The following is a 543,409-nucleotide window of genomic DNA, read 5'->3' on the forward strand; positions in this document are numbered from 1 at the left end:
CTTATCCGGGGTTCCCTTTTTCTAACCCCCACCCCCCCCCCCCCCCCATTTCATGCTGGCCCGATTGATTCTTCGATTCTGCGCTCGTGGTTCATCCCCCTTTTGGGTCAGACGATGTAGAACGAATGATTCGTCTCTGGCAACCCCGCCGACAGATGTCCAAAACTTCCATACTGCATCAGAGGAAAAAAAAAATGTCGCTAATGAAGAAACTCGGTTTCCAGATTCGGTCCTCTTCCTGCTCATCAGCCTGACCTCCATCGCCGCAACGCTGTACCTCCCGCAACATGTCTCTCTTCTTGCCAGCCGCGCGTGGTACTACATCAACGGCGAGACGATTGACATTGCAGCGTTTGCGAGAAATGTCTTTGATGGAGCGCTGGGAGCCGGCAAGGGCGCTGCGGCAGTTGTGAGAGAGCTATGAAGAAACCGACATTTGAGAAACAAAGAATATCGAGAGATGTGCGAATCGGAGCAGGCGTTTATGGAATTAACGGATACGAATATGAGGGGCTGAGGTGAGAGAGGGAGAGAAAATGTGCAATCTACTGCCTGGCGAAATTATAAAGCTTGGTTTCATATCGAGAGCGACGAGCAAGGGGGCAGAGCGGCTACTGTCGACAGTCGTTCTTATCTGGGATGGACTATTTGGCGTTGGATATATTGGATTCGACGAAGTGTAATGGAATGGCCGGCCTTGTATGGCTTTAATGATGGTACAAATTAATACGCTTCTACTATGAGCTTAATATGGTTATAATACCAAAATTTTCCTCATCCTTTTTTTCCTCGTTTCGCGCACCAATGGAAAGTTTGGAAGAGAAAGACGTAGATGTCCAATATATTTTCCCCTGTACATACATGATTTTAAAGAGCTTATGACTGCTTTTGCTCTATGAAATATTCCTCTCCAAAACCGTAGACCCTCAACGAACTATCCTCTCCGGCAACAGCAAGCTCATACTTGGCTGCGTTTTCGTCCTTGCTTACTGGCCGCCAAGCTAGCTGAAGAACCGACTTGGGGAGAATCAACCTGTCGAAAATTTAGCCGGCACGATCTTTTATCAAGCATGTCAAGGTTTGAAATGAGAGATATAGAACTTACTCAGGAGACGTCGGTAGCTCCGAGACGGATGAGCCATCTTCAGTCACTGTACACAGGCTAACACGCCCACTCTCCGTGCCAACGGCGAGAACGTACTTATTTCCCACGGGCTGTGTCAAGAAATCAACCGATGTGACTGGCCCATCGGAAGCCAATGATGACACCTGTATGAATTGGGGCTTTGCACCATCCTCACCACTTTGCTTCGACAACGACCAGACTCTGACCTGCTTATCTCGACCTGCTGTGGCGAACAGAGGCACTGAAGAAGAGGGAGCCCACGCGGCGTCGAGAATCATACGGGAGTGGCCCTTGGTATTGGATTGTAGTAGCTGGTATTGAATGGTTGAATCTTCTCCAACGCCTCTCTCGAAAATGGCCCATTGACGATCGCGGCCAACACTCAGGAGATACTTGTCGTCGGAGGAGAACCGTAGTCGGGTAGCTGTCAGAGTATGGGCTGCTAGCGGAGGTCGGAGTTCGGTCCACTTGTCCGTCTCGAAGATACGAATGACGGCGTGGTTGATGGAACTGGCTTTGCAGGCACTGGCAATGAGCTTGCCATCATGGCTGGCGGCAAGACAGGAGATTTCGTAGCCGTGGCCGTAGAGCTTCTCCATCTCCGGCCACAGGGTGTGCCGAGACAGCGTTTCTTCGAATGGCGGGTAGTCGATATCCAGGTATGACTTCTTGACAATGGATGCGGGATCAATGGCGTCTCGATCCCGGTCGTCTATGGGCTGAATCTCCTGGTCGTCATCCAAGGTGTCAATGGCCTTGTTGGAGAGACCCAGCACGGGCATGTTGGCAGCATCAGGCATATCCGCAATGTTCCCTCCGTCGATGCCTCCCAGCCGATTCAGCATGGTAGCCACGGCCTTGGGTTCGCTGAAGACTCTCATAAGCTTCTCATCAGCGCCGGAAACGAACTGCGAGGAACCCAGCGAGTCGATGCAGTTTAGATCGTAGCCGTGAATTTGCGGACGAGACATTTCATGCCATGTGCCGTGGCTTTTCCACTTCATATGAAGCCGGGTTGTCTGATCTGAGCTTGTGGAGAGGAGAAAGCCGCCATCTTTGGACCAAGAGATGCCGGTAACAGCCTTTGTGTGGCCAGAGATGGCGATGCGAGGCCTCCACATGTCTTCTGAGGCGTCATATTCCCACCTTCTCCAGCTGCCCGTCCTGCCCAGACAAGCCACTGATTTTCCATCGGGGGACCACAGGCCGGTCCAGAAGCCGCCAGTGCTTCCTGTTGCCGTCGTGGCACCTTTCTCTCTGCTAATCTCTCCAAGTCGCACCATGCTGACCCAGATGCCGGAGCCAGGATCAGCCTCCCAGATAGCCAGTGAGTTATCTGCAGAAGCAGACAGGAGCTGCAGCTTGCCATCAGCTTGAGAATGCCACTTTGCGCTGTAAATCCAATCCTCGTGGCCCAGCAGCAAAGCCTCAAATGTTACAGAAAAGTCCTTTTCGGAGATTCTGAGCCAATGCGCTTTATTCGATGGAGATTTTCCGGGCATGAAAGCGCCGCTTGAAGGGTCCGAGCCTTCAACAGCCAAGGCGGGGAGCTCCTTGCCCTGGTGCACTCTCCAGATTCTGATGTATTTATCCTGGGAGGCCGATGCGAGAAGTAGATCGCTATCCGGGCTGTTCGTCTCCCTCGCGAAGCTCAGGGATCTAAGCCAGCCTTCGTGGCCGCTGAGCGTTGCCTGAAGGTTGAACTGGATCCGATCCGCCTTCGCCTCGGCTGTCAGGATCTGGATGACATCCTTTGTGCCAGCCGAAGCAAGGATGTAAGCGTCATTGTCGGTGCCAAGAGTACTGAGTGAAAGACACAGAGGGAAGTATTTCGGTGTCGTGTTGATAGTTTGAATCAGCTGCAGCTGATCACTCTCGAAACTCCAAATTCTGATGGTTGCATCTGCTGCTCCCGTTGCGACTATCCACTTTGGCTGCTCAGCAGCGACTCGCAAAGCGGTAACGCAGTTTACTGGCCCGGTGTGCTCAGATACCGTCTGAAGCAACTGAAAATCTTGTCTATAATGGGAAGATTTCCAGACAGCCAGGGTCTTGTCATCTGAGCCACTGATGAAGTAACTTGAGGAGTCGTTCTCAAGCTCGGGCAGGAATGTCAGGGCCTTGACTGTTTCTTTATGCCCGTTTAAGAGTTTGAATACACCTCTTGGAGGATCGGCCTAGCATCAAGTCAGAATTTGCATGTCCAACGATGAAGATGGCGCATATAAACACTCACAGCTGGCCGCCAGAGAGCAATGTTGCAATCTGCTCCATAAGCCAACAGCCCCGTCCGGCTCCAGTCCGCAACGGCAGTCTGTCTGTTTGCGCCGGCAGCCAAATGCTCGACCGTCAAGCCGTTTGAGCTCATGTCATCAATATGCCGAGTGAAGCGTGAACTGGCTGAGAGTTCATCAAGACGGATGAGGGATCCACGTGACAAGGATGTGACATGCAGAAAGTTTGCGGAAAGACTTTTTTTTGGTGGTTACTGGCGGTTTTTGGCGGGGTACGAGTCTCACAGCTGCTACGAAGGCCCAGAGGCTTTGAAAGGCCATGCAGTTCTATCACCATAAATCCGAGCCTATGGAGTAATTCTATTTAGCTAATATACTAGTGGAATAAGTAATTTAAAGCAAAGAAACCAGAAAAATAATGCGTTGTTATGGCATCGAGAGATCTGAGTTGATTCCGTCGTTCCATCATAGCACTCGATCGCTGCAATTTAGGGCTAGTTTGGACCCGACTAGGCCGGAAAAAGGTCTCCGTTGTATACAATTGCTCGTATCAATATCAGACTCATCCATCAACTGCCACTGGATCTGCTGTAATCGCAGCATCGGCCACAATCTCATTAAAGCAACTACATTTAGTGGCGCAAAACTTCATAATGGCCTCAAACACTGCCGAAGCAACGGCGCAACTCTCCCTCATCGTGGAGTTCTCGTAAGCCTCAGCTCCCTTTCTGCGCCTAAGCATTCGCTCCAATCATGCCTCCTCCTCCTCCTCTCCTCCTTCTCCCTCACATCAATGTCACCACGAAGACGCCAAAGCCCGGGCACTTTTGCTTTCAGTCTGGAATGTAGCTCATCCTATGCTTAACTCTCTATCCGGCCTTTGATACGTGTACATCCAAGAGGATCAAGCTAACTCATGCTCTGCAGAGGTGGCCTCGAGATGCTCTTCTCGGATATTCGCCGCCACGCCCTCACTCTGCCTGCTACGGACAAGGACGGCAACCCTTCCACTATTGCGTATTTGATACATCATCTTTGTGAGCATGTGATGAAGGACACCCGCAGGGAGCTTTTCGTCCTGGACGGCCATCTGTACGTCTCACCTCCTCTTCCCCATGGGCACATGTGCCAATCACTGGTCTGCGTTGCAACACCCTGTCCTGGTCATCTTACGTACTAGGTGCTCAGCTCTGTGGCTGGGGGGAGTATGAGAAATGATTCAAAGCTTGGCAGCGAGTGTGTCAACCTCAGCCTATCACGTTGCCTCCACATGAATAGCCTGCTGCGACGTTCTGATATTGCTCCACCATCTCATGGAAACTCGTTTGCTAACTGGTGCTTATTTCTACTCTACAGACGGCCAGGCATCTTGGTTCTCATCAACGATGCGGACTGGGAGCTGGAGGGGGAAGAAGAGTATCAGCTGAATAGTGGCGACAATATCCTCTTCGTATCAACCCTGCACGGTGGCTAAGCTTTTGGACCTGGGCATTGGCCTGCTGATACTGGGCACATGTATACGAACGACACGCCCAAATCTATTGTTAGGACATCTTATTGCCTATCAGCAGCAAACTATTTCCCCACGTCGAGCCTGGATCGATAGTGGCTCAGCTGAGCAGGGTGCTCCTCGTCGTCCCAACCACCAGCTCGCTACGGTCCGTACAATTAACACGAATCCTGCACCGTCCGACATCCGCCAGTGTAGCATCAAAAGGTCTGCATAAAACGGCATTTAGATCTGAGCCGTCTTATATTACGGACCCGACTATTCGACTACCCGCATAAACCGAGAAGTGCAGATCAGAGTAGAGGGAGGTTTTTACTCAGGATGGGAACGGGCCGAGTTTCGTTCGTCTCTGACCTACGGCCGAAACTCTCTTGATGCCCAAAACCCCATGTAAGATATTTTCAAATTCAAGCTATGGCACCTTTTAGCGTTGTTGTCTCCCCGAGAATTTCGGAAGTATGCCCATATTCATAAACGAGCGCATATTCTAGCTTCAACAAGCCCGTGTGCGTAGGCATACGCGTGGACATGGTGTTGCTCACCCCCCTTTCTTATACTCGTCAAGGCTTTTGACAATCTAGCATGGGCTCTCTTGTCTCACTGTGTTTGTGATCGACGATCTCGAGCACCACTGTGACTTGCCTTGCTGTTTCTGTTCCCCTGGTGGTTGTGTTTTACCCGATGTAGCTGAGTTGATCTGTGATTTTTGCCAACATGACATGAGCCTAAGCCAGAAATCTACACCGGAAGTCTCCGCTGGACTGTGACGCAACTGTGGCAAGTCAATGAGCGGTTTCCATTAAGCGGTGAATGCGAAGAATAATCAAAAGGGCGTGAGTGAAGTCTCCCTTGCATAGAATTAGCTGATACGCGGCTGCAGCTATGCCTGCTACTGCTACCAAGTTTGTCCAAAACAGCGTATCGAATCCGTGCAGCAACATTACATGTACATGGCAAAACGCGCACAAACTCGGATATGCAACGTCTCTGAATGGTCTTTTCCCCCATGTAAACACCCCCTCCTCTCTTGTTTTTTAATCATTCCTTCATTTCCTTCATTTGGGCTCTGGTTGGCTGGTCTTCAGCCTGCTCCATAGGTACGAATAAGTTTGGGGGCCGCAAAGCAAACAAAGAAACCCCACCAAACAGGATAGGCGTGACCGGTTTACAACCATGTTCCTTGTCTCTTTTTTCTTGCACTCTTCACACCGGTGCCATTTCCTCGCCATTTTTCAAACAGCTCATATTTGAAATCCTTCGGGGGATTTGCACCGACAGCCGGATGGTTCATTTTCAGCTCGCTTGTCCTAGTTGTTTGTATGAAATGCCTATTACAAGAGAGGACTGCAGTGCGCTTGATGACATCCCCGGCGCATGAACATGATTATGAGGCCGATCGGCGACAGCGCATGAACCCGCCTCCCTTGTTGACGTTCGACCTTTCTTTTTCCTCTTCTTCTTGTCTTCTCGTTGTCTTTTTTTTTCCTTTTGTTTATCCCTTACTCATTTCTGCTACAATGCAGCGCACAAGCACCAACTGCCCCGGATTCTTCAGCCCCAAGGTCTACAACCACATCCTCCAACCCAGATCCGGCGAAACGGCAATTAATTTCCAGTCGTCGTTCTCCTGAAGCCCCCCCAACTTCAGCCGCTCAGGGCTCTGCGCCCGCAATATACTACCTACCAAGCAAGGGCAGCACAAAAAAAAGTGATGTGTCTCTTAATCCCACTTTATTAATGAACGGACCTTACATAGCTTCGTCTATTATCATTTTTCTCTCCCTCTGTTCTCTGTTCCTTTACCCACCCCTGCAATCATTTGTTCTTTAGCCTGGGGGGCTGAGATGGAGACCTTCTATTAAGAATCTTACTGGGGAGCTAGATCCGGGTTGCTGGAAATCGTACGATTTACATTCAACTTCAGCTTTGGGGGTCACCAAATCATCCACTTACTGAACTAGAGGGGTATTAGAACTACCTGTACTTGTAAGTATCTACAAACGCCACACTGATACACGCAAAGCAGGGAGATATCGCGATGAAGACAATCCCCCGGCCCCCAATTCCCACAGTAGCAGTCCTACTCGTATTGCTGCATGCTTTGTTCTTACGGGGGCCAAGCACCGCAATAGGCACAAGATACATGTGACATTTGAGCATGTCGTCTCAGCATTCTACTCCATACTAGGGAGTCCGGGAGCAGCTCCCGTGACAAGCATCCCTAGTCCAAAAGTGCAAGCGTATTGGTTCGATTTACTCATCCTCTATCCTTGCTTCTACCTGTTCTTCTCCATGTTGATGCTACTTTCGTCGTAGTATGGAATGATCGCCCGGACTGGCACTGAGATTCTACTACACCAATGGAGAGGGAGCAGAGCATTAAAAAAAAAATTTTGGATATTAAACGCTTTTCATCTACTTTATTCATGGTTTGATGACCATATATGTAAATGGCATAAAAGAGGCGAGTGCCTAGCAGTAAACGAAACAGAAAAATACGCCGAACCCTCCGTTGACAAAAGAAAGAATAGTAATCCCAGAGCAGTATTCCTCCCAGCCGCAATGTTACCAATTTACATGCAAAGGGTATCTCAATAAATCCGCCAGTTCAGTGTGCCTTGCCCAGTCTCTCAAATAGTACATTGAGCCAATCTCATCTTGGTCGTGGCAGATAACTCATAAAAGCTCAAAAACAAGAGCTAGCTTTGTTCCAAGTAATCCAAAGAATCATTATGCTGCCTGCAGCCTTTGTGCCGAAGTTTCCATCGCTCTAAATCAAATTCGGCCACCGCTCGCCCAATGCCAATAATTTGTACATTTACCAAGAGAAAGTACCACTAGTACTCTCTCTCTCTGTCCTCTTTTCTTCTCAGTGTATGAGATTTGAGCGTCTGATTGTAAAAATCATGTGTATATGTCCAGAGTAATTGCGTCTTCATAGAATGTTGACAACTCTTTAATATGGCAAGTGGCTTGACGACACCACTTGTGGTGGTGACCCTGGCCCATACAGGCTGTACGAGGGGTTGGGGTTGCGAAGCACGCTGCTCAAGATGTTGGTGGAGCCCGGGGGGATGGCATATGGCGAAGACGACATCATAGGATCTTGGGCCGGTAGAGCCAGCTGAGATACCTGAGAGGCGACAGAACGCAGGGGCCCGCGGGCCGTCACAGCGCGAGTCTTTCCCCGGCCTTTAACGCCCTTGTTGCTGTTTTTGTAGTGCTTCTGGAAGTAATTAAAAAGCTCTCGATAATCCTCAGGCACTTCACCTTTCTCTGAGAATTGTACAAAGAGAGCGATAAGTCTTTGAAGAGTGACCTTGTGAAAATTGTTCTGATGGGTCTAATAAGAAGGTCCTCGGTTAGATTTCAGATATTATTCGATGTGCAGAGATTAAACTCCTCACCTTCATATTGCCTAGCTGAGAAAATGCCTTGTTGCAGTTATCAAGCCGGCAAACGAATGGCTTCAAGCCTTTGTGAGTCTCTTCATGCGATCGAAGATTTCCTCGCTGGGCAAAGCATTTGGTGCACTGACTGCAACGGTATGGTTTTTCGCCCGTATGACGGCGCATATGGGTCTAGAAATCCAGTCGGTTAGCAATTCAGTGTCCTCAAGAGGAGTTTTGCTTAATACATACCCTGAGATTTCCGCGCTGAGAAAAGGTAAGGCCGCAGTTAGCTTTAGGGCAGACCTGTCAACGATTAGTGGCGTGTTGCAAGTGAAGAATCAGGTCAAACACTCACATATGGTCTGTAACCAGTGTGTGTTCGTTGGTGAATATCGCGATGCGTCTTTTGGGTAAAGGCTCTGCCACAGTTGGGGCCATCGCAGAACCACTGCTTTCTAGGCTTCCCTCTTTGAGTACGAAGCGTCGAAGGGGGTATCGTAACATGCTGCGGCGTAGGGGCAGGTGTGAGAAGCTGCTGATGATCTTCCTTTGCTCGAGACCCTTGTATAGCCTTCATAAGCTCGTCAACCTTCGTTCTAAATTCGATCTTGTCCGCTGGATCAAGAGTTTCGTTATAAGCAAGTGTCTTGGAGTTGTCAAGTCGAGCTGCAATGAGTGAACTCGGAGTAGGTGAACTAAGAGAAATGGAAATTGAAGTGCAAGAGCCTGGAGTAGTGGGACCCGGAGTGATGGGGCTATGGGTAATAGAAGAAATTGATTCTCTCCTCGATATGGGAGAATAGGGCTGGTATTCCTTCATCGATTGGAGATTGCGTTGGTCAACAACAGAGGCCTCAGCAACCATGTAAGGATGCTCTCGAAATTCGGTCTTGAATGGTGAGTCGAGAGGGGTTGATGGTGGTGGGCTATGGTATGGCACGTAAGAAAACGCGCTGTGGCTCTGATATTGGGGAGTTGAGGCGGCAGAGATTGGTGAGTGGTTGTAGGTCGAGCCCATTAGATACGGGGCAGATACTTGGCGTTGCATCTGGTTGCTGACTTGAGATCTGGGATCATAGGACGTGAATGCTGGAGGGCTCATGATGGAAAAGCTTGAGGGCGTGTGTTGAGGCCAACGACTCCAGCTGGGATTGACTTGCGGCTGAGCTGCGACTGCCATTATTACTGGCTAGTATTCAAGCTTGCGATCAATGCTGGCAATGTTGAGGAAGAATGTGTTGATGCTGTGATGGGAAGAGGGTCGAAGCACGAAGTATAATCAGCCTGTCTTCGAGAGTTGTAATAGTCAATGTGTGGACACGAGTTAAGAGAAGAGTCTGTTGAGCAAGTAGAAGAAGAAGTTCTTGAAAGGCGGAAAAGGAGGGGGTTATGTACTCGTGGCCTGGATTGGGACATCTTGGGAACAGGATAATATACAGTTGGTACGGAAGGCAATTTACCAGTAGACGGATGACTAGGGTTGTGTGAAAGCCCAGTCGTCTGGTAGTATTTGTCGGAGATCCAAGCTGGAAGATAGCCACACCAGAGATGTGACCAGGGCTAGCCGCTAGGGCGTGGACGAAGCCAGGCACAGGCGAGTACAGCCCTGACATGGGGAGACGGAAAGAGGAGGGTCAAGGCAGAGCTGCCATAGTGATGGATATACTGTACAATCGTTGACTCATGTTGTTTTGGGCCAAACGACGAGCATACCATTGCCAATACAGGCACAGAGAAGCAGTACCTGGCACGATGGCCGGGGCGAAAGACAGGCGTGAGAAGATCAAACAGCTGGGGCTGTCATTAGCTTCTCACACGCCCCCTCCAACCTGGAGACTAAAAGCTCCCCCATATTGTTCGCTGAGCGAAGGTGGAGAGGGGAGGGGTGTGACAAGGGCTCGCAGGGCTACGGCGGCGATTCCCGACTGAGCCTGTTGACTGCGAGAGATGTGGTGGTTGATTTATAGACCTAGGTCAATACGTGAAAATCGAAGAACAGGCTCAGAGTATGCTGGCAGGGGCTCGGAAAAGGAACATTGAAGGCCTATGCATGGTACCAGGATGTTGGCTCGTCCATCAGGGCTCTACTCGTAGTTCCCTTGCCAACCAGGTCACTGCCACGGCCAGCAGATACTTCACATCGGATCAAAGAGCATCATGTCTTCCGAAAGAGATGAGATCAGCAGCTGTAGGCTCTTCTTTCGCCGCAGGCCTGGAGAAACCGATAGTCGCATGCATGTCTGAGTAGTACATGTAATAGTGGCCTCTGTTGTCTGATTCAAGACATGTCAAAAGGTGGAATTGGCCACTCAACCCATGGTATCAAGGTATGTAGGTAGAAACTGAAGGGCGATCTAGACTCCGCCGGGGGGGGGGGGATAGTTTGTGGTTATCCAGCCATTACCGTCTCGAAGAGAAGAGGGTGTCAAGGCGTCTTCCCGGCAAGAAGTGGATATGAGCTATGCTGTATCCCGGCTTGAAGATGCTGCCAATCCTGAGCCAAAAATTACAAAACGAGCCAAGGCCAGAGAGACACGGGAACCGGGTGTTGAAGGCTTGTGTCCTGCCCTGTTGCTGATATCCGTTTTGCTGACATTTCAGTTTCCATGTCTTGATTTCTCCTTACCACTGAAAGTTAGTTCAATGAATAACAAGAAGTAAAAGACTGAAATGGTACTGCTTGACCAGCGTAGATATGGGAAGTACTATATGCAGTAATCAGTATGAATTCGAGGAAACATTTCAGACTTCAAGGCGGTGGGCAGGGCTGCAGGGACGTCGAAAAGACAGAGGATTGGTGTATGCTTAGCAGTACTAGGGGCGTGGCTAGAGAGAGCCCCGTCGCTAGGTACCTAATCCGGTAATATGTACCTACCTGTAGTACTTATACCTGGGCAGCATCTGACTGAGCCGCTCGTACCTTGGGCACCCATTACTTCGCATGTAGCTTGGACAGTACCGCAAGTACGAGTAGCACCTTATAGAGCCGGCCAGGTATGCTACAAGTATGGCAAGCGAGAGGGGCCAGGTTGCCATTTCGGGGACCGGGGATCCCTGGAAGCCAGCAAAGCTCCACCCTGGCGTCAAAAAAGAGAAGGAACAGCCGCGCAAAGTGCTTCACGGGCAATACCTGCCGTCTATGGCTCAGCATCACATGAGTTAGGAATAAAGGGTAGGTTAACAGTATCTGCGTAGGTATCTACTAGTAGAAAGAGTTGGGCAATATTAATGAGCTGAGGCCATTTATTGTCTCTTATACTACTTGAGGTCACACGGAGACACTACATGCCGCCTGTCTGGCACTAGTTTGAGAGGCTGTTGATGTTGAGCCAGTACGAAATAGTGGGAAAATGAAGCACCTGTTGGTTAGTATTGCAGAATGAGTCTGGATACATGTACAGTATTTCTCGAGCAGACATAATCTTCCAAAGATGACGCCCTCTGCTTGTAATTGGGCAGCATCCCTTTCACAAGCCAGGCATATGCCCTGTTCTACATCAAACTCCTGGCGCAGGAGCATTGCAAACCTCCTTTCCATCACCAGGAACGCCATGCATATATTAGCCGTATTTGACTGCCTGGGTAGCACAAAATCTCCCTCTTATCACCTCCATAATACCACAGGTACCTGCTGCCAGTAGGCTTTCAGCTGCTAGGGCTATTGGAGATGGATACCTACTTCGTGTAGCGCCTAATTTCATGGCTATTGCCATACGGCTTCATGAAAACCAACATGCATGTTCTCATCTACGCCGTTATTTCGACAATATACATCCTTACACGTGCATCCGAGTGCTGCTACTGTAGGCACATATCTACGCCCAACTGAACGAGACGCATGGCCATCGAATTCGCCTTACACGCCCCGGCCCCAGAGGTGGAGCTTAGCGATCGTCTGCCAGTGACGCCAGCACGGCTGCGATGCCTGTACTTATGTACCTATAGTACGCAGGTACTTGTAAGGCCACCCCCCATTTCTTGCAGCCCTCCTCTGCTCAGACAAGCCGCTAACACAATCAAGCTTCAACCCCTTGTGTTCATGCCGCTCTATTTCTGACCTGCCCCGGCACCCTGAACGATGGGTAGCGATGCTGCAGCGCTCAAATCTTTGGGCGGCTTCATCCGACGGCTCATCACATGTCGTTTCCTCGATTGCGCTCGCACAGCCACTACTAATGGACGGTGAGATGGGGCTTTCATTTTCATTCATCCGCCTAATGTTGTTCAAAAGCAACGAGCACCTGCGCCTACTTCCTACCTACATAGGCATATACTTACCTGGTAGTCCCTATGAGAAGAAATGCGTGTCGAGCGCTGCCAACCTACAAGTGTTGCGGCACATATCCGCGAGAATTCTCCAAAGCCCATCCACTGGGAAAAAACTACATATAAGTCCAGATTGGGCAATGCATTTGTTCAATGGCGTCTTTTGATTCGTCGGCGGTGTTCTGATTCCCCTCCAGGCTAGAGTACTTTTCTCAACCAGTTTGGTCTAGTGTGGTCACGCCCCCTTGTCGCCCACTTCCATCCAGCCCCAAGCGTGGATGCTCTGTCACACTCTCTCACTCCAGCCATCTGTCGCAAAGTGCACCACACAGTGCCTCTCTTTATGCACGTATTGTACAAATCATTGAGAGCTCCAAGCCTGTTAGAAGCATCGCATGCTATTCTCTCTGACGACTCTAACGGCGTACTAATACGAATCTGTTGGTAGAGAACACCTGTGCGTCAATAGCCGAGATAGTCAGCTCAATATGTCAAGCCGAATGGGTCTGAACACCGTTCTCGAAGAACTATCCCTATTACGAAGTACATGAACGAAACTGCGCGCCTCTGCCGTGTAGCATGCATAGCCTCCTACAGAATGCATAAAGCAGCGAGCTGCCAGCGAGAGGGGTTGCCAGAAATCCCGGCTTCTTGGAAACGGCCTGCTCTGCTCGTATGAACGTCTCCCGCCAATTCTAAACCGCCTGCCAGGGGTGTGAACTCAGCATGGATGCAGAGATGCTAGCCAGGGAATTTGACCCGGTTGGTCAGTCACGTTACGAGATGCACTTTTCGAACCAGGGTGGGCACCAGAGGGCCGAAGTGCCCATTTTTGGGTACACCCCGTGCTTAGTAGCCATTCTGCCATCTCTGTTTTTACAGAGTAAAGATGCCTTATATTCATTGTAACAGTGCTGCAGTAGCTTGTCGCAGAGAGGTTGGAAACCATGGCGGACACCTCGAGCAGAATGGCCTATCTCATGTACCTGCAAGGGTATTATGGCCACTACAGCCCCTTTTGGACTCTCTGTTTTCAGCTCGTCTGATCTGGAGACTAAACGGATGGGAGGAGACGACAGACAAGTTTGCTTTTTTCTTTCTTTTCCCTCTTGAACGTTTCTCAATGATCCGATACACTGATCTGTTCACTAGTCTGGTGCACATGTCGCTTCTGCTATTACCGAAGCAGCAGTGAAAAAAGGGGGGCGGGGATATTTCCTTCGTCAAGTTAACAGTGGCCAACTTACAGGATTGTTGAGCAAAATAGGGACTCAATGCCTCCGAGATGCCCTTTTCCGCTGCGACAATCCGTTGCTAGAACGAAAGAACATCCCTTTTCCGAATAAACCGACCTAATAAGCACGGTTCACAAGATGCCTCATCAGTTTATCCCCATTAGAAGATGGTCATTATCTGGCCTCTGATCATATACCACGCATGCATCAGTTGAAGTTGCCTCGTGCATCCGAAGGAGATACCTATGCCGGCGCAAGATCAGATGCCTAAACAGCGGTAGTCAAGGGAAAGGAGTAACAAGATTTTACTACGATCACTCCTAGCAGGCATAAGAGCGGCAGCCCAGCCACTAGGCGACCAAAACGCAAAAACCTGAGCCGTCGCCACACTATTTGTACAACACACGAAAGCCCCCTTTTCCCAAAAGGGAAGAGAACTGGGGTGTGGATAGGACGTCTATGTACTTTGCTTAAAGCAGCACATGTCATCATTTGGTTCAGCAGCATTGTGACGCCTCTAAATATAGGTGAGCAGTCCGCCTTACTAGAGATGCTAACAACCTGACTAATAGTAGTCAAGGACAGCTGAAAGCAATTGATGCAAGCTCTGTTACCCAGCTTCGGTGGATCTGATGGCATGCATGTCAAGCTAATAAAGAATCGAGTGGATATCTTTGGGCGACCACGGTTGCCATTAAGCTCGAGGCACGCTGCAAGCCGTCCTTATGCAAGTATACTACCTGTGTACAATTTCATCGGCGGAGCGTCAAAAAGTGTGACACCAGAGATCTCTCCCGGGTGTCAGTGCCACAATCTCTGCAGTTACCGATACAGTAGCGATAGAAATGGTTAAAAGCTTAAAAGCTTAAAAGCTGCGGGGAATAATTTCGAGCTATGGGGGGGTGTTGCAGGTCACGCTCTGCAGACAAGATGCGGCATGCCTGTCGAGGCGAGAGCGGATAAAGCCCGAGCCGCAAGTGTTCTCAAGGACTGGACCGCAAAGTTTTCATGATGCTGAGCATGGAGAATGAATAGCTGTTGATAAGGAAAGCAAACGCCTCTCAGGACCCACTTACATTTCGTTCTATGTGCTGTTGGATCCTACTGCAAAGTAACCAACCGCACCGGATTTCGATCTTCTTCTCGTCACATATCTAACCATCACGGGGTTTTTTCTCTGTTGATTTATACGAGATGATGAGGATTGACTTGTGGCCAAACAGCAAACCGTCATTCCCTCATTGAACTGGAGAGGTTGGGGCAACAGCCCCAGCAAAGTCGGGGGTCATACTGAGTATTGAGAAGCTACTTTCTATCAATAATGTTCTGCTTTGGGAGGTACTAGTAGTTTCAAAACCTGCAGCTATTTGGACGAGGTGAGCGATCTGAGTGGTCCGCTCGTACAAGCCACCAGAAGCAATAGCACACCTTCATCTCGTCTCTCTGAGAAAACTTGACCTATCATCTACAGGTAAGCCGCAGAAAATGACTGTGTGTTACTGTTACTTACTACCTACTAGTACTACAACTGCTACAGTACTGGGGCGCGTTTGCGTGTTTGTTTCAACGATTGCGCATACGTTCTACTTATGGAGGCTTCCCGTCTCTTGTCAACGCCCTCCAAACAAAGTACTAGCGGAATGATTGACTGATCTACCCGCTGGACACGAAGCCGTTTCTGGATTGGCCGCGAATCCTGCACAAGTGAGGCCGACTCACACGACGGGCAGGACGCAACTGCTACTACTATGCACAGACCGCAATGTAATATTCGGAGCGGAGAGGAACGTATCGTCATCATTTCTCACATGCGGTATCTGCCATGTGAGCCAGGCATGTGTCTCATTGCGGCCCAACAGTGTGAAGCGAGGCAGCCCAACGAGATCCCCCCCCGAAGACCCATGGCAACTCGTCTTCAGTACCCTTATTATTTAACTTCATAATGTGACTGGCATGTTTATGTTACTAAAACATGCATCATTACGTATAATGAGGAGAAAGTGCCTCATGTTACACTTCACGGGCCGTCAAGTGACTGCAGCGGTTCTTATAACTAACGACGAGCCGTGTTTTCGGGCCAGTAGCCGCCGGGCTAACAGCAGCATGCTACACTCGCGGTTGGATCTGAGGATCAAAGAAAGCAGTTAGGAGACACGGAAGAGGCAGACGGTGCCTTTCCCAGGGCGGCTTAGATCATACAAGATTCACCGCGGAGAGAGGGATCCTGCATCCGAGCAATAGGCCCTAGGAGCAATGACCAGTTATCTGGTTCAGGAAGCTAAGCCAACTGCCTGCCCACTACGTACCCATCATGCTGAGTAGTCTTCTCTCTCATATTTGCAGGGCAAAGAGTTGGTGTAGGACGCGTGCCCCAGTTCGGGGGACAAGGCACAATAGCTGTGAAGATTTCTACGGAAGAGGGATTTACAGGAGTAGGGATCTAGGTATTCGACCATTGGCTCCACATACGAGCTGGCTGACATCTGAAGGTAGCATTCTTAATTTACCTGAAATATCATGGCACGTGCAAGCGAAGGCAGCAGATGAACGGCAGCGACTGCTATGTACAGGGCCCTTTTTCCTGCTAGTCCCATTACAATTTTACCAGCAGCAATACCTGGAAGGCTTATACATGGATGCTCGCTTGTGATTTTCTTTACTGTACGATGATAAACGACTTTGCAGCAAGGCCATGGAGGTAACCTTCCTAGTTCCCACACGTATAGGCGGCTTGCTCGGCACACGAAATCACTGAGGAAAATCGAAACAAGCCATGGCTGCAGGCGAGATGTGATAGAAGCTCGATTGGCTCTGCCTTGTTATGTGCTGCTGTTGGCAATGAAACAGCAGCGCCGAATCACGTGTGGCCTTGATTAGGACAGCTCGGTTCCCTGTGGGGAAGCTCTATCTGTGGGCTTGAGAAAAAATAAAATCAATGATGAAGGACAAGAGGAACAAGCCCTATCCTAGCTAGCGATGAAAGTCTCGGATGTCGCTGATGCCGCTGCAAGCCACGTTATCTGGAGGATGAACGATGCGGGGGGGCGCCTATTCAGCTCTCCAGGAGGGGCCATGCAAACGCAGTCAGACGCCCGCCGCGTTCCGTAGCGCTCCCGTCCCATCCTCCGTAACAGCCACCAGCGACGGAGATCAGTGCTGTCTGGTTGCTTGCACAGTCCCTGCCGTCGCCGCAGAGATGTCCGCTGAGGCGTGTTTGCTCACTTTTAGCGGTGCATGGTCCCGCACTGGGCCGGTGTCCGGGGACCTTGGCAGGACCCCGAAAGTTGAGATACGACAGATGATGTGCTTGGATGTGCTGCTTGGATGGCGCTTTGTGCAGCGCACCCCTAGCTAAATAGCTAAAGAAGCGAAGGACCTGAACAAGGCGTTTCGAGCGACTTATCTGATCAGCTTTTTAGAATTCGAAAGCCAGAATCTCAGGCCTTATACGAGTCCCAGTTCGTTGGCGACTAACAAGGCTGGAGATGGCCACTAGTGTAAGAGGGATATTGAGGGTTCCTGATAAGGCGCAATCGACCAACGGCCGGTTAGAAAACCTGGAATACAGGCCCACGTACCTGGTCCTAGGCCCTGCAGCCTGCACATCTTTTCCACCAGTATCTCGGAAGCCCATCTCCTTCTTTTTCTTTTGACAGTCATCATTCGGCTGGAATCACATGAGGAGCTACCCCACCGTTGTCAGTTTACAGTTCTCATGAGGGGATATTGAAAGCGAGCTGTCAAGCGCCAGATACGTTTGACAGACGCCTTGGTAACACAACAAACGGTCGTGTCGCACCGGTGCCTGAGGGAAAACAAGTCTAAAGAGGAGAGGCTAGGATATCACCATTGCCCTGGTACTGCCTGTGGAGGGCTACCACTATTCGCACCCAGGTAAGTATTTCTGGCTCTTGAAGCTCCATGTCTGATAACTTTTCGAGTAGCATTACCCTGAGACCTGGTCAGGCTTTCAACTATTGTGGATTCCTATACGCCCTCTCTCTCAGCTCTTCGAGCCCAAAGCTCACAGGGGACTGATTCCCTGAGCATGGAGGGGGGTGTGACAAGGAACTCGCCGACAGACGGCAAAAAGCCAGATGGGGTCTGCCTCAAAGGGAAAGACTATATGTCATTATTACTGTTAGGCTACACCAAGTTTGCTCCCTGAATACAGGTATGTACTTGGCACTTCGTATTATTATCCTAGCCTCTGGCTTTGAGAAAACAACGCTGGTGGGCAGGGTTGTGTCTCGCTACGGGATTGCTGTGCATGAATTGAAGTCACTTGAGTAATATAGCTGCCCAACAGCTAGGCTCTGGGATCTTGGGCTCTATTCTTTTCGCTTTGAGTGACCGTAAGGGGTACACAATGACAGTAAGTAAACAAATCACAGTATGGCCTACGCAGGACGCAGTTGATTGCCACTGTGTGTGCCGGAGATGCTGCAGGGGCTGCCTCAACTTTTGCTGCAATGCAACACTTGAATGACATGGGACTTCGTGCAGCTGCTGTGCAGGTAGCCCGGGTACTGTGAAGATGACCCAAAAGGGATACATCATATTATCTTCATGCAGCTCTCTCTCTCTCTTGCTCCTTTCTTTTTCTTTTTCTTTTTCTTTCCTGTTCTTTTCAGATGAAACAGCTCCCAGTTCGGTTCTATTTTTGGCCAAGATGGTGCCCTCCTATGCAACTTATGGCGCTGTTGGTACCGACGTTTATATCTGCAGAAGCTGAAAATCATGCAGAAAAAAGGTCGAGGCTCCGAGAGCTCGGAATCCATTTAACCATATACAGGTGGGGTTGCGAGCCTCTAGTTTCTTCACAGCAGGAGAGGAAAGTTACCTATACAGCACATGTTTGATGTAGAGCATCAATGTTTGGAGGAAGTAGATTGGTCGGTGCCTTTCCGGTGCTCTGACTGTGTGATAATACTTGCCATGCATCGGATCATGGACCAAGGCACAATGCAAGCTGACTGTGACATTGCTGCCAAGGTACATTTCTTAAGTGCAATCACCTCGGGTGCTGGGACAGTCTCGGGACCGGCTCATCTTTGGTCCTTTTTGACAAATTCAGCCTCAGCCCGATCATCAATCACACTTGCTCCCGGCTTCCAACCACGTACTGCACACTCACAAACGGGCACACAAAACGCCATCGACATGGAGCCGGAGAGGCAGCCCAGCGGCCGAGCTCCGTCTCAAGCTTGAGCGCAGCCTTGGCTTCTGCTCCCTGGGCTTGGAGCTTGATTCACGTCCCGCCAACCCCCCGCTCGCAAGTATTTGATAGAATACTGTAGAGCAGTCACCCACCATCAACTGCTTTAGCGTCCTTCTTCCCGCCCTGGTCCCTGACGGCGACGCATCTAAATTCAAAATCAGCTGCCGTTTTGGCTCCAAGATGTCATTGCCCTCCAGCACTGGCTTGGATGTGCCGCCCTGCATAAAGGCCATGCCTGTTTTGCGCCTAGTGCCGGCGCCATCCTACTGGGATATGCACAATGTGAGCCTCGCATTTGCTGGTTCCTCTACCGAGTACGTCCCTCGTGAAGGGCCTACATGGGCGCCGCACCCCTTCTCCGGGGCACCCTGGCATTGGCTTTATTGGTGGCTGCAGCAATAGATCTCTCCGATGGTAGATCGACCCAAGTCTGAGATCGTGGGAAACTGAATTGCAAATGACGATCGGGATTTTGGCGTCCATCTGTTTTGCCCCCAAACTTCTCGATAGACGTCCCTGCGACGAGTGGATCGCGAACGAGAAGGATTTTCAGCTTTTGGCAAGCTCGTGAAACAAAGGAACCGGAGAGAACGAGAGAAGAGAAAATATTGCAAATATTGCATTGTTGCGCCCCAAACCAGCACAGTAGACCGTGCGAAACGGCCCAGATGCTTGCTGTATCGCTTTGTCTTCTGCTGGACTCGGCTGGTGGTAAAATGAGAGGATGAATCCACATGCACTGGCCAAGCGGGCTCTTGGGCCAAGGGATGGCCAAAAAGTGACCAGTTATCGATGAGCGGTAGCGAGTGGCAGAGGTTCTGGCCTTGCTTCATTTTGCGTCGGCGGCACGTCCAAGCGAGCTGCATTGATCAAGTAACGCACGATTTCATGTCCGCTGAATCAGGGGCCCTCATCTGGCCCCGGCCTCAGCGTTGATGTATTGGCGGATGCAGGAACGCGCGTTGTAGATGGCTCATGCTTCACAACAGCGTCCATTCACAGGCTTCAGCTTTTTCGCTGGTACTATCTCTGGGTGTCTACCTTTACCTTGAGCCGATAATGTCTACGACTGTGGAGAAGAAAGAGGCAAATGCTAATTTACAGGCAGATATGATTGCAAGGTATGACAATTTGATACTCTGATCTCATTTCCACCTGATTTTATGCTACTTCAATATTCTCTGCACCGATGTATACGAGCCGCCAGGTAGTATCAATGTGCCCATTCAACACCGTTTGACCTTGCCATTGGCCTTACGGCATGTTTTCTTGAATGATGATGACTATCATTTACTCACGTTTCTGCTAACTTTATATGTGGATCAACTTGGCGCAATATCGAGTTTGGCCACTTTGCCATCGGCCAAGACGAGAATACACATGAAGCTGTATATTTTTATCACCAGATCGTAGCAGCTAGCAGGAACGCGGATGAGGTGTTAGTATAATGCAATGCCGCACATTTACGAACGTACATACTATCAACGCATGCCCTAGGAGTGGCCATCGCCACTTCTGAGGCGAAGCAAATAGCCGCTGTGTCGTTCCAATGTAGACATCTCATCTGGGGTGAGAGTATCAGGAAGGCCTGAGTCATGTCTCATCTTGGTCTGCCTTGAGAAAGGCCAAGTGGCGGTTCAGCCACCACAAGAGAAGCATTCGCGGTGAAGTGATAGTCGATTACTACTACTAGTATACTGCCTTGATTGGGTCTTCTGAGCCGGTCAGGTCCATGCAATCACAAAGCAGGAGGCAGTGAACAAAATGAATTGGTTTCAGCATCACAGGAATTGTATCATCGTGATGCCCGCCAACAACGCCACATACATGTAACTCCTACCTAGTGGTAGGATACACGGCTATTTCTATTGGCACGCGGCTCATGCAACTCTCATCCGCGAGGAGTGTTTAGTGTGTGCTTAATTACACTACTTCGACTCCCCTATTCATTTCACATGTGGTCCGCTTCATGTGCGTAGCGGCATCTCCGGCGTCTTATAGGATTTCATCACTGGGTGCTAGGTGTCATGCGTTTCACTCACTCACCCACTCAACTCCTCTTCCAAACAGGACGGTGTGTCTCCTCTCCTAACAGACGACATAGGTCTTGAGCGTTTGAACAAACATGACCCCCGTATCTATCAACACTTGCACAATTTCATCCCCCCCCCCCTTCAGATCCATTACACTAGAGTGCCGGAAGTCGAACGGATGTTCATCCTACATGCATACTCGAGCAGTGGGGGCGGTTAGTGGCCTATGGCATGCAGGATAGGCCATTCCAGAATGATGCTATCTCGAGTGGGATAGCAATCTCCTTGGAGAGCTTGGGGCATCCCCGCGAATGGCAGGACAGAATAGTGCTCTCAAATCCTCGAGTACGGCTTCCACTGCGGCTGGTGCGTCTCTAACGCTTCAACGAGGATAGCCTGTCCTTGCTCTGACGCTTCGGCTGTTAGACAAAACACCATCAACCTCCGTGCTTCTTTCATTTCCTTTCGATTATATTACATGCGGCCCCCACCGGATGCCGGTGAAGCTCTGCCTATCAGATCACAGGAGTCCCTAACACACGTGTGGCAGCTAGGGCTAACGTTGGACCTGCGCTTTTTTTTTTTTTTTTTTTTTTTTAAATTATTATACTCTTCTCTCTCTCTCAGTGGTGTTGGCCCTAACATGAAATATTGGCCCAAGTCTGTTGGGGAGGGGCAAGAGTACCTATGAACCCCCATCCCCAGCTTCATAGGCGTCACGGAGAAGATTGATACTGGGATCCATCCTCTGGAGCAGCTACAGCAGCAGTTCTGCTTCAAATCTAGCAGTTGGAGTGCTTGGAGCTGCCCTTACTTATGGCATCACGTATACTCGTGACGGGATAGAGGAGGCTCTGTTCCCGGAATTCATCAAGATAAGCGACATCAGAACTTGGTCTTGATCATCTACCCTCGCGAAAGTCACGCTCCTTTCTCTTGATATCCTCTTTGGGATTTCCTTGCGTCGCTATTGTAGCTAGTCAGCGTCTAGGATATAAGCGGCGGCGCATCTGCGAGCCTCTCTGCGCTTGGGGAGTCTTCAATCGCCGGCCTTTTGCGCCGCGCGGCTGCAATGGCAGACCCTGCTTCTGCGTAGCTGCATTCTGCATTCTGCATCGAGCCCGGAGCTTTCTGCATGCTTTGCCTCGTACTGCAGGAGTCCACAAGCCGGCGGCGCTGCACACGGAGCTCGACGTGCGCTTGGTCGCCCGCTCATCAAAGTGCTGCTAGCATCTGGACAGTGACATTCTTACAGTAGAATGCCTGGTTTATTTCAGCCACAGAACCCCTGTCTATGCAAAGGCCGGATCTCAGGGACCGCTGTGCCGCCGCCTTGCTCCATTCCCAAAAGGTGAAGGCTGTGTTTCTTACGACAATGATTCTACTGCTTGTACATGCTAAACCGCACTACTACATGTACACCCGCCTCGTAATAGTAGTAGTAGTAGTAGTCTACGCGCGGTCTGCCGGATGGCGCAAGTTCCTCGCATCTATCAGATCTCACCTTTACCCCCCTCTTAACACCGGCCTAGGATGATCAGCGCCGAATTGCTAGCTGCCAGAGCAGAGGCACTCATCACGCTTAGTGTGGCTTCCAAGTTGCTTGTCTCCTCCTCACTAACACAGGGCCGCTTTACTATCTTTGATTATGGTTATTGTTACTGTTGTTGTCTCGGGTGGCTGGTGGTCGGTGCTGATGGCCTAATCCACTTGAGCAAAATGTTGGTTGATATGTTGATATAGGTTAGGTAGGTACGCAAGGTACAGTAAGGTAGGTACAAGCACATACACCAGATGAGCTTGAAGAGTAGAGCACCTTTTTCTGAGATGAAATTATGTCATTTGCAAAACGAGCTGATGCGTTGTCAGTGCGGCAAAAGGGCGCGTCAAAGCGTGTGATATGTAGAGTGACGAGTACAGACATGTGCACAGAGGTATGTACTATCTAAGGCAGGACTTGCATTGCGGATATGTAGGGAGAGATGATGTTCTGTCTGCCTTGGTTCCATTGACCAGATCGGTGGGAACCCACGTAATTTCAAAAAATGCTCACCATGAAGCAATGACGTTGAGATCCAACAAGGAAATGTTATGAAGTGCAGATACCGGGTAGCTTACTGCTGACTTTGTCGGAAATGATGCCATACTAAGGCCAACAAGTCAGTATAGCGAGTGATGAGGTTGAGATGAGAGGGCTGCGTTGTCTTACTTTGTGTCGATGGTTTTGGTGACTTTAGCCTATCACTGCAATCTCATCAGTAATTCTCTTCTTGCCACTGCATGCTAAGTGAATGATTGGGCCAGAGAAAAGCGAGTTTTTTATTCGGTGCTCGTCTCTCTCCCTGCGTACGATGTTGCCACACGGGATGTTGAGGGGGTGAAAGGCGTCGAGTTTTTGCCATTGCAGGGGCAAAACGTTCAGCTACATACGAGTTGAACTGGATGGGAGTAAATGTAGGAGATGAACTTATAGCTGTTTCATATTGATTCAGTTGATAGTAGATTGGTCTTCTTGATTGGAAGTTGATATTAAACTTCAAAAGTGTACCTCTTGGCGGGCCCCATGGTGTTTAATCGCAGGGTATATCGTGGATGACAATTGGCCATGGCTAGGATTTTGGAGTTTTTATATGCGAAATCAATTAGCCGGGCCGGTAAAGAGGAATCAATAACTTATTGCTGTTGGTAAATTAAACAAGAGTAAGAAGGGGATATCATGACTGATATTAGTCATGGATGCGATCACAAGAGACAAATTATTGCCTCTGTTTGTACAATATGGTAAAACCAATGACGAATATAGAGATATACACTCAAGAACTTGAGGATTTGATATACAGTAACAGACCTGAAAGTCTGGTCATATTATTAACTACTGTTTTGCTTTTGCTCCCATCCATCTATCTTGAGACCTGTGCTCTATATGAATTGCTCTCCTTCTCGGAACGCCAAAAAATATGCTTCTGTAATAGATAAAATGCTAATTACCACAACTGCCGTCGCCGACGTAGCGTGAAACAAGTAAAGGAAAAAGGTATCTTTCGCCGTATCAATGTCGAATCAAAGCCGAATTAGGCGAGCCAGCGCGGGAGGTAGAACCGCACATTCTCATAGACCAAAAACGTCACCCACGTCGACGGCATGACCCGAACGACGCCCGGAATCAGGCCACGATAGAAGCCGCGGATCCCCTCCTCCCTCCACGTCATCCTCACCACGCCCCTGAAGCCCTTGCCAAACTTCTCGTCCGCCTTGTAGACCTGCAGCCGGCTCCGGAGGACCTGGTACGGATACGTGACGGCGCCGGCAATGAGCTTCGAGGCCGAGGAAATCACAAGCGTGGCCTCGGTGGTCATGCGGCCGTTGTCGACGCCCATCCTCTGGCGCCGCGCAAAGTAGAAGCGCTTGGCCGGCTCGTACACGGCAAACTGCACGGCGCCGTGCGACACGCCAATCATGGAGACGCCCAGGCCGCGGTACAGGCCGCGAATGCCCTCGGTGGCGTAGATTGTGCGGAAGCCGGACCACATGGACGGGTAGGCGCCCTTTGCGCCCTTATCCGAGGCCAGCATGCGCGTCTTGACGACCCAGATCGGGTTCGACAGCACGGACGTGGCGGCACCAGCGAGGGCGCTGGCGACGAAGTAGTCGGAGGGCGTGGGTCGCTCGGAGCCGCGGGCGAGCATGAGCAGGTCCTCGAAGCGGGTTTTGAAGAAGAAGAAGGAGGCCCAGCTGAGGGCGTTGCCGGACAGGTTCGGGACGAGGCCGCGGTAGAGCGAGGCGAAGGGGTTGGGGCTGTTTGTGAGGGATCGCAGCATGCCGACGGCGGAGAGGTCGTGCGAGGCGGCGGAGGCAGCGCTGGTGCTGACTGTTGATTTGTTAGCAGGAGGTTTGTTTACTTTTTTTCTTCTCTTTCTTGACATCTTCTTCCAATCAGCAATCCGTGTTCTGCCTTGTCCATCTTTGCTGGATGTGATGTTGCCCATATCTTGGTGGGGTTGAGGTGCATTTCAGCAAGACAAACAAGGTGAAGCATACATCGCTTGACGGAAGAGGATACAGAGATAAGAGAAAGAACACAATGGCAGCAAATCCTTACTCTGCATGCGTGTCTTGACAATGTCCAGCGGATGCACCACCAGCGTCGCTACCGTCCCGGCGCTGAGGCCGGCAATCGACTCGACAATTGCGGGAGAGAGGCCCGCATGTTCGCTTCCGGGCATGTAGTTGTTCGGTTCGGAGTTGCGTCCCGTCACATCGTTTGGCTGCGCAAAGTTGACGGGCGAGTTGTCGAGGCTCATGGGAAAGCACAAGGAATATTTGCCGTGAGAAGCCCTTTTTTTTTATAGGGGACCTCTGGAGAAAAGGGCCCTTTGAGTTACTGGCGCTTTAGTTTAGTCAGTTAAGAACCGAGCCGGTTCACTGGGCTGGGCGGGTAGTAGCGGAAGAATTTTTAAAATTCGGGCGCTTTCGGGGGGTTAGCTGCTTGGTGCTACTAGGTTGAAGTGACAGTTTTGTTGTTATGTGTAACCAGCTGTTGGATTTTGAGATGGAACGAGATTTGGGTGGGTTGAGTTGGCTCAATTGCCAATATACGATTCACCGAGGCAGCAGTGGTTTATCTCTGGAAGGTTTCGACACCGCTTACAGCCTGCTGCAGTTTACTGAAAGCGGGAAGCCTAGAGGGTCTCTTTCAGCGACTATTGCATTGATGCTACTGTATGCTTACTTGCATACTACTGTACCAAAAGGAGGTGTTCCAGTTGGAATTAGCTGCGAGAGAAATGGTGATAAGACATGTGGCGTAACGAAAGGTTCATCTTCACAAATTCTCATTACTTGGGCTTTTTCTCAAGTTGCCTCGCTGTATAAAATTGATCTCGTTGATTCCGTCATCACCTACAAGAGCTTATGGGCTGATTCGCAGAGTGGTTTCTTGGTCCAATTATGGGTGATACGAAGCAACTGATAATACATTCCTATGGGTACATTGCAGCATCGGTCCTTTTGCCTCTTCCCCGCGGCCGTCATCTTTTGTAACACGCTGCCCTCCCGTCTCGCCCTGTCTTCCCAAGAGATGTGGATATTGCCCAAACGCCTTGAATGCTGGACATTTTAATCTCCCTCCAAGTTGTTCACTTGCTTTTCTTTCCGTGAATACCCTCCCCGTTTTTGCCGTATTATCATCGTATATCGTACATCAACGCCATCGTCCGGTGCGTTCTGTGTTTATGAGAGAGGAGAGAGAAGGCTGTTTCAAACAACATGTTAGCGCCGAGCACCTCTTAATCATTCGAATATAAACAGGCGACGTACCGGATGACTGAAGGTCGGGGGTCGCTGCGAGTGTAGCCTAAATCGAGAAGAGTCAGTCTCCGGCATATGCCGAGCGTCTGCGTAAAGATCGCATACCCAGGTAGAGAATCAGAGGGAGGTAGCCACTAGATCACAGTTGTCAGCTATCAAATCCGCAGCAGAAAAACCATATGGAAAATCTCTTACTAGTGAATGGCGACTCGTGAAATGTCGATGAGCTTGGCAATGCGCTCCTACAGCAGAGAGATGGTGTTAGACCGGGTGTTTCATCATCATAGCTTTCGCCTTTTGTCTCTTTGTCGACTTCTTGCTCAAAGCCGCTTCGCATGCCGTACCTTGGACTCTTCTGAGAGGGCAAACATCTTGATTGTACGTAGCGTGAATGGAATACAATATCGACAGACGGCGGACGAGTTTGGCGAAATGCGCAAATTGATGCTTCCAACGTCTTTTCTCAGTTTGTCCCGCCGACTAAGAAATTTCGCGGCCCAGCTAGCACCGGCCATGCTATGCGGTCACTACTGCTTGCGGGAAAGCGCCCGCCAATCGAGCCGCGGCTCAACCCTGGCTAATTTGATAAGAAGCAAGCAGGCGATAGTTACCTGTGTACATACAAGCTAAATGCTGCAGTCGTCGAGATTTCTGAGCTTCATCTGCACTGCATCACACGCGACCAAATCCATTGGACCCCTTTCCTCCTCTCGATTTAATTTTCAGCGCCTTACGACGACTCATTTCCTGCAACTTAGTCTAGCCGCTTGATTCTTTCACTTCACCGTTTCTTACAAGGCTGCGGCCTGCAAACCGTCAAGATGGCTGTCAATCGACATTGGTAGGTTTTCCTCTGAGCAGCTCCTCCATCTTCCAGCTGCTTTCTTCCTCGTCCTGTTTTCAATGAAATCCCCATGAGCTGGCCACACGTACTAACCCTTCTTCTTCCGCAGGGAGCAAGACAAGGAGGCCACCGTCTACATCGGCAACATCGACGAGCGCGCAACCTCCGCCATGGTCTACGAAATCATGCTCCAGATGGGCCCCATCCACAACATCCACATGCCTCGCGATCGCGTCACCCAAACCCACCAGGGCTTCGGCTTCGTTGAGTTCCGCACCCCCGCCGACGCCGAGTACGCGGCCAACGTCATGAACGGCATCAAGCTCTACGGCAAGTCGCTCCGTGTCAACAAGGCCAGCGCCGACAAGCAGCGGTCCGCCGAGGTGGGCGCCGAGCTGTTCATCGGAAACCTGGACCCCATGGTCGACGAGAAGATCCTGTACGATACTTTCAGCCGCTTTGGACCGCTGCTGAGCATCCCCAAGGTGGCCAGGGAAGACAGCGGCGCGAGCAAGGGATTCGGTTTTGTCAGTTACGGCGACTTCGAGAGCAGCGATGCCGCAATTGCCAACCTGCACGGGCAGTACATCCTCAGCAAGGAGGTTTCGGTACAATACGCTTTCAAGAAGGACGGCAAGGGAGACAGGCACGGAGACCAGGCCGAACGAGCACTGGCTGCGCAGGCCAAGTCAAGAAACATCCTCCCCGAAGCCCAGCCGCTTCCTCAGGCTTTCCTCATGGGCTCCAATGCCACCGCTCCTCCTCCAGCTTCTGCTGTCCCTCCACCCGCTCCCGCAGGCTTCGACTCGGGCGCCATGGGAGGTGCACCTGCGGGAGCACCGCCGCCCATGATGGGCACGCCTACACATGCCGGCATGCCCAGCGGCTTTGCTCCTCCTCCACGCGGGCCATCTCCCTACAACAACCCCGGTGCTGGCCACCCTCCGCCAAACGGCTTCCCTGGCGCCGGACGAGGCTCGGCCCCCCTCCCCCCAGCTCCCTCAGGTCTCCCCGCACGACCTCCTCAGATCCAGGGCGGATACACGAACCCGGCAGATTTCCACCCGTCTGGCTACCGGCCTCCCTCGGGCGGTCCTCCTGCGGGAGTTCCTCCGCCGCCTCAAGGGTTCCCAGCAGTGCCGCCTCCCGGCTTTCCCTTGCCTCCCCCAGGAGCGACAGGAACACCTCCTGCGCCTCCTGGATTCATGCCACCCCCAGGTTTCCAGCCTCCTTCAGGTTTTGGTCGCCGGTGAGGTAAATCACTTTTTTTTTGAAAATTATTTTTCTGCATTGTAGCATTTAATTTTATGTAATACGTCTGGTTTGGACAAGGCGGACATTGATTTGAGTTTTAGGTAAGAGGAGGGCGATGAAAAGAAATATGCCATCTTAGACACACAATACCATCAAAACTTTTAATAGTCTGGGATTCCAGAAAAAGGGGGGGAGAATAGAAGCATGTCAAGATTCGTCCTCAAGGACTCTTTGTTTTTTTCTTTCTTCTTGTATCTATATAAGCGTCCTGATATGACTCTTTACCTCCCAAAAAGTTTAATAATAACCATGTTCTGCGTCCAGGCATCGTACAGGAGGTTTTTGTTTTGTTGTTTCGTACGTAACAGGATTCCTTTCACTGTATAATCATCCAACAACTAATGCTCCTCTCCTGGCTCAAGGCCAAGTAAAAATGAAAACCAGTTGTGACCAAAAACAAATGGCAGTACCGACAAAAAAAAAATACGCCCCTCAACTCCTCCTAAACAAGACATTACTTTCTCCGTCATAAATTGCAACATTTACACCATATCTGATTCCTGCTTTTTTTCATGCACAACGCCTTTCCACAAAGCAAATCATAGACTTCGAGAAAACGCGTCTCTAGCTTCCTCTGTTGCCTTGTCCCACTCCTGTTTGGCCTCGTCTCTCTGTCCCTGTACCTCATACGACTGCGCCAGCATGCCATCAGCGACGCTCTGCCACAGGACGTTGCCGCTCCTCTGTGCCTGCTTGGCCGCCGCTCGGGCGCTTTTCAGAGCCTGTTCGCCAATGACGTTTTCGAAGAAGCGGCTGCGCATGATGCACAGCGTGACGGCTGCTCCCAGTACATTACTAGTGACTTTGGAGCCCGCCATGGCGGCGTGTATGTGCTGCTTTTGCGAGTTGAGTTGCTGGGGAGGGTCTGTCACTATGGCGGCCATAACGTTGTGCCAAGCAGTTCGGAGGTCAATGTTGGTGTGGTTATTGCAGTGAGGCTGAAGCTGCTCGATCAAATCTTGCGTTGTCTGATCATTCCGACAGGAAGGGTGCTGCATAATCCAGAGCCTGTTCAGTCCTGCAAGAAGAGCAATTTCTTGATGTCCGGCTTTGATACCAGTGCTTCCCTGTTGCTGGACTGCAAATTGGTTGTGTAAGAAGATGTCGAGAGCTTGTTGAAGTTGGCCAATGCCCTGAAAATATACACCCTTCAGATAGATGGCGAGTAATCTCACAGTCGGCTGCGTTGAGGACGAGACAAGAGACCCAAGAGTCTGAACCATCTGTTTAACATCTGACCATTGGCAGTGGCTTGCTGCCACCAGTCCCAAGAGAACATTCAAGTAGGCTTGAGCCTCTGTCCGCCAGGCCCGCTGCTTGACCGCCACGTTTAAAGGAACAGGGGCGCCATATGGAATGCCAGCCGTTGAAGAGTCCCCTGTAGAGAGAGTTAGTGGAATGCAGAATGAATGCGTTTGGGCAGGGAAAATTACATGTTTGTAGAATCTTCAAGCCTTCTTTCCAGAACTCGGTTGACCTGCGCCCTTGTGATGACGGCTTATGAAAGTTGACTAAACCACTTATGGTAAATCTGCATACATGTCAGCCGAGTAATTCAATGACAGTCAAGGGAAATCTTGTAATGCACGTACACGAGCGACCTCAGCTCCATCTTCGTCATAAATGTCATGACCAGGTAATCCATCTCGCCCTCGCCCTCACCCAAGCGAAGAATCGCTTGAGTATCGCCGCTTACAGTCTTGGCTGCAGACAACTCCTTCTTGATCGGTACCAGAAAGTCAGATTTGACATTATGCCAGTCCTCGCAGTCATCTAGACACGTCTGTAGCTGCCGTAATTTTTGGGCTGTGTGGTCCGGGTTCTGATGATGCAGACTTGCAGCAACTTCTAGTAGCAGAGTCAACATGGTGAGCTGCGTAATCTGCACTGATGGGTCAAATTGATATTTGGCGACCTGGGCGATGCAGGCTTGTATCTTCTCCATGTTGCCGTCCTTGGCCGTTTTGAGAAGAGTGAAGCCTTCTATTAGTGAGGCGAGAACAGAGAGCGCAGTGTCGCCTCTCGTATTGGCGACATTCTGAATAGATCGTATGTTATCGAGGGCACCAGCGTCCGTAATTCCAACACCAAGATAAAAGGAAGCTTTTAATAACCGAAAGGCGTAATACCACTGTACATGTTTAAATCTGCATATCCTGTCAGACTTGATTGTGATTTAACATGGGGAGTAGGCTCCAAGATTCACTTACACTTCACAATTAGAAATGTGACCGTCTACCGCTTTTAATGCCGCTTTATGATTCCTTTGGAATAAGACCTTCAACATGAGATACTGCATGCAATACTTTAAATCAAAAAGACGGTGCTAATCGATTGTATCATGTCAGCTATACATGCCAAGGGAAGCGAATTGAAAATCGAGTCTACCCCGTTTTCTTTACTTACCTTGTCGCAAAGCGTAATTCCCTTGGCCAAAGCTGTCTCGGCCTCCATCAAGTTCTCCGTCTCCTCCTGTAAAAGCGCAGCATATCGTAATCGTACACGCGCCTCCTCTCGCGGCGCAAGTTGGTTGTTGCCTTGCAACGCAGCCTCTAGACACGATAGCGCCGTTGCTATTAACTCCTGGTACTCGCTCACTTGGTTTGGACACAGCGCCATGGCTACATCATGCGAGGCAATTCGCGCTTTTTCAAGGCACTCTTCTGCAACGGCTATCATCAAGGGTGCTGTGTTGACAGGTCGAGGTTTAGGTGTTATTGCAGGTGACTTCTTCGTGATACTCGGAGATCTCATGGAAAGCGAGGGTGAGTTTGTCATTGAAGAGTGTGGACTGGGTTTAATGCGAACATCGGGGGCTTGTTGAAGTACGCGAGCCGATATAGAACCATCTTCCTGCTTCTCTTGCTTAATTGGAGCTGCGCTGGGAGGTGGTGGCTTGACAATAGACTCTTTAGGCTTTTCATGGCTGGCGACCGGGATATTCGATAACGTCGCCGTTGATATGGGTAAATAGGTCACCGACGGCTGTTTTTGAATATCTTGCATATTGACATAGTGTACCGGCTCTTGCTGGAGCATTGAGGGATGAACAAACTGAGGTTGTTGCGGAGGATCGGGAGGTACATCCTGCTGAGGCTGCTGTTCAATGCTCTGGGTCGGCTGGGGGGCGGGAATTGGCGACTGGGGAGGTATAGGAGTCTGCGACTGAGGTATGGGAGGCTGCGACTGAGGGATGGGAGGTTGCTGCTGGGGTACAGGTACAGGAGTCTGCTGTTGAGGCACGGGAGTATGCGACTGCTGCTGAGGCTGCTGCTGCGGAGTAGGCTGTCGATATTGTTGCTGCTGCTGTGGAGTAGGTTGTCGTTTTTGCTCTCTCTGCGGTGACGGCTGAGGCACAGGTGAATGGTACTGTGACGGCTGGGGAGTAGCTTGCGGTCGTGGGAGCGGCGGCGCGGGAGTTCGAACAGGTGATGGCTGCGGTGGAAGAGACGGCGCGGGCGACTGCGTATTGTATACAGGAGACGGCTGATGTTGCTGTTGTTGTTGTTGTTGTTGTTGTTGTTGTTGTCGATGGACCTGTTGAAGCGGCTGCTGCATCGAATGCTGCTGTTGCTGTTGCTGCTGGTGTTGTTGTTGCTGCTGCAAAGCCTGATGAGGCAGAGGTTGGTGCGGAAGACGTTGGTTAGGAAGAGGCTGATGCTGCATCGGCTGTGGTGTCATCTGCTGCCGCTGGGGCTGTTGCTGTTGCGGCTGCTGATGATGCTGTTGCCACACGTTACTCGGCGGTAGATATTGGTTCGCCGTCTGCTGCAAATGATGGCCTTGGTGGCCACCGACTTGCGCCGAAGCATTATACTCGGGGTACCCGTTGAAGCCAACATTATATGCCGACATTGGCGGTTGGTGCTGATGCGCCTGCTGCTGGAACTGTTGCGGCTGCATGTACATGCCATGCTGAGGCTGCTGCTGCGGATTCTGGTGATGGTAGAACTGCTGCTCGTGGCCAATGCCGCCGGTATACATGGACTGCTGGCCATGGTGTTGAAACTGTTGCTGCTGCTGCTGCTGCTGGTTCTGGTTCTGCGGCTGCGCCATCTGCTGTTGCATCTGCGGCGAGAAGTAGGCTCCAGCCGGGTGGCCATACATCTGCTGCTGCTGCTGCTGGTGATGCTGATTGAGGTGATGATGTTGCTGCTGCTGCTGCTGCTGCTGCTGCTCATCGTGGCCTAGATAGGCCTGTCCCGAAGGCAGCGTCCCTCGGAACGACATCGCACCGTCAGCATCGGCCGCCGGTCTTGCTGGTAGGAGAGTGAAGCACGGCGCAGACCAAGTTTCATGCTGTCCTCCTGGTCGAGTTCATCGGTCGCTTTTCAAAGAAACGGAGCAAGTTTGGCTTTTGTCGATGTGTCTGTCGAGCAGGAACGCAAGTCGAGGCGCGCGTGATGTCGTTCGGCTCGCAACGCTTTTGGGAAAACCCTCTGTGCACTCGATAGCTGCGTTCGTCTTCGAGTTATTCGCGTCGCGGGGACAATAAGAGGCACAGGGTTAAATATCAAGAAAAGATACAAGCGAGAAAAGAATTTGGGACTTCCACCTCCTCTGACTCTCCGAAACTCGGGAAAGGCTGAACGTTGCAAAGTCCAGAGTCCAAGTTACGCTTGCGGGAACACGCCCACTGTGCGAATCAGCCGCGCCGCGCCTAGGGAAAAAAAAGAGGCCGCCCTATCACATGGTTGGCTCAGCTCAGCGGCCCGCCAATTTATTGCTGGTATAGGCACTGCGCAGATCCGGACGTGCTTTGAACGCCCCCGAGTGCTACGCCATGCCGGATGCCGCTAGATCTGGCATCTTGAAGGAAGAAAAAAGGGGAGAGATCAGTCATCTTGTTGCCTGGGATCAAGTTAGGCAGAAGAATGGCTAGTTCTGGGGGTTTGTCGTCATTATACTTTCGTACATTGGTTTATCGTCGCACAATTTACTAGGTTTGAGGCATCGGGCATTGCGGTTGTATTAAAACAGGATTCAAATAATTCATAAGTATACGTAGTGTGAGCTACGGCTATTTCTTCCTTCGCCGCATCTTCAAAAACTAAGTTACATGACATACATTGTAGCGTAAACAACATAATTTCTTTTGACGCATGACAACAGACCCGATTCTCTGGCAGTCATAACACAAAAACCAGACGAAGAAAAGAATGAAACAATCAAAATAAAACAAATGAACAGCTCGAAGCCAAACGCCGTGACATGCATATGCAACCATATACCTTCCAAAATTAACACTCTTTTTTTTCTTCTTTGCTTCGTGCGAAAGGCTCAATGGCCCAAGGTATCAATAAGTCGTTCTTCGTACTCATATTCTTAACCAACGCATGTCCATTCAGCAAATACGCACCATCGCGCGGTGCGGTCTGCAAGAACCAGACCTCTCCAAAGGCCCTTTTCGGAGCACTTGATGATTGTCTCCCAGGTACCGCCGTCGCTAACCTCCTCGTCTGGGGTCCTCGATCCAACGCTGATCCCTTTGCGGTCTTCTTTCCTCATAAGACGGAGAATCTTGCCTCCTGGTGTCTGAATTGCCAGCTTAGCCGGCTTCTTTCCGGCAACCGTGCCGCTAGCCGAACTACCGCTCGCACTAGAAGCGTTGATGCTCATGGCAGATGATGGTCGAGCAAAAGGCACAGGACTTGTCGATCCGGGGTTTGATGCCGGCGTGAGAGCTGACTGTGCGCTACCCGACATGGAGCTGGGGTGCTGCCTGATTGCAAAGACAAAGGTATTGTTGAGAGCCAATTGCTGACATTGAGGCTGGACAACATAGATGTCGTGCCTTTGTGCGTGGGGGGTCGGATGTCGTGTTACAAATTCATATGGCGGATTCTCGCCAGTGTGGATGATGGGGAGAGTAAAGGCCAGAGGATGAGGAATGTCTTTGATGCTCTGCATCAAGCCCCTTTTGCCAGCATAAACCTTTAATACGCCCTGGCCTTCATCGCCGGGCAGTAGGGCCTTTACCGTGTAGCGTTTCAAGCCGTTGAACCACTCAGCCTGAGCCAGGGCCTTCTTCTTCACAACGTCGCCACTCTCAAACAAATCGCCGTCGTTGTCCTTGGTGAATGCCCGTGCTTCAACCTCGGCTGCGATTTCAACATCGCTCGGGACGTTGAACATGATGTGGACCATTTCGAGGTCTTCTATTCTTGTCAAGCTGGTGTTGAAGTCCACCAATTCGAGTCCATTCTTGAAATACGCCGGGCATGCACATGGCAGATTTAAAAGTGTATTATAGGCCACTGGGGGCACAATATGTTGCTGGTCGTGGTGTTCGGGCACATGGGTCCAGCAGATCTCTGTCGGCCGTGCGAGGAACCACCAAAAGTCCGCCGATGGCCCGCTCAGACTTGAATAAAGAGCGCGCTTGGGGTTGGAGGAGCTTGCTAGGCAAGCATCGATCATGCGCCATTCATCGTCAACAATGACTGCGTTCCACCAGTGATTCGGCCTGGGCATGACATTGAGGTCCGGTACATCACCAGGGGCTTTCAAGTATCCCCTCACCACTTCACAGTGCAGTCCAACCGCAGAGCACATTTCCATTACGAGCATGGCATACTCTTCTGCGCACCCACGCCGTGCCTGGATAGTTCGCTGAGTATCAGCATCGCCCTCAAAGTCTTCTTCCCAGCATATCTTCTCAGCAACCCAGGTGAATATTGCTCGGAGCCGCTGTAGGTCACTCCTGTACGGTCTGCAGATATAAGTCTGAGCGAGGGTTGCCACTGTTGTTCCTGGAGGCGGCTCTTTCACATAACGAGAATTCTTGTCCACTTGAGAAAGATTAATCATATGGTAGTTCTCCGGTTTGTGAACAGGCATGCCATCCGCTCCTTCATCGCCCTCGATGCCCTCATAGAGCTCGTCGATAGGATTGAGAGTGGGATGGTCTTGCATCTGACAGCGCTCCATTCGCTCAGTTCGTTCGATCTTACTGATGGAGTTGGATCGGTTGACATCACGCCGAACTTGGACCCAGTCAACGCCAGCGTTAAGGCCCATTTCTCGGGCGGCATCGCGCCTAGATCGGGCGCCGCTCAACGAGGCCATGCTTGCTCCCGGCGACACGCTATGTGGCTGTTGTAAGCGAGAAAATGGCGACGACCTCACGATGGGCATATGGCCGGCGGCTATGCTTCCCCGATTACTAGCAACGCCTGTCTTGGCTGATTCGAAGATCTTCTTGAAGATGTTCCTTTTCGGCGACTTGGGCGCAACGAGACCACCTAATCCAGGGGTGAGTTCTTCATGAAAGCCTACCTGAGATATCGGTCGGGCGATGCTGCTTCCATGTCCGGCAAAATTGCTGGCGTGACTGCTGTGGTAAGTCACACCCGTGAATGGGGAGTCTGGCCGGTCACCATCGATATCGTTGCGCATACTAAGCGCACTTTGAGTACGGTGGGCCGTCCGAGCTAAGCTTCCTGCGCTCGTAGAACTAAACCCGCCAGCAGAAACACCACTCCACAGCGTCCTACCGCTGCTCTGTGTCGAAGAGCTGCTGTTGCTCTGGTTGCCGGTCGAAGCGTTGGTCTGGTTTGTTTTGGTTGTATTGGTGCGCTCGATGCCCGGAATCATGTCGTACACCGATCTTCGCCCACGCGCTTTCTTGTCAAAGGAGACCAACTCCCCGACCGTTGATCCAGCAGACGATTTGGGTCGAGGGTAAGGCTGGCCTTTTGGAGGCGGAGGCGGAGGCTTATCGTCATCTAGGTTCTCTGGCATACTGATGCTATGCTGGTGCATTCTTGAGATCTGCTTCTCCATTCTTTCCACATAATTGCTCAGCTGAGACGGGTCGTAAAATTTTTCACGATGTCCGTCTTGCTGCGAGGTATTTTGTGAGGATCCTCCGCTCCAAGTCTCATAGCCTTCGTCGGGACTCAATACACCTACTGACGTCAGAGGCCTAGCAGCCCGCTGCCGTGACTTTTGTCTCTGCTGTGGCGGTGGTGGGGATACCATATCAAAGGACTCAGGAGACCAAGGATCGTACTGCCTCTCAGGCGACTGCGTCTCTCGAATCCCTCCTAGTCCTTCCAATTGATCCAGCTGTTGCATTACTCCATCCATGGCTTCGCGTAGCGGTGACGGCGTCATATGGCTCCCCTCCATTGATGGCCGATGAGAGCTGCCCCCCCTAGGTGTGTGGTATCCGTCCCTCTGGTTTCCATAACCATCATCGTATGAGGTATACGACGCCTGCCTTGACACATTTTGGAGGTCGGTGTAAGAGCCATTGGAAGGACGCTGACTTGACTTGTAGTGGTCATATGAGACAGCGGAGCCGTGTCTTGGTATTATATCTTCTGCGTTATATGAGACGGTAGAGCCATGCCTCGTTATATCCGCCGGATTATAGGAGACTGTCGAGCCTTGTCTCGCTATATCTGCTGGGTTGTAGGAAATGGTAGAGCTTGGCCTCGAGATGTCACGCGGGTTGTATGAAACCGTAGAGCCAGCTCTTGATATTGACTGATAGTTTTGTGTTGCATCGGTTGATTCTGCCCGCGCAACGTGCCTATGAGGAGGAGGTGGTGGCGGTGGAGAATCCTCTCGCGCTATATTCTCTACCCGACTTGCTGGACGACCAATAGACGGCGCCGGTGATGGAGCTCTTGATGCATAGCTACTGGCGGGGAAAGGCGCAGGAGAAGGGGCGCGAGCGATATCTTCGTGAGCACTTCTTGCAAGGACAAGCGCAGTGCTTGGATTCGGCGTCGAGTTTCCTCGGGTTCGCGACGTTACAGTCGTCTCCCGGGACGGCTTGTCTTGCAGCCGCGATCTCGGTGTTTCTCGAAATGTTTCCGGCTGTTTCGCTGTTGTATAATGCGGTGCTTTTGCATAGGCCTCAAATGGTTTCCGGAAAGTTCTCGATTTCTGCGGCACAGTCTTGGGTTGAGACGCTGCTATATTAGGCGGCACTGGGCTCGGTGTCTTTGTTGGCCGAAAATCCTCTGGCAGCACTTCGACGAAATTGGATGGAAAGGAGCCAACAGTCCTCCGATCCCGAAACAGCCTGCCCACCCACCACGAGCCGTCTCCTGCATTCAGACATTCGATCAAGTCGCCTTCGATGAATCCCAGATCGCGTTTCGACTACACACCGATGTTAGCAATTGAGCGCATGTTAGTGCCACACCACCATATCACAAACCTCTCCTCCCCAAGAATAGATGGCTCGGCACCAGCACGGAAATCGCGAGGGCAGCGGCGGCGGTGATAACGCCATCATGTCGACGAATGTGCCGCGTCCGTGTCGCCTAATTGACCAGCTCTGAAGACGTGGGAGAGCAACCGGGTGAGAGAAAGAGGATGAGGACGGAAGAAAAGGCAAGGAAAGGGCAAGGGAAATTATCCCCGTCGTTGTTTATCCCTTGTCTGACAGAGCAAAATGTCGGGCGACAGGTGTGGGCAGCTGATGAATCGACGCGTTCGGGTCCTCGCCGCCTCGCCAGATGGAATCAGGCTGGCCCTCGAACGCAGCCCGATGACGCGATATCGACCGGTGTCGTTGGTAGAAGCGTTGGAAAGAAACAAAACAGCCCAAAGTTTACAGACGGCGCATGTTCAAAATGTGCGATACAGCGGCGGTATCAAAAAGCATGGTAGCCCAGGTAGGCTCGTGTTGATGTCAAACGGGGGTGAGCTCGGCCGATAGCTTGGAATGCGGTCTCCAGCGAGGGAGCATCCAAGCACCGCAACAGGACAGGCCCCGGTACCTCTGTGTACAGGCAGGGCGGGCTAGGACGAGAACGAGCAGCTCACCGAGACTGTCTGGCGCAAACAAGGCTGTGCGCTGCGTGCTCTGTTGTGTTGAGTTGCAGCGTATCGCGGACGCTGGATTGGGCTGCTGCATCAAGCGAGATTGCAGCAAGGCATGGACGCAGCTGGAGGTCCGCTTCTCAGCATATCCCCGGTGGCTGGGAACTACGGGACTGGCCGACGAAAAGCTGCCGGCGAAGCCTTGCAAGGGCCGCTGGGACAACAGAGGGGCAGAGGTCGTTGCCGGGCCAACTCCGCCTGTGGCTGGCGGAAGGGAGGGCGGCCCCTCGTGTTAGCGCCATCGCACGGTGCATGGCGCTAAAGGATCAACTGAAAGGCCAGGCGCCAATGGCGAGCTAGATCTGGCGCGGCGGGTGGCTGGGGATCGCGGTTCCATGGCGACGGCTGCAGCGCTGCAGCGTAGCGCAGAGCCTCGAGGCCGCCCTTTCACAGCGCTGCGCTGCGCGCTGCAGCATGATATGGACGGTGTCAGAATTACGTACTAGACGTGCTAGACGCCGGGCAGCTCCGTTATGACGATCCAATGACATTTGCGACCGCGCCGGCAGCAGAGGGAGACAAGGCCGAAGTACCTGAATGTACAGCTGTCCGTCGCCAGGCCAGGCTGTGCTCCGTCGACTTGCACAAGCTCGCTGATGCTGCAGAAGCTGAAAGGATTGATGCAGTGCTTTCGTGCATTGGCGCGCCCACGACCTGAGCAGCGGCTGCAACTTGTTGATCCTCGTTTTGCGCGGCATCTCATCTCAGCTGCGCAGGGCGTTTGCGCGTTTTTGCTGCACGTGCCGCATTCTCAATCGCAAATCACGGCAACAACCTAAAATTGCATCGCCAGACCATATGGGCCGAGCTTAATTGGCTCTGGAGGTACCTACCTACGTACCTACTAGTAGTAGTAGTGACAGTTACCAGCAGGTACCTGCTAGGCATTATTCCAGTTTCTGATCCAGCTCAGACTGACTCTGGGCGGAACCGTCAAAGAAAGCTATCCCAAAGCGGAGCATTGTAAACAAAAGCTACCCCTAGCTGAGCCTGGCTCCACTGCCCCGGACAACCGACCACTCATTTGTGCTCTCATCAAACCGCTACCAGCACTTGGCCGGCGAGGTACTTAGAGCGCTGCGGCCTGTGTATTGACTTAGGGCTCCGACCGTTGACACTTCTTGATCCGATCGCTCGTGGCTTCTGCCGGCTCCAGGTCTGCGGCAAGTCCCACCCGTTTGCTCGAGCTGCCAGAAGCGAATATCGATTCCCAGGATCTGCCCCTGACCGTTCGCGCTGGCTTCCAGAAACGGGCCAAATTAAAGCACAAGATACCTAATATCGCTTGGGCTTCGCCAAAAATGGCCGATGACGAGGGCCTTGCGGACCGCTATCAGGTGCTAGAGGAACTAGGCCGTGAGTCTCATCGGTGATCCGCAGTTCATGCGCTGTCGTGGATCGCATCGCTAACTCAGGGGCTCCAGGTGGAAGTTTTGGCGTCGTGTACAAGGGAATCGACAAGGTCACTGGAGAGACTGTCGCTATCAAGCATGTAAGCTTTTGTCTTTATTCGGCCGATCAAGCGCCTGCTTTCCCTCGCAAACAGAGCTACTTTGACTAACCTCTTCATCTGCGCCAGATTGATCTTGAATCCAGCGACGATGATATTCAAGACATTCAAGCCGAGATTGCTGTGCTCAGCACTTGCGCTAGCTCCTACGTAACCCAGTACAAGGGCTCGTTTCTTAAAGGGCACAAGCTATGGATCATCATGGAATATTTAGGCGGCGGATCCTGTCTTGACTTGGTGAGCAAAAGCCATCTGCCTCCCGTTCGCGTTCTATCCCTAATCAGTCGCCCTGCTGCAGTTGAAACCAGGAAATTTCACTGAAGCTCACATCGCCATTATTTGCCGCGAGCTTCTTCATGGAATCCAATATCTGCATTCGGAAGGCAAAATCCATCGCGATATCAAGGCCGCAAATGTGCTGCTTTCAGATGTTGGCAAAGTCAAGTTGGCCGACTTCGGTGTGGCCGCTCAACTCACAAACATCAAATCTCAGCGGAACACGTTTGTTGGCACTCCGTTCTGGATGGCCCCCGAGGTGATTCAACAAGATGGATACAGCTTCAAGGCAGATATCTGGTCTTTGGGCATCACCGCAATGGAGATGGCCAACGGAGAGCCTCCTCTTTGCCATATTCACCCAATGAAGGTTCTTTTCCAAATCCCCAAAAATCAGCCGCCGCGACTGGAAGGCCATTTTAGCAAAGAGTTCAAAGATTTTGTTGCTCAGTGCCTCACGAAAGAGTGCAATCGACGACCTAGTGCCAAGGAGCTACTGCGCCACAGGTTTATTCGCTCGGCTGGCAAGATTGAGGCTCTTCAAGAGCTTACAATGCAGAGACAGATGTGGGATGCGAACCAGAATCGCAAGAAGCATCCGATTTATTACCAAGAGACGCTACAGCCTATTTCGACCAAGAACGACGACAATGAGGCATGGGTATTTGACACTGTGAAATCGGTGGCATTACCGAAGCAGCCAATCGTCAAGCAGCATAAACAATCTTCTGTGTTTGCAACAACTGAAGAAGGGGTTCGCAAGTTGGATATTGACGAAAACTCTCTGGGTTCTTCGTCTCCGGCCACAAGCACTATCCGGAAATCGACAGTCCGGCGCACTCCTTCTATCGTACAAGTCCCCTCAGCATACGCCAATGGCTCGCCTCGAAGCGCAATAGCAGCTCCAAAGAGGCCTCTCCAGCCTGATACGTCTTTTGGAAATTCGGGATCGACTATGCGCCTTTTCCGAGGAGCCCCATCAGATGGCTCAGCTGGTATGCGTGGTAACAGGAGCATGTCTCCTGATGACGATGTGTTTGTCGATGAGAATGTTCCTCCACCCGTGATGCCATCGGCCGAGCCCCAGAGTAAGGAAGGCCTTTTAGGGCGGAGGCTACACTCTAAGGCAGTAGAGCCTACGCTTGCAGAGCTTCATGCGCAAGCCTCAACCGCGCAGAAACGCGAAGCCATAGCTAAGCTATCTGAAGCATTTGCGGCGCTAGATGCCGTTGATCCTGAGGGAACGTATCATCTCATGAACAGCCTCGTTGCCGCCATGAGCCAAGATAACAAACTGAACGCGGCGGTATTTCGCCAGTCTATGCAAAAGGTTCCGAATGACAGCACTTCTCAAGGGACGGTGATTGTTAAGAACTCTACTCCCTCAGCGAGCCCAGCCAAGATGGTGCTAAGCCCTCACCTCCGAACCCAACGTCGACGCCAACTTGAGTCACCGGTATCGAAAGAGTCTCTCAGAGATCAAGATAAAGCAGCAATCGAGGAAAAGTATCCTGGACGAGAAACACAACTAGGCATGGAACATTGCAAGCAGCTATCAGACGTCCTCTACAACCGTTGGGCAGATGGTTTGCGCATCCGGTGGCCAGCTATCTGATCCGGAGCCAAGAACCAACAATTATGTGTGCCTTCTAGGTGATACGATTTGAAACGAATTTAATAGGTGGAATGATATCGTTAGGATTGTCGCGGCAAGAAATTCAGAGCCAATAAATACGACTTGTACGATTTCGAATGCGATATAATGAGCTTGCATACCGATACCAGCCGCAAGACGATGAGCTATCACTGGCGTGGAGGGGCGTTTAGGATCTACGAATGTTTAGGAAGCTTTGCCTTGATATTGGAGAAGTAAAAAAGGCAGTAAGACACGCATATTAGAGTAGATCATTGCTTTCTTATTTTGCGTTTTTTGTTTTTCTCTCTTCTTACTTTTCTCTCCTTCTTTTAATCTTCTCTTCTTTTCCAATCATTGTTCTATTCTCATTAACCTTTTTTTGCTTATTTGTCGCGGTTGGAGGAATAGGCGTTTGGGAGGATGGTTATAGTCGATCTCTTTTTACACAGATGAATGTATAGATATGATGTATACATGATTGCCATGACATGGAGGCACCTATCAAGTAAATTGGCCTAGTACGTTATATAAAAGTGAGATGGTTTGTTATGATATGATTATGTCTTCATTATTATATATCGCGACGGTTTCATGACTCCGTTGAATCGAGCCCCAGTTTGATCCTCCAGTCTTTAAACTCATCTGTTAGGACATCGCCGTGCCCTGTTTCCTCTGCTTTATATACTTCAATAATGGGCGAATTAGCCCTTCGAGAAATTCTCCAGACGCCCTCGTCATTGACCGTCTGCATGAGCCCTGTTTATTAACTTGGTAAGCAAGATGGAAAGAGAGGAATAAGGGATTATAAAAGATAAATAAATAAAGATGGGCCTACACTCTAAGAAAGCAGCCGCAAAGTTGACGCAGATGTCAGCATTCCAGGCTGGGTTCGGTCGCGCATTTACCGTCTGCGGGATGTTGTGCGTATCAATCTCCTTGATATCTACAAGGATGCCGTCACGCGTGCGGAAACCGACGATGATCTTTGGGACGCCTAATAGAAAGGATTGGATCCAATACTTCATGAGTTTGCGGTGGAAGTTTTCTATGTCGCCGTTGTGGCGAATCTCGGCTGTGGTTTTGAGCTCAACCCAGTTGATGGGGCTTCCTTTGTCTTGAGGCTTGGTGTCCCATACTGTTGATTGGCGTTATATTTTAGCTTCAACATTTCATCTACAAACTCATGGCGGCGAAAGAATTCGCTGGGAAACTTACTTGCGTCGACTTCGCCTCCGAGGCAGAGGATAGTCTTGCCGATACCTGTTCGGACAATGGAGCAGTACTGTTCTTTGTTGTTGACGATTTGCCTCTCGCGGCTTTCGATGAAGTCTCTTGATGTTTCCGCCCAAGGAGATGGGAGTGTAGATAGCGTCTCGAACTTATATCCTTTTTTGGATGAGTTAATTGGTAAATGATGACGGCAGCAGATAATGCCTATGCTCACCCCAAAATTGCATCACATCGAGAGGTGGCCCTCGTCTAGGCTTCCCACGGTCTTCGTTTTGCCTTGAGAGCATCTTTTGCTCGTGGTTTTCTTCGATGAAGCTATACCAGAGTCAGCAGCTAGCTAATAGCAGGTAACTTCTTTTCGCGCTACGCACATTGTGCCCTATAACATATTATAATGGTTAAACATAGAGCTAAAAGCCAGGGACGTATCAAGAACGAACATACCTGATATAAAGTGGCATTCATCTCAAAACTATTGTTTGTCAGATGGGTGCTTTATGATGAGGTCTAATTGGGATGGAGTGGAATGCTACCCGTCAAAGCGTTCAAACGGTGCAGCCAATATCTAGTACGAGCAATTGTGAGTTACAAAATACTGCTTTCTGATTTCTGTCGCTGATCTGATTTTGGGATATGTAAATCAGGAGTTGAATGATGCCGAGATATAACGATGCAAAGGACAAAATAAACAGTACCTTGGTCATCATGCCTCTCCATGTGATTATATTCGCATCGATCCTGGTTCTAGTCTCCTGCTCATGAGAAACGATGGTTTTCAGCAAGCTGTCGAGATGTTCAGCTTTAGAATCGTCATGCTTGACAAAAGTATCGAATCCACGAGACAGATCCGCCCCAAGCTGAGGAGGATAGTAGTATTTTATAGATGAATCATCCGGGCGATATTCATGATTCTCATCGTACGAGAAGCACGCAAACTCCTATCAAATAGCATGTAAGCTTGTGCTCAAACGATTTTTTTTCCCCCGAAATCCTCCCCTTGTTATACAGAAACCAATATACCAGGTGCCATATTTCGGCTCAACGCAGCTTCTTCAAAGTACATCTAGGTACTCACCTTGGGCCTCCGCACAGGCTGACTATCGCCTGAAAACCGCATCAACGGCTCTATGGAGAAATTGGAGGTCATATTGGGAGCCACAGACACAACGCATCTGAAGTTATTGCCATACACTAATTAACGATGATCGACAGGTGTTTGTTGGCATGTGAGAGGTAGAAATAAGGTGAGTGAGAGAGGTTGCTCTTAGCGCGTTTGGACGCTTGCGGGAGCACAGCAATAGCGGTAAAGCGTCAATGGCGGTTCCCTTAAGGTTAGAGCCCAGTCGATACAGTGCAAGAAAGCACCCGGTACTGGCATGAAGATTGAAGGATTGCCGGCGGCAGACGTGCAGCTTTCATGCAGCCAAGATGGATCGAGACGCCACCGCGGGTCAGCAGCCGATCTAAAAACGACTATATATTCCAATCTTAATTTTTTGGGGGTGCTTTTATTACATCGTGACTATGTTTGACGAGGGTCTATAAGAGGCGGATTTGGGAAATCACACGGAACTCTAGGTACATGTACCTAGCACTACTGTTATGTTCTAAGGTACACACCTGCTGCGCAGTTGTCCAAATGAAGAGAGAGAAATGTGCCAGTTCGTCGGTGTGGGATTTCTGTACTACCTCTCAAATTAAAGCATGTAATTGAAAGGGGGCATGGCTATCTACCTGCATCTATGCATGTGACCAAATACTGCCTTGATGCCGCCTTCCAGGTACACAGCTATGGGCAACGGCACTTTTTGACGCACAAAGCATGAAGTGGCCCGTGGCTCAGTTGTTTGTCACCTCGATCAGATGAATGTCAGTTCTGCGCATTGGCTCATGTTGGGGCCGGTACTAGATACTACTGTATGGGTCTTTGCATGGCAGCGTTGCTCATGCACTGAATCTATCAGCCAGGCAAGGTACCTCTCAGCAGGCAGGAAAAGTGGATGAACGGCTACATGTTCAAAGAACTGGCAAAGGTGACGAGGAAATGACTTGCTGTTCAGATTGTGCACACGCACGCACCCTTACCTTGCCTTTTTTTTTCTTCCCTTGAATGGGTGACCCAAAAGGCGTTTACGTTGGCAGTCTATTTAAGCACGTTAGGGAGGGCCCAAACGGTTGTAAAAAGCCGTCGTTGAGGTCCAAACGAGATTCTTTCTTCTTCCAACATTCAACTTTCGTCCACGCCTTCTCTCATCAACCAACGGCCAAGCCTCGACTCTTTCTTTTGCAGCACTTTTTCTTCTTCTTCTTTTTATTTTCATCACCTCTCTTTCCACTGACAGCCCATCTCCATCTTTTTATCCACCCGATCACCGCTATTCTTATCATCTTCACCCCAGACACTTCGGTCCAGAGATCATCATCGCCAGCGCGTTTCCTCAGCGTCTCGCCCCGCCAACCAGCGCCTTTTGACTCGCTGGAATTTAGAGCCGGCGCCTCCACGTGATTAGCCAGTCAGCTCCCTGGCTAAGAGACTCCTGTTGCATCTCCCTTGTCAGACCTTCTCAAATCGTCGTTGTGGGCCGCTGGCGCACCTCAGCCTCGTCTCTCCAATCGTCGCCGTGCGCTCGACTTACATCCTTTCTCCAGCGTCGAGCGCTGTCGCCAGGCTTTTTGGCGCAGGCCGTCTGGGCTAGCAGCAACACCAGAAGCAGCTTCTGTGCCGCAGAGCTGGTTCGTTCGCAGCGGAAAAGGCAACGCACTCTGCCCGCTAACTCATCTCATTCAAGCCAATGCCGAGGTCACGCAGAGGAGCCGCAAAGAAGTCCAAGAATCGCAAGCCGCCCGCTGAAGAGGACCTAGGCTGGTACACCATCAAACGCATCATTGATGAGAAGACCGTGAGAGGTCGTGTTCAGTATTTTGTCGAATGGGACGATAACGCCGTCACCGGGCAAGCATATGATCCCACCTGGGTTTGTCTAACATGATGCTCATCGCGTATAAGCCTGTGCGCGCAGATAGACATTTCGCTAACCTACATGTACAGAGCACTGAGGTCACGACTTTGGCCCTACAGGAATGGGAACGGGTCAAGGCTCAGCGTCTTCAAAAGGACCGCCAGGAACAAGAGCTGATTGACGAGCAGCTTGAGCAACAGCTCCAGCCAAAGCCAGCGTCAGACTCAGAGCCAGAGTCGGATCCAAAGGAACAGCAAGGCCAGCAGTCAGCAGTGCAGCTGCCAGATCACCAGGAACGGCAAGCGCAGCAGGAGCCCGTGTTAGATCAAGAGAGTGACGCGAGCCAGCCGCCGCGACCTGCTCACCGGCGTCGTCCAGTAAAGGTCAACGCATCCCAGCAGAAGCGTAAACGCTCAGCCTCTATAGCTTCATCTTCTTCCGACTCATCTTCTATCCGCCCTCGTAAAGTTATCAGAAGCGAGACGTGCGAATCTCTGTGCGACGAGCCCGGGGCATCTCTTGTCTCATCGCCTTCAATCTCCACCCCTTCCGAACTTCCAGATCTACCAGACGTAGACATATCAGGAAATCGCACACGAGCTGCCTCGGCTCTGATAGTCGAGATCCCAAAGAACTCAAATATCAACCGGGCTGATTATCTGAGCGTTCTTGGCTCGCAGTCGACTGTCAAATCCACGCAGTCTCTCGCCGAGCTTGAGAGCGAGGATAGTCGTGTCTCCATTGTACCAAGCAGCCAAAGAACCCATTTAAGCTCCCTGGAAGATACAGACCGATCCTGGAATCAGAACCCTATTCCACAGGGGCTGCTCCAGTCATCTTCTAGATTAATTCAATCTCAGCCTCAAGGCTGTTCACCCGAGTCAAGCTCTCGTGTCATTCCAGATTCTCTTGAAGATCCTTCAACATCAACCTCCCAGCCGTCTGGTAGGGTAACTGAGGGGGAGGTATCTGAGGGTCGCATTCAAAAGCTTCATGATACTGTTAGCTCAGACATCCCTTCTCATCAGCCTGATCGACCAGAGGAGATCCCAGAAGCAAACAGCCCCGCTCTGTCTCCATCGCTATCACACGGCACACCAGCAGCCTGCGCATCACAACTTGTAATATCCTCGGGGTCGTCAGCACTTGTCATCACGCAATCAGACGCAAGCCCAAGGTTTCTTACCCAGCCACCAATCCCACCTGTCTTGGAGCATCTGGAGAGTTCTTTAACCAGCCGAATTTTCGAGTCACCTGCTCATCCCGTCGCAGAGATTGTGTCCAGTATCAGCTCTAGCACTCCATCTGCATCGGATCCAGGGGCATCTCAAGCTGCTCAAATAGTTTCTCGCCACTTTGATATACTATCACGGCCTCTTACAGAAAGCGAGTCTTCGGGAAGTTTGCCCAAATCTCAAACTACGCCTCATCAGCCTATCAACGTGAGAGATCAAAGTCTCTTCTCGGCCTCAGCTCGCCTACCAAAGACTATCGAGTTTCCACAACCAGCCTCAGCATCAGGAATAAGCTGTCTAGCAGCGGCTACGGGCCCACAGTCTAAGCCAGTTACCCCTCTGAATACTTTCAAAGTTCGAAAGATGGAAAACGAAACTCCCGAGCAAACTTCCGAAAGGATACAACGGAGATTGGATGCAGAGCTTTCTGCAATATTTCGCCTAGATGAGTTCGACGGTGGGTCTACTTCTCCAGAGTCGCATCAGACGCAACCGAATCAGCCTTCGACGGGGGTGCAAGAAGAGCATATTACGCCAGCTGAGGAAGGCACAAGTAATACGAATACCGAGCTACCCATGCAGTCGTCCCCACTGCCCCTTGGCGTTGGACCGCTTTCTATTCAAGAAAAAGCGCCTTCTGAGAATGTAGAAGCAGTATCTAATGAGACGGAACACGACAACGACAGTGGTCTTACTACAACATCCAGATCGCGGCCCTCAGCTCCTCGGAGATCCGTTGCTGAAGAATTGGCTGATATATTCAGCCCAGTCTTTGGCGAGTCTGGGTCGGGACAGCCGCAATCTGTCCCTGAACCTGTACAAGCAGAACCCATAGAGGCAGAGCAAACCACAGTCTCCCTTGCGGACATAAGTCGCCAACCGGAACCGGCTTATAAAGATATCCCTCTACTGTCCTTTACGCATTCGAATGAACCCCTGATGCCGGAGCCTTCCTCAGATGTCACACATTCCGAGCAAGTTCATAGCGAACCCAGCCCTACGGAATCATCGGCATCTCCACCAGCTGCACAGCCCTCACCAGCTACGCTCCAACAGCATACAGTGACACTCCCATTCCAAGCAAGTCTTCGCCAGAGGTACAACAACATAATAGTTGAGTACAGAGTTCCTTTCTTGGAGTTTAACAGGTGTTTCAGCGGCGAAGACTATTCAGAACCGGATCCATCACTAGTAAATCGTATCAACGAGCTATTCAATAACTTGTTGAACGTGTGTGATTACCCTGAGAACATTGTGGGAAGTGACCTTGAAAGGCTGCCTCCAGCACAGCAAGCTAAATATTGCTGCGATGCTAACCCAAAGTTCAATTTCATATTTGAACTCCTGAGTGGAATTGAGGATCATTCCAGCATTTTAATTGTCGCTCGCTCGCCAGAGCTCCTTCGGCTCCTTTCTCACTTGGCAGAGTCTCTCAAGATGCAATTCAGTTGTGAAGCCATTGGCAGATCAGATGTCTCGACTGGTGGCTCAAGTTCTAGATTGGTCCTAGCGCTACCAACTGAAGACATCGATTCTCGGGACTTTGATGTCGTGATCGGATATGACCACTCCTTCAGGCACTCTTCTGTTGCTCAAGGGCTATCAAGAAACCCCAGTGCCAATAGACGACAGCTTATCTTGGTACTCGTTACAACCCATTCAATTGAGCATATCGACCTCCACATACCAGAAGACTTGCCTCCAATGGAGCGAAAAAGCGTCCTTATCTCTACGATTGTGCGCGCTTGGAATCTGGTGGAGAGTCCTAACCACGGCTACCAAGAACCACATGAGATTGCTGCTTTGTTCCTACAATTCCTAGCAAGCGATGAAGACACGCCGATGTGGGACCCAATACCTGTCCCAGAGGCAATCCTTGACGTTTATGTCCATACTCAGTCACAGTTACAGATGCCATCGACAATCTCACAGCAAGACCGGGAAACTGGTCGAAAACGCAAACATGTAAGGCGGCCTTCAGTAGTTGGGGAACAGCGCGGTATATGATTATGAAAAACTAACTCATATGGCTCATTAGAATGATTTTGACGACTTTGATAGCAAGAGACCAAGAGTGCTCTCTATTGGACAAATTTCCTCGTCAATTGGAACGGGCAGGCCTCCATTATCTGACGAAGTGAAAGCTCTATTGGAAAGCGCCATGCCAACAGAGGATACTTCTCGCCCAGAAGTATCCGTCAACGTTCCCCAAGCAGTCCTGCAAATCTTGGCAGAAAAGGTATGTCTAATATCATGTCCTCCTTTTTGAAAAGATTTTGTCTAACTTTGCATAGTTTGCCGAGTACGAACGTCGCATAGAAGCGAACGATCACGAGGCAGAATACAAATCCGTTATTTCGGGCCTTGAAAAGCGGCTCAAGGATTATGAGAGAACAGCGCACAAGATGTACGAGTCACAGCGTGCTGCACTGCAAGACCGTTCTCGGTTCGAGACTGAGAAGCGCAAAATTGAATCTGCCATGCAGTCTGCAACAAATCAGTCCGGGAAGGAGGCCGAAAAAGCAAAGCAGAGAATTCTAGAGCTAGAAGCTACCGTGGCTCGACTAACAGAAGACCCCAATGCCTCTAATCCACAGGATACACCTTTGGCAAAATCTGAAAGCCTCTTGCTGGAAGCACAGGCTAAGGTTATCTACCTTGAGAAGCGCTTAGAGAACGCCCACAAGGACGCAGAATATATTCGGAGCTTGTATCAAGACGCAGCCGATACGGCTTCTAGCTTGAAATCAGAAAATAACCAACTAAGAAGCCAGAACGATGACCTGGCTAAAAAGGCTTCTGAGAACTTTGCTCGAATTCATGAGATCCAAGAGCGGAATACTACCAAGTTGTATCTCGACCAGATCACAGAGCTCAAGTTTCAAGTCAAAGAGCGAGAGATAGAGCTAGATCGTGCTCGTGAGGAGCTACGACAGCTAAAGAATGGACGGCGGGAGACTCGACAGTCTAGCGTACCTCGGAGTCCACGCATGGGTATGATGAGCCCACGAACAATTTCCCGAGCATACGGAGGCCCAGCTAGCAGAGGGGCTAGCCCGGCCTCGGGAGCTGGCGTCGAAGGCATGCAGTTCTATGGCCAACAGCCAGGAAATGGCCGATGGGATCACTTAAGAGGATAACAGGGAGGAGGTGAGGTGCGTTTATGACGTTGAACTGCGATCGGGGACTGGAGTGGACTTGCAACTTATAATTTCTTTCCTTTCTTTTCATATTGAGCTGTTTGGTGCTTGCGGCTAGGGAAGGGGGCGTTGTATCTCCACGCTCTCCTTTTTGTTTTCTCTTTTTCTTTGATTGCGTCTTTTTCAAGGCATTCGTCTTTTTTCCCCTGTCTCTTTATTTGTGCTTCAATAGGGTATTGGTCATCAAGGTAGTTTGCCTTACTGCAGGGTTCGAGATGGATACATTACATAAAAACGGTATATAAAGAAAGGTTTGCTCAGGGCATTATATAAGAGCCGAATTGCAGATCTAAGTAGCACGCGCTATTAACAAATAAATTGAGCAAGTTGGGTGTAGCATTTGCAGTATAGCCCAAAGATATAGCACAGTAAGGGGAATCTATGAACCCTTGTTTTTTTCTTCTTTTTGATTTTAAGATTTGTTGAGACAACTAGACGTTGTAACCAACAGGAGGGAGCAGTATACACTACGTGCTTCATCAACTATAATAAGACATTGGTTTGGGATGCCGCTACTAGCCTCCCTTCTCCATCAACCGTCTAGCACCTTCGCTGTTTCTCTTCCTTCACTCCAAATATGAATAATACCATGTACAATACTCTGAACAAGATTTTCTTTTCTTTTTCTCTTAAATCCTCGGTTGGACAGTAAGAAAATCTACTTCTCTTCGGGGTAGAGGTCCTCCTTCAGCTCGACGCCAAGCTCCTCTCGCAGGGGCTTGAGCTCGTCCAGGTACTGCTGGTACTGGTTCTTGTTCTCGACCTTGGCCTTGATGCCTGTTTATAGAAGGCTGTGTTAGCATACTAGCCTTTGACAGAATGACGTAATTTGATATCCCCGAAAAGAAGTAGGAGAAGAAGGAAAAGGTGAAAACACATAAGATTAAGGGCATGAAGAGGTGCATATGAATGACTCAACAAGCTTCTCTCATGCATATATACGTGAGGATATATGTGTATATCAAAGGTGGGGACATCGGTGACTCCTCAATTCAACACAGCGAAAGATGGGTGAGGGTAGGCCATTACCTTCGAAGATGCGGACGGCGGTAGCAAAGTCGTTGACTCTTCGGGCAGCCTTGAGGGCAGCAGCGACGACGGAGGGTGAAGGGACGAGATCGTAGGCGAAGGCGTTGTTGAGGTTGCGCTAAAAGATGACTTAGCAAATCATACGATTCTCAAGCTGGAGCTTTGTGGAGGGTCGGTTTTTACCTGGAGCTCGAAGACGTCCTGCACAGCATCAAACTCCTTCTCGAATCTGTGATTTTGGTCATAAATTTCGTCAGCCACTGGACAGGTTTATTCGGTATGCATAGCGTAGCACAGCAGCATGTAGAGCGTCGTTGATTGGGTCGCTTTTCCTCCCCTCCCCCGGACGACCACCAAAAAAAAGCTGTAAATGTCCCAATCTGCCGCCCACTTTATTTTTTTCCCTCCTCTTTGCGTTGTATACATTCTTCTCTTCCCGCAGCGCATTGCGCCCCAATCGCCGTGCCGTCGATGCGTAAAATAAAAAATGAAGGGCGTCTATGGCGATCCTCACCTGGCAGTGAACTCCTCAAAGGTCTCCTCAGCGTGCTCGGCCTTTCGGGAGGCAGAGATGCTGAACGGCCGAGCAGCGACGACGGCCGAGCGGACGGCGAAAGGCGCGGGTCGAGCGGCGGCGCGGACCATGGAGGAGCCGCGAGTGGCGGCGCGGAACAGGGCGGCGGACTGCATGGCTGGAAGAGAAGAAAGAATTGAGAGAGAGAGAAGAGCGAGCCCTTTTTTGGGGAAGAGAAGAGAGAGGAGTTTTGGTGTTTAGAGCGTTTTAGGCCTTTGGCTAGATTGGCAGAGGTGTTTTGGAGCAAAGAATCGTCTGAGAGGCGGCGGGGATGACTAAGCGGTGGGGATTGCCTGATTATCCGGGCAAAGGCGGAGGGAGATGGCACAGTACGAATTGGTTTTATGGCGGGGCTGAGCGCTGGTATGAATTGGCGTCTGTGTGGACAGTGCAGACTGTGCGGGCGCGTACGGACTGGAATGCTACTTTTCAATAAGCCAAATTTCATTCGTTCGACGAGAGGACCGCCATTGCGAGCTGCTGATGCCGAGACGAAAGGTCCATGCCGAGCGATAGGCTATCAGATGGAAGCAGCATCTCCGCAGCAGCGTTGCAAGATTGATAAAGCTCTAAAGCTCTGTCAATACTGCCAGTTTACAGGCCACCGTGAGCTGAGCAGTGTTATTATAAGCTTCAAGTATAGGCAGCCGAGGACTTTACATACATGGTAAGAAATCCTCGGGTACGGCCTAAGATGATGCCAGCCACGGAAGTGCGTCGGGATCGCCGTGCTGCCAATTGCGGCGCTTCTGCATCTGCTTTCTTCGTCTCGGGTCCTCCGACGCTTTTCAATCAATTGTCTGATGCCAATTGATAGTATCACTGGCTGCCATGCATGCAAAGACCTAATTGGTAAAGCTTTCACAGATCACGAAATATTTTCAGGTCGTTTAAAGGTCTTGGGCAAATTGAGCACGAGGCCGCCACCAAACCTGGGCGTTCAGCTCCCACCATGGAACTTTTCAGCCGCCGCCCTTGCATGAATTGACCTCATTCTGTCGTATCGGGAATCCCAATATGCTCGCTTTATGTACTAATGCTTCGGGCGTTCCTTGCTTCTGCCTTCTTCAATAATTAAATCCCATCGCATTCGCTTCCGGCGTCCGCGCAGCGCCGAAATTACGTGGGATCCGGCAGCACAGCTGAGTCCCTGCCCGGGCCGAGGTCACGTGTAAGCGTCAGAAGTGTACATTCTGCAGAACCAGGCAAGCAGCATAGAATGATTACGTGCGTACAGATCAGGTAGCAGAAACCCATTTTAAAGCAATTGATTCATAGGATTGTATGTGCGTTATATCGACATGTGTGTGCTAAATTTCTCGCATCCCCTGTTTTTCTGTCCCCGCGTGAGTGCCTACTTCAGTTTTTGCCCATCTCCGATAGTGCCCAATCACATGCGCCAAAGGCCAGATGTACACTTGGCCTCACTGCAGCCAAATTTCCACTCTGGAATAGGGGATGAGGCGCCTTAAACTATGCTAGTGCTAGTGGAGAGGCGCGCGTACTTGATACTGGCGACGCTCCCGTGCCGAGTATTACCAAACACTATTTCTTCTGCCCTCCAATCTTTTTTTCCCCTTCTCCTCCTTCTCCTCCATCCCCCCGCGAGAGAGTTGCCATTGTCTTCGTCTCGGAGTTTGGTTGGCTTTGTCGACTCTGATCTTTTCCCTCCTCTTCTCGTCATTCCTTCGGTGTGCAATTTTTTTTTTGCCTCGATTAAAATCTACGGACTGCAATTGCAATTGCAATCCCCTTTTTTTTCTTTAATACTTTTTTGGGAGGTCGTCTCTTCGCGTCGCGTGTTCACTAGATTTCTCTTCTCTTCAATTGAATCGCAGGAATCTGGTCCGAAACCACCGTTGCCCATCATGTCGGCTCCCGCTACGTTTTACGAGCAGCTGCCGCTCCCTACGCTCGATCGCCCTTTCGGCATCCACCTATGGCCCATCTTTGACAAGCTCTTCACGGCCGTCGTTGGCTACTCGGCCAATGACTTCGAGTTTGTGCCCTTTGAGACTCCCATGTCCACGCTGAAGTCGACGTCCATCTTCATCGTCATTTACTACTTCATCATCTTCGGCGGCCGAGAGCTGATGCGCAACCGCGAGCCCTTCAAGCTCAAGGCGCTCTTCCTCATCCACAACTTCTACCTGACCGCCATCAGCGGCTTCCTCTTGGCTCTCTTCATTGAGCAGCTTCTGCCCACTGTTGTCCGCAAGGGTATCTTCTTTGCCATCTGCAACCACGAGGGCGGCTGGACTCAGCCTCTGGTTGTTCTCTACTACGTAAGTAAATTTGTTGAAAACGAAACGTGGCGGTATGTGCTAACAATGGATGATTATTTAGCTCAACTACCTGACCAAGTACCTTGAGCTGCTCGACACCGTCTTCTTGTTCCTTAAGAAGAAGCCATTGACCTTCCTCCACTGCTACCACCACGGAGCCACCGCTCTTCTTTGCTACACTCAGCTGATTGGCTTGACCTCCGTCTCTTGGGTTCCCATTATCCTCAACCTGACTGTGCACGTTGTCATGTACTGGTACTACTTCCAGAGCGCTCGTGGCGTCAAGATCTGGTGGAAGGAGTGGGTTACTCGTCTCCAGATCATCCAATTCATCATTGACTTGGGTAAGTGACTTATCGCCGTCTTTGTGTTTTTTCCCCCTCGCATCCTCTCGATCATTGACTAATTTGGATTTGACAAACAGGCTTCGTCTACTTCGCTTCCTACACCTACTTCACCTCGACCTACTTCCCCTCCATGCCCAATGCTGGCAAGTGCGCCGGTGAGGAATTTGCTGCCTTTGCTGGCATGGGTATCCTCAGCTCATACCTGGTCCTCTTCATCTCCTTCTATTTCGCCACCTACAAGAAGGACGGCAAGACTACTACTCGCAAGTCCCTGCGACGCATGAGCCAAGCTCCTCTGCCCGACCCTGTCCACATGGCTACCTACTCAAGCGGCAAGACCAATGGCACTACCACTGGTGCCAAGACCAACAGTGCCACTGCTAGGTCCCGCAAGGCTTAAATTGGCCACATCTGATGCCATTAAGATGTCTTATAAGGGCGCAACCATGTCTCGATCATAAGACTTCAATGGTCAAACAGCTCAAGCACTGTAATGGTGCCGAGCATTCTACTTTTTTTTATGAATCTGGAGCATTTTCTACTGCAAGGGGACTATACAATTTTAATCTCTGTTTTGGACATGAGGACATTTCCAGCAAATGAACTAATACGAATCGCCCTATGCGATGATGACATGTCTTCTGCGAACTATGACAACGGGCGGTCGACGACGGGTATATGGATTAATTTGGGGAAAAACTGGAGGCGTAGGACAGGTTAGGCAGTTATTGTTATGAGAAACGTCCCGGGTAGGCTGGGCTGCACATGGAATGGCAGCGTCACGGGCCAGGAAAGTCATGCCAACCTGGCCTCGTTTTATTAATTATCTTCTGCCTTTATACTGTATTATACTTGGATGTATACTTCATTCACCTGGCATGCTCCTGATCCGGGAGATGAGTTAGATAGATGGGCGGTATGGGACAAGTGTTGATAAATCCGTTGTTTCGGTGTCTTGAGTGTTAATGCAATTAAAAGATACGTCTGTCTACCTTTTCTATTTTTACGTGAGCACGTGTCAATATACACTAATGGGCATTGAAATCTAGTGCAATGGATGAATAGATGCTGAGAGATAGTGAATACAAGTAAACGTTACGTCAACACGAGATGCCGGCAATGGGTCGTGTTCCGTTGGATCATTTAAGCATATTTGCGAGCACAAAGCATAAAGTCAACAATAAAGTAGGCTTGCTCAATTGCAGCTGCAAATGCAAGGTAGCTTCTCGTAATTTCAAACGCAATCCCGGAGCATTGATTGGACCAGGCCAGAAAGGACTTGCAACTGTGAAATTGCCATGGCCCAGGAGCACAGGCAAACATGCACCCAGCGGCGGCACAGCCCGGCCACAGGGCCAGTGCATATTAGCGCCTGGCTGCCAACTGGCGCGGATTCCAGCGGCCGTGAAATGATGCGGGGAAAAAGACTGGCTCTCAGGGCGCCGCGCCGCTGAAACCGCGTCCGCCAGGCTGGGGGTACCCCCCCCCCCCCTTCAGAGGCTTGTTCGGGCGCTGCCAGGTGTTTCTCTTGCCCCTGGACGGGACTGCTTCCGCACGCCACAGCGGCAAGGCAATGGGATAAACATCGACTTGCCAATTGGCATTTGGATCCTGACCTCGCCTTTTGCTACCCAACTTTTGTTTCGTTTCTCCTGCCAAGGCATTCAATCCCAGCCTCTACTTTGGACTGGGAGAATAGCCATAATAAACGCTCAACATAAATTTGTCACAATTACTTTCTTTGTTGCCTCAAGCCTCGATTCTGTCTCTGTATCTTTCTTTCTACTTCTTTGCATTGCTTGCGACGGACATCAGCAGCCTCTGAACCAGTCGCTGCTTCTCGCGGGCTGGGCTGGAGGGGACCCCGATTTCAGCCTCGTGGATTGTTCGTGGGGCACAAAGCTGCAAGGAATGCGCAAAACAAGTTTCAATCATCAGCACCAGTCGAGAGCATCGCTTCTTGTCACGCTTTCTTAGACGTTTCGTTGTCAGCTCTTTTGCTTGTTTTTTTCAGCTCGTTCTCTTTCTCTTTCTGTCTCTTGCTTCTTTGTTTCTCGTTTCTTTGACAGCCTCTCGCTACGCGTCTACCACCTTGGCCAGCTTCGTCCTTTTCTTGCATCTGTATTTCTGCACACAATACCTTTACCGCCTCAGTTTGGCTTCGTTTTGGCTTGAGCAGCGCTTGGGGTTTGGAACAATCAGCTCATCATCACCATGAGGTTCCTCTTTCGGCGGAAGGACAAGAAGAAGCTGGAGCTCGCGAGCCCTCCTGGATTGCGCCGCCCTGTTAGTACCAGCCGGGAGCCATTCTTTCCTCCGAGTGTGAGGTCGAGTCAGCTCGTCGCCGTTCTCCCAGCCACGGTTCTTGGGCGGATATTTGGCTTCGTCTGCCCCCATTCTCGCGATGAGACCTACGATGCGTGTGAGGAGAGCGGAAACGACGACGGGTGCATGCTGTGTGACCTGCGCGACCTGGCGCACTGTTCACAGGTGAATAGAGCCTGGCATGAAGCAGCCATCAAGTCATTGTGAGTTGCTCTTTGAGACTTTGGCCCCGTGCCGAGACTGTTCAGGCATGTTTCCTGGCTGACTCCCTCTTCAGGTATCACAGCGTTCGGATCGACCAGGTCCATTACTGCAAACTTGAAGCTTGGCTGGCCGAGAGACGCAAGCAGACCAGATTTGACCGAAATGCCATTCCCGAGGATCCAGCTCAAGCGAGACTGAGACTATTCCGACGCACTGTTCGCGAAGACCCAACCCGTCTTGGCAAAAAAGTTGAGTTTTTGAAGACGCCCTACCAGGTACGCGAGTACTGCCAGGTCGAGTTGGCTCAGACCATTGCCGTTCTTCCCAGTCTCAAGTATGTCGATTTACCAGAGGGCATGTTCTCGGATGAGTCGAGCAGCTCAACGCTACGATTTGAAGTCCAAGCCAGATGTCCCAACATCCGAAAGATGACGTACAACGCGGGCTCGGAGCGGAGCTTAGCAGCGCTGGCTACGGGCCAAGTATGGCCTCGACTTGAGGTTTTAGAGCTAAATGGCATCAGCGTCGACACCCTGACTATGAGAGCGGTGTTGAGCTCGTTGCAAAACCTTCGGGCTCTGAAAATGACCGACACGGAGAGCATCTCTGATGAGGTGCTGACGGCTGGAACGGGGCCTATCATGCCCTCGTTGGAGGAATTTGTAATGGAAGCAACGCCTCGAGTGACAGCTGCCGGCCTTATCGAATATCTTGCTTGGCCAGAGACACAGCGTGGACTCCGGGTCCTGACGCTGATCGATACTGGCGTCCACCCGCAAAGACTTCAAGAGATCTTGACGATGGCGCCGTATCTGAAGACTCTGGCCATGCAGGCCAAGGTGATTGAAGCATTTCCGCAGAACGCAGGCATCGAGTTGCTCGCATCTCAGAGCCTCGAAATTCTGCGCTACGAGATTTCTACCGAGTCAGATAAGGAGGTATATGCCAGCATGAAGGCGAGCTGGTACACTTATCTTGCCTCATCTGTCCTTTCGGGGTCTATGCCTAAGCTGCGCAGGCTCTATGTTCACGATGAGTCATTCCCCGAGCAGCTTCAGGGGCTGCCTCCTCCCAACCCAGGCCTCGGGGGAGCACATATGCGAACCCCGTCTCACAACTCAACTCACAGCACTCGAATGGCGTATGCAGGAATGCCAGCATCTCCTACCTACAACCCATATGCTAACACTCCTGCCTCTCCGACTTCTCCCAAATCTCCGTCTCCCCGGCAGCTTATGCCTCGTGCTCCGGCAGCACATCGATTCAGCTCCAACAACCCATTTGCGGCGCACTTGCGACCTGCTGCTCCGCCGCCAGTCACCACGCTCGAAGTGTACACCAAGACGGACGAGTTTGGTAAATGGAATTTCAGCAAAGTTGACGCATTAACCGCGGTTGGCCCCGCGCTGCGACGCCCCGTCAGCAGCTACGGTCTGGCGGCAGATGTCACCGGAGAGGGATGGAACCGAGGAGAGGTTCGACGTAGTATCATGGTCGGAGACGGCAGCGGTTTATTCTTGCCTCTGCCTCCACCGCCCGGCATGACAGATGAATTTGGGCGCAGGGGATCTGCTGCATCGGACTCTTGGCGGCCTTCAAGCAGCGGCGGGGATTCTCTACGGCCGCCGCCATCACTTTGGCCTTGATTTTCCTTTTTTCTGTCTTTTCGTCTTTTGTTTTTCTCCTTCTCGAGGGAATTTGCCCACTTCGGTGTCATGGGGCTTTGGTCATGAGGCACATACTAGGCATGATGATTGATGGTAGCAAATTGTGGTTTATGCCTTGATTTCTCTATTTCCTATTTCATCCCTGTCATCATCAATTTCTAATCTTTAGTAGTCACTGTAATATAGAAAACACACAAGACTGAAGGATCTGGGACTATACTAGGGGTACATTAACAGTCGGTTCATAATGTTTGTTGACGTCGATATTGTTTCTATACAAGTTCTTTGGCTTTGGCTTGGCGTGCTTCTCTTTTTTTTTTTTTTGCGTATTTTTGTGCGGTATACGGCCGGTTTGTTTTCTAGCATTACGGAAGGTCCGTCATCCGTGGCTTATTATAGCAGCCAAAAAGTTGACCTGCATTAAGGCGATCGATTTAACCTTATCATATGATGAGTTCTATTTGTAGCCGGGTGTGTGAGGCGTGACGATAAGCTTATGGCAGCGCCATGTGGTGTTAGTCATTCTCCGGCCGAACCAACTAGGCGGTACCAGTATGACATTTTTTTGGTGGCTTTTTACTCTCTTGAGCCAAGTAGTGGAGTACGAAGAATAAGGTATTTTCCCGATTTAGAGCTGATGATAAAGAAAGAGGCTTAGCTGAATTTGAAGTTACTCTTTTTGAGTTCGTGTAGGGAGACTCTGAAAGATGGCTTTTTGAAATTTTAGCTTCCCACAGCCTACGTCTTGTGGAAGTATCTTTTCAGGGCTGCGATACTGTGAATACTGTATGGGCATCAGGCACGACATTTTTTTCTTTGGTCGATTAGGCTGCTTTCGATCTTGTTTAGTCTATTTAATGAAGGATGAAACTGGCTCAGGTGGGCGTTTGAAATGGGGAGGGGTGGGTATCCCCGGCGGTTAACCAGTCAGCTTCTGAGGAAGCTTCCGTACGATGCTTGCTTGCCGGCCTGCTTATCTATTCCATCTATCTGTATTTTACCCATTCCATTTAGATACCTATGTGTTTCAGAAAGATTTGCTGTTATTGAAAAAGGAAAGGGAAGAATAATGGCAGTCATGGACAGGGGATAAGTAACAGCACGTGTTGACTGTTGTATGCCTCATGTGTTACGCACATCTTGCAAACAGACGAAATATAGGTACATCTTCAAAGTACCTGACCTATAAATCTCTATATATCTAAAACATATCATTGCGCAAAAGATAAGAGAAAAAAAAAACCTATCACGCCCACGTGGGAGAGCCCACCGTGCCGTGTATCAGGTTTCGTTTCGCCTTGGCGTTTAACTGGGCGATAAAGAAAAAAAGGTCATCATTTAAGAAACAATCGTCAAACAAACGTTCCTGTCGGCCAAGGGGGGGGGGCACGGTTGGGGTTCCAGCGAGCCGTCCGGTGATTGAAACGCTCGAGGCTGATGTTGAAACGAGGAAGGGGGTCCAAGGCTGTAGACATGGGCAAGAAAATGACGAGTCTAAATTTTGCAATTTTTCTCTCTAGGTACCTTGGGCTTGGGATGAATCTCAGCATGATGCCTAAACAAGAGACCGTTTTTTCTCTTCATTTAGAATGTTCCCTAATTCTCCGTTTTGATCGGAGTATTCTCAGCTGTGAATCTTTAGCTAGAGCTGCACAGCCGCTGTGGCTCGACGCCGCGTCGTTTCTATTTCTGAATTCCAGTGTTCTTAGTTGAATGAAGATGCGACTAAACTGGTTGAGGCATAGGGGAAAGCCGTATAGGAGCTGTGGCTGGTAAGCTATGGCTGTCACCCGTGGCACGGGTGCCCCCGTCAAAAAGAAGGTTTGATGGTAAGAAGGTGTGGCGCAAGCATCATGGTTGGCGTCAACAGAGAGGTGTCAGCCCCATCATGACGCCATCTATGGGGTCCTTTCTCCAGCTTGTGCGTTAGGTACTCTTTTAGGTACTCTCAGGTAGCCTTTGTACCCCCTTTGGCAGCAGAACAGAGATGGTACCTGTAGGCACCATCGTATCTAAAAGTGGTGATGAGATCTATGATGCCTAATGGTGTTGCTATTTCAGTTTCGTGATAGGCATCAAAGGTGGCGAAATACGTAATACGGGATCTGATGCTCTGATTGTCGACAGGATCTGTACGGAGCCGTGCCCTTGAGCCAGGGACCAGAGCACGGCCACTGGGTGATTCGCAGTCGAAAACTGGCTGGGATTCTGGCACTCTGATAGAAAGTGCTGCATACAGTAAGCTTCACTGTCCAGACACCTACATACCTACCCGTCAGAGCTCGGGACCTCAGGCCTCCGGGACTAACAACAAGGGCATAATCGAGATGCGGCAGAGTGACGTCCAAGGTTTGAGGCGCTCCGTGTCGCGAACGGAAGCTGTCAGATGGCCGTGTTCTGCGGCACTAGCAGTGTTCCAGCCTTACTGAGATATGTGTGCCAACTGACCAGGCTGCTGGGGCTTTGAGCTCATCGCCAAGGTATTGCCAAATGTCTTTTGGTGGCGTCTTTGTTTGAGACATGCATTGTGGCAGATACGAGGTTTTTGTCGAGTCCGAGCTCCAAGGCTGCAATCCTCTAAAGAGGGGGTATCAAGTAAATAGGCGGCACTAGCTTTTGAAGGATACCTAGGTCAGAAACACATTGACACAATTGTCTTTACCTCCGTCACTGGCTCCCTTTGGCTTGCTGGCCTACCACTATCCAGCAGACGGGATCAGGTTTCGAATCCATTCCGCGCAACGCGTACACAACCGTGGGCGCGAAGGCATCTGGAGCCGTGGAATCTGGTACGACTCGGGTGCTGTAAATCAGGGGCTCGGTAGAGGCGATGTCGGTTTGTACAAGCGATAGGGTGATGCCTACCTTATCTTTTGTCATACAGTCACAAGAGTTGCTAGGACGAACCATAGAAGAGCTGCCAGCATATCTCAACTTACAACGCCATGAATGTACCCCGTACCTATACAGTATATGCAGATACAAGTAAACAGCCAGTAGCTTGCAGATAAAGCAGGAGAATCAAGGAAAATGGGACGAGAAGATTCTTGCATGTGCATCTCCTGCAGCATTGCAATGCCGTGATTCGCAAATGGTTGGACGGCGCGATGCTAAACTGAGAAGCGCCAGCAGAGCCAAAGTGGGTGTGCAGGTCGGCGCCAAAAGAACGACGCAGGGCCAGTCAGAGAGCAGACACGCACATGCTCTGATGTAATCAATGGCTAACGAAGCTGCAATCTCGAGTCTAGAATCTGGAGTCTGGTTGAATGGCGATGCGTGATTGGGTCGCGGAAGAGGGAGATGCTAGCTCTTGACATCAACTCGACGGCGTCATGTACATGCCTACTGATGGTGCGCTGCAGGCATGAGGTGGATGGAGGGGATTGGTCTAGAGAATATATCCAGCAAGAAGACACATACGAGCCGATCTAATGGTATGATGGCCTCGTGCCAGAAAAAATAATTTCAGGGCAAAGGAAGGCGGACGTGTTGGAATGTCTCTGATCAGCCCCGATGATAGGGTAGCCGTATCTCGTACGGAGAAGTCCGCGACGCTTCCATCTCATGCATACAAACACCCACAAACACGTGGACTCGTCCAAGGCTACAGGAAGATTAGGTTACCCACAGCGAGGAGCCTTTGATCACCGTGTATCCGTTTCCTTTTTCGCCCTGCGCCGAGGGCGCAGTCTGTGCGGCAGGCGGTTTAATCTTGCGGGATGCAGCTGTTCTCGTGCACTGCAGTCGTGGAGACTAATTACAACGTACATACAGTGTAATTAAATGGTCACGTTGAAGGGGAGAAGGGATGCGCTTGGACTTTGTTTTGCTCGAATAAAAAGACAAAAAAGAGGAGGGATATACTGCTGAATTGCACTGGCCATGTGTTGGTGACGATGGCTGGCCAATGCTTTGGGGAGCGCGTGTTGGCTGGTGCTTCTAAAATTTTATGCGGTTTAATATTGTTTCTTCTAATAGCAGAATTGCTCGAAATGTCCTGAGTTGTCACAAAAATAGCAACGTGTTTCCAGGTTATGTCGACATAGTATCTGGTTGATCAGCTTATAGCTGTGGCCGATATCGCGTGGTGGTTGCTTTGCTAGACCTGCTGTTGCGGGCAACTCCATGTCTACGCTGTCCCTTGCCTGCTCGATACGTGCCGAGCCATGGATCATCGCATCAAACTACCGCCCACCACGGCAATTCATCGTCAAAGACGGGCTGTAAACCGCCCATGAGCCATCTTGGCTCTTCTTTAGCAAGCCCACTGCTATCCTATATACCTAATACCAGCATACATGTACCTAGCAGAGGATATCTATGTCGTGCTCGCAACTCGCGTCATCTTCTTACGCCCCCAGCACGGCCCATCAGCGTCTTCCCATGAACCGTCTCGGATGCTTGCATCTGTTCTAAGACGATCTGCGGCTGGATGCTACCCCGTGCTTCGGCGGAGGGCGTGAATTGCCGAGCAACGTCAATGGTGCTACCTACTACAGGCAGTAGGTGGGAAGCAGTTTAATGACGAGCTACACATATCTGTACAACCCCAGCCAGTCCTGTCCATACAATGTCACTGGATGGATACAGGTAGGCTAGAGGAGAATTACCGCGTGACGAGATTGGCGATCTGCCTAAAACAGCGTAGAGGTCCCCTTAGGTCCCTTGGATCTGTACGCTGCTGGTGCTTCTATTGTTATTTGATGTTGCTTCCGCTGTGGCTTGTCTAGCTAGGCTTCTAGTCACCGCGCTGACGGATTTGGCGTCATGCCATGGCCTTTCGGTGGCTGGTCCGAGGAAAAGGAAGGCCAGGCGGTGCGTTGGACGGCGCCTTGTGGAGAAAAGAGTTTATTGTCTTGTGGTGGCCGTGTCTGCCTTCTGGCTGGATTTTGGGGTTCCATGACAATTTCTGGAGAATGTGCTGTGATAGTTCAGGGTTCTTCTAATCCGCTTATCACCCTTACCCACCTGGTACAGTTTTGTGTGTAATTCAGGTGCCAGGAGAACAGGATCAGCACAACGACGGCCTGAGATCTGCGAGGAGTCTATGAGACTCGCACCACTACAGTACCTGCAATGTACCTACGGACATCATAGCAGTTGATGCGCAGCACTAGCCAGAACCTAGGGCAGCAATATGCTGATGTCGTGACTCTTCTCGCCTGAGCTACTGGCAGGTTGGAGAAGGGCTCGCCGATTAAAGGTGCCCGCTGGATGCAGCAGATATGACGCTAGCCATCAGTTTCTTGGAATGATGGCATAGTGCAGGCGGTGGCTGGGGAAGAGAATTGGAAGACTGGAAGCTTTGGAGGCTTTAAGCGAAGGCATTGAGCGCTGTCGCTGCCAGAGTCTCTAGCCACAGGCTGGAACTTGGAGGTGGCGCTGCATGCGATGTGATGCGATGCAATGCGCGACTGAACTCAACTGGGCTCACTACTAGTATATCTGCAGCAGTCACATTTTCCCACCAAAATATATGACAGCTTGGACGAAAGCGAAATGGAGAGGAGCGCGCGTGGACAGAAACAGCTGCTCGCTCCGTTGGCTGCACTCATCAGCTACCGGTCCCCAGGCAAAAACCGCTGTGTTAGTCGGCTGCGGCAGGCCTGTGAAACGACTCGGTGGCAGGGGAGCCAGTCAGTGACATTTGCGCAATGTTAGGTAATGCGTGCGATGGATGCTGGTACAAGCTATTCTACGGCGGGATACAAGCAGTACATCGACACTCGTACAAAGTTGTGTGGGCATCAATTCATTCTCTTCACAGTGGGCCCCCTCCCCTCGCACCCACTTTTCTGAACCCCTGCCACGCTCGACTAAAAGGAGACGCCAAGGAAGTGGAGCTGCTCGCCGTGGCCCGGGCGCCGCTGGCTGCAAGTACCCAGTGCGGGCTGCGCAGCGAGCACGGCCGCCCTCGTGCCAGCCGGTGGAACATGCCATGCCTGCGATGCGTACAACACGAGCAGGCTACTTATCTATGTGCTCCCCCCTTCCGGCGGAGAGACATGATCTCTCTCTTGTTCCCTTCTCGATCAGGAAATCTTCTCTTCTCTTCTCCTAGTCTTCGTTTTTCTTTTTCCCTTTTCGCTTCTTTTGCGCAAGACGAGAACAGAAGCTTTGCATTCCTCTCTGCAGTCTCCCTCCAGCGCCCTTTCCCTTCTTGACGCCTTATTCTGCCATCCACCTCACCAGAGTCTCTCCCTTCCATCTTCTCTCTTCTATTTCGACTTTTTTTTCTTTATATTGGTCTTGGATCGTCCCTTCGAAGCTACCAATAAAGTAAGACGGGCACGAAGAAATTCAATATTGTCTTTTACGGCTCGCCTATCCACCAGGTCATGTCATTGGTGGACCGCTCGAACAAAGACACCCAAGCCGATCTCATTCCGCAGCACACCACGAGAAGATTGTATACAAGACGAAGCTTTCCACCAAGCTCGGAGACTTCCACTATCGCAACCACAACCACAACCACAACTACTGACATGGCCCAATTCGACACCATGTCGCCTACAACCACCGCAAAGTCAGAGACGACTATGCTACCCAAGGCACCGGCTCTGCCTCCCAGGAGCGCTCTGAGAGCCTCACGCCTGCTGGCCACCATGCCTCAGAAGCTTTCACAGCACCGACCCGTCCTCACTCACGCCGCTCCTCATCTCCTCTACCTCTCATCAGAAGAGGATGTTTCTTCCTCCGCCGACGACTTCTCCGATTGCGACTACAGCTCCGATAGCGAGCATACACAAGCGGTGCAAGAACAGCCATCAACCTGCCAGGACATTGCCCGGGCAGTCTCCGTCGTCTTTTCAGGAAAGCCCTGCATTGTCCAGCTTTCTCGAAGGTCAAGATCGCAGACCTCATGTTCGGAACGCTCTGCTACCGAGCTTACAAGGATATCAACCGAGCCGGTGTTTAGCAGGCGAAAGGAGTCTGTCTCCTCTACATCATCATCCAAAGCAGTATTCCAGCACCCTCCCCGCTCAAGCAGCATCATGTCCCCGGTTACTTTTGACAAGGACTCAAATTCGTTCCTCAATGTGGACCCGTTTGCGTCAAGATCAGAGCCGGAAGAGCCCGAGCAGCCCGAGCCGCAGCTCCGAAAGACGGCGGCCATGTTCAAGAGGACGTTGAGCCTGGTCAGGAAGCGTAGCAGGCCTAATCTGAACCCCGCAGCCTCGCGTTCTCGAGAGGGACTGTCAATACAGACAAGCACCATGGAGCAGCTTAGCGAGGAAAAGGAGGAGAACCACACCAGCACCCCGCGCATCTTGACACCACAGCCAGCTCTGCCCTACTACCCAGGAGCCATGGCCCCAAGGAGAGCCAGCAGCTACTCAGCCGCCACGCTGTCGCCGGTTAGCGACGTATCGTCACCCCTGTCACCGACAAAACGGATTCGCCAGGGCTTCTTGACTCGGCGACGAAGCATCAGAGTATGAGCAGGCCCATACACCGCTCGTCCTCTCTCCTTGTTGATTTTCTCTCTGCACTTCAGTCCCAATAACTGGGTCCACATTCCTTTCGATTTTCACGAATTTTCCGACCAGCGACTGGCTCCTATTTTCTTCGCTTTTCTGCGGATCATGACGGACGGCGCTGCAATCTACTCCTTTTACCATTCTCTCCTGTCCTTTATCAACCATTGTTCTTTTTATCTATAGGCGGCGTATTTCATATGGCATAACAAAAAATGGGGGCACATTGCACAGATGGCGTTTTTTCATTTCTTACGTGGGAGACTATATGAGAAGAGTTTTGTCATGCGAATATGACACTCTTGGCGTTTTTTATTCTTAGGGAGGCGGGATGGAAAGCCGCGATGCGATCGGCGCAGCAGCTGGCAAACGTGCATTTATCTTTTTCTCGTTCTATCTACGCCAAGTAGCTTATGATGTTTTTACCAATGAAGAAATTTTCTTGGACCACGCACATATTTTTTTTGCTCCTGAATAATTGTGTAATTTGCCACGTGAGGTCTATTTTGTGTGTGAATTGAATGAATCCCTGAGGAGGCGAGTTTAGACGTTTCTACACCGACGTTACGATGCTACGTACTCTGTAAGCTTGCCATGCCGTTGCAAGGATTTTCCGTGGGCCCGGGTGGGCAAGAAATTCCTCCTCCTGCATACAGTACTGCACTGAGAAAAATTACTACTACTACTGATAGTATCCCCTGGCTCGCGGAAGGCGGTCGGCCAGGAACACGGTGTACAAGTGTCAGGCTTTTCTGGGGCCTGCGAGGAAAAGCTTTTTTTTATTTCTTTTCCTTTTGCCGACTGATGAAGAAGAATGGCGTCAGTTGTTAGGATGCATGCATGCGGGTAGCATCAGATGCTTGTAAGTTGATGGGCTTGACATGTACACGTCGATGCCCAGAGTGGATATCTTTGGGCGTGGCGGCGTAAGAGGTTGTACTAGTGGTTTTGCGGCTATTGGAGATGGAGATCTTGGAAGGGCTGATGGGGTTTTGGACTACATACTTGTATAGCCAGGTAGTGGATTGTGGGGGTTTGGTATGACTGATTGCTTTGCTGTGAGGTATCTGGATATGTGTAAGAGACGTTGGGATGAGACGAGATTGATTGGAAGTAAAGAAACCTACATGGTAAAAAAAAAACATGTGAAAAATGTCGTTGAGAGCCTATTTTTCGTTAAAGAATGGGTAAAAGGCAAAAAGAAAAGGTCATATGGAGATGGTGAGATTTTTTCCTTCTTTCTGCATTTACCCTCCGATATGGTGGAGTTGACGAATGGAGTTGACGAATGGAGTTGACGATGTGTTGTACATGCACGTATGGAGCTGTTACTTGCCGACATGTGGCCTAGGCAGCTAGATGGCATGTACATGCATGGGGAATAGGCCACTAAGCTTTTTTTTAACACTCTAATGCTGGCTTTATTCGATTCCTCGGAGGCGGTGTGTATACTTGTATGTGTTCTGCTGTATGCGTGATGGATCTTTGGTTGTGGTTGTGACTTGAGCTGCCGTTTTTGTGAAGTTACAGTGAGCGAGTGAGGTAAAATCAATGAGGTGGTGTTACTAGTAGTTAACAGCAGGCGAGTAACATCATAGTTGATAGGCTGAAACGCTATAATCTTCAGCGCGGAATTCTCAATTCAGGGTCTCGCTGCACACACTCCAACTCCTGCGCCAATTTATCTTCATCTTGTCATCTCTCGATGAAGATACATACGTGTACAGCATGTACGTAGGCAAGGGGCATGTGTGTCATCGATGCTCCAATTCTCACACGTGGGAGAAACACGGCTACTGAAGAGATCCTGTACGAGTTATTTACATACGGTACACTGTACACAATATTGCTACATGGTATAAATAGCTGCTCAGGAGAAGTTGAAGAGCAGGGTTTAGATGTCATAAATAGTAAAGACTCGTACCGTCACGTCACATACGAGCTTTGTCTGATAAAACAACCTGAAGATGGGAAAAAAAGATGGAAAGGATAAAAAGAGCGACAAGGGTCCTGATTCTTTGTTTTATGCAAGCGAAATAGGCATATTCTTCCGTATTACAGGCCCCTTGTCGCTGTCCGGAGAAGGCGATGCAGATGCCTTCCGGGTTTGTCTTTGTACTGCCTACCTAGCAGGCAGCCTTGACTCTTTGTTCCTTGTTTTTTTTTTTTCCTGTTGAGGCCTTGTCTTTACTTGTCTATTTGCGTAAGAGGCTTACAGTGCATATCCGTGCTGGTCATATACAGGTACATAGATTATCGCAGGTGGAGATTTTTGGTGGTAGCAGCACTATCCATGGGACGCGTAACTGATGTGGTGATATGTTGGTGGTGGCGTAGCTCGAGTGTGTTGCGTATATGTGCAAACGCGTCCATGGTAGGCAGCGACCAAAGCCAAGGCGACGTTGGAAATGGAAGCGATGCCATGATTCCATTAAGCTTGATGCGACAGTGTATTCTTGGCAGTCATGTGAAAGTAAGATACGGTTCCAATGGCACTCCGGGGTAATCCGTGCCTAGATGCTTCAACACTCGCCAACTCGGCCGAAATCGAATCGTCCAAAAAGAGAAGCTACGAAAAGGCATGTACTCCGATATATCCTCGCACTGCTTGCAACTGCGACATTGTCTTGGACAAACCATGTTGCTTGCATGCTGCATACTGCACATCACTCCTCGCTTTTCACAGACCGCCTGCGGTAAAAGAAAAGAAAAGAAAAAAAAAAAAAATCAATTCTAAGACATAAAGGTTTCATTCTTGTGTCGTGCATTTTTGCTTGCCAATGCGAACAGGTGTGTCGTTTTTTCTTCTTTTGGATGGAGACGCTGCTGCTGCGGCTGAAGCGAGATGGGATGACGCCAATAGTAGAAGATGGGCGCTAGTTTGCAAATCTCTTTAGTCCACTGAGGACCTAAATCTTAAATAAAGATTAGCATTTGATATCAAATTATGGCCTACTTTGTAAAGACAAGTTAAAAGCTGAAATGGCTGTTTGAATGCTTGTAACTACCTGTAAAGCACAAGAAACTGCTATACTTTGTATTATGTACTTCTCACATCAACCTTATTGGACTCAAAACAGAATCAAGTGAATACTACAACCATCTTCCTGTGAGACACATACAAGTCTCCACCGTCAAAAAGCATGTGCAGAACAGACTTGACAGCGCATCAACTGCATCCCAAGGCCCCGCATCCGAAGAAGAAAGAGACAAAAAATTATAGAAAGACAAAGCTGCACTGTGAGATACATCCCCCCCTGAGAACAGCGCCCACGGATCGGCTTTCAAGCACAAGAGTACATGTAAACAAAGAGGCGCTAGAAGCGCCCCATCTCCCAGCCGCGAAAGAGAAGAGAGGCTAATTTCGGTACTAGGGTCTGTCTCCAGCAAAGCCATCCAAAAGAGGCAACAATCTTTGGAGGGGGGACTCAAAGCTGTCAGGGGGGGTTTTAACGATAGGAAAATATTTTTCTGTGTGATGCTAAACAACTAGCTACTATGGACTAATAATTAGAGAGTGCGGATGAGATCGTCTTCAAGTAATTTCCTCCGCAATATGATGTGCTCTATGCGGAGGGGACCTCGAGCATGGCCCGTGGTTCATGCGTGATTGGCCAATCTTCAATCTCCCGCAATCTTGGCCTCCAGCTTCGTTAGTTCGTCCAAGAAACATCAATCATGTACAAATATGTACCTCTGCAGGTGCAGCTTCACGTGTCGAAAATACGGTGTACTTGCCTTAGTACATGCACGGAAGCCTTACAGAAGCCTCACCGCATCGGCCGCCGTCCTTGGCGCCGACCAATCCCTCGCTCGCTCAGCCTCTCGTATCTTCGCCAGCAAAAAAAAGCAGCACCGCTAAAGCCTCTAGCCCCCCATGTCCCATGTCCTTCCCCCTGTCCCCAGTTAGTTCACCGCTGCTGCTAATCCGCTCCGAGCTGTTCCGCTACAGCTTGGCTGTCTTTTCCCTTGACTAGCCCTCCGTTCTTCATCAATCTGCTTCATCCCACCGTTCGTCCCATCTCTTGGCCAGTCCCTGACGCCATCTTGCCCACTTTACCCTTTGTCCTATATTGAGACCCTAGCAGCAGGAAAAAAAAAAAAAAAAAAAAAAAGAAAGGCAGTTCTCCCCAATCATACTGTAGTTCTTGTTTTTCCCGATCACCGCCTTTTTGGCGATGGCGGCATCTCCCCAGGGGGGTTCGCGGGCTCCATTTGCTCTCGCTTGTTGGTGTTAGCATCTCCATCCCCTGGCCTCGCTTGGGCCACCATATCAAATAGCTGAGAGGAAAAACGCATGATGCTCATTCGACCATTTACCGTTCCATGGGTGGTCTTCTCTCTCGTACGACGGCTACCGTTTTATATTCTTGTACATGCCAATATCATCAGCATAGTGACGACCCATCTCATCTCTTGTCAATCGACCGTCTCTGCAGATGCTCGGAGATGATGTCGTGCCTTTTAATAGCAGCAAGAGTCGTACGAGCAGCAGCATCAGCGTATGCGCGCGCGTTGGATACTGTAGATACCTCTCACACAATACCAGCCTCAGTTGCGGGATGCTACGGAGCATCTCTAATTAGAGATCCACCGCTAGACCTCAGCCGCCTCGGCCCTCGACGCAGCTGCGACGCTAGATGGATCGCCATCTTATCTAACAACATCGCATCCCCATCCCGCCTCGTGCTAACGGAGCACGTGTCTGTGATATCATAAGGTACTCTCATACAACCTAGTCATGTATATACATCGTGGAGCAAACGCGTTTCACTATGCACGTGGTGAAGAGGGACGCTGTCTATCATTCAACATTCAACTTCCAACATTGTATTGTCTTGGTTATTTTCCCGCCTTGATCAAACCCATACTAGTAATTGATCCGTCACATACGCCCACTTTCTTCCGCCTGAGCACCCCTGCTCCAAGGTCCTGTCGCTGTTTTCGTTTTCATTTTACCCAATCTGCTTTTGCTTCCACATTATGCTAGTCGTAATCATGGGAGAGACAAAAACATATATCAAAAGATTTGATGCACTCAAAAGTCACAATCAAAAAGAACATGCCTGGCCCCATGTAATGCCGATCTGGGCCGTACGCTACTTATGAATACGCCTTTTGCTTTCAGCTTTCACCGTTCAGGATGGCCTGGGTTTCAGGGTCCACGGGGTCCACGCCACTGGGTTGCTTTGCTCGGAGAGTCAAAGAGAAGGGGTACTCTTCGGGGTCCTCCTCCTCACTAAAGAATCCAACATGTTAGCATAATGTCAACAGTATCATGAAGCACACCAAACGGTAGGAGATACTTACGGCAATTTCCAGGCGACATAGTCCTCCGTGCTCAAGCCCTCTCGCCCCTCTTGCAGACTGGCAAAATCTCCAGGAGTCATCATGCCAGTGCGGTCGCGAGGCGAGCCAGGGACAGAGAATGGTCTGGAGATCTTCTGATCCGGCCCACGGATGAAGTCTTCAACCTCCTCTTCCTCCTCGTCTCCGTCAAACGAGTTGGGGTATGCCCGTCGAAGAGCAAGCTGTCGGGCCTTGATATACTCCATGCCCATGCGCTTCCAGTCAAGCAAGTCGCTGAGTCGCTCAGTACGGTTTCTCTGGTTGATACGCTGACGTCGGCTCTTGTTGCAGTAGTCAAACATGAATTGACTCAGCTGGTTGACGGAATCTTCAACTCCCTTCATTCTTCGGTCTACAATGTAGATACCGTAGTCGCTGGAGTTTTCGATGAGCTCCTCCATGTAACATCCAAAACCAGAGAGGTTAGTGGTGATACTCGGAACGCCCATGACCGTACACTCGGCAGGAGTGTAGCCCCATGGCTCATAGTATGAAGGGAAGACGCCCATGTGGCAACCGCGTACAAAGTCATCGTAATCCAATGGCAGCACGGGATTGGCCGAGTTGAGGAACTCTGGGTGGAACACAACCTTGACACGGTCTGATGGGTGATTGAACAGCTGCACCCGACGAATTTGGGCCAAGACGGGGTCTTCGGTGTCGTTGAGCATGTTGTGGGTGACAATGGGGGGGAGCCCGTGACGCTTCATGGCAAACAGACGCCGACGCAAGAGAACGCGATCCTGGCCGGAAATGAGCTCCTTCTCATCTGGCATTGGGTCGCCCTCATGCCACTTGAGAGACCGCTCAAAGATGCGGCGACCGATGGCTTGCTCAATGATGTTGGTAGTGTCCTTGAGGGATTTGATGACGGCCTGGCCCTTGAGAGCCTCCACAGTCAGTGATGTAGTCTGAGCCGGCATGATGATGAAAGCCACGACAGTCATCTTGCTGCCCGCATCCTTGAGCCGGTGATTGAGACGCGCAAGAGACTCAATGAACATGTCAACACCCTTATTCCGGAATTCGTAGCGCCCAGCAGTGAAGAAGTACAACGTGTTCTCTGGTTCAAAGTCATAGTGGCCGTAGAAGTGACCCCTGACAAAGTCGTGAATCTTCTCCTTGGCCTGCTGGTGCAGGTTTTGGAACTCATGAACTGCCGAGAACTTGGTAACGTTGAGACCGTTGGGAAGCACACCGTCAGGCTTTCTCTTCAAGAGATGCTCTGACTCAAAAGCAGTGATGTGGGAGACAGTTGTAAAGACGTCACAAGAATGAGCAGCAGCACGTTCAATGCAATACCGGTGGTAGATACCACGCTTTCCAGCCTCGGCATCGACATCAAAGAACTGCAGATTGTTGTAGAAATCAACAGAGCCGGCACAGAGATATCGCCCTAAGAGAGTGGCATGGGTGGTGAAGATGGTCGTAACATCAATCCGTCTCTTCTTGGTAAGGGGTAGAGCAACGCCAGCTAGCCACTCGTGGAAATGGGCAATGACAGCCTTTTCCTTTTCGTGGCATACAAACTAGTACTTGCATGTTAGCGGGAGCCAATCAAGTTTCAAGAAAATAACAAGAGACGGGAAGAATGTAACTCTGGGGTTATGGGGATGAGAGAAAAAAAAAGTTTTCTTACCTCTCCAAGAAACCACGCCACCAAGTATCCAAACACAACAGCCTCATTGGTTTCATCGTCGTCAGGTGGGGACGGGATGCTGGCCACAGACCAGAGGTCGGACTTCCACTCGTTGACAAAGTTGTAGGCTGTCTTGGTATCAATCAAGAGAACCCTGGGGGCGCCCTCAATCAGCCAGCGGCCGTACAGCATGCCAATTCCCCGATCCTTCATGGTCTGCATGGTGGCGGCCAGCTCCTTATTGGTGGGCTCCATCTCTTCGACCTCGACTGCGGCCTGTTTGTCATCAGTTGATGCCCAACTTTGAGTTATTAATTTAATTTTTTTTGCAAGGAAGAGGGCGCACCGATTGGTGGTTGAGTGGACCGATAAGCGTGTATCGATCGCCATATTCAGCCGTAGTAACCGGAGCCTTGGATTTGAGCACAGAGTAGATACCACCGACTGTCAAGCAGATCACATGTTAGTGTGGCGAGTTCTTGAGATGTTTTTTGGTCCAGCATTGGGCAGAAACGGGCGCAGAGGCAGAAGCGACCCATGGCCCGCGGGCAGAATGCGACTCACCTCGATGAGCTACTTCCGTAGCAATCTCAAAGAGAAGGTGGTTCTTGATGTCGCGAACCGGGTGTCCGTCGGCCATTGCGTCGTTCTGAACTGTAGACTATCGCAGAGGTGGTTGGACAGCGGTGATAGCTCCGGCGAGAAGCCTCTGCCACGAGCCGGCAATTCAGATGACGTATGTATTAGGGTTGCGCGAGTTCGCACAAGCTGGACATTGTAATTGTAAGCCTTTGCGCGCGTGAAGGCCAGCAGGATGCAAGATGGCAACTCACCGGGACTGTAGCTACCACGAAAAGCGAAGAAAAACTTGTGTCTGGCACGGCCGAATTTCGGTGCGAGATATTGTGGTGTGATTGGGTTTAGCTGGTAGCTTCTTGGTTCTGGTGGCGTCAGAGCTTAAGAAAGCGGCTGGATGGTTCTGCGTGCGGCAGAGGATGCTGGCAGCGAGGCAAGACAATGGCTGAGGCCGTGAACCACCGACACTGGCTCCAGACAGGCAAAGGACAGTTGAGGCAGAATCTGAGGCTTTAGTATGAACAGTAGCGATAGAAAACAAGATCAGGCCGGGAGGGGGAGAAGAACTTGATGAGGGACTTGGACTGAAGCTTTGGAGGGGTGCAACAAAAAGAAGTGGGGACCTCTACTCTCCAAAGGTGCTAAAGGTGGCGGGTCTGGGGTTATGCAACAAGGCCGTAAAGTGGAGAGCGCGCGGTTGGGCTACCACTAACAGCGCAGCCCGAGCGCTGTTACTGCGCTGAGTTCATGTATGCGTTTTATATGTGCAGTTGCTGCATGCGGATCACGGGAGAAGGAATCTGGAATGGTGTCGTCAGTGGCATCATCCGCTTATCTAAGGAGCGGGCTTCTTTTTATGCCATATATATGCCACCTATAACATTATGCCATTATGAATACTTGCTTAGGGCTACTACCTTTTTTTCGTTCCTACCGTTAGAGGCACTTCTCCTCCATGCCTACGGACACATGTGCCTACAACAATGCTCCGTCCTGCGCCTTCCACCAATAGGCTTGCATGGTTCCTCACCTAGCGTGGCCGCCACGCAACGCCGTTCACCATCAAAGCTACTGACGCCTCTTCTCCGGGCAGCAGCAACCGCAGATTCTAGGTTCATGTCCCTGCATCGGGTCAACCGCGGACAGGTGAGATGTCAAGTTGATCTCGTGCACTATCCCTAGCAGTGTGGGGATGACGCCATGGATTGCGGGGGAAAGATCAAAGTTGAGCGACCAGAGGCTCGGATTGGCTGGTGTAGACGCATTGGCGATGGGATATCTTGGACGGTTCCCACGAGTTTATCCATTGCCCCCAATGGGAGGCGACCTGATGCGAGAGTTGCATTTGTCGTCATGGCATTGGCTCTCTTGCTGGCTGCATTGCGGTGCTGCGGCCCATGGCCATTGTGGCCATCTTGGCGGCTTGGGTTGTATTCGGGACTCAATCTGCAAGTTGGTGACGCCAAACTGCATTACAATGCCAAGACTATTCTGCACTACGAGTGATCTGATATATTCCGAGCAGGATCTGCCTTGAACTTGTCCAACACTCACATATGACGTAGGCTGGAACTTGAACTTGTCTGTGATGCCCTCAAGCGTGTTGGTTAGTTGGCTATAAGCTGACTATTCCGTCTCCAGTATAGATCTCTGTGATCAATTCCCCGGATGACAAGGATAGTCCATCTTGGAGCGGCCAAGAAAGATATCGGTCCACACATTGTTTCCCACTTCTTTCAACCACTTGTCTCACTCTGTTATGCTTTTTGGCGTCCTAGAGCATCATTAAGCGGTCTAGATGCAGCTTAGCGTGCATTAAACCACGCCTTCAGCCTTGTATGTTCTCGATCTCAATTGGCTCAATGTTTCAGCCATGAGCCCCGCAGTGGATCAGCCATTCGCAAGGCTGCGCCGCCCATTCCAAATTTTTTTGAGATTCTCTGGTCTACCCATGCACAGCACTGCCATCGATTTGCGCCGGGACGACAATTTCGTTTGGCACAATCTCAAATTTCCCGAATCTGAAAACCTTCGGACATTCTGCTATACAAAACACTCATAGAAACGCTCTGAAATCTTCTATTGAAATTCTTCCTACCACAATGGATGCCTCATCTGCTCAGGTGAAGGTCGTCTTCACCACCAACGAGGAAGATCTCGTCCTCTCAGAGTCCAGAAGACAATTGCTCGTACCGGCAGGTGAGAATCTACAAAAAGAAAATGTTACAGAGGCTAGAGAGAGAATAAAAGAAGCTAATTTCGAATTCTTACATCGCAGACATCAAGCGCTATGGCCTCTCCCGCATTCTGAATTCCGAGTCGATGCTGGATACTTCCTCGCCAGTCCCTCTCGACTTCCTCGCAAACGGCACATTCCTCAAGACGAGCATCGAAGAATACCTCAAATCGAATGGCCTTTCTCAAGAGACAACCTTGACTCTCCAATATGTTCGCAGTCTCCTCCCGCCCGTTTACGAGGCTAGCTTCGAGCACGACGACTGGGTCAGTGGAGTTGACGTCTTGTCATCGACTTCTGCTGCTGGACTGCTTGCTGGAGATGCTGTTGTGAACGAGCGAGTTGCTAGCGCTTCTTATGATGGTCTGGTGAGAATCTGGAACCCCTCTGGAACCGCGATTGCCGTCTCTGCTGGTGGCAAAGGTGAAGGACACACTCAGCGCATCAACGCTGTGCGATGGCTGTCTTCGACTCAGCTGGCGTCAGCTGGCCTGGATAGAAAGGTCATGGTCTGGGACTACAAAGAGGCAAACGATGGCTTCTCTGGCTCTCTTAAACCCAACATGGAACTTTGGGGGCATGAGAAGAACATCAACAGCATCGATGTCAACGGTTCTACCCGACGTATCCTAACGGCGTCCTCAGACGGTCGCGTTGGCCTGTGGTCCGCTTCCAAGAGGACAGCACCTCAGGCTGATCCCGAGACTCTCCCCTCCGCTCATAGCACCAAGCGAGCTAAGCTATCCAACGCTGGCTCTACTGCTCAGCGTGGACCTTTGGCAATGATTCCTCTGCACGACGAATCGGTTACTGCTGCTATTTTCCACCCCAAGGATTCGACCGTCGCTTACTCGGCTTCTTTGGACCACACAGTCAAGACGATCGATCTCACAACACAACAAGAGGTGTCCCGCCTCACTACCATGCACCCCATCCTCTGCGCAACAGCACTCCCTGGCGCAAACCTAGTAGCGGCTGGTTCCTCGGCGCGACACATCACCCTGCTCGACCCCAGAGAGTCGGTTGCCGCAACCGCGGCCATGACGCTCCGAGGCCACGTCAACATGGTTGTCTCCGTGGCTCCCTGCCCGGAGAATGACTACTCGCTGGTCTCTGGCTCGCACGACAGCACGTGTCGCGTGTGGGATCTGCGTAGTTCCCGGACCGCATCATCTGATGAGGGCAACGGCAATGTCAGCGAGCCCGTCTATACTATTGGCCGAGAGTGGCTGAAGGGCAAGAAGCTGCCTCCTGCTGGCGATGGCGCCAAGGTGTTGAGCGTGGTGTGGGACAAGACATGGGGAATTGTGAGTGGAGGAGAAGACAAAAAGGTGCAGATCAACAGAGGTACAGGATTGCTGGCGTTATAGACTTTGTTTGTTTCATTTCATTTCAGGCTTGAATATACCAGGACTATAATAATTATCTAAAAGTTACAGCTATTTGTCCGTCAAATGTTCTTCATTCGTGTGTCTCGTTTGCTTTCTCTATACCCCGTTTCATCTCGTCTGCTAATTTTGTACATTCTTGAACCAATGATGCATGCTTAGCCCAAAATGACCTGCTCAAGTCAACGTGAGGGAGCACTTCTTTGTGTAATCTAAGTACGGGATAAGGCAGGTTCTCGGCCTTTATAGCGTCAAGCACATAATGCGCAACAGTGCTGGTCAGTAGTGGCGGTTCTCGCAGGAGCGCTGCGATGTCGCCAGGACAGAGGTCCTCGTTTCGATGCCAAATGTAGTATGCTCTAAGACATGGCGCGGGTGTTTTGAGCTCGGTCGTTTTGGCCGCACGATATTCTTTCATTTGCACCTCGGCTGCAATGACCCGCGCATCTCTAGTATCGACGGGTATGGATTTGGGCAATGAGCGTCTTGATCTTGCTCTAGATGGTGTAGGGGCTTTTGTTGCCGAAGCTTCTGTTGTGACTCCTGCTGTTGAAACTTTTGCTGTTGTAATTTCTGTCGTTGTGACCTCTGTAGTTGTGATCTCTGTTGATGGAACTTTAGGTTTAGGAATCCTAGGTCTGGGAGTCTTAGGTTTAGAGATGGCATTTGTTTCATTGGGGTCTGCTATTAGAGCAGCAGCCTCATCAGCTTTCTTCTTGGCTTCTTCTGGGGGATCAGGAAGAGAAATAGGCAGCCGCAGCTCCGCATGATGTGGTCTGGGAGGACAAGGGACGAGCATCTTTCGCTTCTCTTCAAGTACGTAGTAAAGCTGGAGACCGGCATAGGCGTCGGATGCGGAATCTATAATCAATTAGCCATTTTTGTTCTCCAGCGATATTGTAGAGTTACTCTTCTCATACAGTCAATCTGTTGTGGATTTAGCCGCCTCATCCAGTTGCCAGTCCGTACCTCTCCCTTGTATAAAGGAAGCAGTAATTGGTCTTGGACCTGAGTAGCCAGCGATACCAGTCCCTTGTGGATCAAGCGGCGCTCGTGCGGGAAATGCTTGACGATCCTGTAGAGATGGCTCAATTCAAATATGCCTTGGACATTGACGCCGAGGTGGTTCTTGAGACGCGTGCAGTCTGGCCCGATGTTGACGCCGACTTTGCTCACTTTGGGATCCTCCATGATTTTGCGAAACGACGGCGGCACAAGGTCTGCACCGTACTTGAATACTGCTATATGAAACAAGGCAATGCGACTCGGGCTCGCGATCTGAATGAGAGAGACGTTGCGTCGCGGCCCATCCGCCGTCCTGGCGTATGCCATCCACTCTAGATCCAGGCCAATGACATCTTGGTCTAGGAAATACTCTGTGCACACCCGCTCCATGGTGGCTTTACTTTCACAATAATGGACCTTGACGTTGTCAACGGCCCCCTTCTCACCATTTCGATGGTACATGGTATATGACCAGTGAGACTCTGGAGTGCCAGGAACGGCAGCACGAGCGGCGAGAAACTGCTCTCTGGAGATGTTGAACTCCAGTGGTGTAAATGGCGGCTCGACGGCCGCCTTTGTGCCAAGCCCACTGTTGGATGTGGCGACGCTGTTGATTGCATCGGCCGCGACATTCAAGCCGGGGAGAGAAATCGGCGGCCGCCCAGCATGTGTCGGCCGGCGAGTATCAAAAGCAGCGACATCTGTTGAATATGATGATGGCGACAGGGGGTCCTCAACAGCCCCGACCGAGAATACGCCTGTTTGCGTTGAGCTTACAGAGGTCCAACTCTCGTCGCTTTGGACGGAGGAAAAAGAATGATGGAGCGACTGGGCTATAGTAGAAGCAGTAGTAGTTGTAGCAGTAGTTGTAGCAGTAGTTGTAGCAGCAGTTGTAGCAGCAGTTGTAGTTGTAGTATTAGCAGTATTATTCGCTTCTTGACGCAGCGACGCCAGCGCCCCGAAGCGAACGCCAAACTGAGAGTTCCATAGCTGGTTGGGAGGGTTGAAGCTCATGGCTCTATTATACGCAGGCAGCCTCTGGAGGCGGTTGTACATGTAAACAGGCGACGCATGCCTCGCAGCCGGACGACGACGGGTTAAATAGGAAACGGGTCCAAGCCCGCTACTGGATATGCACCTCGACATCAACCCGCCCCCATTGCGAGCAAGCCCTTCAGCTTCTGTTACAGGGCCTTCGCAGTGAGCCGGCCGGGGGTGGAAGAGCTGAGTCTGTGAAAAAATGATGATTGGCCGCCAAGGCAACCATCACGTCTCAGCGCGCTTACTTGAAGCAATAGGCGGGTGCACGAGGAGGAGCACGAAAATGCACGCTGTATGCGTGCTTAGTCACCCATCGTGGGGCACGGCTTTCTGTGCTTGTTGCAAATCTGCCTAGCGCTGGGCCAGCTCGCCCTGATGCATAGCAACTACTGAGGAATGAGAGATTCATCTTCTGCAAAGAGAGGCCCAGGATTGAGCTTGTGAGAATTTCACTATTTTCATCAGATCAGATACCATCAAAGCATTCACGCAATTGGAAAGGCACTACGCGAGGAGCTTCTCAAGATGGCGTCACAGCTGCTACCCCTCGGTGAGTCCCTCTGCTGAGCCTCATGCTGGCCTATCTTATGCCACTGACACCTCGCTTTAGAGCTTATCGACAAGTGCGTCGGATCAAAAATATGGGTTGTCATGAAGGGAGACAAAGGTGACAACATACATGCTCGTCTCTTACGCTTGATGTGGTATTAACGTCTTGGGCAGAATTTAGTGGCACGCTCATGGGTTTTGACGACTACGTCAGTAAGTGGACGCCTCAATCAATTATTCATCCGCCACCCGAAAATTTGTAACTGACAAGATTTTAGATATGGTGCTGGAGGATGTGACAGAATTGTGAGTTTTGAGAGTCATCTTACAATAGATTGTTGTGCTGACTCTTCATCTTCTTTTTCCCCAATTAGCGACTACTCTGGAACCCACACAAAGCTTCCTAAAATTCTGCTCAACGGCAACAACATCTGCATGGTATGGCCAACAACCCCTTATTGCTTGACGTGATATCACATAAGCTAACGCAGCTTGACAGCTGATTCCCGGTGGAGAAGGACCAGTTGGTGCCGCAGCTTGAGAAATGAGAGCGTAAGGCATGTCTATCTTCACATCGGCACATGGTATATTACCCCATTGTGCAATCATATATTCATTGTTACGCATCTTATGGCAAAGAAAAAAAAAACAATATAGTTATCTCAGAATATTAGTTACTGATTGCTGGAAAGGATCGCCGCTTTTTAGCTGGCCTTGAATATCCTTGTAAACAGATTCTTGGTTGAATAATATCAAGCTTATTTCCCCCCTGGTCCAAACAAAACCGAAATGCAAAGCCCAAATCTTTCTGTCCCCCTAACGCCTGTCTATGAGACAATCTGATGAAAGTCTTGTTAATGGCCATTCGATGGCATATTTCCCTGGTCTCCAGTGTTGGTGATTCGTCTCAGCTCCCACTCGCGAGTGAACTCCTGATACAACATCTCGAGTTGGTTGATGAGCTTTTCACATACTGACGTGAAAACGTCGCGTGGTGAAATGGTTCCGTCTGTTTGAAGGCGGATGTAGAGCTCAGGGACATTAGGATGAGCAACTACCATAGGTGTTAGTATGGTTAAGCCCGCTTGCCTTTGAAATCAATTCTCACTCTTATATCCCGCCATATAGACGTTGGGGTGGGCTTTGAGGTGCTCAGCGAGCAGGTTGCCCAGCGTGTGATCCTCTTTCTTTAGGACAAAGTCGGAGGTGTTGGACATGCCTATGGAGAATTATTAGACATGCATTTCGAGTTGTCAAGAGTGACGAATGTCCACCCACCAGAGTAAACCTTCTCCTCAATCTTCTTCTCGCCATCGGCGAGCAAGAAGAGCTCGAAACTAAGTCAATGTCAGCAAATTATCAAGAAAAAAAAAGAAAGTAGAAATGCAAACGAAGGAAAGACGCAACGGATTGTCTTGAAGATTGTCATGTTTGGCATTGCATCCCGCCATGGCCACTAACAGTTGGAGATGGATCGATGAAAATAAGAAGGGAGATGATGATCGAAGAAGGACAGCATCGATGAAATAGAGCAGAGCAACTTGAAGTGAGAAGGTAGTGGGAATATAAAACAGCCAGAGTGCTTGCAAACAATATTTCCAGCTGCATAAATTCCCCGTAGTTCCAGAAAACAAGCAAGCTCAAAGTGAGGGCAGGAACCACTTGCAGCTGGCGAGCTATAGCTGCTGGAAACGCACTTGCACACAGCAGTATGCAGAAGGCTAATAAGCATAAATGGAGTGATAATATCCGCCTGTAACAACACAGCCCCAAAGTGAAAGACGTAGTCCTGGCCTGCCTCCTTGGCTCCGGCTTTCGAGTGCGAAGGCGTTCTGCTCCAGGGGTCCATCACCAGGCCACGGAAAGAAATCCAACAGAAAAAAAGCAAAGTACAATGATGGGAGATGAAACATACCGATCAGGTGCGTTCATTTTGATAAAAAATAGGAGGTTTTAGCAAGGAGTGCCCGATGGCTCACTCAGGAACGCGTGGAATGAAATCTCGTGGCAAGGCTGCCGTGGTAAGGGATACCGCTAAGAGCACCGTCGAAAAAGCTGAAAATATGAGATGATCGTAGTTTTATCGTGTAATGTTTATTGTAGATTCTCTCTGATAATCCAAAAAAGAAGTACTCTTGTCAAAATCTGGTTTAGGAGGGTTCTCTTGCCATTATCGTTCGAGAATGCTTATGAATGTCGCAGTTCGAAAAGACCCTTGGAGGATGACATTGGCGGCGAGTTTGGTAGTGCAGATCGGCTAATAGCCGGCTATTTATTTTTCACCCCACTACTTGCTCCTCAGCCTAGAACCTTGGACTGCTTGCACCTAGCCGCAGCATTTCGCCGTCCACAATTCTGGCTTTCAACCAGTAGATATGCCCGTCTTTTAAAATAGGTAGGGCCAATGCCGCGAATCTCGCCATGGCTCTTCCGCAAGGCCAATCGCCACTCTCCCAATGTCGCTGCATTGCTTCCAGCATGTAGAGACATTCCTTCTGCCGTCAACGAACTGCGATGGCTGAAAGAACATGTCAACGGCACTGCACACATTGCCAAAGAAAGCTTGCTCGCACGGCTGTGCACGAAGAGGGGGCAAGGCTATCCTTTGCAGTACATCTTGGGATCCCAGCCATTTGGGCCTCTCGATATCAAATGTCGCTCTGGTGTTCTAATCCCAAGACCTGAGACTGAAGCGTACACCTATCACCTTGCTTACCTGATCAAGTCTGAGAGCTTGAAGATTGGTGGCCCGAAACGCGACTTGGGTATTGTCGACTTCTGCACGGGGACAGGATGTATACCCCTGCTTCTCTATGCATTACTTTGTCCGAAGTTTGATCATTTAGAGGTCCTTGGAGCGGATATATCTACTCAAGCTATAAAGCTAGCCAGGAACAATATCGACCACAATATCAGGCTTGGCCATCTCCCAGACCGTCAGCTACATCACAACCTTGGCATCGTGCAGGAGGATATCTTCCAGAATGAAATCATAGAGAAGCTACAGGAACGTAAATGGGATGTGATGGTGTCTAACCCTCCCTACATCTCCCGGCGAGCGTGGAATTATGGCGGTGGCCAGGTTGGACACTCTGTTCACAAATACGAACCGTCTCTAGCTCTGGTTCCAGGCGATGATGTTCTGGTTCCTGTAGATTGGAGCCACGAGGATGTCTTTTACGCGAGACTTTTGGAGATTGCAAGCCACCTCAAGCCGAGAGCCATACTGTTAGAGATTGGTGACAGAGAGCAGGCTCGTCGCGTCATATCCAGATTTTTTCAACACAATCTGTCAAAGAATTCTGAGGTACAAGTCTGGAGAGACTGGCCCGATTTGGCTTCAGCCGCGGACAAGGACTGTATACTGGAAGTTCCAGTGCAAGATGGATCCAGCCGAGCAATCCCGATACAAGGCGATGGCAACATACGATCCATTTTCATCAGGCTAGATGCATAAATATTGGATGTTTTCTTGCAGGCAATATGTAGATACAAATTAAATCACTGGAATAATAGTAATCTACTGCCTTGGAAAGGTATGGGAAGCACCTAGAATTAGAGCCCGGAGTTTGGACGGCGGAATCCCGATCCACCGAGGGCCTGCACAGCGTCGGAGAATATCACGTGATGCCGTTCAATTTTCGGGATTAGACGTGGATCCTCGGCCGGCAGGCTTCAGTCTCGTAGTGTCATACAAGTCCGCAGTGGCGTTGGAATATCTCAGTTTTCTCTTAGCATCTATCGGTTGCCTGGCATCGTCATATCCGAGCTATCAAGCGCAATTCTGCGCAGCTAGTGAGATTGCGCTGCACTGCGCAATTACCATAAAACCAGGACCGGCGGATCCGCCGTCAAGCTCACAACCCGCCGCCATCCACCATGTCACGATATCTTCGCCAGTCGAGCCAGCTCGCCAAGCTGGCAAGGTTCTCGACCAGCGTTAGCTTGCAGAGGACACAAAGGCTTGTCGCCAGCTCCAGGACAGCTCCTCTGAGAGCATTGTCTGCGCACAACGGCATCCTCCCGCGATACTATTCCTCCAAAACCCCGCATCCCGATGAGAATAAAAGCTCCGACTCTGGAAAACAAATCAACCACAATGATGCTAAATCAGAGACGGAGGGTGGGCCGGAGTCGCAAAAGGTGCCCTTGCCACCTCTACCGGAGGGCTGGATTCGCCTGACCAAGGAAGAGATATCGCAGCTGCAGGCATTCCAAGAAATGCTCCCCGAAGGCCAGAGGCAGACGTTGAAGGATATTTTGGTGGGGCTCCAGCACACCGGTGCACCGGCCGAGATACGAGATCTGCTGCAGAAGATGCGCCAAGGACCTGGCAACTTGTCAATCATCGACAAGGGCCGGCTGATGCGATGCGTCTTTGTCATGGCTGAACGAGTGGCGGAATGGGAAATCGAACAGCAGCAACAAGGAAAGAAGGGCATGTTTGACCAGAACACCAATGAAATGAATGAGCACAGCTATGGAGAGAAGAAAGAAGGTGCAGCCCAATCACACAAAGCTTCTAGCGATTCACATTCCAAAGAGCAAGGTTCAGACCCCAAGAAACCCGAGAGGAACTCGTGGATGGATGCCCTCCAGACTGGTCTCGTCCTCGGTATCACGCTTTGGGCAATCGAGTCATTCAGCAGGCCCTTCTCTGAGAAGGAAATCACCTGGCAGGAGCTACGAAAGGCTTTCTTGGACAAGGGTCTTGTACAGAAACTTGTGGTCGTCAATGGATCACAAGTGCGCGTGGAACTGCACCCTGATGCTGTTCAGTCCACATCCGATGGTTCTGGCGCCAGAAGAACATACATCTTCTCCATTGGGTCCGTTGAATCTTTCGAGAAGAAGCTCGAAGAAGCTCAGGATCAATTGGGCATTCCTCCGTCCGAGAGAATACCTGTCAGCTACGAAGCGGGTGGCAGCACTATGGGCAATCTAGTTCTGGCATTCGGGCCAACGCTCCTATTCATCGGTTTGATTTTGTGGACACAGCGATCCATGAGCGGACGGGCAGGCGGCGCTGGAGGCATGTTCAACTTTGGAAAAAGCAAGGCCAAAAAGTTCAACGCCGAGAGCGCAGTCAAAGTCAAGTTCAGTGATGTTGCTGGTCTGGAGGAAGCCAAGGTGGAGATTATGGAATTCGTTAGCTTCTTGAAGCAGCCTGAAAAGTTCGAGAAGCTGGGTGCCAAGATTCCTCGAGGTGCCATTCTCTCTGGCCCCCCAGGAACAGGAAAGACTCTTCTCGCCAAGGCTACTGCTGGAGAGTCTGGCGTACCTTTCTATAGCGTGAGCGGTTCTGAGTTTGTGGAGATGTTTGTTGGCGTGGGTCCTTCTCGAGTACGAGACCTGTTTGCTGAAGGTCGAAAGAACGCGCCTTGTATCATCTTCATTGACGAAATCGATGCCATCGGCCGTGCTCGACAGGAAAGCGGCCGTGGATTCGGCGGAAACGATGAACGCGAGGCTACCCTCAACCAGATTCTTACAGAAATGGACGGATTCAACACTCGAGAACAGGTCGTTGTCTTGGCCGGTACCAATCGTGCTGATGTCTTGGATAAGGCGCTGATGCGTCCCGGCCGTTTTGACAGGCACATCTACATTGACCGACCTACTATGAAAGGACGGCAAGAAATCTTCCAAGTTTATCTCAAGAAGATTGTCACCAAGGAAGATCATGAACACCTCATTGGCCGACTTGCTACCTTGACCCCCGGCTTCTCTGGTGCTGATATCTCCAATGTTGTGAACGAAGCAGCTCTAATTGGTAAGTAATAACGTCAAGTGGAATATCTTGGATCTTTAATGCTAATAGCTTAAATAGCCGCGCGAGAGAACGCAGACGACGTCAAGATGGTACATTTCGAACGTGCAATTGAGCGAGTCATCGGAGGCTTGGAACGCAAGTCACTCGTACTCAGGCCGGAAGAGAAGAAGACTGTGGCCTATCACGAAGCTGGACACGCCATCTGTGGCTGGTTCCTAAGGCACGCCGATCCCCTTCTCAAGGTCTCAATCATTCCCCGTGGCCAGGGCGCTCTAGGCTATGCGCAATACCTGCCTCAGGATGCTTACTTGATGAACACCGACCAGCTCATGGACCGAATGGCCATGACTATGGGAGGGCGTGTGTCTGAAGAGCTGCATTTCCCCACAGTAACGACCGGCGCCAGTGATGACTTCAAGAAGGTTTCCTCAATGGCACGCAGCATGGTCACTCAATGGGGTATGTCGGACAAGGTGGGACCAGTGCATTTTGAGAACGACCCGAACCGCATGGTCAAGCCGTTTGCCGAGGCTACGGCTCAGCAAATTGACCAAGAGGTGCACCGGATAGTAGAAGAAGCTTATACTCGATGCCGAAACTTGCTGGCGGAGAAGAAGGAGCAAGTCGGGCTAATTGCTGAGGAGCTGCTGAAAAAGGAGGTTCTCTCTCGCGATGACATGGTACGAATTCTGGGCAAGCGACCATTCGACGACAATGAGGACTTTGAGAAGTTCTTTGGAGGCAAAGAGGCGAGCGCTCCGCCACCTTTCCCTGCTGAGACAGACACGCCGAAGGAGGACCCGCCCTCCGGTACGCCTGCTCCTGCGTTTCGCGATATTTCAAATGACGGATCGGGCGTCAAGAGGTGATTTCGCCCAAGATTGGAATCCTCTGATGTGAGAAATGAGCATAAAGATCGAGGAGGTACGGGTGTTAGTGGGAATGGAGGAATAAGGGATGCTGCCGGGAACTTGACGACATGTCCGGATTGGCTACTGCCGCTATACTTCGCCAGCGCAGCGGGAAACAAAATCCCCGCTACGTTCATGGCTAAAGACGGCGGCCTGTGTTTTAATTTTTTTTCTACGAGTCTCAACTCTACCGTGGGCACTGGAGATGTTTAAAAATTTCCACTGTATGTACTTTTACCATCATCATATTAGGGGTCTAGCGGGAAAAAGGAAAAAGGGGGGGCTTTTTTGAACTTTAACTGTGTACTTGTACCTGGATTTAGAACCGTAGATAAATCTAAAGGATGAAAAATCATGCAGAAGAGGGTTGAAGGAGCTTCGGTGAAGAAATGCCCGTACATTATGGGATGTAGTTTTAAGGAGTACGTTGTATAAGTCATTGACGTGTGTGATTTGGGCACAATTTACCTCCAGTGCCTAGCACGAGCTATTCAGCCTTGTCTTATTACATGGGTCGGCAGCGTTGTATGGCCACGACCATCCGCAAGCGAAGATGCACATGGATGTTGGTTGAGGTGCCATGCATCATCTAACAATCTATAAGATACATAAAGGCGAATTCTATTATCTTTGCCAAACTATATCTGGCAGTCCGGGTAAAAATCTTGGCTACGGCACCGGGCCGAAGGTGATTGGGCGGCAAAGTTCCTCCCCCCCGGAGCGGCGCTAATAGAGAAAAAGCGATGGCTACACGGCGGGAAACCTTTTTTTCCTACAATACTTATGGGGCTCATAAAGTGGCGATATGCCGGGATGCTGAGATCCGAAAATGGATGCCGAGACTCTTGCTTTTGATCTGTGGTATTTTGAAAAATACAGAAATTGCCAAAAATGGGTATCCTTGAAATTGCCTATCGCGGTAAGCGACTTCTTCGAGCATTATCGAGTTGATGGTATTGGGGCCTGATATTAAGTGTCGAATGTTTTATACGCCCAGAATACATATCAGGCTGGGGGAGAAAAAGACGGGGCTTGCAATAGTTGCAGTTACCCAAGAGATGCTATATGAAGTTCCCCGCACCAATTCAAGAATACCACGATTGGATGTGAGCCACTGTTTGCTGGTTGGTGGTAAAAGATCTCTCTCATTCGTACAGTACCTAATTGTTACTAAGTGCTCGGTGTTAGGCATGACGATTTAGTAGCAGGTACTGGCGCTGGCGGCCGCTAAGTGAGGAGAGTTCGGACAAGTGAGAGATTGCTGCGGTGGACTTTTAGATTCCCTGCTATATGAGGCTACCAGATGGTCTATAAGCCTTTCTCTTATTAGTGTAGTGTTTTATCTTGCGCAGTTTGTCGCCCGCTGAGAGATGTCTCGAATGGACTGCGGCTCTACCCTGGGCATTAGCTCGCATCCTGCTGTCAAAAGGAAAGACAGGGGTATATTGCGAAGAGATATGGGGGGAATTCTAAATTTTTGGATGATGTCATTCAACCTGAAATTGCCTGCCATATATTCTGTGTAATAGATACGTGCTTTAGCACATGTAAAGCAGGAGGGAAAAAAAGGTACCGACTTAGTAGCACGAATGAAGTCGACCAACAACACTCCTGCCATGTGGAGGGTCAAAAATGCGGTAAACGGCAGCAGGGCCTAAACCTTCTTGGGAAATGTTTCACGTCTCCAGTGCGTAATGCTAATCCTAGTGTTGGCGCCGCCTTCCGATCTCGAATCTAACAGCCAGGGAAGAAAAAAGAGAGGTGAGGAAAAAAAATGACATGGGCTTCTTCTCTAGGCCGAATTGTGTGTCCAAGAGAAAATAAAAGACAAGCAATCATTGGCTCCTTTTCCTCTGCTGCATGCAGTCAATTTGTGGTGCCAGCTAATACTGCAGTGGAGGATCTGCTCTTTGCCTGAGCAGGGGGGTGTTGACAAGACTCCCTTGTTACACTCCATAAAAGCGTCGACCAAACTCTCGGTCTCTGCTTTTTCTGCCTCGAATCGCCACGCTCTTCTGCGTGCAGACTCTTTTGCTGCCTCGATGTCTCTGTTATGAGGAGATAGCTGCCTTTTGGTTTAGCGACTCACAGAGAGCCTGGCATTTTGGTCTTGGCATATTCTGCGCCGAGAAGCGGTATCGACAGCACGAAGTGGACGCAAACACCGAGACATTGTTCACGATGGCCAATCTCGCGGGTGAAGGGATTCCTGACAGAGACATAGGAGGAGTGAAGCACCACGACCAGCTGCCCGCCATGACAACAGCGGCAGCATCAACGTCAACACCAACCCCAAGAGGCGGCGATGCGTCGAGATCGACGACACGGCGGAACGAGGCCTGGTGGAGCATCCATCCCTTCCGTGGCATGGTCAACGATATCCGTCGCAGAGCGCCTTACTACGTGAGCGACTGGCTCGACGCGTGGGATTATCGAGTGGTGCCCGCCACAGTGTTCATGTATTTTGCAAAGTACGCCGTCAATGACCCCTTTCCTTTGCCATGCCCAATGAATTGTCTTTTAAGCAAAGAAGCGGCCATTTGCACATCATTCATGGACACTCACTAACACGTCTATGCCGTCAACAGCATTCTACCCGCGCTTGCTTTCTCGCTAGACATGTTTCAGAATACGGGATCCAACTACGGCGTCAATGAAGTTCTGCTGGCTTCTGTGCTGGGCTCCGTTGTCTTTTCCATCTTTTCTGCCCAACCACTTGTTATTGTTGGAGTAACTGGTACGTTGCTCTCTGTGTTCAATAATTAACACCTTGATACTGATTCTAGCGTTCCATAGGCCCCATTACGGTGTTTAATAGGTACGAGAGGCACTGAGATATAAGCCATCTGGCAACATTCACCTAATAACTGACCTTTTACAGTACGGTATATAATATCATGAAACCAACTGGTGTCAATTATCTCGGATTCATGGCTTGGATAGGAATGTAAGCTTCAACACCATGCCCAGACTTGACACACTATTAGTAGGCCTACTAACTAACAACTTTCTTATCCAGATGGTCTCTAATTTTACACTGGATCCTTGCTATCACCAATTCTTGCAACTGGCTTCGCTGGGTCACACGATTCCCCTGCGACATCTTTGGCTTCTACGTAGCCTTCATCTATCTCCAAAAGGGCATTCAAACTCTGGAGCGTCTTGGTAGCGACAGCGCCTTCTATCTCTCCATTGTCGCAGCGTTGCTGCTATTTATGGTGGCTTATATTTGCAGTGAACTTGGATCCAGCAGTCTCTTCAGACACCCAGTTCGTGTCTTTTTGAAAGACTATGGAACACCACTGACTCTCGTTTTCTTTACCGGCTTTGTACACATTGGCCGTATGTCCGAGGTGCACTTGGCGGTGCTCCCAACCAGCAAGGCGTTTGAGCCTACAGCGGATCGGGGCTGGGCTGTTAATTTCTGGGACTTGAGCGTTGGACAAATATTCACTGCGCTACCATTTGCCATCCTTCTGACTATTTTGTTCTGGTTTGACCATAATGGTATGACTACTCCTATACATTGTTACAACTCAATTTTATGGGATGTGTTTATTAACGCTGCTATAGTGTCGTCCCTCATCGCACAGGGAAGCGAGTTCCCCCTGAGAAAGCCGGCTGGATTCCATTGGGACTTCTTCCTTCTCGGCATCACCACTGGAGTGGCCGGCATCCTCGGATTGCCCTTCCCCAATGGGCTTATTCCCCAAGCCCCTTTTCACACAGAATCCCTTTGCGTCACCAAAGCTGTCAAGCAGCTCGATGAGAAGGGTGAAGATAAAGGTGCGTATACCTTTGAGACGACTCACGTTGTCGAACAGCGGGTATCAAACCTGGCTCAGGGGCTTCTCACCCTTGGCACCATGACCGGCCCTCTTCTCGTGGTTCTTCATCTCGTTCCTCACGGAGTCTTGGCGGGACTCTTTTTCATCATGGGCGTCCAAGCCCTTCAGGCAAACGGTATCACAGCCAAGTTACTCTTCCTGGCCCGCGACAAGAACCTGACGCCGGCAAATTCCCCTCTCAAGCTCATCAAACGCCGCATCGCCATATGGATTTTCGTCATCATCGAGCTGGTCGGCTTCGGCGCCACTTTCGCCATCACACAGACCATCGCCGCCGTCGGCTTCCCCATCATAATCTTGCTCCTCATTCCCGTGCGCGCTCTCCTCCTGCCTAGGATCTTCCACCCAGACGAGCTGATGGCCCTCGACGAGCCGACTGCCTCAGACTTTACCATGGAAGGCATCGGGGGCGCTTGGGGCGGTGGTCGAAATGAAATCCAGAGCAGCGACGAGAACACTCCCATACAGAGCAGGTCCTCGTCCTCCTCGGGGCGAGACAAAAGCCAGGAGGACCTGGCGGAGCTCGGCCAAGTCCAGAACACGCAGAATACGATGACTAGGAGGAGAAGCATCGATAAGAGGGCCGGCCGATTACGTAGAGGGAGCATAGTGCCAGACACGGCGTAACTATCACATGATTAATTTGCTCATTATGAAAAGAAGAGGGAAAGAAAGAGGCACATGATACCCAAGATGACGTCCATCTACAGTGTGGATTTGATATATGATTTTGAACAGTGTTGCGATGAAGAGAGCTGAAAGAAAGTGCTGCGAAGTAGAGATAGAATACCTCGTACGACACCTCTGCAGGTAGTAACTCCCATCAATATATATGCAATTTCTTCCTATAAATACGCATTGAACCGTCATCCATATCCCTCTCAAGTAAATTCCTCGCAATGCTTCTTTTACATATAGAGTATACATTTGAAAAGTGAAAGAAAAGTAAAACCATTCTCCCTATCTTATTCGTCATCGCTGTCTATGACAAAACCGCCCCGTACCCTCGGCCTCCGGGTCACCACTACGGGAGCATCGTCGCCCTCTTCCGCAGCGTTCACTGCCGACTGCTGCGCTTGTGAAGCATCTTCCATGTCAACATCGTCGTCGCCCTCTGCGTCAACATCATCCTCTTCCACGCTAAGTTTTCTCTTCTTTCTGCCACTGCCACTGCCATCGCCATCGCTTTCCTCAGCGGGGGTATCATCCCTACTAGTGTTCTCCTCCACTTCTTCATCGTCGTCAATCAGGCCTCCTAGTAATAAGTCGTCGTCATTACCTTCATCTTCACCATCACTGTCAATCTGTACTGTAGATTTGCGCTTTGTAGGCTTCTTCGCAACAGCAGGTTCTACGGCAGACTGCGCAGCCTTGGCAGCGCGAGCAGCAATCTCCCGTTCGCGAGCAAAGAACGCCTCGTCTTCTTCATCGTCGAACTCGTCGTCTCCCTCCTTGACGTATACGGCGGATTTGATTTTGCGTAACTTTTCGCGCTCTCGCTCGCGTCGCTTACGGGCCTTTTCTTCAAGCTCCTCATCGTCCAGCTCTAGGACCTGGCTATTCCTCCGCCTCCTCTTCTTTGTCTTTTTGGGTCTTACTGATTCGTCGATAGCTTTTCTCACTGTTGGGCCGCCAGGCTCAAACATAAATTCATCATCCGCGTCTTCGTCCTCGTCGTCGTCAAAATCAGCCTTCTTGCGAGGTGGTAGTTTTCTCTTTAGCTGATTCTCTGCCAGCTGTCCATCGTCAAACGTTGGAGGGCTGAATTCTGCCTGGTTGATATAATGTAATGTGTCTTTGAGCTCGTCGGCAGTGACATCTTCTGAGACTATCCAGAGAGACTCTGGCGTTTCTTCACTTGCAGGGCCAAGCAACTGAATTCCGCAAAGACTTAACAGAAGTCGTAGGTACGAGTTCTTGAATCTCGCGGCGCGTCTCGCATCGTTATCAACACGTACATCTAGGCATTGGTTAGCTTCAGAGGTATTTGTATACGATAAATCGGGCGTCTTACTGAAGGGAGTAGGTTTGCTCGGCTCCTTTGGAGCACTAGCATCTGTTGATTCTTCCAACGGAGTTTCAGTTGATGTCAAGACTTCTTCTGCCGCAGCCCACGACCGACGTTCACTCTCAGCCGCAGTGAGAATACTCTTCACCCAGTTGATATGATCCCCCTCGTTCTTGTCGAGCAGTGCGCCGACCACAATGGCAATTTGACGATCTCGCTCTTCTGTATACTTGAAGACAAGCTCGCCCCCAGGCTTCGCCTGTTTCTTAGAGGCAGTCTGCTTCTCATATCCGTATTCTAAGAAGAAAGCAGTGCTCTGCAGCTTGCTAAAGAGCATCTCAATTATGAGTTCTGGTCTCTGTTCAATTTTTTTGAAGCATTTACGAAGGATCTGCTTCACGAGCTCCTCCCAGTCTTTAAACATGCCTGAGCCCTTATCCAGAGCCTCAGGGCCTTTGATCATGTTGTATAATAGGTGTATTATGTCCACGCGGAAAAGCATCACACTCATCTCCTGTTTGAACGCAAGTCGGTAGAAGAATCGATGAACGCGTTTCAGCTGTGAGTCGTCCATATCCTGATAGAATCGCGTAAACTTGACAAACGTATCCACAACACCCTGCGGTGTAAAGCGAGCCGCGAAGCGTTGAAAATCAAACTTGCGCTCCTTCGAGGTGCGCTCCGCAGTTTCGTCATCATTGGCCGAGTCGTCATTCTCTTCGGCCAAGACGCCATCTTCTGTGCCCTGCTGCTGCTGATCTTTGTTCTTCTTTTGCCGTGTTCGTTTGCGAGAGCGAACCTGCATGTCCGCATTCTGCTTTGAGTATGCTTCTAAGATACGCAAAAAATGATGGACCAGCTCCGTAGCAGCATCCAGGTAGTAAAACCCTTGGTCCTTATACGTCCTAACTATGTTGGCGATGATATCATGCGTCGACTCTTCATAAAACAAACGGCTCAGAACATTCTCTGCAATTTCCTCATCGTCTTCTCTGCCGCTCTCGATCATTTCTTGGACAGTGAGCAGAATCTGCGTGAAGCACCTCATTACAGCCGCTAATTCATGCCAGTCCTTGTACTCGTATGCCTCGTTCATCGCCTTATTAAGAGTAATAAACATTTCTTGGTTTAAAACTCCGGCAACAAGGCTGAAGCTGGATACATCGTCATTACTCTTTCTAGAGTCCCTTTTCAATTTCTGCCGTGTCCGTTCAGCCTCGAGAAACCATGCCACGAGGTAAAAAAACTGCCTCCTGTGGTATTGCATGACATGCGAAGCCTCTCTGTCGATAGTTTTGCGAACATGCGAGAAGAGGGGATTGAAGCCCGAATCGAGAAATTCTTCGACAAATGAGCGGAGCTGTCCGGTTGCTCGCGCGTTAAGCTTCGCCGGCGGTCCCAGGTCCCTCTCATCTTTATTCTCTTTCTTTGTCCTACGAGGAGGCTTGAATACTTTGTTCTTATCCATCTTCAAGTTGCGCGCTGTGGTATCGGCGAGCGCATCTTGCCCAGAAAGCGAGGACATTTTGCCATCTTCACGCTTGACCCAAATCATCGTACCGAAGCGGTTGTGTCGGGTCGGGCCATTGCGGGTGTAAGCTTTGAGCATCGCCGACTCCTTATTCATCAGGGACGTAAGCTCATGCGCCTTGGCCTTGTGTGCTTGCTGCTCCGTCATAAAGAGCTTCTCTATATCAACTCTTTTGATGAGATGGTAGATAATCTCCATGACAGCCGTATCCTCCGTCCTGAAATCATCGCCCATGTTTGAAGCCAAGGTAAGCAAGAATAAGAATATGTCTTGGTATGAAAAAGCGTCGATGGTGGCCGACCGAGAAATTTGCGTCTCATCACCCTCGTATTGCACATTGGGAGGAGGCGCAATCATGGCCATGTTGCGCAGGAAGAAAAGCACCAATTTGATGATGCCTTGATCTCGTGCTGCTCTATCGCTGGCAGGGAGCGCCAACGACGGCAGAGCAGTCCTGACAGCAGCATGCAGGATCCGGGCCTCATCAAAATTGATCATGGCCATCTTGTATTGAACTTGTGCAAGCTCCAGCACGGGCATATGCCGATGGTGGTTGATTGTCATTCGCTCCTTGTCCCTCTCCATCGGCCACGTCAACGGGACCATGATCTCAAAGCACGCCAGTGCAATTCGAGACTTGTACTTGCTATCGGTGGCATTTTCAGGCCATGTTGCCAAGATCGGAAGCAAATCTCCCTCGATCAGGTTCGCTTCGTGAATACAGCGGGCAACGTCCATGCGGTTCGTTTTTTCGTCGTAGAAGCGAATCCATCGTTTGATATCGCGAAGGACCTCCAATGCGTCGTCTCCAAGGTGGTATCGGCCATCATCCTCCGTACTGGCGCCTCCGAGCTAGCATCATTCGTCAGTATAAATTGAAATGAGCATCTTCAGAGGGCACAAGTGCAGCTGCTCTTCAACCTACCGCCGCGACGAGGCTGCTGATGTGTGCCCGAACTTCTGGGTGGACAATGTCCGTTGTGCCGTCGGACAGCTCCATATCAGCAGTCTTGCGAGAAGCTGCTATGAATTTGAAAATGCATGGATCGGCGACAGCAGCAACATCGAGATCAATTCAATGCGCTTAACGCAGTGCCTCGAGCAAATCAATTATACAGGCCCCCAGAGCTTATAGAGCCCCTCCAGCACGCGTCTAGCTTGACGCGCTCCAGCGCAAAAGTAAACCAATTTACGCGGTCTGATAAGCGGATCATCATCGGCAGCCGATAAGCTGTCCTACCTGTAGCTCTACCTTTAGCTGCCTCTTCACTTAGCTCTTGCCGCAGCCGTGGACCAAGGGCCGAGGCCGAGGTTACCCGGGCTGCGGCTGTTCATAATAAGCGTCTACCTATATACCTCCTCTAGCCGCCCACGGCCTCACCGTTCTCATCTATTCTTCACAATCCAACATGGCCAGCTCAATTGTTCGAGGGAGGGCGCTGGGAGCTTTGCGCCAGGTGCGCTGCTTCAGCTCTACTCCAAGACAATATGCCGCCGACGTCAAGAGTCTCGGTGTCCTCGGCGCCGGCCAGATGGTAAGCAAGCTGCTCTCTTACATGTGAAAGACGAAGCTCTAACATGGCGTGCAGGGCCTGGGAATTGCTCTTGTTGCTGCGCAGAGGGCACAAGTTCCCGTGACCGTTGTTGACGCTTCTGAGCAAGCTTTGAACAAGGGAATTGCTTTTGCTGGTGCGTCGGAGCTCCTTTCGAGCTGTAAGCTGAGTGATGTCATTACTGACAAACATGATAACAGAGAAGCTGCTGGCCAAGGATGTGTCCAAGTCAAGAATCACTCAAGAGCAGGCCGACCAGGCCCGCGCGCTGCTCAAACCCAGCACCAACATTGAGGACTTCTCATCTGTCGACTTCATCATCGAGGCTGTGCCCGAGATCCCCAAGCTCAAGTTTGAGATCTTCAGCAAGTTGGCAAAGATTGCGCCTCCTCACGCCATCTTGGCCACAAACACCTCTTCAATCTCGATTACACGCATTGCTGCGGCCACTACCACTGACCCCAATGACACCTCGGCTTCATCCAGAGTCGTTTCTACCCACTTTATGAACCCTGTTCCGGTGCAAAAGGGCGTTGAGATCATCAGCGGCCTGCAAACCAGCAAGGAGACGCTCGATACAGCTGTTGAGTTCTGTAAGAAGATGGGCAAGGTCACCTCTGTCTCAGCTGATTCTCCTGGCTTCCTCGCAAACAGGATCCTCATGCCCTATATCAACGAGGCCATCATCTGCCTTGAGACAGGCGTTGGTGACAGAGACTCAATCGATGCCATCATGAAGAACGGAACAAATATCCCCATGGGGCCTCTGCAGCTTGCTGACTTTATCGGTCTTGATACCTGCCTGTCTATCATGAAGGTCCTCCACACAGAAACTGGAGACTCCAAGTACCGACCCAGCGTGTTGCTAGGAAAGATGGTAGATGCCGGCTGGATGGGGAAGAAGAGTGGAAAGGGATTCTACGATTACTGAAAGCTTTAAAAACTTAGATTTGAAGATGTGAGGGCATCAATAAGTAGTTAAAAAAAAAATAACTATAGTGCATAGTTTATAATTTGGAAATTGTTAAATAATTCAAATTTGAACAAGCTTGAAGATCATTTTCAAAGCCACAATTTGACTTGTGTTGAATACTTTGTAGTGATTGTTTGTGGAATAGTTCTTATTAGTTTCAAAAATTTAACCAGTTGTATATGGGCATTTGAATTGGGACATAGTAGTAAACATGTACATATCTTATCAAGTATACATCAAATTCATCATTCGATGTGCCATAGCTATATCTTGTCAACTTGACCAACTCAATCCTAATACTACGTGTATTTTCGTATACGTTTGTTTTTATTTGTATCTGTCTAGTCGCGGTATCCAAGCCTCAAATTGTACTTGGTTTGTCTTGGTTTATGATGTTTCTATAACTCATGTATGAGCACCAGTGTGCAATGTCCACATAAACACTTACTCATAGATCCTACTCTTTCTCACTTGACGTTCGTAGTCACGAGACTATTCAAGTGACCAGAATATATTACTACTATGTATGAAGCAAGGTTGAGCAGCCGTACCGGTCAGCAGTATGTAGGTGGACTACGAGGTGGGTTGACTTGCATATGCCGGCAGAAGTCTAGTGACTGTGACAACCGTGCATACTAAAATCTGATAATCTCTAGCAGGGCGCGTATCGACCGCCCTTCTGTGGAGAACGAACTGGCTTCTTTATATTGCTGACTTGCCGTGATTTATTGCTTATTTTAGAGAGACGTTATCCAGCGACCCAATTCTGTTATCCAGCCCTCCAGCTTAGGCGTGGGCTGTTGCCAGTATTACTGCTACTGCTGCTACTGCTGCTATTTTTATATATATACTATTCAGCAGTTTTGCACATATATCTTAATATATAGAATAGCTGCCTTATTACGCTACAGCTGGGGTGTTGGATAATGAGATTGGGGTGCTGAATAACGTCTCCCTTACATGTATTTTACCACGAGTCGCTCTTCGTGTCGTAAATGGGTTGCAGCCACTCTATTATAGCAGGTACCATTTCTGTCCTGGCTCATCAAAAGCACAACACTGGCGCCTTAGGTACTGTAGTAGCGTCTGTGCTCCCAGCGTTTCAGCGCTAGGCAACCTTGGAAGCCATCCGCGGGCTAATAATAGATTAAGATCGGGCTGGCGACATGTCTCACCAAGCCTTATGCTAACAATAACGGTCGATGGCGTGTAGATAATTTACAGCTTTGGTACTGCCGGTAACATTACGAAATACGAAGTACTTGCTGTTGATCACCAGAACCGTACGGCAGAGGTAGCAAGTAGTACACGTAGCGTAATGGCGCAGTCATTAGGCGACAGGCCGCTTAGAGACAAGGCGGCAATTACTTCGTTCTTTAGGTAAAGGTAGTTTTACCGATCAGACGGCAAACGTCTCACTCATGGTGCGAGATGGCAGCAATCTCAGCGCGTATCCGGCCAGAGACGCGGGAATTTCTCGAGGATGCAGCAAGACTAGAGCGGACTAGCCAACCGCCTCTGCTAGCATTAGGGAGGCAAGATAGGCCGGCGCTTTAATGCACGATGCAGCACTCACAGCGGCTGTGATTCTCGCTTCAGCCCTCGACATGATTAGAACTTTAGCCGTGTTCGAAGCCGCCATCGCAAATTTACAACTCGGATAGCGAAAAAGAAAGAGAAAGGGGGGAGCAATCAAGCAACGGACCGCGTCATATCGGCGGCATGTCACTCCGTGGTCGGTGCTACACTGCCCAGGATCGAAACCGTCCGAGTTCTGCTCTAGAAATTGAGGCTGAATTGGAGGATTGTCCTTCCTCCACCGTGACGCGGATGGCTTGATCACGACTCTCGGTAGGAGCTGGACGGAAATTAGATGGGCGGGCTCACACATTGTTGAGCATCCGAAATGAGCAGACAGACAGAGGCGCTCGTCCGTCGTTTGCCACATCCAAGAATTAGGTGTCCGAAGAGGCGACGTACACTTACCCCAACATTCAGCTTCTGCAGCCTAGATAGGACCGAGCTTTTCCTGAGAGGCCATGTCGATTTCCGGCTAATGTAAACCGGCATGGGCTCCGCACTTGCTGTACGGTAGCCAAGCTGCAGCAATGAATCTGCAAATTTTTACGCATCCTTATGCCACTCGGGGGGCAGATCTCCCGCCTGCTGAGGCGATGATTAAAGACCTGGCCTAGTCCAAGGGGAGCATGTGGCCAGCCCATGTGCTCACGATTGCTTGCAGCATGTTTGAGCAAGGCTCTGCCTGCCTGGTAGGAGCGCCCTCTTCCTACTGGAGTCCGCGCGGATTACCTAGAATCTTCATGGAAGGATCTGCTGATAGGTACTGTGGTATACATACCTAGTACCAAATCAGAAAGAAAACAGAGTAGCAATACTACCACTTTGTGCAGGGGACTAGGCACACGTTCTCTCACACCTTACTGACCTTGTGTGCCTGGTTGAAGCTTGTTCCCAAGTAGCTCCAAGCCGGCTGCCATAACACCACTGCTAACAGCAAGCTTGCGTGAATCCAAGTACAAGCTACTCTGCGCCCGCATGCCGTCCCATATCTAGACTTGGAGGCATCACATCAGCTGTCCATCCACAGTCTTCCTCACCACACCACCTGCTTGATTCAGCAGGTCCAGAACCAGCAGCAGTAGGCGCGAGAGGCCGCGACCATTGGCTGCTCGGGCAATCTTGGAGTAAAACCGAGAACGCTTCAGGGCCGCTGTCCGGCAGGCCACCCACAGTGCAGGAGAGGACAGAACTCCCAAAGACTCCATCAGGCTTTTCTTTTCTTCTCCCTAAAGCCCGGGTACCTTGCTTGCTCATCTCTCCAGTGTCCCAGCAGCGGCATCTCATGCAGCTCAACCAGTTGCAGTGGTTGCAGCGTTCCGCACGCGGTAGCATCTCGAAATGAAAGGCCCGGCTGCTCCATCCGCCTCTCTTCCGTAGCCTCTTCGGGCGGGAACTAGCACTGACTGAGGCAAAGGTCCGGGCCTCGATTGGAACAGAGCTCCCCGCTTTGTCGCGCACGAAGCTGGGTTCTGGCAGCAAGAGAGCGTCGCATGGGCGGCTGGACAGCGGCCGGGGCTGGCAAGGCGTCTGGCGCGGGGAAAAAGACAGCACCGCGAGGCTACGCGAGAGGTCCTGAAAATTTCACGCGGCCAGCCATGCGTGCCAAGGCACAAGGTACAGGTACAAAACAAGCCGGGTGCCTGGCTCAACGGCCCTTTGTCGTCTGGGTCTCGGGAGGAGTGTCGATATCTCGTCTGCTGCATCGTGCACCCTCCCCCGGCGCAGCCTTGCTCTCTTTCGTCGTGTTTTCTGGTCTTCTTCTTTCTTGCCTGGCCTGGCCTTGCTCTAGATCCCTTATCCGTCCTGATGGGCGGTGATAGCAGTTGAAAAGTGATTGATGAATGGTGCGATAACCTCAAGTATCATGCAGACAGCGCATTGCATTGCTCTGGTTGGAGCTGTACAGAGGCTGTCGTGATTGAAGTGGTAAAGCAGGGTCTAGTGCTGGTACAGAGTGCCTGCTTATATTAATAGGCTATTTCTGTCCTGGTACAGGTACGGCAGCGCCCTCGTGCCGCTCCTGCTAAGCTACCACCCCAGGCCCTGCTAGGTTGTATTCTTCCACCACGAACCTTCGGAGAATCGAGATAATACTTTATCATACCTTGTTAGGACGCGACAACCAAGGCAGCTTGCTCCATATATGCACACAGCCGTATGCACATGACGGAAAACCACGACCAAAGCTGGTTCTTTGCTGCATCCACTCCACTCTTATCTGTTCCTACTGTCGACTTGGGATCTGCAAGGACAGTGCCGACTGCCAGCCTCTACCTAGCATTGGGAAAGACCAAAAGAAAGAAGAAAGACGACGAGGGCGACAATGCCAGCTCGGCCGTTCTCAGCAGTCGCCTCCTGCCATGGGCCATCGGGCGATCCATTCGCTCTCTAGCTGCTTCACAACAGCGGCATCCAGGAACGCACCCGCACAGTCGTGCAACAGGTGGCCGGGGTGCTTTTTCCCATCTTCCAGACAGGGAGCAGAACCACCAAAGCTCCAGTTCTGAACCGCCAGACCCGCCGCGTCAAACACGATGACCCATGCCCAGCGAGCCAAGTGGCCCTGAGGCTTTCCCACTTCCGACATGGCGGCTGCTTGCGTCCGCGTGGTCGGCGGCCATCCGAGACCTGGGCACGAAATGCCATGTGGTCGGATCTTGCCTAATAGATACAACGTGCGTCTTTGTTCCGCCGAGCAGATGCTGCTCTGTAATATATGATGGCTTAATAGATGCGTCAACGATTGAGCAGGAGAGGCCTGCAAGCTTCGAGCGATCCTCGCCAGGGACTATGCGATATCTCGTCTTGGCTGTGCCGTGCCGTGTGCGACCTCTTTGCTGCTGCTGCTGCTGGCACACACAATCAGTAGTAGACAAAGGCACGAAGCGCGAAGCACGAAGCACGAAGACAAGAAGAGCTACTCCCAGTCATGCGCAGCTGTTTCAACAGGGGCAGCAGCAACGGCCTGACAGATTCGCGAGGGCCTATTGTCTGACCTGCAGCTCTCTCTACTCATATTCAGTACGATATGCTTGCTACTGCTTGGTAGCTGGCAACTCGGCTTACTAGCACCTTCGATCACTGCATCCCCCCGAATCCATTGCCCCACGCCGCCGTGCTTGTGGAATTCATGCTTATTCTAAAAGGCTCGATGTTTGAGTAAGTAGATTTTGTTTTTCACTTTCATGGTGTTTTATATTATGCTCTTTGTATGGTGGAGCGTCTCTTCCTTCTAGAATCTCACTCCTCTTTCCGTTGACAGCATAAGCCGCCCGGACCCAGAGATCCACTGCTGCTAGGGCATTCTTGAAACGACATGGCGTCTCCTCCTTTCATTACAAAATATCTGCGCGACATTGGAATGCCTAAAGCCTTAAATAGCAGATTTCACATACGCATTTGCGTATATAGTGCTTGTAAGCCTTGGGTTTGCGGGAACATGCTTGTTCCGATCATGGGCGTTTGCTGACGCTGATGTGGTTTTACTAGGAATAGGCAGTGAGTGGTTGGCTGAAGACTGGTAGTACTTGACATATGGCTGTTAGTACATGTCTGCCGAAACGGGATATACAAAGTAAAACAACGATTCAACAAGCCGTGGGCCTGCCAATTACCGAGGCCAACGACATTCTTGAGCCTTCTGTTTGCAACTACCCCTGAGGAAGCTAGAAATGTGAGTTTGTCAAGCCACCCCGGTTTGGGATGAAACATCAGGATACGGGCAGCAAGAGTGTTGCGGGTACTGCTGCTACGGATGTACTCTTCGAAATAGTACTGCTGCTGGCATGAACGTGCTGCTGCGACTAGACCTCCTAGTTGAGGCGACTAAGCTCCGTGCATTATCGCGCTGGTGTCTACACGGTTGACTAAATGCAGGCAGGTAACGCATGTACGAAATACACACACAAACGGCAATGTTACGCGGAATGAGCACTTTCGACGAGCCACATCTTGCGGCTTGAGCTGGCCCCACCAAGTATGGCCCGGCTGCACCGGCGCATAGCCATTCTCAGCCTATGTATTAGCACTTCCTACAAAGTATGGCCTGGATACTCGTACTTGCACATACAAGCCTCCATGAGCAAGGCTTGTGACTCTTAGATTGATGTCCGGGCGGTACTAGCGTTGCCCTGGAATTCTTCCGCTCACTAATTAACCCATGTCTAGATTAATATCCTGGCGATGCTCTTATAAAACGGCAAACCAACTGTGTTCCTCCAATGTCGGTGCCGATGCCCCTCCCCCTCGCCGTTGACCATTGTGGTCAGACCGAGGGATGCAGCTTTCGCGCTTCAGCCTGATCCACGATGAGAATCCAGCGAGAGCCCTGGCCGCAAATGCCGTCTGCTTTGCCTCCATCGTATGAGAGCCAACGAAGCATGTGCTAGGCATAACTCTGCTGCGAGAGGACTTCTAGCGCCATTACGCCACGCTCGGGAGGAGGTGTGGATACCTGAGCTGCATCGGTGCTGCAGTTTTCCCAAGCGTCATCCGCTTCACATGTTCTCCTAGCCCAATTGATTGACTGCATGAGCAAGCGAAACGAGGCTGGGCATATTAGTGCTGCTGCCACCCTCTTCCAGTTGCGGCAGAAGAACAATGACCAAGGACATCCGCCTTTACATTCTTTATAGCTGTTCTTTCTGATTGAACGCCAGAAGGTTACAGCTCCACTGCTACCTGATCCTCTGTAACTATTACCTGCATTCGAAATTGTGGCGGTCCCCCACTTACAAGGCCCTTGCGGATTCTTGTTGCTTGCTTGCCGCTGGCGACCCCCTGTCCTCGATGGCGGTCCCATGCTCACGGATATGCGCGCCCCCCGGGCGTCAACTCTGTGCGTTTCTTTGGCCCCTTGCCCGTTGTACATGCTCTCGACTACAATGGACTGTGGCCCGTTGAAGAGCTCGCTGGCTCAGTACCAAAACACGCCTTGAGCGACGGTCATGCGTTCGTCTGTGGAGTTGACTTAGAACAACGTGCTGCTACAGTACTTCCTGGGAGCATGGAATAGCTCAGCCGAGGTGCTGTCTGGAAGTCCGTTCCATTTAATCCATTGCTGCTGTTTGACTTTCACCTTTGTTATGAACCTTGTTAAACATGTAAAACTGCTGGCTAATGAAAAGGCCACTTCAGCTTATGCTTGCGCGCGGACGTATCTCGCTGTTGGCGTCGGCGGTCTAGATGGCATACTGCAATAGTCGAGCTGTTTAGATTCGTGCAGGCAAAGGACCGACCCGCGGTATCCTGATGGGTCTGGTTTTGCATACCCGAAGTAAGAATATGCATCGGATCACTGCATCGGCGCCTCTGGACACTCCCCCCCTTCTGGGCGGACACGCAAATTTCAGGATGCTCGTACCTACTCGGCTTGCTCTGCTGCTGCCCGCAGCAGAGCTTTTTGTTTGCATCGTCCATCACCCTTCTCAGCTGGATGGTTAAAATAACTGCCATAGCCAGTAAGTCGTTGCCACTCGATTTTCACTAAAATCATGACATTACTTTGTATTTAGCTACATGTACTTATACTAATAAGAGCACGAAGTAGTCGTAGTACTGTAGCAGTTCGACCAGGAAGCAGACAAGGGGCCGTTCTCAATTATACCCTTCCTGGTAGCGGGCCCTCTTTCCCGATCTTGGAACACGGAAGACTCCTGGTAGCTCAACCGACAACCACAAGGGTAATAGTGCATGCTCTGGAGCTGGCCCATTATTACAGTGCGGCTTTTCGAATCAAGAAGCTTCCAAGCTGCATATGTGCTTGTCCACCCCATCCTCCTTCATCAGGTACCAGGTACGGAGGCACCCCCCCACAGCTTCTTCTCCATCAACACTTGTGCCTAGCGGCAGCCTCCATTTTTGCCGTATTCTGTCCGGACAATTCTCTGACACCCCTCCCTACAGATATTACGAGTACCTACTCTGGTCTCTGACAAGATCTGGAGCTTACAGGCTTTGGGAAAAGTCGGCCACCCTACCAGCATCTGGAGAGGACCCAGCACCTCATACCTGTACGAGGCATATATGCGAGCTGATGATTCCAGGACCATCGATTACACCCATATCGATGTTTGACCCCACTAAAAGCGCCTGGTAGTATATGGTCCTCGAGCTCTCATGTCACCATACAAGTAGTATATCCCCAATCCTACCTCGTGGAACCTGGACTTAAGCCAGATGCTACCCCTTCAAATCAGTCTTGCGACCTGGGCTTGGATAGCCACTCATGTTCTAACTTTGCTTCGACAGGGGGGTTTGATCACTGGCTCTCTCGCTCTTGCAGGCGGCTAACTACCTACTTCTGTCCTGACTAACTCGGCCAAAGGGATACGTCCACTGTATTGCAGCCCTCCCGCTGGGCGACATCAAAGGCAGCCTCTTTTCGAAGAGTTCCCGCCCCCTCAATCCTGACCAGATCAAATCCGCACGACCTTTATTTCGTGCAGCTGCTCTTCAGCATAACTAAGCTTTACTCTTTGTGATAAGTCACTTGACGAGGTTGATCCCTTTCTAGTTTCTGGTTTTCAATATTCTCGAACAGGAGGAAAAAAGTCAAACAGTAACACCTACCACTATTGTCGGTTACCACGGAGTATCTATCAACAACTCGTAAGCTATTTACCTGTTTCGGAGCTTGGATCTATCAACAGCCTGCCGGCGGCTTTATCGACCCCGTATCGAGTTGATGTTGGCAGAGTTTTCAAATCTTTGTCGAAGAAGACGCCTGGGTGGCTCTACTGGCGCTTGTTTATCCGAAGTCCCAAACACATTTTCCAATGCTCGTCACTAGACCTTCAGACTCTGAACATAGCCACTGGTCCTTTGGCAAATACTTCCCTCCCTCTGGCAAAGTACCAACCAGTTCACGCATGTCAGACCCGTACGACGCCTCGACTTCAGCTCAGCCAGACTGGCAAGGGCAGTATCCCTATTTGCCGCAGCCCACCGGATCGGTCTATAATCAATCTTCAGAATCGAACCATGCCAGCTCGGGAGTATTCCAGCCACAGCCCGTGGTAGAGAACGGGAATCTTCGGCTGGAAGCCCAGACTGATAGACAACCGGCGCTGCCATCTGATTCACGCCATAATATTTATCGTGTAGGAGCAGAGGACACAACTTACCCTTCCCGAGCGGCAGAACCATCAGAGAGAAAGGATGAAGCGAGAGGCATGAAGACGGCTTCGCTTCTGCTAGATGATTCACTTACGCCTGGTAGAGATGCCACTAGACTCCCCGCGCCGTCGAACCATATCAACGCAGCAACGGCCATGCCCAAAGGTTTAGGCAACCCTTCAAATACATATGGACCAGATGATCAAACCATGGCAGTGCCGAATGACGATGCGGAAGATGCTTTACTTGATGAGGACATGGCGGAGGAAGAAACAGATTCACTACTGCAAACTACAGCAGAACGAGTGGCGGCCCGCCGGAAGATGAAGCGCTTTAGGTAGGATTCTGGGCACTGTTGGCGACGAATAAAGCACTAACATACCGGCAAAGACTTACCCATCAACAAACAAGATTCCTAACGAGCGAGTTCGCAAAGCAACCTCATCCTGATGCTGCGCATCGGGAACGACTGTCTAGAGAAATACCCGGATTGAGCCCTAGACAGGTGCAAGTGTGGTTTCAAAACAGGTAGGATACGCCCATAAATGCCTGAATTGTTCTGAGGCTTGTATGAGATCTAACAATTTTGTTCAGGCGTGCAAAGATTAAAAGGCTCAATGCCGATGATCGTGACCGAATGATTAAAATGAGGGCTGTTCCGGATGATTTTGATAACGTGCAGGCTTTGCACTCACCATACGGCGCGGTTCACGGAATGCCTCTGCCAATAGCGCAACCAGTTGATTTTTCGCACGCTCAGTATTCGAATAATTCGATAATGAGGCCTCTAATGGTGGATGTTCGGCGTGGTCAAGATGCACCAGAGCATATGTCACCAACCGGACTAACCCCATCGTTTGGCAGTATCGGATTTCATGCTCCGAATGCAGTGAATTCGTCTGGAGTAATGTCACCAATATCACCACACACGACTGACCGTTACCCTCCACACGGAAGTGCCGGACCCCGCGGATCTCTGGAAGCGCATCGTCATGCAATCAGGCCGCTTCAGGGCTTTCACGGTCGAGATTCATCAAGACCAAGGTCTGAGTCGTTACAATCGTATTATATGTATTCAGGTCCAAATGCACACTCTAATGCAGCTGATAGACCTCACATGGTCTATCAGTCAAATCAAGTAAACCAGACATCTGGCAACGCGGGAGGTGTTGATCGGAGTCCTTATACGAGTGAGTTGAGTTGGGGGTTGAGAAATTACTTGAGCTTTCGGACAAATACTTACTTATCAAGCTCAAGGCAGTAACAATGCACAACCATCGCCGACGGCATTAAGCTATCCGAGCTATCAACAGACGCCAGAGAATGGATCACGACTTCGAGCCGCCTCAGCCTCTTTGCCACTGAACACAACAGACCAATATCGACCGCTTCACTCTCCTCAGCCAAATGGCCATCGACCGACTGGACCTTCATCGCAATATGGAGCCTCTGCAACATATCAAACCAGCTACGGAGCTGCGCCTTCAACAGCTCCACTGACGCCTTCTCTGGTAGGTCCACTGTCACGAGCGTCGGGTGGCCAACCAAACGCAAGAAATTATCAAGATCCTACAGGAACAACTGAATTCTCTCAAACTGTGCCGAGCGGCGTGAATGGCCAAGATACTCGCACTGAAGCAAGAAGCATGTATACCAGTGGGGCAGCTGATTATGCAGATCACCAGCATCGAGGGTATGCAGCTCACAGAGGGGAAGCTTCACCCTTGGATAGGCCGAGACCTCCTTCACATCATAACACAAGGTGAAGTCGAAGTCAAACCTCCGTTTCCTCTATGAATTATAGAATGGCGAAGGAAATGAAGCCAAGTCTATACCGCAAAAACAATTTCAAAAATCACAATTGTGAAGTTACGTGGATGTCTACAACCAGAGGCAATAAGATGGGCAGATCGGTTTTGCGAAAGGGGAGCGATTATGATGCATTCGCATTTCATTGGGCTAGCGGCAGCATGGATGTGGTCAACTTTGCCCATCCCTATTTAACTTGATTCACTTTCTCCCCTGTCTTTATACCTCTTTTGTCCCTTTTGGAGTCGGACAGCAAATGATTTATGCTATGGGAATGTATCACGGACGAGCCAGGTAGGCTCGGCAGGTGCCGGGGAAAACGGCGAAGAAGCTATTTATTGGCTTTTGAGAAAGCCGGTTGTCTACGCACCGCCAAAGCGAAGTCGACTTGCACCAGGCACTACCCAACTACTAGCTTGGATTGTTGCAAAGACCAAAGCCACATCTTTTTTTTGCAAGAACGAGGCTGAGGTTTATATACGGAAAAAAAAAATCATACACATATAAAAGGAAAAAGAATTGACCAGAAGCGACACGACGGGATCATATACGGAAATTGAGAGAATTTGAGACACCGGATACCCTCTTAGAGTTGGCGAGAGCCGAACAACGCAATTTCCATTCTTTAACATCCGGCCTTATTTTTTTCTACTGCTCTTTGTTCCTCCTTTCTTTCTCTTCTTTTCTTTCCTCTCTTCCCATTTCTCTGTCCGGTTTCTTTCCTATTGTTTTCATTCTTTCTGTTCGTTTGTATAGATTACAAGGACATACCCTTTTCTCCCCCTTGCCTTGAGGGCTATGCTTTGGGACATTTTTGGACACGTTGAAGCGTGCAGGCAATTTTTTTTTCTACTTTTTCCTCTCTCTTCTTTTCTCTCAACTTCCTTTTTCCCATCTTTTATTCTTCTCTTTTCACCTTCTTTTCTTCTTCTTCATTCATCTGTGTATATGTATATATATATATATCTTTACTTTCTTGGGAGCCGGATGCTACCCGTCGCTGGGCGAGAATATAGCAATGAGACAATATATATAAGTCATTGCACTACCGACGTTTACTGCTATCGTAGATTTCGACTTTTGGCTCTGAAGAGTATGAAATATACACTATCTAGCTTAATTCTTTTTCCTTTCCACGTCGATGCGATTCCTATTTCAATCAATAATCATTGAACGGCGAGTCAACATCTGTGCTTTAGATATCCTGTGTCTTGGAAAATGACTAGAGTAAAGTTATACCTACGGCATCTGGGATACACATCTCACAAAAGTTTATGAATCTTTTTCTGAATAATAAGCCCACCTGAATGAATGACCTGAGTTAGTATACGATTTACAAAGTCCAGCCAATTCCCTTGTTTTCTATAAAACCATCGCAAAAATCAGTCAAGCCTAGATTTTCCGCCTGCAGCCTAGTGGTTGACAGATGTTTTGAAAACAAAACTCCCAGAAAACAGCATCAAAGCAGATAGGTTTACCAGATGTAAAGGTGTCATCATAATGGAGGAGTGGTGTATAAAATTGAATAAGGGTGCTGGTAAACTTAAGTCTATCCATGCCAGAAAAGCTTACCTTGATTATTTTAGTATGGGTATTCAAGGCACAGCAATACAGAGGGCACTGCCGCTCGATTCATGAATGTGTGTGTGTGCGTGAAGAGAGTGTATCGCATCCATTTGGCGAGTCACAGAAAAATCGATCGAGAATGGCTACATATTCACACGCACATATGCAAACGCAGGCAAGAGACGCATTGTGGCCATTCCTTTTCCTCGTCTTTATCTTCTTTCCTCCAATTGATTGTTCTTCAATCATACGGTAGTTTTGAGAGTAATATGTCACTTGCATCAGGTCATCATCGCATCATGGTAGCCACACAGACGGGGCCCTCGTGATGATGGTTTTAGGCAAGGTTGCTGTAAAAAAGTGCATTCTGGACCAGGCATCGAAGTATCGTCGGGCAGCATCGTATTTGTCGCTGAGTGATCAGAACAGGGCCGTCGGCGTGTTTTGCTATCGATTGCTGGTCGTTTTGTTGAAGAAAGGGAAAAAAAAAAGAGAGAAAAAGATCAGGAGGGGGACGTGCAGTTTTGGTTTTGCAGCCTTGCCGAGAATCTCGTCGGCCCCGCATGTCATGTGACTTTTCCTGTGATGCAAATGGAACTTTTACGGATACGGCAGGAATTGATTTTAGCGCATACGGCGGTTGCGGTGTGTAATATGGCGGTGCTAAAAAGCTCTACATCGGTATGCGATACGACTCGATACGAGGGGGTGTCTCGCAGTGCCTGAAGATGAGGTAGAAGAAGAACGGAAATACTTTGTGTAGACAAAGGCAGGCTGGACATGGAAACACATGAAGAGATCCGGAAAGCCAGAGTGGGAAAGGCACCTACGCATCAGCTATAGAAGCACGTTTTTTCTCCAGGATTTAGCAGGTTCCCACTTACTCGCTCGGTTTACATAAGCGTATAATCGTCGAGAAACAAGACACCGTTTGCGAAGCTGAGGCTGGTGATTCAACTGTTTTGGCGAAAAAAGGCCGGGGCGGAGCGGGACTTGCGGTGGCAACGGTGAGTTTTCACTCGCTGGACGACAACTAAGACATGCATACAGGGCACATGCCGTCGAAGGCCTGTTGCCCACATAGAGAGGATAGACTACAAAGTACTAAGACCAATAGTAGCAATTGTAGTAATACTGCGGCACAAAAAGGAAAACAAGCACGAATGCACCAGCAACAAAGAGCAGCACATGCATTGCGTTGTCGCGTCTCTTCGAATCAAAAAAGATACACCGACCGTGGTCACTGATTTGACAGAACGCCAGAGCATTTAAGCGCCAGGTTGGTCTGCTTGTCACGCCCCCCAGCGTTTCCGTTCCTTACGACGGCACCAGGCCCTCGGCAACACGCGCTCCCCCAAACGGGCCCGCCGCTTCAAGGGAACCAACCCGCTGGAGCTTAGCGCCAGCCCTTCTGTGCTCGCCGAAAGCTTCAGTGCTGACAGCCGCTAGTGAGCCTTTTAGCCAAGAAAGGCAGCCCTTGCAAGCCAGCGCTTGTGTTTGGCCTGCGCTGGCCTGCGCTGTGCCGCCCGCCCTGCGCTCTCGCTGCTACTGCCTCGTCTTTCAGGCTCGGAGATTCCCTTTTGCCTTCTCCATCCAACTCCACCTTTTGCTTCATCATCTCCCAGCCCGCAAACGCTTCAATCATCGCCAGCGTCGCCTGCAATCGCCCTCCCTACCAGCCCGCCGAATCGACGAATCGACCATCGCAGCGACTCGATTTTGTGCGTGCCGTCCGCTCTCTCTCGTCCGCCTCGCGCCGCGGCGAATTTCCGCCAGCGATCCACCGTCTCTCGCCCCCTACCGATTACGGCAGTGAAAAACCCTGAAGGCGCCGGCTGCTCCTCTTCTTTCGCCGACACGGGACCTGTTTCTTTGCGCAGGCATCGCCGTATCCCATCGCCAGAGCACGAGGGATCAAGTCCAGACACTCCGTCAAGTGTATACGAGTGTATGACGCCGTCCGCCTGAACCAAGGCCCTTTCCCCGTAGCGCAGCGACTTCTCGGCCGTTGGCCTGGCGCGACACGCCACTTCTGCTTCTCGCGAGGAGACTTCGTTCATGATGTCGTTCCATCCCCAGACTCCCCAAAGCCCCTCGCAATTCTCGCCCGCCACGTCGTCGGATCCCTCTCTCGGCTCATCCGGCTCTGCGGCTGCTGCAGGAACAGGAACGACGACTTTGCCGACTCCCGCACACAGCGTCAACGGCTCCTCCCAGCTGGACTCCATGATGCTCGACGATTCGCCGCACAAGCGGAAGCGGCCTCTCGAAGATGTAGGCGACGACCGCGAGCTGAAAAAGGCTCACGTGGACGACTACAAGCTCGCCATTGAAGACCTGCACCGAGATGTTGGCCATAAATATCTCCTTCTTCAATCTCGTAAGACTCCCTCCGCTGCCCTCGTCTCGCTCCTCCGCCCCTGGAAGACGGGATCTCGACAGTTGCTGGGACGTTTTTGTTGTTCTGAGATCTTTGCTTTGTTGACACTGCTATCATTTAGCGCATCCCGAGTCTTTTCCTAGGACATCGGAAGATCTTTATGAGATGTACGACTTGGTCGATCTGGCCACCGAAGTCGCCAGAGAAAAGCCAAACGGCGAGAAGAACGCGCTCCGTAAGACGTACAAGGGTCACATCAAGCGCCTGGGCGTCACTGGACACTTTGATGTTGCAAAGAAGAACGACGACGCACCCTCAGACTTTTTATCCATGCTGCAGGTTCCCGACCATGAATGGAACGTCCATCAAGTCAAGGGTCGATTTCTTATGGATGGCTTATCAGACGTAACCAAATCGACCTTGGGTCGCGCGATGACTATGGCTAAGGGCCAGGTGCCGAAATCCTTTTGGGACTCGTCAGTGTTGGGGGATATTGGCCCATCTAATGGTGATAGTTCCAAGGCACCGTCCGCGAAACCTACGGCGCCTAACACGCCCCTGATATCCATGTCTGGGGCGGCCGCCATGGGCAGGCCCAAGTCTCAACTGTTACCCGGCCAAAATCCCGCACGACCTCAGCGGAGCGTCAAGAAGCGGTCATACGGCGATAGCAGCTATGAAGGATATGGTGAAGGCTTTCCCGACGACGACACTGGCCTAGAAACAGGCTACTCTACGGGGGAAGGTGAAGGAGGCCAGAAGCGCCGCAAGAAGGCAAGCTAAATCTTGAATTTCGATGCTGCCAGTAAGTTCTAACATCGTGCAGAGCTCAGGAAATACGCCACCCTACCCGAGCGCTATGCGCCAATCAAGCTATGGTCCTGGAATGGTTGGAGTATGACAGCTGTAACCATTATGATCTGGTTTGCCTTTCAACAGCGGTCACCGACGGAGAACTGCAGAGAGCTGAAAACAATGCTCTCGAAGAACCTCGACAGCTTTGTTTTTTTGTCATTGGTTTATGGTCCATGATAATTCTTTACATGATTTTGGCAGGACAAAAAAAGGGGAAAGTTGCGGATAACAACGATTTGATAACTTTTTAAAGCTCTATACCACGATACAGGGAAGCTCGGCACTCACGAAAGATCAGAGATGGGCCGATTTGCCCTCTTGTTCTTCGCCATTCATACCTTACAATTCTGTTTTGCATCCTTGACAAAGAGGAATCATTGATTCTCCATTTTGCGTTTTTTGTTTAGCATGGCGTTTGGGAGAGGCAAAGGGATATATATATAGTTTTTTTTTCCCCCGACGAGCAGAAAAGTTACCCTTTATTCGACTTCAGGGCAAATATTCTATCTCGTCGATGTTTTTCTGTTTTCGGGTTGTTTTTTTCCCCTCTCTGGCTCTCTGCTTATTCATTGTTTTTTTTTTTTACTCACTCGTATATTCCGTTTCAGCAGACCATCAAAAAAGCGGCGGTTGGAAAGCTTGAATCAAGAAACGTCAAAAAAAAAGGTTCGGGATCACGGGGGTAAACGAAGAAAGGAAGGAGGGAGGTCATTGAGGAGAGAGAGAGAGCAGTGGAACTTGAATGCCGAGAAGAATAAGCCACAACTTAACGAAATGGGAAATCGAGCGAAAAGAAACGATTTGGACGGCTACACGAAACGAGGGCAAAGGTTATTCTTGGGCATTCATGAGGAGTTCCCCTGTTGTTGTTTTTGTTGTTGATTTGTTTTGAACAAAGTGCAGCTCTGCCTTAGCAGAGGGAAAGGCGAAAGGCACAGGGAAAGGCGGGTGACACGGGGGGTTTCTGGTCTTAATATGGCCCCTTTCGAAAAGAAAGGGAGCCTTTAAAGCTCATTTGTGTTTTTTTTTGTGCTTTTTACACACAGATACCAGTAGATGAAACAATAAGAAAGCTGGGTCTCCAGCATATTATTGGCAATACTTGAGCTGCGTTCTTGATTTCTCAAGTATCGAACTGGGTAAAAAAAAAAAAAACCACTATAATTAATCACTGAGAGGGCTGGGGGGGCTTTGACGCGATACGATAGCGAGCGCTGATCGGCATAAGAAATGAAAATGACATCATTCACATTCAAACGTCATCCCAATCACATTTTGCAAAAGTGCATGTACTGTTAATTATCCCTCGCTGTAGAATATCGTACACTGCTTCAGATATCTCTCAAAGAGCCCGAGACCAAAAACAATAGGAAACAGAAAAAGAAAAAGGGGTGAAAACACGGTGACAAGTTATATGATAGAGAAGAGAAGTCAATACGGTCATCAGTCGTGCTATTATACATGAGAACCGCTAAGTCACACACCATTCCATCGACAAAGGACAACTTCGCAAAATGATAGACCGCCCAAACAAAGAATAGAATGAGAGTGAGAAAAAAAAAGATGAGCCGAAACATAACTCGAAATGTACGTTAGCTTGAAGCATATATACCAATCTTGCAATCATTAGATGTGTTCCAAATCCGTATTCTTCCAGCCTTGATCAAAGTCGAGCTTATTACATCTGCCGTCTTGGATCAATAACCCCAGTGTTTTCGAGGTTGCCAAAGTTGCCATTCTCGACCGTGGGATACGCCCCTCCACTCATTTCAACCCAGTTCCAGTCCAGGCCCATGGTCATGGAATAGAGATCTGGCGGGAGCAGAGGCTGCTGGAAAGTGCCACCACCAGGCAGTGGTGGCGATTGAATGTCACTATTCAATCCGGCCAAATCACCAAAAGTATCAAAATCCATATCCCCGCCCATCTGGAGATCTTGGCCCCATTGCATCGAGTCAGCTAATGGAGATAGCCCCGACGGCGTCTTATTCACTGCATTCTGGAAGGATGCCCGCGCCGCGACAAACTCAGGCGACAGGGTGTCATGGACAGGCGCCTGGGGCGTTGTTGCTGCCGTCGTGGAGTTTGACTTTGGCGTATCCTGTGCGGAAGAAGAGCCCGGTGTTGAAGTTTTAGCCGAGGCTGCAGCTGCCGTGGCACCAGGCGGCAAAGATTGATTGCGACCTTCAGTGCCTGGAGTATCTGCTGCCTTTCGTTTTCGGCGCGAAGATTGCTCCCTGTCGGCCTTTTCGATGACGCTTTGTGCGATACGGCAAAATTCAGAGCACACGCCCAACATTCTGTGCACTCCTCCTTGCTCTGCCTCTTGGCCAAGCATAGAGAGGAACGCGACGACAAGGTTCATTTGTTTAACGTCTGATTTCGCGCGCGGATCGAGAGGGTTCTGTAGGATATTTCCAAAAAGGGTTACCAGTGCTGAAACTGGGAAGTAAAGAACCAGCCTATATAGTATGGTTAGCTTCTCTTTGCTTGGGATTTTCGAACATCTCTCAGACTTACCAGACACATGAGAAATCGCCTTGGGGAACATATTTGAGCAAAGAGATGGATGCTCGCGCTGCTGCTGTCGTAAGCATAGCAGAAGAGAATATCCTCGGATTCAACGGTCGCACATTCTGGCCTGAGATGGCATAGTTGGCCAGCCGGCTTGTCCAAAAGCCATGGTGTACGGACATACGATGGATCGTGGTCAGACAATTATAGTAGGTAAAGTGCACCATGACGATATGGAGAATGAGCGGTGTATGCGAGGCCCTAATTTCATGCTCAGGACGAAAGTCGATGGGAATCCTGTCCTTCCACTCCTCCAATTGCTGGTCTAATTCTCCAATCGTAGCGAGAAGCTCGCCGTCGGATTGCTTTGCCGCCTTGGCTGAGTACAGTCTCCTGTACACGTTGCTTTCAATAACGGCAAACTCGCACATGACTCGGAACAAGTTCATTTTGCCCTTTCCATCAGCCAAAGGAATATTGCCAATGTTATCTTCCGGATCTGCGTCGGGGAGCTCAACGTTCATATCATCGTCATCCTGTGCGGGAGGGCGACCTGCTCTAAGACAGAGGTCTTTATCTAGCATGTAGGCAATCCAGAACACTCGCTTGCGCTGCTCAATTTCGATCGGATTGAGGTTGAATCCCGTTCCTTTCTTGTGGAGGCCAATGCTATGCGCAAGTCGAATAGAGACAGATATCAAGAGGAAGGCTGGCTGAGGGTTGGGAGTTCCCTGCATGAAGAGCGCCATCCCCAGTAGAGCCTGAACACTCAGCAAATCTGTGTTGCGCATAGCAAGTTCGGAAAAGACGCCCATGGCGTTTTTCAAATAACCCCATGCTTTTTCATCCTCCTCTTGCGGAACTAGGTTACTCATGACACGCAGGCGATGAGCGATGGCCAAAGCACAGTTGAGACTTGCCCACCAACCGGACCCCTGGTATGGGTCATCAGAATATTGACGCTCGACTAAGTGCATGAAAGTTGGCTGATGGAAGAGTGGGAACATGCAGTTGAAATTTTCGAAGAAGTCTTTGAGTAGAGACATTGCTTCGGGCTTGGATGGTAGAGGCCGGAAGACGGGTCGCTTGAAGAGGTCCCCGAATATCTCAGGCTTCCAATTAGTCCATTTATGGTCGTCTTCCGACACTTCAGATATCATATTCTGGAAGGAGTTGTCGCCGGTCTTATGATTGATCCACTGGACGCCCTTTGGTGAGAAAATGGAGAATCCGGACGAAGAGCCTGCGTCATGTTAATCAACATGGACATCGTATGTCTACATATAGCCTTACCAATATATCTCGTCTCGCCAGATTGATTAGTCACCAAAGAGCACATCATCTCAGACAAGGCCTCAACCTCCTCCTCTCCTTGGGCGCTTGCTGGCGTGGCGCCTAGGTTACTTTTGTCCTCCTGTCTCTTTTCTTTGTCTTTCTGTAGACCTGGCGATGTCACGGAGCTTCTTGGAGATGCTGTGGCCTCACTTTCTGACGCAAGATGCGAAGGTGAAGAAGGCCCCGAGCTGTGAGCAACACCTCCCTGCTGTACCTTTTCGGTAAGTCTCTTTTCGAGTTCGGCAAGATCATCATCTTCATTCTCGAGAATGCCTAAGGGGGGGGGGTATAAATGTTAACATCCATGATCACCGAAAAGAAGCGAGAAAAGCGTACCAGCCAATCGGAGAAGCTTTTCCATACGACCCAGGCGGTTCTCCAACGCCTCAATGTACTTGGCACTATGGTAAATGTGAGCATCACACACAATAATGGAGATATTAGATTAAGCGTACCCTTTTGGCGGCGTCCTCTTCTTCTCAATTTGGGTAAAGACACATTCGGTCTTGTAGTTGGTGCAGTGTGTGCATGACGGAAGTTTGCCGTCACACTTGATCTTCTTTCTCCTGCACTGGTCACAGGCCTAGTAAAGAGTCACAAAGATATTAGATCAACATCTCAGGCTAGATCCGGGGGAGGGTGGAAAGCCAGCGTAACACAGATATCAAGCATCTCTCCGGCAGGCATATAGAAAGACTTACTCTAGCAATCCTCCTCCTCTTGGCATCAAGACTGTCGTCCAGCAGCATGCTAGAGTCCGGAAACAACTGGGCCGCCATGTCCGGTGTCAGCTGCGGCAGGCCATCGGCCAGGTACGAGCCAAAGATCTGGGGCGGCTGGTTTGTAAGCTGCGGCGCCACCAACGGCGGCATCTGGAACATCCCCATGCGATCCATGGTGGTGATGGATGAGAAGCGCTGGCTCTCGTGTTCGTAGTTGGAGAGTATCTGGTTCGTCGACGTCTTAATAGCTGTGTATTGCCGTTCTGCGGTGGCGCGGAAGGCGATATGACAGAGTTGAGTTTGGTGAGTGGCGAGTGTGATGTTACGTATCGAAAACGGGAGTACTGGAGTTTAAGTTGCAATAATGGAACAAGATATCTCTCCTCTGTATCTCTTGATGCTTATAGAATTGAGCCAAACAAGAGTCCCACCTTCGAGCGTTGTTGATTCGCACAGGGGGATGTCAACAGAAGGCCGTCGTTGCCGAAATATCAGCGAGTACAAGCATATGCAGTCGGAGGCGTAGCTATAACATCGGAGAGCTGGTAGTGATACTGGGAAGTGCCGTACTGCACTGAGCAGACTGTGCCGAATGAGAATTCTGTGCTACTCGGAGCAAAGCAATAGATTGACAGAATATCTTGGGGGAGAGGTTGACTGGCTGCCTATGGCCGATTGTGTCTGCCTGTCCGTCTGTGACCGTTACTCAGGGCCGCTGCCGAGGGCCGTAAGCGGGAATTAAATACGACTTGCGCTCGAAATAAGGGGAGTGACGCGATGGCTCGCTTCTGCATTAAAAGAAGATTCGGCGAGGCGGTGTTGGGCAGCGCATTTGGGACAAAGCAATCAAAGCTGGGAGAGGACGGGGATGAGGATTCAGGATAAGGATTCAAGTGAGTGAGAGGGAGATCTGATTCGGATGGATGGATTACTGAGCACCGCAGGCTCAGGGCCGCAGGTACTCGCAGGTACAGCATTAATTACAGGCGCCTGGCAGTGGCTTTACCACTGCAGGTGCTGCTGGACTGGGTAAGAGCAAGCGGGGGCGCCTGGAGTTCTGACATGGCTGGCTATTTTCTTAGCGGCTGAGCCCCGAAACCCACTGCGGATGGGATTGAAGGGCTGTGCTGGGCTGTAGTCCGTTGACATCGATGTCTGTGCTAGTTGAGCATTCTCCGCAGCTTCTGGTCCCCTTTACAGGCCTCAGCTCTGCCCTACAGCCAATGTCGTTCCGTAGCGGTCCAGATTAGGGAAACTTACAAATTACAGCAATCAGAAGGGCCGCAGTGCAATGGGCGGACAAACGCATGCCGTTTGATCACGCTGCACGCTGCACTCACACGCACTATTTCTCGCCTTGGCCCGGATCAGCCCACTAATAGCCGAAACAGCGCGTGTGCAGCGACAGACTGGGCTGGGCGCGCACAAAGCACCCAAGACAGCGTGAATACATGTACTTTGCAGTACTTAGTACCAGACCAGTGCTGTCGTGCCCACTAACGGCTAGAGGCCTGGCCAAAGGTGATACCGCTGGCGTCATGCCGTGTAACAGTGCGCCTGACGCCGTCAATGCGCTGCGGACCTGATAATGAATGGGCGTGGTGCGTCCATGTATCAATAATAATGGCTGTGGTGATGCATGTTCCTCTAAACAATGGCACGGCAGTATAAGATGCTATAAGTAAAAGTCAAACTAAAGACAGCTCCCACGTATCTTGGCAGTTCAGCGGGCTGCTGTTATTGACGTCCAGTCCTTGCATCTTTCTCGTCCACGGACCCCTTTCTCTCCTCTTCCAGGCACGGGTTATCGCCTCCCATGCCAGGAGATCCAGTCAGATCCTATCCAAGACGCAACGTCCTGTGACAGCGGAAATAAAACACAAGGCCGTATCAAGGCTCTCCAGTCTATTCTTGTCCCCTGCCTTCTATACTCGAATCGGACATGTTCGGAGTCCGCACTCTACCTCTAGACGCGCGGGCTTTGTCTTCATTCCGAGGTTCGTCAGCCCAGCAGGCTACTCATACAGGTGCTAATATAGTAGACTCCAGTTTACCCTGAAATGCCTGCTTTCTCCGTATCTACCGGTATAACGTGCTCTCTTCTCTTGCGGAGAAGGCCGGTAGTGTAAAGCCGCCATCCAAGCACTATCAAAGCATTGGACTCTGCTAGGAATCTACATATAGACATACATGTTTTTACATGCCTACCTGTGTAGTGAGTACCCACCAGAGGTAAATATGTTCTCCTAGGCCTGTAAGCCGCTTTGCTTTTAACAACATCTCAATTCAAGAAGGAGAAAGAAGACGAATTGCCTCTGTATAAGCCCTGAGCGGCAACTGCGGAGATGGGAGACGAAACCCTTTCAAGCAATCTTACACAAGCGGACCTAGATACCGAGTTTACCAGTGGGCTAGCGGACTTGCTCATTACACACAATAAAGCCTATCGACTACTATAGGCTCAGACAAAAATAAAGTGACAATAGCCCGTGCAAAAATATCCAGCCACACGGGGCCCTTCTTCGCATTCTCCCTCTTTTTTTCTTTCTTTTTTTTTTGTTTCATTGCCCCACCCACCACCTTCAGGAACCAAGCCATCTAACTGCGACAAGATTAAATCAGATGTGAAACACACATACGTACACGTAGGCTCACGCGCAAGATTTCAGACCAGAGTTAAACGTGCTGAACTAATTTGGAATCCCATCTTCTGTTCTACCCCGGCTTACTAAAAGAAAAGAAAAAACCGCACAACGGGTACATGGGGGCAACATCATATGTTCTTCCAAAGCCAAAACTTCAAACCAGCCCAGCCAACCAACCATCTCTTCGACAAATCAGCCCAAACTTTAGAACCACTCAATTGCATTAGTGCCAAATAGCAGTAAACGTTCCCCGTCAGCTTCTTAAAAAAGCGGCTCCAGCCCGAGGTTCGCAAAAGGTCTGGTTCCTCCCTCCCAAAATAGCTCCCAAATGGGACGGCGTAAGCACATCAATATTCAATAAAGAGAGCACGGGCAAGGTCATCAGCCTTATCAACGTCCAAGCTTTGCTCCTCCCCCTCTTTGCCTATCTAGGTAGTCTTATTATATCTATGGCTTTATAATATTGTATCTAAATTTGGGCAACAGTTATGCTATACATAGTTGCTCCGGTTCGTCTTGGCTTTCCCAGCAGCAGAATCCGTCAGTTGATTTAGGCACATACAGCCCACATGGGAATTGATCGAACACAAGCTCATATACCATGCACCCATGACTCGAGCTGCTGCTAATTGCCGGGAAAGGAGAAAAATGTTGAAATGTGGCAGGGGGCAGCTCAAACGCGGTTATCTCGCAGAGTCATCTCGACACCGGCCCGCTCACACGCATCTTTTGTCGTTTCATCAATGTCTCGCCCGCTTATCAGCGCATTTTCACCCACGTTTGTCTCATTCAAAACAAACGCTGAACATGTAGACACAACCCAGCTATACGGTGCTATCTTGATTTTCCATATGGAGCATATATTGCGACATCTGATATCTATGACCACCGCGATCTTTCCACATATCGTCTTTCTACTCACGTTAGCGAGAATGATCCTTGGCGTGCGCTGTAAAGCAAACAATATAGATGCAGTCCTAACATCGCACCGCAGCTCGGGTCCTTGGCGTTCTTGCACGGAGTATGAAGCAGCGTGTATGCAATATTTATAGTATTTTCTGGTAATGTGCAATATCCTACTTGCTACACATAACAAGGATTGCAAGGTGTATAAACATGTAAGAATCGCTCCCCACCGATGCAATTGGACTATCATTAGAAAACGGACAAGAAAGCAAAAGAAAGATAAGAGGCAGACAAGTACAAAAGAAAATCGTCCTCCCAGATTTAAAGAAAAAAATCTCGCCCTTACTTTTCCTCTATATCCTATCCTCCCTTTTCCTCAAAATCAACAGCCCTAAAAATCCGACATGTCCTACGCCAACGCCATCTGAAAAGAGATGTACAATAAAGAAAAAGAAATAGAGTCGACTGAGTAAACACCCAAAGTCGACACTCCTTTAGAGGGGGAGCAGCCCGGTAAGTGCAGTAGCAACAGAAAGGAAATATTCTTCTTAGTATGTTTAAAGTAACATGAAGATGGAGAAAAAGATGAAACGAGAGAAGAAAAAATGTACAAGAACGGAATAGGTATGGGGTATGAACCTGTACAAGTATGTATGTGTTTAACAGATTGACATCAATCAAATGCCCTCTTGGAATTTAGAACCCCTCCGTGGACCGGCGCGTGGTCGTGTCAATGGAGGCGCCAAAGCATCACCAGGGGGAGACGTCGGAGGGTCCGCGAACGGATTCTCTTCTGCAACCACAGGGCGAGCCGGGCTGGATCGAACAATCGGCACGCCGCTATCGGGACGCATGGGAGCTCCTAGCTGTAACCGGGTTCCTGGTCCTCCGAACGGATCAAAAGCTTGCGAGCCTCGATAGTAGTCTGAGGTGCCACTCATGAAACTCGAGCGAGGATCCGAGTACCCATCGCCCCCTACCTGCAAGACTGAAGGCAGCTTTCTGCCAGACACACGATAGAAACCTCTTTCTCCCGTCTCCGAAGAGTTCACAGAAGCAGAACTCCTCTTAGGGGCCAAGCCAGTGAAGGCCGCAGTCAGGCCAGCAGCGCTGTATCTTTCTGCCATGGCGCTTCCGCCGCTACTTCCGCCGCCGCCATTGGGAGCTCCACTGGGAGTGCCAGAGGCTGGAGGCAATTCACGAGACTCCGAGGCAGCTTGACTGGCAGCCTGAGCCGCGTTATTTTGACGCCTCTTCCACCTCAGAGCTACCAAGACCAAAACGAGGAAGAAAGCGGCGCCGGCAACGCCTCCGAGTACTCCTCCAATAACTTGCTTTTGCTGAGGGGAGAGTGCGCTCGCAGTTGAGTTTGAAGACGCGGAGGAGGAAGGCTGCATACTATCTACTATAGACGGAGTAGCACCTCCGCCGAATCCGCCACCGAATCCGCCATCAGTGGCCTGTGGCTCAAAAGAAGAGATGGTTGAGGCCACTGCTTCTGTAAAAGACGTAGGCTCAAAAGAAGAAGACTCCGAGGTTGTTCTTGCCAACGAAGTAGAAGAGTGTTTTGGCGGTGTTGTCGAAGAATGCGATGTTGATGTCGTGTTGACATTTACTGATTCCGCATGAAACATAGAATTAGCTGCACTGGAATGGCTGCTAGGATGATGGACTTTCACGTTGAGGTTAGCATACAAGGAGGTAACGAGCGCAAGAAGATAGAAGCAAGTAAGGGCTAATTTCGTAGTCTTCAATAAAAGGTGACATACTAATTGTTCCATTATGGTGGCCTATTCCCATTGAAGGGGCCGGCGAAGGCGCTGGCGAAGGCGCTGGCGAAGGTGCTGGCGAAGGTGCAGGCAAAGATAATGGTGAAGATGCCGGTGAAGATGCCGGTGGAGGGGCTGCAGGTGATGAAGAAGAAAGGGCGGATGACGAAAGGGATGCCGGAGAAGAAGCAGATATCGACGGGGGACTAATCGTTGCTTGCGAGCTAGTGGCAGGCGACGATGAGACTCCTTTGCTGAGATCTGGGCCAGAACCTGGCGCAGCCGGAGCTGGAGTAGGATCCGGATTCGAAGCAGATATGGTCTTGCCCGTGTCCTTATTGATAATAACGGTATTGGGTACAGCGAACTGAGTCAACGTGGAGAGCGGCGATCCTTGGGTGTCCACGATCTGAACGAGCGAAACGGTCTGTATAACCTCGGTGACGAGGGACGTTGCGGTAGGAGTTGCCTCATCGAGAGACTTTTCGTCCGCGGTGACCACGTTGGCCCGTTTCTTGAGATCCGGGTTTTGGTCGGTGTCGAGCTTGTCACGGCCGGGTCGGGGGCCAGAGACGGCATCATGGGGGTATTGATGGTGCAGATGGTCATGGCCATGGCCATGTGCGTGTCGGTGTTTATATGCAGAATGAGCGTGGGCATGAGCGCCACCACGGGCCTGAAGGAGTGAAGGCTCGTGGCTAGTCATTGTAACGATGTCGGTGCGCGATGCTGATTATGTGCCCGGCAATGACGATTGTGTTGTATTCCCAGGTGTCGTGGGGGAAGAGGAGAGTAAAAATCTAGTTCGCAATTCGTTCCGCTGACGGCATCTTGAGGGTCCTAGATGTATGCCGGTGCCCGTCGTCGTCGGTTTTTTGGAATATCCTGTGGCAACCAATGTCCCTTTACCATCCGTCCGTGCTACTGGAGGATGAACTCAATGGAGGCCAAGATCGCGAGAACGAAGGGGAAGAAAATCAATGGCAAGACGAAAATCCCAAGGACCAGTGCCGTGGCGGCAATTCGTTTCGTTTCGTTTGCTCGTGGTGCGCTGGGCTTCTCGTATCCGCTTCTCCAATGCTAAAATCACTTGTACTGTAAAACTCCCCTTTCCAAGGAACGGCTCAACAACGGTCAACAGAAAAGAAGGCAAAGGTCATAACGACGAAAAATATACAAATCAACGACGCGCGCTCATACGCTGGCCACGATGGAGAAAAGACGCAAGAGAAAGAAAGCAAACGGCCGGCAGACAGAAGCGAAGGAAGGGGCAACAGATGCAATCTCTCCGAACCAGGCACAGACGAACCGGGCCACTGAGATTTGCTGCTACTGCCAGGCACAGGCGCACTAGCATCGAGGTAAGGTACAAGTACAGGTACAGGCACCGGCACAGGCGCAGGAACAGGTACAGGAACAGGAACAAAGCCCTGCCAGAGCACGCCCTTTGGGGATCGCGCCTGGGTCCAAGCCGAGCTGCACGGCGCTGACGAGGATGCCGGGGCTTTTGCCAGCTGGGATGTGGTTAATTATGGTGCCCCAATTCCTGCTTTGGCGTCCTCTGTGCCTGAGAGTAGCCTGATCCTAGCGCACCTGACGCCAGTCCTACCACCAGCAAGCAGGTATCTGGACTTGCAGGTAATTTCGCTTGGTGCGGGTCACGGCGCCGGCGGCCAATCACGCATGGGCAACCGTACGATTCGCGGGTCCAAGCGTCGGAATGTCGAGTGCCAAGATGCACCAAAACAACAATGCAGGTCCTCGAGTCCCTGTATCTGTACCTGTACTAGCGGTAGCGTGTGCTATGGTGCCTGAGCTTGCACATCCCTCTTACATCAAATCTACAGGTACCTTATTGACCACGCTCTGCGATGACGACAATATGCCAGTGAAGCGCTGGCATATTGTTGGGTATGTCCATCTCAGGGCCGGCTGTCGAGGCGGATGTACGCCAAATCTGGGTTGGGATAGAAAGTCAAGCCACGATAACGGCTGACCAGCGGATTGCGTTGCTATTAAAGGACTAACAAACGGGCCACTAATGCACTTCGTATCCTCCTGAAGTTTGTCGAAGCACTTGATAGCGGCATGCTAAGGAACTGGGCGGTGCTAAGATGCTTCAGGCTAGGTATCGTAGCATTGATCTGTAATAGGCCTCTTTGGTGTATCGCCCAAGGGATCCATCTCGGGACAAGAAAGCGAGCGGAATGATACGATTAAGCACAGAGCCCTAATAGAGAGGATGCAGCTGTGTTATATCATACAGCAGTCTAGCTGTTATACATGTGAGTTGCAATTGTTCTATCGAATAATATGAATGCAGGTTTACGCAGTTTCGAAGGCACTAGATTCGAGTATATATATTTTCCATTGCGGTTCTCGACAAATACAACTATTAATTGTCACTTATATTAGTAGCAGTAGCTTGAGAATTTTCTTCTTCTTCTGAAATCTTTCCTTCACGATTTTCTATACACACCGTTCGGTGTTTGCTCAAGGCACGGAGCAAAAACGAATCCCAGGCAAACCCTGCTAGTGCGTCCTAAGTGTGGCATGCAGCTTGCAGATTGGACTGCACGACGAAAGACGGCGGAGACTAGGAGCAAGGCGAGAGCTCCTTGCTAATCTACAGGTTGCTGGAAAAGTGCTAGCACGACGACTACGATTACTGCTAATTTTCAACGATCTTTCACCTATAGAAGCACTTGATGCACGGGCTCAAGTCCAGAGTTATACGAACACGCTGGGGCCATGATCAGGCTTCGGCGCAGCGAGAAACGTGAAGGCGAAATCAACGTGGAAAAAAACTCTCAGCTGCAGCCAATGAATATCCGTTCATTTTAGTACATGTGCAATTATATGCTACTATTTCAAGGCCTGGGTCGGAATGAAGACCCGTCCTAGCCTGCGCAATTCGTTGCTCTTCATGCACCAGCCGCTGTAATATCGCTGCCATTGGCCGTGGCCGAGGCTTGCTGCGACAGCTGTCCCCGCCGTCAATGGCGCCAGAACGGTCACGTAGCGCATGAACTCGTAACGGCTCAGGTACCGGTACGCCGCGCACTCAGGCACCAGGGCCCGGCTGGTCAGCACGCGGCTGCTGGTACGTAATGCTGATACCCTCCGCAACGCGCTAAAAAGGGTGCCCTGAAAGCCTGCCCGGCAATCCTCCGTACGATGCATGACGGCTGGAGAACAGACATTGACGTCGATTGATACTTGACTCTATAACGCTTGTGCCGCGAGAGGCAGCCAGTCGTGTGAATCTCGACAGTATGGCCTCCGCAGGCATCTACCTATTTGTAGCTGGGCATGGGTCGTTCATTCAATCGTATCGATGAAGCAAAGCGGGAGGCTTCCGGGCTCTAACAAGAACTAGCCTCCTTCAGCCTCGTTGATCCCCCGCCCGTAGTAGCATGGCCAATCCACCGCGGCCCTCTAGATTCAATGATGGCAGCGGTGATGCAGTGCTCTCTCCATCTACCTACAATCATTTGATCCTTGAATATAATCATGTTCGTCATTTAACAGATACAATTAAACTATTATGCCATATCCCGCTGCAACTCTTTGTTTGGCCTGAAATCGCCACCACCCTTCCTTCTTTTAGCTACCCCAGACATATAGGCTCTCTCCGGCTATCCACCATTCACTCCATCATCGGCTTCTGTATCCAACACCATGGCATCGCCGCCTCCTTTGCCTCCACGAGATGCTTCTCAGCTGCCCCCGCCGCCTCCTTACTCCGAGGTGGTGGAGTCACAAGGCTCGCTAAACTCAGGCCGAGAGAATCGTTCCCGCCCGTCGATTCTAGACTCAAAAGTCCCTCGTCCCTCATCGCAGCAGTCTCTGGCACCATCAAGATCCGACTCAGACGGTAGACGCACTCTTCTCTTGGTCTATATCCACGGATTCTATGGCAATGACCAGTCGTTCCAGTCGTTCCCCGCGCATGTCCACAACGTGCTGCGTGAGAACTTGTCGGAAACCCACGCCGTCTACTCCAAGGTCTACCCTAGATACAAGACGTATAAATCAATCGAGGTTGCCAGCGATAATTTCAGTGCCTGGCTAGAGCCTCACGAGTCGCCCACAACCGATGTCATCCTCATTGGCCACTCCATGGGAGGCCTATTGGCTGCCGAGGTTGTTCTCACGGTGAGCCATCTCTCATCTGATCGATATCATGTTCGTGTTCTAATACTGCAACCACCTTAGCCCAATCGGATCTCTTCCAGCCGACAGCCCTTGAGGCATCGCATTCTAGGATCTTTATCCTTGGACTCGCCATTTCTGGGACTTCATCCAGGAATTGTAGCCTCGGGACTCTCCAGCCTCTTCCATCCTGCTCCTCCCCTAAACCAGGACGCCGCCTCATCTCCTCCAGCTGACCTGGGGCCTTCATCTCCTGCCTCGATCAGTACTATACAAAGTGGTCCGAGAGATCCCACCTTCGACCCCCCATACTTCAATGACAGCCCATTTAGAGAGCAGCCTTTCCTCACCCGTATGCTTCATTTCGGCTCCAAACATTGGAACGAGGGCATCTTCACTGCTCTGAGTAATCACGTCGCTGCCCACCTGGAATTCGGCGGATGCCTGGCAGACTATCCTGGGCTGAAATCCCGATACAACCAGCTCCGTGCTCTTGAAGATATTGATGATTTCCAAGCCTTGAATAATACCTCGTCCAACAGCTCGCGCAATCGCGTTCGGTTTCTCAACTACTACACGCTGTCTCCCGGCCGCCCTAAACGGCCAGTGGCAGCTAAGGGGAGTCGAGATACGAGTCAGGTCGATCTCTCGGCAGAACCTGCACCTGAGATCAAGATTGAGGACGAGATAAACGATAAGCTGGTTGAGGCAATCATTTCGGCAAAGTTGGAAGACGAAGAAAAAAACCAGGTTGATGCCAGTCTTTCCAAAGTCCAAACTCCTATTACAAATAATGCTACTGATCTGAAGGAAACGCCTGTGGCAGCGGCTCCTTTGGGGTCAAAAGAGGACGAAAACATTGACAATGATACTTCAACTGCTAAGCAAGAAGAGCTGAGAGAGCAGTCTCTTAACATGAACCGGCTATCCATGCAATCTATGCAATCCATGCAGCATCTTGAACCTATTCCCATGGATGATGAAGCCGAACACAACTCTACAGAGCAGGAATCAGAAATAGCTACACCCGAGATCTCAGATATCCCGCCATCACCCCCTATCATCGAAGACAAAGCCAATGAAGAGAATGAGAATGAGAATGAGAACAGTCCATCAGAAAAAGATTTGCTTCCACCAAACCTGGATCTTCCTCCAATTCCCGACCTCCCCAATCCTCCAGACCAGCCCGACCTATCCCAATATACAGACAAAGACTCCCGCAAACAAGCAGAAAAGGAATTCGCCCGCCGCCAGAAAGCCTACGACCAAGCCGCCAAAGACCGCAACAAGGCCATTCGCGAGCGCGAAAAGCTCCTAGACAAGCTCCATAAGAAGGCACAGAAAGAAGCCCAAAGGGATGCAGATAAGCTAGAAAAGGATACCAAGAAGCAGCATCAGAAATCCGAACAAGACAAGAAACGCCTCGAAAAGGAAGAAGAAAAGGCCGCAAATGCAGAGAAGAAGAGACTCGAAAAGGAAGAAGAAAAAGCTTCAAAAGCAGAGAAGAAGCGCCTTGAAAAGGAAGAAGCCGCCGCTATGAAACAGCAGCTCGCAGATCAAACCAAAACTAGTAACGCCGCGGCAGCAGCAGCATCGTCGACATCCTCCCTAGCTGCGTTCGACATCGCCTCTCCTCGTTCTGAGACGGAAGCTGAAACGCCGGGCGGCAAGCCCAAGAAGCTCGGCAAGTTTTGCACCACTCCGCACAAGAACAACGGCGCCATGGATCCTACATGGGTGAGCGTCTTCATGGATGGCATGGATGAGGTGACTGCCCATTGTGGGCTGTTCTTCCCGGGCCCGCATTATGACAGGCTGGTGGGCGATGTGAGCGGTCGGATTGTGAGCTGGGTGCAGGATGATCTATCTGTGAGGGCTGTACTGGAGATGGGACCTGATTAGGGTGGCCGCTTTTGTTAGAGAGATATATAAGAGTGCATTCGACATAAAGTCAGTTACGAGAGCACAGTGAAGATATAATGACAGATGCTGGATATATGTTAGTTTAAGATTTGGATTGATAATGTTGTTTTAACTAGTTTATTGGTATTCATTGCAGTGCGTTTCTTTCATCATTCTTCTTTCCCCCCCACCCAATGTAGAAGTAAAAAGTATTAACATAGCAATCCGTAAGGTACCTAAGGTATACATAAACCTTCATATATACAAATACATGTATATCAAGACAAAATCAATTAACCAGTCAGCCAGACACGCTATTAGCCTTCCACGAGTCTTCCATACAACCGCGCCATCCTTCCGTAAATACAGACACCCAAGTTTATCAAGATTACTCCATAGATGAAAATAAAGAAAAACGCTTGTAAGTTTCAGTAGATGTCCAACTCTCGCAGCTTCACCCTTAAATCCTTCTTCTCCTCGCCAATCCTCGCGTCAATCCCCTTCATAACCGACGCATCAGCCTCGCCTGCCACAGGCACCAAACCGTCATACGCCACGTTCAGCACTCCGAGACGAATTAAGCGGCTTTCGGGATCCCAGTTTGCGCGCCTACATATCAAAATCGTAGCCATCGCCGTGGAGGCGGGCCCCGCCGTCTTCGGAGCCGCTGAGCGATGATGATGTCCATGAGGCTGCTGCGCTGTGCTCTCAGGCTTCCAATGCCGCCCAGACACGAGCACTCCGATGAGCGAGTACTCCTGGCCAGCCGGCACGTCATCCGCGGAGGCAGACAAGACAGTGACGGACGAGCGCCTGATCCAGGCCTCAATGGAGTCGGTGGCAGATTTGCCCAACGCGGAGGCCACAGGTTCAGCGAGAGAGAAGCCGTATTTCGCACCCAGGCCGGCGGCGGCTTTCTTGACCGTGAGGTCGAAGCAGAAGGTCTTGAGACGGAGCATCTCGATCTTGTCGGCCTTGCGAGCGATGGCGTCGCCGTCAATTTCCCAAGAGAGAACCATGCCATCGCTGAAGCCGACGGAGATCTCCATACCTGGCGGCGCAGATACACGGTCAAGCAGCGGGGAAGCGTCGTCCACAAGGTTAAAGTTGAAGGAGTGGCCGGGGGCGTTGTAGCTGTACGTCGTCTGGTTTAGGCGCCATGCGAGCCAAGACCATGAAGGGAATGGGTTGGGGGTATCGATGAGGGAGTAAGGGTCGATGGCGAGGCTATAGGGAAGGTCGTCATGGGATGAGGTGGCGGAGGAGGAGGATACGGAGGAGGAAGGGAGTGGGCGGCTGGGCATCCAGCCAAGGGCAATGGCGAGGCGGTCCGTTTGGCTAACGACCTTGTGTTTGGTGAAGTCGTCCGGGTGAAATAGCGGTAGGCCGAGCAAGTTGTCTACTGGCAGCTTCTCTTTCACAGAATATTCGCGGAGCAGGCCCCTAATGGCGTCCAGGCGGTCGTCGGTGTTGCTGATGCTCTTGGCGAGGTAGGCCTTGATATGATTTTTTATCTTGTTAGGCTGAAGAACGTCGTCGATAGAAGGGGGAAAGACGCGACCAAAGTTCAGTCCCGGTGCGTATTTTAGAGGAAGAGAGAGGCTTTCGTGACAATGTAATGCTTGACACTGGAAGTAAATCTGCGAGGGTGTAAAGATGATCCGTCGTCGCGACAAAAGACCTTCCTGGTAGGTCCATGCGCGAGACGCCCATTTCGATGAAGCCACCTCGAGATCCGGACGAAGAAGAGAGGTAGTAAAAAGGTCGGACTCGGTCTGGATTGAAAGCTGCTCTTCGCGCGGGGCGCTGATTCCGGCAATGCCATCACGAACCCCTTCTCCCGCGGCGACAACGAGAGTTAGTGCCGAGTGGCCGTATATCTGGCCCATGAGTTCGAGCTGCCGCTGGCGTTCAGACGCCCCCTTTGTGTCTCCCTTTCTTGGGATACAGTATCGATCCACCCATAGATAGCGGTATCCGAGGGCCTTGGTGGTGGAAATAGCATCGGTGACAACCTGCGGGAGTCTGCGTGGCAGGGTTTCGTCATTGCCGTTGTCATCGTCATCCTCGCGATAGGTCCCCATTACATAGCTGAGCGTAACATAGTCCACATTCTGATGCATGATGCTGTTGTTGTGGCTGGGAGTGATGCTCTGACATTCAGCGTCCTGGGGTTTGTCGTTGGGAGTCGGTGTTGATACATTCTCCGCAAGAACGACTTTACCCTCTTCGCAGTCAATTAGCCTCAGTCCCTTTACCAAGGTTCGATCCTTGACGGCACAGGGCCCTGTAGTATGATTCTCGTTGCAGAAGTCAATCCAGTACTTTGCGAGATCGAGATCGAGCAGCGGGGTTATCTCTCTTCCCCAAATGACTTTTGGCTCCTCTCCTCGACTGGCTTTCACATTTGCTATGACAAGACCATTCAACTTCTCTTCGATCGGCTCCTCCACTTTTGCTTCTGCAGCTATTGCTCGTGGCTTCAGCTCGGATTCCGCCTCTTCCTTTGGTTCAACTTCGGTGACTGATTCTATGCCCGACCCTACACCCCTTTCAGATGCTGTCTCTCTACTTACTCTCGTCTCAGTCTCAGTCTCAGTCTCAGTCCCAGCCCCAGCCTTTGTTTCCACATGGTCTGTTTGAACATCGACCCCCTTAGCAGGTGCAGCCCTGACAATGTAACCCCACGGAAGCGACCGATTCCTAGTCGTCACTTCGAAGAGCACCGATTTCGCCAGCGGGTGCTTCTCTCCACCGCCTAGCCGCTCGAATGCTAGGCGAATGCGCAAATACGGGGTGTATTTGGTTTTCAAAGCTCTGTCATCCCTTCCATCTGCGCCGCCAGTTTCATCTCCTTCCGGTACAGTGGTGATCATGGAGTGAAAGAAGACACACCAGGGGCATAGGTTCCCTTCCCGCCTCCTTCTCCTCCGCCTCTCATCCTCGCTGAGGTCCTCTTCCTCCGATGTCGATCCATTGCGATGTCTGCTGAGTTCCTCTTCGTCCGGTAATTTTAGCCTCAAGCAGTGTGCCAAAGAAACCCATGGTCTTGCATCCCCAGGCTTCCAATCCAGTAGCCTCGGAAAGTCGATTGCCTCGCAGATATCACATAGTTGTCCCGCGTCCTCGCTCCCGTCGGCCAAAATCCTGCCGGCGCCGTACGTCGGAACCTCCTTTGTGAATACCCGGCTGTGGTTCTCGCCATTCAATGCCAAGCCATCATCGCCGCTCCGCCACCGCCTCGATGTAAGCTGGTGGAAATCTAGCCCTGACTGCAGTCCCGCGTCCCAGCGGTGATGATCATCTCCACCAGATCGCCCTAGCCGCCGCGACAAGATCTTGGAAAATTTCTTCATCGCCATTGGTATTCCTTCTTTCGTTTTGTCTCTTCCACCTCTTCAGTAGGGTCCGTCAAGGCCCAGATTAAAAAAAAAACCAGATATTGAGGTCAAGCAGAGAGGTTCAAAGATACCAACGTAACTCTCTCACGCTCTCTCTTCGCGCTCGCTTCTCACTTTCACTCGCCTCACGACGCTGCGCGCATTTTCGCGTCCTGCCAGTTGCGCGTGTTGTTGTAAGATGTCTTTAATAAAACGTCGAATCGTCCCCTTCTCAAGCAAGCTTTCTTTGAGACTCAGAAAGAGAAAAGGCCCGAAAGATAACGTCTTGACAAAGGAAAGTAATGAGACACTTGAGCCTTGAACCTTTTGAGTGAGATCGGAAGTAGTATCCGCAAAAAGAAAATGCCAAGCCCGATTCCAAAAGAACTAGGTCAAAAAGACAACCCAGATTAACGAAAAGAGAGACTCAGGCGGTCGTGGTAACAGGGCGAGTAACGACGTAAGAGATCTCAAACAAGGTAGTGCCTCAGATATATTAAGCGCAGAGAGAAGCGAGGAAAAAGAAGAAGAAGTCGAGGGATTGACCAGGAATCGAGCAGATGAGACAAACTCTCACTCACTCACTCGCTGAGAGACTAAGAGACGGAACCCCCAAAAATTGAAAAGGTGGTAAAAATGAGCAACCAGGCCCGCGGATCGGGGAAACAGGAGGTTCAAGGGGTCCCACCAGGCTCAGTGCAGTTGTTAAGGATGGATGGCAATATTTCCAAGGCCTAACCTCATTCCAGCTGATCCCGGAAAGCAGCCTCGACGGGCTCGCGAAAGGCAGTAACGCCGGAGACCAGGGCTTCCTTCCGCTGTTGGCGCTCGGTTTGACGGAAGGAGAGATTCTTCTTGTTTCTTTCCTAGAAGGTATTCTCTTTATTCTTCTCTTTGTTAATTCTTCTACGTTGCTCTCTACTATCCTTTCCCGGGAACTTTGGGGGGCTTCTCTCTCTTTCTCCCAAACCCTGCTAAAAGCTCATCATTTTAAATCAAACCACTCGACGCGCGCCGCCGCTCCCACTCAAGATGGGCTCCCCCCATTTTTGTGGCGCTAGACTAACAAGTACAGGTATGCCCTCGCTAGCCCACCGTGTTTATAGGCTGGAAAGAGAGAGAAAGAAGAAAATTCAAATTCAATTGGACGGAGCTTCACGCTTGGCATCTGACGTCTTCCTTCGTTGTTTGATTTTTAAGTTTTCATTACAGTGGCTCTTCGTGGACCCTAAGCTCCGATCAAGCAGACGTCGAAAGCCATTGCTGCCACCCATCTAATTATGTCATGGGCACGGACGCTGGAAATTAAATACCGAGCACTACCTGTACCTAGATACAGGCTACTACTGTGCAGGTATGGAGCATTTGGAATTAGCACAGCGCAAAACCTTGCTTCACATTGCACTAAGCCTATGCTAAGCAGAGGATCTACCGTCGACTACTGCTCTTTTGCTCCATCCTCGCTGCTCGTTGTTCCCGTACGGGGAGGGGAGAGAAGCACAGACAAAAAGCACGTCCAGCGACTGCAGCGCGACTCAACTCAACTGGCTAGTGCCGCTGCCAGCACTCAAAGCCAAGTCTAGGGCCCTGAGCGACAGGGCCTGCCAGGCGTCCGAGCTGTCATTAGCGCTCAAATGCCAGTTGCGCTCCTTGCATGCCCGCACCGCCACGGCGGTTCATGGCGTCCCCCTTACAGTTGAGCGATCGTACCACCTGCCTCTATCAGGCCAAGGTGCCGCAGACAATTTGCTGGGGCCCTGCCGCATCTGGACGGCCACCCACGTCCAGTTCACTTTGCATAATGGCCTCGCAGCGCTTTAGCCGTAGGATGGCGTCTCACGGACTTGGTAGGGAATTTCCCCTCCAGCTGCAGCGTCATCTTGCATGCGATGCAGAATTGCCCGGGCCGCAGACGGAAAAGGGTCCTGAGTCTAAAACGCCGGGCAAGGCTGTCCTGGCATTGGCGCACGCGGAGTGGTAGCATTAGCTTGGAGTCTGGAGTCTTGAAACCTAGAGCCTCTTGCTGAGTCCACGCGTGTCGGTTATAAATAGATTACAACTTGGGGATACCGATAGGCAGTACGGAGTAGTAGTGCTACATGAGCACGCGACCAACAGATGCCTCTCTTGACAGGCGAATTAGAGGCACGGAGCAGTGATAAGACCCTATCACAACTGAATTGGTACTTGTAGGTAAGAGTGGCAAAATGCTGCTGAGACAGCTCCCATTTATCCCAAGCCTATCGTTGTTTATCGTCGCAAGAATCATCCTCAATCTACCTCGTACGGCTGTCGCTCTTTCGCTAGCTCTTTGTGATGCATAAATAAAAAACCAAAGTAAAAAATTCCTCGAAAATGCTCTCCTTATCTAGGCCCTGGTGATACTTTCCAAAGCGCTTCGTTTCATGCTCGTGTCTCTCCTATCACAAGGACTGCCTTCCTTCGTCAAATCTCCTTTTGTTTTCATTCGTTCTTTTTTTTTTACATTGGCTGGTGTGCAAACGCCGCCATTTAAGATGCATAGGCAAGAGTGTTGTCATGTCTAAGCCTTCCAACAACGCCGAGGCCAGTCTCGCCGCCAGCAACGCTGGGTCCAGTCGCATATATCTATACAGTATCTGTGTCAGCGCAAATTATACTAGACGAGCCCAGATTAGACTTGAATCATCATGTTAAAACTTACCTCGCCCTCAATCTTGTCATCCGTCGTTCTAAATACTCCCTTGTCCTTCAAACGGATCTCAATGCTCGTCGTCGGCGCACCAAAGTGGCCGTTGTCGCCCTCCTCGACTCTATAATCGAAATAGGCCGTCTGCGCAACAGCGCCCGCCACCCGAGCGCTTGTCAATGCGTAGACAACTCGAGCGCCAGTGAAGACACGCAGATCAGACAGAACCTTAGAGGAAAGATACGGGGTAAATCCCCCAACACGCTCTGCGGCGTACACGACACGTAGCTTGCTTGGGTCGGTACCCAAGGCCGGTTTCGCTCCAGCAGCGAATGCAGACAGCAGGTTGGAGCCGGGAAGCACACCCTCTTGCGTAAGAGCACGAGTGGAAAGAGCATGAGAGGCTTTAGCGAGAGGAGTGTTGAGCTTGGCAGAGGATTCTTGGTGAATTCTGAGCAAGCTATCGGGGCTGGCAACAATTACCGTCGGAGCGATGCCCTGAGTAGCCAGAACCAGATCTGGCGATCGTCCAGCAACCGAATTGAAAGCAACGGAAGAATTCTGGTAAAGCGCAGCCAAGGTAAGGACAAGGGTATGAATACCGGCCAAAGACTCAGCAGGAAGAAACAAATCAGACGGAGTCAATCTCTCCTTTACGGGGATACCGTGAATCTGAGAAGAGATACCAGCGACCAGGTTGGCTTGCGTAAAGCGCACCATTTCCTCCAGCGTTCCAGCCTTTGTCTGCCAGAAAGTCACGACATCCATGGGAACCTTTTCCAAATCCAGAGGAGGCAGCTCAGTGCTAGAGTCAGCGGGGGCATCCCGAATAATTTCTTGCCACGTGGCGACGTTGACGCTGCCTCCCATGCCCTCGGGGACCTCGTTCCAGTCGAGATGTGCGCTTCCCTCGTCCACAACCCAGATGAGCTGTCTCAGCGATGGGTAGGCCTTGGTAATATCATCAAGAGGGAAAGATCCGGGTGTAGTTACAACCGTATCAACGGCGGATCGTCTCATCATGGAGACAAGCTCTTCATTGGAGACGTCGAAGGGAATCAGAACGGTGGTCAGGTTTGGGTAGAAGCTGCAGGCCAGCAGAGTAACGAGAAATTCGATCGAGTTGGGTAGATAGATGGCAACTCTGATGCCGCCTTGCTCTGCAATGTGATGTCCAATGAGGTTGATCTGTCGGTTGATATCCTCTGCAAAAGAAACAGTCAGCCATCACCATCGTCACCTTGATCGCTTCGGGCATAGATTCCTACCTAGGCGATGCTCAATGACATTCTCCGATCCGAGCACAGTAAACAACTTTCCCTTCTTTCCTTGGTCGTTTCCAGTAGTCGCTTTGCGCCAGACATCTCGAAGGTCGCCGTTTCGACCCCTCGCCCATCGGGAAGCGCCAGGATCCTTGACATCCAGCCCACTGTTCAGCGGCATGCTGTGCGGAGCAGCCTGGTTTCGGTAGACGGCGCTCTCGCCTTCGTTGCGCACCGAAGAGGCGCCCGCCTGTCTCGCAAGCAGCAGCGGGTGCACATCAGGCTCGCGCGACGACGTGATGCGGTAAGTGACGAGGGCAATGAGCAGCGTCACCAGCGCGGTCGAGTAGCCATTCCACTGGCCCACAAAGCCAGTAAGGCCGGCGTCGATGCTCTCGAGGAGACCCATCTCGGCGCCGATGCTGTGTCGTTTCGAGAGCAGAAGGAGAGGAGCTTCAAACCAGAGCTTTGGGCTGTGTTTCTTTGCACTCCCCTCATACGAGTCGAGGCATGTAATGAGGAGGGGAGGGAGAAGCAGGAGAGGAAAGCGAGCAGCTGCGCACAATGGTGGGGTGGCAGAATGACAATGCGAGATGGCCCGGACAGTTGGCCACTAATACCCAAAATAAGCAGATGATGCCCGTGCTGCAATGTACATGTACGAAATACAGCGGCTTTACCACTGGTTTGTACCCAATCCCTCAACCCCTCAGAAGCCTAATCTGACCTGAGGTCTCCGGCTACTACTTCAGTGTAGAGAAGTAGGGGCTATGTTTTAGCAGACAAAGCTTCTGTGAAACTCCTTGTCTGGTAATGGACTAAAAAGCTCAATGTCGTTAATCTTGCTATAAAACCAGTAGCGCATTATCAGCCTCCTCTAATTCTCAGCCATAGGTTGCTCGTACCTCTACATGTACCCAGGCTTTGCGTCTTACCACGGCTTAGTTTCAACGCAAATGGCAGCTCTAAATCCTCCCGGCATCCAGAATCTTCCACAAGGGAGAATGTCTCTCTGCCGCAGTGCAGGCTGAGCGTTGGCAGGGTAGTATTTATGAATAACGCTCAGGCTGCAACGACTGTTTCTTTGCCTACATACCTATTGTTTGCAGGGACTTTTGGGACAAAAATATGTGAAGATGACCTCTTCCAGGGTAATGCAGTCCGATTATATAGAGATAAGAACCAAAGATTGCGGACATCTTGTATCGAATGTTATATCGGATTTTGTATCAGATTAAATCAATATATATATCATCATAGGCTGTATCTACACATAACTCTACCGAGTAGTATACCACACATGACATTGTCTGGTCTCCATGATTCAAGTCATACAGCATTCGTCAATCGCTGTTAAGCCCTGTTAAGACATCACAATCACGTCTACGCAGAGTGTGGAAAGTATCATCACATTCAATGGCACATTATATGTCGCAAAAACTTTTTTTTACGTTGGACTCCTCAGTCCGCTCTGGTAGTCTGTCTATCACGGGAACAATAAAAAGCCCGAGACCCTGTCCTTTCAAGGCTGCGTACTCGACACCCTTCCGGCCGAGTCGAAGCGTTCCATGTGCTTATGACGGTCAAAGAGCCGAGAGCCTTTGATCCATGCCCTCCCAAAAATCCATAACTAGCGTCGAGAGGCCCAGTTCTTTTGCTCTCGAATGAAATAGAGAAATCAACCTGTAGGCCTTCTGTACTCCCAGTCTATGCTCATAGCTCTCTCATCCGTCCCAAATCCGTGGAGACTGTCGAGCGTAAAATCCGACCAGAGAACCGAGTAAATCCACTTTTGTCTATGTATGCCACGGCGATAGCATGACCCTCTATCATGAAAAGCGAGAAAATGCCCTGCGGGGGGAGGAAACCCTCGTAGACGGCAGAAACATAAAAAATTGTGATGTCCTTCTAGATCTAGCAATTGTAGATCCCTCAACACCACGTTCTGCCAATGTCGTTAAAGTTCCTCTATTCTCGGTCTAAGGGTATCAAGTGAGGGAGGATGCTGAAATCAAAAAGAAATGCAATCTATCACATGCGTCGTGAAATGCCCCTGACCGATGCTGCCTTTTTTTTTCCAGTAAATTAAAAAAAAAAGAAAAAAAAGGCATTCTTCCGTCTTCGCAGGTCATGATGCCGCCGTGTCGTTGAAAACAAATGACGTAAATGCGTAAATATGAAAATAACCGATTCAATAAAAGCAGAAGAAGTGAAAGGAAAATAGGGATGACAAAGGAAAAAAAGTGAAAAATCAAGTGGCGCTAGAGTAGGAGCCACGTTGACGGGCACAATGATGTGCCCATTCTAGGCAGATGCCAGTGATAACGTTTACCACCAGGAAGACTGAGCTCCAGCACCGCCAGGGTTGCCGTAGCTGCCGCCACCACCACCGTAGCCACCGCTGAAGCCGCCGCCGCCACCACCACCGCCGCCGCCGCTGTAGTTGGAGCCTCCCTGAGCGCCGCCGTAGTTGCTGAAGCCTCCCTGAGGGCTGTTGCTGAAACCACCGCCAGAGCCGCCAAAGCCACCGCCGCCAAACTTACGGAAGTCACGGTTGGCGTTACCACGACCAGCACCGCCAGGGCGAGAGCGACCACCGCGGCCACCACCGCCAAAGGAAGACTCACGGGCAATAGCCTCAAGGAAGGGGGGAACCTCCTGGTTGGCCTCCTTAAGAAGGTCGATGAGCTCGCGGACAATACCACGGTTGCCACGGTTGAAAAAGGCGGTAGCGATACCAGTGTTTCCGGCACGACCGGTACGACCAATTCGGTGAACGTAGTCGTCCACATCAGTGGGTAGATCGTAGTTGACAACGTGAGTGACGTTGGGGATATCGAGACCACGGGCCGCGACGGCAGTAGCAACCAGGATGGGGCATCGTCCGTTACGGAAGAACTCAAGAGCGCGTTCACGCTCACGCTGGGTTCGGTCTCCGTGGATGGAAGTAGCGGGGAAGCTCTGGTTGATGAGGAAATCGGAAAGGGAGTCGGCCATGCGCTTGGTCTCGACGAAGATGAGGGTCAAGCCACCAGCGTGGGTGTGAAGAATGTCGAGTAGAACAGAGCGTTTGTCGATGTCCTCGACAAATTCGACCTTTTGGGTGATGTTCTCAGAGGTGGAACCAACACGGCCGACGGACAAGAAGACGTAGTCCTTGAGGAAATCCCTGGCAAGCATCTGGATGTCGCGGGGGAAGGTGGCTGAGAACATGAGGGTCTGGCGGTCGTTGACATTGGGCATATCCTCGCCCTCGACAATACGGCGAATCTGGGGCTCGAAACCCATGTCCAGCATACGATCGGCCTCATCGAGCACAAGATACTTAATGTTGCACAGGGAGATGCGGCCTCGCTCAATGAGATCTACCAGACGGCCGGGGGTGGCGACAAGAAGATCACATCCGCGCTCAATCTGGCGAAGCTGAGAGCCAATATCGGCACCACCGTAGACCACGCAAGGGCGGACCCAAGATCGGTAGGCGAACTTGCGAGACTCTTCGTAAATCTGAGAAACCAGTTCTCGAGTGGGGGCAAGAATAAGGGAGGTGGGGTAGGCCTTGCGCTGACGGCCAAACTGTCCAGCAGCGTTGGCGGGGACAGCGGAAGGGCCGTGGATGAAAGCCTGAGACAGGATGGGGAAGAGGAAACCACCAGTCTTGCCGGAACCAGTCTGGGCACAAGCCATGAGATCACGACCACCCATGACGATGGGGATGGAGTATTTCTGAACGGGGGTGGGGACCTTGTAGCGGGCCATCTCGATGTTGCGGCAGAGGTGCTCATCCAGAGGAGGAGTGGTGAACTGGTGGACGGGCTCGGGGACGTCACGACCAGAAGCTTCGACAGGGATATCGTCGTACTTCTCGAAGTTGATACCAGTGTGCTGCTTGGAAGGATCGTCGGCAGTACCAAAAAGCTCACGCTCGACACGGGGGTTTTGGGGGCCGGGAATGTGCTTTCCGTCCCGCCATTGTCCATCTCCAGAACCGCGAGCAGCGTGGCCACCACCGCCATGGCCGCCTTCATAACCACCTCCGCTACCACCGCCAGAGTAGCCTCCGCGACCGCCCCAGCTGCCACCACCACCACCGCGACGGTTGTTCTGAAAGTTGGGTGCTCCCGCATCACCGAAGTTGCCGCCCTGGCGACCGCCACTATAGCCGCCTTGTTGGCCACCGTTGCTGTTTAGAAAATGTCAGTCGTGATCTTGCGATTGTAGTAATGTTGGTGTGTTGTGTACTTACCCAGCCCAGGCGCTGTTGTTCAGGCCAGCAGCAGCAGCAGCAGCAGCGTTGCCACCGCCGCCACCACCACCACCGCCGCCACCGCGGCTTCGCATGTGAGGCGGAATGTAGGATCGAGCCCCGGGAGCAGACTGAGGGCCGTCAGCACCAAGGTTGAGGCCGTTCATGTTGAGTTGGTCCGCCATGATGAAAAGTCGTCAAGTTTCCGATGAAGAGCGACTTGAATCGTAGGGGAAAAAATGAGCTTTTGAGGCGCGAGGGAAATGATCGAACTCGGTCGATCAAAAGTAAATCACCCTCTGGAATAAATGAGAGTGAAAGTAGCGAAGCCTGTCCGCAAAAGATAGACAGCAAACACGAAGAGAAAGAAACGGGAAGAACTTGAGTTCCCAAGCGATTTTTTTCTTTTCTCCGACTCGTATTAAAATTGGGCACGCGTTCAACAACTTGTGCTTTCGCTTTCCGTCGAAGAACACGCAGAATCTTCAAAGGAAAGACCAAGGAAAGACGAAAATGCCTGATGAGATGCAAGGATGAGGAAAAAAAGAGAGGGGGATGGAGATGAGAGAGGTTGTGTGTCAAGAGGGTTGAGTTTGTGGGAAAGAAGAGAATAAAAAGGGACGGCGAGCCTCGAGGCGAAGGCGAGAAAAAAATTGGTCCCAAGCCGGACAGAAAAAGGCTAGTGCCCGAGGGGGTCAGAGATTTCTTAGGATGGAAGCCACGAAGCGTGTACCCTCCAAGTAGACGCCTCACGTGGATGCGCACAGCTGGGCCGTTCGTCGCGCACTTGGGCACTGAGAGGGTACCTGATGGAGACCTTGGCCCTCCCTTGCTGCGTTTTCCGTGGCGTTGTGGCTTGTGACGTTTGCTGAGCAGACCGATTCTTTTCTTCTCCCTACTGACTGACAGCTGAGAGATTCTCAGCGCTTCTATCCAAATCGCCACTACGGGGTGAATAGCGTTTCGGAGTCAGCGAGGCTGGCAGCCCATTCGGCGAGCGGCCCGCGGGGGTTTCTCGCTGAGACTGCGAAAATTCGAAGATACAGTGCTCTTTGTGAGGTCCTAAATCACTCGTACCGCCTACCTACTGCCACTGTAGGTACTACTACTAATCCCACGCAAAATTGGTTGATGGTTTTGGGACCCTGTGGCGTTACAACCCTTATCATGATGCCTGACATGTGCTGTCCAGGCACTATTGGCGAAACACGTCAAGTGCCAGCACTAAGCCCCAGCAATCGACTCTTGCCTAGGACTGCCTGGGATGCGACCTTGTCAGGGCCCTACACCGATAGATGCTGCTGCACAGCTGGTGCGAATACCGCCTCGCCCTCCTGCAGGAGTGGGACATGACGCACCCGTGGATGAGTGCAGAGAGAGGCGCGTAGCCGCAAAAAGGAATTTGTCAGTCCGTTTAACCATTCAGACTTTCTGGAGCCATTTTATTATAAAACGAAGCAGCGTTACTGCTATAGTAGTATTACATAGAGTACATGTATACATAGCGACACCTTGGTGGCTTCTGCCTTCTCCATCTCGTGCTTTGGCGGGGTACAAACAAGTGGCATTGCAGCAGCAAGGTGCCACTGTGCCTGCAATATCTGACTCCCCGCCGATTCCAAGGCCTGGGCTCTGTTCAAAGTGGGGGTGTTTTTTCTCCTCGCTTACTCCGTCCGGAGTATTACCTTAAGCCTAACCACCCCGTCTTACCCCCGATATTCCAGATCTCGGCCGGCTCCTGTGATGTAATTCATGGCAATTTGGCTCCGTAAGGTTTTTGACAGAATCTTAATAGCACTTCCGGGCATTAGGTGGATTTGCTCGGCAACGACTTTACGTAGATTGGAAAATTCCTTGCGCACATTGGAAGATGCCTGAGGTTCTCCTGACATTCACACGTGCTCTCTACTCTCAACGACGGAGGATTCAAAGTTTGACCAGGGGTCCTGGCCAGGTAGTATCTACAATTCAACACCATGAGTTACGATCACCTGCCTGTATTTGACAATTCATGTTATATGTAATTATGTGCTTGCCAGATAAGTACCTACCTTATTACCCATCTACAGAGTATCAGGTACTGCTACCTATATGGCTGTTTGTTGGTGTAAAGTACTCCAGACAGAGCCGGACATAAAAATTCCAAAAAAGAGACATTTGCCTTTTCCAAGCTGGCCTGTCGAATCCTCTAATCCACTACAGCAAGGCAGATCCCCGGCCAATGATTTCATCATACAGAAAGCCATAAGCATATGCTATAGAAACATGGGTAGATATCTAGCCGTTTACGTATAACCGTTTACGTAGATACGCTGCTACTCGCCGCAGGGCAGGCAATCCATGGAAGTGCTCGGGCGCGGTTAGAAAGCTAAATTGCTACAAACGGTAAGGCATACTTTAACTCGGTGGAATAGCAACATCAATGAGGCATATTCGTAAGCCGAAAAGCCCTTTATTGGATAGTCATCTCCCTCCTCTCAGTTCCGTAGCCTCCATCGCTTGATACTCCCAAAGCACTGCCTAGTCGCTCATCGAAACTTGCTGAACACTGCACCGGAAAGAAACGGCAGCTGTATATTAATTACCAAGCTTAGGCCAGTCTACCTAGCCATATACACCAGTCCTTTCTCTAGCAACCCGCTCTTGACTTATGCGCTTTTCACAATGCGGTCATCATCAAACTCTATATCGACAATTCCGTCCGCCTTGATGGCCTTGACTGTCATTCCCTTGAAGTCAATCGGTAACCGGCGTTTCAGCTCGTCTATGCACATCGTCATGAGCTTGATTCCCTGTCCGAGTGTGATATCTGGGTGGTGATGCTTATCTAAGAGCGACAAGCAGTAGTATCTATGCAGAGTAGCCACTTTGTCAGCAAACATGTAAGAAAGGGAGAGAGTTTCCCATCATGCTAATATATTTTCAGAGAAAATTCGGAGTTCCAAGGTTCACGTACTGGGCATAGCCGTGGGCTGCATAAGGTACCTCCGCCAGCGCCGCTAGGTAGTCTAGCCAGTATAGGGAGGGCTTTCCGGTGATGGGATCAACGCCTCCCATCAATAGGTTTACGTTGTATGGGTTTCGGGATCGGAGACTGGTGGCAAGTTCGCCTCGGACGAAGTGTGCTAGACCAGAGGGTGACAGCTCGGTCTCGTTGCGCATCGAGTAGAGTTGGGCATTTCGTTGGATGTATTCGGCAAATTGTACTGCACCGTCGTCAAAATCCTGAGCTCTGAGCAGTGTTTCAAACGCCAAGGGCCTAACCTGTATCACCAGCTTCTCCGGAGAATGCCAGTAGGGTGTGCTTGTTCAGCACTCTTGTCTTGTCGTCGGATGCCTTGAGGATGGTGGCTCCTCTCATGACAGCTTTGGAAGCGCCGATGAGAGTAAAGTCCTTTCCTGTAATTCCCAGAAGAACCTCCCTGGAGCCAGTGGCATTAGCTTTACGAAGCAACGGTACAAGGAGTAGAAGAGGCGCATCCGCATGCACTCACATGGTGATTGTGTGTTGCGGGTATGATTGGTATGTTGCTGCTCGAGAGCTGTAGAGACGTCCTCTCAACCCACCACAGCTACCTCATCCCGCTAGGCTGTAGCGCTGCGCGTCAACGAACCGCCCACCTGCCGTTTTGCCCACGCCAGGCCTGACCGCCCTGGGCCGGAAGCACTATAACCCGGATCTGCGCCGTGATTCGCTGCAGTGCCGCATAGTGGGGTCGAAAAAGTTCGGTGGGTCGCCTATCTCGAACTTTTTTTTTTCCTTAGTACGGATGTAAATGCGAGAAAGTCGACTGCACATAGTGGGATAGTACATGGCAATTGGCGAGGAGGATTGAAGCCACAATGTCGTCGTTTTTCACAGTTCCTGGAAAGAGGAAGCGACCTTCGGCACCGGAAGCGCCCAAGAAGAAATTTGCCGCCTCAAAATCCTCTGCCAAAACCTCTGCGAAATCTGCGAAGCCGTCTGCGAAGCAGCAGCAGGCCGCCCCGAGTAAGAAGCGAGTCGAGCGTGACGACGAGTCGATTTCCGGCAGCGACTCTGAAGATGAAGAAAGCTACAATGGCGCCTCTGTCGCGAGCAACGACGAAGGCGACAGCGACTCTGACATTGGAGGCGAGACCGCCGCCGAGCAGCGACTGCGACTGGCCGAGCGCTACCTCGACAATGTCAAGGAGCACGTGGATGAGATTGGATTCGACGCCGCAGAGATTGACCGAGACCTGATCGCCGAGAGGCTGCAGGAAGATGTGGCTGAATCAAAAGGAAAAGTCTACCGCGAATTGGCTGCCGAATTGGCCTTTGACAAGGCCAGCCAGACGTTTTTCAGATCAAACACAAACTCTGTCACATCCATTGCCGCCTGCGCACCATACGTCTACACCACCACCAAAGACCTCTACCTCCACAAGTGGAGGATACAAGACCTCCCTCAGCACCAGTACCCGCAGACGACAAAACGGAAACCGAAGAAGCCCCCGGCGCCACCTAAAAAGCGACCGGAGCTGGAGCTGTGGATCAAGGGAAATGCGCACAAGAAAGAAGACAGGGATTACAAGAGACACACGAAGAATATCTTGGCGGTTGCCGCTTCTTCTGATGGCAAATACGTCGTCACCGGAGGCCAGGATAAGAAGATTATCGTCCACGATGCTGAGACCCTGAAACCGATCAAAGTCTTTACACACCACCGTGACGCTGTAACGGGACTTGCCTTCCGGAGAGGCACGAACCAGCTCTACTCCTGCTCCAAGGACCGAACAGTCAAGGTCTGGAGCTTGGACGAGCTGGCCTACATCGAGACCTTGTTCGGTCACCAAGACGAGGTCATCGACATCGACGCTCTCGCTCAGGAGCGATGCGTCAGTGTCGGTGCCCGCGACAAAACCGCCCGCCTATGGAAGGTCGCAGAAGAAACCCAGCTCGTCTTCCGTGGCGGCGCGGTAGACAAAAAGCCCCAGCCCGGTATCAATCCGCGATCGCTCCTCCACGAGGGCAGCATGGACCGCATCGCCATGATCGACGACGAGCTCTTCGTCACCGGCAGCGACAACGGCAGTCTCTCCCTCTGGAACGTGACGAAGAAGAAGCCCGTCTACATCCAGCCCCTCGCCCACGGCCTCGACCCGCCGCTGGAGCCAGAAGCGGCCTCGGCTGAAGTGAACCCAGATCGCAAGGTCGTTCCCGCGCCCACCCCTCGCTGGATCACAGCCCTGAAAGTCATCCCCTATTCCGACGTCATCATCAGCGGCAGCTGGGATGGCCACGTGCGGATATGGCAGCTGTCCGAAGACAAGAAGAAGATTGATCTCGTCGCCACCCTCGGCGGCTCTTCAGATGAACAGACCAACGGCGCATCGGACGACAGCGAAGACAAGCCTCACTACCGACCCATAGAAGGTGTCATCAACGACATCGCCATCTTCGAGCGTGGCGACCGCGGCGAAGAAGGCGTCTGTATCGTCGCCGCCGTGGCTAAAGACCACCGCCTGGGCAGATGGAGCGTGAGCAAAGTAAAAGGAGTAAGAAACGGTGGCGTGGTATTTGAAATTCCCAAAACCCCAAGAGCATCAACCAATGGCGTACATGATTCATCAGAAGGAGAAGGAGAAGAAAACGAAGGAGGCGATGATTAAAAAAGTGAAAAGAAGCATGGGCAACAGTCTAGAGGTTTACATATAATAGCAAAGTCGGATCGTTTGTACACAGCATTGGTTCTTGTATATAATACACATCTTGAAGAGCACATAATATGCATGCATACACACTGGTGAATATCGTGGGTCATATTTACAAAGTCAACTATCTTCATTTCGTTTATAAGTATATCACTAGCATAACATGATAGTACCGGCCATGTATTGTATCTACTAAATCCACCATCTATCAAGCCACGCGAGAGATGTTGAATAAATCAACGAACCGAAATCCCCCTTGAAATTCGGGAAAAGTTGCATCCCTACAAAACCGTAAAAAAAACAGAATGCGACGCCATTTGCTATGCCCGACTGTATTTCTCCCTAAAACCACAACGTGCGTTTGGTACGGACCAAAGGAAAAAAAAAAAAAACAAACCAACAAACAAAGCAGGCAAAAAAGCTTGCCTATAACTCCGCTTCGTTCGCGATGCATGTACTTCTCGCAATGAAATTCTGGATTACTGAAAACAACTCAAAAGGGAAAAAGAGAAAGACGATTTAGACGTATGTACTAGGATATTGCCGCCGACCTGTCAATGCCCTCGTATCTTGGCCCTCTTCGGGTATCATTAGATTTGACGTCTTTTCGCGCTTTTAACCGTGCTAAAGTGCTGGTGAAGGGTTTAGTCTGTTGGTCATGCCTATGGGACGACGTTGATCGACTCCTTGTCTCTCCAACCAGCTCCACAGATGACTGTCGGTTGCGACTCGTCTCTTTTGGTTTTGACGTGGCCTCGTTATTCTCAGATGAAGCGCTCGATTGCTGCATTATAAATTGGACTGAGTCATCTTCATCATCGTCCAGAATAGATTCTTCAAACTGGCTTTTATCGCTCTTGTTGACGGCTTTCAACTCCACGACCAGTTTACCGTAGTAACCATTGCGTTTGGAGGCTAAAGAAGAATCGCTGGGGGGGATTTTGCCCTTTGGGTTTGGGATATTGGAGGTGACACTTTCCCCCTCTGATAAGCAGCCAATGAGTTGTGGCTCTTCGGGCGCTTTGGAGGAAGCGATAGGAGGAATTTTGCCCTTCGTGATGGTAGGGCTGGCGCCTGACGCATCTGATAAGCAGCTGATAAACTGGGGCTCTGAGAGCGCTTTGAACCTCTGCTCATCTTCATGCAACGTCTCGCCGTTCAAGTTACTGTCTTTTAAGGTATCAGCCTCTTGTATAGATTTTGATGAAGAGGGCTCAGTCCCTGACATTGGTTTCCTCTCCGGCGACTCGCTGGGGAAAGAACCGGGCAATTTCAGTGGTGGAGAAGGAGATGCTACCGGCTTAGGCGGCGAGGAAATTTGCGAGCTGGATTCGGCCATTGCCTTTCTCTTCGCTTTGAGGAGCTTCTTCTCCTCTCGCTGCTGCAGGTGTCGTTTGTGCTGTTCATCTTGAAGTTTGAATAGCAGCTCTCTCATCTGATTTCGCAGGTCAGATGGACGAATGTTCCAGCCGAGCTCTTCTTTTGAGAAGAGCTTGCGAGCTGCCTCGTCAGGGTTTATCAAGAACTCTTCCATATATCCTAGCACAAAAACTCCGCAATCGCAAAAGTTGTTCTGTTCTGGAATACCCCTGGCTGTCATGCCGGTGGGAATAGTTTGCAAGGTAATGCCCTTCTTCGCCTTCGCTTCCTCAACGAGATATTCTTTCAACGCCTTGATTGTTGGAGCGTGCGGGCTTCCAAGAGAATCAAGAGTGATAATTCTGGGTTGCGTAGGGTCGAATTTAGACGGGGTAGACCCTGCAAATTTCCGCTTTCTAGGGGGTGAGGACGGTGTGGAAGGTGTGGCTGTACGATGAGGTGGAACGAAGCCATCAGCGTCTTTTTGTGCCGCTGCCTCCACGTCTTCTAATGAGATATCAGTCAAATCTCTTTCGACTGTTGCCAATCTTGGAGACTCGGACGCATCTATCATTTCCATCGCATTATCGACTGAGCCATCCGAAGATTTTGGGTCTTTTTCTTCAGGAGAAGGGGCCCGAACTGCGTTAGGAAGATTGCAAATTATGGCCAGATACCAGTGAGTATGCTCATTGACAGGCACGAAGATGTAATCATAAGAGAGCAAATCTACTCTGGCTGTCCAAGCTTTGACACCGTCGTAGTTTATCTTGCCTTTTGTAGACTTCAGCTTCTCGAAGAAGAAGGTACTAAAGAAGTAGACTTTGTGTAGTAATTCGGGCCTTTCTTTCTCCAGTCTAAATTGAAGGTGGCGAATATGAAAGTTGATGAGATTGTCGTTTAGAAATTCACTCTCGTTCAACCTCGGAATGTCAATTTTATCCACCGTCGCTCTGTTTTTGCCGGTTTCAGGGAATATCAGCGGCGCTAGCCATGATTTTTCCCAGTTCGGATGTGATTTTGACCAAGCATCAGGAGATGGCAGACGGGGGCGCGTAGCCGGAGCAGATGATCTCGTGGATCGTCGTTGGTCGAGACCGACATTTTCTTCTAGTCGACGGAGAGGTTTAGAAGTCTCTGCATCTTGAGCTGACTGTAATAGGATATCCTTTAGTCTTCCACCTGATGATGGACGTCGATCCAGACTAGAAGATCTTGGTATGATAACCTTTTCGTTCTCGTCTGTAGAAAAGAGCTGGCTTATTTTCTTACAGTCCTCGTTAGAGGCTATGTTAGAAGATGCTGTGTTAGAAGAGGTTGTGTTAGAAGATATCCAAGTCTTCGTTTCATCAAAGGCCTTCTCAGCCTTCTTTTCTAGATCTTCGCTGGAGATATATGTTAGCCTCTTGATCGCCTCATTAAAGCATCTAATACATACATGTGCCTCCGGTCAACTTTTACAGATCTCAAAAGTTCACAGAAATTCTTAGTTTTGTTAATACTTTCGAATTCCAGATAAAGCTTCGGACCGGCATCCTTCTTGTTCGAACGCATTATATACCCATAGCGGCTTGACGGTTCAGAATATCCGAAAAAAGAAACTTGATCCAGATCGATGCCTAGCCAAGAATGCTCTTTTGCGACGCTGCCATTCTCAAATATGGCTTCAAGCCTTCTGCCATCCTTGTCTTCTCGGCGCAAAAACACTATATCGGTATTGTCACCGCGCTCGTAGACATGTTTCCCACAAACCGCTCTGATTATGGCTATGTCGTCAGATCGTGCCTGTCGTTGCGATGAAGTCTTGAAAACCGTAGGGTGGATATCTCCTCGCATTGTAGATTTTTTCTGGTGGCTCAAATGAGCGGGAGTTCTTGATGCCGTGTTTTTGCTGTCATTCGATTCCGTGTACTTTGCAAAATCGGCCTGGAGTTCGTCTTCCGAGACGTCAATAGACTCTTTGACTGTCGAAGGCTTTTGGCGCTTAATCTGGGGGCGACTGTTGTCTGCAAGGTGATACGGCCGATCTCTTTTGAAGAATCGAGAGGTGACAAAGCCTGCATTTGTTACCGTAGATGGTCGTTGTTCGGATGCAAGGACATCCGGGCTGTCTATATCCGTAGGTAATCGATTTCGGTTCGGAGATTGAGGATCGAGAGCTTGGTACCCGTCGAGTTTGGTGCCAACAGTATCGCTCTGCGTTTGGTGAACCGAGTTCGATAAAATCTGGCTTCGCCTTCGGGGCCTCCCTTTATTCTTTCCTCTGATAGGCGGTAAGTGGCGATATTCGTCCAAGCCTCCTAAAGCGCCTAGGCTTGTGTTTCCTGCGCTTGAAGTACTTCTAATGTCATATATATCGTCGTGCAAGCCCTCCACGTGTGTTTCTTGAATATCGCTACTCTTCGATGGCTTAGGTCTGGGGAAATATGGGCTCGCTGTCGTGTCGTGCGTTCGGACGATATCCTTCTTCTGGCGTTTGCTTGCTGGGGCATCTGCATCGTTGAGAGAGTCGTGTCGTCTCCCGCTGAGCGTATCGACTGGCCTGGTCGCTCTATTGATTTGTTTCTATTCGCACGTTTGTCAGTAGTCCGACCAGCGTGATCAACTGGTAGCATCACTCACCAGCCGTTCTGGAACCATGGTAGTGCTGCGTTTTGGTTCCCTAGACTAGATTAGTAACTGGGCGAGGTTCAAAAAAAAAAAAAAAAAGAGATTGCCGGATGAGCATCGAATCTTACACATAATCCGGGAACGAGTGCGCATTGGAGTGATAGCGAGCAAATGGGCTTTTGCAGGTCAGCGCTGGGTCCCAGCTTGAACGAGATGCGGCAGCATAGAATTATAAGAGTGACGACATACTCCCATCGGGTTTTTGTCGCCTTGCTGCTTTCTCGAGATGGCTTCGGATCGCTGTCCGTTTCCGCGTGACCGACAGGGAATTTTTCTTCAGCAGCCTCGATAGGGCTTCGACTAGCGATGCGCGGCGCCGATTTGGGTAGCCTAGTCCGGCTCAGCAAATGCCTGGGGGATCGTATCGTGCAGAAGCGCAAAAGGGAGAGGCGGCGGGCTTACTTTGAGGCCCCGAGAGCTACAGGCTCTTGTTGCACATGTTCACGGACGTTTGGCGATGATGATGTTGGAGGTCGGGTCTGGGTATTCCAGGTATCATTAGTGGAGGCGCTCGATAAGGGAAACTTGGCCCGTGGCCAACGCAAAGCAAAAGTTCATAGCGGGCACAGCGGCCCATGGCGCCAACGAGGCGTGGTGAGCTGGCGCAGTTTAGTGGCTAAAGGCCGCTGCGTCACAGCGCGTTCGGGCCCACGCGCGCCTCGTTCGGGCCTCCACAGGGCATGCAGACTACCTAGAGGTAGGTAATCTCCAGGCGACAATCAAGGCGATGGCGTCAAGGCAGCCATTGGGATGGATGAAGCGGTCGCGCACTTTATGAGGAGCTGTTGCTGGGAAACAGTATTATTGCACGCTCTCTCTTTAACTTGCCTCTGGATCTGCAGTACCGCCTAGGCCGCTTGGGGTCACGCTGGGCGATATGTCGTCGTCGCGGCGAGACATGGCGTCGTCGACTGTTGTGGTCGTCGCATTGTTCACGCAGGCGCTCTGAGGGTGCTATTGATGTAAGCAACAGGGCGCTGGGCGTCTATCGCATTGGAGCGACTCGAGCCGGATGCGTTCGAAGCCTAATAATACCAGCCCACAGAGAGGGCTCTCGGTATCCTGACTCGGTGGAAGGGAGACGAGGGAAGCGGGGAGGCGAGGGCGGTATGTAAGAAGCAATTGCACCGATCGCCGCCGGAGAGAGACGACAAGGGCTACCTCAGAGCGACGGATGGGACATACAGCTCTGCTTGCTAATACAGAACAGGAACAGGTGCAATCGCGTTACATGCCATGCAGAGCAACCCTCCGCCTGGGCCGAAGTATCACTCGGTGGGAAGCAGGGAAAAAGAGGGTGGGCTAAGCAGGGTCGATAGCTGCCCTTTTACTGCTAGACCAAACGGTACAGACAGTACGTCAATACGTGTAAGCGAGAGTAGGTAGTAGACTGCCTATCAAGGCACCACTTGTGCTCGATGATATAGAGACATAAAAACGGAGAGTTATACTGATCAAGAGGCATGTTCGAGGCCTTCATAATTATGGATTATCATATGCTATTTCAATGCGCTAATGCCCGGTATCGCATTTACTGTTTGTTGTGCCCTTCCATGCAAGTCGTCTCGCAGTTGACTTGGATCTGCCAAGTACCTTGTAGGGGTCCCGCTACTAGCGCTCAATTGGGCCTAGCTCAAGCTGCAGCCTTCTTCCGATTGCCCAATAAACAGCAGGACCCCATCTGCAAGGCTGACAATTTGCGGTCCCTCAGCGACGTGTCCTGTTAAGCCAAGGCCAGCTGCTATAAACCGACTGCAAGCTTGGTGATACTAACACCAGCGCATGCCCATCCATGCGGCAGCTGCACTTCTCTCTACAGCGCTGGATCCGCATTAATTGACGACAACAAACCGATCGATTCCATTGTTGAAATTTCAGCTGGCGCCAGCAACAAATTGCCCAGCATGCACAGCTCCTTTACCCGACTCCAGAATGTCTTTGGCTTCTTCACCACCGTCACCTTCGTCCTGGGCGCATTCATTGCTGCCACAGATCTCGGCTCCGCTCGCACACCCAGCGGCGTCATAAAAACCGACAACATTCAAGTGTATGCAAAGCAAACTCGAAATATTTTACTCAGCTCTTTCTTTTCATCTAACCATTTTGCTATCGTGCAATGCAATATATAGTGTCAAGGGCCGACCCCACTACTACTCTTCGAAAAAGGAAGAGTATGCCATCATTCGCTTCTCCCTAGAAGCTGACCTCTCCTCACTCTTCACATGGAATACCAAGCAACTCTTTGTCTATGTAACGGCAGACTGGACGAGCCCTGGCGGCATCAACAACACTGCCGTTATCTGGGATAGCATCATCACCAACCCCAGTGCCGATCACTTACAGAACATCGGCCCCGTGGCTATGAAGAAGCTCAAGAGGAGCGCTGAAGGCAAGAGCATTGCGCCTGAAAGGTAATAATTAGAAGAAAATCTCCTATGCAGACGCAATTGATATCAAAGGCTAATCGATATGTGATATTAGAGGACTTCTCAAGCTCAAGAACCAGAAGCCCAAGTACCAAATCACCCACCCTAGCGGCAAGATCGCCGAGACTGCCGACGTAACTCTAAAGTTACATTACAACGTACAGCCTTGGGTCGGCATCTTGACATGGGACATGGATAAGCCGCTTGCCATGTGGAATGCCATGAGCGGTGGGGTCAGTGACCTCTTTACGCTTCCTGCCCTCAAGTCCAAGGATACTAAGGGCAAAGACACAAAGGATAAGAGCAGCACAAAGAGCAAGAAGAGCAAGAAGCCTTGAGATGCCAGCCTGTTTTTTCGATAGTATCAAATAAGATGAATGAAGTTTAATTCTGAACCGAAAAAAAAGAAACAATCATGAGGCACGCTGAGTGAGATCTTTGAGGGTTAATCATTTTCTTTTATCCGTTGGCATACTACAATGACACAAGACTCTACTACAGCTAGATCGACAGCTGCCCCTGCAATGACACGCCACATGTGGCCGCACTATGAACATTTGCCGTCGTAGCTAGGTACATAAGCCAATCATAGGGTATTCCAACGCTTTTGAACCTCCACCGGCTCTGCATCCGCTCGAATATCAATAGATGCAAGCTCCTATGCTTGCTGAGCGGCAGCACCGCCACGGCCACGGTTGGGATTAGGTCCACCACGTCCCCTTCCTCCTCGACCACGACCACGACCGCCTCGCGACGTCTCAAGGTTTGCAGGAGGCGGCACGTTGCCATAGAGGGCTGGTTGATCTCGTCCAGGTCCAGTCTGAGGAGCAAGCGAGCCTCTGTTGCCGCCATTGCCTCGACCACGTCCTTGGCCTCTGCCACTTCCTCCTCTTCCATTTACGTTTCCATTGGGAGCGTGATTTCCATTGGGAGCGTTGTCACCGCTTGGGCTACCACCTTGTTGGCCCGGCCGATAGACAAGTCCGCTGTGCAATAGATTTGGCTTACCTCCTCGAGCGCCGCGACCAGGGCTGTTCCGCCCACGGCCTGATGAAGCTGAATCGCCTGAAGCAGCTCCACGCCATCCGCCTCGGAGGGGAGGAGGGGCTGGAGCGTCCTTGTACTGTGTAACACCGACTGAACCGTATGATCCAACCGATCCCGTGGCCGTAACAGATTTCCTCTGTCGCGATTTTGATGATGCAGAGACGACTTGCCAATTGGTAGTATTCAGCACCGTCGATGATGAAACGGTCTGCCCACGGAACATTGGAGCCCTCTCGCCGAGAGTCGTGCCACTCATGAAGGAGATGTCCCACACGACGTCCAAGAGAACAGCAGTTGCCGTTCGAGAAATGCCGGCAACAGTTCCCCGAGTTCCAATTGGGACCTTACCGGCAGCGGCAATGAAAGTAACCCGATCTCCTAGCCTGAACGTTTGGTTGCCTAGCACCATCTCCGCATCCGCCGGCTTCAACAAGGCTGTACGAGGCACAGAGTTGAGCGTCTTGGTAGCCGCATCCATGCTCGCTTGGTGCAACTGTTCTCCAGCCGTAGCGAGAGCCATGACAATTCCCGAATCGAGTTGCTCAGCGTCAAGGGGGACTCGCTCAAATTTGCTCGTCTCTTGTTTCCTTAGCCACGCTAATATGTCTTTGATCCGCTGCGAAGCAACGCTCGGATCATTCCACAGGTCGCTCTCAGAAATCTCACTTCTTTGCGGTTCTTTCTGAATCGCTGCAAAGAAATCGGGGAATGCGACCATGTAATCAGCAATAAGCTTCACAGCCAGGTTAGAGAACTCCCATCCAGTCTCCGATTTGCGTGAGTACCCCAGCACTTTGAGCTTTCGACCCTCAAATTTCAAATTGAGACCCAGGTTTAGCTTCAGGCCGGCAGCACTGATAACTTGGAAAGACGACGTAATTTTGCTAAGGATGAGAGGATGGACGCCTAGCTGTTTGGCAATTGCGAAGGATGGCGTATACGGGTTGGATCGCTCTGCTTGGAAAATGATCTTCTTCGTGATATCTGGCTCCTTATTTTTGGGAACCAAGACCATAATATTTGCTTTGCCGTTAACATGTCCAGTCACCTCCAAGGGGCGACCGTATGCGAATTCACCCAAAAAGAAAGCTCGTGTGCCTTGAGGGAACTCTTCCTCAATCGGCAGGGCTGGTCTCTCGATGAAACGTTCGTCTTCGTTGACTACTTCTTCCACAATGGTTTGGGACGCGTAGACCTTGCGCAAGCTGGGGTTTTCAGCGTACTCCTTGATTAGAGCACCCTCTTCCGTTTTGATGAGACCCTTGAGCATATGAACGTGAACAAGGCATTCAACCTGGCCAACCGTGATTCCCAGGCGTTTGGCATGCCAATTCTCTAGAAACTCGGCCTCCTTTGCAAAATCGGAAGCTGTTCTGTTGTCATGATCTTTGGTAACAACAGTTTCTTCATCTTCGGCCAGCTCGTAGGAAAATAGCTCATCCTGTACCTTGATAACTTTGGCTTCTTGAATGAATGGATAGCCAACGAAGCAGCGTTGGCCTAGCTTCTTTTTCCATGTTTCAACCTTTGTCCGCATCTCAGTACCGGTAAGAGTCACGATGACACTTGGATTTCTGCTGTCTTGCTGGAAAACATTGACTCCATATCCTTCTACTAGCTGTGCCGTGTGTGGCAGTGTGTGTAGAGTCGGGAATCCAGCAAGAGCCTTTATATTCACCAGAGCTCCATTCGTCAGTCCAGAGACGTAATCGAGTCCCTCAATATTGGGTAAATCAAAGATATTCTCAATGCAATGACAATACTGTATCTCTGGGAAAATTCCAGGAAGTGGAGAAGGATAAGTAAAGTTGACTTCGGGAGAGTATGTGAATTTGAGAGGAACTCCAAAGCCGTTCCGCGCCTTTTGGTCGTCGCTAAGGAGCTCGTTTTGGGGCGCCATGGCAGCCAGAAGTCGCGCTTCGTCAATGAATGGAATTTTGACCACTGCCTCCCATTCCATCTTTTTGCCGTTCATGTCCAATTCAAAGTCTCGTGGATAGAAGTCAATGATGGGAGAATTTGCATTGGTCATTAGGTCGTGGTAAACAGTTGGCACAATTTTCTTGCTTCGGTCTGGTAACACACCCATGAGTTGTTCGTTAGGCTTAAAGGGCTGACCTAACTTGAAGTTCAGGTCGGCACTGAGGCCCTTGGTAACATCTAGATACAATATTCGTTAGTAAACAACTCCATAGTGTGGTAAGTTTTATGCAGCAATATTTACCCGACGTGAGTGGTGCATAGTGATAGGCGTAAAACCATGGCCACGAGGCAATGCCTTTGTAGTAGTAATAGAGCACCCACTGTAGGCCTTGCACATAATTCTCGCAGAGTTTCTTTTGTTCTTCCTCATATTTGTCTTGAGGCCATTCTTCAAACTTTTGCAGATAGTATTTAGTCTTCCAGCCTTGATATTTTTGCTGGTATAGCTCTTCATATTGCTTCTCAGCATCTTCGGGGGAAACGTCAGCAATGGTCGCTTTGTCATAGGACTTCATAACACGATAAGCTGCGAGGTTTCCTTCCTCTTCGTCATCGTCCTCGCCGTCGCTGGTTTCCTTCTTAGGGGGGAACGCGATTACAAGGCGACGGTTGCCCTCTTCGTCTTCCTTGGTAGACCACTCCAAGTGCATAGACTCGGCAAGATCTTGAGCAAACTTTCGATCCGCAGCCTTGAGATCTGATCCCAAGTCCAGTGGCTGCTGGGATCTGTTTGAGATGAAAGGGCGAATCTTTTGTTTCCATAAATCTCTCTGAAATGAAGTCATGATCATCTGATTATTCTTTTGCGATCTCGGCTTGGCTCCATTTTTTTGTTCGAGTTTCTTCTCCATTTGTTTGGATGCAAACCACTGTTGATCAGAAACTTCATATTCAAAGTGGTCCAGCTCTGTCTTGCTGAGCTCGTCGAGCAGACGCTGCAAACGGTCAAGGTGAATAACACCGTTCTCGTTGATGTAGCCTTCACATTGTGGAAGGACAGACTTGTAAATTCTGAACATGTTCGCCAGAGCGCCTTCGTTAATATGCAATCCAGGAAGGTTTGGCAAAAAGTCGTTTCCGACGAAAAATGCCATCAAGATGAAGTCGTCAATGACTCTTTCGAGATCAAATTGGAACTTTAAAGCATCTTTATTCTGAAGCTCCTGAAATTCCATTTCCAGGTATTCCCTCACAATACAGAGATGGAGCAGATAGAAGTTTTGATGTTCAAGTTCCTTTGACTTCGTCTTGGAGGCTCGTCCAAATGTAACTTCTTCACGCAGCAGGCAGAAATGAGGATCGTGGCTTAAAAGTCCAAGCATAATCAAGTCGGCATCAAGACCGTAAAGGCAGTGTCGTACGTTCGGGTCGTAGTTTGGCTGTGCCTTTGCGTTTCGGATGTACTCCATGATCTTATGCTCTCCTTCACCTGGAACCTCATGCCCAGATAGGACAACGTCACATCCCTGCCAATCGGTATCTTCCGAGATTTTCTTGTTCACAAAGTATCGGAGCTGTTGTGACAGCTTCGCCATGAATTCAGTGCCTAGAAATAAAATTGGGGGGTTAGAGCATGAAATGAGGAGATTGTGCAGGGACATGGCGAACCTGGTGTGATGCAATTGCTGTCGAAAGGCTCTTCTTTTGGGAGCTCTACTCCCTCACGGATCGCCTTGTCGCGAGCTTTCTCGGCATCCAGGGCCGTTCGGAAACGTCTGGCACGCTGCTGATTCATTTTGGCACGGGGAGCAACTCCATCAATTGCCATGAAGAAAAGCTTCTTAGGCTTAATCTTTCCAAACAAATGTTCGATGTAGTTGAATATGCGAATAAACATTTCTTCTTCGCTGAGTCGGAAAGTAGTATCTTCGCCAGCATCTTTGTGTGTACAGTTGTGGATGATACCATTCATGTCAAGCTAAAAGGAGAATACCGGCATTAGCTCGCTGCCACAAGAAGGGGTACTCTAGGCTCTCTCTTACATAGAGGCAGTCGAATTCTGGGATGCGATTTTCCGCAATTACTTGCGAGATGGCCGGATAACGCTCTGAGAGCCATCTGAAGAACTTGGGAACACTATAGATCAAAGACGTCAGCATTGGTAGCACGCAGATTTTCGCAGTCATGAAACGAACCCCATGATGCCGGTAGTCGGGCAGCTATGCGCCCAAGATATATATAACAATTATATGTCGAACAAAAAGGAGAAAGATGGTTCGTATACTGAGCAGCGCTGGAATGCCAACCGAAAGTCACAAAGCCGGCAGATTCAGCCAATTCGCGACAAGGTCGTAACAGGACAGAAGAAAGCAACCCCAACGAACACGACGGAAAAGAGAGCCGCGGAGCTGCTGCAGCTAATGATCCCGTAGCTTATCCAACAACAATGCTACGAGGCAGCTGTAGCTGGGCGGACGAAGAGATTGCTGGGAGCGATGAGCGGCGTGGAAAAGAGCGAGTTGATGCTGGAGGCGGCTTCTATGACAATGCGCTGCGGCGAATGACTCTAGCGACTAGGCCAGGCTCTGAGGGATTGAGGGGAGGGGGGTGGCGAGCAAGGCTCAGCTGCTGCCCGCTAACGACACGCCCTGCCAGCCTCTCGTCACTTAACGCGCGACGCGACCGGCTATTCTTTTCAAGCTTCCGCCAGGCCAGCCTTTTTTCGCTCTCTCGACCTCATTAATCTGATCTTGGAGCTCCTTCCGGGCGAATCACCGCATCTTCTTTGTGTTCTCCTAACAGATTTTTCAACAAGCATTGATTGGGCTTCTTCGCCAAAATCTCTTATATATCTAACCATGGCGCCTCAAGGCTCTGAGCTCGACCCTCCCGATGGTTTGTCAAGACTAAATCTGGCTCAATGCCGTAACGACTCCGGCAATCCCATGCTAATCTTGATACGCGCCTGCAGTCGATATGGTTCATGACGAGGAAGACGACCAGGAGGAACGTCTCATCAATGAGGGTAAGCTTCCATCATGCTGATACTGGCTCTCGATATGCGGGGCATGTGAACTGATTTCGAGCTCATCCTAGAGTACAAGACATGGAAGAAAAACAGCCCATTCTTATACGATATGATTCTTGGGTAACTTTGTTCTTTAGCAGTCATATGATTGGATCTGTGCTCTGACACCTGTGTTTCAGAACGGCCCTGACTTGGCCAACTCTAACAGTCCAATGGTTTCCTGACGTCAAGGAGCCAGAGGGCAAAAACTATCGCATGCACCGTCTCTTGCTCGGAACCCATACCTCCGACGGCAGCGCCAACTTTCTCCAAATCGCCGATGTCCAGATACCCAAAGCTGTAGTACCGAACCCTGACGACTATGACGAGGAACGAGGCGAGATTGGAGGCTACGGAAAGGCAGGCGACGTTGCTGCCCTAAAGTGCGACATTGTACAAAGAATTGAGCATCCCGGAGAGGTCAACAAGGCTCGCTATCAGCCTCAAAACCCAGACATCATCGCTACTCTTGGCGTTGATGGCAGAATTCTCATCTTTGATCGGACAAAGCACCCCTTACAACCTGCATCGCTGGGCAAAGTGAACGCGCAGATTGAGCTGATCGGCCATAAAGAGGAAGGTTTTGGCCTCAACTGGAATCCCCATGAGGAAGGATGCCTCGCTTCAGGCAGTGAGGATACGACCATGTGTTTGTGGTGAGTAAAGCATTTGACGACATCCTAGGACCTTGTGGCTGATTTGCTTCTGAACACAGGGATTTGAAGCTTCTTGAGGCCGACTCGAGGATATTAAAACCTGTTCGCAGATATACTCACCATGCCCGAATTGTCAACGACGTTCAATACCACCCTATTTCTAAGAACTTTATTGGCTCCGTATCGGACGACCAGACCCTGCAAATCGTGGATCTGCGACAGGTCGAGACGAATAAGGCTGCCGTTGTCGCAAAGCAAGGCCATTTAGATGCCATCAATGCGCTAGCATTTAATCCAAAGTCTGAAGTCCTTGTCGCCACAGCTTCCGCCGATAAGACGATTGGAATCTGGGATCTACGAAATGTGAAGGAGAAGGTGCACACCCTTGAGGGCCACAATGACGCGGTAACATCCCTCGCCTGGCATCCCACCGAAGCCGGCATCTTGGGAAGTGGAAGTTATGACCGAAGAATTATCTTCTGGGACTTATCTCGCGTCGGTGAGGAACAGCTTCCCGATGACCAGGACGACGGCCCTCCTGAGCTGTAAGTTGCAACCATGTGTATTCTCAAGTATCATTTTTGTTGAGTTCTTTGTTATTTTCGGTCTGCTAACCACTCACCACATTCTAGGCTATTCATGCATGGCGGCCATACAAACCACTTGGCCGACTTCAGCTGGAACCCCAATGAGCCTTGGTTGGTTGCCAGTGCCGCCGAGGACAACCTGCTACAAATTTGGAAAGTTGCGGAATCTATTGTTGGAAAGGATGATGGCGACTTGCCAGTTGATGAGCTTGACCGATAGATGAGGTGGAAGTTCTGGGAGAAGAGTCGGTCTTCATAGGATGAAGGCGAAGAAGAGGAGATGCGAGAATACATGCGACTTGTCAATGAGAGGGCTAGGTCGGTCAAATCTAATAAAATTGATTACGATTCTGAGAATGCCGAGGACGAATACTCGCATTGGACAACTAGACCTAATGGCTACGCGTTCTCGAAGGTCAGCGAAGGCGAAAACGCGGATATCAGGTCGAAATTAGCAAGTGTCAAGGCAGAATATGGCGAAGAAATGGAAATAGAATTGTCCAGGAAGGACGATTAAGAGTTACAAATACTTATCAAGAGCAAAAGCTACCCAACCGTGTTAGTTAATATAGTTTTTCGAAGCTTTTGAACAAAAAAAAATGGTGCGCTTTTATAACAACTGTGAGGCAGCTGGCAGAGTCGATGGACAGGCGCTCGGAGCTGCATTATTCACCTACTAGTTGTTGCTGGGTCGATATCTCTTGGCCGTTTCACATGAACGTCGCATATCTTCAACTGCAGGAATCTCACAGTCCTCTTGGTACGTGACAGAGGAAAATTCACTTTCTGTACGTCTCTCTATGCACCCTAAGTTCTGAATGAGCCTAGCTAAGAACTCAAGCAGTGACACATCACCCACGCGTATATTGTCAACAAGAAGAGATAATGAATGACGCAAACGGGCAGGCCAGGCCAAGCAACGGCCAACAAACAGATAACAATGATTCTCATCAGCTTGCCGAAGATGTTCGGCAGCGAGCCTTGGAAGAGGCCGAGGATTCTAAAGGTGATGCATGGGCAGAGAGCGAGCGTGATGCTATGCTAGAGGATATGGGGATTGATTTGACGGGAATGGATGAGTATTTTGACGAATACAATGATGAAATGGAGGGCGACGCGGGCGCAGAGATGGATGCCGACCATGTTGGACTTCTGAGGGGCATCAATCGAATCACGATTGAAGAAGTGGAAGTGAATGGCATGAAGAAGAAGAAATTCAAGTTTGACGACCTCGATATCGAAGACCATTTTGACAATACTGATCCATACGAGACGTCGAAAGCAATGGAATCTCGCCTTGATTATACTGGAAGAGATCTCATCTCAGTGCTATGCCAGCACGTTGAGCTTGCTGTCGAGCTGGGCAAGCATCTCAACGGCAGAGACGCGCTGAACCTCTGTCTCGCAAACCGTGCCTTTTACAACGTCGTCAACGTCTATCTTCTTTCTAGCATCCGCACATGGATTGAATACAGGGCGCCGGAAGCAGGACGCATTTTCCACTACCAGCTCTACGCCAGGCATCTCGTTGACGATCCGCAGAGAAGAACTTGGATGGCTTTGAAGCAGGGCATGACCACGTCGCCGAACAAAGACAGCAAGATTCGCAAAGTGCCTGGATTAAAGTATCTGCAGCTGGTACTGGGCCGGGACAAGTACTGCAAGGAGATTCTCGCCATCATGGCTCGATGCGGTCATCGCATGCCGACGACGATGCATCACTCGCTGCTGCGGCTTTGGCTTCTCATGGACATTTCTACATCTCACCAGAGGCAGGCAATGTTACGAATGACGCACCTATTTAAGGATATTGATCTCTACAACATGCAAATGTTCATCATCAAGCTCGGCATGCTCTTCAACGACCCCGTCTATGGCCCTTGCAAATACGACCTGGTGCAACTTATGCTGGGCCAGAAAGGTCTTTACAAACTATGGCAGCTTCTTACCCACAAGAAATTCAATAAGCTTTCCGACATACTAGAGCTCAAGCTGCGCTATGACTTCGATTTTTTTAGCGAAGGCGGCTACTGGTTGGAAAATATGCTGAGCCAGATTCAGGGCATACCACTCCAGGAAGTTGGCCAGCAGCACAAGGAGGGCTGGGGAGCAGGCCGAGCACACCTTTTGCGGCCGGACGAAGTTATACCTATAGAAGCTGTCCGCAGGGGGCTTCAACTCGATGAACACCTGAGCCAAATGATGGTTTGGGGATACTTTGATTGGAGGACGGGAGAGAACATTGTGCCCTCTATGGAAGAGATGTATATCGAGGATGAAGACGGCATTCTTGCAAACGTTGATACGCTTGAGCACTGGAAGCCAAGGCATGTTTTGAAGAAGCGCTGGTTCGACCTCACCCCCGAGCAGCAGGATGAGATCCTGTCTGATGAAGAGGACGAGCGGCTGCGTGCTCAAGCCTGGTGCGGTAACTCGGACGACGATGCCGGCAGTTTGGAGGGCGTCTCTGATTCTGATTCTGATAAATCTCTTGACCTCGACGAGGAAATCAACCGCGGCTTCATCGTACCTCCTCAGCCCAGAGATCACGAATCTACAGTGCCCGATGTTGATAACATGCAGGGTTGGATAGATTTTGTCAACGAGTCCATATTGGGCGGTATACCCGTTGACCTCGGAGAAGACGAGAAAATCAGGGCTCAGGCTTGGGGCTCGTATCCAAACCACGATCCAGGAGAGGATTGGGGTTGGGATGATTTGATCAGAGAGAGGCGAAATCGACCCTCGCAACAGCAGCAGCGTGGTGTGACATCTGAATCACAGGATGAAGAAGATTTGGAGGACGAAATGGACGATGAAATGGAGGACGATACTGAAGATGAATATGAAGGAGAGAGCGATTACGATGATGCTGGTGGTGAAGATGATATGGAGATTGATTATGACGGAGAAGACGAGGGCGATGATAATATGGCTGTAGCTTAGAATACTGAGGCACCTGGTTTCAACCGTTAGGGATATCTGATTATACAGAGGCTGCAGAGCTGCTGGCCCACTCTGACAATCGATACGCAGAGAGGGCATCACGTTGATGGGATACTACAGATAGAAAGAGGGAATCTACAAAAACTTAATAGAAGAAAAAAAAAAACAATTTACAAAAAAAAATGTTTAGCTTCTCTTTGATTGAGCGTGTCATCCTTAGTGCAGGGGCCATGCTAATCTTCTCTGTTGGTGAACTGTTAGCGATTCGAACTTGCGACCTTGTGGAGTGCAGAGTTGAGCCTTACCTGTATCGTTATAAATTGACCAAATGCCCGAAGGCGACAGTTTACCTTTTTAGTTAACTTATAAAGGGCCATTTTCGGTGCATTTCTGACTAAGCAAGCGCATCGCTTTGCTCTTGTAATCACCGAAATGCAACGGCTGCTGTGTCTGGCGGCTGCATTTGATGAGAATAAGAGTAAGTGATGCGTTTGTTTTCTTCGTTGGTTTGACCATCTTTTTCCTGCATAGATTTCCGTTTGCGGCCTGCCTGGATCGCATCTAGATTATTTACAAGTGGTGCAGCGACCACAACGATAAAGTTGAAGGTTGTGCGCTACTTTACCTGCTAAGACATCGTCCTAAGATTTATGAGAAACGCTTCCCTAAGATCTGAACATGACTCTGCAAGAAAGAATTGTGTCCACGTTAAGTATCTGCTTTCCACAGGCTTTCTGTATTTGCTACCGCATATAATCTTCCAGCAGTATGGTGGGATAAAATGGTCAGAAGTCTCGCCTGCTTGCGAAAAATTGTTTTAGGGTACTTTAATCCCTCTCCATCGTTGTTTCCCCTCTCCAGTTTCACTTAGCGCACAAGCTAGACTTAGAATTTAAACACAACGTGGTAACCACGCACACATTAATGCTAATATCAGCCCACGCTAATGGTGCTCTAATTAAGGTTTTGTACGTGGATATTCATTCTACGGTCTTGGTTCTTTTTAAGCAAACGACTGTACTAGTACCTACAAATTATGTATCTTAAGTACCTACCTACCTTGGGTATTGAAAGCCCAGTTGATAGTACTACTAGTAGTCAGAATGATATAATATCAGCATAAGCCGAGGAATACTAGTAGCGAGAGACATTTAAAAGTCACCAAGAAGAAAAAGAAGCATAAACCAAAAAGACGGTAGCAAGAGAGACAAAGACAAGTGTACCTGCTCCGCAATCCTTATTGCTTCCTCATACTAGGTCGAACAACCAATTCCAGACATTTCAACACATATAATTAATAAAAAACTCACCTCCAAGCCAAGATATCAGCGAGCACCAAAATATCGACAAAAGTCCCATGTGCTAAGATGGCATTCAACGAAACCTAATCACATCTCGGCAAATTGTGATGGACGGTCGTCTCCTTTCATGCAACACTCTACTTTAACCGGTTTATACACCCACTTCTCCCTATCAAGCTGGACCTCACAGGCTTCATTGTCAAAAGCAGCAGAAATCACATAGTAATTCTCAAATCATATAATCATTAAATCGAAAACCCCCCAAAAACGCCAAACTTTCCCCAACTCAAAATAAGAATTAATCCGAAAACACGAGTAAAAAGTCAATAACATAGTATATTAGAACATCCATTCTTCTTCAAAAATCACTCTACTTTTTGTTAAAAGAGTTTCATGCCTAACTACCACCCCCCTTCGGACGAAAAGACATCAGAGCATTCTCATATTCTCAGCAAAAATCAACCTTGTAGCCAACCACCCATCTACGACCTTCCTTTCCCTTTCCCTTTCCCTTTCCCTTTCCCTTTCCATCGTCAGAATTTCATTTGCCCAAAAAGGTTTCCCTTAAAAAACTCAATTCAGTCCCAACTCCCGCCAGTCCCCCGCTCCCAAAAAATGCTGCTACCTTTGAACACCCTTGCTCGTCCAAATTTCCGAATTGCCGAAATGACAAAGAAGAAGAAAGAACGAAAGAAAAGAAAAAGAACGAGCGTACGAAAAGTACAACATGAGAAGTCGGAATGTCCTATGTAGAAGAAAATAAGGAAAAAAAAAAAAAAAGATCGACAGAGTAAGAGACACAACTGGAAAATGGACAAAACAAAAAGGAGAACAGAAGTGAAAAAGACCAAGAGAATCAGACCAGTGAAAAGCAAGTTACCAAGGAGAAAGAGTTGAAGCAAGAATCAAAAGACACCTGGGCTAATCTGAGCGATAAAACCGACACCTGTGAACTGGATAATTGAGTCAAAATCAAGGCCAAGATATATCCTTACACCCCCCTTTCGCTATGCACCGGCACCGGGACAAAAGGATTCCAGCAAAAAAAATGCCACGTCCGACCGATAATCGAGTCCACACAACCGTATTTCCCTTGCCAAGAACCATGTTTTGCCCCCCTTTAAAGCGCGAAAGAGAACCAACAAAATTTTACTTTCCTCAGCAATGCTTGTACCACAAGACTCGTCTTGACCCAGAACAGCCGTGGTGTACTTCACTTTTGTCTTCCAGCCCTCGAAACAATACCACAGCACCACCTAAAACATATCCGACACTCCGTCCTAGTCCTCCAAAAAACAAACCGAATTCACACCAGCCCCTTTCCCTTGAAACAGCATGCAAGCCAGGTCCAGAAGATATTTGCCAAGGTCAAATGCTCTATGTTCATCATTCCAAAGTCGTTACATAGGAACGAAAAAGATATACCGAAAGGTACATAACTAGTTGAGATAAAGATCATGATCTAAAAGACAAGCGTCTGCCCGTCTCGATTAGACGGGTGACTTGCTTGGGGTAGCGCCGGCACCATTTTGGCGAGCGTCGCCACTGACAGTGAGGCCACCGATACCACTGCTCAGGAAAGCAAAGGGGTCGCTTTCATTGTTGCCAGGGTTGCCGCTGTTGTTGTTGTAAAAGTTATTGCCGGGCCCGCCAGAGACAGGACCGTTGGTCGCAGACTGGAAAGCCGCCTCTGCAGCCCTACTGTCAAAGGGGCCGGCAGAATGCGAACCTGGGGCAGAAGGGAAGCCCTGAGAGTTCAAAGAGCCCGGGTAGCCGCCAGCGCCGCCACCCAAACCCGAGGGCAGAAAGTGGCTAGGGGGACCACCAAAGTGCTGGCCGTAGCCGCCTCCGGATCCGAAAGATGCTCCGGAACCAAAGGGGCCAGGACCTGGCGTACCTCCCATTGATCCTTGGCTCATGCCATACTGTGAGCCATTGTCCATGGGAGAAGGATAGCCAGAGTCCGCAACAACGGCAGCACCAGCGCGACTGGCACCACAGCGAAGACAGCAGACATTCTTCGCAAAGTTGTGGTATCCACAAACTTCATTCCCGCACTTCCAGTCACCGGCGCGGAAAGGCACAACACCGCCGCCGCCCATACGTCCACCGTGTCCCATAGGGCCGTGGTGACCACCGTGGTGCGGAGGGGGCATCATGGCTGGAGGTCCATATTGATATCCATAGCCACCAGGTCCTCCCATTTCAGCAGGCCCACCGCTTCCAACGGCAGGGAACGAGCAACGGAAGCAAGCTGTGCGGCGCTGGAAGTTGGAGAAGCCGCAAGAGGGGCAAGTCCAGTCACCAGGCCTGGGGCGGTTCTTACTGGGAGGGAAAGGTGTCAAAATGTCTTGAGCGCGATCCAGCACACGGCTGGAAGAGGGGGAAACTTCAATAGCTTTCTCGTTTAGTGCACGTCCGTTCATGCACAAGCTCTCGGCAGCCTAGTTCAAATCAGTACACGAAGCAACAGCGACTTCAAAAGGGGGAGGAAGGTCATGTGTAAGGGAGAAATGGCTAGAGGCAGTATCTGGGAATGTACGCAGTAAACTCACTTCTTCATGGGAAGAGAAGACGGCGAAACCTGTGCCGGTGGGCTTGTGCTGCTCAGGGGTTCGAAGTGTCCAGAATGCAATAGGGCGACCACCAAACTGGGTGAACCAGCTCTCCAGCTCAGACTGGGTAGTATCATGCGGCAGACCAGACATGTGCAGGACCTTGCTTCTCTCAGAGAGGAACGCCCGGACATCCGCCCTGGCATCCATAGGCCTGGTCAAAACGTCGGGATGGTCGTGCGGCGGCTGAGACTTGCGAATCAGACCACGGAGAACTCGAGCTAGGGTAACGGCCTCCTCCATGGCACGGCGGGGAGAGGCGGGAGCCAAAGCCTGGAGATGGAAAGGCAGATTGTGTTTGATAGGAGCGCTGGACTGCACTGGCTCGACCTCAAGAGCGGCGCAGATGTTTGACAGCATGGAAGGTCCAAAGGGCAGAGACTCTGGGTGGTGCTGTTGCCAGCGTTGGTATTCAGTTCGCAGATCGAAGGTGCGAGAGTGCTGCAGATAAGGAGGCAGCACGACTGCCTTGTCGCGGGCTTCTCGAGGGAGCTGAACTCGGAGGTCCCAAGCATCCAAAGTAACGAAGACGAAGTCGAGATTCTTGGACGTCAGGTACTCGGTGGCAAACGTGTCGAATCGGGTAATGGCATCCCTAAAAGTACCGGCATTTCGAACATGTTCCCATGTCAGAGTCGTTAGGCTCGCTGCAAGAAGATGAGAGGAAAGAACATTCAGTCAGCCGCAGTGTTTAACGATTTTCACCATGAGAAGTTTTTTTTAGAAATTTTAGTCCCCCTCCAACTCCTCTGCAGCCGCGCAACATATGGCGGGGGAGAAAGCAGGCGCGACAAAACAAGCTGAAAAGACGATTCGCAGGACTGAAAAAACTTACTGCAGAGTGGAGTGATGGGAGTGTTAACGGGCTTGACAAGAACGCTCTCGTGGGTAATCTGTTGCAATGGCGGCCGGGTTAGCGATGCTTCTTTCAGCTACGTGTGGGTGTTGTGGCCGGGTAGTGGCGCAGGGGGGACAGCGGATTTCTAACCTCTTCAAGAGAGTGGCCATCAATGAGAATCCAGCCAAGCTCAATGACCTCGGCGGAATCCTTGGTCACATATACTCCGTGTTCATCGCAGGTGGTCGCAACGTGGATCACGACGTAGCGGTCGATGTTGAGCTGAGGCACCTGCTGCGAAGTCATGATAGCAACGGGTCTGCCGGCTCAAGGCTACTGGCGTGTGCAAGGTGCAGGCAACGACTTTCGACGCTGAAGCGATCGCCAGGCCGCTCGCAATGGCTTGTCGTGAGAGATGTGAGTATGTAAACGAGGAGCGAGAGCCTCAGACGCCAGCTGGCTCGAAGAGTTTGACAGGCAGAACAAAGGACGATGGAGGCGGGTACAACCACTTCGGTAAAGCTTCAGGAGGCGTGAAGCCAAAAAGAACAGCCGCGGAGAAAATGGCCTGGAGCTCCGGCTTGGCAGCCAGAGGAGAGAAGAAAAAGTGAGGACACGATAAAGGGTCAGACAAGTGAGAAAAGATTGGCCGCGCCCTGCCAGAAATGCGCAACACGCCCTCGCAACAGTCGAGCTCTGAGGTGGATGAAGAAAGACTGCAAAATGAGAGAATGTGAGGTTTGGAAGAGACCGCTGGCCGAGCGGGAAATTGGTGGTCCAACACTTTTCTTTCTCTGCAGATGCCGCCAGTGCTGTAGTTAGCTCCAGGTACCTGCCCTGCTGGCCCTCCAATGTGCCACCGCGGAGTACGAGCAGCTTGTAGCTGTACTTCGCTGGCTGGCGTACGCACGGGGCTTTTTCAGGGCTCTGTAGCGGCGGCCGGCGGGTGCAGGTGCGGGCTCAGCGGCGCTCAGTGGCTAAACTATAGGCGCTAGTGGACACGCAGCGGGTGGCCAGCGCAGGGCGCTCGCTGTACTGGAACCCCTGCTAGCCCTGCTTGGCCGGCCTGGAGACGCGGCACCGCTACTGCCAGGAGGTATCGGTACCAGCAGTACTTGGCGGAGTCTCTACGGAGCGCTTATCGGGACTGGCTGCCTGTGTCCCACCAAACGGGGTCTTTTTTTCTTCACGACGCAAGGGGCCAGTCTCCGGTATGTCGGAGACGGAATGATTTCATCGGCGAGAGCTTGTTTTGAGCCTCTCGAGCTGCTGCCACTGCAGTGCCCGCAGAGCTGTCAACAGAGACGCATTCTTTGCTTACACTCCAACGGCCAACCCTGTCTGTGCTGCCTGGCCGTGCAAGCTCAGGCGTTGGTAATACCAGGCAGATCCCTGGCTGTCCCAGATTATCATTCCACTGCCTGTCTGCAGCGCACCAGTCTCGGCACTCTGCTGTTGCTTGTACACCGTAACTTGCTTCGGCTGTCAAGGTAGCCTTGCGTCAAGTTCCCCAGATCTATATTAGGTTATACGGAGTACAGAGTACGGAGCCGTACATGATCGGAAGACGAATTGGCTCGATAGGCGAACCTCGGGGAGAGGCAAGCAGCTCTCTCCGCGAAACAAACAACCAGTACTCTGATGCCAATATCATGGACCGTGGCGTCTACGTCTATTCGACCAGTATATGGCGAGGGTGAGGGCGCGTATACGTCACCGACCTCACTTACTATTGCCCATGCAGTCGGGCTCTTCTACATGCGCTCTGTATAATACAGATATATTGGCTCTAATCGTCTCATCAATGATCAGCATGGGCAGGTGACGGTTCGCTGTCTCCGCAAGAGCCAACAGCAGCATTATGATTGACCCTCAGTCTGAGAAAAGGAGAACACTCACCGCTGCCAGAGCCTGGCATCCTGGAGCAACGCTATACGCAGTTGGCAGACTTCTTACTCAACATACTACTACCGCCTGGGCTCGAAATAGCAAGCTGCAAGCTTGCCCAAGTTTTGAGGCGCTTAATCGGCAGCAGTTGGCCTATGTGATCTGTAGAGGGTTAGCTGGCGCGTTGGAAGACAAGACTGTCTCATGTTCAGCTGCAGCCCATTGAAGTTTATACCCGAGGCGCCAGAACTGAGTGGCGAGATAGAATTGGCGTCTGTGGCGCGGATCTCTGGCGGCTCCCCTGTCTTTGCTACCAAACTGACCTCTATTCTACGGAGCATAAAGCGGCGCCTGGCATTTGTATTATTCATCGTATTAGGAGTTGCTGCAGCAGTCAGTCTGGGCTGCGCCTGGTCATAGGCGCGCAGGAGCTCGACACAGTGTGCAGATGCCCTGCGGCGGCCTCATGCTGAATCAGGTTTTGACAGGAGCTTGTGTTGGGTGCAAAATGACGAGTCTCCTGTCATCATGGTCTCTTTTGAGGGGCCGCTTTCTCCTCCGTGTTCGGTATAGAATACCCGTTGTTCTTACTTTTTGCTGTTATTGTTAAGCAGAATACCAGCCGCTTTTCCAGTTCAACTCACATACAAGCACTCGGCCAAAGTACAACGATTTCGTTTTGCTTCTCTTCCTACTAGGGTCCGCGAAGTATCTTACGAAATGCCAACTCCAGAATAAATCCCATTAAAGATTCGGGCTGTTTTAGTCAGAGCACTAAGAGCAGGTATCTGCTCCGTATGGCCATCGGTAGTCGGGATTACCCGCTCTGCGAGTCGTCCACGGCGCGGTCGAGGGCAAGCGGCCTCTTTTTTGTTATTGTTTCCACAATTACAATAAAAAAAAGGAGAGTCGCTTTACCGACTTCACAGAGGAGCCATCTAGCAGGCCTGAAGAGTGGAAAGTGGCCCGATTTTGAGCCCGCGGATAGAAGAAGGGCAAGGCTCCGGTATATATTGGACGGCGCTCAGAGTCGGCAAACCAGTCGCGGCCGAAAGAAATACGCTTCCCTCTCTAGTTTTTTAGCGTCCTTTAAAAGGCAGGCCTTCAGACGCGTCTAGAGTTGTCTGTACAGTATGTCTTGGGTGACTGGGGGTCCCCTTGACAATGTCAAGTTTCGGGTCAAGCACGAGGCCATTACGGGTAACGGGTTGCCGGCTCAGCCATCTCATTGGTGCCACCGCCATTGACCCAGAGACCATTTTCTAGAACGATGTCAGAAGCGCCGGGGATAGAGACACTGTCTTGGATACCTGCTGCCCTGGCCACCGTCGCTTACATGTACCCAGTCGTGCATCACCAGCTGTCATGCGTCCCAGAGTACACCATCGTACTTGTAGTAGCAGATAATGATATCTACAGAAGATAGATTGGACGACCTGATGGAATTTTGCATTCTTTTACGCAAGTAAATTTGTAAGCCTGGGAGGCATCGTCTCTGTTTGGCTACTGTGATCTTAGCGTGGACGCATGCCGCAGGAGTTAACGGATCCAACCTACCTTTGTTCCGATCTTTAGCTGAGACCTGCTTGGCAATGTTTCACTTTTGATCCCAGAAGACTGTTTTGGCGCCCGTCACAAAGACCGGAAATTATTCCTGTAGTCGATGATACCTAGCAGTGGCAGCGTTTGATTATATCGGGTGTTTGTGTTTTAAGTCGCCGGATAGCCGAGGATAAGAGGGCCAGCGCAGTATAATTTGCTGGGGCGTGTTGAAAGGTTGTGAAGATTGTCGAACCAGCCGGTTCTCGCGGATCTGTGGGCATTGAGCATTCAGTATCTGAACATATTGTTCAAAAGGTAAATGTGTATGCTATCACTGACCATGGCACGCTACCAAAAATTAAGCGATGATCGAATGAGCCGGGCGTTATGAGTCCTGCATTAGCCGGCTCGATGTGCCCGAGCCGTTGCATCGACGATAGTGCCGAGTCACGGCATCGCATAGGCTATGGGAGTCGTCGGATACAATGAGAAGCAAGTAACTATTTGAAGGTGTTAAGCTGAAATTTTGTTATGGAGAAAAGTGTCGGCTCGTCGTCATAGTTTAAAGCCAGGGAAGATAGGCGGCGTTACTTGGTGATGCAGAGCAATCTCGTTGACTGTGTTCCCTCGGCTTTGCTCGCCTTTCATGGATGCCTTTTGCGAGCATTAGCATTGGCAAAAGAACAGGTGAGAGAGTTGATATTTATATAAGAGCGAGAATATAGTTATTCTAATGTTTACAATAAAGACAATTGAAAGACTGAAAAGGAAATATGTGGCTTGAGCAGCTCAATTGAGTTTGAAGCTACCAAGCTGCTCCTTCTTAATGAGAGCAGCACCGCCATCCACGTGCGACTACGTCATGCACCAAGCACCAAGCTCTGTCTTGCCTGCGTCATTCGTGGCGCATCGCGGCTTCTGATTGCCGGCTGCAGCTGGTGGCCAATCCCAAAAGACAGCCTGATGGTTGTTGATTGCGTGAACTCAATGTCAGCGTGACTTGCGCGCACAATCCAGTTACGCAATAAGAAGCTAAAAAGTTTAACCAGCCATTGCGTGCCAAATCGGCCCTTGTTGTGGGATGATGGCATGCAATAAATGGAAGCGTATTTCCTCCCGTAACCGCCGATTCGACGGTTGATCTTTCGTTACTTCTTTTTCGTGACTTGAGAGAGAAAACTCTATATTTTGCTTAATACTCCAATATAGGTCTCTGAATCACAAACACCAGGCTCTTTTATAGAGAATCTTGAAAGGACTTATACCTCGTCGCAGTCGCCATCATGGGTGTTTGTTCGGTCATATGCGTGATATTCATCACCATTATCTGTACGTTGAGATGCCAAATTGGAGACTCACATCGTGCTAACTATGTTGCTTAGTCCCTCCGCTCGGCGCATGGGCTGTAGCAGGATGTGGAATGGGTAAGTTGATTCGCGGTATTGGACAACATGAAGGGGACCAGTGAACTAACCAAAGCGCTATAGATTTGGTCATCAACATATTCCTGACGATTCTCGGATACTTGCCAGGCCACATACACGCGTTTTATCTTGAATATGTCTACTATGATAGGCGGCAACAAGCTCGCGAGGGTTATGCTCCACCACGTCGTGCTCCCGGCATTTACTCCGAAAAGGTGCAAACGGGTGGGCAAGCCTTTCGACAAAATTACGGAACAATGGCAGCAGCACCACCACCGGCACCACCGCCGCCACCGGCTGCGCAAACAGGACCAGCGCCCATTGGTGGCCAACCGTACGAAAGCCAGGGATATGGGAATCAGCCATATGACCAAAGTCATGGTAACCAGGGATATGGTAACCAGGGATATGGCAATCAAGGGTACAACCAAGGGCACGGCAACCAACAAGCAGGATATATTTGAAGCCTCGAATTCGATAGTGGGAATGGAGAAGACTGCTTTAGTTGAAGAGAGTTTGGAGTAAGATGTCGATTGAATTGGTTATTTCGGGAGTATATTTAAAATGGATTGAGCTGAGAAGGGTCAAATCAGCGTGGACTTCTGACTGGGCTAGTTCGGTATGAACACTCGAGGCTACGAATGGCCACACTCTAGCTGAACTGCAATTGTGGCGACCGCTGAAGAGCAAGGATACCAAGTGCCGATAATCAGGAGTATTAATGGTAATAATAGCATGTACCAATACAAGGACTTATCAAAGAGTAATCGTGGTCAAATGGCTCCTCTTGAGCTTTGCTGTACATGAAGTGAGATGATGAGACTCGTGGATGACATCACCACTACCAGGCATCTCCGCTTACGGCTCTCATACAAGCACCTAAGGTATGTGCTACATGCATAGAATACTTATTATTAGCAATGTCATAGTATCCGCATAATGGTTATGGATTGATGGCTTGATGGATTGATTGATGGTCAATTGGAACCCAGAAATGAATCGCTGCCCTGGCCTGAAACACCTTGCGAGCATGCGTCGATTGCCCAGCTTTTGACGTCGAATCAATCCATCAAGAAGGATCAGTGATTTATATCCACTAATTGGAGCATTAAGGCTCATCTTCTGCTTTGCTCTACCCGCGTGTGCCCCGCTCCGGCTCCGGATGCTCATCCCCAATGCCCGATTGAACAAATTTCGCATATGGAGGGAAAAGATCAGGCAAGGGGGTCTGTGTAGGAAGCATAGATGCTCGTGTTGATAAGGATTGTGTGGGGGAATAGGCGAATAGTTTTAGTACGTGCATATGAAGTACGTAGGCCCCCAGACTGCCCGGTGATACCTATGCTGTCTTGGCTGTGTGATAATGATTGTTGGCCATTCAATGGCACGATGCAGACATAGCTGTGATATGATTTGACCGACGGGCGAGCCACGCATCTCCCCAACAGACAGCATCACTTGCCGACGCCGTGATTGGCTTATACTTGCGAAGACGAAAACAACGCTGAGCTGCCAATGTCTGGTCTTTTCGCCGATATACAAGCACATATGATTGATCCTTTTCTGCTCTGCCCACACCTTCCCTTCCTTGCCCTTTGCTAACCCGCATCGGTCCGCAAAGCAGCACGTCGAGACGAGATTCCCCGCAAAGAGGCGCACGCAGCCAATCGCCGGCGCCCACGGCAGCAAAACGGCTACAGGCGCTGCAGGCAGGGATGCATCAAGACTATCAGGACTGCAGAGGATGAAGCCGCCGCTGCTGCTGCTGCCAATCACCTCCAGCTCTTTTCTTCCCTCGGCTGCCACGGACGGCGCCCGCAGGACTCCGGCTCGACGCAGACGCCCTTTGAGCGGCCGCCACGACAGCCGTGCAGCTGCGCATGTCGCTTGTGCTTGTGCTTGTGCTTGCGCTTGTGCATCTGCATTGCATGGAGGGAGCGGTTGGCGCCTTGGTCCGGCGTTCGTGTCTGCGATATGAGTTTTGACTCGCCACTGTCTCCCATCCTGCGTCCTTTTTGCTCTTTGGCCACTCACAGCGAGCCTCGCCGTTGTCTGTCAGTCTAGACGTCTATCAAACGCGCCTCTTGCTCTGCTTGCCCCTCACTCTGCTGCCCCCTGCCTAGCTCTGCTGTTGCAGGCGCTGCTATCAAATACTTGCTTCTTCTACTACGACTACACCCGTCGGCTTGGGATCGACTGCTGGTGTCTCGTCAGTTGCGAGACTCGATCTGGGCCCTGCGCAGGATTTTGCTGCATCGCCAGCAGCTAAGAGTGTTTTGTCTCTGGCCATCTGGCTGTCTCGTCCAGCTAGCTGATTCAGTCTGCTACTGCGTGTCTTCTGCCGCCGCCAACGCCAACGCCAACGCCACACCACCACCACCACCACCAACTGCTGCTGCTGCTACTATACTGCATACTCACAAGTCCCATCTGCACCCGTCTCTGCCTACGGCTTGTGTGAGACTTGTTGCTCCGCCATCACCAAGGCTAGCCATCGCCCAAGACGCATCACCAAGCATAGTCCCCAGCTGTCGTGCCACTCTGTCGCTAGCGAGCAGCACACTAACTAATACGGCCCTACCACGTATCCTTCCCTCCTCTCTCTCCCCCATCCTGAGACGAGACCAGGCCAGGCCAGACCCGATCAGACCCCTTGTCCAGACGACGGGAATGCCTTGAGTTTCTGCACAACTTGCATGTTGCCGCGCCCGGTGTCTTGCTGAGACCCTGGACCGATCGTCGCCGATACCCAAACCCTCTCCCAACCAGCCTACCTGACATATAACCACCGTATTTAACCACCTTTGCGCCGTCTCTCAATCCACCATGTCTTTGCCCACCTCTGGCCCTGGCGCTCAATCTGAATTTCAATCTCAATTTCAATCTCAATCTCAATCTCAGCCAGGCTCCCAACCAGGCTCTCAGCCGCAGTCTGAACCTCAATCGCAACCTCAGCCTCACGCACAGCCTCAGCCTCCAGCTCAGCAGCAGTCCGCCCCGTCTGCTCTCTTCCTCCGCCCCTCGGAGCATCGTGACCGTGGCAATCCCCTCCCTCTCTTCTCCTTCCAGCAGCCCAACCCGTCGCCGACCAGCACCAGCCTCGTGCCGTCCACCGCCGAGGGCAAGCCGATCCCCGTCGACGACTCGACCGTAGAATACCGCACCTCGGCCCTGCGCGAGCTCAACCACAACTTCCCGAGCCACCGCTACGCAAAGTCCACCGGCGCCCAGAGCAGCACCTACTCGGAGCCCGTCATCGTCCGCAGCTACTACCCACCATTGCCGTCCAGCAGGCCGACCAGCTCGTCCCGCGGCCCCGCCATCCACGGCGGTTCCATCTCCGGCTCTGGCGTTGGCGCCGGATCCCAGGTCGGCCGATTTGCTGAGGCCGTCGCCGGCGGTCTTCCCCTCCCGTCGCGGCTGGTGTCGGGCGAGCACGGCATGCTAAGCACCATGGTCCTGTCATTTGGAAAGAAGCCGGTCAATGGCCGGGTCGAGGACGAGGCTCGGCTGCCCCCGATAGATGCCTTTAGCTTCAAGAGCTTCATGGACAATATAGAAGCCCAGGGCGGCGGTCTCGCCGGCGATATCAGTGCTGACCTGGACCGCATTGCCGAGATCTGTGCGAGGTCCAGGTACTCGCTGAGCAACCAGTATGAGGTCCATTACACCCCCCATGGTTCTGGAGCCTCCTTCTTGCACCCTTCAGCCCAGTCAAACGACTCTCAAGGCCCAACTTTACAGGCCGTCTCCGCAGAGGACGAGCACAGCGTAGCAGCATCATCAACCCGTAGGAAGAGGCGTATGGCCCGAAGGAATAGCCGAGCTGTAGGAACACTAGAAACCATCATCTCATCCAGTCGGTCCTCGGACGAAGAGCAGGCCAGCAGAAAAAAGTCCGCGGCCGAGATTGCCGAGGAAGTTCGCGGCCGATCAGCACAAAAGAGCTCGGGGCATTCCTCTGCGAGCAGCTCTTCGAGCGGAACTCTTGACGAGCACCGAGACTTACATCTGGAAGATCAAGCTGCGCCGAAGAAGTCAGCGTCTTCCTTAGCTCTCATTGATGCTTCTACCCGACACAATGGCGTGGCTGTAGACTCTCCACGAACCTCTGCCACCGGTCTGGTCAGCGAACCGGCACAGCCTCAAGAATCTACCAGCCAGCTTGAAATCCGCACAGCTGCAAGTGAAGTTGCAGAGGGACAGCCTGTTGTCGTCAAAGACACGCCACACCATCCCAAGCGATTGGGCCACTCTGTCGCAAAGGGGGCTATCACGCCTATCGGAACGGACATTGCTAGCGGTGGCATTCTCTCCATCATCAACGGCTGGATGCCCTGGAGGCCATCGTCTCCGTTTATCCACCACAGGGGCCTTGCTGAGGGCAGCCTTCGTGAGCTACTGAGGAGCACGGAGCCGAAAGGAAAAGGCCCAGAGATACTGCAATAAATCTACTGGGCAGCTGAAAGAGCTTTCATTATCTATACAAATGGTTGGCGAGGCATGGCATTTCCTTGTTTTGTGGGACATAGGAAGAGAGGATGGAAACAGACCGAATATTCCTCTTTCTCTTGCTCAAGAGATTTGGTTTTGGGATTGGTTGTGAACGCTGTATGATCTGATGACATTTACAAGGGAGAATGGAAAACTGATGATACCATGCTATGATGAAAGGTAATCATTTTACCTACTTGACGATACCATGATACTGGAGGGACGGCATGTTGTTTTATTCGATTTGTTTGTATATATAGCTGTGGAATAAATAGGAGATACGGAACACGAATTTTTACGAGTTTCTTTATTCGATATTGAGCCTCGATGCATGCCTAGGTAGCTTGAACTTGGCAGCAAATACGCTCGCTTTTAACAGAACAACTAGATACCATTGTAAAAGAAGATCACAGTACTATTAGGTATTTTATTTGGAAACAGGTATCTCATGTTATTTTCCCAGGAAAGAAGGTTCTTTTTTTATATTGTTCTGACGGGGCCTCCACTTCTACACGTTCCTAAGCGTAACAAACGACACAGAGTTATCCCTACCATGTAAACGTCATCTTTTCTTTGGAAAGAAAAGAGAAAATGCAACCCTCCCACATCCATGAAACGCCAATTATAACCTTTTTAAACACCTTTGGGGGAAAAGAAAACGAACGAGAAAGAGCACTCCAAATGCACGGCAATTACAACCACTGAGCAGCCGCTGTCCTATCCCCAGGCTCCGAGGTAGCGTGGGAAAAGAAATGAAGAGAGAGAAAAAAAAAGGCGGTATATATGACAAGGAAGAAATAGAAAGTAAGTCCACATAATCAGATAAACAGTTGGAAAAAGTGAAAAATCATTTCTTCGTTGCCGCTATCGTTATCGTGCTGCTGCTCCGACTTTCTAGTGGCTTCTGCTCGACGTGTACTCTCTTAACGCCCCTCTCACGGTCATGGGATTCCGTGACACGTTTCTTATCGTTGTCTCGGGTACTGTCTTTGGCAGCTTTTCGAGCCTCCCGATTTCGCCGCTCATTCTCTTTACGCAGGGCTTTGGACTCAAATTCATGCCAATCACCACCAATATTCGCTAGCCTATCAAAAAAAAAAAATCAGTAAATCAAAAGCGTAAAGATGTAAAGCCTGAAGAATTGGTAGACTCACTCTACTGCCTGTGTAGCCAACGGCTCTTCGGTGGTAAAGTATGGGTGCTGTAAGACCATAGCCGCCGTGGGCCTATTGGCCGGATCATAGCAGAACATGGACTCTAATAAGTCAAACGCAGCAGGGGAGACTTTGTCTTTGTACTTTTCTGCAAAGACGTTCTTCCGCTTCGCAGTTGGCCGGAGCAGCTCGAACCATGCCATATCAGTGATGCCGGGCCAATCTTGGCGGGTTGGCGTCCCGAGGATATTGTATATCTTATCGAGCTGGCTGAGCTCCGTCCCGTCTCCGGCGAAGATGGCAACCCGTGTAAATATCTCTACCATGACGCACGCCGCACTCCATACATCGACAGCGGCAGTGTACTTTGTCTCTCCCAACAAGAGCTCTGGTGATCGATACCAGATCGTAATGACACGGTTTGTGTAGTCAAGCTGGTGCCGTTTCGCATAAAACCGAGCAAGACCAAAGTCCGCCAGCTTCAATATGCCCTCGCTACTGACAAGAATGTTTGCGGCTTTAATGTCGCGATGAAGCACGCCTCTCTCATGAAGGTAGTCTAAGCCTTCGAAAAGCTGCTTCGCCAAGTGCTTCTTCTGGGCTGGATCCAAAGTAAAGGAAGGATGGTTTAGTAGGCCAGTCAAGTCATGAGAGAGGTATTCGAAAACCATGAAACAGTCGTTCTTCTCCACCATGACCTCTTGAAGATTGACAATATTTGTGTGCCTCAGTGACTGCAGCAGCTTGATCTCCCGCACGGCAGTTACTGGGAAGCCATCCCTTTCGCCCTCCATGCGAATCCGTTTTAGAGCAACGAGTCCCTTAGTGTAGACATTAAGTCCTTTGAACACTTTACCGTATGTTCCCGAGCCCACGACGGATTCATTTCCTGGTTTCCTGAAGAATACCGACTCAGAAGTGATTAAGTCGTCAGTTAGAGAAGGTCGAGGTTTCAGACGTTTCATGACCTTCATGACTTTCCGTGTTCTAGGTGCCATTTTTGGGCCCTCAGGGGGATGCCTGAACTCTCGTTCTCGTTCTCGCTCTCGCTCTCGCTCTCTTTCTCGTTCACGCTCCCGTTCGCGTTCACGCTCCCGCTCTCGCCGGGAGCGCACTGATGACGGTTCCGTAGGGGCGCTAGGAGGAGGTTCTCGATCCCGATTAGGGGCCTGAGCTTGCACAGACTCTCGTCTTTGAGGAGCAGCGTTGAACTTTTGAGATATCTCTGGCTTCGGAGCCGCAGGCGTCGGCTTTGATGACGGTTTGAAGGCAAAGCTAAACTTTCCAGCACCGTTGCTTGGCTTAGTCGAGGTTTGCGATGAAGCTTCAGCATGGTTGTCCTTGTGGGTATGATTAGAAGGGGCTGATGATAAATCATCTGAGCGATCCGCCGCGGTATGCTCATGAGTATCAGTGGGTTCCAAGCCCTCTCTGGGACTTGCGGCTGCATCCGCGACGGTTGGTCTCGCCTGCTCGTCTTCATCTAAAGGAAACCCATTGCTTCGAGGGGGCGGAGGGGGTGGTGGCGGTGGTGCCTGGGACGAAGGGTTCCTGGGAGCGCTTTTAAAGCTGGAGCCGCGATAGCTACCTCGATTTGCAAAAGATCCGCCACGAAAACCGCCACCCCGATGATTTCCTCGATAGTTACCCTGGGGACCAGTAGGAGCAGCATAAGGCGGAGAATGCGATGAATTACCGTGGTAATGGCTTTGCGATCCGTTCTGAGGAGGGCCATTGGAAGCATAGTTATTACTCCCATGGGTATACTGTGGGGGGTATTGCCTACTTGCTCTATTAGCAACTTATTATGAAACAGCAAACACATATGTTGCGTTGGAAAGGAATGAGAAGGAAACATACTGTTGTGGTGAATATTGGTGACTATTCCACCCAGAACGATTCGCGCCATATGATGAGGAAGATGGAGAATTGTGAAAGGAGCCAGAATTTTGGGGCGACTGAGAATATCCGCGGGGATCATTGCTATGATGAGACTGATGCGAATAGGCGGCATTATATCCTCCGCGGTAACTACTCCGAGACGTCATATCGTCGTCGACGTCTGACCGCAAGGTATGATGCGGCTCGGGTATATCTTTATCTCGTTTTCCCTCTCGATAGATATGGGGAGATCGAGGCCTTGGGTCTCGGTTAGCCGATCGGTAATTGGCGTCACCTCTCGATTGGTCGTCAGTGGCAGTGCGGACTGTCAGAGCAGAATCGCCCACTCGTGACGGCGAATCTTTACGATTCGAGGGTGAACGACGTCGTTTGTCAGAAGGCAATGGAGACCGATTTCGGGATACGCTTCGAGAAGACCTGTGACGGTGGCGTGAGGAGTCGCGTCGGGAGTGTCTCTTCTCAGCCTCAGATCTCGCCGGGGAACGGGGCGGAGATCTTCGCCTCGAATGTCGGCGGGTATCGTCGTTTCGAGAGGGAGATTTGTGGGAAGACCGGTGGTGACGCGGTGAAGAATCTCGACGGTCGGTGGAATGATGTCTTCGTCTCCTCGGTTCGGCGTCCTTGGAGCTTCGAGCTGGGCTGCGCGGAGGCGGGCTGTGGGTCTTCTTGTAACGTTTCCTACGAGACGAACTCAAGGATCGGCTGCGGCTACGGCTTCGACTTCTGTGTCGCTTCGACGACGACGGAGAGCCGAAACCCCCACGGTCACGGTCACGACCACGGTCACGACCACGGCTGCGGCTACGACTGCCCCGAGTCGTCCTGGGCCTGGCGTCTGAGGAGCGCGCCTTGCTCTCACGATAGCGAGGAATCAAGTCTTCCGACTCGGCGGGTGGGCGCGAAGATGAAGGTCTGTCTCGCCGATTGTAGTCTCGGCTACGGTCTCGTGAGCGGTGCCGCTGCGCTGGAGCTGAGTCCCTGATACGGTGGTGGTGCCGAGCGGCGTAGTCTGAGTCGAGACGGGCCCCGTGGGGAGGAGATCCTGGTCGATCCGAGGACGTCACTCCTCTGCCAGATCGAGGCCGTTCTCTGTAATCATAACTTCCTCCGTCGTCTCTCATGGCAGCATGTCGAGGGCGACGCGGAGGCAATGTAGTCTGCCCCATCGGGACCTACACCTGGTTTGAGTTTTTAGCGCTGCAGCGCTGGTAAATCGCCGCACCTTAGCCGGGTAGCAAGGGTCCGAGGCTTGTGCCGTCCCACAGCCAGCGACAGAAATGGCGCTGCGATGAGATGAGGGTCCTGAAGATACAGAACAGAGGGAGGGGGTAAGGAAAGGAGAGGAACATGAAAACAAAAGCGCGATAGGGGCCTGGTGCCACAGGCAGAAGCAGCCCCTAGAGCTGACCGCCGTGATGATTTTTTTGGGCAGACGTTGGATGCCCTGAGCCTCAGCCTCACCCGCACAGGCTGAGTGTGTCCTTCCCCGGCGCAGTCCCGCATATCCGCCACCCCAATATGAGGCCAACGCCATCAGTCTCCCGGACATGCACTTGCAAGCTGTCAACAGAATGGCAGTTTTCTCATACGCCTTTCCCTTCACTTGATACCTCCGCGGCATGCAGACAACAGCCTGCAATTGCCAGTCGCCTCAAAAACAGCCAGAGCATGCTGGAGCCGTCATGGCGGCAGCAGAGCGCTATATACGTATCCTCGCGGATCATTTACGAGACTTACCGTTGGCATCAATTGACGTTATAATCCTTGTCCGCCATGCAACTTTGCTATAACCTTGGCCATCGATTTGCCGTGAAGATTCCAAATGATGGTGCCGATTCATCAAGCATATGCAGATATGAAAGCGCGATTTTCACGCGATAAGGCCGTTTGCCATGATGCAGCGTCATTTGTGTCCCTTTTCATTCTCATTTCCATTTCCTCTCATTTTGCTCATGAGTCAATCGAGCCAATCAGCGCGCAGGGCTGATCTTCAGGGCTGATCAGCGCCATCAACGAGGCTGCATCGACCCAAGGTCATCCAAATCATAGAATCATGCTTGAGCGTTATAGCAAAGATGTTGCCAGCAACGTAGGTAAATGGACTCAAGCTTCAGCTTGGCCCATAGGCAGAGACATCCCGCCAATAGTCCAATCTCCGGACAGGTGACGAGACTGGCAGAATAATGAGAACGCAACGTTAGGCAAAATAAGGTGCTCTGGTGTCGAAAGCACAAAATGAGTCGCGCCGTTTAAAGCAATCCATCCGTCACAACCAAGAGTTGGCATCATCCCATATGAAAACAGCCGTCACTGAGAGTGGCTGTAAGTTTGCAGAGGACCTGCAATACGGGGCACAGTGATGTGGTTTACAGGTGCCTATTTCGGCGCTGATAGAAGCTGTAGCGGGGTATTGGCGACAAGCTCGCTCACTGGGCGATGCTATTATATCATGTCGCCGTTCAGAATCTCAACAAGCCCATACTCGATCGGTGGGCCGCATCCAGCGTGTCTGCTCGTGCAGCAAAAAGGGTATTCCGGGGAACAAGGCTCCAAATCGCTCGTCAGGGTGTCCACAGGCTCCAGATCCCACTTCCTCCGCCGCTGCCAAAAAATAGTGTAGCGTCCCAGAGAAGCATCTCGGCTCTCATTCTCCAAGAGGTTCCGACGGCCACAGGCGTCGCATCTCCTTGGGCGTCGATGTGGACTCGTGGCGTTGTGGTGCTGCTTTGCATGTTGTTCTGTAGACTACTTCGGTGCGAGCCCATCGCAAAAAGGCGGCTCACTCACGTGACCTGGCTCGCGCTAGTGGAGCGTCTGCCTTGAGTAGATTGGCATGATTGGCAGGTGCCTCACCGTGCCTTTATCAGATGCATCCCGGCCTTTGCTAGAGGCCGCTAATAAAGAACCTTGAAATGTTTTCTAACTAATGCCGCCGCTTGGTTCAAGTCTGGACCCTCAACAGACAATCTGACTAGCATGGCCTGCTTGGAACAGGCAACCTTTAGAACTGAGACGCAACCAGCAATGACCGAAAGAAGAAGCAAAGGCCGGACTAGATCATGTGAGATGTAATACAGCGCATCTATCTTGTAATATCTTACACTCCAAATCGCAGCTTTCTTTATTGATTATGCAGAGTTTAGTCCTTGCTGGGCAAATCGTATAATAATAGCACACGGCAGTTCTCTTCTTATCAGAAATAGGCCCACCGCCTTCCGAGGCATCATTTTTGGCGAGCCGCGGCTCTGCTACTTTTGAGACAGTGCTCCGTGAACGAAGAGACACCTGAAAGTAACACGCAGTATCTTGTACAGCGTGCTTGTGCTCCCCAGCCCACCAAATTCTTGCCACCACAGCCTTTGTTTCCCACTCTACGAAGTACCTGCTACGGGATTCGGAGTCGCGGACATTTCCATGTTCCTTGTGCAACTTATTATCAATTGAGGACCAGTTTTTTTCCCCCTTCGCCTGTGCGCGTTCCATCTTAGACAGTATATCAAGGGTTTTCTTTTTCTGGTGTTTGACTGGCTTTGTTGGCTGCCATTTGCAATCGTGCAGAATCGCCATCGTCGCTCGTTTATCGTGTTCTCGTACTTTGTCTGAGTTTCGCTTTTGCTTGTGATAATCAACTGGCGCTAGCGTACCAGATTCGTCGCCGTGATGGAGTGGATTGGCAAAGCCAAAATCGAGTTCACTCATGCGCCAGCGCCGAGGACAATCAAGCAAAAGGATGGCAGCGAGACGGATCTCCTCAAGATTTGCGAGGCCAGCACGCCGCCCTGCTACATGAACCCGCTGTTGTTCAATGGCCACGTGCAGACCATGTGGACGGCGACAAAACCACATGGACCGGCAGTTTATTATAAACGCAAGACCTTCCAGGCCGAGCATGAAGCCTATCACGGATCGTTTGCCGTTGACTTTGTCGTTGCGCCTCACGACAGCCGAAGCGAAGACTTGCCTCCGCGTACCGTTTACTATTCTGATGAAGAGTTTGCGAGTATAGGCTCGGATGATAGCAAGCCAATGTTGGTAGCGCTGCATGGTCTTTCAGGCGGTTCTCATGAAGTTTACTTGAGGCATACAATTGCCCCCCTTATTGAACAGGGGTGGGAAATCTGTGTGGTGAATTCTCGAGGTTGTGCAGGTAGCAAAATCACCAGTGGCATCTTATACAACGCACGCGCAACATGGGATACGCGCCAGGTAAGCAGCTCCACATATAATGCTCAAAATTGAAACCTTTCTAACGAGTCTGGATGGAACATATAGATGGTCAGGTGGCTTAGGAAGACGTTTCCAAATCGTCCGTTATTTGGCATAGGGTTCTCACTCGGTGCCAATATTTTGACCAACGTACGTATCCTAAGGCCGAAACTCTGGTCTCTTGCCATATAATATACGGCATTGCTGTATTGCGGTTTTGATAGGGGAAGCATTGTGGCTAACTATTCTGGATCAGTATTGTGGCGAGGAGGGCTCGGATTGTCTGCTCAAAGGTGCCATTGCTTGCTCAAATCCCTTCAATCTGGACGTCGCCAGCAAGACCATGGCGAGCACTTTGATCGGCAAAGAAGTTTACCTTCGAGTCATGGGAAGTAAGTTTTGCAACTCCTGGTGTTCCATGTACGATGCGAGATCCTAAATTACTACAGCTACGATGAAAGCTCTAATCGAGAGACACAAAAAAGAGCTCAAGCAGTATTCCAACTTGGATCTGGCTGCCATTGCCAATACAACCTACCTGAATGAGTTTGACCGAGAGATCCAGTAAGTTTTAATACTCGCACATCTCTCCAGTATGCTGACAGTGCCTAGATGTCCTACATGGGGATACCCCACTGAATCTGCTTATTATCGAGATGCTTCATCGTCTGATGCCATTCTCTCAATCAAGATACCTTTCTTGGCCATTTCCGCCATTGATGATCCCGTACGTATTTCTCTTGTCAAATACAGTCGCTTGTTTAACAAATTGGTGTCTTTAGATTGCGGTCAAAGAAGCGATCCCATTCGAGGAATTCCGCCAGAACCCCAACACAGTTCTCACCACAACATCCCTCGGTGGCCACTTATGCTGGTTCGAAACCGGTGGAACTCGCTGGCTCACTCGTCCGGTATGTTTTGTTTACTTTTCGGGATCAATAGGATGCTCAAAACCGCTAACATGAATGCGCAGGTGTGCAATTTCCTCAACCATTTGGCGTTCAAAGCTGACCTTGACGGTTTAACGCCCATGGACTATCCCCCTAGAAACAAAGCGTTTGCGGGCTCTGACTATGAGCCAATGAGGCGTAAAATGAATATTGTGCGGAGTTAGGACACTTTCCTTTTGCTTATTTTCATAGACATTATAACGAGGCATAGAGAACTAACTCTCCAATGAGATGGGTCGTTTATTATATAGAGTAGCCAGGATAGAATATGATGATTGCACTACTTCATGTAAGATTTTTAGCGATTGTGACGCTTGAGTTTTTTTTTTTTTTTTTTTTTTTTTTTTTAACAGACGTGATAAATCACCTCTTTATCATAGTGGGTTTGTATTTTTGGCATTGTTTGATTAGGTAGACTGTATATGCTTTTATCAAGCAATATTCTCCCGTAGTATCGCTATTTATGGTATGCCCCAACTCCATGCGCCAGAAGAAAGAAAATACAACTCGATGCAAATGTACATGTCAATAGCTCTCTCCTCAGCCCACCTCTTAGGCAAATGAGACCTTCTTCCTCGAAGCCTTGTTCGCCTTTGTGCCCGTCAATGAAATGCTTTTCGTGTCGTTATCCTCCTTGCCGTCATTCTTTCTCTTTCTCTTCTTCCTCAGGGATTCTTTGGTATCCTCCAACATGGACTTCTTTTCTGCCGCCTTCTTCTCGGCCTCTACCTTTCTGGCCTCGCGGATCTCCTCCAACTGTCGAGCCTTGATCATTTTCGATTCAATATGGCCTTCCTTCTCGGCCTGAACGAGATTGAGAATTGTCGTCATGCTCTCCTAATTCAATCACATATGTTAGCAATTGAGAGTTCTTGTAGGAAACACAATTCGCATCCTGTGGCAAAACGCACCTTGTCGTCCACAAACACCTTGCCCTTCTTCTTGCCCTTGGGCTTCTCAACGCCAATGGGCGTAATCATGTTCAGTGTCGGAATGCCCAGCTCCTCCGCCGTGTAGGTCTTCTTCTTCGGCCTCTTCATCAGCAAGGCGCGGTTCTTCTCCTTCACTTGCTGCGACACGACGGGGCCCTTGGGCTTCTTGGATTTGGGCTTGGAGACGCCATCGGTGGCCGATCGCTTTACGCCGCCCTTTGCAGCCGCGCCAGTGCTGCCTTTTGGCCCGGCGTGCTTGTTCTTGATTGTCCGTGTCTTGGAGGGAGCCATTGTGAAGATTGTTGCTCAATGGACAAAGTCGCAAAGATCGCTGCAGGAAGCTTTGCCTGCGCCGGCAGAAATTTTTGGGCTTATCGGTTCTTATCGCTTTCGCAGAGGGGCGATAAGAAAGGTACAGCCGCCCGTACCTTGAGAGGTGGGGGCAAATCATTTGGTGGTCTAAAGTTCTCTTACGCCTTCTAGAATCATACTGTTGCATTGGGCGAAAAAGCTCGGCCTGATATTAGTGCGGCGCTCGAAGTCTCGTGTAACTTTCGTTTCAATGTTGCCAACAGCAACTCCCAAACTTGTCTTAGGTAGTTCAACAAATATAGTAGTAGGTACCTACTCAAGATCGGGTATCCGCCTAATGCAAGGCTCCTTTTGGATTCCCTCTTCTTACACGCATCCCAGAGTAGTATCAGAACCTAGCCTAGGTACATGGTAACCCCCCACGAACTGAAAGCGGTTGCTGTAGAATCTGTGCTGACAAACGATGCTCGAGAAACTTTGTCTTCTTCTTTCATCTCTACCTTACTACAGCCCTCAGAGTACCTATCCTCAATGGTATATATAAATAATACCCTCAACAGCACTCGCAGGCTCTTTAGAGTATTTCCATATAATTTTGTCTTTGGTGCTTCCGGACCAGGCTGCAGGATGATCCAATCGGCAGTCAGCAAGCTGGTGATCTGCCAATGGCCAATTCTGTCGCATCCATCGGCAAGAATGGAGAGGCTGAGACATTGGCCAGGCCGTTGAATGCAATTGGCAAAATCGACAGCGTTGTTAATTTCTGCTAGTGTGCTCTATTTCAAACATCAACTCTGTGCAAATGAAGCATGAATATAGTTCGATGAGACCTATGTATTTTGCTAAAATGGTACTTGTAGCTCCTAATTGGGCCGATATGCAGTCATGTTCCCCGTATGCAGCATATGACGCGCTCTGTCATACATCATACAACGCCATCGACATTTCGTTTTTCCATTGCAGCGAGCTTAGCGTGCTCCGCGTGCATCAAGTATGTAGCACTATACTCGGCTTGCTCCTGCATCCCAACTTCAGGCGCTGAAAGGATCAAACAAAGAAGATATCCATGCATCGTAACAAAACTAATGCTGCCCACTGCAACTCGCAGCCGCAGTGCATGCTGGTCTTTCAGATTGATGATATTTGCAAACTGTAACTGCCCGTGCAAAAAACATCCACTGAATCTCTCCTACCGTTACAGGAGCTGTCGGTTCCGGCTCCAAGGGCCTGAAGGTGGATCCCCCCCAATGGGAGCCCCCCAAAAAGCAAAGGGAGGGCTTCTGTCCAGCCGCTAACCGTAACCCGTAACCGCTGGCTGGGTACGGCCGGTAATGTACCTGCTAGTACTCGTAAATTTCAGCAAATGTCGATGTCACGCAGAATTCTTCCACCTCAAGAACCCCAAAGATCCACAACCTCACTACATAATTCTCCCCAAACTCGAGCAGCTTTTTCTTCAAACCGTCGCGCAATATTCGTCGTCACTCCTCTTACATCTCTACTACTAGCATCCAGCATCCATCCTCCTCTCGCGATCGTCTCTTCGAAACCCCTCCGTCGCCGTTGCACTCGCCAGCTTTTTCAAGGCCCCCCTCCCTCTCTCGCTCCCTTTCGCATCGCAAAAAGCTACAATTTTCCACGTCCTCACCAAGAGTTCCGAGCACCGCCCGCGAGCGCACCGAGAAACGCACAATCGCCCTTTGCCACGCCCTACCCAGCGCCGCTTCTCGACTTCCGCCTGACCCTCGAAAATCTGTCCCCGAGCGAGGCGTCCCTCCCACCTCCCCGCATCACGAGCATCAACATCAAAGTCGACACCACCAACAAGGCTTAATGGAGAATCTATGGACTCGTCGAACCAAGTATGATGGCCCTGCTATACGTCGCCTCCACGGCGCAGCTGTTTCTGACTAACATGCCCGTGTCCAGCTCGTCAAAGCTCTCCTTGACCACGCCGTCCAATGGCGCCAGTGGCTTGGGGGGAGGTGAATCCGGTTCCCGCAGCGCCACGGTGAAGTCGTCGCATGGCAAATCCTTCAACACTACTCCGGGGAGTGGGCTGGTATCTCCAACGGGGGGGGCTTCCAGCGCCTTTGGCCTGGGATCAGGGGCTTTTGCTTCGTTTGGCTCGTTTGGCTCAGCCAAAACACCAAAGTCCGGCGGGAACCCTTTTGATAGTGCCATGGGCTCAGCCGTCGCGAAGCAAACCGCCTTCAAGGATGCCGCAAAGCCCGTAGCTAGGCCGCCTAACATGGCGCCCATCTCCGAGACCAAAGCGTCAGAACCCCCGGCAGGGGCCACACAGATTCACATGCTGAAAGATGCATGGTCTTTCTGGTACAGACCCCCGATCTCGAAGGCGCACGGTTTCATCGAATATGAGAATACACTGCATGGCATCGCCACCGTGCGGTCGGCGGAGGAATTTTGGCAAATCTACTCGCACCTCAAACGGCCATCAAACCTGCCTGTCGTGTCCGATTACCACCTTTTCAAAAAGGATATCCGGCCGATATGGGAGGATGAGGTGAACCGGAAGGGAGGCAAGTGGGTTGTTCGCCTGAAGAAGGGTGTGGCTGATCGCTACTGGGAGGACTTGTTGCTTTCTCTTGTTGGCGACCAGTTCGGCGATGCTGGAGAGGACGTGTGTGGTGCCGTACTGAGTATGCGTAATGGCGAGGATATTTTGAGCATTTGGACCAGAACCGACGGCGGTCGCGTGCTCAAGATTCGGTACGTTTTGAGGCTATATCCAAGCCATTGTCATACACATTTGTTATACAGGGATCGATTAACTAACGCGTTACTGTTACTGTAGCGAAACCATGAAGCAGGTTCTCAACTTCCCGGCGAACACTCGTCTCGAGTTTAAGTCGCACGACTCCAGCATCCAGCAACGAACTGCCATCGACGAGCAACGCCGCGAGAAGGCCAGTCAACACCAGGGCGACAAGCGGCACACAAATAGTTCATCCAAGCAGAGCTTCGAATAAAGAAGCAAATCATCCGTCATCAAGGGCCCGCACGCCCTTGCCATCCTTGTCTTATTAAGCCCGGTTGTTTCGTCGTCCTTTCTATCGGCTATGAAAGGTTTCCTCTTGTTATTTGTACACTACCGGGCAGAGCGCTTGGGTAATGTTGCAGTTCCGTAACGTGTTTATCGTCATTTCCTGGTTTTTATCCCCGTACGTCCTGTTTTCTTACTGGCTTCACTTCTTTTCACTTTCACGTTTCTTTTTTTGGAGTGCGGTAGTTTTCTCGTGTGATGTATTTCGCGGATGGAAAATTCTGGGATGTACACTTGGGAGATTAACTGAAATTCTTGCTCTACCTGGAAAATGGTGGGCGGAAAGGGCTGGGTTTTGTTTTTTTTGTTGCATGTGGATAATGTACTATAGTATGGTTTAAATGACCTCGATTGATTAAGGAAACTGGCCATGCCGACGATTCTCAAACGGCGCTCTCTGTGCTCAAAGAGAAAGAAACAACAGATGAAAAAAGACAAGAAAAGGATGAAAAATAAAGATGCTCTTGTGCAGGCTTGTTTGCTCTGCAAGTATCCAAGTCTATTCGTTTTTCTGCTGGGGCCTCCCTTCTTTGCCTTTAAACAATTTTCTGACATGACGCCGGTATTATGTGGTATAACTAAATCTTGTACAAAATGCTTCAAATCTTTTACGCCTTTCCTTTCCCCTTGGTGGGCACTTTCCTCCGCTCCCAGATCTGCAGATATGTCTCTCCGAGATACAGCAGCTCGCTCTGTACCTTGTCAACGAACAGGTCCTGGCAGACGACCCACTCGCCGGTGGCCTTGTCCTTGATCTGGGCCTTCCACGTCTTCTTCTCCTCGCCGCTGTCGGCGACGTCTTCCCTCTTGCGGACTGCCTCGTGGACGACGTTGGCTACGAGATCGTACCATATCGGCTCGCCCACGGGCCACTCATTAGGATTGGGCTCCACATACGGCGAAACGTCGAGATTCCTTGCGTCAAAGGTGACGATGGTGGGGTTGCGCTCCGCGACGAACTTGTTCTGGGAGAAGCGCTTGACGTGGAATATCAGATACGGCGGGAGAGGATGCAGAAGGCGGTAGCGCTTTCGCTGTGCGTGTTGTTCCTGCGCTTGCTTGCCGTCGTATTTGCTTAGGATGGTGCTGAGAGGGACCTGTGGGATGATGTTCTTCTCCAGCTCGTCTTGGAACAGCGGCGCTGATGGCAAGTCGAGCGTCAGGAATAGGAAGCGCACAATGTCGACTTTGACTTCGCCAGCCTCCTCAAAGCGCAGGCGGTCTCCTGCGTCTGCTCGAGCGGTGATGGCCTGCGACTCGACCTTGAGCTTGCCCTGGAATGTGCGCTGGATCATGGAGCTTCCAGGCTTTGTTTTGCTGCCACCGAGGCCGAGATGGAGGTTGTTGAGGAACCAGGAGAGAAACTCGACGGGGTCTGACTGGTTCGTGAGCGTGAAGCGTTTGTTGGAGAGGAGGGCGATCTCCTGGAGCAGTTCGTGAGGGGAGACGTGTGATTTGAAGGCGCGCGGGTTCCAGATCTTGCGGAAGAGGATGCTGCACCTCTTTACGATTTCTGATTTCTTAGAAAAGTCCTCCAGCAGCAGGTAGTTCCGCAGGGGGGAGACATGTGACAGCGCCTGCACCACGACGTTGAGGTAGTCGTTCTCCTTGATGTTGTTGATGCCGACAAAGCCCGGCGTGTACTGCTTGCCGTCGAGCGTCCAGCTGACGTGGTTGGCGCGGCGGTCCAGCTGGATGACCTCGTTCTTGGTGTACCGCGGGTCGGATACGTATTTGATGTCGTCGAGCGACTTGCTCTTGACCTCGTAGCCGTCGGGCAGGACGTAGACCTTTTGCGTCTCGAGGTTGATGAAGACATGGTGATCCTCGTCCAGGGAGTGGAAGTAGGCGTGTGATTTTACGCCGCGGCCCTGAAAGTATTTGCCGCACACGAGGCATGCGTAGACGTTGATATTGGAGAGGGACACGGAGCACAGCTTTTCAAAGTCAAAGTCGAGCACGTTGCGATCGATGGTGTCGAGATAGAGGTCGTCGTATCCGTCTGCCGGTCCCTTTTGGCGTTGGGGAGCCACCATGGGCGATTCATCATCCTCTTCATCATCGAATTCGTCGTTGTCTACGTCCTCTGCATCGCCATTTCTTCGTTCTCCGTCCTGCTCGAGGCTCTGCGCTTCGTCGTGGCTGTTCGCGAGGGGTGAGTCGAAGTCGCCAATTCGAGAGCGCTTGGACGAGGGAGATGCAATGTCTAGAAGCTCGTCTAGAGCTTCTGAAGCTTGGCGTTTCGACATGGCGCACGAACGAGCGAGATTTGCGAACGGCTGTGAGATGGGAGGAGAGCAATGGCGCCTTGAAGTTGGGGAGGAATATGGAGTCGAGTTTGGCGCAAGTGCTTGACAAGGCTGCAGTGGAAAATGTAGTGGGTCTTTAGTGCTGGTGTAGCGGCCTGGGCCATTATTGGAGGATGGTCTTACATGTGAGAGATCCTGGAAGTCTTTTACTTAAGAATAAACAAAAGGGTTTTACAAAGCTAATTGAATCCGAAGCATTCTTTATAAAACAAGAAAAGTAGAAATAAAAGACTATTCACGTTTTTAATCCATACACCCATGCATACGATCCATTGATGTTACTGTTCGGCTGGGCTTCGTGCGTAACAGCATCTAAACGGACTCAACCATCATTACATCCAATCATAGTGTATATACATTGTGTGTATAATTGCCTTTTATCTAACCCTTGCGCTATATATGATAATTTCACAAATATTTCTCCAAATCTCCTCAGCTAGCCATTGATATACTCTCTGTATTAGTAAGTGGGGGCCTTCTAAGGTATAACCTTTTCTCCATGTAAAAGCTTTAGCCAATCATGATAGTATCCGTATTCGAGGATACATCGCCTTGGAGCGACGGGGCGAGACTGTCCATTTCTTGCAGAGTGTACTCTACTAGGTAGCTCTCATCGACCAACTCCTCCATGCGCTTATAGTGTCTTTCCGTATACACCCGGAGTCCATGGAGGACGTCTTTCAAGCTCTTCTCTCCTCTTGAGCCCTTGACTTGCAAATTTGAAAATTTTGAAGCTGGGTAGCTCTTGATCAACGTCCGTAGTATACGCTGTGCTACGGGGGCTGAACGAGCGTTCGTGTTCCAGTCCCGCAATCTTAACAGTAGCAGGTATATCTGATCATCGGAAAGAGTCGCCAGTACTTGGTCGACGGCCTTGATGCCGCACAGACTGCCCTGCTCGGGCTTGCTGGTTGTTACAACAGATGTAAAAAGGCTAAGTAAACGACCAGGATGGTTCAGCTGCAGGGCCAGAGTGATGGCTTCTCTGTACGACCCAGCATGCATATGGTTTTCGAGCTCTTGCTCTTGCTCAATGAGCTTCAGTGCCGCTTGAGATGCCGCCGCCTGGGTTTCGGAAGTTGTGTCTTTCCAGAACGTAACAGTAGAATCGCCACTGCCAGAGACTACAGCATTGGTGTCTGGGTGTACAGCCAAGGCCCAAACTCGGTCCTCATGGTTGTCCAAAGTACACTCAGCTTCTCCAGAGTTTGCGTTCCAGATTTTGACAAGCCCATCGCCACCCGCACTTGCGAATTGAACCAATCCCTTCGACTGCTCCGAACGTGATGTCATGTTGAGCCAAGCTACTTTGAGCACGCTGTTAGAATGGCCCTCAAAGGTACGGATGCAGGTATAGTCCGCAAGGTTCCAGAGCTTGATGCTTTTGTCACCGCTACCTGTCAAGACGACACCCTTGCCTGTAATTGGGCCATCCTCGCCTTGCAAAGCGGGCATCTGAGCTGGAGAGAATTGGACATGCCACACTCCTCGCTTGTGGCCGCGAAGAATACCTTGGACCTCTCCCTCTTCTACTGACCACACCTTGACCGTCTTATCTTGTGAAGCAGATGCAAAGAGCTGGCCCGCATGATGCACGGTGATTGCATTGATGTCCTTGTCATGAGCCTTTCTTGTGAAAGCAGATCTCGCATTCGTCTTTTGGTCCCGTTGCTGGGGGGTTCGAGGGATTTCCCATTTCTTGATTGTCTGGTCTTGTGATCCGGTGATCAGGAACGGCGGAGGATGGTTGAGAGGGTCAGTTCGCGCCGCCGAGCCTTCAGCGGGGAGAGTGCGTGGTAGAGCCACGGCGCCAAGCGACTCTGCATGGCCTGAAAAAGTGGCCCAGCAAATATGAGAGTCGTTGGCAGGGTCGATTCTCCATAGCTTTGCGGTGTTGTCTTTGGCTCCCGTGGCAACCCAGTGTCCAGACCAGTCAACATCTAGAGCAATAACAATATCATCGTGTCCTCGTAGAAGAGCCACATCTTGACCAAAGTATGAGGTCTCTGATTTGGTCCATGTCATCTCTGACGCATCTTGCTTGGATTCGGCTACAGATACCAATCGTACATCCTCTGAATTTGTTGCTAGAGCAAGTATGGAGTGGTCAGGCAGGAGATAGGCCATGTCGATGATTTCGTCGTGGGTACCGGATATTCGACGGAAGGGCTCAGGTGTAGCGAAGGTGGCTGTTGAAGCTTTTGATGCCAGCTCATATAGGGCCAATGTATGGTCGACCTGGACTAGAAGAATGAAGGGAAGCTCTGGTCGATAGATACCGGCTACAATTCCTTCTTCTTCGCTCTTCGAAGATTGTTTCGGTGTCAGCTCGGACCCCTTGTCGGTATCCCAGATGCGAAGACATCCATTTGCACCAGCAGAGTACGTGAGGTTTCCATCATCCAAGAAACCTGCGGCTTCCACAAGCTCGAGACAAGGAACGACTTTTCGAATCTTCCAGGACTTCGCATCCCACCAAATGAGAGTCTTGTCTCTGCTAGCCGTAACAATGGCATGCTGGGTTGGTGAGTAGTCAATCGCCTGAACGTCAGACACATGGGAATCCAAGTTTGCGATGCAGCTCCTCTTGTTCAAATCCCAAATTCGCACTTTTCCGTCTTGGCTACCCGAAGCCAGTCGGAAGTTTGTAGTTGTGGCATTGTCCGTCTCGTCCTCGTCCTCTTCGTCTGCTGCCGTGGACTGCTTCTTCGCTCCTTTGGAATTGCGGCTCGACGCGGACCGTGCTGCGACCTCAAAGAAGCGCAGTGCTGAGACTAACACCGATGGCCCACGGAAAGTATGTGTAACATAGCCGCCGCTGATGTCCCAAACCTTTATTGCCCCATCGGTTCCGCCCGTCGCAAGGAGAGTGCCGGTACGATCAACCGCGATAACGATAACTGGAGTTGTGTGAGGTTTCAGTGTGCGCACCAGTGATGCTTCGATCGAATCGCCTTCCGAGGACCATTTGAGCGTGAAGATTCTCATAGACAGTGATCGCGAGCAAATGATGAGATGGGAGCCGGACGGCGTTACTAGACGAGTGTTAACGTTTGCTCTCCGCTAGTGATGTATAAAATTTACGAACGTGTCAATGTCGAAATAGCTTCTCCATCCTTTGATCCAATCAGCTTTCCATTCAATTTTGCAGACTCGCGGGGCACCACTTACGCCCTCAATCTGAGCCAGGTGCTTGCCATTGGAGGGATTCGTCAGGATAGCATCTTCGCCCAAGGTTGTTGCTAAAATTTGCGCTTTGTTGTCAATCGCAACGGAGCCTCCGGTATAGACTGGTCGGATGACACGCTCGACGTCGAATGTCGTCTTCAATGGCTGTTTTGTTGCCATGGTCGCTTTGTCGGCTCGTCGTGTTCAGAGAGATCTAGAAGACTGCATGCGCCAAGTCCATAAATTTTTTGATCTGTAGCCGATAAGGAGAGCGATAAGAAAATGCAGCATGCTTGTCCCACTAATGCGAGCAAAGGCGCAGCTGCTAAACCATGACTGGCTTCCACTGCTTCACCCACTGTTTACCCGACCACGCGCTCAGCTCCACTTGCCGGGTATGGGTAGCTCCCACTCAAGCCACTGTCGTTGCGCTGGAGAGAGAAGGAGATAATGACGGAGGGTTAAGCGCGGCTCAACAGTCTTGCGATCCATCTCAAACTTGACATCCACAGAGCATGCCTGCGTGATCTGCCATGTTGAGAAGCTCCTGTGCTTCTGAAGCTACTCGCTATGGGGATGCAAGGCCCGCTCATGGCTCAGGCCTTGGTATGAGACGAGAACGCTGATCTCAGTGTATCATTACTGACATTGTTAGGGCCGTTCGCCATACGATGATGTGGTTCAGGGTGAAGGCGAGGATGACTCGCGGGCTCCAAACCAGCAATACGACCATGGCGGGCGTCCGATTAATCCCGACACCATGAGGATCAACAGAGACATCATCAGATCACACAACCAGGTGATGTTTATCATCGGCATCGCAGAGCCCGAAAACCCGGGCCCTGAAGTAGACTCGCTGAGGCGACACGGTGCGTATGAAGAAGCTATCGGCCTTAAATTGGCATCGTCAGCCAAACGCTGCGTCGAGGCGGTTGGAATTTTTGGTATCAACGGCCTCAGAGATCGGATTCTGGTGAGGGACCTCTCTAACTTCCGGACGGACTGGGTTATTCTCTGTGTCCACGCATGCTAATTTGACATTTATAGATCTATAAACGATACTCCAAGATCCCGTTTTGGGAGCTCTATCAGCAGGCACGGCATGATTTCTCATTTTCTAGAGATATTCTCCCTGGCGCTCCTGCAAACCTCTTATCGAACTACATTGAGTTCTCGGTCGCCCGGCTGTGGCTTGGCGAACAAGAAAAGCTTACTGCCAGGCGTGTGTAAGTTCTATCGCTCTCTTTGCAACCTCATGCCTCATAAGGTGACTAAACCGATCATCTCAGTATCCACGAGGCTTGGTCATACATTCGCGTTCACCTAGAGCTACACATATCATTGCAAAGGCTTGGCCTAATACCGAGCCACCAATGGCTGCCCAGCCCGTCCTTTTTCATCCCTTTTACAGAGGCATCGCCAATTGTTGCTCCACCTCCTCTCGAAGGCTTTGGGGTTTCTTCGATTCTAAAATGGCTGGGCGGCCTCCTCATATGTAATACCCCATTCCTCGTCTTTATCATGACTCAAAGAATGGTTCGCGACTGGAAGCCACATATATGGGCTGAGACTTTCAAGCGCCTACCAAGCACCGTCTTTCATGGCAAACCAATTCCTCAATCCCCGCCATCGATGTCACAGTCTTTTGCAAACGAGGCTCCCAGCGAGATCCATTCTAATGAAGGGGGAACGCCGGTTGCGCCTGTGGAGAGTCAATTGCCAACCGACGCGGGCAGCGCGGATGCAGTGCGTAGGCCAAGTATATTCTCGGCTAGAGGTGATGATTATGGGAGCGATGAAGAAGACAATGATGGAATAAGGGCCACTCTTATAAGCTTCGATGTGGAAGCAACCGAATCCACCGATGCACCTCAGGGCTTATGGAGCGCCGAGTTACGGCCTAGTGTTGCTAATACCGACTCAAGAGGCTCTATAAGTTCTCAACCTATATACCTGGACACGCTGCTCACACAGATCCCAGCGCTTCTGGCCTCGCACATGCTTTCTAACTCGATAACACGGCTACTTATGACACCGTATGATGCAACAGCCCTACGTCTAGTGGCGCGGGCGTACTGTTTGCGAAACGGGCTGCCCTGCGACGACATATGCCAGACGAACCTGCTGAGTGGCCTTTCTTGGACTTCAGTTATGAATTATTTGTGGACCGAGTTCATTCACCTTCTTCTTAATACTGAAGTTTGGGCAGTTTTCACTGGTCTTTCCCAATGGTACCACTTTTCAGAGGAGGAGTGGGCTGCTGAAGAATCTAAGACATAGAAGCATGCAGCTCAGTGCTCTTCCAGCTTCAATCTACAACATCGCTTAGCTTGCAGGCATGGAGAGACTGGGACCGACGAAGTGAGATCAGATTCGAAACCCCAGCTTTTCCACGCTGGTGCCATGCCGCGACCAGTCAGTTCTAGACAACGGAATACTACAACCGATTGTCAGCAGCAAAGATCCGAAGGCCATGTTTAACCAGGGGCAAGTGACAGGCGAAGTGACAGGGACTACATGTGGCAAAGCGGGGCCCGAGACCCGAGGAGCGATGCTTAAACGAGCTTTGCCTATTCACATACATGGATTTTGACGTACCAAGCAAGAATCATTGGATGAGATGGACAAAACATGAAACGTGGCGTCTATTAAGTCTTTTTTGGTCAATTTTCTGGAGCTTTGGAGTTCAAGGATTAAGCATTAGCTCGGGGCACCGTGTCTTCCTTTGCATGACACGGCTATGCTCACAGCATAATAGTTATCTTACAAGTAACTAGATAACATCACCTTTTATCTTATCGAGTTCCTTTAATACTTTTTCCATTTTCATCAGCCTAGTGCTGAAGTAGCCCAAACCAGCTCTGTCTGCTGGATCAACACGTTCTTTCAACGGCATTGGTACATTTACTGTGATAGGTTAGCAGCCGTAGCAGCTATGGGTACAAAGCCTTTCGGATGTGCTCCCGTGAATTAGCAACGTACTGACATAAATATTGGGGTAGAAATGCCTGTGCTATATCCACCAGTTGACATGGGTCCCGGCTTTGAAAACGCGACACCCACCCGGTAAGGCATAAAGGGGACAGTAGCACAGACCGGGGACTTCGTCACAAAGTTAGCATATGATGAGGCAGCAGCTCCATAGTTCGACCATTGTATATGACTCACGATGGATTTTGCTTCCCGGAATACCTGTTCCTGCATTGAAGTGGCGAACGTGTAATTTCCTTTCCGACTATCTCGTTTTTGTTGAGTGTTTGCCTCACCGAGAATGTCACATTAAGTGCACTTATCCTTGCTGCGGTGAAGGATCCATCCCTGAGATAAGAGAAACGTGACAGAGGAAGGAAAGATAGAGACAGGGATTGTCAAATCTATTAATATATGGAGGCAGCATCGCCGTCTCTTTGAAATCGATTCTGATCTATATTCTCATCTTTATTAGAGTCGCTAGTCTCGATATCCAGCAACATTGTCTTCCAACAACGTCTTGACCATAACAAAGTACACCACCGCCTTTCATTCAAATCACTAACAATGCCTGGTAAGTCTCGCTTTCATCAAAACTGTACATAGCGCAACTCTTACAACTATCTTTTAGCCACGATAATCGACCATTCACCACAACCTACCAATGCGAAGCCAGTTGACGAGAAAAAAGACAAAGGCTCTGTGATAATAATCGTACCGAAACCAACGAAATAATATACGCGACAATAGATTTCTAATGTTGGATTGAGTTTTCACGTGGTCCTCTAAAGTCTTATCTGTCGAGCTACTGCATATGAGCACTTCGTATTCGAGTTGCTGTTTTCGGTCATGAGCTGCAAGTTCTGAGCTTCATGAGCAAGTTGAACGGTCAACACTTTTATCAACACCACCAAACATTCGAGCCGACGAGACGACGGAGATCGTCGGCAAAGAGGTCATGGACACTGTGCTGGGAAACACGAGCTATATTACCACCATATGATCTCCGCCTAGGGAGGCTTACTACCGGACCAGTTATAGTTATAGGTAGTTTGTGAATTACCTTTCTTGTAGATAATACAACATCTATTCACACAAAACAATTACATTTACTTATCATGATATTGAAGATGACCTACACGCGAATATTCCTTCATAATGTCCTTTAAAGCCATCATCACCTGTTTCGTTTAATAAGCGGCTTGCATGTTCAAGCTGGCCTGGTATAAGAATTTAAGTCCTCTAATTGTCAAGAATGTGAATGCAGCTGCAATATTGTCAATGAGTAAAGACATAAAGTTTGATGTCGTCTACTGTGGCTACTGACGATCAATCCGCACGACGCCTATTCGCTCACCAAGATGTAGGGTAGCCAACCAAGCCCATTGGCTGCCGTAGACGCTCATGTGTGTTCGTCTTGCACGAGGCGGCTGAGCTACAGAGTGTACGTACCTACAAGGCAACTTGCGCACAATGCGTCTGTTGACACTGCCCGATTCTTTTTCGATGCGATCTGGTGGCTTGGATCTCTCGATGAGGCCGTTGGAGGGTGCATGTAGCGTTGGCACTAGCCGGGCGCAATGAAGAATCCTGCTGTTGACGTGGCTGTACTGCTTTAATGAAGGGTGTGCAAATAAACAAGTCAACGCAATGCCTTTAATCCGCATCGGAAGAGAACTTTCGGTGAGTTGCGAGAGAAAGTGCGTCTTCCGCTTGTTTGCGCCGACAGCTAACTTATGCGATTGAGAAGCGATACTGCAGGCGTTGAGGCATAAAGTTATATAAAGGACTTGACGGCACAGGGCTTCTTCGTTCAATGCAGTTCACTTCAATCATTGCTATATAAACTCATCGCTTGACCTTGGAGACACTCTGAAAAGACGAAACAAGAGAAAAAGACCGCATTTACGATACAAACATGTCTGCCTTGCCTATTCATTATACTAATTTCAAGTGTCTACTAAAGACGCTGCTAAGCCCTCCGGGTGATAATCATTCTACTAAAATGAATGAAACACCAGATGTCGAGCAAGCCCGTAATCCGGAGCTTGGTCAATGCCATCACCAACGACAGCAGTGTCGCGGCGATGAAGGTACGAACAGCATTATATGCCGACGACATCCCATAATGCTAACGATCATAAGGTCGAAGCAGCGATATTGAATCTGCATCTGCCGCAGGATCCAAACCGACGCGTGGTACTACCAGACCCCTATCCGTTTATAGTTGATATCTTGTAGATGCGTGGATCTAACCAACATACAGTAGAGCCTGGCGGCAGCCTTGACATAGCCGAGCTCCAGGCATCAGATTCCGCCTACCAAATTACACCAGAGATAGACGACATCTTTTGCTACATCACACGGAAAAGATATTCACGAATCAAACGTGTTTGGAAAGATATAGTCTTTGCCATCAAATCGGGCAATAGCAGCTTGGAAGAAGAACTAGCGATACGTCTAGAGCAACAGTGCCAGGCTTATTGTAAGTCTGATGCAAACATAATGAAAAGTTCTTGGCATAGAAAAAAAAAGGCTTATTGAACTGAAAATAGACGACTCTATATTGAAGCAGAGCTGGGTCAACCGCCTGTCAAGAGGCAGCAAGGCAATATGCGAAAAGTTTATATACGAACAGAAAATCAGGCTTGGAGCGGATGCAGAATACATTGAAGAGGATCCGTCGTGCTATATTTTTTACGGGCAGCACGACGTGCCTCACGCTGCAGCGCGAAGATTTCTAGAGTTCTCGTGGGTGTATCGATCGTTGGTAGGTGTATTGTGCTTATTTCACAATAGTCTGAATGGTCTCGCTCATCCTTGATTCATCTAGGCAATGTTCCAGAGAAAAACCACCAGCGGTCAAGGCGCAGACTATATTCATTTTGCAGACGAAGTTATTCTGGTCATCAAGATGTTGCTCATGCTGTCGGTCATTATTATCTTTGTATATGTGCCCGTGATTATCCCCGGGCTGGGATTGGTGAGTTCGCCAGCCGGAGTCGCCGTCCTTTATGCAGTGTCTATATCGCTGAGCTGCGTCGTCACGACATTGACGCTGGATGTCAATACGGCGTTGGCGGTTGATTTGGCGTATGCGGGCTTACTAGGAAACGTCTTATTCCAGAAAGGCGCTGCTTAATTTAGCAAAGGTAACAGGATTCTTTCATCGTGGGACGCGGCATCGGAGTTTAGGCGTCGGGTCGGCTGGACGAGGAGAATGGGGATGGGTCAGATCTACAACGGGATATATACGCAATAGTCTAAATAGAGAACCAGGATTTTATCGAATTGTTTTGCAAGAGATGAAAAGAGATTCACACACTTGATATGACATATGATTTCGTTGAGTGCCATACCGAACACGTGTCTCATGGCGAAAGACTACAGCCCAACGCGCGTTTGAGTGCGAACAGCTTTGTATTGCTCCGCTCCTCTTTGTATCGTATAGACCGGTCAAGAACTATGGACAAGGACAAGGTATGATGCAGTAGTTTTCCAGGTACCGTCTCTGTTGGGGTCAACGAATAGAATCCTTGCCTCGCTAACTACTCACTCCAAGTATTTCAGTTGTGGCGTTCAAGGAGGCGATCCTGCATGTATTAGCCGCCCAGTTAGGTAGATACCCTGCAAGGCAACCGCTCTGGCGTCGTACAACTTGAAATACTACGAGGCGGAAATTGATCCATGCACGTACGAGGATAGATACATATGTACCTAGCCTCCACGCAGAGCCGCATTATGGCCAGCCATGCTGAAGATGAAGAGACCACATGCTGCGTAAGCCTCTTCTTCCATTCTGGCAGTACATTCTTCTGGACTTGCTACTCCATACCTGTATTTTCATCACCTATCGAAGCGCGACATTGTGTTGTCCTCCAATGATCTCTATGGTGGCTCGGTCCAGAATATAGGTAAGGCTTACACACGAGAAATCGGTCAAGAGACGCCTTATTTCTCTTTAATGCAAGTAAGCCGCTCTTTAACAAGCAACTAGAGCGAAATGGCTAGTGGTATGCTCGCTATAGTACGAATGACGCTATCGTGATAGCGCTCGTATCTAGAAAGGGCTCTATTCTATTCTCATCATTCTGCATGTAGCAGTCACTAACAAGCCATCTTAGTCCATCGGCACATTGCCACGATCTTTCTATGCGACGCAACAGACAAGTATAGTCCCAGACTGATTCCTTGCTACGGAACTCGACAATGGATGGCTGGATGCTTCGTTCTTGGGCAGTTGATTTGGGTTCCAATGTCGGATCACAAGGCTCCCTTGCCTGTAAAGCCCGACCTTTAAGGAGTTAAAATCGGCCGACATGAAGCAGCAGTGACGCAGATGTCGAGACCTCAAGTCGAGACTCCAAAGAAGAAGTTAGCCTCAGGTTCTTACGCCAGCAAAGAGCCCTACTCGCCCGGTCCGGATGCTGAGGGTGGGCATAAGCCCCAAGCAGCAACGAATAGAGTGGGAAAAGCATCATAAGCCATAAAGCTTGCATGAGCCTGGCAAACGCATCTTTCCAACACCTGCCAACTGTTCTTCGCTGTTGTTCTCCGCTAGTTCCTGGATCTGCCGCTTCGCTGGTAAGGATCCATCTCAGCCTCTCCGTCTGACGTCTCAAGGCATCATGACCGCCTGACCTGTGCTCTTGAGGCATCGTGAACAGTCTCGGCCAGAGAGGCAGTGAGAGAGATGGCTCCCAGAAATGAGGCTCAGCCTAGACAAACAACGTTTCGACACATGAATGGCCTAATTGACTGCTCAAGCGGTGAGAGGAACACCTATCCAGAGCCGTTCAGCTACACCCATTCATATAACCAGCGGCCAATAGCAGAGGGCCGGTAGCACTTGTTGGTCATACTCTGTCTCTTAACACCGATGCCTGCGTCAAAAGTAATGATCAAGCACATCTGACAGTGCATTTGCATCGTCGATCACTTGCTCTTGCGTCTCTCAATGACGAAAGATGGCTATTCTATTGTTTCCTTCTTACCACAGAGAGGCGGGCAGCCAGGAACCTTGTCGACTCTTTCTGCGCGACACTGCGGCCTGCGCCACCCCCGATCTCGCCAAAGTCAGGGCGGTCGAAGACAAATGTATGCTCTCAGCTGACTGAATCCGAATGACACTAGACCTGAAAATCCTCAGCCGCTTGTTGGCACACTGTGACTGGCTGGATGCTGGTGTGGTGGCCGGAAACGCCGTAGATCAGGCTCTGGATCCAGGATGGGCTTCAAGGCTATCTAAGCGCGCGTGTGCTCACAGGTACGTAGGATAAGACTTTTAGACGCGATGGTGTGATGGAGGTTCAGCCAACATCCGCGCGGAGAATTATCATGGCTTGAATAGGTAGGTATATTGCAGTGAGTCTTTTTATGGCCAAGTGGATGGACATGGACCTTGTCAGAGGAACCGGGTCAGCTTTGTAGGTATTGGAACAAAATAAATGCTAAAAAAACGAAACAGAATTGTGTTGAACATATAGACAGTCGCTATTACTGAAAGCAATCATCTTCATTGCTTGATTTCGCTCCGGAGAATTCCCCAGATAGACTCATCAAGAATCTCGCCGTGCTTCTCCAACGCCCCTCTCCTCACACCCTCCAGCGTAAACCCGCATTTCCGCAGAATCTTCTTGCTCGCCTCATTCCTCTCATAGGCCATTGCCTCGACTCTGTTCAGCCGGGGCCACGTCTCAAAGGCCCATGGCACAAATGCCTTGACAAACTCGGTTGCGTAGCCGTTGCCCCAGGCCGATGGCGTGAACCAGTAGCCCAGCTCCCAGGTGCGGTAGTAGACGTCGCCTTTGGACTCCAAGCCTGAGCCGCCGACAAGCAGCGGCTCATCAGATGTGTTATGGCCGGCGTTGGGCTTGACAAATATCGCTACAGCCGTGGGATATCCTTCGGGAGAGGTGGCGTAGTTGGCGAGAAAGTCTTCGGCGTCGGCGTAGCTGTAGGGCATGGGAAACCTGTCTCGGAGATTCTCCACGATGGAGGGATAGTTGGCCGCCTTGGCAAGAGCCGGCGCATCTGAGGTGCTCCAGCGGCGAATGATGAGGTTGGCAGTCTCGACGAGGACGGTGCCGGGCTCGTTGCTGGGAGGAGCTGGAGACGAGAGGAGTTTATCCAGCGCCATTTTTGGAGGTTTAATTTTATAACTTTTTGCCTCGTATTTTTCTACAATATTACGTTGATGTGAATAAAATTGAGTTTTCAATCTCTAGACGAAGAGAGAAACTGGGCTTTATATACACTTTTGCTGAAGCTACATTGTCGAGAAGAGACTCTGTTGGCCGAGGAAAGAGGGGGATGAGTTAAAGATGGTTTTATGGACTAGGATCGCGGGTATGAGTCAAATGAAGGAAGCGCGCTAATCAGCACGGCCAGCAACGGGAATAATCCACATGACGGGCCGCAGGTTTGCGCCAAAAAGGGAATCTGCATAGCTGTACAACTTGGTGCTACCCCAAAATCTCATTGTGTAATTTAAGCTGGACATGATCGTCCTTTTAAAGTGACCCGGTCCTATATAGAGCATAAAACATATATCATCAAAATAGTCAGTCAATAAACAGCACCCTCCACTACATCAAGCTCCGTTGCGGTAGACCTGTGCTCCCTGGTTCCTAAACATAATTGTATCTCTCCGTTGTAGCAGCATTAGCGCTCGGTTCAGAGCCTGCTCGCTGTATCCCTTTCCTTCCACCATTTCTCTTCGCAGTGTAGCTAAGCTGGTGCTCCATCCAATGGGCAGTCGTCGCTTCAGCTCAGCTTCAAGGCGGCTCACCTCATCGTTCATTTCTCGGCTGCCTTGGTTGCTGCCCTGATTTACGGCATCCATGGTGGAGCATAGGAAGAGGCGGATGGCTTCGTCGACGTGTGCTTCGGTGGCAATTGGAGAGAGAGTCAACTTGGCGAGCGATTCTGTGATTCGGACAATGGCCTCGAGCTGACGGACTGTGATGGGGATGGATGATCGTGTGTTGGCTTCGATCTCTGCCGCGTGCACTTGACGTCGGATAGATACGAAATGTGATGAGAGTTTCTCGGCGGCTTCAGGACTGAGTCGAGGGGCGCAGCGGCTGTACAAAATATGTCAGTAATGTGGCATATGCATAAGCAATCAAACCAGAGGAGAAAAAAAAAAAGAAACTAACGTTTTGCAATAAGTAATATATCGTCGCATTTTCTGTACGGGAATCTCAGACTCGGCCACATCCTCAGCACCCCGGCCATCCATATGGATACCCATGACGTGCTTCGCCATTCTTTCGTCCTTTTCACGACTGTGCTCATCCTTGACGATAAAGATCATGTCAAAACGAGACAAAATGGTAGTTTGGAAATCGATATTCTCTCCAGGAGTCTTCATGTCATCGTAACGTCCAAAGATGGGGTTGGCAGCAGCGAGAACAGACGTCCTAGCATTCAGAATTGTTGTGATACCAGCCTTGGCTATTGAGATTGTTTGTTGTTCCATAGCTTCGTGGATGGCGACTCGATCCTCATCGCGCATCTTGTCAAACTCGTCGATACACACAACACCGCCATCAGCGAGCACCATGGCACCACCTTCCAAATAGAATTCTCTCGTCGACTGGTCTCGTTGGACAGAGGCTGTCAAACCAGCTGCTGATGAACCTTTTCCGGACGTATAGATGGAGATTGGCGCTGCCTTTTCGACGAACTTCAAAAGTTGTGACTTTGCCGTACCAGGGTCACCAAGAAGCAAAACGTTGATATCACCTCTTAATCTCATGCCGTCGGGCAAAATCTTCTTTGACCCGCCTATCAGAAGACACAGGATAGCCTTCTTGATATTGTGATTACCATAGATAGATGGCGCGATACAATCGGCCATGATGTTATACAGGTCTGGTCGTCTGCTGAGTTCTAGGAATTCCTGTTCCTCCTCCTCAGAAAAGGTAGCATTTCCTTTGGCGGCTTGGTCAATGTCGGTTTGGATTCCCACTGCTCTGAGATATGGTGTTCTAATAGCAACGGCACCTCCTGTCGATGAGTTTTTGGATGCCTTGTTTTGGTATATAGAAAAGATACCCATGACAGTGCACCGAGAGCCAGGAACTACCCGATTTGTCAGGTATCTGTCGGCGGTGATGAGTACATGTCGCGGCAGTTCACCCACAGGCACCTGGTCCGGTGCCTCTTGGAGCTTGATAACTTGCTGATCAACAAATCGGCATTTTTCGTGCAGAACAAAGTACGGGTCTAGCGGGCATGCAGGCACAGGGTCGTTTGGCACACGTTTTCGCCCGCATTGTCTGGGCAGCGTGACTCCTGTGAAACCTCCGACAATAGGCAGCGCTGTTGAGTAGCTGCAGTTTCTGCACTGGATACATAGCTCCGTCGCCTTTGAGGACATGACCGAGGCTCCGATTACTATGCCTGGAACGCGAACCATTCGAGCAATTGTCATGGAGTCGAGGTTGCGGATCGACACATCATCCGCATCGGAGTGTAGAAGAAGCTGGTGGTCTGGTAGGTCGACGGTTTTTTCGTGTGGAAACACGATTCTGTGTGTACATTTCTTCAATGCTGCTTCAAACTAGTATTTGGGCCTTTATTAGCTCTAAATGCCTCTTCAATTGCTGCTGTGAGAGGGCCTTACGAGAGGAATGATTTCGGCGGGCTCCGAGACGAGCCTGTGTGCAAGCTCTTCATTGAAGTTGATTAGATCTTTGATATCGACATCGCAGTAGAATTTTTTCAGCAGCGCATTCTCTCTCAGCTGATCTCTGCATATAAAGTCAGCGAAAAAAAACTTTGGCATCTATGGCTAGGAAGTTTTGCCATACCGGTAGACGAAATTGTTATCGAGACGGAAGTCTAGAATGAACGTTTCCAACTGCGATTGGAGCTGCAGCCTGGTGTCGTCGGCATCGCCAAAGTTGGACTCATATACTCGAGCCGAATATACAGATTGGCGATCCATGGCGCGCGTCGGGTCTCTCTATTCTGCGCCGAATTAAACACAAAATGCAGAAGAAGGGCAAATTTCGAGGAGAAGCTTCAAGCAGGTTGCGGCGGTAACCATACCCAAACTGCTGGGTACCAAAGTCTTAGCGGGGCAATCTGGCTAGATGAAAGTACAGGGCTCCTCCTGGTGCTTCGCAGACGCGCTCCAGGAACAACGCGAAACACGCGTTTAAGTGGTTGCAGCAAAGCGGGTAAGGAGCTCGGAGTGGTTTAGCGCTAATCGTTTCAAGGGACCGTATCACGTGCACGTCGGTAGAGCTTCGGGCCAGATACAGCTACGCCGGCCAGTGCTGACACAGCTCGCTGATGGCATGCGACTTCCGGCTTATTGTTAGCTTGGTCAATAGAGACGGGCTCGTAAACCGGAGCTCAGTAATTTATCTCCTACCACCATTTCCTTTCCATCCATCTTAATTCTAATCCAGCGTCTGATTCTTTCCAATGCTCATTTGCTTGCGATGATACCCCGGTAGTCTTTTCTTAACGCGAACCTGGACATTCAGTCAGTAGCGTTGCTCTCGCCGTTTCGCTCAGCCACAGTCGACTCGAGCTTCATCTTGCCATCTTCCATCTTCCATCTTCCACCACGCCAATCATGTATTCTACTCCAGTTGCCGGTAGATCTGTCGACAACCTTGCGCCATTGTCTCCCGGAGGCCGAGCGGACTATCCATTCCACAGGTGGGCATTGTTTCTCAAGCTCCGTGGGGACAGCTCCATGTACCTACCTAGTAGCTGACGACATCGTAGCAGTCGAATAGCCCAGGGCCACCCGCGGCCGCACTCAAGACGAAGTTCTACAGCCAGCTCAATTCACTCAATAGGAGGGGCTCTAGATACGGCATTGAGCGGTGGCAATGGCGCTGTATACGAATCTGGGCAGAATGGTCTGTTGAGCTGCATCCAGCTAAATCCCAACGCTAGCTAATGAAGCGCTATAGCCATCTCAACACTGCTGCAACCCCCTATTGTACGGACAGGCCTCCAGCCTCATACATCAGCGCCAGCATCGAGCAATCATAAACCACCTACCGCAAGGGATATCCCACCTGTCACGTTGACCAACATCCCGAAGATTGACCCCGAGGAGTTTGGGCCGTATCTCTCTCAGATCAGTACCCTCTACGAACAGCTTCGCCGAGTGAAGGAAAATGAGGAGGAAGAGAATGCCATTCGTCGAGGCAGTAAACAAGATGAACAGTCGGAAAGCGCTGGCGACGGTCTTTTGCGGCCTGGAGCTAGAAACCGCCTTCCTCGAAAGGGCTCTACGGCGTCTTTGTCCTCTCTGAACTCGGTAGACACAGTCAGCTCCTTGCGAAGACCGTCAGTGCTTAGCCGCAAAGCTACCCAAGGACCTCCTCCCTTGTCAACAATTCCCACCGTGTACTTCGACGACGACTTTCACCTTGAAAATCCTCGAACCTTTGACGTTGTTAGCGAGCGATCCGAAGTAATACAAAAACATAAGGACGAGGGGAATGGGAATGCGGTGGCTCCAAGAAAGACGCTCGCGACCAACGCTATTCTGCAGGAGAAGCTCTCTTGGTATATGGATACTATTGAAATCCATCTTATCAATTCTATTTCTACTGCATCCACCACTTTCTTCACAGCGCTTGGATCCTTGAAGGAGCTCCACTCTGAAGCGGCTGACTCCGTAGTACGGATCAAGGCTCTGAGGAAAGAGCTAGAGGCTCTAGATGAGAGAGTCGCAGCAAATGGCCTGATGATGGTTCAAAAGCAGCGACGGCAGGAAAATCTTCGACAGCTCAGCGATGCGGTATGGCAGCTCAGGCTCATCACCGAAGGCGTAGCGAGTTGCGAGTCTCTTGTAGATGCTGGCGAAGTGGAGAAAGCATTGGTCAGTATCGGCTCTTTGGAACTTTTGATAGCTGGTGAACGCGACGAGTCTGAGCAGGGCGAGATGCCTCAGCTGCGAGATCTTAGGTCCGCTTCAGCTCTACAAGGAGTTAATTCAGACCTCACTCAGCTCCGGTTTCGCATCGGCAAAGCATTCGAATCTCAGTTCTCTTCCATGCTGTCCTCCGATGTCCGCAAGCATGTCGAATCTGTCTCATCAGCCGACGTTTTGATTCGATGGAGCAATGCAGCACCAAAGGCAAGAGGAGGCAGTTATCCAAGGTCACCGTCTGTGTTTCCCACATACCTGGCTGGTACAGACGAATTGAAGGCCCAGATGCTACCCGTCATGACTGGCTTACATCGCGCACATCATATAGCGATTGCTGCGACTGCTTACCGAGAAGACATTCTTCGCGAGATTCGAAACTTGATTCGTCGACCCCTGCCAAGTTCCAACGACGATGATAATATGTCTATGATGTCCATATCTACTGCAAGCGGAGGAAGACATCTATCGAGCCAAGAGAAGTCCGCTAATCTAGCTCGTAATTTGCGAGCGCTAGATCCGGAAGACGCCGAGGCACTTCTCACGAAGATATACATTGGTGTCACAGAGACGCTGAGGCGAGCATCAACACAAATCAAAGTCTTACTAGACATTGCTAGCTCGCTTTCAGACCAGCCTAGTGGTAGCGATGGATTAAAGTCACCACCAATACGATCTCCCTTACCCAGTCCTCGATATGATCGACAAGATTATATGCAGCAGCCGTCTGCTTTTGCAATTCAAGAAGAGCTTCACAAAGCGATCGACATGGGAAGTTTGCTAGCCCAAGCCGTTGATCTAGCGAACGAAAAGATTGTGAAGATTCTCAAAGTTCGGTCAGAGCAGGCTGTCCACTTGCCACTTGACCTATTCCTGCGTTACTTCAACCTGAACCTGTACTTTACGTATGAATGCGAGGCCATTTCTGGGAGGAGCTGCACTACATTGAAGACAGTGGTTAATAACCACATCAAGGACTTTGTGCAAAAGTATCGCGATGCCCAAATGCAGAAGCTTGCGCAGGGAATGGAATCGGATCAGTGGAGCTCTAAAGATTTTACAGATGAGAACACACAGCTCTTGAATCGGATTCTAGAATGCAGCACCCAAGATATAGAGGCTTGGACTGAGAGTAGCAAGATATGGATTCCGTATGAAACTCCAAAGAAGCTCAGCTTGGATGCTGCCGCGGGGACGAATGGTGCTGGCAAAGAAAAGGTTCGCAATGCCATCATCGAGTCTGAGAAATTCGTGCTTCCCAATTCCGCAATTCTATGTCTTGATGGCATGGGAGATTTCCTACAGTTGATCGCTGGAATACCTTCCATGACGACAGACATTGCAACGTCTCTGGTGACATATCTACAACTCTTCAACTCGCGGTGCACACAGCTCATTTTAGGGGCTGGTGCAACTCGATCCGCTGGCCTGAAGAATATCACGGCTAGGCACTTGGCTCTTGCATCTCAAGCCCTGGCGTTCATGGCGACCTTGGTGCCTCACGTACGAGAGTACGTTCGTCGTCAAGCTGGTTCTGGGGGAAACGTCACTAATCTCATGGGAGAGTTTGACAAGATTCGACGACTGTTTGAAGAACACCAAGATAGTATTCATCAAAAGCTGATCGAAATTATGCGTGGGCGAGCTGCGAATCATGCAAAGAGCATTCGAAGCGCCACCTGGGGTGCTGATACTTCCGAGGGAAAGCATTCGTTCATTCAGAAGCTGGCTGAGGAGACAACAACGCTACACCGTGTCTTGACGAAACATCTTCCCGAAACATCGATCCAGGCTATCATGGTGCCAGTATTTGCAAGCTATAAGACTCAACTAGGAGATGCCCTACGACAAGCAACTGTGGGAACGCAAGCTGGTCAATCGCGGTACGTGATCACATTGAACGTATTAATGATGGATCGTTTTTCTAATATTTCACAGCATGGCCGAGGATGTGGACTTCTTTATTAATAAGTTGCAAAAAGTCGACGGATTTGGCGATACCGGTGACTTCCTCATGGGTATTGTTAAATCAAAAGCAGTTGCGACAACCTCGTCCACCACAGCCAATGGTGCTACTGGTTCCAATACAGAGGAGAAGACTGAGCCAGAGAAAAAGACATCTTCTGAAGAAACAGCACAGGACTAAAGTACTATTGGAACCTATGTATATATGATTCATCGGGCAGCTTCGTTTGTGACATACGCAAGATCAATAGAGGGGAGTTAATGGCTGCTTTTTGGGAGATTCATCTTTCTATATTGTACATTATGCTTAAAAGGGCAAAGGAGGATACAAGGCTGCCTGTATCGTGTACATACGCCGTTGTAAAGAAAGTGGCCTGTATCATAATGTCCCTATATACTACACTGACGATAAATGCCGAGTGGTCGGCGATTTGAAATATTTCATCATATGATCCAGGGAACGGAAGCTCTACGGCGCTTCTAGAGGCTACATTACTCGTATATAACAAAAAAAGAAGCCGTCGGAATATTTTCCTCGTTTTTCCTGTGTGCTGGAGACCGCGCGAGTAGCCGAGTGGCGGCGCAAAACCTTTGCGCCTCTTGAATCATCTCCACGTGCCTCACAATAACATCTTGCCCTTTTGTCCTCTTTCTTATTTTTCTAAGGTAACCCACCAAAACGTGGCGCTTGTCAAGTTAAAACAGTCAACTAGAAGGTTAACGCCATCGCACTATTCTCATTTATTGTTACTCGAGTGTCTTCTTTGGGCAATGGAGCACGTTTTGCCATTTCAAGACACCGAATGGTTTTGTTCTAAATGACGAAATCTGTGAAGTCTTCATTTCTTCTTTTTTTTTTTTGGAGCTTGCTGCCATTGAAGGAAAGTGAAAACAAAAAAAAACTACGAAGGTGGCGATGAAGAGGTTTTTATATACAGTGTTGCGCACTTACAAGTTGCGGAGACCATCGGTGATAACTCTGAGAGAGCTTCTTCGCCTTCTTCCGCCCTCTTCCATCTTTTCTTCTTCAGGGACAGACAGCCGATTACCTCTTTTAGGTAGCGTTCTCCGTGATCTATATTTGCTAGCGCACGGATGGTGTTGGTGCTGGTGTTGGTGTTGGACAGCTCTAGTTGAGTCTTGACAGGCAGTAGTCGTTATTGCGGAGATGTCTTTTTTTTTTTTGTGATACCCAGTAAAGACGAGAATAATCTCCTAGTGAGAAGTAGTAGCTCATACTAACGTCCTTTTTTCCAATTACTCAGGAGAGGATTTGGTCATCATGTGGTCAAAGTGAGCTTGAGAGATGCAGCATGAAAATTGCGCAATTCTACTTCGGACCGTGTTGCGCTGTTCAATGTATTTTAAGTGTCATGTCATAGACTACAGATTAGGAGGAGACAGGCGATAAGTTAAGATGTTTGAATCAAAAAGTCCACAATACCAATTCTAAATCTATCTGTCTAGAATACTTCTAAAAGTCTAATATATACATTCGAAAAAAAAAATGGGGGTATTCAAGAAGAAGAAAATGTAAAATAAGTCATGAAGGAATGTATGAAGCGCCTTTTGATCGGCGGTGAAAGTTGTGAAAATGAGTGCCAGCCTCTGGTTCCCCTCTGTCAAGAGAGACCAAATCTGTAAGAAGTGAATGGCTGTGCTCGCAACCAAGGTTGTCCTTTTTTCCCATGCATAACCCGATACCCCGTAACCCTTTTTGCCCATAAATCTCTGGTCTCTGACCAGATGAGGTATCATCCCGTTGATATTTTTTGCATTTAATCATAGCGTCGTGAGTGACTCGGCGCTCAGCACCATGGGGAGCTGGTGGCACCGTGAATGCAACACGGCGCAACCAGCTCCCAAGTCAGACAAAAAGAAAAGGGGAATTCTTTGACTAGGCAGCCATTTACTGAGCCTCAGTGAAGCTGTAGCCGGTGGAGCCAGAGCCCAAGGTGCAGACGAGGTCAGACTCCATAGTAGCCTTGGTCTGGATGTCATCAGGCAGGTAGTAGGCGTCGTTACAAGGGAAAGCCTCGCAGCCGGACATGGGCTCGTGGCTGGCAGCAGGGAAGATCTGCTTGACGTTGTCCTTGTCGTTGGGGTCGACAATGGCAGAGACGTCGAAGTAGGTCAGGCCCTTCCAGCTACCGAAGTTGACCTCGCCGAGCATGCCGGGGATGTTGGAAGAGCCGTCCTTGACGGCGTACCAGTTGCCCTGCCAAGTGTCAGGGAAAGTGACGGTGGTGTTCTTGCCGGGGGCGGTGGTGACGGAGTCAATGTTGGAGCTGCCAGGGTTGCTGGTGAAGTAGATGGTGCGCTGAGTGTTGTCCAGGGTCCAGAAGGAAACGCTGGCAGCGGTGGAGAGAGCCGCGGAGGCAATGAGGGTAGCAACAGAAGTAGCGAAACGCATTTTGATGGTTTGTTTGCTTAGGAAGCTGAAGAATGAATGTTGGTTTGAATGTTTAAGTGTGACGGGCCTTGCCGTTATAGTCTGCTTTCCAGAAGGAGTGAAAAAGCGTAAAAGACAGAAGAATGAATGATGGTCCGAAGACAAGTAGAATGAACAGTGAGTGTGATGCTGAAAACGGACCTCCCAGGAGCACAGACGGAAGGGATCCCTCCTCTTTATACTTTAGATCAAACGGCAGAGCCTCGTCGGTTGACACATTGCGTGGCAAAGGCCCATCTGGTGGGCGGCTAACTGGGTCTATCCAGACGACACCAAGACCTGAGAGCTATTTTGCTCAAAGGCGCCCATGTTGCCTGGGATATCCAGAGTCTAATGCAGGCACCATCTCTTAGCCAGTAACTGTGCCTGACTGCTCTTGGTGTGGATGGGTCGGCAGAATGCTAATAGGGCGCTGAACCACACAAGTTGTATGCATCCGGAGGACCACCCGTGAGCCGTTGACCCCTGTTCAACGCCACAATGGATCGCGGTGGACTCGTAGAAGCTGATTTCGGGCTCCCATTGCGTGGCGCACTTTGACTGTGAGTGGGCCCTTTCAGAAGAGAAAGGTCAAGTTTAGAAAGAAAAAAATAGAACAATCGATGAACGGTGCTAGCAAGACAGGTCGCCGAAGCTGGCCTGGAGCTGGCGCAGTTTGAAACAACAAGCGTCCATTTTCAGCCACCTAAGTATATTCCAGATTAGTTAAAGAGCCTTTTGAAAGGACGCAGGACGAGTCGTATGGAAACGGCAGCGTTGTTGGGGGTTACAGCTGCCGCTGTGTTCTTCCCCTCATCCCGTGATCCATGTGCGCAGGGTTCGCATCAAACGCCCTCACTGGAAGTATATTCAGCGCCAATCCATCGTCAGAGTGAGCCGTCCTGGCACTCCAATGGAAGTCAAAATTCGTATCCAGCTGCCGACGTGCAGCGTCTCATCTCACGGCCTGTAAGCAAGGCACAGAAAAAACAAGATGGTGGGGAGCCAGGGACATCCGGCCACACTGTGCACTCGTTCCTGGCCAGGAACGTCAAAAGTCTAGTAAAAACTAGTATAAGTATGGAGTAGTGTCTGCTGCTACTCGTAGTCTGTCGCTGCTAGCATCATATAGCGGAAGGGCTATTCGGACACGCAGTGAAGTCGACTATTAAAGCTTCGGGGTTCGCTATTCGCAGTCGCGCACAAATGATATTCTTCGTCGGATTGCCTTTGCGCCCTTCTCGGCTCCAGGCCTCCAGCAACGAGAAAAAGCTGCCTCGCTCGCGCGTGCTTACCCCTCAACTGCATCAGGTCTCAAAGCTGCAATTGGCCGGATGATTGCCCAGCGATTTTGGGAAACCATCGTTTTTAGCTGCATAACGGCCGGAACCCGGCTCCGCAACCCAATTGGCCGGTGCCTGGCAAGATCCATGTGGTCTGCCCTGACAGGCCGGACCGGCGAGTGGATCGTGGGAATTTGCCTGTTGTGGCCGCTCACTCCGTTGCCTCCGAGTGAAAAGCCTGCAGGAAGTTGCTGGCTGTGCTTCAAGATTTTTGACGCAGTGTCCAACTTAGCTGGTTGTTAGTTACCTCGGTAGCGGACCTTTTGCGAGAATGCGAGGGAATCGAAAGAATAAAAGGTGAATGTATTACGGCGTTCAGTCTACCATCGATTAAGTTTGATCTCCAACAATGCTTGTCCCCTGCGTAGATAGCCCGCGGCTAGCTCACGGAATCGGGCACTATCGTGTAAACTGATTTCTCCCCGCCGCACAGATCTGAGCCTGTCGTCTGTTTCCAATATTTGCCTTGTGTCGTGCAAGGGAACCTTCGCCGGGAGAGTCTAGGTGGTCAGCGATCGGGCTCCAGGAACAAGCCCAATCCTTGTTTTTTTTTTTTTTTTTTTGCGGGCACCAGATAATATGGCCATTGCTTGCAAACCTGAATCGTGAGCGGCGAGAAGAGGTGGGACTTGAAAATCTTGAGAGCTCCATCGCCTGCAAGTAGACCCAGTACCTGCAGTGGAGGATTTCCATGTGAATTCTCCATCATTAGCTCTCGCCGCATGGGTCTATGTTCACGATCGTCGGCTCTAGTATCCGTTGCAAAAGGACCGTACAGAGGGCTTGGTGACAGTCCATGTAATTGGCACGGTTTTGCTTCCTTTTGGCCATGATACAACGAGCAATAGCCAAATGCAGAGATTGCTTCTCGCAACAATGAAAGCAACGCAAAAGCGATTTTAGTCGCCATCAATAAGAACTGATGTTGGGTAACGCGTCATTTGGCTGCAAAGCTGATACGACAGATTCGTAATATGCGTGACTTATGCAGCCACTTCACGAGTTCGATGGCCGGTTACTCGGAAGAGACTCAACCGCACCGTGTCGTAGGACTTGGGCGCCCGACAATACGACCTGGGGGCTGATCGCTCCCCCGATTGCCGTGCTTTGCGTGCCTAAGGCTTGGTCTAGAGCAGCATCTCGGCAACAATAAAACTTGGCAATTACAGTAGATGAAAAGGCCTCGACTAGCTGAGAAATAGCGTGGCAGATGATTAATGGCTCTTGAACAGTTCTTGAGTGCCCCATTGCATATCAGAAACTGGCGATGTGAGAGGCGATGACGACGACATTTACGCAACCCAGATTTTCTTTGGACGGTTTCTGGAGTTTCTCCTTCGAGATATCATGACTGACATTCAACCTCCACTTGGAGCAGAAAAACTGACGCAGCTCTTTTGTGGCCAAAGGTGCGTTGATTGCCTGATACAGTAAACCGGGGGGCCTGACTTTTGCTAGTTTCTTGAGCTTGATTCCCTTAGGCGGCTCGGGCCCATCTTTACATTTTCCCAAGAACTAGTCGTAGCTGGATAGAACGGAGAACTTGCTCTCTTTGGAAGCAAGAGTCTGGTAGAACAGAAAATTTTGTTCCAGGCTATTCAGAAAATCCGCACAGTGGCAGGTTTGTACGTTCATGGACCGTCTTGCAAAAGCCGAAGTTTTGCCCAGGCAGACATGAAGCTGCATAGGCATGCAGGCATAATGGAGGACGGAAAGAGCACTAGTGGCAATTGGGTCTGAAACGATAGACCGGAAACCAGTATTGATGCCTCAGAGACTTGGAAGTAGGTGGACAGAGTCGAAGGCCAGGCTGCATATGAGAGGTGTGATATGGCGATATGTCTGCTGCAATGTAGCTAGTTGCGCAGAACATTCATCCAGACCGGTGAGTCGACACAATTGCACACGTGTTCGTGCATGTTGGAGCACCAATCGGAGAAACATCTTATATATGGTGTGTGACACGGGATGTTAGGCTGCATGTTATACGAGGAACGCCTTGTTTGTTTCTCTGTTGGTGGGCAGGTATCGAGATCAGTCTTTGGAAGAAAAAAGCCGGGCTTTTTTGCTCTCACTACTCCGTACTTCTACTTTGGAAGGGAAGTCAGTAATTAAAATTCGTAAAATTTGTGTCAATTGCTGCTTCTCAAAATCTATTATCCATTGTTGAAGCCCAAGTGGCTTGTACTCTGTGCAAACTCAGCATGTTCACTCCATGCCGCCGTTGCTCTCTCATTCGGAAGATGCGGGCCGGGCCAGGTCAATCGATGTTTTCTGAGAGACTGCTGAGTGTGAACATGATTACGGCGGTGGCGTGAAGCACTGAGGCTGCTTTCCAGCAGTTTGTGGAGAAGTGGCTGGTTTATTTGCCGATGGAAGAAAGACGAAGTCGCCCAAGCACGTAGCTCAAAAACAAAGTCCGTATCTATCGTAGCTACCGAGCTACAGATAGCACTGTACAGCACCGCTACATGAAGCAGTAGCACACAGTGCCAAAACTGCCACAGCCTGCTTAGCTCTCGTGACAACCCTCAGGAGCTTTCCTTCTTCCTTTCTGCCCCCCTCTCTCTATCTTCGGCATTTTGTGTTCATCAAAGCCTCATTCTTGCACGAGTCCTCGTATCCACTGTCAATGTGAAATTTCACGTGCAGAAATGATGGGAAATCTGCCACGAACCTCTATTCCATCTAGACCTAGTCCATATCAAGCATCGACCAACGGTTAGAGTTGTATCTATGCATGCACCACACCTCCGGCCAAAGCCAATCACTTACATTGAAGCAGGCCAAAGACGAAATTCCACCTATCGTATTACCTAAATTATGAGAAATTGACTTTTGTTGCAATGGACCTGGCTCCAGCGTCGCTTTCGGCCTGCCGGAAGCTGGTTGGCTGCATGGAGCGCCATCCACATTCCAGTCAGACCTTTACGCGGAAGCCGAAATCATCACGATTAGGCAGATTGACAGAAAGCTCCGCAACTGCTGTCAATGCAGGGGGACAAGTATAGCAAAGAGGCAAATCAATTGTAGTTCTTGGCCGCGTTCAATTGATTCTGCAGTTACGATAATGAGCGTGGACGGCAGAAAGGCGAGGCCATACTATACGTTGGTTACTACCCAAGTTGCTCGACTCGACTTGCATCTATCTATACGAAGGCCCAGCGCCGCACTCGTACCCAAAGTCGGTTTTCCCCTTTTCGAACATCGCAGATTGGTCCTTTTTTGGGCAGCTTGTTTTCAGAATATGCTTGAGACGGATACACGGCAGACGCTATGCAGCTGTGTTGCGGCGGACACCCAAAACTTTCAAACTCTCCCCTCACTGCTGCCACCGAAGTGGGAGAATTACATCATGCACTGCGGCCGAAATCACCACTTCAGCGCCGGATATTCTCGTGTTATCTTGCTTTGGGCAAGTCCATCGGCTCTTTTGCTCCTTTTCCCCCATCCTGATTGTTTCCGTCTGCAGGCCGTATGCAAGGGAGCTCGGTGCGATTTCGCATTCACTGGCTGCTGTTTTAGTGAAACGGCAAACGAAGCATTGCAAAGGTAGGGACAAACTCTGCCTTTGGGATACATCCAATTAAATAACCAGAGACTTAATCATCCCTCCAACCCCATACCAGCTGAAAGATAATACGATATTTGTTCTTTGCAGGCTTGCTAGGCTAGTTCCTAGCTAGATGGAGCACATACTTTGTGTCCGTTCCCCTTCAAGCCAGTAGAGAGCAGCGTTGGCCGCCACCTGCCAAACAAGCCTGAACTAATCCCATCAGTTTCCGTATTCACAAGCTTCTTGACGGTTTCGTGACATCAGGCCGGTAGCGGCCTTCTTTATTTTGTAAGTCTATAATCAAGCCCCGAGCCGCCGTTCCATGCTCCACTAGGCGAGGGAAGAACCGTAGATCGCAAGATGCACTAACAGATGGAGAACTCAAAGGATATACCCCAGGAACATGTATCCCTGTCTGCTGCTTTCAGTACCTTACCCACTGTCATCTCAAAGGTCGTGTACGCCGATCTGCTGTAACAACTCTTGTTGGTTATTCTAACCATCCTATCACCATCCTCATCCTTGCAAACTCCCAGTCTTCTAGTCTTCGGTGGCGCCATCCAGCCATAGATCGAACTCTTAAGCTTTTCCCTCCATATCCGGTGAGGCTACTTCGAAACCAATGGATGGCTTCATGAAGCTTCTCCTGATGCAGCATGGCACAGCATCTGGATGCATGGCCTGAATGCATCCATTCCCACGCCATAGACCCGCTCCCTCTCGACTACAAAGAGGCGACATGATCCCATGATCTCAGCCTTCTTTTTTCTCCTCTCTTCATCACACTCACACTCGTTCGATACAGTCTTTCAAGCACTAGCTCAAAAGCTTTTCTAACTTTGGGTCCTCCTGTCCTTCGTTGATACCGCAAAAATGCGTTTCATTCAACTCGTGGCATCCGCTGCGGCGCTTGCCACCGCAGTTGCTGCCGGTGGTGAGGGTGGATACGGCAACAAGCAACCTGAATATGGCAACAAGGAGCCTGAGGCTCCCAAGTATGAGCCTCCCAAGTACGAGCCTCCCAAGTACGAGCCTCCCAAGTACGAGCCTCCCAAGTACGAGCCTCCCAAGTACGAGCCTCCCAAGTACGAGCCTCCCAAGCCCCAGCCTCCCGTGTACGCGCCTCCTCAGAACATCACCAAGTACACCACTGTCATTACTACTGACTATACGACGTTCTGTCCTGTAAGTATCAATCTAGAATTCCTTTCACTAGAAGTCCAGCAGCTAACTTTGCATAAGACCCCGACTATTATCCCCATTAACAGCATCACTTACACGGTCACCAAGCCAACCACCCTGACCATCACCAGTAAGGCTCTCTCTGTGCTGTTCTTCAGCTTATAAGCACCGACGACTAATGACTTGCCACAGACTGTCCTTGCACTTTCACTCATCCGGTTCCTCCGCCGCCGCCTCCTCCTCCCCCTCCTCCGCCTCCTCCACCACACGCTAATACCACACGGCTGCCTCCTCCCCCTCCCCCTCCTGTCACCACTGTGGTTCCTCCCCCTGAGACTTCCGTGGCGCCTCCTCCTGTCACCACTGTGGTTCCTCTCCCTGAGACTTCCGTGGCGCCTCCTCCTCCTCCGGAAACCGTGGTCCCTCCTCCTGAAACCGTGGTCCCCCCTCCGGAGACCGTGGTTCCCCCTCCGGAGACTGTGGTCCCTCCTCCGGAAACCGTGGTCCCTCCTCCGCAGACTGTGGTCCCTCCTCCGGAAACCGTGGTCCCTCCTCCGCAGACTGTGGTCCCTCCTCCGGGAACCGTGGTCCCTCCTCCGCAGACTGTGGTCCCTCCTCCGGGAACCGTGGTTCCTCCTCCGGAGACTGTGGTCCCTCCTCCGCAGACTGTGGTCCCACCCCCGGCGAGCACTCAACTTCCTCCACCACCTCCGGCCACTGGCACAACTCCTCCGCTTATCCCCACCGCTGCTGCCGACAAGACCAACGCTGGCATCGGCGCTCTCGTCCTCGCTGGTCTTGCCGCTTTCGCTCTCTAAATGCAGAGTTTGGCATCAGGGAAATAAGAAATTGGCTAGCGACAGGGGAACAGGAGAGGCTCGGTCATATCCCACTATGGGACAGTTCTCAGCTTTTTAATTAATTGATTTTAAACTATCTTCTTGACACTCCTTCATACCATGGAAGAGAGACCATTTTATAACAGAGAACTGGAGGCGGGTTAATCGCGGTTGCGGTTGTGGAATTGCTTGGTTTAGACAAGAAGTATTGGATTTAATAAAAAAAAAATACACACTCCTTTACACGTGATCATCTAGATTCCATGAATTCCGTGATAATTCCGTTTTTATGCTAATGAAGGTCTCATCGTATGCTAATATGTATCAAAATCATGAAAAAGGCTGCCAGCCAAGCTTACACCTCCAATTCATAACAAGAGGAAAAACCAAAAGGAAAGGAAACCATGTAGTCGATCATGAGACACATCATGATCACGATCGACGCTGTTTAGACGTTTCCGGCACTCGCTGCTAGCCTGCAGATGTCAACATGCCAGAAGCCTCAAGCCTCGACCTCACCTCCCGCACAAGCGCCTTGGCCTCTTCCACCTCGACTCCATCCTGGCACAGCTCAGCGGCGAGCTGGTTCGCCGTGGTATAGTCCGCAGTGCGCATGGCAAACTTGGCCAGCCACATGCGCGCCTTGCTGGTCGCGGCCGTGACGCCGGTACCCTCGGCATTCCCCTCTACGTGGTTGTCGTCTCGCTCGTGGTAGCCTTCCGAGCCTCCTGGCGAATCGTTATGGATCCGCACAGACTCGCTCAAGTTCCCAGCGGCTGCCAGACCTCCGTCCTCTTGAGCCACGCAGAGCTCCATATAAGCTTTCGCCTCCTCTTCTTCTCCTAGCTGGTCGTACATGGTAGCGATTTGCAAGAGTATCTCCGGGTCCATTTGACCAGTGGCGCCACGAGCTCCAAGCAGATCTCCGCCGCTGCCAAAGCTGCTGCCCACGTCATAGTACGCATCGGCGAGCAGAGCACGTTTGAGCGCCTTGATGCCATCACGCTCTCGGCCCATTTTCTGGAGGCACGATCCAACCGCCATCCACATTTTGCCATCCCATGGCCGGAGACCGGCGGCCTTTTTGTAGTACCACAGCGAATACGTGTGCATTTCCAGCATTTCGTACGTTTGCCCAAGGCCATACCAAGCTCGGTAGTCACGGCGATTGACATCCACTGCTCGTCGATATGATTCTATAGCAGAATGTGTGTTCTTCAACTCCACGTATTCGTGGCCCATCAAAGTCCATGCAGAGAGGCATGACCTATCGAGTGTTAGTGCTCGTCGAAAGTATCCCACAGCCTTCTCGTGCATGGACAGGAGCGAATAGTAATTTCCGATGACGACACAAGATTCAGGCCGAAACTTATCCACGCTCGAACACAGGTGAGCCAGAAATGCAAGCTTTGGCCGCAGATTCAGCACGTAGAGAATATTGGAGTAGTGATCCAAGGAATCAAGCCTGTGGGGATGAAGCGATAGCAGCCGGCTGAAATGCTGCTCGGCGGTCATTAAATCCTTTGCGTGGTAGGCCAACAGTGCATTGCATGTGAGGAGAAAGGATGAGGTCGGGAAGATGGAGAGGAGTTGATCGAGAGAATTTGCAAGGCCTGCGGACTGCTGGTACAGCTCAAGCGATGTGTGAAGGTGGAACATGTAGGAAACGATATTTTGAGGGCAATGCCGACATATTCGATTCAGCTAAAGGATTGCTTGTCAGTCGCTGCCCTGGAATGCATGTGTTGCCTTCCATCAACTTACATCTTCGACTCGTGATATCAGAGACGTCATCTCAAGCCAGCAGCCCCAGTTCATGGGGTACTTGTGAACACTGCGTATAAGGAACTCCAGGGCTTTCTCGTCATTCTTTTCTTTGGCGAGCACCATGCCGTATCTACAGTCAACGAGGGTTAGCACATGCAGTCGTAACTCTCATAATGACATAATAAATAAACTTATTGTCAACGTACAAATATTCCAGCCAGCCCTGGCTTCCGAGAACTTCATCATCGTCCGTCGTCCTCTCTTCAAACCAAGCAGTCAAAAATCTCCCAACAACCAGAAGTTGCTTGTTGACCACGGTGCCAAGGTCATTAGGGCCAATGACCATCTCGGACTCTTCATTCTTGCGCTTCTCGCCAGACATGAATTTGGCATACAGCGCCAAGAAGAGACTCTTCTGGCTGAGCTTGGGCAGAGGCACCGCGCTCAGGCTAGGCTCATCCGTCGCCCTCGACTTGCCCTTGCCTTTGGGCGTCGCCAGGGGTTTCTCGAGGCGTGAGTCGAGAACGGTGGACAGCAACGACTCCGGCAGGAAGACGGCCGCACAGCGGTCATATTCCTTGCAGTCAAAGAGCGACTTGGCGAGGAGGTACCTGCTCAACTCCTTTGCCTCCAGGGCAGCTTCGCCGGCATCTTGATTTGGCGCAAAGATGGGTGAGGTGTGTTTGCCGAGCTCGGGGTCATCAGCCTCCTCTTCCCCATCCGCCGCCTCTGGAACCGCATTGAGGAGCTCGGCTGCCCTTGAGAAATAAGATTATCAGCCTTATGCCTGCTTCACACGTGGTAAAATTACAAACAAGGGACGTCAAGAACTAGGCAAAAGTAAAAGCTAACCATTTTGCCGACTGATACAGGCATCGCTCGGAGCATTTCACCACCGCATCTTGCAGCGCGATCCTGAGCTGGGCTACCTCGTGGGAGCTGAGCGGCATGGCTGGGGTACGAAAGTAAACAAAGCAAACCAAATTAAACAAATTAAAGAAAAGCCACGAGGGAATGGGCCGCGATAGCCGTTCAACGTGGTAGCAACGCAAGGCACGCAAGGCTCAGCCCCGGCCTTCAGGCAACGATGCGCGATCCCTGCTGTCTGTCCGTCCGTGTCATATATCAGATAGCAGCCACGTACGGCATCTGCACTCTGCACGCTGAATCAGGCTGGGCATGAAATTGGCTGGGCTTGTCTGTGAGCTGTGGCGTCTGCGATAAGGGACCGGAGGTGGTGAAATCCGAGTACGTTGCATCGAAGCGTACTCGTATTAGACGCGAGGGAGAGGCATAAAGTAGGTACACAGTGTCTGAGGTAGCGAAAGCAAAGAACTGATAATCAATGCATAAATACAGTGCGCATAATCGCTCATTTAGCGACTGGTCACACGGCGTACCGTCGCTGTCTCAGCCGCTGCCACAGGCCTCCACATCCCGATTCGCGGCCCCTAGCGACGTGATCCAAGCGCTGATTTTCAGGTACCGCCCAGCGCACCACCGCAGATGCCACCATACTGGGCATGCTAACCGCAGAGCAGAGCGTGTTTAGCAAGGGCCCAGGCCTGGGCGACTCGATTCGATGCCCTGCAGCTGGCGCCAATTTACCACTGCGGCCCCAGATACAGTAGCACCGCATGCCTGTACATGCACGCTCTTCTGTTTTCTGAGCTGCTGCCGCTCACCGCCCCCCACAAAAGGCTAAGGGCCATGAGGGGCCCCCCGTCAGTTTCCGTCATTTGGCAATTTTTTCAATCTTGGAGCTGGGCTGGTTCTCGTGGAAGCCAATGGAGGGGCGCCGTCTCTCTTTCTCCAAATTCGTATAACCGAACCAACAACACTCTTCTCCCCCAGCGCAGGCAGTATATTATTTAGCCTCTTCTTCTCCTCTTCCCGCCACTTTTATTCGGCAGCGAGGTGTTTATAATTTCTGCTTCTTCTCCTTCTATTTTATACGTGATACCCATTGCACCTTTATCTCCCCTCCTCCTAATCCCCCACTTCGCTCGCCATGGCTCAAAAGACCACCCTCAAGGAGTTTGAATCCGTCTGGCCCAAGCTGGAGGAAGCTCTCCTCGACCATGCTAAAAGCTACAAGCTGCCCGCCGCTGAGTTGGCCTGGCTCAAGAGGGTATGACTGCTCTCTCTCTCTCTCTCAATCGAACATCTGCTCTATCCCAATGCAATTGGTGGCTGACTTGTTTCCCCTCCAATCTCTAGAACCTCGAGGTCAACCCCCTCGGCGGAAAATGCAACCGGGGCATGTCTGTCCCCGACTCGGTCTCCATCATTCTGGGCCGCCCTCTGACCGAGGAGGAGTACTTCAAGGCCGCCACGCTGGGCTGGATGACGGAGCTCCTCCAGGCCTTCTTCCTCGTGTCCGACGACATCATGGACAGCAGCATCACGCGCCGCGGCCAGCCCTGTTGGTACCGCCAGGAGGGCGTCGGCATGATCGCCATCAACGACTCCTTCCTGCTCGAGGCCGGCATCTACATCATCCTCAAGAAGTACTTCCGCGACCACCCCCGCTACATTGAGCTCGTCGAGCTCTTCCACGAGAGCTCCTTCCAGACCGAGCTCGGCCAGCTCTGCGACCTGCTCACCGCGCCCGAGGACGTCGTCAACCTCGACAACTTCTCCATGGAAAAGTACAGCTTCATCGTCATCCACAAGACCGCCTACTACTCCTTCTACCTCCCCATCGCCCTGGCGCTCTACATGCTGGATATTGCCTCTCCCGAGAACCTGCAGACCGCAAAGGACATCCTCATCCCCCTCGGCGAGTACTTCCAGATCCAGGACGACTACCTTGACAACTTTGGTCTGCCCGAGCACATTGGCAAGATCGGCACCGACATCAAGGACAACAAGTGCTCCTGGCTAGTCAACCAGGCCCTGCAGCTTGCCACCCCTGAGCAGCGCAAGATCCTCGAGGAGAACTACGGCCAAAAGGACGATGCCAAGGAGCAGGCCGTCAAGAAGCTCTACGACGACATGAAGCTAAAGGAGAGATACGAGGCATTTGAGGAGAAGCGTGCCGCCGAGCTCATGGAGCTGATCAACAAGATTGACGAGAGCCAGGGCCTCAAGAAGCAGGTGTTTGAGGTGTTCCTGAGCAAGATCTACAAGCGAAGCAAATAGACAAATTTTCGTTATCCTCTTTCTTTTCTTTAATGTATCGGATATAGAAATGAGGCAAAGCCAATTAGAAAAGGCGATTTTATAGCATTTATAAGGCATCATGTTAAAGCCGACGAAATAAACAGACTAATACATATTCACAACGGATGTGAAAGACAGAATTCAATGATCTAGTATTGCGTATAACTATGACTTTTTCTTCCACGATTTCTTCCCCCGTACGCACATTTTAATGCCAAAAGTCCGAAATGCTGAATGCGACTATTAAAAAAGAAAGGCTCAATCCAATACCGCCAAGTTTCCCATAATAAATGCCCCTGTATGACTTACAAGCCTTCCCAGCTACAACTCGCCAGACTCAAATGATAACACAAAAGAAAAAAAGGGCCGTTTCCTTATGGCCAAGATGTGGTATTCAAAACAAGAACAAAGGGAATACAAAAAGAAAAAAGGCCCAAATAATAAAACCACTTTTGCTTCTGGGTAAGGGGTATCATGATGAAGAAAGGTTTCACTATCAAGTGCTTCCATGTGCCTCTATAGATGTATGGAACACGAGTCAATTATCGAGCGTGGTTAACCAAAGGCCCTGGTCGGCGTTCTTGGGGCCTTTCCCGGGGTCGCTCTCTGGGATCTCTGGAACGTTCTTGACGTTCTTGAAGCAAAGGACCAGGTCGACGGTGATCACGGCCGTGAGCTGCAGCATCACGAGGGGATGGAGGAGGCATTCGGCCGGGTCGTGGGCCGGGTCCTCGGTGTTGCATAGCTGCAGAAGGGAGATCCTCAGGACCAGGATAACGTCGGGGACCGCCATGAGGACCGCCATGAGGGCCACCATGAGGACCACCATGAGGACCGCTATGAGGAGGGCCACTGGGAGGGCCACTGTTGGCACTGGATATTGAACGGCTACGGTTTCGTGCACCCGGCGGCGGTGGAGGACCTCCAGAAAGAGGTGGCCCGTGTCTTCCTCCCGGTGATGCGGGAGGCCCCATCGGTCCCGGCTGTCCGGATGTTGCAAACTTGACGAGAGGCGAGCCCGGCGGAGGGCGTAGGCCATGTCCTTGCCTAGGCCCGGGGCCTTGCCGGAAGCCCTCTCGGAGGCTCTCACGACGGCCATCTCGGGTGCGTGGCTGCTCTTGAATATTACCACCAAAGTTCAACAGGGGCGCCGGCCCCTTCCTGTGCTCAGGCTGGACTGGGGCCTCCACCGTCTCGTTTCGTCGTAGAGATATCGAGGTACTCCGGTTGCGCGCGCTATGCTCGGCGGCAGACGGGAACCAGGACGTAGCTGTTTTGGGCTGCTCGGGCGATTTTGGTGATGATAGGCCAATACTATTCAACAAAGACGGGCCTTCTGTAAAGGGGCTCGTGACCTCAATCGCCGCCGATTCTTCTTTGCGCTTTTCATACGCTTCTCCAAGTAAGCCGGTGGGTGAGAATGCCTGATCGGTTTTCACACTAGGGGTGACAGAGGCTCCAGATGCTTTCCTTCCTCTTCTAGACATGGTTTTATTAAGCTGGGCCTCCAGGGCCAGCTTCCTGGTAGACTCTTCAATAGCCTTGGTGAAATCGCTGTCATCGATGAATGACCCAGTTGTAATAGTTAAGCCAGTAGTAGAGACTTGGGGGGACTTTTCGCTGATAAGGGGCATCCTGACTGTGTCGGCTCTGCTGAGGCCCAAGTTAAGAGGCGCTGGCTTTTCAACTTCGCGCGAATGCGTGATCTTGTTAACAATGTACCAACTCCGCCAAGCATGCACCTGGTCAAAGAATCTCTGAGCTACTGCAGCATCGTCGGTGCAGAAGAAGTGAACAAAGTTCTCGCCATTGGGGAACACCACGGTCTTCTGCTGGCTCTTGATGGCGAAGCATAGCTTTTTGGGAGGCTTTAGGTTCCGCTTCGCTTCACTCGGCTTGGGCTTATAAATGTCAAAGTCTGATAAATGACACAAAGATGTGCTGTCTTTATCCGAGATTGATGTATCGGCGCGCTTGGAAGCATATACTTGGCCGGTACTGAGCAGGGTGACGAAGCGCTTATTCCACTTGCCTGGGCGAGAGGAATGGTAAAGCTGGATAGAAAAGCCTGGCGCAGGGTCATCTGTCAGCGGCACAGATTCGAGTTCAAGATTCTCATCGCCATCCGACGCATCTGATGGTATCACGAGAAGTGAGTTATCCTGGTCGCGGTCCCAAGAATTCAGCGTGTCCCGTACATGCTCGTATCGTCGCATGCGCCGCTCTAATCCAAGGGTGTCGTAGCATTCCACGACGACGCTCGTTTCAACGTCAACATCGTGCCTTGTCTGCGCGGCGGTTGCAATGAGAATATCAACAGCCGTCGTCTGGGCTGTTACATCCAGACTAATGGTGGACGAAAGGCATCGAACGGTAACACGCTGCAAAGGGAGGGAAAGAGGGGTCAGTACATATTAGCCGGGCGTGGTCACACAGGTCTATCCAGCAGCACTCACTCGTTCACCGCCGTTGATGGCAGAGATGGGCGCGTCGCCCTCGGGATGTGGTTTAATGAAGCTCATCCTTTGTGAGGAATGCAGCAGAGGCGAATCGTCGAGGCTGCTCCGTCGGCTGCAGCTTGGTGTAGGCGTAAAGACGCCCGGCGTAAAGACAGTCGGCGCAACAGTGCTGGGAGTTCCAGGCGGCAAGGGAGTCAGCGGCGGCTGGATCAAATTAGAGCTGCTTGGTTTCCTGCTTCTCGAGAACAGGCTGAGCTTCTCCAAGACTCGCTTGGGCTTCCCTGACGACGGCGTGGCTGGCTGCGCTTGAAGGCGTGCGAGGTCAAACTTCCTCTGCTCATCAATGACCTGGTCTCGCTCGGCCTCAAGTCGCGCGACGTCGTCTGCACAGCGAGCAGCCTCTTCTTCGGTGCAGTTTTGCAGGGCCTGTGCCTTTTTGCGATGCGCCTCCTCAATCTCGGCCTCCAATTGCGTGGCGAGCTCGTCAATTTCCCGCTCGGTTCTGCTGATGCTGCTGATGCTCCTGCTCAGAGGCGAGCCAAAGGGCGATCCGGATTCCGAGTAAAAAGACCTGGCCGAGGGCGATGGTGGTGGCTTCAGTTCGCCGCCAAAGAATCTCCTTTCCAGAAGCGACGGGCTGGAGTCGGTTTTGGGGTTTGCGCTGAGCACGAAGTTGGGAATGGGCGGCACGTCCGAGGCTTGTGAGAGTGAAATTGACGCAGGAGGGTTGCGGGCCCCTGCGAAGCTCTGGGAGCCGTCCGAGCTCTGGGGATCTGGATCGCGGAACAGGTTGAAACGAGACGAAACGCTCTTCCCTCGAAAGGTGCGGTTGCGAGGCGTCTTTGGTGGGGGCTGCTCGGGAGGCGCCTGTGGCGGCGCCTGGAGGGGCCCTGCAGCTGCATCTTCCGCAGCAGCCATAATTGCTGTAGCCGCGCCCGGGGCCGCTGTCAGAATAGGCTTTACAGCGGATCCGTCCGTCAGGCGATCGACAGCCACAGCGGCAGATTGCCTGATGCTGCTTGAAATCGTGTAAGCCGGTAATAAAGCTGTCACGCAGCAGAGAGATTAAGGCGCTTGGACAGGGGCTCTATCGTAAGCGAAGAGGAAAAGGAAGATGAAGCAGAGAAGGAAGCACCCTGATTATTTTTCTTCTCTCTGTTTCTCTTTTCTTGAATGCAGTTTCTTCCCTCTCTGCCTTTTTCCTTCTTCAGCCTCAGCGTTAGAGAGACAAGGCGTGCAAACGGCCGGAACGCTGTGAGCAGAATGGCAAATAAACATCAACACATGCGGTTCTCTTGGTAACCAACCTCGCAGCTGACATACCAGATTATCGAAAATAAGTCCCGAAGAAAGAAAGAGCAGCGTTGTCGTCGCTCCAGTCACGCTTCTTTAGTCACTCACTGGGCCTCGAGGGAATGAGCAGTTCTCAAAAGCCAGTCACTTGCAGGAGCAATAGCTATCCAGAAGAAACAAGTCAGGAGGGAATGGCGAGAGGAAATATGTTGAAAAAGGGAGAGAATTAGTCGAGGAGAGAACGTCCTTCTAGAATTCGAAGCCGCAGGCGCAATCTCTCGCGGCAAGCGACCCTTTCAGGAGAGACAGAGTCGTCCGGCAAAGCCTCGATGCCCATGATGCAGGTCATATCGCCAAAATGCCATCCACGCGCAACGGCCGTCGATTTTCGATTCCAACCCTCCACCGTCGGCCGCGTAGTGATCTCGCATGCCTTAAAATAAGTGCTCGCTTGCAGCAGGCATTGTCGGATTAATGCGCGTCGTTGCTGTATCCGAGCGCCTGCAAAGGGGGTGTTCGCCTGATGCGGGTCCCAATTTGGCCGCCAACTGGTTGGATACGGGGTTGCGCCAGTGTTTAAGCACACGGCTTGATTCTTGAGAAATGCCACTGCCGTGTGGCTTCAGCCTAGCAAAGAAGTTCATGTAAGGGAGACTATTAGATTGCATGTGGCGATGGACAAGAGGCTGCCCTAGATGCCATGGCAAATATCAGTGTTCTGTCCACAGCGAGCATCTCTCAATTTCTGCCCTTGGATCTGTGCTCACCTGAGTAGCTGGCAGAAGCACATTTCCAAATCGCTTTGCGCAGCCCCAATGCCTCTGTAGTAAAACTACTTCGCATGGCTTTTTTTAGATCAAAGAATCTCCCTTTGCGGGTCATCGAGAAGTTGAAAATATTCTCATGTCGCCTTCGAAGCGGATCCCCCGCGAACCACCGTTCGGTGAGCCTAGGCCTTTTTTGAAGGCCGGGGTAAGATATAACTTTCGCCTCCTTACCTCCAACTCCTCATATGTGACAGGTATTGTGGGCACACAATGTAGTGGATGAATGCACCAGCTTTCACAAATACGAGCAAAATGCGAGCACCAACAAAACAGTAACATGGAGCACGTGCGTCGTACACAGCATCTGATGCATCGAACCTCCACCCATGAGAGGAATATATATTTCGCGAGATATCTTGTATGGCAATATCAGCAGAGTAGATTGCTGCCTGCAATGCAGTTACCAACATTACAAGTTCATGCATGAACTCGCATGGCAGAATGTGGCGAGCGTCCAATAATCGACATGGCAAAAAGGCATTCGGTGAGCAGCTACTTGCGGAAAGCCCGAACCTCGCGACGCCACCAGCTCACGAAGTCGCATGTTGAGACATCAATACCGAGATTCTTGAGCTCTCGGGTGCTTAGGTGGCAGTCATATGGTCGTTGCACGCTGGCGTTGGGATCGTTTCCCTCTGTGTTGGGCTCGATATTGGCGATAGATAGGCCCATGATGTCACCGAATGTTTGGCAGATCTCATACTTTGTCATTCTGTCTTCGCTGGAGAACTGGAGTATTCGAGGCAGGTTCTTACGATCTCCCGACTCGAGATATTTGACCGCCACGTCTGTATATCGGCACCGCCCAGTTAGTAACAAACGCTTCCAAGTATTAAATATAGGGGAAGCGGCGAAAATGACAATACTAGGTAAGCTTGGAGAGATAAAGTGAGACAGAAACTTACCATGGCAGATCCTCCCAATATCCTCTGTATTGGTGGGGTAGCGGAGAGCCCAGTGATCCATCTTGATCTTTGTCCCCTCTGTCTGGGCCTTCCAAACGCTATCCATGAGCACGTTGACGGCGCTTTCAGATGGTGTTTCCGCGTGGCCGTAGAGCACTGGGACTCGAAGCACAAGTCCAAGACCCTCTTTTCCGGCCTTGGCGTATTCTTCCAACACAGCATTCTCACCATCGAGCTTAGTTTGGCCATAGAGGTTGGTAGGGCCCGGGGTAGCATCAGCCTCATAAGGGGCATCGCCTGGCCGTCCCGGAAAGACATAATCAGTGGAGATGTAAATCATCAGAATATCACGAGCAGCAGTAACATTAGCGAGGAGCTTGCTAGCCGCGATGTTGAGAGCCCTGGCCCCCTCTGGATCTTTATCCACCTTGTCAGGGAACCGCTGGGCCGCACCTAAGGAGAATAAAGACATCAGCAAAGCAGTCACTCTGCGTGGAGGGGGTTTCAGCCCATACAATGAACCACCACTTGGGGTCTGTTTCTCGCTCAGAAGATTTATTAGCATAGATATTGTCAGGTCGGCTATACGACGCCAACAAATGAAGCTGCAATAATACGTACCGTGTCTCGTCTAGAGTTTTGGCGACATCCTCTGCGCTCTCCAAGTCGACTTTGAGGATATCAACGCCGTCTGCTCGTGAGTAGCCCGTTCCCTTGACTGCCCATCCGCTGTGTAGGAGTTTAAAGGCAGAGGCCACTTCTCTTCCCAACAATCCGGTGGCACCGGTGACGAGGACTGTTCGCTCCGCCATTGCGTCTAGTATGAGCAGCTTAGGCTCTAGCTTATAGATACGAGCTGCGAAGTGTGAAAGTGGCGGTGGCAGCCGTTGAGACTATCAAGGCGGTACGAATTGATGATCTCTTCTCGCTTCGTATAGAGAAGAAGAGAAAGTAATTCAAACGAAAATAAGAGTGAGAGCGGGAGTGGAATGAAAGTTGCTCAGGTTGAGATGAAGTCCCTACCACGTTTCGTATTCTGAACCTTAAAAGAGGTGCTGTACCTGAGCTATTCGTGGCTGGTGGAGCTCTGACGTGTGAGCGAGGGGCCGACTCCGCAGCGTTTATAAGAGACTTACCCTGCAACATGTGATAGAAAGCGCGTTATCATGTCTAATTAGTAGTTTGAAAATATGACGGAAAGATTTCCAAATTTGAGATGATAGGAGTGGATTGGGCAGCTAAACTGCTTCAATCATTGGCATTGATGCTTCGTTACCATTGGTGGCATACGGAGCTTTCATTGTATGGAGTAGATAAGGTAGTTATGTAGAGGCATCACGGATTGCTAACAGGGAGCATGTGAGAGCACTGTAAATGATACTATAATTAGCAATTGAGCACAAATGCGCTCAGAAATAACTTTACAGTGTGCACGCTATCATCACCTCAATATGAATCCTAGTTTTTAGGTCTTCCAATTTGATTTTCAAGTAGGTAGTGTCGAATTGGACAGAACCTGGGTGAGCTCTACGATGTCATTGCATTAGATCGCTCTAAAACTTTTAGTGAGAGTCAGCCTAGATTTGGCAGCTTACCGCCCTAGCTTATCGCTTTTGAATTTCTAGCATATCTCGGACCCGATAGCTGGTACTACGCAACAACTACGTCCACTTGGACATTCCACCATCTCTCCCCATATCTCATAGCCACAATGCCTCCAAAGCGCATGACAGCAAACCCTATAAAGCCGTCTCGTCATCGAGCCGGCAAGGTCACCGGCGCAGAATCCTCCTCAGACTCAGATGCCAGCGACGCAGAGGAGCCCGTCGAGCCCGTCGCAGTGCCTCCGCCCCCGAAAGCCACCAGCGCCGGCAAAATCATCAGCAACCTGAATAAAGTCGATCTTGCTTCTCGGCGTAAAGATGCAGAGGCTGCGGAAGCGCGTCGGATTGCCGCGGAAAGGGCAGAAAGGCTAGCGGCAGAGGAAGGGTTCGTTACAGAAGAAGAAGAGGAAGAGGAGGGCGAAGATGAAGAAGATGAGAGCGGGTCAGAAGAGGAAGAGGAGGATGAGAGCAGTAGCGAAGAGGAGGCACCCAGGAGATTAATGATGAGACCGAAATTCATACCCAAAAGCCAACGAGGCGCCGCAAAGAGTGGCGACAAGGAAGACGAAGATGCGAGACTACAGGCCGAAGAAGAAGCCCGGAAAAAGGCTGCCGACGAGCTCGTCGAAGAGCAAATAAAAAAGGATTTAGCCGCGCGCGCCGCCGGGAAGAAGCACTGGGACGATGAAGAAAACGAGGAATCAGATGTCGACACAACCGACGGACTAGACCCGGAAGCCGAAGAAGCAGCCTGGCGAGTGCGCGAGCTGAAGCGCCTCAAGCGCACGCGCCAGGCCATTGAGGAGCGAGAAAAGGAACTCGCAGAAGTCGAACGGCGCCGCAACCTCACGGAGGAAGAACGCGCCGCCGAGGACGAAGCCTTTCTCGCGAAGCAGAAGGAGGAGAAGGAGGGCAAGGGCAAGATGTCGTATATGCAAAAGTATTACCACAAGGGAGCCTTTTTCCAGGAAGAAACTGCCGCTGCGGGCCTGCTGCAGCGGGATATCATGGGAGGGCGTATACAGGACGATGTGCGCAATCGTGAGGCGCTTCCGGAGTATCTGCAGAGGCGGGACATGACCAAGTTGGGCAAGAAGGGAGCTACAAAGTATAAAGATATGCGCAGCGAGGATACTGGTGCCTGGGGATCGTTTGGAAGAGGGGATAAGAGAAGAGATGACCGGAATTTTGACGGCGATGATCGATTTCGACCAGATGATGACCGCTTCAGATCGGATGGCGATGGAGTCAAGGGAGCGAATGCAATTCCACTGGGTGATCGCAGGGAAAGCAGGCGACAAGACGTGGACAGAAGAGGCGACGATCGAGATAGGCGGGATAGGAGAGATAGGTCCGACGATAGAAGAGACCGGGGAGACAGCTACCGTCGTCGAGAATACTCACGGTCTCGGTCACCAAGGAGGGACAGAGAGCGTGATCGCGATCGCGATCGCGATTATGACAGAGACGATCATAGGAGCCGCCGGAAGAGGAGCACGTCTCGTGAAAGAGATCGTTATGATAGTGATAAGAGACGCAAGGTTGATGCCCGGGAGTAGGCAAAGTTTCCGAAGCAGAAGATGCTACGTTTGGCGAAACTTCTCTGGGGGCGACATGCATTTATAACCTGATCTCATGGCCAGAGAAGATTATGATAATAATCTATCCACCACTCCGTGTATACCCTCATCTATTTGTATAACAAAGGATAGCTCGATCATCATACTAGGATAGTTCTACAACTGTTGAGAAATAGCAAACAGTTAAATCCAAGGAAAAGAAAGAATACATCAAATTATGCCATTATTCTATCATCAATTGCTTTAGCCAAACATGATACCGCGCCTACTCTTTTTATATTGTCCCCCCTGCTTTAAATCTTTACAATCTCCACTCGTGCCCTGTCGAATACTTTGTGAGTTATCAAGCCATTTATTACTTCCCCGTCTAGAGATGGAGGATAGAGCGTCATGCGGGCGTATGTTCCCGGACCACGCCTCTTTGATAATGAACCAGGGTTAATAGCTAAGACACTTTCAACAACCTGTTTCAAATGGTAAGCTGGGTTCATAGAGAAAAAGAAGTTGAAAAGAAAAGATTTGGAATACAGGAGTGGCATACCTTTGCGAAAGGGGGTAATGAACTGGGCATTAGCATCACATCCGGCCGAACATTGACCATCTCGCCCAGCTTGAGATAGCTCACATCCAACATGGCACCCGTGGCAAGCCCGTGTTCCGTCCCTGTCTTGGGTAGCCTCGATCGATCCGTGGGCGGAAACACGGGGAAGAAATGTCGCTGCTCAACGAGGTAGCGACACAGCCGTCTCATCAAATCTCCGGCGGGAGCCCCCTTGGTTACCTCCTCGTTACGCAGTTCGTACAGCACGTCTTGGCTAGACAAGCCGAGCACAACTTCGTTTATAGATAGGGTCATGGGATTGGAGACGATTCGCACTGACTTGGGCAAACCGAGTTCTCGTCGGGGAATGGTATCCTGAGGCCAGGAGACGTGTTTGTTGAGGACGTCGCGGACAGAAGGGACGAGAATGACGGTGAGATGAGGGTTTGCGGAGGCGAGGCGGCTTAGCGCAGGGGCGACGAGATATTTGAAAACAGTATTCATGTTGGCGGTGTCAGGATCGTATGTAGCCTCTTCGGGCAGATCAAAGTCGCCCGTAGCTATGAGCGGATGATCGATATCGAGGAACGGCCCTGTGAGGATAAGGGCGTCGGCATATGTATCCGCTGCCTGGTTGCAAAGCGCCTGCAGCGGCTCGTAATCGAGATTGTCATCGGCCGTATATGGGCCAGCCGCGTAGATGATACTAAGCGGCGTAGGGGCTGAGTCTGAATCCATAGCATCGGGATCGCCTTTGAGCTTCTCTCGATGAGCTTCTAGAGCGGAGGGACTAGAAGCAGCACTTGGTAGAAGGGGCATGTCTAGAATTTCCTTGACAATGAAATCGTCGCCTGTGATATTGCTGCCTCTAAGCGCAACAATCTGACCCGGAAAGAAGCTCCAACCTCGTATACCGTCCAACTTCAGCGGTACTCTCAGACCTCTCCCCATCCGTCTGGAGGTCTCCAACACTATTGAAGCAGCATTGAGCTTCCCCTCGAGAGCATCGGACGCTATACGGCCCACAGCCACGACCTCAGTTGTGCTTGCAGTTGCAGCGTTGCCAAAGGCAGATTCCTCCAGATTGTGATGCTCGCGAACCAGATCAATAAAGTCGTCGATTCGGTCATCCAAGATCTCGCTGGCCTCTGATAGCTTCATTGCAAGTGGTTTATATCCCGTCTTCTTCTGGTCAGAAGCAGCCGTAAGCTTGATTCTCGGTTCGGGGAACGGCGCAATCGGTGCCTCGGCCGGTGGGAGCTCGTCGTTCAAAATTTCGATTACCTCGCCGGGGTTCTGTCGATCCGCAAAGGACGTAGCTCTAAGCACCACAAGTTAGCAGCTGCAAGGCAACCTGCACTACAGAGCCGGAAATACTTACGGTAAATTCATTGCCCTCAGCTGCTCATTGAGTCCTGCTGCTGGCGAGCTCGGAATGTCTCTCTGGATCTCCATCCTCCTTCTCAGGCTGTTCCCACCACTGCCTGGTGCCTTGTTCAGCCTCCCTGTCGAAGGCGTACTTGGTACTAGCCCATCCAGCATGCCAAAGACATCGCCTCCTTTGGCACCCGGCTTGGCCCTTGGAGTTGGCGCCATCTTCCTCTCGCTCTTGAGCTGCACCCGGTGCTGTGACTTCTCCAGCTCATCCTGGATGCCCTGCTTCAAACCACGCACATTCAACAAGGTAACGGCATGAGTATCCACATCCATCTTGATGCAGTAAGATTCCCACTTGAAATAGAGGTCTTCTGTTGAAATATCGTGCAGCCTTGCCATAGACTCGAGCTCGCTGACAACGTCCGGCTCTAAGCTCCCATTGGGAGCGAATCGGGATTGGATTTCCTCGCCGGCCATGATGGGCGACTGGTTTCTGCCAATTGGCCAATTGCGAAGTCTATGTTTCTTTCAGTCTTTTTTTAGCAATGGAATGAAACTGAAATTTAGCTAGTGGTAGCAGTTGCGACTTGGATTTGAATTTTGTCTGGGTATAGCACAGCTGTCTGTGGTGGGGTTGGAGGAAAGATGCGAAAGACGCGACGCGTTAAGTGGCATACCTACTAGTACTACTAGTAGAGCTTAATGTGGGAGGTACATAGCGCATGTACTCGGCCAGCCACTCGCGCAGTAAACCAACTTATATGGTGCAAATGCCTTCTCAGATTTTGCTCTGCTCGGCAATTTTTTTTTTTTAAATTGCAAGCACACTGTAAATCTATAAGTGTATAGTTAGTCAATTTCGCTTGGAGGTTTTATTTTTTGGCTGTATTGTAACAGCTCTGTTATCCACCCCATTGGATCATCCGCATCCCGTCTTCTTCTCATTCACAAAGCACATTGACAGAAAGAAACAGGTATAAAAGTTCACCACCACGTTGGGCCTTGCTCTGGTATCCACTATACTAATACTATCTAATGTTGATGACTGATATCTAGTAAATGGAAAATAAAGTTGGTCGGAATGAAAAAAATCATGATTGCTGTAAAGCAGTGTCGAATTCTTGACACCTACATATTCTTGGGTCGTCAAGAAAAGCCGGTTGTAAACCCCCCTGATCCGAAAACTCCGCTCGCTGTTCAAAGCAAGTAAACGTAAAGAAAAAACCCCCAAATTGGCATCAGTCATCAAAATATAATCCCGTCCTTTTTTTCTAATCCCATCCCTCATTGAAAACACATCATTTAAGCTCTGTTGTAACGTTTGTAACTTGGTCCATCCAGTCAGCGATATTATCAATATCACCTTCGTATTCGAATTCCATGGTGACGTCTTTGGGTGGAGAGCTGGGCATTATATCATCTGTACTCAAAAGATGGCCAAGGTCAAGCAGTTCACCATTGTCTCCAGCGAGGTTGCCAAAATCAATCTCACCATCCTCAAATGAGAAGGTATTGCCCTGTGAGAGGAACTGTACAATATTTTGAGCAATTGGTGAAGTAAACATATTGTCAAAATGGCTCTGGTGGTTTCGCGGGCTGCGTCTTCTCACGCTGCTTCCGGGAATTTTCAACATAGATTTTGGCGTCTTGGTAGGAGTCTGGTCGACTGCGAGCTGGCTTGGAGACAAGATCGACTTGGCAGATCGCATAGACCGCGAGACACTTCTAGTGATCGGCCTATGGCTTGGGGTAGGTCGAGTAGGTGTTTTGAAAGGCTCGACGGGAGCGGATTTGGCCTCGGGTGGCGGGGTGGATGGGCGTTCTTTGGCCGCCGGGCTGTTGAATAGAGCTTCTAAATCATCTAATTTGCTGACGCCCGTATTCAGTCCTGACGCGACGGCGTTCTCTTGGTCCCCTTTTAGGTTGCCTGCTGAGCGACACTCTGCTGTCTGCACGATATTGATGTCAACATCGCAAAGCACTTTGGGCACTCCGTCTTTCCTAGGTGACGGGAATAGAAGCCTCTTAGTGCTCCCAGCAACTTGGTCGAATTCAGTATCGATGTCGATGGGGCTTTGAGCTGTTCCATTGCCCCGGGAATGAGTTGATCCTGACCGGGATAATACACCTAGCCCAGCTGTCGCGAAAGATTTCTCAAAGTCCTGGCTTTCATCGTTCTCTGGCCTTGGCAATGAGTTTGGGTCTATAGACAAAGCATCGTTAAGTCTTGGTGACGAGGGTGCTGGTGGCTCTAACACGTCCGTGGGTGTATAGAAATCTGTGGGTATATCGGCGTCTGTAGGTAAATAGGCGTCTGTAGGCAAATATGCGTCCGAAGTAAGGTTGACAGGGGCATCATCCTTTCGGCGATTTTTCTTGGCACGAGATGTGCTTCTGCCAGTACCTCTCTTCCGCCGTTCTTGGCCTATTCGAGAGGCATCCTTGTCCCATCTATCCGCTGGCCGATGGCTTTTGCATTTGGTGAGCCATATGCCGCAGGGATTGCAAAGTAAAGCCTCTTGCCACTTGGTTTTATCATCGGTGATAGCCAAGCTCTTTTTGATAACACGATGAGCTGTTGGCTTGCCTTCATCATCACACTGAGTTATCTCCACCGCCGTAATCTTACCAGGCTTCTCCGAGAATTCGCATCGTTCCGGAATACCATCTCGATGTTGGTTCCAAATTTTTCTCCATGTAGGGGTTTCTATAGCACCACAGTTGCTGCAGTAGGGAGGCATCTCCCCGTTGTTTATGGCCGCCTCTAGTCGCTGTCTGATGGCATGCTTTTTACCATTGTTCTTATTATTTGCTCGTGTTGGCGAAGATGGTGGAGGAAAATCGCTGGGAGTGCAGGACGTTTCAGGCGCAAAGTCTTTCGAGGGCTCGGCGAGAGGCTCAGGCATTGGTAAAGCCAAAGGCCCGGTGGAAGCTGGTCGACGGATATCAGCGCCCCCACCACCCATTGTAGATGGACGCTCCAAAGGAACAGTGGGAGGCTGAGATAAAGCCGATGGACCAATAGGGTCGCTAGTGGGTAGTATAAGTGGCCCTGCAGACTGCGATCGACTGAGTTGACGGGGATGTTTAGGCTTAGAAGAAGTTTGCGGTCTTGTCTGAGATGGCTGAGGTGGCTGTGAGGATCGTGATGGCTGTTGGATTGGAGGAGGAGCCTCTTCTCTTGAGGAAAACGTAGAGGCGAGTTGTACTATAGGATCATACAAACTGTCATGGGTTAAAGGAGGGGCCTGTGAGAGTTCGGGTGTTGGCGCAGTAGCAGTGACTGATTCAGGAGCTGGTGCCGGAGGAGTTGGGTCCCCGACACCTGGGGCTAAAAAAGGAGCTGTCGTAGGAATAGGCGCATATATGGTTGTAGAAGTAGACGTCGCGTAATTAGACACAGGAAGAGGGATGGGAGTAGGAGCTTGAATTGGAGCAGGGGTAGAGGTTAGGGTCGGGCTCATTGCCCGCTCAACGGCGTCGGTGGTAGGAGGCGGGGTTGGCCCCATGTCTGGTGGTGTTGATGACTGCGGTCTCTTCCTTTTAGTAGGCTGGCCATTGGATTGTGGACGGCTCGGTTCCCGGCTCAGAGGAGGTAGAAGGGAGCTCTCAGAAGGGGCAGGCGCATGTGACGTGGGATAAGGGGTGTTATAGGTGCGAAGGTGTACTAGATCTTGGCCACTGGGGCCGTCTTGGAGCTGGAAAACCTGGATAGGCACGCTCTGGGTTGGCATTTTGTTTGTGAGCGGTGGAGGCGGCAGCTCATCCATCATAGGCGGCTCTCCCTCTCCAAAATTGTCGCCCACGTCATTGCTCGGAATTTCGGGTTCATGAGCAGCCATAGATGGCATCGGAGGCAGCACCGGACTTGAAGGAGGTGGACTAGACCGCATGTAAGGCGTAGCCTGCTGAACCGGTGGCGAGGAGCCAATATCTGGAGGGCTGTCGTCGGGGTAGTTTGGCGTCGGGGCTAGAGACTCTGGCGTTCTGTCGTCGTCTATGCCGGGCGACTGGAAGCGGCCAACATCGTTCGCGGCAAAGCCTGATGTGGGCGGCTGGCTTAATGCGGATTCACGTCGCTTGAGGGAGCTGGGCTCCCGTCCTGGTGGTACCACCCTGAGACGACCGTTAGGAACAGGCGTGGGAGCTCGAGGGATCTCCTGCAGATGATGACTACCTGTCACGCTGTCGCTATTGATTCCAATGGGCCGGAAATTCCGCAGAGAGCTGGAATTGCTCGCAGCAACCCTGAGAGATTCGGGTTCGGCACCAAAGGCAACTGTGTCTGACCTATCCACCTTGGTTGTCTTTGCTCTCTTCTTGACAGGCTCAATTTCTTTGAGAGGTGCGGCATCCTCCCCTTCGGTCCCATCTTCGTAGCCTGATGTGTTGCCCTCAGCAGGTTTCTTCCGGGGCCTACCTCGGGGCCTACCAGTCGGCGGCTTCCTTCGAGGTGGTCTATTTGATGCTCTACTAGATGGTCGTGAAGAAGGTGCTGGGATGCTGGGCATGGATTGAGGATCGACTGGAGTTGGAGCAAGCCTCGGTAGCTCCTGTGCAGGCGGATTCTGGCTGTAACTTGGCCCGAAAGAACCTTGCCTGACCAAGGGGGGTGGTGGTCCTTGAGGCAAAGCGGGAGCTATGCTGGGTGAATGGCTCTGCATCAGACTCTGCATTGGGCCTTGGTTTTGAGTCGCCTGCTGGGCTGTCTGTGGGTTGGACTGGACTAAAGAATTCCATTCTGATGCGGCATTCGGTGGTAAAGTCGGTTCCATTGGCCCAATGTGATTCTGCTCCACGGGAGGAGAGGCATATGCGATAGAACGCTGGATCCTGGCTGTTTCAGAAAGCTTCAATCTGATTTCCAAAGTCTCTTTGCCTCCACCGCCAAAAACGCCCAGTATATTTCTGGTGACCCTGCCCGTCACCATCTTGGGCTGGTGATGCCCAAAGTCAGGCCGCATCGACTGGAAGACCCATGACAGCAGGCCCTGGCCAACCTGGGGAAGGTCGGGTTCGGAATAGTCAACAGCGTAAATCGTGTAGTCGCACTCGTGGCTCGTCAGCTCCGGGCTGCACTCGGCAATAACGTGGATGCAGGCCCTCAGGTCGACGACTCCAATCGTATTCGTCTCGTCAATCGGGATAGTCTGCACTTGCAGGGGCTGGGATCCTCTGGCCAGGCAATTGACCTTGGCCTCTTTGTCGAACGTGTAGTGCACCTTCACTGTCGGTTTGTATTAGCCGCTGCAGCCAACTAAGACACAGCACTTTCAGCCCAAAGAGAGGGAGAGGGAAGAACTTCATACAGTTCATAAACTTGGTCTGCAGGCCATACTCGTCCACCTCGCCTGCGGCAGACGGATTGCTCGACTGAGCCGCCGGCATTGGCGATGCCATGGCGAATATTGCCTCGCCGTTGTGGCCACCGTTGGAGTCGTTTGCCGTTGTCGTCGTGCAGGGCTGACCGACCCCCTTCCGGGACCTTGTTGCTGGGTTGACGAAATGCAAGATTTGAAAATCGTTATTGAAAGAGGGAAGTGGAGAGTCCTGGGTTTGGCTGTACTTTGTTCTGGGTACCAGCTCAAATTGGGGAGGCGGGTTTCATGCTCGTGACGCGCCAAAAAGCTCCAGGTCGCGTCTGTGCAGGTGGATCTGAGATATCGAGGCGCGCAGGGCACTTTAAGACAAGCGGGCGATGGGGCACGAGGAAAGGAAAATTTAGAGAAAAAATGTGCTAAAATGAAAGTCAGATCCACGTTGCTACAGAGACAAAAGAGAAGTGACTCGAAAAAAGGGAGGAACCGGCGTTTCGTGAGGACAGCGGATGTGGTGATGAAAGGTTGGGTTGAGCTCGTGCAAGCAAACAACAGCGCAATCAAGCCTTTGTTTGTGATGCCGCCAGCAGCGCGTGTAATGCGCCTGTGCATGTACTTTCGTACCCCTCCAGCCCGCGCCACAGCACCCAAGGCACTGCAGCTGGAGCCAGTGGCTGGCGCCCCGAGGCCGCTATGCAGGTGAAGCTTCGGTGAGCCACCCGCTGGACCTGATGGCAGAAAGTGCCTGCAGCGGCGCTTCGGCACTGAGCTTTAATAGGCTGCAGGGCTTTTTTCCCTGAGCGATCCGCTGTTTCGGGGACCCCACCTACCTAAACGAGAAGTCGATCCTGTCACTGGTTGGAGAGCCGGCAGAACCCCGGATGCGGAGCGGCTCCGGATCCTCTCCAGGCAAGCTTGTCTTTCACAAAAGCCCAGCAAGCTGGTCTCACTCTTTTCTCTGCCGCAAGGGAGCTCTGGCGGCCTGGCAAAAGGGCTTCGGTTCAGCTGGCAATTCGACCGGGCAAAGAGAGGGAAGATCGGAAGACTTTGCCCGCTGCCCTCTGCATCGAGCGGGCGGGCTGGCGGCCCTTTTATAGTTTCTAGGGCCTGCTTGACGCCATCTCCAGAGCTCGGTTTGCTGGCACCCCTCCAAGTCGCTATCTCGTGACTTGAGCTTTCCCTGCATTTTTTTAGTCTAAAGATGTCACCCCTCCCTTTGACAGCTTGAATCGCATTTGTTAGCCCGATAAATGAAGCCATTTTATATCACGTCTCCCACCTTATTTCGATGACGCTCGATGGTTTGAAGCTCCACTGCGCTCTGCGCCAACCACCAAACATGGGCGCGTTTCGCATTAGCACCATGTGCGGCGCTGCAAATGAAATCGCAATCAGACGACAATTGCCTACAGATTTTATCATTATTATTGTTCGCCTCGTGCTTTTTCATTCTTCAGTCATCAAATACATGAGTTTATCTTCTTTTATTTTTTTATATTGTACATGCGCACGAATCCTTTACATCCACATCTTTGTTTTACAGTCGACTTGAAGACGCCGCCTCATCAGCCACCCACTTGGCCTTGCCCTGCTCATCTACCGTCGTCTTTCTGCTGATTATCTCATCCACAACCTCGGCCACACCTTGTCGGTTCTTCCTTGATGCCTTGACCTGCTTGGCAAGCTCGGCCGGTGTGAGTGAGTTGCCAGACACAACAGCCTGGATTTCCTTCTCCGTCGGCACGCCGAGGGCGGCGAAAGGGTACTCAGAATATGTCCGGTCCGTGAATAGCTTAAGTCCGGCTTCCTTCTTGAAGTCAAAGAACGGCTTGGAGACGTTCTCGCTGGCGGGAATAGCCTCCAGAGTCTCGGGTTGCCACTTGGCAGCCTCCTTGCGCACCAGCAGCGCTGTCACACCCTCCGTGAAGTCGTGGTGCTGCATGAACTTGGCCGCAATCTGGTGTTCCTTTTCGAATGTCTCCGAGATGCTCCATTTGCCACCGACTCGCATCTGCCTCAGAGCAACGTGCACAGCAGTGGGTGATCGCTTTTGGAGCGTGACCAGCTGCTTCTGCGCCCACTCCTCAGTCTCTCCCCGCTCTTCCTTCAAGGCAGCAATGATGTCATTCACGTTGTTCTTGCTGAAGCATCGGTCGATAGCACGTCGGGTCTCGCCGCTCAGCGAGAAGTTTTGGTCGTATGGAAGGCCGGTGCAGAACTCTTCCAGGGTATCGTTGATAAGTTCAAGTCGTCGGGGCAGGGGGTCCTCGTCTCGGAATCGCAGTTCTGCAAGACGGGCCTCGAGATCTGGCAAGCTTGACGAGTGCAGATAGTGAGTCGCAATGCCGCTATAGAAGACGTTGGGACCCTTGAGCCTATCGCTGGTCAAGGCAAGATAGGTTCCAATAGAGCCGTTCATCCGAGGTAGGAAGAAAGATGCGCCGACATCGGGGAAGAATCCAATCGTTGTCTCGGGCATAGCAAACATGGTCCTCTCCGTTGCGATTCGGAATGGTGCGTGGATGCTCAGTCCAACACCGCCGCCCATTGTGATTCCGTCCATGAACGCAATGTATGGCTTCTGGTATGTCGCAATGTAGTGATCTAACTGGTATTCAAGAGCAAAGTATTCGGTCGATTTCTTCCATCCATCGACGCTCTCTTGGTTGTAGAGGGCGAGCTCAGCAACATCGCCGCCGGCACAAAGAGCCTTCTCTCCCGCGCCCTTCATGACAATGACGTTTGCCATGTCTGACTTTTCCCACTCAATTAACCGGGGAACAATCTTGCGAATCATTGATCCATTTAGGGAATTCAATTTCTTGGGTCGGTTCAGCAGAATGGTTCGCAGTCCGTACTTGCTCTCGAAGACAACATCGTTGGGCTCGTCGCCAGGCAGTTCCTTGACATGGTACGCTTCGGCAGACAGCTTTTGCACCATATTAGCACCCCCATTACACATAGTAGAATAATTGCCTGTTTCTAACCGGTCGTGCATCAATGGCCGAGCTCAATGCTCTGGTCTGATGTGCCATGGTGAATGCGCTGCGATAGCTGCTCCGGCCTGCAGCGTTTGCTGCCGTGCCAGCCCGTGCCGCGAATGTTCGGAATGACATGAGATATCGTCTATATAGATGCACCCCAAAAAGCGAGATCTAAGACATCTAGACAAGAAGAAGAGAGAGGAAAGAAGGCAAGATCCGAAAGACCATAGGCTATAGTTGACCTCGGGTACGGCGCAAGAATAGAAGCTCCTCCACTCTCCAAAAATTGACCCGCCGATTGCCGATAAGGATAGCGCCTGTCAGTGTTCATACCAGTTTATTACCGCAGCTGGCAGCCAGCTGGGGACAGATGGCAAACTCAAGTACAGGTACCTGGAGACCAAAAGTGCACGGCCGCAGCAGTGCCCAATCACCATTAGCGCCTGCGATACGCCTCTACGACTCTACTTTTCGAGCTTCTAAAGCTCCCCAGCCTTGCGCACGCAACCTCGTTCCCTCGACAATCAATCAACCACCGCAAAAATGGCCGACCCCAAGATTCAGTATGCCATCCCTACACGTCCCCTCTGCTCAATTGTGCTCATGCTAACTTCTTATTCAGGGAACTCCTCACCAAGTCTCGTAACGAACTCACGTACGTTTTCTCCAGTCGCGAAATCCATCCTTTCTCTCTCTGCCCCTCTCCCACCGCCTTCGAATCATCAAATACCGAATATCCATCCTAACAGCTCCAACTTTAGCGAGTACGAGATTGCCCAGCTCGAAGAGTACGAGTTCTCTTCCGGTCCCCTCTCCATCCTCCAGACTGCCGTCAGATCGCACACGCAGGTGCTCATCTCCATTCGCTCGAACCGTAAGCTGCTGGCACGTGTCAAGGCTTTCGACAGACATTGCAACATGGTGCTCGAGAATGTTAAAGAGATGTGGACCGAGACGCCTAGATTAGCAGATGGAAAGAAGGGCCGGCCGGTCAACAAGGATAGATTTATCAGCAAGATGTACGCCATCCCCCATCCTAAACAAGACGTCAGATCAGAACAAGTACTAGGAGTGGTTCGCGAGTTGTCCCTGAACTTGATCGCGTCGAAAGTTATGACACCATGTATAACGGGGTACTAATGAACGTGTAACAGGTTTCTAAGAGGAGACAGCGTCATCCTCGTTCTTCTCAGCTAGAGTGCATGGTTTGCTTTGGGTTATATTGGGGTTTAATTGACACATTGGGCTGTTGGATGACCGACTACATCGCAAGAGGCTCAAAGGCGAATCTAGGCGTTGAAAACAATTAAATTGAATGCTTTAATACGTATACTTGTACAATCTGCAAAAATCCTCCTATGACGTGGTCATCGAAACTCATCAATGTCCACAACGGCCTCTACGTCTCTATATATCCCCATTTCAGATAGATTCCCAGCCTTCTTCGGTCGGTTTAATGCCGCCCAATCCCAAAAAGAAGCATGCCAATCCCCAGGCCCCAGGATCGGGGACTTCTTCATATCCACTGCCACCCACGTATACTGACCGGCCAAGACTGGCTTGCATGCCCTTGGTCTCGTCAGCCGCCTTCTTCGCTGCATCCGCAGCCTTCTTCACATCGCCGGTCTGACCCAGGACCTCAACAAAAGGATAGAGCGCGTCCACGACAGTGCGATCTCCAGGTCGAGCAGGAGTATACTTGGACAATGCCTCGCAGCTTTGTTTGAGAGCCGCAGACCATACAGAGGCACCAGCCTCTCCAGATCCCAAGGTGCGGAGGGCGTGAACGAGTGCGTTGAGGAAGATTGCATAGAGCGCTCCCGAGGTACCGTCCATGGCCGTTTCCACTACCTGCACGATGGAAGAGACGTCCACAACAACATCTCCCGACAAGGGATTTTGCTGTATGTGTTTTAGAATGGCTGGGTTTTAATGTCAGCGTCACCTTCAGACATCTGCGAGTAGTGCGGCTGGGTGTTGGTGAGCTCACCTTCGGCTCCTCTCTTGAGACCAATGCCACAGTCTCCGTCTCCAACAATAGTATCGTACTTGGTGACCTCGGGCTCGGCCGCTATCACGCGCTCCAATGCATTGGTAAGGACCGATGTGGCGTGCTTGGGATCCATCTGCAGCCCGCTAGGCTGAACATTTCGATCTGCATCAGCAGTGTCGGTCCTTGTGGCGGTGTTCTTCTCCTCCCACGTTGTCTTTTGTATCGGAGCAGACCAGCCGGTGACCTCGCTTGGGGCATCCAGTAACTCAATCATGCTTGGCCCTCCAATGTCAGTGTTGACAACATTGAGGAGGCTGATACTGAAGCCCTGGCCATTCAAGCTCGTCATGAATGTGCCGTTGATGATGCGGACTGGTCGAATGTTGTACTTGTCGTTCAGCTGCTTTACAACTTCAGTTGTCACGCCACCCAACTCCAGAACACTGACACCTCCAAGGTTGTTGATGAGCAGGACAACTTCGTTTGAATTGACATTGAGGAACGCTCTGTCCTTGTCACTCTGGTCGAGCAGTTGAGCAAGCATCCTCTCTACCAGCTGAGGCAGTTCCATCTCTTCTCTACTCGAGCCCGGCTCGTTGTGGATGCCCATGCCTACTTCGACTTCCTTGGGTCCTAGGCCTTCGCTGGTATCAACAACTCGTCCTGGAACATGGACATGCTCCAAGCTGGCACCAACGCTGACGATGTTGGCCGCAGTCAACCGGGCTACTTTGGCCACCTCTTCCAATGACCGTCCCTGAGCTGCGAGCGCTCCAGCAATCTTCAGCACGAGTACGGTGCCGGCAATTCCTCGTCGTCCAACCTTGCCCGTCTTCTTCCTTCCCACGCCGACATCGTCGCCCACGACCACCATCTCGACGGCCTGGCCGGCTGCAATGGCCTTTTCCACGGCCATACCAAAGTTGAGAATGTCGCCCGTATAGTTCATCACCACAACCAGCACGCCCTTGTCGGTATCTACCCTCGACAGGATTCCGGTTCTGACCTGCTCGGCAGAAGGGCTGGCAAAGATGGTTCCAGCCACCGCGGCAGAGAGCAGGCCTGGGCCTACCATGGCGGCGAAGGAAGGCTCATGGCCAGACCCTCCGCCCGAGATGATGGAGACCTGCTGGGGAGCATTGGACGGTCGGCGATAGATGATTTTGTTCTCTGCGTCGAGAGCGACGTTGGGATTTGTGAGGGTTAGGCTGTGTAGGGCAGTGTTGACGAGGTGTGTGGGATCATTGACGAAGTGCTTTGTAGACATTATGGCGAGTAGCTCTAGATTGAAAGAAGTCTTGAAGCTCTAAAACTCGACAACAAGCAATGGCGATTGACAGAAAAGGTCAACCGAGCGCCAACTGATGAAAAATCAAAACGTTCTTGATATGTATTAAATAAAGATTCCCAGAGTTGCTATGTACGAGTGGTCTGATATCAGTGACGTATTGTGATGACACTGCTATTGGCAACTGCTAACAGCGGGGAACTCGGTATTGCCATCATGGCGGGGTTGAAGCCACAAAGTGCAGAGTTCCCAAAAGATAGACACAAGCACGGAGTACATGCCTGCCTAGCAACGCATACCCAATAAGCGGGGGACTTGGGCTCAAGTGTGCCCAAATTAATAGCAAGACAGGAGCCCAAGGTTACTTCAAGTTGATGGAATGCTCTGACTAAAACGAAGCCCTGATCTACGGCCCGTCCCAGTTGATTGGCTGTTGTGGCGGCTCAGTTGGCCTGCGCTTTGTCTACTTGTATGGCGCCAAGCCAAGTCTTTCGAATGCCCTCCAATAAATCAACAAAACGTAATTTCTTCGTATCAGTAGTAGTAACCATTGTACATCTCTATCCTAGTAATTTGAGGATTTATTCAAGTTTAATTGCCCAGGCCATGCGGCACCGCAGTAGATATAATCGAGCGACGCAGCTTCAAGCAAAGACCCCTGGCTGGTTTCTGATCTGCGAGTCGGCCGGCCAAGGTTATCGGTCATAAATGTCGTGCAATTCTGATATCAGGCTTTGCCTGTTGTCTAATACTTCCAAACTGCTACAAATGAATAGTAGGTAATGATGACGATGATGACGACAACGGTAATGCCCGCTCCATGCCGCCGTAAGATGTACATATCCACAGACAAGACCAGCAAGGGATCAAGAAAAATATAAACAAGGCCACTCCCAAACGCCAGCCGCGACGAGCATCCCACGCTCTAAGTTCTTGGGCTTATAAATGGAAAAAAAAAAAAGCAGGCATGTGTTGCGCACACGTACATGTATAGAGAAATATATCCAAACCCTTCCACTCCTTCTCACGCAAAGTTGCATACTATGAAGTTCATTCATAGCAGTAGCACCGCGCTGCCAGCCAGGACACTGATGAGCAATAGGAGAGTGAGGATCGCTGCTCCAACTTTTCCGCCGGTCGTTGGCTTTGTAACATTGTCAATTTCGCCTGCAGGGTCAATGTTGCCCATTCCCGCGCCTGGGTCGCCCTTGGAAGTACCGCCCTTTTTCGCCGTTGCCAAGTCGGGGGAATTTTGAATCATGGTATACATGACTGCATCAAGAGCGTTCATTTGTGAGCCAACGCCGTTTTTACCGTCATAATTACCTGGCTGCATCCACGAGAAGCCACATCCTGTGCCCGTAATCCCATAGAATGTGCCGGACGCTGGGCCTGTGCAGACGGAGGCAGCGGCAGAAGCAGCAGCCTTGAGGATTGGCATGAGAGTGGTTGCGGTATACGGGGCCATTTTGATGGTAGAGGCCATGTAGCGAAGCAAGTAGCCCTTGAACGTGCTTTGATCAACACTGCAGAAGCCTCGGGGCTCGCAAAACTGCTCGTAAACGACGTTATTGTTGACAAATTTCGATTGCGTCTGTTTGATGATGCCATCCAAATTGGCCTTCCAGGTAGCGTTGTTGGTGTAGTTATACATGGCTGCAGCGCCGCCCATATACAAACCCGCATTGTAAGTCCACTGATTCTGGTCCATATTTCCGCACGTGTTGTTCGAATCGATACTCAAACCGTCGAACACCTGGTACTGGCTTCCGATGAGGCCGATTTTCTGCTCCCAGTCCCAGACTTTCTGTGCCCAGTCTGCATATGTTTGGTTACCAGTGTAGCGGGCCAATCGAGCAGCAACATTGAAGAAACAACCGTTGGCGACGGAGTTTTTGTAGTCATAACCCTTGTTCCATTGGAAAATCTGCCATCGGAGACCTCCACCACAATGGGGGTCCCATCGGCCGACGTACTGGTTGAAGACGGCCTGAGCCATTGCCAGCCAGCCTGGCTGATCGGACGGCGGGTTGGGAAAGACGTTTTCAGCTGCAGACATGGCAGACATGGCCCAAAATCCTTGATCGTCGTTTCCTTCGGTCAGCGTCTGATTCGTGGGCATAAAGCTGCCGTCTTTTCCGGCCTGCCAGAGCATCGCTTGCATCGTCACGTTGTTGTACGTCGAATCCTTCGTCAAAAACCAATAATCGATCATAGTTCCGAACATAGCACCGGCCTCCCACCCTATTTCTCCAAGTTAGCATCTATTCATGAGCCGCCGTAACTTTGAAAGAGGAGGGCTTGCTGACAGTAGTAAGGGCTTGGCAGGTTTCCAGGGTTGTCGCCAGTGTTATTGCCTGTATAGAACTTCATCAAACCGAATGCGACGGTACCAGCGGCATTTTTCGTGGAAGCTAAAGAAAATTATGAGTATCGTCTGCCTCGTTGAGTTGAAGGAGCCGCATTCTATCTTACTGGCGTCGCCCACGGTCAAGGAAACGGCGTTGCCCCCCTGGCTCAGCAGACCGAGTGCTGCTGTCGCAGCCACCAATGGAGACCTCATGGCTAGTAGCAATCTCTCGAATCCGGGTTATTCTAAGGGTGCCGCGTATGGATCTGTGTTGTAGTAAAATGAGAATGGTCGTCCAGATCCAGTCTGTCCAAAAAGGATGCAAGGCGGCGCAACGAGAGAAATCGGGATCTTGAGCTGCGATTCACTCCCACCGGGGTATCGCAAGCGCAAAATTCGCTAAAGATCGAGGTCGAAAGATATCAGATAAGAGTGACAGTAAAAACGAGTGGCTTTGGCAATGGTGAAGACGGATAAAGAAAGAATGAAAGAAAAGAATAGAGACGCCAAGAGAATCTTCGCCGCGCGTCAAACGAGAGTGATCGCTCCACTGCTTACACACGGGTCTCTTGAGGCTCGACTGTGGGAGACTGAAATTGAGCAAGGAGAGAGTGGCGGCGAGGGAGCATGCAAATCGGCACACGGAAACGTAGTGTTAGGGGAAAAAATGGCAATACGGGATGGACACAAGGTGAAGGCGCGTCATTTTCATTTTAGCTAGGCGGACGATGGAAAGGGTGTAAGTGTATTAGAATACGGAGTATGGGCGCATGGGGATACACGGCTAGCTGGGTGTAATTTCACGTAACCAGCCATTATGCCGCGCCCCCCAGCCCTCCAGGTTTCGACCCCCATGAACTGCAAACTTGGGACACTCGGCCTGAAACGCTTGACGGAGGACGTGCGTCTCCATACTGGTGCGGAGGATGGATGATCTCTGCGACTCACTACCAGCATTAGCACAGAACACTACTCCATACTAGCAACTTCTGCCAGGCCCCATAAACATGTTTGGAGCAATGCTATACACGGGAGGAAAAACGATCGTTGTAAGTAAACAACCATGCTACACGGACCATGGCAGCATCTTGACAAACAGGTACAAAGAGGAAATGATACTAACTGCACACGAGCCATCGGCCCCAGCGGCAACGGTGCTGCGCAAAACCAACGGAACCGAGATTCCGGCAGTGGATGAGGCCGGCACTGCACATAATTTTTTCAAGGGGCTTCAGATGCGTAGTCAGGTACACTCCGTCCTGTCAAGCACTGTGCCTAGCACTCGCTGAGCCAGCTCCAGACCGACGCGATTGTTCTGGCTCCAAGGCTTGGAACACGTTCGTGAGCTCGCCATGCTTGCTGCCATCTTCCATCCATAGCCATTTGCTCGTGCGCATGCGTGTATACGAGCGTTCTCTTGCTCTTGAAAAGGCTCCAGCCTGAATGCTGAAAATAGTCCAAGCACCGTGTGTGCCAACCTAACTTGGCTGGTTTCAAGCCAGCGGACGGCCCCTGACCCGCTGGCCTATGCAGCAGATTTGCGTCTACCCTTCTTCCTCAAACGACTGGACGAACGTAGATGAGGGTGGATACGGCCGGGGGTGAGGCTGTGCATCAGCGCCTAGCACCTAGCACCCGTTTCGGGAAGTCTCGAACTGAGCCTCCAATCCCAATGGCCCAAGGAGATGGTGCTGGAAATTTGCGGCGGCGGCGATGCACTACTGGGCGAGGTCTCAATGCTGGAATACGAAGCAGCGCTATTGGCTGCCCCTAAGATTGGCTGTACAGAGGAGGGCCGCGGTGGCAATCGAAGACGCTTCGCTACCACCTGCGTCTTGGCATTTTGGCGTAGCTATGGCTGCTTCGTGTTCCTTGGAGGGCCTCGTGCGCCTCGTGCGCCTCTCGTACCGTCGGATTGCGGCACGACGAGGCTGTGCGTTTCGGATTGAAATTTCGAAGTTGAAAGATTAAAAAACTCTGGTCAAGGTAAGAATCATGGCACGTTACTCTCGTCAGGTGAGAGGTACAAAGCAGTCCATGTTGTGGTTTAGCACCTTCCCTTTGGAAGCGGTCGACGAAACAGCGCTGGTCCTCTTGGCTGCTTGGCTGCACTTGCCAGCTTCTAAGCCACATTTTCTACAAGAAGGTACTACTACCTAAGGTACCTACCTATGAATGATATAGGTAGCTTTCACGGGTCCTAGTAGTAGTAAATGGTTAAACAGTACATCATGCCATGTTTCCAATACTGAGTGTCCTGTTTATCAAGCGCATACCAACTTTTACCAGCAATCCGAATGGGGATCCCAGTAAGCTTAGCCATCCAATCCAAGATAGAGCTTTCCTTTTAAGGGCAGAACTTGCTTAAGGGCTCCGTTCTACAATACGCCCCTCATATAAAGTGCGTAGTAACTACTTCTATAGTACCTCAAACAATCTCTCTCAGCCTTGTATACCTTATATCAAATCAATAACATGTAGATCACATGCCCTGTATATATACATAAATATGTTGCCATCAATTGATTATCGTTAAGATAGGGCAAAGGACCAAGTGAGTCTTCAGATGCCTCTTTTGTTGCAAGAGTACAGCCAATAACCTGAGTACCCTTTGTAAAAACGTCTATCGTGATTACTACTCGGTAAGGTAGGTACCTAGTGTTAATGTACCATCAAGTCACAATTCGAATCCCTTATCTCTGTATGATGACTTGAGCCATCCTCATTTCATCGGCATCCAATAAACGCTGTGACTGCAAACAGAAATGCCACGATCCAATAGGATACCACAAGTACGCGTGTATGATAGGTACTAGGAGGGTCTAATATGCGATACCGCGCCAATCTGCCCTGCGTCTCGAAGTATCAATAATCATATTGACAATACATATAGTGTATATTCTTCTGAGCGAGAAACTCTATGATCACTTATCGTGGAGAACTATCTCCACAATGTGCCTCGTGAGATATTTATTCCAAAGGCCTAGAAGCCCAAAATCCTGCTTAGTTGCTGCTTCAGCCAGAGCTACAGCCGTTTTCATATCATTTAATCTCCATTTTATGAAGCCAACAACTCTATGTCCACCTAATTGCTGTATTCCGCCGCTTCAAGCCATGTAAACGCTTACAACAAAGCTCTTGAACCGCATGCACCGAAGCATCGCTCATAAACCCCCACATATCTCGCTACTATGGCGTTTGTGCTTTTGACGAGCTTGTGTATCGACCCTATTTTTAAACATCTGTTGGGACGTCATGGCTTGCCACAGCTAAAAAGCTCCGACTCCATGGCTTTCTACCTAGATTCAGTATTCAAGCATATAACCCCACCGCATCAATGCCCTGATAAGAACCTGTTCAATCAAGAATAAGGTATCTAACTCTGCAGAGGGTCTACATGATGAAGGCAATCGCAACTCTTCTTCTGGTCCTCATAGGCCTGGTCGGCTTCTGCCTTACACAGGCAGATGAAGGCCCGACAGTCCATCTCCCGGGCTCTCAAGTACTGGGCATACTCGCTGATGGCGTCGACTCGTTCTACGGCATGCCTTATGCCGAATCTCCAGCTGGCCGTAATCGCCTGAAAAGGCCTGTGAAGAGAACAAAGCCTTTGGGAGATTTTGATGCCACCACATTCGCACCAGCATGCCCTCAGGGTCATTTCGGAGCTATCAAGTTTGATGAACCATGGCACAAGAGGACTGTCAACGTCTTTAACGTCGATAGTGTCGATAAAGCCGACAATTTCGATAGCAATCTGGCAAGATGGGACGCAGCCAATCCCGTACAAACGTCAGAGGACTGTTTAACGATTACGGTCCAGCGTCCGGCAGGAATTAAGGCGGGAGATAATTTACCAGTTCTGCTCATGCTTGCCGGTTACAGTTTTGTCATGGGAACGCCGTACAGATATAATGTCACCAGCTTCATCAAGTTTGGCGCTGACATCGAGCAGCCATTCGTGCTTGTGACTGTCAACTACCGGACGGGCCCTTGGGGCTTCCTACCTGGTGAACAGATGCTGGGATCTTCGAATCTGGGCCTCCGGGATCAGAGGATGAGTATGGAATGGGCATCGGATAACATTGCGGCTTTTGGTGGCGATCCAGATAAGATTGTCCTTTGGGGACATGCGTCCGGCGGCGTCTCGGTCTTCGACCATCTGGTGATCAGTGGAGGCAACGCAACATACAAGGACAGGAAACTCTTCCGCGGCGCCATAATGAGCTCTGGGAGTCTCCTGCCTGCAGAGGCTATGGATTCGAAAAAGGGCAATGAAATCTATTCGGATGTCACCGGGGTTCTGACTCCTCACTTTCGGCCCGATCTTCCACATTACAAGGACTCGCTGCAAGCTTTGCGCGAGGCACCCTATTCGGATTTTGTACAGGCAACCAATGTCTTCCCCGGGGCTCTCAGTGCAGAAGCCATGAGGCTGGTGTATGTTCCTCGACCTGACGATGATTTAATCCGACATAGTCAAGAGGTGCTTCTCAAGGATAACATGTTTGTCCCAGTACCCATGATCTTCGGCACTCAGGAAGACGAGGGCACGATATTTGCCCAGAAGCAAACATCAGTCAATAATACAAGGAGACTGATGAAGTATCTTCGGGGGCACTACTTTCACAACATAAGCAATAGCCGTATGGAAGATTTTCTCAAAAATTACCACACGAAACCTCTCGACGGTAGCCCGTACGGCACCGGCAGCGAATTTGAGAGCTGGGTCGGCCGAAAGCGTTTATCGTCTGTCATTGGCGATGTCTTCTTCACCATTCCTCAGCGTATCGCAATGTCACTGATTGCTTCGGCTCAGCCTGAGCTCCCTATATGGGGATACCAAGCGGCGTACGATTACAGAAACAACGCCACCAGTATGTTGGGAACTGCCCACGGTTCATTTGAAGCCATGATTTTCGAGACAGACGATTATGTGTCTTCATACGCGACTAAGACTACACGACGGTATTTGCTTAACTTCCTGTACGACTTGAATCCGAATAAGAGACATCTCGACCTTGCGACTTGGCCCAAATGGACGGTTGAGGAGCCCAAGTTGCTGAAGTTCAACAAGTCGGGCCTTTCTACTTTGCTGGAAGTGGAAGGGGAAAGGGGATACACATTTATGAAAAAGCATTTGGAGATGTTTCGAATTTAGAGGACGAAAGATGGAATTTCGGATGAGAATTAACGAGTACGTGCGTAATTAGAGAGAAGAGGAGATATAAGAAGTCAGCTGGGTATTCTCTTGTTTACTTTCATTTTAGCGAGCTAGTCATAGCAAGAGGCAATATGCTGCTGTATTTTACTATTTCATAAAGAATCTCTGCCATTTACACTGCTATAACACGACTTTTTCTTTCGTTAATATTCGCTTTTCAGTAAAATACTATCTCGATATTCCTCCTCAAGTACATGACTTACCCTAAAACGCTCGATAACAAGGCCGCACAATTACTCGCTTGCTCTACCTCGTGATGGAAAGGTGGGGGGAAGAGAACTAATGTATACGTAAGTACTACGCTTGATTCTACATGTCTCTTCTAAAAGCGTCTGTTGAAACTGGTATCGGTGGCATTTCGGTGTTAATGAGGGCGGTGGCTTTATGAAGGAAAATATTCGTAAAGAAGGTTGAGCAAGCGAGAATGACACTAAGGATAGCCTCTTTCTTAGAAATTGTCAAAGCTGGTTATATTGAGGATGATAGGGTAAGTAATGACGTGACCTAATGGGTTGAACGCGCCGCAGGGTGAACATATATCAACATCATATTGAATAAGTGATTGCTTTCGTCTTAATTCATTTGATGTACAGGTACATGTAAGCATTACTCGCCATACTGCTACAAGCACACAGAAATCGCATCCTTCAAGAATGACCCTCAAAATACCAGCAATATTAGGATATTGCCCTTTTCTTATTAATATTGGACATATAAATGCATCTCATGCATCTCTAAAGATATTTCTTGTAACAATTAATACATGTACGCTTTAGTCATCATCATCGTCCTCAACGCGAGGCTTCTTTGCTTTCCTATCTTCATCCTGCAGGCCATAGCCTCTCTTTGAAGATGAGTTCTGGTCAACCTCAGATAAGAATTTGTCCACGTTGAACGGATCAGCCGCATCCTTCTCGAACTGCACAGGCCCTTCTCGTGCCTATTGACCCAAGTCAGTTAGCAACGGTTACATTTATCGATATCAGCAAAAAGAAGTAAATGGTGGGAAAACTGACCTCTGCCTCGCTGGCCCCCTTCAAAGTACCCTTGCCCAAAGCTTCACCAAAACGGCTTGATTTTTGAATCTTGGCCATTTCTCGCTCTCCGGCCTCCGCATCCTCATCGTCCAAGTTTGCTCGGGGTCGGTAGATGCTGTTAATGGCGTCCTGAGCAGCAAAAAGAGGCTTGTCGTAGGGGTTATCCTCGTTGATTCCGCTATCGAATCCACTGGACTGGTTGAATAATCGCGAGTCGTACATGGTTTCTTTGGACTGTGAGGGCTTGGCTATGCCGAGAGCAATCTTTTCTGATATGTCTCGATTTTGCTCGCGGGCCATGACTTGAATACGTCGTTCCGCACCCATCCGCGTCTGTCGTAGCTTCCGCTCGTCCTCTTTCCGCTTCTCTTTTCGTGCCCTCTCTCGAGCCCGAACCTCTGAATCTTCGCTATCAGAGCCGCTTCTTGAATCTGACCCACTGTAGCTCGACCGTGACCGTGACCGTGACCGTGATACTGAGTCCCGTGAGTCTCGTGAATCCCGCGAGTCTCTGGAGTCTCTCCTTCCGCGTCGTCCAGCTGTAGCTCGATCTTCTCGAGCCTTTTGCGCCAGGGATCGCAGATTTTCCTCCTTTTGAGCCTTCTCCTTTTCCGCCAGCCTCTGCTGCATCAAAGCTCGTTGCTGGACTTCATCTCGGGCATGACGCTCTGCCATCTTGATGGCCTCTGCAAACTGTGCGTGCTTGTCATTAATGCTGATATCCTGCAGTCCTCGTCCATCCGCAGCCAGACGTTTATCCAAGGGCACAGTGAAACCCTTGGGATTCTTCCAATTTGATACCGGAGGCGGGATTCTCCACATCTCCTGATCTTCTGCCGTAAGCTTTCGTGGAGGAGAGTGCATGACTGGAGGAGGCGGTGATGGAGGACCGCGAGGAATTTTCTTGTGTTTGAACTTTGGAGGCTCCATAGGATCTCGCTGCCGCTCCACAATCTTCATGATGCGATCTTGCTTCTTCGAGTTGTCTCCCATCTGATTCGCCGGGGTGTATCGCACAAAGGTCGGGTCTTTCCGCTGTCCAATGTTGAGGTTCTTTGGCTTCTGCGCTGCCACTGCTCCGCTGACGAGGGCAGCCAACGCGTTCTTCGTTCGCTCGGTCGTCGCCTCTACGGATTCCTTGTCTGGGCGCGATAGATCAATTTCTCCAGCATCGGCTCGCTGCCTCAGTGGGATGAGGTCTTTGAAAGATGTGTGGATGATCCGTCCCTCGCCATGTCCCTGCCTCGCAATCGCGTCGTATTTGACCTTGCCTTCGCCATCGACCTGCAGCGCCAAGGCATTGCTCGTTGTCGCACCCTTCTTGCCCATGTCCAGCGGATACTGGGCAATGGGGATTTCCGGAAAAGCACCGCCATCGCCGAAATCTTCCTGCGAGCGCGGTCGCCATCCCGCCCGCTGGCCGTATGCTGGAGGGCCGCTTCGCTTCAGGACGATTTGCGTCTCGTCAATCTGGCCGGGCCCGACGATCCGAGGACCGCGCTGCTGAGTCCGGGATGGCGCCTCTTCATCTTCCCCGGTGTACTTCGGCTTGGGGAGCGACGCTTGCAGCGATGCGGCCATGGACGCCATATTTGCCGTCGCGTGAGGTGATGTTGAAAGACTGCGAGCTGCGATGGCTTTGGATCAAGAAATTCCACAGTATGGCGGTGCAGATGTGGCTGGGCGAGCCTTAGGCAAAGGCGGTGGGTCTCTGTAGTTGTGGCTCAAGCTGAGTCGCATCCACCCGCGGAATAACAATCTCCCCCACTACGATAATGGAGATGTCCTGTAACAAGCAGTTGCCAAATAGGTATTTGTACAGTATTTGCGTACTAGTATGATGCGTATATGTATTTTCTCTTTTGTAATGGCATCTCCTTGTTTTCATTATTATTTCCCGAGAATCCAATGACGCTCTTCATCGGCCGTTCTCAGGCTACATAACACGCTTATTGTCGTGATCTTTTTCGGCCACGCTGGCCTACCCCAGTACCCGTCCCTGCGCATAGAAACACCAACGTCCACCATCCATTCTTGTGTCAACTAGCAGCCTAGTGCCTGACCTACTTTTTATGTATACAGATGTAGACGTAAAACCACTTGACTACACGATACGCTCAAACGTAGCCCTTGCGAGCACCCTGGAAGAAGAATCTGACGACGAATACCTGCAGCGCACCCATGCAGACAATAAGAGCAATCTGGATCATGCTGAAGTTGACAATGCGCTTCTCTGTGCTTGAAACGGTGCTGAAGTTGCGGTTCTCACGTGTTCTAAAGTACTTTTGGTTTCGGGAAATGGTAGACAGCTGGCCGGAGATCTTGAAGATGGATTCCTCCAGGACCGAGGTCTGTTCTGGTGATGAGCCCTGTTTGGAGGGCAGCTGGGCGGTTCGGGACTCGTTTTCGACCTAGGAGGGAGGATGATTAGCTTGAACGCCATGTTCATAGATGGGTTTGCTGCTTTCTACTAACAGCAATCTCGAAGTCGACGAATTTCTCAGAAAATGTGCTCATCTCGTTGTCGAAGCAGAACGAGTACTCTCCAATCAGCTGCGCAGTGAAGACGAAGTCGCCCTGTCGCTCTTTTTCGCCTTGCAGGATGACCTTTCCACCGGGACCCTCGACGAGGTAGTCGACATCAAACGAACCACCCGATTGAACCTGTTTCAGCCGCTATGATCAGTATATTCGTGTCCAAGATGGGTTGCGTGCATCTCAATGCAGCAATGCAACGCAACGGGGCTGGCGCCAACTAACAGCGAAATAAAAGGCGACCTTCTCGTCCTGGTTCTTCGTGGTCGCATAGAAGCAAGCCTTTTCGTTCGCAGCAAGCTTGTAGGTCAATGCTGTCGCAGCAACATTGGTGGCCATAAAGGCCATCAGGCCGGCTATCAGCGTCGGGAATCTCATCGTGTCGTTGTGCTGGTCGACGTTGTCCAGGTGCTTGTCAGGGAGGCTTGAATGGGACACATTGGCGCAAGCCTACTCTACGACACTGCACTGCAGCTGTCCAGCCCACCAGCCACTCCAGCCACAGCTGCTAGGGGGCAATTGCCGGGAGAGCACTTCGGAGCGGAATTTTGCACCGCCGACCCCTGATCCCACGCACTCGCACTAGAGGCTCTGCATTGATGCCTATGGCGCTGGTGCCACAGCGTGGGATCGCCTGCAATAGCGGGTTCTGCCTTAGCAGCGTTTTGGAAATTGGCGGCACCACTCTTAGCCACAGGCTGAGACACCGCTACATCATTGGCGTGCACCCGCACCCGCGCTCAGTTTGTTATTCTTATTGGGAGGTGACGTCGATTCCGCAATCTCGCCTTCCAGCTGCTTTCTATTCCTTTCCAAATTCTCATCGTCATGAGGTGATGGGAGCACATTTTGACCTCTTTCTTGCTTCGCTGCTTTGATTCGCATCTCCTCAACCCCTCTCTGATTACTGCTTACAAGTGGCCTGCTCCTCTCAGTGACCCGTCTCACATTGCGGGGAGCCGAGCTGGCATCTTGCTCAAGATGGCCATCCAAAGAACCGTCGCCAATGCGTCTTCGGTCGCAATAAGGATAGGGTCCATTGCCTTTTTCCGTGCTGTACGTGCTGGCCTCTGATTTGTGCCCGGATGTGTGTAATGTTAGCTGACGCCCTGCATAGTTTCCTGTAAGTCTGCCGTTGCCCGTGAGGCCGTGAAAGTAAGTAAACACGCCAGCCTAACCACGCTTAGGCTCATCTGCCGTCCATCATCTTCGCCCTGTTCGCCATATACATCCCGTCCTTCTTGACGAGCCTGTTCTCCTCACCCGAGCTTGAAGTTGTGGGTGATCGCGTTGATGTCACTATCAAAGAAGCTGTAATCGATGACGATGACGATGAGGAGCTTGTCGCCGAGGAGGTGGATGTGAAAGAAACCATCTCTTTTGCCGGAAAAGATGTCCCAGCATGGAAAATCATCTTTTATGGCGCTCCTAGTTCGAAGCGACCGTTCAGTTCTCTGCTGAGCTTTCTCATTAACCTGGTGTTTGTTGGTCTTACTGCCGACGCTCTGTACCGTGCCAGGTGGTATTACCCGGCTAATGACCTGTCTTTTGTGCGACTTGGGTTTGTCTCGCACAACGAGGCCAATTTTCTTATTCGAGAGCCCGACCAGACCAAGATGCCCGTCACATTCCAGATCCGACACTACAACGGTCTCATTTGGCAGTCTGTTGGCAGTGTGAAAGCGACCACCAATGAGACTGATTTCACCGGCGCGCTTACGATTCCGCTCCTGAGCTATACAGAGCAGCAAAAGTATGAATGGAGGACCTCGAACAACCACACGGGTGAACTGACGGCTGCACCCAAGCCTGGTAAGATGCCGGTTCAGAATGGAGGCAAATATACGTTTTTGTCTACTTCGTGCATCTTACCTCGTTTCCCTTACAATCCCTTGGACCACCCCCTTGCAATTCCGGGCCTACGGAATCTCGCCAAGAGATTGCCTGAACTAAGTGCTCAGTTTATGCTCTTCTTGGGCGATTTCATCTACGTCGATGTTCCCGAGCGCTTTGGAAAGTCCGCTGAGGAGTATCGTATGCAGTATCGTCAGGTCTATGCCTCTCCGGAGTGGCCCACTGTTGGCCAAAACTTGAGCTGGATTCATGTCCTTGATGATCATGAGATTGCAAATGTAAGTTTTTCTCACTGATGTGCTGCGTCTTTGGCATCCGGCTAATACAAAACAGGACTGGGATGCAAACACTACTGGTATTTACAAAAATGCCGTGGACCCCTGGCACATATATCAAGCTCAGATCAACCCTCCAGCTGCTATAGCTGCAGGCACGAAGAGTGAGCGCCGCCCTGGCGCTACCTGGTTTGAATTTGTGCAGGGTCCCGTGAGCTTCTTTATGCTCGACACTCGCAGCTACCGATCTAGCAACAAGACACCTTTTGAGGATACAGAGAAGACGATGCTGGGTGCTGACCAGTTGGCTGATTTTCTGGCCTGGCTCAAACGCCCGGAGCCCCAGGGCGTCAGATGGAAGTTTGTCGCATCATCTATTCCATTTACCAAGAACTGGCCTGTGAATGTAAAGGATACCTGGGGCGGATTCTTGGTCGAGCGAAAGAAGGTTCTTGAAGCCATGTGGGGCGTTTCTGCTCGAGGAGTCGGAGTTGTGGTCTTGTCTGGCGATAGACATGAATTCGCAGCGACTAAGTTCCCGCCCCCGCCAGAATCTGACTGGCCAGAGGAGGCCACTGTCTACGAGTTCTCTACAAGTCCGCTCAACCAGTTTGCTTCCCCTATCCCTTCGTATAAGCAAGTGGACAATGAAGACGTTTTGATCCAGTAAGTTTGCTGTGACCCCATTGATGCCACTGAAGAAAAGTTTTAACAATACCTACAGATATCATCACTCTGGCATGTCCAAGTTTGGTGCCTTTACTATCGAAGAAGAGGATGGCGACAGCAAGCTTCTGTATCGTCTCTTTATTAGTGGCGAGGAGAAGTGGAACACAACCATCACTGCGCCGCCACTGCCCGCTGAAGAGGAGAAAAAGGCTGCTTCAGGTTCTTTCTGGGATCGGCTTAAGAATTGGTAAGCCTTCCCTATATCACGGGAAGACGAGACAATTTGGAGTTTGTTTGGCATCTGCCTTTGGGAATCTGTTTGTCCTTTGGCTGGGGCGTTCCTTTAAACCTATACATGTATGTTGAGGCACATATGATGACAGTTTGTGTATGGATGGTCATACACTGAATATGTTTTGGGATGCAATGGGGCCATTTGAGTTATATGGGGAGGTTTTCACACGATAACAAGTTTTATGATGGGCGTATTGCTTTTCTATTGGGTTTTATGTATGGAAACAAAGCGTTTGAGGTTTGTGGCTTACAATATGCTGCGCTATTTCTTCTTATATAACTCTGTTTGAAACAATGTACCTACATGCTCTGAATTCTCAAACTTCGTTCCTTTAAGCCCTCTTCGACATCACCTCTTGGAACCAGTCGAAGACAACTTGATTCTGGAGCACCGCCGCTCCAATAGAGCAGTGCGCTCCAGCTCCATCTTCCGTCGTGAACAAGTGGTACGTCGCATTCTCCCCGACTGCGTCTGCCACGGCCTTTGCCTCCCGCGACATGACATCGTCATCCTCTGCATCAGCCACGAAGAATGGCACCTTGATATTGTGGATAGCATCGCCTAGCTTGAAGTCGACGAACTTGGCTGCCCATTCAAACGGCGACTTGATATTAAACGCCCACAAGCCATGCGTCACAGCCCAGCGGAGAGGAGTAGGCGCCCCCGGAGAGGCCAAGACTTGCGCCATGGCCTGGTCAAGAGCTTCTTTGTTGCCTGATTGGTATAGAGCCTCCATCTCTGGAGGAAACTTGTCGTGGATTGTGGTTCCAACGTCGTTGGCCCCGTCGATGGCCATGACGGCAGCGAGACGAGGCTCAAAGGCCGCAGCACGAGCAGCGAGATATCCGCCCAGCGAGTATCCCCAAATGCCAATGGCTGTGGGATCGACATCATCTCGTGTAAGCACATAGTCAACAATTGGAGACGCGACTCGCTCCCAGTCGTGGATGAAGCCGGCGTTTTGCTCGCGGCGGACGGTGGGCTGGCCGGGTCCTTCGTAAGTAATCACGTTGATGCCCCTGGTGAGCGCAGCCTCGACGGCAACATGGTAGAGCTCCTCCTGATAGCCGTCATAGCCGTTGCCCATGAGAATAGTTGGCCGGCGGCCGGGGCGTCCACAGCCATAGAAGATGGCCGGGACATCAAACCCCTGAGCCTTGAGCGTGACTCTCTGGCCAGGCACGGGGAGCAGCGCAAGGGCTTTGTCAAAGGCGGATCTGTGTCTGGCAAAGGTGGAGTTTATGCGCGAGTCCTCCCAGTTGCCATGGAGGTAGAATTCGGCGCTGCGGAGGTACGTTGCCTCCCTGAAGTAGGCGTTCCTTGCAGAAACCGGATACTTGCTCGCATCAATCCCTTCAGCCTGTGCGTGTACGCGGACGGCGAGGTCGTTGAAAGCAGTGTAGTAGCTTTCGAAGTCGCCTGGGATGATCTTTGTGGCGGCGGTGAGGACTTCGCCCACGTCGGCGCCTTGGTAGGGCGCGAGGGAGACGGCGCGGAGGATTTCGAAGTGGAAGCTCGTATCGGGGCTTAGTTGGAGCATTGTGGGAGTATTGTGCCTTTTGTTTGAAGTTACTTTTGCTCTGGCTTCTATAACCTGAGAGTTGAAGAGTTGAGAGATGTGAAGCGAGAGTTTCAACAAAAATTTTATTTAAAACGGGTAAGTAATGGGAATAGTCTTGTGAATTGTAACTGATAGTATTGCTTGGTATTTGATCTGATTCCGATCATAAAGCTGCTCTCTTAACGTCGCCAGTCGAGCCTTTATATCTTTTTTATGAAGCCCATCCTGCTGCCACTTACACGGGCAACGCGGACAATAATGCCGAGGTAATGCGGATATTTCGACATCTTCTCGCCCACAAAGCGAAAGCGAAGATTGGAGTGTCATAGTTTCCACCAGATACCACGATGAGGTTCATACACAATGTACTGCTGCCTCTTCAGAACGCACAGCGCTTCAGTTGGGGATGGTGTTATGGTGGCGCTACTAGTACTGACAGAGCGAAAGCGAGCTGCATGATGGATCAGAGAGGCTAAACCCCATTCAGAAGAACGAGAACGATCTGGATTGGTGTATAAGTCGAAAGCGAGAACGAAGCTGCAAGCAACACGTAATGTGGATAGGAGGATGGACATTGGTAGTATAAGCAATCAATACTTTGTGAGGGGGTGTTGTTCAGCAGGAGATTTGACGCTATTGTTCTTCTATTTACTGCATGTACTTTTGCTGCCAGTACCTACTTCGTACCAGAGACTTCACTCTAAACAAACGCTGGCTAGATGGAAACAACATTCCGCTTCGTCCTCTTTGACCCCCAGATTTCTCGTTAAATCGGCAGAATAGCTCCAGCTTCTACTACTCGCAATGGCCACTCGACCATCTTGAGCCACTTGGCTGGCAGGCTCTCGGCAATGGCCCGCACCTCCAGCGTCCTCACGTCGCCAACCCACCACGTCGTCTCGATGACAAGAATTGCAAAATAGTACGCCATGACCACCATGGCCCGCGGGCGAGCCTCTTGCGTGAGATCGAGAAAACTCTTCTTCACGGCCAGGGGGAAAAGGATCATCCTCCTCCTCGCGTCGTTGACGTTGAATCTTTCACTACTGGGATCCAGCAGTTGCAAACAGCCGCCGAGGTAGCTGAGCGTCGTCTCATACGCGTCCTGTATCTCTGGATCCCACGGCTCGGACGCTTCGTCTTCAGCGTCGCGCTCAAGGACATACTCGAGGCATTTTCGTTGGCTCTCGCCGAATCTTTCCTCGGCATCGTATATGATGGGTGAGGTCGTCAACATACGCGCCGCAATGGATTCCGGATGAGCCCTGATAATGGGCCAAGCTTTATTGAAGAGGGCTTGCTGCGTCCCCGTTGTTAATATCCATTCGAGAGGAGGAGTATACGGTGAACGGTCTCGAAATCGCAGATTGGCAAACATGCACACGCGCAACAAATGCGTCGTGAGAAACACGCTTTCGAAATTCGACTCGCTGAGCTCCGCAATATCCTTTGTATGTTCGTGCAAAGCCATTGCTAAATACTTCCTATGAACATCGAGTCCGTCATAAGTAGAATCTAATTTGCACACGCACGAATGGATGGCTGCGAGAGCATAAATGGAATACAGCAGGGCTTCTGAGTCTAGGGCTAGCTTGGGCATCATGTTGGCGAAGACTGGGCGAGTTATGTCATCGATAGGCAAGGAGGGACCCGTCTCGGTGAGATAGAGATGCATCAGTCTCGCCTCCAGAAGCCGCCGCTGTTTTGATTCCGGGGCATCGTCATCCAACGTGTCCACCGATGACAGAGGAGACTGTTTGTCAGAGCCACTCTCAGAGGTCCTGGCCTCACCAGTAAGGGGCCGAGATGAAGATGCCGGAGACGACTCTCTGCTCTTTGCACTCCGCGGAAGCCGATCATAGATGCACTGCGCTCTATGACGCTCACAGTGGTGACATGCTGGCTTTGCCTCGTTACATTTCACGCGACGCATGCGACATCGCTGGCAGCCAAAGCGAGACTTCTTGTGGTTGAGCTTCGGCGCCCGGTAGTTGTTATCGGTAGGACTGGTGTTTAGGGAATATTGGCCGAACATGATTGCGTAATTACAGGTCGTCAAGTAACTACGCTTTTTCTTGTCGGTTGTAATGTATTCAGAGAGCAAAGAGCGGAGGACCAGTTTGACAGGTCACTGGCTCTTCCGCTGGAGACTTGGCCAAGGCCGCTGTACCAGCGTTGTCGAATGAAGTGAGAGGTGGAAGATGAAGCTGATAGGATGCGTTGCGTGATGGAGCACCCAGTGAAGCTCTCAAAGAAGCTCTCGTGAAGCTCTTAATGAAAGCGCGCAATGCTGCTGCCAAGCTCAATGGAGATGCGCCGAATGGCACCGGCTATTGCCCCGCTAAAAAGCCGACCCCGAATCGGGCTTTTGAACCGCCAAGTGTAAATAACTGGAGAGAGATGAATGGCGTTGCAATTGTAGTTGCCAGCCTTGGTTATTGAATTCTGGAAGTGAGAAGAATCTATCATTAACCGTAAGATATGATTTTTCGCCAAAACGCTGCTGCGGTCGTACGTCACAAAAAACAAATCCTGAGGGATCTCAACTTGGCGTGACACCCCGAGCTGCGATGCTGCGCGAGGGTCCAGAGTACGTACCTCCGCTTACTGAAAGCTCTCTAGCGGGGCACCGTCACCGCCTTCCCCATTGCGCAGCCGCAGCTCCAGCGAAAAAGTTGTACCCGGCAAAATCGGTCCTGGCCCAGAACTTTTTTGAATTTTTAGGAAGATCCTGGAGACGGCATCACCAGATCACTACCAAAGCAATTCGACACAATGGCGGGACTACCGAACAAGAAGAGACGCCATGATAACAAATCACATCGCCCAACTAAAAAGCAGCGACAAGCACAAGCGTACAACAGCGACTCAGACAATGAAGAAGAGCAGGAACAGCAGGCCTTTGACGCTGTCAATCTGCTAGATTCCGACGACGACATTCACAATGCGCCCGCGGACGATGGCGCTGATGCTGATGAAAACTTGTCATCCAGCTCAGATGAGGAAACACCCGTGGTGAAGAAGGCCAATGCCGAGAACAAAAAGTCAAAACAGCCAAAGCGCAAGGCTGCGCAACAAGAGGAAGACGACAACGAAGACATGGAAGAGGCAGAAGAAGAGAGAAGCGAGTCGGAAAATGACGACGAGGACGACGACATGGAGGAGTTTGACATGGGCGAAACAAAGACAAAGTCAAAACGAAACGACCCCACTGCGTTCGCTACGTCTCTGTCCAAGATTCTATCAACCAAGCTATCCGCATCAAAACGGTCAGATCCAGTCTTGTCGCGAAGCGCTGCTGCGCATGAGGCTTCCAAAGCTGCCGTGGATATTGCGCTGGAGGCCAAGGCCCGGAGAAAGCTCAAGGAGCAGAAGAGAGTTGCGTTGGAAAAGGGTCGTGTCAAGGATATTTTGGTAGCGACAATCGATGAGTCGGGTGAGCCGGAAATGACAACTTCCGATATCCTGGCCATTGAGAAGGGCCTGCGCAAGACCGCCCAGAGAGGTGTCATCCGCATGTTCAATGCTGTAAGAGCCGCCCAGGTACAGGCTGCTGATGCAGAGAAAAGTGTCAGGAAGGAGGGTGTCATTGGTAAAAATACGAGAGACGAGAAGATCAATGAGATGAGCAAGAAGGGCTTTTTGGACCTGATTGCTTCGGGAGGAGGCGGTTTAAAGAAGGCTCCTTTGGAAGAGGCGTAGGGGGTAATATTCATATTTTTTTTGTGCATTTGTTCTTGCTTATGGTTTTTCCCTCCACAATATGTATCTATATAGGGAGCGATTTTCGGCCTGTCTTGAGATTTTAGTTACTATCACTAGGTATACAATATTTCACATCAAAGATACCCCCTCCTAGGGCAATGCTCTGTGTCCAACCGAGGCTCGCCGGCCTCTCCCACCGCTTCTATGCTTGTTCAACATTAAAAATACAAGGCTCCTTCTTCGTCTATTCGTCATATCAACATTAAGAGACTCCTATTTATTCATTGGAAGTCGCTAGCCTGCATATTCCTCGTCATGGAAGGCAGCCTGACAACCAAGCCGTCCAGCTCTTTTGTCATCTTGACCTGGCAGCCCAGACGACTCGTCTCGGTCAAGCCAAAGGCGAGATCCAGCATATCGTTCTCGTCGTCTTCGGGCTCGGGCATCTGGTCATAGTGATCTTCTCCCTCTACAATGACATGGCAAGTCGAGCATGCGCATGAACCCCCGCAGGCGCCCTCCATCTCCAGATCGTTGGCCTGGGCAATATCGAGCAGGTTATCACCGGCCGAGACAGCAAACTTGTGTTCCTCGCCATCCTTGTCAATAAATGTGACCCAGAGTCTGCGCACTTATTAGCAATTGTGAAAACTCCAATTCGTGGCCAAAATCGCTTGTTGCTCACTCTTCGCCGGCCTTTGGCGGGGTGACATGGCCGTGCCGCTGCTGGGGCGTTGTGGAGAATGCTCGTCGGCTCAGAGGCAACTGACGAGACTGCAGAGCCCTGAATATAGGAGCGCATTGAGTTGAGGCACTGGTGGAAATAAGGCTTTTAGGCGGCGCATTCATGAAGGGACGGTATCCCACTTGCGATAGCCTCGCCAGGCTTCGCGAGAGTGTTTTGGACGCCGACATGTGGAGCGTTGGATCGTATCGGAACTCGGTGGCAGCTAGAAAGAAAAATTGCGACGGAGGCGAAGAAGGCCTATATATCGTCGTCGCAAACTGAAATTGGGCAACGCTGCAGGATCGCCGGTATCCCAAGACCGTGTCAAAGCAAATTTACGACAGAAAGAACCACAAAAGAGTAGATCCGGATACGCTCGTTAATAAACCGTCTCCGGTTCGCTGGAGGCTCGCATCTCCGAAGCTGGAAATTCTTGGTAGCGTGAAATGTCCGCCGCCCGATAACGATGCTTATCGGCTGCACAATTCATCTACCGGGGGAGGCACAAACAGTAGCTCCCCCCCCCAGCTCTTCAATGACTCGACCTCAGGAGCCCAACTTGGGTATTTGCAAAAAAAGACGGGGATCTGGAATCTCTCTCTTCTTAAATAAATCATGGCGTCCCTAAAAGAAGAAACCGTGAACCCTCTACGGCCGTACTACCGGCCTCCCACGATCGAACAGCAGGCCGAACCGGTATCGATCCCCAGCTCGAATCCGTTTTCCGGTGGCAACAGCTACGATGTGGCTAGCGGCGCCAAATACGCCTCCAAAGCGAAGCACATGCTCAATGATCTCGACTACAAGGGGTTGGTTGGCGAGCCATCGCCGTCGGTCGTCGAAAGTGCCAGAGAGCTTGTTGACGAGCTGATATGGAAGTACCTGTCCGTACTGATTGGGCAGCCTTTCGAGGTTGCCAAGATGATCTTGCAGGCTCGGGATCAAGACGAAAAAGCTGCCGTTACAGTGGCTGCAGAGCCAGAGGCAGCTCCTGCACCTCAGGTACCAAGTCGAGCTGGCTCGGCATTTGATGTAAGCGTTGTTTCCCTGGGGTTACTCGCCAATGCCATGTGTTGTTTGCTAACAGGAAACTGTAATAGGAGGATTCTGACGGGGAGGAGCCGGCATACTTCACATCGAACGATCCCACCATACCGAATCCCTGGAACCAAAACCAGCCCCAGCCCGAGAAGCGACCTAGTAGTCGGCGCACAGAGTCGCCTCTGCAGTCTCCAACAACGCCGAAGAAAGAAGTAGTTCTTCCCGAGCACTTTTTAAATCTTCGCCGGCCCGACGCTATTCTCGACGTCATTGGGCAGCTATGGCAGAGGGATGGCGCATGGGGAGTATGGAAAGGAGCGAATGCAACCTTTCTGTACACCGTTCTACAGTCTTTGCTAGAGAACTGGTCAAGAAGCTTCCTGAGCGCCGTCTTCAATGTGCCGGATCTGGGGGTGAAAGACAGCATCGATCGTGTTGTCGACATTGCTTCCCCGTACCCTTGGGCCTCATTACTTGTGGCTGCCGCCGCGGCTGTCACGACTAGCCTTGCCCTTGCGCCTTTAGATCTCATCCGCACGAGGTATGTACCGTAACTATTCGATATCGTTTGCTTTGGGACTGACATGATGCCAGATTGATTCTCACCAACCCCTTCAAGGGACAGCGAAGGACGATTGCAAGCCTTCGAGCTCTTCCGTCCTACTACTGCCCCCCCGCCATCGTTGCTCCTACCATCCTCCACTCCCTCATCAACCCCCTCTTCACTCTATCCACTCCCTTGGCTTTAAAAACCAAATTTATGGTCACAAGCGAGCTTGCGCCCATGACATTTTCCGTTGCAAAGTTTGTTGCCTCTTCAGTTGGAATTCTGATTAAGCTTCCGCTAGAGACCGTTCTGCGCCGAGGTCAGCTCTCCGTGCTCTCTGAGCCTGAGTATTTGGAAGCTCTCAATGACGGCGAACCGGCTCTGGAGACCATTGTGCCCATTGGGAAATACTACGGCGTCTTCGGTACAATGTATCACATCGTCACCGAAGAGGGCAATCGGGAGATTCCACCCAAGCCCGTAGTAAGCAAGCGAGGCAAACTCAAGACCAAGAACCTCCAGCCGACATACAAGAAGGGTCAAGGCATGGAGGGTCTCTGGAGAGGATGGCGAATCGGCTGGTGGGGACTGGTTGGCCTCTGGGGAGCGAACATGGTTGGACACGGCGGCGATGGTGAGTTCTAGACGAAGACACAAACGAAACAAGTACAGGTCGAAACGGACTGTGTATACCACTTGAGAAATGAAAGTCAGGGAGAAAAGGGGAAAAGAAGGAGGGAAGAATATCGGTACACATCTCTCAGGGGCGACGGAATAAAAGGAAACTCTCCGCTACAAACGAATTTTATGATGGGATGACGGCATCACGACTATACCTTCATTCATACGCATGCACGAATAGCCTTGAAAAACTATCCGTTCTTTTATTAGAAAGCAGAGCATTTGGTAGTATATGTTGTCTATTTTAGGATTTTTGCTCTACAATGCTGATAGCATAAAATGAGTGCAAATACAAATACATTTACAATTATAATCAGGTGGCAGAACTGAGATGACAGCTGTATTGCTGATGATGAGAGAAGAAATCACTGATGGTTTGTAGACTTGGAAAAATGAGGAGACCCATTCTGTTCGTTGCAAGTGAATGTATGACCGTAAAATGTAGTAGAGATTGCATAGGTACTCAGTTCCCAGTGTCAGTTTTGTCATCCAATGGCAGAAACACCTTGATAGATACACAAGCTTGAGGTTTTCAGCACGACGATATGCGTCACGTGAGCAGGCGTTATCCTGATGGTATGCCACTTCAGCCCTTCAACACTGCACCTCCCTCCAGATAATGAAAACATAGCGATATACCAAGTAACATTGTACTCTACAGCTCGTCTAACAGGCTACGTTTAGCGCTTCGAGGCAATTTTGATCTAGCGGCATGTCTTGACTCGAACCATCGATTTTTCCAATCTCCAGGCGAGGCGCGCGCACTACGACACGCTCGGCGCCAGCCTGCGGCTCTACGCAGACACAAAATCCAGCGCCATGGCGACGTCTGCGGAACAGTCGAACATGGCCAGCGATCCGAGTGCTGGTCCATCGCCGCGGAAATTCAAGGCATCTGAATTGCCGCTGCCATCGGCGACGCGGGCAGCCATCGAATCACTGGCACATAGCTTCAAGAAAGAAGGCGCCTACGACTCAATAAGGAAGCAAGTTTGGGACAAGTTTGAAGCTAGCGTATGCAGAACAACAATCAGCAGCTATCTATTCCTCTGCCGTTACTAATTTTTTTCCTCTCTCTCTCTTTTAGGACTATGAGGCTCAAGTTACAAAAGCAATTCTCGAGGTTGCTGAACAAGAAGTTGAGCGCAACCCGCACCAACTCCTCACCTTGGACCGGAGAAAAGCTGCAGCGCTGATTGATGGCGCATTGGAACGATCAGGCGTGTACCACAAAGCTGAAGAAGTCATTGGGAAGCTGATTGACGTCGAAGCGATTGAGCAAAGCATTCGAGAACTTAGGCGAGCAGAGATTGGCAAGGAGGAGGCCGGCGAAGAGCAGGAACGTGGAGCAAAGACCGATGAAGATTATGCTGCCGACACCGCAGCCAAGCAAGCCGAGCGTGAAAGGGTGCGGGAAGAGCTGAGACAGAAAGAAGCAGCCATTGAAGAGGAAAAGAGGCGGATCGCGAAGGAAGAGCGCCGTCAAGAAGAAAAGGAACGTGAAAAGGCTGAGATCAAACGCCAGGAAGAAAGAGACGAGCGGCGGCGAAAGCGAGAGAAGGATCGTGAAGAGAGAGAGCGACTGCGCGACTTGGAGCGAGAACAAAGGCACAAGGAGCGAGAGAAGCGAGAAAGGGACGATAGAGATACTGATCGAGACAGAGACAGAGACCGGGATAGAAATCGAGACAGGGACAGGGACAGGGACAGGGACAGAGTCAGTGACAGAGGCCGCGATCGAAACCGAGAACGAGACCGAGAACGTGAAGGTGACCGTGACCGTGACCGGGAAGGCGAAAGTTCACGTAAAGAAAACGCGGTTCTGCCCGAGGAGTTGAAGAAAAAGATGTCTAAAGAGGACCATGAGCGACTGGAACAGGAAGCTTTGGCCGATCTTTTGCGCGAAAGCAGCAAGTCGACTCGCGCAAAGCTCGAAATGGATATCGATTCTACCTTGGCCCCCCCTCCTAGAAAGACTGGCCCAGCCTCAGCTATCAACCCAATTCGAAGGGATTCATCGAAAACTGCCGAGTCCAGAAAACCCATCGATAGAAGGGACTCAAAATCGTCTATGGACCCGAAACAATCCGGATTAAGAGAGGAGCGTCGTTCTAGTAGAAGTCCGTCCCGAGCTCATGATGCGGATCTTGATAGAGCCAAAGACAGAGATCGAAGCCACCAAAGAGACACTGATGATCGACGTCGCCGTGATCATCGATCCGACTCGCCAAGGCGGGACCGCAGCCGTTCTAGAATCAGGGATAGGCGGGATAGGAGCCGCTCAAAGCTGAGGAGGGACAGAAGCCGATCTCGACAGCGAAGGGACGACAGACGCGAACGAAGCCGCTCGAGGCCTAAACGTGACCGCTCTGCTAGAAGCAACTCACGACGGCGAGTTCCAAGCCCGTCACGGGCTCGATCTACTAGGCGCGAGAGAAGCCGTTCACGAGCCAAACCCGACCGCCGGGACCGCAGTAGGGAGCGTAGCCGAGAGCGTCCAGATCGTTCACGCTCGCATTTACGAACGGACCGACGAGAGAGAAGTCGTTCACGGGCTGCTCGACGGCACCGCAGCCGGTCGAGGGATAGTCGGCGTGGTGTTGGTGTTGGTGTTGGTGTTGCAGATTCTTACTATCCTACTAGGTCAGACGCTCGATCACCTCGCCGCCGCAGCCGTGATCGATCTGGCGATAGAGACAAAGATCGAGACCGAGAAAAGGATCACAAGGACCGAGACCAAGAAAGAGATCGTACACGAGATCGGCGAAGCCGATCGCGGTCTCGTCCCGGCTCATCGACTGTGCCACACTCAACTACCAAGGATGAGCTCGAAGAGTGGAAACTCGAGGAAGTCAAAAAGCGGGAGAAGGAGGCCAAGGCTTACCTGGCGGCTCAGAAGGACGCCAGAGAGAAAGGCTTGCCGATCCCCGGCGTTGACGACAAGAAGAATAGTGGTGAGAAGACACTTGCGACACGACACAAGGGTGATGGACAAGCAGTTGACAGATATGCTCCTGGAGCCCGGGACGAGAGACTTAGGAGCAGATCGCGCAGCAACAGTCGGGACAGGAACCGGTACCGCGAACGAGACAACAGAGACCGAGATAGGGACAGGGACAGGGACCGACGAGACCGCGATAGAGACCGAGACCGAGAACGCGACCGTGACAGAGACCGTGATCGAAGAGATCGTGAACGGGACCGTAGCCGGGAGAGAGATCGAGACCGAGATCGAGACCGAGATCGAGACAGAGATCGCGATCGTGACCGCGACCGCGACCGCGACCGCGACCGTGACAGGCGCAACAGACGAGATCGCAGCCTATCGCCTCGCCGAGAGAGACATCGCAGCCGAAGCCGCCGTCGGAGTAGAAGTCGATGATGAAGAAGGAAGAAAGCTCTTTTGGAAAAGATTGCTAGCGTGTAGGAACCTCTTTAATTTCTCGCAGTTTTTCAATTTCAAGATGAACCTTTTTTTTTAACCCCTTTAATGCTGCTTTGGTGTTACTCGTGTGTTACAGGTTGAGGAAAAGGGGCATTCATGAAAATCAATCGGCTTCTAAATAAAATGCAAGAGATACCCTAGATAATGGATAGAAAAGGTCATGGACAAAAAAAGGGATGCTTCATTGAAGCTTAGCTTATGGCAGTTACGGACTAGCGAGGGAAAGCATGATCAAGAAACAATTTGTTTGCTGATTATCACGACCAGTTGAATGTGATTGAATTTGGATGTATTGATTGGGTATAACTCTCTTCATAAACTTCGACAGCGCCTATTATGCTGTCTTATATCAAAACATGGCGTGAAATATTATAGAATCATTCGTCTCTCGTTTTTATTTTATATAGACTGCAGTTAGTGGCTGCCGTTGTTCGCGTGATGCCCGTAATTCGGGCTGAAACGATGACCCCCATGCCACGAAGGTCCTCCCAGTAGCCTTCTCCCCCATTCACTCATAGTCAACTCAAGGACAACAATCATAGCCACCAGCGAAGATAGGCCGACCACTATAATTCGTTTTGAGCGCATCACATGGCCGCCTCCTCCACTCGTTGAAAAGAATTCACTTGTGTAGCTAACTACTGCTGCGCCCATGCTAGCAAGCTGGTCGTATCCAAGGGAATAATAAGTGAGTCCTGCAAGAGCTATGGTATAGCCCACAGTTTGGAGGAACGTAATCGGGGTTGACCAGATCAGAATAGAGACAACGACAAGCAGGATGCTTTTGAAGATGCCAGTAAGAGTCATGACTAACCCTGAAGTTTTGCCAATCTACGAAACCATGACTGTTAGCGTTGGAAAAAATATCAAAGACGAGCAGAGACTTGAAATGCAGATTCAAATGGGATAAGCATACCAAGAATACGCTGGCGACGTTCAAGATAAACGCAATGGAGGCATTGAGGAAGAGCATTCCATAGCCAGCTTGAGCAGCGTGCTCCAATTTGAATTTCGGCACTTCGCCAACAAGTGCGATGAGGAAATTCATGACGGCGCAGACAGGCGCATAGTAGTAGAGGCTGACGAGGGGGTCCATGTTGAGTCCTTCACCACTAAGCATGACCTGGATCATAACAACGCGAACAGCTTCGAAGGTGGTGCCTCCAATCTGGAAGAAGAATCCTGTCCAGGAAAATTGAATCTCTCCAAAACTCGAGACAGCAACACCAAAGACAATAACCAGGACGTTGAGAAATTTGGCCAAGTTCGGTTCGGCAACACCCCAAGACCAGGATGCGAATAACACAGCAACTGGCGAGGCGGCCTTGAGCATCTGAATGAAGGAGACGGAGAGATAGAGATACACGACATTGGAGCAGATGAGAGAGCCGGAGTATAGCAGGCCAATGGGGAGAATGGTGCGGAGGTAGAGGCGGCCGGTAACTGGGAAATTGCGGCGGGAGTCGAGAAGTGTCGTCGTGCGAGCGAGGATCTGAGTTGCGATGGTGGCGTAGATGAGATGCCAGCAGGTGAGGATGATGGCTATTTCACAAAGTTAGCATGCAATTGTCGGTGATTACCTTTTTCCTTCTTTCCCCCCAGAACGCGCGGCTTGTGAATTTTCGAACTTACGGTATTCTAGAATTGCTTGTTAGCGACTCCCATTCGCCATATTTGTCAGAAAGGTCGGATACTTACTGAATCCAGCAGTGTCTAATAGCCACTTATTGAAGATGATGGTAACATTCGAAAAGAACATCCAATTTCTATGTGGTTCAAATCGTTAGCCCTCGGATTCATGCGATCTCGTCACCTCTGTGTCTGTGCACTTGCGCACACCATTCAGAAAAGGGCATGTCTCTTACATTACATGCGCCCAAATGGGGATATTGAACTTCACGGAGGGTATCATCTCCATCATAGGAATTAAGCCGCCGTTGGAATTTGAAACTGTCATAACTAGCCTTGCTAGGAAGAGAAATTAAAACCACTGCAGCGTGTGCAGAGTCGATTGAGAACCGAGTCTCGCTGTCGTGTTCCGATCGACCAGGAAAGTATGAAATCCAGTTTGGAAGATGGTAAAATGGCTCGTCTCGACGTCGGCCCACTGCCTCTCCCGTAGCACTAGGATGCGCCGTCGCGAAAGCACTCGGGAGTATCGTGTAAATGCGAGCGATTAATGAATCCGTAACAATTCGCACACAGACTTATCGACCTATCCAATTGAAGTCTCTATGCAGGAAGCAATTCGTTTCGATTTTCAAAAATATCGACTGTGATTTTTTTTTCTCGTCTTTCGCTTTGTTCCTCTTCTGTTTCCGTATTATGATGCCGAGGCTGGCGGATCGACAGGATCACCGATGCCAAGACACGGCTTGGGTCCAAAAAAAGAAGTAGAGGCGACTCCGAAATCAAGATGCAGCTCGGGCTCGGCCAAGAAAAAGAGAGCAGAAAAAGACAAATTCGCAAAGCTCAGCCGCAAACAATGAGATGCAAACAAAACGACCGAATATGAACAAATGACGGAAGATGAAGAAGATTATTTCCCCTCAGCCCGGCGCCGACCAAAAAACCAGAAAGAGAAAGGGAGAGGAATCTGGGCCCAGCGAATTCGCAAAGGCAGCAGGGATGGGCGAAGCAGCTCGGCGGGTATTGGAGGAGAGTGAATGGAAGAGGAAGAAGGAGAATTTGGGCTTTAAAGGTAAGAAAAGATGAAAAAGGATGAATTCGCGGCCGGGCGCAGGACCTGACCAATCCTGATGGGTCTAGATGGCCATGGCCAGAGTTAAAGCGACGGGCAAGCACCGCAGCGTCTCGCGCCTTCCTGCCTTTGGCTGCATCTGGCTGGCATGGGCAGGAGCTTTCAGAAGGTCCGCCGAGTCGCATCAAGGCGCCCCTAAAGCGTCAGTGCCCCGCGGAAAGCGGTTTGGCAGGCGGGAGGTCGCTGCGGCTTTGTTGCTGCTGTCAGGTACATGTGCCTTATACGCTATGAGCCGTGTACTTGATACGAGGTACTGCAGCGACTACTAAATCACGGAGGTTTGCCGCGCTCGACCGCTAGGGATGGTACCTGCCGCCAGCTATGCTCAAGGTAGCTGGAGCTGGAAAGGCAGCGGAGGTCTGGTATTTGGCATAGGGCTCTTCTGGCTATACACGCCGAGCAAATCCGACGCTGGATGAATGGCCTCTCGCGACATTCTGCCGGCGCATTCATCCGCATCTGCTGATCCTACTACAGGATAAATCACCTTTTCATTCATAAAAGAAGCCATGGTGTCTCTTTTGCGAACAAGCAATGCTGCAGGTCAAAAGGTACAAAGTGTTTCGTAGCCGCCCAGTACCTCTGCCACGCCGGACTTGCTATAGCGGGCCTGTTCCTCTCGCCGTCTCCACACAGACGGAGCTCAGCGGCTTTCAACGAATCTGTGCTCCCTCCCCACCTCGTATCTATCAAGTGCAATCGCTGCTACCAGCTCTAGACTCGCTACCAACATCCTTCATCTAGAAAAGCCGTGCACCGTTTCTTAGTGACGCTTTGTCTCCATTGCTGGTCGGCATCGTCGCGTTCGCCACGTAATGTTCGGGTAGCTGATCCGGCGAAGTAAAAGAAAAAGAAAAAAAAAAAGGAACAAATATTGACCGGCCGATCTCTCCGCCGCCCACGTTCATCCCACTCATCCCACCCCCCAATCTTCTAGCCGCTTTTAGACTTTAAGAACAGACACCTGACAAAAAGGCTGTTTTTCCCACAGCGCAATTTGATGTTCTTCACGTTGTTGGCTCAGCACTCCTCATGTTAGGCATAAAGCCGCAAACTAGCATCCTCGTACCTGATCCTGCAACATCAGATACACCAAAAAAGGGGTCTGTCCACCCCCTTGCAACAATTGCTCGCCACCTACAGTACAACCACAGAGCCTTCTAGCCCCTGGCCCTGCACCAGCCGAGTGGGCGCTACCCACTGGCGTATAACAGACCAGACCAGACGCATAAATCCCCGTTTCTGTTCGTGGCTAGCATGCGCTCGACCGCCAAGCTTTCTGCCAGCCGCGGGCTTACAGGCAGCATGGCCTCGCTAGCAAGCTGCTGAGGCCGCTAAATCTATGCGGGTAGAAGCGCCATGGTGCTGCACGGGGCGCCGATTGGGCCGAGATTCAGGGCGCCCCTGTCTAGCGTAGTGCTTGTTTTTTTTCCCTCCTTCGCATTTCCAGCTTTGGTTATTATATTCTTGCAGGAGGCCAGCGCAGCCCTGCATGCAGCGAGATCCAGACCGGCGTTTTATTACACCACAAGTACAGCATCGGATCGGGTCTGGCAACGAGTTTTTATCTGCGATATGCTGGAGCTTCACAGAACTTTTAGCCGTAGTCGGCGCAACGATCATCTCGAGGTATCGTCAGCGCGAGTCCTCTTTGTATCGCTATATTAGTCCCCGTGGCTGTGCAGTCCCGGCAAACCCGTCCTTCCAGCAAATTTCTTCTCGGCCAATCAGTCACAGCTGACGTAGAACATGGCGTGCGCGAGCATGGGTTACGCGGGCATCTGATTTTGAATCCTGAATAGTGTTTTCACTGTCTCTTATTTCAAGTTGTGCAGAAACACGTTACTACAGAGGCACTGAGCAGTACTGATTACTATTTGACTCGATCGGTACGAAACAGACCAGCATCCTTGATATTCCAAATTGTTATGGCGTGCCGTCCATTGTCCCATCAGCACGCGCTCTCCCAATCAAGCTCTGAATCGTCAAGAATCCAATACTCGCAGACTCTGTTGTCCGAAACTCTACACCAACGCCATCGCTATGCAATTTGATGATGAAATGTAATTGAAGATTGGGAATAGAAAAGAAAGGCGGAAAAAAGAATTGCAAGCACCTCAGACTTGTATTGATGGGCCTCTGTTGGCCAAAATATCCCCGGATGCTGCTTTCAGCTCGGCTTCTACAGAGTCTGAAGTCACCGTCGTTGCCGGAGTCAAAGTAGTCGCATCGTCCACTTCGCTTTCATCCTGCTTCGTAATGGCGACTTCTGCTGTGGCATTCGTCAACTCCGTGACCTTGTCTTTCAACTCCGATGATAAAATCATGGAGGGGTCGACGCATTCGTAAAACAGCATAAATACTCCCGGCGATAGGCTCATAACTGTCTCTTCATTGACTTGTGACACATTCTGATCGCTCAGCCTCCACCAAGACGAATCTCTGTTGCCATAGCTGTTGCTCTTAGTTTCTTCTTCTGTGTTTGGGTCCGCCGGGTCGTCATCGACGGTACTATCCGTTGTTTCTTTGTGTGTTATTTCTTGAGGTGGAATTGCGGTTTTCTCGTGCACGTCATTCAAATCATCTGGATGAGAAGGCGGGTATTTGCGATAGCAGATATAATGCCCATTCTCATGCCGCCCATAGTGCGTGACAGCCGCCCTCAGCTCATAGATAGGGCCTGTCAATCGTGACTCTCCCAAATCTCCCGCCACCATGGATGACATGGGATGCAGCTGCCACTCTTCTTCGCTGTCTTGGCCATCCCCTGCATTCTTTTCGTTTGCAGATTTCACTTTTTCAGCGCTTCCCAAGCACCAGGGGCCTAGATCCAGTGTCATTGGGAAGTTCACCGGTGCCGAATTCTTGATCATGTTAAAAGTGGATGGATCGAAGACAGATCGATTCACGTGGATAGCCAGACTTTGAGGTGGTCGCGCAACCACCATCTGCTTTGTCTTCGTCACATTGACTCTGCTCTGAGCAGTGATCTTGCAGCGGTCTTTGATGGTTTCTTCGGCGAAGTCATCTTCTTCCAAGGCCGTTTGGACAGCTTCCAACCTACGCAAGGGTTCAGCCAGTTGTTCTTTCGTGGAGCCACCAGCCTCCAGTCTCTCTACCAGCTTGGTTAGAAGCCTCTGCGCCTTTAACAGGGTACATTTCGGACACTCCACTCCCTCAATCTCTTCAACCTTGCTGTACGAATCAAGTCTCTCATAGAGATCATGATGATTTTTGTCAAGGCCAAGACTAAGGGTAAGGCAATTGAATGGAATCATGGACAGCCCATCCGAGTGACCGCATTGGACACAGGCAACCCGCTGAGCCAAAAGGCCTTCCAAGGGATTTCGCACAGCCCTTTTAGACTCTGCTCTGGAGTTTGACAATTGGCTTTGGTAGCCGCTATCGTCACTATGCTCGCTTATAGAATATTCATCTCTGCCGATATAATCGCCGCCCTCGAGTCCGATGAGTGGTGTAGCAGAAGCCACATTTTTCGCTATCAAGGCTGCTCCTTTTTCGATGTCGTCCAAAACTTTTGAATAGTACTCTTGTGCATCTTGCTGAGTCCATGTATTCATCGATTTTAGCAAAGAGGGTGTCCATAATGTCTTTCCGTTATTCGTTACGTCGTTTAGATCTGCGATGAGTGACCGCAGCGTATGCGCAACGTTTTTGTTCATGCCATCGCCAAACTCTTCAGCGCCCTTAAGACACGCCGAGAGATAGTCTGGCATTGAGTGCAGCGAGGCCAGTCCCTGGAGAACGCTGTTCTGGTAACACGAGTTGTCCCTGTTTCCCAATCCTGCGGGCCTGTCTGAGTCGATTTTAAGCCCCAAAACACTGCCTGTCATGGAGAGAGCTCTTGTTCTGGCACGAAGGACCGAGTTCATTACGCCGTCTTGGCGATCCAACCCCATCACCCTCCGCAAGGCTTCACTCTTGCAGGCATGGTTACTTGTATTCAAAGTATTGTGCATCGGTGATGTAGTAGCGGAATTCATCCAGCTGTCGATTGCGAAAAGCAGCGGCGCAGGGATTATAAATTCGAGCGCGTCCCATAGGAAGTTGCCGATGGACGAAAATGCCCCCTCAAGCGATCCGTCAGGGCTTATATATCTGAACAGAAAGGTCACCGCGAGGGCAGTGACGGTAAGAAGAACGGCAACGTCGTTAGTGCGACTAACAGCGTGTTCTCGCGCGTAAAACTGTCGACGGGCTGCGACCTGGTCGTCGTAAAAGGTATCGAACCCGTCCTGTCGCGAATTCATACTGCCAAACTTTGCCTTCTCCCAGGGCCCCACGCGCCTGAATTCCCGCAAGATTTAAGCTAACGTGCTGCAGCTTTTGGATGACGATGCTTCCATGGCCAGCAGGGCGCTGCGCAAAGTATCGTGATAGCGACGGTAGATTCTTCGAGTATTCGATATGCCGATCGGAAACGCCTCGCTGGAAGAGTTGTGAAGTCGCGCAGTAACGATAAGGTGTCGCAGCCTAGAAGAAAGATTTCTTGCAATGAAGGAGACGTGATATGGATTCTCGTGTTTCGCAGAAGTGTTCCGTACAGGTGGTTTTTGACGAAGCTATAAAACTTTACATGGTAGGTAGTGGACTCTACGATCGCTAAGAATAGACCCCGGGAGCCGGATTATCTTCAGTGGCAGGCTGCTAATCCGTGGGTGGCCTATACCGAATCAGCGCTTGTTTCGCGCGGCTAAATACATGTACAGCATGCACGCAATTTAAAGATGCAGGAACCCTTCATCTTAACAGAGAGCGCACAGTGATTACCAGCAGTCCTAAATATTTGATACAAGCAGATAGATGGATAAGTATTTTACACAAACAGCTCGATTAAAAAACCATGATTATCAGAAGGTTGTTCACGTGTAATTTAAGAGTCGGAATTCAAGTCAACAATATCGAAGACTAAATTCTCTGTTATTCTGACTGAATTGGCTCAAACACCTGCAGCCGATCAAATAGCACCTCTTCCGATTTCAATCGGCAATGATAGTGCCGCTTAGACAGATTCGAAGACGAGTATTATTGATATTAGAAACGAAGATAGGCACGGAGAACATGCAGATCTAAAATGTTTCTACCCCAGACCCTCAAGTTAGCAACTGTATTACCTAATGACAGCTCACCCTAGTAGCTCTGCTAGGTATTATTAGCTCGTGCTATCGTCTCATGGCTCCATATCTGTCGAAAGGCAACATCTTCCCGCCGGCTCAATGGAATCAAAGACTAGTTTTTGTCATATCGTTGTGTTCCTGCTCGAGCCATGCTCTTCTCATTGAAAAGCCGCAGTACTTTTGGGTAAGTAACAAGAATTCTTGTTCCTCCCTTATGAGTTCTAGGTTGCTCAGTCTTTGTGGCACATGCAGCTCCGGCCTTGTGCGTCTCAGTGGCCGGAGTGGTCTCATTGCCCGGCATGCCTCGGCTGCTGTTTCAAGACCACGATTCTACGCAACAAGTCTCGAGGCGGGCTCCAAGGGACTCGTTTTCAAGAGCGACGAGCCCGGATCTCATTTTAAAGCAGAACTGTAAGTAGCCACGTCTCTCTTTCTGCTACTTAGTCTGGTATGAGGGGAATCGCTAATTGACACTGCAAGATCTAAATTATGGCTCCGGTGTGTGCGCTCACATGCTGCATATGACAGCATCGAGCATGGAATGTAACACAAGACTAACAGCGAATCTTCTTATGCAGCGATAACTGCCGCTGCGCACAATGCGTGAACCAAGATACCCTGCAGCGCAACTTTGACACTTTCGCGGTAGCCATTGGCCCTTGAACGCTCTTCCAGGACACTGACAGCTGATTTGGCTGTGCTTTGCAGATACCGAAAGACCTCTCGCCCAAAGAGATCTCGCCCAAGAATGATGGCGTCGATATTTTATGTACTTGAGACACAAACCACCACCCTCTCGCTCTATAAGATGCGAACTCACTGTTTTCTATTAGGGTCGGATTCCCACAAGAGTCACTACCCTTGGTCTTGGCTAAGCGTCACTCTTCGCGACATTAGCAATAAGAAGCTTGCGAATCAAGAGTGAGCAAATTATTGTACCTGATAGCTTTGACTATTAGGTCAACTAATGTTGTGCGTAGCGAAAGAAAGCTCTGGGACGCCACGATAGCTTCAGCTCCTCCGGAAGTCCGGTTTGACGATGTTATGAGCAGTACTTCTCCAAAGGGACTGGCCGACTTGACCAGCAAGATTGCATGTACCGACTACGTTTATATCAAAGTGATTAATCAAAAACTAACCATGAGTAGCGTCAGTATGGGTTATGCTTCGTTACCGACTCGCCAAAAACGCCAGAGGCGACTGAGAAGCTCCTGGAAACTATCGGGCCTATACGAAACACGCACTATGGCGGCTTTTACGACTTCATTCCAGATCTAGCCCTCGCTGATACGGCCTACACCAATCTGGCTCTCCCAGCCCATACAGATACAACATATTTTACGGAACCGGCTGGTCTACAGGCTTTCCATCTGCTGTCTCACACACCGCCTGCCAATAAACCCGCTGACGAGGTCCTTGGCGGGCAATCGTTGCTCGTAGATGGATTCCATGCCGCCGAGACTCTTCGGAAAGAATCACCAGAGGATTTTGAGATCTTACGCAAAGTCAAGCTGCCATGGCACGCTAGCGGCAACCAAGGCGTTGCAATTGCGCCAGATATGGCATATCCTGTCATTGAAACCAACGGCGGCAACTTGCACAGGATCAGGTGGAACAATGACGACCGAGGTGTTGTGCCCACGGATATCGACGTCGATGCGTGGTACCAAGCGGCTCGGAAATGGGATGAGATACTAAAAAGTAAAGAGAGCGAGTTTTGGTTCCAACTTGAGCCAGGACGAGTGCTTAGTAAGTGTGCCGAAATGAAGTGGAATTGAAGTCCGCCGTGATGCTAAACTCTTCGCAACAGTCTTTGACAACTGGCGAGTGCTTCACGGGCGAAGCGCCTTTGAGGGGCTGCGGCGAATCTGCGGCGCTTATAGTAAGTAGCAACATAACTAACTCTTTCACCCATTTTGCTGTCTTCCAGAGACGGTATAATTGGAAAACGAAGCTAACGTTTTGGAAAATAGTCAGCCGTGATGACTTCATCTCTCGGTGGAAAATGACCAACTTCCCGCGAGAAGATGTCATTGCGTCGAATATGCAGCTACGATAACATTCGACAGAAAACAGTAGATGGATCCTTGCAGTTAGCTCCTCGGTCGTATATAAAGCTAGATGAAGTTGTCAAGTATATATCAACCGTACTCTGTAGACTCAACAAAGGTGGAAGCTGTAAATACACGTCGCATTAATCCCGCTTGTGATCCCTCTTCAGACGCTATTTCAAGATGCCGCTTATACATCTAGTCTAACGGACCTCTATCACAACAAATAGCCTCACCTAACAGAAGCACTCAACTTACCGCCTCGCATAGATCACAAGCAAAAGTAAACAATAACTTGAGATACACGCGACTTTGCAGAATTCCCCCCCACCACTATGACGTGGGGATCTTCAGGCGCAACCTCCCGACTTGGCCATAGTCCGGCATCGCAAACAGAGATGGATCCGCTACGGGGCTTTTTGGCTTCTGGCGGAGTAACCCAAGACGTCGATGTTTGGCGGGGGGCCATTGATAACCGAAGCTGACTATCATTGCCAAAGGGAACAAAAGAGCGCGAGTTTATATGTAGATGTCGATATTCAGGCACCAAACGAGGAACAAGTAAGTAGTATGTGGCAGCCAGGAAGATCAGACTATTGCTGGATAAAGTCAGATTGAATATTGCCGGTGCATAGTAGCACGTGTGCCAATGCCACCGTAGCATCGAACCGGCCTGTTGTACGGATAGATACGAAGCAGATAGGCCTGCTCCGTACACGGTAGATATGGAGCAAATGAATCAATGTCAACGTGGGGTCAGCAACGAATCCCGCTCAGCTCCACACGGGCTAAGAGACAGGCCATGTTAGAGGAAAAAAAGAAGCCCAAAGAATAGCGACTCGACATTGGAGCGCGTGTCGACGCGGCCAAATAGATGCGGTAAAATGTCGCATGGAGGGTCCCGCCGTCAGAAAGTCTCGGTCTGGTGGTTGGAGATGGAGCACCTGCGGAGAGTAGCGGCGGCTCTGAAGGCCAGAGGCGATGAGGAGGAGGAGGTCAAGGATTATAAAGAGGGCGTGGCTTTCCATCCTCCCCCGCAGTCGCAGTTCTTTCGCGATAGCGTCACTTTTGATTCCCAGGTTACTTTGCAGTGTTGATACCCTCTTCGTTTACCTGTTTGCTTCGTTTCCTCGAGATTACCAGTTAGACAAGCCGTTACAGCCTTCTTTAGTGCAAGAGATACATTCAAGTTCAAAATGGCGGAAATGACCAATGGCGCTTTCAAGCACGACAACTCCCCCGTCCCCAACGTCGACCGAGTGCTGCCCCTCTTTTCGCTCAAGGGAAGAACCGCAATTGTCTCAGGCGCCGGTGCTGGCATCGGTCTCGCCGTCGTAGAGGCCTTTGCAGAGGCCGGCGCCAACGTTGCGATCTGGTACAACAGCAACAAGCAGGCCGAGGAGTCGGCTGCGACCATTGCCAAGACGTACGGCGTCAAGTGTGCGTATTTTCCTTCTTCTTATCCATATTTGCAAGTAGATACTTGAGTTGCTAAAACTTTGGTTCAAACAACAGGCAAGGCATACCAGGTAAACGTTACCTCGGCCGAGGCCGTCGACAAGGCCATCGCGGACAATGTCAAGGAATTCAACGGCCGCCTCGACGTCTTTGTCGCCAACTCGGGCATCCCATGGACCAAGGGCGCCTTCATCGACGGCCCTGCCGACATGGCCCGCGATGTCATGTCCGTCAACGTGGACGGCGTCATGTGGTGTGCGAAGAGCGCCGGCGCTCACTTCCGCCGCCAGAAAGAAGAGGGCACGACGATTGACGGCAAGCCTCTCGAAAACTACACCACCGGAAGCTTCATTGCGACGGCGTCCATGAGCGGCAGCATCGTCAACATCCCGCAGCTGCAGGCTGTCTACAACGGCTCCAAGGCGGCTGTGATCCACTTTTGTATGTCACCAGGGTCCATGATGCTTTTGAGAGCTGCACAGAAAGCTAACAAGAACTGTTTTAGGCAAGAGTTTGGCCGTCGAGTGGGTTGGATTTGCCCGAGCCAACACCGTGTCCCCTGGATATATCCTGACCGAGATCTCATCCTTTGTGCCTACGGAGACAAAGAAGGCGTGGAAGGACAAGACTGTTATGGGGTATGTTGAATCCTTCTGTTATAGAGTATAATCCAGATGCTAATATTCGCATAGCCGCGAGGGTTACGCCGGAGAGCTCAAGGGCGCATACCTGTACCTGGCGAGTGATGCAAGCTCCTATACGACCGGTCTGGATATGATTGTCGACGGCGGCTACAGCCTACCATAAAGGACTATATACTTGGATGGGAGTAAAAAACAATGGCTAGAGGATAAATTTCAAAAAAAAGAATGGGAACTAATGGGCATGGTTTGCGATAGACAATAGAATCGTTACGAAGATGGGCGTCTCTATAAACTGCTGCATTAGTACGACGAGATAGTCTTATCCATACCGATAAAGACGCAGGCATAGAGTGTTAGAATAGAATAAAAAATAAATGACAACGGAACGTGCATTTACGATTATATGAGCTCAAGTTTAGCTAAGCAGCAAATGTACAGTAGCACGCCAAAACATGAAGGCAAGCTTCCGTTCTTCAGGGTCTGGTGGCGGCGGAATTGAAGCGGGGCTGCAGCGGGAACCCGTAGCGGTAGTAGACAGATTGAGGGGCAAGCAGCCTGAAGATGAAGCCTGAAGGAGCAGATTTCGGGGCGGCCGCGGTGCTACACACGGGCTGCTGCGTGCATTTCAAATCAGCAGAGCCTGGTAGGAGATTCAATGATACAGAGGATGGAGTTACGGGGTTGAGCACTTGGTACCTAGATGGATGTTGGGGGGTAGTTTAGCAGCACGGGGGAACTGGTAGCGGGCTAATAGTGGTAGCTCGTATTAGGTACAGGATAGGGATAGGTATTAGGGATAGCAGTGATGTCAATGAACCTGTACTTCCCCCGCCCCTTTCTCGGACAGGCTTTGGAGCAAGGAATATCTAGAGTCTAGAATGCTTGTCTACCGTGAATTATCGATATGAGAGACTGATAAATCCCGTACGTACATCCAGAGTGTATGTAAATACGCTCCTGAGATAAGGTAGTGACACCAAATTTTAAGATATATGCTATTTACGTCGATGCCAAAAATAACGAGCCCCGTCAGCCGCATGCGCGCTGCGGGCCAAAATCGTGATTGGGCTGGAGGCCGTCCGAGACATGTCCTGCTATGCCTCAAACCAGCAAGAAGCAGCGAATCTTGCAGCAATCGAGGCCAAGATGCTGCTAAGGCTGCTAAGGCATGAGGTACCGCCCTCCGGTTAGATTAGGTGCTGTGCCGGTACGGAGTAGCAGTCCCCTAATTGATAGCCCTGGGGCGTTGTGTAATAAGTCGTGCTAGCTCCAGTCCGCCCCCCGTGGCCAGCTCCCGCGCGGGCACCGCCAAGTTCTCAAATCTCCTGTCGGCCTATCTCGCCTTTGCCTCGAACACACTTTTGGCCCTCGAGCACATTTTTATCTGGGATTTCCGCCAAAACGTCGCTGCCACGGGCCCTGATTCGACTCGCCCCCAGCATTTCCGCGAACTGCTAGCAGCTGCAGGCCTGCTGCTTTTCTCTGCGCTCACCGCCACCCGCCACGCCTTTCAGCTCCTGGGCGTCTGCGAACTCTTGGACCCTCGGCGCCGAGCAGAAGTCTCCGGCAGCAGCTCCTCTGACTCGCTCCTCAAAACTCTTCGCCGTCCAGAGAGTTTTTCTTTCTTCTTCATTTTTTTGCTTCTAGTCTTTCATCCAGCTCCTTAGCCCACCAGTCGCCACCATGGATACCGAAGGCGACGCCAACGCTACCGAGCAGGTGCCTCGACGAACCGCCCAGGTCGACAATGCCATTCGCGCGATTCAGGAGAAGAAGCCTCTGCCCGAGATCGACTTCACCATCCACATGATGGAGGACGGCACTCAGGTCAGCACGCTCGAGCGAGTGTGCAAAGGTACGTCTGGCTGCACCCCGTGCTTTGTCGAGTTCAGCTTCTTGCAACTACCCCGCCATTGTTGTTGTCGATAGGGGGGGGTGCTGTTTTCCGCCATCAATGTCTCGCAATACCTCAACTGCGACGCCGCTGACCTTCATGGCACCGCCCTATATACAGATGTCCAGGCGCCGGCCATGTTCAAGCCTACCGATGAGCAATTTTTTGAGGATGATACCAAGGAAAAGCCCGACATCAACTTTCTGAAGCAGCACTTTTACCGCGAGGGCAGACTCACCGAGGAACAGGCGATATGGATTATCAAGAAGGGCACGGAGATTCTGCGAGCAGAGCCCAACCTTCTTGAGATGGATGCGCCCATTACCGTTTGCGGTGATGTTCACGGCCAGTACTACGATCTGATGAAGCTGTTCGAGGTTGGAGGTGACCCTGCCGAGACGCGGTATCTTTTCCTCGGCGACTACGTCGATCGTGGCTACTTCTCCATCGAGTGTGTCCTTTACCTTTGGTCCCTCAAGATTCACTACCCCAATACACTGTGGCTTCTGCGAGGCAATCACGAGTGCCGTCATTTGACCGACTACTTCACCTTCAAGCTGGAGTGCAAGCACAAGTACTCAGAAGCCGTCTACGAGGCCTGTATGGAGTCTTTCTGCTGTCTTCCCCTGGCTGCCGTTATGAACAAGCAATTCCTGTGTATCCACGGTGGATTGAGCCCTGAGTTGCATACCCTCGACGACTTGAGAAGTGTAAGTCTTGCTGTCCAACTGCTGGTTTAGTATTAAACTGTTTTCAAAAGTATGAAAACCTATGTGAACCGAAGCTAACATAATGGCACAGATTGATCGGTTCAGAGAGCCACCTACCCAGGGCCTCATGTGCGACATCCTGTGGGCCGACCCCCTCGAAGACTTTGGACAAGAAAAATCTAGCGATTTCTTTTTGCATAACCACGTGCGAGGATGCTCGTACTTCTTTTCATATCACGCAGCCTGTGCTTTTCTGGAAAAGAACAACTTGCTCTCTGTCATTCGTGCCCACGAAGCCCAGGATGCCGGATACAGAATGTACCGTAAAACGCGGACGACCGGCTTCCCCAGTGTTATGACCATCTTCTCGGCGCCCAATTACCTCGACGTTTATAACAACAAAGCCGCTGTTTTGAAATATGAAAACAACGTTATGAATATCCGACAATTCAACTGCACGCCGCACCCGTACTGGCTTCCCAATTTCATGGATGTCTTCACCTGGTCGCTGCCTTTTGTTGGCGAAAAGATTACCGACATGCTCATTGCCATTTTAAGCACATGTTCAGAGGAGGAGCTGAAGGAGGAGACGCCTTCTTCACACTCGCCTGGCCCCAGCTCGCCAGCTCTTACCAGCGGTATGGAGGATCCCAACTCGATCGAATTCAAGCGCAGGGCGATCAAGAACAAGATCCTGGCCATTGGCCGCATGTCCCGTGTCTTCCAGGTTCTGCGAGAAGAGTCTGAGCGCGTTACGGAGCTGAAGACTGTATCTGGTGGAAGGCTGCCCGCCGGCACCCTGATGCTCGGTGCCGAAGGTATCAAGAACGCGATTAGCTCGTTTGAGGATGCCCGAAAGGTCGATTTGCAGAATGAACACCTCCCCCCTACTCACGACGAGGTTGTGAAGCATCAAGAAGAGGAGAGAGCGATTGCTTTGCAGAAAGCCGCGGAGGAGGCCGATAATGATAAGAAGCTGCACCAGCTGTCCCGGAGACTTAGCACGTGAGTATTTTCCCCAGAAGATGCCTTTGCAAATCGTTTGGCTTCCTCATCCTTGGCGTCTCCAAGCCTTGTGACTTTTTTCCTTTTGCTTGTTCTTGTTGTTAACGCGTGTTTCCGTTCTTTTTGAATGTCTTTAGCGGCTAACGTAGTTCGGATTGCAGAGATCGCAAGCCTCGATCATCATGAAACGAAAACAAACACACATGGGCAATTCAACGAATATCTGCAGCGACAATAGGCTTTAGAAAATATTGGGATAAGGAATGGCAATGCAATCTCCAATGTCCAGGAGTTGATGACTTGATGCTTTACGTTTTCCGTTGAATCAAACTTTATCTCTTATTGTTCTTTTGGTCTTTTGGTCTTTTTTCCTTTAATATATATATGTATGTGATTCAAGATTAGGCTTTGGCTAGAGCAAAAGATGTGAGTCAAGGGGTGGATGGTCGGTTGGGTTTGGCAATGGGAGAGTCTAGTTGATAGGATCACTATCCACGGCTAAGAGGGTAGCGAAAGCGATGACCTTGACATTTCACAACTACGCGTTGTCACTTGGTACTGATTTGTTTCTATTTTTTTTATATTCGCCTCATGTGGTCCCAAGACGTGTGGATCCAATCTACTATTGCGCGGATGCCGGCTACCTATCTACTTATAGTCTGGCTAATGTTTGTGCCTCATATATCTCTATACTCTAACGACACACAATACTATCAATTAATTACGTTTCTCAGCCATTCGGAACGCAGCTTTCAGTTTCTTGTTGATCATATCCGGAGAGTACCAGGAGAAGTGAACGGTACCGATATAGCTGCCGGACCTAGTGGAGCGAGAGTGTTGTTGAGTGGAAGCTTTGGAAGCATCTGAGGCTTAACTCTGTGAAAAAGCTGCGTCTTCGTCATCCAATCGGCTCAAAACAGACTGAGATTAGACGATTCATCGAGCCTTACTCAGTCTGCTTGTCCCAGCTCTGGTATCAAACATGCCTCCTTTACCCTTTGCACCCGCGTCCCATCAACTTGTGAACATAGGCTGCTTTCTTCAGACAGCTTTCCGTCTCTTTCGTTGATTCTCGTATCGGTCTTCTTCTCTTTCCCCTGAACAGCCGTAATTGAAGGCACATCACAGGCAATAGAAGAGAGCATAGTCAATTGGTACCAACCGTGAATTCTCTTTGAAGTATAAGTCGAAAGTCCTGCATATAAATATTCTCACCGTCTAAATTATTAGACGACCAAAAGGGCCGGTAGCAAAGATCTTGCGCACTGTCTTAAAACAGTTTTTATAAGCCTTTCGGAGCTCACGCGACATGAACACTTTCATTCAGGTGACGCGAGATTATGAGACAGCTATCTATAACCCCGAGTTTCCCATTACCTATCTAAGCTTGTACGTGCTTGAGGTGTCTGATACGACAAAGCGGCGAAAGCCACAACAAGACCACACATATATTGTTGCTTGGCAATAGCTTGCTGTCGAGACAATAGAATCTCTCATGTTCTGTATCTAGGCAGCAGAAAACGTGGGGAGACCTACTGCACCTGAAAGCGCGTTACAACTAATCTACTGGCGAGTACATGTATATTGGACGCGTGCAGCAGCCAGGCGTGAGCAATAAATGCAATTCAAATTCTATTTGTTTAAAATATTTCCACATGCTGCACGTAAGTTCATAGCATCCCGATGATGGGGCTTGTGATAAGCTCTGTGGCGCTGATCCAATCCGGCATTTAAGCTCGCTACACCACATATATAACTTTCCACTCCGATAAGCGGAGATACATGTACGCAGATGGGTATTTAACCCGACCCTTTACCTCTCATTTTGCGTATCTGATGGTCGCCGAATTCCATTCCTCTTTACAACTATTGCACACTTTTGTATCTTATACTCTCCAACTGCATCGCTCTATTACCACAACTATCACCGCTTTTGGTCATATGTTTTCAACATCACTTAGCAACAAACAATGGGATTCAACTTGGGATGGCTTGCCTAGAGAAATTCGACGTCTCATCTTTGAAGCCCTGGTGCAAGATGGCTGCAGGTTGAGTCGCTTTGCCACAGTGTCCAGAGAGTGGCAGACCGAGCTCGAGCGATATAATTTTGCTCGAATCAAACTGACACCATCGCGACTTGTTGATTTTGATTCAATAACTCATCGCAATCAGGCTTTTATTAGCTATATTTGGTTCTGCTTGGAACTTGATAAATACGATTGCACCAAATGCGCGCCAGCCAGTTCAATCTCGGATTATGAAGAAGCACTCACTATTAGTGATACAGATCACTGTCCTATCACTACATCATTTCAGAATCTCTTCTCCGTCCTCAGCAGATGGGGTCCTAGCGCCGGTTTAATACTTGATATCAGCATCTATTCGCCTAGTGACTCAACACATTGGTTCAAATATCTGACCTTTATGCCTGATACTCCTTTAGACCCGTTAGACGGTCGGCACGGCATAGATCAGATAGTCTCAAGCAAACCAGTCTATAATGATCCTCAACATGGATGGGTTGATGGTTTCCGACACTGCGCGCCGCCTAGATCGGCAGTTGCTAAAGTTTTTCATTCAGTCATGGAAGAGGGACCGTTTGAGAGTGATCAGGCAGAGCTACAATGGTGGGATCGGCTTCCATCAGTCCCGGCAGTAACCACATTACTTCTCCGGCAACAGAACCGGAGGAGATGGAAGCCAGAAGCGCTTGCACATATGTTTGCCCAGTTTCCCAGACTCCAAGAAGTCCACTATGAACCCTGGAGAGAATGGGGCTTTATGAAGTTGGAAACAGATAAACGTAAGTGTGGTTGCACATCAGCCCAAGTTATTGCTTAATCCCTTTTATATAAGTATACTATTGCTAATAATATATATCCATTGTTTAGAGTACCAATATCTTTTCAAGTCTATTCAACATTTTAATAAGAATCTTAAAAGACTTGTAGTCTTTGAGAACTTTAATCAACAGTATCCAGCTATTATGCAGCGATTCCAGTTTGGTGTTGATATAGCTGAATGCGAGAGTATTCGCAATCCAACACCAGCTGTCAGCCGGATGGTCGTGCTCGCTAGCCTTAAGCTTGAGCATCTTGCAGCATCATTTATTATAGATGCTAGCCACTTCTTTGATAATATTGAACCGTCTTGGGAGTGGCCAAACCTAACTTCGCTTATGCTAACTTCAAACTTACTTTCACTAGACAAAAGTCCAATTAAGATTAGAGCTATGCTTCAGGCCGCAGCAGCAATAGCTACAAAGATGCCACAACTGGAAAGAATGGAAATTTGGAACGGACAAAAGGGCTTAGCAGTACTCTTTAAATATCAGGTGTTTCGCAATATACGGCAAGCTAGAATCACTTGGAGAGGCACCTGGAATCTTGCCATGGAATCTTCAATAGTCCAGGCTTGGGAAGTTCTCGTACATCAGCGAGATGGTTGGAGATTGAATCTAATTCAGGATCTGCTAGATGGAGCTACTATCAAATCTCACGGTGACGCAATTCGACAAACTTATGCTTTCAGGCCAGGTCATTCGGCCTATCTCGTTGCAGCAGATCCAGATAGAACAGAGCGCCCTAGGGGGCGTAGAAACAGTGTCAGAATGATTTATCTATTAATAGATAGAGACCTACAGTGTCATTGCATAATATAAGATCACACAGATCTCCCTCCCGCCTAGGATAGACAAATCAACAGCCAAATAAACAGTAAGAGTTATAGAGCGAGATAGAAAAAATTCCAGGACTCTTCGTTGCTTTTAAAAGAAAGTATATGCGATAGACTAGACAGTAGCCCATCTATAGATAAACAATTCCTTTCATACCGCTTTTCCTAACGCTTAGAATAACGGCTTATAGCTTAGGCAATTCTGTCTGCGTGCTACAGAGTTTATAATGCAGCATTATATCGTCAGCCTCGGAATAGCAAGTGGGAGATCGAGAGTTGCGAATTGTTATTTTTTAGAAGAGTCTTCCGATTTTCACCACAAAATATTTCCTATTTTCACCATAGTAGCTCGTACCCGTACTAAAAGTAATATACACACACCACCGATGCCATCAATCTACACCTAATTGCAGTCTGACGCCCTGGCGCATCATATACTTTGCAACACCACACATGAGTATAATATTGTAAGGTTAAGGGCTTACAGGGCAGTTTTTATAGTCCATCAGAAGCTCCCAATTACGCATAAATTCGCAGGCTTCGAGAGCTACAAAAGGACGATCGCGGGGATCAGCAAGGACTTTATCTATGGCGAGGCTTGCAGCAATAGCTGCCGCCGCGTTATAGGAGACCAAGGAAGTCATTGAGGTCATCCCGGCCGCCCAGATTGCGGAAGACGAGCCGGATAAACTAACCCGCCCGTAATAATATGTGCACATTGAATTGAAAGCAATGATAGGGTCATGCCTACGAAAGGTAAGTCAATGCTAGCTGTACCAGGATACTATTATGCTCATAAACCACTCTCAATTACCCCGATGCAAGTCAGAAAACGTACATGTACATATCTTCGACTAGTATGGATGCGAAGTGTACATTATGAGTACCTCTTACTAGTATTGAATTTGTTTTGTAACCAGACTTTATACAGTGGTCGTTTATAAAACAAACAAACAAGCATCAGTCCTACCGGGATATCTTCACCATTGCTTGATATTTACTTCAATTATATAACACTAGCAAATTTCTCAGATGTTCTTCACTCCTTTGATGATCTCGGCTGCGACTTTTGTGCACCACTGTTGCAACGCGCGATCAAACATGGCAGTCGCAAGTGGCTAGTGGAGGATGACATCGTCTCGGTCCCTATTGTCAGTGCCTGCCCCTTAAGGACATATAGGGATAATTTTGAAGGCGGCTACTTGTTTGGGTACGAAGCAGAGCTCTCCGTGAACGCTTCGCATGTACAATATTACCTACCTAGGTAGCTACAGAATCAAGACAAATGTCAAACTATCCATAGGATATTCGAGAATAACATTGATGATAACGATGCACCGCTTTCAAATTGCTCAAGCGGTTGGTCTCTTTTCGGCTAATAGCTGGCAGGACGTGTGCGATGGGGATAAGACGATTACCCTGCGGAAGCAACTCTCGATGTAATGAGTGTCGACGCCGTAATTAAAGGCACATCACAGCCTCAACCACCGCCGATGCGCAGTTGATTTTTACATTTAGCTTAGCTACAGGTAGAGCTTGGGGCATGTAGGTGTTTTAATCTCGGAGAATACTCTGCGCCACAGCAAGCCAGGCACATGTCAAGCACAAGTAGCCGCCACTCCAATGGGGGGGTGCCCTATATTTAGCGCCACTTAATCTGTACCTTACGTCAAAGACATCAGAGACAGGCACCCAAAGGCCCAAAGGATGACGGCCCTGGGCTAGCCTCAAAACAGTCTGATGTAGATAAAAAATTGCAGAGACTGCGCATTGAATCATTGAAGAGGGGAAATGACCGAAAGCGGCATGAAGGTGATGGAATCAGATGTTTAGTTGGGCTCGGGATCAACATGGCCCTGCAACACTGACGCGCGTCATGTGAAACTCTGGAATTGTCGCTCCAAGGTTTAAGAGCTGGGCTGTATCGAGATTTGACACATGGAGCTCCAGCTTCTATCAACGTGGTGGCTATGTTCTTACCATTGTCTTTAGCATAGCCGATAATCAGCTGTCTAACTCTGTGTGTAAATATTTAAACGAGCAAACAATCACCCCTCTCAAACAGGCACATGTAGACACATTGTTCAATGCCTGTTTATCTGAAATAAAAGCCATCCATCAATGTCCCAAAGTATTGAGGCGAAGCGCTTCAGGGTTGCCGCTGGATCCGATTTGCGCCTAGTGCGAGCACGTTGCATGGAATGGATGGAGAATGGAGAAACGGAGCGCTGCTTCTTTTTTCGTACGATGGACGTTAAAGCCGGGACTCGTATCTGCTGCTGTAGAGTCTGAGTGGCCGGCCAGTCTGAGCCCGATGTCTAATCCACCTTTTTTCGCTCTCACTCTCGTATTCACTGCCGTAAGCTTTCCAAGGGTTTTTTTTTGTGCTTCTGTCATCCCTTAAACATCCCAGAGGTCGCTCGCTCTCTTTTCTCTCTCATACATCTTTTTGTTTTTTCCATCAAGTCTTGTTGGAGATTCCGGGTATTTTGCCCTGCGCTCGTTATCGTCGACTTTGCCGTGCCTGGCGTGGTTCTTCCCAAAAAGGCTATCGCCGACCATATTAACCACTTGTCGGTCATTTGCCGGAATCCTTCCAAATCGATTGGTCGTTTAACACGATATCTTTGCGTATTCTCTCTGGATTGAGTTGGCGCCAAGACAATAAAGAAGGGTGAAATACGCACTCGCTAATTATCTCGTCTCCCTCATTCTCATCCTCATTCCTTTTTTTTTTTTTTTTTTTTTTTATCTCTGCAACAAAAGCCATACGCTCGCATCTCAAGACGAAAATGGACCGCATCAAGCCGGGCGAGATCCCTCCCAGATACGAAGAGGTCAATCTCGGATCCAGCGGTAGTGATGGCGCCAGATATGGCGCTCCCTGGTGGAAGAACAAAAAAGTATGGATCGGCGTTGCGGCTGTGGTCATCATCGCTATTGTCATTGGCGTGGCTGTGGGTGTGACGCAGGGGAAGAAGAGCTCGTATCCCGACTACTCTCAGCTCACTTACACTCTGAAAGATACATGTGAGTTTATTCTCTTCTCTGTCTCCTTTGGTTGATTGGTCAATGGTTTTTTGGCCTTTATTCACCTCACTCAAATTGATTGTTTACATCCATCTGTTCCGCAACAACAATCATAACAGGCTCCATTGAACCATGCTAATGAATGCTCGCGTACAATCCAATCAGTCCAAGGCGAAAACTTCTTTGATAATTTCAATTATTTTACTGGCTTCGACCCTGCCCAGGGCTTTGTGCACTATGTCCCTGAGGCCCAGGCCAAGCAGCTTGTAAGTGTCTTGATGGCTTACATTACCCATTCACTTTACGTATCGATTTATACTCTTCTCTGATATCGCTAACATTCATAAACAGAATTTGACCTTTGCATCTCAAGATGCCGCGGTCCTCAAAGTCGACACCTCTGTCGGGCCCAACAGCGTCCCCAACGCCTCCACTGGCCGCTTCTCCGTCCGCGTAGAGTCCAAAAACACCTACAACGACGGCCTCTTCATCTTCGACGTCCGCCACACTCCCACCGGCTGCGGCTCCTGGCCGGCCCTGTGGCTCACCGACCCGTCCAACTGGCCCAAGAACGGCGAGATCGACGTCATGGAGGCGACCAACAAGGCCGACGACGGAAACCAGATGACGCTGCACACCTCGCCCGACTGCTCCATGGACGTCAAGCGCAAGCAGGCCGACAAGACGCTGCAGGACAACTGCGACTCGTCAAAGAACGGCAACGCCGGCTGCGGCGTCCAGGGCTCGGACAGCACCTTTGGATCGGCGTACAACAAGAACGGCGGCGGCATCATGGCCATGGAGTGGCGTGATGCGGGCATCCGCGTGTGGCAGTTTGCCCGCAGCGCTATTCCCTCGGACATCACCAGCCAGAAGCCGGATCCCAGCACCTGGGGCGAGGCCGCGGCTGATTTCCCGAGCACGGATTGCAGTATTGGAAACCACTTTAGGAACAACTCCATCATTCTGAATATCGATCTGTGTGGTGATTTGGTGTATGGAGTTTGGGACAAGTCTGGCTGTAAGTGCTTTTGGATATCGCCTCTTCTTCCATGTTTTTCTTCATACATCCATTCATTCGAAGTATGTAGGTAAAAATTCTTACTAACGGTTTTTATTATTCTAGGTTCTAGCAACTGCACAGACCTTGTTGCCAACAACCCAGAGTCTTTCACTGACGCCTACTGGGAGGTTGGCAAATTCCAAGTCTACCAGGCATCATAGTAGCCAGCGCAATCTCCCGCCGTTTAATGAAGCAAAGCTCAAAATGAAGATGAGTTGTAAAAGATTGCAGAAACAGGATGAATGCGGGTTTATTTCACGTAGTAATGAGAAAGAAAAAAAAAACGGTGAAAACAAGGAATGAAATATAGGCCCCTTGACGAAATGGGGCCAGCCGTTAGAATTTGATAATTAAATAATATGACTCTTATAATACAGATAACTTGCTTCTATCGCAGTCCGGGTATTCTCATACACACCCAGATCACTCAATGAAAAGAGATAACAGCATGCTGTCACCTCTGTCCCCTTCTTTTCTCTCTCCTCGTGTCTCGAAAAGATCACACTAAAAGTGGAGAGATGTACCATACCAATGCCTCCAACGCCAACCCAGATGCTCTATATGTTGACTCTACCGTAACTCCTCAGTCCGTAATCAGGACAAAGCCAAACCCAAATTTGTTTCCAAAATCCTCGTATCATCGTACAACATGTCTCTCTCTCTTGGTCACTCACTCTCGCTTTCGTAGAGACAAGACAGCATCCCGCCGCATTTACTCATCGCTCGGCTGTCTCATGTACGCATCAATCGCCGCACTAAACGCCGCAAACGCAGCGCAGCCTCCAACCATAGCCTGCGGTCCCGCGTTCTTGGCCAGGATGCCTCCCGTCAGACATCCCGCCGCCACGCCGTTGATCAGGTCGTTCTTCGCTCGCAGGCCCTCGATGCCGCACTCGATTCCGGAAAACAGGCCGCCGACCTTGCCAAAGTTCTTTGCCATGCTCCAGGACCGCGTGCCCATGTCCTTGAAGCCGATTTTGAGTTGTTGGCGGAGGGGGAGTGAGGTGACGGCAGGTTGGCCGTTGGCGCCTTGGAGGGGACTGCCGAAGGGTGTATCGTAGGACATCTATAGCAAAAAGAAAGCCCAGGTTAGTAGAAATACAAAGATTTAGGGAATGAGCCAGCTGGAAACGAGGAATAGAAACTAGAAACGTACCGAAGCCATGAAGAGACCAAACAGTCCGCCCATGCCGAAACCCATCACTCCTGACATGATGGACTTTCCATAGCATGACTCCATTGCGCCTTGGATCTAGGCCCGTGAAATCGAATTAGCAAAGCTGTATATGCGCAAAGAAGGCAGGGAAAGGTAGCAGTGGGTGACCTACAGCTCTGACATTTGGATCCTGGCCACCAAGCTGCGGAATGGAGGGAGTGTTCCCGCCGAAAGGTGAAGGGACGTTCATGATGGCAAGGTTGATCGTGTATAGAAGTGAATCTGTCTATATGGCAGTGGCTGGAGACTATCTCTGAGATATGCGTTGCCAATGATGGGGATGATTTTTGTATGGAGGTATTGAGCAGCAGATTGTCACCTTGGAACTGCTATCGAGGATTCGGACAAGGAATTATTTCTGCCGGGCTTGACCGCCTTGGCGGGTAGTGGGTTGGTCCCCGCGGCGGGGAGTTTTTTCGGTGCCGCCGGCCGGGGCGGGGCGGAGCGGAGCGAGAGGTCGCTGCGGGATGGTCAGTTGATGGAATTTCGAGTTTGTGAAAGACGCGTATGAATATATTCAAGAATAGTCTTTATTTAAAGGTGTGTTGTCTTAAAATAACGCCATATGAACGAGATATATTTAAGATACATCACTAAAGAGGAACGAAATGTAGAGGGCAAGGCTTTCTTGTTGTATCTTAAACCGAACCGAACATGTACCTAATTTCATTTTCAACTTCTGAAAATATCATCCATTGTGCATGCCGGCATATACATAAGTCTTCTCTTAATCTTTTCAAAAATGTACAATTGGAGACCCTTACTCATCGCACAATGCGAGAACAGCCTTGTCAATCCACAGCTGGTTATCCTTGTCCTCAATATACTTGTTCGCCAACGTCTTCAGCTCCTCCATCTTGGTGTAATCCGCCAGTCCAATCTCACTGGCGCCCAGCGACGGGTTCAGCCTGACGTATCTCGTCTTTGCATGCTCGGGGCGGTTGTTCAGCGCCGTCATGTGCCGTGAAAAGTCCTTGCCCTTTGCATTTGTGTTTGTCGCAAAGCCCATTACGGAAGACGCCACGCCCGCAAGCTGGAACCATGACTCTGATGGCGAGTCGGGCCTGACGTAGCCGGTTCCCAGGCTGATGACGCAGGAGACTGGAGGGGCTGGCTCGCTTGGCTGGACGAGATCATATCTCGAGTACCACAGCTGGTCGATGGGGTTGTTGTTGAGAAGACCGCCGTCCCAGAATGTCAACTTGGGATCGTTCTCGGGCCACTTCACTTCGGGAAAGTAAGTAGGTGCGGCGGACGTAGCTCGTGTGGCCAGACTGATTGTGATTTTGTCTGAGTGGTCCTTCATGGTATCATTGACTTTGGACTTGACGTGGATTGTGTTGTCTTTGTAAGATCTCAGCAGGACTGTTTCAGCCCTGTTCTGTGCCGTTGTGCAGACAATCCTATCATCTTGTTAGATACGTTCGGACAAAGTATATGAGAGAAGACATTAGAAAACTCACATCCTGCCTGATTTCGGGTGTAACAATGGTGCATCGCCTTCTAACCGCCTGTCCTCCTCATCCAGGCCATACTTGGCCACCACCTTGTTGATAGCCTTCTTTAACGATGCATCGTCGAATCGGCTGCTCTGCACCAGCGTCTTGCTGTTGTTGATCCAAGAGGCAAGCTTGTTGGGCATCACGCGCGTAATGTTCCAGCCGTAGATTTTGGGGCTAAACACCTCCTTGGAAATGTTGTCGTATTCTGCAATGGCTTCTGAGGCCTTCATGCGAAGCCGGAAGAGCATGATACCGATGATGCCGCCAGTGCTGGTGCCGGCGCCGAGCTCAAAGTAGTCTGCAGGACGGCACTCCTCCTTGAGGCCCTTCCGCGCTTGGACTCTGTTCATGATTTCTTTGAGGATGATGAGAGATGCCACGCCTCGGACGCCGCCGCCATCCAGGGCGAGGAGGCGGACGCCGTTGAGGTGTCTTGTTGCGGGAAGATAGACCATGGCTGGGATATGCTGAGATGGGCTATGCTATGTGAGAAAGGAATGAGTAAAAACAAGTAAAAAGGATGTAAATAAATGACTAGAAAGATGTATTGGTTAGATGCAAATAAAGATTCACACGAGCATAGGTTCTTATACGGCCTATATATACATATATGTCCTTGATTCAATAGGGACATAAGACGAGATGAGCGCCTCGGCAGGCATCACAGCTGATGGAGCTACCAGACCAAACCAAACAAACAAAAGCAAACTATCAACGGACCACGCCGCTTCTAGGCACGCCACAGGCGAATTATCGACTTTGGCCCAGCTGAGCTGAGCTTTTTGTCTCTCCTAAGCCTCTCTGCCGCTCCACTTAGGCGCGGCCCGTCCGCTAGCCAAGCCACGGTCCCTGGGAAATATTGCCTGGAGAATGCGATCTAGCCGTCTGCCGAGCTGGGGGTCGCGAGTTCTGGACTGCCATCGCAAATTCATTGTAGCCAGGTTTGGAAACAGCTGAAAAGAAATGGTTGCCGTTGCGGGCGGCCTTTTCCTCCCTTGCTTGGCCTGGCGGTGATCTTGACATATCTGGGATATTTGAGCGAATCTGGACACTCTGGGTGGCAAGAGTATTGGCGATGATCTTTTCAGCTGAGAGCATTGGGGCTGATCAGTACGCGGTAATTGGTTGATTGAGAGGATTGGTGCCAGCAGCTTGAAGTGCTGGATGGTGCCTCGATCGATCTAGAGCGATAGTTTGCGTTCATGTGATGATATCGCCTTGGCCGAATTATGAACCATTGCAGTGTAAGAGACGTTTGGATACATGTATTTATGATAAATTCAGCTGTTGCCCTCTTATGAAATAAGCTACACATAGCTTTTCTCTGTTCATTCATTGCCACGTTTCTCAAACAAGCAGCAACAACACCGTCAAAATGGTCTGGGGATCAGTCAGCCAAGTCCTCGTGGTAGACAAGCTCCCACCAGGACTCAAAATGTTCATCACAAGCATCCACTTTGACATTCCCGAAGGCAACAACCAATGGTGGCCTACTTTTGCCGGCATTTCAAGCAGATCAAATGTGAGATTCTCACAGACTCATCTCAATGCGCAATCAACATGCTAACATGTGGCCTACAGGAAGCAGAGAGAAAGAAACATCTGCCCTTTGAAGCCGGCCCCTCAATCAACAATGGTCGAATCGGCGAAATCGTCCTCACTTCGCTTAGCAACTTTGACTCTGGCGAGGGCCCTAGCGCGCGCATAGACTTCATCATAACCGGCGAAACGACGCTCAACGGCAAGCCCACAGCCGTCGGCCAAAAGGGGACCATCACCATATCGACACCTCCCTGGGGCGGTTTCTGGTCCTTTTACAGCAACCCGGACAAGATTGAGCTGGCGTACAACCTCGTCGACTCGTCGACCAAAAATCACACTGTGGATATTTCGCGCTCTGGGCATACACTCGACCTCAACTGGTCTTTGGACGTGGACAAGACGGGCACTCAGCTTGTGATGAGAGTTGCGCCCAAAGAGAGTCTGGCCTTTGATGTTGCCAACTTGTTGCTGGGTGGCGTTAAGTATGCGCATGAAGCAACGTATGGATGGGTCTTTGGCGCGTTAGGAGGATGGCCTGCTGCTGTTGGGTTAGTAGGAGGAGAGGAAATCAGAAAGATGATTTGGAAGGATTAAATTCTATGTATAGCTTTTTGGCGGTTTGGGGTTTGGACTGGGATTAATTGATACCAATATAAATTTCTTTTGAACTACCATCTCAACAAGAGCTCTTCCACTAATTTTGTCAAGCACAATCAACAAACCAACTCTATGTCTCTTTAGTGACTGGCGGTTGTGCAGATAGGGAATGCGAAATGCGAGAAGCTTCCCTGAAGGCACTGTCAAGATCAAACAGAGGTATGCTGCATTTCTACTTGTAAACCCCATCGGAATATCGTCTAGCAGTAATACCTGACGTCTTGAATCTACAATAACTGCCATCTTCGTTCCTACTCCCCTTGCTCTTTCATGCTCATCACAGTTGCCAGATCCAGCCAGGTTGATATATCGTGCCACTCAATGGTCATCTTGCACTGCATCGCTCTGCACCACGGCATGGATTCGCTGCTGAGCCTCCACTAAGTCCTTCTCAGTCATGATGCCAAAGGCCACCACTTCTCCCTTGCGGAACTCACTGAGAGCGCGCTTATGCTCCACCACGAACTCCCGAGCGCAAGGAGACTTGTGTCCAGTCTGGACATTCTGGAAATAGTGTTCGACTTGAAAGTAGGACAGGAAAATAAACCAGTTAGCAACAAAGTCTCTGCATGTCGCCACCTAGGTTCACGCGGGTTACGCTACGCACAGAGCATCAGCTTCGAATACTTGCGGCGAGCATTCGCTCCCATTTCCTGTTGCATAATCTCGGCGCAGACCTTCCAGTCGTGAACTCGATCGGACGGTTTCACAGCCTTTGGGGACTGTGGCACAATGGTTCTCCAGAAGAAGCGCTCCTCTTGTCTGGACCACGTTTTGCCGCCCATTTGTGTGTCCGTTAAGAGCGCAAAGGGTGACGAAGGAATACTGTATCTGAGGGAAGAAAGTCGGCAGTCAGAAAATCCGAGTAGAGCAGCTATGATATATGCTCCAGAGCTGACAAGTTACGAAGCTTGTTAAGAAGTTAAGAAAGCATCCAGTCCCCAGCCAACAGCGATCGCGGAATAGGATATAAAGAGGAAGGATTTATAGCAGCGAGACACATGTGATGATATCCGAGGGCTGATTCAGTCTATCAGTGTATCAAACCTCAATACCATTGTTGACCGCCTGATGGCCTTGCAACAGCTGACTCTCATGCTTTGACTGTGAATCACAGTTGCAGTGTGAGGGAAATAGAGCAGGATACGCATATCGAGAGTGCGGGTTGGTCAGGGCGCCAAAGAGTTCAGTACTTTTCAGACGAAACTTGCGGCTCAGGGGGCCTCACGCCTCTTGCTTGCAGAAATCCCGCCAGGCAGTGATCAATCCTTGAGAACTACACATCGTCAGATTCACACAGAAGTTATCATTTGGCGATTTCATGCACTCACGATGCTCTTCTGGCTCAGCGGCACCACGCCATCTTTGATCCAAAATCCCCAGGCACCCATCATGTTAGCAAGCATCACATCAGTGGTGAGCCTGTCACCAACAACGGCAATATGCGATGGATCGGTCACTCCCGTCTCTGGATATTTCTTGAAATACGCCATGATCTCAGCACCACAGCCAGGCTTCTTCGTAGAATGAGGGAGAACAAAGACTCCAGTGCTTTTTTCCACATCGGCTGCTTGCTTGAGATCTTTATCCCAGCTAGTAGAGCCAGCCGTATTGGACACCACCAAGAGCTTTCGTCCCGGGTATGTCTGCTTCAGCTTTTCAAAGTGTTGCTGAAACCTTCTGTTAGCGGCGCCGCAGGGAACAATTGGCGGGATGAGATGCTACCTTGTAAGCAGGATATACTTCTTTTGCATCAGGATAAGCAAAGCAGTCGTCCTTGTCCAAGACTACAGCCTTGATATTGGCTCTTCGGCCGTCTCTCTGCAGGACCGCATCGAGCGGGATGGGTAGATCGTTAAAGGTCGGTGCAATGTGGTGAGGCAAACACAGGCCGGGCTTGAGCAGCAGCTTTGCAGAGTTAAGTGATCCGTACAGATTAAAGTTCATTTTGAAGATGCTTCTCTAATTTAGGAGCTGTGATGGCTTGAGTGACAATCCGTGCTCCGTGCAAGCTTCAATTGTATAAGCTGGAAGCATTCAATGGCTGGATCAATGGATTGATGTTTAGACAAGCTGGGATTTCTCTCGCTGGAGCTTCAGTGGGTCGGATTAGCGCTGCGCCATGGATTCCCTGGATTAGCGCCCCTGGAGCCTTGAGCTCTGTAGCTCCCGCAGCGCGTCCAGCGCGTTGAGTGCATGTGCTTTTTGCCAGGGAGAATCTCGGATGAGGTCAGAGCTGGTTCGCGATCATCAACTGCTGCAATTATTACATTGACATTCGTTAACAGACACGCTGTCCATTGAGCAATATTCCCTAGACTTAATCAAACTACGAGTTCTTTCTCAGCCAATTACTGCGTCCTGTCACTGGGACTTGTTGACAGTAAAGTCTTTCAGGTCCCTGCCTACATACTCTCCAGAAGCCCCTCCAACCTCGACGACGAAGCAGCATTGACATCTCACGAGTCTTCGATTTTATACGAACGATTCCGTATCGATTCAATGGACACAAATGAAGAAGACAACACAAACCCCCCATCATTGGGCGACAAGATGGATATTGAAATCCAAGAGACAGCGACAGAGCCCGAACCCTCTGCAACAACACCTACGCCTCGACGCCGTGGCCGCCCTCCAAAATCCAAGTCCAACAACAGCACCCCGAATGCAAAATCAAACGTTGTACCTGTCTTTTCAACGCCCACCAAAGCAGTGGGTTTCAATGCCCTCACCCCGGGCAGAGCCGCAGATCGATCAGCGCGGAGGAAGAGCGCAAGAGCTCTAATAGACCGAGTTGTTGGCGACGGCGGTAGCGACGACGACGACCAGCTCGGGGCCGATATCACGCGGCAGATCTACGAGTCGAGCGATGCCGAGGACGAAGATGACGGCGAGGACGAGCTCGAAGAAAGAACAGACGGCGAAGCAGCGGGACTGGCACAAGGCGACCCTGCTACGCCCTCAAAAACACCAGCGCGGCGAAAAGCAAGGGCGAAGAGAGCGAGATCTCCAACGCCGCCGAGGGATTTGCCTTCTCATGAGCTGTACTTTCTACATAACAAGCCTGGCCGGCCCAAGACGTCGGATAATACGTTGGCGTCTCTCAACTTGCTCTCCCACGACGAGTACTTTAGCATCTTACACGACCATCAGGACCGCCATGCCGAGAACATCGAATATCTCGAGTCCTTGCACGCTGAATCTTTCCCACAATGGGCATTTGAGCTATCACAAGGCTTCAGCATATGTCTCTTTGGCCTAGGTTCCAAGAGACCTCTGCTGCACAAGTTCGCCACCTACATCCATTCCAACAACAAAAGCAGCAAAACAGTCGGCAAGATCGTCATGGTCAACGGCTACGCCCACACCACAAACCTCCGCGAAATTCTCAGCGTCGTCGCCTCCGCTATCGACCCCCTCCAAAGGATCCCAACCGCCCAGCCCGCCATCATGATACAAAACATCGCCTCTCTTCTATCCGCCGCCTCCAAACTCACTCTCACCATCATTGTAAACTCCATCGACGCCGCTCCCCTCCGCAAGCCGGGCGCTCAAGCCATCCTCGCCCAGCTTGCAGCCTTTCCGCAAGTCAACCTGATATGTTCCGCCGATACCCCCGACTTCACGCTGCTATGGGACATTGGCGTACGCTCAGACTTCAACTTTGTGTTCCACGACTGCACCACTTTTTCTCCGTTCAAGGTTGAGCTCGACGTCGTGGACGACGTGCACGAGCTTCTCGGCCGACAATCACAGCGCGTCAACGGCCGCGAAGGTGTCGCCTTTGTTTTGAAGAGTCTTACGGAAAACGCAAAGAATCTGTTTCGTCTCCTCGTTGGTGAGGTTCTCATCGCAATGGAGGACGAAGGCGACGAGGATGTCGGTCTTGAGTATAGGATGGTATACAACAAGGCCGTTGAGGAGTTCATTTGCAGTTCCGAGATGGCTTTCCGGACACTGCTCAAAGAGTAAGCGCATTGTCACCATTAATTTTCCCCTCTCCTTTCTTGATGAAAGATGCTGACAATGGCTGACTAGATTTCACGACCATCAAATGTTAACAAGCCGCAAAGACAATCTTGGAACGGAGCTATTAAGCTTGCCTTTCAGGAAAGAAGACCTCGAAGCCATTTTAGAAGATCTGACTGCATAGATGTTGGTTTTGACTGTCTCTAATTTCTCCTTATCAAACGGGTCGCTCCACCAATTCAATCTCCATATATACTATAAGATGAAGCACAAGGACGATGAATATACCAAAAGCGATGACATTTCCTCATAATCACTTTCTATTGATGACCAAGGTGACATATTTCTACCCTTTTTGCGCATTTTTATTGCCATTATGTACTTGCCTATGCTTTAAAGTCCACTTATCTTTATCTCAAATCGAATCATTAGGCTATCTCATTCTCTGTGTATAAATATTATGCGATCATGTTTAGTCATGTAGGCCGTATGAGATTGATCTATAAAACACAAAGACGATCAAAAAAAGTATCATATCGTCGTATGGCCTTCTATCGCCAATCGAATACCCATCGTAAATAAATCCAAAGAAGAAAAAGGGAAAAAACGCCGTATTTATGCCTCTATAAGATTAAACCTCAAGCGCTTTTACGCATGTCCAGAGAATAACTGGCACAATGACGTTATCGTTGCCTCCCGTCAGGACCGCCTCGGTCAAACTAGCCATGGAAGAGCACGCCAAGGCATGTCCAGCTCTAGTCGCCATGCTTATATCCTCACCGGCCATGGGCCATTTCCCTATGCGAAGCCAAATGCTGGCAGCTGTGAGGCCGAGAAAGACGGCAGCTGTGAATGCTAAGCTCCCTTCAAGGCTTTTGCCGCCGCCCCAGAGCCATTTGCGGTGACCATAGCGGCGCCCAATAAGCGAGGCTGCCGCATCGCCTAGCCCAACACAAATAACCCCTGAGATCATACTGATTTCTCTAGTAGATATCTCCCAGCCGGCCAGGTAATCCGATCCGGTCCGTGGCAAGGATCCGAGTGATAGCCAGAGAGGAATGGCACACCCAATCAGAAGAAAGATGTGAGATATCACGACAGGCCCGCGGAAGTCTCTGCCGTCGACATATGGAGCCAGGAAAGAGGCTATTGGCTTAGAGAGAGGGGGTAGCTGGCTTGCTCTCAATAAATCCAGGATCAAAAAGATGGCCAAGACGATGGATAGCGCCAAGGCAACAAACGTAGGATCTATAAAAGTCGCCGGTAGAAGCATGCCGACCATCATAAAGTGGAATACCTTCCGCCTTGTATCCACCTCGTATGTATTTTTCAGCTGAAACACGATTGCGAGTCCAACAATAAGAATCGCAACCCAGTAGCCGCTGATGAAGAGCCGTGTGTTGGCTTCGCCAAAGTCGTTGTGGCGGACATGTTGTACCCAACCAAAGCCGCATTCTTTTTCGCCCCAAGCCTCGGTCCTTGGTGGAAGAGAGATCCAACGTTCCAGATTAGCTCGAACAACACGATATCTAAACTCCGGCAGGTCACCAAAAAAGTATCCGAGAGCCCAGCCTAGGGGTTCCTTGCCACCAAGGGCATATTTTCCCACATAGGGACGGATAAATGCTACTATGATGACTGCTAAACACACATATACATAGCCTGCGTACACCCACTTTCTCATCGCTGCCTGTGCGGGCGTAAACTTGAAATATGCACGAATAGACACGGATGCCGTGCGTTTCCTCCTTCCAGATGGAGTGTGCGTTGCTATTTTGCGAGACGCTCTATCCATGTGAGGAATTGTATATCTTCTGGAAACTCCGCCTGTTTTCCACCCGTTTTCGGCGGATGTGTCAAGAGATGACTTCTCTGCTGCACCAATAGTTTGGACTCTGGTAGGGCCGCTAAACCGCATGTCGTCTTCGTCCTCATCGGTTGAGAAGAGCGCATCGTCGCTCTGTTGATCCAGAGGTGAGCCCAGAATCTCGCTCTTGAATTTCTGCCAAGACAATCCCCTGACCAAAGACTTCCAAAATGGACGCCTTGGGGGATGTGGCTCTCTTCGAAATCGCCACTTGGGAACTCTTGCCAACACAATCCCCCATCTAATCACGGCGCCACATAGTACAAGTAGGCTTAAACCGCCACCCCACAACAAAGCTTTTAGAATCTGAATCTGAGGTGAAGACGCTAGAAGCAAGACGTTGATCAAAGCAATCGAAAGAAGCTGAAGTTCAGCGGTCAGGAGACTGGTTGTAGTAAGATGGTGTAATACAGCACATGCCGTTCTATGCAAAGGATACAGCAAGGCAAGATCTTCTTGAGTAAGAAAAGCGTACGTCGGTGTAAATCGAGAGCCATCTGAAAGAGGGGATCGCCAAATCAGGGGGAGACATGACAGAGCCCAGTGAAGAGAGTCGTACGCTGCGTACTGGTCGAATTTGGGTATCACTTGCTGAGGAATTGAGCTTATGCTCAGTATGAGGTTCGGAAGGATGGCTGCCGGGCAGTTGACGGAAACTAATAGCGACACAAATATCGTAATCGAAGGAGGATAGAGGAGAGGCGCGGGATCGAAAGCTGTAGGGAGCTTCAATGGCAAGCTTGAAGACGGCTTCTGAAGCTTGTAGCCCCATAGCACGACTCGAAAGGGGTAGAGCAAGAGCAGTCCTCCGTACAAAGCGCTGAATAGATAATAGTCTACTAGTGGTAAGAGTCTGTCCCAGAAAGACAAAAGGGGGGTGTATACCTTTGCGCCAAGTATCTAATACAGGCGACAGCAGCTTGTTTGCTTGGATCATCCTAGCCAAAGTGATGATAATGCCAGCTTCGAGGGCTCGTTGCACTAGAATCTTCCTCCGTCGGATAGCATCTGGCACTGTAGCTTTATCTTCGCTCTTTTTGCCGCCAAGCGATGCCTTGCGACCAGCTGCGGGCACTGGCTCCTGGAGCACGGCAGGCGATAGCACCGGTGTCGATGTGCCAGATATGACTTCATTTTTCCCTCTCAGCCCTTTATGAGGTCGCAGCTTGGGAGGCGGCAAGCCTTTGAGGAAATGCTCGTCGTCAGCATCTGTGCCGCTATCGCTCGCTGGCGTCGACTCCTTGGAATAGGTGGGTGGAACGGACGGCGATGGCTGGTTCGAATCGCTTCCCAATCTCGAAGACGCTGTCCCTTGGCGGCGAGAGGTTGGCTGCTCGGAAGGATGGGGAAGTTCAGAGCTCTGATGATGATACGGGTGAGGCGATCGGTTCAACACTCGAAGATTGTCTTGTTCCTCAGTCGGACGTGACTCTGGGCTGAGGTGGCTTGACATGTTGTGTGAGGCCACCTTTCCTAGGAACCATTGAAGACGATTGGGATGGAATATAGCTCGAGGCTAGATGACGTATAATTACGCGGCCGAAGCGTCGAAGCACCGGCAAATAATATGATTGCCACTCAAGCGGCTTCAGCATGCAAAGAGGATTTCACATTGGAAAAACCAGACGGGAATAGCAAAAAAAAATGACAAGATGCCGTAGAATTGACCTTGCGCTTTCACATGAAAGCTACCCCCGGTTTGCTGGCATGGGCCGAATTGTGGTGTCCTTTTTGCTGGGTACTATCACGTGAAATCTAAGTGGTGCCAAAGTCACCCCGCTGCAAATCATACTCGCATAGTACTTGCATCGATCAGCGCTCTAGAAATGCAGCTCTACCTTCAGTTGCAGTAATAACACCACCGGAATTCAAAGGAGACTCATGTCTCAGTAATATTATCAATAATCAAAACTACAGATACGCAGCATTCGTCTGCCTTTGTCATTGTGAGACCGCGTTTTACCTGGAGATAGATCCGCTTTGTCTAAGAGCGCCCGTTTCATTGTTTCAACGGCTGCCATTCCTAGCAACAGCCACTTGGCAGCTAGCGACTTATCAAATTGCTTGAATATTACCGAAATGGGCAAAAAATGGAATACACCAGGCAAAGTCTCTAGCCTCGTTTTTTTAGGCACACTAAGTGAGATATCTCATTCCGTGTAAGATATTCGAATTCAAACATTGGAGTACATTGGACTTTGCACGCGGCCGAATCATGGAGGCTGCCGTGTAAAAACCTTCCTCTTTTGTCTCTGATCAGCCAGTTTTGACGCGAAGCATGGTTGCTTTTGACAAAGATATTGACATGCACTTACTTTGACCAAGTGCCAAAAGATTCGCAACGACTTCTAGCTGTGTCTGCGAATACCTACTTGTATCTCCTCCAACTTCATAGCCACATATGCGAAACAGCCCTGCCTATACTTCCAAGTAGTCACACATGACATGGGATTCAACAATACAGGTCCCGTTTCTCATAATCAGCACCTGACGCTGCAACATCGCTCATCTAGGACACGATTCCCGTGGGTAAAAAGGTATCATTTAGGTTGCACATGTGATTTCAATTGATATGAAGATAGACCATTGAACATCCCTATCATAAAACTCCATATCATCACATGCTAGAGGCTTTCGAGCGCTTGGGCTGCGCAGTGCCAGCATTGGCTAGTAGCTTCCGGGCCTCAAGTTCTGATTCGCTCTTATTCAGAGTTTCAGCTTGGCCTGCATTTTGGATGCCATCCAAACAGCATGCGGTTAGACAACGCCATGTGTAGGCGACCTGGACAAGATCTGCATACGCCTGTAAGAAGTCAGTGGTAAGCTCAATTCAGTTAGAGGAGAGGTAGGTTCCAGGGCGCCACTTGGGGTATTCGAAACCTCAACCCCAGCTGATGTATGTTTCTTGGGGTTTTGGTCATAGGACGAATGATTCAACCGGCGAGCTTTATTTTCTCACTGTTGCCAATTTATTATCCAGCTGAGAGTTCCGAAGAAGACTACATGCATATTTTACATATGTCGACGTGTGCCAAGCACTTGGCGATTCAGTGACTACAGGTAGGCACTTACTGCGTACATATGGAACACACCTAGGTAGGTCTAGTAGATATGTGCTGGTGTAATGAAACCAAAAGTAGCATAGCAGGCCGGTTAATATTGAGTACCAAAGTCTCAGACTGGATGCCAATTCAGCTGCGGTGGCACATATTAGCCTTCTCACAACCGCAACTTTACAGGCGGCTGAAGTTGAACAGAGTTGGCGCTACAGAGTGAGGCGGGGGCTATTGTTGCAAGGAGTTGCGGTCGATTATTTGGCTCGACTGTTTTGATGCGACTATCGCGGCCATCCTTAGAAGCGCTACCAATGCCACCAACCACAAATTTGGCAAGCGACATGAAAATACCGCCTCAATGCAGCATGCATGAGTCTGCATCTTCCACGCATCTCGATGCCCAACGAAGACTGAGGGCCGACCCTTATTTTCGTTTCTTCTTTTCGTTCTTCTTTTGCCCCGTTTTCAAGCTCTACGCTAAAAATATATTGTTACCTGAGAGGCGTTTCCAGAAGCGTGGATACCCTTGCTTCACCTGCCATATTCTCCATGAGGCTGAGAGGCCTCGCCAATCTAGACGTTGATCTTATGCCTAAATGAGCCTTGGCCGAAATCCAAAAGTTTTTGCTCATTGCACATTGGCCGGAGACGACAATGTTCTAGACCTCGTCCGCTCTGAACCTCTTTGTCTCGTTTGTGCCAGTTGGGGTCGGCCAAGTCTCCTCCCAATTCCTCCATACAGGTTTCGAATACGAGCGGCAAAAACGATGCGGCTTCGCAAGCTCCGCTGAGTTTTTTTTTTTAATCGATGATGTCAGTTATGGAGAGCAGCTACGGAATAGTGCTGGCCCTAGCAGCTTTTACTGGCAATTGTTTCATCTTTTCTCTTCATACCGCCTCGGGGTGATCAGCAAAGGATAGACGAAAGCGAGGGTATATCCATGGGGAGGCCTATTCGCAGACACGCTCGAACTTGTAATTGTGCGCATCATATTGCTGGGGAGACACTGTCATGGTTACGAGATCATGCTGCGTCGTCTTGTAGGCGCCGACAAAGGGGCTGCACCGCCCCGATTTTTCACGACAGGCCCTGTCATGATCCTAGCTGGGAAGCGGTAGAGACGAAGAATGGGTAAGCAGCGGGAATGCCGGCACCGAGAGCTATTAGCAGAACGGTCTGTGGAGATGCAAATCACGCCACGCTTCCCAAAGTGAAATCGCACAAGGTACTGTTTACTAGAGCTTATAGATACAGAGTACGAGCATCAGGAAACGATTGTGCAAATAGTACAAGATGCAGATGGTTGGCGGATGGGAAGAGAAATCCTTGACACAGGTACTATCGTGGTGTGTATTCGCAGGTCTTCTGGTGTCTGACCCTGGGACGAAGAGGGTGATATATGACCAGTTGATGATCAGGAGGAGAGGACGATGCTACTTTGCGCTTCGTAAATGCGGGTGTTGTCGTACAACCGCGGAGCAGGGACTCCGTTACGAGCACTGCTAAACGGGGATACGACAACAGAGGCCCGACAGAAGGATGCGAAGAGTACGGGTATACGCGCAGCCAGCATTACCGAGGTCGACGTGCTGGATGTGATGCTCAAGCGAGGAGCATGAATTTCAAGAGTAAACATGAAGTCATGAAGTGTGGTCAAGTTGACCGTTTCGGCGCCGATGGACAGATGTCAAGCAGCCAGCCTGTTTATTCCTTGTAAGTGAATGGCAACACCCAATGCGCTTGGTCCAATCGCCTAAACATGTGTGCTACGGAGCATTTGGGTGGCAACACTTGTCGGCAAGCGGATTGTGTATGTGTTAGCACTACCTGGCAGTATTGAAGCATGGATAACCACATGTGCGTAGCATTAGAAGCGTTGCCGTCCATGCATGTCTCAGACAAGAGGAGAGCAAACGGCTTGGTTCGTGAAGCAGCCCTGCGTTGAAGCAACGTCAGATCCAGATATGTAGCTACGCGTGCCTAATAATAGCACGTAAGAAGGATTCAAGCTCTGCTTGCGTGCTAGGTACTAGTAATCCTCTTTATTTTCCTTTCGTCTTACAATGTTCTCCTCTGCTATTGCCGAGCGTCTCCTCGATGTAGGTTGAGTCGTGCTAGTTGGACCTGCTATATTGTAGTTGATAAGCTTAGACAAAACCTCATACTCAAAGCCAAAGTTTCAAAGCACGTTCAATCAAGGAACCAGGGGACGGTGTGGCGTAACGCCTGTTTCTGTGCTGGCATGCTGCCCTGCCAATCGATCGGGTTGGGGCTTCAATTTATTTCATCGATTGTTCGTTTTGGGTAATTTTCAACGCCCCAGTTCATTTTTTACTACATTAATGTACCCAGCTGTCGCTCAACAAGGCAAGTTTACGTATCAAGTCTATGCTTGATTGTCATATAAGCCGTACTTTGAGGTAGCGGTGATACCTATGTAGCCTACAACAATCTAGCTAGATTGTTATATTATAGAATTGAGGTGCTGGATACTGTTTCTCTTATGTTTTCCGTCAATGTTTACATGTACTTATTTCCTGGTCTCCCTGCATCGACTCTCGAGGTGCTACCTGGGTACCGCAGCGCTACGCCCAACGCTGCCAGCCCCCTGTAAGCTCCCACTGGCGCCAAGGCATCCGGCAATCCATAGCTCCGGGATACTATGTAGCTGCCACAGCGCTTTGAGAGCCTGAGCCTCGACAGGCGCATCTACTGTACGCAACTGGAACCTCCAGAGCCCCTGCGGCGGCCCTAGTGGACTGCTGCAGCCTGCAAGCCGCCGCCAGTGGCTGTCCGAGCTGCAGCCAGTCACAGCCTCCAGATGGCTTCCTCCTCGAGATGCTGCCATCACGTCTCCGCCATCCCAGCCTCCAAAGGCCCGCAAGCGCGCTGCTCCGGCCGCTAATAATGACGCACGGATAAGCCATTGCTTGAACAGACCTGGTCCTTGTCGCAGGCTCGATGAGCTGTCAATGATGCCGCGTTTCCCTTGGCAGCTGAAGCGCAGCGAGTGGGCTGGGCCGAGAGCCCGGGCCTGCAAGACTGGGGTCGAGAGGGTCTCGTATCCGTGGATAGCAGCAGACACGGCAGAGAGAGAGGCAGTGAGGCAGAGAAGAGACGAGACGAGCAAGAGAGCAGGGCCTGGTGCCACGGTCGCACCAGATCGGGACTGACGACACGACACGATACCAGCTCTTCTTATCTGTCTTCACAACGGCTGGACGAGACTTATGCAAGCCCGCGGCCTCTCCACCAGCCCCCAAACTTATACTTTTCCTTCGTCGACAGACCTTTCTCTTCTCTCCTTCACCTGCATCCGACACTCTGCTGTTCTCGCCGCTCTCGTTGGTCGACCGGCTATCCTCCGTGGCTTCTTGACAGCAAACCTATCTGGCGGAGACTAAAAGCTTGACCTGCATCTCTCTTTCGCCCGGCAGCCCCAGACTTTGCCCCAGCACGAGGCCAATTCTTCAATCAGCACGAACGAGGACCCGCTATCACTCAGACCTTCTCTCTTGCTAGACCTTCCGGGTCCAGCATAGTTGAACCCAAAATCCCCAAAACCTCTCCGCTTGTCGTGCCGAAGGTGGCGTGCGTCTCGTTTTCGTCGAGTCTCGTAAACTTCAAGACACCCCTGCCCTGCCCGTTGACTGCAGCACACGAGGCTTGCATATCGGCCACGCTTTGTTTGACACCTGCCCCTCTCTCGTCTCTTCTGGATATACCTTATATCTACCTACATCTTCCGCACTCATGGCTCCCACCGGTTACACCGACGGTGATGGCCACCTAGAGGCTGGACTATTCAAGAGCACCCAAGGAGAGAAGCAGACCGGATTCCAGGACTATTCGCCACTTGCGTTGAAGAAACAGAGCAAGAGCAACAAGATGATTTACTTTAGGCGGGCGCTGCTCGTCATTGTCATGGGCTTCGTCCTTGGCTTGGGCGTTGCCACTGCCCGGCCGAGCTTGATGAACTGCCAGAGACACAACGACAACTCGAAGATGGACTTGGCCAAGGCTCACAGCTCCAATGGAGAACTGGCGGAGGCACTTCAGAAGGCCTCTCCTGATATGCTTCACCGGCTGCTCCATGCCTATCTCCCTGAGAGATACCAGCATGGAGTGTTTGCCACTGATAAGGACGCCATCGATGCCATTAGCGAGAGGGATCCTTCTGTGGCCTCGGCCATCGTTCAGATTGCCAAGAGACAAGACAATGGACCGAGCAACAACAACTCTACTACGGCTGCTCCGCCGACCAGCACGGCTCCCTCGAGCACAGCTGTGCAGTCGTCAACGGACGTACAATCTTCAACCGCTAGCAGCCCTGAATCGACCACTGCTTCTGAAACTAGCTCAAGTAAGTTGTGCTTACATATATCTCGAGGCTTTGATCATCATAACTAATCGTGGCATCAAACAGGCGATTCATCTAGCTCTACTGCTGAGTCCACTACCGCAGATTCGTCTACGTCCTCTGCTCCTGCATCCACCACCGCAGAATCAACCACTGCTTCGGAACAGTCCACCACCGCAGCACCCTCCAGCACTCCAAGCTCGGCTCCTGCTTCGACTACTTCCTCTGCTTCTTCAACTTCTGGTACGTCTACCACGGAAGAAGAGACCACTACGGCTGCTTCCTCCTCTCCCACTACTGCTCCGGCGTCCACCACCTCTGGTAGGTTGTCGGCAGGCATTACTTCGTCTGTTGCCTCGTCTGAGGCAACAACCACCTTTGATTCTTCATCCCCTTCCTCTTTATCCTCTTCCTTTCCTACATCGACTTCACCGAATTCGGCGACGGCAGCAGAAACCACTACTGGTATGTCAGATTTTCGCACTGTCGCTTTGACATTGTCGAGATGGGCGTCTCAGCGTTGGTAGCAGTCATGAATCATTTACTGGATGTGAAAACAACTGTCGACAGTCTGGGCTACAAATTCTTTAAGATTTGTGGCCTAGGCCTAGCAATTATTTCTTCCTTTTTTTCCCCAAAGTCAACTATTCGTTCAAGGGATCATCTAGGCAAATTGGCTAACACTCTTCAAATAGATGAATCCGTAACCACGGGCCCATCTTCAACCGAGGCCAGCGAAACTCCGCAATCAACCATTACATCGGGCTCCAAGACGACGTCTGCACCCGTTGCCCACACCTTCACCAGGACACTTCCCGATGGAGGCACCACTACCCTGACTTCAACCTCTTGGGTTGCCGTTTTGCCCACCAGCCATGCCGACGGCTCAAAGAACCCTGACCTTCAGAACGGCGCCTCTCTCCCTCGTGCTGAGATGATGATGCCTGCTGCCATTGGTCTTTTGGTCGGAGCTGTTTTGCTGGCATAAGCCAAAAAGAGCAACACACGTGTCTCGTTTTTCACTCCCTTCTGCTTTCCCGTTTTCACTCTCTCATCAAACTGCATCAGCATATCCATGCTATTGGAATTGGCACCGGCGTATTATTCATTCCTTGTAATCACGACACTCACGGCTACTTCCTAACCACTCCTTTTTCTCTAATACATAGCGCACCTCGGCGGGATACATAGATTGGGCAACAGCATTGTTTTGTTTTCTTGTTTTTGATTTCTTTTTGGCACACTCGAACTTGATACTTGATAGACTGGGACGGGGACCCTCTGCACAACTGCAAAGCATATATCATTTTGGCACTTAAAAAGGGGATATGAGTTGTATTTTCAGCATATATAGCACAGCAAGCACGCACACGCAAAAGAAGCGCCGCATATATTCAAGGCACATCAGACCAAAGTTCTTTTGACATTGTTTTCCAACTGTAATGCTAAAATGATTGTACTTTCTAATTATTAATCTAACATTTCTTGCAAGATTCGGGCTGCTCTTGGCAAATTTTATAAGGTATGTCCGTCATAATTGTGTAATATCAGCTATCCCAATGACAAGAAACACCACAAACTCCATTCCATGCATATATTATCCTCCTCACGCCTCCACTAGACGTTAAGTGCTTAGCCCGGTCCAATCTTTGGCATGTCGTGATGCTCGCTCAGCCGGGACAAATATGTATTCAGTTCTTCGACTCGCTCTTTGTGTGTCTTTAGCAACTCGGGTCTGGATCCGGACGATTGCGCGCTCTGAAGAAGCTGTTGCCGAAATTCAAATTATCAGCCATTCGTTCCTAGTAATACTGTGCCGTGGGATGGTTCATTTCTCTACTTACCCTCTTCTTCCTCGCTTCTTCGTGCCGTCGCTCTGATTCCGTCTTTACCGCAACCGGCTCATCCTCATCCTCCCTCTCTTCCTCGTCCTCGTCCCGGGAGCCCTTTTGCTTGTCGCGTTTCGCTTTGGGGACGTCTTCATCGTCTTGGTTCTTTTTGACGAGCGCTACTGCGTTGTCGTCGCCGCCGCCGGACAGGTTCTTTTCCAGGTCTGATTTGGCGACCTTCTTCTTCTTCTTGCTGACTTTGGCGCCTTTCAGCTTGAGCGCGCCGCCGCCGCCGATGGCTTTGTAGTCGTCGGAGCCCATTGCTGGTTCAAGCCGCCGAATGCTCTCTCTCCATGTAAGAACGAAGATGGCAGAAAGCCAAACGTCAGTGCCATGTAGGTTCGCCCACCTTAGTCAGCAAGGAGAGCGTGCTATAGAGCACCCAAGAGAAGGCGACAATAGAACGCTAAGCCGCAAAGCTTAAACGCATTGATGCAAATCTATGACTAGGGAGGGCCCCAATTAGAGCGGGCAGGGGGGGGAATGGATTTCCCCAATGGCTTCGATCTTTCTAAAGTGGCAGTGCGCGTGCCTTGCATTTCTCCTCTATATTGATCTAAAAAGTGCCGTCTTTCCTGGTCCACCGACTCTTTCTCTTGTTTTCTAGGGCCAGATTATTCTAATTCAGGGGGATCCTTTTTTAAAACAGATTCTTAGCATTTAATTCTTGTGTTCTCTCCTTTTTTATTGAAACGCCCGTTTACGAAGCCTTACGACTCTTTTTTCTCTTCCTTCTTTTGGCTTTCCTCTCTTGACTGCTGATTTCGAGGCGCGCGCGGGCCGGGTTTTTGTTACGAGACGCACATTCACCGACGACTATCGGATTCTGCGATTTTGGATTTCTCGCACGAAAGCACTTTGCGATATTCTCATCCCTTTGTTTCGAAATTCGGATCCTCAACGATATGGGCTATTTCTGCTGATTCGCCGGTCGAAAAAACATACTTAGAATAATACGGGGCTGCCATCTCTGCTTGGAGAGGGGAAGGGACTGATAGCCGAGGAGGAAGAAAAAAAGTAACAAGACAGGGAAGAGAGGAGGCAAGGACACAAAATATATGGTGGCAATGCCCTTCCAGTCGCAGTCTCGAGACTCCCTCGAGCTCGCGTCGCTGGCCAGCTCCAGCGTCGCCCACGATGGCGCCGCCTCGGAAGTGTCTTCGCGCCCCAGCATCTCGTCCTCGCGGCGCCTGTCCATGGTGGAGGAAGAGGACCCCTTGAACGACAACAATCCGGCGGCGGGGGGCAGGCTGGGCCGCTCGTACTCTGTGTCGTCGGCGTTTGACTTTGCGGGCAACCTGTTCCCGCTCAGCAGCTCGACCGCTGGCGCTGGCGGATACGCACCCATTGGCGCGCCGACGTCTGCAGGGAGGCCGAATGGCGGCCTGGGCGGAGGATCGCTGGAGAAGCTCAAGACGCTGACGTTTATGAACGGACTGTCTCTGATCATCGGGCTGATCATCGGTTCAGGCATCTTCTCGTCGCCGAGCCAGGTGAGCTCGAAGCTCGGGTCCCCTGGCGCGGCTCTCATTGTATGGGTGGTGGCGGGCATTCTCGCATGGACGGGCGGCGCCTCGTATGCCGAGCTGGGAGGCGCAATTCCCCTCAACGGCGGCTCCCAAGTCTATCTTGCCAAGACGTTCAATGAGCTCTCTGGGTTCCTCTTTTCTTGGGTGGCCCTCCTGGTGCTCAAGCCCGGGAGCGCCGCCATTATTGCCATCATCATGGGCGAGTATTTCGTCAGGGCTATTATCGGCGCGGAGGCCGAGACGATCAATCCATGGATCAACAAGGCCGTTGCGCTGGTGGGAATCTTCATCGTGACGTTCCTCAACTGCGTATCCACGAGGGTGGGCACCCGAGTCAATGACGTTCTCATGTTTCTCAAGTTTGTGGCGCTGATTGCCGTTACTGTGATTGGCATTGTGGTGGCCATCACGGGCTATTCGTACAAGGGGGAGGCGAGCACCGAGTGGAAAACGAACGATTGGTTCAAGGGGACGTCGTCGGATCCGTCGAATTGGGCGATTGCGCTGTATGCTGGACTTTGGGCTTATGACGGATGGGATAACGTAAGTTGTGCGCGCAAATGCTCTTCCTCGAGACATCTTCTAACATGGGTTTCTCTAGACGAACTATGTGGTGGGCGAGTTTCGCAATCCTTCCAGAGATCTTCCTCGCGTTATTCACTCGGCTATGCCTTTGGTTATCCTCTCTTACGTCCTTGCCAACGTGTCCTACTTTCTCGTTCTCCCTTTAGCTTCAATCAACGCTTCAAACACCGTGGCCGTCATGTTTGGATCCAAAGTCTTTGGACCCGCAGGCGCTCTCATTTTCGCTCTCATTGTCAGCGCAAGCTGCTTTGGCGCTCTTAATTCGTCTACTTTTACAGCCAGTCGCCTGATTTACGTTGCCGGCAAGGAGGGCTACATCCCCGATCTCTTTGGACGCTTGGGCTTCGGTACCAACGGTGGGCAAAACGACCACGGCCTGTCAACGCAGCGCTCTCGCAGCTGGGTCTCCAAGAAGTTCCGCAGCTGCTTTGGCGACGAAGACGCCGGGCTCTTCTTCACGCCCGTCAACGCCCTCCTCCTCAACGCTGTGCTTACCTGTGGCTATTGCATGGCAGGTGAATTCAGCACCCTTGTCACTTTTTACGGCGTGGCCGGTTACACATTTTACTTTGTCACTGTTCTCGGCCTCATCGTGCTGCGGGTCAAGGAACCGCACCTGGAGCGGCCGTATAAGACCTGGATCGCCACGCCCATTATCTTTTGCTGCGTCAGCCTCTTTTTGCTGAGCAGAGCTGTGTTTGCGAAGCCCCTGCAGACGCTCATTGTGGTGGCGTTTGTCATGGCAGGTATACCCGTGTACTACTGGCGGATCAGAGGGAGAGATAAGTCGATTACACGAAGAAGTGGCGATATTGGTGATGGAGAGAAGCCTTGGTGGCGGTTCTGGAGATGAATTGAAAAAGAAGAAAAGAAAATAAGAAAAACAGATGCTTTTGTTTTCAATGATGGGATTCGCTGGGGTGACTTTACACTTAGTACTACTTATTAATGCTGCCTCTTTTCCTCTTCTTCTAATTGGCTTTTTGATGGCTTGGGAGGAAAGGGGGATTTTTGCTTTCACGGCGCCAGCAGAGGGGGTATGATTTGTATGACTGAGAAATGGGATAGAATGAAGGTAACGCATGATGGTGGGCAAAGAGAAAGAGACAAACGAAGAGACGCATTTATCTATACATGTAATGAATAAAGGCCTTTTGATTTTCTGTTAATTCCATGTATGCTGGTATTATCATTGTGATGTATGTTAAGTGCCTATCATACGTGTATGTCACCAGAGCTTGCGCTTATATAGTAAGTTCTGGAGTCAAATCACAACCAATACACGCATTTATCTCGACATCTGTAATGAATGACGACCTTGTAAATTATTTTGTCAGCCCCATTGTTGCTGGTAATTTTACTTCGTTTGCGACAACATCGATAATGGATTCATGTACAGCACTCGAGCTTGTAAGTGTGAATTTTAGATAGGTAGATAGGACGTTAGATAGGGTGTGGTTTATACTACAAGTTTCACTTCATATAAGAGCACCATCAGGTGAAAAAAATAAAAAAAGATATATTGCTAGTAGCTAGATATGCAAGAGTTATACATTGTGGTTATTCAGAGTCATCATATCCATGAGCCGTATGTTATAGTTGTTTTGACATTATTTTTTGTTTGTGTGTTGGTATTCATCATCAAGCTCTTTTTTTCTTCTTCCAACTCCTTTCTCCTTGTCCGTAAGAGAAGAAATTTACTGCTTGTTGACCTTCTCACGCTGGCCGTAAGACTTGGTAGCCCAGTCACCGCCGTAGACAATCAGGTCCTCGGGGCGGTAGTCGTGCTTGCCGCTGAGGTAGCTCTCGAGGATGGCCTTTGTGCCGTCGGCGTAGCGCTTCTGGGCGTCCAGGGAGGTTCCGGACATGTGGGGGGTCATGGCGTTGCCGAAGCCGAAGGGGTTGACGGCGGTGCGGAGCGGGTGGTCGGCGGGGGCGGGCTGGGGGAACCAGACATCGCCTCCGTAGCCGGCGAGGTGGCCGGACTTGAGGGCGGCGGCGACGTCCTCCTTGACGACGATGGCGCCACGGGCGGTGTTGACGAGGTAGGAGCCGGGCTTCATCTTGGCGATGAGCTCCTTGTTGAACAGGCCCTTTGTCTTCTCGTGCAGCGGGCAGTTGATGGTGACGACGTCGCACTGGGCGAGCATCTCCTCGAGGCTGTCGACGCGGCGGCAGCCAATCTCGGCCTCCTTGTCGGCGCTCAGGGGCTGGTAGTCAAAGTACAGCAGCTCCTTGCAGCCAAAGGGCTTGAGGCGGCGCAGCACACGCTCACCAATGCGGCCGACGGCGACAGTGCCGACAACCTTGCCCTCGAGGTCGTACTCCTGCTTGGCGACGGCGGCGACGTCCCAGTTGCCCTTGGCGACCTGCTCGTGGGCGGGCACAAAGTTGCGCAGCAGGACCAGGATGGTCATGACGACGTGCTCGGCGACGGAGACGACGTTGGAGCCGGTGACCTCGGCGACGGTGATGCCGCCGTTGGTCTTGTTGGCGGCGGGCAGGTCGACGTGGTCGGAGCCAATACCGGCGGTGATGGCGATCTTGAGGTTCTTGGCCTTGGCGAGGCGCTCAGGGGTCAGGTAGCCGGGGTGGAAGCTGAGATGAATTGTTAGATAAGAATTACTTGATAAGTAGTGTATGCTGCGAAACCTACGGAGTGGTGATGATGACTTCGGCGTCGACGAGCTCCTTCTCAAAGACGGAGTCGGGGCCCTCCTTGTCAGAGGTGGTGACCAGAGTGTGGCCCTGGTCCTCGAGCCACTTGCGGATGCCGAGCTCGTTCTCAGTTGTTCCGAGGAGAGCAGGGACCTGGAGATTATGGCTGATTAGCAAAACTAGTCTTATACCAGAAGTATAGTTACTTGTATATCATCATCTCTATGAGCTTGGCGTGGAGAGTCCCGTCATTCGGCGGCCGGCTCCCCTCCCCGCATTTTTTTGAAGAAATCGGGGATGGTCTGAGAGCCCGGCGCGCGCAAAACGGCCCCAGTCTTTATTTTTGGTGTTTTCCCCAGATCGTAGTGGCAGATGCGGACTCCACAAATGTGGCCGAGTTACACGCGGCGGGGACCAAAAGACAGAATAAGCTCCCAGCTCAGCTCATTGTCTTCAAGATGGAGACCACAATTTGAGAGCCCATGAAGGAGAGATAACAGATGATATACAAGTAACACTTGTTTCAGCTTGGGGCGGTTCAAATACTCACTTCCTGGGCGTGCTTGCCGCCATCGTAGAGACAGAGAAGAACCTTGACCTTTTCGCGGGCGGATGTCAGCGTGCGGATCGACGAGGGCAGAACTCGAGGCTTGATGGCAGAGCCTAGCTTGGCAGTGGTGAGGCCAGCTGCGGCTTGGGAGGAGAATTGGCGCGAGGCAATCGAGGGGGCAGCGGAAGAAGCAGAAAGGGAAGCTCGCGAGGCGAGAGAAATGGAACGGGAGATGGGGCGGAAAGATACCATTTTGGCGGTTGTTTATTTCTTTTGTTTTAAAGAAATGAAGAGAAAGATGATATTGGATCGGGAGGGAAACTTTGTCCTTTCCAAGACTCTTATATAGAAGAGCGAAAGATGGATGGTGGAGAGGCCGGAAACAAGGGTGGAGAGCGATGGGCTGATCCTGTCGTCTCTCGGGCGGCTGAATTGAGGCTTGGTCGGCTGTTCTTTAGGCCTGCAGGGCTTATCTGAAGTAGAAAGGGGATGTTTTTGGTGGTGATGAGAGAAGGCAGAGTAGCATCAAAACGAGTTCGGAACGAGGGGGCCGTTATTTATGCTCCGAGCGCCTACGCTTCTGTGCCCATTCTTTTGCTTCTACTTTTGTCCCACCGGTAGCCGTGACACATACTACAGCCTACAGCCTACTAACTATACAGTATAAGCAAAATAAGATATGAGAGAAAAAAAAATATGAGCGAATCCAGCAGAAAAGCCCCTCATCTACGTAATTCAAACCACTCGCGCTGGCCACAAGTTTCCCTTGTCCCTCGTTTTTCTCCTCACTGCTGCTCACATCCACATCCATCGACGGAAAGGAAAAGGTGGGCGCAACCAATCGCCGGACCCACGACGGCTTCGCAGCTGGCTCGGCATCCCGCCATTTGGAGACAGAGAGAGAGGCTTTGAAGAAGAGTCTCCAACAAGCCTGCATGAATAAGGGGGGGGAAGCTAGTACTGCTAGTAAGCAATTGGCAGCCCAAAGAGGGGTGGGGAGCAAAAGAGAAACATTGTCGAGGCGGGTTCCAGTTAATCTAGCCGAAGGCGTCGTTGCGCGGTGGCACCGCGAGGCTTGAGGCCGTCCGTACATATCTCGGGATTCGGGGCCGCGTTGGAGATGTGGGGAACGGCAGAGAGCGGGGAAGAAGCTGATCGCGGCTGATCCTTGTTCGAGTTGGTTGCTTTGTACATCAGACGCGTAACGATACCTGGGCTACACGGTATTCGCTTTGACTGCTATTTTTTTGTTTGTTTTGAACAGGCAGAAGAGGACAGAGTTGGGTCTTGAAAGAGGTTGTTGATGATGCTGTATAGGTACATGTATACAGGCCCAATGTCACTTTGGACGTTGGGCGTAGAGGCTACAGGCAGACATGCATGCAAGTTGCTACTCCAAAGTAAGATGCACATAACACATAACATACATGTGCAGCAATACGACAGCGCCGCATGCCTTGCCCCCCTCTTTGGCTAGAGTTGAAAGCTTCAATGTTTGCGGCCACCAGATGCAATGGCACTCCGCTAATGCACCCGCGGAAACGCAAATCCTCCTCGTCTGAGGCTGATGCCCCAAGCGAGGCGCTGCCTTGAGGCAATTTCCCCCCAGCTATGAGACAGGTCGCTAGCTTCACGTTTCTTTCCAATTGCTGTCCATTTGCTGAGGGTAATTAGCAGATGTTACTATGGCAAGCTCTGACTAACAAAACTGCAGTATACGGAGCCCAAAAGTCTAGGCCGGCGGTACATACAGTAGAGTGTGAACGTGTACATGTAGCTTCATGTTGAGACACCCCATTGCCTGCTAGCTTTGGCGCGGGCACGTAAGAAAAGAGCACTGGATCATCTTTGGCACGGCAGCATGCAATACAATTGGCTCGGCCTCCTCTTTTCTCCTGCTGCCGTCCCCTCCATCAAGCAACCCTTTTGTGCCAGCAGTCTTGTTGTCTGCTGCTGATGAGGGGTTCTCGCGTACTTGTACAGCACCGTGTAAGAGCTCCCTGCCGCATTGTGACCAAATTGGGTAGAAAGATACCCACCCCCCGGCAGGCCCCGCTGTTTTGGCTCCCCGCTGAAGACCTCCAAATTGCTGTCAGTCAGCCTGATGTCCATCTAGTACCTATGAGAAACTGGAACTCGCTTGAATATGCAGCATTTCATGCATGGCAATGGCGAGGTAAGCGCGCTTGCTACCCCAAATCCCATCTAGGAGATTGAGATTGCCAAGAAATATGTAATCCTAACATGTATGCATGTTACTTGTGCATGCAGCTCTGGAGTAGTGGCTTGCCTACCCTAATAGGCAAGAGAGGATTCAAGATGCGTTCATTTCTCTGCGACCAATGGTAGTTTAAATATTATATTGAAAGCGTGTTGGAATTAAGATAATTAATATTAGCATTCATTATAGTCAATCATCTTATAGTTCGCTAATCAAGTGCACATATATGCTTGTTACAATGCTCATGAAGTAGATTACACTAAACTTACATACATGTGTTCATGAACTGTCATATAACCCAACCTTCCACGACAACGTCTCCAAAATTGACTACACAAGCAATGATACAAGCGAATAATAGCCATGCTTTATCGTACCACCGTGCTAGATCTAATCTTAATCGCATTCAGCTGAAATGCAGACTGCACTGCATCTTTCTCGCCTCGTCTCTCTTCTCCATATCTCCTGCAGGAACGAGCGGGTCGATATCGACGGGTCCTGTACTCCGTACCGTCACGTCGATTCGGCCATCGTACGACTAGAATGCTTCTGGAAAGATTCGCTGCTGTACCCTCACCTCGCTGCCCAGAGAGGACTGGCTGGATGCTCGTCCGTCGTCGATGAAGACCCACAGCAAAGCCCACTAGGTAACATCATCGTCACAGCACGAGCAACTCTAAATCACATGGTATAAATGCATTTCATTCCATCTTTGCGCTGTAAAGTTTGCGGTTAATTAGCATGTGTAGGGACGTATAGGGTCTATCTGAGGTCCCTGGTGCCACAGCTGATTCGTCAGATGAGAAGGCTCATACTTGATCGAGCTATTAAGCACTACATGATAAGAACTCTTGGCGTTTTTCTACCACTGGTCATGTTCTAAACTACTCGTTTAGTTGTATTTAAAGTTATCCGATGTGGATGCCATACAATACTTGAGCAAGAGGCTGCTATGAGGCATCACCTCTCTGCCATGTGAACTACAAGATACTTGGTGTCAAGTCACATAGGTAGGTAGGTAGACAACACATCCCACTCCTAATTGTTTGTTCATATCTGGAAGGCCTTTCTAATATATGATATTAACGCTAATCTCGATGCTGTCATCCATACACTCCAACTTATACCTAATCAGATTCAGCAAAGCCGTAACATAGGTAGGTAGATCACAACGGATACCTGATTCACTGCTGGCAATATAATTACCATTCTCATTGAATGTAAATAAACGGGATGATACAGACTGAGGTGTTCACATGTAATCGGCGACTACTAAGATTGAGATGAACAAGAACAGCTAGTAGGACATACATCGATCACTCCCAATTGACCAGTACATACCTGTGAATTCATGTACTGATACAACGTGTAAGTTGCGTGTACCGTCTACGCATCAGGGACTCTGTAAGACCTCTTCTCAGCTATTTCAACATGCGTCATAACTTGTGCTATACCAAGCTCACTTGTTACAGCTAAATGCTTCCCTTGCTCCGTAGCACATTCATCGCCACTCTCTGTCACGAAACAAGATCTAGGCCTGTTCCAAGTCCGTGTCACTGCTGATGAACACACCCACTTCCCATTTGTGCGGGCACCAACAAGAACACGAGTTCCGTTTCACTGTAGGCGACTGTTCTCTCTGTCACCACGTCACACTCAATCCTATCTAGTAGCCTAGTACTGGACCTAGTTCCATCGAAAACTGAGGCATGCAGGTACTAAAGCATGGGTGTTTCCCCGCTTGCCGGGGGACCCGTGATGCCCTCCCCGAATCTCCGAACCTCCTCACCCGCACCGGGTCTATGAACAGGCCCCCGCAGGCCTGTCGTCTTTATATGCGGCAATCTCGCGTGCTCAGCGTGCTCAGCGTGCTCAGCGCGCTAACGTAGCTTCGAATGCCCCACTTCCCCGAATATCGCCCATCCGTCAGATTTCGGCGTTGCGTATGCCGCCGAGCCGTGAGTGTTTGAAAAATATACTTGAACATGACAGCGCGTCGTGACATGCTGAATTTCGGCAAATATGGATGGCATGTATGCCGCTCAAATGGAAGCAGAAATGCCGCTTCGTGTTTTGCAAGCTCAATGGCCATTATGTGAAGATTACCAACAGAAAACAAAGTCAACTGTATTCTACGGAATATACACCTCGAAGCGGGAATCTCCTCTCTCTTCTGCCTAGCGAGACATGTCCGAGCGAGTGAGAACCCCTTTGGCTCGCTTTACTCGGCGGCCGTCGGTCTTTCGGGCCAAGTTTGCAGGTCTAGGCCGTTCTCAAAGCGCTCAAAAAAATGACGCGTTACAGGCTGCGATGAGGAGCTGTTGCTGATTGGATCTCAAGAGACTGAAAGCTACGCAGAATCCCTCCCCCCACGGAGCTCTGGCATTCACACCGTGTTTGGGCACGGTGGCAGGTGATGCTCTTCTTGAGTCGGACCAACGACGATATTCTCAAAGGCTCGAAAGTCGACCGGCGGTTTTTCTCGTCTTTGTTTCTCCCGTTGACATGCAACGTTTGTGTCGTTGAGGGGAACGAATCGAGCGGCGGTCGGAACGACTTCGAGGGGGTGATATGAGCGCTCTTGCTGCTTAAGACATTGTGTATCCTATGCGCAGCCCAGACAAGACACAGGCAAAACAGCAGTCTTGGGCAGAATGAGCGGCTGGGCGAATGTTTGGACGAATCAGCATACAGTGACTTGATATGGTGCACTGAGATTCGGTCAGCTCTGGTCAACTCAATGTTGCTGCACCCAACGACATGGCGGTGTCGGGGCTTCAAGCTCATTCATTGCACTGCACTGTGGTGCAGTGAGGCGGCGACAACCTCCTTGTCGACGACATTGCGCTCACGTCTAAAGCCTAAAGGACCTTTGATGCTGCAGAGCCCAATTTCGTTTCGATGGAAATGAAATAGGCTCAAAATGTGACACTCTGCCAAGTTGGATGCTTTGCCAAACAGCATGACTTGACAAGGACATGAGCTTAGGCCCTGGATGACTCGACGGGGGCATGAGATCAAACCTCGGAAGAACTGCACAAGTCGATGAGAATTTCATGTCGGAGCGAGTGATTCAGGAGATGCTTTCTCAGCATTATTCATACCGCCCTTTTTTTGCTCCGTATTATCACGATGGATGGCGTTCTGCAAAATACGAGAACTGGCTCGAACAAAGTGCCTTGTTTCGGAAGTGATGCACACTGCGATATTGCCAAGCGATTATTGAAGATACGATGCCGTAATTGCGGCCGACTGATTATATGAACATGAACATGAATGAACATGAGGCTTCGTATCGGCATATTGTGTTACCCTATATCAGAGCCAACTTATTGTCTCCCCATGGTCATTGAAAAGTAGATTAAGATTTGGACTGAGAAAAGGGGAGTAGCAGTAGCATTGCGCATGCACTCGTCAGAATTGTAAGGTTTGTAAGTTGCGTGAGCCGTATCTCCGCGACATGTCAGCTGGTAGCATCAGTTGTGAAGTTTAGATGTGTAGCGAGTACTTGCAACTTGGTCGACCAATACGGATTGGTACCAACGAATCTATGATACGGACAAATTCAAGCCAAGAGAAGGACATTACACCGGCTGCCAGCAACCAAAGATCGATAACAATGTAGACTAAAGCCCAGCCTCTTGGTCCAGTGGCAGATCATAGCTGGCGAGCGGGTACGGGATGCTTGTCGGCTTGGGTCCTGGTCTCCGGAAACATGTTGCAGTAGCTGTAATTGAGATGACTGCTATTGACACCAAGCTCTTAAATCGGTATTAGATCACCGTGATCAGCAATTGGAATACCTGAAGTGTAGAAGGAGAGGTAAAATCCTTTATTGGAAATGCACACAAGCCTTACAGGAGATCTACCACTAGTGCAAAAGCCAGTTCTGGAAGGTTAGCGGAAGCTACATGCAAGCTTGTGTTTAATCTCTATTACCCTGTAGAACTCCTATAACCTTCAATTTAGCCAACATATCTGAGGATGTTACCATGAATCCTGATGTGAGAGGCTGCCAAAAGGCTGTTGATCATTGGACGCTTCAATGCTGTGAAGGATGCTTGGGCTCAAGGTCTGACAGACCGTGATCCAGCGGCTTCGACTGCTTTCGACTCCCTAGAGGTAATCAGTAACTTCCGCTGACTAACTGGTTGTATCTTGAAATAGGGAGAGAAATAGAATCCAAAAAGGGCATTTCGTATGCCAAATAGAGTACTATAAGTTTACGGCTAGCACTTCGTACTCGCTAGCTGAGAGTATATGTAAGGGATAGAAACAGCGGTGTGCACGGCCACCATCATATTGATGCTTGCAGCAAATCTCAGTTGCCATTTACCATCACGATTCACGATGCAGTGCTCAGGGACACAGTTACAGTTACTCAACACCTACCAAGGGGCAGCCGTCGGCCGCTTAGACCCGTCGTCCACAAGCCCAGCCGACAGGGATATTGCCCGCAAGCCCCATCCTAGCGCCTCGTATTCTATGGCTCTTCTTTCTTCTCCCGAAGATCGCGGCGGGCGAAACTGCCAGCTACGAAGAAGCACGGGCCGATAAATCTAGTCAGTTTCTACTCGTCCATCTCCCGATGGGAGTGGCGTAGACCGGCTTTTCTAAGTCCGGCAATGTAGGATGAGAGAAGATCCGGATAGGCCACTCGGGCAATATTGGGAGATAGGTCTGCATATGACGCTGCATATACGTGCTGCTATGTAAGTGCAGCGTAGCAGCCGTCAGGGCTGAATGTGGAGCTTTCAGGAGAACATGATCGTATTGTGCTATGCTGTGCTGTACGTGAAACGTAGCAAAGCATTGCACGGAGTATCTTTTCCGTAGGCGTGTACTATGATGAATTCAGTAATCTATACCGAAGAGATGGTGCCAGTTTTGGTAATCGAACAAGTGCCTAATGTGTTTGTTGCTGGCGCAAGCGAGAGCCGACGGATGTCAAGAGCCAAGAACTTACACGCAGATGTTGCCAGCATAGTCTCGGCACAGCTTTCCGGATCCTTCGCATGACGACCTCTGCCGAGTTGGGAAAGCAACGGTGGTAATGCGAATTGTGGCTGAATTTTGCCCATCAAATCAAATACCAACTCCGTATTACAAACTGGTAGTACTGACAATTCTTTTCTAGAAAACCAATCGGGTTGGCCGTGTGATATGACGATGATCCCTGGCCATTTTCCACATAATCTTCTTCCGTTTGAAACGTGACTAGCGACGTCAGGGCAGGTCAGCATAAAGTGTGCAAGTAGACTAGAATAGTGGTCAGTAATAGGAAAGACATACAACGCCTGTCTTGCCCCTCCGAGGCCTCCATGAATCTCCCTTTTTCCTCTGTAGTGGATATCAAGGAGTCTATGCAGGTGGAAGAATTTATCATTGGCAGTGGTCTTTGAAGAAAATTCTCCGGCAGAAAAACCCATCTCATCCGCATTGCTCCACCGTCAACTCCTTATGCTTGCATGGAATCATGTCGATTTTGAGGGTTTCGTACAACGATAAGAGGCCAGCAAATACGAGAAAACGGGATAAAAGAGGCACGGTAAAATGAGAAAGGAAAACAAAGGAGCATGTAGAGTAATGAAAGCGTTCGGTCGAGTAATGAGCAGGTGGAATCATAGGTTGACGTCTAAAATTAGACAAGGGAAGCACGGAAGGTGATGGACGATCTTGTGGTGTTTTAGGGAAAAGGGCCAAAGGCTAACGAGGATATTCCACTTTAGAGCTCTCCAAGCTAGAGCTCTGCAGTGGTCACGAGATTTGCTCAAGTTACAAGTAGTATTAGCATCTAGACCTATACTCCGGAGAAGCAGTCACTATTACGGAGTAACTATAGAGGCTGGACTCGACTCGACTGACTCGAAACTAACTGGGCTAAAACAAGGGCAAACTTTATTAGCTGCTACTAAGATCGGGCGCTCATGTAAGTCGGTATGCGCGCATGAAGCCACGCAGAAGCCACAGATGCCCTCAGATCATTCTGGAATATCGCATTTGATCTCTGAAGCACCGCCGGACCGGACAAAGAGTGTAATCGAAAAGGAGTAATTCCACCAGCTGCGATGCCAGAAGAAAATGTAATCAATTGCTGCCATATCCTGCCCTCATCAATGCAAAGCGGAATACGAGCTGATGACGCTGCCAAGGGCCTATTGCCGATCATCAAGATGTGGCGTCACGTCGGCATTCTTAGCCTCGTATGCTACGGCTGGCTAGGGGTCTTTTGGGAAGGCTTGCTCCCCTAAAGTAGCATAGGCCAACGGCCTTTAGCAGGGCGATGGCGCTGTGCTTTGGGGCTACTGGGGGGCTGTTTATGGCGGGGGAAGGTCAGCGCAGCGGGTGAGTGGCGATGCCAGCTCAGGCATGCTGCTTTGTCTGTGCTTCTTTGTTTCTTTCCCCCCTCCCATACCTGCTGGTCTCGGAAGATCCGCTGGCTGGATGACATCTGACGATCGTGGAGACGGCCCTTCTGAATATATAACTGGGCAACGGCGCCCATTCCTTTGGTCAGAAGCCTCCTCCTCATCCAACAGCCTGGACAATCACATCAAGAGCCAAGTCAATCAATCAGCTTCTCCACACAACAACACCAACAACTTCTTTCAAGATGTTCTTCTCTGCTGCTGTCCTTGGCCTTGCCACCGCCGCTGTTGCCGCTCCCGCCAACATTGTGCCCAACTACCCTCCTCACCAGGAGTCCCAAGGCTTCCGCCTGGTCGTCAACGTCACCGACAAGGCCCTCGACCTCAAGCCCTCCGTCCAGGGCCTGTACGTCAACAGCATCCACGTCGGCGCTGGCCTCAACGTGGCCGGCGTTGGAGCCAAGGACGTCTCCAACGTCTTCTACCAGAACGGCACCGCCTCTGAGTTCCGCTTCAGCAGCGCCACCACCATCACCGACGAGGCCACTCCCTTGACTCCCTTCGGCCTCTCCCTGAGCAAGAACACCGACTCCGAGACCCTCTCCTCCGCCTACATCAACGGCGGCGCTGGCACTCCCGGCGTGCAGATTTCTCAGTTCCCTGAGGGCTTCCTGTTCCTCGAGCCCGAGACTTTCGTCATCTGCAACAACCCTCTCCAGTACTACCAGGGCCAGAAGTTCCTCGTCGTCGAGCAGGCCGCCACCACCATCAGCTCCGACGGCCAGGTCGAGAGGAACCTCCCCGAGGGCTGTGCTCCCGTCCGCCTCCTCCCCGAGTGTGCTCCCCTCGAGCCTCTCCCTGCTGGATCCTACGCCAGCCACGAGTTTGCCCTCCAGTCTGAGTGCTACGCCGATGTTGCCTCGATCAACTGGAGCCTGTACGGCCCATAAATGTTTGCTTCTTTTTTTGCATTGAGCAGCAGCGAAAATTTGACCTGATTGATCGAGCTTTGTTAATGGCGTTGGAAGCGACGGATATAATGGTGCTACAGTACTGAATTGCCTGGACCTGAAGGCGTATAAAGTAATGTCTTAATCTATATAGTAATACATTATAATAATATGTACACTTTATTAGTTTCTCATTTTCCTCCAAGTGACTACCAAGTAGCTGCAGTTATAGTATACTTTTATGCGCCTTTAATGGCAGCTTGGATATAAGCTCAACTGACATGGTGGTATAATTTCCCATTTTGGATATCAAGGTTTACAAGGGTTCCAAAGACGGTTAAGGGAAATGCTGCCAAATCCTTCGCACCCCAATTACGTGCAAGTAAAGCGATGCTGTTGCATGCACTCCATATAATAGCCGCGAAGGATGCAGGACCTGGATTCGCCTCGGTTGCCAGCTGAGTACTCGTATCTTTGCTTCTGCAGATACATTCGTTGATGAGATTTTATTTTCGGGCCGTAGCAAGCATGTAGATTTCCAATTGCATATGTGCTTACAGAGAAACTGTAATGGGAGGGAGAGTTCTGTATGCGAAACGCTGACATTCCTTCGGTAGACTGATATGGATGTTATAGCTCCTACAGGTACATGCATGATACTCAAGCCATGAATATGCGCATGTGAATTTTATTGTTTGATTCAAATGGAACACGAACCCATGGAACTCTATCTCCATGATTCAACATTACAACAAGACAGTCAGCCCCTGACTAGCGACGGATTGGCTGCTCTTACAACCGACGAAGAATCTGTGACGGACGAAGCCATGTCATACTCTGCTTGGAAACTGTCTCGTAAGAGCTGTGGAGTGCTAGTTATTAGACAATAAGATAAGCGTCTCACCTTGGACGGGTATCCTAGCATTTCATAGACATTGTTGGTACAATCAATACCAATTGAGCTGATTCCGTACGGATAGACTTATGACGTTGCCAAAGTCTTCTTTGGGCCCGGAAAGCAAGACACAGGTATGCGGTAAGTGACGGTTATATCGGCTGGCCACTTGCTCCCATGACGGTAATGTCGAGCAATTGAAAGGAGAACCTCAAGATGGTCATGATAAACGTTCCTATCTTTACTCGATGTATCTATTTTGGCGGCTTGTACATTCGCTATCATCTCCCATACATGATTCTACCGTATATGAATGTTTCGAGATTGTACTCATCCATTCACTCCCTCACTCTTCCTTGGATGGCTTGTTGTTTCACCAGCTCCATGGCGCCTTATCCGCTACAGATGCCCTAATTCCAGCGCCCCTCAGCTCAGTGGCAGCGTGACTTCCCGCGGCAAGCGACGGCGCCCTTTAGCGCCTTCAAAAGGCCCCGAGCTTATCTTGATAGCGATAGCGATGGTGCTACCCCAGCTTCTGTGCTGCGCCTCGATCCGGGGAGCTGGGCGCTTTGCTCCGTAAGCCGGACAGTAAGCCGCGCATGCGCAACTCCTCCCTGCGATCTGCTCAAGAACCAGCCTCCTGCATCGTCCTTTAAAGCGCATCCCTTTCTTCGACTCTCCTCGGCATTCTCGTCGCAACCATGACTCGCCGCGTTCCTTCTGCTCTGTCTCTCCGACAACAAGCCTCTGCCTATTCAACCACTTCTGCTTCTTCTGTTGCCAGTTCATCAACTGCCTCTACCGCGCGGATCCCAGCGCCAACCGCCCCAGTTCAATCTCTTGCTTCCTCGAAGCACTTTGTTCTCGCAGATATGAACGGCCGCCCGTCTGTCGATAGCCGCGCCTGCATCAAATGCATCGCCAAGCTGTCGCCCAGCGAGATTCAGCAGGTGAACTGGCACATCGCCGAGGAGAACAAGTGCCAACTCTGCGCCGTGAAGGACCTCAAGCCTGAAGCGTTTACCAAGCCCTTCCTCGACTTTTTGCGCGAGAACCCGACCGTCTTCCACGCTGTTGACTACTTCAAGTCGAAGCTGAATGATGCTGGATACGAAGAGGTATTTGCGCCCGGTGACTCACTCAACGTGTGACAAAAGCTGACAGCCCTATAGCTTCCGGCGCGCGACTCCTGGGCCAACAAGATCCAACCTGGCGGCAAGTACTGGGTTACGCGCAATGGCAGCTCCATCATCGCATTCGCCGTTGGCAAGGCCTACAAGCCTGGCAACGGCGTCGGCATGATCGCCGGTCACATCGACGCCCTCACCGCCCGACTCAAGCCCGTGAGCACCAAGCCCAACACCGCTGGCTACGTCCAGCTCGGCGTCGCCCCCTATGCCGGCGCCCTGAACCAGACCTGGTGGGATCGAGACCTGAGCATCGGCGGCCGTGTCATTGTGAGCGACGAGAAGACGGGCAAGACCACTAGCAAGCTTGTCGAGCTGGACTGGCCTATTGCTAAGATTCCCACGCTGGCGCCGCACTTTGGCGTTGGCATGATGGGCCAGAACAACCCGGAGACGCAGGCGGTCCCTGTTATCGGGCTGGAAAGCTCTAACGGTGCTGACACTGAGATCCTGGGCTCTGCTGGCTCCTTTGTCAACACCCAGCCGCCTAAGCTGGTCAAGCTCATCTCCAAGCAGCTCGGCATCACGTCGTACGACTCCATTGTCAACTGGGAGCTCGAGCTCTTCGACTCACAGCCCGCAACTGTCTTTGGCCTGGACAAGGAGCTCATCACTGCGGGACGAATCGACGACAAGCTGTGCTCATGGTCTGCTCTCATGGGTCTCCTGCACACTACGGAGTCAGATGACGATAGCTACATCAAGCTGGTGGCGCTGTTCGACGACGAAGAGATCGGATCTCTGCTAAGACAGGGTGCTCGCGGCAACTTCCTCCCTTCCACCGTTGAACGCGCTGTCGAGGCTCTCAACCCCAGCTCCTACGGCCCTGGCGTCATTGGCCAGACTTTTGCCAAGTCGTTCCTCTTGTCCGCCGACGTCTCCCACGCCGGCCACCCCAACTTCATCGGCAACTACCTGCCCGAGCACATCCCCAAGCTCAACGTCGGCCTGGTTGTCTGCGGCGACAGCAACGGCCACATGACCACCGACGCTGTCTCATCCGCCATCCTGCACCGCGTCGCCAATCTCTGCGGTGCCAAGCTGCAGGACTTCCAGATCCGCAACGACTCGCGCAGCGGTGGCACTGTTGGCCCCATGCTGTCGAGCGCGATGGGTGTGCGTGCTGCTGATGCGGGTCTGCCTCAGCTGAGCATGCACTCTATCCGTGCTACAACTGGTTCTTTGGATCCAGGCTTGGGAGTGCAGTTCTTCAAGGGCTTCCTCGACTTTTGGGAAAAGGTTGATGGTGAATGGGAGTGAATTGCTTTGAGGAAATAGATGGTACATATACATAGGACATTGTTGTTGACGGTGGAATGTAATGGATGAGAGATCAATTAGATGGATGGAGAACTAGACTTTGCATGTCATTTCATGACAAACTTAATAGCGAATAAATGTTTTTGCAAAATAATTGGCTTGCAATATGATTGAATACTAGAGTATGACTCAATTCCCGTTCAATCTTGTTTTTATTAACCCCTTCTCCTATTACAATTTTGTTTATGCATTTTCATTTACATGCTATGCATTGATTCTCCAATCCCAGATTTGTCTCCTTTGCCATACTAGCCATCATGCACAATGTTCCTTGCCATGTCGCCAATTTTGTTTCTTCATCATCCAGTCTAAATAACCGCAAATATGAGCTAGCTCAAAATTGTGTCATCGTCCAAAACATGCCATCCCCCCAAAAGTAGAAGCATAGCTCTTATTGCTATTCGCTCGCGTAAGTAAAGTTATTTTAATGCTGTCATGTATCACATCTATCCATCTACGCGTGCTATGCAGCGTCAAGAGAAGAAGAGAACAATCAGTCGCAAAAACTGATCTTCAGTCTGAAAAGAAAAGAAAGAGAGAAGGAAAAAAAAACAATAATGCAATAAACCAAGGATTAGGCTGCATTCTCACCATCCCGGGGAGGCAATTCTGGCAAAGTAGCGGAATCGTCGTCGTCATCATCATCGTCATCATCAAAATCGTCGCTCTGGCCGGCTACTATAGTCAGATCGCTACCCTCATTGGCGGGCTTTCGCTTCTTCTCGAAATCTTGTTTATGCGCCTCCGCCAGCACTTTGGAGAAGCTTCGAGTGATGCGAGGTGAAGGAAGGTCGGTGCGGCGCCGGGCAAGGTTGCCACTGGGAGGACCAGCAACGGCAGTGGAGCTAGCAGAGTCGTAGAGGCTGGGGTGCTCTGCTGGCTGCGGCTGAGGCGGCTGTGGCAATCCTTGGGGTTGTATCACAGGGCTGGACTCGGTGCTGGCGCGCTCCATCAGGGGCTCGATATGATAGGGGAGAGGAACGTCGCGCGAGGCCTTGTACTGAGCTACGTTGGCGCAGTGCTCGTTTTCCACGCGGAGGAGAGACCAGATGCCTCGACGGAAGACCTCGGCGAAGCTAACCATGAATGATACTATGGTTGAATGCTGGAGGTCATGCGTGAATATGGCGTAGAAGATCCATGCAAAGCGCAATATGGGATCGACGACCATGATAACATAGTATATCCAGCGGTGCTTCAAGGCGAGAATATCTCGAAGGCCAGTGTGCCTACTTTGAGGCTGGAGTAGGGAAAAATCCATGAACAGATCCCAGATGCCTTGAATCGTTAAGTTAGCACGCAAGTTGTAAAGGGGAAAGCAAAGAGAGCAGCTCACTAGTATATACACCATTGATGGTTGAAAAGGTGACAAATAAAGCAAGGTTTGATCGAGTATGATGAATGCGATAGAGAGATAGACAAACGTAAGACAATATCGTTGCAGTATATTTTCCACAATTTACCAGATGCGGGAAAACGTTGCGTGTGTCTCTGTAACGCCGAATACACTGGAGAAAGCGCCATACGGCCGGTAAAGTTGTGAAGAACCCAAGCAAGCGAGAACTTGTTGAGTTGCATTGGCCCGGGTTCTCCCAGTGGTGGGCATACAAGCAGAAGAATAGCTCCACGTTCTATCGCAGCCACAACTAGTCAGATATTGGTTGTCCATTGATGTACCAGAGGTGGTTGCCAACTTACCGCCATTGAATAGGTCAAGGAGCAGTACATGTCCCCAAGAAAGAAATCACGAAATTCTACAGGGTATAGCCCGGACAAAAGAAGACGCCACTATCGTGTGGTTAGCATTGCTGGGTAAGACACCTTATCGGGAAGTGAGGGGCTACTAACATGTGAATATGCAAACCACCTACGGCTCTTGTAAGAAAGGACAGGGAAGGGAAGCAGAATGATGAGGATGGTGAGGCCGATCAGAACAACAGGGTAGTATAGATACATGGAGTCGTCTCCGTATCTGCTGAAGTTCGCCCACATGATGACCCCAAGAAGCAGGAGGAAGAAGGATGGAAATTCTGCCAGTTGACGCCAATCGAGCATACTTCGTTGATCAAACTCAAAGATGAATTGATAGTTGACTTTGTTTCGTAACCAAATGCTACAGTTGATGCAGAATAAGGAAAAGAGCATGAGCATCAGGAAAAAGCCGGCGTATACTTGCAACAGGTAGCTCGTTTGGGTACGAAGTGTTAGATCGTTGTGATGGAGTAGGTCAGAACCGTAAACGAGGCCCTGGATAGTAAAGACGGCTCCCGTGCCAATGAAGAACCCGTTGAGAAACGAGCTCCCTGACTCGTCCTTGGGTTTCCTATGCAGTTTGCGCAGCTTACCAACCGCAAGCTTCTGGTTTCCGCGTTCGAAATATCGCGCGTAGAGATCCTCAACGGCCTTGATGTGGCCCTCCAGAACATCGCTATTAACAAACCAAGATTTGTTAACCTTTTCGTTCATGTAGCGCATCGGAGGCCGAGCATTGACGGCCTTGTCAAACTTTTTGTTGAGCTTTCGAAAGGCCGTGCGATTAAGCATAGCGTATGATTTGAGAAGCTCCAAGCTGCGATAGAACTCTTGCATTGCCAATTTCAGCTTCCGCTTCGCTGTTCGATAAGCCACCTCGTGGTTTTCTGGCCGCCGCACATAGTCCATGTGGCCATCATGCGATCTTCCTCCTGCCGCCATGTAAGGTGTTTGAGGCATGTCCTGGAAGCTCTTAGAGTTTGGTCCTGGCGGGAAGATTTTGTTCCTGAGGGGGTGCACCCAGCCACTGGACTTGTCGGGATTGCCTTCTTGGGGTTTTTGAGTAGACAGCCCGGAGAATGATCGATTATTCTCTTCGTTGGCGATTTCTTGTATACGCCGGTTGCGCATTTCGTGAAGTTGTTCTCGCAGCATGATCAATCGCTGCCCAGCTCGGTCCTCATTCTTCTGATAAAAATTCTCCACCTTTTCTAGCTCTGAATCCAAAAACTGGTAAAACTGCTGCTCTCGCTCTCGGACAAGATCGAGGCTTTGTCGCGGAAGTCCTGTAATTCGACCAGAGTCCTTTGCACTAGAAAAGATGCGGCGAAGCTGCTCTTCATGATTGTTGGCCGACCCTAGCGGTGGGAGATTTCCAGAGTTTAGCGGAACAGACGAATTTGATCTGTGAAAGTTGAAACGAGCAAATTTCTTAACGGGACTGAGCGGCTGTCTGGTGCCCGGAGATGACGATGTCGTATAAATTGCCGGTTCGGGTAACTCAAATTCGTTGTCGTCGTTGGCACCGCTTTGGTTGTTGGTCTGGTTGTCATGTTGGTCGTCATGTTGGTTGTCATGATGGTCGTCACTCTGGTGGTCGCGAGACAACGGCCGCGATTGTTCAGCAGGAGTTGGCACGAAGCTGCCATACTGTAAGTTGTTCTCGTGGCTGTTTAAGGCCTCATCCTCGACAGCCTTCTTCGCAATGTTCACCGGCGTCGATTTCGGTTGCCCCTGCCATCTTGAGCTTGTAGGAGCATCGTCTTGACCTGCAAAAGTGGGGGTCGGCTCTGAGTTGGGATCTACAATGGAATAGAAAGTAGGCGTGCGACGATTTGAGCCTCGAGTCAGAGGTGTAGAGCCCGAGGTTCTCTGAACGGCCGAAGAGATGGCCTTGACGTGTTTTTTCCCTGCCTTGTAGTTGAGGTACTTGATTCGCCACTCTGTGGTTGAGCCGAAAGAAGTCAGCGGTTGAAACACGTTGGATTGTACAAGCCGAGGCGGCACAATAAGAAACAGCAAAACGAAAATGAACAAAAACGACAAGGACAAGGAAACAACAATGGTAATTCGAACAACAAGAAAGGAGCGAATCCTTACCAGGAACTGCCTCGCGCTCGAGCTCCTTTGCGAACTTCATGGTTCTGCGCTGCGAGGCCTAAAGCCGGACAGGGTTCAGCATCCAATGTATAGAAGGTCTCGCCTGGCGCAGGGGCGACATAAAAATGCACGTCCGGCCAGCTACAATGCGTGCGCATTCAAGCCCTATCCGCTGCTGGACGGAATGTCTTGGATGCACAAGCTCCAGGCACCGGAATGAGATGAATCTGCAACAGGCCTGTGAGAAGCCGCCGCCACGACACGTGCGAAGCTGCTGTCTTGGAAGCTTCAGATCGGGGCCCGCTTTTTGCTGCTGGTTGATGCGTCAAGTACGTCAGGGGCGCTAAACAGCGCTAAAGAAGAAAACTGGCGAAGTATGTGGTTTATTGTATGGAGTCGCAGTATGTTTCTGCGCTGTTTGATCTGCGCTGTATGATCTGCGCGGCCTGATCCAATCGCTCGACTACAGGTCTTGGATGCTGTTCCCAGGTGTTTTGTTTTTCTGGTTTGTATCAGGCTCTCAAAGGAATAAATAGTGAATCTCCCAGTCCGGGCTATTGCTAAGCTTCAAAGAGCGGTGGAGGACAAGAGCTATTTTGGTGCATTGAGCCCCTGATATCGCTAGTACTTATCGCTGTTCCCGAGCGCCGCCGCGTGCCCTGATCCTAATTCAGCCGCACTGGACGCATTATCGTGGGGGCGGTCTTTGGCACTTTGATAGAGAATTACTTTGAAACGTGAAGTGACGGCGCTGATATTGTATGATGCTGAAAGAGGTGGTGGCAGTGATGGCGTTGATATTGTTTGATGGTGACTGCATGAAGTGATAGGAAATAGTAGACAGATTGTGTAAGCCGAGGGAAGTACTAGTATTAACAAGGCAGAGCTCAGGACACAGCGCTTTGAGGTTGGAATAGAGCCTAAATAAGGGAGTCGAGTTCAAGCACTTTGCTTTAAAAAGCACTCTGATCAGTGAGATTTGAACAGCACGTAAACAAGGGAATCGAAATCAATGATTTTACTTTGAAGCCTCTGACCCGTGAAGTTATGAGGATAACAAACTATTATTTGCCAAATGGCCATGCATCGGTTTGAGGTGTAAATAGGACGTATACAAGGGAGTCGAGGTCAACAATTTTGCTTCAAAGGCCTTTGTATTGTGAAGCTATAAGGATTATTTGCTAAATGGCCACGAATTGCTCCAGGTTTGAACAGAACAGGTCCAAATTGAAAGTGAACAAGGGAATCGAGTTGAACAGTTTCCCTTTAAAGGCCTCTGATCCATGAAATCATGACATTATGAGAGTAGAAGATTATTTGCTTGTTGAAATGGCTGCTTTTCAACTGAATATAAAAGCCCATGATATCAACATACCACGGATATAGTTTGTATGAATGCATTCGAACAAATACCACCAGAGAAGCAAACACCAGCCGTCAACAATCGCGATTTGAGAAAGACCGAACAGCAACACCGTGTAGATACAAGACTTAGAAGGCGCTCATTACAACCAACACTAACAAGCAACATGTGTCGCATCACGCATACCTATGGGTTTTGTCCGTGCTTGAATTATGCTTGCAATGCCCCCCCAGTGAAATTTGAGCTTCAGCCAGAAGAAGGTCTTCAGGGAAGAATTAGAAAGGGACATTACATAGACGAACGCATCGAGCTCTCTAGATGCGACGACCGGGAATATGAACTTTTAAACAACAAGCGGGCCGATGGCTCCTCACAATGCGAAAAAGTCCATGTCCAGATTTTCGATCTGAAAGAATCCCGTTGCAGCCACTGCGAACGCAAAAACTGTGGACGGATTGTATTGGACCAGCATCCCAAGTCTAGCACCCCGCCTGAAGAGAGCAAGCCTCGCAGATCGTCCATGTTCTCTAAGATTTTCCGCCGCGCAAAATATTATTAAACTTTATGGTAGGCTTTTCGTCCCAGAAATACCTGCCAAATAGATATAAGAGGGAAACACAGCTTAGGCTGGCGTCTTGGAAAGGTGGCACGGGGGTAATAATGCGCAATTCATTCCAGAGAACTTCAGCGTGATTTACATCAGATACGGTTATCAATGGAAAGGGGAGTTAGGAATTTGGCCTATGGAAGCCAAAATAGATATCGGTTGTTTAACGTGTGCTCAAGATATTAGGGAAGTGAGAGTTTGTAACATGGAATACAGAGAAATAAAAGGAATCTCTAATCAAGCTTGTCTTCCGCAATGCCCTGGTAGTCATCTACTTATATAACCCATAATGTAAGCAATACCCTCTCCACGAGGCAGAAAGGACAATTAGTTGTCTCTCTTTTGAAGGTAGAAGTAATCACGAATTTATTAAGTGGCTCAAGCACTCTGAGAGTTTCCCTTTCCTGGCTAGTCCAGGTATGCATGCTGTGCCTAGGTACATGATAAACATCGAGTACCTTTGGGATATCGGGTGATAACTTGGGGGCGTTGACTATTGGCATTTCCCTTGCATTAGCTTGACAGAAATACAAAATGTCTGCAGACCGTTACTCCATGAATTGGCATTTCGGCGGATGAACCCGCGGCCCCCAATATCCTTCACTCCTAAGCGAGGAGCTTTACGCCGCCCAATGCAACGCTTCTCGTTGGCAGAGGTGGTGTAAGTTGGAGCAATGCAAAATTGTCTAGGCATCAATTGTTCCGAGCTCAGTCTGGCAATTGTCAAATTGGAAAGAAAAAATCTATTACGTCAACCCACAGTAGTTTGTACAAAAATTGGCCGCATAATGTAACCCATGGAAAATGAGGCCGGAGCAGTAATACCGCTAGTAATGGCACCATAGGAACCGGCATACTCACATACTAAGTGGTCCTAGTAGGTATCAACGAACATTATCACACTGCAGTGCTGGATGGTGCTAGAAAAAGGTCCATCCACTTAGTATCGTAGTGGTATGCTTGTAATACTATATTAGTAGTAGTAGCACCTGGATATGGATGTACTATGCTGCATGCACCAACAAACAAGGAAACACCCATGCACGGCACAATGAATGCAGGTGAAAGTCTGGTTATTAGCCCAAATCGTCAACAATCCAAGTGGATGATTCTGAGCTAGTGACTGAACATTCTTTATGCCGCATGGAGATGGACAAATTAGGATTGGAGTCATCTGTTCCTGGAAGAGGGTGTAAACTGCTCTCTGCCCCTTACAAGCAAGTAAAATGTCTGATGTCTGATGGGATAGTGCATGCTGCTGCCAACATATTCAAGTACTCCACAATCAGGATTGAACGCAATATGTGTATTTCCCACTTCGTTTCGTTGCGAGACAGCAAATGGTCCCAGCCCCACTGCCGTGAGATTTTGCATCCCCGCGATTTTGAAGCTCTGTCGTCTGCCATCTCCACTTGCGCAGTGTCTCAATTGGCGATCTGCGGGAGGAATGGATGCGGCGCCCAGGCAATGGCTGGCCAGCAGCCGGCCTGGAATTTGGTGAATCTCGCTAGACGATGATCCGTATACCGACCTGACCGAGAAGACACGGCCCGTGTGATATCGTGCGTGCCGCAAGGGAATGGCCGCCGATTCTTTGCCTTTAACTGCAGTCGTCTACGTAATACCAGCAGCGTGTTCCTGGATGCATGTTCCTGTCATCACGCCGTTGCTGCGCTGGCCGCCCCAAAGCTTAATGAGATCTGACTGTGTCTGGGCCCCCGTTGGGAAATCGTAAGACTCCGTGTCGCTCTAATCAGCACACACTTGCGCTAAATCTCGCAAGGCGACAGCCGAGTGCAGCAAAGGCAAAGATCTAGGAACGGGTGCGCTGGATGCCCGAGCTTGGGAGAGCCGATGCTACGCCTGTGGCACTGCGGAGAAGCAGGCCGGGCCTCTCGCAAGGACCAATTGATGGGATCATGTTCAACTTTGCTCTTTAATTCCCGGCGATGCCGGTGACATCAGCGGTGGAGAGCTGCACGAGGCTCCACTGAAGAGCGAAGAAGAAGGAGAAGAAAAAAACAGAGAGGCACCAGACCTCCACAAAAAAAATGGAAAAGACGCCGGGCGCCCTGGCAAGGCAGATTCCATACCCTGATGGGTATTTGCCGAGGCGTTTTTCTTCTTCTCTTTTCGTCAGGTTTGTTTCGCTTCAGTTATGACATTGAAACGCTGGCAGGGCCTTTAATCAAGAGCCCCCTTGATTGGATAATGAAACGGGGGAAATTTGGGTTCGCTTAATCGGGAAGCTAGACTTTACTTTCTTTTCTGTTTTGGCTTTTGGGAAACGTGGGATGACATCAAAGTCAAACATGACAGATGGAGACCGACGCACGGAAGGCAATTAATCTGAAGCACGCGGTTGAGCTGCTTAAGTTGAAGGCAAAACTGTTACAGTAGATGCTACCAGTTGAGGTTTTCGGTACTCTGCTCTTTAGCGAGTGCAACGTTATGGCATCGTAGTATTCTTGCATGGAGTGTTCTGCCATATCAACGTCAGTGCCGGAGCCTTGTGTTCCGGCCCCTGTTCGAGCTTCTCTGGCGCTGTCCCATCGGATCAAATCTCGAGCCAGTTCCCACGCCAAGGAAGCGCCATCCTGTAAGCTCGAATAGTTGCCCGCTAATGAACACGCGATGTCGCAGGCGGGCTGCACATGTTTCTCACCACCGGGGCCGGCCCCTCTGTACCTACTCGATTTCTGTTTCTCGCCTCAACTCTGTTTGTCTTTCCAAATATTTAGTGTTCCGCAAGCCATTGAGGGGAGCAAAGACTGCCCGTCTGCTGAGTAACGGGCTGCAATGTCGCGGCGCTGCTTAGGCCAGTCTCCGGAGCATTCTGGATGATTCCACGTATCGTCACAATCTGGTGCCTCTTGCAGCACGTCGAGGAATGGAATGCGCTCACTCAACCACCAATATGCACGGGTAATCCTTGCCCGCCAACTCTTGCAGCCTTTCCCCTCTCCAGGCCCGCTAGCGCGCCATCCCCCCCAACTGCACAGCTGGTTCAGCTGGCTAGAACCTTGCGCTTAGGTGCCGTTCTAGGCTCTATAGTGGGACTTTGCAGCGCTAAGTCGCCAAAGTGCAGAGGCTCCACGCAAAGTCACATCAAATATCTCACCCTCCCTCCCACTTCTTTTCTGTATCTTCTTGCCATGAACCTGCATCCTCTCTGTGCGGCTGCTCTCTCCTAGCCTGCACGATTTTGGACCGCTGTTCTCACAAGCATACTAGTACACCTTTTTATTTTCCTTTTTGGCCGGACCCTGGCGGCCGGAGAAGTCGGTCTCGCTCGGGAACTTCGCTGCTGGGACTCCATCGGCGGGCATCCCCCCCACTGACCGAGGATACTGCCATCCCAAACCCTCGATTTTTCTCTCTCCTGACGGCCATCGCCAAGCGTCAACAAGGGACAGAAGAGGCCGCGTCAAGGCCGATCGGGCTACCGCTTGCCGGGCAGGAAAATGGATCAGGGAGGCGTCTATAGCCACTCGCGCTCGCGAACAACGTCCTCCAACGTCTTTCCACCGCAACCGCAACACCCCCCGCCTATGCTTTTGTCGCACCAAATGTCGAATCAACAGTTCAACAACCGGCGATCGCCCTCTGTCAGCACATTCAGCAACTCGAGCATACAGCCGCCCGCTGCGTACCGAACCTCGTCCAACTCGGATCTTCGACGCTCCATCTCTAACCGCTCCTTTGGGCAGCCCCAGGCAACCGGCTATGTAGCCCTGCTGCGCAAACAAAAGGCAACGGTATGGTGCGATCGCGCTCAGTACGAGGACCCTAGGCTGGCTGCCCAGCAGCGTGCCGCCAAGATGCGCGCCAACTTGGAGGTCAGCGGAGGAAGCCGAGGAGCTGGCTCAGCTGGATCTTCGTCAGGTGGCCGCACGAGCACGGGCATTAGCGCTACCGGAAAAGTCGCCGCCAAAATCCGCCATCACGGGAAGACGCCAGTGGTTGGGTATGCCAACGAAAACCATGTGGGCGTGGGAGGAGTGCCCATGCGCCTGAGCGCCACCGAGGTGGAAGGGGAGAGCAGCGAAGAAGAGGACTTTGCGTCGCGCTCGCATCACCGTAGGACGGGAAGTAGTGGACGAAGCAGCGTTGGTAGCGGCGGTCGCCGCAACGTCACTTATCGAGCCTCCTCAGGAACGATAACTGGACAGCCTGGACGGAGATGGAGCCCCGGCGACACTCCTGAAAGGGCCGGGAGCCTGGCTGAGCAGCCCGAGGACACCATGCCCGTCATCGACGATGCTGCCAGCGGCAGAGCTCAGAGCACGCATAGTGGAAGCAGCGCTGAGCGCGCAGACAACGTTGGCGAGCTAGGAGCGGCCCCAAGGCTTGCGAGCAAATCCCTGATGCACTCGGCCCTTACAAGAGAAAAGAGCGTCAAATCACCCGAGGAGCTGAAGAGACGAGGAAGCGTGGACGAGCGAACAGCCACTCTTACATCACAGCGCCTTTACATTGCCAACCCCGATTGATAACCATCGATTCGCAGCAGGGGGAAACTCATACATTCAGCACACCTATACCACAAAATCTCGTGACGATAGATCGACGCCGCCTCAGCCACCTTCCGTTCGCTATGTATGAATCACTGTTTATCAACAACAAACTCATTCGCTTTTGTGTATTATGCTCTTTCCTATAGCTTTTATTACTCGCATTGTTTGGCGTTTGGATATGTTCATACCAATTTGAGCATTGGAGGGGGGAATCTACAGTCGCTAGGGAAGAGTCATTCTGCTTTGGACAGCGGGATACATCTTGATTTTTTCCTTTTTTTTTTATTATTTAATATACTTTCGCTTCTGAAATTAAGCTTGCTGGCTGAGCGAGGCGTCGGAAAGCATGGATGACTCGGAGAGAGAAGAAAAAAAACTGTATTTTCAATGTTGCCCAAGAAAGGCAGTTGAAAAGAGAAGATAGTATGACGTAATGGTTAATAAATAATAACCTCTCTTAATTTTCCCTTCCATTGGATGATTTTGTGACGAGTATGTTTTTGATAGAACGTGCTGGAGTAGGCTTTTTGTGGTTTTAATTTATTGGCATAATGTTGCTTGGTATTTTTGCCGCCATCGATATCTAGAAGCTGGTGCATAGGGAGGTAGCAAGCGTTATCCTTTGAATTGATTAAAAAAGAAGACGCAGCATAGAGACACAAACTCGCTTTCATGTGCTTGATATTCACCCAGTGTTGGAATACTCATCGAAGTCCTGCTTCCTTATATGAAGAATGATAGTGAGTTTTGATGAGACTCGGGTTATCCGACGGTGTAAGAGAACGTCCAGTAGCCAAGAGCAGCAACATATAAGAAGGCTGTGGAAATATGTAGACTTGTTTTGCGCTCGGTATGGCTCAACTGTCTACTAGCATATCGGCATACGTGTGATCATTTGACCTACTCTACAATAAATCTCACTACACCATCACATGTTCTCAAATGGTTTCCTCTACTATTCTATCGCAGTTCGCTGTTACAAGGTGTAGTGTGGTGGGGTCGAATTTAGTATGGATTTAGAACAGCAACCTTTCGCGCCATCTCTCCGATCTTTAGCCGCACTGGTTGGGCCTTCTCTTTAGCGATTAACGCGCTCTTTAGGTGGAAAGCGCCAAATTTACGCGTCTTTAGTCTCTGGAGATCGCGATACTCATTCTGTACAACATCGTTGTTGCGCAGTGCCGCTTTTGCCTGCCGCTTTTGCCTCCAAATCGCCGCATCCACGCAATCGCTCCTCTTGTCTGGATCCCAGGTAGATACGGCACATGTGCTTTATTTGACCTGTGAACAATTTCATTGCCTAGACTGGGGCCCAAATCTCGCCTGCATCGCCAAGCTTGAAGATTCTCCCCTCCTTTGCATGTTTGTGCAATTGTGCATTTAGCGGCACGGCGAATGCGACATCAAAGGTTCCTCATATCGACTAAACGAATACAAACGCATATATTGAGGTCTTTTCAAGTCTTTTAAACCATGACGCAATTAACAATGCCTCTATTTGAGGTATCACATAATGTCAGAGAGTCGGAATCCTCTAGTCGAAAGAGAAATCACGATGAGTTCTCTGCTGAAGCAGGCAAAGTTGATTCGGCGGAAGATGTTAAGAACGTCCCGCCGGTGAGCATACAAGAGCCTGAAGATGACTGTGAATATTAACCCCCCAAGAGCCCATTTTGATAGCCGTGATGATACTGATTTCTGCCAGCATCCCAATGTTTATCCTCTCCTCTATCCTCTCCAGCTCTATCAGACGTTCCAGGCGACGACACGCTATTAGCAAACGACCTAATATCACTGTCAACATCGTCAGAATCTACAAAACAAGAGACAACAGCATCATCCGCGCTGCAATCCAGCTCAAGATCTGCTACAAATGCCAATCCACCACCGAAACGGAAGCGTCTGACTCCAGCAGAAAAAGAAGCCCGGGATAAGGAGCTTGCTGGGAAGAAGAAGGAGCGCGAGGAGAAAGCAGTAGCTCAAGCGGCCGAAAAAGCTGCTGACAAGGCCAAGAAAGATGAAGAAAAAGCCAAAAAAGATGAGGAAAAGGCTGCCGACAAGGCGAAAAAGGATGAAGAAAAAGCTAAGAAGGAAGAAGAAAAGGCGACACGAGCAAAAGAAAAGGAGGAAAAACGAAAATTGAAAGAAGAAGAGGATCGTATCAAGGCTGACAAGAAGCGAAAGAAGGAAGAGGAGCTGCAGCGCATTCAGGAGGAAAAGGACCGAAAGGCCAGAAGTCAAAAGACGCTGGGGAGCTTCTTCAAGATCCCCAGTACCCCTAAGAAAGCCGAAGCAGATGATGCGGCCAAAGATTATAGCCCCGCCAAGGTCAATTCATCGGCGGCAGAGGAAAAACAAACAATCTCGGAATACTCAAAGATGTTCAAACCGTTCTTCGTCAAAGCAAACGCCCGATTAGCACCCATTGTATCACAAATTGATAAGACGATTCAAGAAGCGAAGTCAAAGGCCTTGGACGACTATATCGCGAACCAGCAAAAGGATAACAGTGCTCCTCTCCAATTCGATCCTCTGGACGTCTTTTCCTTGTCGAATCTTCCCCCACCTCGCGGCAAACTGCATCAGCCGGTTAGGCACATAATGGAGACGGCATATAAGGCTGCACAAAACTCAGAAAAGAACGGCAGTGCAGATGCTAGCAATATTTTCACGGAAGTCCGAACAGGACTGAGCAAAATTCCTATGAAAGTAATTGCTTTCTCGCAGGACGTGCGCCCGCCTTACTACGGTACAGTAACATTCAAATCGTTTGCCCTCGGCAAAGGAAACATGTATAAGCTGGCGAGAAGATCCATGGCCCGTCGACTGCCTTTGGACTATGAGTATGACTCGGAAGCCGAATGGCAAGATGAGGAAGAAGGCGAAGATCTCGACATGGAGGACGAGGAAGAGGAGCTGGATGATGAGGACGATATGGACGGCTTTCTTGACGATTCTGAGGATGCTGGTGTCTCCAGAAGAATATTTGCGGATACTCTGCAGCCCGAAATCGTAGGCCCTTATTTTGAGGACCAGAATCGAAAGGGCTCTGCCTTGGCGTTACATGATAAGAAGATGGAGTTCATCCATGGTGAGTTATTATCCAGGGGAAAAATCCGTTGTCAAACTGTGCTAATATACTTTATAGAAGGATTTGACATGCAATGGGACATTGACCCCTTTTCAAGCAAGTACTGGGAGCCAGAGCCTGTTACCAAGGCTGCCAAGGGCAAGGCCCCAAAGACTATCAAATCTGAAAACGATGCCAAAGCTCTTCCACCGGTCCCGACAAACGCCTTCGCCGCGCTGGGTGGTGCAGGTGGTGCGAACTCAGCCCCGGGCAAATTGGTCAAACCTGAGCTTTTGAACGGCGTCAAGCAGGCCATTTTAGACAACAAAGCTCTTTCAAAGGTCGGCATTGTTGATTTCATCTTCCATCAATTTAGAGATAGCGCCTCTCGGTTAGAAGTGAAAAACACCATTGAGCATGTTGCGGAAAAGAAAGGAGCCGGTCGAATCAAGGAGTGGGAGCTGAAACCCGGCCATGAAATCACTCTATGAGGCGAGACAATGGTCTTTGGAGGTCGCGGGCGGCATTTTCGTGTTACGATTTGACGACACCAACTTAGCATGGAGTTTTTTGGACGATACTAGATTGGGCCAGTTATTCTGAGAGTTCTCATTTTCAAAGCTGGTCGTTAGCTTTGGGCCGGGCTTATTTGTTTGCATGGCATGGCTCCAAGGGTGCTGCATTTTATCGATGATACGGTTTGGCATGTATTGTATCTAGGGAGTAGCAAGCAGAAATTCTATTTGGGGTGCTGAATGGCAGCACCACTGGCTTTCTCTCTTTGAGAAAACTCACTCAACATAGATTCACTGTCTCGTGAATGTGATTTTGTTTTCAGAGTCGTTGAACGCAAGCCCGTTACTCCTTTCGATATGGGCGGGTGGATGCGGAAGCGCGGGGCACGTAAAATACAAGCAATTCGCTAAGGCAGGTCCTTGGACCCCCCTGAAGCGCCGGCGCCTATTATTGTCCGACTAAACCCATTACACGCCCATTTTCTATCTCTCTCTCTTGCAATCGCATCTCACCGCAGCTTACCCAAGGAATTACAGATGTTGAGGTGAGAACCTTGTTAAGTCTTCTTAGATCGTCGATAACTTTTTCGAAACTGCCGACCTCATCCGATTGCGCATACCACTGAGCAGCTCCTATTTGCCCGATCTCCAATTGCTCTAAGAGGGACAATCTATTGCCGTTCTAGCAGAAGCGAGATTGCCTATTATCGGAACTCGATCCCGACCGCGAGATTCGCAATGTTACAACTCAGTTGATGATACCTAGCGCTACAATAATATATCTTTTGCCAATCGGCTCCTCTCTTCTCTCTATAGCAGTTGCTTGGCATCGCGACATGCCAAGTCGCCTGGAATGGAAGATCCCTGGGGTTCGCCGTGGGCTGCAGACTCTCCTGCAAAGATAGAGCTCCCAGCCGCGCCCCAGAATGCGCATTTCTCTGCCGACAGTCTCTTCCCTCGACGCAACTCTCGGTCGCCTGCACCGTCACGATCGCCCGGATTTGAAGACGACGATGCTTGGGGTGGATGGAATGGCGGTGGTGCCGCCGACGGCAGCGCCAGCGGCAAGGAGAGTCCCGGTTGGGGGAGAAGTCCTGGGCTGAAGCCGTTGCAGATGGCGCCGTCAGTGAGGTCCTTGTCGCCGGATCCCTGGAAAGAGGTGGCTTTACAAAGATTGGACACGACGACGCTGGAGAAGGAAGAAAGAGAGTCACGAGCGAGGAGAGCTTCTGAGACGTCCGGGGACGGTCGAGTTGTGGACTCTGCAATCAGCCTTGGAGAGGGACATCAATTGCAGAGAGAGGATATTTTGAAGAGCGGTATTCCGGCTGTATTGCCGTCATTGGATGTTGATGCCACTGAGGATGCCTGGGGTGTTGAGGTGGCGCCGGAAGCGCCGGCTCCAGAGGGGATCCCTGCCATTCAGCTTGAAGAACCTGACTCGTTTCCGGATGTCGAGATACCAGTGCTTGACGTGAAGCAGGAGGAGCATGATAAAGAGCCTGGTGAACAGCTGTTTATAGCTGATGAGCCCGATCAGAAAGAGGATGCAATTAGTATCCCAAATGGCGTTGATACGAAGGAGGAGCAGCCAACCGCAGCTGTACAAGCGGTTGATGATGCTACCGTTGTTCCAGAGCCGGAAGGTGAACAGCTTCCGCCGCCCATAAAAACCGAGACGGCTACAGAACCTCAGCACCAGCCGCAGGAATCGCAAGATGAGATTCCCGAGTCTCCAGCTGTAAGCGAGACCAAAGAACTGAAATCGCCATCTTCTACTTCACAGTTTCAACCAGCTGAGCAAGATACACCTTGGGTCTTGAAAGATCTGGGTATATCATACAACGTCGATCTTACCAAGCTTGACGACTTGTTTCCGTCGACGCCTGCTATTGCGGTTGAAGCAGAACTTGTTCCGGATGTTATCATAGATGACACATTTGCTTCTAACAGCGAGCGCAAGGCGTGGTACCGAATTTCTCGATTTGGATCAAAGAGGAAGCATGATTTGGGGGACGATGATAATTATGTACGAGTCGGCTGGTCCGGATCACAGATTCGAGATCGTACTACTCAGACCGTGAGGAGATGGATGGAAGAAGACTCCATCACTGGGCGTGTGGTCTTGGGTAGACGGCTGGGCGGATCTGGCGCAGTCATGTTCAACTGGAACTCGACAGCCCCTGTAGAAATCGGAGAGTTTCTGGGAAGGCATTCGAGAAACTCGTCCATGACCGTGAAGTCTGCCGCTCCATCGCCTACTGCATCGTCTTTTGGCTGGGCGAGCAGTGTTCCTTCCTCACCAGCGGTTGCCAGACATCCCTTGGCAAATGAGTTTCAAAATCCAAATAAGCGAGAAGCCCAATCGCCTAAAGAACCAAAAGAGCCGAAAATCGACTCTGCTCGACACTCATTGGCGCTTGAGCCGCCGCCTCTTCATACTCGGGGGCATATTCCCACACCTATCAAGATCCCACCCACTCTACCCGTAAGCCAAGACGAAGATGGCGACGACGACTGGGGCGAGATGATGGCCGCTACACCGATTGATTCGCCATCTTTTACTGAGGATGAGAGGGGGTTCAATAGCAACAGCAATCGTAGCAGTATTGATCCCCAGTCTGCTTTACAGTTTGAAACGGTATTCGATAGTGCCAAAATCGCATCGCCAAAGATTGAGAAAGCCAGCAAGCGACCCTTGTCTTGGCATCTGGGGCAGACGCTTGCCAAGCCCTTTAAACGAGGAGCCAAGACGCCTTCGACACCACTGTTCCCGAGCCCGTTGTCTAAACCGATGACGCCGCCTCAGGGCATACCTACTCGCCATGCACATACGATGTCTGCCGGCGCGTCACCTATGCAGTATTCGCCGGCCAGGCTGAGTCTGAGTGCTGAAGATGAGGAAACCGTGGCTAAACTCTTACGGGATATACCGGATCTTACGTATATGCTACGGTGATAGTTGGATGGACGAGGGGGCTTCTCTCAAGGTTTTGGTGAGGGGTGAGGTTGTTGAGTTTTTGAATCCAAAAACAGATTTTGAAATTTACTATGGCATATGAAAGTAGCAAGGCGTATCTGGCTTATGCAGAATATTTGGATAGCATTAACTTGGGTGGCAGCTTAGAGAATCTATATATGAAAAAAAGAGAAATATACTAAACACGACTTTGTATATCCATGTCCAAACTGTACTGTAATTCATACTCGCTTTCATAAGAACTCGTAAAGTCATCTATCGTCTATAAAAAAACATTATGCTCGTGAGATTTCGTCTGATTTCCTCCTCTTATTCGTTTTGTCAGAATCATACAACTGCGCAAAAACACCACCGTCTTCCAGTAATAACTCTTTAGGAGAGCCAATTTCTGCTAGCGAACCTTCTTCTAGCACAGCGATTGTATCGAATTCCAGTAGTGAATCAAGCCGGTGGGCAATCATGACGACTGTGCGGTCTTTGAACTCGGATTTGATGACGCGTTGGATTTGCGCGTCGGTTTGGTTATCGATGCTAGTTATGATCAATTAGCTGTTTGTTTCCTCACCGTATTAGAATCAGGGTAAACTTACTTGCTGGTTGGCTCATCCAGGATGAGGATGCTGCTCTTCTTGAGGAGTGCCCTGCCCAGACAGAACAGCTGTCGCTGTCCGTGAGAGAAGAAGTTTTCGTCCATTTTCTCGTCGAGGGGGTTTTTACCGGCGTCAATTTTAGAGGTGATGACGTCCCAGATGGCGGCTCGCTGAAGCGCATCGGCGATGGCCTCATCGGAGTGAACGCCAAGAGGGTCGGCGTTGAAGCGGATCGTGTTGGTGAAGAGGAAAGGATCCTGGGTGAGGCAGCTGAGTTTCTGGCGGATGAGGGGTTTAGGGATTGTCGAGATGTCTTGGCCGTCAAGGAGGATTTGGCCGGTGGGAGTGTTGGCCATGCGGAAGAGAGCTTGGATGAGAGAGCTTTTGCCGCTGCCGCTGCGGCCGACGAGGCCGAGCTTTTCGCCTGGGCGGATGGTGAAGGAGATGTTGCGGAGGACGGGATGGGCAGTGGAGCTGTGATGAATGGATTAGCTTGTTGGTGGAGAAAAGATGAAATAGGTTTGATATATACTCGTATTGTACGGATAAGTCGATGAACTCGAGGGAGCCCTGAGAGGGCCATTCTTCAGGGGGGGTGTAATCTTCATGAGGGAGCAGCTCAGACGGAGTTGTTTCTTCAAAAGTCTTGATGCGAGTGACGGCTCCGAGAGAAGTTTCCAGCTGAGACCATGCCAGGATGATGCCCTTGAGATTGAGACCTAGGTTCATCATATTCACGAGCGCAATGCCCAGGAGTGCGGGATTCAGCTTCCCCCTTAGAGTGACGGCGAAAACAACGAGTAAGATGGTGAGAATCGCAACGACCAGGTCGAGGACTAGGGTAAGCCATCGCTGGATACAATTGAGAAGATAGGAGGGCTTCTGTGCGCTATCGAGAAGGGTGAGGCTTTTGGTGGAGTAGGGGAGGATCCAGCCAAAGGCGCGGATTGTGGCGAGGCCGTTGATGGATTCAAGGAAGTGCGAGTATAGTGGAGCTTTGTGTTCAATTCTTCAAGGAGATGCAAGATTAGTACTCGATTTGTATGGAAGGGAAAATATACCGAGGCTTACTCTAGAATACGAAGTTGCTTGGAGGTTCGGACGTAAAAGCGCTGGATTATGAGGAGGATGACGATGATGAAGGGGAGAGCGGCGGCGAAGTAGCTGACTGCTCCAACAGCCAGTCCGGTAACACTGATACAAGTCATGACATCTACGTGTTTATCAAGTCAGTTGAGTTCATCAATTTCGGCATTGAGAGAGGAGGAGGAGAGGAACTACCAAAGAGGAAAATGGCGAGGTTGACAGGGAGGTCAATATCGACTAGACGCAAGTCTTGGCTGAATCTGTTTCAAGAGAAGTGTATTAGAAACATTGATGATGATATGAATGGAATAGGCGGAGAAATTTACCGGTTGATGAGTGAGCCAGTGTCGGTGTTGGAAAGAAATGACATGGGAGCCCTAATATCAACGTTAACTGATGTCCAAGAGAATCTTATTCCCAAAACCTACCTCATGACTGCATTTAGGATTCTAGTGTGAAACTTTTTGCTGACGGTAGGTCCGATAATCAATAAGAAGTGCCTGATATAATCGTCAATAGGTTGGTAACTGATATTCGCTACAAGGCGAGTCTTACATGATTGCCAAGGAGATCAATACAGCTTCTATAACGGCCAAGACGGTAAAAATACTCAGCCAGTAACCCACATCGTTGCTGGATCGTCCTCGGCCATCACCCCACCAGGTAAGCCAGACAGCTAGAAAGTATTAGATTAAAACTGGTATCATATTTCTCTGTTCCACTTACCTCTGAAAGCAGAAGAGAAAGCTTGCCCAAAGATATATCCACCGCCCACAGCCAAACTGAGGGGCCGCATCGCAGAAAAGTAGTATTTGAATGTGCTGCGGTCACTTGATACTGGTTGCTCCGCTTCGGTTTCTTGTTCGGCCTCTTCGCTGACCTGGATGAGGTTCTTAATCTCTTCGACAACGTCATACTCGGGGCTGTCTTTGTTATTGTCATCATCTTCGGGGTGTGGCTCGGTGATGTCCAGACTCTGGATGTATTTGCCGCTGGATCGAAGTTTGGCGAAGGATCCTTGCTCGATAACTTGACCGTCTTGGCCGAGGGCGATGATGTGATCAGAGCTGGGCAAGAGGTGAACTTAGACGAGTTATTTTAGTAAATTGTGGAACAATTTCGTGACAGTGAGAGTTTTATGCCTTACCAGAATGAGTTGCAAGAATGATGGTGGTGCGGCTTCGACGGAGCAGTCCGTCTTTGCCGAAGACGCGAGCAAAGACGATGCGTTCTGTTGTCTTGTCCAATGCACTGAAGACGTCGTCGAACATGGCTACGGGCTTGCGGGCGTAAACGGCACGGGCAATAGCCTTTGCATTATTAGGCATCTATCATCAAACTGATATGAGAAAGCACTTACAAGTCTCTGCTTTTGGCCTCCACTGAGCTTCACCCCCTTGTCTCCAACAACGGTCGAAACACCATCTGACAACCTCGCAAAGTCTTGAGTCAAATCGCAGGCGTCGACGACCGTATCGAACCATTTATCGTCGAAAAAGCCGGATTCCGCCACAATATTGTCTCTGATTGTTGCATTCATCACCCAGGGGGTTTGGTCACAGAACGCGATGCTCGGCGTCGACAAGGAGATTTTGCCTCCAGTCGAGGATGCTTCACCAAGAATAGCCTTGAGCAAGCTCGACTTTCCTGAGCCGATCGGGCCAACAATGGTGGTGAGAGATCCGGACTGTGTTTGTGAGAAGGATACGTTGATGTTGCTCAATACCTTCTTTTCCTTCCACGAGAAAGCTCCCTCAGAAATGAAGATGCGCTCTCCTTCCTCCGTGTAACGATCAAGGGGACGGAGCTCCATACTGCTTCTTCGTGATCCGACCTCCTCGCTCTTTGTTGGCACTCCTAACTGTGGACTTATTTGCCGGCTATCGATTCTTTCGTCAAGCAGTAGGAATTCCTGGATACGCTTGAAGCAGCCAAAGGCAGCATAGGCGGCTGAAATGTTACCGAGGAGAAAGCTGAGCGGGTTGACCATGACGTTGAGGATGGACAGTGCAGTAATGGCCTGCGATGCTGAGAAGGACTGATTGTTGCTGAGCTTGGCGACAATGGCATAGGCTCCAAAGGTGGCGGCTTGAGTTAAGCTGACGTTTGCGTTTCCTATTGATGAGCAGAGATGAGTTGATCTGATCCTGGAAAGAGCCATTATTATATGCAAATTGAATCAACTTACCGACTGTGTTGGCCCATACAATCATCTCTCGATAGTGTTTACCAACGTTCAGGTCCTGATCGCGCTTGTCTTCAAGTAGATCGGTAAAACGCTCAGTGTATCCCAGCATCTTGACGGCTTTGATAGAACCAAGCACTTCAGAGGTGAAATTGATGCGGTCCTGTGTTGCTTTTTGATATACGGTTTGGCGTTTGACGAGAACCCTTCCAATAAACCAGCACAGCACAATGGAGACTATGCGTTGTGAGTATAGAAGGTAGCAAGAAATGACCGAATCGAAGCACTTACTAATAGCCATGACAATAGGGGCAACACAGACGGGGCCCAATTGTGCGTACAGCATATAGACGGCAATGCCAACCGTAAGAGAGTTGGCATACGCTTCAATGAGCAAAGCGTTTGCACGTTCAGCCAGAGTCTCAATGTCGTTGCCCATGAGTGCCAATGCAGAGGATTCGTTCAAGTCGCTGGTGGAAAGCCGGAGTATTTTGCGATAGATGAGGCCAATTAGGCCTCCTCGGATCATGGCGCCAACTCGGAAGGTCAGATGCTCGTACCATGCCGTTAAGATCTGATTAAATGATTAGCTTACAACGACTACTGAGATATGTGTACAATCGAGTTTTTGAGACGCACAGCAGATCCGATAAAGACAAAGGCAAAGGCGCCGATCAAGCCGTAACCGACATTGTCAGAGTGCTCGTCCTTGGGCATGGACAAAAACCGCAGCGCTTGAGATACGAGGAAAGGCTGGGCAATTGTCAAGGCAACTACAGCCAACCGAGGAATCACAATTCCGGCGATTTCGCGCTTGAGGATCCAAACGGTGTTGAGAAAGAGGGAGGCTCTTCGTCCGCCATGAGTCACTTTAAAATTAAGACCCTGTCAGCCGAGAATAACAGACGATGTAAATAGGACACGAAGAACATACCCTTGTCCCATCGCTTCGAGAAGATCACCGCAAGTTTCTCAGATGAAAGCTTTTCGTAAATGGCGGGCAGATCGTGGAGCGTCAAGACGGTGGCCCAGCCGGTGATGAGCAGCGAGTTGAGCCATACGAAGAAGCCGCGGTTGAATGGCCCGCTCGTGCTCTCCGTAGACGGGGTTTTGTTCGAGTCGAGCAGAATCCGCCTCTTTTCAATGTTTTCTAATACCAGCAAGGCTAGTTTTAATATTGTCGAGGTCGAAAGCACCGCTGCGTAGGAGACGTTGACGGAGAGGAGCCATTCCGTTCGTAATCGAGCGGCGTCGAAGAGGAGAGTGGTAAAGAGATAGGAGGTCAGCAGAAAAGATGGACGAATCGACTTGACGTGCTCAATGTGCGAAAGAAGGACGATGCAGCATGCGGCGACGAGGCTGAGGACGGCGGCGGCGATGGAGAATCGTGTGTCGAGTTGTCGTGATGAGGCTGTGAGGGCTAGACATCCAACCTGGATGCCGGCATATGCGCTCGATACGATCTATTGGCAATCAATTAGGAGCCTGTTATGACATTTGCAATTTCGAAAGTGCGAAACTGACAAGCTTTGGTGTGTATGCTGATCGACGCTTTGTTTTATCAGGGGACCGTAGGAGATACGCGATTCTCGGTATCGAAAGCAAAAGAAACAAGGCAGATGGAAGAACTGATAGAATGCTTTCTTCAAAGGACACTGCGCAAGAAATGGTAGGTTAGCAAAAACATCTATGATAAAATACTGTACTTGAATCATAGAAAGCTGTTTGTCGCACATGTGAAATCGAAACCGCCTCGACAGCCCTCAGCCCAGACGCCAGGGCCAAGGAAGCCATCACCACATGCCGTAGCGTTGTAGGCCCGGTGGTGGATCATTTTATGGATAGAGTCAAACAAATGCTTATTATTACAATAAGTAGTTATAACCTCATATCGCACGGTGTTTCTCAAAAGCTTGTTTGAGATGTAGGGCTGAAGAATACATGCATTCAGAGACTGTGGGGGAGGCTTAGACAATGTTTATATCAACCTCCACACGCAGTTGATAGCCACTTCTACCAAATCTATCAGATTCTTCAGAGGGGGGCCGTATACATCGTATACGTATTTCCACCACGCACACATAACCTGCCGCCTAATCATTGACGACACAAAGACCCAACTAACGCGCGGAGCACATCGCGCAAATCGACTCTAGCAGTGCTGACGACTTCCGGTAGTTGTACCCGTTACGTCGGCGTTGACTCATAAACTCAGCACCCGGATACTAGAGCCCTTGTTAATAATCGTTTATCTTGCTGCCTTTTGCCCTTTTTGCCCTGTTGTTATCCAGCCATAGCTCTAGTTCCTGCAGATAGTGGGGAAGAACCGTCCGCTATTGGGGGCACTTTTGTTTAAACTTATTTCGCTGGAGCTCGTCACAGGCCGCGTGATTGTTGCGCGGCCTGAAGGCGTAATTGGCGGGTTGGCTTGGCGAATATGGGTTGAAGATTGGAGGCGTGCACTAAGGAGCTGGCCGTCGCCGTTTTAGGCAGGTGAACTGATAACACTGAATACCTATTCCACAGTGAGCAAGCAAGAGGCAATGCTGCCGATTATGGTTCTTGTATAAATAGGTAGATGGTCAGAAAGATGTTGGACACAGCAGAATTGTCGCGTCTCTCTCCTATTTACGCTTGAAATTCATTCTATGTACAATAAAAGATGGAAATGAAGATCTATGAATTACAGAAGCTTCAAATTGAGCTAATCTTCGTGAGAGTCAACTCTCCCGTCCTCACTATTTTCGTCTGTTAAACTGCTCTTTGCCGGCGGAGGCTGCACAAACAAAAGTCCAGTCCAGGCGATGAAGCATAGCAGCGCAATGTAAAACCAAGGCATGCCAATCCAGAGTCCCTTCTTCTGCAAGCCTTGGTCGAAACACCATGCCAGCGCGGGCCCTCCAATAAAGGTGCCGAAAATCTCAGTCGTGCTGATCAAAGCATAGAGCGTAGAAGTATGCTCTGGGTCGACGTAGTGCGTAATGGTGGCTCGCGCCAAGGGGCTCACAGCGGCTCCAAAGGTCTCGATGAACAGACCAATGATGAATAAGACAATGTTGTGGCTGAAGCCCTCAATGACGGCGCCAACAAAAAGCAACGCGGTAGAATATCGTGTCAACAGCAGGTCTTTGTTGAAGGAAGAATAGCCGAACCGGTGTGCCATGAGAAGCGTGGAAATCCTAGGAAGAATAGCCAGAACGATCAAGTTGAGAAGTCCAAAGGGCGACAGGAGGAAGCTGGTCTGCGCGAGGCGCCATCCAAAATGTTTGCTGACGTATTGCAATATCGTGCTGGTATAGGCGGTATATCGTGCGGCCTGGAACAGAAAAGTAAGGAGTATAAGAGGAATGCTGGGGTTTGTAAACAAGCTTAGAGCTTTTCTGAACTCGACCAGGGCTACGCCGACTTTTCGCTTGATCGATTCAATAGATAGCTCGCTGTCGCCTCCTTTCTTCCTCCGGTCAACCGGGAGCGTCTCTGGGAGGAAGCCGAATGATAGGAAGATGAAGGGCATGCAGCAGATGGAGACAAAAATGGGAACCCAAGGGCCATACTTTTCCATCAAGAACCCATTGAGGAGGGGACCAGCGAGGCCACCGACGGTAGCACCAAATGTGAGTTGAAGGAAGCTAGCAGCCCTAGAGAAGGTAATCGAGTGATTTGCAGTCAGTATTTCTCTAGGTGTATTCGTTGTTGGAATCATTAGGAGTTGCTTACTTTTCCTTTTCTGAGCTAACATCAGCAGCCATGGCATACAGCATGGCCAGCACAACTTGGGTTCCGCCACCAATCAAGAGGAAGAGGGAGCTGGTCATTAGAATATACGGATTCTTGCGGACTTCAGACTGGAAAACTCCAAGCAAAAATGGGCCAGAAAGGGGTCCCAAGGCCATGCCGATCGAAGCAAGTAGAATCGTCGGCTTGCGCCCAATCTTGTCGGCAAGCATGCCAAAGGGAAACGTCGAGAGCAGGCCTATGCACATGAGCGAATAAAGACACCAAGAGTTAGCAGCGCTATTTTAGATCATTCACATGCAGTGATTTAGAGAGAAACGGACTCATAATGGAGTGGAAAAGGCCCAGCCATCCAAGCAGATATGCCATCTGCGCCTGGACCTCATCCGTTTTACACTTCATCTCATCAATCATGTCCAGAGAGTCGTCGCCATAATAGACGTGGCAGACGCTGTCTTCGATAAGACGGTAGAGAGGAATGAGCAAAAGCATGCCGGTGCCGATGATGGCGCATTGCACCACCGCAATGGTTCTGACAATTGAGGCTCTCGTCTTAACCTGCCATCGCGCTGCGTTGATTATCGGCGCGGCCTCGTCGCTGATGGTGGATTCAGATTCATCTTCGCGCTCATGGCCCAGCAGAGGCGCGTCCTCGCGAGCGTGTGGCTCGCGGTCCGACATGAGTGAAGAACGAGCCGCAAGACTAGAAATGGCCGAGTTCTAAATGATGAATGATCATTGAAAAGGCAAAGAAATACGTGACAGCGGTTATTCCTAGGGCGGCTCAGTATAGTCGAGGGTACAGGGGCCGAAAAAAATGGGGGAGATTGATAACGACAAAGGGCGGATTCTAGTGCGAAATAGCAGAGAAATAGTGAATCCTCCAGACTTTGTAATCACGGCCCTGGTCCGTCAGCCTCGGCGCAATGTTTTTGTCGTCCACATCATCTCTGGTGCGAGTATAAGCCCGCGGCCGGTATTTACAAGGGATCTTGGTATCATGAAGCTCAACCTATCAGATTTGCAAGTGCCGCTGTTGATATTCTGCAATGTAAGCACATGTAGATAGGATTGTGCGTTATGCATCCAGTCACACAGAGACTATCGGCTCATCCCGGCCGAGGCATATCCTGCATGAGTATCTTGTCAATAGATTCAGAACTCGTTTATTGAATCCAGACAGTGAAAAGACTTTGGCGCATGTGATGATAGCTACATGTTTGATGGAGGGGCTAAAAGTCACTGTAGCTAACTGCGTGTACTTGTATTACAGCCCAAAGAAGAGCACTCCTATGAGATTTCAAAGTGTACAAAAGAAATGAACCAATATTGGTCAAGGAAACCTCGTATTTTAGTTTTGATAATATGATAAACAGAAAAAATCTCAGTCATCTCAAATGACATTCCATTGTGTTGCTCAGTAAGCAAATAGACAACATAATTAGGAGCTTATTTCATCATCGCCATGTCTTCAACCCCACTCAGTGCCACAGCGCGCAAGTCAAATACAAAAATCTTCATCAACCTCTTCACAACCTCTCATCATTCCGAGGTAATCCAGAATAACAGGAGAAAGCAAGCAATCATCTCTTTCATACACCAGTAAACTCCCCCATCAAACCCATCATCATCATGGCCACCCCCCTCCGCATCGGCTACGTGCCTGAGCACTTTTCTACCCCGCTGCACTTTGCTCAGAAATACTACGGCCTCGATGCTACTCTCGTTCCCTTTCCCTCAGGCACCGGCCACATGATTACAGCTCTACGAGCCAATGAGATTGACATCGGCATTGGCTTGACCGAGGCGTGGATTGCAGGTCTGGGCAAAGACGGAGTCGAGGGAGATGGAGGCTATCGATTAGTCGGAACATACGTTGAGACGCCGCTCTGTAAGTGCACAAAGAGAAGACAGACATTATCAAAACTCAACATGATACTGTCATGTCTTAGACTCATCACAAGTCCAAACACTAACACGTACAAAGGCTGGGCCATCTCAACCGGCGCCAAGCGCCCCGAAATCACATCCGTCGACTCCCTCAAAGGCGGCAAAATCGGCGTCTCGCGCATCGGCTCCGGCAGCTACGTGATGGGCTACGTCCTCGCCGACAAGAACGGCTGGCTGTCCGCTCCGGGTGCATCAGACTCCCCCTATTCCGACCACGTCGTGCTCAACACGTTTGAGAGGCTGCGCAACGCCGTCAACTCGGGCGAGGCAGACTTCTTCATGTGGGAGCACTTCACGTCCAAAAAGTACTACGACTCTGGCGAGATCCGCCGTGTGGGCGAAATCTACACGCCGTGGAGCAGCTGGAAGATTGTGGCGTCGACGAAGCTCACCCAGGGCGGGCTGGACGCTCGTGTAAAGGACTTGTTTCAGAAGCTGGATCAGGGAGTGGCGCATTTCAACAAGAACCCAGACGAGGCCGTCGAGTACATTTCAACAAATCTGGACTACTCGGCGGAAGATGCTCGAGAGTGGCTCAAGACTGTCACGTTTCCGGCCAAGACAGAGGGTGTGAAGCCCGAGGTTGTAACGAGCTGTGTGTCCATTTTACGCAAAGCAGGCGTGCTACAAGAAGGCAAAGGCATGAGCTCAGACCAAATGACTGTGTGAATATATTCGTCAGGGAAGCTTGAACATAAAAGGTTGCTATCAATACAGTCAAAGGGGGATGTTCGGGTCCGCGATAGCTTCAGCGCCTTCCAGTAAGAGCTCAATTCCCAATTCTTTGCGACCATAAAATCTTCCGGGCTCACTGCGTTGCCATAGCCTAAAAGCTAGGTCGTAGTAACTGCGTTCTATATTGTTACTATGCCCAAGCTCCACATGTTTAACGCCGGGGAACTGCCTCTCGAATGAATCACAAAATTGGTCTGGTCTCAACCGGCTATATCACACAGAATCAATTCGATTAGCCTATTTTACAAACGTTTGGATCAAGTGCTGTGACTGAGCAAGAAGATTTAAACTGACCTCATTATTGCCCACCCTTTTAGACTCCCCAAACATAACTTACGCAGTTGTGGAAATATCATGTTGTCAGAGGTAGAAGTGAACAGATCAGTAGTATCAAGCCGCTGCATAAATTCGCACTTCTCAAGACTTGGACAATGACGTAGAAATGATTCCACAGCTTTAGTAGAAATATTGCACCACAGCTGAAGCCGAAGGCAATGAAGATTCGGCAGTCGACGAGCCAATGCCTCACAGTCACCGTCGGAAAGATTAGACCGCATGAGATCGACACCGATCGTTCCGTAGGTACAGGAGCACAGGTGAATAGTTGAAAGCCTTGAAAGGGCGCCCAGTCCCAACAATGATTCCCTAGGAGTGAAGCAGGGTAGTTTATAATGGATAATCAAGCTTTCCAGTTTTGCTAGATTTGACACATGCGGCAGCACATCATCTGTTGAGTCGTTAACTGTCAGTGTGAGACGTTTCAAGTTCGCAACAAGAGGAACCAGCTGGTCAATAGCCCTTGACCGAACAAATAGATGCATATGTGTAATTTTGGGGAAAGGCTCAACGCCCGAATTCGATACTGCGGCTGTAAGTTGCTGTGATTGAGACTCGGTCCATAACCATGAGAGTTGCAGCCGCTCCAAACTGCTGCTATGGGCCAACGAGGATAAAAGTTCACCAGTCGCCTCGTTGGTCATAAGAAATTGGACCGTCACCTCTTTGAGAAACCGAGCATGCCGGATGAATCTAGAAAATGATTGAAATGTGGACGTGTTTCTAAGTTTATGTATGGATAATGTGACATCTCGTACTTTCGGGCATGCTCTGGCCAACTGAGAAAAGATCTCGGATTGCAACTCTCTCTCGTCGACAAGGTGAAAAGATTGCAGAGAAGGTACCAGAAACGGTTTAATGTGTCTCATGGTGCAGATCTCGCGGAGTCGAATGAACACTTGCTTCAGGCTCTCGAACACAAGATCTCTATATTCGACATGATGTAGTTCTAGATGCTCCCCGAGATATGAAATCTGAGTCATCATGGATGCATAAACCTGTCGACGAGCAGGCGGCACGTGGAAAAGCAGGGTAATAGAATCTTGGTTAGCCCACAACTCCTGCGAGGCGATATCAAACCAGATTCGATTCACCCGCATGGCGTTCATGAGATCTTTTTCGCTTAGAATATATTGAAGGGGGTTTCCTGGACTGTTCGTGGTCCATCTCTTGGCGCCCAATATCATGGTGAGGAGCTCGTGCAGCGATAGCACTTTCTGCGCAGCCGAAGAGTCATTTGGCGCCACTGACATCGTCGAGTGAAGAGTCGCTTGATTGAGCGGCTTCTGAAAATGGCAAAAGACGAGGAATTAGATCAAAACACTAGTTACTGATGACTGATGGAGAGAGAGAGAGAAAAATAAAGAATAGCAATGAAAGACGTGTGTGTTAATGGCAGCGGCACAGAGAGCCAAATCAGTACTGTTAAGAGAGCAGTGAAGTCAAAAGACTGAAAGAATAGTTGACTTGATACTTGTTGATTGTTGTTATGATTTCTATATCAAAAAGCCATCGCATCGTAAAATTGTTCATCTCCTGAACTCCTTCTCGATTAGACATCAAGGCCATAACACGGTGGATGGTAGCTGCTATTTGGCGTTGCCCCAGCAATTTGGCCTTACAACAAGTGTCTTTTACAAGATTTAGATCTATCCACTGGTTTAACAAAACATAGGATAAATTATAGGACCTCTCGGAACTGTATTTTGCGGTTCTTATGCAAACAGCGTGAAATAGTAGAGTTGCCCTGGTCGGATGTTGGGCGACTCCAATTTATTTTCTGATATATTAATATCCAATTTCAACTATATTGTGCATATTTATACTCATCCGTAACTCTAGCGATTGCCTACTTTGCACGTCATCAGCCAATGTAAGTCATATAAGATACGAAGTCATGGCAGATGCCGCCTGCCGGAGCAGCTCTGAAAGGGGACAAGAACTATAGTCTTCTAGAATGAAAATAATAGGAATGAAGAGCAATAGCTTTACTGCCTTATTCAGCACTTGTTTGCGTGCGCGGATTCATGAAGCAAAGAGTGTGGCGTAGACGAGATAAGCGACGCAGGCGAGTCGCTCGCTCATTCATGCCTCAAACAGCATCTTCAGCATGCATTCTTTCGACGTGCCGTAGTGATGAGAAGCATCAAATCGATAATTTCATCTGCATGAGATGATAGAAGCGAATATGGCGTCAATGCAAATTGCCACAGGCCTCCGTCATTCAGATGGCCATGTATATAGCATTGCTCTCCGGACATCTGCATTACGCCCAATGTCTATAGCTACTGGAGCTAGCCGGCTCAAGATATGGATTTTGAAAGAATCAAACAGCTATCAGGAGACGTTAAGCGGGAAAATGGCGCGTCTCTCGCTACCCGTGCTGTTCATGCGGACGCCGATATCGATGGCCACTCTGCGATAGCACCCGCGCTGCATACTAGCACAACGTACCGCTTTGCAGATGATCCAGATGATCTTGTTGCTTTTCAAAGATCTGCAGGTAAAGCAGAAATGGTCATCTGCCTTCTATTCCCTCAGGCTAACGCATTAGATAGCTGGAAGAGGCCCTCGGCTCCCATGCCTACGCTCGCTATACGAGCCCCAACATGGTCCGCTTCGAGGCTATCCTGACTTCTATCCTCGGCGGGCCGGCCCTCACATACGCTTCCGGATTGGCAGCTTTCCACGCTGTTCTTGTACTGCTGAATCCGCGGCGCATTGCCATCGGTGAGGGATATCACGGCTGCCATGGAGTCATCAGCATGGTCTCTCGTATGACTGGCCTCGAGAAGCTGCCTCTGGATTGCGATACCGCAGAGCTACAACCAGGCGATATTATTCATGTCGAGATACCCTTGAATCCAACTGGAGAAGCCATCAACTTGCAGTACTACGCAGATAAGGCCCATGAGGCGGGAGCGTTTCTGATCGTTGATGCGACTTTTGGCCCGCCGCCGCTGCAGAATCCGTTCCACTTTGGGGCTGATATCGTCCTTCATAGTGGGACCAAGTATTTTGGAGGTCATTCGGATATGCTATGTGGCATATTGGCCGTCAACCCCAAGCACGATTTTCTGATGAAGCTACATAGTGACCGTGTCTATCTAGGCTCAGTTGCAGGTAACATGGAAAGCTGGCTCGGTATGCGTTCTCTACGCACTCTTGAACTGCGTGTAACACGGCAAAGCGCCACTGCGACAGCGCTGGTCTCTTGGTTCCACAACCAGCTTCAGGATCCATCCACAGCGGTTCATGAATTAGTCCAAGAGGTTCATCATGCCAGCTTGCAAGCCGAAGCAACGGAAGCAGGCAGCTGGCTACAGAAACAGATGCCCAACGGCTACGGCGCTGTTTTCTCCATTACTCTAAAGGATGCGACCTTGGCAAAACGGCTGCCAGGCAAGTTGAGTCTTTTTCAACACGCAACCAGCCTTGGAGGTGTAGAGAGTCTCATAGAATGGAGAGCTATGACGAATACGAGTATTGACCAGCGGCTGGTTAGACTCAGTATTGGAGTGGAAGCGCTGGAGGACTTGACGAGAGACTTGCAGCGGGGATTAGAAGCCTTGAGAAAAGAGGCGACAAAGTAAGCTTCCAATAGAATGACAATTGCAACTTTGTGTGTGTGGCAGTGCCCTATTTACTGCAAATATCGTATGTTAAATCAGTAGCTGATATACAGTCTTGATGTCTCAGTGATCAAACCTGGTCTGCGTCATTGGCCTTCTATTCTACGTGCCTGGCATTACGTGAGAATGTTTATGGCAGCCAGCTTCTAGAACCCTGTTAAACGCGACGAATAGACGAAACATTCCAAAGCCGGCAAGTTCCAGGTTTGTCATCTTTGTCATCTCAGTTACCAAATTGGAGATGCTCGTCGCTTCTATCGCAGCGCTGTTTGGAAGGGCGGCAACTTCCGCAAGGGCAAAATCCTCCGGGCGCTTGCTGACGTATGTCGATGTCACATTCGACGCTATTATTTCTACGCATTTCGGTACTTTCCAGCAGCTACTGCAGCCGTACAGCTAGTGGCTACAACAGGTATCAGCTTTGTCTCAACCTGAGCAGAGTCCTGATTGGGTGCCATAGAGTTCAGCACCTGAATAGGTAACACCAGACGTTCTCCTTCTTTGTCTTAGTAATAGGAGTGGCATTGGCTGCATCCTATTCAGTTATGGGAGTGTCTCTCTGCAGAAGGCCTGATGCACGCCCTGCCTGTGTGACACAAGATCGCTACGACAGCGGGACATTCCTAATCTACGTAAGCACTTTACTTGGACAGATGCCCAACGCCGATTGAACCCCGTCATAATCTCCGAACAACCTCAATCGCGAGGTTTCCATGCGACGGTATCTGATGGGAAATTCCGAGACATATGGAATCAACGAAAAACAAGCGAGAGCCCTGCAGCTGCAACATAGACTCGCGCCCGAGCTCCATGTTAGCGCAAGCCCAGTCGACGATGGCGCCTCTAGCAGCCAATCGGCCGATCCAAGCGATGCATCCGAGTAGAGCGGGCCAGTCTGGAGCTCAGGTCAGCAAGCGTTGGAGGCGCCTCCGCAGAAACAGGTGAGATGATGTAGCTGGGCTGAGAAGAGGAGAAAAGTATATATAACCCCGGATGAAGAGCTCGAAGCTAGGTTTTGAATCATTCAGACAACTCAACAGCTTCTTCGATATACAACAACCATACACACAACTCAATTCAAAGCGAACCGTCGATAATAACTAGCTACCGACTACGACTACGACTACCATTTGATTACATTTATTACACCAATACAGATTCACAGCCATCATGCCTTCCTTCACCGTCTACGCAGGATCCAAAGATGGTCATGTCAAGCCTCGCACTACCACCAAGCCCGATCAGCTCACCGGCGACCAAGTCTATGTCCGAGTAACAGCCTCTGGAATGTGCTTTACCGATGTGCATTATGTAAGTTGTCTCAGCTCAAACCACAACAGCCATTAAAATCAACCAATCGTTTCAACAATTGCTTACGAATCATCCACAGAAACATGGAGACACCGCTTTGGGTCACGAAGGTGTTGCAGTTGTCGAACAGACTGGCCCCGAAGTCAGATATCTGAAGAAGGGAGATCGAGTAGGCTGGGGATACCAAACTGACCACTGCGGCCACTGTCTCGAGTGTCTTCAGGGAAACGACGTTTACTGCAGTGAGCGTGTTCTTTACGGCTCGGGAAACACAGACCAGGGCAGCTTTGCTACTCATGCTGTTCTCCGAGAGGCTTTCCTGCACCCCATTCCTGATGACATTACCGACGAGGACGCTGCTCCTCTTCAGTGTGCTGGTGCGACAGTCTTCACTGCTCTGCACGATGTGGACTCCAACGACACTGTTGGTATTATGGGAGTTGGAGGCCTGGGTCACATCGCCATTCAGTTTGCCGCCAAGCTTGGTTGCCGAGTCGTCGTTCTCTCTGGCTCCGATAGCAAAAAGTCCGATGCCACGAAGCTTGGAGCCCACAGATTCATCGCCATGAAGGAGGGTGATGTTGAGAAGCAGCTGGGTGACTGGAGAATCTCCCGTCTCCTGGTTACTACTTCCGCTCAGCCAGAGTGGCAAAAGATCCTGCCGCTCCTTTCTCCCCGCGCCCGCATTTACCCCCTGTCGGTGTCTTCTGACAACCTGGAACTGCCATACATGCCTCTCATCATGAGCGGCATCACCATTCAAGGTTCTCTTGTCGCTTCGCGCCCTATTCACCGCAAGATGTTGGAGTTTGCTGCTCTTCACCAGATTAAGCCTGTGCTTGAGAAGTTTGAGATGTCTGAAGATGGTATTAACAAGGCGTTTGAGCGTCTTGAGGCAGGCAAGGTGCAATACAGAGTTGTTTTGCTACCCAGCCAGAAATAGGGTAGTACAAAAAGGCGTTTTGAATTATTGCATAGCGAGAAGGAGAAGTCACAGTGGCATTTAAAGTTGAAAACTTTAGTTGGAATGGATTTAATAGGATAAGGAATAAAAACATCTTCAATCTAACTTGTTTGACTTATCGTTGTGTGTTTCAAATCTTACTCATTCATTGGTGAAGCTAGCCGAATGGCTGAATGCGTGTATGAGTGACGTGAACCTACTTACCATCAAACAGCCGCCAGCTTGATAAGGAAATTGCTTAATATGTCACTCATGGATGTATGTCTCAATTTGGAAATTGTCTGAAAAATAGTTTCTTCATCATTGCTTCTTGGATCGATATGCGCGGCGAGGTCTAGCTAAAATCCCATTCCACACTTGTCGATATGCCTGCTCAAGATGTTATAACTGCTAATATAAAGTGGATTAATGGTGAGGAATATATTGCAGTGAAGCGTAAAAGGATGGACGGGTGTGAAAAGGTTAACAATTATTAATCATTTCATCTATCAACCATTAAATACAGTTCTTATACAGTAAGATCACGTCCATTATCACAAAATGGTCCGCTTACACTGAAATAGTAAGAAAAAAAAGGAATAAAGCGAAATTGTATGTGCTATGAACACATGCCAAAATACAAAGGAAACATCTGACTGCCTATACTCTACGCTATGCTGGGATATGCTATGCTGGGCTATGCTATGCTATGCCACGCTGCGCTTCTACCGCATCATCCATGCCTCTTCCATCTATACATCCTCTCAAGACAAGCTCAGACGTCAAAGAAAGGAATCAGCCCCGTCCTCGGATGACAATTGATGTACTCAAACGTCACCTCACCAGGCTTCAAAGTCGACATCTCATGCCAAGAGCGGAACTTGAACGTCGTCTTGCCGAATTTGGTGGAGTGAGCGTGGGCGCCGTGGAAGATTTTGTGATGCGTCTTGTGCTTTGAGGACCACGCTTCGATGTCCTTGAGAGACCGGAAGAAGCCGCTGCTGCACGTTTCGAATCTTCGGCGATCATTTGTGACGGTGAGGCCGAATTTTTCTGCGTTGGAGACGTGACTATCATCATTGCTGGAGTGGCCGTTGGTTTCATTAACTCCATTGGTTCCATTTATGCCGTTGATGCCATTACCGTTCGTTCCATTGGTGCCGTTGATGCCATTACCGTTCGTTCCATTGGTACCGTTTGTGCCATTAAAGTATCCCGTGTAACTCTTCACAACATTCGCAAGTCTGTTGATCACCCCGTTTCCATTGCCGTTCAATGCAGCCATCTTTTTCGCCTCTTCTGCTTGGAGAAGTCGATTGGTGACTATATGTCGAGAGAAACGTAGGCCAATATCGCCCGTGGCTTCCGCATTCTGTTCAAGAAAAGTCATTCCCTCTCTCAATATTGGCTCAAGTGTGCTTTCATACGCCTCTCTTTCATCGTCTTTACATCGCTCCCAGAACTGGCCGGACCGAATGTGGGCGACAGAAACCTTGTTTTCTCCTTCAATGACACGGCCCTTGCTGTCCTTGTCAAAGTTGGGTGTGCCGAGTTTATACTCTGGCTCAAAAAGGTCATGCGATGATGCCGGTAATCGATCACGAGCTGCTCCCCAGTATCCGGTGAATCTGTGACCGATTTGGGTGGCACCTGGAATTGAAGCGATGCCTGGCTGGTAGTCGTTACCAGAGTAGACTGTCTCAATTCGAGGTTTTGGAACTGATAATGACTCCCGCCATAAGGCCACTACTTCTTGTTCTGGAGGACATAGAGATTTATATAGCTGTTGCAGATTCAGGCTCTTGGTGGCTGCCGCCGCAGCATCTTTATCGGTCCAATAGCAGATGTACATTTCCGTATCTGGCAGATCGTAGCCAGCTTCGACATACACTTTTTCCCACAAGATCGGCGCAAGTTCTCCAGATCCTTGCCGAATCCAGTCTTCAATTTCCGTTACGAGTTTTCTCTGAACAGCAGATGTGACATGGGCGTGGAGCTCGGTATGTATCCCCTTGGCGGGATTCTCTTCATGGCGAGGCTGGATGCCAATATAAGTGATGCTAATGTCTTTGACATCTTCGGGAAGCTCGACCATATAACGAGGGAACTTGACTTGCCAGTTGTTTGGCTGGTTCAAGGGTAGTTCCCGGTTCTCGGTTTCTATCTGTGAATGTGACATTGTGCTAAGACGGAAGAAGTGCAAATTATATTTAAAAGAAAGAAAAAGTGTTCTTTTATCTGGGCAAAATCAGGATGCCAAGATGCAGAATGAGATATGGCGGTTTGTGGCTTATAACCGTCGATTTCCCTTTTTATAAGAGACCAAAAGGACTGTGATAATGCATTACTCGCTGCCAATAGCCATATGAGGCTGTAAGTGACAGTTACCGCATGTGGAAATGCGGAAGAGGCGTTCGGTAATCTCGCCTCTAATTGCATCAATAGCTATAAATACCAAAAGATACGATACCAAATACAGAGAATTGCATATTTTATACTGTCCAGAGCAACTTACAACGCGCCCAGCAGCGCAGCCTGTGGATTCGGCAGCCTCGCCTATCTCGTCTGCCCGTCTGCGACCCCGGATTCGAAGTGGGTTCATCTCCGGCTACACGTTCAAATCAGGAGCCTGCCGTGTCTCCAAAATTACCTAATGTACGCAAGTATTGGGGGGCTGCAACGCTTAGCTCGCTTGGCTCGAAAGCAAGCATCCCAACCCATCAAATCCTTTGGAAGAGACGTGACGTGACGCAGGCCCCCCCCTTTCCCCTTGGGAGTAGTCGTTTATCATGAGCGAGATCAAGAGACGCACGCGCACTGGCTGTCTCACGTGTCGGGCCCGCCGCGTCAAGTGCGACGAGCGCAAGCCGGCCTGTAACCGCTGCGCCATCGCCAACGTCGAGTGTGCGGGCTACGCGCCCAGGAGGCAGATCGAGGTGCGGGCGCCGAGCCATCGCGGCGCGTCCCTCTCGCAGCAGAACTCGCCGGCCGACGACCATGACGGCATCGGCGTCGACGAGTTCCGCGTCTCGCCGCAGAATCTGAGCTCCCAGAGCCTCGGCGCCGGTTCCACTCCCTCCGGACCTGGATCCGGCCCGGCGTCCGGTCCGTCGCCCAGCACATCCGCCCAGCCCGCTCTGCCCCGGCCGCAGTTCCGGGTGGATGGCTTGCCGTTGGTTGGTCTGCCCAGCAACCCTCGCATGTCGTATCGTCCCTGTGCCGCCGCCAGAGACGTGCTATCGTATCACCAGTATTTCTTTCGGACCAGCCTTATGCTGTTCCCGGCTGATCGGTTGCCGTTCTGGAGAGACCGCCTATGTGAGGAGGCCTGGATTCTCGAGTATGCCCAGCGTGGAATTTTGGCGCTGGGGTGTATGCATCGCGCTTCTCTCATGACCGCCATGCTTGGGGAAAATGATTTGAATCGTGGAAATGACACGAAGGTGATTGCCGTTCAGGGATACACAAAGGCATTGCAGGAGCTCTCAGGCTGTCTCGATGAAGCTGAGAAAGGTCTCGACATTTTGACGGCCGTGTTGGTGCTCATGGCCTACTTTGAGGTAAGTTGCGTATTGAAGATAATACAGCAGTGTGACAAGTGGTCATCGTGGCTAACAAGGCATCATCTCAATAGTGCTTTGCAGGCAACATCCCGGCTGCTTATGGCCATGTCCGCACAGCTCACTACTACTTCGCAGCCCTTAGGTCCAACACATCGCTTCGTGTTGATGACATTGCGCTGGATTCTCTAGAAACTACCCTGCAAACCCTTGCGTGGACCTGCTACATGGCGGTGCCGCTTCCTAATATGCTCCTCTCCATTGGCCATACGATGCCTACCAGTCATATTGCATCAAACACCTTCGACCTGCAACGCAGCCTGCTTCAGCTCCTTGTTGACTCTGGGGCACATGATGAGATGTGGAATCTCACACCAACTCGACAGGATCCCGCTGTGCTGTTAGAAAAGGTTTACCGACTGCAGCGTGATTTGCGAGAGTGGAGAGACGTCCATAGCCATCTCCATCCGAACCTTGAACTGGACACCGCATCCCTGGCCAGCCTCGGCAGCTCAGAAGAGTCTCATTTTCCCATCCCTCCGTCTCCCTTCTTGCCAATGCCACTACATTTATGTCTCTCTGGAGCAATGTTCAACTTCCTCACGGCGCGCATCTTGTGGACGCTCTGCCTTTATGATAAAAGCCAAGATGCCAAAAAGTTAGAACCTGAAGCCTATGTATACTTTTACCAGACCATGCGCTTTGCAGCGACTCATGCTATGAATACTCATTCACGAACTCTTCCCAATGCCGTATACTCTACAGATGTTCCTGTTTCTGGCGAAGAGATGGATCACAGCTTCTTACCCATCCTATATATCGCTGGCCAGTGCAGCCCTTGGCCATCATGGCTCCGCTGGATTGCGCAACTGATGCAGCAGATTGGAGAACAGGGGCTGTTCAACGGCTACGTTCTATCTGCTAGCCTTAAAGTCCTGCACAAGATGGAACTCAGCCACAACCTACTCTCGACAGATCGGATCGAGCGATATCCTAGTCCAGCGCTGCGAATAATCTCCATGTTGATACCGGAGACGAGTGCCCAAGGCTTCATGTGCTACTATGCAAAACCCTCCCGATTCAACAGCGGCTGGATTAACCGGGAGACTCTAACTTACTATCCCATCGCCCAAGCGCGCTTCTCTCCGGAGCTTGACGATAACAGCGCGGCCAAGCGGGAGATTGACATTTATGATGAGCAGCGATCTATGGAAGAGCAGTTTACTTGGGAGTGGATTTTGAATCGTCCAATTGCGAGCAGTTGGAAAAGTCGCTCTTCGCAGGCGAGATTTAACTTTGACGACATTCTTCGTGACCATATGAATGGAAGCCGGTTACTGCCGATTCATCAGCGGACACCTGGCGGGAGCGTAGTTGGATATCAATGAACCTATTGATGAATCCGGTAATGTTGGGAAATGATGATGAGATGACTTATATGGGCAAAGGGCGGCTTGCGGACAATACATTTATAGACTATGCACATGGAATGATATCTAATTGCCTGTCTGAATAGCTTCAATCGGAGTCTAGTCAGGCCGCATTACCTTGTGTATACGTTCGACACGCAATTTCTTTAAGACTGGCAGACTTGTATGGCAACCGGCTTTTGATTCAGGCTTATCAAGCTATTCCACGTTCTCTCAAATAAACAAGGGAAATTCTTTTGCTGTCCATGGTGTTACATCCTTCAATGATGTCAGTCTCTGCCGTTTATTTCGATTCGCTGTTAGTAGCTATTTATAGAATAGCCTCTCTCGCTCCAGGGATTGGAACGGCGCGCTTACCATACTGGGATATTCGCAGCGACGACGTCGAAAACGAAGAACAGTTTGAAGTTAATATCTGCAATATTGATATTAATGCTCAAAATAGTCGCTAATCGCGCTAATCTCCCTCAAAGTTGAAAAACTAAATAGCCTATGACTGAAAATAGTTGTCGCTACTGCTTGTAAACGGCCAGACTCTTGCACCGAAATTTTGTTAGCACTCCTCGACGCTAAGTTTCACATGCTACCCAAGCATATACAGACATTTGGAGATTACAACCACTGTCTAATACCAGTTTTCAATTCAAAAAAATAAACAACACTTAAGCATTGTTAGTGATATCATTCGCCGGAGTCGCGGAACTTATCTCGCATGATGCTAATCACAAGAGATCAAACTTGCATCGCCCACTTATAGAGACAACGGGCAGCTCAGGATCTTCTAAAACCACTCGATGGTCATAAATCTATCAAACTCAAGATGTAACAGTCTCATCATTACAGAAAGTAATCATTCTATGAGCGAGCAACAGGAAAAATGGTAGAACAAACTCGCCGTCTTGGTTTCTTCGCCAGTCAATGAAAATTCGGCATAGCCATGTCTCTAAGTCGTATAGAAGCTCCGCCGAGAATCTATTATCGCTCAAGATGTCCGCTCCCAGGGGGCAGAAAGTCAATTGCATTGTTGTTGCCTAGGATTCTTACATCATCTTGTGTCGGGCAGAAGCACATCGTACATACGAGGATTGCTACTATCCACATGGGACTCAACTGCCGAAGACTTGCATTTTAGATATGCTATAGGACTTCCGGTACTTACACGGAAACAATTGGCTTACGAAATGTTACGAGAGCGTGAATATGTACTTCCAAGCTATGAGCTGCATCAAACGAGTAAAGGCTCGCCATGCGCTTCCAAGAACAGCCTAGTCGCTGCCGTCGGAGATCCGAGCCTTGCTCCATTTGCAGCTGCGCGAACGAGGTCAAGTCATCTCGACCAATGGCGTCAAGGCTGTTTGATCAGCCATGCGCTAACGAGTGTTCAGGCACGCTACGTCACAGGCTTCACTTACACGGAAGCCCTGGGCCCGAGCAAAAGCCAGCCATATTGTACCGAGTATTGATTCACCATGATCAGGTATATAAAGATTGAGAGCTGCTCGTTGATGGGAATTCCCCAGATTGAAAGACACATTCAAAGTGTTTCATTTTCAAAGGTTTTCATTTCTAGTATCAGAAGAAAAGGCTTTGAAAGATTGAACCATGGCTTCTACATCGTACTCTGCATCAAGCCGCAAGAATGGTATGTATATACCGGCCTCATGATTTTACTGGAGCTGGGCTTTTTAGAGAACTGAGGCTAATTGACAGCAGGTGACTTGCACTTGAACTATACCAATGATCGCAACACTACATCTCAGCAAACCGTGTATACGACTAGCAATGGTGCTCCAATTCCTCATCCTTTCGGTATGTATTACTACAGCCACGTACTTCTCGTTCTCAATTACCATCATGGAATACAGTAGACTAAGTGATAAATAGAAACACAGCGAGCTGGAGTAAACGGCCCTTTGCTGCTCCAAGACTTCCACCTCATTGATCTCCTGTCACACTTTGATCGCGAGAGAATCCCCGAGAGAGTTGTCCATGCAAAGGGTGGTGGTGCCCATGGCTACTACAAAACCACCAATCCGCTCGACGATCTCTGCCTTGCAGACATTTTCTCCGCTGAAGGAAAAGAGTGTCCTATTTCCATTCGATTTTCCACTGTCGGTGGTGAAAGTGGTTCTCATGACCATGCCCGCGACCCACGAGGCTTCTCCATCAAGTTCCGCACTGATGAAGGCAACTGGGATCTTGTACAAAACAACACGCCGGTTTTCTTCATCAGAGATCCCGCCAAGTTCCCTCATTTGATCCATACTCAGAAGCGACATCCCGCAAGTCATCTGGGCAGCGGTGACGACTCCACCATCTTTTGGGAATATTTCTGTCAAAATCCGGAATCAGTTCACCAAGTCATGTACACGTTTGGCGATCGCGGCATCCCAGATAGCTGGCGTCACATGCACGGATACAGTGGCCATACCTTCAAATTCGTCAACAAGGAGGGCTCGTGGGTGTACTGCCAGATCCACATCCGCTCAAAGCAAGGCACTGGCTTTCTGACGCAAGAGGAGTCCACACGTCGCTCGCCAGATGCAAATCAAAAAGATCTCTACCAAGCTATTGAGCGTGGCGAGTTTCCTCAATGGGATCTGTGTGTGCAGACCATGACTCCAAAACAAGCGGAGGAGCTGTGGGAGACCCAAAAGATCAACGTCTTTGATCTCACTCACTGCTGGCCCCAAGGCCAATTTCCTCTTCGCAAGGTTGGAGAGCTCTGTTTGAATGAGAATGTGAAGAATTACTTTGCCGAGATTGAGCAAATTGCTTTCAGCCCGTCTCATCTCGTTCCTGGTAAGCCCAACTCTTTCATAATAATTGTAAGATTCATCTAAATCAGATACTAATCATTCACGGAAATGCATAGGAATTGAACCCTCCGCCGACCCTGTTCTTCAAGGCCGCCTGTTCTCGTACCCCGACACTCAACGTCACCGACTGGGTGTAAATTACCAGCAGCTCCCTGTCAATACGCCTCACACAGGCTACCAAATGGCCAACTTCCAGCGAGACGGCCCCATGGCCTTCTTCAACCAGGGCGGAAGAGCAAACTACTTTTCTTCCATCGAGCCGATTTCTTTCAAAGAGCGCAAGACAAATCTAGACGAGGTTCACGGCGCCTTTGTCGGAAAGGCAGTTACTTTCCTCTCAGAGATCAGGCCCGAAGACTTTAACCAGCCTCGCGCCCTCTGGGAGAAAGTTTTTGATGACGCCGCCAGAGAGCGATTCATCAACAACGTGGCCGGCCACATGAGCACTTGCACCGAACCGGAGATTATTAAGCGCCAGATTGCCATATTCCGCGAAGTGTCAGATGATTTAGCCGTTAGACTGGAGAAGGCTACGGGTATCAAGGGCTACCCTGGTATTAGCGAGCTTTCTTTCAACGGCTGTCATAATGGTATGGCAAAGAGCGCTTCCCTTCGAGCTGCTAATGGGCAAAAGAGTCCGCATTTCAACCCGAGCAACGGGGGTCCTGCAGCTGGAACTCACAGTTGAATATGGCGACAGAAGTTTATAGCATATAGAGAGATTTATAGATTGCAGTACAGGATGATGATGAGTCAAAAAAAAACGATATTCTTTTGATTTGCTTCATTCTAAGAGATTTCTTGATTTGCTTCACGGAATACGTAAAAATGGATACCACTATTGTACGCTGCCAACAGACAATCAAAAAGTCGCTGTCAGGCTCTTCCTTGCCTTGAGTGCACTTGAACTAGTCCAAGCCTCATCTTTTGGTGTCGACTCTCCATGTAAATATATAATACTGACCCGAATGTGGGACCGTTGATGTTGCCCGCTTAGCGTCCATTTCAAGTGAACATCCCCATCCGTTTATTTATTCACTTCTTTCGCTCAGCTCTCCCCATGTTCTTTCAGTGTCATGGAATAGCTACGTGTATTATACCCGCCTCGTGTAACGTCTCACCTCCGGCGACACAAGAGCTTGGTCGCTAGTTACTTACATGTATGTACAGTACTACGTGTATTGCACTCACCACTTCAATTCCGCAAACTTTGAGTCCGACCGATTGGAAAATCTTTACAAGTACAAAGGTACACATCCTTAGCTTCTCAACTCACCATTGCCATTTGTCAATTCTCTCTGGAGCAACTTTGCACATATTGTCGACTATTCGCAGACAAGACGCCGCGGATGGCCCCACGCGGACCGCTGCGGACCGGTGCATCGTCCAACAAAGTATAGAGGGGTACAACGACACCACAGCAGTTGCATCTTTACAAGAGGCAAACAAGAACTGAATCTCTCTGCTGGAACTCTGTGGTGATTGCATCTTCAAGATGTCGCGCGCAAAGGCTCGCGTTCTAGAAGACGGTGTGCCTTGAGGCTCCCTAACTGCGAATCCCGGCCAGGGTCCGCTAGACGAGATTGACGACTGACGATCTGCACCGGGTACCCCGGCATATCTTTCCTTACTCGTGAGATAGAATAAAGGCACCTCTTTGCGCTTCGAGATTTTCTGAATGCAGTCTTCGAAAAGCGCGGCGCCTAATAGATGGTAAGCAAATGCCCAGCCTTGTTCAAGTCAAGATGTCGCTGTCAGTTCCGAGCACCGTATTTTCCACGGAGCACTATGGAGGATATCAACTAATATGTATCGCAGGGTGCATTCCAAAATGGTGAATCATAGATCATCATAACTTCCCTGGCCACCACCAAGCTGTTGCTAAAGCTCCAACATGGAGCGTTTGATGGGAGTCTCCTTGGAGTTCGTCGATTAGGCTGAAGGCATGCCTGTCTAACTGAATCTGGCTCCGAGATATTCCCTTCAGATGCAACTAATGAACGATTAGAGTTCGTGCAGTTAAGCTACATCGCTATTCGCCTGCGTTGCCCGATTGAGAAGTTCCTGGTGCTTCAAGAATCTCGCTGCCTGTTCGACGGGCGGACCTCGAGAAGCGAGATGAGCCTTCCGATTGCTCAATCGTCAAAGTGGCTCATACTAAAAAGCAAGTCGACCAGGGTGAGACAGGCATTCGATTCCATACGGGCATTTGGAGACGCTCCTTCAGTGATGGCATGCCATGCAAGAAGAGGGGCAGACAGCAACACGAGAAAAGATCAACCATCCCGTCTAGGAATCGGAATAAGAAGACCAGGTCTGCGCAGAGGCCGGCGGAATACTGCTTTCCACGGGTTTCATTCGCCGGCTCTACGGGGCATATACGGCCGACACCATAACATGTACTGGCATGTCATCAATATTTCGACATCAACCAACAGAAAGTATAAATCAGCAATTGTTGGTTTGTCAGCGGAATAGCCCGAGTCATTGCCAGCACGCATTTACAGAGCGCAAGTCTTGCTGACCTGGCGGCAATCGATAGGCTTGATTGCGAGCTGTCGTTCACTAATCAGCCCTTAGTATCGTGCTGTTTGGCTGAGCGAAGAGAGAGGAAGTTTTTCAGTCACTGGGAAGAGATGCGGCACGACACGATACGAGCTGAGGCTATGAAGAAATCAATCGCTGTTTCCAACAGCTAGCGATGCCCATCAAAAGAGTCGACAGAACGCGGTACAACATAAAGGAGTAGATCCCCGTGGGGGAGCGCCCATCGCAACTAGAGGCCGCTAAAGAGTGTTAGTGATCGGGGCCAGGAGGCATCAGCTCAGAGGTACCGAGTACGAGCAACCAGCGCTAAGGGTACAGCGCGGTCTTGCGTCAGCTGCTCGCTAACGGCGCGCTGTGCTTTCTGGCTAGCAGCCCTCCGACGGCCTGGCACCGCCCCCTGGCAGGTACCCTTCGGCAAACGGCCTGTAGCCAGTACCTGACGCGGCGGCCAGCTATGCAGTTATGCACAAACGCTACCCGTTATGTACCCCGCTCATTCTTTTGTTCCATGGAAGCATTCTTCGTGCTGCATCTCATCTCGACTCTGCTGTCCATGGTTTTTTGCGCCTCTGTAATCTGAGGCATGCGGCGACACCATGTCCTCGTCCGACGGAACAGCAGCCGATGCTTCATGGGAACGGTCCGATGGCCGATCGCGGCCTCCGCCAACTGTCAACACCATCCGCCGCATCCGCCAGGCCTGCACGAATTGTCGGTGCGCGCAACCACCAGCCAACACGTCCCCGGCCCAGCTCTCTGGGCCCTGGAGATTGTTTCGAATGAACCAGATGGAAAGACCTCAGAGGCTGACTTTTGTGTGTGAATATTCTTCTTCAGGCATCGCAAGACGAGATGTTCCGGCGAGCGGCCCAGATGCATGAACTGTCGACGAGTCGATCGCGTCTGTCACTATGAACCCTACTCCGCCACCAATCCCCCGAGCTCGGCTTCAGTCGCTGCGAACAATGGCGCGGCAAAGGCCAAATCACCGTCTTCTCTCTTCCCTCGCACCGGCGTGGTTGATGTGAGCCATGACCCCTTGAGAAATTGCATGCTGGCGGTAAAGGAGCTGCGTCCTAACCATGGGATATGTAGCCGGAGCTCCTGAATAGGATAAACACCATCGAATCGCAACTGGCGCAACTGCACAGCCAAGGCTTGATTGGCTTTCTGTTTGTCATCCCCGATCAATGCTCCCATCCCAATTGCCGGACGACGACCACACATCAAATGGAATTCGGTACTAACCATGCTTGTCTCGTTTGAAGGAATGGCGAGAATCAGAATGGATCCGTTGCTTTCCCAGACCTCGCGGCTGCCACTGGCTACCAGGAAGTTTCGCCAAAGTTCACCGAGCCATCGCCTCCTCAGCATCAATATCCGCCTTCCGCCCCCGAAACCACAAACACCGTTCCCGATTTAGCAAGTACAATGTATGTTCGCTGCAACCACCGTGACATGAACGGATGGGAATATCCTTTCCTACTTTGGAATGACAGTATGGGCTAACTCGTCCTGTAGGAGATTTACCACCGCGCCGCCTCCCGCTGTCATGGATCACCTCATCGATGCATATTTCCTCCACGTCCACAACCAGCCATATTCATACTTTCACGAGCAGAGCTTCCGGGATAGAGTCAATTACGGCCTTATACCAAAGTGCCTGCTCTTTGCAATTTTGGCCTCTGCCCTTAAATTCTCGGATATCGAATACTTTCAGGGTTCCATACGTGAAGCCACCGAGGCTTATGCCAGAGAAGCTTGGCTAGCCATCCTCCATGAGCATCTGACCGTCGAGAATAACCCGACGTTGGCAGTTGCCCAAGCTAGCAACATCCTCGGGGTGGTCGATTTTACATGTAAGCCACATCTTGATTAAGAAGGAGGGGGCGTTGACATTGTTAACCTTATTTTGAATAGGCGGTCGTACAAGTTCGGGGTGGTTAAAGATTGGCCTTGCTGTCCGCATTGCGCAAGACTTGCAGCTCATGAGAGAACCGAAAAACACACTGTCACCAATTGAGCAGGAAGAACACCGGAGGGCTTTTTGGTCAATATACCTTCTTGATAAACTGGTCTCCGTCGGTCAAAGCCGCCCGCCCGCCATTGCCGAGGAGGATATCCATGTCCAATTGCCCAGCGACGAGGAGACACTCAGAAGGGGCCTCTGGAAGAAGACACCCACACTCCATCAGCTTATCAACTGGAAATCCGAGACGGAATCATCGGTCAACGGCACCTTTACGCAGACGATACTTGCTGCGACGGCCCTGGGCCGATGCTGTCGATATGTCTTGCATGGGCGTGAGATGGACGAAATGCCACCATGGGATCCCAGGTCCGACTTCACACTTTTAAACACCTTTTTACTTTTAATCGACCATCACCTTCAAGTGGAGACTCCTCCTATTCCTCAAATTGTAGAGCAGTATCGGAGGCCGGATGGCACCCTGGATTTCCAGTCACTTGAGCACGTTGTGTTTGCGCGCATCGTATTTCACACCGCTCACTGTCTCCTTAATCACCCATTTCTTCTCCGGATGAGACTCCAGAAGTCAAACTGCAAGGTGCCGCCGAAATTTTTAACCCGTTCATTTCAGATCAGCTGCAACCATGCTCGATCAATATCCAGCTTAGTGGAGGACGCCATTGCATCTGGCTGCCACGTGCAATCCTCTTTTTACGCATATGCTTCCATCCTTGCCGGTGGCATTCTCTCTTTAGCCATTCATATCGACCAAGAAAAGGGGCAGGTGACGGACCCAGAAACACTTAACCACTACCAAAAGGCTATTCACATACTAGAAAGAACAGGGAGGAGATGGGATCATGCTTCGAAAATGGTGAGTCTACATTTCCTATTCCGCGCCATTCTTCAATTTATTCTTCCCCCACTTATTGACATCCCACTTGCTATATCAGCATCTTCAATTAATGCTATTCGATGCCAACTACCATTCTCTCGCCGCCCTTGTGGACTCCCAAACCCCGGAAGTCGATCCGAAATTGGAATCTGCGCTGTGGCTCATGGTCGACTATGTAGCCATGTCGGCACTGAACGAGACAGCACTAACACCACCTCCTTTATCCACTGATACGTTTCTAAGCCCACTTAATGCTCAAATGAGCCTCGACAGTAATGATGGGTTTTCGGGCTTAGGCCCCGATGCGAATTCCGATCCAAACGTTGCTTTTCTTGGTAACGGCGTACCCTTATAAAAAACGCCTCTGCTTCTATCTGGTTTATAGCGAATGATGTAACGACATAGCAACAACTTGTTGATTTAGCAGTATGAATTACGCACACGATATCTTTGGGAAGAAAAAAAAGTTGACGACTGTTTGATATGTACATTTGACAGCTGTGGATATGGCAATATACCATTAATATAAGAGCGAATCTATTAGCCTCACCAATTTCACCTCTTGCGGATACTTTGTGTGCTATTGTCATGTATAAACGCAGCTCGTGACAGCAGCCTTAATGAGGGTATATGTATTATCAGAGATGCATCATCCGAGAGCCTCTCCGTCTACTTCATTTGTTCACAAACATAGACTGCACGTTGCAGTACTCCTTCAAGCCGTTGGCTCCCCACTCGACACCGATGCCACTCTCCTTGTGTCCGCCAAATGGCACCAGCGGGTTGATCTCAAAGTGTCCGTTGATCCAGATGGTTCCGGCTTCGAGATCGCGGCCGAACTGCTCGGCTTTTTTGACGTCCTTGGACCAGACGGAGGCGCCGAGGCCCATGGTTGAATTGTTTGCGCGGGCGATGACTTCTTCTTCGGTGCTCCATGAGAGGAGAGGGACGATGGGGCCTGAATAATGTGAAAACCCCCATTAGTATCATATTTTGTTTCTCTTCTTTCTTTTCTCTTACCGAAAGGCTCCTCCACGACAATCCGCGAGTCCTCGGGAGGTCGATCAATAACAGTAGGGGTGATGTAGTAGCCATTTGCTAAGGGCTCAATCTTGCCGCCAACAGCGACCTTCCAGCCTTGCTTCTCGATATCGTCAAAGTATGTCTTGACGCGCTCGTATTGCATCGAGTTTTGAACAGGGCCGTGGCTGACACCGGTTTGGGATCCGTCGCCTACAGTGTAGGCCTTGATGTGCTTGACCATGGCGTCGCGGAACTGTTCAAAGATGGATTCGTGGACGTAGATGCGCTTCATGTTTAAGCAGACCTGCAAAGGATAACAACATGTCAGCCGGACTGCCAATAAAGAGTATATCACTGATGTGGCTTACCTGTCCAGAGTTGACAAAGGCGTAGAGAGCAGCTTTTTCTGCTACGCTTTCGACATCCACGTCAGGGAAAACAATGGCCGCGTCGTTGCCACCGCTGTCAATGCTATCAGAGAATGTTCCCACCAAGACCCAGGCTAAAAGATCAGAAGACTTACAGCTCAAGGGTGACTCTCTTCAGAGTCTTGGACGCACTCTGCATAACCAGCTTTCCTGTGTGTGTTGAACCTGTAAAGCTGATCTTGTCGATGCCAGGGTGGCTCGTGATCCAAGGACCAAGATTGTCGTCTCCACTGAGAGACTGAACAACGCCAGGAGGGAAGAACTGCTGCGCCAACTCAACGAGCTTGAGACCGCCATAGGGTGTGAAGGGCCTGATACACTTGTTAGAAAGAAAGGCGAAATATTTGAAGCATGTTAATCGTATGAGCAAAGGCTTACGAGGGCTTGAGGATGACAACGTTTCCTGTCAGCAAAGCGGGTGCCATCTTTCCAGCTGCTACCAAGAGGGGGAAGTTCCAGGGCACGATGGCGGCAGCGACGCCCAAAGGCGTGTATCTGGTGAAGATTGTATGCTTTTCATTGTCTTCGATGATTTCCTCGGGGAGCTCGATGGAGGCCATGCCCCTGAACCATGCAATGGCCGCACCTGTTTCGACATCTGCTTGAGGGATCTAGAAGTAACATCATGTTAGCAACATTGCTTGCCCTAGGCAGGTACGCTAGGAGAGATGTTATTACCGGCTTTCCCTGCTCCGAGATGAGCAAATCTCGAAACTCAGTCTGCAACTTCTCAATGGCATCTGCGTATGCCAACACGGCAGCCTTGCGCTCCTCGTAGGGAACCTTGCGCCACTTCTTGAACGCCGCCTTGCCGGCCTCGACAGCCTTGTCGACGTCCTCTTCAGTCGCGACGGGGACTTCGGGCCTCGGCTTGAGAGTGGCTGGGTTGATGCCATGGCGGGTTTTGGATGTTGGTGCGCTTTTGCCGTTGATGATTTGGACAAAATTGCCCTGGAAGTCCAGACTCTGGACGTTGTTGGCTGTTGAGTCAATAGCTGAAGGCGCCATTGTGATAATAGTATGTAGTAGGTGTATAGGTAGTATGTGAAAACGCTTGCTACGAAGGACAGAGTAAAGAAAAGAGACTTGGGGAGGGGGGATTTACTACTCTTCAAACATAAAGCTATGGGCGTTCTACAAGCCACTTTATGTTGATTCCAGGTGGCTCTCTCTCACAATCCGTTTTCGGAATCACCCAATTCCTCCCCCGCAGAGACTGAAGCGGTCCGTAACACAGACAGCCAGCCACTAATGCCAAGAAGCGTCATACTAGCATGGTATACGAAGCTGTCTTGCTTCTCAGAAACATACTCCTATCGTTAACAGACATGCATTTTCAAGACAGACCTAAGCAAGCCACAAGTCATTCCAATATAGCCTCCTCTCCCACTCTCCACTCTTAACCCCAGATCGATTTTACCCCTCCACACAAAATACGACCGGACCGCATGTCCAGCTACAGATGATGGCGGTCCGAGATGTTTTACAGCCAATGAAGGTCGTGTTGCTGATGTATCTCATCTTTGTGGGGTAGGGAAACGCAATTGGAAAGCGAATGCGTGGTTGGTAGGGATCATTGATGGCAATGAATCGTGTAAAGTTTAGCGGCAGGCGGGAGCTAAGGACAGCCTATTTCGAGACGGCGTCTCAGGCTTTCACTTGATTTGTATAATAGAATACAAGTTGGGTGGCGCAAAACGGATAGTTCGTCGGTTGCCTAATTAGGCAATTCTCTGAGAAAATAAGGACAGAGCAGCAACAGCCATTGAGGCATTCTACTGTTTGGCTCATCACATCATTGCTTGTTTTTTTTTTTCTCGTGTCTCAGCTCACACGAGTATGTGAAACAGGCTTTCCTCAGGGACTGGATCAAGATCCACATTTTATTGCTTGTGAGGTTATCCGAAACTGCATGTACCTCGGACAGACCTGTATGACCTCCTACTACCTTCCACGAGGGTTGAGATAACGGAGTCGCACGGAGTACAGAGTGGATTTGATTATCGGATAGGGGACCCGATATCGCATCAGTTCAATTGTCGAGATCGGATAGTGCAAGGAGAAGAGAGGATTAGAGGAGGTGGACACTCAAGCTCACGTCAATATCAACAATGAGTGTAACAACGAGATAATAGCTCTCGAGTTTATTATATGACTATGCAATGATCTTTAGTTTACTATCATCAGCAGTAAACTTTAACCTATACTCCAAGAGATGACCTTGTACATCCCATAAATCCACCTAATAAGCAAAAAACTCGTTAAACACGTCCAGTCCCTCTCCCGAGTATTGCAAAAAGCTATCCGCCCGGAAAGGCTCAGCCACATACCAGCATGTCGCAGCCTCCAGGTCCTTTAACCAATCTTGGTCGGCCACGAGATAATCCTCCTCTGCCTTATTGGACTCTTCTACTTGTGCTCCATCTTGCTCCTCCTTCTCCTCCTTATCCCACTCCAGAGAGGCTCTCGCCAAATCAGCCCCTGCATATGTGTCATGCATAGACTGCATTAGCCTCATGCTCTGGCGATATCCCTGTTCCGTTGCGCAGCCTTGAAGCTGGCCCTTTTGCTCCAGCATGTATACACTTGCGGCGGATACTGCTATATTCGCCGCCATGCTGGGGAGTAGTCGGTCGAGGCCATGGTCGTATATGTTTCTGGAGATTTCTTCAATCCTCTTGGCCGAATGCTGCATGTGTATCTTGCACATCTCCTTTTCCATGGTGGATGCATTCGCGTCATTAATCAGTGCCATGAATCTAGAGCGATAAAGGCACAGCACTGCCGTATAGTAAATCATGTGCAAGACCGCACGATCCAATGATATGCTCGTATTCCCATCCTTGCCTATGTCGCTGTTCGAGATGGGTCTGTATGAGACACTCTCTGGCAAGCCATCTCTCCACTCCAGCAGGTCCCGCATATACGTGGTGAACTTCTGTTCGCCCTCGGCCGTGATCTTGCGTGTCTCGGAAAAGTTGGAAAAGTTGTCGTGCGGCGCAATGTACATGCTGCTGGACAGGAAGCTCATCGACTTGCAGAGAGTCGCCTGTGCGACACACATGCGTGCCAGCTCAGCGCGCTTCTTGCGGCTCTTGACGTAGACGCACACGGCCTCGAATTTGGCGTGATCGTCGTCGCTGCGGATCTGCTCCGGCTGGAAATCGGCCTCTTCGAGCATCGAGACCTGAAAGTCGCCATCCTTGATTCGCGGGAGCCGCTTCATGCCGAGTGATAGGAGGCGGTCGCGGATGAAGCAGCACCACCAGACGCGTCGACGCAGCCTCTGCTTGCGCTTTGATAGGTTGGGCTTGTTCACGGATGGCTCGAGGTGCAGTCCTGCTGCAAAGGCGTGAGACACGGCGGCGTCGATCCAGAACCAGGTCTTTCCATGCTCGTCGGAGGCGTCTTGCCATGAGGTGATGAGTAGCAGAGACTGTGTGAGGACCATTTGATCCAGCTCGCAGTTGTACTTGTACAAGAGCTGTTGAACATAGAATACGTTAGCAACTACCTATATGAACACTAAATGAATGCCTTGTTCCCGTTGCACAACTCACCCTGACTCTCTTCATAAACGTCGTACGGGCCTGCTTCCGCGACTGGAAGCCAGCATTTCTGAGAGCATCCAGCTCTACGTGTGCAGTTCCCGCAGCCAGCACGGCCTGAAGCAGCAGCAAGCTGACTTGCCCTGCCGATCCATCGTGTGTTTCTATGGCGTGTAGAAAGCCATCCAGGTCAAGAGTCGGCACATACGGATGCACGTATTCGAAGAAGGCGCGGAGTAAGGCGTTCTGAAGTGCGCCGTCTGGAAGATCCAAGGCGCCCTCGCTGTGCAGAAAGGTCATATCGTCCGGCGGTAGACTTGTCAATGGCCGGACATACTGTGGCAGATCAAAGCTCTGAGCGTCGTCTAATGGTGAATCATCTTGTGGGGATTTGTCGGACTCGATGTCTGCTTTTAAAAGCTCCAAGTCTTCCATGGACATGGGCGCTTCTGAAGTATCAATTGCAAACTCTTCTAGCAAGTTGCATCCGCCATCCTGCATGACAGCCTCCTTGGTCGTATTAATTTCAGTCGAGGTCGTGCTTTGAGTTTGTCTCTTGCGTCGTCTAAGCATTGTTAATGGATTGTCTTGACTCTTATAACTCAGTTCCCAGGTACATACCTCCTAGGTCGACGAGCATGTGTAACACACTGCTGGCCATTCCACTGGCAGTTGCCGCATGGTGATCGCACAGTCACATCACATCTGACCTTTCTGGCTCTGCATGCAAGACACGCCTTGCTCGCTCTTCGTACCGGCTGTTTTGAAGACGAGTGAGGCTCTGGGCTTAGTGAGCTGCTATCGGACAATCCGTCCATAGCGGTGCTAAAGTGTTCCAAGGGATCCATCTGTAAGGCTATTGCACGGAACACACACAGACGAGAGCAGCAGGTCTTCCTTCGGTTTAAGGGGTTTATAGCCGAGGTCTTAAAAGCAATGAGCGGCCCTTGATATATATTTAAACATGTTTCCACTTGTATTATCCGATGCCGGGCTCTTTGTCAGTCCGCCGAGAACGACTCCAGCTTCGGTCCGGATGGGGCCCGCCACAATCCGCGCTACGCCGTGGCGGTCCGCGATCCCCAGATTCTACAAGAAGCTCGAGAGCTAGAGAAACGCGGGGTAAGAAAGCGTCAAATGGCTGTCTCTTGGCTATTCACAGGAGGATTGGATTGGGACATCGAGGTCTTAAGACGTTGGTGGTGCTGCCGGAAGTGGCTAATCTCGGTCAATTTGGGCTATCCTAACATGCTTCTTGAGCTCACAACTCGCAGCCATATCGCCACCGTCATTGTCATCATCGCAAGAGTCAATTTTAGCTGAGTTTGCATTCGACGTAGCGGTAGAGAATGTCCTCCGGATTGAAGCAGTAGCAGAAGATGATATGCCTCATACGAAGTAATATAAAGGGGGGGCATGCTTTCACTCGGGGAAGTCAGTAGGAAGTGAACTCTTGTCGATGAGATCAAATCCAGTCGTTGATGCAACACGAGCCGCGAAAGACCCGTCAAACGCAGTGGCTCGTACCACGTCCATTTCTGCGCCAGCCTCTATCGGGGTGACAGTAGCCAGAGTTGTCTTGTCATTACTAAGTAACACCCATGAGTACATCTGGCCATATCCTAGATGTACACATTGGCACCAAGGCCGAGGCGCTCCGTATGAGTCAGTACATGTAGCGATATGTACAAATTAAAGCCACTAAGGATAGTATGGTTAGCATATGGCTTTTGTTCAATGTGAATATTGAATTTGCCTACTGCGGGCAGCAAAGAGCATATGAAAGCTATCAATTCCAATACAACGGTATCTGATTGGGAAGATTCATTGGTGGGTCACTGCATGTTGATAAGTACATGTAGGTACACGTAGGTTAATTGCAGGTAGCACATTGCCCATGTTTGATCTGCTGTTTGAAGCCAAGTTTTTCCTTGTTGGTCGAATTCGTCTAGGGCTCTCGGGCTAAATATTCTGTACAATGAACCAGTGAGGATTAGGAGAGGTTCGAAAGTCGAAAGTCGAAAGAGAAGAGGAGATGAGAAGTAAGTCTATTATACACAAAGCTGTACTGTAGTTACATTTAGAGGAAATATAGTCCCCAGCGTGACATTATGCCTCCAGGAACGTGACAATTCTTTCGCTTTATGCCTATCATCTATGTACATCTTTTCCTTTTGTCTATACATGTACCTTTACAGTTTTACTCTCTCTTTCTCTCCCACCCATCCTCGCCCTCCTTCAGAAACTCTTTTCCTCCCTTCATGAGATCAGTGACGCCCGGGATCGCATTTTCCATCCAAAACTGCGTTCCGTTTGGCATTCCCAGCGCTTGTCCAACCTTGCCTTCATCCTCATGGACAAGCCACCTTTCATCGACAGTCCCCAGAAACACATCGACTGTGCTGCCATCGTCTGCGGACCGCCAAACTAACGAGGTCCCACACCGCTTACAAAATCCTCGATAACGACCAGGTGATGATTCATATTCTTCATATGTTTCGTGAGTGCGGAATGGCGGACTCAACTGTGCTGGCAAAAGAATGATGAATTGGGCAATGAGGGACGATGTCCATTTGCGACACATTGTGCCTGTTGAGTGATTAACTTGCCATGCTTTTGGGTGAAGAAGTTACGTAGGACGTACATTGACAGGCTGATGACTTGAACGATAGAAAAAGAGATAAGTGTTAATTTGCATTCCTGGAGGCATCAAAATAATACTCAGGGTCGTACCTGAGGCGGCCATGAGGTTTCGCCGGAGGGGGATATTGAGTAGCGGATTGAGCCACAGAGGCATCCTCCCGTGATGGCATTTGGGAATGTCATAATGCCAAGAAAAAAACCGGTCAGATATTTATTCGAGCTGTAGAAATGAGGTTGAAGAAATTCAACATTTTTAAAGATAGATGAGTTATCTTTCATGACACATGCACTATTACAGCAATATGTGGATCTGGCGCTGTCGTTACTCCGAATAATGCTATTTTTCGGCGAGATCGGAGAAAGAGACGGCGAAATCAATCCGGTAACATACTGGAGTGCCAAGTGCGGCGGTTTGCAGTGCGCAAGAGTTTGAAACCGACAGAGACGTTTCAAACAATCTCAATTGATCTCGGTTCTTATAGGATGTAATTGTAGCATCTATTATATACCAATGACCAATCGCCTATATGCAATCTCTTTGTGTATTCTAAAGACGAAAACAGAACCTCGACGCAAAGCCGTACACGCCACCAAATGCAAGCAAAGTCAATGACGAAAATAACCATAGGCCTCCTTCTTAGAACCCCTTTTCCTTCAACTTCTCCTCCGTCCATTCCCACAGCTTCTTCGACGCATCCGCATTGTTGGCCCACGAATTCCCTTTCTGCAGCTTTCCCACAGGCGTATAGAATGCACCCTGCTGGATTTTACTCTTCTCTGCGGTAGCGGTCCAGAGCTGTGTCAAGGCTCCATATACCGCGTCGTGGTAGACCAAGGGACCAACCAACGCCATTCCGAATCTCATAAAGTAGCTGTTTTCAAAAGTGTCGCTATACAGATCTGTCTTGATGAGGCCGGGATGGACAGACATGGCGGTGATCTCGGGGTGTCGCCTGGCCAACTCGGCAGCGAAAAGGATGTTGGCGGCCTTGGAGGAGGCATAGGACGTCCATCCTCCCTTTTTCCATAGGTCTTCCGAAATGATGGTGTCCAATGACGGTGCCGCCATGCTAGCCATGGATGAAATGGACAGGACTCGTACGTCGGCATTGTACTTGGTTACAGTTTGCTTGAGCAGAGGGAGCAGCCGCGTGGTGAGGAGAAAGTGGCCGACGTGATTAGTACCAAACTGAATGTCGAATCCATCATCAGTTTTGCCTGGCGGCAGGTTCATGATTCCGGCATTGAGAAAGAGCAAGTCGATTCGGTCAGTGTTTTGGTTCAGCGTGTCTGCGGCGGCGGCGACTGAGGCCAAATTACTGAGATTGAGCGGCACGAAGACGATGTCGGCAGGCTGGGGCAGCTGAGAGTTGATGGACTCAATGGCGTCTTTCGCCTTCGCCTCATTCCTGGTGGCTAAGAAGACCTTTTTCGGCGAGTGCTTGCATAGCTGCAGTATAGTCTCTTTGCCAATTCCAGCATTGCTGTTCAACCCACCTGTGTCAGTTCAAGGCTCAATCTTGGCGCAGCTAAAGGATGAGATGCATAGATCTCAGGTAAGAAATTAGAGCGCGGGAACTAACCCTCCAGTAACGACAATTACTTTTCCTTCCTGCGAAGGTATGTCCTTTTCGGGAGAAAATTGGGTGCCGAATAGTCCAAACATTTTCTAGTTATCGTGTGAAGCCTTACAAAGAGAGAAAAGAGTCAAGCTGTTGCTTTAATTTGAAGCGAAATCTGTCCGGACAGAAATCTTTGGTTTTTAGCGAGGGACCAACGCGCTTATAACGCCGATGCTACATTCCCCACTCGTCTAGGCATTTGTATATATGCGTCGCAACTCGCAGTTCCTTTGCCTATCTGAAATCCGAGTGCGAGGAGAGTATACATCATCTATTGCCCATTTTTTGAATGATTGAAGCATCGATATGCAGAGCTCATCGCTCGATTACTCATCTGGATTGTGGCTTTCTCTTTTCCCACGTCGGACTCGCATTCGCCTAACTGATCCCTCTGATTATATAATACAGCCAACCAACTGCGCAAATACGACAAGAAGTCGCCACGCATCTTGCATCTGAGAAAACAGCTGCTGTTCGGTTGTGATTACGACAGCTATGCATTTACGTTGGTTTCAAATCAAAGGCGTCCTCGGCTTTGAAATTCATCCGAATGAATGTACGCTACGACAACGCGGAAGCCCGGCAAAAAATATGAGCCCGCTCGATGACGATATAGCAATTACTACACTGATTCTTTCAGCTTGATAGTCGCTTTTACTTCGTACCTCGGCTCCCAAGGCCCCCTGCGTTCCACCTAATAGGACGAATGGAAATGTATATTATTGCGGCGTATATTTAATGCAAACAAGAGCCTCTTGCTCTCCGGAATGTCGTTCGATCTTTGCTTCTGCGTGTAACTGGTAAGACGTTTTTCAGCTCACTGTACTTATGTACTTTATAGGCCTAATCGAACCAGCAAGTATGTGTGCGGGTATACATAAAACAGCGCCTTAAACGTCGCTTTATTTTGCATAACATGTAATAATCACGCTGCCCAGGATTTGGCAGCCAAATTACCCTACAGGGTCTTGAGTCCTCGAGATCGGAATAGCTTACGGGTGCGCCCGCAACATCTTGAACTTTAGGCATCTAGCAGTGGAAAGCAGAGTCTAAAATGACATCCATCCATTTCGCACAAGGTCAGCACACTTACGTTGGACTACCCTAAAAAATCGCACTGGCATTGTAACTTCCACCACAAACCTATCCGGCTTTCTTCTTATAGAGGGAAAGACACGAAAAAAACAAAGCTTTAAATTTCTAGTTGACACGCAGAACGCCCTCGAAATCAAGCGATACGTAATATGTATCCGGTAAATCCACCAAGTCAAGTCTAATTACAAGCATATTCCAATCTTACACATTATATCTCGTGCCAAACGCAAGTCGGCCTGTAGTGTCACGTATTCCGCAATCGATATTAAAATTGCTTGCTCATCATGCTTAAGATTTCATTAACCATTTTCAGCAAGATGAAAATTTGATTCTTCACTTTGTCCTGTACCAATCTTTAAGCATCTCATACGCAGTCTAAGGTGTATGACGATCATGTACAGCCAGGTGACAGATAATACTACCCTTCAAGCAAGCTGAAATATAGTACTACAGAGCAAAACAGGTCAAGGAATTTAATAGCAGCTGCGACGGTGCACAGAATAGGTCTCAATTGCGTCGGGCAGCTCGGTTAATTATTGTGTACGATGGTCTCTGCTTGTCCGCTCTGGCTTAGTTCGCGTATAAGCGAGTACTGAACGTAGCTACATATCAATACCAGCCCTCCTAGAAGTAATTACAGCTGATTTATCAAGCAAGAAATACAAGGCAGGCCATATTCTTGTACTCTAGATTTATTCTTGCAGCCAAGGCAAATTGCCGGAGAACGACGCAATCTTAGAAGTTACAACCAAACCATGCGATGTACTAGAGATCAGTAGCCTTACCAAGAGTAAATTACAGTAGCACCGTAAATCCATACCCCATAATCTACTCATGTCTGGTACTTTTATTTTTCACAGGCTGCCTCCTTATGTCTATTTATGGAGTGCTTGGTGCACTAAATCCATCGACGCCAGAGCGACAAAGAACTGGGGATGGATGCTTCAAAGCCAGTTTGTTCACTAAGGGTAGCTCACTTATTAAAATTTGAATGGTCAATGTTACAACCACCAATACGAAGCCATTACATGCAGGTGATTTACAAAACTACGTGTACATGTACGTGCCGGTGGTGATCAATGTTGTTGTAGCAGCTCATCAACACGTTTGGTGCCTTAACAGCCCTGTATCTGCGCCTTATCAGCGCCTTTACAGGCCTCTACTGCAATCACAGGCTCGTACCGATGGGCAACCCCTGCAGCGCGTAGTCGCTAAGAGCCAAAAAGGGGCACTAAGCACCTAAACTAAGCGATAAGCGTCTTGGGTCTAATGCAGGAACCGAAACATGGCGGATCCACTCATCATCTTTCCTTCATCGTTGTCGCCGCAGAAGGCCATTGGCAGAGATACAATCAGCACAGGTTCGTTTTTTCCATCTGGCGGCTTGATCATCATCAGATTTGAATAAACATGTGCAGGAGAGCTGCTCAGCTGTCGGTACGCACCCGCATTTGTCTTGGCGACCCGTTTGTTTCGTTTCGTCTGTTCTCTTACGCGAAACCCTGCGATATTAACGGACGGCTGTTGGTGTTCAGCTCGGACCCCCTTTATATCGGATCCCTGTCTCCAGTCCTCACGTCCAGTGGTTCAGCCCCATCCGTCGTGTTCAATTAACGCTACCGAAGCGTTTCTTTCTCTCGTTTCCTCCACACGAGGCGCCTGTCTTTGCCTTAACGGGTGATGGGCTTGGAGTTTAACTTCGCATCCCGCCAATTGGCGCAGCGGTCACAGCCTCAAAGACAAGAAGGATCGACGAGTATATCGACCGATGCCAGAGAGGACTAGCCGAGGAGCGTACTTGTACGTACTTGGACGTTCATAATTTCTTGATTTCAGGATCGCCGCCAAGGCCCTAAGAAGCATATTCTCCCCCTCCTCTTTCGGTAGCTGAGAGCAGCAAGCCTGTCAGCCTGCCATCACCTGCTTCTATCTCCCAAGGGGACAGGGCGGTAAAGCTGAAGATCTAGCCAAGAGAAAGATACGGGGAATGACACGAGAAAGGAGTGCAATCGCTTTTTGACAAACAAAGCCGAACCGTATACGAGCATCACCACGCACGATCCAAGCATACAGATCCATGGCATGGTGCTTCAGCATGGGGAATATAGCTGATGCACTGCTCTCTGTTCTGCAACAAGACTCGGCCGATTGGAGCTGTAAAAAGCAGAGGCCTCTCAGGCTGGTGCTACGCTCAAGCGCCTCTTTAGCTCTTTAGTCTATTGCCACAACGAGGAGGTGGAAAGGCGGGAGCTCTCCGCCTTCCCCTGGCCCGTCTTCATTTCCTCTGTGCTCCCGTTACCCACTGCCGGCGGCTTGGCCCAAACAGACGCCAGCAGAGCCGTCGTACTGGCGCAACCCTGTGGCCGTTTTGCTTGTTGAAGCAACGCCATTCGTGCATAGAGACCCACGCGACGGCCATGGGTTGCTCTTCGCTCGTCAAGGTGAACCAGAGCTATCCACACGCAGGCAGGGAATTGCTTTAATTATACATAATGCTGCCCTGAGCCAGCTCGCTCCCTCTACTTTAGAGGTCTCCCTTCTTCTCACCCACGTCACTCCCTTTCTTTATCCAACTGATTTTCAGTCTTTCATTCTTTTTTTTTTTTGGCTTCTAATACAGCTTCTCTGCCGGTCATTCTTTACGCCGGCATTGTTTTGCATACTCTCACAGCATGCGTTCCACTCTTTATGCGCTCGCGGCATGGCCGCTTGCGGCTCAGGCCCTCGAATTCCTCGACGACAACAAGAACGTCGAGGAGGGCGGCATTATGCGATATTCTATTACTGCTTCCAAAGGTGCCCGTTCTAAGCACCTCCACAGACGCCAGGACAGCGCCGAACTGCAATCCCAGGAGACTGGTTACTTTTACAGCATCGAACTCGAAATCGGTACCCCACCGCAGGCAGTGAGCGTCAATTTCGATACAGGCTCTTCCGAGCTATGGGTCAATCCCGAGTGCAGCAAGGCTACCGATCCAGCTTTTTGCCAGAGCTTTGGCCGATACAACGCATCAAAGACTTTTGTCGACACCAAGGCCGACGGCGGTATCAAGTACGGCACCGGATATGTCGATTTCACCTACGGATACGACTATGTCCAGCTTGGCTGTAAGTTTATGCATGGTTTTCAGTTCTTCTTGCCACTTCGGAAAGAGTTGCTATGTGAGGGAGAGGATGAAAGACGGCCTCGCGATATATCATATCCAACTACTCGGAGCAAGGCTACCAAGAGAAGAGCTTTTTGGACGAGGACAATGGAGTATGCAGGGGAAAAGAAAACATTTGCTAACTCGCAATACAGCTTCCAGAATCAGCCAGCAGCTTTTCGGTGTTGCGACTGACAGTGAATTTGCCTCGATTGGTATCCTCGGTGCTGGTCCTAACCTGAGTGGCTGGACTAGTTCTTACCCTCTTGTCATTGACAACTTGGCTACGCAAGGCTTCATCAACAGCAGAGCTTTCAGTCTCGATATCCGAGGCCTTGACAGCGACCGAGGTTCCGTCATCTACGGTGGTATCGACACCAAGAAGTTTTCCGGTCCCCTGGTGAAGCGACCCATCATTCCCGCCGCCTCGTCTCCGGATGGTTATACTCGCTACTGGATCTACATGGATGGTATCACTATTACCACCGAGGATGGATCCCACGTCGAAGTCTTCAACAAGCCCAACGGCCAGCCGGTGCTTCTCGACAGTGGCTACACCGTCAGCACTCTTCCTGGCTCTATCTTCTCAAAGATCCTCGCAGCTTTCCCTTCGGCTCACATTGAGGCTAGCTCTGGCGATTACTTGGTACCCTGCGATATCATCGATACCCTCGGATCAGTCAACTTCAAGTTTGGCGATGCCGTTGTCAGCGTTGACTACAAGGACTTTATCTGGCAGCAGCCTGACCTGGGCATCTGCAAGCTTGGTGTTTCTCAGGATGACGACTTCCCCGTTCTCGGCGACACTTTCTTGAGAGCTGCCTATGTGGTCTTTGACTGGGACAACAAAAACATTCACGTTGCCAAGAACGAGGACTGCGGTACACACCTGATTCCCATCGGCAAGGGTGCCGACGCTGTCCCATCCGGCCTCAAGGGTGATTGCGCTGCTGCTGGCCAAACAACCACGTCTGCTGTACAAACCACCTCTTCTGCCGCCAGCACCTCTGCGCGCGTCTCGACGTCTGCAGCGGCCACTACCACATCTGGCGCCATCACCACCACTGCACCGGCTACCAGCGGATTCAAGGCCACGACCTCCTCTCACCGGTTTGCCAACGGCACTGTTACCTACAGCGTCCCGCATGGCAGCACCACCGTTATCTCTGAGATTAGCTCGGCCGCTGCTACCCAGCTTGACACCACCACCGCGCCCGCATCCGGTACCACTGCCGCTCCAACTTACACCTCGACTTTCACCACGACCAACGTGTATACCATCACCTCTTGCCCACCCAGTGTCACCAACTGCCCTGTTGGCCACGTCACGACCGAGGTTGTTACTGCCTACACGACTTGGTGCCCCGTTGAGGATTCCAGTCCTACTGCTTTCCCCAGCGTGCCTGCGGCTCCCGAAATCACCGCCACCTTCACGCTACCCAACACTTACACCTGTCCTCAGGGCAAGGACTCTTGCTCCAACCCTCACACGGCGCCTCACGTCATTGTTGTCACCCCCATCGTCACCCAGACGGCTCCCGTTGCGATCCCCTCATGCGCCAGCTGTGGTGCTGCTGCGGTCCCCACTCCCTCCGGCATTGCTTCGACTCCCATCTTAACCAATGCAGCTTCATCAGCCACAGCCCCTGCTGTCACCAGCCCGGCTCAGTCCGCCTACTACCCGCCGGCACCGCCTCAGCACGCTGTTTCTTCTCCGGCTGTCGTTCCTCCAGTTATCACGCCGGGCTCTGGCCCCCTTCCTACCGGTGGCTTGACAACCGTCGTCGCCCCTAGCGGCGCTGCTCCATCTCAGCCTGCCCAATCCGGCCTGCCTCCCGTCCCGGCTGGAGCCGCTGAATTCCGCGCCCCTGCCATGGTTGCCCTGATCGCCGGCGCCGTCGCTGCTGTTTTGTTGTAAATATAATGTGATATATGAGATGAGCGTTGTATAAGTTGGTTTAATTAGTTGAAAGGAAAGAGAAGAGCCTCTAGGCACCCTTAGATGAAGGAGACTATTCATTTGCTCAAGTGTATTGATGGAAGAGCACATGCAAAGGCTCCGCTTGTGTGCACAATTTGACCCATGATGCTATTTTATTTACCAGTCCCGAGATGTGGATGGTTATTCTTGAACCTGAGGTTCCTCTACATTGACGGATGGGAACGACTATAGTTGGTAATTCCCCTATATCTCAGTTAATATTTTGTTCTTTCTATGATACATCGCACCCCATTACCGTGACTTGAAGGTTCGCCAACGAATCCAACATGAAGGCACGTACTTGAGTCATATTGTCAACCTGCATTCACTCTGCAGATTAACCGCCCAGCTACGCACCCATTCGGAGAATACAGTCCGAATCCTTCTTGCGAAATGTGACGAGATATGCTTACAGCGGCCAACCAATGACGGCCCTTTACGATGACATTCTTGAGCTTAGATAGATTGGGTTGTTCCTGTTTGGTTGTGAACACCATGTGCTATTTAAGCATCAATGCAGTTTGTATAATTCGGTAACGAAAAGAGTAATATTCGCCGACTTGGATGAATGAAACGCATTTGTGTGATCTCTTTGATGGCAAGCGGAAGAGAATAGTATTTGGAATTGTATCACCTTAATATTCTTTGGTTTTTATAGCATGCCTCGATAAATTGTCAAACAGTACGCTGCCTGTGGGAACATGGCTCACAATCCATCTTCTTCACCTTGATGTTCTAGAAAATGCATCGGATCCTCCAAAACAACTGAAGGATCAGGTTCCACGATGTACCTAGATTAGCCCAAATTGCATCATCAAGAAGGGCACACCAACCAACAAAAAAAAAACCCTCATCACAACCCTGCCGCATAACCCTCCGACACCTTTTTCTCGTTTCTTTTTTGGGCTTTGCTTTGCTTTTTATTTTATTTTTTCTTCGTTCTACTAAGAATATACAGTGTACTACTACTATACTCATACTATTCTATCTAGCCTCCCTCAATATACTATCCTGGCATATATCCTAGTCTAGCCTCTCTACACGGAAACAAAAAGAAAAGAAAAAGGGCCAGTCTCGCTTAGGGACCTTTTGCATTTTGTTTCATACCCTCGATGATGATAAACTATGATGCGCCCGTTTGATACTGATGGAGAAAGATGAAAGATAGCAGGCCATGTATGTACAAGTGGGGGTTTTTTTTGGCGCTCATTGATAGGAGGAGATAGAAATGACAAAAGAAGACAAAAAAAACAACCTTAGTCGAAAAGACAAAAGTGCAATCTCCCTTATCACGATCCTAGCGTCGTGTTTTGCGTGGATACGAACCATGCTTCTACTCATTACGTCTTTCGTATCTGGAAAAGCAGCAGAATGGGGATGATGATACCGTAGCAAGCCACCGATACGCTGGAAATCCACTCACCTTTTTTTTTTGTTTTCTCTTCCATTCTCCTCTTTTTACGACAAAAAGACACCCTATGAGACTGAGCTCAGCATTGAGCCTCGTGTTTCTTCCCTCGAGTTGCTTCAAGGCATTTTGTTCTTCTCGGTTTGAGAAATCTCCACTCGCTGTTACAATTCTGGATGTGAAGTAGCATGCAGAATAACCAAACACACACCCGCAGCAACTTTGTCATAAAGGCGGTAGATGAGGCGAAAGGCGAAAGCGCAGAAAGTGGGGGGAGGCAAGAAGTAAACAAAGACAAAATGAATGGCGAACGCCGCAAAAGGACTTTGCTCTCAATCCTGGGTGCGTTTTTTCGGTAATCTCTCTAGGCTCTCTCGCCAGACACCAAGAAAGAATCGCAGCGAATACCGCAGACACAGCGAAACCCCGCGCTCGCCTCCAAATTCGCTCTCGTACATGTGTTCGCCCGGCCAGGCTACTGCAATCCTGCCTAGCCGCGTTGCCCCTCTCCAATCTCTACGGTATGGGAGCGACGTGGGAGGGTGGAGCAGCGGCAAAAGTTCGTTTTTCTCTCCAAAGCACAAAAGCAGTGTTCGGTGCATGCGCAGAGCGACACCCATGCCGTTTGTGGCAACGCGTCGACATCGAGCAATGATAAGGCAATGGCGAAAGGACCCTTTGGCAAGACCAAGACCCTATTTCCCTTGTCGTCGTAGCTCTTCTGTGGAGGGGAAGAGAGAGAGGGGCGCGTATCGACGATCGCTACCTGTTTATATGCTTGTACCGCTGGGGAATGGCCAACTCCGGGCCCCGGACTCTTTGAAGAATCGACGGCTCAGCAGGCAGCGCAGAAGAGCACGAAAAGAGGCAGCGCGGCCCTATCGCTCACTACAATAGACCCGCTGCCAAGTATGTAATTTGGCTTCAGGCAGCCGCTTTAAATAAACTCTGCCCCTATCGCGATGCCTTTCCGGTCTCTGCCGTCCGCAGCTCAGCTCTATTCTCCTCATACCCAGCTTACAGCTCTGTATGCTGTATGAATAATCTAGGGAATAAAGATGGAGATAAGAGAAAACAGCGATCAGCAGTTGAGCCGTCAAGCGATCGCAGGGTAAGGCAAGCCAAATATCCCCACATTCAGTGCAACGCATGAGCACACCGCGAATGGACAATGCTGAGGAGTCGGGAGTCGTCCGAGCCACTGGTTTAAACAAAGGGGGCCTCGGTTCCTGGATAAGTTGACGAGCGATATTGTGTCTCAGTGGCTAGCCCAGTGGCAAGATCGAAGGACATGCCTTACCGAAGATGTAGGGTGCGGTGTCCCTAGATCATGCAATCGATAGACATGGAGGAGCAGCAGCAGTGTCTGGCCCTGCTGCCACCCTCCAAAGGCCTTCGGGAACTGCGGCTGTGAATCCCACATCCGCATGTCTACCTTGCAGAGCTTCATGCAAGGGCCCAATCGGGCAACGGCCAGTGGCTGTCCTTCTATAGTACTTGTAAGTGTACCACGACAAAGGAGGGTTCCAGTGCCAGGATGGTGGGAATAGCTAGCCACGCTTTGAAAGCTGCAGGTCATTTTTCTTACATGCTACTCTGTAAGATTGAATACGTCAGTCCAGGAAATGTAAACTTAACTGCCTCAATTCGAGTCGACGTGGGCAGGACATGTTACCACTTTGACATGGAAAGGGCTTCATACCTTCCTCAAGGGGTATTTTACGGCTGCAGTGTCACCCCAGTCGACAGCTCGAATGTAGCGTTCCATGTCGCATAAAAGGAAATGTTACCTCGACAGCCAAGGTCCGGGGTACAGACGCAAGCCATCAGCGGCTGTCGCCACATCCGTACTTGTACGAAGTCGTAGTAGTAGTCTGCCAAATACTGGGGAGACAGGCCATCGCCCATTGTTGATTATCCCCTAGGGTGAGACATGCCGCAAGCTATCGACATGTTAGCAGCTCCGCTCTATCAGTAAATGAGAAAAGAACTAGATGAGATAAGAGGAGGGATGGGAGTTCATCTATTATCTTCATATAGACCGAGTCAAAAACGAAGAGATCAAACGTATCATGCAGTTTATGCCACCTTGTCTAAGTTAGTCTCATATACACCATGAGAAAAAGAGCGGCTTGATGAAATTGCTCGTAAAGTTGCTTTTTGTACCGCGGCATAGTCAGAACTCCGTAGCAAGAAGCAAATGTGATAGAAAAAAGAGAACCAAACAAGAAATAAAACCGCACATAAACAACCTTGCCAAAGCATGCAGAAGTCTTCATGTGGGGCAACTGGAGGAGCAAGCACGGCGTACTCCGTAGCCGCCGTTTATAACGCACCTGACCGTATCTCTCTCCATTTCTGCAGCCTGGGTCTTTTAGCCTGTCGTTCCAATGCAGCCGTAGACTGAGGGAAAACAGCGAAGAATGCGACGCTGTATGCCCACTTGCCATGCATAATGATTCATTTCGGAAACCAGCGTGCAAGTGGATGTAGGCAGCTCGAAACTCATCCACCTTTCGAGTTTGAGGTCTTGAGCAGGGGCGCGGTGTGAATATTGCCGCCGACTCATACCACTACTAGCAGGGCCCGGTGGTGGCTCCAGTAGTTGTAGTACTGTATTTCTGCTGCTACTTGCATGTTCCATATTTTCTTCTTCTTTTCGTCTCTGGACGCTCTACTGTATAAGGCCCCGTACACCATCACTGTCTCTTGTGGTACCTCGTGAGGAACCATTTCTTTCAGAAGAGGCCTGTGTAAAAACATACCTCTCGATTGCGTGCTTGGCTGCATACACGCATGGTTACTCTCGGCACAATTTGGTGCAACCGTGCTCAAGTGCTAGACAAATGGTTGCTGAAGTTTTGATGTCTGCCAAAGTCGAAACCAAAGCCAGCTAAAGACTTGGTAGAGTGTAGCCGACGAATCTGAGCCTCCGGCCCAGCGCCTAGCATGCGGGCAGATCAAATAGATACCTAGTGGTGTGGTACATGTAAAGTAGCTAGTAGTATATGTGGCTAAGAATCTTCGAAGGATGCTGCACCTGCATGATATGCCAGGGCCAGAGGAGGGCGGTCACAGCTGCAGCTGTAGCCAGATGCTATCCATGCGCCCGTTTTCCTGCCCAACTCCGCGTGGCTGAGGTTATCGACGGCGATAGTCCTAGCCGGCGGCGATCAACCGGTGGCATGTCATGTTCGCTAGATGGCGCGTGGCCAAGGGCGCCGCAAGACTTGGAGGGGTAACTTGTTCGCTTGCAGAATTTTTTTATGCATAGTAGGCCTACCTAGGTGTTAGACGGCATCACACAGTCCATAGCCACTTACTTGACGAGTAACTTGGGGTCTTTTTGGCGAGAGCCTGACAGTGGAGATGCACATGGAAAAGGTGCAGCGAGTGGTGTTCCATTGCATCACCGAAAATTTCTTCAGCGCATATATGCAGACCCTGATATCCGATCAAGTCTGCTGCGTTGAAACCTGATTCGCCTTGGCAACCCACTTGAAGGCCTGGGCAGTCCATGCCATGCAAATATAGGTACCTAGCTGGTGTTTTATATGGACTGAGCTTTGGCCCTTCTTCCAGTTGAGACTGGGAACTTTTGTGGCCAGATACCCGTGTTGCATTCCAATGGCCACTCTGTACTAGCTCTGCCGCCACGTAGGAGCCGAGACGGAATGGCAGTGAGTTTGGGACAACTTGAGATCAAACCCCATGGGGATTCCACGTGTTGACCAGTTCACGACGTTGGTTCAGCAAGAAGCGCATGCGAGATTCATCGGGCCGCAAATTGCTGTTGGGGCGGCTCATTACCATGTCTCTGCATGTGGGACGACTCCCATTGATGAAATAGCCTAGTTGCCCACTTGGCTCGGAGACAATTCTGGACATATGGTCCAATGATGAGAAATCGTATACTGGGCCTAGGTATTCGGCAAATAAGCTTCTTATTTTGCTCGCCTGAGTACCGCTGATCTCTCAAAAGCCACGGGGCTCGAATTGACAACTACTTGTTCTTACCAGTGGGTAAGCGTTGAATTCGCGTATGCTTGCAGTCATCATTTCTCAGCACGCATCTCTCATAAACTCCCATGGAGGGCAATGCCGAATACGGCAGCGCGCGCCACGCGACAAAGCTCTGCAATTACGTCTCGAAAACCAGCATTGGGATCAGGGTTGGCAAAATTCGTACAACTTGATGGCCCGCCAGTTGGCCAGCGACCCGTCTTTGCGGGGAAGCATGTCAGCCGACAGCTGGAATTGTCTGGTCAATCTGGGGAACCTCGAGACGGTCCATTTCGCCAGCGTCCGCCTGCAATACCGCCGGTCCCCGCTATTTCCCGGCTCATCATCGGAGTGATTCCTTTAGCTCTTTTATTCCGCGCACGCCCCGGCCGCGAGCTTGTCAAAACGCGGGTTGAGTTCCTGGGGCGTAGAGTGAAGCCACCAATCAAAGGGCTGGTTGTCAACCCCGGAAAACTAGGTCCAGTTTTCAAGGCCCCGTTGTCTACACTAGGATGAATCAGTCAGTCCTCCGTACAGGAATTGCTTCCAAAAAGGCTCTAATCAGGAGGCTAAGGAAAGGTACGAGCCATATAGAGGCACTTGTACGCGTTTAAATATACACATAAAAAAAAAAAAAGGTTTTCACGAACGTAGGAAGTGTTTCGTACTTTGGCTGATGAACAACCCCCCTAGTGATCCTTCGGTGCCTTCGGACACGTCAAAGGTAAAGCCTGGGTGAGACATTTTGACTCGATGCCATAATGCTGGCAATTAGCGTCCGCTTGACGTGTGAGAGCTCTGTACTAGAGCTAAAGATAAAGCTATAGTACATACTTAGTTGAAGAGCTCGTCGCCGTCTAGAGGTGAAGGAGGGTGGATAAACGGCAGCAGGCGCAAGAGATATCGAGGCATTGCTGCAACGTTGTACTCTTAATCGGCTCTCATGGCTCAGCCAATCGGGGAGTAACGATAGTCCCACGTCTTGGCTCTTTGCTTGTACAAGTTTGTACGTAGCCATCTGTGTATACGTAGATAGACCCATCACGGCATGGCATACGAGTACGCATGTAGCTATGGCAGCCTCTCCGCCAAATGTCGTGAGCGGTAGGACCAGGCGGGATGGCTCGTACAGTAGTACTAGTTCTACTCGTACATGTATGCTGGTAGATCCGGGGTTGGGCGTGGCGGGTGGCGGGATTTGCCTGCCTCGCTGATGCATCGAACCCAGGCTCTCGCAGGATTCCATAGTCAGATTCGGGAATTTTTCGTTCATGTTTGCTAGCAACGTTAGCCATGTGAGTTGAATTGCCAGGTACCAGCACAAGTTGTAAATTACCGCTTCACATCCCTCTGTGTCTCTCTCCTCTCAAATCGCAGGTACCGTAGCCTGGCGTAGGGTATCCGCGGAGACCGCATCTCGCGTCGCCATCTCCTCTGCTGCGCGGGCTGTCGGAAGAGAGACTTGCCGGCCACTCGATGCTGTTGCTGGCTCAAAACAGAGCTAAGAGCTCATATGCTGCCCGCACAGATCGTGATACTATCCCTATTCAGGGACACCTCCGGCATTTGGCTCGAATCTAGGTCGCCAAGAGTTAGATGAGCGATCCGAATCCCACATTTTATTCCATTGTAGTTTGACAGCTCTCCAAATCAAGCGGTGAGCACTTTTCGCAAGTAGCACAGGCAGGAGCCGATGAAGACAACCGCATCTCTCGAGAGCACACTTACATAAGCCTCCGCAAAAAGGGCCAGCACCTCAGGCACCAGCTCTGCTGGACCAATCGATCTGATTAAGTAAGCGGCGGAATGTGGGAGGTCAGGCAGAACGATCACCTGAGATGACACACCCGTCAAGGCGGGAAGATCTCTCGGCATCAAGCGCTATTCGCCCAACAGCAGGATCGCATCTTACGCCACCCTTCTACGCCTCTCGCCAAAATGGAACTTTTGGGGCCTGCTGAGGTTTAGACTTTGACGGCCTCGAGTAGGCTGGATTTCCACGCTGCATTCTTCATCTTCTTTAGCAACTTATCCGCTGTTCAGTCCCGTGAACCCGCACCGTCATTTACTGTGCGGTTTGGTAGCATGACGAGGTAGGAATAGCATGCGCGCCAAGTGGCACATGCGTCAACAACATCAACCAAAAGGTGGGCTGCTCCCCTGACGACTTGTTGCTGCGTTATCGTGCGCACAAGCTGGAACTTTTTTTACATGCACCAGCCCGTCGCTGCAGCCCTTATCACCTGTCACTTTGCTCGTAGCTGGGTGAGCTCTGGAGAGAAAAATTTTCTTCTCTCCATTCCATCCTATCAACCTTAACTTCTCTCGTTTCTTCACATGCCCCCACCGAGTGATAACGCCATCGTATACAGGTACGATGCGGGTAAAGCGAATGGATACCTGCCATGGCCGAAGCATGGCCGCTCCGCTTTGCAATGCTACAAGCTCGTGCGTTCCTGGCGCCTCGGCCTGGGCGGATCGTGGTGGTTCTTCGGAGCGCGCTTTACAGGCAGCTCAATAGTCTTGGTGATAAGGTTCGCCCTTGAGAGTAGCACATGGAGCTCGGGCCTGGGGAAGGACGAGGCGTTTCCCGTTATCGTGATGCCCGGAGGAGCGTAGCATTCGTTCGCCTGCTAAGGCAATGAGATCACTGCCTGCCATCCCGTGTTTCCAGCATGCCAGGAAGGGGGAAAACGGCGTCGACTATAATCGACTAGATACCCGACTGAAGCAAGTTCACGATGCGACTGCAGCTCTGGACCGGCCCACTCATGCGCTCCCCAGCAGTGGGAATCATACGGTTGCAGTGCTCCTTGTAGGGTAATCGACAAGAATGAAACTGGGCGCCAATGGGGGTTAAAGGTGCCGTCGAGGTCCGCAATCCTACGGAGTAGTCCGTGAAGGCCTCAGCATCAGCACTGATTCTTGTCAAAATCGACACCGAGGAACAACAGCTGTCCGAAGGAGCCGTGGCAGGCACGCAGTAAGCAACAGCCATTCGTAGGCATCTTGATCCTGAATTAAATGCGAATGCCGCCTTTGAAACCGCCATCTGGTTTTGCACAATCGATCATGTCCGATTGGGCCCCTCCTCCGCGAGTCGACGACTCACTGTACTCGCAGGCTCCGTCCGACCCCTACCGTCTGAACCGGCACGCACACACAGCGTTACCCGTGGACAGTTGGCTTTTGGCAGCGAGGCCACTGAGAGCTGAGAGCTGACAGGATGGGTGGTGCTAGCGACACACCAAGTCTTGGGCAGAAGTCGACCTAGCTGCATGTCTTGGATGGCAAGGGTCGATACGCGCTTTGTTTGGTGGAGCCGTCGGTGATCGACACGCCGGAGCCGCCACCTGTTGACCCAATCCGGTCACGATGCCACGATTTCCATTGTAAGCGGGCAGCTGATGAGCGACGGTGAGGGTTGAAGCAAGACGGTCGTCTGGTGGAGAGTGGCGCGAGCCTACACCTACATGTGTGGCGGCGAGCTTAAATTGGGCTTTACTTTATCAGCCGTGCTCTTTGTCCAATTGGAGATAACTAATCGCACCACAATCATTCGAGTCAACTGGCCAATCAGAGAGCTGTAGCAATGCCTTCTGAGACTCACTTCTCACGGAGGACTTTGCCCGAAATAGTACCATGACCAAGACGCCCCTGGCCCGCCACAGCCTCCATGTGAGTGTGAAGAGGGCGCGCACGATTTCTCCGAGATGCCGCTGATACTACTTGTTGTGGAAGAGAGCCTAGGCGATAGATGTCTAGCGCCTGGCTCATTGACAAGTCCGAAACCTGCGACCGAGAAGAACAGACAAGGGGTAGAGATTTTTCTTAGTTAAGAGAAAGAAAAAGCGAGAAGAAAAAAATGACGGCTAGCATTGTCAACAGCAACAAACATTAGCGTACCCAGACAATCATCCCACGACCTGTTTCGAGACTCGGTGTCTCGCGTGGCTTTCGCATGAACTCAGCGACTAGGGGGAAATGAGCGGCCAATGCCTGGACGCAGCACCACAGCATGTTTCCAGAAGAGCGATTTCTGTTGGTTGCAAGACGGGCAGATGCATCAATAGGCAATCTGGCGAGGTTGCTGCAAAACCCCGGTTCCCTGTCCTATTGGACACACACCTGTCTATACCAGGCGAGTACTTGTACGGCGGCGGCAGTGTTGCGTGCCCGTACCGTTACACGTTGGCTGACATCAGGCATCCCACGCATGTGAGTAAACAGAAACGCTGGAGATGCTCGCACGCTGCACAAGGCGTCTGGGCAGACGGAGGCTGCATTTGATGCCGAGCTTTTCGCCAAGCAACAACAGCAAGGGTGACAACTGTCCCAACCTGTCCATGGAAGCGAGCGAGCTACAGTAGTACTAACTCGTGGAAAGCATCAATCGAAGGGTACCAGTTCCAGCACAACACCAGCAGATGGTACCTGGTGGCGCAGTGGGGGAGGGGTGTAGCGCACTCCACACGCGGCACGCTGGCACTTGTGCCTGTGGCTCTAGGAAGCCTTAACGGAGGCGCTCCGTTTCCTCCAACGGCCCCTCAGACGGCGCATTGACATGCGCAGAGCACCTAGAGACACCCGCGAGTAAGTTCAGAAACACGCGGTGGCCTGTCCCAGGCAGTTTCACACGTCGCGGCAATCTTGGAGGGATGGGCATCTCGCCACCGGCCGATGCGGTCTCAGATCAGATGATGTCGCCCGGCTGATCTGATGCGCCGCTGCCGACTCTCTTCGCTGTGCTGAGCGTTTGCGGCTCGTCCAATGACACCGCCCAGCCGGCGGTTGTGCCACACTTTGGGCTCCGTTCTGATACCGTCTCCAGCGCCGAGACGGTCCTTCATTTTACTGCATCTCAAGCAGTTCCACTCGGCATCAAGCGATTGCCGCAACTAAAACATTGGTGCGAGCAACAGGTCTTGCGTGCCTGGATGGAATTGTTTTCTGTTCTTCTTTTTTTCTAGCCCCTTCGCAGGCTGCTTGCTGGGCGGAGTCAAAGGGAGCAGTCTTTAGTCTGCGCTGGCACTCCCACTGTAGTAGTACCTGTAGGCATTAGCAGCTGCACGAGTAAGTATCCAGACGCTGCCGCATCTGCTCACACGTGCGCCGCGCAGCACATCACGCCAGCTGGGCGATCGGCGGCCCAGGTCACGGATAAAAGTCGACCGCAGAAGATGCGCGCATGGATTGGCTGATCAGCAAGCCGGCTATCTCAACGGTATCGACGCTCTCCTGTTGATCACTGTCATGGCCCTCGACATGCAAGCCATAGGCCTAGCTCAGTGTGGCTTTCTGCCAGATGATGTAAGTGGTTTGAAGGGGATGACTTTGGGTTACGTTGAAGCTGCTTTTAGCTTCAGAGGGAAAGGGCGCATGGGCATGTGTCTTGGCAGGCGGGATGGGTAGTGGTGGTGGCATACTGTAGCAGCACGCAGAATGATGAATTAGGTGACCTTTGGGGGAAGTACAGCACCGCGCCTTTAGCACAGTAAGTGCCTCTGCAGGTGCAGCAGCTCTACTTTGGCCCTTGTAGCTAGCAGTGGACGGCGGGGAGTGGCGGCAAGAGCTAAACGCGGGCACCAGGCAAGCGCAGCGCCGCCCGCGACGTCTCCGTGACCGCCTTACGACATGGCGGCTGCCAACACCAACGAGAGATCTACAGCGCACCACAGTAGTACACAGTAGTCTGGAAGAACTAAGGCGCCAACGTGATCCTGTCTTGGAACTGTTGGTAGAAGCCAGCTCGAAAGTTCCATATGACTCTCTGTGAACCAACAGCTCGAATTCCAAAGACTGCGGAGTGCTGCAGTCTAGGTAGCACCGCGATTAGCCAGCGACTGCCACGGCATTACCAGCACTAGCCCGCTAGCACACAGCGGGGTCTATCCGGGCTCGCGGTTGGTGGCTTTTTCCTAAACGGTCTTCCATGCCCAGTGTCGCACGTATAGAGTGGCTCGAATCTTTTCCGTCTCTGCGCCGCACGCTCCATCAGTCATGCTGCGTGCTGCTGCTGCTACGGAGCACAGCTCCCGACAAATTGGTTACCCGCTCTTGGCCCTGACAATCATGGCAGGTCCGGCGTGTAAGCGGTGTCCAGCAATGGAATGCCCCTATTCCGACGCCTAGATTCCAGGACGAGGCTCTCAGCTCGCCAGCGAAGAAGACGTCGGGCGCAGAAGAGACGGGGGAGCTTTGCGGAATAGAGGGGCACGCTTTCTTTTGCCGATGCAAAAAATTTCCCGGCACTCGGACGGGTTTCCCACGACACACACCTTGCTCGTCCACTCACCATCCATCACGCAACAAACAGGTCAGACCAGCAACCAGCACCACGACCCGCGCCCGCTCCCCACAAGACAGACACCGACTGCAGCTCGTCAAGCAGTCGTTTTCCCATTCCAACTGGAATCTCGAGGGCCAGGTTGGGTGTTGGTGAGTGCGCGGCCGCTGCTCACATGCAATGGTGGGTAGTGTTGCACCTTGGCCCTCCCTCATTTGCGTCACTCGTCAGTCTCACGATGCCCCTCCCCGGGGCACAGGGTTTGGGCTTGTTTGACAATGCTCTTCTTCGAGGGGCGGCGCCCTTCAAACGCGCTCTTACATACTCAAGGACCGCGGGCTCGAGCGTGCTCCCAATTTCGAGGACTCTTTACTCCGTGCTCGAGCTGGCTTGACAAGCGGGTTAGTGGAATCTGATAACGGCAGATGCGCCAGATTGTTCGGCCGAGATGACTAGCTGAACATTTCAACCCGTAGCGGGTGACATGTCGCCGGCTTTACCAGATACACGCCGAGCCTCATTACTGCATCGTAATCTAAAGACCGGCCTCAGCACTCGCTCTCAGGCACCCAGACTATGGCCATGCGGCGGCCGAGTCCGCGAGCGATATGCTAACTGTCATTTGGGGCATATCTGCGTACAAGCAACAAGGCCGGCGCCGCGAGTGGGCTCGCAGTGGATTTTGCAAAAGGACCTGTGCAATTGGAGCCACAGCAACGCTAGACACCAAATGGTAGCCGCTCCCGGGGCTTCTTAGCGCCTCGCTGCTCCGGAGTACACGGTCTCGTCCCAGCTACTGTGCGCCAAACCAGGCTCAAGGGCATTGTCTGATTTCATCCCTTCTTTAGCAGTAAACAAGTGGCTCCCGGGAGAGTAGAGGGGCTGCTGTCCGTTATTGTTTCCGTCAGCTCTCGCTCTGTCTGCTCCGTTCGGGGCATCCCGCCTGCTTGTACTATAATAGAAGCGCCAGCTACTCCGTGCTTCACATCCTCGGTTATTTGCTGATGCTGTGGACCAGAGGTCTTGAAATTGGGAGCAGTACTACTGGCAAGAGGCTTCTGCTGCTGTTTCGCCGGCGACGGCGTGACCGACAAGATGGAAATAGAAACATATGATTACAAGTTTCATCTTACATCCACGATAGCATCGAGAGGAAACGTTTCGCTCGCACCCAAAGAGGATGGCTGCGAGTTTCAACCGTTCTTCATCCTCAGCTTACAAGTAGCAAGCTATGCTACTGCTGCTACCTACGACTGAGCGGAAGGAGGTGGGAGGGGGGGTGGTCTGCGCGGAATCGCATTCACGTCCATGTGCCAGTCCCAGTCCATGCATTGACTCTTGGTATGCCGGGAGTCATTTCTGCATCTTCGGCTGGCGTTTTGCTGTTTTCTGCTCCGTTTTGCTTTTAGCAGCGCAACTGGCTATACTATACAGGGTGTCTCCATATCCTCCGCCTCCATCTCCAAAGCTCACGCCTTACCGTGCCGTACGTGTACACCCTCTCAAATCGACGACCCCCATCTAAGCGTACCCCGGCTGGCCCTGATGACAGGGAGCTGGCATCAAAGACAGAACGGCCCTAATCGCCCACCCCTGTTTCCCCATCATGCACCACATGCCTTACCACCCACCCCGTCTGCGGCTCTCACTTGGGGGGGTCCCCTGCCTCTGCAGAGTCCTGGGAGGCTAGCTCACAAGAGGGCCCGAGCCAGGGTGGTCGTTTCTGCACGCCCCCCTTGAAGATGTAATCCCGGCCTGGCTAGTCTGTCTTCATGTGCCAGTCCCGCTGATCTTCTCCTCTTTGTCCAGGGCCGCTGCTCTCACTGCAGTACGGGGATTCATATCCAGATAGCCCACCGCCATCAAAGCACCTGCAAGTTGCCCCTTGCTCACGATCCATGGCACAAGCGCCCCGGCTGCCACTGCCTTTGCCGCTACTGTGAAGTGCCATCCTGGTCATGATTTTTTTTTTGTGAGAGCCACTCCATATCAGCCGGGTCCAGGACTTGTGCCGATTCACACCACACAATAACCGTCCCTCTCGTTCATACATAACCCTCATCATGTCCGTCCTCATCTGGCTGCTTTGACACTCGGCATAACTTGCTTCATTGGCACAGTCTACTTCATTTTATATTCTGTCTCATCTCCCTTCCTTTTCAAGTTATCCTTATATCTTTGACTGCATCAAGCATCGATCTATATATATACATATATACATATATATATATATATACTTCATACCTGCCCCTCCCTTCGTCTAAGTTGAGACTTTGAGAGAATCTTTAGCTCCGCAGCCAACCAGCAATCTTTGTTATACTTTTATATATACAATTCTTCCCCCGACAATCCGCCGCCCTCACATCAACATGACTGCTCCGTTATCCCAACCTACCGTGGCTGTCAAGGACACCTCTGCTACCATCCGCAAGCGCAGAAGACGCGCCCCTGCTGGTGGTGCCGCAGACGACTGCTTCACATGCTCGAAACGCGGTGTCAAATGCGATCGTCGTCGACCTTACTGCTCCCAATGCCTTGAGATTGGCAACGAGTGTTCGGGCTACAAGACTCAGCTTACATGGGGTGTTGGTGTTGCCAGCCGTGGCAAGCTTCGTGGGCTGTCTTTGCCCATTGCCAAGGCCCCTCCTGTCACTCGTGAGCCCAAGAAGTCGCCCGTCTCTCGAGCAAGGGCCCATTCCAGCGCCGCTTCTTTGTCGACAAACATGTCTCGAAGCCCAATTGACATTCCATCAACCACGCATACGGCTTCAACGCCGACTACTCCGGCTTACCAAGTCCCCGCGTACGACTACCTCTCCATCGCACACCACAACCACACCCCGCCGATGACACAGAGCGGCTGGGGATATTCTCCAGGCCTCGTGCACTCTCCGGATGTGACACCGAGATATGCCAGGTACCCTCTTCATTTGAGCACTGATGCGCTTTCCTCCTCATGCGAGTCGGTTGGCAGCGAGGTCGACTACCTTTCTCCTCTGAGCTCATCTTATGCTCGCGAGGAGATCCCCTTCAGCCACAGCCCAAACGTCCTGTATGACGGATATCCTGCACAGCACAGCTCTCCCATTGCGCAGAGCCCTCCTACCGTGCTGGTCCTTGACCACTGCCGCGCCCCAACCTCATATCCTGGGCTCGTCTACGCCCCATCAGAGCCTCACTCTGCCCTCAGCCATCACATGGATCCTTTTGGGTCGCACCTGGGCCACAAACTTATGCGGGGTTGTGAAAGCCTCAGTGAGCATCACATGGCGCCCTGCCCGGCCTTTCCCTTCTAATAAGCGAGCAGGTGTCTCTGAAGTCGATGCGGGTACCGGTGGTGGCTCCACACCTCGAATTGCACGAAAAGAAATACAACAGCGGAGGCGCCATAGTAGTGGCCAGGTGCAATGGTTTGGGCAGGTTGGCTCCAAGACGGATCTGTTGGCCAAGATGCCGTTTTTCATGGATTACTTCAAGATTACAATGGCCCCATCTATGGTGTTTATAGATGGCCCTCACAACCCTTTTAGAGAACACGTTCTCCGCCTCGCTCTGCACAATCCAAGTGTGCAGCATGCGATTTGTGCTTTATCGGCTTGCAATTTGCGAATGAAGAGAAGATTGAGCCTGGGATACGGAACTCGAGAGCTGCTTACAACGCTAACACTGGAGAAGCAGGCCGCTGAGGCCACTCCAGGACCGGAGATTGAGGATCAATCACTGTCTGAAGAGATGCAGCACCGCAATCTGGCTGTAGATCTTCTGAATCGGCAACTAAGCGACCCAACGAGATCACATCACGACTCAGTACTGGCAACGATTCTTCTGCTGTGCCATTATCGAATGGTCGAATCGGGCGTGGCAAAGTTTCATACCCAGTTTGTGGGTGTGCGCCAGATTCTAGCCATGAGAAGATCCCGAGAACCAGCCTCATCCAAGGACTCTTCATGGATGGAAACTCTCTTCACCTACCTCGACGCCATTTCCGCCAGCATCAATGAGCGAGAAGCGCAGCTGGCGCCTGGTTTCGAGGGCGTATCCCCTGATGTACAAGAACTACCTGCAGGATCCGAAAACATGATTGGATGCGATCGGAAACTTTTCAAAACAATTGGCAAGCTGGGCCGCCTCAATCTTTTGTCCCAGCATCGGTCTGTGCAAGGCATCAACGAATCGACGCCATCTGAACAGGACAGCGCGGGTGAGGCCTCAACCCCGACCCCACGCTTTGATGGAAGTGGCTTCGGTACTACAATCAATGATGACGAAATGCTTGCTTCTGCAATGTACTCCTCCATATCCTTTGATGAGCGCCGAGTCCTCTTTTGGACCGAGTGGAGAGCGGCACGAAAAGAACTTCAAGATTGGCAGTTTGACGCATCTGCATTGGCCAAATCACTTCCAGGATCACCAACTACAGGACAGGTCCGAGATTTGGGAGCTGTCTCTGAGGCTTTCCGATATGCGGCCCTGCTCTACTCAGAGCGCCTTGCGAACCCACAGACATCATCTACGCATGCCAACTTCCAGAATCTTGTCAGCCATGTTGTTCATCACGCCACGAGCTTGGAGACTAGCAGCTCGGCAGAAAAGTTTCTACTATGGCCACTGTTTATTGCGGGGTCAGAGTGCATCGTGGAGTCACAACAGAACGTTATACGTGAAAAGTGCCGTGGTATCATGAGCCGATCCGGCTACATGAACAATCTGGCAGCTCTTGACGTACTGGAAAAACTGTGGTCAGGGGAGATTAAGAATGACGCAAAGCTTGGCTACTACAACGCTATGGGAACTGGCCGAGGCCCCTTCAACTGGACCAAGTGCCTTGGCGGACCAGGCGCCGGGGTTGAGTGGATTATGTTTTGATATGGAAAAGACTTGCTTCCTACTTTTGACTGTATATACCTTGTTGTTTTTTTTTTTTTCTTTTTTCTTTTTGTTTGTTTTCCTCTGGTTTGGTTTATCACTTGTATATGGTCTTACGCGATGAAAAAAAAATATGGGCATCAGTTTCTGTACAATAGCTTACTGTCCTGCATGGACTTTGATGATGAGCGGCAATGTCTGCATGTATTGTATTCCAGTTTTGAGGATCTCGATGAGTTAGTTGCATTAGCTAGCGGGTATAAACAGCTTGGCATAACCTTGGCGTTTTACAGCAATGGAATTGAGTTTTTAATAATCAACTTTTACCAAGCATACTCCTTTAAGCTGCATTGTGAGCTCCAGAGACAGGTTGATATTGGGCGATGGAACGACAAAGTATGCATGCATAAGGCAGTTCTACCTCATTGAGACGACTGTTATCGATGTCACGTTTACTCTTGTGCCGGCACGATAGGATAGGATAGCAGTTTACTACGGTTCGTACGATATTGGGATATCTGCTCAGCCTGATGACGCTAGCTCTCGGCGATGCCGGTTTCAAAAGTCCATAGCAAAAGGCCCCCCATCTAAGAAGACGGGTGAGAACGGGCAAGCTGGGCGAGAACTTCCGTATTCGCGTCTGCCCAGATAGAGAGAGTAAGAGGGAGCTTTAGACCACCCCAGCTGCTGCAAGGCACAAGACGCCAGGCACCAGGCACCAAGATAAGTACTACCGGCTACTAGATACTTGCTAGCCAGACAAAAATAGACATGGAAGAGGCGGATTTGATATTAGTATAGTTTCTTGGGTAGCACTGCTCTCACATGTTTTATCCTACTACGTGGTACTCTAGTATATGGTGGCAGTGGCAGTGGCAGTGGTGCTGGAGCTGATGAAGGACATGGGGGCGTGTGTGGTGATTAGATACAAGTACTGGAACGGGGCCAGCCGAGAGAGGCCCGAAGGGGCAGAGAGAGACGTTGCTTGTTGGAAAAGGGAAATGGGATGATGACATGGAGGGTGATTGTGGCCCGCCGTATCTTGGAGGATTTGAGATGTACTGCACGAAGCAACATCTACGAGCAGGTAGTAGTGCCGTGAAGGGTGTGGCGTGTAGTTCGAATCTAGATATTAGCGCCAGTTTTTTTCTCCTTCCTAGGGCACTAGTAGATAAGTCGTGGTAGCTTTTGCTTCTTGGCCTCAAATCTCATCATTCTCTTTGTTATGCCTACTAGCACATTTACTAGCACTACAAATGGCGGACACGGAAGATTGATTCGGCAGATGGAGATACTAGCTCACAGTCAGCGGAAAAATTTCAAGTTAAAAAAAGGCCACGCCACGGATAAATACGGAGTATAGAATGGGTAGTAAACGGTATTGTGCATGGCAGCGGGCGCCCAGGATCGCCAGGATTTTAGGCACTACTAGGAGTGGAAGGAAAAATTACATGTAAGAGGGAACGAGAGAGAGAGAGAGAGAGAGAGAGAGAGCGAGAGAGAGCGGCTAGTAATAGCGAGCTATAAAGTAAGCTAAGCATGGTGGTGGAAAAAGTCGTGTGGACGGGACAGGGCAATGGGAGGTGAGATTTTCAGGGTCCCTACCTGTTCCTTTTGAGGATCATCTTTTTCCGTTTTGCTTGGAGGGTTTCCTCTTTTGGCCGAGGTTTATTACTGATTGGAGATGAGGGTTTGTTAGGGATGGGGGCGTGAGATGGATGGGAATGGGCGGGATGGGGGTTTCATGGCAATTACTGTACAGTAAGTCGGGCGTGCGTTTTGCTTGGTTCTCGCTTCTTGGGGTGAGATATGGAATCTTTGTTCCGTTAGGAATATGCTGTTTAGTAAGGTTGAATGTAACGAATGCGGCTCACCCGTTAATAATGGATGACGGATCGGCGAGGGCGAATTACTTATTACACAGCTTGGCTATTACGTATCTAGGTGCCTACTGTAGGTAGAAAAGCAACGCCGGCTCTCGGTGGGCGCTCGTCCGCAGGCCGACAGGACGGTTTCGGGGGAGATGCTGGCGAGAGAAATGCTACGGTAAGCAATTACTGTGGCTGCAGTATGGGATGATGAGGTGCCGAGCGTATTTTTTCCGCGACATGAGACTTTTGTTTGTTGCTCCTCTTTTTTATTTCCGGATTATTTTCCTCCTCTTTTTCTTCTTCTTTGTTTGCCTCTTTCCCAGTTGCTCCTAGTTTGTTGCTTTTCAACTGTGCTATATTGCGTGATATATGGAATATCCCGTCTTTTGCCATGATTCAAGACTGCGGGACTAGCAGAATCGCAATTCTAGGCGCAAAGGCACCAGCGCTTTTCCCCACGGTTGACATTGTTAGTGTTCATCGTAAAAGCGGAATAAGGTCGGACAGAGTCGCGGGTCCTCGTCGGCTACCGATACGGGTACTGCATATGTAATCGGGGCATGGACGCCGTGAACGGTAAGATGTGTTACCGGGTTCAGCGTCTTTTTGCCGACTGTCTAGTCTAGGGGGGGCTGGCTTGGCCAAGCAGGCAGAGATCAATGAGAGAGAGTGTGTGATGCTGCTACTAACAAGGCAAGGCCCCCAACCTTTCATGGGCAGTGAGAAACGAACCAAAAACGACAAACGACGAAAAACTCCGGATCATTTCATGCATCGGCAGCCCTAGTGCTCATTGGCTGGCTCGGATTGGACGGGGAAAAAAAAAGAACAAGAGACCAGGTGATTTGAGAAAGGGTCCTAGGAGATATCAGATCAGAAAGGAAGAGGGCCGTAAGCACAGAGATTGCGGTGGCCTGAGCGCGAGGCTTATTCTTTTTTGTTTTGTTTGCCCTGTGGAGGCGAGCTTATTAAGTGCGAGTTGTGAGGCAGGGGAAGGGGATCTGAGAGGTTTTAGTTGAGTATTGATTCGTGTAAGAAATCTGGTTGATTGATGCGGTGTGTCTTACGAGTTCTCGACTTGTGTGGTGTATTGTGTTAGTACATAAGGTGGTAGTATCGTGTGCTGATTTCTTGTTTCTAACTCTATTTTTGAACTCTTCTTCTTCGAAGCGAGATTCTTATTAGTGTTGGGTGCGATTTAGGTTATGCAGATGCATGTTCCCCCCTGGTATGCATGGAGGGGTGCACAGTTCTGATTACTGCTCCATAACCCGAGGGCGATTGCCATGATATGATTCGAAGCCTCGCATATACTGGTATGAAACTGGCGAGCTGCCTACTATCAAGCTTATCTGTTGGCAGGACGCAGATCCTCAGGCCTAGAACGGCTGATAATGGACTAAACAGACATGTAATCAGGTAAACCCTCGCGTCTAAGTAATGTATAAAAAAAGAACAAAGTGCTACTACTAGTAGTATCATCTCGCTATGCTAGATGGCGGAATAATCTGTGCAGATCTCCATCCGATGATTGGTGTGTTGTTTCCGCGGAAAAGAACTAGGGGCCGTTGAAGAGAGATGGTGTTGTGCTAGCAGCATTTCACCTTTTGGGCGGCTTAGGTATATACGCGAATGGGAAAACAGGCGAGGGTGGGAACATTCTCTTCTAGCCTCTCGCTGTGTGCCCTTTTTTTTTTTTGCTATAGATGATAGAAATTCTTACTTTACTGGACTAGTATAGAGGGACACTCTGGCGGACGCCCTCCGCTCGGCACTTTTACATGGTGGGATCTGCTCACTAAAAGAGCGGACAGTGCCACTGGCGCTTACACCGGTGCCAGCAAATGCCGCTGAACCACGGACTTAAGTAGATGATTTGATGGGCACGATCTGGGGGAGGGAGTAATTCGTCCGCGGGTGGGCAAGGCTAGCTCACCGTTCTTAGGCTCTGATCGTGGCGAGGCTAATGTTTAGTAAGTATTGCAGAGTTGAAAGAAGAGACGCCTCTGCCCGTTAACCTTTTCTCACTCCTAGGCGTCAATGGCGTGTAGTTCGCCTGAAACGTGGCTGTGAGCCATGCATGTTAGTTACCATCTGCACGGAGAAAATTCTACAGGTCGGTCAACCCTGATGGTGATTTTTCCCGTTTGTCGAACGCGTTTGAACCTAATGCAAGGCGTTTAGATAAAGAAGAAGAACGGCCCCAGAATGTAAGCATATAGGGCGATAAGTCGGACGCTCCGTTGCCAGAAAAATTATGGGCAGCTTTGGGCTCCATCTACGGCACTAAAGTGACAGTTTGGACGGGAAAAGATCCAAAAGTTTCCTAATTTGGCCCAGGCGAGGTGTTTTTGTCGAGTCGGATTCGCAGATGCAACACGTGTGGCGTGCTAGTGTGCGTTGCGACTCATTTAGTTTCGGTAGTTGGCGAGTAATTCTTGGCCGTTTGGAAGAGTGCCATTTTCTGCTATACCGAGGAACGTGGTGGTGTGAGTTGAGCGGACCGCAGCCTGGACGAGAGGAAGCTGTGAAGCATCATCTCTAGCTTGGGGGATTTTCCTCGTCGATGGCATGTCACCGCATGGCTTCGAACCCAAGGCGCAGTGGAGAGACCAGAGTGGGTAGGTTTTTGAGACGATGTAATGCTGTGTCGTGCCATGCGTTCCGGTGCCAAGGTACAGCATGATATTGGACAGACTCTTTGAAGCTGTGGTCTGTAGTATATCCGGATGAGGTAATACGTCTTGATGCGTATAAGTACGGACTGCGGACAACTGAGTATTCCCGACATCGGCAAAATGTCCATGGGATGTGATGCAGCTGAAATCACAACGGCTTATTTGTTTACCATCTCTCCGCCTCTGTTGTTAATCTCCTTTAGGCATCTATAGCCTGGGAAGCAATAAAGAGCAAAAAGTCCTGCGGCAACGACGGCCGAAGCGCAGAGTATCCGCAGCAAGCCATCAAGGTATCCATATTTTGAATTGGATTCCAGGAACGCGGCACACGGCACGTGGTAGACCAAGACTATATGGCTCATAAAGGCTAGAACTAGGCAAGATGTGTCTGGAATATGGTAGCATCTGGTCATTTTAGGATACTATGCTTATACTGCTTTCGGGAGACTTACTTGACTCGTGGGCGCGGTTATCATTGACTAGCCGGGTTCTTGATATCCTAAGACACATCGCCAGAAATATAACGGCACTAGGACAACGGGAGGACACACAGCACTTACAGCACTTGGCCTCGGCTGCTCTGATCCACGGACCTGGGCCGAGAAGCCAAGACCACCTCAAGGTTCCTGCGGCTGTGGCGGCGGCTCTTTTTGGCCTGCAACCACACCTTGCTCCCTTTACCCCGGGACGCCTGTAGAAGAACGCACATACAGTACGAGTGTCTTTCTTGGGATCCCCCAGGGTAGCAAGCAGGTAGGCTATGCATGTACCTTGCCCTGTGCGGTATATATCAAGATACAGGTGCCTGTCTGCCCGCGTGCCTCGGCTACAGGTACATCTATTCGCCTTCTCTGTTGCCCTGTATACTTGTACATGCATGGCAAGGCTTACATGTGCCCTGTATTGCCAGCATCCCTCAGATGCCCTGGGTATGACAACCCATCCGATGGAGAGATGTGCATCAAACAAACCAAAAAAAAAAAAAAAGCCGCTTTACTTTCGGTCCGGCAAGGGGAGCCCCAGATACAGACGGACGAGGGGAGGCGTATAGTGCTACTATACCATCTTGCTAGTGGTGGTACGGGAACTCGTGTGGCCCTGGACCTTGTCTCTTTCGCCTTGCCGGCTCTCAAACACGGATGATCTCTCAGCAGAAAAAGCAAACAATGATACTGTGCATTATTTTCTTAGAAATAAGACGCCCCAAACATGGCCTTGTTGCGCGTATTTAGTGTGGTCATGGTGATGGCGTCGAGGTAGTAGATGAACGCTAAGACTGGCGTGTAAGTCAACCCTCGAGGCAAAAAGTGTAAAAAGATCCCCAGCGGTTGTCAATCCGCAGCTTTCAGCAGCAAGGGTCTCAGCCCCCGCCCAAAAGTAAATTACAAAGTTCAAGGCGAGAGACTGCCCCAGTCCGTTTCTGACAGCAGGATCCAGGGGCAAGGGAGGAGGGAGGAGGGGAACGACCCCTCTCTAGTCTGCTTCTGGGAATTTGCATCGTGGCTCATTTGTGTTTTTTTTTATAGAGCAGAAACGGCGGCCGGGCTGCGGCGGATCTGCAGATTCCACCAGTGCCTCTGGTCTTTTTGCTCCATGAAAAGAGAAACCACGCCAAAAGCGTATCTGCAAGGTGGAAGGGTTGAAATGTAGAAGAGAGTGAAGACGGCAGGGCAGGGGGGTTGCACCCTCGTCCTTGTGGCCATCTCGCTGCAGCTAGCTTGTTGGGTGTACAGTAACACAGACTCGATTTGTGACCGGACATGCCATTATATCACATCGTGTCATTGTTGGCTCTCTCTCAGCTGCTTTTCTTTGCCTCTTTCGATACCGTTTTAAATCCTGATAACGCAGTACTACACTACCTACTACAAGACAATTTGAGTATAAGACATGGTCTTAGGTTACATATACACCCACCCCATTTCTGCTGTCCTTTCATTGTTACCTTTTTGCCCTCTTTACATGGGGTTTTATATTCGCCCTCTAAATATAGGCCAAAGCAAATACTACACGTACTTTTCTTCTTCTCTCCCCCGTACTCTCTTGACGTCATGTATGCAACGGGAGTACCTGTAAACCAAAGGATTCACCCCGACACGTGTAATCGCCAAAGGAAAAGGCCGGTGCAAACAACGGGGGTTAGGGAGGAGCAGGAGGAGGGATAAAAAAATGCATCTAATCAATACTACCTCTGACCAGGCATATGGCTGGTGCCTGTAATCGTTCCTGCTGCCGGGTTCTTACTCCGCAAAAATCCCACGGCTTGGATTGGTGCATTGGGACTGGACCTAGTTCTCTGCAGGAAGAGAGTCAGCTGTCTGTGCGACCTACATGTGTTTAGAATTACGAGTGATGTTCCGTGTTAGTGTGTTGCGTAGATGTCAGTAGTATGTGTGAGAGCGCGGCACGGCACAGTACAGTATGTTGTAAGTGAGCTTTGTTAGTTGGCGTCTGTTAGTCAAGCCACGTCCATCTCAGATACCCGTTTTCGACGCGGCCCTTTTTTTTAATTGACGGAATAAACAACTTCCATCATCCTTCGCAGAGGCTTCCATCTTTTTCCCGCCGTTCCGCCAGTTCAGCCAATCATTTGAAGGTGAGCGTCAGCCACTAACACCGGCCGCGCCTAAGTTAGCGAGTCGAATCACCCCCCCAAAAGAAGGACAGACCATGGCAGTTGAGGTTTAGGTCAATTTATCGATCGCTAGGCACTTGGAGAGAGAGTCTGCCAATCGCTAAAAATGACAGATGACCCATCATGGCTGTGGCTGTCGCTGCGTGGGAGTGGATGGGGGGGGAGCAGTAGCCTGGAGCCATGTTCGCCAAAACGGTTCCGTCTCACTCGCTCATCCAAGGGACCCCGGATGGCTGATGCTGGGAACTCTACACTAAAGAGACAAGCCAGCTCGGCAATACTCCGCCCCCAAGCTGTTTGCACCTTCTGGGATATGCCTGCTTTGCCTTGTTGAAGCCTTGTCTGGCTCTCTCTCTGTGCTAGCATCGGTCCCTTGAGGCCATCCATCTAGCAAGGCCTCCTGGCTCTTGATAGCAACACCCTCTTTACAGCAGCATCAAGGGCCCCCAGCTGCCTCTTCTCTCATCGCTTCCCCCATGAGAAGGGCTCCATATGTAACCATCGCTAGCGGAACCTCGTTGTGAAGCCATGCCAGTGGTTCATCTGCATCTCTGCATCATGCCCCCATGGCTGGCTCTCGCTCAAACCGATGGCCTTGGACGCTTGCGTACAACCCTGCAGCGAGTTTAGCATATTGTGCTCTACTGCACGGTAGTATAGTACTGTAACTCGCTCAAAGCCTTCCCCTGCTCAGCATCTTCCTCAACCCCCTCCCCCCTGTATCTGCCCAGTTCTCTCCGTAGCCCGATTTCCAAGGTGAGTTGATTTGAGTTAGCTATACTGTACTGCAAGGACTCGAAGCAGGGGAGGGGGTTTGTCGCCCTCCCCGGCCTGCTGGAGGATCAAGACAGAGCCACGTGATGGCGACAAGCCGCCTCGCTACACCACTGTCTCTATTCGCTCGTCGGGTATTGATTGGTATGAATGTTACCAAGGTTACATATGGGCGCAGAGTCGTACTGGGAGTATGGGGTACATGACTAGGCAGATGCGTTTCTGTGGATTGGGCCAGGAAAACATGCCAGTTTGCATGTCGTTCCACAACTGCGCACAATTATCAGACACAAAGAGTCAGTTACGGTAGCATCGTCGGATTCCACCGATGCAGAGCAATCGTTAGTTTTGTTTCGGTCCCAGCAGCAGTTTATCTGGATGAGGCTAAATATATCGAGACCGCAATGCCTCTTTCAGTTACCGGTACAAACATCACTCCCACTATAATAGTAGTATCACCACTTCAGTGTTGACTGTACAAGAGGCCGCAACTAAGATGAGCCGACTCAGTGTCTCAACCCCAGCTCGGACTTTGCATCGGACCATTATTCCTCATCCCATTCTCATTGGCAATATACTACTAATAGCATCTGCTCGTAATATAACCCAATCATCAAGCACAGCATGGCTGCGTCTTCTACGAGGCGCCCTCCAAGGCCGCGGAACCAGCTCTTCTTTCGCCTACTGTACAGTATAGACTTGTAACGACACTTCCAGCCTCGTAGTCCCCTTCAATATCAATTACGCCCGACGTGGCCCCGAGTGTGGAGGAACAAGCGCGTCGGGGATAATCGCCTACCCCTTGGGCCGTGACGCGACAAAATGGCCGACAGGCCAATCGCAAGCCTCGCTGTGCCGCAAGTTGATGGAGATGGAGCCCCGGGTGGCTTTTGTCCCGCATAATCGATTTGCAAGGTGCCGACGCCCCCATGTTTCCGTTTTCTGACTGGGCTCTTTTTGGCTCGCTTCTTCTGGGATAAGCTTCAAAGTTCCTTCTCCTCCCTTGCTACAGTAGAGCGGCTTGTCTTTGTTCTTCCAGTAGTGTTGACGTAGAGAGTCCAGTCCCTGTCCCTTCATGCGGTGATGCTTGCACTTGTACGCAGCCTGGTGTAGAGGCCCTGGCATGGCATTCGCCAACAGCTTGCCTGCACTAAACATTATACTACGATTACACGGCTTCCGAGCAGCGAACCGGTGCGATTTGATTCTTCGCATCATGACAGGGACAAGGACAGGACTCCCCTCCCCTACTGCGAATCCGCATACTTGTACGCCCTGCCTCAACAAGCTGACTGCAGCATAACCGCGGCCCTTTCTGCGTATTATTCCTAGCGATGCTCCCACTTGCCGGGCTGCGCCTGGGTAAATTGCCCGTTTGCGTAGACATTAAGCGCGTGGCTCAATTCTCGCAATTGAACCTTGCCTTAGGTAGGCAGAATTATCCCTTGCCTTGTACGCTGTATCCTGTATACACTCATACACTTGACTTACACGCAGATGCAGGCTCCGGCTCGACACTCGACTTTACCCAAACCTTGCCCTGTGATCTTCTCGTTTTTAATCTATTTTGCCCGTCAAGCATGCACTGCAGCATCTCGGCATCCGTCATGAACCCCGAATGACCCGTAGAATGCACGCCCTGGCTGGCTGCAGCGGCCCAAGTGCACGGCTCACTACATGTATTGTGCTCTTCCATCTCCATGCGTCTCCATACATTTTATCTACCCAGCACAGCACCGAGGGCACTTGATAGCAACGTCCTGCAGCTAGGCTCCGTGCAGTAGCTGCTCTTGGAGCAAAGCAAAATGCCGTATCTGACTGGAGGCGCACCCTTTTTGAGGATTTGCCGCGCGGAGGGGGGCAACATGCCGTCAGCCTCGTCGAGCCAGATCGACAATAGCTTCAGCTTTCTTTCTCCGCAATTCACATGTACCTGTAGTCTAGTGGTTTGCCACTGGCTTCTCCCGTGCCATCCCACACGAAAGTCCCAGCCTCAACTCAACTTCAGCCAGAGCCAAGAGATTCAATTTCCGTTTGCAGCAAACGACGTTTCGGCTTTCTATTCCGGATACATCTTGGCAGATGCAGCTGTCTCTCTCTGTCCCTCGGTCTTGGGCTTACAGGTATATCTTGTCTGGTGTTACCCCCGGAAGGATTGTTGTCCCAGCAGACGCAACAGTGTGTGTGCTTATGCGCATCTCACCAGCGCCCTGTTATTTGCGGATTCTATGCAACCGTCATCCAAAACGCTTTCTGCTGCTCCTCGTTAATTTTCTCTTCTCGGACGGGCTTCGTAGCAGTGGCCGACCTCTTCTTACAGCCGTATGCTTACCTGTACCTACCCTACTACTACTACTACTACATGCACAGAATGCTACGCAAACATTACATACCTATAGTACCTACCTACACATTCATTACATGCTGCGTCCAGTCTCACTTCACACAGCCTCTTCCCGATAATTGATCCCTGTTGCCGCCCAAAAGCGTCCAACTTGCTGCAAACTCGCCCCCTTTCGGCGCCCTCCATAAACGCCGACTAATATCCTACCGTGCAAAAGTTCGAGGGCGGCTCGCTGTAAGATGACACATTGGGAGCTCGTTTACAGCAGAAGCGAGCAAGGCGTGCGCTTTTGCTTCCCTATCTGGTCGGTCCATGCACGCTTACCTATTCAGACTTTGTTGTTGATTACATGTAAGTACCCAAAGCTCGGTCGAGCTGGAGTGTGCATGTGAGAGAGAAACACAAGGAACACAAGGAAATACTGAAAGGAGACAATGAAGCCATTCAGAAAACGCTGTACCCCCACTGACTCCCCGATTGTACTAAAAGAGAGTAGCGTTTAAGCATCATCACAAGTTTGTCCCCCGTTCCTGAGCGGCGGCGATTCTTGCCTGGACCGAGCGGTGGAACTGCGCAGGATCGACTACTTGCGAGCAGATGTTGATGCTTCTTTTGATTTGGAATGATTCCTTGCCATCATTACTGTAATTTTATACTGTGTTTTTGCTTATAAACCGTTGTGTATGTTTTCCCACCGTTCAATTGCTCTTCATCCGCATGACCAACTGCCGAGGCTAAGACGCAGCGGCTGAGATGTGACAAAACAGCCTCGCATTTCTTCCAATCGCTACAGTAGTAATCTTTTCATACGCCCTTGAAATTATAGTAAGATGAGATGCCGCACACGATGCGTCGTACTTCGTTTCTGAGCACAGACATCCTCCGTTCCATGAAAACTAATCGCTTCACCGTATTTTACGTCGTTTCTTATTTCCGCGTTGCCCCGAACGGATAAGACTTCCGGTCAATGCATCGCTCGCTACCAAAAGTCCTAGGCTAGTATTAGTAGTAGTAGTAGCATCATCTTCACCGAAACTCTCTCCCCTTCTCCTTATTCTATAGTACATGAAATTTATCGCTTAAACAAGTCATCCAAAAAAAAAAAAAAAAAAAAAAAAAAACAGGTCTTCGGAACACACAGCCGAGGCGTCAAAGCTGAAGCCAGGCGAACCAAGTCTGGCCGAGAGTGTCTGCCGGGCGTTTCATGTAAAACACCCTACCCGCTGCCATTCTTTACCGGTCTCCAAAATAAAGAATAAAAACAAAACAAAGCAAAGCAAAGCAGGTTACTAGTAATACGCTAGAATCAATCTCATACAACGTAACAATGCATTAGCTGCCGATAGATAGTACCTTGGCTACTGATGGGGGGGCCATTCTCTCTACTCCTTGCTTGTCATAGCCAACCCCTCCTCTCCTCTTTTTCTGTCCAAAGCTCACGGCATCCCCTCAAATCAGCGCACAAGACACACCTCGACTGGTGCTGCCTTAGCCGAGCTTCACGTTTACTGTCAGACGAAAGACCCAACCCTGCGGCGCCTGTTCGAGATGTTTTTGGAATCTTCTCCGATGCGCCTGACAGGTCATGTTCGTCTGACCGCAGTAGAAGCAAAAGAGAAAAAAGAGGCAAACGCCCAACGAATGGGGGCTGAATATGGGCAAAAAAGGGGGCGAATCTGGTCAAAAAGAAGATGGCTTCGGCATTCGTTAGCTCTGGACCCCATACGGCATATGCGTGTCTAGTCTATGTTGAATGCTTTTTCACATGAGCCGTCGCATGAGTCTAGAACTTAACGAGTGTAGCTGCAGGAGGAGTGAGATCGTATACGCCCCTTTGGTATCGTCTAGATTTCTTCAGCCGCATCTAAGGATCGGCTCATCCGATGTGGATAGCCTGTCATTAGAAGATGATTTAGTCCGGCTCCCCAGTAGAACTTTTGATGTAATATGTACGCATTGGGTTAAGAAAATGGCAAGCTGTGAAAGGGGCATAACGGAGAATCGACGATGGGACGAATGGAAAATGGCCTGATCTCTTCATTCTCTAAACTCACACCGAACGAGAACGCATGATACCCACTATCGTCGTCGGCATAAAGTTCAGCAATCAACTGGGTTAGACCAAATCGCCATCTTGGCGGCCGTTGTGGTCTCTCAGCGCCCTGAATCCCAAATCTCACAGCACCACCTCAACACCAAAGAGGGTGTGTTCACGAACTTGCCACGCAATCATGGAGTAAACTCGAACAAAGGCCCGCTGGCCGGACATAATGGTAGCGCTTGTTGTTATATTCTAGATCTGTGATTACGGGTATCCCGTAGCCCACACATTCCCGGCATGTCCCTCTTATTAGCGTTGCGTATCTTTGTTTAGTAACGACGAATTGATGACATGTCTAGCGAGATTTAGCTCTAAGCTGCAGCTAATCAAGATTCCCAATTTCCTCGGTTTGCCACTATCTCTGTCCATCCCGTGATGATGGAAAGCTTACCAACGGTTACCTAGGTGAACGTAAGATACTGTAGGGGGGAGAGGGCGCTGGTGGCGATGGAAGTTTGCCGAGAAGCTGCAAATCGACTACGCAGTCAGACTCGCAAAAGGGAACCGCAATAGTTGCATCTGAAGTGGAGTATTGTAATACAGCTGAGGACGATCTTTGAGCTATGTAAGAGAGCTAAGAAACGGTGGAGGCTTCTTAGTCCAAAGCACTGAGATAGGTACACCGAAGTATGAAGCGCGCGCAACGGAGATGGCAGAACAGGGTGTAAATGATAGCGAGGAGAGAAATAGTAATAGTAATACTAGGAGGAACGGATTTAGTTATAGCGATTCATAGCTATAGACGAGAGGAGATCAGAGAAGACACTAGAACGTTATCACTCGTCGTTTGTGCAGGAGTTTTCGACGTGTGGTATCTATGATGGATAGAGCATATAGCTGGCATATTGTTTACACAAGTTATGTAGAGTACAAGAGAACGCTACTAATTATGCTGAACTCAATTGAACGTTTTTTGCTGTAACTGAACAATGTCTGATGTATTAAGGGAATGGCAGTAGTACTCTCTATTCTGAATAGGATAATACCAGGAATTCGACTAAGCAAAAAAGACTGACAACATGGAGTTCTTTTCTACAGTAGCTGTAGAAACCTAGACTGAGATGATCCATCGTCATTGTATATTACTTTATGTAGTTGATAAGTGTTATAAACCGGGATAAACTTAAAAGATAAGAAGCTACTTTGTAAATCGGTTGCAAGGTCTTCGAACAAATGTATGATCAGACGTTGGAAGGATCAGAACAGTACGCATCGGGCGCGCTGTTTCATTTAGTATCTGATGGTCTTTGGATACTGTAATTTCAGCGATTTCAGTTGGGGAGCGAATAGACAGAGAACGGTGATCTCGGAGCAGACGATCTGTTAATGTAGGATAGAGAGTGATGGATGTGAAAGATCTAGTGTAGTACCTTTAGTGCAAAGTGATTTGGTCTATGGTAGCACAAGATGGTGCTAGAAGCCCGACGTATGGTATTTGATCATTGTTGTATGAATGTTTTTTAGATCAAATAGGAAACAAAATTGAGAAACAGACAGTAGAGCTCCGGGCTCATAACCTGTTGTAACGAGAGAGAGATGCAAGAAAATGAATCAATTGTGTTGATAAGTATCCAAGTTCTATCCAGGTGGATGAATGAGTAAGGTCTGTTGTGTATAGTAAAACCAATTTTGTTACACGCAAACATTGGTGCTATTTCATCCAACATTATTTGTTTGAGGATTAACGAGCTACTTACTTCCTTCAAGATATACCAGGTTTTATAATGAACATATGAACTATTTCTGTGCTGAATTATGAGCGTTACATTTAAAAGTAGAGTTAAATCCAAGTCCATTCATTGCGAAAAGGCCTAAACTTATACTAGTAGTTTACCGCCCCGCTACGTATAAACGAGAGGGGCGAGAAGATTCACCAGAAAGAGAGTTGGAGTAAACGTAACTGACAAATTCAATTTATAAGCATATAACGCTGGCCTATCCAAATTCACGCTAAATCTACTAATTCTAAACCCTAATCTTAATCCCTTTCGCCTTGATACTCAAGCCATCCATGTATCTCGTAAACATTGGCCTATCGCTTAAGCAACATAGGAAGACTGCTGTTGAGATGTTCTTACAATCAGTCGTAACGTAGTATAAATCAATTTGCCAACTTCCAGTTGGCACTATGATCGGTCGTTGGGCTCCTTAAAAACCACCGCATGGAGATCTTCTAGATGGCCCCTTAGCGCGGCGGCGAAGCCAGATATTGCGCTGTTTGGAGCTGGGAGGTGAGTCGTGATTCCCGAGAAGACACCGGCGTGAGCGATCTTCGTACTAGATCAGGGCTGAGACCACGAGGAAAGACTGACTGAGCGATGGTCTTTCGCGTGCCGTCAAGACTGGCCGGGCTTTGAGAACCACTGGTTGCCTTTTCGTTGGTAATGAGACCCTTTTCCTGGACGAATGCGCTGGAGCGAACGTGATATGGATCCCCTTCGTAATATTTGTCCATGATAGGATGAACCATGACAGTTTGCCGGTGAATCGTCAGTATCGAGTTGGTAGGAACATTGACCCAATTTTCTAATATTTAATAGTTAATACGCATTCTCAAGTGCGTGTATCTTCAGCTCTTAGCATTCTTTCTTACCTCTTTCAAACGTTAGTGGCTCGCTAGCGACGAGGACAATATCGCCCCCCTTGTCTTTTCTGTCCATTTGATATTGACGATCATCCGGCGAAGGAGTTCTTGTAACCCATTGTGTTCCAGACGAGTAATATAGGCTAGCGGCCTCGTCCTTGGAGCTGCTGATGTAGCGGGTGCAGATGACGCTGTGACCGTCTGTAACGGCAAAGTTCAAGAGACTTCTGGTATCAACATCCTCGTTCTGTAGGATGCTCTGAGGGATGCTGTCGGTTAGCTCGTTGATTTGAGCAATCGTCTTCTCCATGGCGGTACGTAGCACTGTTGGTCCAAACCCGTTGACCGGGCATGCGCTCGGATCGTAGCCTGACTGCTCAAGCGTGTTGAGAAACAGGGCGAATGCCCATTCGCTATCTGTTCCTCCCTTCACGCCGAGATACCATTTATCAGCCAGTAGGCTTCCTAGACGCCGTTTGATATGTTTCCAGCCACCAAGGCCACCGTTATGCATCCACATCAGGCTTCCATGTGTGAATGGGTGGCAGTTGTCCTCGCTCAGCGAGCCTTCGGTCGTTGCTCGAACATGGCCGAATATTAGTCGAGATGCAGTCTTGGATGCGATGCGCTGAAGATTCGTGCAGTTCCACGCGGGGATCGTAGATGTGAACAGGCAGGGAGCCGACCCGAGTTTGATATCGGTATAGAAGCCTATGCCAAAGCCATCGGCGTTGTTTTGACCTCGTCGCGTGTCCTATAGATACAAGAAAAGGGCATGTGAGCCATGTCTGGTCGTGAACTTGTGGCGAGGAAAGCAGGGAGGGAGCTCAGGCTTACGAGTCGTAACCGTGAATCAAATGACTGCTTAAGGATCGAATGAGTCGGATCGAGAATGAGTTTCGATAGCAGGATTTCGTCGCTGCCTTTGTAGACCTAGATGTCGACAGAACTTGGGTTAGCCTCCCTGCAAGATCCGATCTCGGGATAGCAATGCTTGGTGTTTGCGGTGCCCTGGGCGATGACGTACCAAGAAGCGGCACATGGCGGGCAGTTAGAAGCGGCGCTGGGATAGGCTCAGTAGGAATACGCTTGGTGCGGTGATGGCGCTGAAGGATGAAGCTGGCGATATCAATCAGTGGCCTGCGAGCTCAGAAGCAGCTGAAATATGCACAAGTACGGCGAACTATGGAGTTCGAGGATGAATCATCGGCCAGGATGACACCATTGCCGATCGGATTGTGCCAGTGCCCAGGCCTTATTGGGCTAGCCTGGCGGAAAAGATGGGGTATCGGTACCTGCGCCTGGATGGCTTACCGCTTTCGTAGCAGTCAGCTCCTCTCCAATTTGAGGACTGGAGAACTCATATAATGACGCTGTCTTGGGCTTGTATTTATCCCAGGCGAGTAGGGATTGAAGCAAATCAAGAGTAGGGCGTGTTTTGAGTACGAGAAAATTTGAGACGAGACGGCGGGTGCTGAAAATACTGAGTTGGCCATCAAGGCGCACGCGCCAATACATCATAAGTTGTGCATGTACTTGTACCTTGGGATTTTGAGTTTATGCGGCTATTGGTGACTAAAGATGGCGAAAATCTTCCAATTCCAGTTCAAGAACATTCGATATAGCCTATTAGCCTGCGACGGGCTTAGAGAAGAGGCAGAATCGCCACGGAGATTTCTGACAGCTACTTAGGTATACATGTTATATATTTTGATGCATTTATTATACTTTAGTTCACACTATTGCGCCCTGCTTGTGGTATGTTTTGTCATCACATGTGCCTTTTGAGGAATTTCTCTATGTATCTATTTACCCACAACCAAGTCATCTGTACTAGGCTTATTCACTTTATATATATTGTCTTCCTTGAGAAATTAAAATCTGGTAAAGCGTTTGTTATATCTGATTACTGCAGTGTAGTTTCTGCCGGGAAGTTTTCCTCTACAGACTTGGTGATATCTCGACAATGCATACGATGCCATTGAGGAATGAGAATGTCTGCTCATTACTACCTAGCCAAAGGGTGGCTCCGCTCTCCGTCTAGATCCTTATTCCTAAATCCATTTAGTCAACTGAAGAAGAAACTCTTTGACCACGTAATTATTTCCGTCTTTGACTTGGTGCTAATTGAAAATAAAGCAATAGTTGATCAAAGAGTTCAATTAGATGTATATCAGACAACTGCTTCCCCCCCCAAAAACCGAGTATCGGTTTTGGCGGCGTGGCCTTTGACATGCACGACCAGCGACAGCACGATAAGCAGAGTGAGAAAGATAGCTTGTAAAGCATACATCGATCCAATACCCTAACTTTCATCTTGGTATCAAGGCCGTCTGCAAAATTGCTCAGACCGATTCAACAAAGAAGGTGGCAAACATAGAATAGTAAAGAATGGCTGTACATCTAGAAGATATGGATATCCTCAACATGGTTCTTTGATCATACGTGGCTTCAAAACGCATTCAACTATCAAGAATCGACAGTCGCTGATGTTTTGCATCGAGAGTCTCGAATAACGCATAATAAATCATGAAAAGAATGACATATTTATGGCAATATTTGCCCATGCAATCTTTTCCCCCTTGTCTGACCTCTTCATGGAGATAACTATATTCGTCATCAAGCTTAAGTTAATAGCCAATATGGGCCTTTGTCTTGGAACAGTGATAGGATAAGGGCATTTGTAACTTCGTCGCCGTATCATTTTCATTATTTTCCATGTCAATAGAGCTCATCATCTTCTTCTTTTACGGCGGCTTGGCGGTTCTACACCTCCGCTTAATTCAGCGCCTCGAAACAGTAGTGGGAAGTCCATGCGCAGCCCTGTTGTTGGCGTTCGCAACCCACCGGTGTTTCTGTTGAGGCATGGTAACACAAACATAGATATCTTACTGCTTTACTGTAAGGGATATCAGCCTTGCTAGACTGTCAAACTTCTGAATTTGAGGATGAGGAATGCCGAATCTGCTACCACCGAATGGCACAAGCTTGAAGTGTTCCTCAAAATGGGAGGAAGAATGTACCACGACCACAGAGACGGGTGAGAAGAGTGTAGGGATGCATCTTCAAGGAATTTCAAGAGGAAATCGCGCAAGTACTCCATTTAACTGAGTCTACTGATGGCCCAGTGCTGTGACAGATCACTGTCAAGAAGGTCCGCTAATCGAAACGGACAAGAAGACAAGGTCGCTGCTTGTATAAGCAGTCCGCGAGGCGTTGACTTAGAATGGCTGGCTTGGCATTTCACAACTAGATGTACCTTTAGACACATGTACGTACGAAGCCCACCGTGACAGCAGTAAGCAGCTAGAATGCCAATATCGAAGATCTATTTCAAGCGCTCGAAACGGCAATTGCGGATCTACACTGAATGGTCAACGAGGGTCTCCTCGAGGCTTTCTTTCAGGGGGCTGCCACACCGATGAAGGGCTGAGCTCTTGGGAGCGCAATGTCAGCAGCCCTTGTTTCAATCGCTTCCTGCCGCAGGATAACCCATATGTTCAATACCATGGTATGCCATGCCGCTGGGTTTCGATAGCTGTCGGCGCTATAGCGATTGATCCCAGGTCGAGCAATTAGCATGACGCCATAGACAATTTTTACAGACATCAGTCTGAACCATGAAAACACGTGTGTGCCGTATTTGATTATTTGATTACCTGGATGTAGTTGTCTCGCCTTCGTCCAAGCGTCCGCTTGGTACTTGCGTGTAATACCGGCGATATCCCTTCATGCACCGTGACACATTGGCGTTGGCACGCGACTTCGGGATAGTCTTGGTATTACTAACATGACTAGCACATGTAATCAATTACTCGCGACGCCACGCAAAGCAACCTCTCTCTATACGAGATTTGGTGCTTCCTGAAAAGTGCTTCAACAAGCAGAAGAAAGAGCAGCGACATAGGCTTCGCGCACAGCTCGTTTCGCGAGGACATGAAGAATCCATCTAGGCTAAGATAGCTCATGTCGACAACAACAAACATTGATCGATTTGATCGCCAGCTGAGCATGGATTGAGCCAGAAAAGATGCAGCGGCTCCAGTGACACGCAGCACGCCTTGCCCGCCCCTGCAGACCCGCTGTGACAGGCGCCCACGCTGCGCCAATACAGCGCCCTGGCCCGCTGGAACCGCCCCGACGCCAGCGGCAGCCCCAGATTCGTCAACTCCCAGAAACGCGCCAACGATCTCATTTACACGCTCCCGCGTCACCGTGAGACCGCGTCTCTCTCCACTTTGCCTACATGTCCTAGCCTCACTCATTTTCGCTTATCCAAAAATCTAGTCTCCGCTTGTCCAGACTCTTTTCCCTCTGATCCTGTGCTGTGCCTCTCCCTTGCCATGACATGATTCGACTCGCCTAATTCTCTTTTTGCATCCTCGTCATCTTGCAGCCTTTGAGACGGGCATCTACGCCGCCAGCAACATGGTCCATTACCACTATGGCCCGTCCTCAGATCCCATCTACCCCTCGAGCCCGCCCACCGTCAATGCGTCCTCTCCGGCAAGCCAGATGCTGTCGCCGACGAGGTCGACCCGGCGCAAGGAACGACGAAATCCCTCGGTGACGCCCCGGAGGTTTGGACGGTTCTTTACGCCGCGGTCGTCTCTGCCCAGCGGACGGCTGGTGTTGGGGATGCTGGACAGCGCCTCTGTCAACAACCGCCAGCTAGCATCCCCCATGTCCTTTCTCAGCGACCCGCTGAGCTCGGATCCGCTATGTCCTCCCTCTCCCAGTGAACGGCTAGGAATGAATGGAGAGCAGAAGAGGCTGCTGGAGGAAGAGATGCAGACGGATGGCACAAAGAGGAGGAGACTCAACGGTGGTGCGGATTCGTGGCTAAACAATGGCACTATTATCGAGGAGGATCTGACCGAGGGCCTTTCCGAGGACGGTGCCGGGACAAGAGAGTCTCTGGAGAGCTTGGGAGAGAGGCGGAGAGCTACTTTGGTAAACAGAGATGCTCTTTTTTACAAATTGATTGTGATTCGCTGACAACTTCCTAGAATCTCTTCTTCAAGGCTAGCCGCAATGGTTCCCGCGAGCTGCAAGAAAAGATTGGACTGACCCCACAGAGACTTGTTGCCGCAGACCCTAAAGCTCCCCTGGTATAGCTTACTTATACTTCCCCTTCTTACTGTCCTGGAGCTTGTTGCTAATCTTTCTTGCTACCTGCAGCAGCTTGAAGGATACCAGCCCCAGCCTGTCCGCAAGTTCCGGGATCTTGGTTTTGAAGCTCACCTCGTCGACCGGGAGCATGGCTTTTCTTCGCACCATGGTAGCCAGCTTCTTAGTTCTCCGGCATGTGACCCTAGGATCGAGACATCTTCGTTTTATAGCCGAAGCAATGACCTTCACCACTGCGTTGCCTCCAGTGGGAGCGGCAATACCATTCCATTCAGTCTGGCCAGCTGCCATAAAGCTTCGGTTACCGCCATTGGCGACGAGCAAGGATACGTTCGCTTATTCAACACCACCTTGAACGATGCCTCCGACGACTCCAAAGTTGACGTATACATCTCTGTTCACGATAATGCGATTATGGATCTGGCGTTTTCGGAAGATGATACGCGGCTGGCGACGGCCTGTGGTGACCGCAGCGGCAAGATTCTCGATGTTCCCACTCAGACGGTTGCTGCCGAGCTTGGAGGTGGCCATTGGGATTCATTACGGCAGATTGCATTCCAGCCCGGCGAAGCAGCCGGTAATGTCATCGCCTCATCTGACCGAGCCGGCCGTATCCAGATATGGGACTTGCGATGTTCCTCATCGCCAGTGAACAGCTTTTCCTGCCCCAGCGGCATCGGCCAGCGAGATATTACTTTGGAGCCATTCCCAGCCAAGGGCATAAACACCATCGACAACGCCCATGAGCGTACGGTCCAGGGCAATACATCCTCGGCATCAGTTACCGCTATTCACTGGATGCCACCCGGCCGCGAACACCTTCTACTCTCTGCATCCGAAGCCAATGCCTCAATCAAATTATGGGACACGCGATATATCAAGCCTCGGCGGCAGGCCGAGGAGACACCTCTAGCTGTGACACAGGAACCACGAGGCCACACGTGGCGCTCCTACGGCATTACTTCCATGGCTCTCAGCTCCGACGCGGCCCGCCTCTACGCCGTTTGCAAAGACAGCACCGTCTACGCTTACTCTACAAACCACCTGATGCTCGGACATGCCCCTGAGCTTGAAGATGGAGCAGTCAAGCGTAGACCCAACGGAACTCATGGCCTGGGCCCCATGTACGGCTTCAAGCACGATTTGTTCCGCGCGCAGTCTTTCTATGTCAAATGCGCTATCCGCCCCGGCATCAACGGCTCCTCCGAACTCCTCGCCGTGGGCAGCACCGACGGCTGCGCACTTCTCTTCCCCACCGACGAACGTTACATTCGAACCGCCTGGGCTAAACGCTCTCACATCCTCCCCGAAGCCAGCGCCTTTGCCACTCCATCACAGAGCATATCGACCCCCTCTGCCTTTGGATCATCCGCCGCCGCGCCCCTACTCCCCATCTCACGCTTCGGTACCCCCCTTATCCGCGGTCACAGCCGTGAAGTTACCACCATGAGCTGGTCTCACGACGGCAAGCTCGTCACCGCTTCAGACGACTACATCGTTCGCCAGTGGCAGCAGAACGAGTCTCAGGCGCGATATTTACGGCAGGTGGGCGAATTCGGTGGCGAGCGTCACATGGCAGGCTGGGCCGACGTGGGAGACGACTGGGATACTCCCGATGATGACGACGACGAATAAAAGAAAAAAATTAACAATCACTGAAAAAAAAATAAACAAGGAGCGGTAATGATGAGTATATGAAAAATGAAGGATACCATGGCATGGGACTATTCACCTGTTCTGATTTGTTTTGCGGAACCCCCCCTTTCTTCCAACGCTTTCAAGAAAGTTTGCGGACATTGTGGCATAATATGCTTGGATGAGCATTGTGTGGAAAAATTTTTTTTGGAAGCTGTACATCTTTCTACATGAGAGAGAGTTGTGTTTCTCCTGTTTCATATCATCGTTAGAAGCATAGCAGTGGCGTTTGAAGGGTTTAGCTGTGGCATAGCATAGCCGAGCATTGTCTTTTTTTTTTTTTATAAACCGCGAGGGGCGAATTACATGTAACAAATAAATACTGTTAAAAGTCATAATCGTAACTCTATTGATTGCGGCTGAATATCCAACTAATCAATCTAGGGAGTCTCTCTCTAGGAAATTCATGTCTCGAACGCACAGTGATATGCTAACAAACTTGTACAACAGCCTTTCGTCTCACGCTCTTCTCTTCCGACTTCATGTGGTATATCTAGAGCCCTCATACTATGACCCCTCCAACGCGACTGTATATTACATAGAGGAAGAACAAGCCAAATACGCCCACTAGCGCTGGTCCTATCATAGTGCCACTAGCATCTCGCCGTTGTGACTTTGTATGTAAATCGAGACCATCTTTTGCAGCACGATGCTTTCGCGGTGGAATAGGGAGCGACTTTGCAAATCTCATAGATTTGGGAACACCAGAGCACGCTGTTTCGGTACTTGTTGCGGTATCCCCTTTCTCATTTTCCACCGCGTCTAGTGATTTACTCCGGAATGGATTTCCAATGCCGCGCTCTCGAGCAATAAGGAGGCTGTCACGCAGACGCGCCCCAAATTGGGTGCCACCTAGAAGACTCGCCAAGGAAGGTCTCATGGGCATCTGTACGACCGGCTTCTCATCGTCTTGTACTTCGCTGCAGACGGCGTCCAGTTGGCCGACAAGCAGGCCTATGTTCTCCAGAATGTATACAGATTCTTGGAGGATATCCTCCCTCTCTTCTGCTGTCAATTCGCTTTCCCATTGAAGCAGCTTTGTCTTATATTCCTGCTTCAAGTCCTCACCATCGTTTTCCGAGTCAAAAGACCAGAATCGCAGTGGCATGATATTCTTGCTGTGGTTAATCTCTTCTATTTGCTCCAAGGAGGAACCAATGATCGGTGCTGGCTCGCACGGCTGCATCGTAGGTTTGATGTGCTCGGGGACAGTTTGCCAGAACTCTTCGCCGGCCTTTTCGAGGGTTGCTCTAATGAAGCGTCCTCCGGCAAAGAGCGCCATGAATAGGTTGTATGAGTAGGCGATGAGGACGTGTGGCTTCGCGCGGACGACTTGTGTGATGTGTGAAATAAAGATGGATAGCTCGCCTGTTCCCTTTATGCCGTTGATTTGGAGGTCGAGGATGTCGTCGGTCCAGCCCGTCATGGATTTGATATCGGTTCTGAGGCGGTCGGAGCGGAAGAGCTGAGGAAGATGTATCTCTTTGAGAATAGTATGCATACGCTCAGAAATCTGGCCTGGAGCGTCTCCGGGAGGCGTATCGAGAATATCCAGCCACAATCGCTCAAAAGTCATGTATATTGGGAGAATGTGCAGTAGGCCGCAGGCATAAGGGCCGGAATCAGGGGCCTTTGGAGGGACTGCCAGTGGTAGTCGAGACGTAATCAGTTTATTGATTTTCGTATGCATCGGCCTTGTTGCGCTCATTATGTCACCAGCCAGTGACTTTGAGGTTTGTGAGGAGCCATTGTCAGGATAGTCCATTGTAATAGGAGAGGCCATGGCGGAGATAGGGCTTTGCTGTTGATGCCAGTCTACTCGAGTATAATCCGGCGTAGAGAATCAATAGGGCGTAAGATGGAAGGTGTAAGATAACAAGCTAATATATGATGCTGATATACGATATTGCCAAGGCCTTGTTCAAAAGAAGAAAGGAAGAAGAACAAAGGCTGAAAGGAGCTGTGGTCGAAGCGGGTTTGTGAATAAGAAGAGAGTCTCAAAAGAATGTTCAAAAATGTAAAGTTAATCAAGTGGTTGTAGTAATAGAAGCAAGTTGGGTATCCTAGGCAGGCGAATAGTAGGTTCAAGACATGCATGTATACCGCGTAATAAAATGACACGCTAACAAGCCAAAAAAGCGAGACCTGCTGCTCGCACTTTCCAAAAACACCGAGGGAGAAGTAATAGAAAAACCAGAATCAAATGGCGTCGAGTTGCATGTGCTCCGAGTAAGTCTGCGTCATATGATGGAAAAGCCTCCTTGCATTTCCTGTGATACCAGCCACAGTCATGGGGTCTTATAAGCTGAATAACGGATCCAATCACGCCTTGGCTAAGAGAAGACGCGCAATGGGATGGATGGAAATGCGAGATAAGATTATGCAAAAGTCAAATCGAAATCGAAATCGACAAAACGGATTTGCACTGGTCCCTGAGCAGATCGATGGAGGCTTTTTCGCCGTTTTGCTGATCTCCCGCTGTAGTGAGCGCTACACACTGCCTTCTTCGGGGCTTCTGTGGAGTAAATGCGTGTGAATGTGTGCATGCAGCGCTGTATAAGTCGAGTAACACCGCGCCCTTTCAAGGCTTGTACTGTAGCTTTTTCCGGTAAGAATAGCAGTGTCAGCAGACAAATTCAGCGAGCTCGAGCTTGTTTCTTCCAGTAGGCAGCAGTGCTGCAAATCGAGAATTGTTTGAAACACGAGCTGGGCTGATAACTCGTCGCTGCCTCGGAGCAGACGCTCCCTTGCGGCGTGACCTCCGCTCGTGGTTTTTCTTCCATCTTTCACTAACGATCGGGAATTTAGCGGTACCATCGGGTGTATTCAGCGTGGAGTCCCGCTAACAGTTGTACGTTACTCTAGGCATAGCATAGCGTGTCTTATCCAAAGTGCTGGCGCTAGGGATTATCTACTTGAATCTCCATCTAAACTGTCGCGATAAGAAGAAAATGTAGCGTCTACTCAAAAAATCTCATCCTGGGGTATAATATTGTTGTTGAATACACGTATTATTGGCCGTGTATTCATCTGAGAGCATGCCTCAAACCGGCATAAAAGGCTCCTCATTACTCTCATCCATACACGACGTCCTCGTCAACGCCATCGGCATCAGTTGCGGTGGAGACTGTAGCCTTGCCAGACTCATCTTTCCCTGTCTCATGATTGACAAAGACAAATGAAATAAAGACGACTGCGGCACCAATCCAGTAGATGAAGCTGGAATACTGCTGGTACTGGAATATCTCGCCGATGAGTGACAGCGGTATGGTCAGAGACAGGCCTACCGTGACAACTAACGGGGTTGTCAACAGCATGGCCAGCGCCCAGGATAGGTCGCTGACAAAGGATGCGATGGCATTTACCTATGCAAGTGTGAATAAGTTGATTCAAGAAAGGCGAAGAGAATGTGACTTACAATAATGATTGTCCAAATCTGGCTCGTCGGGGGTAATTCAAACTGTATTAGACTCGAGTCAGTCCTTGCAAGCTCATTCCAGCTGTAAAGAACTGGTGAAGCTGTACGTACCGGTTCCATTTCAGTCCAGTGTAAGACAAAGAACAGCGGCCACAGCAGCGACAGGTTAAACACTCCAACCAGCCCAAAGAACAGCTGCATGTTGACCTTGTCCTCGTTGCCCACCCGCCGCTTCATCACAGTCACATATATGCCGTAAAGCACGGCGCTCATAAAAGCCATGGTGTCTCCAAGGGCAATCTGTCCGGGCGTTTTATGCGGAAATGATCCCCTGTTCTCGTCACTCTTGCCCGATAGATCTACCATGGAAATGAGCGCAACGCCCGTGAGGGATGCGAGGACGCCAATTAGTTTGCGCATGGAAAACGTCTCGACGCCAAAGATTGCGCCGAATACCAGCGTCCAGACGCTGCTGGTTGATGTTAGAATGGTAACGCTGGCCACACTGGTGTACTGGAGGCAAGCAGACGACAGGTAGTTTGCCAGAAACCAGAGTATGCAGAACTCGAGACTTAGGACCGCAGTCTCACGGAATCCAAGCTTCTCGTGTGTAGAGTTCCACACGGGGCCACGCTCGTTTACTAACAGCCGCTCGTGTACTTCTGGGCCCTCCTCGTCTATTGTAGGGCTCGTTACGGCGGCTTGGTATCGGTATTCCGCCCATATACGCCTAACATCGCTTCGCAGTCCATGGATTCCTCTTTGTGCTAGATATCGAATGAACATGGGTATTAAAGAGATGGCGAACATGGAGGTGTTGAAATAGACGAGGAAAAACGGCTTATCATAGGTCTGGTCGGAGAAGATGAACTACAATAGCACTGTCAGTTGGTGTCTGCATTCCACACATTAGGCCCAGCAAAGCAGGCTAGATGTACTGACGCTGGCGAGAAAGTTGGACAGCGTCCAGAGAAACACAGTCGTCAATAGAAAGCAGATTCCCAGCGTTCTCCGAGCCACGCCTCCCAAGCCCAAGCGCTCCCGGAAGCCAACTGCTGGTGACGGCATCTGGCTGTGACCAGAAGCTGTTGCGTGCGAAGGCCGCCTCACAGCCTGGCCGTCGAGGGAAGACATGGTCACTCTGGTGTTCGTCTCGGTCGTCTGTCTCGTCCGCCGCAGATGCTGGTAGTGGCGCCGCTCTTATCGACAACAGGCCCGTGACGTGAGTCGGATCAGGCTCCAGTCATACTTCGGTGGTCGCGTGCATTCTACTTTGGGCTATCTTGGAGGAGGTGCTGGAAGGATTGGATCATGCGCTGGCATATGCACCTTCGGACGCCGAATTCGGTAGGGCGAGATGCAACGGTGAGACTTTCGCAAGCAACGCGCCAAGCGAGGCTTCTAGCCTGGATCGATATGTCGCTGGAGACGAGAGAAGCGATTTCGAATGCGAAAGCCACAGCAGTGGACAAAAGCCAGGCTGACGCAGAGTGGAATTTTGCCATGGAGGGCTAGTCTCGGGGTTAGTGGGGTGTAGCGGGACAGGTTCTGAAGATACAGCACTTGGACGAACCCAGTATTGCTGCGAGATTCTGATTCTGTTACTGGAGTGGAAAAATAGGTCAAGACGTTTCTGAGAATTATGGCTCTGAGGGAGAATGAAATGCATATTTTGGTAGGTAGGTAGTAGTTGGTAGGTATACACAAAATCACGGCTTCGACCAGGCCTTACAAGATAACCTGCAACTCCGTGTATGATACAAGTACAATAATATGTGATACAAGCACAACGGATGCGTCATATGTTTCATTCAAACCCTTTGCCTCTGTCTTACAGCTCACAGGTGCATGCATGGTTGATGATAGATAGCCAGCACCAGTGCCGCCGTTAACCCAACTATATAGCCTGAGTTCTGGGTTCTCTTAGACGGGTAAATCGGCGATGATACTAGGCAGTGACTGCACTCTAATGAGACAATAAGAGTGTAATATGCTTGCATAAGCCCCAGGTTGCTAAAAAGTATGCACGGCCATAAAAGTAAGTCCAGAGGTTGCGAGGGAATCAAGGAACATTGACCCCAAGACAATCGCCGACGTGGCCGACATACACAACGCCAACTGTCTCAATTCGCCATACACGACATTGCCAAATAAGGCAACTTGTAGCTTTAGTAAACCACACTGACGTTGTTTCCCGACCAAGCGGCTGTCAACCAATTCTAAACTCTCGGAAATGTCTTCACACAGATGGGAAGTTCCGGAGACGCAAATACTCCAGTTCTCAAGTCTCGGGATACGAGCCAACTGCCGGGTTCATGATGCGATATCAAGGTCGAATACAACGTGCATGTACCATCTGAACGGCGTTTATAGTGCCTTGGTAGGCCGCTTAGCGCTCTCTAGCGTCGCTTTCAAGACCCTGAACGCAATGACACTTGGGCGACGGCCCATTCGCGCTCTTCGCTTATCTCGCGTGTTCGCTGCTGGTTGCCATTTTGGGCTTCGGAGAAAGTCGAATGATGCAGCTCGCCAACGAAAGCCGGGCTCGCGAAAGTTCTAGCGCAGCGCGGGCGTTTGGTACTCTATTCTCGGCCATGAATTGGTCCTTTTATCCTTGAATATCGTAGACTATGTCATAGCCTGATGCTCCGTTTTCCCCTTCGAGTACTTCTTTAAGTGGATGGGGTCGCCCTTGTTTTTTTTTTTTAAAAAAATACGCAACATAATACAGTCTTCTAGCTTTTAATCAATTGACTGCTGTTTTCCGCTTACCATTGTTCATCATCCAAGGTGGTACTGTAAATAGCCCTTCTAATTCTTGAAAAGCTGGAACTATTTAGACTACGTCGACTTGCAGCATGGTCTCAAAAACCCCAACCGAAGAACAATCACATTCTCCCAGAGGCAGCGCTGCATCTCAACTACACAACATGAAAGCATCACCAGAATCAACAGACTTTGACACGAATCGATATATAAAGGGCAGAGACAGGAGACGCAAACGAGTTTCCAAGGCTTGTGAGCGATGTCGAGTAAAGAAAATCAAGGTTTGTTCACTACAGCAGCCTAAATCAACTAAGATAAGGGTACTAACAGAAGCGACCTTGGTAGTGTGACGGCGAACTTCCTTGTCAAAAGTGCAAAAAGCATGGCAATGTCTGCACTGCGGCCATCCGCAAGAGAACAATTCACGTGGAATACAAGCAGGTCCCTAAGAGGTTTGTTTCATAATCATTAACAAATAGGTGGAACAATTACTAAACTACAAAGTAGCTACGTTGAGTTTCTTGAAATCACACATTTGGCCATGATTGGTACTGTTCACAAACTATACATGATGATCCAGAAGAATCAGTCATGGGACCTTGGCGAGCCAGAGTTGAATGACCAAGGTGAATTGGTCATCCACGACATAGCTAAGAAGCTGGGATGTATTGGTCCCAACGATGAAATCGAGCTGCCCATTCAGTACGAATTGCCGGCAACTGCTTCCGGCATGGCAAGAGTCGCGGCCCATCCGAAGCGACTGCAGTATGGAGGTTACGATGCAGAAGATAGCGACGGTAAGGAGCCAGACTCACCCACAAATGATTCTGCAGACGGAAGCGTTCCATCGCAGGAACAATTGCAGGGCGTCGAAACTGAGCTCAACTACCGACGAGAAGCTTTTGCTAGCCATAATCACCACGTGAAAAAGTCTCCTCAAAGCGCTTACAGCTTTGACGACTTGGACAATAGCCATTCTGGGTCTGAGGGAGCCAACAGCTGCGTTACATCATCACCGTATAATTCACCAATTTCAGACGGCACCGAATTTTCTCAGCCTTCATGGGGAACGATGCCCGACGACATGACGCTTTTCCTTGAACGATACGGGCCGATACCAGTTACAGAGAAGATGACTTGGGAGTTTGGCGATTCAAATTTTGGCACACAGAAAAACAACTTTTCCGGGACGTCTGATATTGAGTCGCTACTCATGGAGAACCAGATAATGTTTCCTGATTACAATAATCTTTTCGGAATAGGCATCGCAGACACTGTTAGTATAGGAAGAAGACCAAGTACATGTACTTAGGTTGCATCTGGCACTATCATATCAGACAAGTATTACTCAAATCAGAGCACCCAAAGCCCTTGCAAACGTCAATTGCCGTGAATCCGAGATCCATAGGAGTACCAAGTTGAACTCGAGACCACTCTTACACTCTAACATTCGTAGCCCCATGAAAACATCACCTAACCAAATCCTAACTTTGATCTATATTAAGCGTCAGGAGACGTCAGTACAAATATGTTGTCAATGGCCATATTGCATTTGATGATTGTGAATTAACTTAGGAACACTACAGAACCAATTGTTGCAGCCTGGCTTTGCGCACCGCTGGCTGCCAGCGGCTTGATCATCCACAGTGCTGCCCATGGTTGTACGAGTTTTGGCTAACATGAGATAGAGTAGGCACAATATTAAATGAGGGCGCTTTGACCCAATGGTTGATTTCTTTTCTTTCTTTCTTTCTCTTTTTTTTTTTCCTTTTGTGGTGATTGAAAATTTATTGTAGGTGAGGTATCCAGAAGCGATTCAGGAATTCACACACGGGAGGGCATATTCATATACTTTTCTCTCACTCCAGTATGGTCGCACAGACAGACTTTGTGTGTGTGACAAACTGGAGACATACTGATGTGGCTTGCTCCTTTTTTCGTGCCAAGCCGGGTTGGACGAAAACAACCGATCCTCATCACAACACAGCTCAATAGTTATCACGTTCGTCACCATCGGTATCAACTCACGAATTCCACAGCGCCAAACCTTTATATCTTCCAAAGTCTTATGCCTCAATTTCATTCGCGCAAAAGATTAGAGAAAAAAGTGCCTATTTTGAGGAGATGATAAGTTTACTTAGTACAATGTATGGGACGTGGCCAGCCTCTCCGTAAACAATGCGCGCTCCGCGTTCAGATTTATGGATTCTACAACACTTTCATAGTTGCTTATTGAAACGTTGGTTACTCATAAAGTTTTGGGCAAAAAGAAACGGGGAAAAAAAGAGAAGGCAAGAATTCCATCAAACTTTAAACTTCCTTGGATCCAAATTGCTAACATTCGCACTCTTGGCTTCGCCATCCAGAATGTACTCGGACATCAGCTTTCCCGTCGCTGGGCCGTTTTGAATTCCCCAGCAGGTATGGCCAGCCGCAACCCATAGGCCGGGAGTGACCGTGGGCCCTATAAGAGGGCCGCTCTCCTGTCCGAAGCGTATATGCCGTGGTAGGTAGCAGGCTTGTTTGGCCTTGATCGGCGCAGCAGCCAGCACGGGGCTCACGGTTGCAAAGTAAGAAATGATGTCGTCGCAGTGGGCTTCGTTGAATTGAACCTGATCAGCTGTTTCCGGTAGTGGCACGTCGCTGTCGGGCTCGCCTGTAGCATCGAGCGTTTAATATTGGCATCATCTTCTGTGGAAAGCGTGTTATGCTGTTCTTATGGCGACTTACCACATGCGTATGCTTCGTTAAACGGCCGAGCATAGATTTCGGGATCTACCCTGCCTTTGTGCTGCCTCTTCTGTCCCATCTTTGCTCGATGATCGGGGATAAAGTCTGCGGGTAGCTCGATGTCTGTGAAGACGGCATACGGCGTGACGTTGACATCGTAGACAACGCTGTGAGCTCTTAGGCCCTCAACCTTTGCCCGCGGGAGAACTCGGCCTGTCCATGGTCCCGCCGCAACAATAATGTCGGTGACATCCGTAATCTTGTTGACCTCGTCTGTTGTCCGGTCTAGATACTCGACCCCTTCCACGGCTACCTTTGATGTGACGAGCCTCGTGACTTTTGCATTGGTTTTGATAGTGACGCCGCCCTTCTGAGCGAGCTCTGCAATTGAAGTCGTAAAGTGGTACGGATGCACCTGAGCAGTCTCGGTAGCTCCCGGCGACCCCATCTCAGCCCATCCTCTCACCACCTCTCGGTCTAACCAGTCCAGATCAGCAGGTAGCTCCTCGTCCTGGAGCAGTTCCCTGGCGGCTTCATCTTGCTTGGGAAGCTTCTCCCAAGCCTTGCCATTTTCATCTGCGGGGTTCTGGAGTTCACCAAGCTTCTCCTTCGTCACAACCGCCTCGATGCTGCCGCATTTGATCCTGCGATAGCCCCAGCGACTGGCCCCGTCGTGCTCGGCGGCCAGCTCCGAGTGCAGCCTGTATGACAACGGGACGATGCTTGCTGGATACGCCCACAGCCCGAGAAGACCGCCAGCCTTGCCCGAGGCACCGGCAGCCACCGCTGGAGCGGCCTCCAGAAGCGTGATGGTGTGCAAGGCAGGGCTGAACTTGGGGTGGCGGGTCAAGTAATAGGCGGTGGTGCAGCCGATGATGCCGCCTCCTGGAGAGCTGCGGTGTTAGCTATGCCGGTACAAGCAGAGCTAGCCAGCACCGAACCCCTCTATATGGGGAACGGCAGTGGTGTTTGCGTCTGGATGTGGCGCTGGCTTGGCTGGATTGACACATGGCTGGATGGACACTTGAAGATACATACCGACAATGACAATGTTTCTCTTGCCCTCCATGGCGGGCTACGAGTCGATTCACTCCTCCTATTGCCGGCGTTACGCAAATGCAAACGGGAGCTCAGTTGGAGCTGCAGAAGCACATCATGAACATGCGCTGGTGGGTCTGCCGGGTCATGACGTAAGCCATTCGGGCACTCACAGTTGAGATGGACAACAACTCATTCTTATCATATACTGGATGCGAGATTTCATGCTGTAATTCTTTGTTGGACAATTGAGTAGAAAGAGGTTGACAATGATGGTGATCGTGTCGTTACTAGTGCCATCCATATTCTTTTGTAAGAGAACCAGTCAGCTGATACTGCCAAGTCTTGGAAGGATGCCATCTCTTTTATCCAGTATCGAATTCTTATTATCATAAGTAAGTTGAGTTCTTGCTGATCGTCGTTGTCTTCATGCTGCCTAAGAAAGCCAACCTTGATAATAAGGTTCTGTCATTTCTACGCCAAGACAAGGGTCTTCGTATACAGCCATCAGTCTTACATCGCACTTATAAGTCATAACCTAGCACTACCACTGCTCTTCTTCAATAGTGGTTCTACTAAACCATAGATCGAATCGCAACGCTATTACAGTAGAACTAATTTAGGCGACTCAAAGATAAATGATCAACAGGCAACAAGGGCCTGGACCGAAATGGCCTGCTCTCCCGTTCTCGACTGGTCGATAAAACGCACTTGTGTGCGTCACTATGATTCAGAGGCGCATGGAGAACAACATTTTACTCCCATATTGGCGAATGATTATGCTAGAAGCAAACCGTTAGTTGGAATGGGCTTTACATATAGGTCGGAACTCTCTTTTCCTTCAGAGCGCTGCTAACGCAATCGAGTGTTGTGAGGGGCCTGTGGCTTACACCGAGACGCGGGGAATCACGTTGCCCAGATTCACTCCATGAGGCATTAGGAAATGAAGCATCTTGAAGCATTGAAAAATTGAAGCTATATAATAAGAATTGAAATAAAGAAAAAAAGAAATGAATCCGTTATCAATGGCCAATGCCACCGCTCATCAGGCGGACCGGCAATGAAAAGAACCCTTCACAGTCCTCAAATAAGCAAACTAGTATCTTGAGGACCTTGCTTTGCACCACATCCAGCACAAAACTTATCCCCGTCTCGGCAAGCATAACCGCATTGCGTACAATATCGTCTTGACTCTTGAACCGGCTCCGAAGAACCAAGTCCCTGTGCACTCTTTGGCCTTGCGTCCGGCGCTGGAGATGCCGATAAGTAATACCCCGGCGGCTGTGGAGAGGGGGCTCGCATAAACTGCTCTGGCTGCTGCGTGTTGGGCATCATATAAGCCTGCTGCTGCCCGGGCGACAAGTAGCCACCGTCTTGCCCCTGAACTGGCATTGAGTTATTGTACAGCTGCTGCTGCTGCTGTGGAGGAGGCGACACAACCGGGGTGGCGGCTTGTTGTTGTTGTTGTTGGGCAGCCTGATTTTCTGCGGCTGACTTCTTTAGGGCTTCTTCGACAGCTCGCTGCGTTCGTCGGTCTTGTTCTTCCTCTTCGCGTCTGCGTGCGTCCACTTGGTACTGGATCTCCATCTCACGCTGCGTGCTCATCATGTCCTGTCTTTGTACTGCGCGCTTGGCGGCGACGCTGGATGCACCGACAACCATGGCGGCACCGAGGATGGGTCTTCGTCGACGTCCGAACATTGTGATGGCTGGAACTGGGAGTTGTAGTTGGGATTAGAAGATAGACTCGGTTGATTGATCCAATGTATAGGAGTCAATCATATCCGGGGAAGCGTATAATTGATCGTTCTTATACCTGGGGCGAGACAAGACAACCCCTCAGCGCCTCTGTATGTCGACACTTAGAGTTCAAGCCACCCTGTCGATTATATGAATCTATTGGGCCTCGGCTTTGGCCGGGCGAGGCAGTGACAGTTGGCTGAGCCATTCTCCCCCACTCATAACGGTTAATTATGTTTGTTTGGACAGTCTGTGGTATTGATGCTAACGTTTCTTCGCATCGGTGCCTGCGGCTGACAAGCTATATCGAGCTGAGCCGATAATACAAGTAATAGCGAAGCCACCGCCATGATGAAGTTAGTGGGCTTTCAGACCAACGAAGAGTTAATGCCAGTATTGATGAACATATCCGAGTAACATCGTATCAATGAAAGTTGCGTGAGATACGATATCGTGCAGAGTGAGGGCGTGGACTGAGACTTGGGAAGATGAGTACGCAGGGCATAGTTGTATAAGGATGATGACTGCGAATCTGAATGACTGCTAATCTGGTATAATGTCATCAAACGTTACATACTTGTCTATTTACAATCCATCTATAATTTTTTCTCTTACTCATCCCTCTGCACGCATCAATACAATTTATGACGCAGGCGCAGGCTTCTTAATCTCCTCCAGGATCCTGCCCTGGAACTTCTCGGGCTCAGTAGTGCTGGCCCAGCGGTCGACAACCTTGCCGTCGCGGCCGACGAGGAACTTCTCAAAGTTCCACTTGACCCTCTCCAGACCAAGCAGGCCGGGCTTCTCGTGCTTCAGCCACTTGTACAGCGGGTGCGCATCGTCGCCGTTGACGTTGATCTTGCCGAAGACGGGGAAGGTGACCTTTTGGTCCAGGGAGCAGAAGTTCTGGATCTCCTCGTTGGAGCCGGGCTCCTGGCCGCCGAACTGGTTGCAGGGGAAGCCGATGATTGTGAAGTCGTCGGGGTACTCCTTCTTGATCTCTTGGTAGACGGACTCGAGGTTCTTGTATTGGTAGGTGAAGCCGCACTTGGAGGCGGTGTTGACGACCAGGACGACCTTGCCCTTGTAGTTGGACAGAGGAACTTCGTTGTCGGTGGCTGCAAAAATAACGCGCTCGTTAGCAGATGTCTCCAAATGCGAGTGTACGTGCTGGCGCAGATGGCGCAAGGCTGATTGATAATGAGGAGAATAGAGGGGTTTGCATGTGAAACTTACCGTCAAGCGCCTTGAACTCGAAGAAGTTGGTAGCGGAAGCCATGGCTGAAGAATACAGTCTGCGATGTGAAGATGTGTCCAGACGGGGGATGCGATGGCGATGCAGAGTCGGCGTTTCACCAGGCTGGGCTGCGGCGGAATATATAAAGCGACGACTCCTCACAAAGTCATTCCACCGGTGACGTTTTGCGCCTAACGGTGGCACTCGGCTTAGTGCTCCAAAGCGGCTGGTGTCGCAGCTCCGGAGTTTCAGGCCCCGGAGATTCGGACCCAGGAGGGCAGCGCCTGAGAATTTGGAATGCACTGGAGGGGTCATTTGTTACGGCGGGGCAAAAGACATGAGGTAGAGATGGAAGCAACAAAAGACGGAAGCAAGCGATTGTTGCCGCTACTGCTTGGTTTGTGCTTCAGCCTTACGGAGCTCCGAACCGAGGCTCATGAGTTAGTTTATCACGTCGTCTGCGCTAACAAAATCTCAAATACTTTGATGTGATTTTCTGCCGGGTCGGAGCACTGAATTTGTCCGCTAGAAGGCGATATCAAAGACCCCGCAGCTACAAACGACATGACGACTCTTCATTTTTGCCTTTTAAGCTGGGCTATTGATTTGTTCGAGTACGGTGAACGCTCGCATGAGGCAGTGGCCATCGATAGACTTCAATCTCAAATACCATCTTCAATGTTCCATATTTGGCACTGGATAGCCACGAGGCTAACATCCACAGGGGACTTTTTAGCGCCCTGAGCCAGGCACGGTGCGCTGTGGCGGTCACAAGCCATGAGGTATTGAAGCTTGTGTGGGGTGCGCATCTACAATAGCCGCCCGCTGAACATTGTCGATTTAGCTTATCCAGGGCTTCTAGAAAACGATGGGGGAGGAATTTTGGGAGTGATCGCCTTTCTAAATGTAGTAAATGTTACATGTATTATTGTTGGTCTTATCATCAAAGTGAGTCGCAGAAGCCCTGGCTTTTCATGGGACTCGACAGAAGGGTGATTAATGGCTTGCCAGCATGCTGTTACAAATCCCAGAAACTCAGTAGACTACATGTACCTACACGTATTTTCTTATGGCGGGGCATCTTTGCTCAAGTCGCTCACGTCCACGGCGGCTGCTGATTCGCTCTCCAATTCAGACCTTTCGCTCAACAGTTGAGCTTAGAGATCTGCCAATCAAGCCATCGCATGAGCGGTGGCCTCGGTCAGAAGCCAAGGCCTACCGGAGATAGGATGCGAACATAATGAAAACCGGTCAGAGGCGATGCATTTCATAGCCGCCAAGCTCCCCTCTATCATTTGAGTGTTCTAACTCAACATGGTACAATTTCCATTTCCTTAATCTACATGTGACTAAATACACTTGACATCCGTCTTTATAGATGCCTGTCCCTTATTTTGGATGTTTAGTAACACTTCCTTCTCTATTGCACTCAACACTACTCCAGATTGTTAATGCAACCAAGTACTATTGCCGTTGGCTAAAGCTTCTCCTCTCCTCTTCTCTTAAGAGGTATATTAACCGGAAATCCGGCGGTTCTCATTCGGGCGCTTAATGTTTTTGTTGCATCGCGGGAGCCTTTACCCGTGGAGAGTCAGGTTTCTTGACAGCTCCGCGACATACTCCGAGTTCCTTGAGGAAGATGTACCTGACTGATGTAAGGTTCTCCTTACCACATGTAGCCCTAAGGGGTGCTATATAGTGGTACGGGATGTCGCATTATTATTCTCTACTTGTTCAATTGGAACCATCCCTAAGACATAGGGTCTCTGAAAGTTATTATCTTGAAAGTTATCATCTTACAATCAACAACTATCACACACGAGCTTGAACATGCAATTTCGATTGGGCTTCTGGGCTGCTCTTCTGGCCTGTGCTCAGACTGCGAGCGCGACTCTGCAGATCGTGCCTGGGGCAACATGGACAGCAGCATGTCCCCTTTTCCTAGCACTCTTCCTCTTATCAGTGCATAGCATTGAGATCTCTAACTAATCGTGAATAGTCCAACGGCCTACACATGCAGGCGCATGGTGGCGGCCTCATCAAAGTGAATGACACCTTTTACTTGGTGGGCGAGGATCACACGAACGGCGGTGCATTCCAAAACGTCAACTGTTATTCATCAAAAGACCTGGTGCAGTGGCAATACCAGGGCGCATTGCTGTCGCTCACCACCACTACTGGTGACTTGGGATCTGGTCGTGTTGTTGAACGGCCCAAGGTGCTGTGGAATAACCGCACGGGCAAGTATGTAATGTGGATGCACATTGACAGCAGCAGCTACGGCGAGGCAAAGGTCGGCGTCGCTGTCGGAGATACAGTTTGCGGCAAGTATCAATATCTCAACAGTTCCCAGCCACTAGGTTTTCAGAGTCGAGACATGGGTCTATTCCAAGACGATGACGGGACGGCCTACCTGCTATCAGAAGATGTATGTTCTATCCTTTTAAACTCTTTACAAATCATGGTAACAAGCTGATGTAACTGTTGATGTGATAATATAGCGAGCCAATGGCCTTCGCATCGACCGCCTATCTGATGACTATCTAACAGTTGTCAATGCGACGTACCTATGGCCAGATCATATTGAAGCACCAGCCATGATTAAATCAAATGGCCGTTACTACATGTTTGGCAGTCATCTGACAGGGTGGATGCCAAACGACAACGTCTATACAACATCAACGTCAATCACAGGGCCCTGGAGCTCCTGGACAACCTTTGCCCAGACCGGGTCACTTACCTATCAGTCTCAGACCAACTACGTGCTGAAGCTCAGTGACAACGAGGCATTTTACCTCGGTGATCGCTGGATCTCAAGCGACCTTGGCAGCAGCTCTTACATCTGGCTTCCGCTCAACATATCTGGGACATCTGTGAAGATGCCATATTCTCCCAGCTGGGTCCCCAACGTCAGCGGAGCAGTGGCACAGGGCTCTTGGACACCATCTCCGCCAAATAGCTACTACGAGGGTGAGACGGGCACGTACGCCAATGGGGCAAAGACTGTTAGCTGCACGAGCTGCTCGGGCGCTGGATCAGCGGGATATTTGGGAGGCCCCTCAAACGGTACGGTTACTTTCCGTCAGATTTCGAGCAGCGCTGCTACCATGACGACAATCACTATTCAATACAGGAACGGCGACTCAACGCCGAGATTCGGCGCAGTTGTCGTCAATGGTGGCACGCCTATCAAGCTCGAATATTTGCCTAGTGGCTCTGGTGTCTCTAATAGCACACTGCACACACTTCTTCAAAAGGGAAATAATACCATAACATTCAGTGGTGCTGGGAATTCCACTTACGCGGCCGATGTCGATCGATTGATCGTTCCTGTGTCATAAGATTGTGGGGTCTTAGGGCATGGTAGGTAGACAATGAGCATAAACATTGAGATCACATAGCCTGAATTGAAAAGGTTGGAATTAGTACCCTGAGCTAGTAATCTATCAGACGTCTTATGTACTACTTCTGTTGTAAGACACACAACCAACCACCAAGACTATGCTGATAACAGAAAGCACAAAAGCTCACTTACATGTACTTTGATGACTGTCCTTAGACTGTTACTATAGTTCAGACGCTGTAACACACATAGGTTTGATCTACAACTGTAAGTTGGAGATTCAAGAATATAGGAACTATTGAAGTATATAAATGTAATTGATAGTAGAAATATCTGAGTGCAACTAAAGCCTAGTACACGTATCGGAAATTGGGATTCTCCTGATCAGTAAGATCCTCAAAGGCCAGATCATGTGAGACCTCAGCGACGAGAGCGTCCCTGCGGCGGTTCCTCGCCACCAGTATCACACGGGTCAAGATAACCAGGAGGATGTACGTCCCGTAAATGGCGCAGTGTACAACAAATCCAGTGAGATACCTGGGAGCATCTTTTTGCTGGAAGATCTGCGGCGCAACCATATTACCAACAGCCCACCCTACGAAGACCATTGTCATGGTAATGCCTTTCTTGGTTTGGCCAGCAATGTTCCGCGTAACAAGCGAGATGATCATATTACCCTGGGCAAGAAAGAACTGTGTACAGTAAAAAGCGATGAGCATCCCTCCGGCATTACCCGAGTTAGGGACGACCACTAGAATCACGATAGTACCGGCAATGGCGGGAAGCGTCCACAGCTATGTGCTGGTTAGCATGTGATACCTTGCGGCTGTGGTACGGTATTTCAAGACTTACAAGCATCATCAAGCAAGTTTGCCCAGACTTTTGAGAAGCTTGGGCGGATCCAACCATGACAATGATAGTAACTGCACCCTGTGCAATATTCAGGAGATTGGTCTGAAGTAACGTGAAACCAAACTCTTTGATGATGAGATTCGAAAAGACCCCAAGACCGCCAATGACGAGGTTGGCCACTGTGATGAGCATAGTGCAACACCACACGAATGGGTCAGTTAGGGCTTCAACAACCTGATATCTCTTGTACTCTTTATTTTGGATGCCCGTTTCATTCTGGCGCACACGTTCAATCATGAGCTTCTTTTCCTCCTCTGTATAACACTTTGCCTTCATAGGACTGTCAGGCAAGAATATGGCGATGCAGAATGACCAAACCACGGTAGCTAGGCCGAGCACCAGGAAGAGAAGTTGCCAGTTTTTTATTGGTCCGTTGGTGAAATATGAGACGCCGAAAGCGAGAAGACCACCGACCTGTTTCACTTTTAGTTGGAAAGAAACGAACATATTACATATTTTGCACCTACCATGAGCTGTACTCCCGTCATGCAATACCATAGTGAGTTCAAGAGCGACTGTTCAGATCTCGTGTACCACATTGAAGTACTGGAAGCTGTTAGAAGCGGAATAAGGCTCAAAGGAGACGCCACTCACAGCAGCATCATGGCCGGTTGTATACAGCTCTCAAAGAAACCGAGCAGAAATCTCACAACCATAAGAGGGGCGAAGCTTGATGAAGCGGCAGAGCAAGCCACAACAGCGCCCCAGCAAAATACATTGACAGCCAGAACTTTTGCCAGTGGTAGCTTCTGTAGGAGGAAGTTTTGCGGGTACTCGCCGACGAGAATACCCATGTAGAGGATGGTTCCGAGCCAAGAGTACTGCCCAGAGATGTTAACAGACTCTCTTTCAAGACAGATCGATGACTCTTACTTGTTGACCAACGAGGTGCGCATCTTTCTGGATACCCATGATGGAAGAAAAGTTGAGCGTTCCTTTATCCAAGGATTGACAGAAATACGTGACAAGCTGAATGGCAAGTATACGACGATTGATCTTCCAGAAGATGCGTTTATTGGTAGCTGCGTCAATCTCAATGGGAGCATCGCCGAGGTAGCGGCTTGTCTCCTCATCTCCCTTGCCAATATACTTGACGGTCATGGCCTCCATCTTGATCGCCTCTTGGTGGTCGCTCATCGGCGAGGCTTCGAATTCCTTGGATGGCACCATGATGAGATTGCGCCTGGCCTGAAAATGTGCGCAGAGGCTGGGGTTGTTGAATGAGTGCGTGAGCACGGTGTGCTGTTATCCATCGCCATGATCTCACACCTCCTCATCTTGATATACGATACTCGATAAAAGTCTGAATGAAGACGTCGCATCTCTCCGCATTCACTGTGGAGTTGGCGACGGCGGACACTCCCGAGACTTGCTCCGGACCCCTACGCTATCGAGTTTTAGCAACATTTGATGTATGCTTGACCCACTATACCCCAGACTTTACGACTTGGACTTGGCTAATTCTCTAGCCGACCAGTTGTTTTCAGATAAGTCCCAATTCTCTCCCTTATGGAGTAGAGACTGAAGGAAAAACATGCACTGAGATGAACCTAAGGTATGTCGAAATGGCCAGGGAGAGCATCTGAACGACGTGAGACATACTTGAAAATCTCTCACTTAAAAAATTGAACTATTTCCTGGGGCTCTTAGTGCAGTCTTGTGTCTCCAACGTGGTTTTCTGGGTACATTGATTCATCAAGTTCTGCCGCCTCGTCGTAACTGTATTCTATATTTATTTTGCTGAGAATTAGATATCAATGAGCCCGCCTCTATTGAATACATGTAGTTGAGTTCAGAGTGTCATGCAGCTTGGATTAGAAGTGAGCCTGAGGGAGGTTAAAAATGCTGTGAAGACGTGCTGAGTCGGAACGCTAAAAGATTCCTTGAGATTTTACCTAACATTGAACCCACCTCCCTGTAACCTAGCCAACTGTACCAGACATGTACATAGTTACAGTTATCCACCGGAAAAGAGCAAATAGCATGGGCATTCATAACCTCCATCATTCACCCGCAGGAATCAGAGGCCAGTCCGACATCGTTTGGGACATTTAGCATTTCTTCAACCCCTTGAATTATTCTTCTACGCATAGGTAAAGCTCAGCAGTATGGCAAGGCTGGGTTTGAACAGCTTCCCGGTATGAACCCCTGGCTGGTTTTCGCCAGATCCACCTCAAATACCTGCGCTGACGGATCCAATAAGTGATCTATGATGTGGATAACGCCCTATAGAATACGAGTCAACCGGAATTCTAGCTGCATAACCTCAGTAGATTATTGCCTTACATTCGTCGCTGGAATATCAGCTTCAGTGGCGGTGGCAACTTTGTTCAGAACAAGCGTCCCGTCAACAATCTGGGCTCCAACAAATAGAAAAGTCCCGGTCTGGAAGCGTGTGTACGTGGTGTTGAAATTTTTGACCATGAGTTTAGAATTCGGCACGTAATGGTGCTGGAGGAGATTTCCAAGCCACCATTTGCCCTTTGGGGTAGCAGCAAATGTAGAGAAGTATGCTCCCGTGTTTTTGAAAGCCGTGTTCGAAGGAGCGAAGAAGGTGTAAGACCAAGAAGCAGCCGCATCGAAAGCTTCACTGAACCCTTATTGATCGTCAGCAGCCATATTTCAAGCAACAAGAAGTAAACGTCAAGAACGCATACCAGCGCATTCACTTAGCACTTCCGCCAGTATACTTAGGTCGTCTCTTGACTTGACAACATCTAACAATGTTCTAATACTAGGATCCTTGGGAGGGATGTAAGTGCCGGACGGAGATGGGAAATATTCCAAGAGATCGCGATCAACAATATCAGCGGAGGAGAGACCTCCCAAGAGGGAGAGAAAGAATAGTGTGCGAGATTTCACCATGCTTGCTGAGTTATGTTCCTCGAATTGCCCAGTATGAGAAAATTTGTATGAATGTGAATGTCTTCTAGGCCGCCGGTTCAAGATAAAGACGGGCCTTTGGACGCAAACCGGTCCCCAATGCACTGCTTGCGGAGAAGGACCGGGGGTAGAGTAGATCTCTTGGAGACCCCGCACAATATCCCGGACAGGATGCAAGTGTCTGGACGTGCATGTAGTGTAGTTTGGTTGTCCCGGGACAATTCCAGGCCCGGTGCAGAGAAAGGAATAGCCATGGCAATTCTTCTAGTTATGGCAAGGAATAAGGAGTAGTGGTATATGGTACTCTGAGGAAGCAATTCCATGTGCCGTCAGAGATTTCCGCATTCAGGATCGCAGTTGTTCAAATCAGTTATTCACGCCGAACAATGTTTGTCACAACACTGGTTGCCGGACTCCTGGCCGTTCCGTGCCTAGGCAGTGTGAATCCAGCAAAGCCTCAGATGGGTGATTTGGAACTATCAACCTCATGTATATGGCGGTGACTAACCTGTCTAGGATGGAATTCTTGGAACACATTTAAGAGCAATATCAATGAGACGTTGATCAAGTCCAGCGCAAACAGTCTGGTGAGCACTGGCCTAGCTCAGGCTGGCTACAAGTACGTCAACCTGGACGACGGGTGGCAAGCCTTTACACGAGATTCCTCGGGTCGCCAGCAACCAAACTCTACCAGGTTTCCCAGCGGCATCAAAGCATTGGCAGATTTCGTGCACCACTTGGGACTTCGAATCGGCATATACAGGTGAGTGAGTGAGCGATGCACGTCTCTTTGAGACTTGGCCTACTAACACTAAGCTGCTCAAGCGACTCGGGCATATATGACTGTGCCTTTTACCCAGGAAGCTATGGTTACGAGGAAAGAGATGCTGCTACATACGCAGCATGGACGATAGATTATCTCAAGCTGGATAACTGTGGCAGCTTCCAGGCAGGCACGCTTTCTCCTCAGGAGCGCTTCCTGCGCATGGGGGATGCTCTGAACCGATCTGGTCGCAAAATCTTCTACTCGCTTTGTCAATGGGGAAATCAGTTTCCGTGGCACTGGGCATCTTTTGCAGATAGCTATAGAGTCTCGGGAGACATCAAAAGTGCATTTGGAGAGGATAGTAGCGGTGTTTGTACATCTGCTTATTGTCTAAATACCGGTTACGCCGGAGTCAGTGTATTGACAATGATCCGCAAGATGCGAGAACTATCACGATTTCAGAGACCTGGGTCATGGGGTAAGTAGTGTATCCCCATCATCCCTTTCAAGATTTATTAATTTGACTTGACCTAGGTGACATGGATATGCTTGAGATTGGTACTGGAACCATGAACTTGCACCAGGAACAGACCCATTTCTCTTTCTGGGCTGCGCTCAAGTCACCGTTGATCATTGGCGCCGATGTCAACACAATCAGCAAGGAGTCTCTGAACATCTTGATGAACAAGGAGATGATTGCAATTTCTCAGGATGATGCTGGTATAGCAGTCAACTATCTGCCAGAACTCTCAACGGAGCACAAGGTCCAAGTTTGGGGCGGGCCTCTTGCCTCTGGCAAGTCACGCTATGTAGTGCTGGCTCTCAACTACGGGCTGAACACCACAAGCATCACAATTCCTTTCGGTGGACTACTAGGATTGAATGGATCTCACTTGGCCAAGTTTTCCATGCGAGAAGTTTGGACTGGAAAAGATTATCGTTTCAGAGACGAAAATATTGTGCTGGAAAACGTAGCTTTGAATCAGACAAAAGTGGTAGTTTTCTCAGAGAGATAGCTGAAGAATTACCCAGAGACTGAATACAGTACAGAGATGACGCGGGATGGAGGCCGAGAAGCGAAAAAGGTAGTTGGACTATTAGATGTATCGTTATTTTTCTTGAGCAGTAAACTACCGTTCTCAAGCTGAGTTGATCATGCCTGTCCCATTAGGCCCAATTGCACCGCCTCCCCAGATAGTCCTCCCGTCGTCATTGATGAACTGCCCCTTCTTGTCGTAGGACCAGATCAAATCCCCCCAGCTCGGATGGTCATCAGGGCTGCTTGTACCGGCTATTTCTCTGTAGTTAGCTCAAGTCCCATCTAACAGTTAGTGTCAATTCTACTTACGGCTACCTTCACCTCCGAGGTCATTGATCGTGAGCTTCATTTTGGTGGTATAGGGAGCACGAAGGCCGCGCTTGATAACATACTGGTAGTACAAGATCTGGATCAAGATTAATATTAGTCTTTCATAAAACTTGTTTCATTGAAAACAAACGTACATCCCAAACTTTAGGCGTTGATTGTACGGCTCCCCGACTGATGTTGGATGGCATGGCCCATGGCCCGTTGATCAGAACTGCCTCGCATCGATAGAACTTGGGATCGTAGGGCACGTCGTAGCCCAAGTTATACTTGGCTGTGTATTCCGCAGCCTTGAGTAGAAGATTATCTCCAAGTGAATACACATCTGTTCCCTGTGACTGCATGATCCTGGCCGCTTCTGCAGTCCAGCCCAGGGCACCCTGTGCATGGCCCTGATCGCGGCCGGTTTCTGCACCTTGTCCAGTTTCTGGGTGGAAATTGCCGTATATTCCAGCGCAGAGATCGTTCTGAAAAGCATGTACGGCGTAATTGTACTATCATTGTTCGTTAGCCAAGGGTCATTGTGTCTCGTCTAGTGTTGGGAAGTTGAAGCTCACCAGTGTCACATCATCTAGATAAATGGCAAAGGACAACAGGGCCTTGATGCTAACCATACCGTAATTTGCCTGGCCAATAATAATGGACTGCCGAGCAAACAGCCAATACAGTTGATTCGAGAATCCGCTTCCACCTGAAGCCTTCGCTCCCGCCTCGACCCAGCCTCCTTCCCATCGCATGATCTCTGCCGCATTGGCGAACATGTCTCCTTCAAGTCCGACAAGAAGAGAAGTGTCTGTGCCGATGATGGAAGTCAAATTAGTACCCCAAGCGTCTAGAATCGTGGTGGATCGATCCCAGTGGCTTTCATTCTTCGTGATATACCACATTAAGGCGTTTTGATATGCTGCGTGAACGTCATTGCTGAAGGTCGTGTAGTTGTTGTTACACCCACCTCGGCAGATGATGCTTTTGGGACCTTGCATAACGTACTAGGATTGATAGAGAAATTAGCTTTCATCCTACGTGTATGGAGCTTCAAATCCGCGAGTATGTTCAACCTACAGAGGCTTGGGAGAAGGAATCTAGACTGAACTTCTCGAATGCTGATTTCCATGGTTCTTGCCCATTCCCCACTCCCAATCTGATGCGCTCTAGGTCGTCATGCGTATGCCAAATTCCCGGGTGTATAAACTCGCCAACACGTTTCTTGGACCCAAGACCCAGTGGGACAACCGGTACAGGCCCATTGAGCACAGGAAGCCCGTTCAGAGGCCCAGTGGCTACAACGAAGTGTATTAAAAGTCCAATCGCCGCTGCCACACAAGCAAAATGCGGCTGAGTGAGAATCATATTGAAGCTGGTGGAATGGCCCGAGATTGATGTTATCGCCAACTACGGAATTCGAAGAGATCTATCATATCCGAAGGTAATTAGAGTGGGCGTAAGTGCGATATTACTTACAACATTACCCTGTATAACCAATTTCTGGCTTTCACTAAGCCGAGATCCAATGTCCCAATATCCCAGCTTGTGTTGTTTCCCGCCCATTCTCCACATATTCCCCCACGTCCGAAGATCAAGTTAGGATACCGGCCTCCGGCCAAAATCCCGGACCAGAGCCCGGTATCAAATCAGCACGAGCACATGGCCAGCAGTTTCATTTCGGTCCGGGAATTTGAGCAATGGCAAGAAGAGATGCATAATGGATCACATTTAGCTAAAAGCAATGCGCGGCAAAGACCGTCTTGCCGGAACGCAGAAATGGCAGCCTACCGAAGTTCTGCATGATAGCCCGGTCTCCAAGCTCAGATCTTTAGTCTAAGTTTTGGGCTTTGAAGATTAAGAGGTTCTCAAGCATCTGCAAATTTCGTTTGTATCAGCATCGCGAAGAAAGAAAAATACAGGGGCCATTTAGGATGAATGGAATACACAAACGACGACGTGGGGAGGAAAGAGGAAATGAAGCCGAAGGGATCCATGTGAAAACAAAGGTACAATTTACACTTCTATTATGACACAGCAAAGTCATCTATTTCTCAAAATATTGACCTTCTCGTCTCCTAGAAACGCAATACGCTTCCAAACGGAGTCGGCAGTCGAAGTCTCTTGTCCAACGAGAAAACAGCCTCGATTCCAAGCGGACTGGGGTTTATACACGAGCTATACTCAGACTCAGTAGTTGCAAAGATATGGGGAATTGCCCAAAGAGACTTAGACAAGGTACGAATAAACTGTGCAGGCACTTTTGCAAAATGTCTGAGTGGCAGCCAAGTATTGATCAAAGCCGGCAGCCTACACCACCAACGTTGTATCCGGAATACACAAAGCCGGGTGGCGTCGAATACATCTATCGCGAACTCGAATTCTGGACATCGGGCTTCTTTCCGGGCTCTCTGCACGTGCTTCTTGAGAGGCAGAGGAGATTCGGCCATGTTATTGCACAGCAGCAGGCGTCTGGGAAGTCTAGTATAGCAGCACCACATGTCTTACAGCTTGAATTTGCGTGCCGGTGGTGGACAGCAAATTTACACTGTAATTCGCAACTACAAGGGACACACGATCTTGGCTTTATGATAGCACCTTGGGCACGACGCCAGTGGGAGCTTCTCCACGATACCCAGTCGTACGTGACCATGATCAACGCGGCCAAGACACTGGCTGGGCGCTTCAACCCCATTATTGGAGCTATAAGATCCTGGGACACGTGTGAGACCAAGGTGTATTCGTTCAAAGATTTGAGCACTGATTTTCTGGTCATTATCGTACGTGTGCTTTGGACATCACCTTCGTGTTTTCGATGGAAATACCGGATTTCGTCTTGACTAATCCCTGTAAGTAGGACAATATGATGAATCTTGATATCGTCTTCTGGGCTGCAGCTCAAACCAACGATAGTGCAATGTTTAACATTGCTCTGTCCCACGCGAAGTTAAGCCAGCGTGAGCTTATTCGACCAGATTCAACAACTACTCATTTGGTCAATTTTGACCCCGCGACTGGCACAGTCAAGCAGCGGCTAACAAACCAGGGAATGGGACATGAGTCCTGTTGGACACGAGGTCAAGCCTGGGCCATCGCAGGCTTTGCCCAGACCTACAGCTGGACGGGTGACGTTTCATTCCTCAAGACATCGAGAGACTGCGCTGATTACTTTCTGGAGAATCTTCCGACGACTCTGATTCCTCCATGGGATTTTGATGCGCCAAAGGACGGCAGACAGCCCACGGATACGAGCGCCGCAGTCATCGCGGCGTATGGGATGCTGCTGATTCACGAATCAATGATCGCTCGCGGAGATAGCTCCGAGTATCTTGCCGCGGCGCTCCGGATTCTGAACGCAGTATGCGAACATCATTTGAATCCACCTGCGAGGTTTGTAGTGCCGCGCCTGGAAGTGGAAACAGTCGAGCATGGCGTGACTCTCGAACACGGAGCTGTGACTGTTGATCTTGGAGAGGGCGAGACCATATTGAACGGGGCTACGATTAACAATTTCGAATTTGCGCCACGCAGATGGGCAAATCATGGGCTCGTCTATGCGGATTACTTCTTTCTTCTATGTGGAAACAAGCTTTTAGAGATGGGGATCGGGCAGCTCATCTTGAGGACTGAGTAGGTTGGTCGACCTACTAGTCAGAGATTACAAACGAGCTTTCTTATATATAATAAGCATCTCAAAGACATGAATATGGCAGATATATGGTTCAGCAATTAGATACACTTTATAGCCGGTTCCTCAACTCTGGCCTAGACCGCTTCAACGTTTTTAAAGTGCACAACCATTCTGTACTCGAAACCCAAAACTTCACTTCCATAGCATATATAACTCTCTAAAGCATCTAAAGCATTGTTGTGTCCTTGGCATCGTGCTGCGAAAACATACTGATCCTCTGGTTTGGCAGAAATGAATACTCCAGATAGGAGTTGAGCTGCTCGAAGCCAGATCCCGTCACGGGATCCATACTTGGCGGTCCTGGATCGTCGTACGATGCGCTCGGCATAAAAAATACCGAAGAAGGGTCGGGGATCGTGCCCGTTATTGGCATTGGAGAGGGCATTCTCGTCTGAGCGGCACTATCAGGCTGAGGCTGGAAAGCCAACGGAAGAGGTGGAAAAGCAAGAGAGATGCTGTCTGGAGAGCCTTCTTCATCACGACTGACCATTCCGACAGATTTCGTTCCAACAGGGATGCCAAGGTGGGCTGATTGCATGCCGGGACCTTCACCAGCGAAACTTTGCTGACGTATAGCAGAGCTACTTGCCTTCATACTACTACTCTGGGAGTATGCCGCCTCTCTGATATCCAGCGGCTCAGCCCCCTGCTGTCGAGCCTGGTCAAGGCGAACAGCAAATTTGGAGGCCAAGTTGTCGGGGGCAGCGGTTGTTGTGTGGGGCCCATTGCATCTTGTTGAGATCTCCCTCAGGCTACTTATCAGCGACTCAAACTCCGGGGCCAGCGGGCAGCTATAATGGATGGCGTGGGCTAGAAGCATCCGGCCACAAATGAACAGACAGAAGGCGAATTGCGGATTTGTGAGAATGTGAGAGCACTGAAGAAACTTGTCGGCAATGATTGCCACCTCTGTGGCTGCAGCGAGGCAGGTCTCGGCGCTGGAAGCGGAGGGAAGTCTTATGGTCGTGGCCTGCCATTCTGCAGATGGGTATGCAATCCCTTGGTGTAGGAGGACCACGGCGGTGTTATGAGTGATGTGGGCGAGGGTCAGGTTTGGATCCATGATGCCATCGTTCAATACGCAGGCTTCTCGCCATCGCTCCGGGAGAAAAAGCTTCCATCTGAAGCATGTATCATCAGCATATATCTCCAGTGCAGCGCTTCATCAAGAAATACTTACTGCACCAGTCGTAAGTCTAGCTGCTTAAACTTCATGAGCCAGAGCTGCACGTCCCGCATCTTGGACACATCCACAGCTTGCTGCAGGAAAAACGTAGTGACCAGACTGAGGCTCTCTGTGGCCTCGATGCAGTACGCGAAACCGCCCAGCGAAGAAGGGTCCTCGTCTTCTGGCCGCGCTGTCGGAAGGGCGCCTGCTGCGTTCATGTTGACAGACTGGTCCGCGATTCCAAAGTAGGGAGTTGGTGTCTTGAGGGGCTCGCCCTCCTCCCACAAGGCGCCTTCGCATGGGAGTCTTCTCTTCACGTCCGCACTTGTTAGGGAGCAGTTCCAGCCAGTTGCGATGCTGCAGAAACGATCCATGAGAAAGACATTCCAGAAAATCCGCCGTCTCTCCTCGACCTCCTTCCAGCTCTTGCAGGGTGGGAGAAATGCGATTCGCTTGATGAGAGCTCCTGACGGCGAGTGGCTTTCTTCATCTTCGATGCTCAATTGAAGCTGCTCAGCCGTCCGCGCCATGCTTCCTACAATGGACCAAGCCGAGGGGCCGCGACCGCTCCCGATCTAGCAATTGTGTGAGAGTTGAAACTAATTAGCCAAGAAAAGGATGCACCTTACAACATCAAAGGCGCAGATAATCAGCGCCTGCAGGTTCTCAACCGAGAAGGACTCCATACTCCTGATGATCACTATCTGGCGACACCGCCTTGCGTATCTCAATCGCGCCTCGGGCTCATCAAGTCGCGGATCGTGCGAAAACCGCACGCAAAGTGAGACTATGGCGTGAAATATCGTCGTCAGTCGCTGCCGCTTAGAAGGGGTGGCCATCCTCTCTCGGAATTCGCGGACATGCAGCATCGGAATCCAGGGATGGATCCGGGCGAAATATATCTCAACAAGAGCATCGATGAGATCGTCCGGTGGAAGCTCCACGTCGTGACCGAAGTCTCCTGACTCGCCGCGTTGTACCTTTGTCCGCTCTTCATGAGTTCGCCTTCGCTTTGGAGAAGGATTATCACAATCGGAGAGGTCGCCCGTGGTCTGGTTTGCCAACGAAGAAAGTGTATCTCTCAGTCTACGAGTGTGTTCTCTCAGATTGCTTTCTTCTCCGTCTAATGCATGGCCTGGGGAACATCCAGAGTCGGACGGAAGCTGTTCTACTCCGAGGGAGTTTAAGCATTTCCAAACCTGTTGCCATAAGACACCTTGGCCAAGGAACATGTTCTCCAGGGTCGCTATCGCATGTGAGTTAAACTGTCCATCCTTTTCACTGTCCAAGTTTGATGCATGCCAGCTTACTAACTCGCTGTGTGAGATGCTCAATGGCCCCCATTCGTAGACCAGGTTTCGTCTTCTTCTCATCGTAAACACACTCGAAGTCTACCGAAGCTGTTTAGTTATCTCGCCCCAGACAAAGCCGCAATTAATGAGGCAAAACCCACGATATTTGAGGCACTGATCACAGGGCTGCTGACGACTGCAGCGTGCTTTCTTCCGGCGACATGACTGGCAGCTGGGAGCAGGTTTCAGACGCTGGAATTACTCCAATGAGTTGTTTGGCTGAGACTTACGCTGGCCCTTCATCCTTGGCAATTGTCTTGCGCTTCTTTGAGTTGTTGCTCAAAGCGAAGTCTTCATCGGCTACCGACACTTGGTCGTCTATGTCGTCTACTTCGGCCATATTCACCCTTAGGATTTGCTTTTCTCATCTCTCATCTGGCGGTGTATTCGCGGCCAAAACCGGCGCGGGCTTGACATGTCCACACATACGGCATACACCATCTTGCATCCATGTTTGTCCCCGCTTTGCGATCGACAGAGCAGCTTGTGTTTAAGCGGGGGCAAGTCTGGGGTAGCGTTACGGATACTTTAGTTAGCTGACGGCCTCCGGCCAAAGGCTCGGACAACAATTCCGTATTAAAACGTAATAGCAAATTTGTAGTTGTTAAAACCGTATTACAGCGATTTGGAAAACAGTCCTCCCAGCTACCTATCCCGAGTACGCTGCAACTGGGGATATAGGTAGTTGACTTCATGTAAGTGCCGAGTAGCGACATATCTCCACGGAAAACCCTTGCCGCATACCCCATGATTCGCCTCTTAGTTCACGTCCTTTGACCTTTTCGCGGGGTAGCTAGGGGCACCTAATTACAACCTTCTGCGGACCGAGACTCACGCCGATATGGGGTGTAGAGGTTATTGATGCTCACTATGGCTGATGGCAGCGTTCAATTCCATGTGTGATTCTAAACTGCCTAGCTATTCGGTGAAGACATCCGCTCATTCAAGTACGAGCTGCAGCTAAATCATGTAGTCGATTAAGAACAATTGTCGAGAAAATTGAGCATAAATAAGTCAGCAATTCCCTGGATGAAATGGGTTTCAAAACGCCTCGTTGAACATCGCACTTTGAAACCTAGCAAAGGTTTCCCTTCCTCTCGCAGCTGTGAACATGGCACCGTCGATCGTTGGGACTCTGCTCTGTAGCCTTGCGCTATCAACTCTGACTCAAGCATCACCTTCGTCCACCACTGATTCTCACCCTCTCGATTCCCGCGCTGGATTCATCCATCCGGGCCTTCTTCACACCGAAGCTGACTTCACCCGTATCAAATCCAAGGTCAACGCAAAGACAAATCCATGGTACGCTGGGTGGAATAAGCTGGCAGCTCATGCCAACTCCGGCTACGTCCCCAGCCCCAAGCCCACAGTCTATCGCGGCACCGGTTCGCCTGAAAACTATGCCAGCTTGTATCGCGATGCGGCCTCTGCGTACGCCAATGCGATTTACTGGAAAATTACAGGCGACACGGCGTATGCCACGGCTGCAGCGACTACACTGGATGCTTGGAGCAGCACTCTCACCTTGATCGACGGTTCCTCTGACAAGTTCCTCGCCAGTGGTATCTATGGGTACCAACTGGCCAATGCGGCCGAGATCTTGCGCGGTTATTCGAGCTGGACCGGTCTTGCTGCCATGAAGACGATGCTCAACAAGGTGTTCTATCCCATGAACCATGATTTCATCGTCAATCATAACGGTGCCAAGATCGATCACTATTGGGCCAACTGGGATCTGGCAAATCTTTGCACCATGTATGCTGTTGGTGTTCTGTCGGACAATACTACAATGGCAAACGAAGCTGTCAATTATTTCAACAGCGGTGCGGGCAATGGGGCTATCAACAAGGCCATTTGGGTGACATACACCGAGTCTGGAAGTAGCAAAACCCTGGGGCAGAACCAAGAGGCTGGGAGGGATCAGGGGCATGCCATGTTGGACTTTGTGCTTTTAGGAGTGCTTGCTCAGCAGGCATACAACCAGGGAAATGATTTATTTGGCTACCTTTCCAACAGAATCTTGGCCGGGTGAGAAATACTGTCCCGATTTCTGCGTGAGGTGTAGCTGACCACGATCAAAACTTTATTAGAGCCGAATATGCTGCCAAGTACAATCTTGGCTTTGACGTTCCGTACACAACCTATGTTAACAGCGATGTCACGCAGACCACAATCAGCAACGCGAGCCGAGGTGATGTTCGTCCGATATGGGAACTCATTTATGGCCATTATAGCTCCCTCAAAGGTCTGAATGCATCTTGGTCAAAACAGTATCGTGACTTGGTTGTGTCTAATGGAGGCGGAGCTGAGGGCGGCGGCGGAGATTATGGCACAACCAGCGGTGGTTACGACCAGCTCGGATTCGGTACCCTTCTTTATCGGCTAGAAGCTTGAAGTTTTTCTAAGCCTAGGTAGAGTTCGTGTAATCGTGCTGCCTTGGAATTGGTTCTTTTGATACACTACATAGATAAAAGTAAATGCTCTGATGATACAAGCAGAGGCTCGGACAAATAATGTAGTTCAGTCCTACTGTAAATAAGATGATAACAGGGTACGAATCAACGAGAAGAGATGGTTTCTTATCACTGCAAATATCTCCTTTACTACAACGACAATCTAGGACTGATGTGGCTGAGTGTTACTCCAATTGTCGGTGCATAGGCGGCCTCTTTAGGATTTGCCAGGTGTGTGGTCAGATCATCAGCGAGGCTCGTAGCCACCACAACACGCGTCTGCCTATACTCACTATTATTGCATAAATATCAATCAAAATCATATTTTTCTTTTCTTTTACCACTTATATCGCCTCTATTTGATCTCTTTGATATATTGCTATCGCTACTATAGCTTCTGTAGGTAGCTTCTACCGCTACCGCCGCTACTCCAGCTACAAACTATCGCTGTTGCAGCTAAATCGACCTACACATTTCACACTAGCCCGGCCCGAGCCGTATAATAGTCCCTTGCACCATCAACCACATAAGCTTCCCACTAAATATAACATTGATCTTCAATAGTTTCAATACTATTCTTTAACAGCAGCCTTCTCCTCACCTGCGCAGAATGTGTTGGCTCTACTCTTATACTAATGCAGGAAGCGTATCACGAATGCGGGTTTCCCTGTGTTGGTTGTAGTTCACGCAAATTATTGGTGTGTTGGTAGTGCACTTTTCCTAGCTGCCCTTGTCTGTCCTACAAGCATCCAATAGCTGAGCCCGGATTCTGAGCCTCTCGGCGCGTAAATCTGCCTTACATACTGGCGCATTCTTCGGCGGCAAAAAGGGAAAATCAGCTATTATGGTATATAAAGAGAAGGGCCGTGCCTTGAGCAATGTTGGGCCTATATGTAAATCAGACATCTCTAAATATGTAAGAAGACGAATCTCAGCGTGCATTATCATGAAGTTACTATTTATTGCTTTCCTCATCTTCTGTCTTTTGATTTCCGTGCGCGCAGACGGCTGGGATGACTTCTCCAACAACCTTGCCACCGACCTTGCACCCTTCTTGGCCCTCTTCGGCGAGCAAACCACGAAACAATACCTCAGCGAGAGCATAACTTTGCTTGATTACTATATCTTCTCGATCGCGCCGATAGGGATCTTGACAGCTGTTATTTCTGCGATCCGAGTTTGTGGGAGTCCCTCGTTGCGTGCCTTCATCGGAAGAGCGCAAGAGGGCGGTGGGGACGCTGAAGCAGAGCTTTGTTCCTCAACAAGTCGAGATGTGTGTGAACTCTACAACAACGGTGGCATCGCGCGGGTCTTCGGACGACCGAAGATCCTCGAGGTCGTCTATGACCCGTCTAAAAGTGCCGACGAGACAGCGGGAATATATCCATGTCGCGAATTCGTTAGAAAACGCCCAGATGAATGGACTAGACAAGATAAGTCTGTCGCAGATGTCGGTAATGAGTCTGTCTTGGACATGTCTATTGTCGATGAGTCTGTCTTAGATGTGCCTGTCGCCGCCGACGAGTCTGTCGCCAACATCTTTGCCCCCAACCTATCCTTGAATATCGGCATTAAAAGGCAATCTACTGTCGTGTCCTGGACAGTCGCCGTTTCCGGCACAGTCCTGCAAATCAGCGTGTTAGCCTTTGCTGTCATTGTCACATACTGTCTTAAGTGGCAGAAGGACGGCAAGCGTCCGGATTCATACGCTTGTCCGATGGCCATTGTCGGAACCCTCATTGAATGGGGCGGCATGTTCCTCTGCGCATATCTTATTGGAAAAACTAGCCGCAAACAAATTTTCCACAGAAATCAACAGTCTCTTAATAAACAATCGACGCGGAATGCCCAATCGAAGTCCTCGTCTATATATTGGGTGCAACCTGGAGGACAAGTACTTGGAGATCAAGTATTTGATCCCTTCTGCTACAGCGACCATGATCAGCCTCTACTACAGTATGTCTCATCGTGGAAGAAGCCGTCCAGAAGCTCAGACTCAGAACTTGTCTTGTGGACTGCTGTCGGTACTACTGTCGTGGGCTTCGTGATACAATTTGTTGGGCTACGAGGCATTCACTCCGCAATCTCCGTGGCTCAACTTGGAGCGATGATGGTGATGAGTGTTGCCCGGTCTGCGCTCCGCATGCAGCGGTTGAAACCGAACGACAATTTTCTTCGCAGGTGTCCAGACGAGGTTGTTGGACACGAACTGGACTGGCTTGCAATGCATATTGGCCGAGACGATATCCTCCCAGACTCTCCGCATCCACGTCGTCTCCTTTGGAGATTCTGCGGCGCTCGCGATGACACAAATACCCTTATGAAGGAACGTCCGCCTATGAACGATTATCTGGATATCGCTGGCAAATTACTCGCTTATCGGACTCGCCTCGCGCAACTCACTCAGCCACAAAACACATGGGCTACAACCTCTTCACAGCATTTTAATTCAGATATGGTTGAAGTCCGAGAGATCTCTCAGCGTCTTGCTGTAGCCATTGAATCTATCGTCAACGTAATTTGCTCAAAGAATGCCAAATTCCAAGAAGACTGGAGAGATCACAAATCTATGCTCTGGAGTTTTGCATGTGATGTTGCTTCTGTTGCTTCGAGCGAATCTCGCAAAAGTATCAGCCAACATACATTATACTTGCAATTAGCGCGAGGGAGTCTAGAAAGCCCTTGGAGACTACAGAATAGATTCGAGTTGGAAGGGCTCTTGGGACTGTGGGTTTGGTCAATGAAGTCTGATCCTGAGGTCGAGAGGTTACAAGACCGGCTTACAATATCTCGGGCTGCTGAAATCCCAATTCAACGCATCGTTTCAACTAAGGAAAACATCAGGGCGACTGGCCTGAACATCTGGCTCGGCAGTGAGATGCCTACTTTCGATGTGGTATCAGTTTGCCCTACCTCTGAACGCTGCGACCCAAGTACCGTACAGTACCAGGGCAGGGAAACGCGGCTCTTCGGTTGGTATACAACAGAGCCATCGCGGCGTCATGGTTCTGCCCCATTCAAAGTTTGGTCTGCTTCTACAGATAGCTCGCTCTTATCACTATGCGCTCAGGAAGTCTTTGGAGCATTTCTCGTGAGTATATTTGACACCATGGACGCCGTTGAGGACATCGACATCCAAGAGACTCCCCATGTCCATTTAGAGAGCAAACTAGTATCGGAAATGATACAACTGTTCACCGACGCGCGTCTAGGATCAAGAGAAGACGCATTATTGTGTGTCTTGCCTCCAATAATATCTCGGCTGAAGATTCCTTCTACAGAAAGCGTTCTAGCCACAGCGAAGAGAAAAGCGAACGAGCATCGAAGACGTGGCGAGTGGATTAAAGCAGAAGTAATGCTAAAATGGGCATGGGATATTTGTATCAAATCTCAATCTCAGCCCCAGACAAATGAGGATAACCCCCAACATCACACAGACAATTTAGTGCAACAAGCAGCAATTGCACTAGGCGAGCTTTATCGATGGGCAATGACTATCAGCGACATGAACAAATTCAGCTCTGATGGTATTAATTGGCTTTTAGCCAGGAAAAGCCATGAACAAGGGATCTCTGTTGCTGTTGGGGAAATTATCGATCGTTATATTGATATTCAAAACCGGGTCAACCGCCGTGACATTAACACCGGCGAAGAAGACAACAGTCTAACTTCTACATTGCTGCGGCTCACTCTACCAGCCTCAAGAACATTAATGACAGCAGAAGAAAAGAGTAAGGCTCTTTGCTCTGCGGCGGCCTTGGGCTGGTCAGAGGTAGCTATTGCGTTGCTTGAGCTTGGAGCAAACCTGGACTACAAGGATGAGAATAGGAGGTATAGAACAGCGCTATCCTTAGCCGCGGAAAGTAATAGCATCGACGCTGTGGAGGAATTGATACGTTGGGGAGCATCTCCAATCTCAGAAGATGATTTCGGTCGAACACCTCTATTACAGGCGTCGGAGGCGGGACACGATGTCGTGGTCAAAATGCTGTTAGACGCTCCACGTGTCGATCCAAACGCCAAAGATAGCTGGGGTGATACGTCGCTTATGTTGGCGGCGTGGAACGGGCACGAGGCAGTTGCTCGACTGCTGTTGAATACCGGCAAGGTCGCTAATCTAGACTCTCCTCTGTGGTATGCGGTGGGGAAAGGACATGAGGCAGTTGTTCAAGTGTTACTCAGCGCTGAGCACATTAATCCGAACAGACAGAACTCTGACGGTAAGTCTCTGTTGATGTTGGCGGCGGAGAAAGGGCATAAGGCAGTTATTCAATTGCTGCTCAATACCGGCAAAATCGATGTAAATGCCGAGGATATTGGCGGAAAGACTGCGTTGTTATATGCCGAGGAAAATGGGCATAGAGACGTCGTCGAGATACTACAAAGGCGTCTTTTAACACCTAAATAAAGGGCTAAATAACTTCTACTGCTTCTCCTATTTCTACTGCTTCCGCTGTTTCTACTGCTTTTACTATCTCTGCGATCTCTATAAGGCGTGATGTTTTTGAATAGAGACGCAGCGGGAAGGAATGCAAATCTCCCTTACAAACTCTAATTGGAATATTAAGATAGACAGAACCAACCTCGCGAGTGCGAGGCTCGCCGAGATTCGCTTGAGGACTGCCGCAAATGGCGTTCTAGAGGCAAAAGCCAGCTTATAAGACTCAACTTTATTATTAACAATGAATCACAATTTAAGAACACGGAATAAATCTGCAAGAACAGCTATCAAAGCCTTCATATATTTGAAGTCGATAAAGACAGAGACTGCATAGATATAGATAGTTTGCAACGCATTCTTAGACGTAGTCGTCTTGCTGTTACAGCAGAAGACACATGTTGCGCTTTGTAATGCTAAAACGGTAATAGGGAGCTTTTTAAGGCTCTTTTATAGCTCATTGTGTTTTCATCTCAGATTCTTAGCTTTCAGGTTATCATTCACACTTTTGCTGTATCCGCAATCGCCTAGTTTTCAGCTAAGTTAGCCATTCACCCGATGTGTATAATCGATCATGGAAATGGATAGTTTATTAATTTGTCTGTTGGGTCACTCTTCAAAATGGCTAGCTGCATGTATTTACGAAATACACCTACAATTTGAGAATTCAGCCTCTTGTACCTCTTATCATCATTAGCCTAACATTTCTAGTCGCCAGCATGTAGTATAGTGATTAGCATTGGGTTCATACTCTACACATGAACAAGCTGGAAGATAAAATGGATTTTTCGTGATACTGAACACAACAAATGCATAATTAAGTAAACATACAAAAAAAAAATTATCGCCTTCATGTCAGCTGCTCTCACAAGGCTGAGGGGCGTCCATTGATAGCGGGGTCCTGCCCCACCAAAGCTCATACCTTCAGTTGATCTCACACAAGTTGACTTTCAGCTTTCAGCCCATCTTCACATTTCCAACGTCATATTTTATCCTCCATCTGTACTCATTCCTTGATCCAGATTTCTTAATCCTCTTTGAACGTTGCATTCCTCATGCCGCCAATTCAGCTAGCCTCCAACCCGCTCCCCAGAATCATTACCTACTACCAAACCCACCATGATTCTGCCAGCAAACCAATCTCCGTCCTACCACTTCTTACCCAACCGGGTATCTCAATAACTCACGTCATCTTAGCCGCCATTCATCTCAACGAAGATCCCAATCATATCACACTCAACGACCATCCTCCTCATCATCCGCGCTTCGAAACGCTATGGGCCGAACTCCGTATTCTCCAGGCCTCTGGGGTGAAAGTTCTAGGCATGCTTGGCGGAGCGGCCAAAGGATCATACAAGCGATTGGATGGTTCTAGCGAGCAATTCGAAAGATATTACGTTCCTCTACGAGATATCATCCGCGCACGGGGTCTCGATGGCCTGGACCTCGATGTTGAAGAGGACATGTCATTAGGCGGCGTCATCAACCTCATTGACCGTTTGAGAAGCGATTTCGGCAAAGGCTTTATCATTACTTTGGCACCCGTTGCCGCCGCTCTCCTTGATCATAGGAGTAACCTCAGTGGCTTCGACTATGAGGCTCTGGAAGTCATGCGCGGCAAGGAAATCGCATGGTACAACACTCAGTTCTACTCTGGCTGGGGCGATATGAGCAACCCCATCATGTATGAAATGATTCTTCGCAAGGGCTGGCCAGCCGAAAAGGTCGTTGTTGGCCTCATTACAAATCCAGAAAATGGCAATGGGTTTGTTATGTGGGAATTTCTCTCAAATGTCTTGGCTCTGCTTCGAGGACGTCATGAGCGCTTTGGCGGAGTCATGGGATGGGAGTACTTCAATAGCCTTCCAGGTGGCAGAGAGAGGCCCTGGGAATGGGCAAGGCAGATGACCTCTATCTTGAGAAATAACGTTCCCTTACCGAGTACCAATCCTCCACCAATCAATGAAGCAACGAAGCCAGTCCTAGAAGCTGATCCCGATGCTCCCAACGATAAGCCGATCCAAGTTCCAGGACAGTTCGATTATTACTCGGATGGATCAGATGAATAAAGAAGGGATCGGCATACATACAATTGCACTAACCTTGATCAATAACGAAGTCAAAGGCAGAACACACAAATCCAACTACACGAGATTGCTAAATCGACATCTGTGATACGTTGTAGTCACGAGAGCGGCTGCAGCAATGGAGAAACTAGACAAGATGGACAAGATGGGTTTTATTAGAGCAACATACATACATCTATAGCATTGAGAAAGTAATGTAAAGATATGACTCTTCATCCTCCTCAGTCATTTAGGTAGATAATTGCGACACTCTAAGTGATAGTAACATGCTGATGCATGTAAATGCCGAAAGTTACAAAGAAAGAAAGCAGAGTAGCAACCGATATTTCTTAGACGCAGGCCATCCAGGGACTGCACTGAGCCTCAATGGTGAAGTTGTTATATACGGGATAGCTGCCCTGTACTGCAGAGATGATGGGATCGAAAAAGTCCGAGTTGAAGCGAGCCGTCTCGCATGCCGAGCATGGACCGCTGAGGAAGCCGTCATACTTGGTAGCGTATGAGAGATAGCCGACAACATTCCGATTTGATAGGTCCGTGGCTCTAATGGTGAAGGCCTCGGGCATGACGACCCAGCTGGGCGCTGTAATGTTGGTTCCGTTGATACCAGGAATGGCGGGGTTCTGGTTGAACCACAAACTCTTGAGGCCAACATCGCGAAGGGCCTTGATGAGAAGGAGTGTCATGTGAGTATCATCATCGATCTTGACGCCCGCGCATTCGACGTTGATGGTGTAGCCTTGTCCCTTGATGGGACCACCAACGCAGTTACCAGTGGTCTGATCCCAGACAAAGCTATTGATGAAAGCTCCCCAAGAACTTTGCCAATTGATGAAACGAGGACTGACAGTAGAATAAACAGCGAGCTGTCCCGTGCGAGGAGTTGCAGTCGGTACGGGCACGGGCTGACCGCCACTGCTCGAGGTTGGGACTGCAGTGTGTGGTGGCTCAGAGAAGAAGGTAGTAGAAGGGGCCGCCGAAGATGTGGTCAAGGTAGAAGTCTGAGAGCCCATGTCAGCCGGGCGAGGGGGAGGGTGATTGTCCCGGTTGCAAACAAAGGCGCTCCAGCAGATGGCATCATGGTTGATAGTCTTGTTGATAGCAGCGCTGACAGGACGACCGCGGTAAGCCCAGCAGTTGAGCATTTGGCCACCCTCTTTGGTAGTGACTGCACTTCCAGCTTTGAAGCCATCAGGAGTGCCGTCTTCAATGTACGCGGTCCAGACATCACCATTAGGCATAGTGGCAGTTGCACCAGTAGGGATCCAGGGATACCAGCCTTCTTTGAAAGGGACTTCGACGGCCATGTCGGGAGCTTCAGGGTATTTGTAGGCAGAGCTGGGCCAATTGATGTTCTGGTACCAGTTCATCTGGCGAGAAGTAGACCATTCTGATTGATCAGGATTGTCTCCAATGCCACAGTCACAGAGGATGAGATCTTCATCGCGGAACTGTTGAGCGTTGATGGCCGTGAGAAGACCAATGGCGCCGACAAGGCCGGTGGCGAGCTTTGAGAGGACCATTGTCGATGAGATTCTCAAGACAAACGAATAAAGGTCTTCGGAAAGAAGGTATGCGAATGATAGCTTGGCGCGTTCGACTGGGCGTACGTTTGCTGGATGTGAAGCTTGAGCTAGTGGCCGTAGATTGTGAAAAGAAAGCAGAAGAGACGAAGGAAAAGATATAGTGAAGATCCCCAAGCGTTCTTCTTTCTCCCAAAAACACAAGAACCTCTGCTTCACCGCCAGTAGTCGTCATTACGGTGATTTGAGGAAGCATCTCCGGCTGTGAAGGCAAGAGATGTATAAGGTAAACCCCGACTCAGAGAGAAAGAGTGTCTTGAGGCGGCATAAATGAGCCGATGACGTAGAAACTTGTTCTGAATATGATCAAAATAGCAGGTACCTAGTCCTCTTGGCACTTTCTGGAGCCAAAATTGTGTGTAATAGAGGCGGTCAAAGATGCTACTACAAAGGGAAGGCGGCAACCCAGCTTGGGTTGAATTCACTGCTCCTGCTACCAGCTACCTGAGGTACTATGTACTGCCAGGTGGGCGAAGAGAACATTGGAGGCTTTGAATGCGACAGGTGAGTCGAGTCACAAAATCTGAAAGCGATCAGTTTGTTTCTATGATCTTGGAGTGCACGTAGAGTTAGTAGGGTAGACATCGACCAGGTCAGAAGGAATAATTTGGAAGGCAGGCGACCGTGAGATTGAAAATCATCATGCATTTGGCCATTATCATTAAAAAAAAGTTGGCATAGTAGTAGTATAACACCAGCTACCTATATTTTCGAGAGCAAGTATCTGGGCGACCTTGCTGTAGAACAAAGGAGAGACTGAGAAAGAGATGCCGCTACATAGCCTATGGAATGCGCAAGCAGTAAATGTCAGGTGAGGGTGGAAAGACAGTAAAACGACGACCTCCTGCAAACACCAGAAAATGAGGCTTAGCTAAACATTCGTCTCGTAGCCATGTCCATTCATATTGGCTCACAGTGTAATTATGCTGTTTATTTTTGTTTTGGATTGATCGTGAACACAAGTATCAGATGTCTGTCTCGATGCCGCGCGCCTAAAATACCGACCACGTGCGTCTCGCGGCACGCCATGTAGCACACGCTATAGTGAATCCTCGCGTCTTCACCGTAATATCTATGAACGATATGTATGCATTTGAGGCTGCGCATTTACGTGTTAACCTCTCCTCTCGTGGCGCAACTTCATGATTCATCAGATGGCTTCTTTGCCACGACTGACACCGTCAGCAGCATTGATTGGCCAGCAACCTCCGCCACTGGGACCCCGGACAGTTTTTGGCGAATCAGTTTCGAAGCGCCAGGAGCCCCTACTTGTTTCTCGTTTCAGGTTTGGATAGCGAACCAAAGTGAAGCTCTCCTTGTATGATGGCCTAGACAAATATTGGGGCAAGCAGCAGAACCCAACGGAAGTCGTTCAGGGGCTACGCAAAAATAGAAAAGTTCGGGGGGAGGAGGGGGCAACTTTTCATCGTCGATATTGTCCTTACGTCGTGCCATCCCGAGCAGTTATATATACGGTCACATCTGGAGAAAGAGTTCAGTTTTAATAACAGCAACCAACAGCCCAGGCGGCCCAGAGCAACTATCAAACAAGCCACTTATAAAGCTTTTCTTTCTTTCAATATCATTCAAACCCTTGAAATAGACTTTTTTTTTTTTTCCCTCTTCTTCCATCGATATCACACCACTAGCACACACAATCAGTATGGCGCAAAGAATCGTTGCTTGCTACCGATGGATCAAGGCCGCTAGCGGAGGGAGTCATCTGTATGCCAAAATCAGCAATAGAGGCACGCCATACAAGAAGCTATCGAAGGAACCAACTTTGATCAAAGGTCAAGATGTCTTTGGCGATAACACTCCGCTGCTTGAGTGATGGCTCTAAAGCGGACCTTTGCGGTACGTTACTTTGGACCTACCTGCCACCACTGAAGTGACTGTATCTGACCAAAAATAATCAGACTGATCAAGAAAGGAAACTGATGAGCTGTTACGACGTCATGAAAGCTACGATTTATATACGGGATACTTGGAGAGCGTTCTTTGCTACATAGGGATACGGGCACTACGGATGGGCTAAGACGCATACAGGTGACGCTGCTGGACACTTCAACCTAGGATCACAGGGGCGTTATTTTGGGTTACAAGGCGATTAGAACAATCACAAAATCATATCATGTTTGAAAAATCAAGAATTTATATATTACAAGTTGCTATCAATAGAAGTATTACATCACGTTCAGATGAAATGCACATGCCATTCTCTTAGAAGACATCACCTACTGTAGAGCACTGAAGCTTAGCGATCCCAGTCAGCCCCACCACAAAATGTCCGATGGAGCTTCTCGACCACTGTCAAAAACTCTCCTCTAACAAACTCGCGTTTCTCGCAGAATCGCCTATCATGTCTCGCGCCCGCATGGTCCTCAACTGGCGCCCAACAATACGAATACGCCCTTCTGCACTGCACCTGCACTTAGTCCGGGCCCAGTCCACTGAAGCAAGCGGCATATCGCGCTTTGATCGCCTGACGTCCAAGCTCCCCAAACGCCTGCAAAAATACACAAATGGCCTTCGCAGCGCCCCTGTTTCGCATGTCGTTTCGTTTATGATTCTACACGAAATCACGGCAATTGTACCTTTGTTTGGGCTATTTTCCTTGTTTCATTATACCAACTATATACCTATATCTTATGTAACCGATCATTTTGGAGAGTCCCTGCAAGGAGGAATCGAGAGGTACGAGAGGTATTTCAAGCGCAAAGGCTTGTTTGGCTTTGGGCAGGAAGACAATACCGACATGACTACCTCCGAAACCACGGGCCAGAACGCGCATGTGGAAGAAGCTGTGCAGCGCTGGCACAATGGGGAGCAAAAATACAAAATACTCGTCGAGGTTGCTCTGGCATATGCGATAACGAAAGCCCTCCTCCCCGTTCGAATCATCGGTAGTGTTTGGGCCACGCCGTGGTTCGCAAAGATACTTGTTAGAGCTAAATCTACACTAACACGAAAGCCATGAAGAAAGAGGCGCAACAAAGCATACTTCTGTATAATTTTTTTATTTTTATTCTATCATCAAGCAGCTTATCCAATGGTGCGAGGACAGCAGTGTTCGAAACTTCCTGATAAATGATAATTTACGCCTTCTCGTAGATCCAGTCGAACTGGGAGGCCTTGTAGGAAACGGCCTCACCCTCCTTGAACCAGAGAGCAATCTCCTTCTGGGCGTTCTCGACGGTGTCGGAACCGTGGCAGACGTTGCGGCCGACATCGATGGCGTAGTCACCACGGATAGTGCCAGGGGCGGAGGCAAGAGGGTTGGTAGCACCGAGGATGGCTAAGTGGTTGGGTTAGCTAAACAGATCCAAAGGTAGCTTTACAGGATAACATACTACGGCCGGTCTTGACGGCATCACGGCCCTCCCAGATCATGGCGCAAATGGGACCAGAGTTCATGTCTAACAAAAAGAGAAGGTCAGCAAAGGACTCGACTTAGTCTAACTATGGGCTGAGAACTTACACTCAATGAGACCAGCGAAGAAGCCCTTGTCGGCGAGATCAGCGTCTATCAATTTGTTAGTAAGTAATACCATTTTGGTGTTTGTTCAGAGTGATGACCAACAGTGAGCCTCGAGATGGGCCTTGCCGGGAGTGACGAGCTTGATAGCAACGAGCTTGAAGCTGTTACATAGATATCATCAGTCCTTGTAGCTTCGTACCAGTTGGGTCGTGGTTTCTTACCCTCGCTGCTCGAAGCGGCTGACAATGGGGCCGATCAGGCCACGCTGTAGTAGAGTTAGCACAAGAAATTTCGCCTTTGAGAAAGACACAATAGGGCGAGACTAACCTGAACACCATCAGGCTTGATGGCAATGAAGCTATCGAGAAGATTAGACTCCTGCCAGGAAAAAAAATTCCTACCTGATCGAGGGGTAGATGGCGGGGTATCTCACGTCTGCTCGGTAGCCATTTTGTTGATATTTGGAGTTGAGGAACTTAGAGAAGCTGTTTGAACTTGTGGAACGGATTGAAGCGAACAAGATTGTTGTTGGACTTGAGGAGAAGAAGAAGAGAAGAGAAAGTAAATGGCGGCTAGAAGTAGCGGGACGAAGAAAATTGGTGGGGGGAGGGTTACCGTTACCGTAGTCCACCGCAATAGCGGGTTGCGTCGCTGTTGACTTTTCGGCTGCGAAATGGTGGACTTTGGGCTGGAAGCGGGGTCCTCGTGGTGGGGTTCAGGCATGATGATTTGCTGGCTGGTAGTTCTATGGGCAAGAAAAAGAACAGATGGCTGCGTTGTACAGTGCGGTAGGTTGCTGGGTGGATTTTATTCGCAAAGTATAACTCCAAGGGGCTCTCGCCTAAGTATATAAGCATTGCTGTTAGCGAGGGAGGTAAGCTTCGAGATGGTAACTCTTAGATGCGATGCAGAAATTCAATCTCAGATAGGGAACCGCAGATTCACGTACATGTAAAAGGGAATATGCAGAGTCAGAGGTGGCTAATAGCAAGCTTGAAATGGGACGAGCATGTAATACAGAGCCTTGGAAGTCAGCTGTTGATGTAGCTGTGTCCGGTACGGTACCTAAGTATGTAGTATTCGAGTCTCTGGAACAGCTGTAAGGACTCCTCTTTTATGTAGACTTTCATCTCATGAGAGTTTTCACGATTTCATCCCATCTTGAAAAGCTTCCACGTACAGTGCCAATCCACCGGCCTGGGTTCACCGCCATAAGCAAATATCAAACGCATTATTCGTTCCAATGCATCTAGCGAGGCCTACCCCTCCAGGTTGCAACTCGACAGCCAGGCTATACCCAATCGAGAGCTGCCGAGGAGGTTCCAAACGGACAACATAGCTTAATCTCGACGACGCTACCCAATCTCAAGCGTGGTAGACTTGCCTCTGGAGGGAATTCCATCACCAGCATCCTCCCATCGCCTCAGCCGATTGACTGGATGAGGCTGTGCATATCCGACCTCTTCCTGAACCAATGTGGCCTACCGTTGCCGCCTAATTGAATAGCGAATCTTTGTACCGCACAGCTCTTTTGTTTACTTTCCCTGTCTCGTCCTCGTCATGAGGTTGACGACGGGGCTGTCCCAGAAGTGGACAGTGCTCTTTAGCTTTCTGAGCTTATTCTCATGCCTAATCGGGCCGGCCTGTATGAAAAGAAAAAATATAATGCGATTAGAGAGCTTCTTTGCTGATGATAAGATATCTAGTGGGTGTCAAGGAACACGACTTCAAGAAATGCGACCAGGCCGGCTTTTGCAAACGAAATCGCGCCTACGCCGACAACGCGGCTTCCCAGAGCTCGACATGGGTATCTCCCTATCAAGCGATCGTCGACTCTCCTATCCTGAAAGACGGCCAGCTCCAAGCTATCGTCCTCAAAACAATCAATGCCAATGGCGACACCGTCCGACTGCCTCTTACAATCTCATTTCTCCAATCGGGCGTGGCTCGCGTCAGCATTGATGAGGAGCGACGACAAAACAAAGACATAGAGTTGAGACACAACAGTATTGCCAGAAAAGAACGTTACAATGAAGCCGAGAAATGGACTATTGTCGGCGGTCTAGAGCCCGATCAGAAGGCTGAAATTGTCCACCAGGAGGGCTCCCAAATTAATGTCAAGTACGGCCCCGAAGGCAAATTTGAGGCCGTCATTCGTCTCTCGCCCTTTGAGATCGATTTCCGAAGGGACGGCGCCTCTCATATCAAGTTCAACGAACGCGGCTTGCTCAACGTTGAGCATTGGCGACCCAAGATTGAACGGCCCGAGGGAGAAGAAAACAATACCGAAGAAGATGAAAGCACTTGGTGGGATGAATCTTTCGGTGGAAACACAGATTCAAAGCCTCGCGGCCCCGAAAGTATAGCTTTGGACATTTCATTCCACGGATACGAGCACGTTTACGGTATCCCCGAACACACTGGACCTTTGTCTCTCAAGGAAACCCGAGGTGGCGATGGCAATTTCCAAGAGCCATACCGCATGTACAATGCCGATGTCTTTGAGTATATTCTTGATAGCCCTATGACTCTCTACGGATCAATTCCTTTCATGCAAGCTCACCGAAAGGATTCTTCCGTCGGTGTCTTCTGGCTCAATGCTGCTGAAACCTGGGTTGACATCATCAAGGCCAAAGGCAGCAGCAATCCCCTGAGCCTGAAATCTGGCGCACCAACCAGCACGCAGACTCACTGGATCTCTGAAAGTGGTATCCTTGATGTCTTTGTGCTCTTGGGCCCTACTCCGAAGGATGTCACGAAGAAATATGGTGAACTGGCCGGATATACCGCTATGCCTCAGGAATTTGCTATCGGTTATCATCAATGTCGATGGAACTACATCTCTGATGATGACGTTAAAGACGTTGACAAGAGGTTTGACAAATTCAAGATCCCATATGATGTCATCTGGCTGGATATTGAATACACGGATGGCATCAAGTATTTTACTTGGGATCCCCACTCATTCACTGACCCCATTGGCATGGGCAAGCAGCTGGATAGCCATGGCAGGAAGCTCGTGGTCATCATCGACCCACACATCAAGAAGACCGATGGCTACCCGATCAATGAGCAACTCCAGTCTCAGGATCTTGCAGTCCACGACAAAGAAGGCAAAATCTATGATGGCCACTGCTGGCCAGGCCAGTCTAACTGGATCGATTGTTTCAACCCCAAAGCCCGTGAGTGGTGGAAGACTCTATACAAATACGACAAATTCAAGGGAACGATGGAGAATACGTTTATTTGGAACGATATGAACGAGCCCTCAGTCTTTGACGGACCCGAGACCAGTATGCCTCGAGACAACTTGCATCATGACAATTGGGAACACCGAGACGTCCACAACTTGAACGGCATGACCTTCCACCATGCTACTTTTGAGGCTCTTCAAAGTCGTAAGAAGGGAGAGCTTCGACGTCCCTTTGTACTGACTCGATCTTTCTATGCTGGCTCTCAGCGTTTTGGTGCTATGTGGACGGGCGACAACCTAGCAGACTGGGGCCATCTCCAGGGCTCCATTCCCATGGTTCTGAACCAAGGCGTCTCGGGCTTCCCATTTGCCGGAGCTGATGTTGCAGGCTTTTTTGGAGATCCCGAGAAAGATTTGCTCGCCCGTTGGTATCAAGCAGGTGCATTCTATCCTTTCTTCCGTGGCCATGCTCATATCGACGCTCGTCGCCGCGAGCCGTATCTGCTTGGTGAGCCATATACCGCCATTGTCACTGCAGCGTTGAGGTTGCGATACTCTCTCCTCCCCTCATGGTACACTATGTTCTTCTACGCAAACCGGGATGGCGATCCTATTCTCCGCCCGATGTTCTGGACGCATCCATCTGAGGAGGGCGGTCTGACCATCGATGACCAATTCTTCGTAGGATCTACTGGTTTACTCGTCAAGCCAATTGTAGAGAAGGATAAGTTCTCGACCGATATATGGATTCCCGATGACGAGGTCTACTACGACTACACTACGTACAACGTAGCCAAGACGCAGAAGGGCAAACATGTCACGTATGATGCCCCGCTCGATCGGATACCAATGCTGATGCGAGGCGGCCACATAATCACTCGTCGTGATATCCCTCGACGTTCGAGCAGCGCCATGCGTTTCGATGACTACACATTGGTCATCTCCGTATCCAAGAACGGCGAGGCTGAAGGAGAGCTGTACGTTGACGACGGCGATTCTTACGAATATGAGGATGGCCAATACATCTACCGCAAATTCAGCCTGAACGGTGATGTTCTCACTTCAGTCGATCCCGAGGGACGAGATACGCGAAAGATCAAGCCCGGCAAATGGCTCAAGGCCATGCGAGATGTCCACATTAGCAAGATTGTCGTTGTCGGTGCTCCTGCTTCGTGGAACCGCCAAGAGGTTCAAGTTGAGTCTGAAGGACGCACCTGGTCTGCCACCGTGGATTACCACGCTGCCGAGAACGGCAGAGCTGCATTTGCCACTGTGAACGGCATCCACGCACGTGTTGGAGAAGAATGGAGCATTAAGTTGGCTTAAGTGACTCCTAATGATGACCTTTTAACAATACGACTGATGAAGGGGGACATATTTATGCAAACACCACGAAGGTGCTATTTTGTCGAAAGATATATAGACATCCAGGCTAAATATCGCATGTTGTATGTAAAATGGGATATATACGTAGATGAAATGGAAAAGAGCGTTGACCGCTGTCGAGCAGACTGTTTGAATATGAGGCATGAGTTTCTTAGCAAGAGTTGAGAAAATAATACCACCGCACATCATGTGCAAAGTATAGTGGCAGGCCTGACTTCATTCAGCTGAGCTAATGATGAATTGCTGCCATTCACCCATTGGATGACGGCAGAAAAGCACCACTTTCAATTTTTAGACAGCTGGATAAGCTTAATTACTGGTGTGTGCCGGGAATTAATCTACGGTTTAACATCTCCAAATTCTTGGCAAATTTGGAGAGAGAAGCTGCATGAGCATTCAATCATGCGTTCGACTCTGTATCTTGTGTCGCTTAGACCACCTTTCGGGAATTACGTTAGTCCGCGAGCGCACATTCCTCCACAAAACGTGTCCAGATCATCATCTGCTGCAAAACATCTACACCTGCATCAGATACCTATACTACTCCAGCAGAGCGACAATGACGGCTTTTCATCGCAAACACGAAATGCTACCGGGTATGCATTTTGCTCTTGACAGCGTCACAGCTCAGATTCGGCGACGGTGGCAGCGCCTCAGCTAAAGAGGGGTGGCGCCATTCTTAGCACAAGCCCCAGCCACGGCGGATGGAGCGCAACTTGGGTCTAGAAAGGCCAGTTGCCAGCATGACGGGCAACGAGAAGACGCGGTGAGTTCACGATGGCGCTCCTCCCGGAAACGCGGCAAGGTCCTTGGCATCTGATTCGATCCACCAGCTACGGCCTTGGTCGACGCGCCCCGCTTAGCGATCCATGGAGAGACCCTTTTTGCACCGCAAATGCTCGAGCGTTTCATCCACAAGCTGGCCCTGGCCCAGCTTTCTCCAGTGGCCAAGCTTTCTCAGCCACTATACCTGCAGCAGCCGGCTTGGCCTGGAGCTAATCGGCAATCGTTTCCCGGCTAGCCAACCACCATCGTCACTCGGGTCCAGGGGCGCATTCAGATTGGTTTACAGTGACGCCTGGCCACAATTCACGCATTGTACATGTTACGGGCGCATTTACAGCGTCAGCTTTGTGCTGGTGTTGCGACTACAGGTACACAGGTACTACAGGATCGTGCTGACGAAGCCCCCTCCCCCTCATTCTTCCAGAGTTACGATGGCTTGGGGTGGGCAGCAGCCAGACCCTGCGAGTTGCGAGACAGGTGCAGCAGATGCCAGCATCCCATCCAACCAACGGCCACACCAGTTTCTGGGAAGGCCTCAAGGAGGGGTCCTACAGACCCCGCATCGTCACACGCGTCTTGGAACAAAGCGGACGGATTTAATGGTACTGTCGGTTTTTTTTCTATTCTATCTGACTGTATTTACCACTGGTTTCCGTACTGGTTGTTGAGCTCCTGCTCAGCCTGCTGCTGAGCGTGGCGCTTGGCCTTCTCGCGGTCAATGAAGTCGAGGCCCTTGGTCTCAACCTCGCGGTCGACGAAGAAGCCAATGGCACCGGCGAGGATCTCCTTGGCCTGAGCGTGCTCGTCAGGGTGGCCTGCGCAGTGAAGAGTTAGAGAGATGAACTTTGACATTCGAGTCCAGCAAGGGGGCGGTTCTCACCGTTCTGAGCAACGTGGTCCTCGTAGGCCTTGGCGGCCTCGTAAGCGGCAGCGCCGCCGATGAGCTCGTGAGACCACTGGGCTTCGTGGGGTCGCTGAGTGACCTCCTCGTACTGAGCCTGGTTGTTTGAATCTGCAACATCATGTTAGATGACATGATCCACAACACTGGGTAGGTCTGGAGATGATCATACCGTCGAACCAACCCATTGTGAATGTGAGAGAAGTTTTGTGGTATATGTATTTATGAAGAAGAGTGTTTAGTTCGAAAAGAAGAAGAAGCAAAGAAGGTTCCAAGTGGGAGCGGCAGAGCTATTTATAAGCTTAGAGCTGCCTCACCGTGCAAGAGGGGTCAATGACCTCGCGACCCTTTGCATATCCAATGATCTACGTGATAACCCCTTGCCCCTTGGCCATTCACCCAACGATGCACCCGAGGCTACTGCGTTGTTACTTTGGCAAGTTTCAATGGCGTAGCAGTGTGGACCTAGGGGACTCCATTCGTGGGCTCGCCGTCCGGCTTCCGCCCATCTGATGATCTGGACTCGCAAGCTCCAGGAGCTATGATAACGCGATTGGTGGCTCCCAGCACATACGTAGTGTGGCAAATGGGTCCCTTGAGTCTCCACGCTCAGGAGCTGGCAGACAGCGAGGCATTGCGGACAATTGCGTCTTGAATCGTGGGGAGCAGCAACTGGGCACCTTTGTGGCTCAGCTCGCTTCACTGTACACAGGCCACCCGTTTGCTCTCCCTGACTTCATAGCTACGGACGTCATATCCTACCAACGTGGAGCAATGGAGGGGCAGAGGCGCCAGGACCCTTTACTCTGACAGACTATCATCCTGCTGGGTGCTATTATTGGCATGGCCTCCTTTGCTCGGAGCGTACTGGAATCCCTGGACAGCTGAAAAAGTCGAATGACTTGTCGCAAAGAGGAGCAACGGTGCAATAATTCGCATTGACGACGCCAGGATGGTTTCTTGTTGAGCTGTCGGAGCTATGCCTACTCAAGCTTCCTGAAGACCTGCCCCTCCTTCTCCCTCCCCCACCAATCTCTTCGTCCAGAGGAGCCTGTTCAATGAGAGGATTGCCCCTCTGAAGCTCGAGAAACATTACCTATACGATCAAAGAACGTTATGCTGTTCAATGTTTTGGCTCAAGAGGTATGTAAAGCGGCATAATGACGATGCCCCGAGCCTCGAGACATAACCTCGTTTTAGGATGTCACTGCCTCTCTGGTGTCTCTTAAGCCACCAACGTTGGCTAGATCTTGCTAGACCGAGCCACTCTTCACTACGATCCTCTCAGGCAATCGCACCCTTACTAGGACTTACATGAGAAAGCTGACTGAATAGAGCAATTGGCTTGTACATCCAAAGAGCACGGAACAACACCCCCACATATAGCACCCCGTACTATGGTTAAACCAATTCGTTAATTTAGACCACTATTGCGTTCCGCGCATGTGAAGTCTGTGTATGGGTCTGGATCGAGACAAGCTTAGGCGCTAAGATGACGCTCCTGACAGGTTAGTACTACTATCAATAGGAGAAGCCTTCTGTTGGAACCGTGTCCTTCTCAGTCTACCTCGAAACAGTAGCGATATTACAAGTGCGCGAGAGATCTCTCTCAGGAGCTACCAACCAATACCACGACCACTAGCAGACACGAGGCGGTGAAGCATTGCTCGCCGCTCCTTTTAGGGAAAGAGGACGATGCAATTAATTAACTCGCTGCGTGAGCTGCCCGAGACAAGGGCGTATCAAAGGGTTGCATCCATCTTCTCTTTCGTGCTGGTCTCGTAAACCAAGTATGGACGAGAGAGTCTTGATCTCTGCAACAACAAAACGGTACGTACCTCCGACGAATCCCGGGCCCGACTAAAGACCGAGCCGGGGTCCCACCGACAGCCACATCCGCGCCAAAGAAAAAATTGGACGAATCCGCAGAAAAAGGAGAGGGTAGAAAAAGTGCAAAAAGAAATAACATCTGGACGAACGGGGAATCGAACCCCGGACCTTTCCCATGCGGTTAAGCAGCTCGAAGGTTGCTTGATGCTAAGGGAAAATTATACCACTAAACCATCCGCCCATTTGCGTTGTTGATGTTTTTTGTCGTAAGATGGCCTATACACGATTTGCACACAGACAATCCAGAGTTGATGACTGCTTGAGATTTGTATAAGAGTTTCTTCTAACTATTGTACATTATGATTACAAGTGTTTTACAGTATTATCGTCACTGGGTCTCCATCCCATTATTACATCTTAAAACAGCTTCAGCGAGTGCCCTCGCTCAGGAACCAATTCATGGGCTCATTCAACCCGGTGTTGTATGCAAACATGGCGTCTGAAATCTGCAGTCATAAAAAGATTAGCAAAGTCATCACGAAATAAAGAAGTAGCAACAAACAATACTCGACTCACCAAAAAATCCCAGTCTGGGCTCTGCTGCCGCATCCCTATACCCATGTCCTCGTCGACATCCACAGCTCCCACATCCTGACTCTGCCCAGCTCGCTCCTCCAAAATCCGCACGCAAAGCTCCATTCCCTCTTCAGAAGCTTTTCGAAACAAGGGCGGAATATCAGATGGATCGACGCCGCGCATGAGGGCTTCCATGTGAGAGGTAATGACGCAGGAGACCAGGTAGCCCTTGACGTTGGTCTCGCCGCTCTTAATGCAGCGCAGGCTGCAGTCCTGGGACTCCCGGATAACGGAGAAGAAGTCCGACCGAAGAGGTCCTGGCACGAGCCCTTGCTCTTCGCGGAGCTGGGTGTCGAGCTCGGCGGTGATGAGTAGGCTGGCTTGCATGGAGGCGATTCTGTAGAAGCCTGGAGCGCTGTAGGAGAGGCGCGTGAGGAGGTCTTCATTGCCAAGGCCGGAAGAAAGAGGGGATGAAGGAGAGGAGCCCTGACTGTGGCGATGGGACATAATGGCTGAGGAAGGAAAGGCTGCGGCCCAGATCTTGAGGGTGGCTTCGATGGCGAGCTTGCGCGATAGGGCGTATTTCGTCTGCCGGAGGGCCGGGATGAAGTATGGCGTGTGGAGGGCGGATATGTGTCGTTGCATGAGGAAGTCGACGAATCTCAAGTCCAGATCTGAAGGGCCAAACGATGCCTCGCCCGTTGATTGTCTGGATTTGAATCCACGGAGAGTGTGGACCAGAATCTTATAAGCCGATCGTAATTCGGCGTCGAGTTCCATGGTCCTCTCAAACGTCCCGCACGAAGTGAGGTCGTTCAAGAAGCTCGTCACCGCAAGACGAGCGAGCAGCGTCTTCCGAAGCGCCAGCGCGATTGACATGCTGGTGTACTCGGCCTCGGGTTTCTCGACTGAGCTCTCCGTCATGAGCTGGTCATCGTCAAAGTTGCCGGGGGGCTCCGTGTCAAAGTCGTCGGGCGAGATGAGCGGCGGGCCGCCCGACGACAGACTCATTTTCAAAAGAATCTCCAGAATTGTATTCCACAATCGCCTGTGCATCTGGGTTGCATAGAGAGATCGCTTTGGCAGGTGGTGCGGATCTCGATGGAGGCCCATGTGCATGGCTCTCCGCACCAAATCGCCCGCAGACACCCAGACTGAATCGCCAGCGACGCCGACGGCTTCTCGAGCTAGGAGAAGCAGTATGTGAGTCTGTATGAACTGAATGCCTAATCGCGCCTTGAATTCGGGCTCTGATATCCACGTTTGCGCCTCGTATACCCAGCGTATGGCTGAAGCTCGTAAGGAGAATTCTTCATCGTAGCAGACTGAACCAAGAGCCAGTACCAGCTTGAGATGGACGACAAAGGCTATATCAGGAAATGCACCGGGCTCCCATAGTTCTTCGTAGTCGTTCTTGAAGGACGGTAAGTGTAGAATCCTGTGAATGTTCTCCGATGTCTTCAAGTAGCAGTCTATGAGCTTGTCGCAAATCTGTCTTTCCGGCAGCTCTCTTGTCGGAATTGTCGGCCAAGAAGGGTTCCTTTTGGCTTTGATGACTTTTGCCAGAGATTTGCATTTGAGAAGGAGTGGATAGGTGTTGGATTTTTCTTCCAGAAGATGTACGTCGTTGAGGACAAACATGTTTTTGAACTAGGTAATAAGAACACATACCAGTGAGCAATGTGCTTTGGCTAGTTAGAAAGAGAAATATCTGCTTACTACTTGAAAGACATTGATCCAATGGCTTTGGCCAAAGAACCGCGTCTTGTGTGTAACGCTTCGTATTAGAGCTGGCTCAGTTGAATTTGGCAAGTGATGGTCGCGATGGAAGTGGATAGCACCTCCAGTGATGTGGCGCGCTTGATTGAGGAAATCGGTTTCAGGGGAGGCATAAGGAGACTGCGTTCGCTGCGCCGGTGGCTGTTGCTGCTGTGGTAGAGACCTTGGCTCAGTTGAACAGTAATTGTGAATGGAAGACCAGACTTTGCCAGCTTCGAGGACGCTTCGGTTGGTGATTGATTCATCCTGACTTCGCGGTGTCAAGGGACTTGTTAGATTCTTAGCTGCTAAATTAGACGTGTGATTTCTTGCGCTCAGCGATGATTCGTTAGGACTGGAATTGGAGACAGATTGAGATGTAGCCGGAGCCGGAGCTGATCTTGGAGCCTCAGCATCGAGAAAGAAGACGCCAACTGGGTTCTGCACAGACGCGAGAGGTCCCGGGCTGTGGCTCTCGTAGACGCATGTCTCGGCCTTGGCCCGGATACAGTTGCTGCAAGGCCGCTGGCGATTACAGCGAAGTTTGCGTTTCCTACACAACGCGCATGATCTATTTTTTTTTATTTCTTCATTAATTATCTGCTGAGAACTCAAACTGTGTAGGTAGGTATAGAAGAAGCTGAGATGCGGGCTTACATTGCAGGTCTCCGCCGGCGTCGCTCTCCCTCCACAACCACCGTTTTGGGAGTATGTTCCATCGAAAGATTTCTTGGCAGATGAATGTATAATAGATTGATAAGATAAAAAAAAAATAAAGAAACGAAAAAGTCGCGAGTCGGAATAAGGTAAACGAAAACGAAAGACTGCATGTGATGACGCTTCCTTTCGGACATAGAAAGTCGGCAAATCCCCCAAACAGGCATCACGACCGAATTCGGACTCGGACTATGGGCTTTTGCGGACCCGGACCTTGCCGGCCAACAAAGGGAGTTTCGCACACCACTAGGCCTATTCGCTTTTTCACCACCCTGGCTATTTCCTCTTTGGGCGAAACCCCGGCTTATACGCACGTTGGTTTGCAGCTGGGATGCAAGGTCCAACGAGAAAAACCCTCCGAGTGTCAATGGCCAGCCTATTATCATCTCCGAGAATGGGACTTTTTTCCTGAAGGAATCGTCCTATGCTGGAGATGTTTGCCTGAGATAGAAGGTACATGTAGATATTTCTTTTCGGGCTTAGATAGAATAGAATCGCGTTGGTATATAAGAGATGGACGCTCCCGTGCCCCCTGTTCATCAACCTTTTATTCAACCTTATTATCGGATCTAGATAATAGGGCAGAGGCTCCTTTTCTAGTTTTAACTCTTCGAAACAGTACAAAAACACAGTTGAGACTGTTCGGACCTAGAAAAAAAATAAAAGGACGCTTTATCATCCCAGCCATGTCGACAACCTCGGTCGAAGAAAAAGGCACTCCCCTCCCCGGCGAGGAGAAGATTGCCCTCGAACAACTCGTTCCCGACGACCAAGAGAGACAACAATCGATTTCAGAAGACGAGATAGAACCTGCCCCCGAAGGCGGTCTGAGAGCATGGCTCGTCGCTTGCGGAGCGGCGTCCGTGTTCTTCTGCTGTCTGGGATTTTCCAACTCGTTTGGCACGTTCACCGAGTACTACCTGACTCACCAGCTTCGCGACCATACTCCCGACGATGTGGCCTGGATTGGTTCTCTTTCTGCGTTTTTGCAGTTCTTTACGGGCATGATTGGAGGGCCCATGTTTGACCGCTATGGAGTAAAGGTGTGGATTTGTTGACGTTGTCTCTGCCCCTTTACATGTTAAACTCAGCAAACCGTATCTATCAATTTAGGAACTAACACCTGTTATAGATTATGCAACCCGCGGCCGTCATCTACATCTTCGCAGTCATGATGCTCAGTCTCTGCAAAACATACTGGCAAATCATCCTCGTCCAGGGCGTCCTCATGGGCAGCACCATGGGCTTCCTCCAATTCCCAGCCATGGGCGCGCTCGCCCACTACTTTGACAAGAAGCGAGCCGCCGCCTTTGGAGTCGCAATCTCCGGCTCCTCCATCGGCGGCATCATCATGCCCATCGCCGTGTCCCGGATGCTCAACGCCACGTCCATCGGGTTTGGCTGGACTGTCCGAATCATTGGCTTCCTCATGGTGCCCTTCATGGCCTTTTCCATCATCGTCATCAAGGCCCGCCTGCCGCCGCGCCCAACCGCCTTCTTCATCACTGGCGTGTTCCGAGACGCAAAGTTTATGCTGCTCATCACGTCCACCTTCTTCGCCTTCATCGGAATGTTCATGCCCATCATCTTCCTCCCGACGTATGCCGTGGAAGCTCGAGGAATGGGCGCAACGCTGGCTGGCTACTTGCCCGCCATTCTCAATGCGGCTTCGACCTTTGGCCGTGTCATCCCGGGCATTCTGGCTGACAAGTACGGAAAGATGAACATGTATGCCGGGGGAACCATCGTCACCGCCGTCGTTGCCTTTTGTATGAACTCGACGCACAACAATGCGGGCATCATCGCTTATGCAGCCATTTTCGGGTTTACCTCTGGCACAATCATCTCGGGAGCAACAGTCACCATCACGAGCTGTGCCGATGACCCGCGCAATATCGGCACTTATACGGGCATGGGATTGGCCTTGGGAGCTGTTGGAGTCTTGATAGGACCTCCTATTGACGGCGCCTTTGTGGCCCATTATAAGAGCTTCGAGCAGGTCACCATGTTTAGCGGTGCCATGTGCCTTGTTGGCGGCATTCTCGTACTTTTGGCCAAAGCTGCAACTCCTCAAGGAATTTTCGGCAAATCATGAGCGGCTTACACAATGTCCCAAATATGCAACAAGTCTTGAAAACACATTACAACGCAAAACGAAGAAAGATAGACACATCTCTCAGCTCACTCATTTTGGAAAGGGAATATAGCACATATTGACAGCGGCACGGCGTTTATTAGGAAGAGAGACTGTCTCCATATCCTAGGCAATTAGTCTTTAGCTTTGATTTAGTAAATATATACAAACTCATCATTCTCACGGTCTGTGAGATCCAAGAAAGCGTTTCGACCAAGAGCATCATCCTCATCGTTGACTCCCTCAGCGTCCTGAAGTACTCCATCTTCGCGGTGCGTGGCTGTGCGATAATGGTTTTGCATAGAGCGGTCAATAACTTTTGCTTCCTTTCCGTTGCGTACTCGAGTCTTGGCCTGCATCTTATTGAGAACAATTAGATTGGCCCACTGCAGTACAATCACTCCAACTAATGCTGAGAAAACGCCCAGGCAGGCCCGTAAACCAGGTTTATAGGCAGGTGCATCCCGGTCATTAAACAGGATGGGGCCGATGATATTGCCCACGGAGCTGGCGGCGTTGTACACGCTCATGATCATTGACTTTTTAGTTGTTCCAGCAGTGTTGCCGACGATCCAAGAGACAATAAGAGGGTTGCCGGCAAAGAGGAACGCCAGGAGATAGTATCCAGCAAGTAAAGCTCCTTGATTTGATTTGTCTCGGGGAAGGCAGTATAGCATGATTAATCCAGCGAGAACCGGCAACACGAAGACGGCCAGTACAGCTCCCTTTAACTTCGCCCTCCTGGCCAAGAGGCTGGAAATGAGAACTACAATGACTTGGAGGGCCCCAAACGGCATATTGAGTAAACTGCTTGTGTACTTGTCGAAGCCGAGACCGTTGATGATAAGAGGGCCAAACGTAACGGTAACGATTGCTCCCACGTTGAGCAGCAGCGACATTCCAAACCAGAGATAGGTTTTAGGCTCTAGAGCCGCCTCAATGACGTGGTTCCATTTGAAATCGCGGGTGCCAGTGCCTGTTTGGTTGGCGCGAAGACGCTCCAACGCTTTTGGCTTCTCCTCTTCAGTCAGGAATCGTGCGGAGGGAATGTCGTTGTCCAATTTCCAATATGCAAATGGAACAGAGACGATGGTCAAGAGCCCGACGAAGAGGAAGATGCTAGATGTATGTTTGTATTAGCCATGATTGATATTTGGAGTGGTGTTGGGTGCTTGTGCCTACATCTGCCATTCTCTCAATAGTGGTGAGTTGATCTGCCCCAGCCCATATGAAACAGCGGCAGCGAAGATGGTCGCCAGTCCATTGGTCCCGTACCACGCTGCGACACGAATGGGCTGCTCAGCTCGTCGATACCACTGACTGGTGATGACGCTGAACAGAGGCAAGCAGCCGGCCTCGAACAAGCCAAGGAAGAATCGTGTAGCCATAAGGCTCGAGAAATCATGACATGCCGCCATGGCAGTTTGCGCAATGCCCCATCCCAGACAGAGCGCGGGCATCAAGATGCGATGAGGCACCTTGACGATGAGAACCCACGAGAAAGGCTGCCATATCAGCTGGGCAATGGGGGCAATGGAGCTTAAAAGAGAATACTGGCCCGGGCTGAGGTGCGTGTCTTCCTTGAGGCCGTATGTCGCGCCGTATCCCAGCACGGACTTGTCGAGGATCTGGAGGAAATAAACCCATACGAGGATGACCAAGATGGTTCTGTCGGTTTTTCGAAGTATACGGCGATTTTCCTCTTCGGTAACTTCAACTTTCTGGTCGCCAATGATGGCCAGCGCTCGATCCGCTCCTTTGCTGCCAGACTGGCCGAGGCGAGAAGAGGTCGGGAGCTCACGATGTTCGGAGTGCTGCACCTCCTCTGGCTGTTTAGGATCCATGCTCCCCTGAGATGATAACGATGATTGGTAAACGATGTCAATACTATACTCGATAACCACTGCTTTGAAGACGCCAAAACGAGAGTCAGATGAGAGGGACACGGAACCATGAACGACACATTAGAGATGGCCAAAAGACGGGCGATGATAGAAAGTCAAAGCCAAGCGACGATCCTGCGCAACCAGCGTTGAGGAGTTGAACCTTCTTATTACTACCTACAAATCAATGGAAGCCTGCTTTCTCCCTACATGGAAAATAGCCGGGCATTGAGCTTGGCCATCGGCACTGATTGCCCTGCAACGGCAGACTATCCACTAAAGACTGCCGAAAACATCCAACTCTGGGGCATTTCTGCTGCACCCCGCGTTCTAACAAAGATGGGGGCCGCCGCTAAAAGCGAGCTTTATCTTAACGAGAGAGGCCTTGCTACCGGACCTCGTAAAAGAACCACGTTAGTGAGCGCAGTGAGCATCTTGAAACATATAAACAATCATCAATTTGCCAATTTTTGGCTTATATATAGAATCTTCCCGTGTAAACGGTCAGGTACGTTGCGTTAATGTTCGCAAAGTCTATTCTCTATGTACATGCAGAGATAAGGTAGTTATTGGAGTGTGACTAGCAGCACATGTAGCTACCCCGACCGCCGAGACATTCGATTTAGCCAAAAGACAGCTGATGAACTGCCTTGGACGAATAAAGTAACTCCTGCGTGCATCGCTGGTGACGTACAGCCCTTGTTAGAACCGCGGCCAATCGCAAAGCAGTGTGACAAGGAGCCATGACTTGTCGAAGATGGGGGTCATGAGGGGTCATGAGGGAGATGCGCAACGGATGCACGCATTCACACAAAACGGCCTTGAGAAAACACACATCGGAGATCTGCGTTTGGGAGGTCGATGCGTTTGGATTGTACGACCAATGGGAGACGCTGTTGCAAATGAGTCTCAAGTGCCAGGTTAGACAACCCTAACGCCCAACGACCTCTGAACTTTTCATGGTGACCAATTGATACCGATATGATGATAGCAACCATGTTGACCGTTTCAGATAATATACTCAAACATTAACACATGTTTTTTTTTTTTTACCAATTGCCAAGTGTGGTAAAAACAAAAATCTCCAAAGGAGACTAATAACTTGGCTTGATGCAACCATCCCCTGCAGCGGCAACTCGCATAAAGCACTCATTGACCGCAACACATTTAGCTTTGAGACAACAAGTAAAGCATGTTTTAGCTCTCACAGTCTATCTAATCGGCCACCAAGCAATTTTGCACGCTACGATAAAGGTAGGGTTAAGTCGCTTTTTGTGTTGAACCAGCTACTGTTGGTTTCAGATGTCACATGTTGAACAGGATAATTTTTTTTTTTTTGACACACAACATTCTCGTCCCTCAGTCTCGTACTGTTTATGTGTTATAAGACCTTGGTTTTTTTTCTTTTTTTTTGCCATTACCTCGAAGCTTAATTTCTAGAGCTGTCCTACCATACATATGTAGCCTTCTTGGTTCGTTTCTGCTCGGCTCCCCCACAATCAATGAGCGATATGTCTGCTTCTTAATCTCGGCCCCATTGGTGTCTACATAAAGACATCTATGACCTTTTCAATGCTATTGGTTAGTCGGTACTGCAAGGGATAACTTGGCGCTTTCACAGCATTTTCAACTGTCTCGAAGGCTTTGGTACCAGGCTTGTGATTTGCTCAAGTAGTTTATCAGCCTGTGGGGCCCCAACGCTGTCTCTTCACAGCAATTTTAACATCCCTCAGGCCACAATACATCTCGGCTTGTGTTGCCTAGGTAGGTACCTAATAGTATCGTGAGAAAAGCCAGAGGCGACATTTCACAGCATTTTTTTTAGACAGCCGCACATTAACATAGGACCTCAATGCTGTTCAAGCGGATTCCCTTATTTAGTATGCGCCACAGCGTAATGGAGGCTTGAGGATCAGCCATCGCTCCCGGGTCGGCAGGAACAGAAAATTTATCGAAGCACTTTAGTCTTCAAGTTCCATGCCATCCGACCGTTACTTTATATAGAAACAAACCACAAGGATACTTCAGGTATGAGCTAATCTCTGGGCGATTGCGTATGTACACGTGGGCCCAGTTTTCATGACAAGGACTTGCTGGTTTGTTGAGGACGTGCACTCCCGACGTACCTCTTTGATAATTTAATGTACAAAAATTGGCGATGCCAACTTTGACTCAATCCTGGACACAATTGAAAAGAGTAGTTCATTTCAAAGATAGACGTTGAACACTGATTATATTATCAGGGTCGTGCTTTGTCCATACCGACCCATATACGGCAATAGGGTATTTCGTTTTAGTGGAAGCCCTGAAACGGCATCGCGGAAAAGCTTCATGGTGCCCCGAGCTCTACGTATGTGCACCTGCAAGCGCTTAGGCTAATTGTGGAAACAAATCGAATTATGCTTATTCTGATCTTCTGTTCAGTGGTGCCAAGCGTGCCAAGCGTGGCCGCACGATTGGATGCTCATATGTGCGTGATGATGTACAATCTCGATTCACAGCGGAACCTGGACAGGCCATTAACAAATGAAGAAGCCTGCCTTTGCCACCTCGTATTGACAGGGAAGTCTGGCGGTGGAGCTGATGGGCTACAAGTATGTCATACTGTAAAGACAATTCGGTGGATAACCTCAAAGATACGAGTTGGCTTTTGCGATTTTGGAAAAAAAAGAAAGATCAAAGACTCCTAAGTGAAATGATAAGCGGATCGCCTCTGATTTGCCTGTCAGATATTGCGTGCCGGAGCGCCACGGGGACGTTGGCTATTTGCTAGCTTGCTAGCTTATCTTTATTCGGACCGTCATCATGCTCCCCAAAGAGCAATTCACATGTAACAGACGGCACATGGGAATCGCCGATGGCTGGGCTCGAAGCGTGCGTACGTGTCTCTCCCACAGTTTGCGGGTCCGGGGCGGGACTGGGTAGCGGCGGGACACGCGGGGCCGGCAACACAGTGAGAAAACGGCGGTGGCTCGGACGGTGAGCAGGCCGAGCTGAAGTTCCGCGGAGGGGCTTGAGCCGGGGTTTGGATATTGACGCACGCACAGCACGCAGCGCTGTCTGAGGTGCCATACGGAGCCGTAGCACTGCGCTGAAGCGGCGGAAGCGGCGGGTAACTTGCGCAGTCGAGCCTCTCGGGAATGTATATCACTGCGGTGTTCAGTAGATGGCTGGATGGTATGCACGATGCACGATGTCGATCACTTTGCTGAGGGGGGTTAGGGTCGGTGTGTTTGAAGCCATCGTCGCCGTCTAGCCAATTGTTTGCTGCGAGAAGGACACCTGCATGTCCTGACACGCCCGCTATTCAACCAGGGCTCTCGCATCTATTCCCTAAAGGCGAGTAGATCGAGTCAGCCAAGAGAGCAAATCTCTCTGTTAATCGGTCATTGCGATTCTCCGCGATGCGTTTCCCCTGCCAGCTCGTCTCCAGCACCGGTAGCAACTCGGCAGCTCCACCGCGATCGTCAGCGACCTTGTCAAGCACCCTGTCAAGCTTCAAACTAAAAAACAAAGCTTGAGAGGGGAAATCAGGGAAATCATCGAGCAAGCTGGTGGGCCCCAGAAGGGCCACGTAGGACTCGGCGGTTCTGGGGATTCTCCGTGATGCTGTTTTCCTGCTTCTCGGATTTTATCGACATTCAGGGACAAAAGACATGACATTGTCAAGGAGAAACCGAAAAGCAGGTTCGAGAGTCTTCTCTGACATGTGGCAGAAGCGCGCTAGGCCGCAACAAGCACTCCGGAGGCGCCTTGTTCCGTGGCGCCTCTTAGCGATGAGCGCTAGCAGGTGCACTACTGCCCTGTATTTGCCTCTGCGCTCCCGCAGACAAATAGCGCGCCAGGGCAGAGATTTGTTTGGAGAGATGGGGGAGCAGCCAAATGGTGGCTGCACCGCTGCCCTGAAGGCGCTGTTCAGCCGCCAGAAATCATCACGCTAGGCGCCACAGGGGACTAGTCGAGGACAAAACGGGCATGATAGCGACACCAAACTGGGCCATATATTCCCGAAAGATGCTCGATGCAGACTTTTTTTTAGCCACATTCAACGGTCAATTTTCGCCAGCATGTAGCTATCAGTAGAGAAAATTTGACTCAGTGAGGCGGCTCCTCTTTTAATTCCTGTTTGAATTTTTCGACGGGTGGATTCCCATTCCCACGGTTGCAGCACATACAAAAGAACAACCCCGGCCATGGCTGCTCATTCCCTCTTGTAGCAACGGCATCATTTCGTCACTCGCTCCACCACGACCGCCAACAAAACACCACGCCGATCCTTTGAACCCTGCGATTCTGCCATTGACCTGCGTCGTGCTGGACCCGAGCCTTGGCTGCGGAGAGCCTCCCGCCAGTTCCGTTATCTGGATGTCATTCTTATTAGCATAAGCGGTGCTTCTCTGCTTTTTCACAGATCTTATAAATCGCGGCCAACAGCTTCTTTTTCCCCAGTTTCTTCTCCACAGCCGCTGCGCTTAAGCCGACCGTGCTTTAGCTGTGCCGCGATAATACTATAGCAATGGCTGGAGAGCCTTTTCCCGCCATGCCTCCCAATACTCATCCACATCGAACCTCGTCGGAGATGAACCGGATTGACGAACAGGAGGGCGAGACAAATGAGGACGAGCAGTACGACGAAAAATCCGAAAGATTCGAAGCGCCCACCCTTGACACCTTCAACACATCAAACACACTGGCGCCTATCCAAGATGAGGCAGATATTGTATCCCCGATAAGCCAGCGTGCCGAGGCAAATCGCCTGACTGATGACCTGGAGCTTCTCCGCGCTGAGCGCATGGTCTCTAACCAGGAACATGACCTCGCGTCCGGCTCTCGGATGAAAGTTCGACATCACAGCCCTGAGCCGGAGGATGCCTTCAACCAGCCTGCCCCGGAAGCGGTCCTGGAGAAGAAGAAGAATACCAATGCCGCGCTCTACAAGCTGTGGCTCTTTATCAGCAAATTTCCTCGCTTCTTTCGATACATCATCTACCTTATCCCTGGCGCCGCTTTGCTCCTCGCCCCCGTCTTGCTTGGCACGTATAGATTTAATGGCGTTAAAGATGCCGTGGGCGGTGTTGGCGGTGTCTACCTCATGTGGTTTGGTATCTGGCTGGAAATCGTCTGGTGTTCGCTGTGGGTGACACGAATGATCACGAATCTGATCCCCCCTCTATTCCACAGCGTCGCCCAAGTGGCCGGGTCGACCAATGCGCACAAGTGGCGGGACATTGGACAGCGCCTCGAACTGCATACGGCCATGTTTCTGTGGTTCCTGGCCATCCTCATCTCCTTCAAGCCCACCATGAACAGCCACCGTGCTCCGGTACCAGAAGGACGAGAAGATGAAGTGGATGTCCGATGGATTGGCATCGTCAACAAGGTCATCATTGCACTTTTTGTCCTCGCCGCACTCAACTGGGTGGAGAAGATCCTCATACAGTGGATTGCGCAGAGCTTCCACCAGCGAACATACGCCACCCGAATTGAGAACAACAAAGGAGACATCCGTCAACTTGTTCGACTGTACGAATATGCGAAAGCCAAGCTTGATACCTCTGACCCTTTTTGGAAAGACAGCAATGGAAATGCTTCCGCAAGCGGCTTGCAGACTCCTATGAAAGCCTTACATAATAATGCCCGCCAGGTGCTGGGCAAAGTCGGCCATGCTGCCGGCAGGGTGGGCAATGATCTCCTGGGCCGCAAAGGGGCTGACAACAACCATCCTCGAAAGATTGTGGCCGAGCTGCTTCGCACCACCCAGTCTGCACACTCCCTCGCGCGTCTCATCTACCGGAGCCTCGTGCGAGAAGGCCGCGAGACTGTTCACCTGGAAGACCTGCAGATTGCCTTTGAAACGGTGGAGGAAGCTGAGGCGGCCTTTAGCATGTTTGATAAAGACCTCAATGGCGACATTTCTATGGAGGAGTTTGAGACCGTTTGTAACGAGATTCAGCTCGAAAAAAAGGCCATCGCAGCATCTCTCAAAGATCTCGACTCCGTCATACAGAAGCTCGATAAAGTTTTCCTCGTCATCATCGTCATCATCGCCATCATTGTCTTCGTCGCCATCTTGTCGGATTCGACCGCCGCCGGTCTCGCGTCTGCTGGTTCCTCGATCCTCGGTCTCGCGTGGGTGCTTCAGGCAACGGCCCAGGAATTTCTGCAGTCCATAATCTTTGTTTTTATCAAGCATCCATTTGATGTAGGCGACCGTGTAACCATTTATGGTAACACCGGAGCCACGCTGACAGGCGACGACTATTATGTGACGGAGATATCGTTGCTCTATACCGAGTTTAAGAAGATGCAAGGCCACATAGTTCAGGCCCCAAATTCGCTTCTCAATACCGTCTTCATTCTCAACCAACGGCGATCCAACGGCCTTTCGGACTCCATTCCTCTTGAAATGCGATTTGGCACACCCGGTCACCTTATCGAAGAGCTCAAGGCTCGAATGCTAGAGTTTGTCCAGGCCAACAAGCGGGATTACCAGCCGAGCATCATTACTGAGATGACTGGCTTCAAGGAAGTGAGATCATGCACTATGAACATGGTCTTCTTTCACAAGAGCAGCTTTCAGAACGAACTCCTCCGACTAAACCGCCATAACAAGTTTGTTACGGAGCTCATGTATCAGATGGTCCAAGTAGGCATTGAAGCGCCGCTCCGAGTCGACCCTGGCGGTAGCCGAGACTACCCCTTGTACTGGGCAAACATGCCCGCGCCACCAGCATATAACAGCGCTGGCGAGAGCTCATCATCATCAACACACGGTCGACCTCGAGCTGCGTCTAGCGTCCGCAGCGTACATGTGCCAAACCAGGAGCCCGCCACCGGAGGGTTCCAGGACGTATTCGAAAAGCGGCGAGAGCACGTACTTATGCAGAGAATGGCGTCTATCCGAGAGAAAGAGAGGGGCCTGCAGGAAGAGTCTGCTGCAGACGCCCGTGCGTCTACTTCGGGTCTGGCACCAGTTATTTCGATCGATTCTGGGTCTCAACCGCGGTCTCGCATATTTGGACGCGCACGGAGCGGAACTAGGAGCGTTCAAAGCCACAATGACATGGTCTAATTTGTGACGCGCGTCTGACTCCGTTCTGTTTTTTCTCCTTTACTTTACTTTCATTTTGTCAATTTTTTTTTCCTCTTCAACGCATGTGCATAGATTGCAAGATTTGCTGAGGCCAAGTCTTAATTTGCTTATTGGTCGACTTGTATTTTCAGCGATTCACTCTCTTTACACAACATTAGCAGGCCTGGCATTGCACATTTCACTTTTTCTTTATGACTTGATGGATGGTTTACGGATATAGAGACAGATGGCGCAGAAATCGCCAATTGGAAGAGATACCAGGAAGCTCGCAGGATAAGACGAGCCAAGGGAGGCAGCGAAATACATATGCCATATTCATGTAATGATTAAGATGGTATGCATTAGAGCACACAATAAAGGATAAATGTCCTGTCAAAAAGGGATTACCTTTGAAGGCTATTGTAATGAAGGCGTTGAATGAAATGAAGATGTTGAGAGAGTGGTGCGATGCGTTTAATAGATGCCCAGGTAGTTTATTTTTAACACTTGTACGACGACCCATGTCAATGACTTACACGAGCATGGCGAATTGCGTACAGATCCAGGGCATTCACATACAGTTTGTTTGTGCTTTGTAGATTGATTTTATACAAAAACAAAGGTGCGCTTCTTGTAGCTGACCAAGAAAGGACTAGAGAGCCCAAATCCGTGTAGCCCAAAAGCCCGACCAACGAGGCGTCTCTAATGGTCTTCGATAGTGCCTGTCGATAGTGACCCCCGCATCCCAGCCAATGTCGCCCCAGCCGCACCGGGGCTGGGATATTATTAGAAGCAAACCAGCCTGGCATCTCATATGCTGCGGTTTCAGCTGTCAGCTGTCAGCTTCTGTTCCCTTTTTTACCTTGATCTAATGCATAGCATGGCCCTTGCTTTTGTGGTTTCTTGTGTTTGAATCATTTTTGAAGCAGCATTGATCCCTTTTTGGAAAGCTACTTTGTTTATTTTGAGCTCCTTTCTTTTTTGCGCTGGCAAGCATAGCGTTTTTTTCTTTCTCCATGCAAGATTGCGGACGACTCTCTCCCGCGGCGATGCGACAACGGTGCGGCTGAACGAGGCAATTCGATTCCGACCCGACGCTGCTCGAAAACGCCTCTAATTGAGACTGTTACTGAAATAATAATCTACACATTTGTTCAGCTTATGGTACGAACTGGTGGAAGCGGCCTTTCGACCAATCTGGCGCTGAATTGAACAACACAAGGGAGCAAGATACAGCGGCAGGGCAGCGGGCAATCCCACCATGGCCACTCTCCCACCCGGCTGGGAATGGGATTACGACGGCAATCGGTGGCTGTACCGCTACACACCCACCGGCCATGTGCAGTACCACTTCCCCAGCGCGGGCGACGAGTTCCCCGACTTCATCGACGCTGCGTCGCCGGCGCCGGACCTCGCGCCCGAAGAGAAGCTGGAGTCGCAGCAGCAGGTGAAGCGGCACACGAGCGTCACCGGAGGCCCGAGCCGGACAGGGCGAGCAGCGGCGGAGGATAAAGATGGGTGGAAATCGCGCATGTCGGCGACGGCGCAGCCTGTGAGTTCGGTATGGGAGGACGATTTCGGCGCCGAGGACGAGAATGACAACGATACCGAGGTGGAGGGCGAGGCGGTGTTTCAGCCGGAGAATTTCATGTATCTCGGCCCGGGGACGTATGTGGATGTAAGCCCATTGGTTGAAGAGGAGGAGGAGGCGGCGAGGAGGGCCGTGGTGGGAGCTGAACAAAGAGGTGGACTGCCGACGGACAGCAATAGGGGAGTAAGTCCTATGGTGAGCCAGAACACGACGCCGATGGTGCGGACAAGCGAGACTGTTGCTCGGACGGAGACTGGGGCGCGAGATGATGAATCTACGACTATGAATGAGAGGGCTTTCGAGCCGCCGCCGCCTATAATGTCGTACGAGGAGCCGGCAATGGTGACTCCCATTGGGGGCTACATCATGGGAGACGACATCGTGGGAGAAGCGAGCGCAGTGCCTGACGAAGAAGCACTGAATTACGAGATGTACGAGCTCCCGGTAGAAACCGCCGTGCCTTTGCACCTGCAGTTTGATCCCGTGGGCGTGGTAGCTGAGATGCCGACAGAGCACACGGCATCGGCCCGCGTGGAGACGCACCCGGATCCGGTTGAGCTGGCGGGCACCTATATCATGGCGCCGGTTGAGATAGAGCCGCGGCCTGGGTTTGTGGAACTACCGGCCGATATTGATCTGCGCGAGGATGATAATGTGAGAGAGGAGAGATTGACGGATCAGCAGCGTCTGGAGCTGAGACGGCAGGAAGTGAGACTGTATCAGGAGGAGCGGCAGCGAGATGTCCAGCAGAGAAAGGAGGAGCGGAAGAAGCGAGAGGCGGAGGAATTGCAGAAGGAATTGGAGATGGAACAGCAGCAGTCGAACGAAGGGTATAGCCCATCCCAAGATCAAGACAATGGCGCCCCACAGCCGTTCAAGATTGCCAGGAAACCGACGCTTCGAGAGTCAAGCGCCGTTTACAACGCCTATGCTGGCAGAAATCAGGGACAGACACAGGCACAAACACAGGAGGACTACCAAGCCTATGTGCCAGGCCAAGCTCCACAAACGAGCGCTTTGCCAGCGCGGATAATGAGCCCGGCGCTGCAGCGGGAGGCGTCGCTGAATATGAGCATGAGGCCGGCCACCACTGCGTCCAAACCACCAGTGGATTCTGGACCGGGGGTGGTCAAGTATCCTTCTGTGCTTCGACCTGCGCGTGGGAAACCGGGACAGTCACCTGAGAGGCAAGATGTTGTGAAGGGATCGGAGCAAGGATCCGTTGCAAGTTCGAGTGCGGAGTCTGCTGGGAGGGATGCTCGCTTATCGGGATATAATTTGATTCGGCATGGGCAACATCCGCCTTCTATGACTCCAGCTCCCGCTCCAATTCCAGCTCCAGCTGCTGTCCAGCAAAACCCCCCTCAGCAACCTCCAATTGCAACTGCTCAGCCCCCGGCCCCTGTACAAAGGTCACACACGACAGTTCCAGACTTTCCACAGTCAAATGTACAGATAGCGCAACAATATGCCGTCCCTCCTCTACCACCCAAGGTTCCAGCCCAGCAACTCCCCTATCCAACAGGATCAGTCAGGATGCCACAGCCACCACTTATTCGCCACTCGACGGCGCCATATCCGCAGGACGATGGACCACCAGCGATAACTCCTTACGGCCCGCTCCAGACCCAGCAGCCAATGCGACCAGCAAGCGCCATGCCCGTTCTTCAAAACCAACTACGGGGACCAGCTCCAGGCCAGCCACAGCAGATGCCAATCAGGACAGGCCCCGTGCCTCCTGGAGCTGTGATTGTGCCAGCTGGGACAGCACCACGCTCGGCTACAGCTGGACCAGCACAGCAGCGTCGACAGTCGATTCAGCCAGGACAGAATGCCATCCCCGTACAGAGCCAACAGCCGCAAAGACCGCAAAGCGTCGTTAATCCGGGTGTTTATGCTAGTTTTGCGAGCTATCAGACACCACCTCCGCAGCCGCGGCCTATTCAGCGACGTCCGACTCAAGAAGATGTATCCCCTATACGATCTCGGTCTCAGAGCATGTCGTCTGGAGCTGCTCCCCTGGATACGCCATCGCCGATTGACTCTCGAAGAAGCTCTACGAATTCCATTGCGTCGCCGAATGCGAATGTCAATAATTCTTACTTTGCGTCTATATCTGGTTCTCAGGGTTCAGCTTCAGTTCCTCCTTCGACTGTATCTTTGGCGAGACCACCTCAAGATCTGCCGCAGTCTCCCGTAGCTCCAGGCGGTAGACAATCAGCGCCGCCACAACAGCTCGCGAATGTGAGTCAGGGGAATACGCAAGGGATGCTACCTCCCCAGCCTCAGTCTCAGGTGCAGCAACCAAGCCCAGGAACTGTCTCTGATGCAGTACCGCAGTCTCCCACGCGCATGGGACCCACGATTTCTGGCCACCTCCTGACTAGTATTGAGGAGCATGACGAGGCGCAACATGCAGCGGCGGCAGTGGCCCCGTTGAAGGTGAACCAGCGCAAGGTTCTAACAAAGGCGCCTCCTAATTCGACGACGCCAGCTTCTTCTCTGAATCAACGTGGCTCACAGCAGGTTCCGCTCCCGGGCCCTTTGCAGACTCAGGCACAGATACCTCAGCAAATGAATGCCCAGATACAAGGTATCCCGCCGCAGCAAGTCATGGGGCCTCCTGGTCAAATTCCGGGTCCAGGAACGCCTATGCAAGGATTTCAACCAGTTGGTCCACCTATGCAGCAGCCACTGCAGCAGCAATGGGCTGCTCAGCCAGGTCCATTGCCACCGCTGCAAACGGCTCAGCCGACATCACCTACAGCTGGCAACAAGGAAAACAGAAAATCGTGGGGAAAGTGGTTCAAGAGCAGCGGGTCCAAGTCGGCAGCCCAGAGCCCAGTGGCTCAGCAGCCGCAGCATACTTTTCCCCCAGTGCCTATTCCACAAGCAATGCCTGGACCAAATCAGCCGTTTCAGGTGCCGTCTGGCGGCCAGCAATTCCCTGCAGGTTTCCAAGGTGGACAGCCAACGGGTCAATATTTCGCCCCAGCGCCACTCAACGTCAATGCAAACAGCATGGCAGGCGGAGGGCAGTTTCCTAGTGGCATGACGCCTGCTCCGCTCTTCTCGGGGGCTTCATCTTCGAAAAGGCCTGTTGCGAGTCCAACGGAGGTTGCGCAGCAGGCAACTGTGCCGGCTTCGCAGAATAGATGGGCGGGCAAGTCGCCGGTGGATTATTCGGGCGGGGGCTGGGGGGATGATGATGACGATGAGTTTTCGTGATATATAATGGGAGATGGGAGGATATATGGTTAGATGTATACCCTGTTTTGTTTTGTTGTATGGTTTATATAGGTAGATTATGTGCCGGGATATTGAGAGCAATATTTTGCATAGCGGATTATTAGAGATTAATACTACGAAGCGGATCTTTGAACCAACACAGCCCTCCTTGATCATATTTACCTAGCGAGCCTTCTCCACGGCGCCTTGCCCCATGTGCAACGATACTTCTTATACAAAGTTCAGTCTCAGTTCGAGAATTTGAAGTGAGTAACGGCGCACGTGATAGCGCGTTGATGTGGCGCTCAAGGCAGCAGTGAGTCGAGATGCTACTAGGCGTGAAGTCACTTGTACTTGGTTCCTCGCCAGGCGCCCCGCCAGCCCTTCACGAACTCAAGCTTCCCAATTAGTTTCCCTCTTGTTCAAAATCTCAAACAAAAACAAACACCAAGAAAATGCCCTCATAATGTCACGACCACGGCCGCTCATGCGAGCCGAGCAATTGGCGCTGGACGAAGGCGTCGAATCGCAGGACAGCCAGGCCATTCTCGACGCTCTGAAAGCTGAGTTCGGAGCTGCAGCGGTACGTACCCGACTGGCCAGGGTCCATGAACCTGCATCTCACGCTGACCAACCAGCTTCACGGAACCCTTGAATCGCCGCCACAGCTCGGGACAGCCTGCGAGAATGTGGATGTGAGTGCGGGAAGAGGCGCAGACGAGTGTGAAGAGCGGCACAGCGACAACGGAGCCGAGGTGGGCGATTTGGACATTTCAAGCTCGGCGAGGCGAAGCGTGCGCTGGCAGGATCACACCTTCAAGGTTGGTATTGTCCTTTGCTTTGCTGTTGCTGTGCCCTGTGAAGAGCGATACGCGGAAGCTGACTGAATTGGGAAAAAAGAAGCAATCCATCAACACGCCACGCCACAGTAATGCGAGTAATCCGACCGCCGAATTTCACAGAGTGGGACGCGAAGCACCCCAGACTCACCAACCACCAGCACGGCCAAGGGTCCGCGAACAGGACCTGGACGATGCTGTCGTAGCTGAGAGCAGCCCGGTTGACCGAAACGCACGTTCCTCGTCCCCTCTACGCAATCGCGATAACACGAATCAGAGCCACGGCGACAGCATCCCTACCATGCCAATTGGCGCTGGCAGGCCACAGATGGGAGGCGCTATGGACGTCTCGCAGCAGACACCCACGCAGGTCAATGTGGAACGAGACTATGACCAATTCTACCAGCCGGTAGAGTCCAGCTCTCTGCCCGACACGCTGCATGTTGATGATACCGGCGCAGTCAACTTTGGAAACCTGAGCCCTGGTGCCGCTCGTCCATCATCCCAGGTTTCTGAAGATGCAGGCTTTGAAAATACTCGCGGCGAATGGAGGGCGCCGGCTGGGACCTCACAGCACCGACCTAGCAGTGGTCATACTCCCTTCAAGCCCCGCGACCTTCCGCCAGAAACGCCAGTACCGCCTAAGAATCCTTTTGCTATTCAGAACGATGCGAACGGAGGTGTTCCTTTTGCAGGCACACAGCTCTTTGAGCAAACGCCTGCGTTGCCCTCAGCTATGAAGCTCCATAGCCCTACATCGTCTCGACCGTCTCCAGCCATGTTGCCCGATACGATGTCCCTGAATGTTATGGGCACATCTCCGCTAAAAGCACGCGCAAATGTCTCTTCACCGACCGTTATGCATACGTCAAGCCCTAGTCGAATAAACAACATTCCGGCAAGCACACACAAACCCAAAGTGTCTCCAATCCAAGAAGAATCCCTAGCTAAAAGCAGAGAGCTTCGAGATGACATGATTCCCGAGTCACCGACCGTCCAGCCGTCGAAACGCCACGAAAACCGACAGCCTCTGGCGCACTACGAACCGATGAAGAAATCTCAAGAGCGTAAAGCAGCAGTGCATATGCCCCCGCTGCAATTGGGTATCGACAGCGACTCGGACGATGCAATCATACGAATGAGGCGCAAGAAAAGGATGAATAAGATACGGTTGCAGACGGCGGAGGAGATGGAGAAGGTGACGGTGCAAATACCCCCGCGACGAGACACGGGCGACAGTCGGAACCGAAAGCGAAGAAAGCTATCTTCAAGTATTGACGAAGGGTCGCTTCCCAGCCACGAGCAAAGCGTAGAAAAAATGGAACTTCCCAGCACAGATGGTGGATCACGCAGTTCTGAGAAAGGGTCAAGTTTGCCAGGGCAGAGATTGTTGACTGAATCGACAAAAGCAACGCCTCGAGATGATGCGGCTGCACCATCAAAAGATAATCGCAAAAGAGCTTCAACTACTAAACTAGGAAGAAGCAAGGAAGACGTCTCTGAGGAAATGATACCTGCTACTAGTCCCGTCAGATCATTTCCATCGGGAGCTCGGCACGATGCGCCGGCAGCTTCTGAGCCTGAACCTGAGCTTCCCGTATTAGCTCAAGATGAATTTGCAGAAAATGACCCCGAAGCTGATGTGCAGTCGTCTTCACTTCCTCCACTACGTCGGCAGGCGCAGAGATCATATGGAAGGCGAGCACAAAGCAATCGCCGAAGCAAGATCATTACTTCGTCGGAGACAAATGAGAGGGCGTCGACCGAACCAGATATCCAGGCGCATAAGAGCGCCTTACCGAGTTCCAGTAACGCAACTGTTGTGCCTGCTAGGACTGAAACGACGGAGACAGAAAATCCTGAACCCAGAGTGTCAAAGACGGACTCTGCAACTGTAATACCGACAGCAATTCGGACTTTGAGACGCGATAACAAAGCGCCTCTCACACCCGTGCGACCTCGTATGCCTGATCGAAAGGCTCATACATCATCTAGTTTCACAACTCTATCAACGCCAGTGGCATCAGAGAAGACTACACCAAATACACCATCTTCCCCGGTATCTGACCAGCCGGAAGCCAAGGCCACTACTTCGTCATCTCCTGCGCAGGGCCGAAAGATGAGATCTAGAAACTCGGAAAGGGCATCAAAGGACAGGATTCCACAGCAAGCTGCCAAAGCTTTAAGAACGAGTATCCGGTCTGTCCTAAATGAGCCAAGTTCTACTGATGAGCTGCAGCAGTCGCCGTCTAGCAGTGTTCTTGAGTCAGGAGTTTCTTCGCTGAGATCGAGTAGAATCTTCAAACAAAGCATCGGATCTACTTTTCGTGGACGAAGAATGTTTGAGGGCATGGCTTTTGCAATATCCATGTCGCTTGACAAGAAGAATGAAAAGACTCGTGCTAGTATAGAGGCAAAGATTAAGCAAGCCGGTGGTCTCATCCTGGAATCAGGCTTTGAAGAGTTGTTTGAGCCTTCTACGATAATGAGCACCTCTAATGTTCCAAGTGCTGATGACGGAGAAACTCTTGGCTTATCCAGTTCTTGTTCAAACTATGGATTCACCGTGCTGATTGCAGACACACATTCCCGCAAAGTCAAGTACATGCAAGCATTGGCTTTAGGACTGCCCTGTCTGGCATATCAATGGGTAGTAATGTGTCTCAACAAAGGAATTTTGATTGACTGGGAACCCTATCTTCTTGCGGCAGGATCGTCTGCCATTCTGGGAAATGCAATAAGGTCAAGATGCTTACGCCCATACGATGCTGAAAATGCAAGACTCGCAGAAGTACTTGACAAGCGGCCAAAGTTGCTTGCGGCCGAAAAATTACTCGCTGTCGTGGATGACAAAAGGGCCCGGAGCGAAGGGAAGAGGAAAAAGAGCGACTTGGAGAAGCAACCGTACCTTTTCCTCGCTCAGGCTCTTGGGCCCTCCATATCTTGGGTCTCGACGATACAGCAGGCTCGCGAAATGCTAGATGCGCAAGATAAAGCGGGTGAGCCATTTACTTGGATATATATGGACGAATCTATAGGCACGGTTGAATCGGTGCTTGCGAAGCCAGAATTAACCGGCAAGAAACGGCGGAGATCTCAGGGATTGTCAGCAGCGAGAAATGTCCGTGTGCTATGTGATGAGCTCATTGTTCAAAGCCTCATCCTTGGAAGGATAGCAGAAGAAGATGAAATGTACGATGCAGGGGTGAAGAGTTGAGCAACAGTGTATCCCATGACTTGGCGTTTTTGGAATATGGAAAAAAGGGAAATATTGTTTTATGGTATTGGATGAGGAGTAATGGTATGCACGGTATGCATGGAAAGGTGCGTTTTTAGATAGTACTGGGAAAGACTTGGCTTGAAAGCAGGGAGCTGGTTTGAAGACTTGATAAGGCCTTCCTTGGCTAATTGGGTTTGTGGTGTTGGACTAAACCTAGAATTGGTTTATTGTTGGTGGATGGTTACAATCTAGTTGTCTTTATCCTAGCTGGATTAATACAATCGGCTTGTCTGACCAAGCTTAAGATATAGACTCGTTGTGAGCCAAGCACTTACACTTGATACAATCCATACCCTAGTATTAAACGTCATATGACTGCAACGTTAACAATATATGTTTACTCATATATTCCGCAGCAACCATGCAAGTATTCTATAATTAGCCCACCAGCTACTATTTAGCACATCTATCAGAAACGAAGGATTGTGCGGAGTTTGACTACCCGGCTATGCATATTTTTAGCTTGCCTCTTGAACATTCATTCGTCTGTGCCGCCCATTTTGATCTTCTTGTCAGACTTTTAAACTATGGCCCTGGGTTATGTTGCGGCGCTAAACGAGGCGATGACTGTGTTTTGATAGCAAAGTCCTACAGACTGACTTGTTTAAAAAGTGATAGCAGATGCATGTATGTGTACTTGTAGGACTGAGCATTTGTAGAAATAACTGCGCTTCTTGGTAGTCCCCCTCTTGCTTCAACCATAGTTTACCTTTCTCTTCAGAAACAAAGAAAGACAATGATAGAATTAGAGTCGATCCCATCATCCACCCTCTGCAATGTCTGCACCGGCATCTTCACCGGCACCTGGCGCCCTCAGCTCAGCGGCTGGAAACGAGAACTCAAAACCCCCGGCGCGCCGCCCGACCCCTTCCACCCGGAGCCAGCCTTCGGAACGGCCTACGACCACGGCATGGAACCGTACATCAACCGCAACGCCGCTCCGCCGACGCTCTCGTATCCGCACCATTCGGTCGAGGAGCTGCGCAGTTCGGGCGACTCGTGCGCGCTGTGCAAGACGGTGGTGATGGCGTTTGATGCGCTGCATCCGCGGGACAATGGCCGTGTCGATTACATGGAAGGGCGGAAGCCGTATGGCGTGGCGGCGTGGAGCGCGGAGGAGATTGCAAAGGCGAAGGGGTATGTGTTTATTTATACTGAGAAGGGTAAGACGAGCCGGTTGGTGTTTAGGTATCATGTTTATAAGGATTGGGCGGCAAATCGGAACATGGATGTGAATCCAAAGGTGGGCGAGCGGGAGGGGAATGTGAAGGATGTGACGCTGGATATGCATGGTGAGTTTTTTTCTTCCTCTTTAAGAGTTGAGAGAGAGATCCTTTGCTGATGGAGAGAGAGCAATGCAGATCTGTCTGTTCAGGAGAACAAGCATTACATTGACTGGATGGATCTGGGCAGCACTTTAGAACGAGTCAACAAGTTCCTCGACGAGACAAAAGACTTTGCCGAGATTCTCCCAAAGAGTCTTGTAAGAGAGCTCCCAACCAGACTCCTTCACCTGACAAAGGATTCACCCGAGCCAGTGGCGCGACTCATCGATGGAGCAAACACCTCGTTGGATGTTGATACGCCGTATATCGCCCTTTCTCATAGCTGGGGAAACACCATGCCCATCCAGCTCATCGCCTCAAGGTTGTCCGAGTTCACCAATGGGATTGAGTTCAAGGACCTACCCGCCACGTTTCGCCAATCCGCAGAATTGGCTCTTGAATTGGGCGTTAAATACCTCTGGATCGACTCTCTATGCATCATCCAAGACTCTGCATCCGACTGGCTCCACGAAGCACAGCGCATGGCTTCCGTATACGCCTTTTCCCATCTCACAATCGCAGCTTCGGCTTCCAAAAACCCCAGGACGGGGCTATCGCCCAGTCCTCGGCCTCGGACCGTCATTGTCCGCCCGTCCTGGAAGGGTTTCATCCAGGAATGGGGGCTGCAGCCCGGCCAGACGCTCCGCATCACCAACCCGTGGTATGAAGAATTCAAAAACACCATTGTATCGGCTCCTCTCAACCGCCGCGGGTGGACATATCAGGAGTACGCTTTGGCTCCTCGTGTGCTGCACTGTACGGACGGCGAATGGTGGTGGAATGGCATCACTGATGGCATTAGTCGTGAAACGTCGACTAAGCAGATTATGTGGTACAGTGGCCCTGGCAGCATCACCTGGCCAGACAAGGTTTCGTTTTTCAATAAGGAAAGGCGGAAGTTGACCAGTACCCCAGACATTTGGGTCTGGGACTATCTCACGTCCCAGTACAACCAACGTGCTCTTACGAAGCGTAAGGACAAGCTTGTTGCGTTTGGAGCAGTGGCCCAGTTGTTCGGCCAAGTGAACAATCTGCCTGTGGACAAACCTAACGAATATATCGCCGGTGCATGGCGAAGTTACCTGCCATTCGGACTTCATTGGAGCATAGGAGAAAACGCCGAACGCCACTTCAGCACGCCGGGATCCGAAGACGCAGAATATGTGATTCCCTCGTGGTCATGGGCATCTATAGACGGACTGGTCCGTTATCACGACGGCAAGTCGCTCAAAGAGACGCGAGAGGAGCAGGTCAAAGGCATGCCTCGACTGGTGGATGCAAAGGTAGTAACAGAAGGCGGGCCATTCGGACCAGTCAAGAGCGGCTATATCATCCTGCACGGCCCAATCTTTCGGATTCGCGTGGCCAAGAAGCCCAAAGACCACAAGCAAAACGCATTTTACCGCAGCTTCAAGGTCCTGCGTAGTGACGGTTCGGAAGCATGGGAGCATAGTGGACAGGCCTTCTCGCTTGACTCGTGGAAGGGCAAGCTAGAGGAGTGGGCGGATGACCGGGAGATGTATTTCATGATTGCGGATTGCGAGGGAGAGAGCAAGTATGGGTCTGGATTTGCCATTTTGTTAGAGCTCGCCAAAGACGTGGCAAGTGAAAAGGGGGTGTACCGACGCATCGGGTCGACTCTCTTTTATTTTGATGGCATCGAGAAGCTTATGGATGCCGTGAGGGAAAAGGGCAGCGAGGCTTTAAGGGATGGGGAATATATCGACGCCGACCCCAAGACGGGCTTTTACACGTATAAAGTCATTTGAGCAGAAAGATGGCGATCTGTTGTTCTGACTGGAGACGTCTGCCGCATTGCTCTTCTGCACCTAGACCCTTGTTGCAGCATATTGAATGCATATGATCAGTCTCGTAACATGTCGTCACATGCCATGGCTCTTTATTTAATCCAGCCTTATGGGCACGACGGTGACATCGCGTATCTCTATCATCAGTGGAGCAGGGTATCAGTGCTGCTACCCACTCAATAGAACGTTTGTGAAGAATCAGGCGAGAGATTGCGATGATATGAAGCTGAAGATGAAGAAAGTCCGGGGTAAGTGAGCGGTTCATCTTTTAGCGTAGGATTTTTAGATCGACCTCGTTGATCGTTCGGCCGCTACTTTCGGTAATCGAAATCCATCGAGGCTGAGCAGCAGCAAAATCGACGCATCGGGCTAGCTTGACGATGACAATTGCGCTGCGGCGAGCTTGTAAATGAAGAAAAGAAGCATTTTTCTCTGTATATCCTATCAAGAGAGCTCATCCGTTGTGAGAATATAGTTTAAAGGACGATAGTTGTGCTGGGTAGACGGTTTGGAATCGTGCCTAGACTATGACGGCGAAAGCGAGGCGGCATGTTCGGAAAGAATATCAGACATGTCCTTGAGCTTTCCGGACATATTATTGAGGGAATAGGTATATTCCATGGTGTCGCATTCAGAATAGGCTCTCACAGAGACAGAGCACCAACAGATATACAAACGGATGAAAGGATTACTGTGCAGAGTCTGAGCACTTGTCAGTACTCAACGCTGTGTCTTGATCATCTGCGCAATTACGTGGTGCAGGGCTTCTTTGCGCGAGTCGGACTCTGTTTTTACTGAATTGAAATTCTACCTCGGCAAGCCAGATAAAATAACAAAGCAAACAATATGTCTCGTCATTAGCATCGTCATTTGTCAAGGTTAATTGCAGCAAGTGAGTGTAGGATTGCCACCACGCAAACAGCATCGCTCGGCCAGTTTTAGTAACTGTGACGACATTCATTGTCGCCTCTAGGAGTTCAGCTTCCGAGGAAAGAAAGGAACCACAAGCCAGGCAGGCGTCGCGCAATCAAAGCCTGAGCACGTGCTCGTTCCATTCGACGGTAAGTTGTGAGTGGAAACCACGGATTTCGGAACTCGACAGGCGCCGAACGGAATAGGTTCGCCGTCCGAGTATCACCTCTCCTCTATCAACAGCACTCAACACTAACGGGTGGATGTTGAGTAATAGGTAACTATCAATTTCCGAGCAATCCGGATACGTAGCTAGGAGTTTGCGTCGAACAAGCTTACCGAGACCTATACGCACGCACTGAAGGATTAGGATTTTTCGCGAAAGGAAAGTCTTTTCTTTTGACAGTTTGACTCTTATCAGCATGTATCCAAGGAAAGATTGTAATCCACCACTTGGATACGCTGCTTACCCCGAGCTCGTAATGACTTCGTGGGACCTGCAGGCTTGGAGTGGAAAACAACACTGTGCCCATTTAATACACTTTCAGCTCCCATGGTGATGTTTGATAATGCACGACTAAGAAGCCGGTTAATGGAGCTAGAACAGGTAGAACCCACAATTGGTTTGCGATCAGTTAGTCTCATTGCCTAGCAAAGTTCAGGGTAATGGCTCAAAAGAGTTCGGTAGTTGAGTTTGTACAGTGCGACGATGCGTACAGGCTGAATGCGAACGAAATGTTTATTCGGACAGTTAGTGTGTGCTTTTTGACCGCTAACAGCAGTTGCAACCCACGTGCTGACAAGCCTTTGACCCCCAATTGATGCTCGACTAAGGCAAGGGCAGCTGCTGGAAGAGCGGTTCATAAGGTTGACAAATGAACAGAAAAGCCGTGGAGCGAAGCTTTATGATGTGAGCCATCGTTTCTCTCTTTCTCACCTTCTCACGCAAGGCACGCGACACCACACTTACATCATAAGCCGCCGTCTTCTTTGGCGACACCCCATACCACCCACCCTTGCCGCAACCAACGGATCAGTCGAGGCCGAGATGTGGAGTAGAGCACGCGACAGCTGCTGGAAGAGACTGGGCCCAGGCTTGAGCTTTATCGCGTGGGACGAGTTGGGTGAGCCATTGGCTGCTACTAGTTGCTTGTTTAGCAATATCCAGCTGTGTTGAATCCCATTTTGGCAGTAGCTAGACCCCCTTGTCTGCTTGCCCTCTATCCACCACCTTTCTTTGATGTTGCTTTTCCATGACGCGGCTCGGGGTTCGTGAAGAGGCCGTCTGCATGTAGTGTTTGTATCTGTAGTCCATGTAAAAAAGGTCACTGATACAGACATTGACGGGGCCTGGCCATTGCCAAGAACCAAGATGATTATACATTTGGTAACAGCTACTGATGCTTTGGGTACCGTACCTAGTCCCAGATTTCATGCTTGGCACTTCGTGTAGATGCAGGGCTCGTATGCGCCGCCCGCCCATCACTCTATACTATGGACCTTGGATGTTTGCTGGAAAAAGATTAGAAAAGGTTTTTCCAATCTAGGTTTGGGGTGGGCGCTAAAGCCCATGAGTTCCTTGTGCGCTGAGTTTCTGCTATCTTGTCTGCCATGCTTGTTGAGGCGGTCGCCTGGTAACGGATCTATCAGTAAGAAGTCCTTTTCCACAAGTCATTAGAAAATCCGTATATTCAGAAGGGAAGAAAAAGGAAGAAAAAAATTCCGTTTGCTGACAACATGAATACACAATCAGAGACAGAAATACCATCGGAACCTTGTGCCGGTCGCCAAGATTTGAACGGGTAGGGGGGGTGGTGGCCAAACCCTCCACACCCGCGCCCGACCTCCGCGAGTATCCATGACGCCGCATCAAACTCGGCGGCCTCTGGTAGTCTTGCTCATGTTGCCTTCGTAATGGCCTTTCTTCCGTGCTTGGCCCATTGAGGTTATGCAGCCGAGGCTTTGTCTCCTGGCGAGAGGTAGTGAAGGTACTTGAAAGGAATGTATGGCGAGGTAATCCGTGCCCCGTTCCAGACCCCCAGGTACGGCAGAGACTGGCATGACAACATTGCGGATGTGTGTAGACAAAGAGTTCCTTCCGCCGTGGATACTCCTTTGAGGTCTTGTTGTCCGAGTACCTGGGCGTGCTCGCGTGGCCCCGTATCCGTAGTCCTCCGCATTTCAGTATAGTCTGACAAGTTCCCGTTCCTATATCGCCTTCAGGCCGCTTAGAAAGCCCTTTTCTGTTTGCCTTGCTCACACCATAGCCTCGTCGTCTTTCTATCCATTTCCTTTCGTCCCGGTTGTCATCATCGGGTGCTCTTTATGTCTCAATCGCCTCTTTAGACCTCATAAAGTCGTTGATGGTCTTCGTTCGCTTGTTAAATGTATTTACCACAAGTCGACAATAATTTCAACATCTGTGCTCAAATTACGATGACTGTTGGCGCGTTTTTGGAACCGCTCGTGGTAGTGACGCTCCTGTTTGGCGGTGCCTGGTTCAACAGAAACAAGGAGTACAGCTTTTGGGAGGGCACGCAAGGCTGGGGTGGCCACAAACGACGAGATGACGTTGAAATAAAACGAAGTTCAAGAGATGGCTTCTCTCCTAGGAGTCCAACATGGAGCCCGGGTTCCTCTTCGCCAACTCTCTCTGCCGATGACGAGTCAGTCTGGTCCCTCACGTCGCGACGGCGCAAGATCCAGTTCTTTGGATACAAGAGGATCGTGACAACTCCCAACACACTTGTCTTCAAGGATCGATTTTTGAGTCGAGTTCTCCAAAAGTTTCCGTTCTTGATTGAAGCATGGTACTGGGCTCTCATCTATTGGGTAGGTCGAGTGACTCTGGTCTGATTCGATTCGACGAGAATAACTGCGTCGTGTACATTTGTTGTTCCCGAGACTAATATACTGTCGTCTACTTCCAGGTATACCAACTAGGTCGAGCTTTCACCGCTATTACCATTGTCCAGGGTACTGTCCACGTCGCTCGAAAGCATGCTCTCCAGGTGATCCATCTGGAGCAACGCCTCGGAGTCTTTTGGGAAGTGTCTTTCCAGCAATGGTTTTTGGGACATCCATTTCTGCTGCACTGGATCAACCGTATATATTCCTTTATCCATATTCCTGGCACAATCTTCTTCTTGGTGGCTCTGTTTTATCTCACTACCAGTCGAAAGCGTCAAGCAATGACTGGAAAAGTTCGAAACGACTTTGTCTCTGCTGGCCCTGCCTTATACGAAGCTAGACGCCGGACAATGGCCATGTGCAACTTGCTTGCCTTTGTTGTGTTCACCCTGTGGCCGTGCATGCCCCCTCGACTGTTGAGCGACCCAACCTATAATGGGGCCGATGCTGCAGAGGCGAAGAGCTTTGGTTTTGTTGATACTGTCCATAGCAGTGCTGGCGAGAGCAGTGTTTGGACAACGAACAAATTCTGTAACCAATATGGTGAGCATTAACAACCACCTCTACTACCAATCCTCTGCCAGTCATCTAACCTCTTCTTCTATGTAGCCGCCATGCCGTCTCTGCATTTCGGCTACTCGCTCCTTATTGGGTTGACAGTCGCAACTATCCCCATCAATGGAGTTCGACCCAATTCGTGGAAGCGGGCCGCCATAACTGTTCTCGGTCTCTCGTACCCAGCATTGATCTTCACAGCCATCGTGGCAACTGCAAATCACTTCATATTGGACGCCGTTGCTGGAGCAATTGTCTGTGGCGTTGCATGGAGCGCAAACGGGCTCTTGTTGAATCTGTGTGCCCTCGAGGACTATTTCTTGTGGATTGTTCGCATCCACAAGCCCGTCAACTACACTGATCCAGAGACTGCTGTGGAGCCCGACTATCATTCCGTGCTCCTTTCGGAGGAGGCCTGAAAGGAGGTGCTCTTTTGAAATGTTTGAAGACAAGTGCTCGGCTCCCTTGAATTGCTTGAAGAGAGATGTTTCTGGATCCTGGTTGGTCATTCGCCAGCATCGAGGCGTTTCTGGTTTAGTGTTTGGGAAAGAAGGCGTTGGAACTTCCCATGCAACGCGACGGAATCGTATCGACGGATTTTTGTTAAAGCGGGTAAACGGATCTTGGCGTACGGCATCAGGCACAAGGCACACGTGCCAAAGCTATCGACTACATGAAGATAGATAATGGTTAACGAAGGGAGAGAATGTACAATTCGAGATAAATGATCGTAACGACTTGCTGGAGAGAAGATGACTTGGATGGACGCATACGGATATACACACCAAGGATGTACGTAGCACATGGCATGTACGGAGTATTTATAATGTTAAATGTCTTGTGTTTCTTTTTTTATGCCAACAAGCAGCTACTAGTAGTCAGTAGGGCGCGCAACACAACCACCAAAACTGGGAGCAATACGCATGCTAAGACCTGCTTCTGACCTCTAGTCCTTATCTTCTAGTAGTCGCTCTATTAGGCAATTCCTTAGGCGCTATTTGCGATATACGGGCCAGCGTATTTACCGTTTGCAGGCCCGGATCGGAGCCGTAAAATTGGACAATTGTAAGATAAATACAAGTGCACAGATCTACCGGGAGTAGAAAAATTCGAGACATGACACACCCAGTCTCGCCCCCAATATTAACCACGCTGGTGTTGCGTATGGCAGTACGTAGGCATCGTCTAAATGAAGACAATAGCGGCTAGATCCGTGGCGCAGAGTCCAGGCTGTGGGACGCAGCAGTCTGCAAAGCGAGCAGTATCCGCTACTCGCCCGCGCCGCCAAAAGATGCCCGAGCCGTCGGTAGCAGTACCCTGGCACAAGCCGCTGTGCGAAATGACCTACAGTGGCGGGGCACATGCGCTTCCGCGTCCTAGAGTCGTCATTCAGCCACTATCAGGCAGCTCACATGCAACTCAATTCTGAAAACGACTTTTCTTAGAGATGCGTCACTCGACGATGCTGCGCCAAACCTCTAACTCTTAGATACCTCCCGTATCGCCTGTTTATTTCACCTTCAACTTGTTATTGTTTCTTCGCGGACGGCGAGCACTGCGTCTTGTCGCAAAGCCAGCGGTTACGTCAACGACGATAGCGATAGAGCTTCCTCGTAGGTGGAGAGCGCTCGCATCATGAGCTCGACACCAGCAGACCAGAGCGGCTCAGCTCGGCCAACCTCGCCGGCAGGGAGCTTCTATGCTATGAGCGACGATGAAGAGGGCGGCTACAACACCATCACGCACCTGGAGTCCGGCCGAGGAGTGAAGCTGCTGTTCTCGAAGAGCAAGGTACGCCACCACTCGCTTCTAGCGGAGGAGGGCCTATATCGAAGAAGAAGACGGGCAAATAGAAAAGGACAAAGCTAACTTGCGTTACTGGCAGGTATACGTCCACCCGACGCCGTCTGCAAAAGACAACATCTGTGGCTATATTGCCCTGTTGCAACAGAAAGGCCCAAAGCGTGATCGCCCTTCTACGTCATCATCTGCAGATGACCCCGACCACATCGCATCTTCCGACCTTCTGCTTGCCTGGGTTCCAGAATCATCGCTTGGCGATTCAGCGAGCATCTATGTCAAGGTGGACCTCTCCGACGCCGACTCACCTCCCAGACAGTCGTATCTTGTCCCTCCGCCTCCCACGGTAACCGCCCAAAGTAGCTCCATTGGCGGCTATGCGTTTGCTATTCCTGTCAGTGCGATATACTCCCTATTAGTCCGACCTCCTAGTCTCGGCTGGTGGTACGGATCTGTCATCATCAACTCCCGAGGAGGGGATAGCTTTCCCGCTCTCTTCTTTCACGATGACGAGTGCCAGAGCACCATCCTTCAGAAGAAGAAGCTGGCACGGGATAATTTCGATCCATTTGGAGAGTCTGGCCAGATGTTTTGGGGTGCAGACGAAGTTCTGCGATGGCTGAGGAGATATATAAAAATTGAGAGATCAGGAGCAGAGCCCAATATTTATCTCATTGAGCCTAGTAAGGAGGACTTGGAAAGCTTTGGCGCTAGAATGGCTTCGACAAAAGCCAAGGGGAAGGCCGCTGCCGAGAGCTCAAAAACCAAAGATGCTCAGATGGATCCCTTTATGAAATTTGTCAAGGAGACTGGTTGGAATCTTATGGAAAAATTCAGCAAAGTCACCACATTGACCAGGAGGGCAGCTCATGACTTGGCAGAGAATCCTAGCCTGCCGCCTCAAGTGCGGAGACTGCTGAAAAACCCAGAGGTCCAAACGCTCCAGGATGAATTCGACAGCGCAAGGATCTATCTTGCCAGGTGGGCGATGGGCATGGCGGAACAGAGTGAGCGCGATCACAGACAGAGAATATGGACTGTTCGAGATGTGATGGAGCTTGAGGATACCGATGTCGGAGAATTCGAGCTCCTCGATGGCGTAAATTCGCTGGGGATTGAAGAAAGAAAGCAGCCGATATCGATAGAGGAGTGGGATGCATTCTTCGACCCCGAGACTGGACGACTGTCCATCTCGGTTGATGAAGTCAAAGAAAAGATCTTCCATGCCGGGCTGGATCCCGACGATGGGGTTCGGAAAGAAGCCTGGCTCTTTCTGCTCGGCGTATATGACTGGTACAGCACGCTGGATGAAAGAAAGGCCACCATCGCTTCCTTGAGGGACCAGTATTACAAGCTCAAACAATCCTGGTGGGACCGACTTGAAGGAGAAGGGGGAGACGGAGAAACAGGCGAATGGTGGCGCGAACAACGTGGGCGAATCGGTATGGCAAACTCACCTTTTCTTCACCTTTGATATAGTCTATGGATGTATACTAACAATTTCGCTACAGAAAAGGACGTTCATCGGACTGATCGAAACGTTCCCATCTTCCAGGGAGAGGACACTCCTCATCCCGATCCTAACTCTCCATTTGCTGAGGTTGGCACAAACGTCCACCTCGAGCAGATGAAGGAGATGCTTCTGACCTATAACGAGTATAACAAGGAATTGGGATATGTTCAGGGCATGTCGGATCTCTTGGCACCAATCTATGCCGTGATCCAAGATGATGCGGTAGCCTTTTGGGCGTTTCAAATGTTCATGGAGCGCATGGAGCGCAACTTTCTGCTTGATCAATCAGGCATGCGAGGCCAGCTGTTGGCCTTGGACCAGCTTGTTCACTTCATGGACCCTAAGCTGTGGGATCACCTCGAAAGCACCGACAGCACCAATTTCTTCTTCTTCTTCCGCATGATACTTGTATGGTATAAGCGGGAGTTTGAGTGGTTGGATGTGCTCAAGCTTTGGGAGTGCCTGTGGACAGACTACTACAGTGCTAACTTTCATCTTTTCATTGCTCTGGCTATCTTGGAGAAGCACAGAGACGTGATTATGACTCATCTCAAAGCTTTTGACGAAGTGCTCAAATATGGTAAGTCCTAAGAAACCCCTTCATTATTGATTTTCAGAAACTCATTAACAAATTCTTCAGTAAACGAACTGTCTGGCACTATCGATCTCGAGTCGACTTTGATTCGCGCCGAAGTTCTTTTCCGCCGATACCAGCGATTAGTCGAAGCAGTTGACAAGAAACACAACTTTCCCGCGCCAAGGACAGAGAGCCCAGGCCAGAGCGCCGCCGCCACCAGCCCAGCGCGGAAGCCAGCTCCAAAAGGCAAATCCAACGCCGGCTCGCCAAAGACAGAGCGTATCATTACTCCCGAGTTGAGAAACCTTTTGAGCCGAAAAGTGGAACTTTTGGAGAAGAAGCCAAAGACTGCAACTTTGAAAGCTGAAGGGTCATCTGGCTCGAAATGAGATTTGAGCAGATGAACGCTTATTCTTACGAAAACAGCCTTGTTTATTATGATGTTCTCTTTTCGCCCTTTTTTTTGTAATTGGATATGCCTCGCGCCTTTTTATTCTTCTGTTACATGTTTGTCTTTTTTTACACATAAACACGAATATAACGAACTCTCGCGGGTGTAAGGCGCCATGATATGATGTTAGTTTAGTGACCGGTTAGCTTAGTCTTTTCCGTCGTGTACATTGCAATGGTTCTATAAGAAGACGAAAAAAACTCAAATTGCCACAATATCCAAATACATGTGAGGTAGTATGTATCCTACTTCTTAAGGGCCTTCCTATACGCCGTGTTTCTCAACTTATAGCATACCCATTCATACATAACAAAATTTGACTACTGAAACACAATCAATTCATGTAACCTTCCAAACTTCAAAACAAAAGTAGAATTAATAGGACATTAATAGGCATTACATGCTGCCAGCTACGGCTCGAAGCGACAATTACCAACACACCGCATGACTGACTGACTAGCTAGCTACATATGCAAGAAGAAGAAGAAAAAGGAAACCAAGAAAGAGATATACATCACGTAACCTAGACCAATACACGTTATATCATATGAATGCAAGACGAAGAAAGGAGAAAACAGAATCAAGACACGTCCATCTTTCTCTCTCTCTCTCTCTCTCTTCATCTGTACCCTCTTGGACCGCTGGGCAGGCCTTTTCTCCGGACGCCATTGGCAGCTCCTCCTCCACCACCTCCTCCTCCTCCTGAATAGCCATCGCTAGACCAGGGGGCATTTGAGCCTACAAAAGGCTGATAGGCGCCGCCACCGCCACTGCCGCCACCTCCTCCCCCTCGAGCATTATCGTAGGATCCTCCCGGTGCGAATCTGTCCTCGTAGCTGCCCTGAGACTGATGGCCACCACCACCACCGCCTGCTGAACCTCCATTCGGTGGTGGTTGGAATGGTCCACTACCCTGGGAAGATGGGCTCGTGGTGCGTGTCCCCCAAAGTCGTTGCTTCAGGCGATCCTGCGCTGAGCCAGCAGCGGGAGCCGGACCGCCAGGGCCAGAGTAGCTCCCCGAACGAGGCGCCTGCGATCTGAGAATCTCTTCCCTCGAGGACCCCCCGGGCTGTGTCGTCGCCGGTCTGCCCGCCCGCAAGCTCTGCGGCACCTGCGGCTGCTGCTGCTGCTGCGCAGGGCCGTTGTCCCAGAGGCTACTGAGCCCCCCTCCTCCACTGCCGCCGGCCTGCTGCGATCCACCGAGCCCGCCGTACCGCGACCCGACCTGCGGCTGGGCGTAGACGGCCTGCGTCATCTGCGGAGGCGGAGCCCTGGGATCCGGGGGCAGCCAGTTGGGAAAGGAGCGGCCCTTTTCGGTGTAGTAGTTGCGCAGGACGCGGCAGACGTGGGTGTCGTCTTCGGTGTCGCCATCGGCCTCGCTGGAGAGGAGGGTGGAGCGGAGGTTGGAGATTTGGGAGGATGTCTTTGTGACGAGGTTGGAGTACCAGGAACTCATGGCGAATGGGGCATCCAAAAGCTCGCGTGGTGGTTTCCGGGAGGTTGTGTATAGTTGTAAGTAGCTCAGGGATCCTCTTAGCTGCCGGTGCTCTTTTCCAAGTATATCTTTTCTAGTTGGTGTGCTGAGAAAGCTGTGCTGGAATTGAAACGAAGCTGACGGGTTCTCGGTCGTTTATAATTTTTCTCTCGTTTATCGTGTGATGACTTGGTTGTGGCTTGGACAAAGAGGCTTAAGCTCCGGCCATCTGGCGGTGATGCTTTTTTGTCCGCAGATCGTTGTTCGTGTCGCTCGTTTGCGGCGGTGAGAAAGTGGATGTAGCTCTGGATGTGGGAGCTCGTATTGTTATCTGAGAGAAAGAGAGAAAGCTGGTGGAGTGCCGTTTGTCTGATTTCAAGCAAGCAGCAAGTAATGGGCGCCGAGGCTGAATGTTGGTGAGGAGGGAAAGGAGGTTGGCGGCTAGTGACGTGGGGTTGAAGATTGAATTGCCTGGACGGAGCATCACTTGGTTCTCCTCTGGGCCTGTAACTCTATTCGTTTTCAGGCGGCGTTGATGCCTCTCCTAGCGGGCTGGAGCGCACTAAACTCCGTGCTGGTTTAGGCGGTGGGGTCGCTGCTAAGACAGGGTGCGGATGCGTGCATTGGCTCTGCGCTCTGCGTTTTCTGCCCTTCGAACACTTCTGAAACCACCTTCAGCCGCTTCGGTGAGACATGATTCGAAGGCAATGCATTTTAGATCCATCTAAGTATATGTATAGTTATTTCAATTAACATAACCCCCCATCCGTACAACAGTAATGACCATAAGCCTTGATTTTTTCTCCATCCCGACGCCGTATGCCATGAAGCCCGCTCTAGTAGGACTAAGAAGCTGATACAAACTTGAAAACCCATTTAAAAGACGACTCAGTAAACGCTGCCGTGCTCTTGGTTTGGCCGCCGCACAATTCGCTTCGCATCCGCAATGATGCCCGAGTATTAATCGCAAATTCCACCCATATCGACAGCCCATTTACCAGGCCAGGTCGTTGGTCAAGGCCAGCTTCTCCTTCTCCTGCTGCTTCGGTCGCTTGTTCTTCATCTTGGTGACCTTGCCACGCTTGCGCTTGCTGCCGGCCTTTTCGGCCTCGGATTCGTCGCTGTCCTCCTCTTCCTCCTCTTCCTCACTCTCCAGCCAGTCTTCGAGGTCCTCGAGCTCGTCTTCGCTCTCCTCAGCGCCGGAGACGTATTCAACAGCAGCATCGGCGTCCTCGTCTCCGCTTTCAGCAATGCCGTCGAATTCCTCGTCGGATTCGATGCCCTTGTCCATATCCTCGTCTCGCTCACCCTCGCCTCCCTTCTCCATGGCGTTCAGCACCTTCTTCCAGATGTCCTCGCTGACGTTCAAGGGCTGGTCGCCGTAAGCGCCCTGTCTCAGACGCTCAAGCAGCTCTCTCTCGATGGTCCTCTCCAGCTTGGCCGCGGCCTCGGCCTTGCGTTCTCTCGTCGCCTCACGGTGCCTGACCTTGGGGGCCAGCTTGGGAACCAGCTTCTCTCCCAGTCGCTCATCCTCGGCGGCGATTCTGCGCATGCGAATCTGCACCTGCGTCAGGCGGGTGAGTCGCTGCTTGCATTTGTGGATTAGGAATTTGGGCCAGTAAATGAGCCTCTCGTCAATCTGCTCCAGGGCCTTTGTGTAGTTGTTGGACAACTTGATGCGCTCCCACATCTTGGAAGGCAGATGCGCGCGCTCGACAGTCTTCATGTAGAGATATAGCGTATCCTTGGTCGGATGTTGCCGAATGGTGGCATATCGCGAGTTGGCTAGAGGGCATGACTGGCGATTGCACAGTCCAGTGACGTTGTGTTCATTGCGGCAGAAGTTTTGCTGCTTCTCCGTTCTGGGGGATGAGGTTAGCATTGATTTGCTCAATTGCTACAAAACAGTAATGTAGATAGAAAAGCCAATGGTGTAAAGGCGTGTTATCAGGGAATTCAGCAGGTGGCCAAACTCACTTTAATTTGAAGGCGCAAAACTGCTGGTTTATAATCTGCCACACAATCTCGTCTGAAGCCATATTGTCGACTTGATTCTCCCCGCAAGAGAACTTCGTATCCAATTATATGAATAAAAGAGTGAAGGGACGAAGGAAAAAAGGAAAAATCCAATGTCTGATATGGAAAAGACGTGCCAGAAAAAAAAAGTTCCCTAGCGGGGCGGATCGTCTCCAGGTTCCCATAATTTTTTTTCAAAGCGCCCAGCAGAGCTTCTGACCGCCTTCCCAGTTGAGACCCCTGCATCCCGGTTCCGGAACAATGTGCGCTCCGGCGAGATAGCGGCTGACCTGCGTCACTCACTGCACCAGCCGCCCGTTCTCCATCATCGCCTCAACACCAATCATCGCATCCAACTCACGATCTTCTCGACGACAGCCCGCGCTTCGGTCTTCTGCGTACTTTTTCTCCTCGTCTCTTCTTTGCCAATTTTCTACGGCTCCATAGGCTCTTCAACCTCCCCTCCGCGGGGCCTGCCGTCCGTCGAATTCCGAAACCAATCTCCCGTCGCATTACGACGACTTCGATCCCCCCATAAACTAGATCCGACATACACAACGTCATCATGCCTGCCGCCGGCCTCAAGACCATCATCGCCCTCTCCTTTGTCCTCGCCGTGGGATTCCTCCTTGTCATCTTGTCCTGCGCTCTCTACAAGGTCTACTACCCGCTGCTGGTTGTCGCCACGTACGTCCTCGCACCGCTGCCGAACTGGATCTGCGGCCGATGCGCGAATCCGGACGACTTTGTCGAGAGCGGCGGCGCTGCCATACTTGACGTGGGAAGATTCTTCACCGGTTTCTTTGTTGTTATGGGTATTGGTACGTTATAAGTCTCATCGTCCTACGCCTGTTAAAGGCCCGTTATATGAATCTTGAACTAACATGCTATGCCTTTCTCGCGCAGCCCTTCCCGCTGTCCTCGCGCACTCTGATCTCATCCGAGTCGAAGCCATGATCATGTCCATCACCGGCGGCCTGTTGATTTACGGAACCATTATCAGCTTCGGCATGTTTTTCCAAGAAGAGCAGGAGTTTTAAAGGAAAGAGCTGGGGAAAATCTACTGGAAACCGAAGGGCCCGAGGGTAGCGAGAACAAACCGGTCTGTTATTTAATGCGTGCACGAAGAATAAGAAAACGAAAGAATGTTACAGATTACCCAGATTAAGATGGCGCTGTCGACTTTATGACACTTCTTTTTTTCATCTTGTGTACCAAGCTTCTTTTGAGGGGATTTCGATACGAAGCATAAGCGATCTTCGAAGTTATTGCTTGCGACTCTACTTTTTAATCACTCGTGTCTTGGATTCTTGGGACTACTTGAAAATAAAAAACCATTTCAATTTAATCTGTCTATTGAGAGATATTTTTCTTTATGTTTAAAAGTGAAGATTCGCTCGTGCGTCATCGCATCTATCTAGTATATCATGTTGAACCATGCCCAATAACACCTGCTATGCATACGTTGAAGTATATATCATCTTCCGTTCTTTAGTCCCAAGATTCCATTGTTACTCACCATAAACCAAACCCCAAATAAAGGAAGAAAAAGAGAAGAGAGAAAAAGGCACACAATAATTCCTTATGCCACATCTTTAAAAACGCCCAGCGGGCCGCAAAGCTTCGTAAACATCTCCTCCGTCTCTCCCTCCGGCGTGCTCAGAATCGTAACCGCACCACCGGCTCCAATCCGCCAGACCTCCCTCGGCTGCGTATTTTCTCCTTCTCCCTCTACAGGCGGCGCTCGTTCATCGTCCCAGCGGAACATTGTCCTGATGGTGACGCTCCAGTCGCCCTGGCCGCGGGCGTCGAGGAATCCAACCACGCCCGAGTAGATGCTTCGCTCGGTGGGCTCGATGGTGTGGAGGATCTCGCAGCTGCGCTTTTTGGGCGCACCGGTCATGCTGCCGGGAGGGAGGGCGGCAGCGAGGACGTCGAGGCCGTTGGGAGCCGATTTCCTGCTGCTGCTATTCTTGTTATTATGAGAGGGCAGCTGGCCGTTGACGACGGTAATCATTTGAAAGACGCTTGAGTACTCTTCCACCTTGAGAAGATCCGGCACCGTAACGCGACGGGCACCGCACACGCCGTAGAGGTCGTGCCGGACCAAGTCCACAATCATGAGATTCTCGGCCTCTTCTTTCGGGATGTGTAGCAGCTTCTCGGCCTGTGCCAGCGTGGATACGGCCTCGGACTTGCGAACTGTACCCTTCATAGGCCTCATGGAGCAGAGGCCTTGTGCGTCGTGGGCGAGGAAACGCTCTGGAGAGCTGCTGAGGATGGTGGCGCCGGCAAGGCGGATGAAGGAGCCAAAGGGGGCTGGTTGGCGGGCTCGGAGGGTGCGGTAGATTTGCCAGGGGGTGCCGTGTCTGGATTCTTCATCAGATGAAGATGAAGATGTGCCATTGTTAGTGCTGCCGTTGGTTGACGCTGGCTGTTGTAGATGATGCGGCACATCATTTCCACGGGGGCGAATCATGGTCGTTTGCGCCGTAAGACAAAGTTCGTAGGACTGGCCCTCGGCAATGGCTTCTTGACACCGGCGGACGTCGTCGTCATATCTAGCTGGCTTGGAGGTGTTGAAGCGCAATCTGCCCGTGGGCTCTTGGATGCTCTTCAGCAATGCCTCGTTGGGCTGTCTCTTTGCCGCAATCGAATTGTACTCCTCTGATCCGTATCCTGGCTGCTGCCACGCGCGAGAAGCCTGCAGCTTAGCCACCACATCGTCGATCCATGACTTAGCGGGAGTTGGTGTAAGAGCTTGAACATAAGCCACGCCAGCCTGGTGATCAAGAATCAGACTCTTGGAAATCCAGGCAAAGCAGAGATCTGGCCTGCGATGGCCTCTGTTCTTGGAGATGGATTCGGGGCTTAGCGAACTCAGTCCCATTTCGTACGTGACGAAGCCCATGAAGCCGCCCTTGAAAGCTGGCTCCGTCTCTCGACCACCCTCTTCGGCTATTTTGCGCTGCTGCCAAAACTCAGAAATAACGTTCCAGACGTCGTAGGCGCCGTGCTCATCACTACTGTCGATTTCTATTCTCTGGCACACCTCGTCCTGATCTCTTGTCCCGGGCTGGCGTAGCGTCACCCAGCTATCCCCAACATGATATTCGAACCGGAGAGCCTTTTCCACTTCCAGCGCGATGATTGAGCTGCGAGCCAGGGGATCGCCGCTGATGGTGCTCGATGAATCCAACATGATGGAGTCAGCACCTCCCACGCCCAGGAATTCCGCAACGTCAGCGGCATCGACGCCGTCTGGGAGTGTAATGCGGCGGCAAGAGTAGACAGGAGCTGTTCTCGACGCAGCCAGGCCGGATTGCATGTCCCTCCACCATTTCTGAGCGGCGACTCGGGTGTGAGAAGCAATGCTGCGCTCAACAATCATGGACGGAGCAAAGCTGTCGGCAATGCTTTGCGAAGCCACCGGCAAGATCTCCCTTCCCGTTGATTCATTCCATTTGAGCGCCTGACTGAACCAGTTTTTCAGCACCCCGTGCGCCGCAGGATCCGTACAGATGGACTCGGGATGGTACTGGACTCCCCAAAAGGGCAGCTTCGCATGTCTGACCCCCATCAAGATCCTCTCCGGCTCAGCACCTCCATCCTCATAGTCTTCCATCGTCCACGCAAGGGGAACAAGATCCGGCGCCCCCCTCGGCGACAGCCACATGTCCGTCTCCCACCTCTCCCGCGCAACATCATCCTGTCCCACGTCCGCACACAAGCTGTGATACAGCGTCGCCCTAAACTCAGGCACATTCGCAAAGATGTCCCCGTCCCGATGCTCAATTCGCCTCACCATCCCGTGCAATCCCCTCCTCAACTTCCTGATGCCTCCGCCAAACTGCGCAACCAGGCTCTGGAACCCGAGACAGATACCCAGCACCGGGACGGCTTTGTCCCGGGGCAGCTCCCACAGCAACCGAAAGGCGCCGACGTCCGCCTCGCACAGCGGCGATCCCGGGCCGGGCCCGCACACGACGGCGTCGAAGCTCGGCAGCCGGGCCAGGAACTCGTCGGGCGTCCAGTCCGGGCTGGGATCCGCGTGCAGCGTCTTGAGGTCCATGTGCAGCACGTGCACCAGCACCTCGTCGCCCAGCGCCTCCTTGAGCAGCGACACGATGTTGTTGGTGAAGGAGTCGTAGGCGTCCAGGAAGAGGATCCGGCGGCATCGTGGGTTTGCCACAGCTGGCGGGCTGGAGCCCGGCTGAGACTGGAGGAGAGGCATGACTGACTGCCTTTCGAATATGCCCGTCTCCAGCTGTGTGTATATGTCACCACCTCATGAAATGAAAAGAATTGGTAAATGGAAAATATGAATTGAAAGTACAGTATGAAAAGAAGAAAATGAGAGAGAATGAGAAAAGTCAAAAAACGGAAAGGCCGCGAAAAGCCGGATCGCTAAATTTTTTTCTTCTCGGATATCGCGCCGACGGAGTCACCCGGGCCTGTCTAGCATGTGCAGCCTTGTTTGCGTTTCCAGATCGATGGGAGGCGCTAACGACAGGGGCAAAGGAGGAAAAGAATGAAAAGAAATAAGTTCTTGGTCCAATCAACTCGAGCAACTAAGCGAATGCTATGCCTAATCATGCCAAGTTGGTTGCTCATCTAATGGCCTGAGCTCAATGTGGCGTTTATTACCACAGAGTAGCGTCGAGACAAACAACTCATCCTATAGCCTTTGCATCTTAGTTTCGCGGGTTGAGGACTTTATAGAACTGACTTTCGAATGTAATAATAAAAGACTTATTTTTAGTTGATCTTAATAATATTCAACGCCCTACTGAAGCGACGACAGCTCAGCGCTACGCATAAAGCAAAAGTTGTCCGCTTATAGCTTCTCTCTACAGCAGCCATAGTAGTTTTTGTTGGCTCCCTCGCAGACTTGAGATCAAGCTGTGACTTACTATTCCTAAGGCGCTCAGAAATTAGCTAATGCATTTCGTTACACTTATTGAAATACTAAACAATATACACTGAAAGCTGAAATAAGTACCTAGAGCTATCAGCCTGGAATCTCTTACGCGGATAGCAATGATATGTGACCCAGATAGCAATACTCTACAAAATGTTGGCATTTTACCCCCTTCGAGAACCACAAGACGTGCTACTACTACACTGTACCAATTGATTCGTTCGGAACAACTTCCAAAAATGAGATTCAGACTTGTTTCAATCGCTGCTGCATCATATGTACACGCATACATGCTGCAGCGCCATTCATCGCCATCGCCATCATCATACAGTCATACAGGCCATAAAGACATCTCGGTATTAAAAGGCTCTAGCTATACTTCGTAACTCAATCCGAATCTCTCACCGTCAATATACACGGCTGTCGCGAATGCCACATCCTCCGCTCCTTCATCCCAAGAACCGTATTCACCATCGTCTGGGTATCCGACCGCGGCCGCCCCTGGCCTTGCTCTCCCTCCGCTTTCTTCTCGTCGACTTCATCCCAGATCTGAATCTCCTCGACTGATGCCGTGAGCTCAAACTCTCCTCTACAAAGCGCCGTCACACCGAGCACAAATTCCGTGCTGCCACCGGCTGAGAGTTCTGGCAGAAGCTGCTGCAGTGTGCCGTTCCATACAAATTTTCGTGTATAATCAAGCGCGATATTGACAGAACGGTGACAGAGCGCCGGTAGTAACCTGACCAGCGAGCGAATTGGACGGCTTGTTCTATTGCTGATTCGTACTCGCACTTGAAGGAACTCATCCACATATGCGACGTCGATGCTTGTCCCGCTATCATTCGGACGCTCCACAGATACATCTATGCCAATCTCGCCGACCTTGATGATGTCAATCATGCGGGTAGTAAGACGAATGTTTCGAAGTTCAGCAACCCCGTTTCGCCTAGGAACCGCTGTTGTCCTCCACGTCGCCTTCAAACTGTCGAGAATCTTCTCCCTGTACCAGAAAGCCTCGCGGTTGGCCCGCTCCATCTCAGGAGAGATTTTGCTCATGCTAACTACAAATTGCCTATTCTTCGACGGATTGAGGCTGGGGATTGAAGCATGGGGATCCTCAAGGTACACCCGCCTGACGGGTATTATAATTCGACTCGTCTTGCCGGGGAGGATGCCCTCTTCAACAGCCATGCCATCTTCGTTTTCAATATGAACTGCCATCTGACTAGGCCAGGCATTTCGCAAGTCAACGGACAGCAGGCAGTATTCGTCGGGCTTTACGGGCTTGGTACCTCCCAAACGCTCCCACAGAGGCTGCGGGATCAGGCCGTGCATGGGAATCACATCAATTCTTGCCATCTCAACACTTGCATTGACTGTAACCGTCAAAGGCAAAGATAGCTGCCGTGTGTAGAACTGCTCTGTTATCTCGTCTCGAGGAGCTCCGAGGTAGGTATAATCGATTTGGATTGTTGCATGCGTCAGCCCTGGCTTGCCAAGAATCTCAAACTCGAATGTTGCTTCGCCTCCTGGAGCAATGTTGCGGTCTTGGTTGGCCTTTGGAAGCCGTAGAGCTTGCTTCTTGATAAGTATCAGTTCGTATTCATAAATCTCTGCTGGCGTAGCTTCGCGATTGGCAAGAGCTGCTTGCAGAGGCTCCTGCGTTGAGTCCTTGAAAGAAAAGAGCATAAAGTCGACGGGTGTCGTAGATTGGTTTTGCAATGTGACGGAGAATATCTGCCTCTCACCCTCTAGAATCATAACCGAAGATTGTGGAAGAGTCGTCGACTTGACCGTCACGAGGGGCTGAGGCTCGGTGACGTTGAGGTCAAGGGTAGCAGGCTCTATTGGCATGTCGTGATATTTGCCTGACATTAGAGGAACGGAAACCGATGCGATGCCCTTGACCTTGATTTTGTCTTCTTGGTACGGTTTCCAGTGCTTGGGGAAGACGGCGAATCTTCTCTCTCTGCAGCCCCTTACTTTAATAATTGCCCCCGTCACTTTGATAGACCCTGATTCCTTTGCTAGACCTTGCAGCCGGACAGCCTGTGTTCGATAAGGACCGATGATGACGCTATCAGTCATGGCTTCGAAATCGACGCCCTCCGTCTCTAGCTTTATACTCTCAATATCCAACTCAACATCATATACGTTTTGGATCGTCACTTTAAATTTCGCAGGCTCGTTAGCAACCAGATTCGCGGCAGCTGCATCGTCCGGTTCCTGTAGGAATGGATTGTAGATGAAGGGGTTAGCATCCTGAGATGCTCGGGTTGTTGTCGCGCCCGGCAAAATGCTGCGAGCGTGGGGAATAGGAATCCGGGTACTTGGGAGCGGCTCCAGCTTGATGTCTCGAACGAGAAACTCATCCCAGAATTCGGCCGTTAATTGCGACATGCCCAATCTCTTGACAAGGTTGGACGTTCGTGAAATATTGCTTATCAAACGGACCTGCTCATCTCTGTAGATCTTTGGAGAAGCATCTTCACGACGAGGGCCCGGAGCGACACCCGATCCAGCAGTGCGCATCAGGTCGCTAGAAAACTTGAGAACTCCGTTAAAGTCCGGCAGAGCTTCTGAGAAGTTGATGCAGGCTCGGAGAATATTGAGTTTGATATCTGGGAAGCCGAAGAACCGCATCTTCATCTGGCCTCGAATTCTCGCAATCACAGCATCGTCAGAGTCGTCAAAGCCTTCCCGAAGCGACTGCCGCCGGGGCTTCGCTCTATCGAATCCAATAACCCCGTAAGATTTGCAAAGGAGCTCGAGAAAGGCTTCTATGCCTTGCTCGATATCTCCTTCAGCCAAATCCAAGGCCATTGCTCCAGTAGTGCCCTGCGGGTTAGAAGCTGTCACAGCCACGAGACCTGCAGCGGGATGAACTCCAGCATCAGCAGCCCCGCGCGTTCGTGCTTCGACAAGTCCTCCAATGAGAACTGAAACCAATTCGCGAGTAACCATTGCCTTCTTTCGATGGTATCCCAGGGGCCCCAGCACAGCTGCTATGCCGCTCAAGATCGAAATTCGATCAATGGTAGTAAGCAATTCCGTGGCTGTAGAAGGGAATGCTTGGAATAAGAGAGTCAAAATCTGCTGTCTTGTCGGTGTTATCAGCAGCCTTGGTGATGTTGTGAGTTCTTTCCCCGTGCCTTTACCCAGCACAATCATATCAAACGCCGCTTGAGTAAGCTTACCCTCGCAAACATGAAGGGCCAACATTATTTTACTGAATCTTATAGTAGTTTCCGCCAACGGTAGAGGAGGAATATTTTCCGTTGATGTTTTCGAATAAAGACCCACAATCCGTTCCAGAAGCTCGGGGAGAAGGCTCTGAAGATATCGGACGTGTCTAGGTGGATCACCGTCCTTTTCTTCTGGCTCCGGTTTAAGAGACGAGTGTTTATCATGAGGAGGCTGACACACTGTCGGGATTTGGAAAGTTAGGCCAGACCAGCCGAGAAGTAGCAGATTCATCAGAATCAGCTCCAATGCCTTCCCGTGCCAGACGTGATCGTTCAATGACTTGGCAGCAGCGGCTCCTTCACTCAACTCCTTCAAAGAATCACTCCAGCGACCTGCCTGTAGGTACATTGAGCCTATAACAATGGAAGATCTGCCTTTTCCTTTAAGCCTCCAGCGGTCATTTGCTGACCCAGGCCCGAATCCCTGCACGGAAACACGGTCGTGACTCGTGTCTTCGGTGAGATCAGACCTGCTCTGTGTGTCAGGAGATTCCGGTCTCTGACTTGAGGAAGGGCTCGGAAGCTCATCCGCGCTCAGGGGAGGGCTGGATAAATTGCTCTTGAGGGGCGTAGACGGGCGGCCTGGTGTTGAAACACTTGATCCGGGGCGCTGTGTCGGGACAGGAGGCAGGGACAGTCGCGCGCCTGACCGGTCGCTCATCAACCCCGAAGCAGAGCTGGATCGCTGTAGATTTGGCGGAAAAGCAAACTGGGAGTTTCTCCTAGTAAAATTGCTGGTAAAACTTGTCGGCGAAGTAGCATCTGGGCCCCATGACGTGGTGCTCAGCTGTCTAGCCAGCGAATATCCTCCCGGGGACTCAATCGCCGTCATGGCCTCATAGGATTTCCCTAGCGTTGTCATCTCAGCCAGCAGCAAGGACGATACGTCGCACATGACCGTCTTCATTGTAGTTCTCTTCGAATCTTCCAACGGGGGGATCGCCGCCATGCCCTCGGGTATGGGCACTTCCGTCGACGGCGAGACATAGTCGAAGATGAGGACTCGGTGTATGAGGGCTTTGGGATAGTTGTCTCGCAGGTCTTCAAGCTCCTGATACAGCGCCCTGATATTCTTCTCGATTGGCCGGGGGCCCTTTCCGTTCATGGAGGCTCGTTTGTTAACCGTCGCTTCGCCGAGTTCCTGGCCGTCGGCTATCGCGATAACGGCCATTGGCTCTCGAAAGAGGTCGAAAGGGGAGAGGGCGAGATGCGAGGGTGGGGGGACGTGGGCGATGAGGTCGTACAGCATTGCGCCGTCGGGATACGCCAATGGCGAGAACATGTCTGGAGAACCTTTACATCAGTTTGTCTAGCTCCCCAAACACGGCCGTAACGCATAGAGTCTATATAATCTGTATGGTCTGTACAGCTTCCCCTCCATCTCCGGCAGCTTCCTACTTACTCCTATTGGGTCGCCCATCGGCGCTGATGTCTCGGAGCTGAACGACATGCTCGGCCTGCAGCCTCTCGGCAAACGTCGCAAATCTGGCGGCCTTGATCTTTCCGAGGGGGAGCAGCAGCGCCTTCACCCTCGCGGGAGCAATGGGAAGCAAAGGGTCCAAGCTCATTCTAGCATCTGGAGTCGCTCAGCATCGTCCTCAGGGCCGCCTTTGTCAGAGATGCCGCGGTCGTCGCAATGCAGGAAGGTTTGGGTTAGCTATTGAAAGGCGATGCGCATATTCCGGCAGAAATCTTGGTCGTCGACTGCGTAGGGGATTGGTGGAGGTTGATATGAAGCCGCTGGACCCTCTCCCTAACGAGGTATGTTGGTCTTTGTGTCCACCGATTCCAACAGCTTGTCGCACGTCCCACTCGTGACCCCACTGGGGTTTGCGGAGCTTTATCGTGGACGATAAGGGATGACGTTGCTTAAGTACTGAGTTTGTTTGCATCCAAATAAATAACAGGCATGGCTTCAAAACGATAATAGGACCATTTTATGATCTCATGTAGGACCAAGAAAAAAATTGGCACATAAATTTCAAGGTGTTGTTACTACCTATCAAATGCGATAAAGTCTGTACATCTACAAAGCGTGGAGTAATGACTAAGCACCCAAAAGTGGCTAGCGAGACCAACAGGTACGGAGAGGGCTCTCATGCAGGTACATTTCAATATGACACGGATAAGTGTCTCTCAGTGGTGTTCTATCAAATTCTACAAATACCAACTAATTCGCTAAATCCATTTCTTGTTTCGGCCCTAGCCGCAGCGAGCAAAGGTGGCTGAAGAGAGGTGGACAGGTATATATGCGATAATGTGATATCTTCGTAGACTGAAGCAAATATTCGATCATCTCGTAGAACGTGCATAGGTGAAAAAAAAAAAAAAGCCATACCCGACCAATAGTCTCCATATAGAGACTATTGAGTGCTTTCCTGATATGCCAGAGATGGCTTTATGCAACTAAGTACATGTAGGTGTTATGCCGCTGGCTACGTATACTAGGAGCGCCCTGGAGGAAATTGGCAAGGGTCAGGATTTTGGTAAGGGTAATAGTGACAATAAAATTTTGGTAAGGGCTCTGATCATGGTTTTTTACCTTCATAGTGATCGTATCAGTGCCATTCAATAACTACTAGTTCTTAATCCTTCCCCAAAAAAAAGAAAAAAGAAACCCTCACCCCCTGGGCAGCTTGGTAGTACTCAAGGGAGCCATTTCCATATGAGCTTCAGTAAACCGCCTACCTAAGTAACGAAAGAGGGCCTTCTAATGATAATGACTAACATCATATGCTCAAAAGAGACATGGACTCCATGTAGCCGAGTCAATTGCAATGCACGAAGCTTGGACACAGCCGCATGAGAAGGCGATGAGCGTATCTGACTGGTAGGCCAATAGGGTGTAATGCCGAAAGGAGGGCTAAAGACCATTCATGATTCACGAAAGCTGTACTAGTGGTCGGCTGATCAGTAGGTACATGTAGATTGGTTGTGAACCGATTAGTTGAGCAAAGGTCAAGTGGTACGCTCTCACCTACCAACTTGCAATTAGGGCTTTCCCTCTTCCCACACCCAATTAATTTTTTTTCTTTTACAGAGATCGTCATGTCCCAGGCTCATCAGCGGTATATCGCAACGACACATATAGTGGTGGCGTGATCAAAGTGTCAAACGTCATAATAGCCGGGCAAATGATGGTTTATACCTTCACAGACGGATATGACCATACTGTGAGACCCCTTGTTTCCAAGATCCTAGGCTGAATTAATGCGCTTACGCGTATAGATCTGCTATACACAAGGTTCTGTAAAAAACGAGTCATCATGAATGTAAACTAAATCATGACTCTTGTATTGGCAATACGTAGTATAGACATTTGTCAAGCTTGTAATGTAGGTAATTAAATGTGCATATAACGACAAAGTTAGCCGTGGTCAGATGTTACCCAGCGAACAAGCAGTATCGACTGAAATCGAGCTTTGATATCAGCTTCTATGTTACGATGGAGACGCCCGAGTCTCTCGACATTGTACGTTTTCGAATAGAAATGCTTTCTTACGTATGAAGCTCTGCCACAAGGAACTGCAACAATCCATTTCACCATGATGTCAATTGGGGCAAAAAACAACAACCGCAATTGTGGCAATCATCATAACGGGGCCAGCTGCTTATCACGGCCCGGCATCACGACGCACCAGCGTGTAGCAACTGGTTGGTAATCCATTACTGATACACTTTCTATACCCTCAGCTACGATTCATTTTATGTAAAAGATTTCTACCACCTCTAAAAACAAAACTTGAAAGTGAAAAACTAGAGTAGATTATCATTCCGGAACAACTCCCCGAAAGCCGATGAACAGACTGATCTGAAGATTCACAATCTTCAAAATAAGCAAGTGGTTTGCTTCATCGGCATCAGCATCGGTTCGGCTACTGCGGCCACATTGCGGCATAGAATTATCATGATTCCATAATCAAACATGAAACAAGGAATAGAGGAAGAAAAAAAAAACATAAACTTTCAAGCCAGCTAGTCATGACATTTCACGTCATACCCGGCTGTCGCACCTATAATGCCGTACAAGTCATGTCGAGAGTTATTAGCTCAGCGTATCCGGTTGTTCTGCCACGTTTTTTTTTTTTCTTGGACAATCCACCAGTGGGTATGATCTTAGCATCAGACCCGTATAACCCTTCAATCGGGACCCATCTTTCTCCGGAACGAGTAATAAGTATTGTAAGCTTCCTTGCGTTAGCGAAAAGCACTATTTACAGAATGTGGCCCCACTGATTAGTTTTTTTGGGGGGTGGAATAAGGTGAAAAGGGTATGAAGTCATAAGAAAAGAAAAAACAATCTAAAGTCCATGGCAACAAAAGTCAAAGGTTCCGAGTCATGAGACGTGAATAGCAATCAGCTATCTCAGTCTAGCGAGGGTGTATGTAGCTACCTAATGCATCTCTAAATGAATTTTGGGGGAAACCACGCAAAGCAAGCCCAGATTCAGCTCGAAAGTGGCAAAAATTTCTCCAAGTTCTAAAAAACACCACACCCCCAAATTTTACCCCAAAGAACATAGGTACGCAATATCGACCTGGAGCTAAAGAATGAAACCAAAAAAAAAAAAAAAAAAAGGCACGCACGGTGTAAGCTAACAGAACAACCTTCACGTCCATGACGCCCGCTAGTAAGGTGACTTCATTCCCAGCTTCAAATATCCAAGCCGAACCAAGTCCCGACGAGAAGTTCATCGCTGATCGGGGTTAATTCGCAGACATCGCGGCATATGCAACTCAAATTAGGCATATCCCATCATGCTTTAGCATCAAGCAATATTGCCTCAGAATGGCCATGACCAGGTCATCAGACTTTAGATCAAGTCTAAATAGTTAGCACGCATCAAAGGGTCCAGAGTTAGGTACCAAAGCAACAGCAACACGCAATATTAAGGAGTGCCAAGATATCTGATCGAGGATCAAAGCAACACGTTAAAAAAAGGGCACATGCCAAAAACAGCATCGGACGTCGCTCTTTAGATCCAAGAGTGGGGGCCAAATTTAAATCAGCCTCTGGTGCATTACATAAGATTACATAAGGCACATGCACTCGTCGTCGTTTAGCTTTCGTCCTTATTCTTCACCATCCACCTCCTTGAGCACTTATCCTACCTATCAAAACAGACAATGCACGAATACAAGAAATAGGAAAGTGGTCGTAAACGATAGACATCACTCTGCTTAAGCCCGAATCCTTCGCACGAAATAGTCCCCTGTGATTCGTCATACTGGCAAGCATCTCGCCCGCACTATGTGTACTTAGTAAGGGACTTTTCTCGTAACGGCTGTAAGGAATGCGGAGTATTAATAAGCTCTTCATTTACAGCCCTATTGGGCGCTGCTATTTTCAGCCCCCCCGATATGTATTAGCCTGGGTGATCTACAGCCAACCGCCAATCACCAAAAAAAAAGGACCAGCCCTGGAGAGCTCGGACCGAGCTCCGGGCTCGGTTATGGTGGGCAAAGGGAGCTCCCCAAGTACCCGCAAAGTACAAACGAGTCTTTTGCTCTCAATGGGTATCAATTTTCAACAGCCATAAGGCGCTATTTTTACATGTACGTAGGCGCAAAAGCCAAGATGCTTCATGCTTTCATACCATCCAACCATTACACTACTAGGTACCCAGGCCAATATGTTGAAAAAAAAAAAAAGGGTGGCAGACCGGCGGTGTTTTTCTTTCCACCGCGCCAAGGCCTAGAGGCCCCCCCCAAAGCAGGGTACACGCAGCTACCAAACTCATACAAAACGCATCGCATCTTAAGCTTTTTTCCAAGCAACTGCAGCTTCGGAAACGGGCGTTTTTAACGCAACACACGAAACGGACAATTTCGTGCCCAGATCCGGATCGACATTCCATCTCTTTTACGTGTATTTTTTTTGCATGTGCCGTAAATGCTCATCTCGACGACGTATGTGCAATTGCTTGTTGTGGAATCAATGGCCCGTGTATTGTTGATTCCAGCTAATAGGTATAAGTAGTGTCTATGGTTGGGTAGATAGAAAAGGGTGTATGTGTTTTTTTTTTTTTTTTGGTCAGTACCGGATCGTGTGCAGCAAAAGGAAAAAAAAAATTTGGCGCTCGGAGTCAGAAAGCAGAATTTCCCAGAATCCGCAAATAAAACACCAAGCTTTCCTCTCACGTTCGCTTGGTGTGTTGACTTTTCCTGAAAGCTTTTGAGATTCGTGTGAAATGCAAGAAACCCCCTGAAAAAAATTGTTCCTTAGCCTAGTAATTTGTCGCGCTGCTCCGTAGGTACTTTTAATAAAATTGCAATCTCCTATTTCTCTCTCATCGTCTTTCCTCCTCCTGTCCTGCTTGGCCAGATGGCGTGGTCGATAGTCCCGTAGCGGGCGTTTGGCTAGCACCACGATTCCTATCGTCTCTAGCCTCTTCGGTCAATTCGCTCTCAAAGATGTCGACAGCAAGGCTCGCTTCGACAAAGTCCTCCATTTCCTCCGTGACGGTCTTTAATTTCTCCTTGACAGCAAGGGCCCCCTCCGTGCCGACAATGTGTCGTGACGGCGGGTTCTCGTGGCCACCAATGGCCGTCAGTGCGTAAATGGTCTCGTTGACTAGCTTGTCGATGGAGGATGGTGGTAATTTGGGATAGCGGTAAAAAATCTCACCCACAGCTTCGCCCGGCTCCAGTGAGACGCTGTCGGGTGACGTAGCGGACATGTCGATATCCGGATTAGCCGGTACCGCCGTGTCAGGATGCGAGTTGAGGACCGTGGTTAGCATTTCGCGGACGCTGGGGGCCTCTGCGAAGCTGCTCGCATAGGCGGGAATCTGCGGCGCAAAGGCGATGCGGTTCGTGAGCGACTGGATCTCCTTGTTGGGTTGCACGATGGTGACCTTGATGTTGAAGGGCGCAATCTCGTACGCGAGCGAGTCGCAGAAGCCCTCGAGCGCCCACGTCGCCGCCGTATACATGGACATGTGCGGCGTTCCGATGTGGCCGCCGGTGCTGGTCAGGACCATGATGTGGCCCGTATGCTGGGCCCTGAGCTGTGGCAACGCGGCCTTGATGAAGTTGACCTGGGAAAAGAACAGGGTCTCGAACTGGTCCCTGGCCAGGCTCTGGGTGGCGAGATTCGTCGAAAGTTCCTCGACGGTGCCGACAACAGCTAAGAAGATCGGACAAATCTCGCGGTTAGCAACATGATCTGCTCAATCAATTTTCGGTCTCCTCTTTCGATCGATGCTCTCTCTCCTCTCTCTCTCTCTCTCTTTCTCTCTCCTCTTCTCTCCCCCCCCTTCGGATTCGGATTCGTCCCCGGAGTAGTCGCACAGCCATGCGCGCGAATGCATGGGGGGGTCCAAGTAGTATTGTGTTTTTGTTCTTCTCCTTCTGTAGTTTTTGTTCTTTTCTTAGACATACCTTCAGACCTGCAGCACAGCAGGATATCTATTCTTCCAAACACCTCGACGGCCTCGGCAACCGCGGCGCCGCATCCACTCATAGTCCTCCCATCGCAGCGAATTCCGCGGATCCTGTCCTTCCAGCCCTCCCGGTCTTTCCGTCCGCTAGTGCACTCGTCGATGAGTTCACGAAACTCGGCACTTCGTTCCTCATGTTCAATCTCCAAGGGAGGGAAGCAGGCCGCGACGCTATCGCCGTGAGATAACAACTGCCGGATCAGACGAACGGTCAAGGGCGACAGCGATGCCGTCAGAAGCCACGTGCGAGGCGAGTTATGGGTCGCTGTTGGGCTCTCTTGGTCAGCCATTTTTGATGCTTATTGCTCGTCCCGTCCCAAACATTTTACGAAAGAGACGAGGGGAGGAGGGCAATTGAAAGTGATTGACAGGCCACACACGTGAACATTTGGGTGCAAATGGTAGAAAAAGAAGAGGAAAATTAGCAGGGAGAAAAGGAGATTGTACTGGAGGCAAAAAGGAAGGAGAAGAAGAGGAACGGGTTGTTTGAAATAAGTGATCAGAGCTCGAGCCGGCCGGAGAGTCAGGCAGATTTCAAGCTAGTCCAGATGGTGAACCAAAGGAAAGCAAGGGAAATGAGAATAAAAAGAGAGGAAAAGGGTAAAGTCCCCCGGCGACAACAATAAAATAAAATAAAAAGCCGTCGAGGCAGAGCAGAAAAGCAAAGACAAAAGGGGAAGACGAATGATCGAATCAGGTAAAAGCCCCCTTTGGATTTGGGCAAGTAAATGCCAGTTCTGGCATCACCACGCAAAGAGGGCGTTGTGCCGTATACTGCCCGGGCGATCGCCACCAAGGACTGGGAAAAAAAGTGTATGTGTAGGGATGAGGTAAGGCAGGCCTCTTTTTTTTCCCTTTCCTCTCCTTTCTCCAGTAGGAAAACGCATACAATAAGCGAGGTTAAAAAAAAACTAAAAGGTAACGTACGAAAGGAGGGGTTTGGCGGTCGCGTCGTCGATGGGCCCGGAGTGACGTCCTGTGGCCGGCTGCTCTGGCCGCTCTGACCGCTCTGGCTCAGGGCGCGTAGCGGAGGTTGTAGGTGGCTCAGGCGCTGTCGCTGCGGCGTGCCGGCGGGCACGTTGCCACTATCGTTCCCTAACATGACAAATTCGCTCGGACCTGGGTCTTATAGGCGTATAGAACTCGCTAACGTCGATTCAATCATGCGCAAAATGGTCGAAAGCTCCAGTCTTTGACAACCAGGGGTAAGAAGAGTGAGCAAGAAGATATTGCTTGAAAACAGAGATGAGGATGGTAAAAAAAAGAAGAAATAGGAAATAAATAAAATAATAATATTGTAAGGAGCGAAGGAGAAAGGGAAGAAAAAAAAGAGGTGAAATCAGAATACAGACACACACACACACAAAGAATAAAATAAAAGTTCCAGTAAAAGAGTGTTTGAAAAGAGTGTAGAGAAAGAAAGATAGCGTACACACACAGACACGCAAGAAATAAAAGAGAGTTGGGCACCTCTCAAGAACAAATCCGAAGGGGGAGGAGAGCGCAGAAGCATTATTATCAACGAATACTGTTGTTGCTCGCTCTTTGGTCGACTGAGTCGTTACAACCAGGCAGCATCACGCCTGGCGTACGAAGCGGGAAAGGGGAGCGGCAATAGTAACATTTTCATAACAACAGCGGATCAGCCATCAGGTCGGGAGCTCGCTTAACTCATTCATGGACGACCGGGTCCCCGAGCGGTAGAGTAGCCTGAATCCATCACCACGAGAACTTCTAGTATTGGGCAGTGTTCCACGTCCTCCCACCCCACCGGCCCGAACTTGGAGATAGTCCCGACACTTACAAGGCCATCGCCGTCCATAGGGCTGGCCTTCCATGGTAAGCTTGTTTTTTTTTTTATCCTCTTTTTTTTTCGATGACACGGGGGGGGCCAACATCAATACTGTACAGTAGACAAGGAAGACAAGCCCGGCGAGCTTGGTGGGGCCGGGTACATTGTAGGATGTGGCTCGCGACTTTTGGAAGCACGAGCTGCCCATGGGCCTGACTCAGAGGGCCGCTCATTATCAGTATCGAGAAGCAGAATTGCAAGTGCCGAGAATTGTGCTGCCAAGCACTTGCAGCGTCTAAGCCACTAGTCGTATTGCAGCCCCAGTTGCTGGGACGTTGCACAGCTGATGTTCGAATCGGACCCGTCAGCCTTGCATCGAACGACGAAGTGGCCCCTGCAGCCGTCCGTATCTGGAAACTACCAGCTGATATACGGCCTTGATGGCGCCAGGGATTGGCGCGTCTACCTGTGGCCGCCGTGCATAAGAGCCTATGAGGGTTGAGCAGCGTCCCCGTCCCTTTTGCGGTTGTCGTTCAATGTCACTTTCGGGGCTTTCGGTGCGGCCGGGTACGGTGCCGGCTCGACCAACGGCGCACTGGCTGGACATGGGCGCTGCTGGTGCTGGATCAAGATCTCTGGACCCCCGATTCCGGGTCCGCGCTATCCCGCCGCGCTATACCCAGCCTTGTCGTTGCTTCCTCACTTGCCGAAGCCTGCGAAGGGCCTAGGGCCGCTAGCAGTTGCGCTGTCACGGACCCGGCGGGCGCTGGAGCCGCCCCAGCCTGCGCTCTGCTGTGTTTCTGCCTCTGCAAGCAGTGACAGGCGGCGTCACTAAAAGTGTTCAGCTGACTGACTCGCAGTTGGGAGGCAAAAGGGCCTACTTGGGCAGCTTGAGTCAAGCATCGTTGGATTCCTTATCAAGGATGCATCTGTCGCAGAAACGCCAGAAGGAAAACCCCCCCCCCCTTGGAGGCGCGGAATTAGCGGCAGACGCAGCTTGCTGCATGCGGCCAAAAATATCGCAAAGCTGCTCTCTTTTACGCATGGCATGCCCCCCCCAGCAACATCCATATATTCACTACTGCACGAGTAATTACGAGTAATTACGAGTTAATTAGGCCCAATGCAGCTCCGTCTCTGTCGTGTATCATTTGATTTACACTGGCGGGCCAGCGGCGGCCGGAACAACGCTCGGCAGCCCCTGCTTGGCGCTCCCCGGATGTCGTCGGCGATTACATAATCGTCTAGGTCCAAATAAGGCAAGCAGTGCATAATCAAATGGACAAAAGCAGCATGGGATGCACGCGAAGTTACCGGGAAACAAGCATATATTGAACAACGAGCATCATTTCGATGCGCTACGCATGTCGGCCGGGCCGTTGGTGCAGCCGTTGAGCCGGCCAAGAGCCTCCGAGTGCGCCATATTAATAGGCCAAGCAAGAAGACGCTGAAGAGCAAAATCGACAAGAATGAATGAAAAATCCCTAGTTTCCTCAAGTCTTGATGTCTGCCCGCTCCTCGCGAATGCTGTCGGGGGCGCCGAGTTCGGGCTCAGCATCAACCTGCTTTACAAGCTCCGTCACGCCAAACAAGTCGTCCATGCTTTCCAGACTAAGGCCCTTGGTTTCCGGCACAAAGAACCACACGAAGAGGCCCATGATGAAGCAGAAGCTACCAAACATGAAGAACATGCCCTAAGCGGAAGTAAGGAGAAAACGAGTCAGCGCGCTGATGCAGAGCGGATAGGAGACACGGGTGGGAGACACGGGTGTATGTGTGACGGATAGAGGACGGATAGGGGTCGGAACACTTACATAGCCAGCCTTGCCCATGGTGGCTTGCATGGTGAGAACGGCTATTCACGTCATTGGTCAGAAACTCGAAACTTGACGCTATTGGGTGACTTATAACTCCAGAAATGCGCCGTCGATGTACACTCGCGCCGACGCATGTTGATCGGAGATGGCAGAAGAAGAGGAGCCACTTACATCGAGCGCAAACAAAGTTGAAAAGCCATTGGGTGCCCGCCGCAATTGCCACGTTTGTGGCACGCAGTCGCGCAGTTGGGATCTCGCTGACCAGAATCCAGCAGACGGGGCCCCAGCCAAACTGAAACGAAGCGGCCCAGAGATAGATGCACGTTATGGCAACATATCCGAATGCGGTGACCTATAGCACGCAAGCTCGTCAGTCAACGGATTCAATATTCCATTTTCATCTTAGTTCCATTGCTGGAATAAGAAACCGTCGGCGTCCCAGAGGCCAAAAAGGCCAAAGCGAGGGGGGCAAAGGGTAAAGGGCGAAGGGCACGGCCACTTACAGGCTCTCCTTTGATGGGGGGCTGAACCCTTCCATAGATACCCACAATATAGAGGAAGATACCCTGGGAAGCAGCTGTCCAAAGCAGACTCCAGCGCCGGCCTAGCGAATCTGCCACAAAGACCAGGAAGACGAAGCAAGCTGCCGTCTTGACACAACCGTACACTCCGGTGGCGAATAGCTGCGAGTCATTGCCCGTCATCCCAAGATTGCTGAAGATTTGGGGAGCATAATAGTTCTATACGTCACGTTGTTTACGGATCAGCCAATGGTTTCTTTCCACTGCAACGCAATACAGGCGGCGACAAATCACAATGATGCTTTTGCCTTG

General features: G+C 50.3%; 158 protein-coding genes across 158 annotated transcripts; 74 read left to right on the plus strand and 84 right to left on the minus strand.

Moving 5' to 3' along the window:
• Window positions 1–52: 52 nt before the first annotated feature.
• Window positions 53–424, plus strand: TGAM01_v206993 (hypothetical protein; the record flags this gene model as incomplete). Its single annotated transcript, XM_024549992.1, has 1 exon — window positions 53–424. The coding sequence occupies one exon, from the start codon at window positions 53–55 to the stop codon at window positions 422–424; it is 372 nt and encodes a 123-aa protein (XP_024405228.1).
• Window positions 425–876: 452 nt separating this feature from the next.
• TGAM01_v206994 (elongator complex protein 2) lies at window positions 877–3,494 on the minus strand (the record flags this gene model as incomplete). Its single annotated transcript, XM_018804257.1, has 3 exons — window positions 877–1,033; window positions 1,106–3,303; window positions 3,363–3,494. The coding sequence occupies 3 exons, from the start codon at window positions 3,492–3,494 to the stop codon at window positions 877–879; spliced, it is 2,487 nt and encodes an 828-aa protein (XP_018662686.1).
• Window positions 3,495–4,013: 519 nt separating this feature from the next.
• TGAM01_v206995 (ubiquitin-like modifier 1) lies at window positions 4,014–4,834 on the plus strand (the record flags this gene model as incomplete). Its single annotated transcript, XM_018804256.1, has 3 exons — window positions 4,014–4,069; window positions 4,288–4,452; window positions 4,717–4,834. 3 exons carry the CDS (start codon window positions 4,014–4,016, stop codon window positions 4,832–4,834), a joined length of 339 nt encoding a protein of 112 aa, XP_018662685.1.
• A 2,992-nt stretch (window positions 4,835–7,826) lies between these two features.
• Window positions 7,827–9,442, minus strand: TGAM01_v206996 (hypothetical protein; the record flags this gene model as incomplete). Its single annotated transcript, XM_018804255.2, has 4 exons — window positions 7,827–8,213; window positions 8,278–8,451; window positions 8,512–8,565; window positions 8,618–9,442. The coding sequence occupies 4 exons, from the start codon at window positions 9,440–9,442 to the stop codon at window positions 7,827–7,829; spliced, it is 1,440 nt and encodes a 479-aa protein (XP_018662684.2).
• A 14,646-nt stretch (window positions 9,443–24,088) lies between these two features.
• On the minus strand, window positions 24,089–25,318 carry TGAM01_v206997 (hypothetical protein; the record flags this gene model as incomplete). The annotated part of the gene is made up of 2 exons (XM_018804254.1): window positions 24,089–24,885; window positions 25,117–25,318. 2 exons carry the CDS (start codon window positions 25,316–25,318, stop codon window positions 24,089–24,091), a joined length of 999 nt encoding a protein of 332 aa, XP_018662683.1.
• Window positions 25,319–27,145: 1,827 nt separating this feature from the next.
• TGAM01_v206998 (hypothetical protein) lies at window positions 27,146–28,421 on the plus strand (the record flags this gene model as incomplete). Its single annotated transcript, XM_018804252.1, has 2 exons — window positions 27,146–27,165; window positions 27,278–28,421. 2 exons carry the CDS (start codon window positions 27,146–27,148, stop codon window positions 28,419–28,421), a joined length of 1,164 nt encoding a protein of 387 aa, XP_018662681.1.
• Window positions 28,422–29,021: 600 nt separating this feature from the next.
• On the minus strand, window positions 29,022–31,488 carry TGAM01_v206999 (hypothetical protein; the record flags this gene model as incomplete). Its single annotated transcript, XM_024549993.1, has 3 exons — window positions 29,022–29,860; window positions 30,319–30,613; window positions 30,889–31,488. The coding sequence occupies 3 exons, from the start codon at window positions 31,486–31,488 to the stop codon at window positions 29,022–29,024; spliced, it is 1,734 nt and encodes a 577-aa protein (XP_024405229.1).
• Window positions 31,489–33,807: 2,319 nt separating this feature from the next.
• On the minus strand, window positions 33,808–37,735 carry TGAM01_v207000 (variant SH3 domain-containing protein; the record flags this gene model as incomplete). Its single annotated transcript, XM_024549994.1, has 2 exons — window positions 33,808–37,599; window positions 37,658–37,735. 2 exons carry the CDS (start codon window positions 37,733–37,735, stop codon window positions 33,808–33,810), a joined length of 3,870 nt encoding a protein of 1,289 aa, XP_024405230.1.
• A 1,891-nt stretch (window positions 37,736–39,626) lies between these two features.
• TGAM01_v207002 (STE/STE20/YSK protein kinase) lies at window positions 39,627–41,726 on the plus strand (the record flags this gene model as incomplete). The annotated part of the gene is made up of 4 exons (XM_018804249.1): window positions 39,627–39,681; window positions 39,750–39,817; window positions 39,905–40,072; window positions 40,134–41,726. The coding sequence occupies 4 exons, from the start codon at window positions 39,627–39,629 to the stop codon at window positions 41,724–41,726; spliced, it is 1,884 nt and encodes a 627-aa protein (XP_018662678.1).
• A 610-nt stretch (window positions 41,727–42,336) lies between these two features.
• TGAM01_v207001 (protein RAI1) lies at window positions 42,337–44,124 on the minus strand (the record flags this gene model as incomplete). Its single annotated transcript, XM_024549995.1, has 7 exons — window positions 42,337–42,503; window positions 42,583–42,882; window positions 42,963–43,133; window positions 43,192–43,292; window positions 43,349–43,356; window positions 43,673–43,915; window positions 44,053–44,124. The coding sequence occupies 7 exons, from the start codon at window positions 44,122–44,124 to the stop codon at window positions 42,337–42,339; spliced, it is 1,062 nt and encodes a 353-aa protein (XP_024405231.1).
• A 1,645-nt stretch (window positions 44,125–45,769) lies between these two features.
• Window positions 45,770–50,312, plus strand: TGAM01_v207003 (hypothetical protein; the record flags this gene model as incomplete). Its single annotated transcript, XM_018804247.1, has 4 exons — window positions 45,770–45,952; window positions 46,027–49,137; window positions 49,211–49,411; window positions 49,467–50,312. The coding sequence occupies 4 exons, from the start codon at window positions 45,770–45,772 to the stop codon at window positions 50,310–50,312; spliced, it is 4,341 nt and encodes a 1,446-aa protein (XP_018662676.1).
• Window positions 50,313–51,030: 718 nt separating this feature from the next.
• Window positions 51,031–52,091, minus strand: TGAM01_v207004 (cytochrome c oxidase subunit Va; the record flags this gene model as incomplete). The annotated part of the gene is made up of 4 exons (XM_018804246.1): window positions 51,031–51,149; window positions 51,402–51,519; window positions 51,585–51,630; window positions 51,916–52,091. The coding sequence occupies 4 exons, from the start codon at window positions 52,089–52,091 to the stop codon at window positions 51,031–51,033; spliced, it is 459 nt and encodes a 152-aa protein (XP_018662675.1).
• A 1,359-nt stretch (window positions 52,092–53,450) lies between these two features.
• On the plus strand, window positions 53,451–55,007 carry TGAM01_v207005 (elongation of fatty acids protein 2; the record flags this gene model as incomplete). The annotated part of the gene is made up of 3 exons (XM_018804245.2): window positions 53,451–54,260; window positions 54,322–54,604; window positions 54,685–55,007. 3 exons carry the CDS (start codon window positions 53,451–53,453, stop codon window positions 55,005–55,007), a joined length of 1,416 nt encoding a protein of 471 aa, XP_018662674.2.
• A 1,814-nt stretch (window positions 55,008–56,821) lies between these two features.
• Window positions 56,822–58,782, plus strand: TGAM01_v207006 (hypothetical protein; the record flags this gene model as incomplete). The annotated part of the gene is made up of 2 exons (XM_018804244.1): window positions 56,822–57,135; window positions 57,210–58,782. The coding sequence occupies 2 exons, from the start codon at window positions 56,822–56,824 to the stop codon at window positions 58,780–58,782; spliced, it is 1,887 nt and encodes a 628-aa protein (XP_018662673.1).
• A 1,969-nt stretch (window positions 58,783–60,751) lies between these two features.
• Window positions 60,752–61,276, minus strand: TGAM01_v207007 (hypothetical protein; the record flags this gene model as incomplete). The annotated part of the gene is made up of 3 exons (XM_024549996.1): window positions 60,752–61,019; window positions 61,072–61,182; window positions 61,230–61,276. The coding sequence occupies 3 exons, from the start codon at window positions 61,274–61,276 to the stop codon at window positions 60,752–60,754; spliced, it is 426 nt and encodes a 141-aa protein (XP_024405232.1).
• A 4,030-nt stretch (window positions 61,277–65,306) lies between these two features.
• Window positions 65,307–66,245, plus strand: TGAM01_v207008 (hypothetical protein; the record flags this gene model as incomplete). The annotated part of the gene is made up of 1 exon (XM_018804242.1): window positions 65,307–66,245. One exon carries the CDS (start codon window positions 65,307–65,309, stop codon window positions 66,243–66,245), a length of 939 nt encoding a protein of 312 aa, XP_018662671.1.
• A 5,160-nt stretch (window positions 66,246–71,405) lies between these two features.
• TGAM01_v207009 (glycogen (starch) synthase) lies at window positions 71,406–73,909 on the minus strand (the record flags this gene model as incomplete). Its single annotated transcript, XM_018804241.1, has 5 exons — window positions 71,406–71,520; window positions 71,592–73,159; window positions 73,270–73,545; window positions 73,616–73,713; window positions 73,834–73,909. The coding sequence occupies 5 exons, from the start codon at window positions 73,907–73,909 to the stop codon at window positions 71,406–71,408; spliced, it is 2,133 nt and encodes a 710-aa protein (XP_018662670.1).
• Window positions 73,910–75,947: 2,038 nt separating this feature from the next.
• Window positions 75,948–77,451, plus strand: TGAM01_v207010 (hypothetical protein; the record flags this gene model as incomplete). The annotated part of the gene is made up of 2 exons (XM_018804240.1): window positions 75,948–76,044; window positions 76,124–77,451. 2 exons carry the CDS (start codon window positions 75,948–75,950, stop codon window positions 77,449–77,451), a joined length of 1,425 nt encoding a protein of 474 aa, XP_018662669.1.
• Window positions 77,452–77,542: 91 nt separating this feature from the next.
• TGAM01_v207011 (hypothetical protein) lies at window positions 77,543–79,924 on the minus strand (the record flags this gene model as incomplete). The annotated part of the gene is made up of 4 exons (XM_024549997.1): window positions 77,543–78,330; window positions 78,390–78,396; window positions 78,439–79,063; window positions 79,761–79,924. 4 exons carry the CDS (start codon window positions 79,922–79,924, stop codon window positions 77,543–77,545), a joined length of 1,584 nt encoding a protein of 527 aa, XP_024405233.1.
• Window positions 79,925–80,040: 116 nt separating this feature from the next.
• On the plus strand, window positions 80,041–80,605 carry TGAM01_v207012 (U6 snRNA-associated Sm-like protein LSm5; the record flags this gene model as incomplete). The annotated part of the gene is made up of 6 exons (XM_018804238.1): window positions 80,041–80,065; window positions 80,126–80,182; window positions 80,239–80,277; window positions 80,343–80,370; window positions 80,439–80,502; window positions 80,564–80,605. 6 exons carry the CDS (start codon window positions 80,041–80,043, stop codon window positions 80,603–80,605), a joined length of 255 nt encoding a protein of 84 aa, XP_018662667.1.
• Window positions 80,606–80,918: 313 nt separating this feature from the next.
• On the minus strand, window positions 80,919–81,493 carry TGAM01_v207013 (DNA-directed RNA polymerase II subunit RPB11; the record flags this gene model as incomplete). The annotated part of the gene is made up of 4 exons (XM_024549998.1): window positions 80,919–81,118; window positions 81,173–81,283; window positions 81,343–81,401; window positions 81,456–81,493. The coding sequence occupies 4 exons, from the start codon at window positions 81,491–81,493 to the stop codon at window positions 80,919–80,921; spliced, it is 408 nt and encodes a 135-aa protein (XP_024405234.1).
• Window positions 81,494–82,468: 975 nt separating this feature from the next.
• Window positions 82,469–83,521, plus strand: TGAM01_v207014 (hypothetical protein; the record flags this gene model as incomplete). Its single annotated transcript, XM_018804236.1, has 1 exon — window positions 82,469–83,521. One exon carries the CDS (start codon window positions 82,469–82,471, stop codon window positions 83,519–83,521), a length of 1,053 nt encoding a protein of 350 aa, XP_018662665.1.
• Window positions 83,522–83,943: 422 nt separating this feature from the next.
• TGAM01_v207015 (AFG3 family protein) lies at window positions 83,944–86,706 on the plus strand (the record flags this gene model as incomplete). The annotated part of the gene is made up of 2 exons (XM_018804235.1): window positions 83,944–85,837; window positions 85,895–86,706. 2 exons carry the CDS (start codon window positions 83,944–83,946, stop codon window positions 86,704–86,706), a joined length of 2,706 nt encoding a protein of 901 aa, XP_018662664.1.
• A 2,223-nt stretch (window positions 86,707–88,929) lies between these two features.
• Window positions 88,930–91,223, plus strand: TGAM01_v207016 (hypothetical protein; the record flags this gene model as incomplete). The annotated part of the gene is made up of 6 exons (XM_018804234.2): window positions 88,930–89,219; window positions 89,337–89,485; window positions 89,545–89,566; window positions 89,630–89,695; window positions 89,768–90,255; window positions 90,322–91,223. 6 exons carry the CDS (start codon window positions 88,930–88,932, stop codon window positions 91,221–91,223), a joined length of 1,917 nt encoding a protein of 638 aa, XP_018662663.2.
• A 338-nt stretch (window positions 91,224–91,561) lies between these two features.
• Window positions 91,562–95,135, minus strand: TGAM01_v207017 (replication fork protection complex subunit Tof1/Swi1; the record flags this gene model as incomplete). The annotated part of the gene is made up of 4 exons (XM_024549999.1): window positions 91,562–91,905; window positions 92,110–92,556; window positions 92,611–94,987; window positions 95,061–95,135. 4 exons carry the CDS (start codon window positions 95,133–95,135, stop codon window positions 91,562–91,564), a joined length of 3,243 nt encoding a protein of 1,080 aa, XP_024405235.1.
• Window positions 95,136–95,544: 409 nt separating this feature from the next.
• TGAM01_v207018 (3-hydroxybutyryl-CoA dehydrogenase) lies at window positions 95,545–96,619 on the plus strand (the record flags this gene model as incomplete). The annotated part of the gene is made up of 3 exons (XM_018804232.1): window positions 95,545–95,670; window positions 95,725–95,824; window positions 95,889–96,619. The coding sequence occupies 3 exons, from the start codon at window positions 95,545–95,547 to the stop codon at window positions 96,617–96,619; spliced, it is 957 nt and encodes a 318-aa protein (XP_018662661.1).
• A 3,964-nt stretch (window positions 96,620–100,583) lies between these two features.
• On the minus strand, window positions 100,584–100,829 carry TGAM01_v207019 (hypothetical protein; the record flags this gene model as incomplete). The annotated part of the gene is made up of 1 exon (XM_018804231.1): window positions 100,584–100,829. One exon carries the CDS (start codon window positions 100,827–100,829, stop codon window positions 100,584–100,586), a length of 246 nt encoding a protein of 81 aa, XP_018662660.1.
• Window positions 100,830–105,018: 4,189 nt separating this feature from the next.
• TGAM01_v207020 (homeobox domain-containing protein) lies at window positions 105,019–107,155 on the plus strand (the record flags this gene model as incomplete). Its single annotated transcript, XM_024550000.1, has 6 exons — window positions 105,019–105,695; window positions 105,749–105,886; window positions 105,953–106,117; window positions 106,469–106,548; window positions 106,610–106,869; window positions 107,024–107,155. The coding sequence occupies 6 exons, from the start codon at window positions 105,019–105,021 to the stop codon at window positions 107,153–107,155; spliced, it is 1,452 nt and encodes a 483-aa protein (XP_024405236.1).
• A 3,639-nt stretch (window positions 107,156–110,794) lies between these two features.
• Window positions 110,795–111,896, plus strand: TGAM01_v207021 (hypothetical protein; the record flags this gene model as incomplete). The annotated part of the gene is made up of 2 exons (XM_018804229.1): window positions 110,795–111,113; window positions 111,235–111,896. 2 exons carry the CDS (start codon window positions 110,795–110,797, stop codon window positions 111,894–111,896), a joined length of 981 nt encoding a protein of 326 aa, XP_018662658.1.
• A 1,750-nt stretch (window positions 111,897–113,646) lies between these two features.
• TGAM01_v207022 (fungal specific transcription factor domain-containing protein) lies at window positions 113,647–116,713 on the minus strand (the record flags this gene model as incomplete). Its single annotated transcript, XM_018804228.2, has 6 exons — window positions 113,647–114,430; window positions 114,489–115,725; window positions 115,776–116,090; window positions 116,154–116,218; window positions 116,273–116,400; window positions 116,519–116,713. 6 exons carry the CDS (start codon window positions 116,711–116,713, stop codon window positions 113,647–113,649), a joined length of 2,724 nt encoding a protein of 907 aa, XP_018662657.2.
• A 4,054-nt stretch (window positions 116,714–120,767) lies between these two features.
• Window positions 120,768–122,565, minus strand: TGAM01_v207023 (hypothetical protein; the record flags this gene model as incomplete). Its single annotated transcript, XM_024550001.1, has 2 exons — window positions 120,768–121,762; window positions 121,860–122,565. 2 exons carry the CDS (start codon window positions 122,563–122,565, stop codon window positions 120,768–120,770), a joined length of 1,701 nt encoding a protein of 566 aa, XP_024405237.1.
• A 2,975-nt stretch (window positions 122,566–125,540) lies between these two features.
• On the plus strand, window positions 125,541–127,916 carry TGAM01_v207024 (hypothetical protein; the record flags this gene model as incomplete). The annotated part of the gene is made up of 2 exons (XM_018804226.1): window positions 125,541–126,017; window positions 126,078–127,916. The coding sequence occupies 2 exons, from the start codon at window positions 125,541–125,543 to the stop codon at window positions 127,914–127,916; spliced, it is 2,316 nt and encodes a 771-aa protein (XP_018662655.1).
• Window positions 127,917–128,344: 428 nt separating this feature from the next.
• TGAM01_v207025 (hypothetical protein) lies at window positions 128,345–131,278 on the minus strand (the record flags this gene model as incomplete). Its single annotated transcript, XM_018804225.1, has 1 exon — window positions 128,345–131,278. One exon carries the CDS (start codon window positions 131,276–131,278, stop codon window positions 128,345–128,347), a length of 2,934 nt encoding a protein of 977 aa, XP_018662654.1.
• Window positions 131,279–133,807: 2,529 nt separating this feature from the next.
• On the minus strand, window positions 133,808–135,635 carry TGAM01_v207026 (hypothetical protein; the record flags this gene model as incomplete). Its single annotated transcript, XM_018804224.1, has 3 exons — window positions 133,808–133,903; window positions 133,980–135,169; window positions 135,233–135,635. 3 exons carry the CDS (start codon window positions 135,633–135,635, stop codon window positions 133,808–133,810), a joined length of 1,689 nt encoding a protein of 562 aa, XP_018662653.1.
• Window positions 135,636–137,554: 1,919 nt separating this feature from the next.
• TGAM01_v207027 (ATP-dependent RNA helicase DED1) lies at window positions 137,555–139,657 on the minus strand (the record flags this gene model as incomplete). Its single annotated transcript, XM_018804223.2, has 2 exons — window positions 137,555–139,409; window positions 139,473–139,657. 2 exons carry the CDS (start codon window positions 139,655–139,657, stop codon window positions 137,555–137,557), a joined length of 2,040 nt encoding a protein of 679 aa, XP_018662652.2.
• A 2,463-nt stretch (window positions 139,658–142,120) lies between these two features.
• Window positions 142,121–143,053, minus strand: TGAM01_v207028 (proteasome subunit beta type-2; the record flags this gene model as incomplete). The annotated part of the gene is made up of 4 exons (XM_024550002.1): window positions 142,121–142,322; window positions 142,429–142,678; window positions 142,737–142,894; window positions 143,049–143,053. The coding sequence occupies 4 exons, from the start codon at window positions 143,051–143,053 to the stop codon at window positions 142,121–142,123; spliced, it is 615 nt and encodes a 204-aa protein (XP_024405238.1).
• A 262-nt stretch (window positions 143,054–143,315) lies between these two features.
• On the plus strand, window positions 143,316–145,106 carry TGAM01_v207030 (hypothetical protein; the record flags this gene model as incomplete). The annotated part of the gene is made up of 1 exon (XM_018804221.2): window positions 143,316–145,106. One exon carries the CDS (start codon window positions 143,316–143,318, stop codon window positions 145,104–145,106), a length of 1,791 nt encoding a protein of 596 aa, XP_018662650.2.
• A 574-nt stretch (window positions 145,107–145,680) lies between these two features.
• TGAM01_v207029 (hypothetical protein) lies at window positions 145,681–150,077 on the minus strand (the record flags this gene model as incomplete). The annotated part of the gene is made up of 8 exons (XM_024550003.1): window positions 145,681–147,892; window positions 147,946–149,072; window positions 149,130–149,169; window positions 149,246–149,320; window positions 149,367–149,528; window positions 149,580–149,656; window positions 149,703–149,776; window positions 150,002–150,077. 8 exons carry the CDS (start codon window positions 150,075–150,077, stop codon window positions 145,681–145,683), a joined length of 3,843 nt encoding a protein of 1,280 aa, XP_024405239.1.
• A 1,004-nt stretch (window positions 150,078–151,081) lies between these two features.
• Window positions 151,082–151,941, plus strand: TGAM01_v207031 (hypothetical protein; the record flags this gene model as incomplete). The annotated part of the gene is made up of 3 exons (XM_018804219.2): window positions 151,082–151,224; window positions 151,307–151,588; window positions 151,659–151,941. 3 exons carry the CDS (start codon window positions 151,082–151,084, stop codon window positions 151,939–151,941), a joined length of 708 nt encoding a protein of 235 aa, XP_018662648.2.
• A 320-nt stretch (window positions 151,942–152,261) lies between these two features.
• On the minus strand, window positions 152,262–156,773 carry TGAM01_v207032 (alkaline phosphatase D; the record flags this gene model as incomplete). The annotated part of the gene is made up of 5 exons (XM_018804218.2): window positions 152,262–154,810; window positions 154,875–156,179; window positions 156,242–156,551; window positions 156,616–156,709; window positions 156,769–156,773. The coding sequence occupies 5 exons, from the start codon at window positions 156,771–156,773 to the stop codon at window positions 152,262–152,264; spliced, it is 4,263 nt and encodes a 1,420-aa protein (XP_018662647.2).
• A 658-nt stretch (window positions 156,774–157,431) lies between these two features.
• TGAM01_v207033 (histone acetyltransferase type B subunit 2) lies at window positions 157,432–159,103 on the plus strand (the record flags this gene model as incomplete). The annotated part of the gene is made up of 6 exons (XM_018804217.2): window positions 157,432–157,468; window positions 157,545–157,598; window positions 157,670–157,721; window positions 157,781–158,296; window positions 158,356–158,841; window positions 158,929–159,103. 6 exons carry the CDS (start codon window positions 157,432–157,434, stop codon window positions 159,101–159,103), a joined length of 1,320 nt encoding a protein of 439 aa, XP_018662646.2.
• A 665-nt stretch (window positions 159,104–159,768) lies between these two features.
• On the plus strand, window positions 159,769–161,829 carry TGAM01_v207034 (hypothetical protein; the record flags this gene model as incomplete). Its single annotated transcript, XM_018804216.1, has 1 exon — window positions 159,769–161,829. One exon carries the CDS (start codon window positions 159,769–159,771, stop codon window positions 161,827–161,829), a length of 2,061 nt encoding a protein of 686 aa, XP_018662645.1.
• Window positions 161,830–164,620: 2,791 nt separating this feature from the next.
• Window positions 164,621–166,889, minus strand: TGAM01_v207035 (hypothetical protein; the record flags this gene model as incomplete). The annotated part of the gene is made up of 4 exons (XM_018804215.1): window positions 164,621–165,574; window positions 165,686–166,392; window positions 166,581–166,638; window positions 166,734–166,889. 4 exons carry the CDS (start codon window positions 166,887–166,889, stop codon window positions 164,621–164,623), a joined length of 1,875 nt encoding a protein of 624 aa, XP_018662644.1.
• Window positions 166,890–171,295: 4,406 nt separating this feature from the next.
• On the plus strand, window positions 171,296–171,900 carry TGAM01_v207036 (hypothetical protein; the record flags this gene model as incomplete). The annotated part of the gene is made up of 3 exons (XM_018804214.1): window positions 171,296–171,341; window positions 171,395–171,436; window positions 171,500–171,900. The coding sequence occupies 3 exons, from the start codon at window positions 171,296–171,298 to the stop codon at window positions 171,898–171,900; spliced, it is 489 nt and encodes a 162-aa protein (XP_018662643.1).
• A 2,362-nt stretch (window positions 171,901–174,262) lies between these two features.
• On the plus strand, window positions 174,263–175,885 carry TGAM01_v207037 (hypothetical protein; the record flags this gene model as incomplete). Its single annotated transcript, XM_018804213.1, has 1 exon — window positions 174,263–175,885. The coding sequence occupies one exon, from the start codon at window positions 174,263–174,265 to the stop codon at window positions 175,883–175,885; it is 1,623 nt and encodes a 540-aa protein (XP_018662642.1).
• Window positions 175,886–176,777: 892 nt separating this feature from the next.
• On the minus strand, window positions 176,778–180,152 carry TGAM01_v207038 (CMGC/CDK/CRK7 protein kinase; the record flags this gene model as incomplete). Its single annotated transcript, XM_024550004.1, has 3 exons — window positions 176,778–177,015; window positions 177,085–178,866; window positions 178,945–180,152. The coding sequence occupies 3 exons, from the start codon at window positions 180,150–180,152 to the stop codon at window positions 176,778–176,780; spliced, it is 3,228 nt and encodes a 1,075-aa protein (XP_024405240.1).
• Window positions 180,153–182,646: 2,494 nt separating this feature from the next.
• On the plus strand, window positions 182,647–184,306 carry TGAM01_v207039 (hypothetical protein; the record flags this gene model as incomplete). Its single annotated transcript, XM_024550005.1, has 7 exons — window positions 182,647–183,192; window positions 183,259–183,342; window positions 183,449–183,584; window positions 183,642–183,756; window positions 183,805–183,919; window positions 183,975–184,103; window positions 184,166–184,306. 7 exons carry the CDS (start codon window positions 182,647–182,649, stop codon window positions 184,304–184,306), a joined length of 1,266 nt encoding a protein of 421 aa, XP_024405241.1.
• Window positions 184,307–184,694: 388 nt separating this feature from the next.
• Window positions 184,695–185,365, minus strand: TGAM01_v207040 (hypothetical protein; the record flags this gene model as incomplete). Its single annotated transcript, XM_018804209.1, has 2 exons — window positions 184,695–184,979; window positions 185,054–185,365. The coding sequence occupies 2 exons, from the start codon at window positions 185,363–185,365 to the stop codon at window positions 184,695–184,697; spliced, it is 597 nt and encodes a 198-aa protein (XP_018662638.1).
• Window positions 185,366–187,301: 1,936 nt separating this feature from the next.
• TGAM01_v207041 (translation initiation factor 4E) lies at window positions 187,302–188,379 on the plus strand (the record flags this gene model as incomplete). The annotated part of the gene is made up of 2 exons (XM_018804207.1): window positions 187,302–188,119; window positions 188,205–188,379. 2 exons carry the CDS (start codon window positions 187,302–187,304, stop codon window positions 188,377–188,379), a joined length of 993 nt encoding a protein of 330 aa, XP_018662636.1.
• Window positions 188,380–189,061: 682 nt separating this feature from the next.
• On the minus strand, window positions 189,062–190,702 carry TGAM01_v207042 (ubiquitin thiolesterase; the record flags this gene model as incomplete). The annotated part of the gene is made up of 1 exon (XM_018804206.1): window positions 189,062–190,702. One exon carries the CDS (start codon window positions 190,700–190,702, stop codon window positions 189,062–189,064), a length of 1,641 nt encoding a protein of 546 aa, XP_018662635.1.
• Window positions 190,703–191,272: 570 nt separating this feature from the next.
• Window positions 191,273–194,110, minus strand: TGAM01_v207043 (hypothetical protein; the record flags this gene model as incomplete). The annotated part of the gene is made up of 3 exons (XM_018804205.1): window positions 191,273–193,797; window positions 193,851–193,878; window positions 193,934–194,110. 3 exons carry the CDS (start codon window positions 194,108–194,110, stop codon window positions 191,273–191,275), a joined length of 2,730 nt encoding a protein of 909 aa, XP_018662634.1.
• A 390-nt stretch (window positions 194,111–194,500) lies between these two features.
• On the plus strand, window positions 194,501–196,210 carry TGAM01_v207044 (hypothetical protein; the record flags this gene model as incomplete). The annotated part of the gene is made up of 4 exons (XM_018804204.1): window positions 194,501–194,536; window positions 194,586–194,903; window positions 194,978–195,156; window positions 195,220–196,210. The coding sequence occupies 4 exons, from the start codon at window positions 194,501–194,503 to the stop codon at window positions 196,208–196,210; spliced, it is 1,524 nt and encodes a 507-aa protein (XP_018662633.1).
• A 2,608-nt stretch (window positions 196,211–198,818) lies between these two features.
• On the plus strand, window positions 198,819–200,042 carry TGAM01_v207045 (hypothetical protein; the record flags this gene model as incomplete). The annotated part of the gene is made up of 5 exons (XM_024550006.1): window positions 198,819–198,993; window positions 199,046–199,099; window positions 199,167–199,385; window positions 199,456–199,670; window positions 199,734–200,042. 5 exons carry the CDS (start codon window positions 198,819–198,821, stop codon window positions 200,040–200,042), a joined length of 972 nt encoding a protein of 323 aa, XP_024405242.1.
• A 2,373-nt stretch (window positions 200,043–202,415) lies between these two features.
• Window positions 202,416–203,039, minus strand: TGAM01_v207046 (hypothetical protein; the record flags this gene model as incomplete). The annotated part of the gene is made up of 1 exon (XM_018804203.1): window positions 202,416–203,039. One exon carries the CDS (start codon window positions 203,037–203,039, stop codon window positions 202,416–202,418), a length of 624 nt encoding a protein of 207 aa, XP_018662632.1.
• Window positions 203,040–203,492: 453 nt separating this feature from the next.
• TGAM01_v207047 (DNA replication licensing factor mcm5) lies at window positions 203,493–205,856 on the minus strand (the record flags this gene model as incomplete). Its single annotated transcript, XM_018804202.1, has 4 exons — window positions 203,493–203,985; window positions 204,061–205,469; window positions 205,533–205,659; window positions 205,720–205,856. The coding sequence occupies 4 exons, from the start codon at window positions 205,854–205,856 to the stop codon at window positions 203,493–203,495; spliced, it is 2,166 nt and encodes a 721-aa protein (XP_018662631.1).
• A 639-nt stretch (window positions 205,857–206,495) lies between these two features.
• TGAM01_v207048 (hypothetical protein) lies at window positions 206,496–209,955 on the plus strand (the record flags this gene model as incomplete). The annotated part of the gene is made up of 4 exons (XM_018804201.1): window positions 206,496–206,581; window positions 206,651–206,787; window positions 206,842–209,692; window positions 209,748–209,955. 4 exons carry the CDS (start codon window positions 206,496–206,498, stop codon window positions 209,953–209,955), a joined length of 3,282 nt encoding a protein of 1,093 aa, XP_018662630.1.
• Window positions 209,956–211,683: 1,728 nt separating this feature from the next.
• Window positions 211,684–212,187, minus strand: TGAM01_v207049 (DNase1 protein; the record flags this gene model as incomplete). The annotated part of the gene is made up of 1 exon (XM_018804200.1): window positions 211,684–212,187. One exon carries the CDS (start codon window positions 212,185–212,187, stop codon window positions 211,684–211,686), a length of 504 nt encoding a protein of 167 aa, XP_018662629.1.
• Window positions 212,188–217,977: 5,790 nt separating this feature from the next.
• TGAM01_v207050 (hypothetical protein) lies at window positions 217,978–219,104 on the plus strand (the record flags this gene model as incomplete). The annotated part of the gene is made up of 3 exons (XM_018804199.2): window positions 217,978–218,289; window positions 218,347–218,416; window positions 218,479–219,104. The coding sequence occupies 3 exons, from the start codon at window positions 217,978–217,980 to the stop codon at window positions 219,102–219,104; spliced, it is 1,008 nt and encodes a 335-aa protein (XP_018662628.2).
• Window positions 219,105–219,596: 492 nt separating this feature from the next.
• On the minus strand, window positions 219,597–221,842 carry TGAM01_v207051 (hypothetical protein; the record flags this gene model as incomplete). Its single annotated transcript, XM_018804198.1, has 4 exons — window positions 219,597–220,829; window positions 220,890–221,022; window positions 221,099–221,650; window positions 221,745–221,842. 4 exons carry the CDS (start codon window positions 221,840–221,842, stop codon window positions 219,597–219,599), a joined length of 2,016 nt encoding a protein of 671 aa, XP_018662627.1.
• A 1,061-nt stretch (window positions 221,843–222,903) lies between these two features.
• On the plus strand, window positions 222,904–224,036 carry TGAM01_v207053 (farnesyl pyrophosphate synthase; the record flags this gene model as incomplete). The annotated part of the gene is made up of 2 exons (XM_018804197.1): window positions 222,904–223,023; window positions 223,113–224,036. 2 exons carry the CDS (start codon window positions 222,904–222,906, stop codon window positions 224,034–224,036), a joined length of 1,044 nt encoding a protein of 347 aa, XP_018662626.1.
• Window positions 224,037–229,128: 5,092 nt separating this feature from the next.
• On the minus strand, window positions 229,129–230,353 carry TGAM01_v207052 (dTDP-4-dehydrorhamnose reductase; the record flags this gene model as incomplete). Its single annotated transcript, XM_018804195.1, has 4 exons — window positions 229,129–229,424; window positions 229,542–229,994; window positions 230,057–230,076; window positions 230,163–230,353. 4 exons carry the CDS (start codon window positions 230,351–230,353, stop codon window positions 229,129–229,131), a joined length of 960 nt encoding a protein of 319 aa, XP_018662624.1.
• An 899-nt stretch (window positions 230,354–231,252) lies between these two features.
• On the plus strand, window positions 231,253–232,704 carry TGAM01_v207055 (hypothetical protein; the record flags this gene model as incomplete). The annotated part of the gene is made up of 1 exon (XM_018804194.1): window positions 231,253–232,704. One exon carries the CDS (start codon window positions 231,253–231,255, stop codon window positions 232,702–232,704), a length of 1,452 nt encoding a protein of 483 aa, XP_018662623.1.
• Window positions 232,705–233,018: 314 nt separating this feature from the next.
• Window positions 233,019–235,120, minus strand: TGAM01_v207054 (hypothetical protein; the record flags this gene model as incomplete). Its single annotated transcript, XM_018804193.1, has 3 exons — window positions 233,019–233,189; window positions 233,267–234,587; window positions 234,648–235,120. The coding sequence occupies 3 exons, from the start codon at window positions 235,118–235,120 to the stop codon at window positions 233,019–233,021; spliced, it is 1,965 nt and encodes a 654-aa protein (XP_018662622.1).
• An 821-nt stretch (window positions 235,121–235,941) lies between these two features.
• TGAM01_v207056 (hypothetical protein) lies at window positions 235,942–240,043 on the minus strand (the record flags this gene model as incomplete). Its single annotated transcript, XM_018804192.1, has 2 exons — window positions 235,942–239,870; window positions 239,953–240,043. 2 exons carry the CDS (start codon window positions 240,041–240,043, stop codon window positions 235,942–235,944), a joined length of 4,020 nt encoding a protein of 1,339 aa, XP_018662621.1.
• A 1,455-nt stretch (window positions 240,044–241,498) lies between these two features.
• Window positions 241,499–243,077, minus strand: TGAM01_v207057 (hypothetical protein; the record flags this gene model as incomplete). The annotated part of the gene is made up of 2 exons (XM_018804191.2): window positions 241,499–242,890; window positions 242,949–243,077. The coding sequence occupies 2 exons, from the start codon at window positions 243,075–243,077 to the stop codon at window positions 241,499–241,501; spliced, it is 1,521 nt and encodes a 506-aa protein (XP_018662620.2).
• A 411-nt stretch (window positions 243,078–243,488) lies between these two features.
• Window positions 243,489–244,142, plus strand: TGAM01_v207058 (small nuclear ribonucleoprotein Sm D2; the record flags this gene model as incomplete). Its single annotated transcript, XM_018804190.1, has 4 exons — window positions 243,489–243,508; window positions 243,568–243,600; window positions 243,695–243,964; window positions 244,100–244,142. 4 exons carry the CDS (start codon window positions 243,489–243,491, stop codon window positions 244,140–244,142), a joined length of 366 nt encoding a protein of 121 aa, XP_018662619.1.
• Window positions 244,143–244,367: 225 nt separating this feature from the next.
• On the minus strand, window positions 244,368–246,205 carry TGAM01_v207059 (dihydroxyacetone kinase; the record flags this gene model as incomplete). The annotated part of the gene is made up of 2 exons (XM_018804189.2): window positions 244,368–244,867; window positions 244,936–246,205. 2 exons carry the CDS (start codon window positions 246,203–246,205, stop codon window positions 244,368–244,370), a joined length of 1,770 nt encoding a protein of 589 aa, XP_018662618.2.
• A 5,771-nt stretch (window positions 246,206–251,976) lies between these two features.
• TGAM01_v207060 (lipase 4) lies at window positions 251,977–253,737 on the plus strand (the record flags this gene model as incomplete). The annotated part of the gene is made up of 1 exon (XM_018804187.1): window positions 251,977–253,737. One exon carries the CDS (start codon window positions 251,977–251,979, stop codon window positions 253,735–253,737), a length of 1,761 nt encoding a protein of 586 aa, XP_018662616.1.
• Window positions 253,738–254,572: 835 nt separating this feature from the next.
• Window positions 254,573–256,427, minus strand: TGAM01_v207061 (pre-mRNA splicing factor prp45; the record flags this gene model as incomplete). Its single annotated transcript, XM_018804186.2, has 2 exons — window positions 254,573–254,740; window positions 254,817–256,427. 2 exons carry the CDS (start codon window positions 256,425–256,427, stop codon window positions 254,573–254,575), a joined length of 1,779 nt encoding a protein of 592 aa, XP_018662615.2.
• A 527-nt stretch (window positions 256,428–256,954) lies between these two features.
• On the minus strand, window positions 256,955–257,750 carry TGAM01_v207062 (hypothetical protein; the record flags this gene model as incomplete). Its single annotated transcript, XM_018804185.1, has 3 exons — window positions 256,955–257,248; window positions 257,313–257,501; window positions 257,598–257,750. 3 exons carry the CDS (start codon window positions 257,748–257,750, stop codon window positions 256,955–256,957), a joined length of 636 nt encoding a protein of 211 aa, XP_018662614.1.
• Window positions 257,751–258,353: 603 nt separating this feature from the next.
• TGAM01_v207063 (hypothetical protein) lies at window positions 258,354–260,421 on the plus strand (the record flags this gene model as incomplete). The annotated part of the gene is made up of 5 exons (XM_018804184.1): window positions 258,354–258,428; window positions 258,490–258,495; window positions 258,560–259,504; window positions 259,560–260,167; window positions 260,226–260,421. The coding sequence occupies 5 exons, from the start codon at window positions 258,354–258,356 to the stop codon at window positions 260,419–260,421; spliced, it is 1,830 nt and encodes a 609-aa protein (XP_018662613.1).
• A 375-nt stretch (window positions 260,422–260,796) lies between these two features.
• On the minus strand, window positions 260,797–262,005 carry TGAM01_v207064 (hypothetical protein; the record flags this gene model as incomplete). The annotated part of the gene is made up of 1 exon (XM_018804183.1): window positions 260,797–262,005. One exon carries the CDS (start codon window positions 262,003–262,005, stop codon window positions 260,797–260,799), a length of 1,209 nt encoding a protein of 402 aa, XP_018662612.1.
• Window positions 262,006–262,792: 787 nt separating this feature from the next.
• Window positions 262,793–264,061, minus strand: TGAM01_v207065 (hypothetical protein; the record flags this gene model as incomplete). Its single annotated transcript, XM_024550007.1, has 1 exon — window positions 262,793–264,061. One exon carries the CDS (start codon window positions 264,059–264,061, stop codon window positions 262,793–262,795), a length of 1,269 nt encoding a protein of 422 aa, XP_024405243.1.
• A 740-nt stretch (window positions 264,062–264,801) lies between these two features.
• TGAM01_v207067 (hypothetical protein) lies at window positions 264,802–265,728 on the plus strand (the record flags this gene model as incomplete). Its single annotated transcript, XM_018804181.1, has 1 exon — window positions 264,802–265,728. One exon carries the CDS (start codon window positions 264,802–264,804, stop codon window positions 265,726–265,728), a length of 927 nt encoding a protein of 308 aa, XP_018662610.1.
• A 284-nt stretch (window positions 265,729–266,012) lies between these two features.
• On the minus strand, window positions 266,013–266,646 carry TGAM01_v207066 (hypothetical protein; the record flags this gene model as incomplete). The annotated part of the gene is made up of 2 exons (XM_018804180.2): window positions 266,013–266,355; window positions 266,417–266,646. The coding sequence occupies 2 exons, from the start codon at window positions 266,644–266,646 to the stop codon at window positions 266,013–266,015; spliced, it is 573 nt and encodes a 190-aa protein (XP_018662609.2).
• Window positions 266,647–267,073: 427 nt separating this feature from the next.
• Window positions 267,074–268,691, plus strand: TGAM01_v207068 (hypothetical protein; the record flags this gene model as incomplete). The annotated part of the gene is made up of 3 exons (XM_018804179.1): window positions 267,074–267,490; window positions 267,559–268,040; window positions 268,094–268,691. 3 exons carry the CDS (start codon window positions 267,074–267,076, stop codon window positions 268,689–268,691), a joined length of 1,497 nt encoding a protein of 498 aa, XP_018662608.1.
• Window positions 268,692–269,546: 855 nt separating this feature from the next.
• On the plus strand, window positions 269,547–272,109 carry TGAM01_v207069 (hypothetical protein; the record flags this gene model as incomplete). Its single annotated transcript, XM_018804178.1, has 2 exons — window positions 269,547–269,741; window positions 269,815–272,109. 2 exons carry the CDS (start codon window positions 269,547–269,549, stop codon window positions 272,107–272,109), a joined length of 2,490 nt encoding a protein of 829 aa, XP_018662607.1.
• Window positions 272,110–272,586: 477 nt separating this feature from the next.
• Window positions 272,587–274,129, minus strand: TGAM01_v207070 (hypothetical protein; the record flags this gene model as incomplete). The annotated part of the gene is made up of 5 exons (XM_024550008.1): window positions 272,587–273,003; window positions 273,089–273,714; window positions 273,805–273,810; window positions 273,871–273,938; window positions 274,038–274,129. The coding sequence occupies 5 exons, from the start codon at window positions 274,127–274,129 to the stop codon at window positions 272,587–272,589; spliced, it is 1,209 nt and encodes a 402-aa protein (XP_024405244.1).
• A 2,921-nt stretch (window positions 274,130–277,050) lies between these two features.
• On the minus strand, window positions 277,051–279,204 carry TGAM01_v207071 (hypothetical protein; the record flags this gene model as incomplete). The annotated part of the gene is made up of 1 exon (XM_018804176.1): window positions 277,051–279,204. One exon carries the CDS (start codon window positions 279,202–279,204, stop codon window positions 277,051–277,053), a length of 2,154 nt encoding a protein of 717 aa, XP_018662605.1.
• Window positions 279,205–283,318: 4,114 nt separating this feature from the next.
• TGAM01_v207072 (oxidoreductase) lies at window positions 283,319–284,387 on the plus strand (the record flags this gene model as incomplete). Its single annotated transcript, XM_018804174.1, has 4 exons — window positions 283,319–283,562; window positions 283,638–284,021; window positions 284,086–284,218; window positions 284,273–284,387. 4 exons carry the CDS (start codon window positions 283,319–283,321, stop codon window positions 284,385–284,387), a joined length of 876 nt encoding a protein of 291 aa, XP_018662603.1.
• Window positions 284,388–285,907: 1,520 nt separating this feature from the next.
• Window positions 285,908–287,837, plus strand: TGAM01_v207073 (serine/threonine-protein phosphatase 2B catalytic subunit; the record flags this gene model as incomplete). Its single annotated transcript, XM_018804173.1, has 3 exons — window positions 285,908–286,079; window positions 286,239–286,828; window positions 286,920–287,837. 3 exons carry the CDS (start codon window positions 285,908–285,910, stop codon window positions 287,835–287,837), a joined length of 1,680 nt encoding a protein of 559 aa, XP_018662602.1.
• A 1,832-nt stretch (window positions 287,838–289,669) lies between these two features.
• TGAM01_v207074 (hypothetical protein) lies at window positions 289,670–291,494 on the plus strand (the record flags this gene model as incomplete). Its single annotated transcript, XM_024550009.1, has 2 exons — window positions 289,670–290,636; window positions 290,725–291,494. The coding sequence occupies 2 exons, from the start codon at window positions 289,670–289,672 to the stop codon at window positions 291,492–291,494; spliced, it is 1,737 nt and encodes a 578-aa protein (XP_024405245.1).
• A 2,806-nt stretch (window positions 291,495–294,300) lies between these two features.
• Window positions 294,301–295,762, plus strand: TGAM01_v207075 (hypothetical protein; the record flags this gene model as incomplete). Its single annotated transcript, XM_018804172.1, has 4 exons — window positions 294,301–294,538; window positions 294,704–294,804; window positions 294,890–295,559; window positions 295,665–295,762. 4 exons carry the CDS (start codon window positions 294,301–294,303, stop codon window positions 295,760–295,762), a joined length of 1,107 nt encoding a protein of 368 aa, XP_018662601.1.
• Window positions 295,763–296,313: 551 nt separating this feature from the next.
• On the minus strand, window positions 296,314–297,007 carry TGAM01_v207076 (hypothetical protein; the record flags this gene model as incomplete). Its single annotated transcript, XM_018804171.1, has 3 exons — window positions 296,314–296,667; window positions 296,758–296,853; window positions 296,930–297,007. 3 exons carry the CDS (start codon window positions 297,005–297,007, stop codon window positions 296,314–296,316), a joined length of 528 nt encoding a protein of 175 aa, XP_018662600.1.
• A 570-nt stretch (window positions 297,008–297,577) lies between these two features.
• On the minus strand, window positions 297,578–298,774 carry TGAM01_v207077 (hypothetical protein; the record flags this gene model as incomplete). Its single annotated transcript, XM_018804170.1, has 2 exons — window positions 297,578–298,220; window positions 298,281–298,774. The coding sequence occupies 2 exons, from the start codon at window positions 298,772–298,774 to the stop codon at window positions 297,578–297,580; spliced, it is 1,137 nt and encodes a 378-aa protein (XP_018662599.1).
• Window positions 298,775–299,694: 920 nt separating this feature from the next.
• TGAM01_v207078 (hypothetical protein) lies at window positions 299,695–300,455 on the plus strand (the record flags this gene model as incomplete). The annotated part of the gene is made up of 2 exons (XM_018804169.1): window positions 299,695–299,841; window positions 299,901–300,455. The coding sequence occupies 2 exons, from the start codon at window positions 299,695–299,697 to the stop codon at window positions 300,453–300,455; spliced, it is 702 nt and encodes a 233-aa protein (XP_018662598.1).
• A 1,249-nt stretch (window positions 300,456–301,704) lies between these two features.
• TGAM01_v207079 (HAD superfamily (subfamily IIIA) phosphatase) lies at window positions 301,705–302,465 on the minus strand (the record flags this gene model as incomplete). Its single annotated transcript, XM_018804167.1, has 3 exons — window positions 301,705–301,794; window positions 301,850–302,188; window positions 302,244–302,465. 3 exons carry the CDS (start codon window positions 302,463–302,465, stop codon window positions 301,705–301,707), a joined length of 651 nt encoding a protein of 216 aa, XP_018662596.1.
• A 555-nt stretch (window positions 302,466–303,020) lies between these two features.
• On the plus strand, window positions 303,021–304,490 carry TGAM01_v207080 (hypothetical protein; the record flags this gene model as incomplete). The annotated part of the gene is made up of 1 exon (XM_018804166.2): window positions 303,021–304,490. The coding sequence occupies one exon, from the start codon at window positions 303,021–303,023 to the stop codon at window positions 304,488–304,490; it is 1,470 nt and encodes a 489-aa protein (XP_018662595.2).
• A 628-nt stretch (window positions 304,491–305,118) lies between these two features.
• Window positions 305,119–307,807, minus strand: TGAM01_v207081 (hypothetical protein; the record flags this gene model as incomplete). The annotated part of the gene is made up of 2 exons (XM_018804165.1): window positions 305,119–307,190; window positions 307,240–307,807. The coding sequence occupies 2 exons, from the start codon at window positions 307,805–307,807 to the stop codon at window positions 305,119–305,121; spliced, it is 2,640 nt and encodes an 879-aa protein (XP_018662594.1).
• Window positions 307,808–308,971: 1,164 nt separating this feature from the next.
• Window positions 308,972–309,435, minus strand: TGAM01_v207082 (hypothetical protein; the record flags this gene model as incomplete). Its single annotated transcript, XM_024550010.1, has 2 exons — window positions 308,972–309,157; window positions 309,427–309,435. 2 exons carry the CDS (start codon window positions 309,433–309,435, stop codon window positions 308,972–308,974), a joined length of 195 nt encoding a protein of 64 aa, XP_024405246.1.
• A 3,729-nt stretch (window positions 309,436–313,164) lies between these two features.
• TGAM01_v207083 (hypothetical protein) lies at window positions 313,165–314,759 on the plus strand (the record flags this gene model as incomplete). Its single annotated transcript, XM_018804164.1, has 3 exons — window positions 313,165–313,774; window positions 313,838–314,236; window positions 314,467–314,759. The coding sequence occupies 3 exons, from the start codon at window positions 313,165–313,167 to the stop codon at window positions 314,757–314,759; spliced, it is 1,302 nt and encodes a 433-aa protein (XP_018662593.1).
• A 644-nt stretch (window positions 314,760–315,403) lies between these two features.
• TGAM01_v207084 (hypothetical protein) lies at window positions 315,404–315,921 on the minus strand (the record flags this gene model as incomplete). The annotated part of the gene is made up of 2 exons (XM_018804163.1): window positions 315,404–315,538; window positions 315,616–315,921. 2 exons carry the CDS (start codon window positions 315,919–315,921, stop codon window positions 315,404–315,406), a joined length of 441 nt encoding a protein of 146 aa, XP_018662592.1.
• A 797-nt stretch (window positions 315,922–316,718) lies between these two features.
• On the plus strand, window positions 316,719–318,627 carry TGAM01_v207085 (hypothetical protein; the record flags this gene model as incomplete). The annotated part of the gene is made up of 2 exons (XM_018804162.2): window positions 316,719–317,732; window positions 317,791–318,627. The coding sequence occupies 2 exons, from the start codon at window positions 316,719–316,721 to the stop codon at window positions 318,625–318,627; spliced, it is 1,851 nt and encodes a 616-aa protein (XP_018662591.2).
• Window positions 318,628–319,471: 844 nt separating this feature from the next.
• Window positions 319,472–321,234, minus strand: TGAM01_v207086 (formate dehydrogenase; the record flags this gene model as incomplete). Its single annotated transcript, XM_018804161.1, has 3 exons — window positions 319,472–320,372; window positions 320,431–320,585; window positions 320,983–321,234. 3 exons carry the CDS (start codon window positions 321,232–321,234, stop codon window positions 319,472–319,474), a joined length of 1,308 nt encoding a protein of 435 aa, XP_018662590.1.
• A 6,747-nt stretch (window positions 321,235–327,981) lies between these two features.
• TGAM01_v207087 (hypothetical protein) lies at window positions 327,982–328,284 on the minus strand (the record flags this gene model as incomplete). The annotated part of the gene is made up of 2 exons (XM_024550011.1): window positions 327,982–328,046; window positions 328,170–328,284. The coding sequence occupies 2 exons, from the start codon at window positions 328,282–328,284 to the stop codon at window positions 327,982–327,984; spliced, it is 180 nt and encodes a 59-aa protein (XP_024405247.1).
• Window positions 328,285–329,816: 1,532 nt separating this feature from the next.
• On the plus strand, window positions 329,817–330,521 carry TGAM01_v207088 (hypothetical protein; the record flags this gene model as incomplete). Its single annotated transcript, XM_018804160.2, has 1 exon — window positions 329,817–330,521. One exon carries the CDS (start codon window positions 329,817–329,819, stop codon window positions 330,519–330,521), a length of 705 nt encoding a protein of 234 aa, XP_018662589.2.
• Window positions 330,522–332,117: 1,596 nt separating this feature from the next.
• On the plus strand, window positions 332,118–333,863 carry TGAM01_v207090 (hypothetical protein; the record flags this gene model as incomplete). The annotated part of the gene is made up of 2 exons (XM_018804159.1): window positions 332,118–332,534; window positions 332,589–333,863. The coding sequence occupies 2 exons, from the start codon at window positions 332,118–332,120 to the stop codon at window positions 333,861–333,863; spliced, it is 1,692 nt and encodes a 563-aa protein (XP_018662588.1).
• Window positions 333,864–334,497: 634 nt separating this feature from the next.
• TGAM01_v207089 (hypothetical protein) lies at window positions 334,498–337,815 on the minus strand (the record flags this gene model as incomplete). The annotated part of the gene is made up of 3 exons (XM_018804158.1): window positions 334,498–335,201; window positions 335,795–337,618; window positions 337,776–337,815. The coding sequence occupies 3 exons, from the start codon at window positions 337,813–337,815 to the stop codon at window positions 334,498–334,500; spliced, it is 2,568 nt and encodes an 855-aa protein (XP_018662587.1).
• A 5,394-nt stretch (window positions 337,816–343,209) lies between these two features.
• TGAM01_v207091 (hypothetical protein) lies at window positions 343,210–344,238 on the plus strand (the record flags this gene model as incomplete). Its single annotated transcript, XM_018804157.2, has 1 exon — window positions 343,210–344,238. The coding sequence occupies one exon, from the start codon at window positions 343,210–343,212 to the stop codon at window positions 344,236–344,238; it is 1,029 nt and encodes a 342-aa protein (XP_018662586.2).
• A 1,497-nt stretch (window positions 344,239–345,735) lies between these two features.
• On the plus strand, window positions 345,736–347,823 carry TGAM01_v207092 (hypothetical protein; the record flags this gene model as incomplete). Its single annotated transcript, XM_018804156.2, has 3 exons — window positions 345,736–345,907; window positions 345,968–347,353; window positions 347,411–347,823. The coding sequence occupies 3 exons, from the start codon at window positions 345,736–345,738 to the stop codon at window positions 347,821–347,823; spliced, it is 1,971 nt and encodes a 656-aa protein (XP_018662585.2).
• Window positions 347,824–348,700: 877 nt separating this feature from the next.
• Window positions 348,701–350,806, plus strand: TGAM01_v207093 (hypothetical protein; the record flags this gene model as incomplete). The annotated part of the gene is made up of 1 exon (XM_018804155.2): window positions 348,701–350,806. One exon carries the CDS (start codon window positions 348,701–348,703, stop codon window positions 350,804–350,806), a length of 2,106 nt encoding a protein of 701 aa, XP_018662584.1.
• Window positions 350,807–351,102: 296 nt separating this feature from the next.
• TGAM01_v207094 (hypothetical protein) lies at window positions 351,103–351,773 on the minus strand (the record flags this gene model as incomplete). Its single annotated transcript, XM_024550012.1, has 2 exons — window positions 351,103–351,358; window positions 351,418–351,773. The coding sequence occupies 2 exons, from the start codon at window positions 351,771–351,773 to the stop codon at window positions 351,103–351,105; spliced, it is 612 nt and encodes a 203-aa protein (XP_024405248.1).
• A 1,052-nt stretch (window positions 351,774–352,825) lies between these two features.
• On the minus strand, window positions 352,826–353,524 carry TGAM01_v207095 (hypothetical protein; the record flags this gene model as incomplete). Its single annotated transcript, XM_018804154.2, has 4 exons — window positions 352,826–352,880; window positions 352,932–353,003; window positions 353,059–353,179; window positions 353,230–353,524. Coding segments are annotated over 4 exons (543 nt in total), but the record flags the coding sequence as incomplete, so codon positions are not given.
• Window positions 353,525–357,392: 3,868 nt separating this feature from the next.
• On the minus strand, window positions 357,393–359,104 carry TGAM01_v207096 (hypothetical protein; the record flags this gene model as incomplete). Its single annotated transcript, XM_018804153.1, has 3 exons — window positions 357,393–358,326; window positions 358,406–358,661; window positions 358,747–359,104. 3 exons carry the CDS (start codon window positions 359,102–359,104, stop codon window positions 357,393–357,395), a joined length of 1,548 nt encoding a protein of 515 aa, XP_018662582.1.
• Window positions 359,105–360,055: 951 nt separating this feature from the next.
• Window positions 360,056–361,042, plus strand: TGAM01_v207097 (hypothetical protein; the record flags this gene model as incomplete). The annotated part of the gene is made up of 2 exons (XM_018804152.1): window positions 360,056–360,314; window positions 360,411–361,042. 2 exons carry the CDS (start codon window positions 360,056–360,058, stop codon window positions 361,040–361,042), a joined length of 891 nt encoding a protein of 296 aa, XP_018662581.1.
• Window positions 361,043–363,754: 2,712 nt separating this feature from the next.
• TGAM01_v207098 (cystathionine beta-lyase) lies at window positions 363,755–365,511 on the plus strand (the record flags this gene model as incomplete). The annotated part of the gene is made up of 5 exons (XM_024550013.1): window positions 363,755–363,961; window positions 364,003–365,033; window positions 365,080–365,101; window positions 365,251–365,397; window positions 365,473–365,511. 5 exons carry the CDS (start codon window positions 363,755–363,757, stop codon window positions 365,509–365,511), a joined length of 1,446 nt encoding a protein of 481 aa, XP_024405249.1.
• A 2,594-nt stretch (window positions 365,512–368,105) lies between these two features.
• Window positions 368,106–369,509, minus strand: TGAM01_v207099 (hypothetical protein; the record flags this gene model as incomplete). Its single annotated transcript, XM_018804149.1, has 1 exon — window positions 368,106–369,509. The coding sequence occupies one exon, from the start codon at window positions 369,507–369,509 to the stop codon at window positions 368,106–368,108; it is 1,404 nt and encodes a 467-aa protein (XP_018662578.1).
• Window positions 369,510–370,119: 610 nt separating this feature from the next.
• On the plus strand, window positions 370,120–372,278 carry TGAM01_v207100 (hypothetical protein; the record flags this gene model as incomplete). Its single annotated transcript, XM_018804148.1, has 2 exons — window positions 370,120–370,890; window positions 370,965–372,278. The coding sequence occupies 2 exons, from the start codon at window positions 370,120–370,122 to the stop codon at window positions 372,276–372,278; spliced, it is 2,085 nt and encodes a 694-aa protein (XP_018662577.1).
• A 1,644-nt stretch (window positions 372,279–373,922) lies between these two features.
• On the plus strand, window positions 373,923–375,827 carry TGAM01_v207101 (catalase; the record flags this gene model as incomplete). The annotated part of the gene is made up of 4 exons (XM_018804147.1): window positions 373,923–373,962; window positions 374,034–374,129; window positions 374,205–375,122; window positions 375,196–375,827. The coding sequence occupies 4 exons, from the start codon at window positions 373,923–373,925 to the stop codon at window positions 375,825–375,827; spliced, it is 1,686 nt and encodes a 561-aa protein (XP_018662576.1).
• Window positions 375,828–378,282: 2,455 nt separating this feature from the next.
• On the plus strand, window positions 378,283–380,905 carry TGAM01_v207102 (hypothetical protein; the record flags this gene model as incomplete). The annotated part of the gene is made up of 5 exons (XM_024550014.1): window positions 378,283–378,401; window positions 378,955–379,119; window positions 379,208–379,545; window positions 379,607–380,529; window positions 380,609–380,905. The coding sequence occupies 5 exons, from the start codon at window positions 378,283–378,285 to the stop codon at window positions 380,903–380,905; spliced, it is 1,842 nt and encodes a 613-aa protein (XP_024405250.1).
• A 319-nt stretch (window positions 380,906–381,224) lies between these two features.
• TGAM01_v207103 (aldehyde dehydrogenase (NAD+)) lies at window positions 381,225–383,009 on the minus strand (the record flags this gene model as incomplete). Its single annotated transcript, XM_018804145.1, has 6 exons — window positions 381,225–381,508; window positions 381,571–381,877; window positions 381,942–382,044; window positions 382,097–382,312; window positions 382,380–382,612; window positions 382,680–383,009. 6 exons carry the CDS (start codon window positions 383,007–383,009, stop codon window positions 381,225–381,227), a joined length of 1,473 nt encoding a protein of 490 aa, XP_018662574.1.
• A 1,234-nt stretch (window positions 383,010–384,243) lies between these two features.
• TGAM01_v207104 (cutinase transcription factor 1 beta) lies at window positions 384,244–386,397 on the minus strand (the record flags this gene model as incomplete). Its single annotated transcript, XM_024550015.1, has 3 exons — window positions 384,244–385,485; window positions 385,562–386,114; window positions 386,171–386,397. The coding sequence occupies 3 exons, from the start codon at window positions 386,395–386,397 to the stop codon at window positions 384,244–384,246; spliced, it is 2,022 nt and encodes a 673-aa protein (XP_024405251.1).
• Window positions 386,398–387,749: 1,352 nt separating this feature from the next.
• Window positions 387,750–388,375, minus strand: TGAM01_v207105 (hypothetical protein; the record flags this gene model as incomplete). The annotated part of the gene is made up of 3 exons (XM_024550016.1): window positions 387,750–388,138; window positions 388,194–388,209; window positions 388,283–388,375. The coding sequence occupies 3 exons, from the start codon at window positions 388,373–388,375 to the stop codon at window positions 387,750–387,752; spliced, it is 498 nt and encodes a 165-aa protein (XP_024405252.1).
• A 454-nt stretch (window positions 388,376–388,829) lies between these two features.
• TGAM01_v207106 (hypothetical protein) lies at window positions 388,830–389,858 on the minus strand (the record flags this gene model as incomplete). Its single annotated transcript, XM_018804143.1, has 2 exons — window positions 388,830–389,676; window positions 389,776–389,858. The coding sequence occupies 2 exons, from the start codon at window positions 389,856–389,858 to the stop codon at window positions 388,830–388,832; spliced, it is 930 nt and encodes a 309-aa protein (XP_018662572.1).
• Window positions 389,859–393,581: 3,723 nt separating this feature from the next.
• On the plus strand, window positions 393,582–395,973 carry TGAM01_v207107 (hypothetical protein; the record flags this gene model as incomplete). Its single annotated transcript, XM_018804142.2, has 2 exons — window positions 393,582–394,017; window positions 394,211–395,973. 2 exons carry the CDS (start codon window positions 393,582–393,584, stop codon window positions 395,971–395,973), a joined length of 2,199 nt encoding a protein of 732 aa, XP_018662571.2.
• A 2,729-nt stretch (window positions 395,974–398,702) lies between these two features.
• On the minus strand, window positions 398,703–399,023 carry TGAM01_v207108 (hypothetical protein; the record flags this gene model as incomplete). The annotated part of the gene is made up of 1 exon (XM_024550017.1): window positions 398,703–399,023. The coding sequence occupies one exon, from the start codon at window positions 399,021–399,023 to the stop codon at window positions 398,703–398,705; it is 321 nt and encodes a 106-aa protein (XP_024405253.1).
• Window positions 399,024–399,270: 247 nt separating this feature from the next.
• On the minus strand, window positions 399,271–400,242 carry TGAM01_v207109 (hypothetical protein; the record flags this gene model as incomplete). The annotated part of the gene is made up of 2 exons (XM_024550018.1): window positions 399,271–399,387; window positions 400,210–400,242. 2 exons carry the CDS (start codon window positions 400,240–400,242, stop codon window positions 399,271–399,273), a joined length of 150 nt encoding a protein of 49 aa, XP_024405254.1.
• A 1,922-nt stretch (window positions 400,243–402,164) lies between these two features.
• TGAM01_v207110 (hypothetical protein) lies at window positions 402,165–402,719 on the minus strand (the record flags this gene model as incomplete). The annotated part of the gene is made up of 1 exon (XM_024550019.1): window positions 402,165–402,719. One exon carries the CDS (start codon window positions 402,717–402,719, stop codon window positions 402,165–402,167), a length of 555 nt encoding a protein of 184 aa, XP_024405255.1.
• Window positions 402,720–410,101: 7,382 nt separating this feature from the next.
• Window positions 410,102–412,598, plus strand: TGAM01_v207111 (hypothetical protein; the record flags this gene model as incomplete). Its single annotated transcript, XM_018804141.1, has 2 exons — window positions 410,102–410,987; window positions 411,040–412,598. 2 exons carry the CDS (start codon window positions 410,102–410,104, stop codon window positions 412,596–412,598), a joined length of 2,445 nt encoding a protein of 814 aa, XP_018662570.1.
• A 14,588-nt stretch (window positions 412,599–427,186) lies between these two features.
• On the minus strand, window positions 427,187–428,627 carry TGAM01_v207112 (glutamine amidotransferase; the record flags this gene model as incomplete). The annotated part of the gene is made up of 4 exons (XM_018804140.1): window positions 427,187–427,527; window positions 427,595–428,339; window positions 428,423–428,518; window positions 428,613–428,627. 4 exons carry the CDS (start codon window positions 428,625–428,627, stop codon window positions 427,187–427,189), a joined length of 1,197 nt encoding a protein of 398 aa, XP_018662569.1.
• Window positions 428,628–430,806: 2,179 nt separating this feature from the next.
• On the minus strand, window positions 430,807–431,318 carry TGAM01_v207113 (hypothetical protein; the record flags this gene model as incomplete). The annotated part of the gene is made up of 3 exons (XM_024550020.1): window positions 430,807–430,946; window positions 431,005–431,132; window positions 431,245–431,318. 3 exons carry the CDS (start codon window positions 431,316–431,318, stop codon window positions 430,807–430,809), a joined length of 342 nt encoding a protein of 113 aa, XP_024405256.1.
• A 695-nt stretch (window positions 431,319–432,013) lies between these two features.
• TGAM01_v207114 (hypothetical protein) lies at window positions 432,014–434,350 on the plus strand (the record flags this gene model as incomplete). Its single annotated transcript, XM_018804139.1, has 3 exons — window positions 432,014–432,538; window positions 432,595–432,696; window positions 432,767–434,350. The coding sequence occupies 3 exons, from the start codon at window positions 432,014–432,016 to the stop codon at window positions 434,348–434,350; spliced, it is 2,211 nt and encodes a 736-aa protein (XP_018662568.1).
• Window positions 434,351–434,912: 562 nt separating this feature from the next.
• TGAM01_v207115 (hypothetical protein) lies at window positions 434,913–436,193 on the minus strand (the record flags this gene model as incomplete). Its single annotated transcript, XM_018804138.1, has 1 exon — window positions 434,913–436,193. The coding sequence occupies one exon, from the start codon at window positions 436,191–436,193 to the stop codon at window positions 434,913–434,915; it is 1,281 nt and encodes a 426-aa protein (XP_018662567.1).
• Window positions 436,194–437,484: 1,291 nt separating this feature from the next.
• Window positions 437,485–438,962, minus strand: TGAM01_v207116 (hypothetical protein; the record flags this gene model as incomplete). Its single annotated transcript, XM_018804137.1, has 4 exons — window positions 437,485–437,775; window positions 437,829–437,870; window positions 437,940–438,698; window positions 438,771–438,962. 4 exons carry the CDS (start codon window positions 438,960–438,962, stop codon window positions 437,485–437,487), a joined length of 1,284 nt encoding a protein of 427 aa, XP_018662566.1.
• A 1,724-nt stretch (window positions 438,963–440,686) lies between these two features.
• On the plus strand, window positions 440,687–441,906 carry TGAM01_v207117 (hypothetical protein; the record flags this gene model as incomplete). Its single annotated transcript, XM_018804136.2, has 3 exons — window positions 440,687–440,875; window positions 440,940–441,046; window positions 441,102–441,906. 3 exons carry the CDS (start codon window positions 440,687–440,689, stop codon window positions 441,904–441,906), a joined length of 1,101 nt encoding a protein of 366 aa, XP_018662565.2.
• Window positions 441,907–442,897: 991 nt separating this feature from the next.
• Window positions 442,898–444,393, minus strand: TGAM01_v207118 (hypothetical protein; the record flags this gene model as incomplete). Its single annotated transcript, XM_018804135.1, has 3 exons — window positions 442,898–443,250; window positions 443,325–444,209; window positions 444,363–444,393. The coding sequence occupies 3 exons, from the start codon at window positions 444,391–444,393 to the stop codon at window positions 442,898–442,900; spliced, it is 1,269 nt and encodes a 422-aa protein (XP_018662564.1).
• A 1,052-nt stretch (window positions 444,394–445,445) lies between these two features.
• TGAM01_v207119 (hypothetical protein) lies at window positions 445,446–446,063 on the minus strand (the record flags this gene model as incomplete). The annotated part of the gene is made up of 1 exon (XM_018804134.1): window positions 445,446–446,063. The coding sequence occupies one exon, from the start codon at window positions 446,061–446,063 to the stop codon at window positions 445,446–445,448; it is 618 nt and encodes a 205-aa protein (XP_018662563.1).
• Window positions 446,064–446,744: 681 nt separating this feature from the next.
• On the minus strand, window positions 446,745–447,654 carry TGAM01_v207120 (peroxiredoxin HYR1; the record flags this gene model as incomplete). The annotated part of the gene is made up of 2 exons (XM_024550021.1): window positions 446,745–447,292; window positions 447,339–447,654. The coding sequence occupies 2 exons, from the start codon at window positions 447,652–447,654 to the stop codon at window positions 446,745–446,747; spliced, it is 864 nt and encodes a 287-aa protein (XP_024405257.1).
• Window positions 447,655–449,169: 1,515 nt separating this feature from the next.
• On the plus strand, window positions 449,170–450,680 carry TGAM01_v207121 (glycosyl hydrolase family 43 protein; the record flags this gene model as incomplete). Its single annotated transcript, XM_018804132.2, has 3 exons — window positions 449,170–449,301; window positions 449,339–449,767; window positions 449,841–450,680. 3 exons carry the CDS (start codon window positions 449,170–449,172, stop codon window positions 450,678–450,680), a joined length of 1,401 nt encoding a protein of 466 aa, XP_018662561.2.
• A 352-nt stretch (window positions 450,681–451,032) lies between these two features.
• On the minus strand, window positions 451,033–452,764 carry TGAM01_v207122 (allantoate permease; the record flags this gene model as incomplete). Its single annotated transcript, XM_018804131.1, has 5 exons — window positions 451,033–451,476; window positions 451,535–452,008; window positions 452,062–452,140; window positions 452,189–452,415; window positions 452,468–452,764. 5 exons carry the CDS (start codon window positions 452,762–452,764, stop codon window positions 451,033–451,035), a joined length of 1,521 nt encoding a protein of 506 aa, XP_018662560.1.
• Window positions 452,765–453,868: 1,104 nt separating this feature from the next.
• TGAM01_v207123 (hypothetical protein) lies at window positions 453,869–454,459 on the minus strand (the record flags this gene model as incomplete). The annotated part of the gene is made up of 2 exons (XM_018804130.1): window positions 453,869–454,191; window positions 454,252–454,459. The coding sequence occupies 2 exons, from the start codon at window positions 454,457–454,459 to the stop codon at window positions 453,869–453,871; spliced, it is 531 nt and encodes a 176-aa protein (XP_018662559.1).
• A 536-nt stretch (window positions 454,460–454,995) lies between these two features.
• TGAM01_v207124 (alpha-galactosidase) lies at window positions 454,996–456,259 on the plus strand (the record flags this gene model as incomplete). Its single annotated transcript, XM_018804129.2, has 3 exons — window positions 454,996–455,240; window positions 455,303–455,721; window positions 455,778–456,259. Coding segments are annotated over 3 exons (1,146 nt in total), but the record flags the coding sequence as incomplete, so codon positions are not given.
• Window positions 456,260–456,382: 123 nt separating this feature from the next.
• TGAM01_v207125 (hypothetical protein) lies at window positions 456,383–457,959 on the minus strand (the record flags this gene model as incomplete). The annotated part of the gene is made up of 5 exons (XM_018804128.1): window positions 456,383–456,534; window positions 456,592–456,688; window positions 456,747–457,103; window positions 457,167–457,598; window positions 457,672–457,959. The coding sequence occupies 5 exons, from the start codon at window positions 457,957–457,959 to the stop codon at window positions 456,383–456,385; spliced, it is 1,326 nt and encodes a 441-aa protein (XP_018662557.1).
• A 902-nt stretch (window positions 457,960–458,861) lies between these two features.
• TGAM01_v207126 (unsaturated glucuronyl hydrolase) lies at window positions 458,862–460,225 on the plus strand (the record flags this gene model as incomplete). Its single annotated transcript, XM_018804127.1, has 2 exons — window positions 458,862–459,371; window positions 459,449–460,225. 2 exons carry the CDS (start codon window positions 458,862–458,864, stop codon window positions 460,223–460,225), a joined length of 1,287 nt encoding a protein of 428 aa, XP_018662556.1.
• A 223-nt stretch (window positions 460,226–460,448) lies between these two features.
• Window positions 460,449–463,142, minus strand: TGAM01_v207127 (hypothetical protein; the record flags this gene model as incomplete). Its single annotated transcript, XM_018804126.1, has 6 exons — window positions 460,449–461,403; window positions 461,463–462,025; window positions 462,080–462,696; window positions 462,761–462,841; window positions 462,904–462,974; window positions 463,033–463,142. The coding sequence occupies 6 exons, from the start codon at window positions 463,140–463,142 to the stop codon at window positions 460,449–460,451; spliced, it is 2,397 nt and encodes a 798-aa protein (XP_018662555.1).
• Window positions 463,143–463,913: 771 nt separating this feature from the next.
• On the plus strand, window positions 463,914–465,196 carry TGAM01_v207128 (hypothetical protein; the record flags this gene model as incomplete). Its single annotated transcript, XM_018804125.1, has 2 exons — window positions 463,914–464,830; window positions 464,893–465,196. The coding sequence occupies 2 exons, from the start codon at window positions 463,914–463,916 to the stop codon at window positions 465,194–465,196; spliced, it is 1,221 nt and encodes a 406-aa protein (XP_018662554.1).
• Window positions 465,197–466,201: 1,005 nt separating this feature from the next.
• On the plus strand, window positions 466,202–469,663 carry TGAM01_v207129 (hypothetical protein; the record flags this gene model as incomplete). The annotated part of the gene is made up of 1 exon (XM_024550022.1): window positions 466,202–469,663. One exon carries the CDS (start codon window positions 466,202–466,204, stop codon window positions 469,661–469,663), a length of 3,462 nt encoding a protein of 1,153 aa, XP_024405258.1.
• Window positions 469,664–470,748: 1,085 nt separating this feature from the next.
• On the plus strand, window positions 470,749–471,762 carry TGAM01_v207130 (chitinase; the record flags this gene model as incomplete). Its single annotated transcript, XM_018804123.2, has 1 exon — window positions 470,749–471,762. One exon carries the CDS (start codon window positions 470,749–470,751, stop codon window positions 471,760–471,762), a length of 1,014 nt encoding a protein of 337 aa, XP_018662552.2.
• Window positions 471,763–472,109: 347 nt separating this feature from the next.
• TGAM01_v207131 (hypothetical protein) lies at window positions 472,110–473,303 on the minus strand (the record flags this gene model as incomplete). Its single annotated transcript, XM_018804122.1, has 1 exon — window positions 472,110–473,303. One exon carries the CDS (start codon window positions 473,301–473,303, stop codon window positions 472,110–472,112), a length of 1,194 nt encoding a protein of 397 aa, XP_018662551.1.
• A 1,455-nt stretch (window positions 473,304–474,758) lies between these two features.
• On the plus strand, window positions 474,759–475,073 carry TGAM01_v207132 (hypothetical protein; the record flags this gene model as incomplete). The annotated part of the gene is made up of 1 exon (XM_024550023.1): window positions 474,759–475,073. A coding segment is annotated over one exon (315 nt), but the record flags the coding sequence as incomplete, so codon positions are not given.
• A 1,388-nt stretch (window positions 475,074–476,461) lies between these two features.
• Window positions 476,462–477,567, minus strand: TGAM01_v207133 (nucleoside diphosphate kinase; the record flags this gene model as incomplete). The annotated part of the gene is made up of 7 exons (XM_024550024.1): window positions 476,462–476,661; window positions 476,717–476,782; window positions 476,845–476,889; window positions 476,947–477,005; window positions 477,066–477,109; window positions 477,172–477,202; window positions 477,278–477,567. 7 exons carry the CDS (start codon window positions 477,565–477,567, stop codon window positions 476,462–476,464), a joined length of 735 nt encoding a protein of 244 aa, XP_024405260.1.
• An 837-nt stretch (window positions 477,568–478,404) lies between these two features.
• On the plus strand, window positions 478,405–481,363 carry TGAM01_v207134 (alpha 1,3-glucosidase; the record flags this gene model as incomplete). The annotated part of the gene is made up of 2 exons (XM_018804120.1): window positions 478,405–478,489; window positions 478,551–481,363. The coding sequence occupies 2 exons, from the start codon at window positions 478,405–478,407 to the stop codon at window positions 481,361–481,363; spliced, it is 2,898 nt and encodes a 965-aa protein (XP_018662549.1).
• A 1,485-nt stretch (window positions 481,364–482,848) lies between these two features.
• On the minus strand, window positions 482,849–483,298 carry TGAM01_v207135 (hypothetical protein; the record flags this gene model as incomplete). Its single annotated transcript, XM_018804119.1, has 3 exons — window positions 482,849–483,024; window positions 483,090–483,221; window positions 483,283–483,298. 3 exons carry the CDS (start codon window positions 483,296–483,298, stop codon window positions 482,849–482,851), a joined length of 324 nt encoding a protein of 107 aa, XP_018662548.1.
• A 2,070-nt stretch (window positions 483,299–485,368) lies between these two features.
• Window positions 485,369–487,993, minus strand: TGAM01_v207136 (hypothetical protein; the record flags this gene model as incomplete). Its single annotated transcript, XM_024550025.1, has 4 exons — window positions 485,369–485,446; window positions 485,517–487,166; window positions 487,236–487,845; window positions 487,932–487,993. 4 exons carry the CDS (start codon window positions 487,991–487,993, stop codon window positions 485,369–485,371), a joined length of 2,400 nt encoding a protein of 799 aa, XP_024405261.1.
• A 684-nt stretch (window positions 487,994–488,677) lies between these two features.
• TGAM01_v207137 (hypothetical protein) lies at window positions 488,678–490,086 on the plus strand (the record flags this gene model as incomplete). Its single annotated transcript, XM_018804117.1, has 2 exons — window positions 488,678–489,028; window positions 489,124–490,086. 2 exons carry the CDS (start codon window positions 488,678–488,680, stop codon window positions 490,084–490,086), a joined length of 1,314 nt encoding a protein of 437 aa, XP_018662546.1.
• Window positions 490,087–490,277: 191 nt separating this feature from the next.
• On the minus strand, window positions 490,278–491,969 carry TGAM01_v207138 (hypothetical protein; the record flags this gene model as incomplete). Its single annotated transcript, XM_018804116.1, has 2 exons — window positions 490,278–491,244; window positions 491,308–491,969. The coding sequence occupies 2 exons, from the start codon at window positions 491,967–491,969 to the stop codon at window positions 490,278–490,280; spliced, it is 1,629 nt and encodes a 542-aa protein (XP_018662545.1).
• A 4,579-nt stretch (window positions 491,970–496,548) lies between these two features.
• TGAM01_v207139 (hypothetical protein) lies at window positions 496,549–499,080 on the plus strand (the record flags this gene model as incomplete). The annotated part of the gene is made up of 1 exon (XM_018804115.1): window positions 496,549–499,080. The coding sequence occupies one exon, from the start codon at window positions 496,549–496,551 to the stop codon at window positions 499,078–499,080; it is 2,532 nt and encodes an 843-aa protein (XP_018662544.1).
• A 5,285-nt stretch (window positions 499,081–504,365) lies between these two features.
• TGAM01_v207140 (hypothetical protein) lies at window positions 504,366–507,955 on the plus strand (the record flags this gene model as incomplete). Its single annotated transcript, XM_024550026.1, has 3 exons — window positions 504,366–504,482; window positions 504,538–504,720; window positions 504,800–507,955. 3 exons carry the CDS (start codon window positions 504,366–504,368, stop codon window positions 507,953–507,955), a joined length of 3,456 nt encoding a protein of 1,151 aa, XP_024405262.1.
• A 799-nt stretch (window positions 507,956–508,754) lies between these two features.
• On the plus strand, window positions 508,755–511,112 carry TGAM01_v207141 (hypothetical protein; the record flags this gene model as incomplete). Its single annotated transcript, XM_018804112.1, has 2 exons — window positions 508,755–509,155; window positions 509,432–511,112. The coding sequence occupies 2 exons, from the start codon at window positions 508,755–508,757 to the stop codon at window positions 511,110–511,112; spliced, it is 2,082 nt and encodes a 693-aa protein (XP_018662541.1).
• Window positions 511,113–514,499: 3,387 nt separating this feature from the next.
• On the plus strand, window positions 514,500–515,947 carry TGAM01_v207142 (hypothetical protein; the record flags this gene model as incomplete). Its single annotated transcript, XM_024550027.1, has 3 exons — window positions 514,500–514,895; window positions 515,039–515,168; window positions 515,583–515,947. 3 exons carry the CDS (start codon window positions 514,500–514,502, stop codon window positions 515,945–515,947), a joined length of 891 nt encoding a protein of 296 aa, XP_024405263.1.
• Window positions 515,948–517,163: 1,216 nt separating this feature from the next.
• On the plus strand, window positions 517,164–519,807 carry TGAM01_v207143 (hypothetical protein; the record flags this gene model as incomplete). Its single annotated transcript, XM_018804110.1, has 4 exons — window positions 517,164–517,319; window positions 517,414–518,770; window positions 518,840–519,421; window positions 519,482–519,807. The coding sequence occupies 4 exons, from the start codon at window positions 517,164–517,166 to the stop codon at window positions 519,805–519,807; spliced, it is 2,421 nt and encodes an 806-aa protein (XP_018662539.1).
• Window positions 519,808–520,488: 681 nt separating this feature from the next.
• Window positions 520,489–521,325, minus strand: TGAM01_v207144 (hypothetical protein; the record flags this gene model as incomplete). Its single annotated transcript, XM_018804109.1, has 1 exon — window positions 520,489–521,325. The coding sequence occupies one exon, from the start codon at window positions 521,323–521,325 to the stop codon at window positions 520,489–520,491; it is 837 nt and encodes a 278-aa protein (XP_018662538.1).
• Window positions 521,326–522,337: 1,012 nt separating this feature from the next.
• On the minus strand, window positions 522,338–523,382 carry TGAM01_v207145 (hypothetical protein; the record flags this gene model as incomplete). Its single annotated transcript, XM_018804108.2, has 2 exons — window positions 522,338–523,205; window positions 523,321–523,382. The coding sequence occupies 2 exons, from the start codon at window positions 523,380–523,382 to the stop codon at window positions 522,338–522,340; spliced, it is 930 nt and encodes a 309-aa protein (XP_018662537.2).
• A 542-nt stretch (window positions 523,383–523,924) lies between these two features.
• Window positions 523,925–524,399, plus strand: TGAM01_v207146 (vacuolar protein sorting 55; the record flags this gene model as incomplete). Its single annotated transcript, XM_018804107.1, has 2 exons — window positions 523,925–524,180; window positions 524,266–524,399. 2 exons carry the CDS (start codon window positions 523,925–523,927, stop codon window positions 524,397–524,399), a joined length of 390 nt encoding a protein of 129 aa, XP_018662536.1.
• Window positions 524,400–524,941: 542 nt separating this feature from the next.
• TGAM01_v207147 (aminodeoxychorismate synthase) lies at window positions 524,942–527,593 on the minus strand (the record flags this gene model as incomplete). The annotated part of the gene is made up of 1 exon (XM_018804106.2): window positions 524,942–527,593. One exon carries the CDS (start codon window positions 527,591–527,593, stop codon window positions 524,942–524,944), a length of 2,652 nt encoding a protein of 883 aa, XP_018662535.2.
• A 1,074-nt stretch (window positions 527,594–528,667) lies between these two features.
• On the minus strand, window positions 528,668–533,093 carry TGAM01_v207148 (hypothetical protein; the record flags this gene model as incomplete). Its single annotated transcript, XM_024550028.1, has 2 exons — window positions 528,668–532,809; window positions 532,928–533,093. The coding sequence occupies 2 exons, from the start codon at window positions 533,091–533,093 to the stop codon at window positions 528,668–528,670; spliced, it is 4,308 nt and encodes a 1,435-aa protein (XP_024405264.1).
• A 4,722-nt stretch (window positions 533,094–537,815) lies between these two features.
• Window positions 537,816–539,257, minus strand: TGAM01_v207149 (hypothetical protein; the record flags this gene model as incomplete). Its single annotated transcript, XM_018804104.1, has 2 exons — window positions 537,816–538,654; window positions 538,909–539,257. 2 exons carry the CDS (start codon window positions 539,255–539,257, stop codon window positions 537,816–537,818), a joined length of 1,188 nt encoding a protein of 395 aa, XP_018662533.1.
• A 2,995-nt stretch (window positions 539,258–542,252) lies between these two features.
• Window positions 542,253–543,280, minus strand: TGAM01_v207150 (hypothetical protein; the record flags this gene model as incomplete). Its single annotated transcript, XM_018804103.1, has 4 exons — window positions 542,253–542,453; window positions 542,574–542,614; window positions 542,748–542,928; window positions 543,080–543,280. The coding sequence occupies 4 exons, from the start codon at window positions 543,278–543,280 to the stop codon at window positions 542,253–542,255; spliced, it is 624 nt and encodes a 207-aa protein (XP_018662532.1).
• Window positions 543,281–543,409: the final 129 nt, after the last annotated feature.

The sequence above is a fragment of the Trichoderma gamsii genome (genome assembly GCF_001481775.2).
Source record: "Trichoderma gamsii strain T6085 chromosome Unknown Scaffold_25.2, whole genome shotgun sequence".
In the NCBI taxonomy this organism is placed as follows: Eukaryota; Fungi; Ascomycota; class Sordariomycetes; order Hypocreales; family Hypocreaceae; genus Trichoderma; species Trichoderma gamsii.